The sequence below is a fragment of the Carassius gibelio genome, chromosome B16 (assembly GCF_023724105.1).
Source record: "Carassius gibelio isolate Cgi1373 ecotype wild population from Czech Republic chromosome B16, carGib1.2-hapl.c, whole genome shotgun sequence".
NCBI classification, from domain to species: Eukaryota; Metazoa; Chordata; class Actinopteri; order Cypriniformes; family Cyprinidae; genus Carassius; species Carassius gibelio.
Genome location: NC_068411.1, coordinates 14,255,086 through 14,828,054, shown reverse-complemented (window position 1 = coordinate 14,828,054; position 572,969 = coordinate 14,255,086). Strand labels below are relative to the sequence as shown.

At 37.2% G+C, this 572,969-nt stretch overlaps 29 protein-coding genes and 2 long non-coding RNA genes across 60 annotated transcripts; 16 read left to right on the top strand and 15 right to left on the bottom strand.

Annotated features, from left to right (window-relative positions):
- Nucleotides 1–9,437: 9,437 nt before the first annotated feature.
- Nucleotides 9,438–12,413, top strand: josd2 (Josephin domain containing 2). Its single transcript, XM_052578401.1, has 5 exons — nucleotides 9,438–9,661; nucleotides 9,794–9,922; nucleotides 10,050–10,175; nucleotides 10,269–10,463; nucleotides 11,562–12,413. The coding sequence occupies exons 2-5, from the start codon at nucleotides 9,801–9,803 to the stop codon at nucleotides 11,671–11,673; spliced, it is 555 nt and encodes a 184-aa protein (XP_052434361.1). The 5' UTR covers nucleotides 9,438–9,661; nucleotides 9,794–9,800; the 3' UTR covers nucleotides 11,674–12,413.
- A 783-nt stretch (nucleotides 12,414–13,196) lies between these two features.
- ttyh1 (tweety family member 1) lies at nucleotides 13,197–36,708 on the bottom strand. 6 transcript variants are annotated; one of them, XM_052578378.1, is made up of 15 exons: nucleotides 36,002–36,708; nucleotides 32,707–32,876; nucleotides 28,039–28,268; nucleotides 26,295–26,406; nucleotides 25,465–25,805; nucleotides 24,021–24,116; nucleotides 23,710–23,782; nucleotides 22,188–22,263; nucleotides 21,198–21,253; nucleotides 20,069–20,161; nucleotides 19,875–19,967; nucleotides 19,164–19,303; nucleotides 17,343–17,510; nucleotides 15,449–15,527; nucleotides 13,197–14,170 (listed from the first exon to the last, which is right to left on the bottom strand). In XM_052578378.1, the coding sequence occupies exons 2-15, from the start codon at nucleotides 32,839–32,841 to the stop codon at nucleotides 14,147–14,149; spliced, it is 1,716 nt and encodes a 571-aa protein (XP_052434338.1). In that variant the 5' UTR covers nucleotides 32,842–32,876; nucleotides 36,002–36,708; the 3' UTR covers nucleotides 13,197–14,146. The 6 variants fall into 6 exon arrangements, with proteins under 6 accessions (XP_052434338.1, XP_052434336.1, XP_052434342.1 ...); XM_052578376.1 differs by having other exon boundaries at nucleotides 13,197–14,165; XM_052578382.1 differs by having other exon boundaries at nucleotides 17,450–17,510.
- Nucleotides 36,709–37,476: 768 nt separating this feature from the next.
- On the bottom strand, nucleotides 37,477–42,808 carry leng9 (leukocyte receptor cluster (LRC) member 9). 4 transcript variants are annotated; one of them, XM_052578387.1, is made up of 7 exons: nucleotides 42,598–42,808; nucleotides 42,110–42,196; nucleotides 40,577–40,667; nucleotides 40,249–40,379; nucleotides 40,009–40,166; nucleotides 39,762–39,930; nucleotides 37,477–39,246 (listed from the first exon to the last, which is right to left on the bottom strand). In XM_052578387.1, the coding sequence occupies exons 2-7, from the start codon at nucleotides 42,174–42,176 to the stop codon at nucleotides 38,276–38,278; spliced, it is 1,587 nt and encodes a 528-aa protein (XP_052434347.1). In that variant the 5' UTR covers nucleotides 42,177–42,196; nucleotides 42,598–42,808; the 3' UTR covers nucleotides 37,477–38,275. The 4 variants fall into 4 exon arrangements, with proteins under 4 accessions (XP_052434347.1, XP_052434346.1, XP_052434345.1 ...); XM_052578386.1 differs by having other exon boundaries at nucleotides 40,009–40,173; nucleotides 40,250–40,379; nucleotides 42,598–42,678; XM_052578385.1 differs by lacking the exon at nucleotides 42,598–42,808 and adding an exon at nucleotides 42,342–42,569 and having other exon boundaries at nucleotides 40,009–40,173; nucleotides 40,250–40,379.
- Nucleotides 42,809–43,105: 297 nt separating this feature from the next.
- On the top strand, nucleotides 43,106–50,622 carry flcn (folliculin). 2 transcript variants are annotated; one of them, XM_052578384.1, is made up of 12 exons: nucleotides 43,116–43,631; nucleotides 44,426–44,635; nucleotides 44,745–44,891; nucleotides 44,970–45,191; nucleotides 45,306–45,472; nucleotides 46,068–46,159; nucleotides 46,618–46,781; nucleotides 46,867–46,980; nucleotides 47,716–47,839; nucleotides 48,376–48,501; nucleotides 48,641–48,743; nucleotides 49,552–50,622. In XM_052578384.1, exons 2-12 carry the CDS (start codon nucleotides 44,426–44,428, stop codon nucleotides 49,757–49,759), a joined length of 1,677 nt encoding a protein of 558 aa, XP_052434344.1. In that variant the 5' UTR covers nucleotides 43,116–43,631; the 3' UTR covers nucleotides 49,760–50,622. The 2 variants fall into 2 exon arrangements, with proteins under 2 accessions (XP_052434343.1, XP_052434344.1); XM_052578383.1 differs by having other exon boundaries at nucleotides 43,106–43,631; nucleotides 44,745–45,191.
- A 657-nt stretch (nucleotides 50,623–51,279) lies between these two features.
- zgc:174888 (uncharacterized protein LOC558116 homolog) lies at nucleotides 51,280–54,937 on the top strand. 2 transcript variants are annotated; one of them, XM_052578397.1, is made up of 5 exons: nucleotides 51,306–52,023; nucleotides 52,200–52,312; nucleotides 52,529–52,597; nucleotides 53,430–53,561; nucleotides 53,891–54,937. In XM_052578397.1, exons 1-5 carry the CDS (start codon nucleotides 52,011–52,013, stop codon nucleotides 54,248–54,250), a joined length of 687 nt encoding a protein of 228 aa, XP_052434357.1. In that variant the 5' UTR covers nucleotides 51,306–52,010; the 3' UTR covers nucleotides 54,251–54,937. The 2 variants fall into 2 exon arrangements, with proteins under 2 accessions (XP_052434358.1, XP_052434357.1); XM_052578398.1 differs by lacking the exon at nucleotides 52,529–52,597 and having other exon boundaries at nucleotides 51,280–52,023.
- Nucleotides 54,938–55,805: 868 nt separating this feature from the next.
- Nucleotides 55,806–60,606, top strand: grwd1 (glutamate-rich WD repeat containing 1). The gene is made up of 7 exons (XM_052578396.1): nucleotides 55,806–56,048; nucleotides 56,942–57,059; nucleotides 57,174–57,333; nucleotides 57,456–57,666; nucleotides 59,099–59,241; nucleotides 59,322–59,513; nucleotides 60,046–60,606. The coding sequence occupies exons 1-7, from the start codon at nucleotides 55,835–55,837 to the stop codon at nucleotides 60,352–60,354; spliced, it is 1,347 nt and encodes a 448-aa protein (XP_052434356.1). The 5' UTR covers nucleotides 55,806–55,834; the 3' UTR covers nucleotides 60,355–60,606.
- A 2,595-nt stretch (nucleotides 60,607–63,201) lies between these two features.
- Nucleotides 63,202–66,699, bottom strand: cdc42ep5 (CDC42 effector protein (Rho GTPase binding) 5). Of its 4 annotated transcripts, none has more exons than XM_052578392.1 (3): nucleotides 66,535–66,699; nucleotides 66,320–66,384; nucleotides 63,202–65,240 (listed from the first exon to the last, which is right to left on the bottom strand). In XM_052578392.1, the coding sequence occupies exon 3, from the start codon at nucleotides 65,216–65,218 to the stop codon at nucleotides 64,331–64,333; it is 888 nt and encodes a 295-aa protein (XP_052434352.1). In that variant the 5' UTR covers nucleotides 65,219–65,240; nucleotides 66,320–66,384; nucleotides 66,535–66,699; the 3' UTR covers nucleotides 63,202–64,330. The 4 variants fall into 4 exon arrangements, with proteins under 4 accessions (XP_052434352.1, XP_052434351.1, XP_052434355.1 ...); XM_052578391.1 differs by having other exon boundaries at nucleotides 63,202–65,227; XM_052578395.1 differs by having other exon boundaries at nucleotides 66,353–66,384.
- A 2,057-nt stretch (nucleotides 66,700–68,756) lies between these two features.
- On the top strand, nucleotides 68,757–71,345 carry atg12 (ATG12 autophagy related 12 homolog (S. cerevisiae)). Its single transcript, XM_052578402.1, has 4 exons — nucleotides 68,757–68,927; nucleotides 69,786–69,922; nucleotides 70,710–70,772; nucleotides 71,125–71,345. The coding sequence occupies exons 1-4, from the start codon at nucleotides 68,825–68,827 to the stop codon at nucleotides 71,182–71,184; spliced, it is 363 nt and encodes a 120-aa protein (XP_052434362.1). The 5' UTR covers nucleotides 68,757–68,824; the 3' UTR covers nucleotides 71,185–71,345.
- A 2,096-nt stretch (nucleotides 71,346–73,441) lies between these two features.
- On the top strand, nucleotides 73,442–78,973 carry si:ch211-149k23.9 (germ cell-specific gene 1-like protein). The gene is made up of 6 exons (XM_052578390.1): nucleotides 73,442–74,334; nucleotides 75,301–75,489; nucleotides 76,463–76,510; nucleotides 76,674–76,826; nucleotides 76,926–77,037; nucleotides 77,187–78,973. The coding sequence occupies exons 1-6, from the start codon at nucleotides 74,139–74,141 to the stop codon at nucleotides 77,557–77,559; spliced, it is 1,071 nt and encodes a 356-aa protein (XP_052434350.1). The 5' UTR covers nucleotides 73,442–74,138; the 3' UTR covers nucleotides 77,560–78,973.
- A 746-nt stretch (nucleotides 78,974–79,719) lies between these two features.
- rcvrn2 (recoverin 2) lies at nucleotides 79,720–83,754 on the bottom strand. The gene is made up of 3 exons (XM_052578400.1): nucleotides 83,085–83,754; nucleotides 80,662–80,773; nucleotides 79,720–80,396 (listed from the first exon to the last, which is right to left on the bottom strand). Exons 1-3 carry the CDS (start codon nucleotides 83,463–83,465, stop codon nucleotides 80,311–80,313), a joined length of 579 nt encoding a protein of 192 aa, XP_052434360.1. The 5' UTR covers nucleotides 83,466–83,754; the 3' UTR covers nucleotides 79,720–80,310.
- Nucleotides 83,755–100,517: 16,763 nt separating this feature from the next.
- Nucleotides 100,518–113,738, top strand: LOC127974285 (uncharacterized). Its single transcript, XM_052577470.1, has 4 exons — nucleotides 100,518–100,860; nucleotides 105,192–106,862; nucleotides 112,700–112,704; nucleotides 112,780–113,738. Exons 2-4 carry the CDS (start codon nucleotides 105,205–105,207, stop codon nucleotides 113,193–113,195), a joined length of 2,079 nt encoding a protein of 692 aa, XP_052433430.1. The 5' UTR covers nucleotides 100,518–100,860; nucleotides 105,192–105,204; the 3' UTR covers nucleotides 113,196–113,738.
- Nucleotides 113,739–114,244: 506 nt separating this feature from the next.
- Nucleotides 114,245–121,420, top strand: LOC127974447 (uncharacterized). Its single transcript, XR_008157297.1, has 8 exons — nucleotides 114,245–114,684; nucleotides 117,153–117,342; nucleotides 117,498–117,588; nucleotides 117,676–117,752; nucleotides 118,226–118,352; nucleotides 119,528–119,641; nucleotides 120,991–121,035; nucleotides 121,256–121,420. It is a non-coding gene; the product is annotated as an uncharacterized LOC127974447 (long non-coding RNA).
- A 7,212-nt stretch (nucleotides 121,421–128,632) lies between these two features.
- Nucleotides 128,633–132,389, top strand: fdps (farnesyl diphosphate synthase (farnesyl pyrophosphate synthetase, dimethylallyltranstransferase, geranyltranstransferase)). Its single transcript, XM_052578789.1, has 10 exons — nucleotides 128,633–128,780; nucleotides 129,166–129,318; nucleotides 129,483–129,623; nucleotides 129,975–130,055; nucleotides 130,647–130,769; nucleotides 130,963–131,051; nucleotides 131,170–131,242; nucleotides 131,327–131,404; nucleotides 131,505–131,639; nucleotides 131,734–132,389. The coding sequence occupies exons 1-10, from the start codon at nucleotides 128,778–128,780 to the stop codon at nucleotides 131,932–131,934; spliced, it is 1,077 nt and encodes a 358-aa protein (XP_052434749.1). The 5' UTR covers nucleotides 128,633–128,777; the 3' UTR covers nucleotides 131,935–132,389.
- A 379-nt stretch (nucleotides 132,390–132,768) lies between these two features.
- Nucleotides 132,769–148,505, top strand: rusc1 (RUN and SH3 domain containing 1). 3 transcript variants are annotated; one of them, XM_052579427.1, is made up of 12 exons: nucleotides 132,769–132,906; nucleotides 134,376–137,540; nucleotides 141,026–142,015; nucleotides 142,720–142,839; nucleotides 142,939–143,015; nucleotides 143,202–143,219; nucleotides 143,460–143,634; nucleotides 143,942–144,047; nucleotides 144,159–144,205; nucleotides 144,720–145,473; nucleotides 145,576–145,740; nucleotides 146,019–148,505. In XM_052579427.1, exons 2-12 carry the CDS (start codon nucleotides 134,468–134,470, stop codon nucleotides 146,182–146,184), a joined length of 5,691 nt encoding a protein of 1,896 aa, XP_052435387.1. In that variant the 5' UTR covers nucleotides 132,769–132,906; nucleotides 134,376–134,467; the 3' UTR covers nucleotides 146,185–148,505. The 3 variants fall into 3 exon arrangements, with proteins under 3 accessions (XP_052435387.1, XP_052435389.1, XP_052435388.1); XM_052579429.1 differs by lacking the exon at nucleotides 141,026–142,015; XM_052579428.1 differs by lacking the exon at nucleotides 143,202–143,219.
- Nucleotides 148,506–148,658: 153 nt separating this feature from the next.
- On the bottom strand, nucleotides 148,659–153,516 carry trim109 (tripartite motif containing 109). The gene is made up of 6 exons (XM_052579430.1): nucleotides 152,711–153,516; nucleotides 151,274–151,369; nucleotides 150,941–151,174; nucleotides 150,523–150,614; nucleotides 150,317–150,432; nucleotides 148,659–150,101 (listed from the first exon to the last, which is right to left on the bottom strand). Exons 1-6 carry the CDS (start codon nucleotides 153,155–153,157, stop codon nucleotides 149,596–149,598), a joined length of 1,491 nt encoding a protein of 496 aa, XP_052435390.1. The 5' UTR covers nucleotides 153,158–153,516; the 3' UTR covers nucleotides 148,659–149,595.
- Nucleotides 153,517–156,515: 2,999 nt separating this feature from the next.
- LOC127975517 (histone-lysine N-methyltransferase ASH1L) lies at nucleotides 156,516–181,607 on the bottom strand. 5 transcript variants are annotated; one of them, XM_052579656.1, is made up of 16 exons: nucleotides 181,111–181,597; nucleotides 176,355–177,034; nucleotides 172,160–175,673; nucleotides 166,517–167,207; nucleotides 166,299–166,393; nucleotides 165,039–165,112; nucleotides 164,554–164,599; nucleotides 163,623–163,725; nucleotides 163,371–163,473; nucleotides 163,196–163,263; nucleotides 162,890–163,056; nucleotides 160,922–161,050; nucleotides 160,769–160,823; nucleotides 159,337–159,451; nucleotides 158,757–159,006; nucleotides 156,516–157,518 (listed from the first exon to the last, which is right to left on the bottom strand). In XM_052579656.1, the coding sequence occupies exons 2-15, from the start codon at nucleotides 176,859–176,861 to the stop codon at nucleotides 158,899–158,901; spliced, it is 5,775 nt and encodes a 1,924-aa protein (XP_052435616.1). In that variant the 5' UTR covers nucleotides 176,862–177,034; nucleotides 181,111–181,597; the 3' UTR covers nucleotides 156,516–157,518; nucleotides 158,757–158,898. The 5 variants fall into 5 exon arrangements, with proteins under 5 accessions (XP_052435616.1, XP_052435617.1, XP_052435618.1 ...); XM_052579657.1 differs by lacking the exons at nucleotides 156,516–157,518; nucleotides 158,757–159,006; nucleotides 159,337–159,451 and having other exon boundaries at nucleotides 162,895–163,056; nucleotides 181,111–181,604; XM_052579658.1 differs by lacking the exons at nucleotides 156,516–157,518; nucleotides 158,757–159,006; nucleotides 159,337–159,451; ... (2 more) ...; nucleotides 162,890–163,056; nucleotides 163,196–163,263 and having other exon boundaries at nucleotides 163,623–163,693; nucleotides 181,111–181,607.
- A 4,770-nt stretch (nucleotides 181,608–186,377) lies between these two features.
- On the top strand, nucleotides 186,378–191,610 carry dap3 (death associated protein 3). Its single transcript, XM_052579662.1, has 13 exons — nucleotides 186,378–186,553; nucleotides 186,857–186,898; nucleotides 187,012–187,119; nucleotides 188,117–188,218; nucleotides 188,359–188,467; nucleotides 188,555–188,647; nucleotides 188,733–188,863; nucleotides 189,006–189,086; nucleotides 189,427–189,600; nucleotides 189,741–189,800; nucleotides 190,663–190,752; nucleotides 190,911–191,028; nucleotides 191,419–191,610. The coding sequence occupies exons 2-13, from the start codon at nucleotides 186,860–186,862 to the stop codon at nucleotides 191,502–191,504; spliced, it is 1,191 nt and encodes a 396-aa protein (XP_052435622.1). The 5' UTR covers nucleotides 186,378–186,553; nucleotides 186,857–186,859; the 3' UTR covers nucleotides 191,505–191,610.
- Nucleotides 191,611–191,734: 124 nt separating this feature from the next.
- On the top strand, nucleotides 191,735–196,016 carry gba (glucosidase, beta, acid). Its single transcript, XM_052579661.1, has 10 exons — nucleotides 191,735–192,044; nucleotides 192,142–192,330; nucleotides 193,198–193,344; nucleotides 193,427–193,560; nucleotides 193,651–193,823; nucleotides 194,129–194,366; nucleotides 194,447–194,671; nucleotides 195,007–195,170; nucleotides 195,366–195,482; nucleotides 195,566–196,016. Exons 1-10 carry the CDS (start codon nucleotides 191,990–191,992, stop codon nucleotides 195,669–195,671), a joined length of 1,548 nt encoding a protein of 515 aa, XP_052435621.1. The 5' UTR covers nucleotides 191,735–191,989; the 3' UTR covers nucleotides 195,672–196,016.
- Nucleotides 196,017–196,112: 96 nt separating this feature from the next.
- rnf115a (ring finger protein 115a) lies at nucleotides 196,113–209,485 on the bottom strand. The gene is made up of 9 exons (XM_052579663.1): nucleotides 209,343–209,485; nucleotides 208,266–208,324; nucleotides 205,762–205,816; nucleotides 205,386–205,654; nucleotides 202,758–202,826; nucleotides 199,310–199,382; nucleotides 199,129–199,222; nucleotides 198,761–198,876; nucleotides 196,113–196,994 (listed from the first exon to the last, which is right to left on the bottom strand). The coding sequence occupies exons 1-9, from the start codon at nucleotides 209,418–209,420 to the stop codon at nucleotides 196,878–196,880; spliced, it is 930 nt and encodes a 309-aa protein (XP_052435623.1). The 5' UTR covers nucleotides 209,421–209,485; the 3' UTR covers nucleotides 196,113–196,877.
- Nucleotides 209,486–209,852: 367 nt separating this feature from the next.
- Nucleotides 209,853–215,336, top strand: polr3c (polymerase (RNA) III (DNA directed) polypeptide C). Its single transcript, XM_052579449.1, has 15 exons — nucleotides 209,853–209,993; nucleotides 210,850–210,996; nucleotides 211,129–211,393; nucleotides 212,437–212,640; nucleotides 212,849–212,931; nucleotides 213,025–213,126; nucleotides 213,331–213,423; nucleotides 213,614–213,694; nucleotides 213,805–213,856; nucleotides 214,117–214,177; nucleotides 214,261–214,411; nucleotides 214,512–214,613; nucleotides 214,700–214,749; nucleotides 214,830–214,979; nucleotides 215,061–215,336. The coding sequence occupies exons 2-15, from the start codon at nucleotides 210,850–210,852 to the stop codon at nucleotides 215,140–215,142; spliced, it is 1,623 nt and encodes a 540-aa protein (XP_052435409.1). The 5' UTR covers nucleotides 209,853–209,993; the 3' UTR covers nucleotides 215,143–215,336.
- Nucleotides 215,337–215,486: 150 nt separating this feature from the next.
- itga10 (integrin, alpha 10) lies at nucleotides 215,487–249,655 on the bottom strand. The gene is made up of 31 exons (XM_052579447.1): nucleotides 249,282–249,655; nucleotides 248,476–248,689; nucleotides 238,477–238,588; nucleotides 238,126–238,235; nucleotides 237,939–238,027; nucleotides 235,474–235,588; nucleotides 235,264–235,391; nucleotides 233,707–233,855; nucleotides 230,355–230,505; nucleotides 226,245–226,410; nucleotides 225,028–225,101; nucleotides 224,737–224,881; nucleotides 224,471–224,619; nucleotides 223,347–223,490; nucleotides 222,948–223,151; nucleotides 221,651–221,781; nucleotides 221,327–221,493; nucleotides 221,092–221,234; nucleotides 220,787–220,897; nucleotides 220,601–220,686; nucleotides 220,219–220,360; nucleotides 219,510–219,602; nucleotides 219,325–219,401; nucleotides 219,094–219,183; nucleotides 218,924–219,008; nucleotides 218,718–218,831; nucleotides 218,515–218,622; nucleotides 217,608–217,721; nucleotides 217,397–217,492; nucleotides 216,206–216,319; nucleotides 215,487–216,074 (listed from the first exon to the last, which is right to left on the bottom strand). Exons 2-31 carry the CDS (start codon nucleotides 248,525–248,527, stop codon nucleotides 216,018–216,020), a joined length of 3,516 nt encoding a protein of 1,171 aa, XP_052435407.1. The 5' UTR covers nucleotides 248,528–248,689; nucleotides 249,282–249,655; the 3' UTR covers nucleotides 215,487–216,017.
- Nucleotides 249,656–256,633: 6,978 nt separating this feature from the next.
- crabp2a (cellular retinoic acid binding protein 2, a) lies at nucleotides 256,634–262,411 on the bottom strand. Its single transcript, XM_052577525.1, has 4 exons — nucleotides 262,038–262,411; nucleotides 258,816–258,994; nucleotides 258,392–258,508; nucleotides 256,634–258,287 (listed from the first exon to the last, which is right to left on the bottom strand). The coding sequence occupies exons 1-4, from the start codon at nucleotides 262,117–262,119 to the stop codon at nucleotides 258,237–258,239; spliced, it is 429 nt and encodes a 142-aa protein (XP_052433485.1). The 5' UTR covers nucleotides 262,120–262,411; the 3' UTR covers nucleotides 256,634–258,236.
- Nucleotides 262,412–271,309: 8,898 nt separating this feature from the next.
- Nucleotides 271,310–272,437, bottom strand: LOC127975409 (uncharacterized). Its single transcript, XM_052579454.1, has 2 exons — nucleotides 272,226–272,437; nucleotides 271,310–272,006 (listed from the first exon to the last, which is right to left on the bottom strand). The coding sequence occupies exons 1-2, from the start codon at nucleotides 272,229–272,231 to the stop codon at nucleotides 271,422–271,424; spliced, it is 591 nt and encodes a 196-aa protein (XP_052435414.1). The 5' UTR covers nucleotides 272,232–272,437; the 3' UTR covers nucleotides 271,310–271,421.
- A 4,357-nt stretch (nucleotides 272,438–276,794) lies between these two features.
- LOC127975410 (uncharacterized) lies at nucleotides 276,795–277,757 on the bottom strand. The gene is made up of 2 exons (XR_008157513.1): nucleotides 277,658–277,757; nucleotides 276,795–277,474 (listed from the first exon to the last, which is right to left on the bottom strand). It is a non-coding gene; the product is annotated as an uncharacterized LOC127975410 (long non-coding RNA).
- Nucleotides 277,758–284,762: 7,005 nt separating this feature from the next.
- dscc1 (DNA replication and sister chromatid cohesion 1) lies at nucleotides 284,763–290,950 on the bottom strand. The gene is made up of 9 exons (XM_052577522.1): nucleotides 290,674–290,950; nucleotides 290,350–290,518; nucleotides 290,113–290,247; nucleotides 289,828–289,918; nucleotides 288,264–288,402; nucleotides 288,119–288,171; nucleotides 285,890–286,047; nucleotides 285,155–285,303; nucleotides 284,763–285,016 (listed from the first exon to the last, which is right to left on the bottom strand). Exons 1-9 carry the CDS (start codon nucleotides 290,841–290,843, stop codon nucleotides 284,905–284,907), a joined length of 1,176 nt encoding a protein of 391 aa, XP_052433482.1. The 5' UTR covers nucleotides 290,844–290,950; the 3' UTR covers nucleotides 284,763–284,904.
- Nucleotides 290,951–291,803: 853 nt separating this feature from the next.
- On the top strand, nucleotides 291,804–326,927 carry deptor (DEP domain containing MTOR-interacting protein). 2 transcript variants are annotated; one of them, XM_052578853.1, is made up of 10 exons: nucleotides 291,804–292,148; nucleotides 292,480–292,579; nucleotides 297,813–297,991; nucleotides 298,724–298,847; nucleotides 306,329–306,507; nucleotides 314,320–314,502; nucleotides 316,821–316,958; nucleotides 320,815–320,885; nucleotides 321,300–321,404; nucleotides 324,658–326,927. In XM_052578853.1, the coding sequence occupies exons 2-10, from the start codon at nucleotides 292,494–292,496 to the stop codon at nucleotides 324,784–324,786; spliced, it is 1,194 nt and encodes a 397-aa protein (XP_052434813.1). In that variant the 5' UTR covers nucleotides 291,804–292,148; nucleotides 292,480–292,493; the 3' UTR covers nucleotides 324,787–326,927. The 2 variants fall into 2 exon arrangements, with proteins under 2 accessions (XP_052434813.1, XP_052434814.1); XM_052578854.1 differs by lacking the exon at nucleotides 291,804–292,148 and having other exon boundaries at nucleotides 292,397–292,579.
- Nucleotides 326,928–330,855: 3,928 nt separating this feature from the next.
- col14a1a (collagen, type XIV, alpha 1a) lies at nucleotides 330,856–439,866 on the top strand. Of its 9 annotated transcripts, none has more exons than XM_052577442.1 (49): nucleotides 330,856–331,389; nucleotides 332,763–332,884; nucleotides 337,497–337,613; nucleotides 343,336–343,479; nucleotides 343,756–343,842; nucleotides 364,940–365,095; nucleotides 365,201–365,320; nucleotides 366,492–366,656; nucleotides 366,937–367,098; nucleotides 367,186–367,343; nucleotides 368,032–368,161; nucleotides 369,333–369,475; nucleotides 369,713–369,842; nucleotides 371,278–371,417; nucleotides 372,333–372,459; nucleotides 373,360–373,499; nucleotides 375,796–375,928; nucleotides 376,338–376,385; nucleotides 376,497–376,633; nucleotides 379,939–380,074; nucleotides 381,886–382,008; nucleotides 383,046–383,195; nucleotides 387,099–387,215; nucleotides 389,719–389,865; nucleotides 392,407–392,481; nucleotides 394,107–394,246; nucleotides 395,458–395,581; nucleotides 402,366–402,509; nucleotides 402,650–402,814; nucleotides 403,882–403,920; nucleotides 405,159–405,297; nucleotides 406,471–406,613; nucleotides 407,320–407,429; nucleotides 413,218–413,376; nucleotides 414,105–414,182; nucleotides 415,863–415,949; nucleotides 418,411–418,464; nucleotides 418,910–418,954; nucleotides 419,070–419,165; nucleotides 419,250–419,303; nucleotides 423,428–423,481; nucleotides 426,953–427,006; nucleotides 427,088–427,159; nucleotides 428,986–429,021; nucleotides 430,418–430,484; nucleotides 430,590–430,778; nucleotides 433,174–433,251; nucleotides 433,790–433,945; nucleotides 437,951–439,866. In XM_052577442.1, the coding sequence occupies exons 2-49, from the start codon at nucleotides 332,797–332,799 to the stop codon at nucleotides 438,220–438,222; spliced, it is 5,628 nt and encodes a 1,875-aa protein (XP_052433402.1). In that variant the 5' UTR covers nucleotides 330,856–331,389; nucleotides 332,763–332,796; the 3' UTR covers nucleotides 438,223–439,866. The 9 variants fall into 9 exon arrangements, with proteins under 9 accessions (XP_052433402.1, XP_052433400.1, XP_052433401.1 ...); XM_052577440.1 differs by having other exon boundaries at nucleotides 418,910–418,972; XM_052577441.1 differs by having other exon boundaries at nucleotides 343,753–343,842.
- Nucleotides 439,867–440,425: 559 nt separating this feature from the next.
- Nucleotides 440,426–454,261, bottom strand: mrpl13 (mitochondrial ribosomal protein L13). The gene is made up of 7 exons (XM_052577452.1): nucleotides 454,083–454,261; nucleotides 453,367–453,490; nucleotides 451,448–451,541; nucleotides 451,128–451,188; nucleotides 448,982–449,068; nucleotides 448,429–448,550; nucleotides 440,426–440,593 (listed from the first exon to the last, which is right to left on the bottom strand). Exons 1-7 carry the CDS (start codon nucleotides 454,107–454,109, stop codon nucleotides 440,569–440,571), a joined length of 540 nt encoding a protein of 179 aa, XP_052433412.1. The 5' UTR covers nucleotides 454,110–454,261; the 3' UTR covers nucleotides 440,426–440,568.
- A 93-nt stretch (nucleotides 454,262–454,354) lies between these two features.
- mtbp (MDM2 binding protein) lies at nucleotides 454,355–474,518 on the top strand. 2 transcript variants are annotated; one of them, XM_052577449.1, is made up of 22 exons: nucleotides 454,355–454,575; nucleotides 454,669–454,749; nucleotides 454,838–454,911; nucleotides 455,625–455,767; nucleotides 455,888–455,946; nucleotides 456,114–456,255; nucleotides 456,377–456,491; nucleotides 457,568–457,690; nucleotides 463,031–463,125; nucleotides 464,034–464,100; nucleotides 464,297–464,414; nucleotides 464,598–464,768; nucleotides 466,327–466,440; nucleotides 466,979–467,149; nucleotides 467,996–468,059; nucleotides 468,257–468,415; nucleotides 469,160–469,255; nucleotides 469,356–469,607; nucleotides 471,078–471,285; nucleotides 472,054–472,167; nucleotides 472,883–472,948; nucleotides 473,096–474,518. In XM_052577449.1, the coding sequence occupies exons 1-22, from the start codon at nucleotides 454,512–454,514 to the stop codon at nucleotides 473,132–473,134; spliced, it is 2,535 nt and encodes an 844-aa protein (XP_052433409.1). In that variant the 5' UTR covers nucleotides 454,355–454,511; the 3' UTR covers nucleotides 473,135–474,518. The 2 variants fall into 2 exon arrangements, with proteins under 2 accessions (XP_052433409.1, XP_052433408.1); XM_052577448.1 differs by having other exon boundaries at nucleotides 454,383–454,575; nucleotides 467,972–468,059.
- A 1,291-nt stretch (nucleotides 474,519–475,809) lies between these two features.
- On the bottom strand, nucleotides 475,810–514,112 carry sntb1 (syntrophin, basic 1). Its single transcript, XM_052577450.1, has 7 exons — nucleotides 513,376–514,112; nucleotides 492,329–492,545; nucleotides 488,933–489,140; nucleotides 483,495–483,631; nucleotides 482,181–482,377; nucleotides 477,173–477,363; nucleotides 475,810–476,396 (listed from the first exon to the last, which is right to left on the bottom strand). Exons 1-7 carry the CDS (start codon nucleotides 513,878–513,880, stop codon nucleotides 476,304–476,306), a joined length of 1,548 nt encoding a protein of 515 aa, XP_052433410.1. The 5' UTR covers nucleotides 513,881–514,112; the 3' UTR covers nucleotides 475,810–476,303.
- A 28,245-nt stretch (nucleotides 514,113–542,357) lies between these two features.
- Nucleotides 542,358–552,508, bottom strand: has2 (hyaluronan synthase 2). The gene is made up of 4 exons (XM_052577682.1): nucleotides 552,015–552,508; nucleotides 547,150–547,776; nucleotides 545,414–545,515; nucleotides 542,358–544,519 (listed from the first exon to the last, which is right to left on the bottom strand). Exons 2-4 carry the CDS (start codon nucleotides 547,774–547,776, stop codon nucleotides 543,590–543,592), a joined length of 1,659 nt encoding a protein of 552 aa, XP_052433642.1. The 5' UTR covers nucleotides 552,015–552,508; the 3' UTR covers nucleotides 542,358–543,589.
- Between the last annotated feature and the right edge of the window lie 20,461 nt (nucleotides 552,509–572,969).

Here is a 572,969-nt window from a genome sequence, read left to right as displayed (position 1 = left end):
CTTTTGTTGAATCATTTAGTGTCCCTCTGCAGTGTTCTTTTATACAAAGTAATAGGGTGATTTTGTTCATCCTAAATCATTTGTAGCCTGTTACGATGAGCCAGCTTCTATATTTAAAATAACTTGAGTTGTGAATCACATGGTCATAAATTCACAGCAACCATTTCCTGTGAAATTAAAATCTGTGATAGGCCTCCCCCGAGTATTATCTTAGCATAGGTTATTTTGTTGCTGTTTTTTGTAAAGACCTATATGCCAGTAAAATCTGTTACGTCAACCAAAAGAGTTTTGAGACCTTCTGAAGACCCCTGTTTATTATAGTAATTATTATTATTATTGTTGTTGTTGTTGTTGTTTTTGATGTTGTTGCTGTTGCTGCTACTGTTGTTGCTTCAATTTCCATTTTATGACTTTTTTGTTTACATTTACATTGGCAAAACATTTGCGGTGTTGCTGTTTAGAAAACATAAAAATAGTGCAAAGCAACATAATTTTTTTTTTTACTGAAAGCTTACAACTAATCGATAACGTAAACGATCAATATCAAGAATGTATGACTTTTTATATTTTATTTTATACAATTACTATTTTCTTTACGATGTATTTTATAAAAATAATAATTTAATTATTGTTATCATCATAATCCGTCTTTTAGGTCGACATTACAGCTGATTTAATTGAGGCAAGCCCGCTGAGTCAATGAAAATACATTGTTTTCTGACATTGACTGAAATCAATCTGATAATAGAAGTGTTTCCTGTACCGCTTAACGACCGATTGAGGGCACTCCAACCCTTCGTTTTGTACTAATTTTTGCAGCGTATATTTGTGACCCTGGAGCACAAAACCAGTCTCAAGTCGCTGGGATATATTTTTAGCAATAGCCCTTGAAAAAAAAAGACCCGAGTCAAAAGTATCGATTTTTCTTTAATGCCAAAAATCATTGTGGATATTAAGTAAAGACCAAATTCCATGAAGATATTTTGTAAATTTCCTGCCGTAAATATATAAAAACTTAAGTTTTGATTAGTAATATTCATTGCTAAGAACTTCATCTGGACAACTTTAAAGGTGATTTTCTCAGTATTTAGATTTTTTTGCATCCTCAGATTCCAGATTTTCAGATAGATGTATCTCAGACAAATATTGTTCTATCCTAGCAAACCATACATCAATGAAAATCTTATTTATTCAACTTTCAGATGATGTATAAGTCTCAATTTCGAGAAATTGACACTTCTGACTAGTTTCTCCGTTTTGAGGACCAGGGTCACATTTAAGTTTAGTTAAGTGTTGTAGTAAAAAAGATTGCAGTTTGTGTTCAGAATATCGCATGTTCAGCATTTGAAAGTAAACTGGTTCACATGTACGACAAAAAAAAAAGAAGTAAGGCAAATGTATAATAAAATACGTGTTTTAACAACAACAATAATAATGATAATAAAACACTTTAATATATTACAGTTATACAAAATATCATTACTGTACGCCAAGAATCAAATTTTGGTCTCTATAGAACTTTCTAAAATTATAACATTTCGATGAATATCCGAATTTCCTGGTCCCTGCTGAAAGGCTACTGAATGAATCCACTTTTACAGAGGTAGAACTAAACCCAACAATGTTTTTCCTCATCTCTAAGGTCTCCCATATATGAAATGGATTCTTGGCTAAAAATATTTTACTGCTAAGATTGTTAAATTAACAGATATTGTTATACACCACAAAACCAATAAAGGACTAAAATATAGCCTGTCCGTATGGGAGTTAAGGCATATAAACTAATGCAGATCAATCACACAAGCTCTGAGAGCTTTGAAACTTGACATGTTTGTAGTCAGGAAGTTGATTTAACTACTAGAAAAGACTGGATGTGAATATCTTGATGTATGGAATAAATAGAGACATGTAAACACATATCTAAAATAAGCGGACATGCACAAATTCAATATCTATGCAGAATGTTTTCATTTACTTTGTGCTTGCTTTGCCTGGCATTATCATAGAAACACATATGATGGCTTGTTGGAAAGGTGGGGTTGTGCTGAATCCAGCAATACCAAATATGTAAATATATGATAAAAGAGAAGTGTTCTGTCACTCAATGTATGATGTGTCCAAAATGAATGAAAATGGAACACTGACATAATTGAGTCCAAACCCATTCATTATCAGTGGTGAGAAGAATGTTGAGAAATTCAAATATAAGAGACATCAAAAAATATTTAATATGGCACCTTGTACTATATGGAAACAAAGATTGAAATCGAAAGATAACACCTTACCACAGCACAAACAGGAGACCAGGAGTTTTAACTTAATGAACTTTTTAATAAAACTATAACTTAACTTCACACAATACAACTTAAATTACTGTCTTAAATAAAACAAATGGCAATCTAACTAAAGAAACAAACACTCTTCGGGGAAATGAGCCCTGTCTTCTCAGGCTGTTTAGTTTATTTTCTAGCAGCAACCATTTGGAACATCAACTGCTTTTGGTAACCATTGGAGAAGGGTCTGGCTGCAGACTTGCACTCTCAGACACTGCTTCTGCTAGCGACGTCACTTGCAGTCTTTATTTTTTATTTTGTTCTATTTATTGATAACTTTTTGTTTGAATTTCCCAACATTTTATAACAGTTGCCATGTGGCGAAGACTAGAAAAAATAAACTAAATTACAATGTCAATTGCAATCGCTACTTGCACTCTCCGCTACCTGTGACATCACTTGCAATCAACACAAATCGTGCATGTTGCCACTGGAGACAACACGCTGTGGTTGTGATTAAACGATTAAAACTAATTTAGTACTATAACGTACAGGGTCCTGCAAGAAAAAGACAAGCACAGACCTTGGCCACAGAACATCAGAATATGAATGCAATGAACAAAGTCTTTCGTTACGCGTTTTCCTCCTGTAGAAAAAAACTAACACTTAATATGGCATAATGTATTCAGACACATTAAGTTCAATTAAAAGATCAAATTCGATATATAGTTATTATTCAATGTACTGCAAGTCAAGCAGATGGCTATGAACACAATGTGCAAACTTTGTCCTCCCATACAACATAACGCTTAATGTGGCCTAATAACAGACCAAGATGATAAAGACAATTTAGTAGGCCTAGGCTAGCCTATATGTCTTGTTGTTGACTAAGTATATACAGACAAGCAAATATGAACGGGCATTATGCATTAAGTGATTTTAAAGGATCAACTCCGTTAATCACCACCACAGCGTCTTGTCTCCATTGGCAACATGCACGATTTGTATTGATTGCAAGTGATGTCACAGGTAGCGGAGAGTTCAAGTAGCAATTGCAAGTGACATTGTAATTTAGTTTCTTTTTTCTTGTCTTCACAACCTGGCTTTATAAAATGTTGGGGAAATTCAAATGAAAAGTAATAAAAAATATAAAAAAAATAAAATAAAGACTGCAAGTGATGTCACTAGCGGAAGTGCAAATGTCTGAGTGTGCAAGTCTGAGAGTGCAAGTACAAGCCTGCAGCCAGACCCTCTTGAAACATTTTGGGGTCAACCCCCCATGATGTTACAACTGCAGCACACCACTCATCCACATTGTCATCAGTGACAAAGTGGGTCATATTTGGACAGTCAGGGCAAGAGCAAAACCCTGTGCAGGTCAAGCCCACAGAAAGACACTGGCATTTGGTGGCATCAGTGCAGTTTCCATCTTTACAGTAGAGGTGGGTGAGGTCTCTAACTCCTTTAGGTGCTGGTGCCTTCTGGAACATCACAGATTAAATGCAGCCACCTTCTCTGAGCCTCCATCCTCTACCAACTGGGATCCAGAGAAGAGGTTTGGCCAGGTGGCTGTGATGCCACACTGCTGTTTGGTACACGGCTCTCAGCACGTTGCTGGAAGCCATCTTCTGTTGGGGGTAGATTTGCTGCTGACACCTCAGCTCATCCAGGTTGGTGCTAGGATGCCCATCTTGGTGCCTCTTCTTTGTCTTTCAAGATCTTTGATTGAGTGTTGGTGGTCATATCTATCAAAAACTATAACGACACAGCTGTTACCTTCCTTTCCCATTAAAGTTGCGATCTTTTTCCAGACACACTCACCCAGGTCATTGTACGTTTGAAAGGCTGAATCATTGAGCATTTGAAGAAGATCCATGCCATCAATGATATATGCTGATGGTTCTTTTACACTTGGCAGCTGCTGTTGTCTTCTTTATGCTTCCATCATCAAAAAACAAAGAGGGTGGGACAAAATCATGTTTAATCTGAGATACGAGATTTTTATGACTTGGGAGCGGGGAGATACGAGGTTATGCACTCATTGATAAGAATGATACAGACACAGACGTCGCTGCTGCCAGCAGTGTTCATCAAAGTCTGCGGTCGTGTCGAGCCTTTTGACAAGAGATAAGGCTTTAAGGGGTAACTAAACCCCTGGTCAGAGCCTGACTCCACCCACTGGCAATATTTGAAAAATGCTGAAAAGTGGGCAGAGCACAGCGGAGATAGAGGGGACAAACCAAGGGCAGGGCTGAGCCGGTGGGGCGTGAACCTGAGACCCTCAGTGACAGATTAATTGACAGCTGCTGTTAGAGTCGCTAAAATGGAGAGTGACTCTAGTGACGCAAGTATAGTTTTGCAACAGAGTGTTCATTTGAAGTAGAGGACTTTTCTCCCCCACCTTCACCTGAAGTGGAGGATGTCGAGGTGTCTGAGGACAAAGGGCCAGGGCCTGAGCCATATCAATTCAAGCCACTGGCTCAAACTGCGGTCTTAACTCCCGGATTCTGATAGGCATCCGATGATGCTAGCTAAGCAGCCGTGCAAGAGAGAATGGGGCCAGTCTCCGAGTAAGGCACTGCGTCGCTTTTCAGCGTGAGCTGTGTGGAGCATTACAGCTGTGTGGAGCATTACCGAAGCATTACAGCTATAGATTTTTAACAAAACAAGCATACTCAAATGTATCTAACCTAACGATTTTCATTCGTTATTGTAAGAAATGAAAAAGAGTTATGCAAAGATAGGCTTACATGGCGCCAGTAGACAGACCTTTTTTCTCCCATAAATAAAACCTGTTATCCTACTTGGGGCATTTTACATGCACAGTGCCAACTTTGAGTCAGTAAAATAATAATAAAAACAATAATTTAATGATGGTATCCAAAAAATTTAATTCAATACAAGTAGAATTAGAAATTAGATACATTTTAAAACTTCAATGCACATGTATAATAAGCCTAGAAATAATAACCCTAGTACTATCGATCATAACATACTTCTACAGAGACTGGAAAACTGGGTTGGGCTTTCTGGGATGGTACTCAAATGGTTCAGGTCATACTTAGAAGGGAGAGGCTATTATGTGAGTCTAGGAGAGCATAAGTCTAAGTGGACGTCCATGACATGTGGAGTGCCACAAGGGTCAATTCTTGCACCGCTCTTGTTTAGCCTGTATATGCTTCCACTAAGTAAAATAATGAGAAAGAACCAAATTGCCTATCACAGCTATGCTGATGGTACCCAGATTTACCTAGCCTTATCTCCAAATTACTACAGCCCAATAGGAGGATCTTTGATGACATCTTTGTACGTATACGCGAGTGGTTGTGTGGCAACAAAACAAACAGTATGGCGGGCTGTAAAGACACAACGAGCACTTTCAAGTGAGTTAAGGCCTGTTCACACCAAGCACGATAACTATAAAGATAACGATATTAGCGTCCATATCAGCGAACGATATTTTCTGTGTATTTTAAGCGGACGCGGCACGTCTGCTGCTTTAAATTCTCGAGCTCATTACAGCAGGATTGATTCTGATTGGTTGGCAATGTTTTATCGTTCATCAGGGGGAAAAAATCGTTCTGAAAGTGATTCCAACTATATCATTTCTCTGTGCCTTTATCATTATAGTTATGGTGTGGACTCTGCTATTCTTTAATATTGAGAACGATTTTTAGAACTATATCTTTATCGTTATCTTTATAGTTATCGTGCTTGGTGTGAACGGGCCTTTAGCGAGCAAAATCCTCAATATATAAGCACTTTAACATCTGAAGACCGGAGGAGGTTTGGAGAGAAGCTCAAAATTTGTATTGGTGACAAAATCGAAGCTATTCAAAGCCCATATGAGATCTGGGATGACAAAAAACGTTGGTCCGACTCGCCCGTGTCTTGGCCACCAATCTGCTGGGGAGACATTTATTCTTATTTAATAGAAACCCCTGGACCCTTCACTCATGAAAGATTAAAGGCTTTCAAAAGTCTGAAGGCCTATGATTATTTTGTTTCTCAAAGTTGGGCCAATCTTTTCTGCCAAACAGAAAGCAGTGATCGTGCTAAAAGCAGAGGTTAGACCTGGCCAAGCAGAGTCACAGCATGATTCGCATCTCCCGTGGGTGATCGCCAAAGAGAACGGCGAAATAATCACTGCTCACTGCGACTGCAAAGCCGGGTAAGTCTTCATTGATCAGTGTTCTTATTTACTTATTTATTTACTGAAAATGTAGTGACTGTTGTACCAATTCAATTGTTTTCAGTGTGAGACTTTCAATGGCGTCTGTACTAATGGTGAAAAATTGTATATCACAGCTTACACATTTATCCTTCTTTCAAATCCAGTCTTGGAGAAACATGCAGTCGTGTAGCAGCTTTAATGTTTAAAGTAGAAGCAGCTGTCAGGATAGGACTTACAAATGCTGCATGTACTAGTGAGGCTTGCAGCAAAGCACAGCTACAGAATGATGTGAGGAACATAGTCTGGGTGCTGTGGATTGCGGTTTGGGACACCTGAATCAGAAAGCGAAAACATTAAGACTCGGTTGATTTGACTCAGTTTTATTTATTTTTATTCAATCTTCTATAAATACATAGTCACTAAGACTTACCATGAACAAAATGTGCCTCACAAACTCGATCAGAAGCTGCAGGCTTTCTTCGGAACGTCCAGGTTCAATCGCCTAATTGCACGCAACCATTTCTTTAATTTTTCGCTATCCTCTTCGGAGGGAATTCGAAAAAACTTTTTATCTGGCCCCCAACTAACCGTACAATCGACCACACAGCAAGAGTGAACCATCCTCTTCTCTAAATCCTTCTCCAAACGTGCAAAACAATCAAATTACAGGTATCTAGCGGTGTTTCCTGCCACACGATTCCCATGATGCAACGCGACAAACATAAACAATAACGTCATAAAAGATCCGCCTATTGACTCCCTCTGCCAATGCATTGATACAATTAATAGCTGGATGTGCCAGAGCTTTCTTCAGCTAAACAAGGAAAAAATTGAAAGTCATTGCATTTGGAAACAAACATGAAGTGTTCAAGGTGAATGCATACCTTGACTCTAGGGGTCAAACAACTAAAAATCAAGTCAGGAATCTTGGTGTGATTCTGGAGACCGGTCTGAGTTTCAGTAGTCATGTCAAAGCAGTAGCTAAATCAGCATACTATCATCTCAAAAACATTGCAAGAATTAGAGGTTTTGTTTCCAGCCAAGACATGGAGAAACTTGTTCATGCCTTTATCACCAGCAGGGTGGACTATTGTAATGGGCTCCTCACCGGCCTTCCCAAAAAGACCATTAGACAGCTGCAGCTCATCCAGAACCAGAAGATCTGAGCATATCACACCAGTCCTCAGGTCCTTACACTGGCTTCCAGTTACATTTAGGATTGATTTTAAAGTACTTTTACTCGTATATAAGTCACTAAATGACCTAGGACCGAAAAATATTGCAGATATGCTCACTGAATATAAACCTAACAGAGCACTCAGATCTCTAGGATCGAGTCAGTTAGAAATACCAAGGGTTCACACAAAACAAGGGGAGTCCACCTTTAGTTACTATGCTGCCCGCAGTTGGAATCAGCTTCCAGAAGAGATCAGATGTGCTAAAACACTAGTCCCTTTTAAATCTAGACTCAAAACTCATCTGTTTAGCTGTGCATTTATTGAATGAGCACTGTGCAATGTCCGAACTGATTGCACTATATTTTCACTTTTTTTATGTAAAATCATTTTCTAACTGTTTTTAAATTCATTTTAGTTAAGTAGTTTTTTTCATAATTTTAAAAGTTTTAAAATTGCTTGTCTTTATTTTTATTATTTTTCTTCATGATTATTTTACTTTATTTTATGTAAAGCACTTTGAAGTACCATTGTGTATGAAATGTGCTATATAAATAAATTTGCCTTGCCTAGTAATAAGTAGACATTTAAAATACATCAATAACTGATATCATAGTTTAAAATAGATAAAATCAGAGTTAAGGCTTGCTTTATGTGTTGCTCGACGAGGATTTCTCAATCGTTGCGACTTTAAATCCTGAGGACATAAAATGCCGTGGAACCTCTTGCCGCGGAGTGAAGAAGAGGTGGCGTTACAAGGATTCTCGGACAGTTGAAGTGTCCAATGGAGTTAAGAGATTTGCTCTCAATCTATTTTCAACACTTTAGATTGTTTACCACGTGGGGTTTGACCAATAGCATTGAATTGTGAAAAAATATGAAATAGACAAAATTTGGACATGCGAGGATTCTGCCCGTCAGTGACAGTGATATTTTAATAAAGGTGTTCCATTCCAGTGTTAACCTGATTCAATTGGATCTGTGGTTCATATGAATTGTATAGTATACTGTGCCTTATGAAATGTATCATTATTAAATGTATCATAAATATAGATCAGCACTTACCTAATGTAAGTTACTTTGCAGTAACGATGAATTTGTCAACATTCTTCTCACCACTGATAATGTGATTTGGACTTGAGGCTATTTTGTCCAGCGTTCTTTCATTTTGGACACCTCATACATTGACTGACAGAACACTTCTCTTTTATTATATATTTACATATTTGGTATTGCTGGATTCAGCACAACCCCACCTTTCCAACAAGCCATCATATGTGTTTCTATGATAATGCCAGGCAAAGCAAGCACAAAGTAAATGAAAACATTCTGCATAGATATTAAATTTGTGCATGTCCGCTTATTTTAGATATGTGTTTACATGTCTCTATTTACTCCATACATTAAGATATTCACATCCAGTCTTTTCTAGTAGTTAAATCAACTTCCTGACTACAAAAATGTCAAGTTTCAAAGCTCTCAGAGCTTGTGTGATTGATCTGCATTGGTTTATATGCCTTAACTCCCATACGGACAGGCTATATTTTAGTCCTTTATTGGTTTTGTGGTGTATGACAATATCTGTTAATTTAACAATCTTAGCAGTAAAATATTTTTAGCCAAGAATCCATTTCATATATGGGAGACCTTAGAGATGAAGAAAAACATTGTTGGGTTTAGTTCTACCTCCGGTAGGGGTATCTCGAAAACTAAAGCACTTTTTGACCATTTGTCACTAGCCTACTACTGAATGAATCCACTTTTACACCAGTTTGTTTTGGTCATTAGCGCCCCCTGTGGAGCTCACTTGTGTACTGCTAGGGGACAGCAAGAGGCGTCTCCTCAACGAAACAACAACACAACTTCCGGCCGATCCTCACAGACGAGAAACACACCAGCGTTCTCTTCTCACAGATCCGTGTAGGTTTAGTTATAAACAGTGTGAGGAAACACTAAAGATTCGTGTCCCGGTACGTCTAAGCAGCGTTTGTTTCTGACTTTGGAGAGATCAGCGCGACGCGTATTCTGTCTTCCAGAAGGTAGGATCATGATTTCGATAATGTATCAGTCATGGGCTGTGAACTCACGTGAACGCGGTTACATGAACAAGTTACTTGGGCGTAACGTTACTTAAATGTTAATCGACGGGCTGAATGTACTTGTGATGGCAGGGTGAGTATGAGCGAGGGCGAGGTGTTTCATGAGAAACAGAGATTGGAGCTGTGCGCCATCCATGCCTTGAACAACGTGCTTCAAGAGAGAGTCTTCACCAAAGAGACGGCGGATGACATCTGCAAGAGGTACGTCACTCACACATACTCACTTACACTCATAGATGTGTGTATGTATACACAGGTCATCATTTGATTCCCCTTTTTATTGTTGTATATTCTCAAATTCGAAGTTGTCTGATGTGTTTCTTTGCAGACTGGCCCCACAGTGTGTGATGAATCCACACCGCTCAGTGTTGGGCACGGGGAACTATGATGTCAATGTCATCATGGCAGCGTTGCAGAGTAGGGGGCTCGCTGCAGTTTGGTGGGACAAACGCCGGTGAGTGTGAGAGCAGCTCAGAGTCACTTTATAAATCATGTGATGATCATAACCGGTGAGTTCATTTTCCTCCATATCTCTCGTACGCTGTAGGTCCATACAGAATTTGTGCCTGGACAAAATTCAGGGATTCATCTTGAATGTCCCATCAAGGGTGTCACTGGGATTTGTGTCTCTCCCGCTGAGACGCAGACACTGGCTGGCGGTACGGGACGTCAACGGACAGTTTTATAACCTAGACTCCAAATTAAAAGGGCCTGCCTGTATTGGCGGAGAAACAGAACTCAGGTAAAGCCTACTATTAATTACTTCTTAAACAGTACAAACTAATTATTGCAAGAAAACATTAGTGCATATAAATTTACACTTCCCAGGTGTATACACAATGAAATGACCCACATATATCCAGATGTCATTGATAATCAGCACAATGTTACCCAGACACAATTATAATGACGCAGAACAGGTAATTAAATCAGAACAAGAGCAGGACTATAATGGCAGATGGTTGGTAATATCACAGGAAACAACAGACATACAGTACTGTCAAGATGGATCAGCTGATCTTCTGGGCCACTTTTGCATTTGCATATATTGTGGTGTTATCATATAAGACAGACAACACACTTCTCCCAAATCAGTACCGACTGAAAGAAATGATACACTGAGAATCTTTTTAACCTTCAGTAAAACTCACTAAAAGTAGTAAGCTTCAAATTGACCTTGTATTGTTGTTATTCTTAACTAAAACTGAACTGAAATAGCTCAAATAAAATACAAAAATTAGATTAAAAAAAACCCTAAACTGAATGAAAATTATATTTAAAAAAAGCATATGAAGGACTAAAGCACATCAAATGACTTAAAATTCAAAAGAGAACTGAAAATCTAAAAATAAAAGCAAAGTCAAAACATTAATGAAAACTTTATCACTATTTAATAATTCCAAAATAAGATTATTCTAACAGTGTTTATTCAGTGAAAGATTCATCAGATTGATTAAATGATTACTTATGAGTTTCATTAGAATTCATAAAAAGTGTTTTTTTTCCGCTGTATGATTCTGAGTCACTAAAAGAAAGAGCCAGCTCATAAGAATCATTTATTCATGAATCAGACTATACTAGTTTTACAAAAAAAAATAATGTCCACTTAAAAAGTGATTTGTTCATAATTACTAATAAAACCATGTTTTAACATAACCTTACTTTTTTTCTAGACACTGATGAATACAGATTAAACTTGCGTTACTAACGTAAGCTAAACTGATTTTAGAGGAATGAGGAATCCAATAACGCCACACACTTGTGTTGCCATTATTAGTGAATGAAACCCAATGAATCATGGTCTTTGTTTTTATCGATTCTTCATCCTTCCTCCTCCCAGGTCATTTCTCACGGAGCAGCTTTCTCAGGATGTTGCAGAAATGCTCCTTGTCGTCCAAAAGGAAGTAGACGACGAAGGGACGTGGCTGAAAGCAGACGACACCAGGAAGTGATGAAACCGAACATTCTCTCTCTCCTTCTCTCTCTCAGTGTGGAGTGATGGCGGAGAAAGAGAGAAACACTGGAGCGCCGAGGAGCTTTATGGAGAGCAGCACTACAGGAAGATGCTCGCATTCATCCACACGAGAATGATCTAGTGTTGCCTCGTATGAAGGAGCCGTTTATCTGAAGTCACACTGGCTGTGCTTGTGGGAGACACTACTATAGCTGTGCCAGCCACGTCACTCTCCTCTTTTCTGTCTTTCTCTCCTCTCAGGAACTACCATCTCTCACTTTATCTCTATCTATGCACTCCACTGCTGAAGTAGATCAAAGATTTGATGTGTCTTTGTTACAACTATGCACAGAAATGGTACTTTAGAGTTCAAGTATGTATGGCTCGTTGCCTTTTAGACGTCAGTGTACATCTTACTATGCATAAACAAAGGAGATCAGAGATTGTAGCTCTATCTCATGCTCACGTCCTTTACTCTTTCAAGCTGTCTTGCAAACTGCCTCATTTACATCGACTCGGTGAAAACCACCAAATTGAGGGAAACTGAATAAATTTGAGTTATTTATATGAATTTCTACTTGGACTGTTTTGCTCACGCGGTGCTCGTGGAAGAGCTGTTTGAAATTGTCTTTATGACTACAAATGGTGTTGTGTTTTTGTCTGATTACTAATGTTTGTTGAGTTAATGTGCTGATGTCAGAGCTGGATTTTAATATCTCATAAAGGATATTGAATCAAGTCAGTGTATCAGTCAATTGAATTTTGCGAAAAGGATCATTTTAAATGCAGAGCAGGGTCTGACGACTTTGGGCGAGTATGCCACAAAAAGTGTGCAAAGTTAATTAAATAAAAATAAATGTGGGATTTAATAATAAAAAAAGTGCCCCAGTGGACTCTACACTGCTCTATAGTTGTCAGATATCTATTGTGGTTGAATTTGTGCCAAAAAAAAATATATATATATTTTTAAATTTATATATATATATATATATATATATATATATATATATATATATATATATATATATATATATATATATAGTATATAGTAATAATATTAAATATTTAGCTTTATTTTTTGTTTTTAATCTTTTAGTTTTAATAACGTAAGTACTTACAATGTTTTTCTTTATTTCAGTTACCATTATATAAAGTTACCACCGTTTTTTTTTTTTTTTTTGTCAGATCTATATCAATTAATAATAGCTTATGCATAAATCTTGACTGAATTTTAGGTAATAGCTGTAATTGTAAAATATTTATTTATATGAATTGATTCAGTTCTGGGCATAGATGTAATAACATGCTGTGCTTCATATAGTTAGACAGGTCAAATAGTTTAAATAATATTTAATGTATATTTTAAATAATAGCATTTAATATAACAACTAATAAAAAACATTTTATAGTCCAACATTTTTCTCACCTACTGCAGGTAATAACCAGGTATAGGTTTATTTAGCAGGATGCTTGTAGTGTTTTGCATCAGCAGCTGAAAAGACATAAAAACATTTTCAGACGTTCCACTTTTGTTACTGTATTTTTATTTCATTTATATTAGACTCTGTAGTGAAAAAGGATGCCATTCAAAAGGAGCATTAAAACATTGAAACTTATTTTTTAAGGGTTAACACCAGGTTGATAGCCAAGAGAAGGGACCGATGCAATTTCAAATGTATATATATCTATATACGTATATACTGAACTTGTCTTTGACACACACACACACAGACACAGATGGTGTTTGCAAGATGTCCTGATGATTATTGCTGCTTACATTGTGGCCATTGCATTGCAAATGGCAAAACGCAGTTGTATTGCTCAGAGCCAGCAGAGGAAACAGACACTAGCCCTCAAAAACGTTTCACAATTTTTTTTTTCTTTGATCATCAAAATGCATTAACAATCAAACGTTTATACAGTGAATATATATATTCATATATTTATATTATATAAATAAATAATCATATAGTATCAGAGGGTACACAAGGTAATACAGAACTGCCACTTATAAAATAGGGTCCTGTCAAATATAAAAAAAAGAAAGAAAAGTGAAGAAAAAACTGCATAATCATACAAAGAAATTGTGCTATGTATCTGACTACATGTAACAATATAAAAACTCAAAATAAAGTGGTTATACATTTAAAAATAGACCACTACTGTAACGTCAATACCATCTTGTTTCCACCAGCTATGTACAGCATGACACTAGAGGGAGCGGACCACTAAATGAAGCACGCAGCTTTTTCTGTCTGTTACACCCAAATGACTCAATGGTACTGACGTTACACACAGATATTTAACATCTAGAGTTTTAAATTAGTCTCTCGTCTCATAAAGTGTCCATCCATATGAAAACTAAACCTTGACTATTTCTTTCTTTTCTACTATACAGAAAAATAATTAGTGTGAGTACAGGTTTCTTGAATGGGACGGGTTGGAGTGTGATTGACCGCCGCCGTAGCCAGTTAGCATGCTGGGAGAGTACTGTACTTCAGAAAACCGCACGGAAGAGGAGTCCGAAGAGGAGCCGGATCCACGAGTGAAGGAGAGAACAAAGGAAAGAAAAAAGTATAGATTCATTTAAAAATAAATCACCAGTGCATACTCATATACATTTTAAAATCGTATATGTATCCTACCATTGTTTTCTCACAATATGTATTTATACTCTTTACTAAGCCCCGCCCCCTTAGTTACTGTCACTCACCGAGCCAAGCTTTTCAGAATGTCCCATTGGACAATCTGGACATTTTTTTATTTTTTTTTTGTAAAATGTGTTAGTGATTAAAATTAAATGGATATTGTTTCTATATAAAAATTTGACAATGCAAATTTCTTTTTGTAAATAATTTTTTAGAAAATATGAAAATATACTGTGTCCTAACATATACTACTGTTGGAAAGTTTAGGGTCAATACATGTTTTTTTTTGTTTTTTTTTGTTCTTTTAAAACAATACTTTTATAGGAAGGATGCATTAAATTGACTGAAAATGACAGTAGACATATGATAAATTATTATGTTATTAAATATTTCTATTTAAAAAGTTCTCTTAAACTTTTATTAATCAAAGAATCATGAAAAAATGTTAAGTAGCACATCTGTTTTTAACATTTCTTGAGAACCAAATCAGCATATTAGAATGATCTGTGAAGAATACTTGTGAAGTAATGATGCTGAAAATTTTTGAATCACAAGAATAAATTATATAATTGTAATAATATTTCTACATATTACTGTATAACTTTATTTTTGTATCAAATAAATGCAGCCTTGGTAAGAGAATAAGAGAAAAAAAATATTACGGAGCCCCGCACATGACATGCAAGAAAAAATAAATAAATTGTGTTCACGATTTACTAATTCGTTCCCTCAATTTACTAAAACATGCACAAGATTACTATAGCGTTCGCTCGATTCACTATTGCGTTCGCTCGATTTGCTAAATCGTGCACACAATTTATAAATCGAGTGAACGTTTGTGTGCACGTTTTAGTAAATTGAGTGAACGAATTAGTAAATCGTGCACACAATTTAGCCTTATATTTTGTCCTGCGTGTCTTGTGTGGGGCTCCGTAGATTATATCACAAAATAGCGAAAGTTTGTCTGATAACATGGTGGATTGCAATTGGCCAGTAACATTTTAAGGCGGGGCTTAGTGCATGGTCATTTAGTCTGACCCGTGTGTCAGTCTGTGTGAATCTTAACACAATGAATCATGAGAATGCCACAGATCGCAGAGATGTGACAAAGACAAGGGAACTCACAGAGGGGGGTGGGGACTGCCTGTCACTCAAAGGCAGGTTCTCATAACCAGGGTTGCCATTGGAGGAAACGTTTGGAGTCCTGCATAGAGAAAGAGAGAGGCGCAGAGAGGAACCAGGAGAAAGGAGAGAATGACATGCCACACCAAAGGGCCACAGGGAAGGATGAGAGCCAGGAAGAGAAAAGGTGGAAGAGAGTTAGAGAGATGTGACATTTTCACTTTCTGAATCTTAAGATCTTTTTTTCGAAAAAGACACAAAAAGATATTTAAATTGAGGAATGAATTCAGGGAATTTGTAATGTAGCTAAATTTAGAATATAGAATTTGTATTTCTTGTAAGACGTTCATTTTAGAGAACATGGAAATGTGAATGAAGTGAGAAGAAGTGTTGATGTCAGATCTAATTTGATGAAAACAGCAAATATGATCTTTCAAAACGGAATAATTGAAAGAGAAAGAAACGGGGGATGTTAAAAAGCAGGGAGAAAGAAACAGCAAGGTAGACTGCAATAGATCTGAAAGAGGGATGTAGTTTGGACAGCATGATTTTTTGACAGTGGACAGAAATATCGGACGGGGCGGGACTTTACCTATATTGTGCATCGTCTCTGATTGGAGGATCTATGTCTGTCTTGCAATGACGGACAGACCGATAGACAGACACACAGACAGACAGAGCTCTTGGCTAGACTGTGCTTGACATGTAGACCTGTCTGTGTGTCTGTCTGTGTGTGCATGTGTTTGTGTCTGTCTGTCTGTCTGTACGCTCCATCTAACTCCTGCCTGTCTAGCTGTCTGTGTGTGACTGGAGCTTTATGTGTTTGCCTGCGTATGCATGACACTTCTTTCTGCATTTTTATGTATATGAGCCCATAAATGTGTTTTATAGTGCAAAGGTCATTCATAGTGCAACCTTGATGCACAGCTGCTCAAGAATCTTATGAATTTCATCAATATATTGATTAAAAAATTTTAATGTACAAAACTGACAAATAACATACATATTTTTTATTGTTTATTTAATGTTTAATAATTTACACTACCATTCAAAAAAGTGTTTGAAAGAAGTATCAACAATGAATGCTGCATTTATTTGACCGAACATACAGTAAAAACATAAATATCCTGAATCATTACTATTTTTCTATTTAAAAATATATATTAAAACGTTAATTAAAACGTTATTACAAGGCAGAATATTCAGCATCATTACTCCAGTCTTCAGTGTCACATGATCCTCCAGAAATCATTCTAATATGCTGATATGCTGCTCATATTATTATCAATGTTGAACAGTCGTGCTGCTTCATATTTTTGTAGAAACCATGATGCATTTTTTCCCCCAGGCCTCTTTAATGAATAGTACAAAATAAATAAAAGCATTTATGTGACATAGAAATCTTTTGTAACATTATAAATGTCTTTGCTTTTACTTTTGATCACTTTAAATTCTTACTACACCATACTGTAATAAATAATAAATTGATAAATAATTATTAAGAGCTTAAATGTATTTTATTTTTTAAATCAACTGAGAAGCATTTGGAAAATTTAATTGAAAAATAATAAAATGTTTTTTTTCTTACTGTATTATTTTATTGTAAAATGTATCTAGTAATTAAATTAAATAAACAGTTACGAATGTGTATTTATTTGTCAGTTTAAAAAAAACAAAACATTTCAGTTTTCAGTTAATAAACTGATATATTATTCCTTCATTTTATTTTTAAGTGGCACACCTAGTACTTCAGACAATTAATAAATAATTCAAAAGGAAACAAATGGATGTGTGCTGTTCATCTCTGTGTGGGTGATCTACACAAGCTCATGGTGGTGTATGGGTACCGTCATTCTGTCTGTCTGTCTGTCTGTGTGTCTGTGTATGTGTTACTCACGGTAACGGAGGCGCGCTAGAAAAGGGAGGAGTCCAGCCGGCCCCCTGGTAACTATAGAAGGGGGGCAAGGCCCCTCGCTGGGAGCCCGTGGCCGTCTGTCTACGTGCCTGATGAGAAGTGAAGGGGTCCTCGCTTTCGCTGTCGGAGTCCTCGTATTCCTCTGAATCGCTATGCCATCCCATGAGAATTACGCAACAAAGAAAGTGAAAAACAGGTCATGAAATAAGTACCGTATACGTTTTATATGCCAAATGTTATGTGCAAAACAAAGGCTTTAAAGACATTTATTGAAAAACCTCTCTTAACTATATGTAGATATTGTCATGAAATCAAATAATCCCAGTCTAGAAGTAATCCTTTAATCTGTCTCGCTCCTCTTTGCCATTTCAGTAATCTATGCATCTGCCATCTAAATGGAGTTTGTGCTCTGAACACTTGTGCTGCAATCAAACACTGCAGCCACCTCCGATACTTAAAACAATTGGATTTGCCAGCATCGGGCACTCGGAGGGAGTGTACAAAGTCAGGCTGAAACGATAGTACATGACTGAGCTTTCTGAACTAATGGTTATAGTGACATTATTACCATATCCAGATAAAAGGAGTGAAGTGCTTTTAAGCACTAATGCCATTAAGTTGAGATCATATTTCTCTCATCTGTGCATTGCTGATGAGTGCAGTTGTCAGTATTTATTCTGTTACCACAGGCCCATTTATGATAAACTATAGTGGAGCTGAGTTGACCCAGACTGAGCAGCCCACCTCCTTTAACGTCTGGATGCTTTTTTTGTTGAGGATGGAATTAGGTAACTTCTTTTGCATTAAAAATCTGAAATATTTAGATTCCCAGTGAGCATCTTATTATTCATTTTAGAGATGCATCCTAGATAGTAATTTGACATATATTTAGCAGACATTCCCTTGTCTTTGGTATTTCCCTGTGTATAAAAAAATAAGCATTTAAAGCCATACGCACATTCTGCATTCAGAAATACAGTGCAGCGCAAAAGTCTGAGACCACTTTACAAATGTGTTCTTCAAAAACAAACAAACAATAAAAAAATTTGGATATTACAAAAAAATAATATTTGACAAAGAAATATATGACAAACAAATGTAATAATCGTAAATAGTTTGTCAGGGAACTGCAGGGGGTTCATAAGCTGATAAAGGTAATTATTATTTAAATCCTAAAAATGCTCAGTTAAAATAAACCAATAAAGAATTTAAACATAAACAAAATAAAAACACTTAGTAAAAAAACTATAACAATTATTATTTTTCAAATAATAAAAATGTTAAGTTAAAATAAATAATAAAAAAAATAAACAAAACACTAAAATCTATAATAAAATAAAACAAATTAATTATATATTTATAATAAAACTATAATATATTCTAAATTTATTACAAAAAAATATATATTTTATTTACCTGCATGTCATGTGAACAATAACTGACATCAGAGAACCATGGACATGCAAATGTGTGTACAGAATTAAAAATCTGCATTAAAAAAAAAGTTGAAAATACCAAATACTGAAAAAGAATGTTTACAGAATTGTCAACGACATAAATATAATTTGTTTATACATTTTATATTTCTCTCTATATTTTTTTTTTATAATTAATAAATACATAATTACCATGGTATATAAATGTTATATTATGATATAACAATATTTCAGTCAAAAGCAACACTACTTTTTATGCCCCTCATTCGTCTTAACAAATCAGAATAACTAACCACATGAATATTATGCCATGAAAACAACAGCAGATGGGATGTTGGACGGGGTGGAGGGGTGAAGTTCACCTCACCTGTGGAAACTCCTCCAGGCTCCAGGGAGGGAGCATAGAATAGCTGTGAACGCCAAAGCCGAGAGAAACGAGTACAGCGAAAGATAGAGCAACCCCTCCATCCCATCATAGCACAGGCCTTTCAGAGAGTCCACATAATCCTGAGAGAGTGAGGTGAAAACAGTAGTAGATTTGCTCATCAAGCTCAACTGCAGAGGTGTCTACCAAAGCGTTTTCCCCCGCTGCTAGCGTTGTTCTCAATGTGAGTGCTGTGGTTTTTAAAACGCCAGTAGCGTGCCGAGCGCTGAGCGTTCATGTGTTTTTAATTTTTCGCTCCGAGAGTTGAAGAAGGTTCAACTTTGGATAAAACGCTGCGCTCATCACTGTCACTTTCTAGTCAGCTAACCAATCAGGGTGCAGGAGGGGCGGGGGAACTCCACTATGATCAACTGTAATTTTGTCAAAGCAAGGATCAGAGTAAGTACTCTACATTGTGTCAACATTAAGTCAGAAACAAATTATCAACCAAATCAGATACTAGTAACAGTTTAGCGGATATTCCGTATCACAGCAACCAAAGCGTCTCAACTGAAAAAAAAGGCTGCATTACAAAAAGTTCTCTTAAGCGCTAGCAACTGGGTGTTTTCAGCTAGCTAAAAACGCTTTGGAGGACACAGGGCCTCACTATCACTCGCAGTCAGGATGAGCTGGAAGACAGCTGGCTATGGTTACCTTGTTCAGCCCTCGACAGTTGAGAAGTGCGACCAGCTGGTGGAAGTTGCCCTCAGTGGTGTTGAGGATCTGCTGCACCTCCCTGAGTGACTTCTAAAAGGGAAAATAACACAGAAGCTTAGCGGCATGTTGCATCCACGTTACTGTACGACTATTATTGATCTTTGCTGGCAGTGGAAGCGGTGTTAACATACCTCTGCCTTTGGAAAGCGTGGGAGGGCGTCTCTCTCCAGACTGGACAGGTGAGAGTGGATGCTGGAAAGCGCTCTCTGGGACTGGGTCAGTATCTTATGCCAGTTCAACAAACAGAATTGTGCTGATTTAACTGAATTTCACAGGCTAAAAACTGTAACTGCATGTTTAATTCCCCACAAGGCCTGTTTCACACCAAGGGTATTATAGTTCACTAAAACCATAACAAACCATTACTAACAGTACTTCCATTACTTGATTACTTGAAATACAATAAATGTTAAGTATACTACTGAATGTGGATAACCAAATGTTAATATATAACTCAATACTCAAAACTGGCAAGGCAAAATTACCCATTTTCATTTAGTTTCGCTTTATATACTAAAATAGCTAATGAATGGGAAAATAATAAAAAAGACATTATATTACATAGACTCAAACGGAATTTTTTTTACAAAAACAGTACAAAAATTACTAAAACTTATTATATTAAAAATAACAATTATTATAATATATATACAAATGTAATAATATATAAAAATCTAATTTAAAATATTAACCACAGTATATAAATCATACTAAAATATTGTTTCACACAATATGCATTATTTAAGCACTGAACTTTTTTTTTTTTTTTTTTTTTTTAGAAAAAATAGAATAAATTTGAGATTGCTTTTATGAAGCAACATGATAACTCTCAAAGGCTTCATAAAAGTATTATTTGTGGGTAAAATATTAAAGGAAATGTTCACTACGCTTTCTTTTTTCTATAAAGCAGCAGTTATATAATGCATCAGAAATGCGGTTAGTGCGAAACTGGCCTTTCTTATTTCACTGTCCTTATAATTTCCTTTTACGACATCAAATTCCATTCTTCATTCAACAGCTCCACAAAAACACTGTTAGTCTAGGTCTTGATTACAAAATCTTGATTATAATGTCATAATCCTCTTTATTCTGTTCATCCCCACAGTGACACAAATGGCATTGCTTTTTAATCTTAATCTGTATTTTGTGACATCATTATAAATTCTTATATCTGGGGAATTCTGCTTTGTGACATCATCATTAACATTCTATTTTCATCAGACATCACAGTCTGCAGCACTATGTAACGAGATTGCACACCTGTTGAAAAGGGCTGCTCATTTTCCTGCTGCAGGTTAGGTAATAATCCAGGATTTCTATTTACAGAGAAGAGAGAGAGAGAGAGTGAGAAAAATAAGATTGAGGACGTGGGTAAGACTGCGTATGCGTCAGAGATGAAGGCAGATGGACAATTTGTTCTAAAATTTAGTGAGCTGTATCACCGCCTACTGCCTACATGGACTTTTTTTTCTAGGTAAATCATGGTTTGTGTATAAAAGTGTTTTTGTATTTATTTATTTATTCCCTGTGTGTTGCGCTTGCAAAAATGCGCTCTGTGCGAATATTCTACTGTCACTGAACCTAATAAGGTATTTAAATGTAACCATTAAACCAGTAAACCTTATATGAGTTTTAGAATTCATTTAAACGACTATGGCGTTTTTTGTAAATCCGTGTAAATGGGAATTGTTGCGAAACTTTAAAAAAAAAGCAAAGAAGAAACCTTCCTGTTTTCATTACATTGTTGTCACGTAAACGTACCCTAAGTGACTGATTTGGAACACTACATATGAGAAACGCAAATTAAGTTTTACACGGGAGACACAATTTCGCAATTTGTGACTTTAGCATCGTTACTAAGCTAACATTGCTATACTATAAATAAGAACATGCATATGCACAAAAAATATCGGGTAAATTAACCCATTTTAATTATATGGAACTACGTTATTGGTTGTTTTTAAATGTATTTTATATTAAATATATAATATATTATTAATTAAATAAATGTAATTTATTTCACCTCATCCACCATCTTTGATTTATTGTTTAATGGAACTTGATGCAATGCCTTCCCCACAAAGAATGCTGTGATGCTGAATTATAATTCATCTCAAGTTAAGTATTTTAGGTACCGCACTTAATTAACCTGCCTTTTTGTACAGCCTTCACATTGGGAGTGTAACTGATGCCCTACAATGCTGCCTACACAGGCAACTCAATAGGTTTTGAAAAAGAGCTTTACTGCACCTGTACTTGTCCTAGAGTTGAAGTGAGTGGAGTTAAGTACAAAAGTGTTTGGGTCAAAGCAAAAATCACTCAGGGCCTGAGAAAGAGAGAGAAAGAGAGAGAGAGAGAAAGCAAGAAAGGGAATTGAGCAAAAGAAAATACAGAAGAGAGATGTTAGTAGTGTGACACAGTGACCAAGTGACATACTTCCCCCAGTCTCTGTCCCACGGCTCTGACTGCTATTGATCTACAGTATTCACTGACACACATGCAAACTGCCCCCATAATCTAATTTTTTTCTCATCTCATCACTCAACCAGTTTTCCACCTTTCCTCTTGTCCACTCTGCACTGTCTGTCTCTTTAACACACACTTGCTTTCCTTTATGGAATGTCGGCATTTAATCAAAGTAAATAGGACTCAATGTTACCAAGAGCTTCACAGGAGGACTAAAGAGGGTCAGGAGAAAGAGAGGGAGAGTGACTAAAGAGGACAGAAAATGTATGTGTGTGCGTATGTATTATAAAGAGGGAGCACTAGGCAATTGTTACTGCTGGCTGGATTTGGACAATGAAACACTTGTTCTGAAGGCCAGCAACTGCCATCGCTTCCTGTCACTTTCTTTCTTTCTTTGGTATTAAGATTTTGGGTTAGGTTTATATTGGTGACGCGTTCATTTATCCTTCATAAACACATTCATAAGTATGGACTTCATTTTTATGCACAACATCAAAAACAAAGTAATATTTAGAAAAATCATTACAAATAAAATAACTAATTTCTATATTAATAAATTTTGAAATGTAATTTATTAATTTATTTCTGCCATTAATCCAGCCTTCAGAAATAATTGTAATTCTTTATAAATCAATAATATGTTTATTTGGTACAAAAGAAACATTTCTTATAACCAAGGCTTAATATTTTTGCGTAAATAGAAATATAAATGTCTTTCCTGTCACTTTTGATTATTTTAATGCATCTCTACTGAATAAAATAAATTAATTCATTTTACAAAATCCTATTTGCATTTGTAATTTTACAAGTAAGTCCATTACTGCTGTATTCCTCTCTGAAACACTCAGCATCACTCTCTCACTATCTTCTTTTCTTTTCCTGTTGCTTTTAAGACCTCTTATGCTCATCTGCAGCATCCCCCATCATTTTTTTTACGAAGAAACACACACACACTCAGATGCACACATTGAATCTTTAATCTCTGCCCTATTTTCCTGCCTTTCTTGGGACTGTGCCATGACTGCTGAGTTCCCAGAGTGGCAAACCTTTTTCTCTATTCCTCCCTCTTTCATAAGCACACAATAAGTGACTGAATCTTGGTAGCAGTGACCTTTTAAAACTTAAAAAGTCACATTCACAGAGGTTTGGCTGGATTTTCCAGTGAATACAAATGTCTTTGCAAAGCGAGCGCTGACACACTCTCACACACACTCATTCACACACAGATGGCGGTATTCACTGCTGGATGTCCGCTTGCAGAGAGCTGTTGTTTTTATGTCGGGATAGACGTTGTCTGAATACTCACCACCACTGTGGCTGTCTCCAGGCCTAGAGAACCCCAACTCAGAAACAGAGCCAACCAGGCCAGCACTGTCATCCTGCAAAGGAGTTCAAACACACACACACACACACATTTTTACCATCTGCCTCTCTGTGCCAGAGTGCGTGTCAGTTAGCAAAGATAAAACCTATTTTCTGCAAGCATCTTGGGGATTTCAGATACATAATAAACACACTACTGTGAACGCTTATGTTTGATTTACATTTTGCAAGAATGCTGTGTGCATGTCAAAACTACTAAACACTTAAATCAGGTCAGCAGTGATTGTTACTCACAGAATAAGTAGCCAGCGGGCCTGTTTGGCTAAACCCAGAAGAATAAAGAAACACACCAACAGATCCAGTAAAAGCAGCAGCACGTACGACAGCCACCTAAACAACAAACACAGACATCTCAACACGGTGAAAGTCCAAAATACATTAGATTATACAGATAGATTGAGAAAATGTGCTACTGCAAAAATCCAATTTATTTTGCATTATTTTCTTATTTTTCCCTTACATTCATAATTTATTCCTCTTTTCATTTGCATAATGCAAGGAATGTGCTGCCACATTTTTACAATCTCAGGGGAAAAAAGTGCAAAAACTGTACTTTGTCACTGGGGCAGTACCCTCAAAGAGACACGTTTGTACCTTTACAAAGAGGGTCAAAAGAAGTCAATTTGAGGGAACTGCCCCAGTGTCAAGCTGTAGTACCCCTCAAGTTAAATGTTTTGCACATTTATTTTTCTGAGAGTGGATAATACATACTGAAGAGAGTTTTCACAAATATTAGGCAGAACAACTGTTTTCGACATTGATAATAAGAGGAAATGTTGCTTGTGCCAGTCTGGCTCCTGAAAATTCAGCTTTGCCATCATAGGAATAAATTACACTTTAAAATAAAGGGATAGCTCACCCAAAAATGAACATTTTGTCAGTTATTACTCACCCTCATGTGGCTCCTAACATGTAAGACCTTCATTCATCTTTGGAACACAAATCAAGATATTTTTGATCAAATCCAAGAGCTTTCTGACTTTGCATTTACAATAATGCAACTGACACGTTCAAGGCCCAGAAACGTAGTGAGGAAGGACATCGTTAAAACAGTCCATGTGACATCAGTGGTTCAACTGTATTCTGAAGTTACTAGCATACTTTTTGTACGCAAAGAAAACCTGGATGCCCTGCATCTTGTTTGCAAGCAGAAGAATGCACACTCATACACTGTAGTAGTGACATGAATGCGTGTTGAAGATTGACACGGAAGAGAAGAAATTGTTTATTAATAAAGACTTTGTTTTTGTCTTCTTTGTACACAAAAAGTATTCAAAACATTTTGGTAGCTTCATAAGATTACGGTTGAATCACTGACGTCACATGGACTATTTTAACAATGTCCTTACTACCTTTCTGGGCCTTGCTGTCTAGTGAGGGTCAGAAAGATCTTGGATTTCATCAAAAATACCTTAATTTGTGTTCTGAAAATGGCCAAAAAGGTCATACGGGTTTTGAACAGCATGAGGTTGAGTGATTAATAGCAGAATTTATGACCATCTAAATATATATTTAAACATAAAAACTAAGATTTGAAAATCTTGAATAAAAAAATCATATAAAGGCATTGGATATCATGATGTGATATATTAATCAGTTGAATATCAGCATTTATAAGCAGTGAACTCACAAACTTTTTCTTTTTCTATTAGCACTGATGCCTTTGATGTCTCCTCACCTGTAGTCTTCATTCACCATGAGTGTGTTTGCTGCCCAGCCAGGAGAGAAGGGTGCAGGAATGCTGTTGCTAGATGGACTAAGAGTGGGGGCTACAGAAGGAGGTGCTGGGGTAAGCGCTCCCACTATGCTTTCACTTCCATTTGCCCTGTAAAACCCATCTGCAATGGGGATCAGACCTCTTCCCAGTGTCAGGTTGGAGAGGAGAGAAACGACTCGCTCTGACAGACGCCTGCAGGAGCGTGTGGGCACGAGTGCCGGCTTGTGCCCACTGAACACTTCCTCCATAGAGGTCAAGGGCCCTGAGACAGACTGCTGAAGCCCAACTACAGTGTCCGAAACCTGGGTATGCAAGAGGAGAATAGCTTTTGCTTTGAATCTTGGCATTAACCTAATGCATTTGTATCCAGATCTGACATATGAACAGACTAGCTTGGAATACAAAAGAAAAGAGTAGTGGAAAAGATAAGTGGAAGATAAAGGACAATGGAATTGAGTTGAAAAAGTTGGAATGGAGGGAGAGGGTCTTATAAGAGTACAGTAGAAGTAAAGTAGGTCATTAATCAGATTGACATGCATTCATTGATTGACCGACCATATGAGCAACCAGCTAAATCAATATCCAGAGAGGGTTGTATCTCACTCGTTCACACACAAACACGTTAAAAACACTCTCACTCTGAATTCCCCCGATCGCTTACTTGCAATCACAGTGTAATAAAACCATTTAGTGCGTTTTCTGAACGTCCTGCATTTCTTATGATCCCCTGGTGCTTAAGGAGATTGATGGAATAAGCTTTTGTGTATGTATGTGCGTGTGTGTGTTCTCACCAGAAGATCGATGGAAGCCAGTGTGTAATTGGCAGTGAGCAAGGATGAGGTCAACTGATACATCCCATCGTTCGCCTCACTGTTGCCGTAGAAACCGATGCCTATGGCAACACTGCAAAAAGCAGAAATATGAGAGAAGACAAAGAAAGAGAAAGTGAGAGGGAAGAAAGAGAACATGAACATGTAATCAAAAAAGGGAGAGAGGAAAACAAAATGAGACATATTTAAGATAGATTATGTACATTTACACTTACGTATTAAAGTTTGGGGTCTGTAATTTTTTATGTTATTGAAAGAAGTCTCTTATGTTCAACAAGGTTGCATTTATTTGATCAAAAAAAAAATATATATATTCCCAAAGCTAAATTTTTCAGCAATCAATTCTTCAGTCTTCAGTGTCACATGATCATTCAGGAATTGTTCTAATATGCTGATTTGGTGCTCAAGAAACATTTCTTATTATTAAAAATGGTGGAAAAAATTGCGCTGCTCAATATTTTGTCTGAAACTTCTTTGTTAGATAGAAATTTCAAAACAGAAGCATTTACTCAAAATATAAATCTTTTCAACAATATTTAAATATCTTTACAGTCACATATGATCAATGTAATGCATCCTTGCTGAATAAAAGTATAAATATTTTAAAAAGAAAATCGGATACCAAAATTTTAAATTGTAGTATTCATATTAAATGGTTTCAATGCAAACACACTAAAGAGCATTGGAATCCAAATCAACATCACTGAAAATCCACTCATTTACATATCTATTTCACATTCAAATATTCAGATTAATGCCTGGGCCAGATGCTTGTCCAATCCTTTCCAACCATATACCAGATCTCAGCCTTTCGCTAACTGTTTGACCCAGATTAAGCCAAAGAAGTGTATTTTGAAATTATAACCGCAATGTAAGCAGTAAAGGTGTGTATATATGCTGTCATCTGTAAAACAGTGTCTAGCTTTTAAATCCTTCAGAAAAGAGGTCAACATGGATGAGAAGGGGGTGATGTCATGGGGGCGGAACACGTGCTGCATTAGAATGTTTGCATCATGCACAGAGCAAACCAAACCAGTTCTCACAGAAACAATGCTAAATTGCACAATTTATGTGTGACTTCAAGAACATTAATACATCATTCTGATGGTTCAGATCAATGAGGCATGAAAATGAGGCATTGGGTTTTATATTCATAGCCCTGAATATATTAAATGGGTTGGTTTTCTGCCAGTTTATGTGCACTGAGCGAACATAATTGAAGGAAACCATCCTTTGCGAATGTGCAAATGAAACAGTTTTCTTTAGAACAAAGCATGATATCTTTATAATGCAAGTCTAGAGGTGGGGGGGGGGTACTGTTGAACTTTTACAGATATTGGCAGTAAGTATAAGGTTGCTGCTAATAAGAGAAGCCCTGAACAGTTTTCTTATTCTCTGTGAAAGCACAATACGGTGCGAGTTAAATACAGTTGGGAACATTTTCTGCTCTGTAATTCACATGTGTATAAATTGAATTGAATCGAGCACAAATATTGTCTATTGTGACTGCACCTTTACTTGAAAAATATAAAATATAATATTTGCATCATATGAAAATCGTGCCAGAAGGGCAAACCATAAAAGCATCACAAATCTTAAAGATGTGTTTTGCAGTACTGCTTCTATTATCTTTTGAATTAAAATTTTCTGTTCAACAGAGAGTAGTCACTGGCATCTTAAAACGACTGTCATTAACAGGCATTACCAACACAATGTGACTGCTGCAACCGATACCCATGTGACACAGCAGATGCCCCGCCCCTTTCTGCCGCTGTATCCATGGCCACCGCTGGCATCATCGTCTTCCTCCTCGTCCTCTGCATCCCGGCCGCCCTCACCACGACGGCAGCAGCAGTAGTGGATGAGGAAGGAGAGAACTACAAGTAACGAGAGGACCAGTGCAATGGCAGAGAAGCTGGAGAGGACCAGAAGAGTCTGTGGAAAGAGAGGATGGAAAATGAGAAAGAAGAAAAGACAACCAATCATTATTACAGTATTAGCTGGTCTACCACAATATCAGATTTTAGATGCTGTCATTGGTTTAAAAAACAAAAAGCAAAGGATATGAAATCAAGAACTGAATCTGATCATCATTAAACTCAAAATTTTAAACTTCAATTTTAGGGTTCACTTTCAATGATTATTGTTCAAAGTTGTAAATAACACAAAGATTATTGGAGTATGTTTTACAAGAAAACACTATTTCAGTCTGTCTGTTTCAGAATTTCAATTCAATGTGTTAACAGCAACCCAAAAGAAATGTAATATATGACAATACAATATATGATATTGAAACACATTTTACCTATAAGGGGATATTTAGTTTTTTCATTCATTCAGTCTCTGGGTAGATGGAGATAAAACACATTCCCATAGTAAAATGTGTATATATGTATGGTAATAATAATAATAATAATAATAATACACACACACACATACACACAAATTATATTTGTTCGTATATGGTTTTGTATTTTTTTATAATACATACTAAATAATATCAAAATGTACTGTTGTGTTATCACATGTATAAACATGCATTGTATGGGTTAGTTATATATGTTACTATATGAAAATATTCTAATTTCTAATAGATTTTATATGTCTGACAGTATATTTTATATATGGAAATGTAATACATGTGCATATAACACAGTTTCATACGGGAATGTCTGAGTGCAAATAAGAAAATCCTGCATTTTCATTATAAAACTGAGCACAGAATACACATACTGCACAGCTGCATAGCTTTCAAGCACATGCATGTATTGTATAGAAAGCAGTGTGACATAAAATGGAGGATGTCTCTTTAATCTTGTTGGCTAATACAGCATGGATGCTCAACTCAAAGAGAGAGAAAAGGAGGTGTAATTAAAGCTTTCCGCTGGATTCAAACGCATATAGTGTATTCATGTTTCATATACTATTCATCTTTAGTCTGTTCCCAATCCATCTTCCTCAGTTTCTCTCTCTATCACTCTTTTTTTCCCCCGTGGTTTCCCTCTCTACTTTCTCTTCCGCTCACTCATCCCTCACTGTTCTCCCCCTTTCTTTCTTTTTATCCACGCCACTGGATCTCTATTAATAATCTGTGACCTACTTAAATACATTCACTGCTTTTCCCTCCGATTCTCTCTCTTGTTTTTCATCTCTCGCTCCCTCTCCTCTTCGATGATTTTCCCTCTCTTCCCAATACCCACTAAATATCCACAAGTATTTCGCTCACTCATTTCTCTTCACTTCCATCTTTCTTGCTCTCTCACACTCTGTTATTTCCCAGCACACCTTTCTCTTATCATCTGTGTCTTATCCTGTAACCTATTCAGGCATCCAGCATAATCTGGCTTGGCCTCTTCCAATTTTTTTTCATTTGTGGTGAAGCTATCTTTTTCTAAGAGTAACATCATAACGGCTGTTTAATTTCTGCTTTACTAATATTATGAAATGGAATTTAACCAAATTGAAAAAGGTTAAGTACACAGTCTTTTTCCTTTTTTTTTTTTGCTTAAAATGCTTCACGACCACAGTTTAAGATATTTTAGATTTAGTCCGAGAGCTCTCTGTCCCTCCATTGAAGCTGTGTGTATGGTATACTGTCCATGTCCAGAAAGGTAAGAAAAACATCATCAAAGTAATCCATGTGACATCAGAGGGTCAGTTAGAATTTGTTGAAGCATCGAAAATACATTTTGGTCCAAAAAGAACAAAAACTATGACTTTATTCAGCATTGTCTTCTCTTCCGTGTCTGTTGTGAGACCGTTCAAAACACTGCGGTTTAGTGATATCCGGTTCGCGAACGAATCATTCGATGTAACCGGATCTTCTCGAACCAGTTCAACAAATCGAACTGAATCGTTATAAATGGTTCGCATCTCTAATACGCATTAATCAACAAATGACTTAAGCTTTTAACTTTTTTAATGTGGCTGACACTCCCTCTGAGTTCAAACAAACCAATATCCCGGAGTAATTCATTTACTCAAACAGTACACTGACTGAACTGCTGTGAAAAGAGAACTGAAGATGAACACCGAGCCGAGCCAGATAATGAACAAAAGATTGACTCGTTCACGAGTCAAGAACTGGTTGCATCGGTTTTCGGATCACCAGTAGTGATGAGAAGTTCGGTTCTTTTCCGCAAACCGGTTCTTTTGGACAGTTCGATTCAATAAACTGGTAGAAGAAAATGGTTCACCGGTTCTTTTGCACTCGACATAATGGCGTCATTGGCGATGATTGCCCTTGATTTAATCCTTCGGTTTTCCTGCGCTTATAACATTAGCACAGAATGAGTTCAGAATAAATCACCAAAAGAATCAGTTTGGTTCAGACCCTCTGTGTGTCGGTCTGCTTCACGCTGAATCATGCAACACATGCGCAGTATCATCAGCTCCTCGGAATCGGATGCGTCTGACAGAAATGGTGAAAAAGTTAACAGATTAAGTCATTTGTGGATTAATGCTTATTGGAGACGAGAACCGTTTCAAACGATTCAGTTCGATTTGGTGAACTGGTTCAAAAAGATCCGGTGAAATCGAATGATTCATTCGCGAACCGGATATCACTAAACTGCAGTGTTTTAAACTCTCTCTCACAACAGACACGGAAGAGAAGACAATGATGAATAAAGTTGTAGTTTTTGCTATTTTTTGACCAAACTTTATTTTCAATGCTTTAACAAATTCTAACTGACCCTCTGATGGACCCTCACATGGACTACTTTGATGATGTTTTTATTACCTTTCTGGACATGGACAGTATACCGTGCACACTGTTTCAATGGCGGGACAGAACTAAATCTAAAAATATCTTAAACTGTCTTCCGAAGAGGTCTTACGGGTTTGGAACAACATGAGGATGAGTTATTATTAATAACATAATTTTCATTTTTGGAGAAGTATCCCTTTAACAGACTTTTAAAAATCTTCCTATGGGCACAAGAACAGGGAAGATACTTCTTGAACCAAGGCCAATGAAGAAGCACTCTACATTGTTTGTCCCTCATTTGTCAAACAAACAATATAGCAAACATATGCATTATAATAGTTGATGTTGCACTGTCAGGCTAGTTTTAGACATAGGCTAGATGTTTTGATAGCACCACATATGGATACTTTGCACCTTTTTTTATGGAAAATCAATCATTGTCTCTGCTTGCATCAAGGGGCATGTTATTCCTATTTCTATTTGAACTTTTTACACTGAATTAAAATATATTTATATATGCTAGCGAATATGTGTCTAAAACGTTCTTATTAGTTATGTTCATATGTCACGTTAGAACTAGCAATGATGGCTTGGACTGTTTCTGAGAAGGAGATAGCTTTTATATAGAAGTTCAATGAACAAGAAGTTATATTTTAGTATTTTTAATACTAATATTTAGTATTTTAGACACTATATTGCCAGTTACATTGTCTGTTTTTTCTCTGTGATGAAAATAATTGCAAACAAAGTCACAGAGCAACACATAGAACTTGTGTTTCATTCCTGAATGCAGAATAATTCAGTGTTTTAAACAAATCCATTGAATGAACAATTCAATGACTCATTCATAAAGAAAATTGCTTGGTTTGTTCCTTATTTAATCGGTGTATGGTTAAATTGGTTGAATAAATAAATCAGTGATTCACTCATGAATCATTTGTCACCACCTAACTGGCATTATAATGTTACTATACATAACCTGTCACTGAAATGTCTCCTCCTTAGACTGAGAGCCTTTCTGGAACGTGCAATCACAAACAAGCATTTAATGCTTTCTGAAATGCATCACAGTTCCTGTCCTAATGTGCTGGACATTTATACTCATATCTTTTATCAATATCTCACTGATGTGGAAACATACACTCATGTATATAAATGTGTCTCTATCATAATGGAGTTATCATATTTACATCGGTCCATCATGCTTTTAGTCTCTGATATTGCAAGTCTATGGTTCTTTAGTCACTAAACATCAGAGAATGTGAGATACAAACTCATTTTAAGCCAGTACATCTTTAAACTGCAGACAGAAAAGTGCCTTTAATGGTTTTGACTATAACGCTTCAGTTTAGTCTGTCTAAGAGTGAGTGAAAGCTGTGAGTGAGAGTATATTGTGCAAGACGAGGTAAAAAAAAATACTCCTGACAGCACGAAAAAAGACATTTCTGACTGTTCATACATTATATTGCATATATGTGATATAATTTAGACAAGATGAGAGGGTGCACCGAAAAGAGAGAAAAAAGAGAGCGAGACAGAAATAAATGTGTTGCTCCAAATGATGAGCACACCCACCACAAGCTGTCAGGTGTGAAAATTGTTTCTGAGAGTGAGAAACAAGGAGAGAGCAGGGGAGAAGTGAGCGGGAATGAGAGAGAGGCTTACCTGCTGATACTCCCAGCTGTCTGGAGTGAAAACGCTGTCTCGGGTCTGCAGGGTCAAGTCCAGGCGAGGAATGGCATGGCATAACCGGACCCATATCGATGGGCTGTAGTTAGGGACAGGTGCTATGGCTGCCATGCCTGCCTTAAACCACCTCTGACTTTCTCAAGTGTCTGAAAAGGATTGAGAAATCTAATTATACGGAGAACACACTAAGATTGGACTGAGTCGGCTATATAATATCCTATACATCACTTATATAGATATTTTTTCATTGTTATTGTTAAAACTGTAGAGATAACATTTAAAGTTTTTACTTGTATCCTAAGACTACGGAGTATATCCACTTCAAAAATTATACAAATCCATTATAAAATATATATTATTATTAAAAAAACCTGCAATAACATAAATAAAGACTGAAATAAACCACTACAATATTTTTGTCTGAAACAGATTTAAATGCATTATATTACATAATTTGAAAATACATTTTTTGATATTTGTGTTGTGTGCATATTGTTTATTCTGTAGAATATGTATGTTATTTGTATAAATGTAGCATGTGGGCTACACTTTTTCACTTATTACCTTTATATAAGGTTGAATGACTATACAATTATTTGATTCTCTTTGATTTTTATCACACATCAACATATATGAAATCTTTTGATGTGAAAAAAGGAGGGAAAAAATGTCACCCCCAAAGACTCTAAACAAAGGAGAGCAAGAAAGAGCAGAATATAGAAACAAAGAAAAGTAGGTTAAGTAGAAACATACACACACACACACACACACACACACACAAACATTCATTACCAGGACTGAGGTCCACTGGGAACACAACATGGATTAAGTGATTAGATCATCAGTGTTAAGAGAAGAGGTTTCGAAGATAGCCAGACACTGAGCAACCATTAGATGTCATGAAAAATCAATACATAAAAAAGCAAAAAACAAAAACATTATGGGGTTTTGAGGGACTATATGCACTCTAAAATTATACAAAGGGTGGCATTCACCAACTAATATCATTATTTCTTCATGAGACATACTTCACAAAAAATGATTACCTCATCTGGGCATACACATTGTGAAATCATCATGTCCTCATGATGGGACTCATTATGACATCATCATGAGCTCATGATCCTATATCATGTATATCACTAATAACTCATCACTGACCCAGTGTTCCTTAATTACTTCATGGGATCTATGTGGGACCATTTCATTAACTTTATAACCTGATTTTGATTTATAATCAACTGCAGTATACATACTAACACTATTAAACTTCTGTAAACTTATATACTGCACATTCCAATGTTACTATGACCTGATTAGGATTTATGGATTTCAACATCGCTATGAAATAAAGATAGGCCTATTGAAATATATTAATTATTATTATATTTTTTTAAATTATTATTAATTTAACTAAGAACTACTCTTTGTATAATTTCTGCACAGCTATATGCATAAAACAGAAGAAAAGAAAAGAAAAGCTTTTGTTCCAAATAAGGTCTACCCAAATCACACTTCTTGCACTGTTTGGACAAACAGGTAACCCTGGCCTGCCTCAAAATTCCATCATTGCCAGAAGATGGTTGATCATTTGATTAACAGTGTGAGCACTAGCTCAAGTTTCAGTCCTAAGCTCTGGATACGTCATCTGTCATCCACTTCATCCTCCCAAAACAGTTAACACATCACATCGCTAAATTAACAAGAAACTGCAGGCTCCATCACAAATAACCCTTACACTAGTGTCTGATGGGTTTTGTTCATAATGATGTCTGAAGGCTATTCGAGAACATTACCAGCATGCAGTGGGTCAAGACAATAAGCTGGTGAATTGTGGTATAATTGGTGCGGAATTATTATGTTTCCTCTTTTCGAAAGCAAATAGGAATAAAAGCCAAGTTAATGTAAAATGGTGTTTTGCAGACCGTGACTCAGACTGGAACATACAGCACCTCTGAACATGATGCATTCTGTCAGCTTGTTATAAGGATGGCTCGCATTGCATAACGGAAAGGCAATAATGCGAGTTCGGAAATGGAGCAAGGAAGAAAAATGTTGTGCAGAACAATAGAACAATTCTTTCTTTTCGGCTCTGGACTGAATAATGCTTAGCATCATCTATCCAAAACCTTAACTTCACTATCCACAAGATAAATCAAATAGGCAAAAAAAAAAAAAAAATGCTTCCAGGATAACTAATGATGTCATCAAGAGGGGTTGTCATCCAAAATAAGCCATTTTTAAGCTCACTGAAAACTCATTAGATTTTATGGAATTGCCACTTTATTATACTACGAGGAAACGCTCATCTGTGGCTTAGCTCATTTCATGAGCAATAAACTATAACAAATGAAATGTTCACAAAGTGACATGAGTATGATAATGATATATTATTATGTGTATCCTGTAAATGATTGCAATGAATAGATACAAAATCTTAAATTATAATAGCTAATAGCCTCCATGAATATTCAAAGCTTGAAATAAATGCCCCTGGAAAGTAATAAAACTGAAATCACTGTCCAATAAAAGACCTGACAGAATGATACAGTTAGTCATACAGCATTAACAAATAAAAGGAATATTATAAATTATAATACTCTGTTGAAGTACACTGACTGCTCTCAAACAACTAAACCTGCTCGTGTTTTCTGACAAAATGTTTAGATATACACCAAAATGTCAATATTAAAATCACACTATTGACAGAGCCAGCCATATATACATGTGTGCTTGAGTGAAGGCAGTTTCTGCTGCTGCTTTTGTTCAGAACAGACAGATGGTCCAAATGAGGGTCCAGACAAGTTCATGAAGGTCACTGGGGGCCATTTCTTTGTATTAGGATTTAGTTGTGTGTAGTGTCAGTGACTAAAAGAGCTCATTATGAAGGTATCTACAAATATACAAATATATCCACATAGCAGGACTGATGCTAATCTTATAGATATCGATGAAACCTTAAGAATGACAAGAAGCAAAATAGGACAGAATTGACAGCTGACTGCACATGTGTGAGTTGACCCGGCGAGAGACCAATCGGTCTCTTTCTCTCTGGCTGACTTAACGTTACATACTTGTTTATGTCAATGATATCGAGTCATATTCACAGCGCTTTGTCTTTTGGACACACACTGTGAGAATCTTTTGTTTGAATGTTCTCGCGTCATAAATTAACTGTCATACGTTTAGCACGCAGACCAATTAACACGGTAAATGAACCTCACAATAGGCTATAAAATTTTATATGGCACATTTTAAAACGGTTGCCCACCTTAATTTGCAGCAGCCTAATGTGGGTGCTTCCACGTCAGTCACGCTCGTGTGAATTTGTTTGCGATTAGATTGGTTTACTGAGACCGCTGACCGTTGAAACGGTTTGCATCCTGAGTGGAGAGATCGGTTGTATAGGGCTTCAGGAGAAAACTACAGTATTTTCAGGTCCAGTCTGCGCCCGGTCGCTGATGGATGATGGGAAACAGGTCTTCGGAGAGAGGCGAGACCCCTGAGGGAGGTTTTATGAAGAGAGGAACGACTCTCGACGCCTATCCGTCAGTTTCGCTCTTGATTTGAAATCCGCGGAGAACTTGCATCATCGTCCACAGTCGCGCGGAAGGACGCCCACAAACATTGAAATAAAAGTAATAATAAAATAAAAACTTACGAAATTAATTGTTCTCAGTAAGAATTCGTGTACAAAAACAATCCACAACTACGTCGTCGATGCCGTTCCCACGCAAAATAAATGTTCAGTCTGCAAAAATAGCAAATCCATAACATCCATGGGCAAATGAAATCCTTACAGTGCAGCGTGTTTGTTTAAAATACTAACAACTATGGATGATAAAAAAAAAAGCTATTCATATTGTGGGTATATTTATTTTAATTGTACCATATTCAAACACATTTGAGTCTATTTTAAGTAAGTGAATGGAAGATTTAAATTGGTGTGGTCCTGAGGGTCCCAATGATCAGGACTGAACTTGGCTCTCCCTCTCCCTCCCTCTCTCTCTCTCTCTCTCTCCCTCTCTCTCTCTCTGTGGGTGATTGTGTGCAAGAGGCAAAAAGGGATGGAGGGATGGAGGGATACATGTACTGTATTTAGACAGAGTGCATGACAACACATAATGACAGAGATTGAAAGAAAGGTGATTAATCGTGAGAAAACCACATACAAGAGGATCTTTTGTCAGATTAAAGAATAAAAAAAAGACATTAACGACATGCCACAAGGTTTTCCAAATGCAATCCAAGCAGTTTGGCTTAAATTCTCAGGGAATTCCCATAAATGCGTATTGTGATTATTTAATGCACTCTTTAACCACAAATGAAGTAGGCGACGGGTGGTGAGAGGAAGGGCTGAAGGGATGCTAGGCTCGCTGTGGCCCGGGAGATTTAACCGAGATATGGGGATTAATAAAAGAAATACAATGAAAACAACAGAATGAGTGAGTGATGGAGAGATGGGAATTTGTGTGCCAAGGGAGTATGTGGTAGGGGCATATGAATGCATGAGAGAGGGAGGGAGTTGGTTTTTCTGTGTCACTGAAAGAGAAAGCGAGTGAGGATGGGGGATGGGGAAGCACAGGAGAGAGGGATGGAGAGAAAGAGACTGCATAAGCATTCATATATGTGTAGTGTGCATGAGGAAAGAGAAAATGATGTTATGTATGCAAGACTTCCTTGCTCACATCTCAAACAGAGCTGCTTCTTTAAGCGCAAGAAAAAAAATATTCATAAAACATATCATTTAGTTTGATTGAATTGATTTAATAAAAGACATTCCAGAGGCTAGATGTACAGCTGTTCAGAGTTGTTTGTTTGATCTTGAATAATTGAGAGTGTGTGCTATAAAAACATAGCTGAAATACATGGTGAATTACTTATTTATATCCAGTCCACTTTCAATAAAAAATTACACACTCCCCCTCACATCCAGTTCGATAAGTGATCCAAAAATACTGCCTTGCACTGAGTCACTTAGCAACATCTTACAATAAATGTCTGAACAGAAAGTGAAGAAATGACCAGATCCTGAATCCTGTGCTTCTTTACCTAAGAGAGGGGTAAGCAGATGCACACACAAACCTCAACTAAGAGAAGGTTTAATTATATTGGTACAAAAATGTACTAATTAAATTTAAATTAACCTATATAGGAAAACAAAATAAAACTTAAATAATAAAATTATGTAAAATTCAAATGTCGAATCTGCTCAGTTCTTTGGCCATTCAATTTAATATCGCTTACACACTGAAATATGACTACTGTACATATACATAAAGAATGTCCAATGTTGCAAATGCTTGTTTATCCAAAATTAGAGTTTTTGAAGAGAGAATATAAAGATATAAAAACCGAATAGTGTTTCTCATTGCAACAGAGATGATGTAGAAACTATTGTAAACATTTTTAAAATTGGAATTGGATTGGAAAAGAAGGATTTTAGGAGTAAATGATTACATCTTTTTATTACAATATATAAATTATTTATAGTAGTAAGTAACTATCAACCCTTAGTTCAGATGATACATAAACCAGATAACTTTTACACATTGGGCAGCTGCACAACACACACGACCTGATAGAAACCGTTCTCTGTGTTTGAATGACCGTTCACACAAAGATAGAGTTTGTTTACTTCTAGCTTCCCGAAGTTGATATCTTTGGCTAGTTTAACAGTCCCTATCCCTTCAAATATCTTCTCTCTCATGGCTTCCTTCGATTTGGCCAGGGTGAGGTGGTATGTTGGGCATCGGGAATGGCGATGTAGCCAGCCCTTCTCCTTGAAGGCTTCTTGAAGCGGGGAATTCAGGCACTGGACATCGAAGAGGGGTTGTGGGGCCACATGGAGAACAGTCCCATTGAAGTGCTTTAGTTTTGGGGTGAAAGAGACAGAAATAGGAGGTTTGTGGGAGTTTCCGATTATGGTACGCAGGAGCTCAGCAGCAGCGCTGACTTCCTCTGGGCCCTTCAGGACAAGTAAGGAAAGAGTGACGTGCAAAGTTGCAGGGTCCACCCACAGCGGCTCTGACTGAGGAAGCTGGGAGAGAACCTTTTTCTGAATGCGCTGAAAGGCCTGGAGAGCAGCGGGAGAGTCCACGCGGAAGCAGATGAAGTGGGTGGCTTTGCGTGGAGGAGGACGGTTGGAGCGAGGCTCTTTTGGTAAGGATGATACTGGCTCTGCTTCTGTACCCCTCTCTCCGTCCCAGCTGTCCTTCCATTCTTCCACTATTTCAGTCTGTTCCTCTTTCGGAGCGACGGATAACTCAGCCAACTGCTTCAAATCTTCGGTAGCCGACATGTTTTGGTCTTCTTGTGCAGGTTCTTTTTGCAGAAGTAAAGTATCATCTTCAGCATTTTCTGTAAATGAGTGATCTACAGCATCTCCCAGTTCTCGTTTGCTTGTTTTAATTGTAGCGGCACCATCGTCCTGTTCTTGAGAAAATTCAGTCGCTCGCTCTTGGTCATCTGCTGTGTTGGAGGTCTCTTCGTGTTGTTCAGTGTCAGCTAAATTGTCTGAGAATTTAATGATTCCAATTTATTACAATGAATACTATAAAATTGTTATATAAAATAATGATTTTTATTATTGAATAAATACTATAATGTTGATATATCAAATTAAATATACAATTTGTCAACTCATAAACATCTTTTCTATCATGAGTATGTTTTAACTAAATCCAAATTCATGTTTTGGGACATAAAGTCTTAAAATAATATTAAAGAAAAGGCTTTATTTAAATAATGAAATTCTTGAAAAGAAAACCCTATTAAGTACTTCAAAATCATCTTTTATTATTTTACTATTTTATTTTTATTAGTCATATGGTGAGAGCAGAAAAAAATCTGCACTGTTCAACCAACAAAAACAGAAATTATTAAACATAGAATTACTAATAACGTGGTTTAAAGTAGATGTTTAAATATTTGTGCTTTTCTTTATTTTGAACTATCTTTTATGGCATTGACGCAATAACCAATTTCAAATAAACAACCTGTTTCCCAGTCAAAATAATACGATTACTCACCTTGTTGCTGGTTCGCACCACCAAAAGGGGGCAAAATAGTCTGCCCTGTTGAACCGAACACCCTGTCAGTGCGACTGTCCCTATCCCACAACCGCTGACCTTTATAGCTGAAGTACTGGATCCTATGACGAGGGATAGACAGCTCCTCAGAGAAGTCACAGTCACATACCTAATGAGGAACAATGTTAAGGCTTATGACCATACAAGATATATGGTAACGAACCATATCAGTGCTGATATAACAGACCTGAGTGTCCCAAGAGAAGTCAGAGAATGGGCGTTCCAGCACCCCAAGGAAACGGTCCAGGTGACCGACTATAAAATCAGCTGGGTCCACTGAGGAGTCCCACATAATTCTGGAGATGACATCGTCAGCTGTACGCATGCGTGGCTTTTTCTTACACCCTGAGACCGAAAGGCATCCATTTGTAAACTGAAGTATGAATTTGGAAAGTAATTCTGCACTTCATTATTTCTATGAACACACCTTCCTTCTCATTCCTTATATGCTGCTTTTCTGCATTTATTGGTTTTCTGTTTTTTCGGGTCTTGCTCTGCTTTTCTGTGATGGCTGAATCATCTTCCTCTGAGTGTGTGGTTTGAGGGACGTCAAGTACACTGTGAAGTCAGGAAAGAGCAATGCATTATTTATCCACTAAGCTTCAATGAATATTCCCAAGATCTAACAAATTTCACATCTTATACGGCAACTACAAGACACTGTGCCAACTGCTGTTGAAATAAAATATCCAGAGAAGTCTAGCATGAGGTTACTTCGCTAGTTGAGTCTCTACCATCCAGAGTGATTGACAGACCTGTGAGACAGTCGACATCTGTCTCCAAAATGACATTTGCCCAAGAGGAAGTGCTGACAAATGTTTTGGCTAGTTTCTTGTTTCATCTCATCTGGTACGAAGGGAAAGGGAGGAAGAAGTAAAATAAATACATTCATTCATGAACTGACTGATAACACAAGACAAAGTTAATCTATAACTACGTGGACAATAAAAGTGAAGCTCTCCCAGAATAGTTAAGGTAGACGTGATGTAGTGTAGTGTGAATGTGTAAATGGTGGTATTCAAAACAGGTACGTTTATAAATGACAAAATAAAAGTCTGAGTTTTTGTTTCAGTGCTGCATGACCACACATTTACGCACCTGTTGTGGCATAATAAACAAACCTGTACTAACATTCATTCGGGATAGATAGGATTTAAATGAAAATAAATTAATACTTTTATAAAGCAAGAACACATTTGAACTTTAACACACTTTTATAGTGTTACAAAGGATTCCTAAACTGGATAAATGCTGATCTTTTGAACCTTTATTCATCAAAGAATCCTGAAAAAATGAATCACGGTTGCCACAAATATATTAAACAGCACTAAAATGAAAATAAGAAATTTTTCTTGAGCAGAAAATCGGCATATTAGAATGATTTCTGAAGGACCATGTGACATTGAAGACTAGAGTAATGATGCTGAAAATTAGTCTTTGCCATCAAAGGAATAAATTACATTTTAAACAGAAAACATTTTAAAAATTAAAACAGAAAACAGCTATTTTAAATTGTAATCACATTTCATAATTATATGTTTTGCAGTATACTTTTGATCAAATAAATTGCAACATTAGTGAGCATAAGATATTTCCTTCAAACATTAGAAATATCATACCAACCCCAAACTTTGAAATGGAAGTGTTGGCCTACATGTAATCTGCACAAAGGGATCCCTTCCTTGGAAGGTAGGTACATACTTTATCCTAAATCTCCCCATGTAATAACAAATGACAATTTGGGGGCTTCAACACAGCACAAAGGTCTCTTTAGAAAGCTTTTGGACCAGGAGGTTTTCACTGAAAATAGCACAATAATGGTTTGTAAGTGCCCTTACTAGGACTAGTGGTGTGGAAGCAGACCTCTCTTTGTGAATTTTATATTCTCTACCCTGCACTTACAGTAAGCCTACAGCAATTTTGTGCAAACCGAACCTATACTTGGCTAGAAATTATGGATAATTATATGAAAAGGCTTTTCACTGCCACCGTCAGGTCATTTGCATTATAGCCTCCACCTCTACAGTATTTGTTAAAGGCGGCGACCAAATAGTTTTATCAAATCAGATTGAGAACTTTGTACATTTCAGCTCATTTTAAGTAATGTATTGGAAACTAGTTAAAATGACTAAATGACGTAAAAGACAAACGATTTACTAGCACTGTAACTCATAAGCTGTGAAGAAAAACCTTTAGAATTAAAATACTGCTTTTTGTATTTAACATACTTCATTTATGGATGAAAATGTAGCACATTTAAGAGCAAATAAATGTCATACATGTCTTACCTATGTGGATTTGTCTGTCAGAATCCTCTTTCAGGTTTTCCTCAGTTCTCATTTCCTCGGATGCCATATTTGACAGCTACAACAGAGCTTCATTGAAACAGACAAGTAACATTTAATGTAATTCAGAAGGCAACCTAAGCATAATCATTCTGTACTGTAGTCGGTAAGACAAAAATGAAATACTATGTAATAACCATTTTGGTATAATAGGGGAGAGCATGAACCAGCCTACCTCAAGTCACAATGAATCAGAAAACTAGCTGCTTCGAAGTTGACCGGTTAGTGTTAATGTTAACATATACAAGATTACATCATCTGGCTCAAATGACTCATAGTTAGCCTACTAACTGCGCGAATGATTGATAAACAAATACATTATACACACACACGTCAAGTCATCATAGTAACCTTCTGAAAATACAGTTTATATTGGATGTAACATTTACTGTAAATTTTATAATATAGGTGTTTATTATTGTCAAACATACTTGCTGTGCTGGTTGGGCAATGTTCTCAAAGGCCACTTCCTGTTTCAAGTCTTGGAGTTCTACTGGGTATTGTAGTTTTCAGCACAAGATTTATAAAAATCTGACTCGTTTCCGCGAATCGGTTCTTTTAAACAGTGTGGTTCAATATCTTCACATGGTCCTTTATGTCCAAGCCATAGACTGTATGCGGTCTAAGCATATTACACGCTCCATTTTCCGGTGAAGACGTTTAGGCGTATACTGCTGTGTATTTCAGTTATATGTTTGATTAATAATACATTTTATTGTACTTTAATTTGTACCAGTTCAGTCTATTGAAGACATGATTCCGCTCATACAACATTAAGTCATATTTGCTTTTACAATAAACTAAAAATAATTTCAATATTTCGCCGTAAAAATTAAATATATATATATATATATATATTTTTTTTTTTTTTTTTTATTTGATAAAATTTTTTGCACATCTTGGAGAGAGCGGTTCATTTGAATCATCAAAAAGATTCAATTCTACAAAAGATTCATTCATGGGACAAGGGGCGCTGTAAAGCATTCGGCTGATTACGGAAGAGATAAAAACAATTAAATCACTCGAAAAAGCAAACATATACGTGGTGGTGATGCCACCATGTAACTACAACAGAAAAACATATCAATTGATTATTTGGATTGTACCGTTGGCTATTCGGTGTGAGAGACAAGAGCAGCTGTGTGAGTCACGCACACGTTGTTGTGATCTAAGCGCGTGACTTCCCCATCACATGACACATAAGAAAGACTGAAAAGGATGGACTTAACAACGCAAACAAAATAAAAATAATTATTAATTTCGGATTTCAGCGACGATTCAGTAAACCACATCGGTTAGGATAGTGTACCATTTATGCTGACTAGAAATCAATTACGTCGTTAGGAATATTGACAACCATACAGAACCTGTAGACAGCTGATATTGTCAACACTCCATTGCAATGTCTCGTTCTTGTTAGTTTACTGGTACCAGTCGGCGCTATAGCTATACCCAGCTTATAAAGGTAAGGATATTGTGTTTTCCTATATCTAATTTCCTTTTGTATTTATATTTTAGGCAAGAAAGCACTTGGAAACAGAGTAACAATTTATATCACCATACTTCCCTGGTTAATTAATCGCAGTTCATTATTTATACATTGTGTCTACATTTTGTATTACTTTAAACGTTATGTTGAAATGTGCAGGTGTTTTATGTAATTAAAATGCGCATATTTGTGTACATTTCTAGAAGAGAAATCTGAACATAAGATAAAGCCAGTTTCAAAATGTTTTTCATTTTGTTGATTCACTAGAGTTTAAAGTTTTTAATGAGTGGATTTCGGATATGTTACAGAATACTGTCAACATTAAGGGAAAAACTAACTGTATTATTAGGAATACAATTTTAGATAAATCAGTCAAATTAAAAAAAAAAGGTTTGGTTTATGTAACTGCTTCTGAAGTAGTTATTCTGTGCATAAGAAAAAACTCACTTGCAGAAGATGGTGTATAAATGTATTGTAATTTAAATGTACATATATAATTAAAGTGTAATAAAAATGTGTAATACATAATAAACACTTACTGTGTATTTTGGAAGTTTTCTTTCCTCCAGTCTGAAAAAAAAAGACTAGTTAACAGTGTATACGAGTATTAATTACTGCCAGAGTCAACTCTGATCTCCCTTAAGTTTGTTTAACAATGAGTGCCTGTTCTCATTTATAAACTGTTTCTTAAACTCACTCTTATTCTTTTGAAATGTAAAAAATGTGTGATAATATCGCATATCCTCATATGACCTTTTAATTCCCTCCAGATGAACGCTTTAGTTGCCCTTTGCCACTTCTGTGAACTCCATGGCCCGCGGACACTATTCTGTACAGAGGCCGTCCACCCTCCGTCCCCGTCTCCTCCGCAGCCTGGTCCAGCCATTCCTGGGGACAGGGACCGAGAGGCGGACAGAGAGGGCGAAGGGCTCACCATGAGAGCCAACAGCTCGGCCACACAGAGAGCTGACATGTGTGAAGTAAGTGAAAAAGCTAATCTTGTCATATGCCAAACTTAGTTTTAAATCCAAAATCAGAAAAAGTTATTTTCTATAATGTCTTGTCTAATACCTGGCATTTTCTCTCCAGGGCTGTCGCTCCCTACCTGCATCTCACCCAGGCTTTGTGAGTGTGGACAGTGAGACGGGAATCCGCTATCTGAGCCACCAGCACCCACGCCAGCAACAGCTCTTCAGTGTCGTACGACAAGCATGTGTGCGCAGCCTGAGCTGCGAGGTATGTTCGCATCAATTAATTAACCTAAACTTAATAATATGCATCTGTGTGATATTTGTATATTATCTGCTCTTGCAGGTTTGTCCTGGACGAGAGGGTCCTATCTTTTTTGGAGATGAACAGCATGGATTTGTTTTCTCTCATACGTTTTTCATCAAAGACAGCCTGGCACGGGGCTTCCAGCGCTGGTACAGCATTGTGGTGGTAGCCATGGACAGGATCTACCTCATCAACTCCTGGCCATTCCTGCTGCGCCACCTGCGGCTAACCATTCAGAGTCTACAGAACACTGCACTCAAGGTACTGCTGGACTGCAGCACCACTTTAGGACCGAGATTGGCAGAGTACCTCTCAAGGTGATGAGTACCTTGTAGTGTTGAAAATACAACGTTTGCCCTGTTTGTTGCCTTGCAGGTGTTTGACAGTGAGCAGTGTGTGTGTCCTCAGAGGGCTGTGCGTATGAACAGCGCCTTCTCTCCGGCAGTGTTCCCTCACCAGCGCAGCGGCAATGCAGCCCGCTCTCTCACATCCCTAACCCAACACCCCAACCTGTGGGCTAGTCTGCACTCCTCATTCAGCTGGTATGTTTAACACAGTTAAAATAAAAAGGCATTCTGGTCATTTAAGACTTTATATCTCACAGTGTGACTTTATTTCTAATAACTGCAAATTATCTCACAGTTGTGACCTTATTTGTCATAATTGTGACTTTATTTCTCATCATTGTGACTTGTGATTTTATCATTTATACTGTGACTTTATTTCACAATTGCAAAACTTTATATCCCACAATGAAGGCTTATATCTCACAGTGGTGGTGACTTTATTTTCTCATAACTGCATCTCTGTTTCTCATTAAAATAACTTTATAACTCATCTTATGACTTTGTAACTAATATTCTCGCAATTGTGACTTTACATCTCTCAACTGCAGCTTTATTTATTAAACTGTGACTATTTCTTAGAATTGAGATTTAGATCTTACAATTACAAACTGTGTGTCTAACAATTGCAAAACATTATTTCAAAGTTGTGACTCGTTGGAGCAAAAGTAATAGTGAGACTTTTCTTGGCAAACACTAGCGCAAACACGCATACAGTGTAGGCCTGTCTGCGTTTTTAAAATCATTACATTTCCTATTACTTTATTACTTCCTAAATACTTCTTTATTTTAGGTTGCTAAAAGCTTGTGGCAGTCGGCTGACAGAAAAGCTGTTAGAAGGGGCGCCCACAGAAGACACACTCGTTCTCATAGAAAGGCAAACTGGTAAAATGAATGTATTGAGTAAAATACTTACTGTATAAAAACATCAAACATTTAAATTTCATTGTGTAAAAAATTGTGATGTTATTTTCTGCACACAGCCAGATATTGCAGAAAATATATATTCTATTTTTTTCTGCAACAAGATAAAACTGATTTTTGTGTGTGTGTGTGTGTGTGTGTGTGTCATGAGATACTATTGATTCCGCAGCAATATTTTAATTAGTGTGTCTGCTAACAAATTGATTTTTCAAATGTTAAACTGGGTATCTGAACCACATTTTCCTTTCCCAACGATCTGCTTTTGACACTGACATACAAACAACTCTCCAGTGATTTTTCAACTTTGTTCATCTTGTATAATCAGAATTGTAAAAAATGATTAGCAATAATTGGAGGTTATACTGTAGATTTCAGCATTAAAAATGTTCACAGCAACATTATGAATAATTCTCTCACAGAGCAAGAGGAAGAGATGAGTGGCTGGGAAGGTGCTGAAGGGGGCGGGTCTAACCCACAGCCCAGCCAATCAGAGAGTGTGCAGGCTAAAGATTTTCAATTTGATGACGTAAGACAAGAGGACCTTCTTGGGCCAAAGTTCAAATCACTGAGACATTTAAGACAGGTAAATAACTGTTAACTCTGTTAAAAACATCAGATTTTGTCTAAAAATATATAAAATGCACAATGCTATATCTGATTAATGACAGGTCCTGGGTGCAAGTGATTTCCGACAGCTGGCATGGCACGTTCTCATGGGAAATCAAGTCATGTGGAGAGGTGCAGACCCTGGTCTCATCCAGTCAGCTTTCAATGTGCTGAAGGTCAGCTAAACATCTGTGCTAATTGCCTATAATATTTGCTTCATACTTATCAAGTGATGCAGGTCTGCACCATAAAAGAACATCTATATTAGATGTTAAAAACTGAAAACTCGAAAGTTTAGACAAGCTTGACTGAATTTGTTTCTCCTGATCTTCAGAAGAATATTATTAAGCCTGTATTTAAATGCTTGGGCAAAAAATTGTTTTATGGACAAATGTACCTTTTGTTTACGTTTAAACAATATGAATCTAAAGTATTCATAAAAGAGTTGTGTATTTTTATTTATATACTTTAATTAAAAGTTTGAAAATATATTTCAAAAATCTTTTCGTATTAAAAAGTATTTTTGTAAACGTTAAACAAAATTCTATACACATGTACTTTTTGTTATAATATAATACATTTTTTAATGGATAAGCTGGACCAGGATCAATACTGAGTGCAGAGCTGCATTTTAGAAGAATTTAGGAAAAAAAGTTGGTTATTTAAATAAAAATTAAATAAATGTATGCATTTAGCAGACGCTTTTATCCAAAGCGACTTACAGTGCATTCAGGATATAAATTTTTGCCTATCAAAAAAAAAATTATTTTAATTTATTTTCGATGATGCTATTATTCCAAAATGGTAAAAATAGTAGTAATAAAGAATTAGTATATGTGTTTAATGTTATGGCTGGCATTGTTTGTTTTAAGTAGATGCTGTTCTGACCATCATTTCTGTCTGTTTCACAGGCTTTGCTTCCAGTTGGATGTGTCCGAGCGATTCCATACAGTCCTCACTATGAGGAAGCGTATCGATGCAACTTCCTTGGCCTTAGCCCAGATGTACCAATCCCAGCCCATGTTAGCTCTTCAGGTATCTTTTATTTCACTGCAAATCCTCTTTTGTCTATTTTAGCTTCACAGAGCTAGTTAATTTTCAGACCTTTCAGAAAACATATGTCTACACCACTTATTAAAAAGGAGTTTATAAGATCCAAGCCCTGAGGGATTTGAACCAATTAACCTATTGTATCCTGATCCCATCCTCACGGCGCTGCTGTAGCTGAGATTGCTTCGGTTCAAACATATACAAACATTAACACTCAATCAGTCATGTTTAAAAATGACAGCAATGCTCTCATAATCATTATTCAGCAATTCAAGTGAACACATTGTTTTTATAACATGATGAAACAAACACACATAGATTTAAGAGTGTTTTTGGGGTGTCCTTTGACAGAATGTGACTTACAACTGCTTTCACAACATCTGTGCGACTGTTTTCTTTCTAAACAATGAAACTGTTTCATAAGTCAGTGTCTGGTTCATCTCAAAGTTCAACATTCATCGTGTACATACATAGTCTAACTCCTCTCCCTATTTTTCTCTCTTTCTCAATCTGTCTTCAAGAGTTTTCCGTGCTGGTGGATGTACTTAATGTTGAGCGTGGTTGTGTAAATCCCGTTTCGGATGATGACATTCTCTCACTATATCAGTTCAACATTAGCAGTGCAAACACACAAGCAACAGATAAAGGTAACGCATGGAAACAATCTTCTGTAGTATAGACTTTAAAGATTTATACTACTTTCAAACACACCCACTTGAATTTTTACATCCGTACATAGTGGATTCCTCTTTAATGTGCCTTTCTCATGGTTTGTCTTTCTCTCAGGTCCAACTCTGTTGAATAAGATGGAAGTGGCTCTTTCTAATGAGAATTTGTCTGTGGAGGTGGTCTCGCTCTGCTTACTCTGTCTGAAAGAAGAGTGGATGAAGTAAATTTGCATTTTGTCTTTAGACTAGAAAATCTTAATTAGAACTCTTTTGAAACATTGTGAATGTCTTTACTGTAAAGTTTCATTAATTTAACGCAAGTATTAATGTATATATATATATATATATATATATATATATATATATATATATATATATATATATATATATAGAATGGTAATTAAATGACAACTATGCTTAATAACTATGAATAATATTGTTTCTATAGAGCACTTTCCACAAATGGGAGCAAAATAGGACCTAAAACTTCTAATCAGATGTAAAAACCTTCAGGTTAAACAAAATTATAACTCTTTTATTTTCTATTTTTATTTCTTGAACATGAGGTTGTCCATTTTCCCAACACTGTAACAAATTTGGGACACTTGGAACACTGATAAATATTAAATTTTTAATATTAAAATATTATTAATTAGTTAAATAGTTAAAAAAAATTGTTTAAACAGTTCGTACTACAACGAATAGAATATAAATGTAAACGATTGTGTGAAAATTATGTAATTTTATTAGCTTTTAACATACCAGAGGACACACAGTCCAAAATCTAGTAGACTCCAAAATATACTGAATTTCTGGAATGTGCCATTATATTTATTTCAGACAGTTTATAAGTCATGTAGCAGACATAAAGTGAAATATTTTGCCTGTTTCCTGTAATTCTTCTTTTTCCTCTTTCTTATTCACTTACTCGTTTCTCCCCAGTTCCCTCTTAGACCTGTTTTCCTCTTGTCTGTCTATTGTTTCTGTGCTTCCTCTCACCACGTGGTCTTCTTGTTTTTTGTGTTACAGCAAAGTAAAAGTGTTGTTTAAGTTCTCCAAGGTGGACGGCAGAGGTAAAGAGGACACTCAAAAGGTTTTAGCTCTGCTGGGGGCCACGGGGCCTGGGGAAGAGGACAATGTGCGTCTTCTTAAGTTTTGGATGACAGGACTCAGCAAGCTCTACAAGAGCCATCTAATGACAGCAGTCAGAGTTGGAGAGAGAACTCTGAGCCAGTGAGAGAGAGCGAGAGAGAAAGAGAGAGAGAGAAAGGGGACAATGGACTCATTGCTAGAGTTAGATGAAAGGGTTAGTGTGTGTGTCTGTGTGTCAATTACGGGAAAAGGGGGTCAGGCCGGAGAATGTGTTTTTCTGCATGGTACGAGAGAAAGTAAAAGCTATCATTGTGATTGAAGCCTCAAAAACCTTTACTTACACATGTGCATTTAAATGGAATGCTGTTTTACCGTCATGCATAGACATGTCCATTTTCTATCTTTTTCACTATGTGTCTAATAGAGCACATGGTCCACTGACTTTATGGGAACTAGGCAGAGTATCAGTTGACATGATACTGTTTGAGGCTTGCCTGTTTCAATTCATCGTCAATTTTTTTTCCCATCTGACTTGTATGAGAGAGAATATGTATTTTATGAGCAATTATATTTATCCTTATTTGATAACATAAATAAATGGCTTTTACTTTAATCTTACACATGCTAAATAAAGACTATGTGCTGCTTGTTAAACAAAGTGTCTCTTTTAATTATTTTTTATTAAGTACTATCATTTAATACAGCAATGTGGTTATACTGGCTGCTGACCTCTATAAGAATCATATGGTGGGGAAGAAATTGTTTTTGAGTGCTATGCCTGTAGCTTCTGTAGTTTCTGTATACGTAGAAATCCCCTTTAAAACCCATTATAGTTTTTACAGCTTGTGTACTACAAGACTTAGTTATGCAATAAACACTGTGCAAACATGCAAGTCCACCCTAAGCAGCTCTATAAGGAAGTTCTTGTGTTTCAAGGTGGTATGGGTTCTACTGAAAGGATCAGGTTATACTAGGGTAATTCCTCCTAAATAAATGTAGCTATCATGAGACCTCTTTTTGTTTTCTTGACTATTTCATGCATATCAACTCTTTTCTGCATTCAAAATGTGTAACATGTTAGGATAAAAAAAATGTTAGCCTGAATGCACTGTAAGTCACTTTGGATAAAAGCATCTGATAAATGCATAAATTTAATTTAATCTAATTTAGTAACAAGTCGCCAGTGCATGTTAAATAAATAAAAAAAATGTGAAATGTGGTGAGTGGGTGTGAACGTGTGCAGAAAAATCAAAATTACCCAGTGGACTGCAAGATATTAATGTCTGTCTACACAGGTTGATTGATGGCAATTGCCAGAATAGCTTTTACCTGTACTTTTACCCATTTATTTATTCCTGATGGCAAATAAAGCTTTATGTTGAAATAAAAGTTTTATATTTGTATGAAGGTTTGATTGCTTATCACACTTTACCATTTTTTTAATTCATCATAATGCTACTCCAAATCTGTGTACTACACTTTTTCAATGCAATTAAAAAAACAGACACACAATGATGCAGTCTCTCATGTGACTATATAAACCAACTACCACAAACAAACTGCTTTGTCTATCTAAATGACAGCATTGTTGAATCATCTTCAGTTTATAGGCATCACATGCTTGACAATGACTAATCTGGAATAGTGTGAATTACAACATGATGAAATATAACTTCCTTTCATTACAGTCATGAAAGCTCACATGCTTAGTCATCATTCAGATGATAAACTGTGGGTTTGAGGGAGCAACGGACATGGAGACTTGAGTGGGGAGGAGGGAAATTAAAAACAGATTGCCAGAGTGTATGACTAAAACTAAGCCCGGGAAAGGCATTGAGTACTGATGAAGAGAGAAGAAGAGGGGGAGTGCATGCTGTCTAGTGAGCTAAAGGGGTGGGGAGCTTTAAAGAGAGCGGGGAGAGAGATTGAACCACCAGGACTTTCACTTTCAGTGAGCAAACTGCCTCCACGCTGTTTGTTCCTTCAAAAGTGCCCTACAACAGATCAAGTGTCCTGCTCACTTGCACACCAGCTGGAAATTAAAGCTCCAAAACAAACTGACTGAAAAGGAAGGAGGAAAATCAAAGCAGAAGAAAAGAGAGAGAGAGAGAGAGAAAAAAACAGGAAACTAAAATCTCACAGGAAAGAGAGGAATATCTTCTTGTCCGTCAGGATTTTTCCATCAGAAGAATTTCCAAGTGCTTGACTGGGATTGAGTCAGATGGTCAGAATGGAGAGCGGCTGTGGGATCCAAGAGAAAGAGCAGCAGTGAGAGAAAGAGGAGGAAAGCCACTGAGACCGAGATTCTTCCCTAACCTTTCTGCAGCAATCTGTCGTGCAAAACTACTTGGTTAAGAAGAACATGGGGAATATGGCCCACATTGGCCGGTAGAAGCATGTCACCAACAGGTAACGTGATACGCGTGCAGCACTGACGAAGATCCATCAGTTGCTGCGCGTATTAAATGGTTGTGTCAGAAAGTGCGTTGGTGTTTGCGACATTAAGAGAAGAAAACGAGTTGGTGTTTAGAAAATGTTAAGACTTTTAATGCTCTGAGCCCACACTGTTTACCTTTGCCTTTCAGTGCTGTTACTTCTATCAATATTGACTGTTCAAGGAAGTGGGTGTGATGATTTTATGAAGACGACGATCAGAAATCTTCAAGACTCTATACACATTGAAGAAACGTCCGGATTCGTGAGTTTCGATGTTTAAGAACTCTTTTTACTATAGTAAAAAGTAAAAAACTGTCTATAGACAGTTCGCGATTTGTCCCGTGTGGTTTTTGTACTGACCTTATTATTGTTGATTTGTGGTTTTGGTGACGTCTGAGAAACCCGTGCAATCTTAAATCAATAGTTCGTCTTTATTAAAGGCTTTAAAAACTGACCTTGTAATATATATCTATTGCAGCCACAAGTGTTTCCAAAGAACTACGTCGTGTCTCACTATTTCAACGACAGCGCGCTGTGCAATGAGCCGGTAAGACTGACAGTTCAAAGGGTCAGGGGTGTGATGCTCTTTTTATGATTCAATTCAAGTTATTCAAAAATACAGCATACGTGCAGCGCGGTCACAAACGGTTAATATAATAAACTTAATGAACGTGTTTGGGGTTTTTAGAGTAAATAGGATTTTGATGTTTTATGGGGCCTACTATCAGAAAAGTCCAGATGGTGTAATATTGCGTGGTTGTAAATGAATGAATGGATGAGTCAGTAAATAAATTACTTTTTTTTTAAAGTAATGTTAACATAAGTAGCATGAAATGATCTTTTCTTAAAAAACTAAAAAACCTGCAAGTTATATTGTTTTAAATTGTTTGTAATATTGTCTGCAGAATAAAGGTAAGCCTATAACCAAACATACAAATTTTGGATGCCTTGATTATTTTTATGTTTTAATGAATCACCTTTAACTGTAACTCTAATGTTTGAAAATAGTGATTTAATTAATTATGTAATTATGTATTCTATGGTTGGAACTGATGGTTACACCAAATTACATTTTTAACCATTTTGAGTCACAATATGTTGAATATGCTATAAACATTTATTCCCAGATGAAAGCAATAAGTAGATTACATTACTAAGAGCTTGTTATTATAACTGAACATGTAATAAACCTAGATTTTCTTCTGCTTTATCATCTCAGCCATACTTATTTGTTATTGAACCAAATATAAAAGGTGTAGCTGCTAATTTTGCTCCTAGTAGCTAAACTTAGAACTACACCTCTCTCTCTCTCTCTCTCTCTTTCTCTCTCTCTCTCTCTCTCTCTCTGTGTGTGTGTGTGTGTGTGTGTGTGTGTTTAGTGCTGTGTGTTCAGTGCTGCTGTGTTCCTGTCAAATTCCTGGATTCAGCTCCTCCAGCATCTCAGTAGAGTTCATCTCAAATACAGATTCATCAGCGAGCTGGTTCTCACACTGGACAACATAGCAAAAGAGGTATATTGTCATATACTCTCAGATAAAAAGGTACAAAAGCTGTCACTGAGGTGGGAGCCTGTCAAAAGTTACACTCAAATGTACATATCAGTACCTAAATGGTACATATTTGTTCCTTAAAAAAAAAAAAAACTATCCCAGTGACAGCTTTTGTATCTTTTTTCTAAAAGTGTATTTACACACTATAGTGTATATATGTTCATACCATACTTCTTGCCACTGTTCTATTTATCCAGATGTTGTATCAACACGTCTTTCTTTCTTGATTGTAGGTCTGACTGATTGTAGATCTCTTGTGGTTAGTGTTTTTCTATCTTTTTCGTAAACAGAAAATTCCAGATCGTCCAGATATCTCTGCTTTCCCATCTGTTCAGTCATCGCCTGAAGGTCTTCTCTCCTTCACCTCATCCCTCTTCACACGATGGCTCATTCTGGATTGTGCTTTTAAAGAGCATCACTGCGTCTTCCCTACCCCAAGTGAAGAGGATCAAGAAATTTCACGATCAGACGAGGAAGAGAATGTGGAGAACCATGGACATGTGGATGAGCAGCAGCCTGTGATAGAAGGAGAGACTGGTAAAAGGCAGTTCCACCAGGGTCCGACTAACAGCTATAGTGAGTCACTTTTCCCAGGTTTCTCTTACTGGACTTTTTCTTTTCTATGGATAACAATAAGTCTGATTTGGTAAAAGGTGAGAAATCTGTTTTAAATATGTCACAAAACTTGGCCAAAAGGAAGCTTCACTTTGAATAGGCAGCTGCTGTTTTTTTTTTTGTTGTTGTTGAGATTTCAGAGGAGTTGCTCTCTGAATACGGTTCATGATTTCTAGATGCATGTTGGAGAAAAGGGATGTTTTGGAAACAGACACATGGCCAATATGACGTTCTCTTTCATGTACGTGTACAATGTTTTTTTTTCTGCATCATGTCTTTGCACTGATTGTTTCTATCACTTATCCAGTTTTCTGTCATATACAGTGAATTATGTGTCCTCCATGATAATTCAGGTTAAACCTGTCGACTGAATGTTTTAACATTGATTGTAGTGAAAAAGTAAAGAATACATGAAGCCAAAAGTCTCCGCTTATCCCTCTGTGTTCAAGAGGAAAAAAAACTACACTCATCTTCTACAGTAAATCCAAACCATATAATACTGTAGCATAGCAACCAGCTTAAGCAAGCTACTTTCTGAAAAGACATTTGCAAAAGGGTTACATAAGTCATGTTTACAAGTATTGTTGTCTTGCCTTACAGAAGGTTACTACAAGCAATGTTTTACTCAAATGAATTTAACAATCTGTCTGTTTTTGGTATAAGTGTTGTCTGTTTTTAAGTGTAGATTTTTATATATAAATAAAATCTTGAAAAAAAAGTCAGAGTTTGCATGAATCGACTGTACTCTTTTGTTTGTCAGAGTGTGTTTATGAGGACTCTTTCTTGTATCAGCTGGATGGAGAGACTTGCAGATGATGGCACAAACAACAGGCCACCACAGAGACCTTTTGTTCACACAATGTTGCTGCTCAACCACAATTTAGCCTACAACTGGTGGCTGGCACATCTCAAAAACACACATAAAACACAATCACACAGTCAACATGCAATAAATTACATTTTAGCTATATATTGTTGATGGATAATGTTCATAATGATGCAGGATTTGACCCTGATAAATGTCAGAAATGGGTTTGTTTGGATTAGCACAAATGAGGCAAACCAGAGGCAGACTAGCACAGGCCCACCCTGTGTGGAAAAATCAGCTTAAATCAGCCTTAACTGGTTTGCTGGTCCATCCTTTACAGTAAGCTCCTGCTAGGCAATGTTGTATTAACCAACAGCGAGCAAATGAGCTTCTGTTACAATATTTATTAATTTTTATTCAAGTTTGTTCATAACGCCAACTGTTCATTGTTAGTTTGTTAGCTCAGGTATATTAAATACTTACATATACAGCTTTGATTTTAATATTAGTAAATGCAGCAACTTAACATGAACTAAGATTAATATATGCCTTAGACATATTGTTAGTTCATGTTAACTAATGTAGTTAACTATGGATCCATTGTAAAGTGTCAAGACTGGTAATTATATCTCAGTCAAATCTCATGTACAGATTTTTACAGTCTGGTCAATAAAAAAGACAAAAGGTGAGAAGGATTTCTGTAAAAGATTTCTTTGGGACAACAGTTCCCGCGTGCTTTCCAACTCTGCACAGGGTTCAGGATGCGCTTTAAACCACGTGACCTGAAGCGGAAGTCCTCCGCTCTCTCAAAATGTCCGCGGCCGGTGAAGACACGTTGCCTCGGGAGGACGATGAGTTTGAGGACATGGAGGCGAGTGGAAGCGACGAGGATGATATGGAGGGAGAAGGACAGAACGGGGACGGAGAGGGGAAGGTCTATGTCCCCGGTCTGCAGCCGCTTCAGCCGGGAGAAGAGCTGGAGATGGACCGCTCCGCTTACCGCATGTATCACGAGTGCCAGACCGGTCAGTGCTCAACATCACTGAACAGAAACATGCACGAGCGAGAAATGGTTGTATGTGCAATGCTACAATGTAATCATAGTGTTTGAATTACTATATCTATGAGCAGGCAACATATAAAAATGTACCATTATCTTAAATTCAAATGTTAGGATAGGTTACAGTATTGAGAAATGGTAAATTTTTTAAGTGTTAGGAAAATAATGACACAAAATGTAAGCTAAATATTTGCATTGCAATAATAATATTAGTAAATTACTATAATACGAAATTATTAGTAGTATTATTATTACATGTGCCATTTTTAAGGGAAGTTTACCAGTTCTCTTTACAGTAATTTAGACATTTTATGTTATTTTAATGATGATTCTCATTGCTGTAATGCAGTAGTTGCTTTGGATAAAAGAGTCTACTAAATGTAAAATACAATTAAAATTTAGCAAAGTAAAATAACAGTACTGATTAACAGTGAACATAAAAGGCAGTAAAACAAACTGTATTGTCAAAAATTAATGAGCATGAATTGTTTTGCTCAATGAAAATTGATGCATACTAAAACAAATAAAATAAAATGTCCAAAATTAAGATTAAGGAGTTCTTCACCCAACATATTATTTTTGTACTTTTTCTTTCCTTTTTTTTTTTAATTCAGTTTTTATTTATTTTTTTAAATTGGTGAAATATGGTCAGGATGTTTTTTTTGTTGTTTTTTTTTAAGGTTTATTTTTGGTATTTTATTATGACAGGACAGATCAGAAGTGGGAGAGAGATGGGGGTGGGTATCGGTGGGAATCATAACAGGACAAACTTGTCAATAACCAGATGTTATTTTTTTTCTGATACCTGCTGTCTTCTGAAATTAATTTCTAATAAGCAGACTTGTCTTTCCGCTGCAGGTGCCCCATGTCTGAGTTTTGATGTGGTGCGTGATGATGAAGGAGAAGGGCGCGAGCAGTTTCCTCTCTCTATGATTCTGTGTGCTGGTACACAGGCAGACACTGCCTTAAGCAACAGGTACACTGACATGACTGCTTACAGAGCTTGCTACTTTTATTGTTGTGCAACAATTATCTAATACTTTGGTTATGTTTGGCTTCCAAAGATGATGACATTTTCATCTATTTCCAGGCTTATTGTGATGCGCATGCACAGTCTTCATGAAACTGACAAAGATAAAGATGAAAATGAAAGCAGTGACGAAGAAAGTGATGACGATGAGGACGAGGAGAAGAAACCACAGTTGGAGCTGGCCATGATGCCACATTATGGTGGGATCAACCGAGTCAGAGTAAGTCTAGTTACTCTCATTAATGTTTTTATAACTCTGGAGAATTAAAGTCTTTTTCCAGTCCAACCAGTTGAATTTTCTCACCCATCATCTAAAGTTATGATCTTCTTTTACTTTAATAGGTGACCCAGCGAGGCGAACAGACATTTGCTGCGCTCTGGTCAGAGAAAGGTCAGGTGGAGATTTTTGACCTCCGACCTCAGCTTGAGGCGGTGCACAGTTCGGCAGCGATGTCGGCCTTCATCAAGCAGCAGAAGGAAGCCACGCCTCTTTTCAGTTTTTCTGGTCACATGTCAGAAGGATTTGCCATCGATTGGTCGCCCAAAGTACCAGGTGTGTAATTTGGATTGTAATATTATATCAAACTTATTTTTCAAAACGAATGTAAAATATTTGTGGAAGTTGTTAATCATTTGCCACAACAAGAGACAGTAAAAAGTAGTTTTGTTAGAAACCAATAAATATGTTTATGATTATGACATTAAAATATGATAACAAATACCAGTGTGCAGTATCAAGCAACATTCATGCTAGAAGCAGATGACACAGAAAGCCTTGCACATTTAAAAGTCCCGTTCTTCGTGATCCCATGTTTCAAACTTCAGTTAGTGTGTATTGTTGTTGTTGTTAGAGTATAAATAATATCTGTAAAATTCTAAAGCTCAAAGTTAAATGCCAAGCGAGATATTTGATTTAACAGAATTCGCCTACAAAAAACAGTTTTTTTTTTTTTACTAACCTCCGCCCACATGAATACACAAACGGGGGCGTGGTCTTGTTGTGCTCCAACAGAGAAGAGGAAGAGTTGGTTTGAAGAGTGCGTTTGTCGCCATGTCGTCGAAACGGTGTTATTTTCATCTCTGAGTCCAGTCATCTTTGTTTGAGCGTCCCAGGGACGCTGTACTTAGATATCAATGGTTACAATTTATGTTGAACTCTGTTGCCGAAAATTATAATCCACATGTAAAACTATGTGCAGCCAATTTTGCTGAGGACAGCTTCCTCATTCTCAATCAGTTTAATGTCGGATTCGCACAAAGTTTATTCTTGAAAGATGGAGCAGTTCCCTCTTTGTCTGGAGAAGGCGTTGTTTATTGAACACAACCGGTAAGTGTATTTTATTAATTAAGTTGGTGCGTTTAACAGTTTCTGTAACTTATTACACAAAGGGCAATGCTGTTTAGCTTTGTTAACTAGATGTTAGGGCTGTGCAAAAAAATCGTACACGATTTTCATGCGCATCTCGTCAGTAAAAACGCTCCTGTGATTATAAGTACATCTCCAGCACATGCTCCTGCCCACTTGCTTCTCAAAACTACACCAAAACTAGTCCAATCGCGTTTCCAGGAGGGCAGCCTGCTCTCAGCTGCTGTCGAATCACTACACAAGAACCGCTGGCCCAATCAGAACTCCTTACGTATTTCTGAAGGAGGGACTTCATAGAACAAGGAAGTCATCAGACTGTTTTTATGACAGTGAAAACAGCGGCATACAGATAGGTGAATTGTGTGAAAAATACTGTGTTTTTTTACACTCGAAACATGAACACGTTATATTGCACACTGTAAACACGATCAAAGCTTCCAAAAAGTGCAAAAAACGGGACAACAAATGTTACAAATGGCCACATCAATTCTTACATATAAAAAAGACAAGGTGGATGTAACAAGTGAAAACATGGTCTTACGTCCTCCTTACAAACAGATGTCTAGATTAATGGGACTACTGGCTAAGACTCAAGTCATGTCATGTTTCCTTGCCTCAGGACGCCTGGTAAGCGGCGACTGCAAGAAGAACATTCATGTCTGGGAGCCACAGGAGGGCGGGACTTGGAAAGTTGACCAACGGCCTTTCAGCTCACACAGCAAGTCTGTTGAGGACCTGCAGTGGTCACCTACTGAAGCCACAGTATGAGAATGATTATATTCAAATATTGTATAATGAAAGTGGATGTAATGGTTAAATCAGTGCTTCTCCCTCACCTCCAGGTTTTTGCGTCCTGTTCAGTGGATCAGTCCATTCGCATTTGGGACATAAGGGCACCACCTAATTCCATGCTCTCTGCCAATGAGGCTCATTCTTCAGACATCAATGTTATCAGCTGGAACCGGACTGAACCTTTTATTTTGTCTGGAGGAGACGACGGCCTCCTCAAAGTCTGGGATTTAAGGCAGTTCCAGGTGAGCATGAGCAAGAAGAAACTAATATTAATGTTTATTTTTCAGCTAAAGCGTTGCCAATTAAATCATTAAAAGAAACAAGTCTATCTGGAATCTCCTGAAGAGACAGAAGCATTTCATGCCTGTTTGTTAGCTGTATCGTTGTAGGGTGTACCGTTCTAGGGTGTTTCCAAAAATTTACTTGGAAACCACTACAGTGAAATTGTGCTTTAAAATGAGGATGTAGTTTTATTATTTAATTTTAGAATGAATGTACACTGCCATTCAAAAAATTTAGTTTTCTTATTATCAATGTGCTGCTTACTATTTTTGTGTAAACTATATATTTTTTGTGATTAGTTGAAAAGAAAGTTAAAAAGAGCAGCATTTTTGAAACTGATCTTTTATAACATTCTAAATGTTTTTACTGTCACTTTTTTTTGATGATAAATTTGTTGTTGCCGTCTGAATAAAAGTATAAATAAAACTCTTAAAATATTTTATTTATTTTTTGTATATTTAGTTAGGTCACATTCGTGTTTCTTTCTTTCAGTCTGGTCGTCCAGTGGCCAGTTTTAAGCAGCACAGTGCTCCTGTGACGTCAGTGGAGTGGAACCCTGTTGACTCCAGTGTGTTTGCCGCTTCTGGAGCTGATGATGTTGTCAGCCAATGGGATCTATCCGTGGAGTCATGTGACATTGGAGAACAGGCAGAGGGCTTAAAACAACTACCACCTCAGCTACTGTTCCTTCACCAGGGCCAGAAAGAAGTGAAGGAGCTCCACTGGCACCCACAGATTCCTGGAGTTCTCATTTCCACCGCACTGTCTGGATTCAACATCTTCAGAACTATTTCTGTTTAACCGTGTGTGTGTGTGTGTGTGTGTGTGTGTGTGTGTGTGTGAGTGAGAAGAGGGACAGAGAGAGAGTGGACAGCTTCAGGCAGAAAGAATATACATGTGTATCATTTGAAATGAACATAGATGGATGAATGGTACATCTAGGTTTGCATTTCTTTCATTTTTCTACACCTTCTGGAACCAATTTTTCAACTTCTTGAGGCAGAAATACTTATTACTCATTAAGTACTCATTAAAACTCCGTTCTGAATCATCTACCAGTTTGTTGTTTGTGTATTAACTTTATTCATTAGTTAAAGGTAACACCAGTATATTTACCGAATATTTACTTTTCCTTGGGTTTCCATTCAGTAAAAAAAAAAAAAAGACTTCTTTTCTCATAATTGACAAAACAGAGAAAGATATTTTAGTCTTTCAGTCTAAAGCTGCTAAAGGCAGACTGTGGGTTTTAATTATTCAGGCTGACTGCTGGTTTTATGGTTCTAACCATAGTAGCCTTCACACATATTATAATAAACTGGATATTTTTTTGTTGTTTCTTCATGATAAATAAATGCCAACTAAACAGTTCCTTGTGCATTTTGTCTTTTTTTCAGTTAACAACTTTAAAGTGTACTAAAGGAAATGTGCTAATCCTAGATAATATGCAAAAGATGGATAAAAATCATGTTATATTCAAAAACAAAAGTTATACACCCAGTGAGTGCTCTGCATTTTCTTTCAAGACTGAGATGAGTTGACCGACCCTTGCTAGAAAGAGGAAATGGTTTTAATATTGAAGGATACCCTCCAGTGTAAGTATGAAGAAAGGACTTGTTTACATTTTTGTAGACATTTTTGTAAAGGCTTAACTCCACTTCCAGCAATTGTTACCTTTTAAACTTTGAACTCTGGACTTGTGCTCATGTACAGTATTGTTCAAAATAATAGCAGTACAATGTGACTAACCAGAATAATCAAGGTTTTTAGTATATTTTTTATTGCTACGTGGCAAACAAGTTACCAGTAGGTTCAGTAGATTCTCAGAAAACAAATGAGACCCAGCATTCATGATATGCACGCTCTTAAGGCTGTGCAATTGGGCAATTAGTTGAAAGGGGTGTGTTCAAAAAAATAGCAGTGTCTACCTTTGACTGTACAAACTCAAAACTATTTTGTACAAACATTTTTTTTTCTGGGATTTAGCAATCCTGTGAATCACTAAACTAATATTTAGTTGTATGACCACAGTTTTTTTTGGCATGGAGTCAACCAACTTGTGGCACCTCTCAGCTGTTATTCCACTCCATGATTCTTTAACAACATTCCACAATTCATTCACATTTCTTGGTTTTGCTTCAGAAACAGCATTTTTGATATCACCCCACAAGTTCTCAATTGGATTAAGGTCTGGAGATTGGGCTGGCCACTCCATAACATTAATTTTGTTGGTTTGGAACCAAGACTTTGCCCGTTTACTAGTGTGTTTTGGGTCATTGTCTTGTTGAAACAACCATTTCAAGGGCATGTCCTCTTCAGCATAGGGCAACATGACCTCTTCAAGTATTTTAACATATGCAAACTGATCCATGATCCCTGGTATGCGATAAATAGGCCCAACACCATAGTAGGAGAAACATGCCCATATCATGATGCTTGCACCTCCATGCTTCACTGTCTTCACTTTGTACTGTGGCTTGAATTCAGAGTTTGGGGGTCGTCTCACAAACTGCCTGTGGCCCTTGGACCCAAAAAGAACAATTTTACTCTCATCAGTCCACAAAATGTTCCTCCATTTCTCTTTAGGCCAGTTGATGTGTTCTTTGGCAAATTGTAACCTCTTCTGCACATGCCTTTTTTTTAACAGAGGGACTTTGCGGGGGATTCTTGAAAATAGATTAGCTTCACACAGACGTCTTCTAACTGTCACAGTACTTACAGGTAACTCCAGACTGTCTTTGATCATCCTGGAGGTGATCATTGGCTGAGCCTTTGCCATTCTGGTTATTCTTCTATCCATTTTGATGGTTGTCTTCCATTTTCTTCCACGTCTCTCTGGTTTTGCTCTCCATTTTAAGGCATTGGAGATCATTTTAGCTGAACAGCCTATCATTTTTTGCACCTCTTTATAGGTTTTCCCCTCTCTAATCAACTTTTTAATCAAAGTACGCTGTTCTTCTGAACAATGTCTTGAACGACCCATTTTCCTCAGCTTTCAAATGCATGTTCAACAAGTGTTGGCTTCATCCTTAAATAGGGGCCACCTGATTCACACCTGTTTCTTCACAAAATTGATGACCTCAGTGATTGAATGCCACACTGCTATTTTTTTGAACACACCCCTTTCAACTAATTCAACTAATTGCCCAATTGCACAGCCTTAAGAGCGTTCATATCATGAATGCTGGGTCTTGTTTGTTTTCTGAGAATCTACTGAACCTACTGGTAACTTGTTTGCCAAGTAGCAATAAAAAAATATACGAAAAACCTTGATTATTCTGGTTAGTCACATTGTACTGCTATTATTTTGAACAATACTGTATGTTGCATTTGTAGATAGCCAACACCATATACAGCAATTCCATAATGTATAAAATTTATAATTATTTTGAGGTCTTGAACTAAACTATCTTATTTCTCTTTATTTATCATTCCATCCACAGATCTGTCAATCCATCCAACCTTCCTGGAGCTATCTTAAGGCTAGATGATCCCACGCTGATGAAATTAAAATAAAATAGGAGGGAGTTAAAGATAGTATTCATTTATTTACTTGCCTTTAAAATAAAAAGAATATATCAATAAAAATAGCATGCTTACAGAAATGCATCTGCCTCCCTTCAACACATTCAAAGAATGCAAAATGCCACAAAAAGTTGAATAAAATTTTAATTACACACTTTGGTCTAGCCCAACATTTTTTCAATTGGCAGAGTGGTTTGGAGTGTAAAATAATCACCGATTGTCTGTTATATATTCTTCAGCATTCAAATCAAACAACTGTGAAAGCATAACAAAAGCAACTGCTTTTAAAAATGAAACTCAACCTATTAAAGCTTTCCATGCTTATTTTTATGGATCTAGTCGAGAACTAGTCAAATAATCAACCAGAATGTTTTCATTCACAGTTTAAAAGCTATATGCATTTTGCAGCTGTTTAGCTTTAAGACTATTTTGTAGGGTGTAACTATTACGTGCATTTCATTTTTTCACTTCTTAAACGAGTACATCTCCATAAACGATACACAATGTGATTGCTTATTGCATTTTAAGATATGAATGTATATGTAATGATGAAAACTCCCAGGAGAAAATTCCAGCATTTGTGAATGCATCCAGCAACCTTGCATCTTCCCACAAAAAGAAAAGCTTCATCGTAGGCTTTTCAGTGAAACTAAGCAAGACAAAGTTGAAAAACATTGTTGTGTAAGGCACTATAGATAACCATAATATAAACAATAATTTATAACTTTGTATGTTGTGTTTGGCTTTAAAAGGTCAGCTGTCATTCAAAGCATCACCTTTTTGTTCCATTCTGGTTGAACTGCAGGTTTTCACTCTCCATTGAGATTACAGCTGTGTCTAGTTACCTGAAGAAGCTAAAGTGCCCTATAACGGAGTTATGAACTGGAAAAACTGAACATTTACTGCTCAATTTTATATAGCTGAGACCATGGGAAATGTATGAATAGGTTTGTTCATAGGCTATTCTTTGTAAGACATCACACTGTCCATGGGAGACTTTCAAAATTTGTAGTAAATCCAATAAAAACAAAACCGCATTGTCTTAATTTCATGAAATAGTTCCAAAATTAGCAAACACCATTGTAAACCTGGGAAGGAAAGTTCCAGATTGTCCAGTTTTTACCTCGAGAAGATATTTTCATGAACTCTCTCTCTCTATGGATTTTTTTTTTTTTTAAAGAATAATTCTGTTCGTATGTCATGATCCAAATGTCAATGACTTATTTTTGGTCCTCAAATCGCTCACTATGTCCTTTTATAGGCCAATCTCATCATCAAATTCATCCTCAAAAGTGTATCCTTGTTGTCCGTTGGCACCTTCCTCCTCTGAATCTGTTTCTGAAAGATGCTGGTCTTCTCTCCTCCGGTCCAGCGGTGAGACTCCCTCATACTCTGAGCTCACTGAGGAAGAGAGGCTTGGAGAGTTGTCCTCTTTCTGATTAACCACCTCTGCTTGTCTTGGATCTTGGGTCTCTTGCATCCCCTTATTCGGTCTCAAGCCCATTTCTACTTCTACTTCCACATCTAGACCCTCGATTACTTCCTGTCGACCGATGATCTCATCTCGTTTGTCGCTGAATCGCACTTTGGGCCTGAGCCCTTTTGATTTCACACCGTTCACCTCATTCAGCTGCTCATCTCGATGGCTCCCCTCTGTGGTCATACTTTCCATCCTCATCCTCTCGTTCAACTCATTGGCAGCATTCCTTGGTGACATCATCACATCCCTCGAGCTCCTGCTGGGACTAAACACGTCTTCATTGTCTTTGTGAGAACCCATGGTCAGTCCGTCCATCACTCCCAGGACATCTCCTAAAATCGAAGGCCCTAAATCCAAGTCGAGGTCAAAGGAAGAAACTGAATCGGAGTGCCGGAGCTCATTTGGACCAGTATCTTCTGCATATTCAATTTCATTGTTGTGGTTCATCTGATTGTCTGTGGTATCTACAGTGGCTCCCATGGCTGGTTGCTGCACCGACGTGGGATTAGGACTAGAGGGGCCATGGCTGGACAGAAAGGAGGTGTCACCAAAAGCGTCTCCACCTCGACCAATGTGCATGGTGTGACGGAAATCACCCAGTGGAGCGGAGATCATGGTGGGGTCCAGCCGCGGGGTTCGAGAAGATGATTTGTGGAGAGGCATGGTAGCAAACTGAGGAATGAAACTGCAAAGTCAGATGAAGGAAAAGGTGGAATAAACATTTAAAGTGCAATAAAATGGTTTATAATTAACCATTATATATATATATATATATATATATATATATATATATATATATATATATATATATATATATATATATATATATATATACATACACACACATTTTTTTTCTTTTTCTTTAGTCCTTGTATGTATACATTTGTTTTTGAATGTGATTTTAGTGGCATTCCTAAATCTCCTATATTCTAAATTAAAATAATATAAATATTCACATTTTAATATATTTAATGTTTATTTTATGCTATTCACATTTTAAAATATCTTCCCTTATCCAAGTTTTTATTCAGTGGGACTCAGATTTTTAAGGGAGATGTAAGACACGTGGTTATAATAACAGGTAAATTTCCATATTTTATTGACAGTCAGATATGAAATCATTACGTCGCAAAAAAAAAAAAAAGCGGTATGATTGCGTAAAAGCTGTGAAAAAGAGGAGCTGACAGACGCCGAAGCCAAGCTCGGACTTGTATGTGCAGCGCGTGCTTAAGTGCATTCTTCACTCGAGCTTTCTCGCGAGGCGAGGTCGAGACACTCTCACAGTCTCAGAGAAACATAATGAACGTGCCCACGGTTTCATCTTTTTAACACGTAATTTGATTTTAAATCTACTATTTAGATTTATGAAAAGACAGGAATTTGACTGTTTTCTGAAGCTCTGAAGGGATAGTTTATTATACTAAAATTATATTTAATTGCTTCGACAAAACATTTTATAAGTAGTTTTATAATTAGCGGGTTTTGTTGTTAAAAATCCATTTTGGGATCATTTGAGAATCATTTTTATAGGAAGAAATGCGTTAAATCGCCATTTGTGTGACCTGAACTATTCATAAACAACTGCAACAGCTGGAAAGCGAATCAGTTCTTGACGCCTTTAACAGGTCTATTGACTTCGTGCATAAAATCACATATTCTGAAGCTAGTTCATCTGATGAATACTATAAAACAACTTGTATGCACATTTAATACACATTATAATAACGAAACAGTTTAATTGGAGCCAAGTAAGTTAACTCTTACCAGTGGTCTTATAATTTTAAGCAGAATACCTGCCTTGTCTGAATGCTTCCTCCTGTCCAATGAAGCTGTATAAAGCAAAAATCAATGTGTTATTAAATATTCCAGCTTAATGCAATGAAGGTCTCCTAAAGTGCAAAGTCTCCAAAAGTGCAAAAGTTACGCGCCCAACTGAGTTATAGAATCGGCTTCTTTTAAAACGACGGAATGAAACTTACTTTGATCACCGCCTGCTTATCAGTGAGGTGGCGACAATTTGTTCTTCTTATAACCAAATGTTTCTTTAAATATCTTTCGCTTTCCCTCTTTTACTGACTTTACTGGCGTCTCTCTTCTCTCCGATATTTCTTTTTTTTCCCTTTAGGGATGGGCGAGGAAGTGACGTGAGTTTTCAATGGGAGCTGGCTACAGCTGTGTTACTGAATCAAAGGACTGACTGACGCAGCCTGTGTATTTTCCCTCTCAGAATAAAATTATTTCACACGGATTTTTGTCTTATTGATGTGTGGATATGGTCCAACCTCACTCAAGTGTAGAATTAGGAGTAATTTAGGAGTAGAAGGGTTGAAGATGAACAAAGCATATAGGGTTTTATATAGGACTATTTGTAGATTGTGTTTAGTTTATTGCCATGGATGAAACACAATGAAACACGTTTTGGAATCCCGTCTGTCAACATTTCAAGCAGAGCTTATCGAATCAACCTGTTCGAAAGCTCTGTTTGTATTTTGTTTTTGTATCTCCATGTAAATGGCTTTCACTATCAGTATTAGAAGTGCAAAGGCCAGGATGATAAAGCTAAAGACCTTTTTTAAGTTCAAAGTTGACCCTGTAAAGCAAAACTTGAAAAAAAGAATAGTAAGGGGAAAAAAGGAAGAAAGAAAAAAAACCTCTTATATCACTGATTAATCTTATTGTCTTATAATTTTATATATATAAGGATATATATATATATATATCGACCTTAAAAATTAATGTGTCAAACACGAAGCAGTCTTTATAGAGTTAAAATTAATTATAGACTAAAGGCTACAATTGACAGTCTTTCTCCTTTGGTGGCCAAGATTTCCTGCCTGGGAAGAGAATTCAAGGATGCTGCAGCTGAGCCATGAATCACATCACATCACTTCCTCTTTCTTAGCACAGCTTATGTCACACTAAAATACACTATCTCTGGGGTTACTAATACAATGATGAATGCCTGGAAGTATTGCCGGTGTGCGAGATCACACATACTGCCCAGCATTACTGAGTGGTTTACTGGATTAGAGAATCCTTTTACATGAATGAACACAAAATCAATCTTTTACTTTTACAATGCTAAAATAATAAAATAAACATGGATTTGTTTTTGATCTCCTGGAAATTCCCTAGAATACCCGTACACTTAATGCTGTCACATCTTCCTGGTTAAATAAATATTACATAAAAAATAGAACAAATATAATGCTATTTTGAATGCTGAATGCTTAATAAAACTGATGCAGTCATCACGTTTTCAGACCATTTCAAGTTTTATTTTGACGTGACAAACTAGTGGTATCTAAGCGGGTAAATTGTTTATTTACTTTATAATTAATCAATAATGCCATTATTTTCTTCATTCAAGCCTAGAGCTTGCACGAAAACAAGAGGCGAGGCGGGATTTATCGCACGAACCAATCACATTCAACCAGAACCTCCTCTCACGCGACTCTCCCACAGAACAGTCATGGCGTGCTAAGGGTCTCTGCTGAAAGTCTATGGGCTGAAGGGAGGCAAGCCTCCACTGTAACTTTACCTGCGGGTGTCGCTGTTTGACAGTGTTACTCATAAAAACGGAGTGACTTTTATACCTTTAATGCCATATTTAGTAATATTTGCGATTTATGTTAGTAATATCGACATTACTAATTTTGTCATCCAATTTCCAAAAACATTGCCTCCCTTGCCCCCTCGGAGGGAACGCCCATGAAGTAAACAGTGTAGGCTACTTACATTTGAGGTGGAATAAAAGCAATACAGTAGATCTCATTAACACCAGAAAACATAAATATATGTTTAACACGTCAGACCATCATACCACAAGCTTTCGAAGTTTGTTCTTTCTATCTTAAGTAACCATTTTGATGAAAATGTTGCCACCCAGTGGTGTATGCTTAAAATCTTTAGGTCCTTAATTTAATTCAATAAAGTGAGTTAAAATTATATATATATATATATATATATATATATATATATATATATATATATATATATATAATTTTTCTTCTTTTCATGGTATGTTAACAAAAAAGAACTGGAATCGGTTTTAATTTATTGACTAAGTTATTTCCATTTGAAAAAAATCAAGATAATTAAATTTTTACTAAAACTAATATAGGCTAGACATAAAATGTAAACAAAACTATAAATTAATATAAAACATGGTTACCTGTTAAAAAAAACGCAACAGCGACTTTTAATTTGAAAAGCGTTAGCACGTCTCTTCCGTCTAGTCTAGTGTTGCTGTCTGTTGTGTGTCGGAGGATGTCTGATAACGCAGAGTCTCCTACAGAAACTCAAAAAGATGATCCTTCGATTCAGCATGCTGCCACTGAACAAACTGGAGCGTCGGATGAGAAGAAAAAGAGTATGGTTTTGGTGTTATATTCACGACCAGAGAAACGGTTATACATTAATTTCTAAACGCTGCTGCTGTGTTTATTTGGCGTAGTTTATTAGCGAGCTACTTCCGTGATTTCGCGAAGATTGACTGCTGTGTCAGCCAATGAAGTTGCCGTTTGTTTACAGGCAGCCAATGTCTGGCCAAGCAGGCACGTGCTTTTTTAGCTACTTTGACAGGGATAGCAGGAGTTGTCGTTTTTTATGGTTTTAAAGAAAGTTAATGCTAAACGTTAATTCACTTTATGGCCTAAACCTTTCTTATAGTGGGACCTTTATTTTAAGTGATATTTTATCAGATATTCAACAATAGGTAATAAGACATTACCGAGTAATATTTCACATTTAATTGCGTTGGTATGAACCCCTTCGTGGAACTCAGGGCGACATTGAACCATATTAATTAATGTAACGTTAGTGCTTTTATTGCAAAGCCTTTATCATTTCTGTTGATGTACAGAGTCATATTCCTGTACATTTTTAGCAGACCCTTGTGAAAAGTTTACTTAATTGTTCTGAATGTGGATTTGTAGTGTACTTTTAAACATACAGATACTATGATATTAATAAAAATAAATGATTCAAACCTTTTTGAGTTTCTTTTCTTCTGCTGAACACAAAAGAAGATATTTTAGATAATGTGGGTGTCCGAACAGTAGCCAGTGACTTGTATAGTATGGAAGAAAGAAACTCATACAGGTTTGGAACAAGAATGAGTAAATAACAACATAATTTTTACATTTGGATGAACTATCCCTTTAATAAATATGTCCCACACATTGTATAGTTATGTTGTATATGATGATATTCTCATTTTATATTTCAGTTGATGTGCTGTTGAAAGCAGTAGGTGATGCACCTATCATGAAGACCAAAAAATGGTCCGTGGAAAGAGGGAGGACAGTACAGTCACTTGCTCAGTTTATCTCACGCTTTCTCAAACTGGAGGCTAGTGAACAACTGGTATGTGATTCAACCCCACCACACACACACACACACACACACACACACATATATACTGTATAGGGTTAAAAGATTTGAAATCCGTTTTGGTGTCTGCATCAAAAAAAAGTGATTTTATGTACATGGAAAAAATATTAAATGCAAGTAAAGTTTATATTTGTGTAAAATAACTTTAGTCATTCATTGCAACACATATTGATTTAAAAATGAAACAACATACTTAATCTGACCTGTACTTATTAAAATATATAAAGAAAAGTTAATCATTCTACATTTCATTATATAATTTGAATTGCTGACAAATGAGTGGTAAGATGTAGTGGTTTGAAGGATAGTGGCAAAGATAGCTAAAGATTTAAAACTACAATTAGATTTTAAGAGATGCCCTTTCATTAAAAGGGAGTTTTTTTCATGTCATCCAATGATTCTTGATCTGAATATGCCTAACAAGATTCTAATGAAGATTCCTATGAATTATGGTAAAAATGGTATGTATGTAATAGTAATATATGATCAAATTTAACAGGACACATTCTAATAATGTATGGGGGGGGGGATCACCTTTTTGTCTTTTGACCCATACATTTTAAATAATTGTTTCATAAAATATAATATTTTCATTTTTCAATAATTATAACATAAATGTAATATATTCATAAATATATATAATGTATGTCATGTTTTCATAAATATGAGGATGAATCCAATCAATGTCAAATCACTCATGAAATCAAACAGAAATGTATTTTCTTATTATTTTCTTCCTATCTTTCTGCTCCTCCACCAGTTCATATATGTCAATCAGTCATTTGCTCCATCACCAGACCAAGAAGTGGGTGTGCTTTTCGAGGTATGATTTTTTTTTTTTTGTCGCACATCTGGCTTAGAAAGAAAATAGTATGTAGACTGAAATTATTTTAGATTGCAATTTTCACAATAGTGCAGCCACTGCTGACAAATGCTGAACAGCAAGTATTCTTCTTAAAATGTTTAAAGACCTGCATATTTTCGGACTATTTAAGTAAAATCAAAGCTCCACAATAATAATAATAATAATAATAATACAATATGTCTGCACAAGTTTTAACTTATAATTGAATAGGTATGCCATAATAATGCAATTTTAGTTTCCTTAATTTCTATGAAGAGAAATGTTTTGCTGATAGACTTGGTAAACCTTGTTGTTTTGCTCTGTTTTACAGTGTTTTGGGAGTGATGGGAAACTAGTTCTCCATTACTGCAAGTCACAGGCCTGGGGATGATTGTGCGGCTTCTTTTTCTCCGTTTCTCCCTTTCATTTATACACCTGCACACATACAGCATCAAAAACGTCACTCGCACATCATGACTGTTTTTAAAACGTACTGATTTTCCATGTGTTATTTTTTGTAAATAATAAAATGTAAATAACATAGTAAAACAATGCAATGTCTCATGGGACTTTTTAAGTTGGAAATCATAAGAACGCTAAATACTTTTAGCAACAAATTCTGATGCATGTTTTTCATGTTTAAGCTCATGTTGAAGTGATTTAAAAGGACAAGGGAAATATGTGATTCTCAGTAGTGATTACTTTTTACAGGAGGGGTGGGTAATGTCCCAGGACAGAACAGGTCACATGTAAGGGGTGGTAGAGATGTACAGGGGTGTGAAGAATTGGTGGGACAGAGGGATGTTTAAAAAGGCACGGAGGAGCAATGTTAAAAAAGACAGGCTTGAAAAATGGAGACGGCGCTAACAGATGGACTGAAGACGGATTATGGATGCTCTTGGTAGAGTGTGACACCAATTTCCAAGGAAAGGCAGGAAAAGGAGGAGATTTGGGCAGGATTGTACCAAAAAAAGGGGAAAAGCAGAAATAATCGCAAAAGGATAAGGAGGGAAACTGCATGCTGAACCAAAGAGACGAGGACCTTCTGTGTTTAACAGCTGCACAGAAGGTGGAATAAAATACAAATTAATGGATCGAAATAGGGAGTTATTATTACGATGGACATGATGTAAGAAGATTAATGTGCACAGGTAAAAATCTGCTTTTATAATGCAGAATAATTGTTGATTTTCTTGGAAAACCACTCAATTTAATTCTGAATTCTGCGTGATGTAATGCATAAAAGGTATTGCTTTGAGATCATGATGCAGTTTAAAGGAAAACCATTTGGTTGTACTCTTAAATAAATATTTGATCAAACATTTGCGACACTAACAAACACATTCAGATGATTTTAAATTTAGGCTCTGCATTCCTGTAATAAACTGTAAAAAGTGGAAATGTTCAGTTGGTGCCTTAAAAAGGTATTTCCAGTTGATCTAACCCTTGAAATTGAATCTGGTTAATGTAACCCACAGTAATGTATTTTAAAATCAAATGTTTATAAACTCCATATATTATGTAAAAAATAAATCTATAGGTATCCTTAAAAGAGTAAAAAAAGAAACATGCACACCTACAAAGCCTGAACAGATTAAAACCGATTATTAGAGGATTACAAGTAAAGTTAGACTTAATGCAAGAGCTTAACTAATAATTTCATCGCGTAACTTCAAATGTAATCCTTTCGAATTCCCTCTTTTTCCCTTTTCTCATTTTTAATCCCATTCAGAGCTGCACTGAAAATAAATAATAGTTTCACATCATTTATTGAGCATTACGTAAACATGTTTTATCTCTGGATTATACAGTTTTGCTCATAAATTTACATACCCCTTGCAGAATATGCAAGATATTAATAATTTTAATAAAATAAGGGATCATAAAAATTGCATGTATATTTTTGTATTTTAGTACTATCCCAAATAAGCAATTTAACATAAGAAATGTTTGTCCTGGGTTGAGAAAAATTCTATTCTTTGGTTTTTCTGCATAACTGAACTCATTCCAACAGCGACTGTGTGATTTTTTAGATGTAAACCTTTTTGGATATATAAATGTGGTAATCTTTTTTTAATTGGATGATTGGGGCTGAACATATTTTGTTTTCAGGGAAACATACAAATCTTAAGTAGTTTTTAAAGGGCAATACCAAATATGCACTGAAATACTGAATATAGTGCTAAAAATAAGATCTTTAAACAAAACAAGAAACAATTGCATCTCCCCAGCTCTTGATGCATTGTATTTCCCTCTAGAGCATCTGTGATTGTTTTCACCTTTTGTAGTTGTAAGGTTTTGTTCATGATTTTGAGATCCATCTTTTTACAATGGGAACAGTTAAAAATATATAGATTGTAAAAAGATGGATCTCAAAATTGTACAGTCATTGTTGGAAATGGTTATAATATGCAGAAGATGCTAGAATAATATGCAAAAAATGTGCAGGGCCTGAAGGATTTTTCTGATGTTCTGCAGGCAGTTGAACTGCTTCAGACAAACAAGGGACTCATTAACAACTTTCTCATGACATAACAAACAATCATTGATGATCCAGGTAACAGCACGCATTATTAAGATATAATAATCCCTCTTTTTTTCTTTTGTTAAAATTCTTAAAATCTTGAATATTCAGCAAGGGCATGTGTACTTGTGAGTGGAGCTGAATATGATTGATATTAGAAGAAGCAATGGTAATAATCATAAGGCTCCTTTAATCAGATTGAAATTAAAGGAAGTTTGGGCAATTTATTAACCTCTGATTTGCCTATAGTTTGCAAAGCTACATAACAAATCACAAATAGGGCCTATAAAGTAGGCTACTCAGATCATATCTATAATAAAGCAGTTTAATGTGATTAAGTAATGATTTCTGTTACAGCATAAGTGACTTCAATTAAAAATATATAAAACAAAAAAAATCTAAAAAACATAAAAATTAAATAATAATTCATGTAATGATATACAAGTGCCAGAAAGCATTAACACAAAAAGTCCAGTGCTGGGCTGTACCTGTAATATGTCTTTTTAAAACTCTCCAAGGACATTTTGATTTTCTTTGTGTGTTTGGATAAAAGACATCTGTCCAGAACCGAGTGTAACATATAAGCCTGTGACATATGTTGTTCTTTCCTCTCTTACTAAGGTTCTTCCCTGATCTGACCCTCTCCTTTAATAAATCCACATCTTCATTTATCCCACCATCTGTCTGTCACAGGGCTCTCCTACTAATTTCTGCTTTATATAATCTTCTCAAATTCATTCTCATCCCAAAAGAATTCTTGTTCTTGTTGACTGATCCTTGTTTGCCCTTTATAAACCAACTCTGCCTTCACTTTGGGTAGCATGCTGGAGCACATGTCCAGGCGTTCTCGCTCCCTGCTCTCTCTTTTCCTAACCTCCCTTGCCCTCGCGTTATCTGTGCTGGCTTTCTGTACATCTTACTGGTGTGAAGGGACGCACAAGGTGGTCAAACCTCTCTGCTTGTCACCTGTCAAGATGAAGAACTGTGGCCAGAACAACAGTGAACCTTACGCTACAGGTGTGATAAATCACATTCATGCTGATATTCAGACCAACATCACAATTTAAGTATGGCATTAAAGGGATAGTTCACCCAATAATTACAATTCTGAAAAGGTACTCACCCTTGTTGCCATCCATGATGTAGATGCGTTTGGTTCTTTATTAGAACAGATTTGGAGAAATTAAGCATTGGATTACTTGCTCCCCAATGGATCCTCTGATGTGAATGGGTGCCGTCAGAATGAGAGTCCAAACAGCTGATAAAAACATCACAAGTAATCCACACAACTCAGCAAAAAGCTGTGATTGTAATAAACACATGTATCTTTCTTTTTTAAATATTACTCCAGTGATAAAAACATGAGAGAAATGTGCACAAGATCAAGCACTGATTATAAGTAAAAGTCCTAGAAAAAAACAGTTTAAAGTTAAAACGTCTTGTTTCTTACATGCATATTTTTACTTCATCATACATTAATTGATGGACTGGGTTTGTGTGGATTACTTGTGGATTATTGTAATGTTTTCATCAGCTGTTTGGGCTCTCATTCTGACGGCACCCATTCACTGCACAGAATCTATTGGTGAGCAAGTGATGTAGGGGCTAAATTTCTCCAAATCTGTTCCAATGAAGAAACAAACTCACCTACATCTTGGATGGCCTAAGGCTGAGTGTGTTTTGAACAAATCTTAATTTTTTGGTTTAGTATCTTATATTTTATAATGCTTTCTAAAGGAAAGGACAGTTAACAACTGCACATCTCTAAACAGCAATGGTGTTGTTTAATGTCCAATCCATGTTTTGACCATATTGGATCGTTTATAAAGATGGTTGCCATCTACTGGTGTAATAAAGGAGCCTGCGAAAAGATTCAAAGAAAAATCCCCACTACTAATGCTACCAATGATGCAAACACTGACTGTAACATCCACTCATTCAGGTTACTGTCAGGGGTCATTGGTTGCCCTCTTTTCTCCTCAGAAAGCCCCACCCCAGATCCACGGAACCCACTACCAACATTATCACCAAAGCGAAGGGAGGAACTAGCCAAGATTCGACAAAGACAATTGGCCAATGCAGTGCACTACATTTGGGAGACCGGAGAAGACAAGTATACCTTCAGATATTTCCACACAGGATTTTGGGAGTCCTGTGAAAAACATGCTGATGGTAGGAAAACCGCTCATCAAAAGACAACAAAGTTATAGTTCACCCAAAAATGAAAAGTGTCATCCTGAGGTATCTACTCACCTCATGTTGTTTCTGACCTATCATGTTCTTTTTATCCATGGACCAAGGAGATGTTAGGCTGGATTTTCATGCTGTTCTTTCTCATTTCTCATATCTGCTAAATGCATACATTTCATATAATGAAACTGAAAGTTGTCCAGTTTCCTGCAAAGTTTAACTTTAACCTTCAAACTCACCTGCCCGTATCTTTCTAGTAACCCCGAAGACTTTGATTAGTCTTTTCCCTTCACAAATTTATCAGTTATTTATTTAGCAGTCTTCAGAGGAGTTGGTATATAGAGCACAATAGTATGAATCACATTTATGGTGCTTTTGTCATTTTAACTGACACTCCCTACTCACTGTTCACTGTTAATTCATGGAAAAGAGCGGCATAAACGTTCTGTCAAATTTCTCCTTTTGTATTTCATGGAAGAAAGAAAGTCAGAAGAGTTTGAACCATGATGGTAAATAGCATATTTCATATGTGAGAAAACTGTTCCTGTCATTTTCATTAAATTACAGTCTTTACAACCATTTCGGCTCCAATTTTAGAAAATGTATGTAATTAAAAATAAATAAATAAAAAGCATTACTTGTAACACAGATGGGGCACCACACATGGCACACAGGAAAAATAAAATGGTAGTCTAAATCGTGTGCACAATGAACTATTTCGTTCTAATTAGTAAATATGTAAATTGTGCACACAATTATTATTATTATTTATTTTTTTGCATGTCAAAAAGCATTGTACATATTCATATCTTAAGTAATTGTAAAAATAAAGAGGTAATTAAAAAAAATCATCAAAATTACACATCTATTTAAGATGAATTATATACCATTGATTTATCAAAAACATGAGTGTGTCAGACTTTGTATTTCATTGGTATTCTCTGCTACATTACAGGAGAACGGTGCCGCCGGTTCTTGGATCTTACTCCTGGAGAGACTCATGGTAAGATTGCAGTGTGTTTGTGTGAGTGTGTGTGCATGAAATGATCTCTGCAGAATGATATAACCAATATATGTAGGTGTAACTGTGCCTGCAAGGCTTTCTGTAACCTATCTGTACAGTATGTGTTCATATAAGTGCATGTGCTTCTCTCTGCCTGCTGCAGGTGTTCTGTGGCTGTCAATGATTGCTGAGTTCATGTACATCAGTTTGTTGGGCATGGGCTTTCTGCTCTTGTGGGTGGAAGTGTTGTGTGCTCGTAAAGAAATGCATGCACTCAAAATCAACGCTTTCGCAGCCATATGTACAGTGCTCTCAGGTAATACAGTGGTCCTTGGTTCCCTCTTGTGGTCAATTTTAGTATTGTATTATTGTTAATGTATATTATTTTGATTTCCCCCTACTTTTTTTCTTTCAGGACTGTTAGGGATGGTGGCTCATATGATGTACACCACTGTATTTCAGCTAACTGTGATCGTGGGTCCCAAAGACTGGAGACCTCAGACATGGGACTATGGCTGGTCATTTGCGTGAGTCCACCTGCAAAATATTTTCACCCAGTTTATGTATAGTGAAGTTTGGCTTGATTGTGACTTGATTGCAGTGAACAACTTAATAGATGTTTACAAATTTTCCTCTTTCTTTTGCATGGTCCTCTAACTCACTTCTCGACTCCAAGGCTTGCATGGGTGTCTTTCAGCTGCTGCATGGGGGCTGCAGTTATGACCCTTAATTCTTACACAAAAACAGTCATTGAGCTACGTCACCGCCAGAGGCTTCGATTAGAGGAGGCCCGTGCTACAAGCCACGCTCCGTCCTACAATGAGGTGGTCCCAGGTGGAGGGCTGTACTCCGTCAGTGGACTACTGCAGTGCCCAAATGGGGTGATAGACTCTATGTGGGCATCCAATGGGAGCATGGGACTGGTGCAAGAGAGGGATGTGCCCACCCTGGTACTGGTTGGAGGATGTGGACAAGATTCGTGTGAGGACTGTGAGAGAGAGATGGATGAGATGAAGGAGGCCATGAATGGAATAGATTCTCCTTGTTAATTGTGGATGGTGTGAGTTGAGGAGCTAGTTCACTCAAATGTGTTATTATTTAGTCCCCATCATGTCATTTCAAACCTATATGGCCTTCTTTTGTCTGTGGAACACAGAAGAAAATAACTTGAAAAATGGTAGCAATCAAACAGATTTAAAAAAAAATTTTCGATATACCACTGATGCCCAGTTGATGGAGTTTTTTTTTTAAAGGGTGATGAACTGCCTTTTTATTATTTTGTACTGTTCTCTGAGGTCCCCTTATAATGCAATCAAGATTTTCACATTAACAAACATCGTAATTTAGAAGTGATAGGCTATTTTCTGTCCTGTTTTAACCCTGCTCATCAGAAAGCTCTGTTTGAATCGCTCTGGCGGATTGTAGACTCTATGATTGGCAAACAGTTGTGTATGTCTGACAGCCTGCGTCCTTCACAGATATACACTGCAGTGATTTTGGTTTAAAATGCATAAATGCTCTATCACACGATCTGTTAAACAGACAAAACAATAGTGACCACATAATGAAAACACACACTTGTGTGTTGTGACATTACTGTCGGATCCAGCACAGCCGGTGTTGTGCCGAATTCTGCACCCCTGCCAGATTATGCACCCCCTTGTTGAAGTCGCTACCTGATTGCCTAATCCTAACCCCTCCCCTAATCCTAACCCCTCCCTCACAGCTACTCCTAAACCAACAAATCCAATGTGGTGCATAATCTGGCCGGCACTACACCGGTGTTGTGCCCAATTTTGACCCCCTGCCAAATTATTACCCCCTTAGTATTGGTAGGTTTAGCGATTTGAACGAGGGGGGTAATAATTTGGCAGGGGGTCCAAATTGGGCACAACAGCGGCACAGAATCGTCTTTTAGTCTCAATATTTCCAAAAATCCCCAGTCGAATTGTGCCTTGTTTCTAAACAAATCTGCGGTAAAATGAAGTGAACAAAGGACCAAGTTCTTCCTGACATGTTCTAGAACTGCTTTACGAAGTAAATTAATCCAATATTTCCTAACACTGCGATCAGAAGAAAGGAAATGCAGATACAGTTTTTTTTTTTAACTTGCACATCATATAGTTTTCTTCAAAGTATCTTTATCATTTGATTTCTGCGTAGATCTATGTGTTGACCTCTCTCATAACATGCAGGAATCGATGGGCGGGGCTAAACGGTCTTCTTCTGCAAGAGGTGGAGTTTAGTCACACTATTACATCATAGAGTGGCACATCCCACAAACTGTCATTTTTGGCAGACTGGCTTCAATATAAGCTGATTTTAGACTAACTATAAAGTTCTGAGTTCTGAAAGTTGGATGTTTTTTATAGTACAATGACTGTAATTGTCTTTAATACACTATTGTTTCTTTTATTTGGTTTTAGAATTGACACCCAAGCCATGACAAATAATACAAAATAAATAAATACATAACAAATAAATAAAATGATGTAAATGTTAATGTAAAAATTCTAAAGCATTGCTTGAAATATCTACTAAGTGTTGAATTGTTGCAGCCATCAAATGGTGGATTATTTGAGTTATGTTTTTTTCACACTTCTGAGAGCAGAACTATATGATAATGTAAGTATTTTGCACGTTTTTAACATACACCATTTAACCACTGTATACTTCCTTATTCGCAGTGCCCCTTGTATTTGCATCAGTTGTCTTAAATTGAAGTTAATTATGACAAATATTTAATATGGCAAAACAGAGAAAAAGATGATGTATTAAAGAAATCCAAAATGAGAAATGGAGAGGGGGAGGCTGCACTAGGAAGTTGGAGATTTTAAAGTCTTTTTTGCAATGTTGGAAAGGTGATTATGTCAGTAATCCTAACTTGGACTAAGACAGTGAGGGAATTGACAGTTAGTACAGTGTCATTAAGAGCTTTTTCTCCAACAAAATACTGCAAACCTTCTCATATACAGACTCACATTTACCTGTTTGCCAAAGTATATATCTGGTCAAACTTTGCCATGCATTGACAACACACAAAGATAATTCAGGATTACAAGTGAATATTGTAATGGCATTTTAAACCTCTGCTAGCAGACTAGTTTTTGTTCATGCCCATTCCAGCAGATCACTTGAACTCTTCACCTCACCTAATCATTTACACACAAATTCACACATACAGACACAGAACAGAGAGAATCTTATAGTAGCTCTTACAGTTTCAGGTTTATTCCACTGCAGTTGACATCAAAAAACATATTTGCATACTGTAAATGGCAAAGGTTGATGTATTAACATGCTTGACGATAAGTCTGGACGAAATTATGTTTTGTTATTTTTCCACACAGTCTAGTGGCTTTATTGGCTTCATTGATATATCTGTATTTTAGTTCATTTTATAAGAAAAACATGAATGAGCCTGTTCTCACTTTAATTCATAAAGAAAAATAATATTTGCTTTCAGTATCATCATTTCATCTGCCAGAAACTCTTCTTCAGTCTTCATACAGAATTTCACACATTTCAACATTTGTTCCCAGACGTGACAGTTTCCTATTACTTCAGTCTAGCATCATTCTGTCTATCAGGACTCACTCAAAACATATTGAGGTTAATGGGCTTTGAAATATTTACAGAATGACTCATGCTGCACTAATACAAGAAACAGGACAGACATGCCCAGATTAAAAGTTAAAAACAAACAACATGGGGAAAAAAGAAATCGGGGTGGGGGGGAAACACTTGACCATAGGAAATTATATGACAGGAAAAATACAGTAATTGTTCTGGTTTTATTATTATTTGTGGGGCTCGTATTGAATAAGGTGGATCGCACCTTCATTGTCAAGAATGCCTTGAATAAACTCCCCCTCGGCCAATCGCTCTGAAAAGAACAAGAAAAAGAAGAAAACACTGTCACTAGACAAACTTCAGTCATTTAACAGCAGCATTTTGACATTACTTTACTAAGGCACCATTTTACTGTGTAATAAATGTAGGAAATGGAAACAAATGTTCAAATAGTACTCTTGAATCTTTTATCATGTGTCCATGGATGACAGATATTAGAAAATATATGAATTATATGTACAGTAAAGGGTTATATGGAAACTTTGTCAAAACGCATTAACATAAAAACACAACATTACCATTATCTTTTTTATCGAAGAACGACCACAGTTTGTCGGCTCTCTTCTCGGGAGTGTTCTCGTCTGCTGGAAGATTTTCCTGCTCTTCTTTAGGGATCAGTTTAAAGATCGCCTGAGGATCGACAAGATGGAAGAAAAGGAGGTGAGGAGGGAAGAAAGAAATAACAGACTAATTCTAACAAAAATGTTCAATAATTTCTAAAACATTGCTCTCTATCTTGAAAGCATTTCATAATGATAAATTAAATTTAATTAATGATGTTGTAATATAATAAAATATTCTACTTAAATGTAATATATCATATATTATAATATAGTTTTATAATATTAAATTAAATTATTAAATTATTTTCCTGTATTATGGGGACCAAATGTCCCTGCAAGAATAGTAATACCAGCCATTTTTAAAGTTTTTGGTCCCCAAGAGAAAAACAGCTTATAAATCAGTGATCTTTTTTGAAAATCTAAAATAGCAGAACGTTTTATGTGAGGGGTAGGGTTAGAGTAATATAAAAAACCATTATGTCTACGGAATGTCCCCATAAAACATGAAAACCAGTGTGTGTCTGTGTGATTATTTTATGCTAATAATAAAGTCTAGCCACCATTTCCAATTCCTACAGCATTTCCCCCAAAAAACACCAAAATTAAACATCTCAATACAGGCAAACTAATTCCTGTATTTACCCAAACATGATTAATTTCAGACAAAATGTAGTTGACAGTGGAAATCCCTGTGACAGACACATCCATTAGTTTACTGAAGTGTCAAGTGAATGACCATCTGCTCTTCTGATGATGCTTGTCTGGAGGTCATCATCATAGATTAGGACCACTAATGCCAAGGGTCATCTACATAGGCTTTAATTTTTCCTGACCACTGCTGACCTGGATCCAAGGAGATGTTTATCTCAGACACATAAGAATAATACAGATTAGAGGCAGTGCCTCAGCACAGCTCAGTCTTTAATGCTCTTTTGCATTCAGTCACTGGCACGATGACAGTGACATTTATACTTATAAACCACCAAACTAGTGATCACAAAGCCTGAGTATGAGGTCAAATGCTCATCTGACTTCATGGTGTGTGTTAGGATAAGATCTGATACATCAATAAATGCTTATTGTAAACAATGCACTGAAAACACAACTGTATTCCTTGATTCTATACTGTTTTGCTCCTAATGTATGAATTTTTTCCTGTTTAATAAAAAAATAAATGCAAACATAGAAGAAACTTTTTTTCTTGTGTTTGTCTTGCTGGATATATACTGTGTAATTTAAGCCGCATGTTCCCACTGTTTACTGTGACTTCTGCTACCGACTTATCCAGCATCTTTCTAAAAAAAGCGTCTTACATCGTAATCGTCCCACACACCTGTCTCTGTGCTAATGGCTGTCTGCATTTGAAAAAGCCTCTGTCTACGTTTATTGTTCAAGCTAATCCATTTATCGGATGAATTATTCTGGGATTCGACCGACTGCATTAGCCATGCTCCGAGGCAACGGCCTGTTAAGTCAAAGCTCATAAGACATTTGGCTTCTTTCTTTTTACTGAAGCCTTGTGTTTGTTCAGTGTTGCTGACTGAACTAATATATTATTGCTCTTTGTTGATTTTGATTGCTTCTATTGTCCTCATTTGAAAGTGACTTTGGATAAAAGTGTCTGCTAAATGACTAAATGTAAATGTAAATGTACTTGGGAGTAAATTGGCCCACTTTTTAGTTTATAAAGTATACTTTTATGAATACTTTTAACATTTCCCAGACCCTTTGTTTTCTTTCACACACCTAGTCCTACATTTAACAGTAGACTCATAATAAACTAAAACACTAATGTAAACTAATATGCTTTTAATCACTGTAGTTAACTTTAAGTGAACTAGTGTACAACAACAAAGAACATAAAACAACAAAGTACATAAAAAGTAGACTGAAAGTAAACTTACCTAATGTATTTTAAGTTTAAAAAGAAATATACTAATTATATGTAGCACAATTGATTTTTGTTTTCTTTTTTTTAATAGTTTTGTTTTAAAAACATTTCATTTGTAACAGCTTTAAACAAGACAACACGACAACACTTGGATGCATTTAGGACAGAGTCAACTAATTAAGGCAGTTTTTAACCAGAGATGATGAACTGTGATTTCAGGACACTGAACATCTGATCGGGGCAAGCTGTCACATTTTAGTCTGAGAATTTTATCACGTGTCTTAAATTAAAGTTTTATTTATTTATTTTTGTTATTTGTCATTTGTTTTACTTACATTTCATTGTTATTGGCTGTTCAATCAATGACAGGTTATAGTGTAACTGCATATCCTTCATATAGGGGCATGTGGCCCTTTTTTAGTCTTTTTTTTTTCTGCAGAAACTGTCAAATGAATAATTATGAAAATGTTCACCAACATTTACCTACCTGACAGATTTCAGCCACTTCTGACTTGGTGATGTAGCCGTTCTTGTCGACATCGAAAAGTGAAAAGGCCCACTCCAGCTTTCGCTCCGTCTTTCCCGTTGATGTCATGTGTAGAGCAATAATGTATTCCTTGAAATCCAGCGTCCCATCATCATTCGTGTCAAAGGAGCGGAAGACGTGGTGGGCGTATGCTGCGGCATCACTGTCTGGGAAAAAGCGCTCGTAGATCTTTTTAAACTCATCTGGTGTGATACGGCCAGACGGACACTGCTTCTGGAAGTTCTCGTACCACTGTGACAGTTCGTTCTCTGAGAATTTGGTGCTGAGTTTGAGATCCTCCAGGATCTCCTTGGACATGGCGCTGCTTTTGGCATTCCCCATTTTTGGCTGCTGATGGAGAGCACAGGCAGGGGTTCAGGAAGCGTTGTTTGTCCTTTCTGACCAGAGATACACTAAATTATGTAGCTGCTCTTGCTGAGATGTTCGTAGGGAATCTCTCTTTTCTTGGGTGCTGTAATTAATGTCACATTAAACCTTGGTGCTCCTTGTGAAAAATTATGGATTGGATGGATTGATAGATGTCACACCCAAGTGTTAACAGAGGAAGAACAGCGTCTGTTGTAATGAAGCTCTCAAATGTACAGGAAGAATGAGTGCTGATCGATGACGTTGGCTGTTGATTGGTGGGTTAGTGAGTGAGGGTGGGTGGGGCAGGTGAATTTAGGATGTTACCTCTGAATGCAGGTTTAATGTTAAAGAGGGATTTGACATGGCTGAGCCTCTGAGCCCCAAAACAACAGCTTGGGACTGTCCCCTTCCATAAATGATTACAGTAATAATGATTACTAGGCAAATGCCCAGTTGTCACTATATCTTAAGCTTGTTGATCATATGTTATGTTTAATGAACTGAAACATTTAGTTTGGGTGACGTATCAAGAATTTTTTGAGTTTTGCTAGCTTAAATATGTTATAATTACAACATTACTGTATCTAGCTAAGTAACGTTTATTTAATATTTTTGGTTTTGTTGAAATGCAAAATGGACTTGAGATGATCAAGAAAGCACTGCACAATTCAGTATGGTTTTGCACTGCAAACCATTGTTTTTTCCAGCAAAAAGTGTGTTTATGAATTTATATATTGCATGAAGTTACATAGTAGTAAAGTAGAGACCTATTTTTCCTCATCTTGACATGTTTCATACTAAGGTGTATAAATAGGAACATCAGTTATGTTGTATGAATGGCTTTATTTATTTTATCTTCTGTTGAATTCATCTCACGAACTGTCACCACTTTCACTGAGTAGTGTGAATTAAGTGACAGCAGCTTTTGTTGATGTCTGTATCAAGTTCATTGAGGTTCATTCAAGACACCACTGTTTTTTGTTTGATTTTATTTTAATTGCATGTGGTAGTCAGGGGATGGTAAGCCTGGACCTGGCATCTGCCGTACCCTCTTTTCCAGGAAGCTTCCCTCTTTTAATCTTATTCTTGTTACCTCTACAACTTTTCATGCCACCTGTCATTTATTAGGTCTATTGCCCTCTCTCTGGTGCATGTTTTCTTATATATTGTATTATATATTTTTCAGTACAGCATTAAACTTAAGCAACATGACTTTATCCACTTCACTGATTTTGGACGTTGCCCATAATGGGTTGGCATAATGCCCAGGTTTTAAGTCTCAGTTTGTTGCTTACACATAAACTGTTGTGGGTACTCTAATAAATTCATTAGGTGACTAATGGCAGTTACGAGTAGCAACTGTGCTTAGGTTCATTTGTAAATATCATTGGATTATAGTTATTCCACATTGTACTTATGTCAGGACTCCTTCTCTATCTCCATGAAAACCATGTACAAATTAACATTACCTGCCACATTGCTTTTTCCACTGTTACAGTGCATTTACACTGGCATTCAAGTGTAGAGCAGAGCGTGCATTTTCAACTCTTTTTCCTACCAGATTGTGGGATTGTCAGTGGACCGGCACAGATAGAGACCAAGAGCATTGAAAAAAAACATCAAATCTCAAATGTAAAAAACAGTGGCTGCAGGCTATGACATTTGTTCTTTTGGATTTAGTGAGTAAGTCTTATTATTTCACATAGCTTTGCAGTGCATATATTATGAATATAGCAGCTGGGTGCTTTTATTTAGGTATTCAGTAATGCTATAACACTACAGTGCCTCCACTTTGAGGAGTTGATAGAAAGTCTGTTTAATCTTTGTTGCTTACACTTTATTTTGATAGTCTACTTTAATCACTGTTTGCAACATCATAACTCTCATTAATTTGCAGCTACATGTCAACTAATTCTCATAAGAGTAGAGTTAGGTTAGGATAAGTAATATTAGTAATATAAGTTAATATGTACTTTTTTTTAAAAAAAGTCGATAGTTAATTATAGTCAGTGCAGTTGATGTCTGATGGGGGACGTCAAAATAAAGTGTTAGCAGATATTAAGCAGATAGTCTGTTATAATGCTAGTTCACATGGAGCTGCAAAGTTATACAGGCCTATCATAAAAAAAAGTTGTACTTTTTTCAGTACACTTATGCAGTTATACATACACACAATGATAGTTGGATAGATGCAAGCTTTGTTTCTGAATGGCCAAATTAAAGGTATTGTGTAAACTTTTGTCTAAAAAAAAAACGTCACCACCAGCACCGCACAATGATTTGTTGCCATCTGCCATTTCTCAATTGATGAGAAATAACATTATGTTGTTCAGTAAAGTTGCTAGCACCTTTTAAAATATCTTTTAATGTGTATTTGTATTTATCAATTAGGCCTACTCTGTGCTGTCAGTACATTCAAGAGTGCCAAAATATTTAGCCTATCCTTTGAATTTATGTTAATAAAATTAACACAAGTTAGAAAATTAACCACACAACAGTCAACATTCAAGTTTAATATATGGGACTCTACTAGTTTTTAACATTTACATTATTAAAACTATAGTGCTGACAGAACTCATCATCTATTTAGTAGAAAAATAAAAATAGACAACCTTTTTACATTTTGTTTGGACTTTTCCCTTTTCCTATCAATTTCTTCTTATCAGGTCACGCATTTAGATCCTAAGCTACATTTGAAACTTTCCAAAACATTCACTAGATACAGGTCTGCCCTGGATTTATTTAACTCCCTTGGAAACACCAGACATACTTCACCCTTCCCTCTTTTAGCACAGGGATTTTCTCTGTGCTATTCATGGAATTCCAAGAGCACATCTAATGGATTACCTGTCAGAGCTAATTACAATGTGTCCACATTGAGAGCAAATTGTGACATGTGGTGTACAAGGATTGCTGGGACTAGCGTAGAGATTTAGCCTAGTTGTTGTGGTGGTGGTGGTGGTTTTATGTCAGTGGAGTAAATCTGGAAAAATTGCAAGTGACAACTTGATACACAATTTGTCAAGACTACTTTATTCCTTTTTATAAAGATGGATAACATCAAACATGTTGATTTGTGACATTTGACACAACAATCATGTCACAGGATTTGGAAGGAAACACCCTCTTATGCAAGTGTTTACTGACGCCATGATGTTTTCAAATGCATGTTGGATATCTTATGCCATTCAGGGTTGAACAGATCAGCTTGTGCTTTCAATGAGTAGATTTTTGGGAATTCCTAAACAAGAACACTGATAAAGAAATTAAACTTTAGTAATGATTCAACAAAATTAACAATTTCTCACTTGGAGAAATAAGACATGTAGACAGGATAGCGACAGAAATGTCAAAAGGGCAGGGGAGACTAAAGATGACATTTCTTTTAAAAGAAAAACCAAACTTTCTGCCTTTCAAAGGAAAGGGGTCATATGATGCAATTTTAGTTTCTCTTAGGAGTGTGACAAGCTCTTTGTGCATAAAAGAAGATCTGTAAAGTTGCAAAGACTTAAGTCTCAAATCCAAAGAGATATTCTGTGTAAAAAAGAGTTAAGACCACAGCCACAGTGTTGAAGCAGCCATGTCAGGGAGCTGTGTGTATCAAGGCGAAAGCAAAAGCACTTTGGCCTTCTGAAAGTAGATGCATTTAGGATTGTTTAAGATTACTTACAAGTTACAACAGAACAGCAATGCATTTTATGGACGAGCGTTTCGTGAACCTAGGAGAGGAGGTAATTCTGACTTTGCTACGACAATCTGGTGCTTCTGAATCAGCTACTGTGTAAGTATGTTTTGTTATAAGTTTAAGTATTAGCTATTGATTGTTCAAATGCTAGTTTTGCACATTGTGTGTGTGTGAGAGAGAGAAAGGCGGTCACACAGTGGAATCAGCTGTTTTAACCATGGCTTGTGTGCTGCAAACACATACAAGCTTCATCACTGTCTGTTACATGACTCTGTTCCCCTTTTGGGCTTGAACTGATGGTAAAGCTAAGGACATTATTAAAGGTGCATATAAAAGGCATAGGCATAAAAGGCACAGGACCAAGAAATGTACATCCAATATAAACACTGGGTCTGAGCATTTTAAATAGCTTTCTTACATGCCTGTCAACTGTATCTGCATACCTCTGCGCACCATTCTGTAGGTTTCCTACATGATGATCCAAACCCAATGTACAAATACATTTTACATGTATAGTACAGTGTGCTTTTTCAAATTATTTCACTGTAACACTGGTTAAACTTACATTGAATGCTAAAACATCACCAACTGATTTTTTTATTATTATTAATGGTTCTGTGTAAAAACGGTAATATCTGTCTCCATCTGCTGGTCACATTTATTACTCTTCGTAAGTGACTTGGTAAAACATTTTGCCTGTCATGTAAATAACATTTACTTTAAAAAAAATCACGAAATTATTGTTTTACTAATGCTATTAATTATATACTGAATGTAATAACCACATAATGATTAAATATGTTAAATCTGTCATTCTTTTTTTTTTTTGTGCTCATGCATAATCTTGCACAGTGCTTTTTTTATATTCTGACTTTTTCTAGCCCTCATTGTACACATTAAAACTGTGAACAACTAAACATTTATTTCTTCAGTTAGTTCAGTAATAGCAATCATATTCAGAATTACTGGTTGAGTTGCATAAAGCAAGCACTCCTTCAATATTCTCCCTCAAAGTATTTATGAGGCCAGATACTATGGAAGCAGATTAGTATCAAATATAATTCATGCAAAAAACATGATTCACACATGCGTAGACAATTTCACATGCATGAAACCTAATTCACGTACACACAAAAAAAATTAACGTGCTTGAAAAAAATATATATTCACAAAAAGCAATTCACAAGCACAAAATAAAATTATATATTTATAAAATACATTTCACAAATGCAAAAAACAATTTGTAGATATACAACTGTGCACAAAAACCTTTGAATGTTTAAAATGTACGAGTGTCTGAATGTACGAATCGTCATTTACTACGAATCCACTCGGATTTGAGTGTGTGTGTTTTTGAGACTTTCCTGGCAGAGCTCTCTTCCCACATGGGTCTGTGGTACTCTTTAGCCAATCAGATGCGAGCTTACCATTCAACCAATCATATCATAAGCCACTGAGTGCATTCAAGGAGCACGATTCTGCGCACCTTTTGTGCAATATGGATTAATTAGAACGGAAATTAAGCCTTTACTTCAGTAATCCAGCATGGCGAATGAAGAACGGGAAGCACGGGTAAGGGTTTAGTTTATTTCATAAAAGTCTGAGTTTACACATTTTATCGTTTACACATTCAATCAAGACAGTTTTTCTAGTTAGAAAACTAGTTAGAAAAATAAATACAGTTGTAACAGGACAGTTACAGTAATTATAAATTATGATGTCTGTTAGTCAGTGTGCACTTTCTTACAGTAATACATTTTAAAACATGTAGCCTAGCCATTGTTAACCACTACATTGAAGCAATGTAGTTCGATCAAGATAAACAACATCAGATATTTAGAAACATTGTTTAATTTGTAAATATATTGTCTGTACATTGAAATGCATCTTTCTCTTCTTATAATTTAGGAATATCTAAAGCAGTATATTCTTCAGCACCAGGGGGTTCGCGAGAGGAAAAATGTAATGGTGGTCTGTTTTTTTTAAATGGGATTTTTCCATACAATAAAAAAAAACATGAACAGTAAACATTTCCTTTGTAATCGCTTTTATCTTAAATAAAAAAACTATAATTTATTAGTTTTTGATGGAAACGTAGAAGACAGATGCTGTCTTCAACGCACTGTTCTTCTTTTATGTACTGCAGGCTAATATGCGTGCCAACTCGTTTCATTCATTCCATAATATATATTATAAATATGCTTAACTGGCTGAAATCAGAGAAGCTGCCAAGTCATACATCTTATGATAAAGTTGTTAGTCAGGAGGAGAGGGGTCAATAGAGAGTGAGGATTTGGAGGCAACAGAGACGAAGAGAATAGAGAAAGAAAATGAGCAAATAAAAAATCTTGAAGAAATCTCTCTCTCGCTGCAGGCTGAGCGACTTTTGTGCTGCACTCGAAAAGTTCCAGATGCATCCTCTTTCATTTTATTTTATGTTTGAGCCTATTCTCTTTGCAACTTAATTATGTTGTGGATCGTGTGTAGGTTATTTATTGTCGCACTTGAAAAGTTTCAGATTGATCCTCGTTTTTATTTATTTTATATATTTCGGAGCTTATTCTCTTTAATGATGTGGATCGTTTGTAACTTCATTGCAATTTAATTCAATGTACTGCCATTCTAATTTCCAGCATCTGTCTTCTACGTTTCCATCGAAAACTAATAAATTATAGTTTTTTTTATTTAAAATAAAAGCGATTACAAAGGAAATCTTTACTGTTCATGTTTTTTTTTTATTGTATGGAAAAATCCCATTTAAAAAAAAACAGACTGCCATTACATTTTTCCTCTCACTTTGGGAATCCCTGAACTAAACGATCATGAAGTCGCTGAAGAATATACTGCTTTAGATATTGCTAAATTATAAGAAGAGAAAGATGCATTTCAATGTACAGACAATATATTTACAAATTAAACAACGTTTCTAAATATCTGATGTTGTTTATCTTGATCGAACTACATTGCTTCAACGTAGTGGTTAACAGTGACTAGGCTACATGTTTTAAAATGTATTACTGTAAGAAAGTGCACACTAACAGACATCATAATTTATAATTACTGTAACTGTCCTGTTACAACTGTATTTATTTTTCTAACTTGATTGAATTTGTAAACGATAAAATGTGTAAACTCAGACTTTTATGAAATAAACTAAACCCTTACCCGTGCTTCCCGTTCTTCATTCGCCATGCTGGATTACTGAAGTAAAGGCTTAATTTCCGTTCTAATTAATCCATATTGCACAAAAGGTGCGCAGAATCTTGCTCCTTGAATGCACTCAGTGGCTTATGATATGATTGGTTGAATGGTAAGCTCGCATCTGATTGGCTAAAAAGTACCACAGACCCATGTGGGAAGAGAGCTCTGCCAGGAAAGTCTCAAAAACACACACACTCAAATCCGAGTGGATTCGTAGTAAATGACGATTCGTACATTCAGACACTCGTACATTTTAAACATTCAAAGGTTTTTGTGCACAGTTGTATATCTACAAATTGTTTTTTGCATTTGTGAAATGTATTTTATAAATATATAATTTTATTTTGCGGTTGTGAATTGCTTTTTGTGAATATATTATTTTTTTCACGCACGTTAATTTTTTTTGTGTGTACGTGAATTAGGTTTCATGCATGTGAAATTGTCTACGCATGTGTGAATCATGTTTTTTTGCGTGAATTATATTTGATGCTAATCTGCTTCCATAAGATACACCTTGACACCTTGAGGAGCTGATTCTCTGCAATATTTCCTGCTGCCTTCACCACATCTTCCATAGCATTTGTAACAGGCTGCCAGGAGATGACACGTTGAGTTTGTCTCTCCAGTACAGTGACTCTTCCACTAAGAACACTCAGTAGATTTACAGCTCTTCTGACCACTTCTTAAAATGCAGCGGTGTCCTCTAGATGCTGCTTCACCTCTTCAATATCCCTCTGAATTTTATTCAGAACCTTATCAGTCTCTTTAATCTCAGTCTGTATGCTAAACATCCTGGATCGGTAATTAGACACTCTCATGCTGTTCTCTTTCACCATCAAATATTGTACTTACTCCATTATAGACAATAACTGGACCTTAAGGAAAGCAAGAAATCACATTATTGTAATATGGTTGTATTTCGTTTAAATTCACAACTCAAAAACAAATTCAAAGAAATGAAGCAAAACAAAAATTTATGTAACTGGTCAAGGTAAGACAATTGGTGAAGGATTAATTAGCAATATTATACAAGAGTGACTTTTATCAACACATAAGGGTAATATTCTGTCACAAATAAAAAAATATTCTGTAGGGAAGTCGTGGCCTAATGGTTAGAGGGTTGGACAGGGTTGTGGGTTCTAGTCTCGGGCCGGACGGAATTGTGGGTGGGGGGAGTGCATGTACAGTTCTCTCTCCACCTTCAATACCACTGTAGGGGAATTTACAGTTAAAACCCAAGGACCAGATATGTCGCAATGAAGACCAGGACTCAGAGATGAGTTCAATTAATAATAATAATTTTACTTGAAGAAAATAGTTTGCAATTTCATCAGCAGAAGTCAGCTTCAACACTCTCGAAGGAGTTCGCAGGCCGCCCCCAGTACAATACAAAATCAAGCACAGTTATACCCTGACAGAGGATACTAATTGCGTCAATACATGAGTCAACAAAATTCTGATTGGTTCCAAAACCTAGATAAAACTCTCCAAAGACGTAGATCTGATACGCTGGACACTGGCAGTTGATCGTTTGTCCTGGGACTGTCTGAGCTTCTCCCTGTACAGACAGATACTAACACACATACACAGAGAACTTATCTAAAATTCAAGGCTTTCTAGCACTGGCAAGTGTCTTATCATTACGGTTGGATACACACACATAATATGTGGACATTAATCTTGAGGAAAAGAAATACAGCACACATAAGGTTACACATTTCACTCTTGCTATAACTTGATTAATAGTCAAACAAGAAATCATGTATAATATAATATAATATCAGTATGAAGCAGACATGGGGACTTGGTCCCATCTCTGGTATGAAGGATATGGCAACTCGGCATCCACTCCTTCAGTCCCCCGTTTTAGATCAATGTGGGGTCTAATACCCCACATCTGGTCTAATAAATGAGGTCAGGTGTAGTTGTGATGCATGCTAAGAATGCAGACTGTTGGTCAACTTAAACATGTGCATACTTAAAATCTCTGGTACTGGCTGACATTTCTAGTAATAAACACATTATTTTGTACAAAATACTTCCCATATACATTCTTATTTCCCATATACATTAATCTACTTACTTAATCCCACAATATCGGCACTTGCACTAGTCTTTCTTCACATAATGTCTTTTCCAGTGAATCATTCTGTGTGTCCCTCTACCTGGAAAAGTGTCCTCACTTTCATCAACATCTCTTTGTAAATACCTCTCTTCCTACTACAGCTACTTCACACTTACCCTCTAAAACCAAACATTTATCCAACAGCCTTAAGACTAAATTTGCATATTCATTAACCAGATTTAACAAATCATTAAAGAAAAACGCATACACTATAACCAATTCAAAAAAAAATTTAACCCTTAAGAAGGATATTTGTCTTATTTGTTTTCTTTTAACATGTCTTATACAACTATGATGAATTTTAGTTAATTTGGTCATATAGTAAAATAAACTCATTACAATAAACGTATATATATTATTCTCTGGAAGCCGGGCTAAATGAATAACCACTGTTATTGCATTCCTGACATATGTCAGACCCTCAGTCACCTCACAGATACCAAATACAGACATTGCTTATAACCTAAATCCCAGTAAAGATACCCTTATTTTATGAAAATCTATCATTTTCCCGATCAATGGTACAATTATAGAGATTGAATATCCATTTTACCCTTTCATTCCAAACTTGGTGTTAAAACCACAAAAATAAACAAACCAAAAATAAGTAAGATCAATATTGAGCCATCTTTAAAAATAAAAATAATCATAATCATTATTTCCTCGAAAACCTAGAGCAGTTCCTAGTTTATTACTTAATAGCCCTTTTATTAAGCTTTACTTTCACCACACATCCATTTGCAGTCATCATAGTTCACATGCTGTTTAAACATACATGAACCATTAACCTTGTCATTGTTAACACATTTGGTTAAAATTACATTTTAAGTATCGAAGTGTCTAACTTTTAAAATACAACTAACCTATCCACTTATTGTCATGCATGTATTTATTTTATACCATGACATTACTGTTAACCATACTCATTGCCTTATTATTACCTTTTTTTTTAAAATGCAAATCTTGTCAATTATCATACCATATTACTGTACTCAGACTATATTAGCGACACATTCAGAAGCAAATCCTCAATACTTAGTATAAAGTCAATTTAGTTCTCACTGTTTTGTCAGTGATAAATGCTTACAGGTCAGCTACTTGATCAATGTCTTAAAAACCCTCGTTCATGTTTGTCATTTGGCAGTGATATTAATTTACTCAAAATTATTATAAACTGAAAAAGAGCAGACAGATTTCCCAATATTATTACTAAATGAACAATACTATTACTTAGTTCTAAACAGCCAAATATTTATTAAAGAGACATCCTCAGTTTCTGTAAATCTGTATTGAAACAGTATACATTATCAAAAAGACCTGTCAGTGTTCACAATATTAATTTGACTTGACAAGTGTTCATAAGCAGCTCCATAGAGCCTATTACAATTGTGTTGTTTAAACAAAATTTATTATTATAATTTTTTTTTTTGCTGTGCTATTTCAATTAATTCAAACCTCTTGTTATGGATTTGCTCCATTAAGGGGCCATCCACACGTTTTTGTTCAACTTATCTCTGTTCTACATAAACCACTACATAAAGCTTTTGCACTATATTACACAAGCAGGATTCACTCCTTTGTTTTCCCACCAGGCTTCTTTATGTGAGGGTGCTCTCTGGATAATTTGGTTAGTGACTTGGCCAATCTGTCACTGTTTTTCTGCCGTCAAGTCTAAAATATTTACCTTCACCATTCAAACAACAAAGTGTTAACTTGTTAAAATTTAGACCCTCATTTAAATTTAGGCATGGATTTTAAACCCATTTTGGACGGCAAACTTAAATTTCACAAATCCAATCATATAAACACTCTTTAACATATTAATCCAGAGAGTGATTTAAATCAGTATTATAAAAGACCAAATAAGTCATTATTACCAGTAGCAGAAAGAGCTGGATAACCAATCCTCTTAAAGCTTGTCCCATGTTCGGCATTGTCTTTTCATTAGTTTCACTCAGAATTATCGACTTCTGTAAAGTAATTTCACTCAACACATCTGTAATGATAAAACACTCTTTCCAGAGGTTAGTAACTCAATTGAAACAAAACAGGAACAGAATTGTCCCCCAAAAATTTATAGTAGCCATCCTTGTGCATGCACATACTTAACACATTAATATTTTAACAGCTCATATTTAAGGTTTGCTTTTGCAATTAAATCAGAAGGATTTAAACTTAAACATTGTCTGTGCATTTTACCTAGTTTGAACCTAGTCTCTTATCTAATCTCAAAGTTTGCCTGTTCATTAATGATTTTTATTTAGAGTAAAATCAGCTTGGTTGTTTTGGTCTTCAAATCATTGCTCTGTCTTGGTTACTCTGACTTAGCAGGCCAATAAAAGAAGAAGAGCACCATCCCTGCCTCCACTCAAGCACTCTCTCTCTCTCTCTTACTGTGCAAAATATTATTTATTTATTTATTTATTTTGACAATTTTTGCCAAACTTTAACTTAGACTATAATATCAAATTCATTACAACATATAACCCTAAATCATTCAAATAGGTTAAAAATGTCAAAGTTTCTATATCTCAAATCTCAGTTTAAACTGTTTAAAATACATAATGCTAGGAAAATTTCTTTAAAATTATTTTTACCTTACATGCTTAATTCCCTTAACCTTTGTTATCTAAACCATCTCTTGATTAAGCAGAAGCAGTCTTCATTTTTAGCCACCACCATATCTTGTAATCATCTTATGCCATGCCTAATGACCTGCATGAGTAAAGACTATGATATTGACATATTAGTTCAATATAATTTTAGCCTCATAAGAAATTTTGTCTCAAAATAATGACTGTCATCACATGGTCTCAGATGGTTCTTGACAGCCCATTGCCATTAACTCTTTATAAATAAGCCTCTTTTCCTCAGGGTTTGATCCACTGGCATAGTTGCATCAAGTTGTGGACGCTTGTCACAACAATCAGTCAAGGAATGCGGTTGCTGGTGATCAGGTCTGGAGGAGCTCACATTTTGAGGCAGATTGCTGTACTTCATACAGTTCCCCTCTTAATGATGCTCTAGGCCTATCAAGCATCTGCTCAACTCCACTACCATCTCACATATAACACCTCCCTTCAGGGCAGGTGCCCAGTGGCGGTGACCCCCTGCCTTAGGTTGTCCCCTATTGGCCAGAAGAGGATCTTACCCGTCATTGAGAAATCACCTCATGCACACTGGTAACCACTTTTTCCCGTTGCAACATCCTCGACAGTCTTCTTCCAGAATCCAGTATTTCCTGCAGCTTAGGAAAGGTGCACTCAAGAACCATGAGAGCCATTGACAGCACCTACTAGTGTTAAAACATTGAAAAAGGTTAATCAAACTAATATTTAATCGCTAAACTCAATTGGATACCTCCAAACTATCATGCTGAGATTACTCAGTGAATTTATTTTTCACACCCGTCCATTCATTGTAATTTTCTGTTGCTTCTGTAGCTGGAGCCATCAGGCCCTGTATGATGGTGAAGACTAAAAATAAGACAGATAAGTTACTGGTCATAGAACAAATAGCAATACAACTGTTTAACTATTCAAAATTATTTACATCTATAGCTCAGGGTCTGTATTATGATTTTAAAGACCTCATGTCTCTTCAACAATTGCTCCTAAATTGTTATTCATTATTTTAATAATCTCTTATTTCTTACATGCATTGGGCAGTTGAACATTTAACTACCAATTGCCCTCTTAATGCATTAAATCTGAACTCTTTTTATCATGTCCTTTAGCATCTCAGTGCCTATGATTTGACTGAAACACTGTGCTGTACTATAAATATCTTATCACTTAAACACAGGCTCAGATAATGGCATTTTAGCTTACTTTGAATGAGAGAGAGAGAACTCTGAGGGATTCAGGACTCGTAACAATGCATTTTCATTCATTTTTAACAATTTCATCGTACTATCATTTTACTCTAGCCCAGTTTAAAACTTGTCAGAAATTATATGCATTTTAAAAATAAACATCTTTATATTTGTATTTTTACTTTATTTTCGCAACTCAAATGTTTCTCAAAGTTCTTTGCAGTCATTGTCATTACTTTTACATCAACTGTATTTATTCATTCACTTAATTCTGGCCATGGCTTCTGAATTTCAACATTGGTTTTAAATCTGTCAGAGGTTATCTGACCCAGGTATATTACTTTGGGTCTTGCTAGCATGCTTTCTTCAAAGTTACTTTGAAACCCCCGTTTATGTTACTTGTTTACAACTTTATCATCTCATAAACAAAAAATAATTTTCTTTTCTCTTCTTTTTTCTTTTTTTTATGATGCTGCGTGACTACAATTTTGCAATCCAACAATAAAATTACTCTTTTGGCCAAACATTAGTAAATATAGGAATTACATTTTTTTTTTTTCTCAGAACATGTCTCTGGTACTTTTAAAGCTTAAGCCAGAGTCATGGTGGGGGCCAGCATGAGATAAAACAACGGCTTCATTGTAGTCAAAGTAATTTTATCTTTTTTAAAGCAAAACATAAGCTTCTAAGTTTTTCCAAAATGCCACTGCCAATTTGTGTGCCTTCAGTTGTTTTTTTCACTAACCCAGAATTCTGTTCAGTATTCCTTGTCAGGACTTTCAACAATTATATAAGAACTGGAACAGATCTTATGATATCATTCTTTGTCATCTGAACCTTCTATGCACAGAGAATCAGATTAAATCATCACTCAGTTACTTCGGGGATTATTTTTAACAAATCGGCACATACATTTATAAATGTTTATTTCTCTGGTTCTGTCTTTGTTTAAAGCCAATAAATTTTTTAGTTTTAACTTTCCAATCAGAATCAAAGCTCAGACTGACCATTCTTTCAATGAATTCAGAGAATATTTTTAAAGTCAGAGCTTCAGAGCCAAACTGTTTACAGCATTTGCTCTCTTCTGTTTCATTATTTCTATCAGGGCTTACCAGGTTACCTAATTTGTCAGTCATATTTCTATCATAAACCAAAAACATATTGAGGCGGCGATCTTACCAACAGCACTTGACTTCTGCGTGATGAAACTGCAAAGTATATTCCAGAATTTCCATATACTGGTCCAATCCAATCAGGGTCATGAAAACTACATTTTAGCTCTTTTGGGGTTGTTCCTGAGGCATCCCAGATCAATCAATACTTTCCCTTTGCATATATCCCTATATTTTTTATAGGTGCACATATGAATTATCACTATTTATTTTTAAACACTAATTTTGGATACTCTGTTCCCTAACCACTGACCTGGCCTATTTCTAAGCTCGGGGCGCCCCCGTCTGTAATGGTGGGTGATCGAGAGTTGGAAGAGCGAGATACGACTAGAACCCCCGTCTAGCGTCTTACATTCTTCTCGGGATTTCCCATACCCCTACTTTGGCTTCCCTGGCCGTAAATGCACTGCCCTTTATGGCCTCTCGTGCTTTTCGGCTTTCTGTGCTTGACCCAGCACTGCCTATTTACGGCTCTATGTGTCCCTTGTCCCTCGGTGCTTGACCCAGCACTGCCCTTTACGGGTTCACATGCCTGTTAAGAATGCGTTTTTGTCCCCCCCTGGACTGTGCACACCTAGAAAATTTTTACGTCTCTCTCTAAGACCTATAGGTGTGCACCTGTTCCCTCTGTAACTGTACACATCTCTAAATATCTTATATCAAGACCTACCGATGTGTACTTGTACCCCTTATACTCACAAGGTTACTTATTTACAGGTATATTGTGACACCAATTTACCTTACTCCACCCTGGAGCTGGTGTCTACCCCCTCACGTCTGAGTGAGTCTATCGTTCCTCCTTCTCTCGACCCCCTCCACTTACAGACAGTCCCTAACCAATAATATTAAATCTAAAATCTTTCCTACCTTGGTTTGATGATTGATCAGGGATGTCACCAAAGAACTATTGCCCGCATCCTCCACCATTAACTGTAGGGGAATTTACAGTTAAAACCCAAGGACCAGATATGTCGCAATGAAGACCAGGACTCAGAGATGAGTTCAATTAATAATAATAATTTTACTTGAAGAAAGTAGTTTGCAATTTCATCAGCAGAAGTCAGCTTCAACACTCTCGAAGGAGTTCGCAGGCCGCCCCCAGTACAATACAAAATCAAGCACAGTTATACCCTGACAGAGGATACTAATTGCGTCAATACATGAGTCAACAAAATTCTGATTGGTTCCAAAACCTAGATAAAACTCTCCAAAGACGTAGATCTGATACGCTGGACACTGGCAGTTGATTGTTTGTCCTGGGACTGTCTGAGCTTCTCCCTGTACAGACAGATACTAACACACATACACAGAGAACTTATCTAAAATTCAAGGCTTTCTAGCACTGGCAAGTGTCTTATCATTACGGTTGGATACACACACATAATATGTGGACATTAATCTTGAGGAAAAGAAATACAGCACACATAAGGTTACACATTTCACTCTTGCTATAACTTGATTAATAGTCAAACAAGAAATCATGTAATAATATAATATAATATCAGTATGAAGCAGACATGGGGACTTGGTATGAAGGATATGGCAACTCGGCATCCACTCCTTCACCACGACTTAGGTGCCCTTGAGCAAGGCATCGAACCCCCAACTGCTCCCCGGGCGCCGCAGCATAAATGGCTGCCCACTGCTCCGGGTGTGTGTTCACAGTGTGTGTGTGTGTGTGTTCACTGCTCTGTGTGTGTGCATTTCGGATGGGTTAAATGCAGAGCACAAATTCTGAGTATGGGTCACCATACTTGGCTGAATGTCACTTCACTTCACTTCACAAATTGTGCCTTTGTTTTGTGATTCTTTGTTAGATCCATCTTGAGCATCGTGTTTCTGTTTCCTTTTCCCCCCTGCCTGATTGTTCTCAACTGTTTTTTGTTAGCCCCGTTATTATTTATGTATTTAATACTCTGTGTTACTCTTGTTCCTGGTCCAGTCTTGTCCGTCCATAGTGGTAGAGTTGTGCATATGTGCTTGGTTCTGGTTTCATGGCTGTTCATAGTGTCTTGTCTTTAAGGGCGTAGCCATAATTTCAGAAGTGAGGGGGACAGAAATGTTATGTGTGTGTATTACACACACACACACGCACGCACACACACACACACACACACACACACACACACACACACACACATTTCAGTTTGTGAACAGTAAAATGTATTATGTTTTTAAAGAGATTATAGAAATTAATACTTTCATTTAGCAAGGATGCTTTAAATTGCATGCTTGTCCTGTTTACTTGCTATTATTATACAACATTTGGATGTATACCCTCTCACAGAGACTCTCAGCCTAACATATTCAGTACAGTATGATTCATGATACAAAAAATAGCCAGGAAATTTAGAAATGTCTTATCCTACAATGACAATTTTTCCAAAAGAAGTCAAATCATCAAGTCATACATGCCACCACCTACACAGTAATGTAAGACTGGAACAGCTTCTATTATTGGAGTGAAAAGACAGACCCCTTCCCCTCTAAAGTCATCTTCCTTAGGACACTGACATTTTGATGTAGTAGATCTATATTTAATGTGCAGATGAATCTCCAAGGTGTAACCTTTTATTTTTGATGTCCAGGCATTCATAATATTAACTAGTGCTTTAACCGAAATCCATGTTTTTGCATTCCTGTTTTCTGAAACTGAGGGATAATGATGCTGTGTCTTGGCATACTGCCCACCCAAAATATCCAACCATGTATATTGCATATTCCTTCTGGCTTTCAATTATACCTTTTTTAATACCTCCTGTAAATGTCCAGTAGCTTATAAGTAAGAGATTACCTAAAAATGCTAATCCTCCCCTTGTCTAAAAGTTTTTCAGGTTTATAATAACAGCTCTTTAGTACTTTAGTAAATCATTATTTACGTAAAACTGGTCAAATTATTAGGGTGCTAATTAACCAAAAACAAAACAAACATTTAAGATACGCTATGACATGACAATGACATTTTCACTATAGCAAACGTACCTAAAAGTGACAGGTTTTATCTCGCGGTTTCTTTATTGTCAAACAAAGACTATGCTTCGTCCTTGAAGAGGATGGAGTGAGTGCATACTGATGTGCGATGGAGGCTTAGCTGCTTTTATAGATAACCAGCATGTAGAAATCCCCTATAGTTTTAACGGGCAAATGGATTACCTTGGCGTTTTACTGTAAACCACGTGTTTTGCTATTACTGCTATTCATAAATATAACAGCAGTCCCGTTATAAAAAGCGAAAATAAAACCGCGCGGCTGCAAAGATTGTGGAAAACTAGGGGATTTTTCCTTGTGCGCCTATAAAAAGCATCTGCAGCTTCATCCATTCCATCAGACCAACAACGGACCTGAAATAAAGCATCTGGCGTTTCTACAAGGTAAGGCAACTGCTATGGTTATTTTTCCGTTTTATAATGAATAATAATAAAACTCAATTTATAATGAAAGCAGTTAAGGTAAAGTGCAGCTTTAAACAGAAGTGATTTAAGAATAATAAGAATTCGATTCAAAACTATTTTTTAAATGCACATTAAATGCACATTTTCTCTTTTTGGAAAGTTTAAAACCTCATACTTAAACAGGTCATATGACGTTGCTAAAAAAAACATTATTTTGTGTATTTGATGTAATGCAATCAGGGCTGGACTGATGCATGTTTTTTTTTTTGCCAATTAAACTCTTTGTGGGAGTTATGTTTTGAGTCCAAACTAACCCAGATAGTCATAAATATATGCCTTTTACGTTGCACAAGGCTTAATTTCTAGGGAAAAAATTAAAAAAATGTACAATTTAAATAATTAAACAATTTAACTACGACATTATAATATAAAACTAATAATAAAATGTTCCGAAAAACATCCCTGTTATTGCACAAAGCTCCATTTTTGGATTTACCATTTTATGTGTAGAGCCTACAATAATTTAACCTTTAATGTATCCAATAATATAAATCCATTAAACGACAACACTATTTGATCTAAACGTATTAAACCAACTGTAAAATGTTCAGAATATTATTCCCTATGATTCACAAGGCTTGGTTTTTATATAAGGTACCGAATCCATGTTTTTCTTTACTAACTCTTTAAAGGTATACTCCACCCCAAAATGAAAATTTTATCATTAATCATTTACCCCCATGTCATCCCAAACCTGTAAAAGCTTAGTTCGTCTTCAGAACACAATTTAAGATATTTTGGATGAAAACCTGGAGGCTTGAGACTGTCCCATAGACTGCCATGTAAATAACAGTGTCAAGGTCCATAAAAGGTATAAAAGTCATTGTCAGAATACTCCATCTGCCATCAGACATGCAATCTGGGTTATGAAGCAACAGGAACACTTTTTGCATGTGAAGAAAACAAAAATAACGACTTTATTCAATAATTCCTTTGTCAACGGTCTCCTCTGTGTCAAAAATTTCAGTTTTTTGTGGAGTATCCCTTTAAAAGCATTGTGCGAATTTTTGTTTAATGGCGATTCAGTGTCAACTGGTTGAATGCAACAACAAAATACAATGTCAAACTTACTTTAGCCTATAAATAAAACATAACTTTTATTAACAAAATAAATTAAAATATACCATGCTATAGGGCAGGCTATGTTTAATATAAAATAAATAACTTTCATAAAGTTTAAATAGGTTTACAAAACTATAAATAAGTAAACATGTATAATATATAAACAAATAAATAAAAAAATGTTTATTAAGTCAAGTCAAGTCACCTTTATTTATATAGCACTTTAAACAAAAAGAATTGCGTCATCGCAACTGAACAACATTAATTAGGAAAACAGTGTGTCAATAATGCAAAATGACAGTTAAAGGCAGTTCAACATTTAATTCAGTGATGTCATCATCTCAGTTCAGTTTAAATAGTATCTGTGCAATCATTTGCAATCAAGGAACCAAAACTCCATCGGTTACAGAATCGAGAAAAAACCTTGGGAGAAACCAGGCTCAGTTGTGGGGCCAGTTTTCCTCTGACCAGACGAAACCAGTAGTTCAATTCCAGGCTGCTGCAAAGTCAGATTGTGCAGAAGAATCATCTGTTTCCTTTGGTCTCGGTTTCCAAGCAATAAGAAATACCTCTAGTCTTGTTTTCCTCCAGCTGTGCTCCATTTTCCAGGCTGCTCTCTTTAGGGTTTGATTGTGCTTATGCTGTCTGACTGTTTTCCTTAACCTTCCTTAAGCGTAAAGGAGCGATTGTATTTAAAATGCTAGAAAAAAGAGAGTCTGTAGTTTCTGTTACATCATCAAGTTGTTCTGAGGTTTTGGATATGCTAAGGAATTCGGATACATCAGGAAGATTACTTACAAATGATTTCAACAATGAGTAGGTCCTAAGATGTGTTGTCTAACCCCTATAGACAGGGGCGGACTTTACCATTAGGCAAAGGTCGGCAATTACCTTGGGCCCCGAGCTACCTAGGGGCCCCCAAAATGCCCCATTAACTTGCTTAAAGATTTTTATTTTTTTTTACTTCGTGCAAAATATATATTTCTAAAACTCCATTTGCGAAAAATGGCATCAAATCATTAGTGTCGCAGACAGGAGGGCCCCCCCCCCACCTCACTACATTGGACTATTCCATTATTTCACTTACTGCGCATCTGCGAAAGTGACAAGGCTGTAATGCGCCAAAAAACTGACGAAGAAGAAGTGATTGACAGTGATAGACATTGTGTACAGAGAGAGAGTGTTGACAGTAAAAATGAAGCGAAGCTACCCAAGCGGTGCTGAAAAAAGGAAGAAACAGGAGGAAAGCAAAAAGTTTTTAGGAAAATTGATGAGTAATGAGTACTAGCAGTCACTAGCCGCATTTCCACTGTCGGCCCAGTGCGAGCCAGGGCTTAAAAGAGGCCGTTTGTTTGCATGCTTTGTTATATATTCAAATTCAAAATCATCGATGTTTTAACTATAGAATTGATTTAATTTATCAGGACTCAAAATTAATCACACATAAATACACTTATTTCTATTTCATTTATTTATTTTTAACGCTTATGACAATAGCCTGCTTATTCAGTCGAGTCTGTCTCTGTTTGTTAGCCACAGTATAGCCGTCACATTTAGAATGAATGATAATATCTCTATTTTTATAAAAGCTCCCGAACAAAAAACATTATTAGGCTATATTCTTTTATGATAGGCAACGTGAGATAAACTCGAGACGAGGCTTGTGAAAGATAATATAAGTTACTTAATACACGATTGTGATAGAGAATAAGAAGCTGACGTCTGATTTCTCCAAGCGGTCATATTTAACATGTTTACTGTGTAACGTTAATGTTTAGCGTGCATAGTCTTTTACATCGCTTATAAATATTTCTGCCTTGTTATAATCCACATCGGATCAAGCAAACACTTGCTGCGAACTAAGAGTGAGTTTTGAGCTCAACTTATTTTAAAACGTCGTTAATGCTGCTGTTAAAGCTGTTATCTTTCTGAAATTATCCGCGCTGACGCTCTCTAGACACGGAGAAACTCCGCCTTTGTTCATGACCCCTCCTCTAGCCCCAGCTGGCCCGCTTTGGCTCAAGGTTTTCGTCGGGCCAAAAAACCCTGGCCGTTGGCCCCGAGGAAGCCCCTGCGAGGCACGATCAAGCCCCGGAAGTGACAGTGGAAACGCAACTGGCCCTGCCACTGGCACGCACTAGCATGCCCGGTCCTAGCTCGGTAGTGGAAACACGGCAGATGTTTATACATCATTGCTGTGTGAAGACTGCTGAAGAGAAGTAACAAGTAGGGCTTTTTTTTAAAAAATAAGGATTGACAAAAGGAGGGAAACAAGAGATGTAGAGGGCCCCATGTCTGTGTTTGCCTTGGGCCCCAAAATGTCTAAATCCGCCCCTGCCTATAGAGTCCAGTTTTTCTGGATAATGTTATATGAAGCACCATTACACTTCAAAAAAGTTCTACTTGAAGCCTGCCCTTTGAGAAATCCTGAAAACATTGTTATATTAGTAATGAACAAACAGGCGCTTTTGCATTTCATTTCAAAACTATATCCTCCTGTATCACTCTTCTTGTCATTCAGCTCGACTCTCAAATAAATTAAATAAAAGCCTTTTTAAATTTATAAACAATGAATATAAAGACTTCTCCATAAAGCACATTGATTTGCATCCACCTTTAAAACTCTTTCTACTCATGCTTTTGAATCATAAACATCAAAATCTGTTACATTAAGTAGGCTAGTATTATGTTTTCCCCAAGGCATTGTACAGTATCTATTGTTGCTCTTACACACATAAAATAAAATGTTCAAAATTCACCACCATTACTGATATACATCCACTGACAAAAAGCTTTCACATTGATGCAGACAATAGAATTGTGTCAATGCAATAAATGTAAAGAATAATTATTCAAGCTAAGAGGTAAATTATTTATTGTTTCACATTCTCTTTGGTTTGTTAGTGTTAGTGTCAGACCTCGATCACTTATAATCACAGAAAAATATTGTTACTAAATGTTTGTGTTTTTCTCAAGCAAAGCAAGTTTTCAAAGACCACTGAAAACATATTCTTATATTTGTGACATAGAAAAAGTAGGCCAATTTTGAAAGTACACATTATTTGGCAACATTCTTAAGCAAACTGATCAAAGTGGACATTTCTGAAGATTTTATATTTCAAGTTTAACAAAATAGAAAAAGTTATATTTCTATAATTTTTTCTTAATTTTGTCTTGATTTTGAGCAGGAACAGGAAAATCATGGCGTCTGCAATCTCAAAATCTACTCAGAGCCTTACCACTGCTGAGGACATGAGGAACCAAACCAAAATTATGATGCAGCCTTATGCCAACTGGGAAGAGTATCTGACTCCAGCCCCTCTATCCATAGCCATCCTGGGAGAGTTGGTATTCATCTCATCCGCAACAGATTTCTCTATCAATAAAAATCCTCCAAAAGATGGCTATAAATTCATCAAATACCCTGATTCCTTTCGTGCTTGCCTCATGCAAGTGTGTAACTCTGGCTGGTGGGCATTTAATGAAGCTCATACGAGCATGGATCAGATTCGCCTCCATACTTCTCAAGTTCCAGATTACATGAAAACTGCTGTGAAGATTCTGTTCCAAGGCAATGATGAAGTTGTCAAAGCTCATCTTCCTGATCAGCTGGACAATATCAGAATCATTGCAGATGAATGTCTGAAGTTGTCTGATGCAACTGAAAAGCGTTTCACTGATGTCATCAATATCATTCAAGAGCTGCTGGAAGCATGTGTGAATGCAAAGCACTTCTATGGGGAAGAGATGGAAACAATCAAGAAGAAGCTGGAAGAAAGTAAACTGAGGGAGCAGTCAGCTCAAGAAACCAAGAAACGGACTGAGAAGGCAGTAAGTGCCATGGAAAAGCAACTGGAAGAGGCTCATGAGAGCTACAAGAAAGCTCTGGATTCTCTCCCTGGTGGATGGAACATGATTGGCATGGATTTGGTTGGTGGGATAACACAGAGCGTTACAGGCCTGATTAATGGACTGGCATATGCTATTATTCACCCAGTGAGAAACGCGTGTTCTGCAACAGTGAAGATAGTTGATACTTGGAGCCACATTAGAGATCAGGAAAGTGAAAGAGATGTGGTTGCTGAAATAAATGCATATAGTAAGTCTGCTGAAATTTTAAAATGTGTCCAGAATATCCAGCAGCTGATGAATGTGGAAAGTGAGGATGATGACATTGACTGGAAAAAATTATACGATCAGAAGAACAAATGTACAGAAAGTGATTTTATAAATAGACAGTTCAAAAGACTCACTGATGATTTGAAGAAAATACCTGACTGCCCAGCAAAGAAACAAGCTCATAAGTTGTGCAAAAAGGGCATGGAAATATGCAGCCAGCTGGAAAAATATGCACCAGATGGCAAATGTGACAAAGACAAAAGCGCTAAAATAATACAAGATGTCTTGGAGCTGATTGAGTCAACTCAAATTTTTGACTGCAAAAGCAAAGACATCACAAATTCTCCAGCCATTGCTCCAACACCTCCAATGATGCATAGAGAAGGAAACAAGTCTGAGAACATGAGTGCTTCTCAGAAGGCCACAGAGAATGCAAGATTCTCCATAGAGCAGAACCGAGCTCAGCTGAACAAGACAAGAGAGATGTATGAAAAGTATGTGGATAACTTTGAAAAGAATCAGAAGGAACTAACTGAAATCCTAGTCACTATGAGAAATTGTGAAGTGAAAGAGATCGACTTCAATACTACCATACAAATGCTGGTCAAAGGAATGGATGCCATGGGGAAAGTGAAGGAACAATGGGAGAAGATGGTTCACTTCTTTCAGATGGTTTCCAACATTGTGAAAACCAGCCTGAGCAAAACTCTCACAAACTTTGTCTCAACATCAGAGAAAACGTCTCCGGTTACTATCGTAACCTCGGTTCCCTGAGAGGCGGGAACGAGACATTACGTCAGCTAAGACGTATATGGGAACTCTTCCCTTCTCCACTTTCACTGAAATCTTATTGGCTAACGCCAGCTGGGGACAGCTGGCCAATTGACGCGAAGCATGCAAATACTGGCGGGTAAGCGTGCAGTATAAAATGCATGGGCGCGAAAATTACGTCAGAATCACGACTGAACGCTAGCACAGCTGATCAAACAGCGACCACGGCGGCTAACGTAATGTCTCGTTCCCGCCTCTCAGGGAACCGAGGTTACGATAGTAACCGGAGACGTTCCCTCTCGAGGCGGTAACTCAACATTACGTCAGCTAAGACGTATATGGGAACTGTATAAAATCCCGCCGTGAGAGCAGTGAAGATAAGCCCTGAACGGAGTCAATCACCCTCACACAAGCAGTACAGTTCTAGCCAATGGCCGTGTCGCTAAGAGTGCTTGCATCTGATAGGCGGAACTAGGCCAATGAGACATCTGCTCCGACCCTAACAAAATATGCATAACTTCAAGCAATATATCGAAATCTGCACTAACCAGGGCAGACACAAAGCAATAAGCACTCAAGCATGAGAGTTAAACAGAGTCGACGGCGTTTGTGGTGACTGCTGCATAAACCATTTAAACCATAACACAGAGTTAGCAGCCATGGTAACTACTGTATAGCTGGTTATAACAGCTTTAATGAATAAAACTTAACTCACCGAAAAACATGTGACGCTACAGAGGGTACATCCAGCTTGTAAAACCTGGCGATTGTGTTCTGGGAAGACCAGCCAGCAGCAAAACATAAATACTGGACAGACATACCTCTAGACCAGGCCCATCAGGAAGCATTTATAATGTCCTCGCAGAATGAGCTCTGATGTTGAGGGGGTAATCCTTCCCCTGGCATTTGATAGCGTCCACGATCCAGTGAGAAAGTCTCTGTTTAGAAACAGCACGTCCCTTATTACATCCACCAAGCACACGAACAGCTGGTCCGACTGACGAAAGGCTGCCGAGCAATTCATATACATCCGTAAAACCCTAACAGGGTCCCGGCGCTCTGAGTATCAGCGTCGCGCGAGGCTGACGGCTCAACAGATAAGGCGGGCAGGGAAACAAAACGGTGTATAGAGTGACTTCGAAACGAAACCCGGTCTCGGCCGGAGAGTGACATTACAGTCGCCAGGCCCGAAACCAATGCAATATCGTTCACCAAACACTCACGAAATTCTCCAAGGCACTTCGCTGAGGCGAGAGCAAGAGGCAAGGCAGTCTTCAGGGAAGCTCCTTAACGGCAATCGAAGCTAATGGCTCGAACGGTAATAAGAGATAGAGCCCTCAAAACTAGAGCGAAATCCCACGGCGGCACGGAGGGCGGCCATGAAGTACACAATCTACTTGCTCCCCTGAGAAAACTGAATACCAGAGCGTGCTTACCGATCGTTTACCCGTAACCGGGGAACGAAAGCGGCAATAGCGGTCACATACACCTTCAGCGTGGATGGTTTCAAACTCCCGCTATCCAACTGTGCTGTAGAAAGCGCAAATCATCCGACACGGAACAGGTCCCCGGGTCAATATAAATGTTCTCGCACCATTTTGTGAAAACTCACCACTTCTGCGCGTAGCAGCGAATGTTTGATGATGCTCGCGTCTCAGTAAGTGTGTTTAGCACTCGTCAGTGCAGAGTGTCCCGCTCAATAGGGTCCCCGCAGCGGCCACACATGAAGGTTCCACAGCTCGGGGCTGGGGTGCTATATTGTGCCATTCGCCTGAGACAGCAGGTCCTGCTTGAGGGGGATTCGCCATGGGGGAGCCCTCAGTAACTCTCTCAGGTCCGCGAACCAGGGCTGATTCGGCCAGTTCGGGGCCACGAGTATAACTGATGCTTTCTCCTCCCTGATTTTGCACAACACAGGCGGAATCTTCACAGGAGGGAATGTGTAAGCCTGGCTTCCGGCCAGCGCGAGGTCAGAGCATCTCCCAGCAGGTGGGAGTGAGATAGCAAACGTGTTCTCGCTCGTGGCAAACAATCCACTTCCTCCCTCCCAAATCATTAGATCTGATCTTGGGTGAAGCCAACATCTCCTTAAGGAATCCCGTTCCTCAAAAGCATGCTCACTCCACGGTTCAAAGTACCGGGGATGTGCGACGCTCCTATGGAGATTAAGTGTCGGTCCGCCCACAACAGGAAACTCGCTGCCTGTTTGAATAGAGCTCTGGAGCGCACGCCGCCCTGGCGATTTATGTACGAGACCACAGACGTGTTGTCGGTTTGAATCAGTACATGTTTCCGCTCCAATTTCGACCGAAAGGCTTGCAGGGATATTAGGACACCGCTTCCATTATTCCAAACGGTTTTGTGTCACCTTCTCTGTGACTCCGACCACAGGCCCAGACGCACTGCTCCCCGGCCTAGATCGCGTTCGCAGAGAAAAGAACTCCTGGGCTGAACATATCCGGGCTGTTCCACGGTCTCAGAGTGCTGACGCAACTGTGAATGACCGTAAGTGCTTGTGGACCGAAGACCACGCCCTCGGCGGAACTCGAGTTACAGCCAAAACTGTAGCGGCCGCAATGTAGCAGACCCAGATGGCACACTGAAGAAGCCGCCGCCATCAGTCCCAGAAGCCTCTGAAATTCCCTCAGTGCAAACGACCTGCCCAGTCAGAAACAGCGCAGAGTCGATGAAATGCTCTAGAGAGAGATGGGCTCGCATCGCCATCGAGTCCAAACATATTCCCAGATATGTTACAGTCCGACTCGTAAAAACACGCTCTTCTGCATATTCACACGCAGTCCCAGCGTATCCAAACGGCGAAGCATTGTTTCCACGTGACTGATAGCACATCTCTTGAGTGGGCTAAAATCAGCCAATCGTCCAGATAATTCAACATGCGCATTCCGCTCGATCTGAGGGGAAATTTCGCTCTATCACTCTCTCTCGAGCAGACTGAGAACTTCCTGTCGCAGAGCAGGACGGTTTTGGGGCAAAGTCAGTGACGGGACCACGCCATTGAAGCGGGGAGGTCTGCGTTTGAATTGGAGAGAATATCCGTCCTGAATTATTCCCAGTATCCACGGTGAAACGCCCGGGATAGCCCTCTTACCGTCCATGAGATGACACGGCGGACGCGCTACGTCTACAGCCACTGATGGCTTATTTTAATTAGGGCTCCGCCCCCGCGAGGCTGGAAGCACTGGCGGGAGGGCGGGCGCGTCGCGAAATGGTGTGACACTCTTGCGCCATCATGAGGCCATTATAATCATGGACTGTGGCTCTGCGCTGTTTGAGACAGGGCGAGTGACACAACGTTGGGTGCAAGAATTTGTATATATGCTTCTTTAGTACAATTTTTACTAACAAAAACATCATTTAAACACATATAGCAATCGTCACCCATAGTGATGTGGGGGACATGATGCATGTGTCTTTGTGGTGTTGGCACTCTCGCTCCTTCGCGAGGCCATTATAATAATAGGTTGTGGCTCTGCACTGTTCTGAGACAGGGCGAGTGACACAGAGATGAGTGTAAGAGGAAGTAAAGCTCTTTAGTTGATTGTAACATGCTTTTATTGTGGAACTCACACAAACAGCATTCAAACAGACATAGCAATCGTCGCCCGAAGAAACATGGGGGACATGATGCATCTGAACATTGAGGGTGACACCGTGTTCATGTGGTGTTGGCACTCTCGCGAGGCCAGTATAATCATGGGTTGTGGCTCTGCACTGTTCTGAGACAGGGCGAGTGACACAGTGATGAGTGTAAGAGGGCAGTAAAGTTCTTTCGCTGATTGCATACCTGTTTTTATTGTGGAACTCACACAAACAGCATTCAAACAGACATAGCAATCGTCGCCCGAAGAAACATGGGGGACATGATGCATTTGAACATTGAGGGTGACACCGTGTTTATGTGGTGTTGGCACTCTCGAGAGGCCAGTAATCATGGGTTGTGGCTCTGCACTGTTCTGAGACAGGGCGAGTGACACAGAGATGAGTGTAAGAGGAAGTAAAGCTCTTTAGTTGATTGTAACATGCTTTTATTGTGGAACTCACACAAACAGCATTCAAACAGACATAGCAATCGTCGCCCGAAGAAACATGGGGGACATGATGCATTTGAACATTGAGGGTGACACCGTGTTTATGTGGTGTTGGCACTCTCGCGAGGCCAGTATAATCATGGGTTGTGGCTCTGCACTGATCTGAGACAGGGCGAGTGACACAGAGATGAGTGTAAGAGGCAGTAAAGCTCTTTCGCTGATTGTATACCTGCTTTTATTGTGGAACTCACACAAACAGCATTCAAACAGACATAGCAATCGTCGCCCGAAGGAAATGGGGGACATGATGCATATGAACATGGCGCTTGGGGGCGGGTCCTCCCGCTCACTCACTCTTTCACCGTCAGGGAGACGGCTCGTATGGCGCGCTGGCTCTCTCGCGGCGCGGGGTCCTCAACTGACCCTGACGTTACCTTCCAGGCTCTTACCACTGCTGGTTTCGGCAGAAACGAGCGTCCGGTTCAGAGCGGGGTGCCACTGCGGGTTATTTTAGCTGGTTTCAGAGCCTGGCCCGGTGCATAAGAATCTCGCAGAAGAAGACTGAGGTGAGCGACGGGGTATCACATGGCTCATACTTTGGCGCGCTTTCTGCGTCTCTGAGAATAGCTCCATGACGTCACCAAAGAGGCCGGAGGGAGCAACTGGAACGTTTAGGAGCGGCCTACGGTCCGCGTCTTTCAGGACAGCTAGGGAAGCCATAGGTGCCTGTAAAGATGACCATGAGCTCCGTGAAACAGCTGAGCAGAGCGCTTAATAGCAATCAGCGCGATATCAGTTGCCGCGTGCAGATCCTGATGACGTCAGCGCTACTGTGCCGCCGTTTGCCTGAAACACCTTGAGTATTGCCCTGGCAAAGAGCAGAAGCTGCACTCGCTCTTTCTAGACAGTGGTCCGGACCAAAAGCAGAGGGAGACGAGCACAGGTGTGTGGTAACAGTCTCCTAGACGGGGGGGGGGAGGGTTTCCGTCCCGTCCACGTGCGTGATATGGCCTTCGTAGCAGAGTGGGTGCGCGCCGATTGGGGTGCAGCCCACGATTTCACCACGAGCTCTTGCATGCCTAAATGCCATCTGGCAGCTCGACTGGAGGAGCCACGAGTCTAGTTACCTATCACAGGCTCGTCATGTGCGTTGCAAGCGAGACTCAGCTCCGTGACGACCTTTCCGAAGACCCTGACGAGCTTCTCCTGGAGGTCTCAGGGCCCTCTTGGTCGGGGCGGTCCCACTGAGAGGCCCAAACCTTTTTCGACGTCGAAGCGACATGGAGTCGTTTTCCTCGCCAGCTCCGAAGAGGACGAAGTTCGCGGAAGCTATAGTCCACCACGCCGACGTCAAACTCGTCTTCGGGCGGGGGAGGGCCCACCAGCGGCTCGCTGGCGGCAGTGGGCCTCATTCCCGCCGTCCTCCGAGCCACTCTGGCTCTGAGGGCGCGCACTGGCAGCTCGGTACAGTGGGCGCAAGTGTTGTCCGTGTGAGAATCCCAAGCAGGTCACACAGAACTGGGGAAGGTCCGAATCTAGCATTAGCAGCCATCGGATGCGGAGAGGAAAAACAGGGTGAGTAGTCCTCTATTGCAACTTCCACGATGACTTAGATAAGACTTCTAGCGTGAAGAAAGAGATTCTGACGTAATTTTCGCGCCCATGCATTTTATACTGCACGCTTACCCGCCAGTATTTGCATGCTTCGCGTCAATTGGCCAGCTGTCCCCAGCTGGCGTTAGCCAATAAGATTTCAGTGAAAGTGGAGAAGGGAAGAGTTCCCATATACGTCTTAGCTGACGTAATGTTGAGTTACCGCCTCGAGAGGGAACACAAGCCCTCTCCTACGATGCAAAGCTCTTCTCAAAAGATCTGCTGTACACTCAAGCCTTCCAAGCCAGTAACATTGCTAGTCTGGTCCATATGATCTCTGCAACATACACCGATGTTTCCAACAAGTACCTGATGGACCGCGTCAGTTCACTGGGCAAACTAATGGCCATGGATACAAGTAATCCAGAATTTGCCCGTGAGCAACAAAAGCTACGGAACGGCTGTGATGAGGCACAGAAAGGCATCTTAATGCTTGTCCTGAAGAATAAAGACGAGTATGACAAGAAGAGCATCGCAAGACTAGAAAAGATCGATCGAGAGTTGCTTGCCATTCTACCTGCTGCTCCTCCTGAAAAAATGAATAGAATTGAAGAAGCTATCCAAGCTGGATTCAATGAGGAAGAAGAATCATACTACTGAGAGAATCAACCAATTATTTTACAAGCCTGCTAGGTACAAAATAATACTTCCATAGTTAATATTAAAGCTTTGCTGTCCAGTAGCATGTTATAGTCACATGACAGCTCAGTTTAGATTATAGTATTGTTAATATCCAAAAGTAGTCTTTATAACTGTATAGAATGTATTATCATTTTAATCAACAAACTAAGCAAACATAAACATAAAAACACAAACATGAAAACATAAAACAAACATAATCTGAAGAAGAATCATTTGCTTATATGGATAAGTGTTTGTAGGAGTATCTGCATTAACAGAAGACAACTGACATTGAGATTTTTAACACCCTGTCAAGTTTATGTGTGTACAGAGATATAAAGCTAAACTGTACATTGTTTCTGTGTTTACATTTTAATATCATATAATACAATCATAATTATATTATATGTTCAGCCAGAAAATTATTCTTAAATAACATACTCTGCATGAATATGCATGATCTTTATGGGAAGTGAAAGTGACAGAAAATAATTGCTTTTAATAAATCTGTTTTTTATTGGCTTTTAATTTACGTGCAAACATCGCCGACGGCCCCAGTTTATTATTGTTTCACTTTCACAGCACATTAAACATCACTGTCTTACTTCATCTGGACAAACTGTGCATCAATTGAAAGTTTAAAGACTCTAGCTTCGATATTTGACCAATATTTTGATAAAACATTGTTGCAGTGACAGATATTTAGTGATTTATGTCAGGAGTGCAAAATAATAAATCCGTATTATGCCACATTTTGAATAGAAATTCACCACTCACTCATATTCAGTCACGTCAAGAGCGGTTTATTTGTGTTCACATAGACTCACTGAACAGCGTCAATAAGGATTTTTAGACCAAAGATGCATATCTGCGGAGATATATGGATATATTTACTGATGTTTACTTCATATTTCTTCAGACAGAACCCAGGTAGCAAACAGACGTTGGGCCAACGTCAATATGGGTTGGTTACGTTGGCCCAACCTATCGGACAGAAATACACCGTTGGGCCAACGTTGATATGGTCAGCGGCAAGGGCCCCCACTTCTCTCAAATATATGAAGCATTTCATGTTTATTCTTCCCAGTAAACATGGGGAAAAGAGTGTCTAGCTCCTTTTTATGACGTTGTTTCCAAGCAATAAAATGCATCAAATGTGAAATCAGAACAATGTATTTATTAAAGATTACAAAGAAATGACAGGACATCGTATTACAAGAGACGGTTACATAAAATAAAAACAGTAAAAATCGCTCTTCATCTCGGTGAGGGACAGATGTTGCGCTAGTGCGCTTGGCCTCGCGCAGCAGAGAGCGCTCCGGCCGCGCGCGCACTAGAAGAGCTGATGCGCGAGCTCATTCAAGAGAACAGTGAGCGCGTGATTTAGAATTATCGTTATTTTCCGTTATCTTTTAACCGTTGGCCTTCTTCTAGACTTCACTGCAGCCGTTAACTCAGCCAGTCCAAGGTAATCTGCTCGATTCAATACATTGTTTTAATATATAATCAGTCTATTATCTAGTGAGGCATTGTGATGGCTTCACGTTAGCAATCTGATGTAAATGTAGCCTTATAATTTAGCCAGCCGTCAGCCTGCTAGATTCTAACATTGTAGCTTTCGTAATCTAGATGAAACAGACGCGAAATCAGCTGTATACTATAGTAACTGTAATTAACGTAAATTTTTGTTTGGCAGCATACTATGTCTGCAAACAACATTTATTCAGACAGAACACTTAAACGTCAGGCAAAGCGGAGGGCTTACAATATTCTTAGTGAGGTTTACGTCAATACTGAATCTGACGCAGCTGACGTAAACATATGCCTGGAAAAAAACGCCCCTGCTGATGATGTGTGGTCAGATGCTGCATCTGATTGGCCTGTGTCCTATGAATCAGATGAGTTAGAGACTGCGTTTAATGTTGACGATCACGTGATTGATGGATTTTGGTCAAATGCTCTGACAGACACTGACTCAAGTGATGATGAATTTGTTGAGGCTGCAGAGTGTCTTGGGGAGGAGCTCAGAGACTGGGCAATAGACAGCCAAATACCACAATGCCATCTAAATGGGCTGTTGGGCATCCTGAGAAAACATCATCCATATCTCCCAAAGGATGCCCGCACTCTTTTAGGCAATCCAACTAATTATGAGGTCCAGCAGATGGCTGGTGGCACCATGCATTATTTTGGAGTTGAGAAAGGCATTAGGCATGTGTTAAACCAGACTGACCCTCTCCCAAAGGCCATTCATTTACAAGTGAATATTGATGGACTACCTTTGTTCAAAAGCAGCAATACGCAGTTCTGGCCCATTCTAGGATTGGTAGAGGAAGACAAAACAAAGCAACCATTCGTCATCGCTTTATATCTTGGATCTAAAAAACCAGAGAATGTCAATCTGTTCCTAGAATCATTTGTGAATGAATATGGAAAGCTTAAATTAGAGGGTGTGGATGTACTTGGCAAATGTGTAGACATTAAAATTTCAAATTTTGTTTGCGATGCAAGTGCGAGGGCTTTCGTAAAAAAACATTAAAGGCCACAATGCATACCACGGCTGTGAAAAATGCACACAGGAGGGAACATGGGCAGAAAATCGCATGACTTTTCCTGAAGTCGATTCACCTTTACGGACAGATATGTCTTTTATTAATAAAGACGATGAGTTTCACCATAAAGGGACCAGTGTGTTGACAAGGGTTGGAATTGGTATGGTCTCCCAATTTCCATTAGATGTTATGCACCTGGTTTTTCTTGGGGTTGTGAGAAAGTTGATAGGGTTTTGGATGAGGGGACCACTTCCATCTCGTTTAGGTGCTCATCAGATAGGCCAAATTTCTGCAGTGCTTATGTCCTTTGCCATGAGACTCCCCAGAGAGTTTGCACGGAAAGGGAGATCCCTTGTTGAGGTAGATAGGTGGAAAGCAACAGAGTTCAGAACTTTTCTCCTGTACACTGGTCCAGTAGCACTGAAAGACCATCTGCCGAATGTTCTATACCACAATTTTATGCTTCTGCATGTAGCCATTCGAATATTATGCTGCCCCTCACTGTTTCTCCAGTACTGTGATTTTGCTGAAAAGTTACTGATCACCTTTGTCGAGCATTTTCAGTCTGTTTATGGTAATTACGTTGTGTATAACATACACGGGCTGATACATCTTGCCAATGATGCAAGGCAGTTTGGTGTGCTGCATAATTTCGCAGCTTTCCCATTTGAGAACTTCCTCTACACATTAAAAAAAATGATAAGGACCCCTACCCAGCCCCTTCAACAGATCATCAGGAGATGGTCAGAAAAAGCAAGTGTCAGAACTAAAATAAGGGTGTGCAAGGATGGTTTTTACCAGGAACATAAGAATGGGCCTTTTCCATACAATGTGACATCTCAGCAGTTTACACAGTATAAGAAATATGTAAATGGTGGAACTTTAATTAGTTTATCAGAGGGAGACAACTATATTCTGTTCAAGGGAGATATTTATATAGTGAAAAACATTTTAAAAGACAAGGAAGCATCGCATCTAGTCTGTCTTAAATTCCAAAACAAGTCATCTTTTTTCACCTATCCCATTGATTCATCAATTCTTGATATATCCTTTGTGAAACAACCTGGGCAGTCATTGACTATTGTCCCTACACAGACTGTTTCAAAAGTCCTTCTTTTACAGTATAAGGATGGGTTTGTGGCATATCCTTTACTGCATACTGCTTGATTTCCCCAATTCCCCCCCCCCCCCCCCTTCTGTATCTGACAAATGTACAGAACCTACCAATCATAAAGAATAGTAACAATAAGACTAGGAAATATTTTGGTTTAGATAGATTTCCACTGGGTAAGTAATAGAGCTTCAATAAATGTATATAGTTTGTAACACTACATATATATATATATATATATATATATATATATATTTTTTTTTTTTTTTATAGATGTATTCTATAGTTGTTTTTACTGAAAAGAATGAGACAGAGGTGATACCAAGTGACTGGCTGAGCATCGACAAAAAAATTTCCTTTTGGCCCCCATATAATAGTACAAAATGTAGAAAAGCGGTTGAAAAAAATGAAACTCCTGATGAAGAATGGAACGAATATATAACTGAATGGGTGGCTGAGTATGGTAAGTCTTTAAGGAATTAATTATTAATTATTACTGAGAAATATAGAGAAATAACTATTCGAAAATTAAAAGATGCTCCTTGTGAGTTATGCCAAGCAATTCTTTTCAAATGTTCAGATAATAGGCTTAGTGATGTTGTTTGTTTCTATGTTTAGATTCCTATGAAAAAGCCAGAAGAAAGCTGGTGAAGTTTTGTAAAGGCAACAGTTTGGAGTCTACAGATGAGGACAGTGTACGGAAAAGAGTGTATGTTTCCTCTGTTCTCCTTTTATAGCCTACTGCTTCTATGCACTGCGCTTTTAAAAAATTGATTACTCTTAATGTGTCCAACAGACCATCATCAAAATATGTAAATGGATTTACATCAGGAAGACCTCCAGTGCAGGCCTCAACAAGCTGGCTCCACACAGGTACAGACGAAAACATACAGTAGTCATTGCATCATTTCCCAACATAGCTGGTCACCACAGATTCCTTAAATCCAAGACTTGGGAATATGGTCCCCTTAGAATTAATTAAATTAATTTCCTGTGAATAAGCCACAGGAGAGTGTTTTATGCAAGCTAAAAAAAACATTAATACCATATTAACCGCTCTCGTGTATTAACCTGAAGAAATTTAGCAAAATAAATGTATAAACTGCAGCTAATAGTTGGGAAATTACAGTACAAGGTTATATCTGACATTTCTGTCAAAATTGAGTTGTAGTAAACTATATTTAATTCCAAGGGGACGATATGTTGAAAGGAACTTTTGAGCATTGGTCACTTTCCTGTTGTATAAGATCGCAGGACGGAAGAACTCTGGACGGAAGTAAATGTTGTGATGTTTGGCAATGTATTATACATTGTACGGATTCTATCTCTTACTGTTCCATATGCAGAGACAATGGAAAGACCAAAAAAAAAAAAACTTCTGCAGTAATGGAGCCAAAAGACTGAAATTGCCAGCCATACCACCATTTGCACCATCAGCACCTGCTATGACAGTCCCTGAACCAAGACAAGATGGTACGTAGAATTATTCCAAACCTTTTAAAATAGGTTTTTTTTTTTTTTTTTAAAGGAGTTTTTAGTAATTTCCTTTTTAGTCTCTAACATGGATTAGAAACTGTTCAAGGAACAAAATAAAATGTATGTAACCAAAAATGAGAATAAAACCAACTTCGCCTGGCTAAGTTGTACTATTTTCAAATGATAAACCTTTTAAGCCCTGCTTTTAAAAATTAGCCTTAATATCAATGATCTGAAAAAAACACATAGACAACATATCAAATGTTGAAAATGTCAAATTTTACTATTTTATGGGAATTGTAAGCACATTTTGAATTTAATGCCAGCAATACGTCTAAAAAAAAAAAAAGATAGATTCAACAAAAGGCTGTAAAAGTTATGATAGACAACTAAAGAAGAGATGCAGACTCTCTCTTTATATGTTCAATTCTAGTTATAATGATGCATCGTATGTTTGTCTGATTCAGAAAGAGAACTCCGGCTCTACCAGATGCTGGAAGAGATAAAGGGTCAAGTCAGGCAGAATACGCTCCTCCTTCAGGCCATTATGCGAAGAGAGAATGCAGCTGAAGTTGTAAATGAGGAGTTTCAGTTTCCATTAAGGAGCATGACAGGCATAAAAGATCTGGAGGATAGGCTGTCAAACAGAGACACACAACGTTCTTTAGTAAATTCTAATGATGTTCTGTTACTTCACTTAAAAGAATACTAACATACGTAGAGAGAGATCTAGATTTACTGCTGCTTAACACATGATTTTTTTTCATAGACAAGATATCTTACCAGCTTGGGTGGAACATCTGCCAAAGACATTGTCCACAGAATCATGAGGGAAATAATAACCAATGAGTTGGCCAACAATTTTAATTGGCAAGGGAGAGGACAGAAGAGCCCATTTTCTACACTCTTGCTAGCAAAAGTTGTTATAGGTGATATGTTTTAAAAAAAACATTCAAACGTTCAAAACTTAGACATAACTTTGAAATAGCAAACCAGGAAACAACCCCTTACAGTCTCACATAATGTGTCATTGAATAAAATACAATGCAAGTCAATGAAAGAATGCCAATTAATCCATTAATCATACAGAACTCTACAAAATACACCTCAGATATGATCTATCTGCTAACCCTTTCTCTGTTTAATTTTCTTTTTTAATTTCATGCTGACAGATGCAGCCAAAAAACAAGGAGCAAAAGTGGTGGAAGCCGAGGAAAAAATAAAAACCTGGCTGAAGTATAGTGGAGACCGAAATGGAGGAAGAAAAAAAAGAGCGACAGAAAAAGGTACACAAGCCCTTTTATGTCTGATCAAATATGTTAGAAATTATTATATATATATATATATATATATTAGGGGTGTAACGATACGCGTATTCGTATTGAACCGTTCGGTACGACGCTTTCGGTTCGGTACGCGGTACGCATTATGTATACCGAACGGTTCGTTGGAGTAATTAATTATATTTGAAAAAAAAAAAAAAAGAGAGAGAAATATAATGATATGCGTTCAACAAGGTAGCCCAATAACCCAAACAACGTAACAGGCAACGCCCCTGACACTCCCGAAGAAGAAAAAAACACCATCTTATATGTTTATGTTAGGCTACTCAGCAGGCGCTCGCTCACTCAGTACGCGCTGAAGGCTCGTTGCAAAATAGCCAATGCGTTTAACAGACTAGAAATGAGAAGATCCTCCAATAACCAACAGGTCTGGTGTTTGGGTGCACTTTGGATTCCCTTTAAGCTATAATGGTGATGGCAAGAGAGTGGTGGATAAAAAAACAACGGTATGTCGCATCTGCAACATGACAGGGTACACCAGCGGGAATAAAAAAAAAAAAAAATACGTCAGTACTATCTGGGAAAAGACGAAAAAAAGGAGAAACATGCACGCAGCAAACTATCCCTGCAGCATTTAGAAACTATAGCTTACAGGGAATCCAACCCAAACACCAGACCTGTTGGTTATTTTAGGATCTTATATTTCTGGTCTGTTAGACATTTTGCAACGAGCCTTCAGCGCGTGCTGAGTGAGCGAGCGCCTTAGGGGCCGTTCACATATCGTGCCTAAAAACGCATGGAAAACGCTAAGCGCGTCTTTCTCCTCCTTTCCAAAGCGCTTGGGCAGAAGCGCTCATGAGGCGTCTGTCTTTGCTAAGCAACAATGACGTGCTCTCTCCATGAGACGCGGAAATTTCAGCGAAGGATAAATGGATTTGCAGCTCTAAAAATCGCTTGCAGTAGCGCTGCTACTAAATTTATTTCAAAATTGCAATCCATATACAACTATGATCAGCTGATCCTTCATCTTGGCTGAGCTCTCAACGTTGTTACGGGAAAGGATGAAGCTGATTGGTTAGTTCTTGTCACATGACCCGCGGTGCGCTTGCGGCATTCTGAAAAGTTGAGATGTTTTTACATTTTGCTGTATCTAAAACGTATCGAACCGAACCGAACCGTGACATCAGTGTATCGTATCGAACCGAACCGTGAATTTTGTGAACCGTTACACCCCTAATATATATATATATATATATATATATATATATATATATATATATATATATATATATATATTAATATATAAGTAAATTTACATTTTGATAATTACTATATTTTTTTCTTTAACACAGAAAAGCAGAAGCCTCAAGCAGATTCCAGCAGCTGTGAAAGTGAATGTAAGTGTCTTCCAATGATTGTTTTTTCTTCCCCGTCTAACCCCACCACTAAACAGAGGTGTATTTCATCTTTACTAGGCGTACACTGCATTAAGATGTATATAAAATTTGCTACCCCAACATGATGAAATTTTTTTTTTCTGTTTTGGGTTGTGTAGTTAAAATAGAACGACAAATCTTAAATGTTCTAAAAAGTTGTTTGTATGTTGTTTTTTTACAGGAGTATGCTGCTACTTCTCCTCCGCTCCGTCTAAATCATCAGAGCCACACACAATCTCTAATTTGCTTCAAAAAACTCTGCAGAATCCGGAAGAGAGTCTGCACATTTTCTCATTAAACTGCAATAAGTTAATTTTGTTACCAATAAATTCATTTTTATAACCAATTCAGTTTGTCTGTTGTGCCGTCTCTAAATGCAATTCAACAGTGAATAGGCCATGTCACAATCTTAAAATTTGAGTGTAAGGTAGGTAAAGCCTATTTATTTATAAGTTTGCAGATTTACTATTAATGAAGTTGGCAGATGGTTAAAATAGGCTATATTTTTAAATTTGTTAGGTCTGCTGGCTGTCCAATGACATGGTTGGCCCAACGTTGGCCCAATGTTGTTTTAGTGGTTTTTAAGTTGGCAGAAGGTCTGCTGGCCGTCCAATAATATGGTTGGCCCAACGTTGGCCCAACGGACAAAATTACGTTGGGCCAACGTCAGCACCCAACGTTGGCCCAACACAACAACAGTCGTTGGGCCAACGTTGGGCCAACGTCTGTTTGCTACCTGGGAATCGTCATTTCTATTCATTTTCCACGGATTTACGCGATCAGATGATAAACAGCCTCTCCCAGCGATCTGTGTATGTGTTTGCTATGTTGTCAGCTCGTGCTGTGTGTGACTCAGACTCCGATTGGGCCTTCCCAAATGTCAATCTGAGAGTGTAATATCTGGACACCGCCCCATCGTGTCACATGCTTCCTGCACACTTCCTGGTAGTTATCTGGCCAAAACAACACTGAAACACCTCTGTACACACAAAATATCCGAACAATAAACCCGCGATTACGATAGTAAAGCTTGGTATGAGAATTTCTTGAGATCTGGGGCGTTTTTATAAAAAAAATCGAAAATGTACATCGGAAATGCTAACTTGTGCAGCGATGAAAAAGGCTACAAATAACATATTTTTACAACAGTAAACGACCAAATTCCACCCCTGATCGCTAAAGGAAGTTATTATAAACACTCGATCGGGGTTTAAAGTGAGTTTTGAGTAAAAGTGTACTAATAATTTCATAAATTGTCAGATGTAGCTTGATGCTAACGTTAGCACCAATGCTACTAATAGCAGGTGCTTTTCTTCTTCATAATGCATTTTTGTCTCAATAATTCACGTAAGGCCGTAAGAAAATGTTTTGTTGTATTTTTATAGTAAGACTTTTGATAAATAAGGGCTAAATGCAAAGAGAGACTGGAGTGAGATCGCTCCTTTGTTGCTTTGTAAAGCCTGAAAAACCACAATCAAGGCTAATAAAGGTGGAATAAAGATAAAAGAATAATGCGGATAATGTGTCGTACCTGGCGGAGGTGTGAAAGACTCGTTTGGTGAGAACAATACAACGAATCGGGGAGTTTTGCAAAGCCAACACACATACAAAATACACAGAAGAGTTTACATGTGAGATCTTACAGAGATGACAAGGGCCATAAATCAATCAGATTAGCCTTCTCTAAAAAACACACATGACATGGCCTTAGAAAATATTTCATAAAATTCGCAGTTTTACAGATTAGATTATGAAATTTCTAATGAAGTTTTGAAAGACTTGTGGCTTTAGCTACACTCTATTTCTAAACTCATATCTTGCATCAACACATTTTTAAATACATTTAAAAAATATGTTTTTAATATTTTTATTTTTGTTTTTATGTTTGAGCTTATATATCTCTATTATCATAACAGTCTGAGTGATTCTGACTCCTGAACAGTAAACTTTGAAGTGTCAGCTTTGTGAACATATGTTGAATATGTATCTAGTCAGAAAGAATCATGAGCAGAAACCTTTTTATTTTGGGTATGTCATTTCTGTCTCCATGCCAAAAAAGGAGGTGCCTAGAAAGGGGTTTTAAACTTGTTAGTTAGAAGAAAATATGTCGATTTTTTTCCCCAGTTGGCTGTGCATGATTTGTCCTTGAATGAAGATAATGTTAATGCAATTTGTCCATGAAAAGACAATAAAAACAATGCTGCTACTACTCTACTATTTGCTGTTGCTTTGTTACTGTATCTCCTACTGATTTTACTTTTCTAAGCCAACTTAGAATGTTTAAAAAACTCAGTTTTGAAAAACAAAATCCCATTTTTGTTTATAGTGTAAATACTTACTTAAAATGCCTACATACTGTGTGCATGTTGATAAACTGCTGTACACTCCCCTGCACACTGAACATGAAAAACACACAAGAACATAGTGTTCTTGTTCTTCTTCAATGTCTCTGTGTTCCTTGGTCTCTTCTTGGGTTCGGGTGGAGCATCTGGTAGCTGCTCCGTGGAGGAGGGGGTAATGTCACGCTGTCTGGTCTCTGTTTCCCTGGGTGTCCACTAGTGGTCTCACTTCCCCTTAGGCACCTCACCATAGGCCCTACAATTCCCACAAAGCCTTGTCCCTTCATCACAATAATTGCACTCCTGTTAATTGCACCAGGTGCCTTCACTTATTAGTCATTAGCCTCCCTATATTAACCAGTCTTTTCCTGTTGTCTGCATGGGGTCCTTTCTTTCCGTCACCCAGTTTTCCAAAGAAACAATGTATTGCTCTAAAGTAACTATACGAATGCAAATTTACAGTAATTGTCATGATTCTCCCCGCATGTCCTTGATTTTTCTCTAGTCTTGAGGCAGGATCATGACAGGCCCGTGTTTTGTGTGCAGGCACATGGCCTTGTCTTTGGGTCATGTGCTTGTGTTGTCTCGTTTCCTTGCCCCACCCACTTTTTATCCTTGTTCTGTCATTATTGCTTTACCTGTGTCACCTGTTATGTTCTCATTAGTCTCCCTATTTCAATCCCCTTGTGTTTGCTGTCTAGTGCGGTTCATTGTTACACTTTGAAAGAACGTTGTGAGACCTGTGGATTGGTTTTCTGTAGTGTGAGTTCCTGAGTGAAGAGTCTTTTGTTTATTGTTTGTTTCTAGTCTAAGTCTTGTAAAGTTATTTTTCTAATCCCTAGTAATTGTTTTCCCCCTCGTGGGTTTTGTTTTCCCCTTTTGTCAATTAATAAACCCTGTGTGTGGTGCATTCTGTCTGCACCTGAGTTCATCCCCGCACCCCCACGTGACAGAATGAACCGCCCAAGAAAGAACTCAGCAGACAGGCTGTCCTCCGAACTTCAGTCCCATAAGCAATGCTGGTTGTCATCCCCCACTGACAAGAGGAGGGTCACCGTTCCATTCTCGTCCCAGGGTGAGTGGATCCTGAGGAACTATGCCCGACTATGGGAGAGTTTCTCCCGGGAGGAGCCATTGCAACACTGGGGGATCAGGCTCTTCCCTCCCCGAATCCCGAGGCACCTTCCACACCAATCAGTCTCTGCAAGAAACGAGGGAGAAGGTTCTCGTGGGAGTCTGCCTCGGAATCCTCAGCACTGGAGTCCACCCTGCCTGAGACTGTCCTTCCACTACCAGTCACGGCTCTTGCTGAACTTCCCCAACCAGTCAGAGATCCGGCTATTGCATCTGCACTGCGGCCAAGGAGAAAGAGGAGGAAGAAGGGTTCTTCTTGTCCTCCGTCCCTGTCTCCCGAGTCCGTGATGCCTCTCCAACCCGCTGCTGTCACTGAGAGCGCTGTTCCTGAGCATTCTGCTTTAAGCGCGACTCCAGGGGTTGCTGCAGAGGAGGCTGTTCCGAAGACTGCAGATGGAAAGCATTGTTCCTGAGATTACCTCAGTAAAGGAGGTTTCTGAACCAGCAACAGAGAGAACTGTGTCTGAGTCTGCAGTCGTGAGCGCTGAGGAGAGAGCCGTGGCCGACTCTGCTGCTGAAGCTCGTCAAGAGATGCCTGTTGTCATTGCTGCCAAGACCCTGTCAGAATATTTGTCACGCCTAGTCAAGATCCTAGAAGTCCCTGTCAGACCTGTCTTGTCCCCAGACCCCGTTCCTAGAGCTGCAGTGAGCGCTGATCCCGAGCCCGCTGCAGTGAGCGCTGATCCCGAGCCAGCTACAGTGAGCGCTGATCCCGAACCAGCTGTAGTAAGCTCCTTTCAAGAGCCAGCTGCTGAATCAGAGATGAGTGTGGATTCGCATGGAAGCTCTGATACCGGGTCTGTTGCTGTAAGCCCCGGACCATTTCCCACTTCACAGTTGCCTGCTGTACCCCCAGTCACAGTATAACCCCGGACTGTTTCTCCCAAGATCACTTCCCACTCTACGCCACCCAGACCTGCCCGGACCCCTCGTCATTAGCCATCGTCCCGTCAACCTAAAACCTCTGCTCCACCTATCTACCCTGGACTTCCCCCCATGAACTTTGTTGTTCCGCCTCCTCCCCTTCATTGTTTTTTTTTCTGATTTGTCACCCTAACCCTGTCGTGGTGTATTCGTGTTTACCTTTATTGTTATTTATCATGTTTTGTTGGTTTGTGTCTGTATCTCAGTCAGTCATGTCAGTCATGTCCCGCATTTGATGTCCCCTTGAGGTGCGTCTTGAAATAATTGTCACAAAGTAATTGTCACAAATGTAACTGCCTGTTTATTTAATTAAATGAATGAAAGAATTGTTCTGTGGAAAAAAAATGTCTATATTAAAAATAAAATGTATACTGCCTGTCATGAAAATGAATAGTTACTTGAGATAATTATCAAATTATTCAGTCATTATTTTTCTCTTGTTATCTTATTCTCTTATGGTGGTGATGACATTTATTAGTAGTGGTTATACAGTAAAAACTGTTCTACAGTATATTGTATAATAATGATTATGAATAGATTTACTGTAATAGCATTCATATTTCTGTTAATACACTGAACAAAATTATAAATGCAACATTTTAGTTTTTGCCCAAAGATCTAATACTTTTTCTATGTGCACAAAAGGCCTATTTTTCTCAAATATTGTTCTCAAATCGGTCTAAATCTGTGTTAGTGAGCACTTCTCCTTTGCTGAGATAATCCATCCACCTCACAAGTGTGGCATATCAAGATGCTGATTAAACAGCATGACTATTGCACAGGTGTGCCTTAGGCTGGCCACAATAACATTAAATGCAGAGCACCAATTCCGAGTATGGGCTACAATACTTGGCAAATGTCACGAGTTTCACTAAAAGGCCACTCTAAAATGTGCAGTTATAATGAGTCTAATGAGTCTACTCCAACTAACTACTGTTATAAGCAAGAGCCCCATTAGACTGGTCGTGGGGGAGGTGTTGCAACAATATATAGTGATATTTTCAATGTTACCCTGAAAACAGGATACAGGTTTAAATAATTTCGAAATACTTCTGCTTAATGTTACACTGTGTAACTCTGTCTTCTGTGTGTAGACCACCAGGGCTGTATACAGAATTCTTAAAAGAATTTGCAGATTTCTTCTCAAACATATTAGTTACTGTTGATAAAGCACTAATTTGTCGGAGATTTTAATATTCACGTTGATAATACAAATGATGCATTAGGACTTGTGTTTATTGACCTAATAAACTCTTTTGGAGTCAAGCAAAATGTCTAATTTTAATCATACACTAGATTAAATTATATCGCATGGAATCGATATAGTTATCGTACGTCAAAGTGATGTTACTGACCATTTCCTTGTATCGTACATTAATGATATTAACTATATCGTTCCGCGTTATCATCTGGGCAGAACTATTGCACCAGTCACCAAAGACAGATTCGCAAATAACCTGCCTGATTTATCTCAACTGCTCTGTGTACCAATAAATACACATGAAGATGAAATGACTGGCGACATGGGGATTATTTTCTCTAATACATTAGAAGCTGTTTCCCCCATCAAATTAAAAAATGTTAGAGAAAAACTTACTGTGCCATGGTATAACAGTAATACCCACTCTCTCAAGAAAGAAACTCGTAGTCTTGAGCGCAAATGGAGAAAAACTAACTTGGAAGTTTTTAGAATTGCATTGAAAAACAGTACGTCCAGCTATAGACAGGCTCTAAAAACTGCCAGGAAAGAGCATATCCACAAACTCATAAAAAATAACCAAAACAATCCAAGGTTTTTATTTAGCACAGTGGCTAAATTAACACATAACCATAACACCACCTGATTCTAATGTTCCATCAACGTTTAATAGTAATGACTTTATAAATTTCTTCAATGATAAACTAGATAACATCAGAAATACAATAACAAATGTAGATTCTACAGCATTTAATACTTCAGTTTAATCTATCACACCCAAAGATAAACTGCAGTGCTTTACAAATATAGGACAGGAAGAGCTAAATAAACTTATCACTGTATCGAAAGCAAAAACATGTCTATTAGATCCTCTACCCACTAAAGTTCTGACAGAGCTGTTACCTGTAGCTTAAGAACTGCTTCTCAATATTACTAACATTATCTTTAGGTCACGTCCCAAAACCATTCAGTTGCTGTTATTAAGCCTCTTATTAAGAAACCAAAACTAGATCATAGTGAACTGGCAAATTACAGACCCATTTCAAATCTTCCATTTTACGGTATTTACGGTAAACCATTACAAAGCAACTTTACAGAAAATTAAGTTTCTACAATATTTAGTAGTAGCTTATAAGTGTTGACTGTCAGTTTATGTGCATATGACAGAAATGTAAGGACTCATTTACAAGAGGCTTGAAAATGCAGGAACACCACCTAGAAGTGCATTACAATAGTCCAGTCTAGAGGTCATGAATGCATGAACTAGCTTTTCTGCATCAGAAACAGGTATTATATTTCGTAGCTTGGCAGTGTTTCTAAGATGGAAGAATGCTGTTTTTTAACAGTTTTCAAAAGACAAGTTGCTGTCTAATATAACATCAATTTTTACTGCAGAGGAAGTAACAGTATATCCGTCTAGTTGCAAACTGTAATCTACGAGGTTCTGTGGTTTTTTGGTCCAAATTACATAATGTGCCTTTAACAAAGCTTTACTGGGAAAGTGAACGTTATATTAAAATACTATGTGTATAGGACGATGAAGAAAAGTGTATGCATGTGTTTTAACATACTTAACAATTTAACATACTGAGCACACACAGACAGGCTTTGTGCAAACCAGTCCTTCCTAGAAAACGTTCAAAAAGCAGTTTAGAACTGTGTTAAATCTACTACAACCATGCGAAGTAACTTATATTTTGGGGTCCAGCAGTGTTTGAAATGGCTGATCTGTCGTACTAGACTGGTGAATGTCATGCTACGAGAATTTTTCAGATCTGATAGGTTCCTTTGCGTCCACTCCACCCTATGCGTCGTGCATAGTCTCTCCTCATTGGCTGATTACTCTGGAGCCCATCCTCGTTCGATTACTGCAAGCAATGGCCGCTCGTGATGTCATATGAGCTCTTGAGTACACGCCCCAACAGATCATGCGCAAAGCATTACGGTACATGAAGTTTAAAACGAAGCCTTCTGACTGAAACAAATATACAAAAAACTACAATATGATGTATACCTTCGATATTAGGGGCCGTCTCGACTTTTCATACGGCAGGTGAAATAAAAACAGAATTGTGAGTGACAGTAGTCTGAGCAAGGACAGATTCGTGATGGTAAGTCAAAATAAACCTCTTTTTAGTTAATCTCAAATACTATGTAACGTTAAATGATGTTTGATGCTGCTGTCATAACGAAGCTAGCAAAGTTTATGCGATCATGTTTACATTGCTAGTGTGTGAATGTTATTTCCTAAAACTGGATATAATATTTCTTCCGCTGTCACATAATAGCAAACATGCTAAATCAGGCTTTTACTACAGATTAAACCAAATGCATTATCAAAGCGCGCAGATTTTTATGCATGCAGGGTGTATTTTCAGTTTAGGACAATATATTATTTCCATATTTTTTAAGTCATAAGTAATCCCTATGCCATATGTTTGCCTGTTTCTGATTTATGTCTCAGTCCCAATATATTTGTGTGCTCTGTCACTTCAGGGCGACAGCAGGTGTAGTAACGGTGTCCAGCAGAAAGGCATGATGTCAGATGCTCAGCTCTTTGACTTGGAGTTTGAGAAGTTGGTGTCTGAACTTACAGAGCAGGACTTCACTGATCCAGTTCTCTCTGATGCCCTCAACAGACTCCGAGAGGTAGAGTAAACCTCTCCCAGCCTGATTGGAGTGAGGAAATCTGAAGTTTAAAATCTAGAACAGATCTGAAACCATTCTGAAACAACACCCTATTCAATAAATTGTATTATTTGCCTGTTTGGCTTTTCTTTTTGCTTTTGAAATAAGAATAAATTTTTTTTTAGGTGCTTCGGTACAATGCTCCTGGAGGCAAGAGAAACCGAGGCTTGTCTGTGATTGGTTCGCTGCGGGAGCTGGTCTCTCCTTCTGAACTGCCCCCTGATGAAGTTCACAGAGCCCTTTTGGTTGGATGGTGCATTGAACTGGTGTGTAAAATGTATACTTTTAATATACCTTATGACAACGGTTACTGACAATGCAAGTCAGCTTGCTCGCTGGTGTACAAGATGATTTCAGACTAAATGATTTCAAATGTAGTTTATCAAAGCTTACCATTGCACAAATATCTTGGATGAATTCCATCTGCATTTAGTATACATTTACACTAACCGTAGCTAGAGATTGAAAGAGGAAATAAACCAAACTTTTCAGTCTTAATTTTTCAGACAACGAAACATACTTCCATTGAAAATGTTATGTAATCAGTATTAAAAAACCAAACCCACACACTTTAATTGTACAGCTTAATTGTACAAAACATTTGGTTTTCTCCCCAGCTTCAGGCTTTTTTCTTGGTGTCTGATGACATTATGGATGCATCCTTGACAAGAAGGGGTCTACCCTGTTGGTATAAGAAGGTAACTGATTGATTGATTTATGATTGGTTTGAGATATATGCTGATGATACTTTCAAATTGCATTACAAGCAGTGAATATTGATAAATTAGTTTATGTTATAGTAATATTTCCATTAAATTTAGTTTTATTATTTGAGGTGGAATCTTAAAAAAAACTTGCATATTCTGTGTAGTGATCACAGATGAAATAAATATAGTGATTTTCTATTATAGTGATTTTCTATTATGTAACATTTTGTCCTCTTGATATTAAACTTAATCAATATATTATTAATCATCTTCATCATAATATTAGTAGAACTCAATTCCACATTTTTATTCCAATACTTTATTTACACAAAAGAATATTTATAATTATTATAATACTTTTACTGTTAAGAACAATCATAATAATCACTTTCTAGGAATATAAGTATATTATATTCATATGTATTTATATGAATAATAATATATAAATATATGTGGATTACAATATATATTTTACGTATATAAATGTGTGTATATGCGTGTGTTCTTTTATACCAGTATATATCAGTTGTGTGGATTATTTAATATCTTTGCTAATCTACCTTATGTTTATGTATTTGTCAGGAAGGGATTGGTCTGGATGCCGTTAATGATGCTTTTCTCCTGGAGGGGGCGATCTACCGCCTTCTTCGCAGACATTGCAGAGGACAGTGCTACTATGTCCATCTTCTTGAGCTTTTTACTGAGGTAACACACCTACAATTTTCATTAGTCTGTTACAGCAATGTGATGTGTTTGAATTTATTATTGCTCACTGGCAGCTTGTTCATACAAATGTAAGAAGACTATTATGCAGTTTCTATCACGATGAACTACATATAGTTTAATTGATACTGACATACTGTATGTGGGCCGTCTAACACCCGATTTTTTTCCCAAGACCTCTTTCCAGACAGAGCTGGGTCAAGCTCTAGATCTGATGACCGCACCTCCACACAAAATTGACCTTGATCGCTTCACCATGGAGAGGTGAGAGGGTGTCTATAAGGGTCAGACTCAGACATATTAAATATCATGAAACCTGACAAAACTAAATATAATTTACCACTTCACTATCATTGACTGATTTACAGTGTATTTGCTTCAGGTACAAAGCCATTGTGAAATACAAGACAGCATTCTACTCCTTTTATCTCCCTGTGGCTGCAGCCATGTACATGGTGAGTTTTGCATACAGTACATGTCTTTTTTTATTTTACGAAATCGAAAGAACTATTTGTGTAATCATTTTTCATTGATTACAGGCTGGGATTGAAAACGAGACCGAACACAACAATGCAAAAACAATTTTACTTGAGATGGGAGAGTTCTTTCAGATACAGGTATTAGGATAATAAAGCAACACTTCTGAAGCCTGAAAGCTATCCGATCTTCTCTGGTTGTAATATCCCAAAGCATTCAGAACATGTTTGTCATTGACAGGATGACTACTTGGATTGTTATGGGGACCCCGCAGTGACTGGAAAAATTGGCACGGATATCCAGGACAACAAATGCAGCTGGCTGGTGGTGAGCGCACTGGGCATCATGACACCTGAACAGAGGGCAGAACTAGAGGTGAGACAATGTGGGACAGTTTCTAAAAGGAAATTATTCCAGAAAGCAACAGTCAGGTGTGGTCAAGTTAACAGGTTTTCCCTTTTTCTTTCAGGCATGTTACGGGCAAAGTGATGCTGAAAGTGTTGATCGGGTCAAGGCTTTGTATGATACTCTGGAAATGCCTATCCATTACCATCAACATGAGGAGGAGAGCTATCGCCGTCTTAAAAAACTCATCCAGCTTCATGCCAAGAATCTGCCTCACTCTGTGTTTCTTAATTTTGCTAAAAAAATATATAAGAGAAACAAATAAGGTGTGGTTCTGAGAAATGAAAGGACTTCACAATTAGTATTTTTAGGCACGCAGACTTGGGACAACTAAAAATGCAGTGAGGGGTTTTAGAGGTTGATATGGAAATGTTAGGTTTTATCTGCACTTTAAATATACTGTCAAGAGTTTAGTTATTTGTCATAATACAATACAAGAAATACAACAGGCTGATTCAGAGGTCTACTACAAATAGCACACATAAACAACACCTGCCAATGTTTCACTTGGGGGATATATGTGTGTGTGTGTGTGTGTGTGTGTGTATAAACCATATATTTTCATAAGATTTTTGGATTGTATTTTCAACGTCTTTGGATAAATGAGAAATTAAAAAAAGAAAAGCTGTATAGATTAAAATAAACATTTACAAAAGAGAATGTATATTCTGAGAATGAGAACCATCAAACTACTGAATAAATGCATTTATTCCTTTAAAACAGTTAACATCAATTAATTGTTTAAGCCCATGCAGAACTCAGTGGATCTTTTTCATGATCCTTCCATTAAAAAAAATATACGTTTTTAATTTGTACTGTACATTTTTACACTATACTAGAATGTGGTCTGGTCTCACAAATCCGATCGTTTATCAGTCCCCATCATTGCTGTAAATTTGGATTGTAGAAAGACGAGCAATGTGCTTTTAATGATGAAATTTGATCATTCTTTTATCATGCACTTTTCTCTGTGTAAAGATGTTTGAATGAGTGTGTGCAAGCAAAGTCGTGTGTGCTCGCCTCTGTCGGTTTGGTCCAGGCAGAGGAGAGATGCTGCTGAGGGGCGTGGTCTCGAGGATGGGATGAGAGAAGAGGGGAGGGGGAGGGCTGGATGACGGAGCGATAGACAGGAGGAAATAGAAGAACGGCGTATAATAATTACAGAGTCATGGCTTGAGCGATGGAATAGACCTCAGGATCAAGAAGAACGCGTACTTTATATACTTCTGGAAATGAGGTAATTTGTTTCTTATTGAATTGTCTGCTGGATTTTGTGCGTTTTGTTTTATTTATTTTTCTGATTAATCTGTTGTTTTGTTTATAAGGTAAGGTAAGATATATCATGAACAGATACGTTATAATTGAGAAAATTTAGTCTCCAGTATTCACAGAGTACCGTTAATGTCAATGGAGAAGATGTCATGACATCTTATTAGACGTAATTGTAATACTCTATACATATTTAATAAATTACCGACCGAAAAATAAATAATAGACAACGCCGTCTTAAATTACGTGCAGTTCAAATGATGTATTGCATTGATTTCAGTCGTGAGTTTATTTACTTCGCGCGCTAGGCCTAGATTTACATCCTCTGTATCCAAGGACATTGGGCGCGAGCAGTGCGTTGCCCACGGTGCTCATGAAGAGCAAAAACAGAGTTGGTCATTGCTACGATTTTCTGCTCTACATGCATCACGCAGAGAAAAGGCACAGATTTTGTATGGTAGGATAAAGAGATTTCCGGATATGTTAAGGGTCAGGCTATAATAATTTTGTTCTCTCTCTAAAGGGCATGATAATACTTTTTAAGAATATTCTAAATGTAATGTACAAATTCCGCAAATGAATACAAATTTGTTCTTACTTGAGGTCATTATGGTTTGGGTGAATGCAACAAAAGACTGAAAAGATGCTAAGCTTTTAATGTAATTGGGGCGAGTGGGGCGGGGCCGAGAGGCGTGGGAACGAGGAGTGAGGCCAGGTGTAGTGATTGGAGATGAGCTACACCTGCGCCCCACCGCCAGTATAGAGTCCCACGTAGGAGATGGAAGGATATAAAACTGGAGCGACGACCGTGAAGGACGAGAGAGGACCAGGCCTGGGACGTTATTTTATGTGTTTGCTTTTATTTGTGCGCGTCAGTCGCCGTGAGGGGCTGACGCGCTGTTTTGTTTATTTTGAATATTAAAATTATGTTTTGATTGTGCGCCGGTTCCCGCCTCCTTCTTCCCGATGATTACAAAGGTTTTATTGTTACAGTAATTAGTAGGCATTTTTCTTTACTTTAAAAAATAGTTATCTTAATAATATTTATATAATATGCCTAAATGAATACTGTTTTATATATAGCATTATTAAAATAAAATAAAATTATATATATAATAAATTGTATAAGTATTCTTATTGAAATTATTATTAAAATTATCATTATTATTAAAATTTTAATTTTTTAGAAAATCAATTGAATATTAGTGCTGAGCATGTGTATAATAAGTATGTGTTTCAGTGATAGAATAGTCTATACATTTTTATTCTTGGAAATAATATTATGTTCAATATAAGTCCAGAAGCAACAGAGAAGTGAAACTTTTTTGGTATTTACTGGGTGATGCTAAATTGTGAACAGTTATTTTGTCCCATAGCTCAAGAAAGGTGGTACATTTTTGTGTTTCTAAACAACATCTGTTTTTGTTGATATTTCAGATATTAACTAGAGCCAAGATGTGACCCCATATGTTTTCAAACTCCTTAGAAAAACACAAGAATAACAATCAGGACATAAAAACAATCCCACCATGCACCCCTCCTCTCGTCCCTCTGTGGCCCCACGTTCCCGCAGGTTTGTCAGTAGGCGTACGGAGGTAAAACCAAGCCAAGGGGCTAAGAGGGAGGACAAAAACACGAACACAGCATCTTCATCCCCTCGTCGTCTCACTCGGGCACCACCTGAGTCTTCCAGGTTGAAGGGCCCCAGTCAAGGTGCACGAGCACTAGTGGTTAAATCCAAACTGGTGCGGCCACAGAAGAATGGTGCTCACGCAATACCAGCAATCTCAAAACCAAAAAGTGTACACACTGTTTCAAACATAGTCCCAGCTGTGGATCCAAACTGTAATGAGCCCAGCCTACCTTGTCTGTGTTGTGATGGCCATTCACCTCAGGATAGCAACAGCCTTTTTAATCACAACCATAACAACAATAACACTGTAAACATCAGGCAACAAAAGAAGCCGCCAATACCACCACCCCCACAGAAGGAATTGCCAGTTCCAAAAAAAGACATCAAAGAAGATGATAGTAAGCCAGAAGTAAAGCAACCCCATGTCATCCCAGTGGAGGAGAGAGAGGAGGACAATGGCAATGTGGATGAAAAAGAGGGTGGTCAGCTCAAAAATGATGACTGTAGTGTAAATCTGAGCGCTAATGTTGACGAGAATGGCAACGGCAATTGTGATGGTAAAGATGGTGAAGATGATGAAGATGAAGACGACGAAGATGATGATACTCTTGTCCCTTCTTGCTGCAACTGTCCAGATTCCATGCTGAACTTCTCCCTTACATCTTTTACTTCATCTTCATCCACATCCATCAGCAGCTGCTCAGATCTGGAGTGTGACTGTCCTGATACATTTTCATTGTCATCCCAGGACCAAGAGGCCACTGAATGTTATCCATCGTCTTGTTCCCTGGACACCAACTGCCCTGCCTTTCAGTCCAGTGTCTTACCATTGGATCTCAACACTTCTGCAAGATCGCCTTGCTCTCCTGATGAAGGCTATCCCTCAGCTCCTTGCTCTCCATGCTCTGACTACATTGAGAGCAAGGGATCAGAAGAAGGAAAATGTATTAAAGTGGATCTCCTCCATTTTTTAGACTCCATAGAAGAGTTGGGAAAAGTGGATCTGTTCTACCGCATTGTTAGGCTGGCACACTGGGAACTGGATGGTGAGCTGATTGTCAGAGATAGGTTGGATCACCAGCAAAAGCTTCAGAGGGTTAACAAAGAGGTGAAATTGGCTTATCTTGTGAAACTTCAGGAGGAAGGTTTAGACTTTGGCGATGAGGATATCACTGGAGTTTTGGATGAAATGGGCAACATTGACATTCCATGGAAGTTGTATAAAAGCAACAAATCAAGTGAATCCCAGGAATTTTCTGATGCAGGGGTAGATATGACAGCCCCTTCTGATCTTGATGAAACCCCTGCCTCGGATTCATTTGCTCCATCGCCATTGGAGCCTCCTCCTCTGCCCCCAAAACCTCCAACGAGGCATGAGAGTGCCCACCCAGAATCACACTCTTACGAGAACATCAGCAGAGATGTTTTCTCTGTCTCATCCACTAATCACACTACTAAATTCTCTATAAGTGTCCCTGTTCCTACCTTGCCTGCATTGTCATCATCACCCCAAGCTTTAAAACCTCCTGCCCTTCCTCCTCCTCCATCACAGCCTGTGCCCTACTTAACCCTAAATACAGACAGACCTGCTCTCACCTCCCCCACACCACCTATTCCTCCTCCAAGAAGACGTCATAAAGCCCGTCTAGAAGCTCAGAGACTTGCTGAGCTTGAAAGAGAAAAGACTCCTCTGTCCCTTCCCCCGCCGATGTCCAGACCTCCTCCATTGCCACCTCCACCTGCGATGTCCTCGCCTCCAACTGTTCCACCTCCACCATCTCTCCCGCAGCCTCCATCTTTTCACGCCCTGGATGTGGAAATCCGAAAGTTGCTTGCGCTAGCAGGCCTCACCCAAGCTGAATTGCTTAAACTTAGTCCTGAGTTGGGTGTTTGTGTAGATATTGTCCTGGAGAATGACCAACAGCCAATTTCTGATGTCTCTCTGATTGGAGAAATCAGTGTAAACAGAATACAGAAGGAAGAAGAAGTAAATAAGGGGTTGCAATCCAGATTGAAAGAAGGATCCAGATTTGGGAAAGACAGGTCTACAGGTGCAAATGAATTACATGTTCTCAGTGAAAAGGAAACTTGTAAAGATGAACAGAAGGAAGCAAACAGGACAACATCCTTCACAGAAATGGCAAGACGTCGTAAGAGAAATGGTGGACACTGTAATCATAGCTGCAGCTGTGGTTTTGGATCCAATGTTAGCCTATCTCCCAACTCATATTACAGCACTGATCTTAGCAATACAAACATCCCAAATATCAGCTTTGGAAGCTTTGATTATACTTCAATGATTTCAGATACCCCTCCTCCTCCACCTCCACGACCATTGCCCCCTTGTCCACCAATTTCCTCCAATCCTCTAGAACTTCCTCCTCTCAAGTCTTGCACTCTGCCTGCCAATGCATCTCGCCCAGATAGGTTTGACTGGCTGATAGCCTTCACCCCAGATACTGAGTCGCCACCCCTTGAGATGCGCAAATTGTTGAACGATGGCATGTTACAAAAAGGCAAAGGTTCAGGCTCAAAAGTCACAACCTTTAAAGAATTACGCAACAGAAGCAAACAGAGCTCCCAGCCAGCTCCTGTTCAACCAGAACCTGATCCAACTGTTATCACCCCAGACCCTGATTTCCTGTACAACCTCAAATGGAGAAAAGAGAAGATTGATGGGGATGGCTGGGAATATACTTCCCAAGCACAAGCCTCATTTCTTCAGCCGCCACCCACTCCTGCCTCATTGTCTCTCTTTAGGGAAATGTGCCGCCTGAATATACAAGAAGACTGCCCAGCAGAACCCAAAGTGTCCCAGCAAATTGGCTGTTCAGTAAGTGAAGGCAGCCTTAGGACTATTTGTGATGACAGAGATAAAGCTGTTCACACCAAGAAGATGGATGATGAAGACAAAGCGGAAGTTAGGGGAATGGCAGATGGAGCTTGGACTTTGGAAACTGGAACATCAGGTAAAGTTGCATTTCATCAATATAGTTCATGCTTTGTCTTGGAGAGTTCATCCACACAATAAAACCCAGTTTAGCAAATTCAGTGGAATATTAAGGATAAAGTAAAAGAACAGTAGTCTGATGATATGGAAAGTGGTGAGCCAAGATGGGAGTCACGCAGGCAGATGGGTAGATGAATCAGCAGAGCAAGACTGGAGGGAATTTCAGAATGCAGCAGGGTTAATGCTGTGTTGTTTCTCATGATGTCACGAAGCCATTAATTATTCATCCTCCTCAGCAGGCTAATTCCTTTTTTCTCTCATCCTCTCTTCCTTCGCCCTGGCTGGCACACATTATGTATCATACTTTCCTTTGTCAACCTTCCTATTTTTTAGTCAGTAGTTTTCTATTTTAGCTGAGCTAAATTCAAACAAATTGACACTTCAAACTTGAAATGATAATACTATCACAAATAATGTCTCATACAAAAGCAATAATGCACACTCCACACTTCTCTTCCTCTCTCCTCAACCTTGCTTTGTCATTTTTCTGACATGCCTTGTTTCTCCTATTAAATTGATACTCTTGTGCTTGTTATTCTCTCATTACATTATTTTTAATTTGCCATTTCTCTTTTGCTTTGCTCCTTTCTGTACTGTTTATCTGCCAAATGGAAAAGGCTAATTTGCTTGGATCAGGTTACTTCACTTTTGACTCCATATATAAATGGTCTCTAATGTGCCTGTAAACTGAGTAGCAAATACAATTGACTGAGCCCTCATTTTTGTTTACAAGGTTAGCACATCATACAACTCTGCTAACCCGTGCTTTGGCAATATAAGCCCTATTCATCTTATTCATGGATATTAGTATTAATGAATTAAACTTTGGTGTTTAGTGTAGTGTATTGAGTAGAATGTGAACTCAGGAATAAGCACTGCTTGCCACTCTAGATTAACTCAGGGTTAGATTTTGGTTGGCCAGTCAATTGTTCATAAAGAGAAGAAAGAAACAAGTGTTCACAAAGTTGTTCATTCTGATACTGCACAGTAAAAAGAAAGGAAGTCTTGCCATCATTGTCTCGACTCTAATTTGTGTTAGACAAACACTACATTTAGCTCTTGAACTTGTGTAATTTTACTTTATTTTGCGCTAGTAAATTGCTTTTTTTTAACTTTACACCCTTCATGACTCATATTTCTGGCTGTGTCAGTCAGCTCAAGAACATGACCACATGCTTTTAAGTTTAGAAAAGGTGTTACTCAGACCTTTACACCAATCACAATACAGCAACAGGGAAACCATAAATGCTGAGTCAAAACTGACTTCATCTGAGAGAGGGAAATATCTGGCAAGTTAAGGTAAAATAGAATGTTTTTATGTGTGTAAATCATAATTCTGTAGTGATATGTACTGTGTGATGAAAATGTACACTTTTTGACTGACTGGGAATTCAGTTCACTGCAAAAAATGGCTTATCTTACTCTTATCTTACTTAGTATTTTTGTCTGGTTTCTATTCAATATATATCACAATTCTTAAATCAAGATACTTTTACTAGATAAGCCAAATGACATAAGATATTTAGTTAAGTGATTAAGTGCATTTTGCTTAAAAAAAGAAAAATTATCTGCCATTATCTGCACTGGCAGATAAGTTGTTAACTTAAACAAGTTGTAACTTGTTTTAAAGGGTTAGTTCACCCAAAAATGAAAATTATGTCATAAATGACTCTCATGTCGTTCCAAACCCGTGAGACCTCTGTTTATCTTTGGAGCACAGTTTAAGATATTTTAGATTTAGTCCGAGAGCTCTCAGTCCCTCCATTGAAGCTGTGTGTACGGTATACTGTCGATGTCCAGAAAGGTAAGAAAAACATCATCAAAGTAGTCCATGTGACAGTCAGTTAGAATTTTTTGAAGCATCGAAAATACATTTTGGTCCAAAAATAGCAAAAACTACGACTTTATTCAGCATTATCTTCTCTTCCAGGTCTGTTGTGAGCGCGTTCACTGCAGTGTATTATATCCGGTTCGCGAACGAATCATTTGATGTAACCGGATCTTCTTGAACCAGTTCACCAAATCGAACTGAATCGTTCACGTCTCCAATACGCATTAATCCACAAATGACTTAAGATGTTAACTTTTTTAATGTGGCTGACACTCCAAGTTCAAACAAACCAATATCCCGCAGTAATGCATGTACTCAAACAGTACACTGACTGAACTGCTGTGAAGAGAGAACTGAAGATGAACACCGAGCCGAGCAAGATAACAAACAAAAGATTGCTTCGTTCACATGGACTACTTTGATGATGTTTTTCTTACCCTTCTGGACATGGACAGTATACCGTACAAACAGTTTCAATGGAGGGGCTGAGAGCTCTCGGACTAAATCTAAAATATCTTAAACTGTGTTCCAAAGATAAACAGAGGTCTCACGGGTTTGGAACGACATGAGAGTGAGTCATTAATGACATAATTTAGATTTTTGGGTGAACTATCCCTATAAGCAAAATGCACTTAATTTAGTTTTTATCCCCTTGAAAACAAGACTAAATATCTTAAGTCATTTGGCTTATCTTGATTAAAGAATTGTAAGATATTTTGACTAGAAACAGACAAAACTGCTAACTACTTTTCAGACAAAAGTCAGTTAAGCCATTTTTTGCAGTGTTGGATGGTTCAATTTTATAACAAATAATCAGCATAATCAATTGAAATTCAACATGCTATCTACTGATAAGAATCAGAAGGTATTTTAGATCTGAAAAAGCTTATTTTCCAGAAAGTTAGGCCTTGTAGCTTGTATTTCATGGAAAAGTTGCCATTGCAGATGAAATGTGATCCTAGTGCAGCTCCTTGTGAGATCCTAGGCAGAGACTGCTTTCCTGCACACGGTCAAATGTTTAGAGATCAGATAAAGTGCTATTAGGCTTTGCATACCATATGCTGAAAACTTTTTTGTATGTGTGTTTGGCTGCTTTAGTAAAAAAAAAAAAAAAAAACGGCAAAGAAATGATATACATGTGTCTTATTTACTTATTTAATCTAAAATGGTTAGGCGTTCTCTTTTTTCTAAACTATTTTATAATGTTCTGACCTGTGACACACTTTGAGCAGCATAAAATGTACAGTCCATTTTACATAAAAAAATTTATTATTAATCTCTAAATTTTCGCATCTTTAGACAATGAGTTATACTGTAATATTTCCCCAAGCACTATGGCATGTTGTGCTGTGTTCTAATGTTTGTATGATTATTGTAACACAGAAAATACTCTTTACATACAGCATATTGAATGTTTGAAGGAGTTCTCTTTCATCTGTTTCATCATAAGTGCATTCTTTCGTCTTCTAAATGACACTAACATTTTTTCCATTCTCTCTTTTTCTCCCTCTTTCTTCACTGTTTGCTGTTTTACCATTCTTCCCATCCTTTCGATTCTGAAACTCCTCCATTGTTATACTCTCATAATTCATCACCCATTATAACTGTAAAAGTGTCCTCACCTCCCCTGTCCCTCTCCTTGACCTCACCTTATTACCTGCACTCTGCTCCCCTGTCCCAGTTTTACCACATTGACACTAACAGGGATCGTGCCGTGACCCATTGTGAAGGTTCTGTAAACCCGTTATGCATAGATTCCACTTTTGACTGCAGCAAAGATGACTATACTGACTCCCTGTTCTGTGCTGGCCCAGAAAACAATAAGTTATTGTTCTGTAAACAAGAAAATGATCTCAATGGTAACTTGGATTCTCTGTACCACCGCTGTAATCATGCTGACAGCTTCCTAGACTCCTTATACATCTGTGGCCATGATCTTGACAGCACAAAAAACAGCTTCTGTCCACATAACAGTGGAGTCGATTCAATCAGAAATGATGAATTACTTTACAGTGATGCCAGATACACAAGAAGCAGCCTAAAGCTGTTCACTGACCCTGAACCACCAACTGACATTAACACTCTCACTGAGGGCGACATAACGCCGTACAAAAACATTGACATGCAGATGTACATAGCTATGCGAAACCTTAAAAATCGGAGCTATGCGAACAAAAACAGTTATAAAGATGTCGATTCGCTGTTTGATTTGAACTCAGACAACATTGAAGACTCAAAACCACCAATCATCCCGTTTTTTGACCACAACAGCAATGAAAACACAGCACAGAACAAACAGCAGCTTGTATCTTTCCCTGCTTACTACCTTTATCACCCTAAAAACTGCCCCTTGCATAAAGGTGCCCCCCCACGTCTTTCCCCTGTAGGAGCAATCTCGCCTCCTCACAGGTCCGGGCCTCCAGTTCCAGGCACAGATGTTGCCCGTCTCTGTTCACCCCTGTTCCCCCGCAGTCACACCCTTCCTGCTCTTGCCGCCCCCCTTTACTACCCTTACCTGTACACACCCCCTGTTCAAGCCCCTCTGCGGGAGCCATCGGTCCCCATACTTCACTCTCAGCTGAGTCCACCACCGCTCACTTTGAGTAAGAGATCAGTGCATTCTCATTTCTCTCACTTTCCTTCACATCTTTCCACTTTCTTCGATTGTAAAACACCATGTCTGTTTGTCGCTGTGTCTCCATTCATATCCTGTGGATACTGTAGCGCTGTCTGTGTCTGTGACTGTGAAATATGTGGTTGTCTGTTGCATGATGGCATCAGAACCTTACAAATGATAATATGTGGCTTATTTTATTTTTATTTTTTTCTGGACAATTGTTTGTTAATTTTTTGTTTGCTTGAAATATTTTTATTTGTAAATTATGTTAATTATTTAATTATTTTATATTAAATTTGCTCTCATTAAACATTTTTGAAAATTTCTTTGTGTTTACGAATGTACAATATTTAATTACATTAAAAAAAAAATTAGTTAATTATTTTATATGCTTTATTTTATTTTATTTTTTATTTTTGTTGATTTTAAAGGCATTGGTGATTATTTTTTTATGCTGCTCAGCATGTTTTGCTTTCGCATGTGACAAGCCCAAATATGTCAAATCAAGTCCAAATATGACTGAAATGAATAAATATTTCATAATTTATTCATTGTTTGTATCAGATCTATACACGTTCCTCACGAGCTGCTGTCATGTACTGCACTGGATTGGCTCAAGATCAACTGTAATACATTTTCTTCTGTTAATCGAGTTTATAACCGCACCCTGCTGTCTTTGCCTCCTAATAGCTGTTCGCAGCTTCTCATTTGACGGCTCTGAGCAGAAGAATGCGGCCTGGATAAGAGAAGATGTGAGGCCCTCACTAAGTGCTGAAGGGCTGTCTTCTGCCTGCCTGCAAGAAAAGAAAAGTAATACAGTATAGTAGATCTCGGAAACCTTAGGTCTCTATTTGTCTTTATTTTGCATTTGTATATAATTATTGACATTTGATACGTTTTGTCTCCCAGTTCTTGTCAATTCTGTCAGTGTGGCAGTGGAAGCCATTTTGGCTCAGTTCAGTTCGTCCAGGACTGTTGTACAGAAGGTCAGTTTTGCACAAACGTTTGTTCTCAAACTTGGCATCTGAAACTCCACGTTAGCTTAATATAAACATTCCCACAAAAAAAGGAAAATTGAACATTAAGAGAATAGTAAACCGTACCTGTTTTTTCCCCTCTCTCCATGCCACTTCCATGCACTTGGCTTATCTCTTCCTTTTTTCTTTCTCCAGTTTTACTCAGTAGATGAGGTACTTCAAAGTTCATAAACATGAGCTTTGCAAATAACTTATTTTCACACTAACCTCATGCACCTTTCACCTCTTTCTCCTATTTTCATAATCCCTCTCTCTAACTCTATTATTTATTTTAAACACTTCATATATCGTTTTTTCTCCATTGCTTTGCACATTTTTTTATTTGTTCTCTCTGTCTCTCACCCCCTCTTGTCTGCCTATCTTCCATTGCACTTTTTTGACCTCTGTTGACAGACTCTTTCTGGAGACAGCAGTGTAAATCCCTGTCTGGGTCGTCTGGTACTGCAGTGCCTTTGCCCAGCCCTGCGTAACCTGCTCTCTGATGGACTCAAGCCCCACCAGAGTGACCTCATTGCAGGCAGGAGGCCAAATTCACCCTGGGGATTGGTTCAGGCCTCCACCAAACCAGGTATAAGATATCTTTATTTTTCTCTCTCCGTCTTTCATTCTCACACTTGTTTCATTCTTTTATTTTCTGGCACCATGAATCCCTGCAGCATTGACTCATTGAGTCTTTAAATACTCCTTGGTTTTCTCCCTAAGTATTCTTTTTTTTTTTTGTTGCTCATATTCATTGTCTTATGTTTTCTGTAGCTTTAGCAGGATTTCAATACTTTGTTCACCATTGTACACATTCCATGGTTTCTGTTGCATTTCCTTGCATTTCATAATCAATGGTTTGCATGTAAAAATCATAATTTATTGTGGTTCTTTAGGCCCGAGCTCACAGGCTTTGCACAACCTTCAGACAAAAGTAGCAGGGCTTCCCCAGCTAAAGCAGAGCAGACACAAGTTCAACGCATTCCTGTTTGGCCTTCTCAAGTAAGCCACAACTTTCTTTGGCCAATCTAAAAAGTGATTTTATTGACAAGATATTGATTGTTTTATTCTCCATTGATTTATTCTTTTTATCTGTCTGTGTCTGTCATGAAGTGTCAAGCTCCTGGATTACTGGCTTTCACATCTGCAGTCCTGCAGTGGTAAGTGTTCATATTTACTGTTGTTCTCCAGTTATCCTGGCTGGATGATCCATCTCAAGCTGGTTTTTGGGATAATGGCAGCTAGTGGACCATCTTGGACTGCCAACAACCAATTACTGACTTATATAACCAGCTTTAGGTGATCAAGAAAGATTCAACCAGCTTTAAACCGCTAATGACAAGGTTAGATCAGCTACTTTGTTTCAAAACATAATTATCAGCCCATGCTGGATTTTACAACATACAGAACAATATCAAACAAAGCTTTCCTAAGACTGCTGTCAATCTTGTTAAACAAACTGAGTGTACAAACAAACATTTTTTATATTTTATATATAATACATATAAAAGGCAAACACAACTTTTACTCACTAAAATGTAATTATATACATTTATTTGATTACCCATAATTAATATAATTTATTAAGCGTCATAATAGTAGATCTGTTTTAACCCCAGTGATGCTTTTATAATTAAAATATATATGAATATACATATTTCCTCACTCCCACAGATGTGTTGGAGACATATTACCGCCCCACTTCCTTCATGCGTCTCTCACTCACTTCCTGCAAGCCTCTTTTTGAGGAGCTTCTCCTCCTTCTGCAGCCTCTCTCTCTTCTGACCTTTAACCTCGACCTGCTGTTTCAGCATCACCACCTTGACCCCTCCTCCCCAACTCTTACCCCAGCCAGTCACACATCTGAGATATATAGCCCACCAAATGAAGACTTCAGCTTCCACTTGTCACCCAAGGGGCTTTTCCGAGGAAGTAGCCATCATCTTGGAAGCGTGTTAGAGAACGACCATGGCAGTTTGGGTTTAGATCTCCAATCAGGTCTCACCAGTCACTTTCTTGATCTGTCAGCCTATCGGAATCCAATTTCGCTGTCGTCAGGTGACACCAAGGAGGAAGCCAGTCTGCCGTTATCATGGTTTAAAACGAGTGAGATCTCCATACCTCTGAATGCCGGAAGCCTTTCCCAGCAGGCAGGCCAGGCTCTTCAGCAAGGCTGGGGTGCAGTAGTGCGTTTTGGGGAGCGTTTAGGGCAGAACTTTGGTTTGGCCACAAGCACAGAGGATGATAAAAGTCCAAACTCACCAGGAGACTTCAAACCTGGCTTCTCGCTGAATCCAAAAACTCCAGAAGAAAACAGGCAGCAACCAAGAGACGATCTTTCCTTGAAAGATAGTGGAGCTGCTGTTCCCTGGGGTCTGGGACGGCTCTTTGGAGCTTCTAAGAGCCCAAACAACCCACCAGCAAGCAGGTTTGATGTTGTTTTTTTTAAATTTCAGTTTAGTGTATTATTTAGTATGTTTTGTAAGGTTTATTTATGTGATGTATCTATTTATCTTCTTTCATACTATAGGCGCCCATCTCAGTGGCTCTCCCCAGGCGCATCCGTCCTTTCTCGCATAGTGAATCTTGGCCAGGGTTCTCCGCCTGAGGAGAGAGAGCCCCAGAGAAGCAAAGATAAGGAGGAAAATGAGAAGGAAGAGATAAATGAAAACAGAGATCAGCCAAAGCCCCTGAGGTAAAGTCTTACACTTAACACTTAAGCATTTTATAAGTTCAGACCTGTTATGGTAAAAAATAAAGTGCTTTTGAAGGGCTTGTGATTATTTAGATCAATGACACAGTCTTCATTTTTGTCTATTAGTTTATTCAGAAATACAAAAATAAATAAATAAAAATGAAAATCATAGATTCATCTATGACAGTTAAATATGTTGACCCATAAAGCAATCTCTGAAAAGTCTCTGAAGCTTTTGCTATCAGCAATATGCTGAGTCTTGTGTTCTGGTTCATCAGGATGGTCCGAACTCTGTGTGACCACACAGGCGCTGGAGCAGAGCTGAGCTTCAGGAAGGGGGAAGAGCTTGTCCTGTTGGGAGGCGTGGCCCATGACTGGATTCGATGCCGTCAAGGTCACAGGGAAGGCCTTGTTCCCATTGGTTATGCTTCACTTATCATGTGACTTATCTTTAATATTGCCTGTATGTTTGTGTGAAAGAATATCAGGGGATAATGTATAAGGAAAAAGACCATATATACAGTAGATGTAGTTATTAGTAGCCGTGTTACATGTTTATCTGTTCATCTCTGACTCTCGTTGCCTGGTTTGTGACGTCTGGAATATTTTCTGTGATATATAGGAAACTGTATAAATCTTAAATATATATTTAGATTTGACAAAGATATATAGACAGATAAACAATAGAAATGGGTAATGAATAACAATCAAGTTAAAAATAGTGTATTTATTATTAGGTGTTGCCATAACAATCAGCTCACACAGAATCTTACTTAAAAAGCTCAGTGCAAAGTTATGTATATTCATAAAACAGCATTTCATTATAGTTTTAAGTCTAATAAACTACCAATTTGCATATGCAACCTATTTTCATCTGAAACTGTGTGTAAAACCCCTTAAATTTCTTACCATATCATCAGCCCATGGCAAGCACCTCTTCATTATTGCGAAATATTGGTTATTTTTGGGCTGCGTTAACAGATAAGTGACAGATTTACTCCAGTTAACTCTTAAAGTTATTATACAATTAATGTTTTATTTTTATTGAACTGTTTATTATAAGAAATTACTGGCTAATCAGTGTAAAAACTGCTTGACAATTTAAAGAAATATTTTTTCCTCATAATATTAATACTTTGTTGTCCTAATTTGCACACCAACAATTATTACCAACAACATTTTCGCATCCTGCGCTGCGTTGTTTAAATAGCAAATGCATTTGCGTCCATTTGTGCGCCCATGGGCGTGCTGGTCTAACTGAAAGTAGCCTGTGGCAATAGACCAACTCAAACCTGGTCTAAAGCAAGGCAATATTTTTTCTTTGTTATTTAACCCCTTGGTATTGCCTGAAGATGCCCTTATATACACCCTTTTATTATCCCACTTACCAAGAAAAAACATATTCTGTTTGAAAACCGACATTATTATTCTCTTATCATTTTTATTTTAACTCTCAATAATAACAGTCAGTATTTGAGTGGTAGTGTGTAGATGATTATTTTCTATTTCATACAGTGTGATGGCTACTGTGGTAAGATCTGTATCACCATGAGCTTGATAGTGACTATGCATTTTCTGTCCTGTACGGTTTATGAGGCTTGTTGCTGGAGAAACCATATAAGATTGATAGCATTCATGATTTTCTTTTCAGTGGATATTCTGCATCTGTATAATCCTTTGAATCAGTTTACATACTAAACCTGCATGAGTGTGTATGAATGTGTGTAGCAAATGTCAGGTATTCATCAATACAACTTATTTGTGTGCACAAATACTTTCACTGAGACTACAAATGCTAAAGGAATAGGCCAGGATTTTAGTGGCTGTAGTGGAAAAGGTTACTTTAAATAGTGCTTGGTTATTGTTGTTCTATAAATGGCCCTCTGTTTCCCACATGTATGAATTTTTGACTTGGCACTGCTAATCATAAATATACTAGACAATTGAGAGAATAACCCGTTAGTGTGCCAGTCCGCAAGGAGCATCACACCACATAATGATATGCCTTCTGGATTATTCCAACCAATAGCAAAAAAAACAGTGGGCTACAGTAGCAGTAACCAATTCACATTGCTGTAAATATAAGTAAAATTAATGTATGGGATTTATGCATGTATGAGTTTGTCAAAGGACAGTTGATACAGTTTTTAAGATATAGTTTAGGAGACAACAAAGTCTGAGATTTAGCTCCTTGAGAAGTTCGCATTATAATTGGCTTGAGCTTTAATGTCCCTGTTTTGAAAACAAAGAAAATATAATAAAACCATATGGTTTGAGAAGTAAGCAAGCAGCAGGGGTTCGGTAAAAGAAAAAATAAATCATATTTAGTGTAATAGTTACCTCACAGGGCAAACTGCAATGATGCATTTTTTAAAATAATTATTATAATTATTTATTTTTATTTTTAGTTCTTGTAATAGTCATTTTCATTATAACTGTGCATTTATAATTGTGACATTTGAATTTCATTAATATGTTTTGCAGAAAGAAACAGCTATGTTGCATTATAAATATAGAGTGCTTATTGTTTGTGGTTAATATACCATACTATTGATCTGCTTTTAATCTGTTCCTCTTGTCTATCTCTCTTTCAATCTCCTGTGTGTGGTAATGAGTTGCGTAGCTCTGTGTGGTAATGCCCATCACTGGTAGCACACTTAAAGCATATTATATACTGTACCAACTCTTGAGTTCTGTAATTCCCTGTGAATCAGCTCTATGCATGTTGGTGTTTGTAAATATACCCAATAAAATATTAAAAGAAACATTGGCAGAGAGTGTCATGCTGAGGGCGTATGGTGTTGTGGTGGTCACAAATGTAGTGTTTATGTCAGCTGCAATACCACAGGTCACAATAAGATGTCACGAAATGAACAAAAGCTCTTGAAAGGACAAATATAAGACAACTCCTGCACAGATACGGCTGTTGTGATGGGTATAATGTGACGTCAACTTCAGAACAAGCAATTTAGAGTATAAAAAAAGTCTAGATCAAGCCTCAAGACCACATTGCAGTACAGACAATATATTTGCACTTAACTGCATTCACTTCTAATACACACTTTGGGATACAATATCAAACCCATATTATGCGAGTTCATAGAGACAGATCTAATTACCATTATTAATATATTTTGATCCCAAACCATGATTTCTAGAGTCAGTCCCTGTGTTCTCACTGAAAATGTATAACACTGCCCTCTTATGGCACATAAAGAAACCATAATTATGACATAAGCAGTCATTGTGACATCATCACAGCCATGAAATAATTATGACAAAACATTCAAAATTATAAAATAAGCAGTCATTATGACAGCAGAACAGTCATTATGACAATAGTTTTGGCATAAACAGTCATAATTATGGGATTAAAATTCATAAGTGAAATGATAAGTTGAAATTGAGATAAAGTTAATTATTACATAAAAATGACTTTTTACTCATATTATGGCTTAGCATGTCATAATTTTGACAAAATTATAAGCATAATTTGGACTTTATATCTTATAGGTTATAATTATGACTTGGTAATTTGTGAAGTTATGTTGTACAAAATTTTGAAGGTATGTTATAGTTATTATAGCTATATATTTATAGTTATATATATTATACACCAAAGAATATTTCTTTTTTCTAATGTAGCAGAAATGGCTTTAAAAGGACAAAAATAAATTTAGTGGTTTTAATGCCTGTCACAAATATTATAAGATTAAATCAAGTAATCCACCCGCTAAAAAACTGAGCAAGTAAATACAGCAGCCTATAACTACTCTCTCAAGCTTGATTACATCTCCTCAAAAACCATAAATGGACCATTCCTTATAGCCATCTTACTAAAGTGTCCCAGACGGATCAGTTCCAGGTCACTGTGAGCGGATCAGCATTCTTCCCTCCCAGATAAGCTCCTGGAGAGAGGCTGAGGGAGTAAGGGATGGATGAAGGGTATGTGGAGGTGTGCAGTAGAGTCATGCCATCAGTGTTATAGAAGCACACCTGACACCGGTCACAGTCCAGGTACAGCCCTATCCTGCGTGGCTTCACCGTCAGATCGATCTCTGTCACTGTCTCATACTCTTTGATGCAGTAGCCTTGGTCATGCTTAAGGTGAAGCCCAATGTCCTTGTTTAAGTTGCTTATAGAGCCACCATCGAAGCCCACGCTCCAGTCTATCTTTGCTCCCACATCCACTTCCCAATAGTGCTGTCCTGACTGGAAGGTCTTGTGGGTCCTGGCCAGAGGCCTGTAGTCTTTGTGACGCAAGAAAATCCCCTTTTTGGATGTGCGGACGACACTGCGTCCATCAGAGGAGACCCTCAGGTATGGGTCATGACAGTCATGTATGACATTACGATCAGGGACTAAGAAAGACAAAGCGTGAAAGATAAATGCAATGTAGTTTTACTTTATTTACAATCAAACAATGCAGCCTTGGTGACCATATGATACTTAAAATATAAAAGCACTATTATTCCAAGTAAATTAGCAAAATGTTAATTTCCATAATAGACATTTATATATTTTTTACATTCATTCTAATACATGGTCCACATATATAGATATCTGATGTCCTCACCTGGTTTAATAAAGCTCAGCATCTCCTTCCACACAATAAACTGCAGGTGCGTCTCGTGAAGGCCAAGGAACAGAGAATTAGGTGTCAAATTCACACTTTTCAATGCTGACTTGAACCTACGATGCAGGAGATGAATATAACTGATGGGATATTTACTGTACAGTGCCGGTTATGTTTATCTGAAGCAGTGCAGTGTATTGTCCTACTTGGTTGTTTGAGAGACAATGTCATTATTTTCACAGCAGCTTTCGTTGTCTTTCATCTCTTCGACAAAGTCCAGCCCTTTCTCAGTCCACCACTACAGGAGAAGTAGAACAAGACAAAGAAAATGGTTAGCATTTTGAGAACCGCAGCTATGAATAACCCAGTGTTACATATATGCAACAATTATGTAACTCCCAAAAATCACAATCTTAAGTTTTCTTTTCACTCTCAATATTCAATGTTCATATACAGTACTAGTAGTTAATATATTCAGAGTACAGAGGTGTCCCTTTAAGGGCACTTTCAGTGGCAAGTCGCTGTCCCTCTAAAGGTACTTTTTTCACATTTTTGTTTCTTACTTTTGTTGAGGTTATTGCATTAATTGGACAATCTGTGCTGAATGCATTTGTTTGTTTGAACCTGCAGAAAGCCGTCAGGCTGATCAGTCTCAAAGACCGAGCGTAGAATCCCTTCCTTCTCTCTTCCATCATTCAGCTTCTCTTCTATTTCTGCTCGGTTTCTTTTCATCTTCTCGATCATATCCTTCTCCTCTTTCTCCAGCGTTTTCTTCACTTCCTCCTCCTTTTTCTTCAGGAACTGGTGCATCTCCTCAAACTGAGCAGAGATCTGAGCAGAGAGCTGCCGAGACCTTTCCTGAGCAACAAAATAGATGACAGATAGTAATGAACCCTGCGGCTCTATGGAGTCTTTAGATGGCTTGTTTTCCTCTTTTGTGTGAAGTGTATTTTTCACCTCTGTTTTAGAGATCTCATTCGTCTGTTTCTTCATAAGAGCCTGCAGCTCTTCATTCTCCTTCGACAGGAAGCTCAGAGGCTCTAACAATAAATTCTGCAACAACACACAGGACAGACTTGTGTGTTTTTGACATGAATATTTCAGACATTACCTTAAGGCGGCGGTGCTCAGTCCTGCTCCTAGTGATCTGCTGCATCCTGCGGAGGAGCAGGAAAGAGCACTTCTGACTTGAAGTAAATATACAATTATGCATTTCTATGTGTTTAATTATTCATCTACAATATAATACATCAACATACATAGTGATTAAATGGATTGTCATCAATTACCCAGCCTCGAGTTTCTCTAATGACTTTCTTTCTTCTGCTGAAGACAAATAGACATTTTGAAGTGTGTTGGCAACCAAACAGTTTTTAGGCCCATTGGATATTTTCATATGAAGGTCAAAGTTGACCATCAACTGTTTGGTTACCAACATTCTTCAAAACACCTTATTTTCTGTTCAGCAGAGGAAAGAAACTCATACAGGTTTGGCACAACCAGAGGATGAGCACATTTACACAAATGCTCTAGAAGCAGCTTAAAATTAACCTTTTACTTTCCATTTACATTCTTTCAACAACTAGGGTTTTGGATTCTGAAAAGTTAAAGCAGTATAACTGAAGCATTATCCTCCATTTTGCCACAGTAATGTACATTTAAAAAATATGACTGATATCCAACAATACAATACAATATAATAAAATAGACAACGGGCAAGATCTTATATGAAGATCCATTGCATTATTAAAGCTTCATTTTTAAAATCTCTGAAACATAAGTAATGTATTAAACATGTTTGAAAATGTTACCAAGTTCAGTTTAGAATATGACAAGTTCTTCTAATTTAGTAATACATTTAGTTTAATTTAGTTTAAGCTGAAAAACTGATCTTAAAATCTTAAAAACTTAAAATCATACATTAATTGACCGAGGAACTTCAGACTTTCAAGTCTGAATATAAACTCAGAAACAGGCATCATGAAAACAAATGAAAATGAAAACAAAATGTGTTTAAAATCAGCTAAACTTCAATCAAACACTATATGATTTTCTGTTAAATTATTCATCTCAAATCTGTAAAGTGGCTCTGACTTCCTTAACTATTATCGACTTGTCCAGACCGCAAATTGGAATTAACCTAAAATCTGCTAAAGTTGCATATTCCAGCCAATTGTGAAAAGTCTCGAAGAAGCATGCTTCATTGTTGAACAGAAATGGCAGTAAAATGCCCCTGGTGTCTCTGAGGCCACAAACAGAACCTCTCTCACATCCAGTGTGGAATTAGAGACATCCAAAATAGAAACCAAATGAACTTCTGCTTTCGTATGGCTGACCTGGATATGACCTGAAACTTGAGCAGCGTCAAACTCAAACCATCAGTCCTTTACAGACCTTTCTGGGCTCCGCTGCCTCCTCCACAGGTTTGAACGCGTGTCCCTGATGTCTCTCACCGTCCCTACAGATCAGACACACCAGTTTCTGATCCGTCTCACAAAACAGCTTGAGTCTCTCCTGATGCTCCGAACACACCAGCTTCTCTGGATCCTCAAACACTCTCGCTCCTGCTCCACAAGCCGCTACGGTCCCGTCCCTGAGGGCCTGCTGCTCGCTCAAGTGTTCCCTCACGGCAGACACCATATTCCGCAGCACTCGGTTGGACCGGAGGTCCCACATGGTATAGGGTCGCCTGCATTCCGGACACAGTTTCAGACGGCAGCTTTGGGAATGATTGCTGATACACTGTCGGCAGAACGTGTGGTCACACAGCAGGCTCACTGGATCTGTGAAGTCCCCCAAACACACCGAGCACTGGATCTGTTTCGACAGCCGAGAATCCATCACAACTAGGTTACTTGTTTGAAATACGTCGGCTGACAAAATGCTGCTTGTGTCCCCTAAATGTCCCAAACACTCACTGGCAGGGGGGTTTAGATATGAGCTGTTGTCCCAGCAGCTGCGGAGACAAATGACAACACATGTCTAGCACATGTGCAGGGGGAGATCTTCCTCTGCCCTTACTTGACTAACACTTGTTTGTCCTAGTGTGCTATATAAAGGAAGTCATATGACTCCCTGCACAGATGAACTTCCCTCTAAAAAATCACATCACTGCCCTCAAACACATTTAAATTACAGTCTAACTGATTTCTACCAGCTGTATTTGTTCATTTAGAATAAAACAAATGGTAGCTCATGTTACCGAAGTCAGATTTGACCTTCTGACTGAGATGGAGGGAATCAACAGGTGGTTGGATGATCACATGTGCATATAATATAAGCCGGCTGTTTTCAACACTATAATTAGTTACTGTGTCTTAGTTACTGTAATGGTCAACATGTAAAGTCCCTTTATTACTTTTATCCATTTACTGAAAGAGTTTATATTTTGGTATAATTAGGCCAAATTTATTTGATCTAAAATACAGTAAAAACTCTAATACTGTGAAATTTTATTACAAAAAAACAAACACTTTTCTACTGTAATGTGTTTTAAAATAAACTTATTATCATCGGCCATTACTCCAGTCTTCAGTGTCATATTCTAATAAACTGATTTGCTGCTCAAGAAACATTTATTACTATTATCAATGTTGAAAGCAGTTTTTTTTCAGGATTCTGTGATGATTACGGTTACGGATACCACATGTTTGAACAGTAGTGGATATTGAGATTAATATATAAAGTATAATCAGAGTTAAGGGTCAGAAGTTATCCAGATCTCAGTGCAAAAATGCAGCAAAATAAAGAAATAAATAAAATCACAATGTAGGAAATCTTGTGCTATTTGCATTACTGTTCTGGTCCAATTGCCACTTCTAGCTCTAAAAAGCTTGACCGTCATCAAATTGATCTCAGCTCTACCAGCTGGCAGTCCAGCTGATCCTTCATCTAAATGCTTACATCAGCTATCAGCTAAAGACCATAAATCATCAGTCTGCTTCATCTGGAAACCATGTAAAATATAAATTATATATTTCTGCTACAGCAGAGGTCCAGTTGCTGTATATCCAGGCCTTTCACTGCTGCACATGATAAAAATATATACAATATTAAGTATATAAAATAACTGTAGCAACTTTATCAGAAACAATGCTGAATGTTTACTACATATAGCTGAACAATTTACGACATATATATATATATATATATATATATATATATATATATACACAGACACCTTTTCATTCAAAGAGTTTTCTTTATTTTCATGACAATGATAATTGTAGATTCACACTGAAGGCATCAAAACCATGAATTAATACATGTGGAATAATATATGGAATTATATAAATAACAAAAAAAGTGTGAAACAACTGAAAATATGTCATATTCTAGGTTCTTCAAAGTAGCCACCTTTTGCTTTGATTACTGCTTTGCACACTCTCGGCCTTCTCTTGATGAGCTTCAAGAGGAAGTCACCTGAAATGGTCTTCCAACAGTCTTGAAGGAGTTCCCCGAGAGATGCTTAGCACTTGTTGGCCCTTTTGCCTTCTGTCTGCGGTCCAGCTCACCCCTAAACCATCTGGATTGGGTTCAGGTCCGGTGACTGTGGAGGCCAGGTCATCTGGCGCAGCTCCCCATCACTCTCCTTCTTGGTCAAATAGCCCTTGATGCCTTCAGCGTGACTCTACAATTTTCATAGTCATGAAAATAAAGAGAACTCTTTGAATGAGAAGGTGTGTTCAAACTTTTAGTCTGTACTATATATATATATATATCCTCCGTACAACAGTATGCTATGCAGCAACTGTTTCACCAAGGTGAATATGAAGAATATTTTTTAGCACAGATGCTCTTCACTGATCTCCTGAGTCCACTGGATGGCGCTATTATGCAAGTGTAATTCACCCCCACTCCCACGGAAAATACCAGAATCCATAAACAGCCATTACTCCCGTCTCCCGAGTCTCGTGAACCTTCATGAACATTGAAAACAGTTTTTGTTGGCTAATCATTTGTGGCACTACCATGTTTTTGTTTTGAGTTTTAATTATATACTAAAAAAATAAAACAATTTACAGTTTTTTAAAATAAGAACCATTATTATTAAGTATAATTGAGGATCATAACGGTATATTAAAATTATTTAATACGATCATGTGTGATTCTGAAGTCTATAGCTGCTGAAAATTCAGCATTGCCGTCTCAGGGTAGATTACATTATAACGATGATGAAAATATTATATATGGCAAATAATTCCACACGTTGTGATATTTACCTGGATTTTTCTTCTGTCGTCAGATGTGATCTTCCTTCTCAAGTATCTTCACTGAGCCTGCAGCTGGCTTCTTGATAGACGAAGCTTATAACTTTGAAAGAAAATCTATAAGCCATTTTGTGTTTAGGAAAACAAGAAATACAAAAGTGCTACCCAGGATGCCACTGAACAAATGTCATATCATAACAAATCCAACATTTTTACAGTTCTTTTCATTCAATAAAGTTATTTTAACGTTTGATTTGGAGTCGAAATGTTCAGTGAACATACTGTTGCACATTCAGATCTGCATCTATATTAGTATCTTAGTGTTTGTAGGCTATTATTACCATTAGAGAGTGCCATATTCCCTTCTAATAACAATCCTGACACAGCCATCAGATGAAATAATAACTAATAAAGCTATAGGCAGGTAGTCAATCTATACATTTCAGAATTTAGGACCCAATTATTTCCCTTGCAGTCTTGTTTGCAAAGACCCTGTGGAGAATATGCATGACAGTCACACCAGAATCTATTCTTATCACCTTGTTATATAACAAGAGTGTGAAATCAGCTCCACCATGTAAAAACAGACCTGAAAAGAAACTTATCTACAATTTTCCATCTACACAGGACTATACGTTAAATAATTTCACATCCAGCTTTTGACTTGAATACAGTTTGAGTATAATGTGTTAAGGCCGCGAGGAGATATATTTAATGATTCATATGATGCAATAACCTAATGTAGGTCCACTGACACACATTTTAATTGCTTATTGACAAAGCTAAAGTAATGAACATTTGGCTTATGAAGCACTAATAATTTTACGGACAAATTAAAAGATAAAAATAGATCTGCAGCTCTTCCTGTGGGTTTATTTGTGTCTATTCAAATTATTAGCACTATTGTCTATAAAGAATAAAACCGTATAAATCTAGAAAGCACAATGGTTCAAGTATCGACTCACTTTTATGAGTAATTACTAATGTAGCTGGGTTAATTCATTTATTCTGCTTTTTAATAAGCTTCCAACGATTCATTTCTTAGTTCAGCATAGACATAATCATTTGTTGCATATGTATACACAGCTATTATACATTATTAAGCAACATAAAGTATGCCATGCATAAAGAAGAATATGAAAATCTGATGTTTTACAGACATTAAATGTCCTGTTTCAAATTACACATGCATCGAGACACCAATAAAAATATTATTAAAGAACCAATGGAAAACAGGGTAATTCCCACAACAATTTAGGACTGTAAACCCAGTTTCTTGAACCATTCGAAAACATAATTTAGCTAAATATACATTATTTATAATATACTGTACAAGGTATAAAATATTTCTGAGTCTCAAAGCTATAAAGATTACTGCTTCAAATCAATGTATTACAAAACATCACTAGCACAAGACAGCTCTGGACAAAGTGGTCGTCAATTCCCTTTAAAATAAAAATTACTGGTCTAAAATGACTATAAACACACATTTGCTCACATTAAGGCTGTGTTATTGAACCTTTCATGCATTATTGCTTACTTTATAGGTATAACCTTCAACACAAAACACTAAAAGTCTGTAGACCACAAATCTGTTCACATCACACAAAACTGTTCAGTCAGCGAAGCCTCTTAAGAGCAGTGAAGTCCATTTTCTTGCAGGTATGCTGATGTAGTGTGTTGAATGATTTAAACCAGTCTGTGGACGTTCATTCCTTCAAGATGAAACAGAACCACGTCCTGTTCGCATGGCATCCCATTCAACATGTTTATGTTCAATGTTACATCTCGAAATGAAAGAAATGCATGTTGTTCGGGTGTATGAAATCATCTGGAGTCTCAGATGTTGATTTGTGTTATGTCTCCCGTTCCTTCGCTTGACTTTCTTTTCCCTGAGAGAGAGAAAGGCTGAGCTGCTTTCAACTAATCATGTTGTGAAGCATCAACCGTGTCCATGCTCACAAATGGCATTTCCAGGAGTGCTGTCTTAACCTACAGAGGACAAAGAAGAGGAGAAATAGTAAGTGAGAGCACCTTACCAGCACATAATAATGCAGAACACTTGAAGTGCAGAGAAATAATGGTCTTTGATCCACACAAAGGCTTCAGAGCTTTTACAGTTTGTGCTTTACACTCAGAAACTACTGGCTTGTGTTACATTTTCCAAAGCAAATGCTTTGGTTAGCCTTGAATGAACAAAGGAAATATACTATTGCTGCTAACAGAGTTAGTGAGGTTCATGATTAAAATAGGCAAGAAAGAAAGAAAGAAAGAAAGAGAGAAAGAAAGAAAGAAAAGTAAATGGCAAAGGCAATAATAATAATAATATTAATAATAATTTAAAAAATACTTTGAAAACATTGACTTGTAAATATGTCTTGCTTTAAGAATGTTTAGATGTTTTTACTGGAATATAAGTCTAATTAAGTCTTTAAAAATATTGATTAATGATTTAAATATAATGTAATCTAATTGAAACATATGCTGATAATTAAATACTGGTCAATATGATAATCCAATGATTATTTCCATGTTATGGTCGAAAACTGCTAACATGAAGATTCAGTACTATTTAAATCTAAATAAATGAAAAATAACGCTTTTATATAATTCTTAATTAATTTAAAATAAAATATCAAACATTAATTCATGGCTAATAACTAATAACTGATAAATGGCTAACATTAAAGTTCTATAATATTTAAATTCAAATTAATTAAAAGATAATGCTTCATTTTTATACTTAGTGAACAGAAAATAAAATGTAAAAAAATAATAATAATGGACAAATGGCTATCGTTACAATTCTATACTATTTGAATCTAAATAAAATATGTTTTGTTTTTATAATTTCTAAGTAAAATAAAATATTAAGAATTAAAATCAATTGTTTTAAATGCTACAAACTAATTCAGGTATAACATATGTTAACATGTTATAATACACAAAATGTACAATATAAAAAAAGTATATTCATTTTGATATTTTCCAACAATTAAATCAAATGTAATCTAAATGTAAAAATACAGAAAATAAGCATTTACAATTAAATATTACATTACATTACATTTATCAGACATGACTGTTACTTCAACTCTAATATCAAGTAATCAACAATAAGGTACCAACATACTGTGCATCCCTAGCAGTGATAATTATAACTGAATTAATATTTCTGAATGTATTCACTTGTTCAAGTCACAGCTGTGTATAAATGGCAAACCTTTTACCTGTGCAGTGCATCTGTGAGTGCAACATACAGCAGGTCTTTGGTATCGGAGAGCATTATCTTTCTTTTGGAAGGCCCATCATGCCTCTGGGTTTGGTCACAGCAACACCCTGATAGAGGTCGCTGACGCGGTTTTCTGTCACTCACAGGAAACTGCCGGTCTGAGTTAAGGCCTCCTGATGAGCACTGTGGTACACTTCCCTCAGCTGCCTCACGTCACGACCCACCGACGACTCACAACCGTAGTATTTCTGATAAGATTGAAAACATAATGAGAGCAGAAAATATTAACACAGTGCATTTCTAAACATTTTGCTGAGGCAGATATTATGAAAGGTAGTGAGACATGGGACATTAGCACTGAACCCCAGGCTGCTCCAGAGAGATGCCTCTGTAATAAATTCAGGGTGCTGTTCTATGGTAACATTAAAGGGAAATACTCTGGATGTGCAGCAATATAAAATCTATTCTGTTTCTTTCATGACTATTGTTTGATGGTCAGTCTGAGGTGTGACCCAGACAGCTCAAAACTTGTGACAGGTGCAGAACAACATCAAACAGTTTGAGTCCATGAAACTGACCTCGGCGCAGTGGAACACCTTCAGCATGTCTGAATGAAAGCTGTCCAGACTCTCATAGTAGCCTGAGAGGAGCTGCTTCTGCAGCGTACTGAGATCCACAGGAGCCGAGGCTGATCTGGAAGAGAAAACACAGACAAAATAATTTTAAGAATACTATTCCCATCAACTGGTCAAAATGCACAACACCACTGTATGCTGCTTAAAAGATGTGTGCGCTCTGATGTAAAAAAGCGCATAAGTAGTACATTGGGAAACACTTGAAAGATGCGCTGAATGAAAGTACATTCACTCTCTGACAGCAGATGGCACTAAACTGCAGAAAATGGAGCCTTTACTCTGGAAACCCCATAAATAAAGCAGCTGCTACTTTTTAATATGTATTTAAATAGCCATTCAAGTTTGTGGATTTGCAATGGTGTTCATCAGAGCCAAATACTAAAATATTTAGACTTAAAAGGTTATTTATTTTCAAACGTTTTTACATTTAAATCTGGACTACAACATTCTCTAGATATATTGTTTGAAAGTGTTTTGATTCTTTATTGTTTGTTCACACTTTACATTAGGGCTTCATTAGTTTAGTTAATTCATTAGTTAACAAACTGCCAATGAAAAATTCTTCTGAACATTCATTAATCTTAGTGTCTGAACATTCATTAATCTTCATTAAAACATGTTAAGTTCTAACTTTGCAACTGTGTTATTTAATGAGCTAACATGAACTAAGACTTGCATTTTTTTCAACAAAGATTTATAACTTCTGCAGCAAATGTAGCTATTGCTCATTGTGAATGTTTATGGTTAATTAATGAGATCTTATTGTAAAGTGATACCTTTTGTCCTTTATAGTTCTTTTGCACTTTAATCTGTGTAAATTTTTAACTTTATATATTCTTCTGTATGGCTTTATTGTTTTTAAATGTTCAGTTATTTTTGTTATAAGAAAAATGTTACTAAACCAGTTATACTGTATTATGAACACTTTTTAAAACTAAATTTCAATACCGTGATAATACCGTATACTGTAATGAAAGTATTAGCAATTAATCGCAACATGAAAATTGGATACAGACATATCCCTTCTTTGCTTATTTATTTTTAATAACAAAAACCTAAAGTCCTGATTGACCCCAATCAGAGGCAGGCACTGAATAAAAACTTTATGCTATTAACATTAATTTATCAATTTAAATAACAGAAAATACAGACAACAGACATCTTTAATTATAATCATCACCACATCATCACTTTAAGAACATTGTGCATTCTACTGTAGCTGTCAGTGACAAGAGCTTTTAACTTGCAGGTTCCCTCAATCTTTAATCATCTGGAGACTGTGAAAAGAACAGCAGGAGAGCCACTGAGCAAACAACACAGAGTGAGTGGAAAAGCACACACACACACACACACACACACACACATCCGCACAAACCTCTTTCTGGAGCACAGGTTCAGCAGGGGAGCGGCGAGGGTTTGTCCAGATGACCCTGAAAAACACAAATGACAGAAAGAGTGATCAGCTGTGCAGATCTTCACACTGAGCCTCTTGTGACAAGTCTCTTATTAATCAAATCAACAGATGTACCCTTGTGACTGACAATGACGTCATAGATCCCCTGGAGTGTTTGCGTGAGGTTTCTGCTCTGTACACTTCTCCCCTCCTCGTCTCCCTCTCTGTTTTCAGACTGTGGGCTCGAGTGAGTCAGGCACTGGTCTGCAATGTGCAGAACACACATCCTCTTACACACACCGAATATAGTCTTATTACAAGCACATCATACATGCCACATTTGAAAAACACGCAGCTGTCAATTCAAAGACTATTCAATGCACATTCAGTAAAGATCTGTAATCTGAAGTCCCTCTTAGCCTGTCATCTTTAAGTGCAATAATCGGAATGCACTTAAAAACACTTTTTCCATGAACTCAACAGGACACGGTGGCTTGCGCTAGCCGTTAACCACATGTCCTCTTCTGCCCTTTTGACTAATGCTGAGTGGAAATAGAAGTGAGGTGGTTTTGGGAGCTGCTCCAGAGCTACAGCCCGCTGAGCGTGAAGGAGGGAGAGGAGAGGAGGAGGAATAGCTGATGCCATGTTCTTCACGAAAAACCAGCCTCAGGTCACAAAAAGTGCTATAAACAGACTGTCCCACTTAATGAAAATGTACCTTGGTAGCACTAGTATAGGACATACGGGTAGGTTAAAGTAAGCCTTGCAGACAAAAAAACACACTTCATCCAAAAACATAGAATGTATAAAATTAAATCATGCTACATTCAGATTTAGAAAAAAAATTAGGCTATAATTAGTTGTTTTGTACTGTTGCAATGGGAATACGTTACGGCTATACAGCAATTTTCCAAAGATGTTGGCAAGCATCTAGGGCCACAGGCATATGGACATGATGTCAAGTTTGATCTATTTGGAAATTCAGAAACTTGGCCCATATTAAGGAAAAATATGGATAGATACTTATTTTCTCTTCTAAATACTTTAAGAAGATCTCTGAAGTCTGATCTTAACCGTTTTTGAGGGACATTTTGAGGGACACAAATTGACTTGATGTAAAGCATGTTTCACACAGAACCTGTTACAGAAAGATGAAGGGAACCCTTGTGAAAAAGAAATACACTTCTTTATTTGAAGAGTACTTATTACAGAAGTAATATACTTTAAAGGAATATACTTTATAATAAGTGCAATCTGAATTCAATGTTCTAACACTTAATTGCATGTTAATTTCACTTTTATTGAAAATGTATGGAAACACTTTATTTTAAGCTGTCTTTGTTACAAATGTTACATGTACTTACTATTATAATAACAATAAATTATGCATAATTACATACAAGTAACCCTAACTAAACCCTAATCCTAACCATATCGTAAGTACATGTAGTAAAATAATATTACTAGTACTTAAATGTATAATTACACTGTAACAAGAACACCTTAAAATAAAGTGTAACCAAATGTATTATAGTTCTAATGTATTTAATCTGTTAAATTTAACTTAAATAAGACTTAAGTACGTTTATATGTAATTTCACAATTCTACTGTTTTCTTTAAATGATTATCACATATGATAAACTAAAAGAACTTTAATGTTATTTTGATTCTTGTTGAAATTCAGTACATTTTAAGAATATATAATTGTAATATCATATACACTTCAGTTAAAATTATGGTCAAGTACTTGAAATGTGGCTTAAGTCAGTCAACACATCAACATAAGTGTACTTCTTTAAAGCACAACAAAAGATGACTAAAACAATGAGTTAATGTACTGTAAAGTAAAATTTTTAAGTGCACACTCAGTACAATTAAACACACTCCTTTTTCACAAGGGAACTATGTTGGACAACAAACCCTGCAGTTTGTGACTAAAAATAACAGCAAAGCACTGTCACTGCAGATGTCACAGCAGTCTGCACAATTAATACAAGTTAAAGCAAACTGAAAATGTTTTTTCAGGTAATCTATCCCTTAAGAGTCAAGAACAATGCGACAACGCACAAACACACATTTTACAGCTATACACACTGCTGGACCTGACTTAGTGCTGGTGTCTTCGAGATCCCCTTTCTGGCTGTTCCCTCCATCGTCTTTGTTTTCTTCCTCTCGCTCTGTCACCTCCTCCCTCAGGAGCAATGACTGTCTGTCTCTCATCTTCTCATAGTTTCTAACCAGAAAAATGCCATGTTCCAGGACGAAGCTCCTATCAGGGGAATGAGAGCAAATCAAAGAAGTACAAACTTAAGAGATATTAGCCAATGAAAATTAAAAGAAGAGCATGAAATGATCCAAAAACGTAAATGGGTAGAAATGCTATTGTCGGTGTTTATGCGTGTTCTTGCCTCTCCTCACAAGACAAGGGCATCATCAGGAGAGGGGAGGGGATATTTTCAGCATCATTGCCTTTCTCCTGGAAATAAAGTCATTCAAAGTGACCAAATTGACCATGTACTTTAAATGATGCAGGGATGTTGTAACAGAATTAGAAGTGAAGCTGTATGTAGATTTGCCTCTTACTTGCTGTTTGGGAGGGTCAGGTTGATTGGGAAGATTATTTTCATTGTCTGTTTCACTAATTTCTTTTCCGATCTCTTCTGTATTAGGTCTAGGGCTGACATTCCTAAGTTAGGAAAAAAAAGGTTATGGGACAGGATGATATCAGTGGTTCGGACTGAACATTTGAAACCAAATGGACCTGAGAGAATTCATCTCCACTTAAAATTCAGCAATAGATGGTGAATGTGATTGTGTATGTGTGTGTTGATTTACCTATTAGGGCTGTCAGAAACGCAGTCATGAGGCACACTGAGCTTCTGATGTTTACGGGAACTGTCTTCGGTCTGAGTGCGAGACATTACATCAACAGATCCATCTCAAAGAGACAGAGCAAGAGACAAAGAAGAATATGTTTACACAATATTAACTGCTTTACACACTTACTTCAGAAAACAAGCCATTTTAAATGCAATCGTACACAGTAGTCAGTGCCAGTAATCAAATTCGATTGGCCGATCAAGAGTTTTACAGCTTATATTGCTTAATTGTGTTTGCAGTGTTCCAGACGTATGGAAGCCTATTTGTGACACATGAGAAAAAACATGCTTTGGAAAATCACGATGACATAAAATGGAATAATTATGAGAATTTTTATTATCAACTTTATGGGATATTACGCCAAAATTATGAGACTTCTGTTAACTTTTATGTCATAATAATGATTTCTTATCTCATAATTTCACCTTTGTATCTCATAATTATGGTTATGATTGCACTATATTTTCAATGTTTTATTTTATTTTATTTTTATGTAAAATCATTTTCTAACTGTTTTTAAATGTCTTAATCATTTTAAAAGTTTTAAAATTGCTTGTTTTATTTTTGTTATTTTTCTTCATGATTATTTTACTTTCTTTTATGTAAAGCACTTTGAATTACCATTGTGTACGAAATGTGCTATATAAATAAACTTGCCTTGCCTTGCCTTGCCTTCAGAATGTGATTTTGCCTTTTTATGCCAATCACAATTTACTATAGCATGTTTTTTTTTCTTATGAGGCACAAATGGGCATCCATACGGACTAAATGTGTGACTGAAATTGATTATTTAATCCATAGAGTTGATTAGGCCTTACATACAGAAACAAACACATGCAAATAAACACAAAAAATCTTACATGAACGAGAAGGTAAGTCTACTTACTGGATGGGGCAATCTTTCGTGGGGTCTTTCGTGACTTTTTAGGATGCTTTATTGGAACAGAGATTGTCATAATTATTGTATGACAGTCATAGAATGGAAATATTTAAAGGGGTAATTCACAAAAAAATTCACATTTTACTAATCCTAATGTCATTCAAACCCTTTTAAAACCAATGACTCTTGACCCAATGATCATTGGTTCTCACGTCGTTACCAATTGTGACAGATGATTTTTGAATGTGCAGGATAGTGAATGGAATTCAATAACTACAAGGATTTCGGCAAATTATTTAGACTTAGAAAAAGATATCGCACATCATAACTTAGGTAAATTTTGTCTAATTATGGTGTATTTAAGGAAAAGGGAAGTTTGACAGAATTCCACCTGTTCTATTAAATACATGAAGGGTTGGAATGACATGAAGGCCAAAAAAAACAGGACAGACCACTCATGCTTTATGCTTCTTAAAGTAATCTAAAAATACCTTTTGCTTTGCACAGAGTCGATATATGTCATAGGGCAACTGAAAGTCAATCCGTTTCAGCCTCAGATACTTCCCTGTCACACACACATGGGTTATGAATGCATTGAAATTCAGTCACTCACTACACACTTTATTGCTCCCTTTGTTTCCAAGAGGTGTAAATATAAAGTTCACATTAAATTACAACATACATATCTGCACACTTGAACTTAGCAAAAAAAAAAGAAAAAAAGATTGCAAATTCAAAAGTTGGGAGTTTGTAAAATTTTTCATGTTTTTGAAAGATGTCTCTAATGCTCACCAAGGCTGTATTAATTTGATCAAAAATACAGTAAACATAATAAGACATGGAAATATTATTACAACATAAAATAAGCAGCGGCTATTTGTGAGTGTAAACAGCATACTTTCTTAGCGATAGATGCTATTTACACTTAAGTGCAAATAGCTATAGGTTCTATTAACACTATGCTTAAATAACAGCTAAATAATTTTCTGCTATTTATACTACTTACTGCAAATAGTGGCAATAATCTGCACCTCAGTATAAAAATGTACCCAATAATAAGGCATTTAGTGTAAAATAACATTATAATTCTAATCGTTAAATGGATACCACTCACTGGGACAGTAAAGTCCTCCCTACACATAACCTAACCCTACCCCATATTTTATTTTCTACTGATTTCATTCATTAAACAAGTGTCAATAGACACTTCGTATAAAATAAATGTTTTTAATTTTTTTAAATATTTTAAAATGTAATTAAAGTCGTATTTTCAGCAGCCATTACTCTAGTTTCACATAAGCCTTCAGAAATCATTCTGTTGTATTGATTTGATACAAAACTAACATTTCTTTTTATTACCAGTGTTGAAAACCGATTAATTGATAAGATTAATCGTACTATGAAGGCTTAGCTCATTAATAATTAGGCAAGCTGATTGTAAAGTTATCTAGAAATGTCAGCTCTGTTAATATTAATATTAACTGATAATTATTCATTGATTATTTACTTATTATACATTAGCAAAGTCATTGCCATGCCATGACATCATAACGAGTTTGCCAGCGACCCTTCCCACTTCAAATGCCAACTTGAGTCACACTAGATTCCTTTTAATCAATATAAATCAAGTTTGGACTTAATTCCAGCTCATTATTGACTAACAAAAATGATTTGTTCCCCTTGCAGTTCAACTTTTATAGTGACCTCCAAATAACCCCAGTAACCACACACACACACATAGACAAACTCACCTACGTGTATAGGTGCAGGAAGTAGTCCATGCTCATGTTCTTCAGGATCATAGTCAAGGCAGTCTGTGTGTACCGGAGAGAACAGACTCGTGGGGCTGTGCAGAATAAACAAACAGACAGAGATCTGTCAAGCTCTTTTTCAAGAGCTCTCTAAATAAAGGCTGCATTTAAACAAATATTCTTAATGCTTGTTTATTAATATATAAGAGCTCACTTACTTCTCGCTTTTATACACATCAGAGTAAAGCCCCGCCCACTCATATTTCTTTTCAGCTTCCACATCAGACCTCTTCTCTGACTGGCTGATTACAGACACTGATGGATCCTGGGAAGGTGAGGATGTGTTGATGTGCAACTGTGACGGCTCTTGGCTCGGACCTGTGTCTTCGTCTTCATCTACCTGCGCTTCACTGCTTCTCGTTTCATTTCGTTCTTTCTTTCTTTTCTTTTTCTCGTGTTGAGCCATGGACTCAATCGCATTGAGTACTGTGTAGTCATCTCTTTCACCTTTTTTACGTTTCCCAGGAGACTCTCCGGCTTCATGACGTAAAGGTGTAGCAGGGAAAGGTGGAGAAAAGCACGGTGCAGGGTTCTTTCTTGGTCTACCTCGTCCTCTTCTCTTCACCTCACTTCCTGTGACCTCTTGACCTTTGGGAGTCTTCTTCTTCAGAGGCTTTCTGACATGTTTCAGTTTACTTTTGGCTACCGTCATATTTTTAGAATTATTTAAATGAGAGAGGCTGACTTTGGAGGTGTTACATGAGGGAAAAGGCCTGGTACCATTGGTCTGAAAGTGTGTTTTGCTGATGTTGGGTCTTTTCTCTCTTCCTCCTCTCTCTTGACGTTCATTAAGAGAGTTACTGGCAGAGAAGTGCTCAGAGAAGAGTGTGCCGCCAGGCTGGAAGCTCTCTGAAACAGCAAGGTAAAGATGTGTCCAATCAGCTGGGGGAAAAGGATGAGCTGCACCCACTGACGGCGACTTTAATTTGCATACAATGTCTGTGTTGTTTTAGAACTAGTTTCACCAAAGGAATTATGCAAATCAGGTAATACCCAAATGACCAAAAAAGCTGTTCTGAACTTAACTTCCATGATGCAATTCCCTAGGACTTTGACTTGGTTTTGAATGCACTACAATCTGGCAAATTTTACAGGGACTGTACAGCATCACTGATTCGGCACTTTAAAACCAGCAGAATTTTGCACGCAACATTTAATGAGAGCCATTTAATAGAAAGAAGTTCCTGTGTAGGAAAAATAAAAGTAATATGTGCCTGGTCAAACTGAATTATAGATGGTAAGTGACTAAAGTTTCATGCACACTATAAAGATAACTATGATAACTTTATTTGCATCCACAACAACCAAAGTTAACACTCAATTTCTTTTATTCCTTAAGCATCATTCACTTTCAATGCTTGCACTCTTTACTGTTGGGTGCATTCTGACTGGCTGTCAATGTTTTTATCATTCATCATCTATCAAAGTGATTCTAGCAATATTATGCTTCTGTCTCATTAACATTATAGCTAAATGGACTTTCCTATTCTCATAGAATTAGACTGTTAAAACTATCGGGGATGTGAGACAAATACTAATATTTTAAACTTATAAACTATCAACTCTCTGGCTAACTGTCATACAAGCATTTATGAGTTCACAGTATTTGTCAACACATTGTGAAGTCATCACTTCTCACATGAGTTTCACATAACAGTTGGCTGGAAGCACTGTTTTATAATTACAAAAATAATAATAATATTAGTATACTTCACACACACACACACACACACACACACACACACACACACACACACACACACCTATCGTTTCGATTCAGAAGATATTGATTCAACAACTGGGGTCTGTCATTAATAGCGGACCACAAGGAACTAAACAGACAGGGTTTTTAAACACCAGGAGAGTAATCAGGGTATGGTAACAGATGGGGATTGATCAATTAACAAAACGAGGAACGGAACATGACCAAAATAGGGACACAAAAAAGGAACAGAAAGTCTATGATCATGACAGGTTTATGCAGTTTACTTTTGTGTTTGTTTTGCATGTTTTTTTAGTTTTTTATTTCAGGGTTCCATCTACTTGGACTCACAGACATCATATATACAATGAATATCATTTTAAAGTAATCAGACATTAAATACAAAACAGAAATACAACTAGTCCCACTTTATATTAAGTGGCCTTAACTACTATGGGGTGGAGAGACCAGTCTCCCGAGGAGAGGCGCGTTGGGCTTTTAAACAGCAGCGGTGATGAGGCTCCATTTCCTTCAGGTGTGCCCCATCACACGCCGCCAGCCCTGACTCGTCCAGCGCCCCTCCTCTCACACACCCACTCCAGTCGGGAGCCTGTTAAAGGGCGGCAATTTAGGATGGGGTGCCGATGACAATCAGGGAGGAGGCAGCTGACTCATCACAGTAGGTATAAGGGTGGATCAAGGTGTAAGGGTTGGGTCAACAGTGTAACTATAAATGTAATTATAGAAATTAATTTAAGATGTAATTACATGCAGTTTTTTTTATATAAGCACAATGTAAAAGATAAGTGCATTGTATCAAATTCTTAATTTAAATGTAAGTACATAGTAGTTAGGACCAATTTCAATAACATGAATATCTTTAAATTGTGTTACTGCCCTGGGTTATGGTGCATATAGGGCACAGCCACAGTTTGGGAGCCACTGATTTAGTGCATCCACCCCCCCCAGTGTTCAATCAAGTTCTGATTTTGTCCGGTCTGCCCACATCCCCACTGCACAATGATATTTCCATTGTGATACTAAGCAAGAAAGTTTGAACAACCTTGGACACTGTCTTAACACAGCCTTCACAGGAACTGTAATTACAATTATACCACAATGATTGCAATTACTGTTGGTACAAATTACAATTACAGTGATGGGATTAAAGGAAGGTCAGTTTCTTTCCTGTTTTTGAGCAAAACTCATCATCATGAAGCATCGTTCTAACTAAACCAATACTAAAACATGGAGAGCCAGGGAGACAGCACGTTCATGAAACAGTTGATGTTTTTTGAGAAGCAACTACTGTAATCCTGACCGTGGGAATTATACTGCAAGTATTCACTCCTTTACTCCAAATTCCACTCTCTTCCACCAGTACTGCTAGTTTAGACACAACACTAAATCAATTTCACAGAGCTCCACTGGAGTGCATTCCACAGCGAGACATACCCTGAGTCCCCAGCACAGAGATGGGCTGTGTGCTTGAGCAGACTTTACTAGAGTGATAAAATCTCACATTTGACCGTATATAAGGACAGGCAGTGAGAATAAAGGCTGTGTAATACAATTAACATCACATTCCTGCTATTCCTCTAAAAACTCTCTAAGAGAGACAGCAAGGAAAAAAGAAAGAAAATCAAAAAAGATAAGGGAGAGAGAAAAGAAAGAAAATGGCCTATGTAGCTGTATCCTCAAGCATCTACAAAGAGCTATTTCTGGTCTCCGGATGACAGCCAAACCAAGACTAAATGGAAGTGTGAGGACACATTAACGTCTGATATATCAGATACACTCAGTTTTAATAACATCTTTAGGCAGAGTAAATACACAAGAGTAGCATTTTTAGAGCACATCTGGCTCTGATTACAAAACGTGTTATTGCCATATATTCGCTTTCGCTTACATAAACATTCCTTCCTTTCTTTGTCAATCATTTTTCACATTTCACTTGTAGATTTCCATGCTCAGATTTCATCCTTTCCACTAGCATCACCACATTTCCTTACCGCTGCCGAACGCCTGCTTTTTCTCATTCACCCTTTCCAAATCAAACAGAAGGTTTTGGCCACAGGCTGACAGAAGGTCTATGACAGTCTTAAATGGAAATAGTTTGGCAGGAACATGACAGAATAAGCATATAATTCATAATGTCTAAATGTATAGCAGAAATCTTGGTGGTTCCCGTTTACAGAAATACTCAAATGTCAACTACTAAGATAAAAGCATGCATTTTCTTATAAATAAGCACTTTCATATCTCACTGAAATGTAAAAGCAATTTTGATACCCTATCTGAATCCATGCCAACTGAAAATACAGAGTCAGCATGACAGAAAAAGAACTAGTGTGAACTATTCCTCAGTTATATGGACGTGGAAATCCCTGTAGTACTTGTTTAGGCATTTATATCCACAAAGTTGACTTTGTTGATTTTGTGTGCTAGACAAGTGAGTGAAATTAAACAAAAGCAAAGTGGTTCTAATGAGGCATTTCATTCCCTAAACCTAAAATCTAAGATTATGTTTATGGAAATGTTAACACTATTCTTTTACTTCCTTGCAAGATCTGGTATTTCCTTAAGGGACTCAGTAAAAACAAATCTTTTATTTGTTGAGAATTAACAGACTAGAGTGTCATGGACTTCTGAAACAAGAAGGAAAACCCCTCTGGGTTTGGGTTTTTAGTACTATGGAAATTCATGATCCCAATTCATATTTCCTTTAGGAACTATCATCAAGCAACCAGTGACATAATACTTGTAATCATTTCAAGTTAACTTCAGTTCGGATGTGACCGAAAGTGGAGATGTCCAAGTAAATGAGCTTTTAACTTTGTAATTAGCTCGTCGATTTGAATTAGTTTTAATCATTGAGTCCAGACTGCATGTGAACATGATAGACGTGCACTATTGAATAAACAGGGCAATTAGCCAATCATGATAATGATAATGGTACGCAGGAATCATCCAATTGACAAGGTTATCAGTCAATCACAATGACATGAAGCCATTGGATTTTGCCTGTATTTTGCACATTTACAACACCTCAATGATGTGAACAAGGACTGTTGCACTCTGAAGGCTGTTGGAAAATGTTGCTTTAGATAAATGAATGCTACTTTTATTTTTTTTGTGTCTGCCTCTTCCTCTGAGAAGGAGCCCCTGATGGGCAGGTATATTTAATAAACAGTAAAAGCTGCATGCACAAAGACTAGCAGACACCACACACAACGCAACCAAATGTCCCTGTCTTCCTGCTGAGAGAAGTTCTTCACATGCTGGTGTTTATTTCTTACCATATGGTTTCAGCACTGCTAATTAACCAAATATGCATTTCTTTTGATTCTAAAAGTGTATGTTTGCAGAGAAAAATACTTGGTTTCATGACAAAGAGCCAAAATACAAATATCTGTTGTATAAACAAATATTAAATTCTATTCAACTTGGCAATAAATCACATTTTCCACAGGTGCTACTGTGAGCCAAAGTTACATGACAGTATGAGATAAAATTCACAGAGACATTAAATACATACCGTACATAGCTTTTGCAGTTCCCTTACACATCACTCAATCTAAAACTAGCTAAGAGTGCATAAGACAGAACCAGAACATAATGATAGCAACATCAATGCCAGAATACCACATAATGTGTACAGCTAATGCGTAACAACATTTACACATAAGAGAGACCGTATACCTCTCAGTGGACTTCTAAACAGATTCCCTGCCAAGGAAAATCTGTGTAGCCAATTACACGCAGAGCAAAATCAAGCTCCATTTTGGTACCCAACTAGTAAAACAGTGGGAGATAAATAAGACCATAGACTCTCAATCCTGTAATAAAACAAACTTATTTCACTGTTTATTAACAAATTAAGTCTGTAATTTGTACAAGCATTCCAAACATTTTCTCACCTAGTTAATAGGAACAAAAGGATACTGAATGTTCCAACTGAACCTTTTAATGCCAAACACTGAACAATACTTTTAGAATGTCCCCTTAAAAAATGATATCTTCTGTAGAATGTCACCTGAGCAGTGGCATTTGTTTGTTAAATGAAAAAAAAAAAAAAAAAAATCTCATGCCATCTCACCTGATGTCCTTATGCCTCCAGCTGAGCAATCGGTCATCAATGAGCTTTCAGGTCTCATTAAGTTCCTTGAAGCAGACTGAACTTCACCAATCCTCCTTTGAGCTGTCATTCGACTGTACGCGCTACTAGCAAGATTGGGGTTCCTCAGGAAAGAATGATGGTGGATGGCTCTGTCTCCTAGGGGAGGTGATGATAGGTCTTCATCACCTTCATCATCATCCTCCTGGTACCCCGACCCAGCTCTTTTGTTTAAAACCCTGTTCCCCGGCTCTACCTGAGTGCTCTCTCTCCACCTCCATGGCTGCTGATGCTCTGCCCACCTAAGTTTTGATACCGGTCTCAGATGTGCAGGTCCTATATATGAAAGTGGTGAAGTTTTGTGTTTGTCTGCTTGTTTTGAGGGTGTTGAGGAAGAGCAGGGAGGATTTGAGGGCGTGCCCCTTCTGAAATGGTCTTTTCTGAGATTACTTTGTCCTAGTAAACTCTCTTTTCCTTCTCTTTCTCTAAGCCTATCATCCTCAAACCTTTTATCTCTAGCCTGCTCTCTGCTGTCTTCTCTTTGCCAGCTATTTCTACTGAACCAGTCACTAGGGGAATGAGATGTTACATTAGCATATGCCCCCTGTGGCTTCCCGCCAAAAAGTAGAGAGTCACGTCTCAGAAACTTGTGCTTCTTTTTATGGAACTTTGATGGACTTAAAATGGGATTTTTAGAGTAGGGGTGCACATAAGAGGGTAGAAAGGGAGACGAAGGGTATATAGTTGCAGATGGAGGGTATCCCCTATAAAGTCCAAAACCAAGTGAAGTGGTAGAGAGTGGCATTTTGTATGGTGGATGGTAACAGCCGCCTCCTGACATTGGGAAGCCAAGTTTGTGCACTACCGGGCAATGTGTGACAATATGTTCACCTGGTTGAGAGGGACACCCATTGTTCCTCTTAAAATCTGCCATTCCGACATAATGCAGAGAGTCACGAGAAAATTCTGACTGAGGGGAGTAGTAACCACTGAAGTTGATTTGAAACATGGTGGGATGATGAAGGTTTTGTGGTAGACACTGAAGAACGTGAGGATGAGCTTTCCCTTTCCCACTCTTCTTGCCAGATTTTGCTTCTTCGCCACACCCTCGTGATGAAATATGATGCACAATACGAATCTCACTAAGTCTGACCACTAACTCCTCAATCTCAGCCTGGAAGGCAGGGTCTTGCCTTTTAGCCCTGAGTTGAAGATACTTCTTCTTACATTTGTGTGTATGTCCTCTAACCTTATCATGGCTGAAGCAATTGTGACCTTTTCTATGGCACTTGTATTTGAGTCTTTCTTGCTCCATCAATACTGATCGCCCAAGGTGTGTAGTCCTGCGGTCTTGAATCCTTACAGAGCCTAATTGAGATTTGGCAGAAGGGCGTGGTGCAGATTGCGAGGAGGAAGGAGGTTTTGATTTCTCTTTGTGCACTGCTTTTACCTTTTGGGAACTGGTTACCTTAGGAGCAGAAAGTTGATCATATTCACGGTTGCCAAGATGAAACTTTCTTCGGAAAGAACTAAGAGTGGGTGAAGGGGACTCAAGATGCTTAAATGAATAGGGAGAGCTACACAAAGGAGACTGGCCATCGAATGTATGACTATGTTCACCAGAGGTGGACCAAGAGTTCAACTTATTAGAAGACTCTGTCAAGACTTGCTGAGACTTTTGACCCAAAACTTGTTCAGAGTCTTGACCAGAAGTTTCTGTTTGAGCTTTAGGTTTACGACCTCTCCTTTTTCCTATGTAGATAGTTCCACGTTTGCTGATATTTATTTGTGGACCAAGTTTTCCCCCAAAAGAGGTAACAAGTGAGGATAAAGAGTGTGCTCCATCTGAAACTGAACAATCGGCATCACCTTCATTGTCTTTCTGAGAAAAATCTGATCTGTTACTTTGTTTTTGCCCTGAAAGGAACTGTGTGAGTACCTTATCCTTCTTCTTCACTCTCATCCTATTAATATTTGTGATTACTGTCTTCATTATCAACCTGTTTCGTTTGCGGCTGATCTGAGCATCTCTAGCTTTAGACAAGGAGGGTCTGAGTTTTCCTTCAGAAACCCTCTTCCCTGATGCTGAGTCTAGTGATTTAGATCTCTTTTTCTTGACAGAGGTGGAACATTTGGGTTGAACTAGTGTTTTGGGAGCTGGCTTTGGGAGTTTCAGGCCATTCTCTGGATCAGGGATATTTGCATGTTCAAGTATAGGAAACTTAGTAGGGGACATTTGAGACTTACTTTCCTGAAGAGTCTCTTCCAACCTGGCCATTTTTGGACGACCCCTTTTCTTAGGACGGGGCTCAAAGGAAAAGGTTTCTGATATAGGTGATGAATTGGGCATTTGCATAGAATTAGAAGGTTGCCCAACTTGTCTTGATTTACCCTGCTGTGTTGACAATGCCTTTGATGAATTAATGGAAGGAATTTTTTTAAGGTTTAATTTTTGTGGAATCTTTTTACAGGCAGTGGAACTAACATTAGCAGCCTTCAACAATTCCATCTCCTTGCCCAGATTATCCATTTTAGTCATTTGAACAGCTTTTTGTTTCTTCTGTGACATGATGTTTTGTTTGGGATGTGAAGGTGGCACATCACTTGGAACGGAACTGTTAAACTGAGAATCTGCACACCCAGGGGGTTGAGAGGAACACTGCACATCTTCGTCCTGGTTTGCACTATGCCTTGATCTCTTCTTATTCTTGTCAATGATATGTCCCACCCTGCTGACATCTTTTGGCTGGACAGCAACAGCTTGAGTTGGTTCCACAGTCATTTTTCTGGTGTCATCTATAACTTCACTTTCAGTATACTTCTTATTTCTTCCTCTGCTGTCCAGTAACTCTGGCATACAATTTCTGTTCTCTGGAGTTGCTGATTCGGCAGGTTTATCTGAAGCAGTAAGGAGCAATGGTGTCTTGATAGAGGGACTTTGCTGATGCAATAAACCATTTTCCTTACTCCTACTGTTAGTTATGGTGTTACTAGTGTTTTTGGAACATGCAGAATCACCATCTTCTTTCTCTTTAGCATTTAAAACCTTGTAAACATTACTTTCCCTGATTCTAGTTTTTTTTGCAGGGCAGGGAGCTTGCTTTACAAAATTTTCACTACATGATAATGGAAGTGATGTTCTTTCACTGTCATTTTCAATATTGGTAGAGGACTGCAGAGATGTCTGAGCATTCATATCATTTGAACCATGTGAACTGAGGGAGGAGGTCATTGCTTCTCCAGTTGTGAGATCTTCACCCTTTTCTTTTTGAGCATTTAAAACTTGGGTGCTGTCATGTGGACTGGAGTTCTGTTGTAATAAGGAAGGTGGAGAAGGGGCAGCTGGAGGTGAATACGTCTGCTTCTGCAAGGTAGAGGAGGTAGTCCTATCTGAAAGTGGTACTTTGCTATCTGTCTGTGGTTGAACTGCATACGGAGGTCCATCTGATGTTAATAATGACTTTGAGTCAGTCTTCTTCAAGTGCTTTGATGGAGCCTGTTGGAAGAGAGGACATGTGCCGACCAGAATTCATCAGGAAATGTTTGAAGGTATTCAGTCATTCAGGTCACTCAAGGATATCCGGTAAAATTAAATCAAAGGCAGCTAGGAGCAGCTATAAATTTGAGGAAATCTGACAGGCTTCATTAGTTGATGGCCCTGAAAAGCTTAAACTTAATTTCAAACATTTTAAAATAACATATCACTAAGAGTCATGGTAAATAAGGTTTTTATTTTATTTTATTTTTATTCTTTTTTGTGTAACCACTATTTTATTTTAGAAGAATCTCATGGCACATGACGTTTGAGCAAAAATAAATCAAATGGGAGGAATAAATATAGCTTTAGTCTTTCCAGTAACTGTTTGCTGGTCATAAGAATTGACAAAAATTAATAACAGAGTGCAGATGAAGGACTTCCATCTGCATATTTTTCAGTGTACAAAAAGATAAGTGAGAATTAAAGTAACAAAGAGAACATATGATCTGACTGAAGAGAAAAAAAAACTGAGAAAGCAAGCAAAATGAAGGGATGTAAAAATAGATATAACAAATGGTAAACCACTGGTGGCTAAAAATGGCAAGATGCAGACAGAAATAGTATCAATCATTTGCCACTATATTTTTTTTTACTAGAAATAAAGAAACAAAAAATGAAAGCATACTTAGAAAGTCTTACCTTTTTAGAGGCTCTAATGACTGGTGTAGAGTCATCTTTTCTGGATGTTTTGGAAAGTGGGACACTCAGCCTTGTGGATGCTTTTGGAGAGATGCAATCGTTCCGATCTTTTTTCTGAATCTCAGAATGTGATTGCTTGGCTACTCTGATCTCAGAACTGGAGACTTCACCTCCACATGAACTATGGCCATCTCCATGTGCAAGCCTCTGAGAGATTCTGATTGTGGGCCTGCATATGAAGTTCTCAAGGCTCTTTGGGGGCTTCTTTGTCCGTTTTGCTCCAACCCCTATTTTCATTCTCAAATTTCCATCTGTCTGGTCAGACTTTGTATCTGTTAACTCCCTCGGACTAGGCTGCTGCTGCAGCTTAACTTCACTGGTAATACTCTTTGAGGAAGCTTCTGGTTCAGCCCCTTTGGTTTTTCTCATCCTCTTCCTGTCTTCTGTCCTCTCATTTTGTTCTTCTTTCTCCAGTCTAGGTGTTGTCTTTTGACTTGTATTATCCATTTGAACTTTTAGAGTAGCACACGTGAATGGGACAAGCACTTTGACAGTCAAAGTTTTGTCAAAAATTAATGTTCTGCTTATGAGAAAAGGTAATTTATTTAATCTTATTTAATATTCTTCTATCATCTCACTTGACTTGAGAAAGTAATAAGGTATTGGTACCATGGAAGGGGCTGTAAAAAGTAAAAACAGGAAAGAGAAAACATTAGTCACAGTTTACTCACAGTGTATGTGTATCACTTAATATGACACAACATTAGACAATTTCATAGGAAGAAACTCATTGGTGAAAAGAACCACATGGTGAAAAGATATGCAGACAGTACAACAGACAGACAGTACAACAGAAAATGCCACATTTCAACATTCACCCAGATCAAGTCACATATGTTGCTTAAAAAGCCTGCAAACTTTACACTCAACTGTCCAGTTACCTGAGCTATTGCTGTGACTGACTAGTTCAAATACTTAGTGCTCAATTTAGAGGCATGGATTATCAAAGCATGTGCAGCTGGCTCTGAACATGCAGATTCAGATGCTAATGGAATCTGTTATTGAACAGCTGGCATGGAATACTTTTAGAAAGTAGAGGTCCTGTAGTGTGACATGTTATACTGTCTTTAAAACTAAATTCATTTGCCCCGATGCAAGATTACTTAAATAAAAAAGAACAAAATAAAAATTTATGAACAGAGGAATTATTCTGAATTAAACTGTTCAACATGTGAAGATGCTTTCAGCTATGTTTGATTGCAACCAAATAAAAAATGCATCATATAAAATAAATATTAGCAAATTTAGAATTAAACTAAACAATCTGAGACTAAATGGCACCAAATGTATTTAATTATCATTACTGTCAGAGATCTTACGATGTTACCAGCTTTATAGTCTACAGCTTTTGGGTCTGGGCACACTAGGGGCCTTCATCAAAATTCTAAGAATGCCGGAGGATGACTTAAAACTATTTAAAATAAGAAAAAAAAACAAGAATTAAAATCAGATAAAACAACTAAAATATTATAAAATGTTTTTCTTATTTTAAAACTAACCTAATTTAATTTCTTTGAAGAATCAAGGTTGCCACAGTCTTGAAAAATCCTGGGTACATGACGCATCTAGACCTGGAAATGACATATAAATTAATAAAATCTTAAAACTCTAGGGGCATTTTTATGATGAATATATATTTTTTTAATTATTCCAAGCTTGTAAATATTTTATCAGGTGAAGTTGTGATTAGGTTAACCTTTTATCTGTACCCAGTAAAATACGAACTGGAAAAGTCATACAAATGCATTGGTTAAAAAGAGTAGAAACCCTGAAGAATATCCAGGGCTACTAAAACTTTTAAATCCTGCCATTCAATTTACAGAAACAAGGAGTCTCTGGCGTTCCAATATTGTTGTGGACAATTAGAGGCCTTGGAGTCATAAAGGTTGAGAACCACTGATGAATGGTAAATCATTAGATTACATGAACATAATACATGAAAATGGTAACAATCTTAAAGGTAACAATCTTAAAGGAAATGGCTGACTGTTCGTTGTTAAATAAAAATTAGGTTTTATGCATCAAGGCTACAATTTTGACAATATTTTTCAACTGGAACCCGAAGAGGAAACTTTTTTTTTTTAAATGTAGAAATGAGGAATGTCTTGTTACTGCTTTTAACCCAGTCGAAATGCATTAATCTCTCAGCTCCCTGAAGATATGCACATTTTCAGCTTGATTGTGGTTTCTCCATTTATTGCCCTGTCGGAACAGTTCAGAATATTTCCAAATTTGGTGTAATGTAAGAGCAGCATGGTCTCATGCCGCATGCGTCATCGCGAGATAAAAACTTCATCTTTAAAAAAAATCCAGATAGCTTTATCTAATAAAGTTGAGTTCTTTAATATACAGAATCAATTACAATGTAAACTCTAAAGGAAACTTTACAGTAACTGTAAAGAGAAGTAGGTTAGCCAGGTAGTGTTTACCTTCAAGTCGACTCTTAATCTACAATACAAATCTTTTTAACCTAGATGAAGAGCATGATACATCTTAATCTCCTAAAGACCACTTCCCTCGGGACATACCCACATAAAAATCCCCAACAACTGCGAAAAGCTGGCTGAAACTCTGTTCTGAGTTGCCTGAAAGGCAGGTGCTTTCCCACACAGAGTGAGGTCATTCTATGGAAGATTTCGCGTGATGACCTCAGTGCGTTAACTTGCACAGGGGACCTATAAAATCCAGCGGCTGACCTGCAGGCAACACACTAATAAAGCCCAGCATCGGTAGCCCGAGCCATCTGAGGGTTGTTGACTGGGCTCTGTCAAAGTACTTCCAATATCAAACTTTATCACTTGTACAATCTCGCCTAACCATAAGGTAAAGTTTCCCCCCCTGATCTCCCGTCTTGAATCATTTCGTGAAGTGCTTTAGCGACCCGTTTCTAGCTAGTAAAAGTAACACCCACTGCAGGCTGTTTCAGTCTTTGCAAATTCTCATAAAGAAGACAAAATCCAGCCGCGTTACACTTGCTGAGCGCAATCTTCTCAGCTCCTCCTTTAGGATTTGGTGCTAAGAAAACAATCCCTATGGAACGCTTGAGAAGAAAAATGGCCCGAGGAGAGGAGAGAGAGCAAAGTACAATGATGTGTGTGTGTGTGTGTGAAGAGGGAGCTCTGTGGCTATTAGTAGCACAGTTCAGACGCAAAGTGAGAAGGACGTTTGAGGGTCTTTCTCTCCCTGGGATATAAGCCTACTTTTCTGCATTTACCATAATTATTCATTTTCTTGTGCTGCTGCAATGTTCCCTCTATCTGCAGGTTTTTTATCCCCTCCTTCTCTGCCTTTTCCCTGTCCTTACATTTAATTTACTTTTGTTCATAATTTTTCTTTTCGGTATTTAAGCTCTTTTACAATATATCTCTAAAGCATTTTCAAAGCAGACCACACCAAGCGGTTAAATAACTCACTGTTTCCCTGTAAATCAAAGCTATATGCTCTTCCTTAAAAATCTGTTTTGGGGTTGCTGATACAAATCTTAGCAAAAGTGAAAATTGACTAAACGGAGATCACTGCTTCCACCACCTAGAAATAATTAGCATTTTCCTTTCCCCAAATTTTCTTCACAGTGTCGGTTTTATTGATCTTTACCCAGTGTATTCTCAATTCAACGCTTCAGCGTCAAGTGCGATGAGTCTCCAGGAAGTTATTAAGTTTCACTATGTTTCACTTTGTGTATGTTATCTCATTACAAACGGTTATCTTATACTGTTTGTCCCAATGGGGTCTTCAAGTTCAAGTCTGCTTTATTGTCAAGTCTTCTGTCCTCTTCGAGACAACAATATGCAGGTTAACACCAGCTTTTGTCAGTTATAAGCAGACCTGTTAAGCTCTTCCTCTGTCAAGCAGATTCAGGCAAATATTGTTAATCGGTGCAATGTGAAAGTATCATACAGAAGTCTGAAGTGCAAACAAGATGACATCACTGAGCACTGCCCTTCATCCATCAAAGCTTTTCTCCTTGACAAGATTTAAGGCTTCTCTGGGCAAACTAAGAGAACTGACTGTGATTTGCCAGCAAATCCATCGGACAAATGTGAAAATACAAAAGAGATAAAGGTGTTTCAATTCTACAGGCTCCTCTGTGACCTAGATATAGGCGGGTGCTCCAAAAATAGCAGAAAACGAGAGCGTTATATGAAAATATGACAGAGATATGGGCGAATCATTAGGAGTCCATGACCATGTTTTAGTTGGCTCGAGCAGACAAGCACAGCATGTCAATGTAGAGTGAATACGACTTGACTGATGGGACATAACAAGTAGGATGTAATAAGTTACTGTTCCCCTCGATATAAAATAGAATTTGAAGAAACAGTTAATCCAGTGAAAAGTCAATACAATCCTGTCATCTACAGCGCGATGGCAGAATCGATATAAAGTTGTCGGGAAAGTGGCAAAAATAGAACAGGGAGACTGCGAGCGAGGTTTCCAACCTATTATAGTTTCCAATTTTGATATGTATACTTGTATTATTATCTGAATAGCTCACATACCGCACGCGCGTATGTTTACGATATAAAAAGTCTCGCTGCGTATTCCTGCGCGAGGGCCTAACCCGTTTCAAATTACATTTTTTTATTAAGCAATGGGAGTACAACACTCCGAAAATGAGCTGTAAAACTCCTCGGAGATCTGAGGAAACAACAGCAAGCATTTCCACACTGTTTCACGAAATGAAAAAATGACTTACCCGAGCTGCAACGAGAGAACGTATCTCAAGAAAATGAGCAGCTAATTTACAAGTGTGCGCAACGAGCTGAAACGATAAATGGAGGGATGTTGCGTGTCCACTGCGCGAAGCGAAGGACCCATGAAGATGAACATTGTGCAACAGCACACGATACTCAAGTCCCCCCTTCTTCTTCTCTTCGCCCCCCTGTTTCTATCCGTCTCTTGCGCAGTTGTTTTACATCAAAAGCATGGTCGTACATTGTGTACCCAATAGCCACAACCCAAGTTTACCGATGAGGGGAGACGGAGGAGAGCAATGACCATGCTGTGTATGTTCGGTTACTGAGTTGATGCCTGCAACTTGAGCTAAATTTACCCACCAATAACGCAAGAAAAGAGAAATGTAAACAGACTCGCGCATTTATCACCCTAGCGGATGCTGTTTTATCAACACTATCAAAGAGAGGATCAAAGCAGTGATAATCATTGTAATCTAGCATGAGTGTGTTAGAAAATGATATTGAATAATCTAACCCGAGATGGCCGACTTTGAAGTGATGAGCAATGATGTAATTGAATTGTGGGCCAGCCTGCGTCGTCTGGTTTAAAGATGACACGTTATTAGTCTATTTATCGAGGTGTTAATATTTTGTCATTTATCAATAATTGTCATTTTATTTAATATTTAATATAATCATCACTATCTGGAAATCATGTGCCTAGACGTTTGGTTCTTATATTACTGATGCGATCTATCGACAACACCTATTTTTTGTTTTCTTTAGGCTAGTTGCATTACGTTGTATTACAGCATGGAACATAACTGCGCTTTTACTACGAGTGACCTATAGGTGGTGGTGCAATCATTACAGTTCATATCTATATACTGACAAGCTGTAAAAAAAAAAAAAAAAAACTTAAATATATGCAATAGTTGTGTAATGCACATGTTAGATTAAGAGGTAGGAATTAAACTCATAATACACAACACTGATCTAGCAAATCTGAAATAGATTTTCAATCAAGCGCATACAATAACTGTAGGTTCAGTTTAAACTATACGTATCAACAAATTCTTCATTATAAGCTAAGTTTGGGTGAGTCTCAGCTGAAACCCAAAGAAGAAAGCTTTTCATGTTTCTGAGGAAAGACTTCGTGATGATTTACAGGGGGTGCTATATTTAGATTACAGCCATGCTGTGAATTATATTTATCATTTCTCTCTTTGGGAGTCTGCAATACTCGGGTAATGCCATGTTAGCATTCCCATTCATCTCAGTCATATATTTGATTGAGTTCCAAAATACAAAACAAAGTTCTCTTGACATTTAACAAATAAACACAAATAAGGTAACTACATAAAAATAAAATTAAATGGAATCACATGTATTAAAAATTAAAGATTTGTCTTTTTTAATAGTTTATATAGTCAAAATACATGGGAAAACAGGAAATGAACTGGAAGTGAGAGGAAATGATGTTTTTTGACTTACACTTGCTCTGATAAATATTCAGTGGTGTCAAAAGTACTGGCATTCATTACTCAAGTAGAAGTATAGATACTAGGGTTTAAAAAGACTTTTGTAGAAGTTGAAGTATCAACTCAAGCTTTTTACTCAAGTAAAAGTGTAAAAGTACTGGTTTAAAAAACTACTTAAAGTATAAAAGTAAAAGTAATGTAAGGGGAAAAAAATGCCATTAAGAACAAAAGCTTAGGCCGCACCACAGGGGCCTATTGTGCACTACCCCTCCTCAAAAAACATTTTTCTAAAGACCATAGGCCATAATGACTATAATGTTATATTAAAATGTTCATGTTGAAAAATTTGGGATGCACTAGGCTTCCTGTTTCAGCCGCATATATGAAAATACAAAAATGGTGTGCACATCCCAAACATCCAATTAGGACGCAGGTGCAAGACAACTAAATGATATAGACAAATAAAGAAGTGAAGTCTGAACACTGAAAACTACTGCTCCAGAGGAATTTAATCAAGCAACGTTTCGACCTTCAGGTCTTCATCAGCCGCATATATGCCCATTTAAAATGAACGCACTTTAGTACAATGCAAATACATTAAAGGACTAGAGATATGATGACTAGTTGCCAATAAGTATTGTTATGGTGCAAAAAGTCAAACTTCAGAGGCTTGTCATCAATAACTTTTAATGGAATGTAAATGTACATCCAAGATTAGCTGCAGGAATCTGCGAGGGCAATGGACAAGAACATTGGTGCAGGCTTAATAACAATTACACTTGTATGGTTGTCTATTTACAGTAAACATTATAGTGCTGTCAAAATGAATGATTAATCCAAGTGATTAATCAAAAACTAAAATAGAAAAAGAAATCATAATCCTGATACTTTCTTGATTGATAGCTTCTTGTATTTGGTCCATACGTCTGCTATGTCCAGTGTTCGGGGGGTAACGAGTTACAAAGTTGGTATAGCCTTCTTATCACAACATTGTCAATCGCATCGTCAATCGAAAACGCTAATTTATTAAAACGTCTCGCCACCGAACTACCTACAGTAGTTTAATTTGTGGAGGACGAAGAAAAAGCACTAATTTGGTAAATGAGCCAGTGAGAAATAATAACTTTTAAGTAGGGTCCAGTGCCTTTTCAATACTTTTAAAATGGTACCGGCTCCTAAACGGTGCCTGAACCGATACTTTAAAAAAAAGAACCACAAAAAAAACTATGGATAACTTTAAAGATCATTACAAATATTTAAAATAAATCCATAGCTTTCAGCTTGGATGCTCTCATTTCCCAAGTTGTGCTTCCCTTAATCTAAGGCTAATAAATGTATTTCACAATCTGGGTCATTATTTAATACAAAACCACACATAATGTTTCTACTGTATCTCTGTCACTCACTCTGATATTTAGTTAAGATGAGTGCTGTCTGTCACTGTCTTTAATCAGTTCTGTGAATTACTGTATGGTCATTCTTTATAAAGTAGCAACAATGTCGTTTTTAAAATACAGTACTGTGCAAAAGTCTTATGGACAAATTAGTATTTTCTCCCCAAAAAGGGTTTTAAGCCAGTTATTTATATCTTTTGCTGTAGTGTGTCAGTAGGAAATATCAGTTTGCCATTAATTTTAATAATAATCTAGTGCGATTTTGAATGCACAAGCAGTCTGACAACGGCAAAATGAATGTTTGGAAATGTAAACTGATATTTTATACTGACACACTACAGCAAAATATATAAATAACTGTCCGAACACCATTCTTTTAAGTGAAAATACTAACGTGTCTAAGACTTTTGCACAGTAGTGTATGTATAAAGTACGTATGATTAAATTAAGTATATTTAAATAAGTGTAATTAAAGTATGTGTTCGTTCATATGTGTTAAGGGCTAGATTTTCGCTGGAGGAAACGGCTGTGGTGTGATGAGCGAAAACTTTACAGATGAGAAACCGACTGCTACTTCGTGACCTTTTGTAAACTGTATTTATGACAAAGAACTGCACAGATATGGATATTCTAACAATCTATCGATTAACACACACCTTGTGTCCTCTGTTTGTTTAAGTGCGCATGCGCTGCTCCGTTCGCGGTCTGCGCCTCTGCGGATTGAAGAGCGCGCTGAAAGACGGGAGGAGACGGTCTGACGCTGGTTTCATGTGAAATTTAAGCGGACTGACTCTGAGGCGATCGGATACCGTTTCCATACCCAACCCTACTTTTAAGAAATATATTTTTTGATAAACGAACCCAAAACTGTCTGTCCTGGCTGGACTGTGATGTGATTTGTGTCACGTGCAGGTGCGATGGATCGCGTACAGACCAATAGGGTGTCGGAATGGTATATGTTTATACTTCTCATCCAACCACAATCAAATTCACTCCATCCGGATGGCGCGATTTATCTGGATAGGTTTTTTATTGTTTTTGTTTTTTTTGAATGATGACAAGCCGGAATGAAAACAAGCCGAAATGAAACAGCAGTAACGAAGCTATTATTTAAAATGTAAGGAGTAGAAAGTACAGATACTTGCCTGAAAATGTAAGGAGTAGAAGTAAAAAGTCGGCTGAAAAATAATCACTCAAGTAAAGTATAGATACCCCAAATTTCTACTTAAGTACAGTAACGAAGTATTTGTACTTCGTTACTTGACACCTCTGTAAATATTACATTTCTATATTCTATAAATATGACATTATTAGATTTCATTCTAGTAAAGTAAAAGTCAAGATAGGTGGATTTCTTTAGTTGAGGTTTATTGTTTTTTTTTAACAAAATATTAACTCTTGAAGATACCATTTTGTTGAAGTTGTTTACCTGCTGTATTTGGAGACTTCCATCTTTACTGACTTTACTCCTAAAGTCACTTTGCGGTTCTCCAAGCAACACACAATGTCTCCTTTTTGAATAAATCAGGTTTTCTGGATGAATCAGTTGAATTAATGAACCATTGACTCAGTCATAATGCACAAAAAGACAGTCAATTGACGCCATCTACTGGTAACTATAAACCTACCTAACTAAAGGCTTACTAAACTGCAACAATAAAGCACAAATGGACAAAAACACAACTTAATTGTAAATTATGCAGAATGAAAATATAAAAACAAGTGATATTTACCTATTTTTTTCTTTAGCCTATTTTATACACTGTTGTCAGTCAACTAAGCCTATAGTGCAAAATTTATTGTGGAAAATCTTTATACTTTTTATCCTTAAATTGTTTGTTTGTTTAATTTGTAAACTGCTATATGTTTGTATTTTTGACACCAACAGGAGCATCTTTCCAAAATCCGTTGTATACTAAGACAACAAAGGCTTTCTATTTCCTTTTTGAACAACTTAAAAGGGCAAAGCTGGAAATTGTTTATTTATATATTTGTTGATGTATTATTGTAGTTTATAATATGTAAAACGTTTTATGTAACTTAATTTAATTTAAAATGGGTCTAACTTGGGTTACAACGATAAAGAAAAAAATATTGAAGCTTACAAAGGCACAAAGGTTTTGTCACACTATATCACAAAAAGAAAATAATAACATATTTGTTTATTATCAACACCGCTGTGTAAAAGATGCAAAATATGTATTTCGTCAGAATACACTAACGGTGGTCAGTGGAGAAAAATGAAGCATAACGGTATCGTTATCAAACAGCAGAGGCTAACAGGTCGTGGTGATTACAGATATCACGTATACTGTATTAATTTAACATTTTACTGTCTATGAATTTAACTGACGAGATTAATTTCTGACGCTTACCAGCCAAACCTTGACCTCTTGGTTATACGTCTCCGTCATTTACGTGATGACGTAACTTCCGACGTCTTTTGAAACAATGATGGCGACCTCCATTGGCCGTGCCCCGTGACAGTACGACCGTTCACATCAGCCAGCAGTCCGTGGTTATCGAGTTACATTTAACTCTCGATTGACAAGTTGGTTTCTTCTCATCTGTCGACTTACTTTCTAGAGGTGAGTTATCATCGTTTTTTGTGCATCACATTGTAGCCGCATCATGCCTCATGCACTTAACGTTACATGCTTTTAGACATCAAATCTCTCGCAAGGTGACTGATATCATGATCCCAGACACTCTCGCTGAGATAAACATTATACAAAAATTAATTTCCTTTAATTTAGGAAATATATCACTCTACATAGATAGACACTTGCATAACCAGCTATTTGTTGTTTTAATATGGGCACGGGGTCAGCCTGACTACATTAAGAGAACCTCTTTGGCCAAATGTACAAATTGCTTTGCTTTTGTTTCAGAATATGAATCTGCACAAACTGTCCTCGCGACTGTGCCCTACAGTAAGTGGCATTCACCTGTCATTTATGGTCTTATATTTATTATTCACAACATATATTTTAGTTAAGAACATTTAATAGGATACATTCACTCATAATCATTATGTCATGCTCAGGTAACACAGAGGTTCAGGCATCTCCACATCCAAAGCAGTGGCCAGCAGCTGGAAGCAGTTTCTGAACCAAATCTGCTGTCAGTCTTCAGAACTTCAGAGCAGGATCCTGTATGTCAAAAACATTAGTGTCTTTATCAGTAGCTTTCACACATACTTATGCATGAAGCTGACCTTAAAGGGATAAATCACCACTGGCAAGATTTTTTGTATTTTTTATTTGATTACGAGAACATCAGTGGTACATGACTAGAGTGAGAAAAATATGGGGTCTGTGGGGTTCCCTTTGTCCAATAAACTTGGGTGTTACATAATACATTTCTAATAGAATTTTGGTAACACCCTTCTTTGGAAGTTTGATCTGTAGATTTAACAAAAGCCCTTGAGATGTCTAAAGTCCACAGGTTGATGCAAAAAGAAGCGACTGGGCAGACTTTCGCTGAAATAAATATATAAATGAATTAATTAAACCATTGGCATAATAATAATAGTTTATTAAAACTATGTATATTTTTTAAGGAGTTTTTTTTTCTGTTTTAATTGTTAATGTTTTTAATTGTAATTTTTACATTTAATTGTAATTTTGTCTGTTTAAACTATAAACCTCTGTTTTGCAGCACATTGTTTGCCAAAACATATATTTTTTAAATTGTTTGAATTACATTTGATTACATAAAAAAAATATAATAAAAAATGTTCAAAGGTTTATATGCATTTACATTTGATAACCACTGTTTTTGATAATACATTTGTAATAAATCATAAAACAGACAATATAAAAATGATTTCACAGGGCCCTATTATTGTTAACATTGTAGTATTATGAATTCAATTGAGTAGACACCTTTTTGATCATTAAAATTGTATTAAACCATTAAAAACAGAATCCAGAAAATTAAAACTATATTTGGGGATAAATAAAAAGGAAATAGAAAATAAAGCAGATTTTTCTGTAAATGTTAGATCGGAGCATCTTATCTTTTTGCTTTGCTTGGTCATTTATGTATTACTTAAATATTTACCTGTTTAACTGCACCTTGAAACTCCATGTAAAATATGTTCTGGAAATCTTCTACATTCAATCCTTCTTTGCCCTTTCCTTTCTCAGTCGTTTCATTCAGAAAGACATACTGGGCAGTACTACACGCTCCCTGCGGCTCACATCCAAAAACTCTTCCCTCATGGACTTCCTCCACGCTTCCAGTTGCAGGTTTGGAAACCGTGCTGCAGTATGTGTGTGTGTGGAGAACATTAGCATTGATTAAATACAATCCAAATAGAAATGCCATTGCCATGATTTGTGGTTGAAGTTGCCTGGACGACTAATGCATGTTTGTGCTCTTGTTTCAGATTAAAACATTTAATGAAGGCTGCGTGATGGTGAGGCCGCCGGCGCTGGAGCTTATCTCATATCTTAAAAAGGCTGATTACAGCAAGCCTCCGCTGCGTTATATTCTCTGTATCCTCAAACACAAAATTCCAATCCAGTGAGATGTTTTACTTTGTGCATGTTTTTCCACAATGATTCCTTGACCGTGTGCTTTAGATGGAGATATAGGCACTGGAAAGACCATGTCTTTGAGTCATGCCCTGCACTACTGCTACACTCAGGGCTGGCTAATCGTGCACATACCCGATGGTGAGCTGCACTGACACTCATTCTATCAAAAAGTAAGGTTATATGAAGTTTGGAGTCTGATGATGCTATGATGTTTTCCCTGTAGCTCATCTGTGGGTCAAGAACTGTAAAGAGCTGCTACCATCGTCTTCCCGCCCCTCACGCTTCGACCAGCCAATCCAGGCATCCCAATGGCTGAAGAACTTCAAAATCACCAATGAACGCTTTTTATCCAAGGTATATCTTGATGTGTTTATTCTTATTCTTGTGTATGTGAGGAGATGTTATTCAATGTTTTTAATACTTATCACTTATTTATTATTTTGCTCAATTTGATCATTTATTAAGCTGCTCTGATATTAATCTGATCAACTGACAGATAAAGACAACACAACAGTATGTGTGGACAAAGAGAGAAAGAACTGAAAAGGGGCAGCCTTTAGGGGAGCTCGTCGATCAAGTGAGTTTTATTCATCATCTTTATCATAGTAAACATTACACTACTCCCTCAACGTGGCTACATGAGATCCCACAGTGTGACATGATCATCATGTTCGTACAGTCTAAAAAGCAAAAGTTGTAAAGGATTAATAAAATTTGCACAGTGTGTGCCCAGCTTAATTTTAGTTTTATTGATCACATTCTTCACACTTTTATTCTAGTTTTCAGTGTATATATATATATATATATATATATATATATATATATATATATATATATATATATATATAAATTCTATTTTTTTTTTTTCTTTAATAAATGTTGATTGTATTTTTAATCATTTAACCTCAACTGAACAGGGTGTGAATCGCATGAAGAGCAGCAGTGATGTGGTGGGCGCAGTGCTGCGAGAGCTTAGGCTGCAGGCAGGGGGCGCCACCGAGGGCGAGGGGGCCTTTAAACTGGCTGTGGCTGTGGATGGAGTCAATGCGCTGTGGGGCAAAACATCTCTTAAAAAGGAGGACAGAACTATGGTATGTTGGTGTAAATTAGCCATAATAAATGAATATGAATGCAAATTATTTAAATAAAATTATCACATAATTCTAGTGTTCTGATCAAATAATTTATGTTTATTTGTTTGACATCCTGCTTTCATTTCCTCTTTATGTAGTGTGAGCCAGAGGAACTGACTTTGATTCATAATCTGAGGAAGATGATGAAAAACAATTGGGTAAAAAAAACTCTTACTTGAAGGAATAGTTCACCCAAATAAGAGAATTTGCTAGAAATGTATTCACCCTCAGGCCACCCAAGATGTAGATCATTTTTTTCATATAGATTTGGATATATTTAGCATTACATCACTTGCTCCCCAATGGTTCCTCTGCAGTGAATGGGTGCCGCCAGAATAAGAGCTCATCTGATAAAATAATCCAGTAATCGACACAACTCCAGTACATTCATTTACATGTTATGAAGTAAAAAGCTGCATTTTTAATAAACAAATAAATTAAGACATTTTTACCTTAACTGTTCCTTCCAGCTAAAATGTGAGTCCATCTATCCATAATACTGCTTTCTCTAGTGAAAAAGTCATCTCGTCTGATGCAGGAGAAAAATATGCAGAAGGACAGTTTACTATTGAATGAAAGCCGAATTTACAAAAGCAAAGTACCATTAAACAATAAAAGAAGATAACAGGAGTAAGCATAAAACTGGAGGAAGCATCAATATGGATTTAGGACAGGTATTTTAGCCATAAGTGAGACATTATGAGGGATTTGTTTCTTACAAATATGCAGCTTTTCACTGCACAAGATATTCATCGATGGACTGGAGTCGTGTGAATTAATGCAGAGTTTTTCTCTGCTGTTTGGACTCATTCTGGCGGCACCCATTCACTGCAGAGGATCAACTAGTGAGCAAGTGATGTAATACTAAATTTCTTCAAATCTGCAATGAAGAAACAAACTTGTCTACATCTTGGATGCCCAGAGGCTGAGTATATTTTTTGGGGGGGTAAACTCTTCTTTAATATTATAATACAGATTTAAATCCCAGTGAGTTGTTCACTCTCTCTTACTCTGTCATAGAGTGGAGGTGCTGTTCTCACAGCTTTGTCTCAGACCGGCTCTCTGTTCAAGCCACGGTCTGCCTTCCTTCCCAGTGAGCTCTTTGGAGAGGTCAGCAGCCCCCACACACAAAACAATCCCATTATGTCTGCTTTCATTAAACTACAGAGTAAATGCCTTAAATTGACAAAGATGTGTTAAAAAGGCTCATTATATTTGCACTCTTTTTCTTTCTTCCTCTCATTTTGCTTATGCCTTCTGTCTTTCAGGAGGGGTTTGATCATATGGAACCGTTTGTGCCAGTTTCTGTGTCCAACTACAATGAGAAGGAGTTTGAGAGCTGTTATCTGTATTATTTAGACCGCAACTGGCTGCAGCATCCACACAGTAAGTTTGTGCATTTATTTGCCTGGAGTCTGAGCAGTGCTGTGTGCAAAGAGAATTATGAGGCCATATAAAATGTAGGAAGTTCCTGTTTACAAGTTTGCCATTCATAATTATTTAATGTCCATTCAAGTGATTTTGGATCAAATGGATGCCAGGGGCAAAGAAGTTGCTAGGGTGTCTATGGAAATGTTTAGAGAACAAGTGAAAAAAAAATTAATTCATAATAAATGGGTAAATAACTGAGTTAATACAGTAATATAGATGTACAGTACTACAAAGAGTAGAAAAGATGCAGCAGAAAAAATGCAGAATACAGTTTGTTCTTGACAGCAGAATAACCTTTCAGGCGTATGCTACTTGATACATTTTTATTTTATTTTTTACCAACAGGTCTATCTGAAGAAGGAAAGAAAGAGCTTATCTTCCTCAGCAACAAAAACCCATCCACCCTGGAACGATTGTGTGCCTTCTTGTAATGCACATTTGCTCTCTCTCGCTTGTGTATATCATGTGATTTCAATAAATGTATAAGCATGCAGCTTTTTCATAATAAAAATTAATTTAGACAAAAAAAGTGAAAAATGTGTTTTCTTTTTTTAAGGTATTAGATTTTTGATCTTATTTGATAAAACCGTTTAACTTAAAAAAAAAAAAAAAAAACTAAACAGAATAAAACATTTCGTTGGATGTCACGTGGTGAGGTGGTCACGTGATCGCAGTCTCACGCCACGCGGAACTAGGTTGCACGGTGCGTTCAGAAACTATACAGAAGATTAAAATGGTTCTTTAAAACAACATTTAGAGGACAGTATTGATTATAATATTTCCGTTTTCAAGGATCGGATATACGTTCTCATATACATACGGGTTTGTCTGCTAGGAATAAGCTGTGAGAGCACGTTTAATATTTGACAGAGCATTGTTTACACGCAACAAAATTCCCCATCATCTGATCGACAGAATGAGAGAGACGCTTCTGTTCGTTCTGCTGACTGGACTGATCACTATAGCGAGAGGTGTGTAATCAGATAAATAATATAGGACGTATGTTTATCATGTTTTTTTTATTTGTATTTGTGTGCTTGTTTGTGTCACTTCGCTTCACATGTCCAGCTGACGACTGTCAAGCTCTGAATTTCGGTCATGGTTCGGTTGTGTGCGCGTGCAATGCGACATACTGCGACTCGGTGGGCCGGACTGGGTTGCCAGATCCCGCTCAGTTCTTGTCATATGTCAGCAGTAAATCTGGCAGCAGACTCGTGAAGACTCAAGGCCAGTTCCAGAAGAACAGCACCGCTGCAGGTGAGACTGCTAGAATAATATCAACGTCTAAAACTCTTAAAGGGTTAGTTTGCCACCCCAAAATGAAAATTAAGCTTTGCAACACATTAATAAATTGCATTTAAAAAAAAAAAAGAATAAAAAAAACATTTTTTTTTAAATTGTAATAATATTTCACAATATTACGGTTTTAACTTTTTTGATGCAGCCTTAGCGAGCATGAGACATTAAAAAAGCTTAATAATTTCAAACTTGTGACCACTAATGCACAGTATGTGTAAATATTATTAAGGCATCCTTTCAAAATGTTATATTTTGTCATTAGTCCTTTTAGAGAAAGTGGTATATATATATATATATATATATATATATATATATATACACATTCACACACACATACATACATAAATGTCTCCAGTCAAAACCCTGAATATGGAAGCATAAGAATAGCAATATTAATTTTGAAATGTAATATGCAAAATGGCAATTCAATATATAAAATGGAATTTTTTTTCCATATTTATATTTTCCCATACATTTGTGCAAAGATAAGTGCAAAAGGGAAATTAAGTTTAATTAAAAACGTACAATTAAATTATATAATTAACATATTATGGAATCTTATGGGTAGCAGTATTCATATTGAAAAGTAATATGCAAAATGGCAATGCAATATGTAAAATGGCAATGTATTTCTGTATTTCTATTTCTACATACATATGTGCAATGATTAGTGCAACAACAAAAAAAAGGAATTATCTTACATTTGCCATTATATAAATTTAAATACAGAAATACATTGCTGTTTTACATCTTACATTTAAAAATGAATATTGCTACCTACATGCTTCCATTCCTGAACACCTCTTTTTGTCTTCTCAATCTCAGCTCTCCGAATCACTCTGAATCCCAGTCAGAAGTATCAGCGCATTAAAGGATTTGGGGGAGCCATGACAGATGCAGCAGCTATGAATATTCTGTCCCTGTCCTCTGGAGCTCAGGACCAGCTGCTCAGACAGTACTTCTCCACAGATGGTGAGCGGGACATTTGGAAAAGAAAAAGAAAATAGTTTCAGCAGTCGTAGTTCTGAATGGTGCACATCCCTGCCTGTCACAGGTATAGAGTACCGTTTCGTGAGAGTGCCGATGGCCAGTTGTGATTTCTCAACTCGCCTCTACACGTATGCTGACACTCCAGAAGACTACGATCTCCAGAACTTCACCCTGGCTGAAGAGGATATTCACATGAAGGTATCATACACAAACAAAAACACAGCAAAAAATAGTTGCTCCAGCTGTGTTTGGAGCTGGTTTCAGATTCAGGTGTTGTGTCTCTCCCAGATTCCCCTGCTGCAGCGGGCTCAAGCTCTCTCTGCTCAGCCTCTCAATCTGTTCGCCAGTGCTTGGAGCGCCCCCGCCTGGCTGAAGACCAATGGGGCGCTGATTGGCAAAGGCTCTCTCAAAGGCAAGCCAGGAGGCAAAGAGCACAAGACCTGGGCCCAGTACTACATTAAGTGCGTAAAGGAACCTAAAACTGTATTTAGATACCAGTATCTTATCTATAACTAACTACAAAAAAAAATAAAAAATTCCCCGGGCGCCGCAGCATAAATGGCTGCCCACTGCTCCGGGTGTGTGCTCACAGTGTGTGTGTGTGTGTTCACTGCTCTGTGTGTGTGCATTTCGGATGGGTTAAATGCAGAGCACAAATTCTGAGTATGGGTCACCATACTTGGCTGAATGTCACTTCACTATTCAAAAGAAATACATTTCCAGCCCTTTTAACCTTTTACTAAGGCCTTTCACCTGTCCTTTTCAGATTTCTAGAGGAATATGGGAAACATAATCTTTCTTTCTGGGGGTTGACATCAGGAAACGAGCCCACTGCAGGCGAAATGACAAATTACAGTTTTCAGGCTTTGGGTTTTACTGCGGAGACGCAGCGTGACTGGATCGCCCTGGATCTGGGTCCAGGGCTCCATTCCTCATCCTTTCCCCAGACCCGCCTTATGATCCTTGATGACAACCGACTTCTGCTTCCACACTGGGCTAAAGTGGTAAGTGTGGAGCATGGACAAAAAGAGGGATGGGGGGGTGATTCAAAAACCCCATTCATCTCTGTCTCTCCACGTTAAAGGTTCTGAGTGATGTACAAGCGGCACGTTATGTCCACGGGATTGGTTTTCACTGGTATCTGAACAACATTGCACCACCTGACATCACCCTGACTACCACGCACCACCTCTACCCAGAGTACTTCCTGTTTTCAACCGAGGCGTGTGCGGGGTGGAACCCGCTGGATCGTGGGGTGCGTCTGGGCAGCTGGGACAGAGCAGAAGATTATGCACATGACATCATACAGGTACACGGTGTATTTAAAAAAAATAAATAATAATAAGATTGACTTTATACAGTGGTGGACAAAATTGTTAGAACACTTGGTATATTTGAGCAGATTCTGTTGATTTTGAATCAGTTGAATTATCATTATTCAATAAAGGCTTACATGTGGAGTTTATTCATATTTAATGTTAATAATAATATGTTAATATTTAATTATACATATACTCATATATATATATATATATATATACACTATATTTTTGTGCACTGCAGCTAATATACAAAGTGGTTGCCATACAATGTATAGAAAATGTAATTATTTAAAAATTATTAAATTATTCCTTTTTTATTTAGGACCTGAATAACTTTGTGACTGGCTGGACAGACTGGAACCTGGCCCTAAATCAGGATGGAGGGCCAAATTGGGTTAAAAACTTTGTGGACAGCCCTATTATTGTGGACTCAAGTAAAGACGTCTTCTACAAGCAGCCCACCTTCTACAGCATGGCCCACTTCAGGTAAAACTCCCTCAAGACACCCTTAACAGTGACAAGATTCAGCTCTTGGATTAAAATGGTTTCTAAAGATTAAATGTAGTGTTCGCTAGCATACATGTTTATTGCGGTTTACTGATTTTTTTTTTCATCATACTAGGGTTATGTAAAACGACACATTATTTTATACATCATTGAGAAACCTTTTGTACCTGACAGCAAGTTCCTGTGGGAGGGGTCACAAAGAGTGGGCATGTCCTTCAGCCAGCACACCAGCCTGGAAGTTTCTTCCTATATCAGACCTGATGCCTCGGCCGTGCTAATCATTCTCAACAGGTAAAAGAATGTGATTGTTTACGCTCAGCTGGTGTCGTTGCATCACGTCATGTGTATGTATGTAACATGTTATGAAATTGCAGGTCTGAAGAGGAGGTGCAGTTTGAAGTTTGGGATCAAACGCTGGGCTTTCTGCCAGGAAGTGCTCCACCTCACTCCATCCTCACACTGCTGTGGAGCAGACGCTGAACAGCTGTACCAAAACACCATGTCAATAAGCCACATATGCACCTTAATGAGTAACTCAGACCATTTCAAATGACTGCAGCAACCATGATTACAAAGAAATCATTTCTCTAGATTCAGCGGTGCATTATAATCGATTCATCTCACTTGCTAAGCTGTTTACGTCCATGGCAATCAAAAGACGATTTATGGGACAGAAAAACAATTATTTTTACAGAAAAATAATGTGACTGAGTCATGTTTTAACAAGTAATGCTAGCATTCCTGGAAAAACTTGATGTATAAAATTCCTTGCACTGAACACACTAAGAATTAAATAGACACAATAAACGCAACTTCTCACAGCCATCTCGTCTGAGAATGCATATTTATGTCAACAGAAATCAAGTGGGAAGATCTGAATGCATTTGTTGTTCATCTGTATCACAAGATCAACATGTTGCCTTGTTTTTGTTCAGTTTTATTATTAATACATCATGGTCATACACATCATATAATATATATTTATATACTTTAATATTTAGCAATTCATCGTCATTCTCACCAGGTGTTTTTTTTTTTGTCTTCCTTAAATGAGTTTTCCAACTAAAATTATTTACATTAGAAGAAACTGTCGTAGAAATGAGAGTGAAAAGAACTAAATCAAATGACATTGATGGGTTTGTGATATATACACACCAGAGTTGGAATCAAAAAGGGAGAGAGAGAAAACTTCATGATCTCCTGGACAAAAGAGATGCGACAACCACAACAGGCCTGGGGAAGTAAAGCAATGTTCACAAACCGCAAAAACAAGGCACCCCAACCCAATGAGAATTCACATTGAACTAAAAGAGGCAGGGAGTACAGTTCATCTCTGGGAAACCAAACACTGTACCATCTAAATGTGGGTTGGGGAGCTGTGCTGCTACAGCAACAACATGTGCCCGACCCTAGCCTCATCCTGCACTGTTTGTTTGTTCACTTGGGGAAGGGAAAACTAGGTGAAATTCTGAGTGGAGAACTTTGGAGGAGATCAAAGACGTCTGAAAGACACAGAAACTGAGAAGGACGGTGTTAGAGAACAGAAGTAAACAAACCATAGTAAAAACACAACAGCATGGTGGGATGAACACAAAGAATAGACGGAAAAAAAAAGGCAGAGAGACAAATAAGCTTGGGTTAAGACGGAGAGCTCGGATGAGATGGGCGGACGTGTGTGCATGTGTTTCAGAAGGACCATCTCTCCGGTGTGCGAGGATCAGTGTTTAGGGAGGAAGGCTCCGAGGACCGAGTGCCACTGTCTTCCCCATTGAGGCTCTTCCTGCACACAGGACATGTGTCGTGCTTCAGGGAGGAAGAAGAGAGACAGGTATGTCAGTGACCATTCGTGACCTTAGAGTCAAGGTAGAGTTCAAACTGACACTGAACTTCATAAGTGACTAAAATCAGAATGATAGCACAAAAACGCAAACCTTCCAGTTCTGAACAAGAGAGTAACTTTTCACCCCTGACACAGTCTGCTGTGTTGCTATCAGTCAATTCATAAAGAATACATATGATGAATTTTTGGCTAAAACTTTTTGTAAGTTTGCATATTTTCTCCGTTTACTGCTTATAACATACTTTGCATCTGGAACACACTCGCACCATCAGTCAACTTAATACAAAAGTAAATATTTTCCAGATAAATGTTTAATTTATCTTGGTTTCAGAAGAATAATATATAAGCCAATTACTGAATTTAACAATGCAGTCTTTAATATCAAACACTACAATTCAAAAGTTTGAGGCAAGTACTTAAAAAAATAAATGCTTTTATTCTCTCTTTACTATTTCAAGTAAATTCTGTTTTTTTTTGTTTTTACATTGATCTAAAAATCCAGAAAAAAAATAACTTTCCACAAAAATATTAAGCAGCACATCTATTTTCAATGCTGATAATAAGAAAGGTTACAAGAGCAGCAACCCTGCTTACTAGAATGATTTCTGAAGGAACGTGACACTGAAGACTAATGCATGCATAAAATTCAGCTTCGCAATCACAAGAAAATATTTTTGTAATTGTATTAAAATTTTAAACAATTTAATTTAAATTAAATTTATGCATTTAGCAGAGACTTTTATCCAAAGCGACTTACAGTGCATTCAGGTTAACATTTTTTACCTAACAAGTTTTTAAATTTTCAAATGTCATAACATGACTGTTTTAGTATATTTTTGATCCAAAAAATAAAGCATTGGTCAGAATTCTTTAAGACAAAACAAAAAAAAAATTAAAACCTTTTACCAACCCCAAACTTTTGAACCGTAGTCAACACTGAATAAATTTGTAAAATACACAGCTGCCTATAAGGAAGAAGATCAAGTGAATCATCCTTTTTGGCATTTGGCTTTTTTTCTTGGTCATATTTTGTTAATTCAATCTGTGCAAATCACGTGGATATTGCCGAGTCAATAAAATGTGTGTTTGGAGAAAAAGAAAAAAAAGATATTCCAGATGATTTTACACAAATGTGACATTGGACCACAAAACCAGTGTAATTTTTTTTTAATTGATATTTATTACATCTGCTGAAAACTGAATAAATAAGCTTTTCAATGATGTATGGTTTATTAGGAACGGACAATATTTGGCACATATACAACTATTTAAAAATCTGGAATCTAAGGGTGCAAAAAAATCAAAATACTGAGAAAATCGCCTTTAAAGTTGTCCAAATGAATTTCTTAGCAATGAATATAACAAATCATTAGTTTTTATATATTTACAGTAGAAAATTGTTAAAATATTTTCATGGAACATGATCTTTACTTAATATCCTAAAGATTTTTGTCATAAAAGAAAAATTGATCATTTTGACCCATACAATGTTTTTTGGCTATTGCTAAAATATACCCCAGCGACACTGGTTTTGTGGTCCAGGGTCACATATAATTTAGAGCTAGAACTCCAACCCCTAAATTACATTTATCAGATGTTTAAACAAATAAAATAAAATGATTTGAGAATATATTTCCATTACCGTTCATCATTTTTTCTTACTTCAATAGATTCTTATATCTAAAAGTCTTTCCCTATTCTCTCCCTTTAGTCTGGTTCCTTCTCTCACCAGTTCAAGCCAGGGCACGATGCAGTCACTGTGGAAGATGTGGTTACAGGGCAGCAGCCTGACCGGCTCACCCACCGTGTAGTCTTCCTTACATACAGGGCACTCCATATTGCAGTCTAGGAAAAGTGAGGAGAGAGAGAGAGACAGCGTGCAGAGGGTGAGAATAATGAGATTTCAGTAGAAGAGCGATGCCTTAAATAAGAATTATAATTCATCACCACACAAGACTTGTACTGATAGGTCAATGACCCCCACTGAGTCTGAAAGCCTTAAATCATAACTGAAATGGCCCACTGTGCCTTTGACAGAGCAGAAGAAAAAAAACAACAAGAGCTTCAAAGAAAAGGGAAGAGAGAGGAGAGACTAACCAATGTGTTCCTGAGTGATGATAACAGTGGGGAGGGAGGAAATTTTCTCTTTCTCAGCAGGAGGAGGACCCGTGTTCTCAAACTGACCCAATAACTGTGTGATAGAAAGACTCAAATGATCAGCTTGTTTGCACCGAGTCACAGATCAGGTAATGTGCACACACAACTCCTGCTCAGTTACCTGTGTGATGACTGCATCCAGACCCCCCTGTCCCCAGGCATAGTCCCCAGGGTTTGAGTGCAGCATGCCCGTCCTAACAAACACACCAAGATGACCAGTATGTCTGTTATTTATGTTTTAATACCATATCAGTAACAATGGATGTCATTTGAATACACCATTTACAATAATATACCCTTTTCTTAAAGGGCTCATGAATCTTGTGAATCATGATTTTTTTGACATTTAAGAGGTCACTGTATTATAAAAACATCCTGCAAGTTTCAGAACTGAAAACTATGTTGTTAGTCTAAAAACAGCTTATATTAAAGACAGTCTGTCAAGGCGACAGCTTTTATAATGTTCTACTCTTTGATGTAATAATTTGGATAAGAGCCGCCTCTGCAGAAGATTGACATCACTGTCTGTTTAGCCCCGCCCACTGATTTACACAAGCAGGGTTTACGAGAGAGGTGAACATGCAGGTCTATGCAGAAACCAAACGATAAAGATGGCTCTGAAGACGTTGTGCAGTGCCAATTTGTGGAAAAAACTATTTTCATTTCTTTCCTTCTGATTCCAATGTTAGGAAAGAGTTAATTTACTTTTTTTTAATGATGTTCCAGACTGTGCCAGTAAGACTGTGCCAGTCTTTTGTTCACTTCATTTTTACCACGGGTTCATTTACAAACAAGGCACAATTCAACGTGGGATTTAAAAAAACAAAAAAAAAGATTGAAACTAAAAGATGTGCTGGATCTGACAGCAACACACAAGTGTGAGTAACTGTTTTCATTATGTGGTCACTATTGCTTTGTCTGTTAAATAGATTATTTGTTATGTACTTTATGCGTTTTTAACCTAAATCACAGCAGTGTACATCTGTGATGGACGTTAAATTCAATTGAAGTCACTGAATTCAACACTCAACAATAACAAAAAAAATAGGTGGACATCAGTGAACAGAGTCAGTTCACGATTCCTTTAAGAAGCAATCACTATACAAAGAACATACAAATAACAACAGTGGTATTGATAAGAATCAAAGAATCAAAGTATCATAGAATCTTTTAAATCAATGATAAAACTACAAACATTTTTCCAGGAGAGACTTTTAAAAAAATGTCTTAACATATTTTCGCAGTAAAAACATGGTCTAGAATCATTTAAAATGGGACATTCTATTATAATATGTTCTTTTTTTTCTCTTTGTACTACATCTCCCACAATTCCTAGTAAACTACATTTCCATATATGGTGCACTAAATTACCCATATTCCCCTGGTTAAGGTCTATAAATAGACCTTACTTCCTTTCTTTGTCCCTATTGCATTGGTGAGGTGTGGCTGTTTGAATGGACACCCAACCATGTCCTTTGAGTCCTTCCCTTAGGATGCGTATGTTTGCCAACTGTATAGTTTGAATTAGTTTACGAATTTAGTTGGATTGTTTAGATATTTAATACCTATAAGGATTGAGTACAGTATTTATGTTTATTGATGAGTTGATTGTATGAGTTTGATTTTCTCTTTTGTATTGTTTGTAGGGACTTAAAACCATACTGCTGTTTTTATCATACAGCAAAGGACTGGTGTTTTTTCCAGTGTTTTAATCAGACACGCCACCAAGTTTCAAAAAATGTAACGAATTTTGGATATTTTAATAACTCATATCCAACAACACTAAGAAAAAGTGTCACAAACTGGTCCACATATAGTGCTGTCAAACGATTAATTGCATCCAAAATAAGTTGACTATTTGTTTGTTTACATTATACATGCATGTGTACTGTGTATATTTATTATGTGTATATACACTGACCAAAATTATAAACGCAACACTTTTGTTTTTGCCCCCATTTTTCATTAGCTGAACTCAAAGATCTAAGACTTTTTCTATAGCCCTATTCGGACGGGACTAGTTTTACAGGAGTTCGTTAGAGAAATCGGTGTTTCACAGACGTACTTGGTGATTTTAATCCAGTCCGAATCTGCCACGTCTGTGTTTTTCCCACACAACCTCTTTAATAGTTCCAGAGCAAATTACCTACTGTTTTTCAGATCCTCTGAGAAAACTAATCCCGTCCGAATGCGAATGTCTGTGATTACCGGTGATCTTTTTTTCACAATGCGTTTCCTTGTGTGTTTTGTCCAACGTGAATTACCACAGATGCTATTACCGCACGCATGGTTAATATATTTGACTCCCGGCAAAGAAATAACCATAATAAAAAATAACAATAATAAAATTAAGAGCTAGATAATGTAAACTGTTAAGACTGGCTATTGTAATATCAGCGTCAGGTAAGACTACTCACGTTCATTTCTGCACTAAATTACATGTTTTTATTACATATGTACCTTTTATTAAAATTAAACATGGGTTTACTACAAATAAATAAATAAAAATTAAATAGTTAAACTAAAGTAACCACAAATTAATCCATCCACCTCACTGGTGTGGGATATCAAGATACGGATTAGACAACATGATTATTACCCAGGTGTGCCTTGGGCTGGCTACATTAAAATTAAACTCTAAAATGTGCCAAATGCTTACATTTGCTGGCATCTGGCACTTTGTATGTTATGTACATTGAAAACAGATTTTTATTTTATTTTTATTGCTGGCATTTTGAATGCACAGAGATACCGTGACGAGATCCTGAGGCCCATTGATGTGCCATTCATCCATGACCATCACCTCATGTTGCAGCATGATAATGCACAGCCCCATGTTGCAAGGATATCTACACAATTCTTAGAAGCTGAAAGCATCCCAGTTCTTGCATGGCCAGCATACTCAACGGACATGTCGTATACGACAGCATGTTCCATTTCCTGCCAATATCCAGCAACTTTGCACAGCCATTGAAGAGAAGTGGAACAACATTCCACAGGCCACAATCAACTCTATGCGAAGGAAATGTGTTGCACTGCATGAGTCAAATGGTGGTCACACCTTGTTTTTGGACCCACAAATACAGTAAAACTGCAGATTTTAGAGTGGCCTTTTAGTGTGGACAGCCTAAAGCCACGCTTACCAAGGAACTAGGGACTTTGGGCTGGCATTCAGTGTGTTTCCACCGTAGGAACCAAGATCCAAATAAAGTTCACATATATTATGTAAACAAACATTTATTTTGGATGTGATTAATCGTTTGACAGCACTAATATATATATATATATATATATTAAAAACCGATGTTAAGAAGTAACGTAGTAGAATGTTTTTGTATGCCATAATTCATTGAAGCTTAACAAGTATCAACTGGGCTACCTCATATATTTGAATGAAAAGACCACTACAAGTGTCATCTAGAAGACATCTGTCATTGTCAATGACAAAAAAGAAAAAAGAAAAAAGAAAAAAAAAAAGAATCAAACATAAAATAAATACATCTATCTATCTATATATACTGACTTCCCAAATTACAGTTGCAAAATATGGAGTAAAATGTTTTCTTTACCATGACAGTGGAGGAGAGCCTGGTACTCCTGAATTGGCAAAAAGACCTGCGAGAAACTGCTGTACTATTCTAGAAGGAGAGAAGAGACATCATTGAGGAACTGATATTAGCATAGGGGGAAATTCTGCTAACTTCCTTCACTTTTTTTTTTATTGCCTTTTCATGAGCTGTTTTACTCATCTGATCCACATGCAGTACATATAAATATTGCCTTCAAAATCTTCAAGCCTACAGATTTTGTTCTCAGCATTTTTTGTGGAACAAAGCTGTTTTACATATACTAGTTGAGAAGAACAGTCTCATTCATGTTACTAAGCTGGGACATAAACCTTTCTGTATAAGAAGTTTACTACCTATTGTAATACTATGGCAAACCTAAAGTTATGTGTAATTTATTACCATTTTTATCCTTTATTTGCTAGTCATTATACCTATATTCAGTTTGTTAACTTTACTGCATTGTTTTTGAAGAAATCTAGATGCCCTGCCATTCAGAAATATAAAGTATAAAATGTCCTTTTCACACCAACTTTGGGAAAAAAAAATACATACTAATTTGTATTAATATCATTAAAGGGACACTAAGTAGGAATTACTCCCATCTAGTGGTGAATTTGTATTTTGCATTCAAACTAATTTTGCTCTCCAGCGCCTCGCTTTTTCAAAAGCGCGTTGCATCTACGGTAGGCGATATGTACCAAAAAGCTTTGACAGGAAGTCTTCTAATAGCACTTCATCGAGTTTTCCTTCAGGTGAACAGGTGTGTTATTTCAAACAAACTGCAACATGACAACTAACAAACGAATGTTACAGTATGAATTACTGACTGTGGAAAATATGAAATATTGTAATTAGTAGTTATGTCTAATTTATTCGTTATATTTTCTGAATTATATGCATTGTTAGATATAAAAAAAAATTATAATATAGATTGTAACACTGACTTACCTGTCGAGAAGAAAACTGGCCACTTCAGCATCTCTTTTGAAATCTTTATCAAGCATTAGCTCTCATTAGCCTCTCACTGCTCTGCACCTGCGTTTCTGGCTCTGACCGAAAACGCGCTGTAGAAACGCGTTGGCTTAGTACTTTTTGTCCCTCTCTGCTATTATAGTTTTGCAAGATGGCGGAACTACATGGAAGCCTCCGTCGACCTACCCGTCCCATGTATATAAAGATAATAAATTCTTCATTTACAAGGATTAGTTTAAACATTGGCATAGGTATTTGTACACCATTGAGGGCATATTTATGAATAAAAATATTGATTTTAGATAATAAAATACCTAAAAAGTTACTTATTGTCCCTTTAATATTATTTAACAAGGATATCTATTATTTATAGGGTATTATTTTACTTAGTGTTTTTTCCTAAGGGCCATGATTTAGTTTATATTTAATCATTACATAACTGGACCTAGTATTATAACATCCTTGCATTAAAACAAAGTCATATAATTTGTAAATGACACAGCCATATATATATACCAGGCAGAGTTCGACTGATGAAAACCTGAACTTTCCTTGCAAACAAATTGATTCTATATTCCTTAAAATGCATCACAACAGCTTGATTAATCTGCAGACTGTCACTTTATTGAGACTGTTTGCTCTTTATTAAGCATGCCAAATATTTGTGCAGGTCTCACATTTAGTGTAGGGATGCATTGACACCTCTTTTTCCAGTACTCGCCCGATACCAATACTTTTATTTTTAGTACTTACCAATGCAGAGTACCGATATGGATTTTTATTTGCATTTGTACATTTTATAAATATTGGGTCCAGAAACCAAAAGATTATGTATAATGTTAGCTGATTAAATTAATTTATGAAATAGATAGTCAAACTACAATTTATTCAGATATCTTTAACCGTTCTCACATTATCAAAGTTTATTCTCTATATTTTAGAAGATGGTAATAAAATATGACAAGAACACAGAGTCAAACTGTGTCAAATTCAGCATAATGTTAGATAACTTTGATAGAAAGGTATGTAATGGATTACAATCAACCAAATCTTTTCAGACAGCTCCACATCTATCAATACTTAGTCGGGCAACCCTTAGCCTTAATGACTGCCTGTAGTCTCCTGGGCATGCTGTCATCCAGCTTCATGCAAACCTGAAATTCACTTTTTTCCTCAGACTTGGTCTGAATAATTTTTGGACCAAAATTTGTTACTTTCTTTGTTAATTTTTTTGCTCTATGGTTCATCATCTGTAATTAAATAGCATGCAGCAACATTAACATTAATACTGAATGTTTACCATTATATTAATTGCATAGATATCCAATGTAGACAACCTTAATCTCTCATAACTTCATTCTGCTGTCTGTTGTTCTGTTGTCAGTGTATCTTTGTCTGAAGATGGCACTTATCACATGATGGGTATCAGGGTATTTTAGTGAATACGAGTACAGGAGCTCAGTATCGGGCCCAATACAGATACCAGTATCGGTGCATCCCTAATTTGGTGTGGTCTTCAGCAAAGATTCAGTTAAAATTCAAAAAAGAAACCACGACAGAAAAAAGGACAACCTCAGAAAAAAAAAGAATGAAAACAAATCCACTGATTTGGGATACAGAGCATGACCGAATGAAAATCGGAGATATTTAACTTACCCTTCAACAGCGGGCGAGCGATCCGGTCGACTGCTTCCTCTGGACCGGTATCTCCTCTGCGTGTGCAGGCGTGGAGGACGACCAGGACCCCAGTGCTCTCCTCCAACTAGAGGGCCGCCCAGGGACCCACCAAGCCCACCTGGGACAGAACCGCCGAACGGCCCTGTTCCGAGACTCCCAGACCCAGTTCCCCCTCCCAGGACCCGCTCAGAGTCAGGACTGTCTAGATCCAGACTGAACGGCCTCTCCACGAACAACAGCTGCCATAGCTACAGTCAAATAGTGCAAGATGAGTAGTGCAATCAACCTCACTCAAACTTGTTGAAAAACTCATCTCAGACAGGAAAGATGTTGTGGAAGGAAGGGGTCAACATACCTCAGCAAACTGTGAAGCTGTGTCATCAAGGCTATTTGAACTACTGTCCAGAAGACTAAGGATAAAACAATAACATTCATGTCAGATCTGGCTACATACTGCTGTTTTAATGGAACTTGGCAACATACACGGCAGTACAGCTGACTGTCACAGAGAGGGAGTCATCTATCTGAACCAGCGCTTCTCATCCAGAACAGCACAATTCTGATCTCTCACTAAAGGCTAAGACAGCTGACTTCACAGAAGCATTTTAGTGAGAAGGCGCCTCCTATGAAAACTGGTTACGTCTGTTTTCATGTGAGCTTTAGTTATAAACAAGCTAATATTTAATGCATGCAATGTTTATTGTTCGTTAAGAATGGTGACATGCGTTCAAAGAATGTAAAAATTGTGACCTATGCGAATTCATTTATTTAGTTTTTTTAATGTATACCATATTCAACAGCTGAACTACACAAGCAGAATGGTGGGATACAATGAATAACACTTTTCTACTACTGCATTCAACCAGTGGACACTTTGCCATCCCACATTGCCAAAGCAGCTAAGAAGTCATTAGATTTGAAAAGCTGAGAGAGCTGGGAGTTGAGCAACTTTTTTCTAGTGTAAGTAGGTCAATGACAAATAAAGAGTGTTAAAAAAGTTTTTTAAAATCTAGTTTTTAATTTGTGAAAAGCTGTTAAAGTGAATTAATTAATGGTTTTGAAAAACATTTATACAATTTTCAAGAAAAGTTTAAATGTAATGACTCTAAAATGTCTTATTTTGTAACCATCAAGAGAAAGTTAATACGTTTTCTTTACACCTTGAAAAAAAATAAATCATAACTTGACAAAGGCTACTTGTTTGGCGAAATGTTGGTAACAAATAACCAGTGCTTAAGAGAGTGTGCAGTGATATTTTTCTTGATTTATGGCGCTTTCCCACTGTGAGGTACAACACGGTACGGTTCACTTTTGAGGGTTTTCACTGGGTACAGTACCTGGTACCTTTTTTAGTACCACCTCGGTTGAGGTTCCAAGTGAAACGTACTAGGGCTGCAAGATGTGTCGTTTAAGCATTGATATCACAATGTATGAATCCACGATAGTCACATCGCAGGATGTGCAATGTAGGCTGTCGTAGTTGTGCCATTCATTAACTGTACGTGCCAGCTGCTCCCCGGCCCTTGACGAATGTGATTCGCGGAAAGCGCGCGCGAGAGAGAGGGAGAGAGAGAGCGCGCACAAGAGAGCGCGTGCGTGAGAGAGAGAAAGACAGAGGGAGAGAGAGAAAGACAGAGGGAGAGAGAGAGAGAGAGAGAGAGAAAGCCCCGGCCGCATGCTCACAGTCTTCAAACAACACGAACTCTCTCCCTAGCACATATTAATCATTTGACACGATGGTGTCGATGTTTAAATCGTTTAAAATGAGAATGTAAGTGTGCTCACCCCATTTTTGTTTTTAAGGAAAATATTTGATTAGATTTCATATCGCAAAAAAATTAAATATCGCAATGTCATTTTTTCCCAATATCGTGCAGCCCTAAATCGTCCTGTTACCAAAACGTGACATGTAAACTCTGATGATCACTGATAGGCCGGAGAGAATCTTCACTACCTGCGTCACTGCACTTGTGACATAAACACAATAGAACTATTAGATTTAAATCTGCATGGCCAGCAAAGGATCAAACACAACTGTTTTGAACGAGTGCATCATTTCGTTGTCTGTTGAGAAAGTATAGATGTTCCTCTCATAGATACCAGAGGAGCGGATGCGGCGAGAGCTTGATGGGGCGACGCGTAATGAAAACGTTTTTCACAAGTCACGGCAGTAGAGGCGGCTCAACTATGACGACATGTGAATAATCCCACCCAATCTAAAGTGGTACTAAACTGCAGTGGAAACGCAAACCGAGCCGAGCCGTACTGAGCCATGTCGAGCCTAGTCGTACCACACAGTGGAAAAGTGCCATTTTACTACTTTAATGTATTCACAGCATTCAAAAGTTCTTCAATCAACAGTCGAGGGGTTCTTCAAGTACTTTCACGGTATGCACTGAATATAATGATTTCAGATGCTACTAAAGACCTAATCTTACAAATAAAAGAGAAGACATCTACAATGTGCAGTACGGTGGAAATCTAAGACCAGGATTGGGAACCACTGGATCAAAACCCGTTCCCCAATAAATTCCAATATGATCCAAACTAAACGGAGCGGGAATTAAACAATAAAATTGAATCCTTCATGTTCCTCTGGCAGAATGGTGGCATAAACTATGAATGATCTTTAACTCTTCATAATTTATCAATATTAAAATTGACATTACAGCTATGTGTTCACATCTTTTATTTCTCATGCCCATTTGGTGGTGCTTACGAATCCAGGTGACACAATCGAATTCTTTACATACTCCTAAAGGTACTGAAAGAGCCGCCTTGGTAATCTAGTGCAGTGCAGGAGCTTCAACATGCCACTGGAGGCAATGAATGATGAAGTGCAGCCACTGAAAAGCTCACCTGGAATCTTCTGTAACCTCCTCGATGAAACCCGAGTCACATCTGGGACAGATATACTCCTGAATACAAGCAGAATTACAATTAGAATAACATTTAGGAAAATCACATTGGTGACATCAATGTAAAAAAAAAGCTGTGGTTTTGTGAGGACTGACACATTTGCATAGCACTAAAATACAGTCATTTGAATTTAAAACAAATAGTCCTGTAAAAGGAGAGAGACTCTCCCAGTAATGTGTGTCAGGACAATTGCTGACTGATTCAATTGGCTGCTTCCCTATTTTTCTTCTCTGATTCGAACAGGTCAAGAAAGGTCATCGCGTGGGTCTCCAACAAAAGTGGGACAATGGCTGCTTATCTTGACATGCAGCACAACTCGGGACACTATTAAGCCTTTTTCACACTAAACATGAACCAGTTCTGATTCATCTTCTGTGTACAGACGTTTACTGAGTTAAATGGGTAGTAAACACACAACTCATCCTCACCCGGAGAGTTCATGATGGATTGACTTACTGACACACTGACCAACAAGTGCTTGAATTAAACAGTCATCGACAGATTTGCGATCCACGTCAAATGTCATGTTACAAATAATTAAAACAGAAACAGAAATATCTGGTATTACGGTTTCGCTTTTGAAGAGAGTTCAGGATAGATCCCATTTAAAGACGTTTTTGAAAATCTCTAAACTCTTAAGGGCTTGAACTGAGCGTCTGTTAAATTCAAACGTCCTAAAATGTGAAAAAGTTCATATTTGTAACTGTTACAGTAATATAGTACGAAAACATACCAAAAACACTAGAGTGTAGCATTTATGCTAAAGAGTAAATACGTCAGTTTTCTCCGTTTTTACGTGAACGAGTAACGTTAGCAGTCTTACGTTTAAAAATACCGGTCACTGGAAAAATACGTTTGTTTTTAGTGTGTATACACAAACAACAAAGCACGAGAGGCCTTTCTACACTGCTACCATGCTAACTTTAGCACAACAGCGAAACCTTGCGAGAGCGACAGCGGCAGTGAACAAACCCATTAAGGTGAACCGGCTGTGAGTTACAAGCGACACTGACTCACCGGCAGTTTGGGACTCACTTCACCCTTACAACAGTGACAGAAGAAGCGATGCGGAGTGACCGCCGCAGCCTCCGCCATGTTTTCCGTGAGACTGTCTGTGTCCCAACAGCAGCAGCGCTGGCCGTCGGTCCGCCCACTGCGGAGGGAGGCGCTCTGACGTGATCTCGGAGGTCCGATTCAATTTAGCGAGTCGATTCACTCGGACGGTTCGTTTAATGTACCGGTAGAAGCAATACATTGATTCCAGTTTATCTGTTACACATCCTTACAGCGGCAGTGAAATGTGCTTTTACAAGCTTGTAAAAAATAAAATTAAAATAAAGGGAGTGATTAAATTACAATAACAGTGCATTATTAAATTAAATAATCCAAAATACACTGATGTACAATATTATGCTTGTTTCATTAATCAAACTGTTTTACTTTAAAAACATAGTTTATACAGTCAAGTGAATCAGATTCAGCTCTTCCGAGTCATTAAAAGAATCAGTTCATTGCAGCGATTCGTTCGCTGATCAGGCATCATACTGGAACTTCACATGACCACGGAAATTCGTCAGCGCTGATCACTACACACCGCCTGAACAACACATGCGAGATTAAAACGATACATTTAAACTCTAAACACGTACAGCTAGATCGTTTTTAGAGGTAGGTTAACTTTTTGTCCATGTGCATGATTGTGTTTTTATCTGCAATGTTAGGGTAAATTAGATGTTTGATTTGTAGAAAGGCCAGACAGCAGCTAATGCTGCTTTCATGTGTTAGATTGTATAATGAGGCACTTAGAACCTAAATATGAATTATTTTTACTCTACGTTTTAAACAGGATGCTCTTTTGGTGCTTTTAAAATGCTGCTTCTAGGTACTGGTTAAAACACTATGTAATGTGACAGCTTGTTAAGTGTTATTGTTCTGGTCAGAATATCAGAATAGAAAACTTTAAACAATTTGCTTCTCTTCCTTTGAACCTTCGTAAATGATGCAATAAAATTAAGTGGCCGTGTAACAGCTTTTGGACTCACAGACATCGATCGTATTTATAAAAAATATATTTTATTGACATTAATTACATTTATTCACGTTTTATTAAATATTATTATTTTGACCAATTTATTGTAAAATAATAAAATACATGCCAGTAGTTTGAGAGTAAAGGGATGCATCCAATGCTTCATGGGAGTTTTTGTTTCTTTATTCACAGCAATTCCAAATCTTTCTTCAGGATTATGGGTAGTGTAGTTATTCACTGGGAACTCAACAATTAAAAATAAGTTAAATATTAATAATAATAATAATAAATTGAAACTAAAATGACTGTGGGCTGCTACAGCCCCCACATAACTGCTTCAGAGCTTATGGCATGTCTTGAAAGCTATATGTGTTACCACTAAAAATATGATTCCACGCCATAGTCATAACCAGCAAAATTCGGGTTCAGAGTTTATAAAATCATGTTATTTCATGAGGTGTTTTAAGTGCTTGGTTGTTCCTCTCTTTCCTGCAGATGACAGCGCAGGAGGTGCGTTTGTGCGGGCTGCTGCTGCAGGAGCACTTCGGAGATGTGGTGGAGAAAGTGGGCACTCATCTGATCCGCAGTGGAGTTCTGACCCTGCGAGCACTTGCCCATGAGACCAAACTTCCTCTTGACCTGGTAATGTCATGTACATCAGCTTTCTCTGTTATTACATCCTTCCCTTTCTCTTCTCTTTCCATTCTTTCTGTCTTCCTTTCGCCGAGCCAGTAAATCCATCGTATTCTCTTTAACATACTCTTCTCCTGCTAGGTCAAGAAGTCTCTGTGTGTGCTGATGCAGCATGGGATGTGTGCGTTCGGTGCTGGGCGTCGAGGGCCAGCGGGACCTGTGGAATATCAAATCATCTGTGAGCGCATCCTACACATGCTCCGTTATCCACGCTACATCTACACCGCCAAGAGTCTTTATGGAGACACAGGCGAGCTCATTGTTGAGGAGATACTGCAGAGAGGACAGATGACTATGAGCAGCACTGTCAAGACTGTAGCAGACCGGCTGACCCACAATATGCCAGGTGAGAAACTAGAAGAATACAAGAAGACCGAAGGGCTAATTCATATCAACGAAACAGGATTTCAAAATACAGGGGTTTATTTTTTGTAAAAACTTTGGCTTGCAGTATATATGATGGATTGCTCCAAACAAACTTTAAAGTAAGCTCAGCTCCTTTAAACCAAACTTAACTGAGACCATCTTGGTATGGGTATGCTTTGCTTATAAGACATATTTTGCAAGCTGTTTTATCATTCAAAGGGAATGTTGGGATACAGAGGAAGTGAGCTGCATGTATTTTTGTTTCATAGACTAGCCAGAAGCTTATTAAAAAATGACTTTAATTTTTTTAAAGACAAATGTCTTAATGCTACCTTGGAAGTTTTTGTAAAAGTTAAATAATATACATAGATGCTATTCTGTGCGTTTTTGTTATGTATGTATTAATATTTTTGTATATACCATAATCATCCTCTAGTTTTTAACTTTTATTTTGATTGGAAAATATATGTTATTTTTTATTGATATTTATCCTGCATCCTAGCATTTGCCATTTTTTAAATATCTCTTTATGTTTTATTAAAAAATATATATTTATTTATTTGTGAAAAATACTTTAATAGGATTACAGATTCAAGAATTTGTCATCTAACGTTTAAATATACTTACTTGACTCAGTTATATTTTAATTCATTTTAAAATTATTAAAAATTTCTACAATTTTCATTACACTATCTATCTATCTATCTATCTATCTATCTATCTATTTATCTATCTATCAGCCACCCTGCTCTCTAAGATATGGGTAACGGCTGTCAAAAAAAATCGGTGGACCACTAATAATTATCATTCTCAATATTATATTATATTAATATTCAAATTAGCTGGGTTTCACAAAAAATAGCACACGAAAGGCAAACTGAGTTTTTTTTTTTTAAAGAGGACCAGACAACTGTGGTACAAAAAGAAAGAAAGCTAAAACTATGTCTGAAATAGGTTCCATCCACTTTCTTATGTCTGGACTTTTATTTGAAATGTACCTACTGAAACTCTTTTTTGCACCAGAGGGCCAGAGTATGGACTACAGTGAGGTTGTCTCTGCGTTCTCCCGGTTGGTGGAGACTCATTTCCTGCAGCGTTGTCCTCCTTTGGCCTCAGCAGAATCCTCAAGCTCAGGAGAAGTCAACACTCCCCTTCCAGCTGTAACAAAGCACACTGAACCTGAAGACCACCCCGAATGCTACAAACTACCCTATATCAATCTCACCGGTCAGTTACTTCAGTCAAAACACTCCTCGTCAAGTACTATTAAACTCTTAGTGGTCAGCTTTTATGGTATATGTGACCCTGGACCACAAAACCAGTTTTAAGTCACTTGGGTATATTTGTAGCAATAGCCAAAAATACATTGTATGGGTTCTTAATGTTCACCATATGACTACAGTAAAACTGAGGTGGTTGAATTGTATTTATTCAGGTCAAGGAAAACGAAGACGCTCAAGTGAGGACGGTGAAGCTGAGCAGCGTGCGGCAAAGAAAGCCAAGACAGACAATAGTGAGGTATTACCATTCAGATGATGACATTACCCATCCACAAGTTCATTAGCTGAGTGTTTCATGCACTTCACATCTGTTGTCTCCCTCTCTCTCCAGCGTGGCGATGAAGGGATCTATTGGCAGGTGAATTTTCAACGCTTTCACCTGCACTTCAGGGATCAGGCCATCATTAATGCTGTTTCCTGTAAACTTGATCAGGTGACAGTAAAGACCACTCTGTATATCAAATAATCTAAAATGTGCTGTGAGATATAATTAGGCTGTGGACTGAATATTCTTTCTCGGCTGTATCTGAGACCGAATGTTCTGGATTCTCACATTTAGACTTTCTCCTCCAGGGAAATAATATGTGGGTAGAATGTAGGTCTGTATCGGCTAAATTTCTCTGTTTCTCCCATGTAGACTAGCGGTGAGATTGTTCGAACCATGTTGCGGATGAGTGAAGTTACCACGTCGGCTCACGCTGCTTTCACACAAGCCCTTTCAGCCAATGAGGTAATGGACAGACACGCTTATTTTTGCTTGATAAGGCCCTTAATGAAAAACATTTAAAGAAACCGGTCTAATTAATTCATTGGAGTTTAAAATGAAAATGGCTGTGTGAACAGCCGGTCCTACAGATCAGCTTAGAAAACCAATCCAGACTGGGGTGAAGTGTGATCATAGCCTTATTGTTTTCCATCAGATCTTCCGAGCTCTTCCATCCAGTTACAACATCGCCAGACCAATTTTAGACCAGTACCTCACTCTCCTGGTGGATGATCCGGTAAAGCAATGCATACACAGATAAACGCTGATATAGTTGCTGGTTATGCAAGAAATAAATGACTTTAAAATGATTGAAATGACTTAAAAATGTATATTGTGTTCTACTAGATGGAATTTGTGGGGAAGACAGGTGACAGTGGAGGAGGAATGTATGTCGTCAGTATCCCTTTTTTTACAACACCTGGAAGAAAAAGGAAGCTTTCCATGTCTGACTGCAAACCGTTTTTAAAACAGGAGTTGCTTAAATTCAGCTTGCCATTCAGGAATAAATATACAAATATATTAAAATAGAAATATTACTTATATTATTTTTTATTAAATGTAGCACTGGTGAGCATAAGAACACTGAAATTTTCCCATCCACAGCTCAGCTATTTTTAATCTAATAATAAATTGGTTGACCCTTGACCCTGTGGTCAGATTTACATCGTGCACTGGCTAACCTGGCAAGAGCTACACTAGAGTCTGTGGTCCAAGAGAGGTTAGTAGAGTCGTAGTGCTTTAGCCTCCTGAAATCTTTTGGTTTTGTTCTTAGTTTCATGATGTGGCTGTGTTTTATGTCAGGTTCGGTTCCCGCTCCGCTCGAATCTTTCGTCTGCTACTGCGGAAGCGGCACCTGGAACAGAAGCAGGTGGAGGATTTTGCCATGGTCCCTGCCAAAGAGGCCAAAGACATGCTGTACACACTCCTGTCTGAGAACCTGGTCCAGCTGCAGGTAACACTCTCACAGGTTCTGTTCATAGAAATAGATTAGACTTAGTTTAAGTTAACTGTAACAACCCTGGTTCATAGCACTCTTTGTACTGTATCTGCAGGAAATCCCCAAAACGCCAGACTACGCCCCTTCTCGCACCTTTTACCTGTACACAGTTAACCAGCTGCCCACCGCCAGACTACTTCTGCAACGCTGCTACAAGGTACACAGCTCACATGAACATCCCTGGAATGCGTGTTTAATGCTTATTAAAAAGTCTTGACATATTTGTGTGTGGACCCCATACAGACCGTTGGCAACCTGATCGAGAGGCGATTGTATGAGACCAAAGAGAACAAGTAAGTCCCTTTTTTTTGTCAATGAAAACATTTAATCTAAGCATTAGTCCTCATTCGTGTCTGTTAATTGGTTTTGACAGGCGACTTTTGGAAAAGTCCCAGCGAATTGAGGCCATCCTGGCATCCTTGCAGGCCACTGGAGCAGAGGCGGAGCAGCTGACGGAGGTGGAGGAGATGATCACAGCTCCAGAACGACAGCAGCTCGAGTCTTTGAGACACCACATTAACAAGTACTGCACTCTGTCCACATGAATCAGTCACATGACTCACGTTCAGCCAATCATTAATCTCATCTCTTCTCTTGGTGGCAGATTGGATTCCAGTGAAAACCAGGTGGATGAGACCATATTTCTTCTGGAATCTTACATTAACTCTACACAGGCTCCTCGCTGACAGTTTTTATACAACTTTAGACTAGTTCAGGAAATTGTTGATGTTTGTTTGAAAAGAAATAGGTGGCTAAAGAAGAGATGTTTATTTCTTTTCCAACAAGGAGTGGCTGATTTATATTTAATAGTGTGAGTATTTTGTGTAGCCGTGAACAATTTTATTTTCCACAGGAAATAAATAAAGATGTTATCCTTTTATTTAATGGTTTACACTTTTTATTATTTAATAGTTTGTCTGAATGTCAAAAAAGCAAATGCAATTTACAAACCTATGCATTGGAAAAAAAAAACTTGAAACAGATATTGTTATTAAAGACTGCTTGATATTATACCATATGTTTTCAACTTAAATACGAATTTCATTATTTTCTTTTTCACAAATAGTGCATTTGCTTGGTTTCCTGCTCGTTCTTTCAATGCAATGCTATTGTAAAGGATCCGTCTCTATGAAGCCAGAGAGTTTCCCATATTAACTTCCTTTCTCATCCTTTTGTGACACAATTGGATTCTTTGTGCTTTTTGATGCCACAACAGAATAACATAATTAAATAACATACTCGACTGACCTGCAAGAATTGATACACTCGTTGTTCGGAAAGTTTTATGCATTGTGCATCCCTTTTTATGTTCAAATATTAAATATTTTGGCACATTTTAGCACTCTCAGCTCCATGTGAAATATTTTATCAGGTTTAAATCCATTCTGCAGATTTTTTCCCCCCAAAATCAGCAAAGAAAATAAAGAATAAGTCTGTAGATTCCACCTGGACCTGATAATGGATTGTTTGTGCAGAAGTGTCATGTCTCAAAGGGGAAGTAATGGCTACAAAAGGCATTTTTCTTAGTTGTAAAATAAACTCTGTTCAGTCTGCTCCGCAGTCAGTTGTCATCATTCTCATCCTCATCCTTCCTCTGTTTCCTTGTGAAAAACCCCAACTGTGAAGAAACATCAACACATGGCTTAAGACTGCTGAGTGCTAGTAGTTTTAGTACATATAAAGTGTTTTGGGCAGAAATGAGCTTCAGATGTAGCCGCTGTACACCTGCTTATGTGTTGTGCTCAGTACCTTCCAAAGGATGAATACCAAGAGTGCAAGAAGCAGCAGTCCTCCAATGATGCTGCCAATCAGAATCCAGAGAGAGATTGGAATGGAACGCCCCTTCAGCACTTCCAAAACCGTCTATATATACAGAGACCGAAAGAGCATTTATAGTACAAAACTCTGGATTTGTTTGTTGTTTTGAAGTCATTTCAAGTTTGATTTTGATGTAACAAAGCAGCATAGTTGTAGAATAGTTCTAGTTGTAGACTTGCTTTTTAATTAGTACAGTACCAATTAACACCATTATTCATTCATTAAATGAATATATAATTGGATGAATGGATAGATTAAGAATTTATTAAGTCACTAAGCAAGTAAAGTAAATTTACGATTGTAAATTCAAGTTTTTCGCTCAAATTGTCATGCTAACGATGTAATTTGAGCTGAAAAAAGTTAAACGGAAACTTTTCATCAAATTAAACCATTTCTAAGTCACTAATTAAGTAAACAAATGTGAGATTTTGTGAACTGAAATGTTCACTCAAAATGTCATGTATACAATATAATTTATAATGACCAAAAAAAGCAAATCAGAAACATTTCAAAATTGGGCTCGCAATTTTGGACCCCACTGTGTAACAGTTTGAAAGCCTGCAACCTTTAGCTAAAAAGTGTAACTGCTAATGCTAATTCTGATGCTATGTGCAGGAAAGAAGACCAGAGGCCGATTTTTTAATGGATGTCAACGGCGGAAAGGCTTTTTTGAGGAAACAGCTCATCATGTAATGCCTGTCAGCTAATCTTCAAACATGTTTTACATGTTTTTGAAATTCAGTGACGTCAAGGCTATAATGTGATTGGTTATCAAAGCACATGTGATCCAAGTTGACCTTTATGCTTTCTCCAACAGTCAAGTTGCATTCATGCCATCTTGTAATTACCATAATTCAGGAGTTCACTTTCTCATAGAATAGTAACTTGTGAACTAGGACCATTCAAAGAGCTACATCTTGTACTACCTGACCACCTCAGATTCACTTTGTGGTATGTTTAGACATTGCTAGTGCAGAAGGACGAATACAGTCTCAAGACCTTGAATGGCTGGTTCAGGTGTGTTTAATTAGGGTTGGATCTAAATTGTGCCAGACAGTGGCCCTCCAGGAACAGGTTTGGACATCCCTGGTTTAGGAGTTTGTGTCCTGTCAGTTTTCTCACCTCCCTCAAGAGGGCAGCATTTCCCATTGTAATCAGATTGGACTCCCGAGCAGACAGCTGGTAAGAGCCCACTATTGTCACCGCTTTAAACTTGGCCTGACAGAAGCACACAATTAGTCAGAGATTAAAGACTGAAACCCACACACACACACACATCCCAGTAAATACATGTTGCCATTTGCCTGTGTGGAATAAAAGAGAGAGATGTCACCTGTCTGAAGAAGTTGTCATGTATCCTCCTGGTGATGCGGATCAAGGCTGTCTGTCCTTTCAGTAGCTGTTGGATGTGACACACAACCTCCACACACCACGAGGAAGAGCAGTTCTAAATATGAAAACAACATGATATAATAGTACAAGATCATTTACAGCAGTAGATTAAATTAATGATCTACTGGTTATTTTTTTTATATCTATAGAATCATTTCATGCAGCCACTGATGGTGGTTTCGGTCCCTGATGATTTGGGTAAGGGTTTTCAAACTAGTGTTTACAAAGAGGTGCTAGGGAGTCTGTGGAAATGTTTGGAGTAAAGCTCCAATTAAATAATTAATACAATTTATATTAAAATAAATAAATAATCAAATAAAAAATAAAATTAAAATAAGTGGAAACGTCTTAATAAATGTCAAATAATTTAAATCAGATTCAAATAAATAAGTAAATAATTTAGTAAATAAATGAATACAAATAAAATGTATATACAATCGAAAATATATATTTATAATATTTATTTTTCATAAATTGGGTCTTTATACAAAACAACTATATACAGTAGACGCAGTTTAAATTTTAGTATCAGTATCCCTCTCTAGTTTGGGCTTCTTCTAATGCTTTCATTCTCATAGATATGCAGCCAAAACTCTCTGAATCATTCCAGATTGTTTTCATTTTATTTTCTCCTCCACCCAAATACAGGAATTTTGCCCTACTTTTCAACAAGACAAAAAGAGGCTGACAGCTCTAGAATTTGATGGCGATTTGACGGCAAAGAATAATGTCTATGCAGAGACAGCGTGTTGTTTTTTGCAAGCGTGTTCCAAATAAAATCAAATTAAATCAACAAATCAAACGGATTCACTTCAGTCTTTCAGTGAACATAACATCTGTATTCTCACCAGTAGTTCAGCTTTCTTCATGTCTTCTGGGTGAAGTGGACGCACATCTCTCTGGCTGGACTTTAACTTGGATAGATCACCCAGTATAGTGCAGTTCACACCTGAAGACTACAAATAAACAGAAAAAACACCAACAACTACATGAAAAGGAAGATGCATGTGAATTACAGTAAGACTGTTTAAACGATACACATGGTACTTACATTATAAGAGAAAGCATCAACCACAGTCGCAAAAACTCTGTCTCCTGAAGCCACAGCGGGCAAATTGACAATCAGCTCCAGATTACTGACAGCATAACAGCCTAGATTCTGCACCTGATATCAAAAAACATACTTACATGTACTCACAAGCTTTCTGATTTTTTCAAACATAAACCTATGTACCTATCAGGTTTACTTTGACCCACCCTGAAATGCGTGTAGAACTCGGGTCCTGTCCCCTCAGACACGGTTCTGGTTGGGTGGACCTCATAGCGGTTTAGGTTGGAGTCACTGTAGTGAATTAAGCCGAAATAAGACAACCACATATGCATGCTGTACACTGAACATCCATGCATTTCTGATGTTGGGAACTAACCTTGTGATGAAGAGATCTGGTTCATACTGTACAATACTCTGTAACTGGACAATGTTGTCCGAACGTGTGCCTTCCCTCTCCACACTGTCACTGTGGCAACACACACATACACATTCAAAATACATCTTAACATAACACGTGTTTATTTACATTTAGTTGCGTTAGATTCAAATGACTTTAAATGCATCTTGCTGTGTGTGTGTGTGTGTGTGTGTGTGTTTGTGTGTGTACCTTGAAGCATTAAGCTTCATCTGGACCTTGCTGATGAGAGACGTACAACTGAACTCAAATTCCAACATGAAGTTCACCTGAGAAAAATGAGGCAGTTGGGAGAATCACTGGTCAATGAACCAAAACGACTCTGTGACTGTTTGAATGAATCATGATGACAAACCTTCATCCTTTCAGAGGCTTACCTTGGACTGAGAGCGGAACACTGGGTAACTGACATTACATGAGTGACTGTTTGAGCTTATAGCCGTACATTCAATCTTAAACTGGGCATCTTCCTATAGAGACAGAAAGAGGGAAAAATGAGGCAGAAAGAGAAATGAAGAAGCGTGAAGTGTGATTCATGAAACAGTGGAATATACTGTGCTTTTGTATAAATTATGTGCATAAATAAAAATTCTTTTTTGTTTAAATACACTACCATTCTAAAGTCGGGGGATGGCAAGTGTTTTTTTCGTTTTCTTTTTTAAGAAGTTTAATGCTCACAAAGGCTGCATTTATTTACTTAAAAATACAGGAAAAACTATTCCTTTAATTATTCCTTTAATGTCAAAGCTGAATATTCAGGAGTCATTACCCCAGTCTTCAGTGTGTCACATGAACCTTCAGAAATTACTCTAATATGCTTATTTGGTGCTCAAGAAACATATTTTGTTATTATTATTATTATCAATGTTTTAGAAGATTCAGAAAAACAGCATTTTCTGACCTCAAAATATGAAATGGTAGTATATATTCTTTCTACAATAATTGTGACATTTATTAGTAAAGTATCTACTATATTACTCATTTGGCCTAAAACAATCACACTGCCATATTTAACACATGCTGGTGTGTTTGTACTAATATGCATTTATGTTTTTGTTTTATTTTAAAGAGAGATTGTGCTGGTACCCGTATACTCAGACTGCTGAAGTGCAGGTTTTTAGAGTAATGAAGAGTGAGGCTAGTGTTATAGGCGTTTTCTAGCTGGTTTTGTAGCTGCACTTCTACTGCAAGTCGTCGCCGTGGGCTGCGTATAACATACGGTTGCTCCCTGCAAGAACAGATAAGAGCAACATTGACATTACATTACAGGAACACATGCTTTTTCAATCACGGTTTCAGGTTTAGTAGCCACTGAACTGGTTAAATCTTTACAACTTAATATTTCTATTTGAACTATTAACATAGCACTAGAAGCAACTAGTTGTGCCAATGGTCAACATGTTTGGACTAGTTGTAAGATGTGCTTGTGCTATACATGCAAACAGCAGGAGGACAATTTCTCTCTTACCTTGTTCCAGAAATGTCCATATGGGCTTGTAAAACCAGATCCGTTACACACACATCATCCTCCCCACAGTCTTTGAAGAATGGGATCTAAAGGCAATAAAAGAGATCAAACTTAGCGTTAGCCAGCAAAACCCATTCATTTATATTTCTATTTTTCAAAGGATTAGGTCAACTGAATAGCACTCACAGACTTCTTGAATGTTGTCGGCCAGCCCTCATCTAGTACCGGGCCGCTCTCTGTGTCATTGATTTTGAAGCGCAAAGTGAAACTGATTGGTCGGATGTAATCAGCTGTATCCTAGATATATAAAGGAAGACCGAAACAAAGAGAATAGCACTTTTACTTGAAAAAAATCAGTGAGTACTCATGTAATAAGAAGGATAATGTACAGGCCGTTGGCCATTAGGGCAAAACAACCTCTTTTTGCGATATCGACCGGGTAAATGTACATTATCCTTTACTTCATTGATTTTTAAGCATTTTAGACTTACAAAGACATGAAATGGTAGCGTTTTGCACATGGTCTGCCCTACACGAACAGTGACGCCCATTAGGGTCTGCCGCTGGGAGTTGTAGTCGAACAGAGCACGAGCCAAGATCTTTCTGTCATCCAGCATGGCCCCCATCTGCATATCTATACAAATAAACAGATGTGGTGGTGGTAGTTTAGGAAGTGTATGTAACACAGAAATGGAAGAAAAGCTTTTTGGTCACATGACACTTTACCAAAATTAGTGCCATAAGAGCCAGGAGAGCGAGACAGGGCCAGAAAGCAAACTGTGGCGTTAAGGCACGCGGAGTCTCGTCCAGCCCGGTGGCAGTTCTTCTGTATCACGTTTATGGAGTGTGGCTGGAAGGACAGGCTGACGTTGATCTGCACTATACTGCGTGACCTGTAGAGTACAGAGAGAGGTCAGAAGTCAAGCCAAGTTGCTCGAAACAGGACTTTACTACTGTTTGAGACACAATTTAAAGTGACAAATTGGTGGCTATGATGGCAGTGTTTAGATGATGCATAAAAACACAAGACTGTAATGAGGCATAGAGTACTTCAGTAGGACGGCAGTGCCCTGTGCTCCCACAGCAAGATCCAGTAACTCATCCCCATCCAGATCCAGCAGAGCACTCAGGCTACGGCCAAAATACTGCAGCCCTGCAGAGAGAGAGGAGCCTGGGATACGCTACAAAGAGAAAAAGAGAGCTTTATTAGTATGTGAAGTAGAAATTACAGGTATAATGGGGTCTGAGAGAAGTGGTGCATACTAAAGTATAGTCTCAAAACTATTAACGTATTTACTTCTCGATACTTACTGATATAAAAATTTGAATTAAGTCTTTAAATGCAAAATATTTAAAGTGGTGTGCCTAAAGTATACTTGCAGAAGTTGTATTTTAGCACAATCAAATATACTTCAGTATATCTTTAGTTGGACTTCAGAACTACTATTAAATAATTAAAGTGGATTAAAGTAAAAATTAGTTGTTCCAATTTAGCAGATTTTAAGTATGGTGGTTTAGTATACTAAAAATACAATTGCAGGGTATTTTTGTTAAGTATAGACATATGTAAATGTATTTGTAGTATACTTAAGATGAAATTCATGTATTTCAAATATATTTTATAATATTTATTTTTCACTCGGGCATTAATCACCAGTTTAAAAGTGGTCACTAGTTGTCAGTTGGGGTCAGTAAGTTTTTTTTTTTTAAGAAATTAATTATTTTATTTTTAGTTTTTTAAAAAAGAAAGTTTTGTTTTCAAATAAATGCTGTACATTTGAACCTCTGATAAATATATCACAGTTTCCATAAAAATTAAGCTGAACAACTGTTTTGTTTTTACATGATAATAATAATAAATGTTTCTTGAGCACAAAATCTGCATATTATAATGATTTCGAAAGGATTGTGTGACACTGAAGACTGAAGTGCTGCTTAAAAATCAGCTTTGCCATCAGGAATAATGACATCTTAAAACTATATATTTAAAAAGAAATCAATATTACTGTGTTTTACCATATTTTTGATCAAATAAATGCAACCTTGTTGAGCATAAAAATGTAAAACAAACCAAAAAGAAAACTAACTGACCACACATTTTTGAACAGTAGTGTATATTCTCAAAACTGAATACAATTAAATGAATTATGAATATAATACATTTTGTAAAGCTCAACAGAAAATCTATTAAAATTACTACTATACATATTTCTTCATTTTCATCATAACATATTTTAATACATTTACATAAAATATATATATATATATTTATTTAGCTTTTTTTTGTTGTTGTTGTGATGTCTACAGATTGGCAGTTCTCATCGGTCTCACACTTTTTTGTATTTACTTGTTTATACTGAGGTATGATGTAGAATTCATCTCCGTGGTAGATGTAAAGAGCTCCCTGGTGGTCATCCTCCAGCGGAGCTCCCACAAGCAGGTCAGCGTATCCGTCATGGTTAAGGTCAGGGGCCACAGCCATAGCATAACCAAAGCGTGCATCCTGTGCTTTCTTCTGAGACTGTAGTGTACCATTAGGAGCAAAACCATCCTGGTAGAGAGACAGACAGATAAAGAGTCAGAAACAGAGACATTTCAGATAAAATGTTCATGCAATTAGACATGCATTTTCTGAAATGGCATATATTTAAGTGTAGAAGAATGTGTTGTTTAGCGTGATATAATGGATCTCTCTCTGCCTCTCACATATACATCACACAAACAGTACTGCCACTGTGGTTCTCACCCCATCCAGACAGTAGACATAGACTTTGCCTGTTTCTTTGTTTCCTGCTCCCAGGAACATGGGAGCAGCTACGAGCAGGATGTCTGTTATTCCGTCCTGATCCACATCCACCACGCACACCTCACTGCCAAAATAAGAGCCAATCTGCAGAAAGAGGAAAAAGATGTTGAGCAGTCTGAAGGTTCCCACGCTTTTAAACCAATGTGTTTCCATTAGGGAAATAAACCTATAAATTTCATATTATGGCTGATAAATGACCAATGCTGAAAAATATAAACTAATCCATTCAAAGTCGGTCAGTCAGTAAGTGTATACATGCACATAGATGTCCATACAAATATATATATATATATATATATGTATATATATATATATATATATATATATTTATACCTACACACACACACACACACACACACACACACACACGCACACAGTATGGATCAATACTGATAAATATGAATACTGTATGATTAAGAACAAATAAACTGCCAGTGTTGAGAATTAAAGAAAAATACATTTTTTGAGACTGGTTCTATAATGAATCATTCAGACTGATATGTGAATGCATTTAAATGATTCAATGAATAGAACCGACTCAGAACAACAAATATTTTACAAAACGAAGCATGCAAGCAGGTTTTGCTCTATAAAAGCTCTAAACAAAAGCAATATCTAGCTGAATTAATATTTTAGGGCAGGTCATGACTAGAAAAATTTACATTTATTATAGAAATGCTTAAGATTTTATTCATTTCTGTGAATTTTCCAGGCCTATAAAAACTATTTAAAAATCCGCTGGGTTTTTCACGACTGTGGGAACCGCGAACCTCTGGATTTTGTTCTAAGTATCACTTTGATTTTAGGAGGGGTCTTGAGAAAATGAAACCCAGTTTGCTGTTGTTTAATAAGAAAATAAACTCATTAATTGTAGGATAGCAGGAATGTGGTGTGAAACAACGACTGAGAGAGGGAAAGCAGTAACAAATCATTGAGAAAAGAAGCATAATGCAAACCTCAAAGAATTGGACTTCACACAAGGGTTTGATGGAGATCTCATTTGTGTGTGTGAGAGTGGAGGGTGTCAGTACAAATAAATATAAGAGTGAAGGAGAAAGCTCCACCTGTTCTCCGTTTAGGGCTTGTGTGATTATGACATCTGCTTCAGGGGTGAGGTCAAACAGGATGACCTTTCCTTTGTGTTTGAATCTAGGGGCACCAGCAACATACAACCTCTTCCAGTCACCTACAGTCACCGATGACACTGTGTAACCTGCAGAAGTTCACACGTCCACATCTAACCATTAGTAAATAGCCGTAAATGTTTTGTTAACATACAAACTTGAAGAATAATTTATTTGGTGGTTGGTTTCAAAAAGTAAAATGATACCTAAGTAGGCAGCGTGATTCTTCAGCTCCAGTGGGAACTCTTTCTCGAAGGCCTCTCTTGAGGGCTTGAGCTGCCCTTCTTTGCTCTCTTTCAGGACGCCTCCCTCCCAGTCATATGCACCCACCATGCCAAACAAGATGCCATCCTACAGTATGGTCCAAAATATTATAGCTCATTACAGCATGATTGCATGTTTTAGGCCATCTTTTGTACATACATTATATCTCAGTTTATAATTACAAATATTTAAATAGGCACAATATTAGCACATAGTAGTACAGTGAAACTCACATCCAAAATGTGTGTCGAAAAACCAATCTGAGACATCTCCATGAGAAAGGCACTTTCATTGTATCCCAGGGTCCCTGCAAAATGAATACACATACAAGTACTGCAATCAAATTACAATGTAAATGTCATTTATATGAAAAAAAAATAATAATTCCCCTACCCCTTCAAATGTTAGGGGTCAATATTTTAAAATTAATACTTTTGTTCAGCAGGGACACAAAAAAAAACAAGATATTTATATTTATATTTTTTAAAATAAATGCTGATCTTTTGAACTTTTTATGTATCAGTTTTCAACTGTGATAATAAGAAATGTTTCTTGAACGAGAAAACAGCCTATTAGAATGCTTTCTGTAGGAATATGTGTCCCTGAGCACACGAATAATGGCTGTTGAAAATACAGCGGTTTCAACACAGGAATTAATTACATTTTAAAATACATTCAATTACAACCCAGTTATCTTTAATTGCAATAATATTTCACATTATTCCTGCATTTTTCATCAAATAAATTAAGCCTAGGTGAGTATAAGAGACTTCTTTCTAAATCATTTTACCATCCCCACACTACCACATGTAATTGTGTAGAAATCTGCTGAGCTGGCACATTAAAGTTCAAGAAAAAGTATACTCATGAAAAGTGGTATAAAACAGGATCAGTTATCATTATCAATGGCAGCACAAAATATTTGACCGCATAATATGTGAATTCCAGTTAGTGCACGGCATTGGCTAATCGTATTTCTTTCTGTGCTTCTAACTTATATATCCTGTGAATGCACAGCTGTGCCCATTTTTAGGTCATCCATCTCCTTCCTTCTATCCTTCCTGCCTGGCTTTCCTCAAAATCAAGATGGCACAAGCATCACACCCTGTTCTTACAGGATTTTTTATTGTTTTTTTTTTGCATGATGTCCATGCATTTCTGAGTAAAATGTTGCTTGTCTTGAAACATTCTAATTTGTAAAATAAAGGTTTCATTGGCACTTTATGTCTAAAAAGTATCATTCATATTAAATATCAATTTAATAAATGTTGCTTGGTCTGACATGTTGTGTATCTGCATACCTTTTCAAGTTTGGTTCAAGTGTCCAAATAAGTTGAAAAAACATCATCAATATCCTCAATAAAAGGCAAATCTGATTTTCTATTCTTTTTAGGTCAAAGAAGCACTTTTAAAAAAAAATGTCATTAAGGATGAATGTTCTTCCTCTTACCCTCTAGACTAAAAATGCGATCCCCCAATGCATCTACAATGTCATTTAGAGCAGCCTCATCCGTCACATTGAAGAAGTATTTCTCATCGGGGTCACTGGCAATGTACTTAATTTCATTGATGAAGGTCTCTGGATCTTGCTGTCTGCGGATGTAGTGACCTAATACCTGTGAAAGAGAGAGCAAAATGGTTCAAATATACACTGATTGGAAATTTATCGGAAATGCTGATTACTCAGGCTTTTGTTCACTAGTCTTGTTTGGGACAAGTCAGATAGTAGAAGAAGAACAATAACAACATAGATTTTCTCAGCAAGAGAGCCAACACCTCCTCCATTCCATTACAGTGAAAGCAGATGATCTGATAGATCAATTAATGATGGGATACAGGACTCAGAGGAAACTCATCCTAGAAACACCTACGCAGAGGAAACAGAGAGAAATTCACTCATGGTCACTGGCAACACACCACTAATGTCAAGATCATGAGTTCACTCTCCACTGACATGCACCTGTGTCCCTAAAATTTCACAGACTTCAGCTGGTTGGATATGATGAATGAATAAACTACTTCCAATCAACATGAGAAATATGTGTCCAAATTTTTGTCCAGTCAAAATTATTTGTCTTCATGTTTTAAATGTATAAAGATCTGGATCCACAATCCCTTAGTGCCTTCTACAGACTGCACGACTTTAGCTTTCCTATAAGATCATTCATTGCAAATCACACTGTGCGACCTGGATCTAGTAAACGTGGGTGTAACATGCAGGAAGACTGTATGCTGATGGCAACTATCAAGTCGTACACTACGATGCACATTTCAGTTGAAGGATAAAACGTCATTACCATATGCTAGTTGTAAACAAAGAGAGCATGATGAATAACACTGGCATTTGTATGCATTTTTTATGTCTGCTGAAAAAAAGTGGAAGGGCTAAAGAGGAAGAGATAAGAGCTTGAAGTAAGCAGTTATATGTTTTAGCGCCCTGTCGTGTTGATTTCATATCGCATTTTAATTGGTTGGTCAGTAAACGTGGGTTACAGCAGCAAACACACTGTGCAATGATCATGCTGAATTTTTTGAGACTATCAGAAAATTATCATAGGTTTTATGACACAGGACCAGCGTTAGAAGCCACGATCACAGAAATCACTCTCAATGGTATCACGATGCCAGTTTTTCATCTGAAACAGCTGAAAATCATGCATTGTCTCGGGCTTCAAAGCAATGGGAATGGAAAGTTGTCCAGGAGATCTACTGAAAATAGTCAACTGAAACGGAAACAGTAAACTGACTGCCACAGACCTTAGTAAATCATCTTGTATGATTAATTTAAGCATTCTCCTCCCACAAATGTTGTGCCTTAAAGGTAAACTCCTACAAATGCATATGCACACCTTTTCCCACACCTTTTCAATGCTATTTATTATTGCTGTTTTGACTTTGTATCTTTTCTGACAGGAGTTTTTTAACTGCCTAAAGCGGCTTTGCACTGGCGCAAGTTATTAGTAAATCGGGCCTCAGATCTTACAGTCAAATGTGACAAAATAACTTTATCTCTTGCCATTTACTGTTTTAAAAGCCCTCAAAATAATCTGCCACATTTACTGTTCATGTGTCAGAGCCCACAGCCTCATGGAAAATGCTATGTTCAAGTCCCAACTTTTGGTCCTTTCCTGAATCCTGATCCTGCTTCTGATCTATCATGTCCTGTTCTCCTTTAGTGTAAGATGTGTTCATGCTATCATGAGATGATGGCATGGCACCCTGGACAGAGAACTGAGGATTTCTTACTAGGTCTCATCTAAGACTGGACAGATTCCTACTCTCAAAAACAATCGGAGAGCTACTGGATACTTTTCAAGCATTTTCCCAACTAGTACCAAGGTAGTCACACACAGGAGGGTATTTGAATTCATAAGCAATAATTAAGCAATCAAATCTACAATATTCAGTCTATTTTAGTTCATATCTGCTGTAATTTACAGTGGTAACTGTTGCTCCCTCTGGTATCTTGTTGTGAACTCCAACCCACTTCCCCACCCACCGTGTTCACATTCCCAACATCTCTATCCTGTAATGTCTAAAACATATCCTGGCTGCACCACACGACCAATACAAAAATTCATCTAAAGTTGTTTCTCTTCTCTCCCGCGAGTGTTTTACTTTTCCATCCGTTCCCTAGTTCTGTGCAGGAGGAAGAGGACGAGAAAGGAGAGAGGGAGAACATAAAACACATCAAAACATGAAAGCTATGCTTTGGCTGGCAGGGCATTAAAACCAGCTGTCATAATTTTATTCCACAGTTTCCCAGAGGAGACGCAGAGAGACATATTACCCAGATGACTCGGCAAATCCGGACACCATTCTGGCACAGTTTGTCTAATAGAACAAAACATGGGCTCATCAGGAGCAGGTTTACACACAGTCCTCCGTTCCAATAAGTGGAGTACAGCAGAAACGTCAAATCACCAAGAACAGCAGTGAGAGGCAGTTAAAACTGAAAAGTAAATGACTTTCATATGGTTTCTGGTTCTTTTTAATTCTTTCGAGTCTTTCTTGTGGTTAAGCCGCACTGTATAACCAATGGGCTTATATTAAATTTTGTTAGAGATTGCACTGGGGAAAATTTAAAGTTGAACCACTCTTTTTGATTATGCTTTGTCAATCTCTGCTGCTTATGGGAAAAACTAAACCAGCACTAACACTTTACCTGCACCACCAAACAGTCAATGTTAAGAGGCTTACTAAATTCTGCTATATTCTTAATAAAATAATGTTACATTATGGTCCTAAAACTAATCCTTTTTTGTTAACTGAAATAAATCTAATATTAAAATGAACATGAAAACTTAGAAAATTCTGTTTTCACTGAAATAAAATAAGTTGAAGTACTAAAACCACTAAAATTGAAATAAATTAAAGCTTAATAAAATGATTAAAAACAATAAATTGACAAGAGCACACACTTTTTAAAAAAACAAACAAACACAAAACAAACAATAGTATATGAATAATAATAAAATAAAAGAACATAATTCATTTTTATTTGCAGTGCTGTGGTGTCTGTAGTTTCTCAGCGTCTGTTGTTTTTAATAACAAATGTCATGGTTTGTTTTATAAACTATAGCCACATCCAGTCATGGTAATGAGGGATCAAGGATGGTTTTACCTGTGGTTACCACAGTCTTATTATAAATACCAGAATTAAAATATGAAAGAGCTCTCTCTGAATCCTCCATGAATTAGAACGAGCTATCAGCTTTCCTTCTTGTTTGCATTCAGACATTATAAGATATGACCGTAATCATGAATATCCTTGATGAAAGGAAACTATATCTGATGAGAAGTTCATACTCAGTTCCCCTGTCAGAATATTTTAAAGGTGAAGTGTGTAACTTCTGCGCCACTAGCGGCTCCAAACAGAAATGCTAAAATAAAGACTTTTATTTGTACACTATAAAAAAAGTTGTAAATACAAAAGAGACGATTGAAGTAGGTTTTACAAGAAATACTATTTCAGTCTTTCTATTAAAAAAATGTTTCTTGCTGTTTCTTCGTAATTATTTGGGAAATTTGCTAGCAATTTCAGAGTGAAAACAGAAAACTGAGCGGACAAATCTTTTTTAAAGATAAAAGCAATTAGACAGTCTAATTGGAAAGCCATTTTATCTACACTGACACCCCAGCCTCACTTGGTCTTTTTCCTGTGCTTGTTGTGGTTTTGGGTGGCAGTGAAGAAGTGCTGCCCGCCCCTTGACCCACCCAGAGGGGCTGGGTGTCAATGTCGAGAGGTTTGAGGGTGTGGTTCATTCCTCTGATGGCAAGGAACCCTGTTTAAGTCTATTTCTGAACAGCAATAATGTGGTTATGATTGTTTAAAGAATGAGGGAAGACAGTTTTATCATTCAAACGCAGACAGAGAGCGAGAGAACCGGGTGGAGCTGAGCAGAAACACTGAAAATAGAGCAGTGCCAATTATGGTCAGTTTAAGTGGAGATCTGATATTTAGGCATACAGTCTACTGCTCGCTGGTTTTCTTAGGAGGGGTTGTAGGATTTTCCAAGGGTCAGGTTTAATTATGGTAGGAATGTGTATTTGTACTTACGGCGATGGCGTATCTGGTGATGTTACGTTTCTCACATTCAGCCAAGGAATCAGGAAGGTCTTCACCATCATGGGACTCTCCATCTGTCACGACTATCATCACTTTAGTGGCCCCTTCCCTCGCTCCTCTGTCTGGACTAAAGGCCTCAGTGCTAGACATGAGTGAGAAAAAGGAAATAATGAAGTGTTTCACAGTTAAAGGCACAAGTGATCAAAAAAGTATAATTAATAATGTTACTAAAAGATTTTCAATAAACACACGTCCTTTAACTTTCTATTTAGCAAATGATTCTAAAAAAAAGTAATTTCAAGACCTACATCAATCTGAAAACTGTCCATAATCGTATTAAAATCCACATAAACACAAACGAATGCAGAAAACGTATATGTTTGAAGCAGCGATACATGCAGCAGGTTTCTGTGCTGATTGTGTGAGGGTTATATGCATTTTGCAAGATGTAAGTTTCATAGCCACAACCAGTGTTAGTCAACTTAGTGATTTTCAGGCGGTTGTCCAGACTCTAGCTAAATATAACTATGTGGCTGCCCGCAAGAGAGCAGAGTTTAAAAACAGCCAGCAGCCTTATGCCTAATCACATCCAGTGTAAGCAGGATAAGAGAGGTGTATAACCGTATATGTACTGAAGTAAGGAAGCAAACATGGGGGAAACACAAAAAAGAGTATCTTTGAATATAATATGTGCTTGAGATTGAATCCACACAGAGGGACGAAAGGAGAACTGACGAAAGAGCATGGAACTGTTTTGGTGTGGTATGTGAAAAATAGAGGGCAGGTTTTAATGCTGGAGAAGAATGTTTATTCAATGAACACATTTACACACAGGATGTTGTGAGGGAGAAGATCTTGAACAAATCTTGAAAAAATTTGTGAATATAAGAAAGAGACAGAATTTGTTATGCAGATGTTTCCGTGGGATTTTAGTGATTATGAAGACTTCTTAGAAGGGATTTAGGAAGAAAGCAACCAAGAACCCCTGTGAAAACAAAGCGTGCTTAATTGAATGCACACACACACACACTATATATATATATGTGTGTGTGTAAAATAAAAATATATATACTTTAAGTACTTGATTGAAATTTTAACTAGTTAATATATTGTACTAATTTGCAAATTCATCATTACAAATATGTAATTACAAATATTTTTAAATACATGACATACATGGCTTCAACAGAAATTACATTAAATTATATTTTAATTTACCATAAATGCTTGTCCATACTTTTGACAGTACAGTCAAATTAATTATGAAATTAAATATTAAGGTGTAATTAAGTAGGTCAAAAATTACTTTTAAATTCAGCTAACTGCATTTAATATCAATTTAAACAATAATTTATTAGAATTGGTAAATAACATGTTATTAAGAGTCAGAAAACATTACATTCAAGTCACACTTCAGAATATACAGTATGTTTAAAGTATCCTTCTCATAAGAGCATCTTTCTAAACTGTATTTCTAGTAAAAGCATGCTGCTACTTTTGAGTGTACTACTTTTGAAAGCAAGCAAAAAAGCAAGAATGCAAGAAAGAAAGAAAGAAAGAAAGAGTGATTTGAGCAAATAAGTCTGATAATTGCTGGGGCTGGTGTTATTTAAAGGCTGTTGTGCTTTTATTGAGTGCTACATCTGGACTTATGTGGTTTTTAACTCACACGCTCTTTCATTTTACTGTGAGTTTGAATTAATTACTATATTAGAAGTCCCTCACGTTCATGTATGTGTGTGTGAATGTACTGTATGAACAGCTGCATGCGTGAAGGCTGCGTCTGCTGGATGGTGACCACACCTGCAGCTCTGCTGAGCCAGCTCTCCTTCTCTCTCTCCATCAGCAAACCTAAATGTTATGACAGCCTTCCTCACCTCAGAGAACTACTGCTATCACTTCATCTACCCTGAGAGAGTGTAACTGTCCAATATGTGCCTTACAGTGAGTGGGAAGTCTTAAATGAGTCTTTAATTGTGTAGAAACACAAAGATACACACCACAAACACATAAACAAACTCTCACACAGTAAGAGAGCTGAAGAACCTGGTATAAACAAAACAATTCCATTTATTCTGTGCAAGACAACATTAAGGATTGTGTGTTTGGCACTTAACAGAGATTTTAGACTGAATTCCTGAACATCCATGTTTCAGTGTTAAATACTCATTGTATGTCATTAAATTGTAAGCTGTGTATTTTATTCACTAAAACAATTAGTTCTGGTTTTAAACTACATTGGCTGTGATCTACGTTTTTGATTCACTAAAAATAATGGGTTCATAAAAGTCATTCAATCTGGAATCAAACTACACTTACTCTATGTTTCTGATGTAGGGAAAAGCTCATAAGAGTCATTTTTTTTATTTATTAAAAAGATATGCTCACAAGAGCCATTCATTCAGAAATCAGACTACATAGTTTGTATTCTATGTTTCTGATTTACTAAAAAAGAATCAGCTCATAAGAACCAATCAAGGAAATCAGACTATACTGGTTAGACTATTCTTCTATGTTGTCAGTTCACAAAAAAGAACCAACTCCCAAGAGTTTTTTTGTTCAGGAATCAATGTACACTGGTCACCCTATTTGTTTTTTATTTGCTAAAATGCAGTGACTCATAAAAATTATTTGTTCAGAAATCAGACTAAAAATTTTATTGGGTTGGTTTTAATATTTTTACCCAAGGTGCTAGATAACTAATTCTAGTTATTTTTTTCTACCCAACTGCTGGTTTAAGCCTATCTCCGATGAAACAACCCACATCCAGTGAAATTTTCCTTGATATGGCCCTTTGAAATGCAAAGCTTGACTAGACTGGATTGTTCAAATCTCATTTTCAGACAGTAGTAAGTTCCTTCCCAGCAGTCACTGAAAATCTGAGACGAGTTTCATTCTGTGAGCCTTTGCTTTTGTGGTCGGCAAGTGCCAGATATGATTAGTGTTCTACATGTGTGTGTATATGTGTGTGTTGGAGGGATTCGGTATTGGGATACCAGTAAGAAGAATGACGGAAGCAGACATTACAGGAACGGAGAGAGTGTGAATGGGACGCAGAGTGCAATGAATAGGAATCTCTTTAAACAAATCTTTGCTCATGTATGAGAGTCTCAGGGGAAGGAATGGAATTACAGTTCTGAGGAGGCACCTTCAAAAACAATAACATCAAAACAAAGAAGCTATTGACCAGATAGATTCAACTATGCTACACACTTTACATTATCTCTGGATGTGGTGAGGGATCATGGAAAGGTCAGAATGGACATAACGCGATACCTTTCATAAAAGAGTAAGAAAGAGGGCCGTGCTACATTTGTTTTGAATGAGAAGTGGGTCACCATACCAGGCCATTTGGATGGCGTATGCTGTGCGGGTCTCCCGTCCCTCTTGACGACTGATGTTTTTGGCGGCTTCAACCACATCCTGTGTTGTCTGATAGTCCCTGAGAGACCACTCATGGACTGAGATCTCGCCGTACTGCAGGACACCTACCTACAAATAGTCACAAACAGTATTTCAAGGTCATATATATATATATATACTGTTAAACGTGTGCTTTCTTTCTCAGCTGTTTGCTTTTAAATTACTGTGTTTATGAAGATACTTGCAAAGACTGGAATTTTGACACAAAGACCTCTTAATGTTTGTTTATTTTACTGCTCAAGACCTATAAAAAGGCTAAATAAGTCTCTTTAATTCTCCCGCCCTCTATGAGCACAGTAATTTGCTTGTAAAACACTGAAGCAGTCATTTCTGCAGAATGGATAACTCTAGAATGAGATGTAGATGAGATTGGCATCTCCACTATGTACTTGGCCCCACCAACATGAAGGCCCAAATCTGTCGGAGCAAGAAATGCTTCACAAACCAGAGGAATTTCCTTTTACCTCTTGTTGCCCCCAGCCTGCCTACCGCCTTAAATAACTCGCATATAAAAAAACACATTCCAGGAACGTAGATACACACATATCCATCTCTCTCTTAATCCATCCATCTATCCACGCATCCATCAGTCCATCTTCTCTTTATCATTTTCTGGTTTCTCTAGCATACATTCATACATTTCTAATTCTGTCCCCTTTGTCTCTTTCCTCTAGAAACCACAAATTCTGTCTGTTCACATTAATATAGTCATTTATTTTCTCCAGCCTGCCAGCACTGTTTCTGTTTGGGCTCATTTCTCTCTGCGGACTGGCTTGTGGTTCAGTTCCTCACAAATGCTCATACTGGCCCAGTGCATCAAAGATCAGTGTTGGAGCTGCCAGAGACTGGATTTCAAGTAAAAAGGCAGTTCTACATATCTATCAAAACCTCAGCCAGGTCTCCGCTACCTAAAAGCACACAGCTGGAGAGTAAAGACTTTGCTCACACTTTTTGCTTAATGTTTATGCATAACATTCTGACCAATGAATTTTCATGATTTTTCCATAACTTTTCCAATTGATTATTATGACTGGATAGGAAATAAAAGAGGTTTTTAAAGCCATTTTTGCACTTAACCAATATTTCATAACTGTAAATAAACAAAAAAATAGTTCATAATGACAGTATTTTCCATAACCTTTTCAGATTTCAGGCACAGAATGCACTGACTATATATATATATATATATATATATATATATATATATATATATATATATATATATATATATATATATATATATATATATATATAATTATTATTTTTTCCAGGAACAATGGGAACCCTTCTTATGGCTACAAATTATTGTAATATTTTTTTGAGGACTGAATATATCCAACTGTCAGGCTAAGATGAGTTACTTATTCAAAACTAATATTTAGTAAAGTTCAGGTCTAAGCCAAAGAGCCAAATCTGGAAAAACATATTAGGTGTTTTTTTATATATATATCCACAAAAATTATTAAATAAAACATACCTGCATTTGTTCAGGGCTTATGTGGAACTTGCTGAGAATGTTGCTAAGAAAGTTCTGCACTTCGAACCAAGGGTAGATACTATTAGAACCATCTAAAACAATCACTATATCCATGTATGTGGTGCATCCTGTGAAAAACAAACAGTTCAGTTAAATGCAATTGTTTCATTCAATCCAACAGGTCAGATGGACAGAGGATGTTCATCTCACTCTGCGCAGTGGGTGCAATGATCTCCTTGGGCTCCATGTCATTGGTAACAGAGGCACAGATTCCTGTGCTGAACAGAGATGTACCACATTCCTGGGACCATAGTGGAGCGCAGGCCTAAAGATTACACAGAGAAAGTCTGTATTACAGTTGAAATTCAGCATCAGGGACCTCTATCAAAAACATTTAAAAAATCATATCAACCCCAAACGTTTGAACGGAAGTGCAACTGAGTTCTCATAACTTTGTCTCAAACGATTCTCTTTAATGAATAAAGAAAACAATTTTGGAATAATTTGATTAAAGAAAATTCATATTGAAATCATATTAGTCTGAACAGAGTTCAAGTATTGTTGAGATCTCTTCTGCAACTTGGAAGTAGAATTATTCGGGTCTCTTTCTCCGTAGAGAGAGAAAGAAGGAGATTTTGAAGATATGTGATTTTCTTTTCTTATGGGAAAGGATCACTAAAATGAGATCGAAAAAGAAGACTGAGAAGAGAAAAAAAAAATGAGAAGGAGCGATATGGAGAGCTGTTGATATGGTCATAAATGCTTTAACAGAGTTGGCGGCTGCTCCTGCAATAAAGCAATTTAAATGTACTTGGAGGGAATTGGGGGGAGAAGGGCAAAAAAAAACACATAAAAATAGTAGGTCTTCAAAGCGTGCCATTTATTTGCCTGAAAAACCATTGTGAGGATTGGTGAGACAAAGAATGGAGAGAAAGGAAACATACCAAGAGTTGAAAGACGGAGAATGAGACAAAAAAAAGACGGGTTTTGAAGGAGTGGTTAGACTGAAGGGGGGTAAATGTTCTCCGACTCCCCACCCTGTTATTATGAAGGCCTGTAACAGAGGGATGGGAGGATGGAGAAAGGGAAAGGAAAAAGGACAGAATGAGTGTAAGACAGAACTGAAATGGTGATGAGGGTGAGAGGTGCTATGGCTTTTCCACGGCCTGTCATTACAAAGGGCTTGAGTCACATTCCTATCCGGTTATAGCACTGACCAAAGGAACAAACATAGACCCACACATCCCTAAACAGGTACATTCAATTAAACGCTTTGGTTAGTGATACTTGAATCTGCAATGTGGGGCTCATTACATCCATGCTGTGAGCGCTAGTTTTAGTTGGCATACGCCATGGTGAACTATGTGTGACTCCATCTCAGAAGCTGTACTCACTTGCTCTCTGTTTAACCCTACACAAACACACACACGAAAACATATTTTTGATTGAACACACATAGCCCGACTCCATCCGCTGAAACATTCGCTCGCTCTCATAAAACGTCTGACTACTGGTGAAAGCCACCCAGCTATTCCACCAAAGCCGCAGCGGAGCGGCTTCCTAAACTGGACTGATCTGGTTCACTGCGTTCTGCCCGAAACAAAAAGCTTTGTGTTATGTGGAAGAGAGAGTGTGTGTGCGGGGAACAAGAAATACAGAGGCTGAAACCATGAATATTAAGAGGAAGACTGACTGTTCTGGTTGAGTTTTGGGTCAGGTGAGGTTTTGGCTTGTTTTTGTCTTTGTCTCCCACTCCATCTACCAATCCATACTTCCATATGTCTTAAAGAAATAGTTCACTCAAAAAGGAATGTTTTACTTCCTTATGACTAATAATGTTAATATACCAACTTATTGAAGTACTGAAATCTGTTTTGTACCTTTGTAATACACTGGTACCCAGCAAAAGCAGCTGGTGATGAGAAAGTCACGTGATGAAACAAAGCCCATCAAAAACTGCTTTTTAGGGAAGTCGGTGCCTAATAGTTAGAGAGTCAGACTCCCTATCGAAGGGTTGTGAGTTCGAGTCTCGGGCCGGCAGGAATTGTGGGTGGGGGGAGTGCATGTACAGTTCTCTCTCCACCTTCAATACGACAACTTAGGTGCCCTTGAGCAAGGCATCGAACCCCCAACTGCTCCCCGGGCGCCGCAGCATAAATGGCTGCCCACTGCTCCGGGTGTGTGCTCACAGTGTGTGTGTGAGTGCTCGGTGTGTGTGCCCTACGGATGGGTTAAATGCAGAGCACAAATTCTGAGTATGGGTCACCATACTTGGCTGAATGTCACGTCACTAAGTCACTAAATAAGATACATAGAAGCACAGTGCACAGTGTCATTCACACAAGCACTAAACACCATCTACACACCCAACACACCCATCTAGTCAAACACTGACTGTATAATGTGTCATTCCAATTGCAGCCACTTTTTAGCACATGAACATAGATGGTGGTCATGACAGATGGCGGTTAGGTGAGACAGAGGGGATTTCATAACCATTCATTCTGCACACCATACCACAAATAGGTACACACTCATGCCTACTCACATATATATATATCACATATAACACAAAAATTGCTGAATAATCTAAATACTTCTGTGATGTCAGTGCTGAAACATGAGATGTTTTTGGACTCTAAATACAGTCTAGAGAATTTCAAATATAATCTCACCAGGAAGCCATCTGAAGCAGCAGGGGTTAGCGTCATCCCCAAATGAGAGTTTTTAAGATTTCGAGACACGTTCTGAAATGCATTTTCACCTGTACAGGGCATAACACAAAAACGTTGTAAACTACTACTCCATGCACAACACAGTCATTGAATGTAAATGTTCATAGCCAGAGAGTTGATCCAATACCTAGGTTGACTTTTGAACAATTGGAATTTGTCTCATCTCCCACAATGCACTTGTAAATATCCCCCTTCCTGTTATTTTGTGGTCCATCCCATGGAGCACCAACCAGGATTCTGTTCATAAAACAATGAGTCACTCAGAATATCAAAAAATCTTTACAAATGAGACTTTCCGAACACTGTAAAACATTTATTTATATTTGTAATTCTAAGTTTTGTTATAGTTTGTGATCACCTGATGATCTCTTAATATACTAAAACCTTGTCAGGGTCAATGTGTAATTATCCAAATGGTATTTATCCTCAAGAACTTCTAAATGTGAGCAAAACCCCCAAAATATTGAAAAGTACTCACGATTTCTCTCCATTGTTCTCATGCTGTAACACAGAGAAGCCGAACAGAGCATCTTCAGGCCCACTGAAGATCCGTGGCCTCTTCACATCAATATTAAAACACTCACACAGCCCTAAAAAAAGAGAAACATAAAGTAGAACAATGCATACGATAGTTACCATAAATAAACCTGTGCTGCTTAATGTATTTGTAGGATGTTTTTTAAAGAATGTTTAAGCAATAGAAAGTTCAAATGAACAGCATTTATTTAAAGGGATAATTCACCCAAAAATGAATAGTGACAGACAGGCAGACAGACAGACAGGAAAAGGCCAGAGAAATTTGTGAAAGAGAGAAGGGAAGAGAGGAAAAGAGGAAAAGAGAAGGGCGTCAGTTGAAATAACTACTGAACATAGTAGTTCCTTGTTATGACATACAGACCTGGCTTTTATATGACTGAGAGAGAGAGAGAGAGAGAGAGAGAGAGAGAGAGAGAGAGAGAGAGAGAGAGAGAGAGGCTGAAGCAGTAGTTTACCAGTGGATTTGTAGCTCATGGCAAATGTAACTCGAAACAACCTTACTTGCCAAAACAGACTTGTGGAAAAAAGATGACCAGTCAATCACACTCCCAGCATAATACCAGCCCTGAAACCCATCTGACGAGATTTCTCTGTTTTGTGTGATACGGTTTTGACCCACACTGAGGTCTCATTCACTGTGGGTGAAGTTGTACTCTGAGTGGATTTCTTAGGATTTTTTACTCAGAAAGCAGAGGGGGAGGCTTTCACAAAGGGGGCAGGCAGAAAACCAAACCCCACAGACCTCAAACAGGGTGCCTGTATTTCTTTCTTTCAGTCTCTCATCGTCTCTCTCTTTCCAATGGAATGAGAACATGGAGGGGGATCCATATGGATCAAAGAACAAATGGCACATGGTCTGTAATTCATGCTTCCCCCCTGAAATGTTCACAAAACCTAACTTGTCTTCCCAAAATTCTCCTGTTCCCCTATTTCTCCTTTTCCATGTTTTCACTCTTTTCCTCCAAAAAAGAGTGACAAAGTGACATGCAATGCTTTCAAACTATAAATTGGTTCGGTTTGTGTATTCCCAGGGAATCAAATGATAAATTGTCATTTATCATTTTAAAGACAAAATACATAACATATAAAATGTAATTATATTTACATTTACACTTAGCAGACGTCATTTAGCAGACACTTTTATCCAGAGTGACTTACAAATGAGGAAATTAGAAGCAATCAAACTAACAAAAGAGCAATATTATGTAAGTGCTGGGAAAAGTCCCAGTTATTCTAAAGCAGTACACATAGCAAGTTTTTTTATAATAAATAAAAAAGAAAACAATCTATAACAAATAATAAAACAAGTAGAATAGAAAAACAATAGACAATGCTAGTGTTAGAGGGTCTTTTTTTATTATAATAAATAAATTAGCAGTGCTAGTGTTAGAAGGTCAAGCTTTTTTGTGTGTGTTTATATATATATATATATATATATATATATATATATAAGTAAACAAGTTAGAATATAAATTGAATAGAGTGTGCTAGTGTTAGAAGGTCAAGAACTACATCCTCTAGGGGTCGCTATGGGGAACAGCTCGTCGTGACCCGTGTCTGAAGCATGCATTGAAAAAACAATGGGGACAGCATCTGACGTCACTTCCAGCACGACTATAAATCAGCGCCAGGAGAAAATGTCATTCTCTTCTTCGCCTTCACTGACTGTTCTGTTTGAATCGTACATCTGAAAGAACCGGTAAGAGCGATCTTTCTCTGTATATCCTGGCAACTACTAGCAATCGTTTAGACAATGTGTGCATCCGTGTCGGCGTTATTTGACACCTGATGACACACGCAATCTTTGCGTCATTTGTTTGGGTGAAGAGCACTGCGCGATGTCTTTGAGGAGGCCATCTGCGTGCATTGTGAGTGTTTTTTCAATGAAAAAACTCCATTCTCATTCGTATCTCTTTCTGAGAAAAAGAAAAGGAAAAAAGGCAGCCATTTTCTTCCCGTGGGTCAGGACCCACCGCTGCTGAGGCACGGAGGAGAATGAGCTCGTGATAATACAGGTGGATCTGTCTGAATGGTTTAAGAGGGACTTTCCCCCGACTCGTAATGGCGGCGGACTAGAGAGAGTCTCGGGAGGATGATGTTATATCTTTAACACTTTTTGATACTGAGGTTAGTGCTCTGCTGGGTTTTTACCCAGGAAAAGCAGGAGATATTTGAGGACGGTGAAGAAGCTGAGGCTGAGCCTTTTCAATTCTCCTGCCCTGCGTATGAAGAGCTGTTGGAGGTTATGGATCCTGCCACGGAAAAGTTGGAAACTGTGCTAACAAGGTGATGCTCTGGGGCCAAAAAAACAGAACAAAAAAAACCTCAATGAGCGTTATCATTCTGACCATAGCCCTCCAGCTCAGGTGAGCCTTCCATTTCTGCCTGATCTCCATACAGAGATTGAAAAGAAAATGAAAGAGACCATTTTCTTCCCGCATCCATCGGTTACGGCATAAGAGCGGTACTGACATCGAATCGATGCACGAATATCGCTATGAGAGGATGCCCCCTGTAGAAAGAGCCTCTCTTAATCTCCCTCCTTGCCATCTAAGCCCCTTCAAGAATTACATCTGGCTTAAATGGCAAGACATACACAGCAGCAGGTCAGGCTGTTGCTTTATTAAACATGATGGTGGTTGTAACACATTAAAAACTTCATATTCACGGGAAGAAGGAGGCGGGAACCGGCGGAGAATCAAACAGAAACTTTAATTACAAAATAAACACAAAACAGCGTGGCAGCCCCTCACACCCGACTGCCGCACACAAACAAAATCAAAACACACACTAAAACCCAGACCTGGTCCTCTCTCGTCCTTCAATGTCGTCGCTCCTCTTTTATATCCTATCCTATCCAATCACTCCACCGGCCTCGCTCCTGTTCCCATGGCTCTCGGCCCCGCCCCACTCGTCACAGTGGAGCTTCAAGCATATCAGACTGATCTGCTAAGAGACCTGGATAGAGGCAAGGGCCTTTCTCCTGATCAGGTAGCCAAGCTGCGCCGCACCAGAGATCTCTCTTCATGCTACCACGCATGCTGCCTCCACCATGGGCAGGACTACGGCGGCCATGGTGGTAGCGGAAAAGACATCTGTGTATGAACCTGGCAGACATCGGGAAGAAAGAAAAGGTTTTCTTCTTGATGCTCAGGTTTCGCCTTCTGAGCTTTTCGATATTTCCGCTGAGACTGTGACCGAGAGGTTCTGGGAGACGAAGACGCTCTGCTGCTTTCAGTTCCTTCGTTCCACGAATGTCCCATTCATCTTGGGCGCCACTCCACCTATGTATCCTCGGATACCTATCTAAACAGGGTGTTGCTACTAGAAAAAAGCTACTTATCGAAAGCTAGCGGTAGCCCCTGTGTGACAGGCAAGACTTAGCATAAAATGCTAGGTTCTTAACCTTTAAAGGAATCTTTCCTGATTCCGAGCCTTCAACTCTACCCCGGGCCAAGGCCCTAACAATTAAGTTGGGTATGTAGCATAGGCCTGTGGCCGTAAGAGGTACTGTTGGTACTTAGTGTTCGCCATGATTCTGGCCTGCACTCCCCTCAGCATGGCAGCGTGGGAATACTGTTCCCCGTAGCGACCCCTAGAGGACGCAGTTCAAAGTTCCCTTTAATGTCTCAGGTTATGAATGTAACCATGTTTCCCTGAGTAGGAAACGAGACAATGCATCCTCTAGCTCCCTGGCATGCTTCAGACACAGGCTTCAGACGAAGAAGTGAATGACGTGTTCTCCTGGCGCTGATTTATAGTCACGCCGGTAGTGACGTCAGAGGCTGTCGCCGGCCATCAAGTTGGTGTTTTTTCAATGTATGCTTCATACAAGGGTCACGACGAGGTGTTCCCCATAGCGACCCCTAGAGGACGCAGTGTCTCGTTCCCTACTCAGGGAACCATGGTTCATTCCTAACCTGAGACGTTTTTCATAATACATAAAAAGAAAAGAAGCAGTTAGAATAGAATTAGAATAGAGATTGCTAGCGTTAGAGGGTCAAGTGTAGTTGGAAGCAGTGTTGAATGTAACTAGTTACTAAGTGATTAGTTATATTACTATAATTAATTACTTTTACCTTGAAAAAGTAAAGTAAGAGATCTTATTTTTCTGTAATTTATTTACAGTTACATCTTATGTAACTGAACTTAATACTGTGTATAGACTAGAACTTTTACAGTATATACAATATAATTGTGGATTTCGCATCAAAATTTTAAATCTAACCTTAAAATGCATGATTTTTATCAACCTTTCTCACTTTAAATACTTTGGTGGTTTAATAAGAATATTGGTAACACACAGTGTTCAATTCTCATGATTAAGTTATTAGCATGAATATTGTTGTTGTATTGGCTGTTTATTATTACTTAAAGCACACATTAATGTCTTATTCTGTAAGGTCTTATTCTAAATCCTTAACCTTATCTAATTCTTAAACATAACAACTACTTTACTCAGTATTAACAAGCAGTAATTAGGAGTATATTGCGGCAAAAGTTATATTTAATAGTTAGTTATTAATAGTAATCTAAAATGTGACCAGAATATTTTATGTAGTTATCTATTATTTATTTTAAAGAATTAAAAGAACTATTTCATGTCTATCCTTGTATCAATAACTTGTTGTGGTTGATATAGGATGTAGAAAGTAATCAGTAATGAATAATTAATTTTGGAGAGAGCAATTTGTACGGAAATCTAATTACCCTGTTGAAGATGTAATTTGGAACTAGTAATTAATTACATTTTTAGAGTAACTTACCCAACAAGTTGGCTAAAGACTCAACTGTTCGATGTTATAAGTTTGTGAAAGTGTTTTTGTGCTTCTTTGTGATGGCACTATAATGCACCATTCACTTGCTGATTGCAAGCTTCTGGGTGGCACATAAGTCTCTGAAGTAGTGAACTGAGGTAAAGGGGTGTAGAACCAGTGGTTGTTTTCTAGGCACACATCAATGCTTGAAACATAATTAAAATACTAAATACTAAAGTCATGAGAAATTACCAAAAAATCTAGATGTAAACTGAATTTTTCCCCTTAATATTTATTTTCCCCCTATTTTGTCCCTCATTGTTTTTATTGAACATCATACTGAATCAAAATCTTCAGTGTTCTGGAATCAGGAAATTAATTAAAGGGGGGGGGGGGGGGTGAAATGTTCGTTTTCACTCAATATCCTGTTAATCTTGAGTACCTATAGAGTAGTACTGCATCCTTCATAACTCAAAAAAGTCTTTAGTTTTATTATATTCATAAGAGAAAGATAGTCTGTACCGATTTAAACACGAGTGGCTGGAGGCGTGACGTGTGGGCGGAGCTAAAGAATCACGAGCACCAGTAGGCTTTTGTGTTGAGAGCGTTTGGAAGCTGTGACATTACCGTAAGGAAAAAAAACACCAAAACAAACCATGGCTAACAGTCAGATTCAGCCGTTTATTTATGATCCAGAATCAGATCCAGAGGCTGAAATTTAACAAGAGCAGCATCAGCAATGGCGTCTCTATGTGGTATGTACTGAAACTGTATATATTTGCTTAGCGGTTTTGGAAAATTACTAAGTTCCACTTTATGTCGTCTTTTTTTTTTTTTTTTTTTTAAGCTGTACATGTGGAAAGTGCAGTTTGATGACAACATCGCATGTTGTTTACCTGATGTGCTCACGCGCCGATAGCTAAGTTAACAACACAGAGATATTTGAAGCAGTTTTACTCACCGCCTGCGGTTCCAACACACGATCGTGACTCTTTTTCGTTGGGACTGCATTATCCTTAAGAAATAAACGATGTGCAAATCCGGCGTCAAACTGGGTCTTGTTTGTAAAACAAGCATCTTCGAAATGCAGGGAACAAACAAAAACACTTGCACAACTCCGTTGATGCTCTGTAAAAATAAACTCCATCCACTGGTCCCTTAATGCTGTTTTTTTATTTGGTAATCTGTGCAGGGTTGTCTTCCCTGGCAACCAAAAACTCTCTCGCTCTGATCAGTGAAGTCTGTTGTGCTCTCAGTGCTCTGCTATACGGGAGCGCGCGCTCTTCCGGCAGAAGTGCCTCAGGACCCGTATAAGGAAATTCCGCTCCATCTAACGTCACACAGACCCATACTCGAAAAAAACTTTCTGAAACTTGTGACAAACCGGAAGAGGTATTTTTGGAACAAAAATACTCCTTCAAACTAACAACTTAATTTTTGAAACTTTGTCCATGTTTAGCATGGGAATCCAACTCTTTAACAGTGTAAAAAACTCAGTATGCATGAAATAGCATTTGACCCCCCCTTTAAGATTAATTGTTTTCAACACTCCTTTGTTTTTTTAAAATAAATATAATGAGAACAAGCAGCATTGTCTTAATTACAGAAAAAAAACCTGAATAGGAAATATATTGTGTTGCATATTGTGTTGGACAATTGGGGTCCTTCAAGTCATATAGGTTAAGAACCACTGCATTAGTGAAACATGCCCATACACCCGCGGTTAATCTGCAGGACACTTGTGTGAACTTGAGATGGACTGACTTCATATATACATTTAAAACGACACTAAGATGATAACTAAGAAAAGTGAAGTGAGTTTGGAGAAGAATTATAATATCAGATCCATTGACATTGACATTCACTGACATGTTTAAACGTGACTTATTTGTCCAAAAGTGCCATTTATCATTTCCAAACTAGCTTAATCTAAAGCCACCCTCCAAATACTCCCCTCTTCTCAGTTACACTTGTTTTGCTCTTATTCTTCAATGTTTGTTTCTATGTGTGAATGAGATGTAAAGTATCTTTAGCCCTCTGTTTCAGCTCTGTGGGTTTTCTTGGTCCATGCCTCTAAGGCTCTGTCATGACAACTGTAAACATTTATATATCTTGGTGGTGAACAGTCTGGAAAAGCAGTCCAGATTTTCTCACTCCTTACACATAAAAACACATATATACACTTATTACACACACATAAATGCATTCCTACACCACTCTGAGACATAGACATTATTACCCTCCACTGGATGGAAGTCACTTTGAATGAATCTTATTAGAAATGCAAATGTACAGTTCAGTCATGCCAGCATGACTACTATGTGAACACATATGGGACACATTACTGAGAGAGAACATGTTACTAAGAAACATACTCAAACGGGAAACTATTTTATCCATGTTAAAAACAGTGCAATTTAGTTATTCCAACCCTCTTTTCCACAAGCTCTCTCATTTCTGTCAACTATTTTTGGGTCATTGAAATATAAGTCTACAATATAGAAAAGCGGTGTTAAACAGTTTCTTAGAAATGTATGAATAGTTCTATATGAACTTGCCACCAATTCACCGATGCGTAAAACAGACACATTTACCCATCAGGGCCCGCATTCTTAAAGATTCTAAGGATCCTCTCAGAGAGCTCCTAATTTAGCTTAAAACATTTCTAATTAGGAGTCGTAACTTAAAAGGGATTCAGGACCAATCTGGGAGCAACTCAGGAGACAGGGCTGACCTTGATGCTAGCTTTGACACATTCTTTTGAAGAATTTGATTGGTTGTTGTCTATGAAGGAAATAAAAGAGCACTTTTAAGAGTAGGGTCTATTATAAGCCTTCACTTTTAAATTACAGGCCTAATTTTTCCTGTTTTTACCATACTCTCTCTCGCTCTCTCACTCTCTGTCTCTCGCTCTCTCTCTCTCTCTCTCTCTCTCACTCACACACACACACACACACACACACATGAGGTATGTATATATATTATACATGTCATTCTTAACATATTTGATAGGAAATGACCATGACAGGAAATGAAACATTTTTGTATTTTTCCAGTTGCCAAATATGTTGCTGTGGTTAATGTACTAATTCACTTCTATTTCTGGTGCTATGGCATTTCTGCAGAGTGTCAGAGATGTTAGTCTGTCTCTAATGAGACCAGTCACAAACACAATACCTGCACCATCTAATGTGTAGTGTCTTATTATTTCTTCTCCCTCTTCATGTTTCATCCATTTTCCCCTCCATACTGTCAAAATCCTCATCCGTACTCCTAACAATTTTGGACCTTAAAGGGTTAGTTCATCCAAAAATGAAAATTATGTCATTAATAACTTACCCTCTTGTCGTTCCAAACCCGCGAGACCTCCATTCATCTTCGGAACACAGTTTAAGATATTTTAGATTTAGTCCGAGAGCTTTCTGTTCCTCCATTGAAGCTGTGTGTACGGTATACTGTCCATGTCCAGAAAGATAATAAAAACATCATCAAAGTAGTCCATGTGACATCAGAGGGTCAGTTAGAATTTGTTGAAGCATCAAAAATACATTTTGGTCAACAAATAACAAAAACTGTTGTGAGTGCGTTCAAAACACTGCAGTGGCGCTGTTGACGTATGACACTGCCGTCGTGTTATCTTTGTTATTGGGCGCACCAGAAAACACGTCAGCATTGTTTTACGTCAGCAGCGTCGTGAGCACTCACAACAGTCCCGTAAGAGAAGACAATGCTGAATAAAGTCGTAATTTTTTTATTTTTGGACCACAATGTATTTTCGATGCTTCAACAAACTGACCCTCTGATGTCACATGGACTACTTTGATGATGTTTTTCTTACCTTTCTGGACATGGACAGTATACTGTACACACAGCTTCAATGGAGGGACTGAGAGCTCTCAGACTAAATCTAAAATATCTTAAACTGTGTTCTGAAGATGAACAGAGGTCTTACGGGTTTGGAATGACATGAGGGTAAGTCATTAATGACATAATTTTCATTTTTGGATGAACTGATAAGTGGTGTAAAGCAAATTCCAAGGATTCTCCCATTAATTTCTTTCTTTAAATCAGACTTCTTTTTTTAACCGATTTAATGTTCTGGATCTGTTGAAAACCATTTCAGTGGATTGCTCCTGTCTAGCACTTTTCTCTACTGCTTTATGTTGTTTTTATTTTTCATGTTATGTCTCAATCCACTCTCCTGTAAGTGGCGGGGGCGGATGGTTTTAGAGTGAGAAATGTAGGGAGCAATGGAGGGGGCAAGGGGGTGGAATTCCCAGAGTCCACACCTGTGTTCTCCATCTAAAGCACAGAAGAACATAGCTAAACACGAGAGAGCTTGCTCATCACAGAGCATCTGCTGAATCCATCAGCAGCCACAGCGTATATGCTCAAAAACAGACACCAACACCTACAGTATGCAGTCTAGGTGGCACAGCGCATATAAACATAGGCAGTATGGTGTGTAAAGAATGCTAGTTGCATTAATCTTGACTACAGTCTGGAAATACTTCAGCTGCAACTGCTGTGGTCCATTAAAGCAGTATTTCTAGCGTTTACACTAATTTGTCCAGATATGTGATGTTGTACACCTAATAGTACCATGATAAGTAGGTTACTTTATCTAAAATCTTAGTTTCTTCCAGTGTTGAATTTAAACAAAAGTCTCCCTCACAATCTCCACGTCTTGATGAAGTCAGACAATAGGATATACTGAAACTCTATAATGTAAGTAATTACAGTAAAAAGACTACTGCAAGGAAAGTGATGTAGTTATGATTAGATAAAGAAGATTTTCATGCTTTACACTATAATTAAATACAATCAAGTCTATTCTTAAACTTATCTGAGCCACATCAGTAATTATTGCATGGTAGCCTATAACATAAATCTATGGTAGAAAAAGACTTCAGTTGAACAACTGAATAATGTCTTTGGGGTCACAGTCAACAACTTGTGTTACAAGATTGTAGTTGGAGGGGTCTTATGGATGACAGCTTTAAATTGTTTGATATATATATATATATATATATATATATATATATATATATATATATATATATATATATATATATATATATATATATATATATATATATATATTATGTGTAACTAAGTCAAATAATCTAATGACATCGCAAAACAAAGTATTGCAATTAAACACATAAACTAGTTAAACTCACCTTTGAGAAGAACAGTGATCTTCAACAGCAGCAGGAACTTCTGAATCTCCATTGGTCAGTTAGGTGAATGAGTTTCTTTTTCTCCTTTTGTATTTGTAATTCTCAGCAGTGGTTGTCAATAAAGCGCGCGCGCACGCGTGATCCCTCGGGTGGAGATGTATAACTCACGCGCTCATGGTGCTGGACTGCAGCGCACGCGTCGCTCTCACATTCCCTGCGCATGAAAGACATTACTGTATAGCCTTTTTGTCTGGACTGGAAGCAACTTTTTATGCGTTTTTGTTATAGTAAAAGTACAAAAAAAAAATAGTTTGACCATGTTTCCAATTAGTAACACTACACTCGCGCGTACGCACGCAAGTCACTATGTTTGTTTAATTAACAACAACAACAACGACGACGACGTTCAGTCGAGTTGCTAATAATTACAAATGATAAATAACGACATAATAGAATGACATTTGACCCAAAATTTATAATTTGCTTATTCACTCACCCTTATATTATCCAAATCCATCTTTTTCTTTCGTGTTAAAGAAATGGAGACGCTAGGCAAAATATTAGGAACTGACAATACTTTTTCATATAGCCTAAAGAAAGTGAATGGTGACTTAAACTGTCTTCAGTCCATTCACATCTCCTTTTGTGTCTCATTAAAGAAAATAATACTTGGTTTGGCAAAACATGAGGGTGAGGAAGAAATTAAAGAATTGTAATCATCTTTAAATGTTGGGGTAAACAAGCAGTTTAACGGTAGCTATTAAGCACAACTTGACAAACCAGCAAATTAAAAAAGGTTAACTCACCGTATTGTTTCCCACGTAAACAACGTTCATTAAAAATCCAGTTTTGCGCGGCTCCAACACCTGCTGTCGTCAAAAGAGCGCGCGCGTAAGTTTAGTCCAGACGAGCGGTGCCAAAATAAATAGGCTACATTCGCAAAAAAGAAAAAAGAAAAAAAAAGATAAAAAAAACTCTCCAAATTATTTTTCCGGGATTATATGTCAATGCTTTTAAAGAAGAAACATGTATCCCTTGCATATGAAATATGGAACATATCTTTAATTTGCACAACTGTCCTGAGGTGAAATTTATTTCATTGCATTCATAGCAGCTTTCTTTCGACCGCAACGTGTTTCCAAGTCTCCATAATATATACAAGCAAATGAAAGAGCGCCTTGATTCTGCAGCAAGACCTTCGTCTCCCTCAGTCAACTGGACACTCTCTCTGAGCCTGGCCCACAAATCTCTCTCTCTCTCTCTCTCTCTCTCCGTGTGTGTGTGTGTGTGTGTGTGTGTAAAACACTAGTTTACTCTCATCTCACGCGAAGTTAGTGCATTAGATGCGGTTTTGTTGGAAAGATTTGAGGGGAAAAGAAAACAGTATTACAATTTCCAACCGGACTGATTCTAATAACAAATATATTATGGATTTGGCAACTCCATGCAGATTCTGGTAGCGATAATGGATACCTATTAGTTTGTTTTCCCTATAAATAAACCTTTTATTTTATGACAGAATCGTGTTGTCTTTGTTTTTGACTTTTATCCAATGCATTAATTTATCATAAGTTGTTATAAAGACCTCAGTCTTAGAGATTAACTTGAAATGCAGACTGACCTTCTCTTTAAATAAAAGCAAGATTTGGTTGATTTTTTTTTTCTCGCCACAGTCATGCCACAGATATTATCAGCTTTGTTTTGTTAAGACTTTGTCAAAACACTGTAGGGGCCTTAGTTCATGTCTGGGTTCACCACAACCCAGAAAACTCATTTAGTTTTGCTGGAGTACAGCTTCGAAAAACACGACATAAAGCCTTTATCTTATTTCTGTTTCCCTTATTAAATAGTTATGAATTGATTTGCCTGTTTATTGTTCTCAATCCCCGAAATTCATTCATACTGTCATCTATATACACACACACAAACACACACACACACACACACACACATACACATATATATATATATATATATATATATATATGTATGTATATACATATCGGTGTGTGTGTGTGTGTGTGTGTGTGTTTATTCACCCTTATATTGTTTCAAACCAGTATGACGTAACTTTTTTTTTGCAGAACAAAATATATTTTGATATTTTGTTTGTGACTAAACAGTTACCGTTCCCACTGGCAAAATAAATAAATAAAACAAAAGAAATATACTGCAGAAGTCAATGCAACCAAAACTATGTGTTTTCCACCATTAATCATGAGATTAATATTACATTATGAGAGTGAGCTAAATTATGATCTTTAAATAATATTTTTTTACTTTTTGCCATTCATGACAAGAGAAAAGCCATGAAAACACCAAACAACAAAATCTGACCTTGATTTTTCTCAGTTTTCTTCAAAAATCATGTGGCATATTTTAATTCGGAGCATGCTTTTCATTGATAATGTTGTTGTCACCTTGGTAAACAAAGTATACTGAGTGCAGTCACTGAATAACTACTCTGATTAAATATTTCCAAACAATATACATTTTTGCTTTTGGTTGTTGACTGTATGTAGAGGCCTATGAGGTGAATTTCAGTCATGCACCTGTAATATTAATCCAGCAGAGGACGACAGAGTAAATCATTTTCAAACACGTAATTTCTTCTGACACTTCAGCAAGGCTCCTCAAGGTGGCGCAATTTCCCTATTCGTTTCCCATCCGAGCACATCGGCGCTATGTTGCAGGCGATGCCTTTCTTCTGAGCGCATTTCTCGATTATCAGCTTTGTTTTTCGTTGCCCTTTTACACTGAGCATTACCTAGGATTTTAAGGTTCACAGTAATTATAAGTATCTGTAACCGCAGAAAATTTTGTAAATTTTCTGTGGGGGTTGTGCACCTCTTGTAACGTTAAGAAATTTCATACAGGTAACAGTTATGGGGGAGTGAAAACGAATTAAAAATTCTCTCTGTTATTAACGTCTCTCTCTCTCTCTCTCTCTCACACACACACACACACACACACACACACACACACTGTCAGAATGATTATGCAAACAGTTTGTGCTAAATGTGACAATATGTTCTTTAAAGGAAAAAAATAATTGCAGTAAAAGGTCATATTTGTAATACTGTCATATTTTTGGCAAAGGAATCTGGTCTTAAACACAAATTATATTACCGCAGACACAAATACCCACAAACACTAGTCATGTACATGCAAAAGCTAAAATTCAAATCAAATGTTATTAACTGGAATAGCAGGATTTTCTTTCTGACTCACACTGAGAAAAAGAAAAAAATTAAGCAGGGTGTTCACATCATCTCCAAGTACACACTCTTTTCCCATTAAAGAGTGAGCATTGAGGACAAAAAATACTGTAACAAAGGGACAGATGTTGGGAAACTGTGTGTTTTGACCGTTTCTTGTCTTCTGCCTCAGTTCTCTGAACTAATCAAATCTCAGCAGTCACCTGACCCCAGCAGCTTCCTGCTGTTAACAATATGGCTTCCCACAGATATTGTACAATACAGCATTGCATGAAACCTGTAAATTGGGACTCCATTCAGTAGCTACAGTATGTGAGTGATAATGGGTGGATGTGCATGAGAGGTAAAAAGAGAGAGAAACACAGAGAGAGAAGCATTGTTTACATAGCAGCAGTCTCTCCTGTATTTGAGTGCTTAATGTGGTTAAGTTTACATTAAGTTTGGTTATGAATGTGATAACTGCATTCTAAGGAATTCACAAACATGAACTGTTTGAACACAACTTGGTGTGTATTGTTTTCATGTTTTGCTAACTAACTGTAATCTCAAAGGGACAGTTCACCCAAAACCCCTCCATAGACAGCACTAAAAGTATTTTCATAGCTACATAAAATTACAGTTGAACCACTGATGTCACATGGACTATTTTAACCATGTCCTTACTACCTGTCTGGACCTTGAATGTGGTAGTTCCCTCCTTCTATGCAGGGTCAGAAAGCTCTCAGATTTCATCAAAAACATCTTAATTTGTTTTCCAAAGATCAGCAAAGCTTTTACATGTTATGTAATATGTAATATCATAGGGATGAGTAATTAATGAGTAAATAATGACAGAATTGTCATTTTTGGTTGAACTATCCCTTTTAAAGTTTGAGATCCAGTCTTTTTTTTTTTCACTGAAGCTGCTGCCATCAGTTTTTGTAGTTTACATGCGATCCAAATGGTATAAACACAGCTGTCAGTTGTCCAGCAATACTGACGCCGCCATCTTTTATGCTCAGTCTTACTGTTTATAGATAGACTACCACATGAGCACAAAAAGAGGACTGACTTCAAATACCCGTTCATACAGTGACAGCTCCTATCGAAATGGCAACTGTGTGTAAACTGTTGTGAGAGCAGGACAGTTTCTAAGAGACAGCTGTTTCTAAACACAGCTGTCAATCCCAAACTCCGACTGTGTAAACATAGCCTAAATGTTGCTTTATTATTACGTCTACACTCCCCCCCCCTTCATGCATTGAGTTCCATGTAATTATATCTTACGCTATAAAAGCAACAGTGAGTCACTGGGGTCAACGCTGTGATCCTTGGGTAGTCTAATGTCTGCTGATGTCATCTACCATTTCGGGCATCTGTAATTTTCCCTAACGTTATTCTCGCTGCAAATACTGCAAGGGATATGATTCTAATTTCAGGAGGGACATGCTCTCATCAAAACGTGTCCAAAAAGGACACTCTGCCAAACTGATGCACATGTCCTCAGACTCTCTTTATTAGAGAGTTATTATTTGGCGAGACTGAGACCTAAAGGATTATTCCAGGTTTTGAGGCATTATGTTGATTAGTCCTACCACAAAAAATAAGGTTGACTCATCCCTTATTTTCTTTAGAAATGCAAAAAGAAGGTAACAGTGCAGTGAAAGTGAGTGAGGAATGCTGTCGATTGAACTAAACTTGTCCTGAACCCATAATATTCGTCTAAACCTGACAGTTGACCTAGAAGCCTGGCCAGGAGATGCGACTGTTTCCGTGTGATTCTCTCCACACCTCGGTGCGGGACTCACTCTTTCCGCACGTCTGGAATCTTGGAATCCTCACCACCAGCTCACTTTGAGTCAGCACCGCTGTGAGAAATGTTTAAACTGTTTGTCTTTTTCTGCTGGAAGAAGATGCCCGAGTGCGTGTGCGGAGTTGTGTGTGAATCGCATCTTTGGAAGTTTGCAAGCAAAACGTGTAGATTGATGGGTGTGAGAAACTAATTTGTCGATCTTAGCCTTGTTTACTTTAGTGCGTGTGCGTAAGTATCTCACAGACTGCCCTCGAGGTGCATGGATCAGGGCCAGCTGTAATTCATCAGTCAGCTGGAAGGTGACAATGGTTTGTTTGACCCACAATGCTTTGCAATAAGCACACAGGTCCTTTAGGAGTGTGCTGTCTGTGGGATGTTTCTCATGGCTAACTGTTTGACACACACACACACACACACACACACACACACACATGCTTGTACATGTCATGTTTGGAAAACTCTGTGCCTACACAGTTTCTGCACACACCCTTCGCTTCAGTTCTTCTTTCTGTGTTTTTTGGTTTACACACACACACACACGGTCCAATAAATCTTTCTGTCTATCACAGCAATCTGTGCAGTCTCTGCTGCAGGGCACAAAATATTTATCATTACCCAACTGACTGTCCGTATATTTACATGCGTAAATCTGATCCCAAATCACACCGTGCTGTCAGATTTAACATGGATCTGATATATCTGTTATCTTTCAATAATGAAGATTAAGATCTGCCTTTGTATGACAGTCGGCTCATCCCATGAGATATTTGTCTATGCCACACACAAAATTATTTCACAGCTACAAATCTTTCATCAAACATGTGAGATAAGAAATTAGAGTCAGTTTTAAAGGGTTGTTACTAAGTGTCGGTGAGGGAACTATAGTGGGTCTTAGGAATTTGTTTGTGGAATGGAAATAACATTTGGGATCTTTTTTTTTTTTTAAAGAAATTAATTGATTGATAAAAATATTGAAAGAATCCTGAAGTAAAAATGCATCATGGTTTCCACATAAAATATTGAGCAGAAATCTATCTTCAGCATAATAATAAGAAGTGTTTCTTGAGCTCCACATCAGCATAATAAAATGATTTCTAAAGGATCATGTGACAGTAAAAAAAAAAAAAAATTCAGCTTTTAAATGTATTACATTAGAAAACTGTTTAAATTGTATGTATGTATATATCTGTATGTGGTCAAAATGGTTGAAATGATATTAAAATTGTATTTAAATTTTTTTTTGCTTTAATTATATAATATAATTTCTAAATTTCAAAAATAATATATATATATATATATATATATATATATATATATATATATATATATATATATATATATATATATATATATATATATATATATATACTATAACTATACTATAACAGGTTGAAATTATACCACAATAAATAAATTATATAAATAATTTTCACAAAAAACATATTTGGTTTATATTTAATTTACTTTTTGTAGATAAAACCATCATTTTAAATGTGATCATTCATATTATTATGACATTTTCATAGTGTAGGACTGAAAGTCTGGCTATAGATGATTTTGGAAATTACTTTACTACTGAATTGTGAATGTCATTTTCATGTTTGTAATTGCAACAGTGGCTTTGTGTGTGCGTGTCCGTGTGCGTGTGTATGTGTGTGTGTGTGTGTGTGTGTGAGTGTATCTGCTTGTCAAATTGCCTGTTAGTCAAATCCAAAGCAAACAGAATACAGTAGATGTTGGGAATAGATTGCAATTCCAGATTTACCTGCCTTGCACATCGCTGGGCAAAATCAGTATGTGTGTGTGAGTCGTTAGACTATCTGCTAGTGTTCCTTTGAAGTTAATGGCCAAATATGCAAGAGTTTCTGCCACATTAAGGCCCATTATTAGCTGTGGGCACTGGGATGTGTGTGTGTATGTGTCTGTGTGTGTGTGTGTGTGTGTGTGTGTGTGTGTGTGTGTGTGTGTGTGTATGTGCGCAAGTGTGTGTATTCATGCGGTTTTATGGTCTGTGCTTACACTGGCCAAAGTGTTTGATGGTACATGTGAAGGTTCAAAAGAATGTGCATGTTTGGTTTCATATGTGTGCAAATGTGCGGGTGGTTTTCGAAAGGAGAGAGACAGCTGCCTTTTACTGCCCCAGGGGGTGATTAAGGAGGAAGGAGAGGCAGTTATTTGGGGTCTTTTATAGGGGCAGGAGGTAGAGAGGGGTTGGTTTTATTAGGGTCACACAGTAACCAAGTACAGCTGCAGGCATCACCCCTAAACCTCTCCACAATCCACCTTCACCTCCACTCTACCTTTGTTTTCCTTTTAAGTGTGAATACACTTGATTATGTCTATTAATATGTATATATACTCTCTTAAATGTCCTGGATGTGATGGCTTACTGTGTGAGAGATATATGTACAGTACATGAATATGTATATGTGTGCACTGTATGTTGGTCCTTATTTCATGTTGACCCTGAGTTTCCATTCCCTGCTCCTTGTTAAGCACATCTGCTGTCAATCATCTTCACCTTGTAATCCCACTGGCATTTCCTGCCTGGATTGGACAGTTGACTTGTTTGCCTGGATCTATTTAATTTAACAGCTTTATCCCATTGGCTAGTTAAGCGTCTAATAAATGACCCACGATCAACACTGTTCTGCACATAACGCTCTCGGCATAGCAAACAGAAATGTTAATGTTTTAAATGGAAGAGCAAGTTACTGGGGAAATTTCTTTGACGACTTATGGGGGTTTTCCATCCATTTTTATGTTACAATACATTTACATTCCATTCATTTTAAAAGTGTAGGGTTTTTTAAAACTGTGAGCTGAAAGACAGGAACCAGAGACACACAGAGGGTGATAGTGATGAGAAAGAAAGACTGAGATGGAAAAATCAGGGAGAGACGGAGGGGTGGAGAGGGACAGACAAGTTATTCTAGTTACAGCCAGCTGGCAGAAATACTCAAATAAGACGTCAACCTACCAGTGTGAGAAAAGAGAGTGAGAAGGAGCGTGGGTCAAGCCAGTTTCTTTAATTTCTTCTTATTTTGAAATAAAAACCAGCTGACATTCGTTCCATTGACATCACAGAACTGCCAGTAAGCTTCTCTGTGGATAAATGCCTCTGAATGACAGGAAAACACACACTCTGTCTTGGCAGTAACCTTTATTGTCCATGAAAAGAAATAAGTAATGACTGCTGAAATTGTTTGTATAAAAAACATAATGAAAAGAAACTTCAGATTCAGGTTTTATTAAAATATATACAGAAAATTAAAGATGAATAGAGATGGCTGGGACTGGAGCTTCATGGGGTTCTAATTACTACTGAACCTTTGCTTAGCTCCGCCCCCTTGGAACTGTTGCTACATCAGACAATACAGAGCCTCACATTGGAATGAATTGGAGATTTTGATCTCACAATCAACTGAATACAGTAAAACTGACTGTAATATATAAATATACATTTGAATTTAAAGGTACAATGTACTGTAATATTGACTAGCTAGTGGTTGAAATGGGTACTGCAGTCCAAATTCAAAATATTGTTTTTCCTGCCTCACGTGTTGTCAGATTGAGGACACGCTACAGGAACGAGCGCAATTGACAATATCCACGTTTTAACATACCTCTGGTCTTACAGTTATTTAAATTAATGTAGAGGCTTTTTAGGTGGGGTAGAATGTGTGATCTGATAGGATTGGTCAGTTACAATTTATAGCGGTGCTTAGCAAAGGGTCAACTGAGAAGATTAAAAAAAGGACGGAGTAAACTACAAACATAACATTTTCTGGCAGCATATTGTACATAGGCTTACATTCTTAATAGTAGGGATAGCTCACCCAAAAAATTAATTCTGTCATTAATTACTCACCCTAATGCGATTGAATAATGTCATGTGATGAATAAAGTTGTTGTTTTTTATTTCTTTGCGTAAAAAACTATTCTCACAGCTTCATAACATTACAGTTGAAGCACTGATGTCACATGGACTATTTTAATGATGTCCTTACTATCTTTCTGGACCTTAAATGTGGTTACTGTTGCTGTCTATGCAGGGTCAGAAAGCTCTTGGATTTCATCAAAAATATGAAATTTGAATGAGAGTCTTACAGGTTTGGATCGATATGAGGGTAAATAATGACAGAATTTTCATTTTTAAGGGAACTACCCCTTTAAGTTACGGTCGCATAAGTGGAATTTTACAGGCAGAAAATGTAAATTGTCTATTTTCATTAGAGTAGTGATGTATGAAGCACAGCTTACACAGAAATCATTTCACCTGTTCTGAAATCTGTACGTGGAAATCTGTCACCCTTACATTAAATCCCCATTAATGGCGATAACTATCGATATTACTATATTTCACCTATCAAAATTTACAATAGCAAATGTGACCACACCATTACTTATATTTTTTAGTGGTGATTATGAACTGTCTCACCAATGTCTGGTTTCCAAGATTCAGATTTCCAGGTCTTCATCTATGTGAAGACCAACCCTTAAAAGTGCTTTTGAGTCCAAAATGATGTATTTGTTAAATGACAAATCAGGACCCAATTTTGACAAAACGCTGGAACCTCACATGAATTATTTGCATGGCTCTCTGATGAATTATTCAAATACACTGTCAACAAAAAAATTAAAAAAATAGATGAGGGAGAAAGGAAATAGATGATATAAAATCACAGTCATTGTGGTTAACAAGGAAAGAGAGCAATCTGGATGGATTTTCTTCCTGTTTCCTCATACTTTCACTCTCTGACATAAACTCTTGTGCACACCACATCGTCTGCACTCATGGTCTGCCAAAGAAAGCAGGAAAAAGACAATTAGAAGAAAAAATATGATCAAAGACTAGTGTGTAAGAATTATAAGGATAACTCATAATAGCAGGAATAAATCTTACCAGAATCAGTTCGCCGTCATTGGTTATCTCCCTGGTCCATGAGGTTTTTGGACCCTCACCCTTCTGCAAAGTCTGTTCGCAACTTATCTTGCTGTCTGTTTCCCAGCGAGGAAAGCTCTTAAGAGAAACAGAGACAGACAAATATGTGAAGGCAGTGTTTTTCTTTGGAGATGGAAGGAGTGAGAAACAGATCAGTGCCCATGAGAATGTGAAATCCAGAGATGGAGGTTGAAGGAATGGGTGTGTGTGCAGTTTGATAGCTCCACTGAGATGGAGGGTGTGATTGAGTCCACATCAGAGATCAGAATCAGATAAACACACATTCCATATGTTCTTCTTGCTCTATTGAATGTTATGGAAACTGAAAACTTGTCACAGACAGACAAATGTAAACAAAAGTGTTTTTCTGTAGGTGTGTTTGTACCGTGCAGGGACGTCCATCCACTGTGGCCTCATTAAACTCCTGTCCAACTGTGAAGGTAACATGGGTGGTCCTTACAGAGGTGGAGGTCTTGATTGACAGGGTTTCTCCATCCTGCGTAATCTCCACGGATGGCTTTGATGCGGCTGTGACCGCAATCTTACGCATCATCACGTTCACACCTGACAAAGCACACACACGTGCACATCAGAACACTCTCCTGAAGAACAGTGAGTACTCTGGCATTAATAGAAGTTATGGAGAATTGTTCATTTATAGAGTTTATAAGAGGACAAAAAGACTAGATCAGGGGAATAAAGGTGGTTTTTATTAAGACTGGCTCTGCTCCACACATCTGTGCTCTCTGCTGACACTGTCTGATGACATCACTGGATATAATAGAAGAGAAAGCCAATGGAGAAGCTGGAGAAAAATAAAAAGCGTCCAGAAAAATAAAAAGCAACACACACTAGACATGGACTAATATTCTGAAATCACAACAAATATGGTAAGTATTATAATAGTATACTAATTCAATTGCTAATCGCTATCATTCATAACATATTTGAATTACTGTTTTTGGCAGACTACAATACATATATAATATTAATAATTAGTATTATTCTAATGATACTATATAATTATGAATATTTCTAGTATTATAATATTAACCTTTATAATATTTATAATTGTAATAGTTATTTACATTTAAAAATGTATAGTAATTAATACTATTACATGTAAATATAAGTATATATAATTAGATTACACTTTATTTTAAGGTGACCTTATTACAGTGTAATTATACATTTAAATACTGGGTAATATTAATTAACTGCGATGGCAGTTGTGAAGGCAGTTATATGGTTAGGGTTAGGATTAGGGTTAATTGCATGTAATTATGCTTAATTAATTGTTTTTATAATAGCAAGTACATGTCTATCAAAGACACCTTGAAATAAAGTGTTACCAAATTATTGTTATTTTTACTTTAAGTACCGTTTTTATCTTGTTTTGCTGCATATATCTCAATTGAGAATGAGTAAAAAAAAAAAAAAAAAAGAAGATTCATGCAATCAATAAAATTTATTGTGCAAAAGTGTATTGAGGTGTACTGATTTTAGGGGTTTGTTAAAGACCTACTAAATGGTGATTTATCAATAAGTACACTATTTAATAAAGAATAACCAATTTTTATAGGAATAATAAAAATGGCAAACCAATTATCGATAACACACTATTTTATTCAATACATAATTTTTGTTCTACATACACATTCAAAAAAAAATCTAACTGTACATACATTCAAACAAACTGATTAAATACTGCATGTCAAATGGAGTCATGCTGTGTGTGTAGGTGGGTGAACAAACTGAAGGGGGAAGTTATTCACCCTGCCACAGGGGATGCTGTAATCTATTAAACCTTCCTGACAGGAAATGAATAGAGCGCAGTTTGGAAGTAGGGAAGGGCAGAGGCAACAACAACAAAAAAAAGCATGGCACAGTCGAGGGAGGGTGAGATTACTGACAAGAGAAGAAAAAGGAGCAAGAACGGCAGCAGAGACATTGAAAATGGGCACTCAAGTGTGGAAAAAGACAGCTAGGTATAAAGGCCAGTCTCTGTGTGTGTGTGTGTGTGTGTGTGTGTGTGTGTGTGTGTGTGTGTATGTGTGTGTGTGAAAGAGAGAGAGCCTCTGTGCATCGAGTAGAATTTCACACTACTCACCTCACACACATTCCCACCTGTCACCAAGTGTAAATATATACACATGAAGGCAGACAAGAGGGGGCCAAAATTTAGACACACGTTTAGGCAGAGATGTGTAAACAAATTAACAATTACTTCAATGACTTTTAGTTTAATTATTTGCACACATAAACCTACACACTATTTTACAAAAAAATTATTTTAAAAGGCATATCTACAGTCTGAGAGTGTAATCCTGGCAGAACCTTGTTAAAAACATTATAAAGCTAATAAAGTTAAACAGACTCATGTCAGATCAAGCACTGCTTCAAACCCCAAGAAAAGATGTCAGACGGTCAGGGTCAGTGTCACAGGTTAAAGGTCAAAGGAAGTATTTCAGAATTGAGGGATAGAGATGAGGACACAAGATGGAGGAGGGTGGATGATAGGGTGTGGTGACAGGTCGGGCCAATCCGTGCACTGAAATATTTGTGTGGCGAAAATAATTTTAATGCCCATTGCTGAAAGTGTGTGAATTACACACTTTAAGAGTTTGTACATATGAATGTGAGTGTGTCTCTGTGCAAAACATTAAAGCAAGGCAAAGTTCATTCCTCAATCAACCTATCTGTCAATCATGCACAGCCCTCACATATAGCCACGCCCCCTTCATTTTTACGACCACATTTGTCTTCAGAGGGATTCGCATGGATGCAGACCTCATCTCCTGCAATTTGGGGTATTCATACATACATCATATCCCCATGTCAGAAACAGCAGGGCTTTTTCTCTCCATTGTGCTACTTCTTTGCCCTCTTTAACCTGTCTAGTTCATTTCATCATTCTTTTGAATGGTGAAATGAAGGACCCGCTCTTCCTTCTCAGGGAATCTGCTTCTTTTGTTCGACACAGACTGTTGAAGAGGGGTGTTTGGGTGGCAGCAGGGCCCTCGTTAAACCGGACATCAGTCGTAATTATGTATTCTTTTTTTTTTTACCCACAGGAACTCCGTGATTGAACAGTGGCAAATATTTAAAGATGAATTTCCGAATTGACATCTTGTGAATTGACTTTGCCAAACACACAAATAGAATTTACGAACACAAAAACACATAAAGCGCGAGGCGTTTTTATATCCAAACAAAAATTATCGTGGACGAATATGGATCTTTGCTCCAGTCAGGATAACTGCTCAAGGAAATTAAGCGAAATATCAACCCTGCCCAGTCTAAAAGCTATGTCAATTGTTTTTTTTTTTTTTTACTTATGGGTTTATTGTACCAATATCTAATAAATAGTTTTGCATCTAGGCTAAATATGTTAACGCAAGAAAACTGTAACTATCTGGATATAGTTGATAGAAAAATAAATATATAGTAGTAAAATAAGAACAGGTCTGTTTATATGGAAGGAATATTAAAACGGTTTTGCACACACAAGAGAAGTGGTGAATTTGCAATCCATGCTCGCGCATTGAGGATTGATAGTCAATTGTGCGCACTCTCTGCGGGCGCGTGCATCGGGATTAACACTTACCCAGTGCTTTGAGAAGCTCTTCGAAGTTCTCGGAGCTTTTCATCTTCCAAGTACCAGCAAAATCGGGGATTTTGCGATCCATCGTGCGTTCTGGTCGTTCCGTTGAGTGTGTCCCACTATTATTTTCTCTGGTGCGCGGCTGAGTTACAGTCCTGGAACCTGACACTCTTTAAAAGTACCTGCAACTTTGATTCTGAAGCAGCGCTCCCCCTGATAATGCCAAACTGACTTTCCTCTTTCCTTCACCCTTCTAACGCTCTCTCTCTGCCTTGACAAGATAAACTTAAGATGACAAGTGGGTTTCTTTACGTCTCAGACTTTCATTTAGCTCTTCCAAACGTTATGAATAGACTGAACCGAGAAATTTGGGCCAGTTATCATCTTAATCCGTGAGCGCACACACCCCTTCTGCGACAAACTCCTCCCGCTATTTGCCCTGTCAAATCAAGGAGCCAATGATACTTTGAGATGACTGTCTTGCCCCGCCCACACCAAGCCCGCTTAAAACATGTGCGCGTTTGAAAACGCCCATAAAACTCAATTATAAGTATGGATTCATTTATTTGCACGTTGATTCCCCGGAAGATTTCATGGAAGACGACGTTGTTTCTTAAAGTACAATGACAATATAATATGCTATATACAATAAATAGAACGGGGATTAAAATATGATATACAGGATACAAAAATCTATAATATACATTTTTTTTTTATTATAATTTCTCTGGTGATGTGTTATTGGCATGATTTTTACACGCAATATTAAAAACATTAAAACAGAATAGAATAGAATAGAATAGACATTCAACAAGATGGGATGTATTTTGCAGATGTTTCACTCTCTGTGACAGATACACAAGCTGTGTGCCAGTAACTATTGGACACACAAATGTAAATATGATCGTAAAACATTCAGGACAATCTGTCAGGCTAATAGCTAAAACAGAGCTCTGTCAAGTTCAGTCTCTTCTCTCCTGTATAAATCACAGCACACTCAAGACTCGTGTAACTGGATCTGTCTCCGCTGTGGTTATCCTCTTCCACGTTTGGGATCGAGGGAGACACGGAGGGTCTTCTGCGGTGGAGCAGATTCCGGAGATCCCGACGGGAGCGAAAGAACGCGCGTGAAGAGAATGACGCAGGCACAAAAGGTGACCTAGCAGAGGCCAGGAGGTTGCCGGAGCGCCCCGAGGGTCTTTAGTCTCCCCCTCACCCCTGCTGTTGAAGCGGAAGAAAAGAGCCGGGCATAAGGGGGGTAGGGTCTTGGTAAAAAGGTGGAGAGGCGAAGTTTGGGTCTCTAATGAAGACGCGGGCCATGGAGACTGGATGATGAATGTGAGTCGTACAAAGAAGTCGTTAACCATTTACTTTTGATGGATGGTCTTCCGCGCCACAGCGAACTGAAGATTTCAATACACGTGTTACCCGGGTGACAGCCTGGAACGCTCGCGCTGAGCAGTTACTCCGGTGTTGCCATGTCCCCTTATTATAAACACACACACACACACACACACACACACAAACACACATTATATTTTACTTTTTATTTTTATTTTAGAAAATTGGTTTGCAAAATGAACAAACGGCCCTTATAAGTTAGCTACGGTATAAGTTTTGTGTATAGACGGTAGTCATCATAACACCCTATTTAATTACTAATTTAATTATTTAATTGAATTGGCAGGAATGAAAACGAGGCAGTGAAAAATAGAAGTAGCCTACAGTGCATTCAACAGATTGTAGGCTACCAAAGATTGTGCATCCACTGTTTAGTTGGTGAAACTTCTTTCTGGAAAAAAAAAAAACTTTCAGTGGACAAAAACTCATAAAACATTTAGTTGTGAGTTTTGGAAATGACGTGTTCTATAGGACCTTTATAAGTCTCGTTTTCATACGTGCTAAATTCAATATGGGGTCTAACCTTATTAAGATCTATTAATTAGGCTATATTTGAAAATAAAATATTACCACATTTAGTATAGATAGCCAGCTATTCCAGCCACACTGGCATTATCAGTCACCATGAAATGATTTATCAATAACAAATACATTATATATATAACATATAGGCCTACATTTATATGATTAACCATTTTAGTGTCCATTTGTATATGTAATATACTTTATAGGCCTATATTTGTAAAATAATATATATAGGTCTAATAATTAGGCTAGTGAAAAATAACTTTATAATTTGTCAATTTTTTTTGCCTAGATTATGCCATTTGTATTTTATGCCGTCTATTTTTTTATGTTTCCTTTGCTGATTGATGAAATTAAGCAATTTACTTTTCCATTATTCATAACCATACCAAACTGTTTGTTTTTCTTGCGAGATCTGGCAACACCGAATCACTCACCCATGCTTCATAATACTCACAGCCTGCTGACACACTTCAGTTTTACGATTATTAGTTTCAAACATCTTACACAAAGTTGTTCCATATTGTAGGACTTTCTTTTCCCGTTTATAGAGGGGCAATGTATCCCCGTGGGGTCGCGGGCGCTCACTGCATGTCGACAAAGCGCGACGCTTGTATTACAAGCACTTGACAGAGATAGCGCGAGGCGATGCGTCACACATCACACACCTTGCCGATTGTGTTCACACAATAGCTTCGTGTCCACACATGTTCCTCTAAATACAACAACAACAGACGATAGTCATTACACTCTCATATCAATGGCACTATTTGTCTTCTTATCGCCGTCCTAATCTCTCCCTCACGGCGTCTTCTGCCTTTGTAGGTATTTGTTGACTTTTTTTTTAACCTGTTAGCTGCAGGCCTGTAAGCATGAGAGAAGAGCTATCAACGGTATATCTAAATACCCCACTTACTGGGTTGTGCCCACCATCAAGAAATTATGTTCAAAGCTAAAAAGCATTCTTGCATATGAAAACACATGTTTGACCTGAGGAGAAAAACCAGCAGTGTGGACACAGGTGAAATTAGCAAAGCAATTCAATGGATGTTTTGTGGTAAACATTTAAAATATCTTCCCTGTTCTGGGTGGCCAGTGACACCGAACACCCTCTCGCTCCTCTTTTCTGTTCTCATCCCCCTTTCCCCCCCTCTTCACTACCCGTTTTCATTCCCACCCACTTATCTTTTGTTCTTTTATGCTTAGGTCATTTTTTATGACTTTGTTCAGGCCTGGTGAAAGGAGGAAAGAATACGTGAGAGAAAGAGATCAAAGCCCAACGGGGAATGACAAAGATGGAGAAAAGGATGAGAGACAAAGAAGACACAGAGTAAGAGAGAGAGTTGAGGGGAGTAAGGAGATGTGCTTGGCAACGAGGGCATAAATATTTCAGTGCACTTTGAAAAAGGAATCATTTTACATTTCTCTCACTTTCCACACCCTCTCTTTCTGCTTCTCACCCTTCTTGCCAAAAACTCAGCAGGGTAAGTGATACTCCACTCCGGGGACTCACAAAACTTACACATCCCAAACACATGCCACCAGCACACTTGTGTAAATGCTTATGTCTGGTACACCACAGACAATCGCACCTTCTCTCATCCACGACGCCACACACTCATATGTTGGTTGCGTTATGTTAGGAAGACACAATGAATTTTATATGATGTTCCCAAATCCTTCTCAAAAATGGACCCCTAAACCTCACACAATCCTTTCAACTGTATTAGTTTGAGAACTAAACACTTCAGAAGTCATAATAATAAATTAATAAATAAATTATATTATGCTTTTTAATATTTAATATTTTTAATATAAAGCCATTTCATCCAACCATCATGCCAAAAAATTATATCATACCCTCATGACTGTGTGTCATATGATTGTGTCAACAAGCCCTATAATATTTCAGATAGTTTGACCTTTTTATGACAAAACAATGCTATAGTTCACACGGCATACCATTCCACAAAAACCTATTCTTGTGTAATTTATTAATTAGTAATTAAGAGTATCTTGAAAAATGTATCTTCGCCACACTTTTATTCATCATCAACTAAAAATGTGATTTTTTTTTTCTTTTCCATCTTGCTCACACAAACAAGCATGCATCTGATGAAGGGCTGATTTATAAAACAGCTAAATTAATTTGGGTGAAGAAGTAAATCTAGATCATGCTTGACTGTTTGACTCATTACCTCTATATATCCATCATTACCAACTGAAACGTAACATGAACCACATGATCTCTTTAATCAAGCTGTTCCTCTTTCTCTCTCCTTCTATATACATCATGTTCCTCCTTTTTCTCCCCATGTGTTGTTCATTCTGTCTCAGTCCACCCTTTGCTCATTATCAAACCGTTCCACTTTCCTTCTCCCCCTTTCCTCCTCTTTTATTCTCCCTCTCTTACACACACATATCCGCTCTCTCTCTCTAATCATTAATTCACTCTTTATCCTCCTTTAGTCAAATCAGTCTCGGACTGGTGAGGCAGCAGCCCAACATTTGTCTACCCATTATTGGCTGACTTCTTATCTCTAAAACCATTTCCTACTGTCTTCTGTCCTCCATCCTGTTTCCATCTGAATAAAACACTGAACGGAAACACACACATTGATTATCTTGTAAATGTAGTTCATTTTTCTCATGGTCACACTTCTGGCAAACCACAGCCACTCCAGCACTAAACTTGACCTGACCTTTGACTTGGTGTCCTATGACACCAATCAGGCTGTTTTCTTTCTTCCCTTTGTACTGAACAGAGGCATTTCTGAATCTAATATAGCAGACTGAATGTTCTCAAGTTTTGTTTGTTGACCGTGATCCAAAATGCTGCATAAATGAACTCTTTTACCTCGACAAACCTCAGTCATCTGGGGCTGCAGTTGAGTGTGTGCATCAAAACTGGCACTCTAAATGAAAAGGCTCATTCCAAAACCACCAGGCATGCCAAAGCAGTTGTTTCTTGTTTATTTTCCCCTGATGGGTTTAGTCTGGAGGTTGAAAGTCAGATTGCACGACCAAGAACAATGCCTAAATATTGACCAGTGATGTTCTAAAACCCACAGTAAATGTATATGGTAAAGTCTAGGTAAAATATAAAGTCATTAATCAAACATTTTTGGTCACTATTGCCAAAAAAAAAAAAAAAAAAAATACAGGCAGCTGACCGAAGTTATTTTAAAAAGATAGAAGAACAGAGTGTAGCTAAGGTAATGGAGTAAAACTGAATTATAATGTATGGTAGATCTCTTCCTCTCTCTCTCTCTCTTTCTCTAAGTGGGGGATTTCAGAGACTGTAATTTTGTATTATTGAGTCCTCGTGCCTTGATTTAGATCCAAAATGCTGTATAAATGAACTCTTCCAACCACAGTTTTTTTAGTAGCTTAGTCATCCAAAGCACTGTAAAGGTTGACTGGGGTTATGAACAAACAAGTCTTAGGAGTCAGTTCTTTTATAGTTTCCTTAAAAGGAAAGGATTACAATTCTTTCCAGTTCTGCATCAACCTGACGATACCTTCTCGTGAATTTACTCACAGAATGGCTTCTGAATCAACAATGAATCATAAGTCCCTTTCTGAACTGAAAGTATACCACCATGTCAATTCATCATTGCTGTGCCACAAAGGAAGCAAAAATAAGTTATCTTTTTCTGCATCCGTTCACAGTGAGTTATCCTCACTCATCTTAAGCCTTTTGATAACAATGAAAGTGATAAGTAGGCAAATGCAATATGACAATAAAATTATAACTTGAGGAGAGGAGAAAAAGAAAGACATGTGGGAAGAAAAGCAAAAGGCTTTTCCCAGCCTCTCACCTTAGTTTGTGCGCACACCTCTTATTTTCTTGCCTTTTTTTGTCCATAAAGTTCAATTTGAGTGCAGGCACGGTTTCTAACACTCCACCCTTTTCTACCCTACCACCAACCCTCAAAACACCCCCTGCCTTTCACTCTTCACTCATTCTTTCAGTTCATTCTTTCCTCCTTTCTCCTCAAAACCAATTGTTACATTTACTGGCTCTGCCTGGTGTGTGCATGCATTGATTTGCCTAATGTCATATTTGTGTCATGACCTATTGACTGAAGTAAGTCCCAGCTTGCCAGAGCTTAGGGCTTGATTAATAGTTGTCCAGTGACATTTTAAAATGAAAGAGCATGAAAGTTTCTTGGAGACTGGAGCGTGTTAAGGATATCATGCTTCCAGCTCATGTATCCCAGCATATAAATGTAGCAAAATTGTGCATAGTTTCAGTGATTCTTCTATTCGTTTTTAAAAAGAATTATTCAGAACTGTGTAGAACACTAACACATTTAGTTACATTTAGCATGCCTAAGCCATAGGAAGAGTATGAAAAATGTGAAAAATAACAGAAATTCAGAGGGCAGAGTGATTGAGAGAAAGAAAAAGGGTGGAAATGTGGTGGAATTCTTGTAAAGAAAGGCCAGATTCCTGTAACACATTACAATAACTGCACATGGAGAGCCCAGGGAACAAGTGATTTAATGGGTGGAGAGGTGAAGGAGAGGTTAAAGGTGCTGTAATTTTTTGATTTCCCAGAAAAAGTGTTAACACTGTGGCTTTGTGGCGCTATGAAAGCATTGCTCAGTTTGTTTGTCTAGCCTAACCACCCTAGCCTAAGGAAGTCTATAATACCTGGTCCTCAGCTCCTGTGTGTTTATGCGATAGTAAAATGTCCACAGTTCAGAATCATGTCGAAGACCTAGTAGAAGCGGTTGGTCATATGAATTGTTTGCTTGCAAATACTGTGCATTTGTTCACACTATGCATATGATGAATTGTGTTTTGCATATAACAGGGAATTATCATATTTTGAATGCAAGCAATTATTTTTGCAAGTAGGTTGCTTATGCTAGAAATTACACATAACACTTTAAAATACAAAAGTGAGGAAAAAGAAGGAAAGAATTCTGAATTGATTCAATTGAGATTAAAATTCACAATAGGACATTTTGTAGATAGAAGCCTCACTCTGATGCCCATAAGTCTTAATAATCAGCTTAAGGAAATGTTGTTGAGAGTAAAAGGGACTGCCAAAATTATCTGCCTCGTGCTGTGCGATATAAATTTAAGCACTAGTGTCATCTCGTGGACAAAGTGATGTAACAAAATCCGTCCATATTGAGGGAGTTCACAAAAAAACCTGCCATTGGCTACTAGCTTGGAATATCGTATAACATACTATAACATGGTAATATATAGTCTAGTACTCAACAATGTATTTGTCCCGGGGAAGAAAAAAATTACTTCATTAACATGAGTCTTAAAGTTTTGTTCAGGTTTAAAGGAAACAGGCTTATTCTCGTCAGACAATTGAGTAAAATGCGGAGAACAAGAGACCCCTGGAGGCAAACATGTGCATTAAAATAACACTGCGGTTTTACGAACGTTCACATTGCACCTGCAGCCTGGAATTTATGGAAATCTGTTAGAATTCCAGTGTGCTGCAAAAAGTCTACAATCATCAAATGTCAAACAGGGGGAGACCCTGTATGGTTGTAACATGGGGAAAGTTGTCACAACACCATTTCCACCTATAAGGGATAATCTCATTTCATTATTTACGCCCTTCCACCCAATCTTATATGGATGTTTGTCAAGGCTGTAAATATGTATATGGATATTTTATAAAGAAAAAAAAATATTTTGAATTTTATTTCTTGTCCAAAACTATATTTCACTTAATACTTAAACAGTTGCAGATAAAATAATTTACCTTATTACAATAAATTGTTGATTCTCAGGCAAAATGTGATGCATTTTTAAACTGCTAATTTGCTAAACTGCTAATGCAGCTAATTAAACATTGGATGACAGGTGTGGGGAAAGTTGTGACACATTTTAGCATTTCCTAACAGAGATGTTTCATGTTGTCAATATGGAACTTTTTTTTTTTTTTTTGCAGCTCAAAGCCAAAGGAAGTGTGTGTAGAATGTGCCATATGCAGTTTCTGGATCCACCAAGTCACCACCATTGTGACTGACTGAGAAAATTCATACATATAGTCACAATCTCAAACACAATTTTACCCCGTTTTTTGTTAGATCTACATATTCTTTACTTGGTAGATTGGAGTTGAGTGTTCAGTTAGCATAAATATGGTTAAGGAGGTTTGTTCTTGTAGTAGGATACACACACACACACACACGTTTGTTTTTGTGAAAAGTGGGTTCATCCCATAGGCGTAATGGTTTTTATACTGTACAAACTGTATATTAAGGCCTACACCAACCCTACACCTAACCCTAACCCTTACAGGAAACTTTGTACATTTTACTTTCTCAAAAAAACTCATGAACTCAAAACTCAAAAACTCATTTGAAAAATGAGGACATGGGTAATGTCCTCATAAGTCACCCTCTCCTTGTAATACCTGTGTCATACCCATGTCATTATACAGAGTTGTGTCCTGATATGTCACAAAAACAAGAACACACACACATACACTTGCATCAAACAGAAAGTGGATTGGAGATGTGGCCATTCGTAGAAAGTGCGAGATTGTTTTGTATTGTTCTTTTAGATGCTTTCAATAAACCTGATTTTGAAGCAAACTTTATGAGGTGGCTGTTGTTTTTACTTCTTTTGTCTGACTTTTACAATTTACCCCTTTATGTGTTACAACGGTAGTGGGGTAGATTGTAACAGAGGCACTCCATGTATTTGACATCAACGTATAAGGGCTTTTAATGTGTGCCTTTTGTAGAAAACAAATATGGATACTTGTATAATTTTGAGCACTCCAGCTTAAAAATTCAGCGAGTTACAGATGTTGAAATAAAAAGTTTTACCATACCCGGCCTCCCCTAGTAGCCTTGTCTAAATATGTTACAATGGAGTTTGTATAGGCCTACTGTTTGTTTTTTCTTTCTTTCTTATTAAGACTAAACTTACCCTTACAAATTACACCAACTAGTGTTACAACTGCAAAAAGATATGTTACAGTAGTCCTTAATCTCATAATAATGTCATCTTATGAAAGATCATGACCCAATAAAATTACTAATGTTCTGTGTCACCCAATACCACAACATAGCCTCACTTCTGCATTTTAAAATGGACGTCTTGGTTATGGTTTCAACCTAAACTTCCTAAAACCGAACCATCTGTTTCACAGAAACATTGGAAAACAAATTAGAGCCATGGAGCAAATCTACACCAAACACAGAGAGCATTTTTTTTAGAGGGAATTTGCTCATTAATTAAACATGGCCCAAATGAAATAAGGTAGATGCATTTATTGTTATGTCATAAAATAATTCAGTTGTTGCGGTAACATCTTTCCAATATGCCCATTTATTTGTATGCACAGATATTAGCACACCTTATATGTTTAAAATGGTTTTATTGTAACAAATGTTAAAAACAAAAAATTCCGAACACAACAAACAAGTACATGCTTTTTAAGAAGTAGCATTACAAATATAGCTTTGACTCTTACAAAATGTAAACCATCACTACCGCAGTCAACAGGAAAGCAAACACATTTATCACAGTAGTTTTAGTCCCCGAGCTCCCCTTAGAGCCGCAGTCCAGCTGGTTATTGCTTGGTGCTGTGTTTTCAGGGTTTCCTTCGAAATGAACGGGTTGACAGGCATCTCCTATCTGCTCACAGGCGAGGATGATGTGTTTGGTCTCATTGCGGATGTTTTTGATCCCACACAAGCCTTCATTGACATCGATCCGCACCGTTACGAAGGAGAATTTCTCTTTACTGATACACAGGTTACGGGACAGGGTCTTACCCCCGGCTTTAGTACACACATTTTCCACTCGCTGTTTCTCGCTGGCACGGAAGAACGACTGCGTCGGTCTGCTACACGTATGAATTTTCCTCAGGAAAGTTTCCCAAGCGTTATTGTCCCACGTTTTAGGGACGTCCTCGGGAATATGGCGCTTGAGGAAAACATTATGAGCGTTGTTGTACTTCGCTGGCATACAAGGCTTAGAGTTCTGATCCACTGAGAGACTTTGAGGCAAAACAAAAGCCACAAGTAGCAAAAAAGCAATCATTTTGAAGACCTGTTGTGAAGAAAGAGAAAAGGCAGAAATTCCTCAAAAATATCCTGCTTTGGAGACGCAGTTCCAAAGGTCAGGTCCTCTCAAAGTCATTTAAAAATAGCATGCTATATGGGCTTAACCACAGCTCTGCTGGCGTCTGTGGCATGCGTGTGGTTCTCTTTCTGAAATCATGCCACTCTAGATATGTTAATATGAAAGATGACATTGGGTGACACTTACCGACATGCTGAGCTGCAGACCTACGTGCTGGTGTCTATGTTTGTGAAGTTCTTCTTTTGAACAGTAGGCTATATTTTCGCTTCCTTTAGCTAAACGAAGTCGTGGTTTTTTTTCTTTCTGTCTGGTGTGTATTTCTCTCTTTGAGTTTCAATCTTCAATTCTATGAACAAAATGCTGAGACTTGTTATGACACGTCAACCTTTTTAGCTCCCTCAGTTTTGCTGGTGAGCCAATATTACAACCAGAGGATTATGACTCATATGCTTCTTTTGGAAGACATTTAGAGCAATTAGCTTATCCAAATATCTTTACTGATATCTTAAGAAAACCTTGAATCTACTGGGCTATTTGATAGAAAGTTTGATTTTACAATTACTGTATATTTATAATAAAATGTCATTTTATTTAATCGTAACATAAGTTCACATTTAAAGTGGTCATGAACTGTCTTCGTTTTTTATTTCTCTGAGGTCCACTTATTACGTTATTAAGTTTTTGCATAAAAAACATAGCTACTGTAATTTAGAAACCTTCTGTCCTATTTTTAACCCCCCTTTATCAAAATGGTGTTTGAATAGGTGTGGCAGATTGTACTGAAACACCCACAGTGAAAAGTTGTGTATGTTTGAGAGCGTGCATTTCAATAAATTAGAATGTTGTGAAAAAGTTCATTTATGTTAGTAATTCAACTCAAATTGTGAAACTTGTGTATTAAATCGATCCAGTGCACAGACTGAGGTAGTTTAAGTCTTTGGTTTTCTCCCATTTAACAAAAACCCACTAATTCAGTCTCAACAAATTTTAATTCTTCATAAGATCAATAATAATGATAATAATAATAAAACATTTAGTGAATTGTTGGCCTTCTGGAAAGTATGTTCATTTACTGTACATGTACTCAATACTTGGTAGGGGCTCCTTTTGCATTATTTACTGCCTCAAATCAGCGTGGCATGGAGGTGATCAGTTTGAGGTTTCTTTGACAGGGGCCTTCAACTCCTCTGCATTTTTTTGGTCTCTTGTTTCTCATTTTCCTCTTGACAATACCCCATAGATTCTCTGAGAGATTGCTGGCCAGTCAAGCACACCAACACCATGGTCATTTACCAAATTTTGGTGCTTTTGGTAGTGTGGGTAGGAAAAATCCAAATACTGCTGGAAAATTAAATCAGCATCTTCAAAAAGCTGGTTAGCAGAAGGAAGCATGAAGTGCTCCAAAAACTTATCGGTAAACGGGTGCAGTGACATAATGGACCAACACCAGCAGATGACACTGCACCCTAAATCATCATAGACTGTAGAAACTTAACACTGGACTTCAAGCAACTTGGGCTATGAGCTTCTCCACCCTTCCTCCAGACTCTAGGACCTTGGTTTCCAAATGAAATACAATACTTTCTCTCATCTGAAAAGAAGACTTTGGACTACTGGGCAACAGTCCAGTTCTTCTTCTCCTTAGCCCAGGTAAGACGTCTCTGACATTGTCTGTGGTTCAGCAAATTCCTTGGCACTTCCGTGTGTGGTGGCTCTTGATGCCTTGACCCCAGCCTCAGTCCATTCCTTGTGAAGTTCACTCAAATTCTTGAATCAATTTTGTTTGATGATCCTCATAAGGCTGCTGTTCTCTCAGTTGGTTGAGCATCTTTTTTTCCACACTTTTTCCTTCCACTCAACTTTCTGTTAACATGCTTCACTCAAAAAAATTACTCTTTGAACGAACATAAAAAAATCATGGAAAGGATTTCCACATGATTAATTTGCTTTATTTCAGCATTATGCAATTCTGTTACTCCAATTTAATGTACTTACGTTGGGTCAACTTAATTTATTAAGGTTGATTCAACTTATTTACTATGGTTGGGCAAAGCTTAATTTATTAGTGTCAGCCCAACTAATTTGCAATGTTTTGGACAATGTTTTTAATAATTAAGTTCATTTTACAAAATAAGTTTAAGTAAACTTAACAAACCTTAATAGAGTCAACAAACAACAAATGAGTTAATTGTACCTGAAAATGTTAAATAACAATGACATAAAATTTGAATAATGCCATTTTAGAAATGCTACCCCCTTGCATTAGGATCATGAGCAGTTGATTAATATTATTCTTCATTCAAGACCTTTATATAATTACAGCTTATCAATCATATCACAAACATATTTGAAACTCAAAGCAACATTTCAAACTGCTTGTTTCTTTGTTTGTTTTGTTCTAAAACTTATTAGAACAACTTAATTACTATAAATTGTATTACTCATCTACCTATCTAATGGTGCTACACTTCTCCAAGAGGGTGACAGAATAACAATTACCCATAATACACTGCAGAAATCCTCAGCCAATGAGATGCAACTCTGTGTTGGTTTCATTAATCTGTTACTTTTATGCAATAATGTTATGTTGGCTGAACAAATTATTTTTAAGTAAAGCTGACAGTACACACTTTTTTGTTGAACGAACTAGATGAAATCAAGTTCACATTGTTAAATAAATTTTTTTAAGTAATCATAACATAAACGGATTAAGTAAAATTGGCAAAGGTGAAAGTACATTTTTTTGAGTGTTGGATACAGCACTCTGTGAACAGCCAGCTTCTTTGGCAATGAATGTTTGTGGCTTACCCTCCTTGTGAAGGGTGTCAATGATTGTCTTCTGGACAACTGTCAGATCAGCAGTCTTTCGCATGATTGTATTGCCTAGTGAACCAAACTGAGAGACCATTTTGAAGGCTCAGGAAGCCTTTGCAGGTATTTTGAGTTGATTAACTGATTGACATGTCACTATATTGTAATTTGCTGAAATTTTTAGTTGTGGGTTTTTGTTAAATGTGAGCCAAAATCATCACAATAAAAAGAACCATAGACTTAAAATACCTCAGTCTGTGTGCATTGAATTTATTTAACCCTCAGATGGTTTCTGGGGTCTTTTCTGACCCCAAATGACTTTTGCTCAAATTAAAAAAAATGTTCCCTTTGTCCAAATGGTATGAAACCTTCTACGGCTCTCAACACTTTCTAGATCTTCAAAAAATTAAAAAATACACACACACACTTGTTTGTTTTTGTGAAAAGTGGGGACATCCCATAGGTGTAATGGTTTTTATATTGTAGAAACTGTATATTCTATCACCATTCACCAACTCTAAACCTAACCCTCACAGGAAACTTTGTGCATTTTTACTTTCTCAAAAAAACTCATTCTGTGTGATTTATAAGTGTTTTGAAAAATGGGGACATGGCTTATATCCTCATAAGTCACCCTCTCCTTGTAATACCTGTGTCATACCCATGTCATTATACAGAGTTCTGTCCTGATATGTCACAAAAACATACCCACTCACTCACACACACACACACACACACACACACACACACACACACACACACACACACTTGCATGCAAAATGCAGAACCACCAAAGAGGGAGTGAGAGAGAGATGACAGGATGAGACAAAACTATTTAGCACGCACACACACACACACACACACACACATGCACACACACACACACACACAAACCTGCTCCAACCACGTCAGAAGTCATGCGGTTTACCATGCTTACTGCCTGCAATGCATTGTAATGTAACATTATTGAAAAACAGGAAGAAAAAAAATGCTAAACTTTGACAAAAAATATTTTAATTTTTGTTATAATTGTGATTTAATAATATTTAGATATGAATCCAACTGAATCCAACTTGTGAAAAGATAGCTTTCAGGTGGTCAAATAGCAAATAGCATATAGTGGAGCTCTATAGCCATCTAGTGGTGAAAGTGATTTTTTATTTATTTTAAAACAGCATTTTCCAAAAAATGGGTATAAATGTTACATTAAATCATTTAAAATGATCCATGTTATCCCCATGAATGAAAGTTAGAAACAATGCATGCAGATCTTTGGGCAGGGCTAAACAGACAGCGATATCAGAGTAGACATTGATCTTCTTTTGCGGAGGCGGTGTTATCCACACTACTAATAGATCATAGAGTAGAACATTCCAAAAGCTGTAGTTTTGGCAGAGTGCCTTAAATATAAGCTGTTTTAAGACTAACAACAAAGTTTAGAGTTCTGAAACTTACTGGATGTTTTTATGTTACAATGACCTCTTATTATGTCAAAAGATCAATGGAATTTTGGTTTCTCAGTTCATGACCCCTTTAAATCCATAACTGCGTATTTTCTAACTTATTTCATTGTAAAATCTAAGTATTGCAAATAAATCCTAAATCTTTGTGGAGTATCAGTTTAGATGTGTAAGATGTGCTCGCTTCTCTCTCCTGACACTAGTGTAGTGTTGCTGCTAATTGGTGGCACTTTATACTGCATGTCCTGTGAAACTTACAAGGTGCGATCAGGATTTAGAAATACAAAAATAAAAGTAAAGTATAAGTATATAAATACCAGACAAATAATATGACTTAACAGCTCAAAGTCATCAAAACCATAAAGTTGGGTTTCTTATTAGAATATATCCATTTATGAAGGTGAAGTTGTAACAAATAATCAAAGAAACATTTTATTGTGTTCTGAATAAGAAAGCTTGCTGCTGAAACATGATAACAAGAAAGTTGTTTAATATATATGATATTTATTCATATTTTCAACATCAGCAATTTCATCAACCCACAGAATAAAAAAAATAAAAAAATAAAAAACAAGAATATATAAAACTTCTGCAGGTCATTTGTCTACTGTTACATTACAGCCAGGGAAACACTTCCTCATAAAACAAATTGCGATTCAGTTTACTGCAGTCTGGTTTGTTGTTATTTGGTTTATTTTTTTTTGTATTTGCCTCAAAATGATCAGGGAGACATTTGTTGTCAAATTTATCACAGGCAAGAATGACATGCTGTTTTTGAAGGTTGACATTTTTGATTATTTTCTTCTTACTGTCAAGCTTAACAGTGATGAAGGAAAAAGGCTTCTTGCTGATGCAAAGGTTGTCCTTAAACATCTTTCCTCCTGATGAACACACAGCTTCCACATTGTCTTTCTCACTGAAGGGAAAGAATGACTGAATCGTTCTGTTCCAGGTGTTGATTCTGTTAATAAACTTCTTCCAGTTTTCTTTTTTCAGATCGGTTGGTGTGTCATTGCGTACATGCCGTTTAAGGAAAGTGTTGTAACTAAACTTGTTTTCTGCTTTAGTGCAGGGTTGAGGTGGGTGCAGCATGTCTGGTTCACTCACACAGGCGTGGAGTGTGAGAGTCAAGATGACCAAGAATGACAGCAAGGTCTGACGATGCTTGTATAAATGCAAAAAAAAGCTCAATCAATTAAACAATCAGTCAATAAATAGTTATGCATTGTAGAAATTACAAATGTCCACTAACTTCCAAGCCACCTTTGATCATTTAACTTATAAAAATTATCTTATGACACACAGCCTACAGATCCATTCAATGCATAATAAGAAACAGCACATTACCATATTGTGAGAGGTGTACAGTCCCAGCAGATGCAGACAGAGCTTCACTTCTGCTAGATTATATGATCGCTTATATAGCTGGTGGTCTTGCATGAGACAGAGCAGATCAACAGGAAGTGGGACACCACCTTTCCTTTTTATTAAGCATCTGTCTTTCATTAACTCTCTCAGTTTAATTCATTTGATATGTAATATAGCCATATGCACATTACACATACAGTAACCTGACACCTCATGTGATTCAAGATTGCTTTAAAAATAAACCATTAGCCTTTTGCATTGCATTGAGCAAGCATTAAGATGCACTGAACTTTCAGATCTCACTATCAATATTTTGACATTAGTGAAAGTTCTTCATTCATTCTGATACGTATTGAAAGCTACAACATGATTACAATAGTATTTGACATAGGGGATTACATATTTCATATCTGATGTAGTACACATGTATAACAGCTAATGTATTTAGGTTTTTGACTTTGCTGATTTACAACTGTCTGTGGTTTGGGTAGTTAAATGGTAATAAGGGCATCAGGAAGTGGGCAATTATTATTCAACTGTGAAGCATCTTGTTTATTATACACTCTTAATTAATTTAAAATGTCATCTTGATATTTATTTTTGACAAATATAAAATGTGTACAGACTTTTATACAAAATAAATGGAAGTGATCAATGAGTTTTATAAATCATGGAAAGTTATGACCGACCAATTTTATAATACAAATTATTGAACAAGTACCTAGTAACATGACTGTGGCCCATGGAAATATGTGACAAGACACTTTTTTTTTTTTTTTTTTTTTCTTTTTAGAACCACAACCAGGTGTCAAAACGTAAAGGTGCATACTGCATGAGGTGTTTCTCCACTGAGTCAAAGTAATACTAAGCTCAGTCAGGATAACCACAATGTGAGATGAACAATTGGTGTCATCAGTCAAAATGTGGTTAGAAACTTGCAGCCCCACCGTTTCTTTTTTTTCAACTAAATTATAATTCTTTCCTCCGAGTTCATATTTATATTATATTTATTATGCATTATTTCTTATTTTGCTCAGTTTTATCCCTGGTGTTCAAAGTTCTGTAAAAATCTAAGTCACAAACTGAAAATTTTCTGTGCTTGTCTAATCTACAACTCAGTCTGCAACTGCATCAGTTCAAGCTCTGCTGCATGAATTTAAATAACGGGTGATAAAGCTTAGAAAAGAAACATCTTTATGCTTTGTTGTGCTATAAGGGTTTATATTTCAAACTGGTTAAATATTAGTTTTAACATGTTTTACCACTTCTTTTTAAAACAAAAGCCACAATGCTTCATTTTAAAGTGTGAAAAGAAGCTTAGCCACATCCTTCTGGACAAACGGCAAACATGATTTTCCCACAGCACACCTACCTATATAAACCCGAACCTGAGTCAAAGCACTGACAAACATCTGACCGGACACAAGGACGTTTCAAATTATGGTAATATGTTTTTCATAATTGTCTTATATGTATGTTGTTTTTATGGTATGATTATTATTGCTGGTAAATATTGGTAGAACGAGTCTCTCCATTGTTGTTGAATTGTCATTTAGTAGTCATTAAAATAACTTTGAACTTTTTAATGATAACAGAATCTGTCAAATCTGCATTAAACATTATTATTTTTTTTGCATTTACACAAACATCCTCAGAAAATGCTGTCATTTGTGATCATCTTGACTGTGGTGCTCCACTCTAGTCTGAGTGAACTGGACATGTGGTACCCATCTAAGCCCTGCACTGAAGCAGAGAACCAGAATGCGTATGACACTTTTCTGAAGCGCCACCTACGTAAGGACGCACCAAATGATCCGCGCAAACTAAGAGAATGGCAGAAGTTCATTACCAAAATCAACACCTGGAACAGGCCGATTCAGTCATTCTTTCCCTTCAGAGAAGCAAGAAAGGTGTTAGCTGTGTGTTCGTCAGGAGGAAAAATGTATGAAGGTAACCTCTGCATCAGCAAGAACCGTTTCACCTTCTTCACTGCTGAGATCACAGATAAGAAGCAAGTCAAGAGAGTCAAGGTTCAGGAACAACATGTTATTATTGGCTGTGGTAAAATTCAAAATAAATGTCTACCTATTCATTTTGAGGCAAATGTAAATGATGATTTACCAGAAAATAACAAACCCGACTGCAGCAGAGAAATGGCAAATTCAACCTTTACTACTTTTGAGGAGCTGTTTCACATCTAGACGCATGACCTGCAGAATTCAGGTCTCTGGTGTGACTTTGTAGCATTGTTCTTTTATTTCTTTGTAACCAATGTTGAAACTACAGTAATGCAAGGATGTCTGCTGACATATAGAATGCATTCTGTATGTATACACACAAACACCTATATTGCTTTCTATGCTGTTGCTTCTTTATTTCTTTCATTTAAATAAAAATTGAAATGCATAATAAACACGTGTCCTTCATGTTTTCTCACATATTATACTATATTTTATATTTTATTTAACCTCATTTAAATTCTTATATGGGTTACTGTCTGTTTTAAAATTGAACCACAAGAAAAAAAAAGTACAATAAGAAAAGTGATACAATGTAACATGCATTTTAAAATGGTATTAATTTGCTTTGCAAAAACATTTTTGATTACTTTTCTGACCCCGTATGTGTCATATTTCTTATACATATTCTGTAGTTTTTAGTGGAAAATTGCATAATTGCATAAACATAATTTAATCATACATCAAAAAAATTATATTTTATTTTTATAACATAAAGGGAACGTTCCCTGTAGGTTATTTTTAGTTGTCATAAACATGTAGACCACTGATGAGCCAGTTCCCCAGCCAGTGATGAGCGGGTGCCTGCGGTCACCCGCGGTTACGAGTCATCCAAAAATATTTTTTATGATAATCGGGTCGCGGTTGGTCGGGTCGTTTGAAATAAAGAGGTCAATTAAACCTTTGTAATTTATATAGTACTATACAATTTTGAAATACATAGGCCTAAACTTTATTGGCTGAATAACTGGCGCGATTATAGAGTGACCACCTGTCCGTGAAGAGGGCAATGAGGTGGGTGCTATGGCACATGTGTTCTGGACCCTGGCGGATGGTATGGGATATAATGATGTGGCCCTTAAAGACATTTTCAGCACCGGTCTGGATGACCCGGTACCTCGTATAGAAATGGATCAGTTAGAACCATTTGGTTTTTTGGGAATTCGTGTTCTACTTGCAGCATTGGCTTCCGTGGGATGCCCCAGCCACTCCTGTGTCTCCCGGTGGGATGGCCGATTCTGAACCAGGTTCTGCAAACAGGAGGACCACCAGCCCAGCACCACTGCACAGTATGGTCGCCAGCCCAGCGCCACAGCACAAGGTGGTCGCCAGCCCAGCGCCACAGCACAAGTTGACCGCCAGCCCAATGCCATGGTGCAAGATGGCCGCCAGCCCAGCGCCACTGCACAGTATGGTCGCCAGCCCAGCGCCACTGCCCAAGATGGCCGCCGGCCCAGCGCCACTGCCAAAGATGGCCGCCGGCCCAACATGACAGCCACGGATGACCCTCCAGAGTTGAGTCAGGTTCCCGTTGACCCTCCAGAGTGAACCTCCAGAGTCAGGACACCATTGACACTCCAGAGTCAGGTCAGGTCACGGTTGACACTCCAGAGTCAGGGCAAGTCACCGTTGACACTCCAGAGTCAGGGCAAGTCACCGTTGACACTCCAGAGTCAAATCAAGTCACCGGGGATCTTCATGGGCAAAGTCAAGTCACCAGTGTTTTTCATGAGCAGAGTCAAGTCACCATTGATCTTCCTGAATCCAGTCTAAACACCACGGAACTACCAGAGTCTCACCACGTCTCTGCGAAACTACCAGAATCTCTCCACGTCTCTGCTGAACTACCAGAGCCTCTCCTCGTCTTGGCTAAACTACCAGAGCCTTGTCACATCTCAGCCGAACTCTCTGAGCACTCGACTGATCCTGTTGTGGCCACGGAGGCCACCCTTAACTTGTTCATGTTCTCTGTTTCAGACTTGCCTAACCAGACTTGCTCTCCTGTGTCATCTATCCCACTGCGGTGGTCTTCTGCGCCGCCTTGGTGGGCTTCTGTCTCGACCGCACGGATGTGGTGGTCTTCTGCGCCGCCCTGGTGGGCTTCTGTCTCGACCGCACGGATGTGGTTGTCTTCTCCGCCGCCCGGGTGGGCTTCTGTTTCGACCGCACGGATGTGGTTGTCTTCTCCGCCGCCCGGGTGGGCTTCTGTCTCGACCGCACGGATGTGGTGGTCTTCTGTGCCGCCCTGGGGGTCTTCTGTCTCGACCGCATGGATGTGGTGGTCTTCTGCGCCGCCCGGGTGGGCTTCTGTCTCGACCGAAATTTTGCAGAATTTAATGTCTGAAATAAGCTTTTAATAAAGTCTAGACATCGAAGTAGTCAAATTGCATTATAATAATAATATCATTCTAACTTTATAGCTGAAATTAAAGGGATACTCCACCGTGTTTTCATATTAAACTATGTTTTTTCCTTACCTAAGACGAGTTGATACATACCTCTCTCGTCTCAGTGCGTGCACTCAATCGCTTTGGCGCGTGGTGACACTTTGAAAGCACTTAGGTTAGCCCATTCATTCAATATGGGCCAAGCAGATAAGCTACCAAACACCTCCACATTTTCCCTATTTAAATACAGTTACTCGCGTAGTGTAACTCGACCTAGGACGGTAACACAAGACAAAACGCTTTTCTAAGCGTGTAAAGTGGATAACTATATCGTGTGGCGGAATACCATGGCAAGTGCTTGTAAGCACTTCGTCTTGTTGCAGTAATATCTTCACTAGAGGGAGCGGGGGCCGGTGAGAGGATTTTTCACGAGTGATATATTACTGCGCCAAGACGAAGTGCTTACAAGCACTTGCCATGGTATTCCGCCACACGATATAGTTATCCATTTTACACGCTTAGAAAAGCGCGACGTTTTGTTTTGTGTTACCGTCCTAGGTCGAGTTACACTACGTGAGTAACTGTATTTAAATAGGGAAAACGTGGAGGTGTTTGGTAGCTTATCTGCTTGGCCCATATTGAATGAATGGGCTAACCTAAGTGCTTTCAAAGTGTCACCGCGCGCCAAAGCGATTGAGTGCACACACTGAGACGAGAGAGGTCTTAGGTAAGGGAAAAACATAGTTTAATATGAAAACACGGTGGAGTATCCCTTTAAGCCAAGGTTAAGCGTAGTCTGAAAAGCATAGGCTATCATAAAAACTGTGTTTCTATCTTTCTTTACTGTGCGCATCTGATCTGCATGCTCTTCTCCAGCACGCGCTTTTCTCGTGTCTTCCACATGAAGCTGCGCACGCGCATATTTAAAAAAAATGTAAGAACACGTTAACCTAACCTATAGGTTTTTTGTTTTTTTTGACTGACCAAAATAGAGAAGCACATAATCGTTATTTCAGTGTTAAGAAATTAATTAAATGTTATCGTAGTTAAATTCACATTTATAAAACCCAACATTTTGTATAAGTCATTGTTATTTTGTGCTTAAGAAACGTAAAATCTGGGTTATTATATGGTACATGGTCGTTAAACGGCTAATAAAGAACGGATAATTCAAAATCATTTAATGCACCTTATAATGGTTTAATGTGTTCTGATTATATTTAATAATTAAACAAAAGTTTAAAACAAGGTTGAGTATTGATCAGTGAGCTAACAAAAAAAGGTCCCCAGGACGTCCCCTGAATGACCTCAGCGAACTTCCCCCAGACGTCCGCGTGTAGGGTCTCCTTGGCCTTGACGTCGAGCGGACGTTCACAGGACGTGCAGCGGACTTTCGGGACGTTTAGGGGTCTTTAGTTTGAAGTCCTCTCTGAATGTCATTTTATTTTACTTTTAAGCGAATCAAAGACAAGTTGTGTTGTTTCTCGTTTCATGTGTCACAGTAATGATCGATCTGCAGGTTGTTTAATGCTGTAACACATCCTGAAGTTGGCCTTTTCAGTATAAAAGTAAATCTAGTAAAAGTAAAGGTTTAAAGGTATAGTTCACCCAAAAATGAAAATTCTGTCATTAATTACTCTCATGTTGTTCCAAACCCATAAGACCTCCATTCATCTTTTGAACAAAATTAAGATAATTTTGATGAATTCCGAGAGCTCCCAAGGACATCAGGAGTTCAACCGTAATATAAACAATTTACGAGAATACTTTTTTGTGTGAAAAAAAGAAACCCAAAAAAGAAAAACTTTATTCAACAATTATTCTCACCCTAGAACCATTTTGGAGAGTATTCACTGAACGCAAACAGCATATATTGTTCTGTCAACTGTGTCACACAGATTTATTTTCTATGTCGTCTGCGCTTTGATAAAAAAAAAAAAAGAAAAAAAAAACTATTCACATGCCGCAAGTGACAGAGAACAGCATACACTGTTTGCATTCAGTGGATATTCTCCAAAATGGTGCTAGGGTGACGCGAAGGTCTTATGGGTGTGGAACGACATGAGGGTGAGTATAATGATAAAATTTTCATTTTTGGGTGAACTAACCTTTTAATGTAAGGAGTTCCTGTCGGGATGAAAGTAACACAGATTGTGGTTTTATTTTGGTTGGATGTTTATTGTATTTATATTGTCTTATACTACGGAGCTGCTCATTTTCTGACCAGTCACAGCTGTTCCATCACTTGAATTGCTCTTTCATAACGGGTAACAGCACAACCAAATTTCAACTCAGCTTGTTTCAGTGACAAGTGACCGTTTGATAGATCAATAAAAAAAAATTCACAGAGGAATCCTATTAGAATGTTTATAGTGATGTGGTGGAAATTCTAAAATAAAAAGCTATTTTAAAGATGTTTTGTTCTTGTTGAGAAGAGAACAGCATAACAGCAGATTATACATGCCTACAGTATATCAGAAAAATAGCATAGCTGATTGAAACCTTTTAGTTTCCTTTCAACTACAAAGTTCATCAAGTTTTATTCTCATTTTCACACTTAGTTCATCTAATTTGCACTGCCCTAAAGTTCTTTTACGTCTCAACTCACTTTGTTCTAAAACATTGTTTTTCACATTTCTTCTAAATTTTCTTCCTTTGTACTTCAATTAAACTTTACAGTTATACAGTAATGGAGATTTTAATAAAAATTACATTTTCCACATTAAGCAATAGTATAACAATATTGAATGTTTTTTTTATATTTCCAATCGAACAACATACAAGGCAGCAACCAATGGCTTTACAGTGATTCGTTTTAAAGTTAAGTTGCAATGGGTCTTCTTGAATTGTAGACCTTTACACCATTTTGCACAGATGAACGTGCATGTTTGGTCAGGAGAGCTCCAGTGGTCTGCTTCTCTCCACAGAGATCTCTGTTCAGGAAACAACAATCAGTTGGGGGTCATGCCTATATATATTTATTTATTCACTTTTTCTCAAAACTGAATAAATGGTCTATGTCAGCAAAACATAAAAGCAGATTCAAATAGTTCCATTGTCAATACACTTACTGTATGTAGGGTTCAATGTCATCTTGTGTCCATTTTTCTCTCAGGCTGAAGAGGCTGTTGAATCGCTCCAGTGTATCCTCAGGCAGATCTTCTATCCGCAGCAGTGAGATGGTCTCTGGTTTAGAGCTTCGGTCTAACAGAGCTAAACCCTGAATATAACATGAATATAATATTGCATTCTAGGAGTGTGAAACAGTGCCAAAAATATCAATGTTTTCAAAGATTTTGTTGAATTAAATTATATTTTGCTGAGTATGTTTTTTGTGCAGGTACATTGGCTGGTTAAAGCCTGTCAGCTGACCCCTGAAGCTCTTAATATTCTATGCGGTGATTAGTTCACAGCAGTGATGGAAAGGAGCAATATTTACCAACTTACATTTATTACCAGGGCCATTTTGATCTATATAAGGACAGTTTTATCTATATAAGGCCAAGGTAACACAGAAGCTGCATCAGAAGTGGCATTAATACATTTAGAAAGTTTTAAATATGAAATTACTTTTTTCTTTAAATACGAAACTAAAAAGTACAGTAGGTGGCGGCAAGTTACTGTCTCAATGAGTTAGTTGAGAGAGGGAGTCATTCATTCAAACAGCTCCTTCAAATGGCTGATCCATTCAGGAATGAAGCATGTGACTGTCTTTACTGAATGGGTTAATTAATTAAAAGCCATTAGGGCAAAATTGCCAGTGCACATCTTGAATATGATGAACTGGGTTACTAAACTAAACTCACCCGTAGCTGATCAAGTCTAGCGCTCATTCCCTCAGGAACGCTCTGCTGCCAAACCTCCTGGAACTCTGACAGATTGAACTTTACAGCATTTTGCAAGAGTAGCTGAGCTGTGGCTCTACATACTTTGTCCTCATCCAGTGCATACATCACCTGGTCATCTAAAAGGAATGGATACATACAAACATGTGAAAGAAAAAAAATGTCTCTATTATGTATGGTAACCCTTGTTCCGTGAAGGAGGGAACAGAGGCGTCACATCAGATGACCGACGAATTGGGATCCCTTTCAGTCGGTCACTCTCAACGTCACATCGGATGATTGCATTAGGGCTGTCAAAAATTTTAATTTTGTACTTATATATTATACAAATAATGAACTTTCTGCATTATGTAATTTTCATCATCAATAGGGCTCGCGGACAGCCGTGCACAATCAATCTTTGAGACCGCGCGGACTGTGCGCGTACAACAGCTTTTTGAAAGCTGTGCGGACGCTGCTTGGCGCAAGATGAAACGGAACGCAGAATGTGAAATATGCCCGGGCTGGGCCTTAAAGCAGCCTCCTTAACGCGCACCTAAAAAAATTTGACATCCCTAGATTGCATCCAGTCGCGGCTGATCACAGCGTGAGTATAAGCAGACGGCAGGTGCAATGCATATTCAGGTTTTCACTAAAGAGCAGAGCCTGTGACCAGAGGCTGCTAAGAGGTGGTAGGAGCTGTGGTGATGAGACGCAGAGATGTATAGTAACAAAGTAGAACTACTTCACTACTGTACTTAAGTACTAAAAGGCGGTATCTGTACTTTACTAGTATTATTTTTTTCTCCTACTTCCACCTTTACTTCAGTACATATTATCGCTGAGTTTAATACTTTTACTCCGATATTTTTTTTTATGTGCTGCATCATTACTCGTTACAATTATAAAAATGTTACGAATCATTCCATTACAAACCCAGATTACCACTGCCAGAACTGAGATGGCAGGTTTGATGAAGCTGGCACATCATTGAGCGAATCAAGCGAGACTGCGCGTGCTGACTGAACTGCTGTGAAGAGAAAGATGAACACCGAGCCGAGCCAGATAATGACTCGTTCACGAGTCAAGAAGCGGTTGCATCGGTTTTCGGATCACCAGTAGTTCTTTCTGACAGTTCGATTCAATAAACCAGTTCAAGAAAACAGTTCACCGATTCTTTTGCGCTCGACGTAATGGCGTCATTGGCGCCGACTGCAAGCCTTCGGTTTACTGTTGAGAGATTACTTCTGGCAGCTGATGGAGGACATGGTGCCAGCACTGGAGACTCTTAAATGTGAAAAGTTACCGTCATGTCTGCAGATACTGAAGTATCCATATCCAACACGTACCCCATCACATTCAGTCTGATCAACACACATCTCAAGACAGCAGATGGAGACAGCAGCAGAGTGGCGGAAGTCAAATCTAAAGTGCCCACTTCATCGGGTGAACAGCTGAAGGTAAGCTATGGTCATTATTTAATTAAACTCTTAATTGACATCTCATTTGAGCTATATATACAGACACAGCACAAATGGCACCAACGGAACTACAAGCGTACCCGCAGTGGGGCAGCGAGGAAGAAAACGGGGACCCGGCCCGGGTGTCACATTGGCGGTAATGCATCCATCTCCATTCCACACATGACCGTAAGGCCAGTCCGGGGAGTGAAAGAAGTAGGGTGCCGCCAGAGGGAACCCTAGAGCTTTTTCGCATTTGGCTCCCAAACTCTGGAATAGCCTTCCTGATAATGTTTTGCATTCAGAGACACTCGCTTGGTTTAAATCTAAATTAAAAAGGAAATGGAGTCTGGTTCGCAACTCTCACAATAGGAGAATGACTCGTCTATGAAAGCCACCTCAGCGTGCTTAATGCCCAGACACGAGGTAGCGATCGTGACCATCACCCGGTGCCAAATAACGACCACATCCAGAAACGCATCTTTAAAAAGACATTCCACCTGTGAATGCGGTTTTAGAAATGCTCTTTTAATGTGTAAAAGCGCATGGGGGAGACGGCTGCCCACAACACACACATGGGGTAGTGCAGCCTGCTGTGTGCGACCCACTTTGGGTGAGTGACGTCAAGAGTGACCAACTGAAAGGGACCCCAATTCATCGGTCATCCAATGTGACATTGAGTGTGAATGACTGAAAGGCAACAGGGTCCATTATCAATCAAATTTATAAAAAAAGTAAAAAAAAACCTAACCTTCATTACTGTAGCGTCTTCCGTAACAGTTCAGACAGTGTTCTATCATGGCTCTGATTGAGGAAGAAGTAAAATGTAGAGCGTTGATCAATGAACTGCTGTTTTTTTTAAATCAATAATTCTCTAATATTTCATCATAACTCACACTGGCTCAAGGGATCCTAGTTCTTCTAAACAAACACTGAGAGGAACTTTGCTGAAAGACCAAGATTCGGAGTCCACCAGCTGGGTCACGTGACCCAGGAGCTTCATCTCATAATCAAAATCCAGGATCCTCCAAAAACCTACAAACACAGGTCTGAGTTTAACAACTCACTTCACCTATAGCGAAATAAAATAACCTCATAATAGAGGAAGAAATACATTTAGAGAATTGGTCATTAACTTGACCTTCCAATATATTCTAATGAATAAACTGAAACATTTGCTTATATAGATTTATTAAATAAAACAGAAAATTATGAAACCATTCGCTACTAATTCTTCAGTAAAAAAATGTCTGATTTCAACAGAAGTACGTCTGAAATAATTTAAGTAATATTATATTTTTATTAATAGAAAATTGTACATCAGATTATAAAAATAATAGTAATAATATTCATTGATAAACGGCAACCTTTAATATAATTCAATATTAATTCTAGAAATAAAATATTTTAAAATATTAAAACTTTGGGTCTCATTCATGAAACACGAGCAGAACGAATTTTTGTGTAAATCGCGTGTAAAGTGGTTTTGGCGTAAATTTTCGGATTCATTAAAACGTTTATATTTTCCAAATGTTAGTTGGTACGAAAGAAATCTACACCTGCTCCCAGCCACGCGTAAATGGTGCGTTTAACGTCTGAACGTTTTGCTCATTAATACGGCTGCATTTTAATTCACCTTAATCAGGTACATATTTACACAGCATTTTGAAAAAAAATATTATATATATTATATTATATATGTAATTAATATATATAAATATTATATATATTAATTACATAAGGTTTTTCTTTTAACTTTTATTATGAGAGCCAGTAATAGGATCTGTAATATGCTTCCAAACTTCCTTTTTTAGGACCTCATACGCCACTAGTACGCTTGAAAATTAAATGGTGTTTTGAATGAACTTCTGATAATAAAACTTCAATTTCTGCAGCTGAGAAATGTTTCTTTTTCAGTCGCTTTTGAGAAGACATGTTGAAATCCTTCGTTTGGTGTCATAATATAATGCTCACATATAGTTGTCAGTCGGATTTAATGGGCGTGATTTATGGTAATTGAGAGTGAGCGTACCCGCGCGTCCCATTTACGACTGATTGGAATTCATTAACACACACACACACATTTCACTATCACATCTGACGTTTACGAAGTTTTTGTGAATCAGGAGAAGAGTTTTCGGGAAGTTCTCTTTACGCGCAAATCACTCAGATATTTACTCGTATATTTACGAATGTTTCATGAATGAGACCCATTAAAATAATGACTAGGTTATATAATAATAATAATAATTTTAATTAAAACAAAACATCCAGCAACAACAGTTCTCTAGGACCCAATTCTAAAGATCAAATTTAAATGAATTTCTGAATTGACAAATTCCCCAAAAAATGTCACATCCAACACATATTTTCAGAAATATCGAGAATAATACATTGTTTTAGGGGTGACTCTTCCAAATATTTTATTTATACGTTAAAAAAAAAACAACATTAGCTCACCGTCAATTTCACAAGCATGGACATTTTGAAGATGCACCTCGATTTCTTCTCTGCTTGCTTGTATTCTTTCAAGAAGGTCACCCATAGTGTACTAACAAATGAAAAATAAAAACATTTGATGTGACTTTTGGATGAATAAGCTCAATTACTTTTTTCAAAGCTTTGAAAGTACAAGCACTGTTAACATTTTAGTAATTAAATAAACATTCACCCAACACAACTAAATCGCACATATTTGTGTGCAGGCTAATAACCACTAACTCTTTCTTAACAGCAGTGCTATACCTTCGGTCCTGGCGCCTCCTCCTGCATGCCCACCGCTGGACCATCATATGGATTCTCCATCAGAAGTTTCTTCAGCTTCTTTAACCTTGGCCTCTGCCTTCTCAGCTCCCAGTAACAATTTGAAAGACCCCAAATCTGGAAAATAAAAATATGATTTGACAAATGCACACAATCAGCATTAAACTATTCATCATTTCAGGATCAAATCCCATCTTCAGGAATGACTTCTCCTGTGACCTGTGCGTGCATGAGTAGAGGAGACGCCGAGGTGTCAGGAAGCTGATCTGGAGTTTTACATCCCGGTAAAAACAGCAGCAGATTCGACGTGTCTGCAATTTTCAAGTCATAGGTCTTGTCTTCACTGCACAGAACTGCATGCTCGTCTTTATCACCTCTGATTATTAGACTAATGAGAAACACAGACATTACGATGAATGATTCCAAAAGACCATGCACTACAACGTTTTATTTTAAAAAATGCAGTTCGTTTCGGGATAAATTAATACTGAAATGGTAAGTTGCTCTTTCAGCTTAAAATAAAGTTATAATAGCTAACGTTACCTCTTGCCTGCTTCGATGAGTTTGCAAAGCGTATCATCCAGCTCCATGAGACAATAATCGCCAGACGACACATTGTCTCCGAAAGAAAGACAGTAAGTGACGGGCTGCAGGTCTTCTTCCTTTACTTTAGCGATTTGTAGTGTGGCTTGAGCCTCTTCTAATGTCCTCATGCTGTCAAAAGTAGTTTTATCCAAGTCGACTCAACATAAAGGCGTGTGCTGTTGTCAGCGCTCAACTTTCCCGCGGTATTTTTGCCGGAAGATAAGGTTGATTGACAGTAGTAAGAGCCAATGAAAGTTACACTGTTATAATAGTGTGTAAACGTTACTTGTCCACTAGATGGCGCTTCATGACACGATTTCATTTACTGGCCTGTTCTTTTCTGTTATTGTATTGATGCCCACAAAAATGTGCGGTGCTCTTCACAAGTCACATGTATCATGTCCTCAAGAGGCGTTTCTGTTTTCTTAAAACATAATGTCCCATATTTTATCTCAAGAATGTTGTCCTTGGTAAACGTACACTTACTTTAGAAAAGCTTTAATTGTGCACTTTTTTGTTGTTGTTGTGGTGAACATGACCACAGGTGTGGACTGTTTTGTAATTTTTAGTAATAAAAGAAAAGAAAAAGAAAACAATTAAAGAAACAAATACGTCAGCAATTAAATAAATAAAACCACACACAAATTATCACACAATAAACACGCAGCATATTAAAATGGTTTATGCTTATCTCACTCACTTTTCATAAAAGAAATGCAACAATCTATATTCTTATCTCTACATAAATAATTGTAGATTTTTAGATTTTAGAATTGAAAAAAGTATACTAATACACAATTAAATATATTTTTTATTTGTTTTACATATAAAAACAATCTAATCTAATCTAATCTAAAAAAAAATGTATTTCTATTTCTATTTATTAATATATGCATATATTTTAATGTCTTTCACATAACACAACGTACAAAGTGTATAAACCCATGTTTTGAAGAAACATCAGCATATTTTGTTGCATTTTAATCTTAGATGAAAACAGGTTTGCTGGGTGTTTAAAGTGAATATTTGGGAGTACAGTCATGGGCTCCAGGCTCCGCCCCTCGTGGTGAACTCCCCCTATGAGGATGGTCAAGTTGACTCGCCCTGCAACATGGACAGTAAGTAACGTGCTTTCAGAGGAGAATGGTAAACAATTCACAATTGCATGAAGAAAACAAAGTCTGTCTTAACGAACAATCTGCTGTTTGAAGCTTCGGTGTGATTTATTGTAAGGCTTTGCGGTTCATGCATTTAAACACATGCCTGGATGTAGGCTACTGAGGGCACTTGATGGCACACAAAGACTCAAGTTATTTCGAGTGGTTTTGATCTGTGATCAACTAAACAGTGATGCTCTGTAAGTGACATCGCTGCTATTCCTCTGCAAGCATCATTTCGGATCAGTCTGACGATTCTGCATCGATACAAATAAGGTAAACAATGTTTTCTCCTTGTGTGTTTATTTCGATGTTCTTACATCATGGAGACTGATTTGAATCTTTTGAATAACATTTTGCATACCCATTTAACATGCCATTGTGTTGTTTTCACTCATTTCATTCAACTGGGCAGTTCTTCTACCTTAAGTTAAATATTAATGCTGTCATAACAGTCATCACGCCTATCCCGATCTGCGATATGAGAGGAGGGCGTGTTCAATACACCCAATACAAACTCAAGCACGCTGTGCGTGTCAGTTCATTTCACCAACAGAGCGTTTTTCTCCTCCGAGCGCTGATTTAACACGTTTGATTTGATATTCAGCTCGGCTGTCAGAGATGGACGGGATCGGGAACACCATGCAGAAGAAGGCTGCCGAGCTGGAGCGCATGGCCGAAGTCCTCGTTACAGGAGAACAGTTACGGTAGGTGTGGCTTCTTGACACCCCAATTTCACCGACGCGACGCGTCAAAACCAGAAGGCTCTTATTTAAATGAATGGAACTGCAAGCGCGTTGTCGCGTCGCCATCAAATGTGCCACTGTGGCTATTTGAACAATGAATCCAGAATAGAGTGCCATGTGTACATTTTACTTCTTTATTACTCATTTGGGATTTTAATATAGGTTTAGTACTTAAAGACGGACGTTTGGCACAGCTATTTGTGACCTTGGACCACAAAACCAGTCATCAGAGTAATTTAAATAAATATATAAGCTTTTCATTGATGTATGGTTTGTTAGGATAGGACAAAATATGGCTGAGATACAATTATTTGAAAATCTGGAATCTGAGGTTGCAAAAAATAAAAATTAATAAAAATACTGAGAAAATCGCTTTTAAAATAGTCAAAATTAACCTCTTAGCAAAGCATATTACCAAGCAAAATTGTGTTTTGATATATATTCGGTAGGAAATTTACAAAATATCTTCATGGAACGTGATCTTTACTTTATATCCTAATGATTTTTGGCATAAAAGAAAAATCTATAATTTTGACCCATACAATGTATTGTTGGCTATTGCTACAAAAATACCCGTACCACCTATGACTGGTTTTGTGCCCCAGGGTCACATTTATTTGTCATTGCACAATTTTAAAATTTTATTATTATTATTATTATTATTTTGTATATTTTATTTATTTTGTAAATGCATGATACAGAGTGTGAATTATTCATATATGAAAAAATTGATCAAGGATTCTGACATTCATTTTGTAAAATTCAAATGTGCGCGGATAAATAATTTATAACAAACACTGTACTTCTTCCCAGTGGCATGTGGTGGCCTTCTTCAGTCATTTAGATGGTTTAATCAAAAAAGAAAATTTAAAAAGATATTTTGAAGAATGTTGGTAGCCAAACTGTTGCTATTAGCCATTGACTTCTAGTATGGAAAAAATCTTGAAGTCAGTAGCTACCAACAACTGTCTGATTACCTGCATTCATCTTCTACTTTTTTCCTTAAAAAAAAAAGAAAAATAAGAATTGCATTTATATATATATATATATATATATATATATATACATATATATACCACATGCATAATTATTAGAGAAATTGATATTCTAATCAGATTTTTTTCCAAGCATATTTCACCAGTTTCAAACCACAATCTTATTAACTAATATTTATTCTGTATTTAATAATTTATACAGTAAGTGATATATAATTGTCCATGAAGACTGGAAGTGGAAAACTCCATATATTCAGGTGTGCAGAATTATTAGGCATATTTTCTTTTACAGTTAAAACGAGCCAAAAAAAGATACAATATTATTAAATCCCCATGAGAAATATGCAAAACTAATGAAATACAGAAATTGCAAAGACGTGACCATTGGACAGCAAAATGCTTACTGGGTCAGCGAGATCGAAAAAACAAGTGGAGAAGAACAGACAGGTTAATTGCAAAAATAAATTGCATTTAGGAGCTCATTTTTAGTCAATCCTGCAGAACAGATTTTTCAGGATAGGAGATGGAATGAAAATGTTCACTTAAAACTCACTGCCAGATTCTGGAAGATCAATTCTTCAAACAGTGGTACAAGAGGATGTGGTGCTGGAACTTCAAGAGTCACTTACTTAAGGCATTTTTGCAGGTAACAGGTGTCTTTTCTTCTCAACCTGTTTTTTCTGACCCTGCTGTGCCAGTGAGCATTTTGTAGTCCCAATAGTCATGTCTTGACTTTGAATATACTTTCTGTATTGCTCTAGTTTAGAATATTTCTCATGGGGATTTAATAATTTTTGAAATCTCAGTCTGAGTTAAACCTCTTTTTTTGGCTCATTTTATCAGTAAAAGAAAATTATAATGTGCCTAATAATTCTGCACACCTGAATAGAAGGAGTCTCTCACTCCCAGCCTTAATGGACAATGATTAAATACCAAATCAATAGTAGTTATTAATATCGATGTGGTTTGGAATTGGTGAAATGTGCTTGGCGCAAAAAAATTTGAATCAACGTGCTTAATAATTAAGCATGCTATGTATATTTTGTGTTCAACAGAAGAAAGAAATTCATACAGATCTGGAACTACATGAGTAAGTAAACGATGGCTTTGTGGGTCAACTATTCCTTTAAGAAGAATACAGAGCAAAAGTACTGGCCATCCAGCCTTCTGTGAAATAGGACAAACTGTTTGGAAAATATATGGATGGGGATGGATAGTGAATATGTTTTTCTTTGTTAAAGTATTGGTTGTGAGAATGAACTCTATAAATCTGCTGGGGAGAGTCATATATACCATTGAAAAAATGTATTTTTGTTTGCAGTTGATCACAATCATGGTGACTTTTTATGCATTATGTGACTGATTGGTGAAAATGCTTGTGCCTCTGTCCTTTTCCAGAGAGCTTCTCTGTTCGCAGGGAACTGTGACAGTGATAGTGAATGAAGCAGAAAGGTGTCATTGAAGCAGAAAGTCAATACATCTGATTAATGATTGCTGAATCCCAGTACAAGACAAGATGCAGTATTTCACAGTAACGCTTATTATTTGAGCCTTATTTATGAGGTGTTTTATTGTGTCTTGTACAGGATTTCAGCTTTAGTTTCAGGTGCGTATAATAATAATAATACCGTTATAATAATAATAATAATAATAATAATAATAATGTTAAGGGATCTCTAACAGACCTCCTGGAGGTAAAGATTTAAAAAAGATTTAATTTCCTAGTTGTGTGGGAATATCAGTATCACAGGACTGGTTCTGTTGTCGTTTTATCTCTCGATTGCTGGTATCGCTTCCATCTTGCTATGTAAAGCTGACTCAGGTTTGTATAATCAGTAATCAGGCAGTGACAGCAGCTGTTCCCAGCTCAGGTGTGCTGGATTCAGCCATCAGGTTAGCTCTGCTCTGGTTTGTTGTTCGTAATCAAAACAGAACTGAGTTCAGTTTTCAAACAGGTTTAAATGAGAATACATTTAGAGGGTTTTTAACTGGAGAGGCAGTGACGTAATCATCAGAAGCATTACAAAAAAAGAAATCTATTGTACAATAAGATAGAATAGTGTAAAAACACTTAATGATTGTCCAACAGCATAAAAAGTTTATCACTCCCTTAGTTATTATTGTAGTTTTATATTTTTAAGGTAGTTTTATTTTTATTTTATTTTAGTTTTCATTGGTTTTCACTGTATTGCTGTTTGGTTTAGTTTAATTAGGTTTTAGTATTTTAGGGCTACCAAGATACTAATTTAAAATGGCTAATTACACATTTATTCTTAATTAATAAAAAAAATGTTTAATGGTATAATAAAAAAAAAATCATTTTTATGGCATTTTCACTATTATTGCAGGTGAGGTGTAAAGGCAGCTTCGCATTAAGATCGATAAATAGGAAGATAGCATCAGTATCCACGCCAACACACAATATTTTTCGGTTTACTATGAGCGCATGCTGCAGTTGTGTCACCTGCCACTTTAAATACACCAGCTCTTTAAAGCATGATAGATTCTGACTGGCTGTTGAATATTTTTATAACCATATTGTTCCTTTGAGTCATCATGGTTAGTCATAGTGTGGACCAATGCTATTCTTTTTCATTTAGAACAATTCTGAAAACTATATATTTATTCTTATAGTTATCGGCCTTGGTGTGAACTAGCCTTAAATTGATACATTTTTATAGTATATCATGTGTCAAAATTTTTATTTGGGACTGTTTTTGTTTTATTTTATCATGAAAATTGATTTTAGTTTAAATTCTAAGTTATGTTAGTCTTTATTTTTATTTCTAATTTTTATTTTCATTCATGATAATAATGCTGTATCCCAATCAAATTACATGGATATGACTTCATATAAAACATGAAAGGATAATTAATTTGAACCAGTTAGTCCATTATTTCCACATGACTGCAAACCACATAAACATTAATTTGCTTCCTCATTTTAGTCGTCCCCCACATGCCACTGGAATACACCAGGCGTAGCTGACATTTCGCTCAGGCAATTATATGGTAATGTTGTACCACATGTCTCCCATTGCTCTATTGTTTGGTGTCAAAAAGTGCCAAAGTGCACTTTAATGGTATGAACTAGTGGCTGCACACTGCTACAGTCATGTGAGTCTTCAGTCGCTCGTCAGCCCCGTGCTGTTGTGTCAACTGCTGCATGACTGCTTGCAACTGATACTATAATCCAGAATATGTAGCTATCAGTGTTAGGACAAGATATGATGGACACAGTTATGGGGTGCATAAGCTTTGCCTGCACACTCTGAGCACTTTTTATGGTTTACTGTAGTTTCTGTTCTTGTGGTTTCGAACTAATTGTTTCTACAACTCTTAAAGAGACAGTTCACCACAAATGAACGATCTCTCATTGTCTGCTTATCCTCATGTTGTTCCAAAGCTGTATGACTTTCTTTCTTGTTCAGAACAAAAAAAAAAGAAGATAATTTGAACTTTTTTTTTATCTGTGTAATGAAAAGCCAGCACGTCTGAATACATTTCAAAGCCCTTTGACATTCATTGTATGGACAAAAACTGTTCTTCTGTATGTGATTCACAGAAGAAAGTAAGTCTTGAGGTTGTAAAAAATACATATCTTTTTTTGATCGAAATGAACAAATAAAAACTCTTGCAGGTTTTAAGTGGAGGTGTGCTGTTCTATGAAGAGAAGAAATGAAAGTGGCCAAGGTTTGGCCGGGTTGTCATAAATTCCTTAATCTAAGTCAGAGGATTAAGCGAAAGGTGCAGTAAAACTATTGCATAAGTTTAGATGACATAATAAAGATAAATACAATTAGGCAAATCCAATCCAGTTATGATAATAACCAATAATAAAGACGCATGTTGGATCTTGAATTTGGACAAACTCAAGGTTAGTCTAAACACATTACACATTTGAGGTGAGGTGAACCGAAATATGAATATCCATTTTATATTTGGCTCATTCTATATCAGTTGTAGGTTTTCCTATCCTGAACTTTTCTACTTTTTAAGACGAATCAGAAAGTTATTTTAGGACAGATGGATTGACCCAGGAAAGATAAAGCTCTGTAAATGTAGGTATGGAGGTCAGCTTTAAAAACGGTGTCAGGAAGTTTCAGGTTTTCTGTTGCTGGGTATTTAATGCTGGTTGCTGATTTTACACCAAAATGTGTGAAGACGGTGGTTGATCTGATTTATTTTCTGTTTTCCAGGCTACGGCTCCATGAGGCTAAGGTGATTAAAGACAGGAGGCATCATCTCCGCACCTATCCAAATTGCTTTGTGGCCAAGGAGATCGTTGATTGGCTAATTGAGCACAAAGAAGCGTCTGACAGAGATACGTCCATCAAGATCATGCAGAAACTTCTTGACCAGAGCATCATTCATCATGGTGGGTTTGTCCACCACATACTGTATTTGTATTCCTAGATTTATTCCACTATATTAAAGGGAATGTTCACCGGAAAAGGAACATTATATCGTTATTTACTCATGTTATTACATACCTGTATAAAGATTATCCTGGCTGCTGTTTTCTATGCAATCAAAGTGAATGAGGACTGAGGCTGTTAAGCTCCAAAAAATGAAAAATAAAGTCTGTAGAAGTATCATAATAGTGGTCCATTAGAACTGTGCACTGCATTATAAGTGTTCTGAAGCTGTTCAATAGCTAAGTTGATGAACAGACTGAAATTTAAGTCATTCTACACATCATTTGGCGACAATGTACCAGTTTTGTCCATTTTTGATCTTTCGCAAAGGGGGAATGTCAATGAATAACAGCTTAAATTTCCATCAGTATTAGAGTTTCAAAGTAATATTGACTGCTTTTAGGATATTTTTAGGGTAGTTGTTGTTCTCATTTCTGAGCCTATACAGGCCAGGTCCCCATTCACTTATATGGAAAATATAACATTATATGGAAAAGAGCAGCAAGGATAAATGACACAAACGGAATTTTCATTTTTGAGTTCATTTTATGTGCAAAAGTATGACATCTCTGTTACAGTGTCGATGAAGCCAGTTTGATCTTTCAATCATTGCTTGTAGCAGTGTGTGTTGTTAACTTTTCAGCTGCACTGAACTTACGCCGAACCTGTTTTGAATCTGTTTGTCCTCACAGTTTGTGATGAGCACAAGGAGTTCAAAGATATGAAGCTGTTCTACCGTTTCAGGAAGGACGACGGAACCTTTCCACTGGACAGCGAAGCCAAAGTCTTTATGAGAGGCCAGCGGATATATGAGAAGTAAGCGCTTTCTTGCGTGATTGCCATTCTGAGAGGTTATTGAATTATTAATAGTTTACTATTTGTTCTGATGTCCATTTGTTAAACGTTATCATTATCATGTTTTTCCTCTGCTTCTTATTCATTACTGAAGACCAGGCAAGGAAGTTTCATTTCTACTCTTCCTCTCTAGGATGTGACTGGTGTTGTTGTTCATGTGTGACACAAGTCTGTACAGATTGATTTTGAGCATTTGGAGTCTGTCCGGTAAATGAACAGTGTCCATAGAAACACAGGTTTCAAGCAGATCAAGCATGCTGTGTTCCAGCTGGTCACATTTAGAAGTAGCTGCTTAACCTGCAAGTTGTTGCTTTTGCTGATGTAGCTCAGCGCAAAACCACACTCTCTATGTTTACTGTAAAGAGAGAAAATACTTCCTTTTGGTTTATTGTTTACTGAACTTTTTTTTTTTTTAGTTGATTTAATATTAATTTTATTTGATTAGTTTTTTTTTTATATTGTAAAAAGAATTTGCATGTTATGTACACTCAAAATAATTGACACAAAACACAAAACAGTTTTCATTCAAAAATTGCTTAAAATTTTTATAAATAGTAAAAAAAGGCAAATAACACATTGAATTAAACATGACATTTTAAGGTGAAACAAATTAAATAGTATTTAATTGCAACACATACTTCAATAATCTTTGTTATATTTACAACATCATTTTTTTTTTACAATGTACTGTTATCCACTGAACATGACTCAACAGTTAAACAGTTATTTGTTTAACTGTTTATTAAATTAAATTAATTTATAGTAATTTACTCATTAATAACAGAATTATGTAAGCAATAAGTAATTCCTCAAAGATAAGGAGGAACTTCATTTAAATTTTTTTGTAAATATAGAAGCTGCATTTCATAGTTTTTTATTTTTTTTTGGGGTCGGATCTTAAAAAAACTGGTTGAGGGTCTCAGCCCTATAGAACATTATTTTGTTTCTGCATTGTCATGATTGGATTTTGAAATGTTACCTAGATTTTATTAAAACTGATCATGGGAGTCCTGAAATTTTAAAAAAGTCATTATGTTTTAAAATTAATTTTTTTTAGGCACGTAAAATAACTTCTGTTTAACCACTATTGAAGGTTATTTTGAAAGATGATTATAATATCATTTCATTTCAGGTCTTAATTTCACTTTACAATGGATCAAACAAAAGGCAAGTGTTTTTTTTTTGGTTGCATCATGTAGTGAAATATTAAAGTAGTGAACTGTTGAAGCAAGGTTAATCTGAGCAATGAATGGTTTAACCATCTTGCAACAGCAGCTTGTGTTTGCTCTGCGATTATGACCAGGATGAGGTCGAGTTAGCAGCATGTGGTCTCTCTGTCCTGCTGCACTGTAAGACGTTCCTCTGCAGGCCGTCCTGCTCTTGCATAACAGGAAGATGAAGTCCAGCGGGAGACATCTGCCACACAAACCACCAGTGTGCTTTTATATAATCACCATAGACACATTTGTGCTTGCGGTCAGTATTTGGAGACTTTGCTCTTAGGGAAGCTTGTTTGGTTCGCTTCTCATTATTGCTGAAGAGCTTAGTCTGTTGATGGAGCATAAATATAAAATGTTTTTCAGAGTATATGGAGTACTCTGACTAATTACGGGTCAGGAAACACATAGGAAAATGGCCAGGAATGTTTTGCGATCTGTTTCTAAGCAACCGTGATTGGCCTTTGTCAACTACCTAAGTATTTTTTATGCCTTCCTGGTGTTTTAAAAGGATTGTTTGCCAGTGTTCTCAGTATATCTGTTCTGTTGGCTTGGGTTACTAAAGCCAAATGTAAAAAGAGGCATATGGTCCTTTAAATAGCTTCAAGAACTTCCTGATGCGATGTTTATTCAGATTGTTCCCTTTTGTCCTAATGGAGGTCTTATCTTATTATAGATGTTGAAAATATCTATAAGCATCTGGATCCCTTTACTCCTAGATGTCCACCTAGAATTCCACTACTATAGAAATGCATGCTGGAAGAATAAAAAACAAAGATTGTCTGTATTTACTCTTTTTATAGGGTTAATAGTGCTAGAGGGAACTCCTGTATAGCACATCCACTGATAGACTATAAGGATTTTTTTTCACTTCCACTTCCACTTAACCAGCAGTTCAGATTTTAACTTGCTGTGTCAATCTTTTACCTGACTCTAACCTTCAAAATGATACATTTACATATCTTTCAACAACTTAGTATCATGAAAAAAATGCATATTATTTATTTTAATTTTTATTATATATTATAAAATAATTTATCATATTATGTTTATATATTTTATAAAACATTTTCAGGTAAATGTAATATATGATAAATGTAATAATATGATTATTCAGTGTGTTATGACATTTTTCAATATTTTACAGTAATAAAAATCTCAGCAACATCTGGATAAATATTTTTCCCTATTTGTCGATCACTCCTGAGTCATATCGTTGACTGACGAATTGGGAACTTGCTTAGAGACCAATCTACTTAGAGTGTAAACTAAATGAGCCAATGCACTTTGGCATGCGATGATTGCATCCAGTTGCCGCCGATGACAGCGTGAGCATAAATAGGCAGCAGGTGCAACGCATACCAGCTTTTCACTTCAGAGCCGATAAACAACATTGTTCTGCTCCGGCAAAATCAATGGTCGTTCCAGTGTCGAGTGGGTTGTACACTTCAGGCTGCACTACCCCCTGTTGTGCTGCAAGCGGCTATCTCCCCTGTGTGTCTCAGCACCTCAAAGAGCATTTTACTGAAAGAGCGTATTTTCCTTAAAGGTGACACATCATGAAAATCTGACTTTTCCAGGTTCTAAGTGCTATAATCAGGTCCACTGTGCATCTACCAACCAAGGAAACATGAAAATGATTAACCCAGTCACTTTGCTTTGGTAAGCCTTTTTCAGCAAGTGCACGTCTGATTTCACTCCTCTAGTGACATTGCAAAGGTATCTCATTATAACATTACCACCCCTTAATCTGTATGTTTCCACCCAAGACACAAGCGACAATGGTGTACCAGTTCTAATGCCATGGCGAAAGTTTGAGCACAACATGCTAACTGTTCTGCCTTTGGCTGCACTGACATGCACAGAACACCATTTAGAGTCCCAGCCTCAGAGGAGACAAGAGAGCAGTGGATTTATTAATTTACTGTATATTGCTGCTGCCACACAGATCTAAAATATACATGCAATTTATTTCCCAGTTGTTTGTCTTAACAGACATAACTAACTGTTCTTTGAATTTTTTTTTTTTTTTTTTTTTTTTTTACATAAACTTGTGTGTGAGTGAGAACTTAGTTTAGTACCCACATGCTGTGCCAGCCGTGGATGTGTGCACTCAGAAAAACGTAGGGAGTGCTTCCAAAAGCTCCTTCGTGAAGGATGGGGCGTATGTAACCCTTGTTCCCGGAAGGAGGGAACAAAGACATCACGTTCCTTCGCCATGGGTGCTGTGCCACCGCTGGGTGATCAGATCACTAGCTCGGCTCCTCAGCAAAAACATGGTATTCTTTGCACCTACTGCCTATTTATGGTCGCACTGTCATCAGTGGCAGCTGGATGCAATCATCGCATGCCAATGTGCATTGGCTCGATTCGTTTACACTCAAAGTAGATTGGTCTCTGGAAGTGAGATCCCAATCTGTTGGTAACCAAAGTGACATCTCCATTCCCTGCTGCAGGGGACACGGGTAACATACGTAACCAAGAAGTTGCTTATTTACAGTAGTATTCTATTCAAACGTTTGGGCTCAACAAGACATTGTTTTAAAAACGGTAAAGTATTAATGTTTTAAAATTATTAACGAATTTGGTCCCAATTCCAAACACATTTTGGCCTTCAGCGCTTACCAGTGGTTTCACCAATAAATATTTACCCTTTATTCTCCCCTTCACTTAATGACAAGGCATTTAATATTTGGCAGAGAGCAGGGATTTCAGTTGTGAATGATATTTACATTGATAATGTTTTTCCCCATGCTTTTCTCAATTGAAACCCAAATTTGTGATCAATTATATTTGCAGCTCCAAATTTTTGTTAACTCATTTGTTAACTCATTCCCTGATTTACTGAATCTTCTGGCAAAATCTATGCTTGATCAGATTATTGAAGTATAAAAGGATAAAATGGGTGTGTCGTCTACACTATACAGGCTGATTTCCTCCATTCCAACTTCATCTCTCTCTTTTATTAAACAATGATGGGAGTCGGATCTCTGCCTCACATTTGATGACAAGACTTGGAACCAGATCCTGTCCCGTGTTCATACCTGCTCTATTTGTGCACGTCATAGTCTTATCCAATTAAAAGGTATTCATCGAATTTACTGGAAAAAATTGTGGTTGGCAAAAATCAAGCCTGGTATTGATCCTCTCTGTGATCGTTGCCATCAATTCCCTGCGGATTAAATACATATGTTTTGGTTATGTCCATCCATAACTTATTTTTGGCTATCAATCTTTAATTGTTTTTCTTTAGTGACAAAGAAACAGACCGAGCCTTGCCCTTTGATTGCACTTTTTGGACTTCCTTCAAAAGCCATTGGATTCCTGGAAATACTGCACAGACTTTTGGCTTCTTAACATTATTAGCTAGACGGTGCATTCTCCTTCTTTCGATGACTGGATGAGAGATGTCATGAGCTTCATTCATTTGGAGATAATTAGGATTACGTTAAAAGGGCAACACTGGTATATTTTCTGAGATCTGGGATCCCTTCGTTATTTTTCTTTCTGAATATGTCCGTACTTCTTCTTATAGTGTGTCAACCTAAGCATTAAGATTTTTATGTTTTGACAATATTTTGTCATGATTCTCCTGTATCTGTATCCGGTTATTATTGTAAAAGTTAAAAAAAAGTAAAAACAAAAAGTTCAAAAAAAAGTTCAAAACAAATAAAATAATAATATATATATATAACATTTATTCATGTGATGGAAAATTTTCTATTATCACTGCTGAAAACAGTTGGGAGTGGATTTTTATGAATAGTTTATGAAATGGAACTTCTTTCAATTTGTATCAATTTAAGGCATTCTTGCTGAATAAAAGCATTAATTTCTTTAAAGGGGGGGTGAAATGCTATTTCATGCATACTGAGTTTTTTACACTGTTAAAGAGTTGGATTCCCATGCTAAACATGGACAAAGTTTCAAAAATTAAGTTGTACGTTTGAAGGAGTATTTCTGTTCCAAAAATACTCCTTCCGGTTTGTCACAAGTTTCGGAAAGTTTTTTTCGAGTATGGCTCTGTGTGACGTTAGATGGAGCGGAATTTCCTTATATGGGTCCTGAGGGCACGTTTGCCGGAAGATCGCGCGCTCCCGTATAGCAGAGCAGAGAGAGGCTGTGCACAGACAATCACTGATCAGAGCGAGAGCGTCGCGAAATGTCACAAAAGGAGTGTGTTTTTGGTTGCCAGGGCAAGACAACCCTGCACAGATTACCAAAGAAAAAACAGCATTAAGGGACCAGTGGATGAAGTTTATTTTTACAGAGCATCAACGGAGTTGTGCAAGTGTTTGTGTTTGTTCCCTGCATTTCGAAGATGCTTGTTTTACAAACAAAGCCCAGTTTGACGACGGATTTGCGTATCGTTTATTTCATAAGGATGATGCAATCCCAACGAAAAAGGGTCACGATTGTGTGTTGGAACCACAGGCGGTGAGTAAAACTGCTTAAAATATCTCTGCCTCCTTGTTAGTGCGTCCGCCTCCCATCGGAGACCCGGGTTCGAGCCCCGCTCGGAGCGAGTCGTTGCTGCTGCTGCTCTCGTTCAGTTTCAGCCTTCACAGCTGTCACAGCTTCCAAACGCTCTCAAAGCAACTGGCGCTCGTGATTCTTTAGCTCCGCCCACAATTCACGCCTTCAGGCGCTCGTGTTTTTCCGGGAAAAATCGGTACAGACTATCTTTCTCTTATGAATATAATAAAACTAAATACTTTTTGGAGTTATGACAGATGCAGTACTACTCTATAGGTACTCAAGATTAACATGATATTGAGTGAAAACGAGCATTTCACCCCCCCTTTAAAAAAAAAAAAACTCTGATCCCACTTTTTATTAAGTGTGAAGGTACAATGCACTTACTGTGTACATGTTTTATACATTGTACTTAAATAAAAAAAATACCTGCATGTAATTACACCTGTGATTAATTTCTGTAATTACATTTATAATTATACTGTTAACCCATCACTTACTCCTAAACCCACCCTTAAACCTACCCATACCACCTAACATGTTCCTAACCTTACCTGTATCCCACCTCAATAGCAGCAAAAGTGTTTTGCAATACAATATGAACACAATAAATACAATGTATTTATTTTATACTGCAAGTACTTAGTAGTTAAGGCCACTTAATATAAAGTGTGACCAAATATCTTACAGAACCCAAACTTTTGAATGATAGTGTTGTACTATTGTACTATTTACTATTGTATTCAACAGAATTTGCAAAAGCAACAGTTCATAACATTATATTGCCTAATGAGGCAAATGAGAGTTCCATCAGCTGGCCAAAAACTCTCTTACCCTGGGACTGGGTCATCAGGCCACCCTTATTTTTGAGCTCTGACATAGTTTCTCAAGACTGCGGCACTGAGCAATATTTAGAGAGAGCAGCGTTGCATATTTAGTGTACTATGCAACCAGATCTGTGGGTTTCAGTGTTAGTGGAGCATTCAGGATATGGTTAAAATGATGAACTGCTAACAGAATAGCTAGATATAAAAGAATGATGACAAAAAACGACAAGGGGCTTGAAACTAGGTCAATGTCATATGTCTTTTCTCGCAAAAGTCAGTCATTAATATATGGTTGCTCAACTGCAAGCAGTTTGAAATCGCAGTTTACCTTGAAAGCCACAAGAATAGACTCTATGTACATAGCAAACATTTAATACGAAAGCTCATATTGCTGTCACAGCATGTTGACCGACAGGGAGTCATTTGTGCCCTTGTTTGGCCCATTGGGATGTTTGCTCAAGCTGTTTCAGCTGCATCACACTCTTTCTTGAAGATATTGACCCACGGCCTGCAAGTCTAATATCTACTATGCAAATGATTCTATTAAAAATGATCAGTTGTGAAATAGTGGAAGATCCAGCGAAAGTTTTATTTTCCTCAGTTTTCTCTAAAGACTTGTATCTCTCAAGGCAATCTTTATTTAGCTATGGTCGTGTGCTGACAGCTAAACAGCATGCCTTTGTGAAAGCGTTTGGTTTTGACCCGTCAGCACCTGCCTTTGAATGGCGGAGAATGTTGCATTTCTTGAAAGTTCTGTTGCACTTCTTTTGTTGTTGAAATTCAGCAGCATTAAAACTTTGACCTTGTTTTGATGAAATGTGAAAACCAGTTCAGGAATCATGCTGTTGTGGTGAATGATCTCTTAATGCTATACGCAATGAGTTTGACATGTTAATAAGGACGCTGTCTCTCTCTCTCGCAGGTTGATGAACACTGAAAACCCCCTGCTGCAGACCCGTGAAGAGGAGGGAGTGGCGTATGAGCGGACTCTGGTAGCCTCAGAGTTTATAGACTGGCTCCTGCAGGAGGGTGAAATGCCCACCAGAGAGGAGACGGAGCAGTTGGGACGCAGACTGCTGGAGCATGGCATCATTCAGCATGGTGAGCAAAGCACATCCATAAAACTGATTCCAGCAGGATACACCTTGTTCTTTGAAAAAGGCACCCCCCCCCCCCCCCGCCACATACACAAAATTTGAGTCATTTGGTCTGAATCCCTGCAGACCCTCATGATTGTGTTTCAAGTTCAGTGTTTGGAATAACGTCATTTAAAAGAACGGCGTTAGGTAACAATGTTATTTTGGTAACGCTTTAAAATAATGGTCCGTTGTTAATAAGTAACTACGCAGGAAGTAATAGGTAGTACTACATTAACACTTAAGTTAATACTATTAACTAATATAGAAGCAAGATTAACTAAGCAGTAAGTAATAGCTCATTTAGGACATAGGTAGTTCCTTATTAGTTATTTGATAATTACTAAAGAAAAATATCGTCATTGAGAACTACTTTGGAACTATGGCCAACTAATGAAGAATAACCAATTAATTACTAATCACAACAGCTACGTCTATAAAGTGAACAATTAGCTTCTTTATGGAAACGTATATATATATATATATATATATATATATATATATATATATATATATATATATATACACATACATACATACATACAGACATATATATATATATATATATATATATATATATATATATATATAGCCTATCCATATGATATATTTTATGAGCTCCATTAAGTTCAATGTCTCCAACTCTAATAACTTTAACGTTAGTGATATCATGCTGGGGAGGGCTTCTCTTTAGGAAGTGACAATAAATAATGATGTTCTCTTGTCAAAACATCTTTGCATCCTTCATGAAAATATTGACTGCATTTATAGTGTTAAGCACAAAACAACATCTTCCAGATTACAATGTCTGGTAGAATATCACTAGTTCCTCACAGAAACTCCTGACTAATTACTCAAGCGTTACCTTGTCAGTCCGCAGGAACTACTAGTGATCTGGCCCATTATTTTAAAGTGAAAAACATGTTAACTCCTGACTAATTACTCAAGTGTTACCTTGTCAGTCCGCATGAACTAACGTTACTAGTGATCTGGACCATTTATTTTAAAGTGAAAGATTTTTTATTTTAAAGACAACATTTCTTAAAACTACATAATGTTACTGTTATAAATAAACAAATAACAAACAAACAAACGTAACGTTAATCATTTATTTTTTGCGAAAATATCAAAAGTGGTACCAAAAGTAGTTCAAATGATAATGAGTTCCAGTCGCAGTCCTCTATATGGAGGTAATAGTTTTTATAGGGTACAGAGCAGAATTTAATATTTTAATCCATGAAATTATGTATCTGTCTTCTCTCCGTGAAGGCGCACTGGCGCAGTATTCAAATGTCATAAACTGAAACACAACATGTCGCAATCTGTGACGAATTGGATGAGGACCAATGAGCGTTCGATATCAGTGCCGTAAATCATGTCGTAACGTGGCGCACTGGCGCTATTTTCAAATTCATAACGAGCGCGAGCTCAGCTTTGACTGTGACGGACGCTGTTGCTGAGAATGAATATGAAGAACCATTGATAAAGGGCTGAATTTGGATATGTTCCTTGCAAACATCTGGATTCTAAAGATATGCAGTACAGCAAACAAATAAAATGGATGTGATTTGTAATTGTATGCTGTGCTTTTGTGTGTATCTATGGTTTGCAGCATGCACAGAAATGTTAGTTCCTATTAAATAGACGAGTAAACTGCTTTCAATAAATTGAATAAAAACATGTATTTGTACGTTTTACTGCTATAAATACGTATAAATTGTACGTTTCTATGTGCATGAAAACGTATGTAAATATACGTGTGATAGAACCACATTTAACGTAAAAATACACACGTATTCTCATGAGATCACATTGAACACTCGAGTCATGGATTTCACAAGTAATTTACAATAAAATTATCTGACACATACTGTACAGCCATATATTTCTGTGAGGAACTAGTGATATTCTACCAGACACATTGTAATCTGGAAGATGTTGTTTTGTGCTTAACACTATAAATGCAGCCAATGTTTTCATGAAGGATGCAAATATGTTTTGACAAGAGAACATCATTATTTATTGTCACTTCCTGAAGAGAAGCCCTCCCCAGCATGATATCACTAACGTTAAAGTTATTAGAGTTGGAGACATTGAACTTAGTGGAGCTCATTAAATATATCATATGGATAGGCTATATATATATATATATATATATATATATACACGTTTCCATAAAGAAGCTAATTGTTCACTTTATAGACGTAGCTGTTGTGATTAGTAATTAATTGGTTATTCTTCATTAGTTGGCCATAGTTCCAAAGTAGTTCTCAATGACGATATTTTTCTTTAGTAATTATCAAATAACTAATAAGGAACTACCTATGTCCTAAATGAGCTATTACTTACTGCTTAGTTAATCTAGCTTCTATATTAGTTAATAGTATTAAGTTAAGTGTTAATGTAGTACTACCTATTACTTCCTGCGTAGCTACTTATTAACAACGGACCATTATTTTAAAGCGTTACCGTTATTTTTTCAGTAACGGGGTAATCTAACTAATTACTTTTCCCGTCGTTAGAAATCCATTAACATTACTGAACGTTAAATGCGGTTCATTACTATGCATTGATTTAATAAACTATGTAATCCGAACGCACCCGTGTCTCACACAGCGAGTGAGGAGGTGGGTTAAAAACGAGGTAAGCGATTATGATTGGCTAGGGCAGAGTACTGTGTTTCATGGTAGCCAATCAGAGCCAATGTTTTTACACACATGCTGGCACGCACACACACGCAACAGCTAAACAGAGATTCAAAGCAGCAGCAGAAATGGCGAGTCAGGAGCAATCTGATGAAAAATTGACATTTTCAAGGAGGAGATAAAAGCACTACTTCAAATTCATTGTGGTCAAAGGCAAGAACGTACATGTAATGTGTGACACACGCATCCAAAGCTAGTGACCAAAAACACTTTTCTTACAAAAATAATAACTTACTTGAAGTGCAGGATAAAACTCTTGCTGTCTGTTGACGTGCAATAAATATCAAAAGTTATGTACGAACACCTGTCTGTTCTACTCATTTCAACTGACTTGTGAAAACTGCTAAAAAAAAAAAAAAATTTGACATATAGCAACTTTTCTTTTTTACAGTAACGCAAATAGTTACTTTCCTTGGTAACGAGTTACTTTTATTATAGAGTAATTCAGTTACTTTTTGGAACAAGTAGTGAGTAACTATAACTAATTACTTTTTTAAAGTAACGTTCCCAACATGTATGTATGTATGTAAGTATGTGTGTGTGTGTGTATATATATGCATGGAGTATATATATGCATGGAGTCATGATTCAACAAGAGGAAAGACTCTTTGATGGTCAGCAACAGATGGACATACCTCTGACCAGGCAACAGTTAAACACAGTGTGACACACTAGAACACATCTACACAAAAGGATTTACATGCATAATACACAGCTGTATACACACACCCAATACAGACCTGCGCACACACACACACACACACACAAATAGTGGCTACAACACAACAGAGCTATACCCTTCAGTTTAGTCACACACAATCAAGAGTCACAAGCACAGCAGCACAATCAGAGGCCTGTTGAGTCTGATACAATGACTTTATTTGACAGCACCTTTTCCTGTCTGATTTCTGCTGACTTTCAGAAATCTGCCAAAGGCATCACAGGCCACCTCCTCTGACCTCTCTCATAGCACATCATTTTTTTGGTTTTACATTAAATTAAATTGAGACAAATTTTCAACACAATGAAGTTAAGCCTTAAACAACAACAACAAAAAACATTTAACATACTATACCTTAAATCTAAATAGTTAGGCATACTAGATGTTCTTTTCCCCAACCAATTAAATGCTTTTAATTTTATGCATATAATGTATAATATAACCCCCATCCCTTTATTTATTTATTTATGATTTTTTTGCCAGCTGATACATATTTTTAGATGTGCAACAAGAAATAAATGCACTCTTTTTAATTGTATTTATTTAATACATAACATCAATTATTATAATTTTTTTTATGTATTAAATATTGATATTTTTTAAATAAGTCACTGTTTACTCATTTATATAATTAGTTGAAGCGAGAAAAGCACAGACAAAAACCTGCCAAATAAATTATCAGTCCTTATTCCTAAGCTCCTCAACAACATGCTTATTTCTCAGCTTAAATAAACTCACACTTGCCTAGATTTAGCAGTTCTCTTTTCTTGTTTCATTACTACCTCATAACTGAATCAGTGTCTCTCTATATATTATATTCATAGACATGCAGATCTTGCCAAAAACCACACCATTACTGAACAAATATTTGTGCCCTGACTTGAATTTAGCTGACACACATTTTAAACCAACAAATCAGTAAAAAAAAAAAACTTGGAGATGAACACTTTTTTTTTTTTTTGCCCAGGGGGGTAGGGCAAAGGATACGGTAGAGATGAAAGGAGGAAAGAAAAGTAGACTTTTAGCCTTTTGCTATTTTGTGACTTCTGGCCCCTCTCAGGCTCTTGCTGTCGGCAGAGAGAGGCCCCCTGACATGAAATTGCGTAACTGTAAGTGTTGAGCTTGATTGTGAGTTACATTGAACTGTCGAGAAGCATGTGTAAATCTTTTTTATCAGTGTTTCACAGCCAGTGAATGTTGCACTGCACAGCTGTACGATGAATAAACATGAAAAATTACACAAATTAACTCATTCCCCCTCTGTTAGTTTGGAGACGAAAACCAGAAATCATGTTCTCTGCTTTTTTCTGGTTTTGCTTGTGGGTTGAATTCGGATGTACAGTATGTGCTCAGCTGTATGTGTGGGAGTTTTGTTCAGGAGGACACAGTGAGTGGAGAGTTTAGTTTAGTGAAAATACCATTAATGCTAACGTTTCTAATGTTAATTTAATTTTACAACAGTGCTTGTTCTGCTTCAGATTAACCCAATGTTGAAAGTTTTATCATTTTCTCATCCATATGTCATAAGTATCAAAGGTATATTTGTGGCAATAGCCAGCAATACATTGTATGGGTTAAAATTATAGATTTTTCTTTAATGCCAAAAATCGTTAGGATATTAAGTAAAGATCATGTTCCATGAAGAGATTTTGTAAATTTCCTGCCGTAAATGTATCAGAACTTAATTTTTGATTAGTAATGTGCATTACTAAAGGCTGGTTTATACTTCTGCGTCTGACATATGACATAGCCTCTATGCCATAGGATGTGCAGCTTGTCGGAGAAGCATCAGCCATGACGGCAGCAAATAAATATCAAAGAACAGATCATTTCTTTAAAACTACAAAGAAGAGACGACAACAGAACAGCCATAGATGGCATTCTTTCAGTCTCCACAAGGACTTGTACCATGGCAGAACAACTGTTATTCGTGGACAACAAAGTGATATAATGCTACATTTGATAATAAATGATAAGGCACTCGTTCTTTGCTTAGTTTGATTTTGTAACATTAAAATATATTATAAGTGCAAAACACACACAAAACTCAAATACATACGGAGGGAGGGGTACTTTTTTTGGAGAGGTGCATGTCAGGCTACGCCATAGCCAGCATGCACTACGCACAACCTGCGGATTCCAGATTTTCAAATAGCCTAGTTGTATTTCAGCCAAATATCTTAACAAATCTTATTTATTCAGGAAAAAATGACCCTTATGACTGGTTTTGTGGTCCAGGTTCACATATTATATTTGATGAAGTGCATTGAAATGGTTTTCCATGAGTTCGAATCCACCTTTTGCCGAACACCCCCACCCCTTTTTTTCAAATCTCATATCACGTAGGAAAGTAAATAATCAAAATGTTAAAAATAAAGTATCGGGTAGGGTTAGGGTAAGCGTAGGGAGGGATTTATTGTCCCAATAGAGTGGCATCCATTTAAAAATTTGAATTAAAATTATAATTTACATTCAATACTTAAGGTATTGTTAATGTTTTATAATGTAAAATACTGACATGCAGTAAATTGCCACCATTTGCAATAAGTATTATAAATAGCATTAAATCTTGTTATTTTAACAGTGTAAATAGAACCTATAGCTATTTGCTCTTAGTGTAAATAGCATCTATTGCTATTTGCATTTAGTCTCAATAGTCTCTATGGTATTTACACTTAGTGCAAATAGCCGCTGCCTTAAATTAAAAAAATTATATAAAAATTTGTTAAAAAATTGTATTAAAAATTTTAATAATATTTCACAAAATTACTTTTCTTATTTTTTATTGTATCTTGAATCAAATCAGTGCAGCTTTGAGCCTAGACTTCATTAAAAATCTTTGAAAAACTGAACCTAAACTCTTGAACAGTAATGTATGTCGTTTTTTATTTTGCCTTTTGATATTTGTCAGTTTATATGTAATGTCATTTTTAGTTTACTTTACTTTTATATATATTTACAATAACAATTGCAAACTGGCCATGTTACATGAGAAAGCCGAAAAATGGACCAGGCTTTTTGCATACAGGCAAAACACTTGTTCTGCTAGACTAGCTGTGTAGTGATAGTTAGACAATGAGTTAGTGTTTAGTTCTTTTAGCTCCGCTCTCTCCCACACACATTTATCTGCATTCCTCTGCACCACAAATCAAATGCATCCACTATGGTTCACTGCCCACATCATATATGATTGATTTAGCTTGTTTTAAAGGAATAATTGACCCCAAAATGAGAATTTTGTCATCATTTACTCACCCTCATGTCGTTCCAAACCTGTATGGTAAGATTCTTTCTTATGCTGAACACAAGATAAAATATTTAGGAGAATTTTGAAGAACCAAACATTTGTTAGTCCCCATTGACTTCCATAGTAGGGAAAGAAATACTATGGAAGTCAATGGGAGATAAACAGCTGTGGGATTACAAGCATTCTTCAAAATATTTTCTTGTATGTTTATCAAAGGAACGAAACTCCTACAGGTTTCCCTTACGAAAGGAAAATATATTTACCAATATATTTCTTAAAATATATTGTGATATATTGTAATATATTATTTTCCCTTTTTATTTTCTAATATTTTATATATTTGAATACATTAAATAATATATTGATGATACATATATTATATAATATATTTCAAAATATACAAATGATTGCCGCTTTCAATATATTGCAATATATTGGAAAAAATAAATATATATAAGAATATATGCCTAATATATTACATGATATTTTCCAATATACTACAATATATTTTTGTTTCATAAGGGTTGGAACAACATGAGGGTGAGCTATTCCTTTAAATCCTTTTTCCAGTTTTTTTTTTAAATCTCAATATTTAATAAGTATTGATAGCATAGTTACTCAATATTTTATATTGGTTAAAGATAGAAAGTAATAATGAATTTTTCCTGCCACATGTCTGAGATACTGACATGGCGGAATAATAACACATGGTAACAACAATGGAAAGTTAAAGCTGTCATGTAAAATGAAATACTGTGTTTGAAACAAGATGACTCATAGGATATTATGCAAAGAATGTCGTTTAGGATTGCTCTGTTACTCCTACATAGGAATATGGGATTCTAAGATGGCATGTGCACCTCTTACACAAACACTCAATCTCGCATACTGCACTTAAGACTTAGTTAAACTTGGTTTTTCTTCAATTAAATAAAAAAGCCTTGAAGATGAAATCCAAAATATTAATATTGTGTTGAGTTTTGTATTGTTTTTGTCTTTCACTTCTAGATTTTAGACCATTGTGGCTTGACTGGTCACGTCTTTAATCACAGTAAACTGACATATGACCTCCTCTCTTTGTGCATTTCTCATTTTTCCCCTTAGTTTCTAATAAGCACCATTTTGTGGATGGCGGACTGCTTTACCAGTTCAGGATGAATTTCCGGCGGCGACGGCGGCTGATGGAGCTTTTGAACGAGCGTTGTCGCAGCATACCGGAGAACCACGACAGCCCTTTCTGTCTACGCAAACAGGGCTCTGAGGGGGGAAACACCAGCTTCCTTTCAGGTTAGTCCACGATCATAAAGGAAATCTGCAGAATGCATGCACAACTGCGTTCATTACACCGATGAAATGTGATATTGATTTTTAGATTTAGCAGACACAGTTGTGGGCATTAACTGTGGCAGGTAGACAGTGAACTTCTGGATGTGGTCTCATGCATTTTAATTTGCTGCTGATGCAGTGCACGGGTAGATAATAAAGATAGGACAACCAAAATCAATTTCAGCTCAATAAGGAAGTTGCTGAAAGGATAAATCTTATTTAGTTTGAGGTGTCATATTTGTGTACAAAATAAGGCTAAAATGAGATTTACTTTTGTCAGCTGATTTAAATAATCAATACTTAATAATAAATATTAATTATATTTGCATATTTTTTTTATTTCAAATATTTAACTGATTTATCTATTGTATCTATTGTATAGATTGTATTGATTATTCATAGACATTACATTACTGTGACAGGCAGTTACAGCAATGAATATACATTACTAAATGCTTTACTGGCTAGCATTTTGATTAATAGTTTGGATGTATAGATGTTCTCACATCCTGTGTATGCTTGTTGGAGCTTTCAGGTGAGAGTTCACAGAGTTCGTGTACTGAAAGTGCTAAATGCGTTCAAATAGGGAAGGTTGTATTTTCTGATTGCCACAGATTTTTCTAGAGCACTTTGGGAGAGTTAGTGCACTGGATCTGACGTATCTTTGTGATAAGTGTTGTATGTTAAAGGTAAACATGTAAGGACAAGCAAGCTTAACATGCCCCTTATGCCAAATTGTCTTAACTGGTTATATTACATTTGAGCTATTTCATCAGTATATTACTCAGCATTAGTCAGTATTATTTATGTAACCTCAGTTTTTCAAACTGCTAATGTTCTCTTAACTTTTGTTAAGATTTACAAAAGTTTGATTCATGCTTGCATTATACTAGACAAAGCTATTATGTAGCCCTTAATCATGTTGAATAATGATAACAGTAAATGTAAACTCAGATTCAGTTTCAGATTGAGTGTTTTTTCACATTGTTGGCCTGTAACAATTCAGTATCATGCTGTCATGAGTCAGTAGAGGAAGTTAGCTCAGTGTGTCTTGGGACTGGGCCTCTCTGGTTCCTCTTCTCAGAGCTGAATAAAATATGAACTGTAATTTTTCATGCGCCTGTGTCTTGCTGTGTGTACTATATGTATGGTCTGCCTTTGTTTAAACATAGGCAAGTATGTAAATTCAAGTTTTATAAATCAGGTTAGCACACTACACTTTTTCTTTTTTGTTGCATGTTTCGAAGGCGATATGTTGATATAATAATAATTAATTTTCTGACAACAGTGATGATATTACTCAAAATAAATAAAATAATGAAAAACCAATGATAAATAAAAATTATGATGGAATTATTTATTTTATAATTTATATTTATTTATTTTAGTTATATACTGAAATAAAACTGTTTAATTATGTGATAACATTTTAAATAAAGCATTTTCAGTTGACCAGATATTAGCCATTTGTTTAATTAATATTTGAAAGGAATTACATTTCTAAGAATAAATAAACAAAGAATAAATAAAGTGTTTGAAAATCTGATGATTTATATATATATATAATATTATATTATATTATATATATATATATATATAGACATTTAAATATATTCATATATTATTATTTGTATTAACATTGACTTTTTCATTTTGTTTAGTAACATTCCAAGTTAATCAAATACAATTTCTTTAATTATAAAAATGTGAAGAGTGGTAGGGTTAGCAATTATCTTGCTCTATACACTAACAAAGCTACAAAATCAAAATACCTTTTCAGAAAGTATTTTTTTTTACTTTTTAGGTATAAATATGTACACTTTAGGTACTTAAATGCACCTTTAAAACACCAATATGGACCATTCAGGTACAAAGATATATCATTTGAATAGGTACCATCTCAGTGGCATCTTTTAAACCTTTTTTTTCCGAGTGTGTATATAGCTAGAAGTCTAATGTATGTCTATTTTGATAGCTAGCTAAACATGTATGTGTGTTCGTGCATGATGCGGTTTGCATGTGCAATACTTTTATGCTAAAAGGAGAACACTAACAGATGTTAGGCCTCTGAACTGTTATTTCAGTTAGTAAATGCACACAAAACTGATGTTGACATACCACAACGCTATCACCACTGCACAAGCACTATTGGAATGATGTTTTGAGCTGGCAGAAGTGTTGTGTGTGTATTTTAACTGATTTCTATTCTCTCTCTCACTTCCTCTTGAATAGACTTTATCTAACCTTATTTCTGTCTTTCTCAATCTCCTTCCCCATAGTGAGCCCCACTAAAGAGATAAAGGTGGTGTCAGCAGTACGCCGGAGCAGTATGAGCAGTAGCTGTGGCAGCAGCGGTTATTATAGCAGCAGCCCCACACTCAGCAGCAGCCCCCCAGTGCTGTGCAACCCAAAGTCTGGTAAGAAAAGCCCCCTTCTGTGCTCAAACATCCCACATACTTCAACTAATTTGGTCATTTCAGCATTAAAAATGACACACGTCATCTTTAAGTAAGCAAATCGGGTCAGTTTTGACCTCTTGTTGTCTTAACATTCCTTAACCTTTACGTTTACATTAGCAAACCAGTTAGCGTTAGCTTTAGCACTTTTTTTTAAACCGTCTCTGCTCTCTTTTCATGGTTAGATAAAATAGCCTGACTTTATATAGCACCAAAACACTGTGCATTTCTCAAGCCGCAGACGACTTACTGAGATTCTGTAAACCATGTGCTGCTCTTTGTGGGTTTTTAGGTTTTCGAATTGCTAAGGATGAATTGCTATAATTTCTCTAAATTTGTTTGTGGTGTGTTACTGCTCCTTTAACAGAACATGCTGTGTAGAGCGTGTCGTGTATCTGCAGCAGATACAGTAGACGTCTACTATGTTTCTAAAGAGCTCTGGGGGTGGGTCAGAAGGTTGTGTGTTTGTGTGCTTTCGGGCCATAAAGCCACATCAGTCAGTTCTCCCTCTGTCCCGTTTGGCCTTCTTCCACTGTAATTGTGCTTGTTGACAGTAATTCTAAGAGGCGTCGTCCGTGTAGTTCCCATGAACTTTCTCACCCCTCTGACAGAGATTCTCCTAGTTAACTTGTACCAGCAGAATGAGTTAACAAGATTATATTTAATGTAGTAGTTCACATGGTAGATAAACAGTTCAGAATGGCATTGGTGTTATAACAGTGTGGCCCATTTACCATTGCTCTGTGAAATTTTATGGGTGAAATCCAGTCATTTCAATAGAAATCTCCGGGAGTTTCATGTGAGGGCCAAAAGGTTCCCTTACACAGATTTAGCTTGTTAGTCATGCACATTTGACACTTTGACCAATAGAAAGCTGGTTTGTTTTAAAAAGTGACTACTGACTACACTACTGCTATTCAACAATGGACCTTTTTTCCTGCAAAATATTACAAGAATTTCTCTAACATGGCCATGCCTTAACTGTAAATTTACACATTAAAGCATCACATTTACATACACATTTACTTAATTTTTTTTAAATGTTTGTACCTCAGGGGATACGCTGCCCTTTTAGGAGTATGAATCAAGATATAAATACATATAGATTCTTTGATTTTGTGTCTTGTGTTTTAGAAAATCTAATCTTTCTGTAATCTTGACTAAACGCATATCGTTGGAAATGTTAGACGGTCAAGGTTTCATATTTGGTAACTGTTTTGTAATAGAAGTGATATTTCGACAGAAACTGATTGATTTGTGACAGAAAACTGCATCAAATTAATTTTATAGCGTTTGGGTGTATGTAACCTAGGTGGTTATTTTTGGCATCGTGCCCAAACAAAATCTCACAAGAACCAAATTATTTTATGATATCAACTTCAAATTTGGATCATTACTTGATTAGACATATGGCTTTGATTTTGTAGCTATGTTAGAATGCAACATATTTTATAAAGTACTTAATTAATATAAAATAAAATAAATGTTTTTAATGTAAATTTAAAATTCTATAACTTTTTGTACTTTCTTTTTTCTGCTATGTGTCTTCTTTATAAAGAAACCAACCATAGGTCCGTGTTCCAAAGTGTTCAGGAATTACAACCATGTTGTTACAAGCATTGATAAAACTGTTTTCAGTTAATTTATACCCCCAAAGAGTTGATTTCTTGGGGGATACAAACATTAAAAGAAAAAATAAGAGTCAAGTTAAAAAAAAATAAAAAAATCATGAAATTCTATTATTGGAGTCCCAATAAGAGGACTAATTTTACGGTTTTGCCATTTTCAGGGTTAATAGCAGCATTAGTTTGCTATCAATGGCTGAAGCCTAAAAGCGTAATCATTTACTCTGGTCCATTGAATTGTTAGTTGTGGCCACATTACCACCTCTTTTGTGCATTATTTTCTAATAATTCAAGAGCCTGTGGTCAGTTACTTCTTACATCATGTTTCCCTCCACTAAAGCTTTAAAATGTACTTTCAAAGTGGTATGGGGGTTCAATGATGGTATGACAATGCCATTTGACACGAAACATGAGCGTGTCGATTGTATGGCTTCAGTAGGCTTCTATTTATTATATTTGTAAGGGAAAATTTCTCCTTTTGTGCTCGTCAAGATAAAAAGTCTTACAACTTAAGAACGAGTAAATGATGACAGACTTTCCCGTTTTGGATGAGCAATCCCTTTTTCTCTCATTATATTCATCTTCTCTCAGGGCGAGTGAATGCGTTAATCTTGATTACTTGATGATGCTTTCTATCACCACCCAGTGTCTAATAACAAATAAGTCTAAGAAAAAATAACCAGAACAGATAATAACAAGCATTTTCTCTTTACCCTTATTTTACTATACTGTATCTCGATCTGTTTTATCGAGGTGTAGCTCCCTTCTGAGTGAGTGTTTGTGTGTGGAGTAGTAAACTCTCTGACCCATAAAAACTCTCAGGCTGAGATCTTCGAACAGTAGTAGTACATGAGTAGTGTGTGTGTATGAGAGAGTATGGCAAGAACACATCGTCCCCTTCAGGAAAGGCAAGGAGCACAGCCAGCAGGCAGAGAGAGAGAGACAGAAGAACGTTTTATACATGCACAAACCCAGCGTTCTCCTCCTCCACCAACAAATTAGAGCATTGGCCTCTGTGGCGATTCAAGGCGGGCCTGAAGCATGCCTGCAATGAAGCATTCCACACCTACCACATGACTCAGCTTTCACTTTACCACAGCACAGCTCCCGCTCCGGTATAGTGAGGCCCACCGTTAAAACCAGACCTGCTTTTTGTCCAACAACAACGCGGTCCAAAACGCAATCTGTCATCAGAGCATTAACTTTATAACATGTTGTACATTTTGAATTTGAGGAAATTCAAAGATGTTGTGCTTTTCCAGATGTTGTGCTTAATTCTTGTGTGTTTTACATGAAACACCGGTGTGTAAGGAGACGAGAATGTTCTGGGTTTGGCAGGGCTGTTGCATGCCTCTGATTGGTCAATTTGCCCATCCAATCCTGGGATTACTCAGCTCTCCTCCCAAAATTGGATGAGAACAAAATGAAAAAAATGAATAAAGAGAGAAACAGTGAGGTCTGATTCATCTGCTTGGTATCTCTCATAGTTCATAGTTAAGAAAAGACATGGACTTGTGTTCCCTATATGCACACATACAGATTATATTATGAAGCAATGAAGCATAGTTCACTCTAAACCAAACACTTTATATCACCTTAATATCATTTTAGTTTGCATGCAAGTTTGGAATGATAATTTTTTTTTTTTTAGAACTATTTGTTATAGACACTACCTTATTTGTTATTTGCAATGTATTTCTTATTACTATAAATTGGGATCTGATCAGGCAATCAGGATCCAGTCAATAGCAGTGCAGTTGGATCTTGGATTGTGACTAAGGGTTTGGCTCACTCATTACATTACTGATGAAGACATCAGGCTGATTTGAACCTCTTGTGCTAAATTAGACCATCATTATCAACCTCATTATTTCATTAAACACAAACCTTCAGTGCTCCATTACAGCTTAATTGCTCTCCCCCCCCCCCTCTCTCCCTCTCTCTGTTTGTCTCTGAAGCAGCACATGTTGTGTTTCAGGATGTCTTTGTGTTGACTTTTGAAATGAGGGATTATGGACAGCAGTATACTGTACATAATGTGAGGAATAAAGTAATAAACCAGTAGTGAATCAAACTCAGTGTTGTTACAGTGAACAGATAAACATGATTCTTTTATACCATGAGTTAAATAGTCACATGATTTACTGTCTAGAGTTCGTGACTGAGGGACATTGTGTGTACATTATTTACAGTGCTGAAGAGACAAGTGAGCCCAGAGGAACTTCAGACTCCTGGTGGACCTTACATAAAGAAGACATTCACGGTAAGTCACTAACACACGCACACACACACACACACACACACACACACGCGCACACACTCTTGCCAAACGTGCTCAGACTCCAAGCTCAAATTGTATAATTTATTATGTAAACTCAAAGAACAATTTAGGAGACTCTGAAATTTGATACTCTTGTCATCAGCTGCCTTGCACCTTACTGTGTTTTGTCACTAATAATGACATTTAAAATCCCAAGTTTTAAAATGACCAAATATATATACACAATATACAAGATGGCACGGTGTAAAGATAAAAATCAGCTAAAATAAATCAATATATTTGACATTATGCAAGTACGTGTAATGCATTACGTTCATTAGAAGTAAAGTAAAGTAAAATGAAATGGATTTCTCCGTGTATGACCTAAATAAGTTGGATGTATGTATGTGTTTGCAGATTGTGGGAGATGCAGTGGGCTGGGGATTCGTGGTGAGAGGAAGTAAACCCTGCCACATCCAGGCAGTAGACCCCGGCGGACCCGCTGCAGCAGCGGGAATGAAGGTACAGTAGTCATACTGCAAAATGACATTTGTTATAGTGAAAAAACATGTCTCGTTCTACAGGGGATGCACTAATATTGAAATTTTGACCAAATCAATGAGCCAATAATTATTTTCAATTTCTGGTCAATAACCAATAAATAGACACAACCCACTGTAATAGCTCTTAAAGGGATAGTTCATGCAAAAATGAAAATGTATTCACCTTTAGGTCTTTCAAGATGTGTGTGTGTGTGTGTGTGTGTGTTTGTGTATATATATATATATATATATATATATATATATATATATATATATATATATATGCATTTAGCAGACGCTTTTATCCAAAGCAACTTACAGTGTATTCAGGCTAACAATTTTTACCTATCATGTGTTCCTGGGGAATCAAACCCCCAATCTTGCGCTTGCTTCCTTGCTAACGCAATTCTCTACCACTTGAGCTACAGGAACACTAGATGTAGGTGACTTTCTTCAGTAAAACAGAAAATGATGGTTTGTTTGGTCAACCCACAGTCCTTGTTGATTCCATATATGCAAGTCAATGGGTGCCGTCACTTTGAGAGTCGTGGAAATAGGTTTAGGTATAACACAAAATGAACGCCTGTAGCTTCTGGCAGTATGTTGAGGTACATATGACAATATATACGATGCTTGAGGCTGTGGATTACAGATACAGATGGCAAATTTTGTGAAAAAGTAAAAAAAGTAAAAAAAAAAAATGTGATTTTCACACAGATTTTGCAACAAGGTCATGCAAATACGTCATGTTGGCCACCAGAAAGCTGCTTGGTTTTGAAGTTGACTTCTGTATGAGCTTTGTTTCCTAGACTGCTGCACTATTGACAGTAAACCATAGACTGTTTTCCACCCAAATTTGACTAATGTGACCACACCTTCAGAGGGCAAGTGTTCTTGACAAAAATAATGCTTGTGAATTATTAAGCTGTTCTATATTACATTGCTACCCTTTTAAGGTAATGCTAGATTATGATCTAAGCGATACAGAGATGAAGATGATAGAGATTACGAAATACTGAAACTGAACTACACTAACCCACCCACAGTCATTTAGGGTTGACCTTAAGCACAGTACACTGAGCGGAGCAATCATAATTTACTTTGGTTACCGACCTGAGTGCATTCTCCTCAAGAGCACTCAAAATATAGTCTGTATTCCAGATGTTTCTTTAAGCACATCCAGTCTAAAACACCTAATAACTGTATGTGTGTGTGTGTGTGTCTAATTTACTGTAATGACAGATGGAATAATACATGCCTTTCGTCCTTTTTAAACAGTAACCCTAATTTACAGCAATAATGAACCATAACAGTTATGCAACATAAAAAAAAACACTACTCCCTCAGCGTCACTTCTGAATGCTCATTACGTAAGGTCATGTTTGCATACTGAGCGAACACACTTAGTCTGTTTTTGAGGTAAAGGCATTGTGCTATTTAAAGACAACCTTTTGAGCAGAGGCTGTAATGCTGCACCTGCCCTGCTTCCAGCGACATCTTTTTGTTGTAATGAAAAAATGGAGAGAAAAAAACAGTAGTTGGTGACAGATAAATCATAAAAGCTGTGAAAATGATTTCTAAAATACATGTCAGTAAAATCACCAACAACCTCCAGAAAGCTGGGGTGATGCTCTGAAAATTGATTGTCCTCAGGCGACTTTCACACAGAATTGAACAGCAACAGCTAAACAGCAAGATGCAAACCTCTGGCCAGCACCAAAAATAGAAAGGCCAGATTAGACAAAAGTGAGCCGGTAGATTTTTGGAACAGAGTTTTATGGACAGATGAGACAAAGAATAAAGAAAAAGTTTGGAGAAAAAGGGAAGTGCAAATGATCCTAAGCATACAGCCTCAGCGGTAAAGCATGGTGCATGGCTGTCTCTGGAACAGTTCCTCTCAAAGTTAATGATGACTTAATGTATGATGACAGTGGCAGAATGAATTTGCAAGGGTTCAAAACCATCAGGGCATAGAAATGGAAAGTCTTAGATTGCCCAAATCAATCTCCAGATTTAAATCTGATTGAACATGAATTTGACTAGCTAAAAAGGAGACTAAAGGCAGAAACTCCCCAGAACAAGCAACAGTTGGAAATGGCTGCATTAAAGGCTGGGGAAAAGCATATATATATATATATGTATGTACTATACACATACACACACACACACACACACACACATACACAAACACAAGAGGACAGGAGAGATTGTAATTGAGGAATGTCATTACTCATCATTATATTTTCGTATTAATCAATTATATTATATTATATTATATTATATTATATTATATTATATTATATTATATTATATTATATTATATTATATTGCATTACATTATATTATACATTGCGAGATTTTAATTTATTGATTTAATTAAACCTTTTAAAACATTATTTTGTCAGGTTTTGCTCGCAGCGTTATAGTGATTACCTTTAAATTAAATTGTAGTAACTTAATGAAATCCTCTTGCTAAGTTCTCAGCATGCTTTGCACAGAACTGGATAAGTTTTTTTTTTTCCTGATTTTAAAAAAGGGAAAGAACTGTTAGTTTTTATTCCTGTTATGTCTCACATTTTAAATAGTTTCTCTTATATTCTGTGAAGTTTTTGTGGTTACCATTGTGCTGAACAATAAGAATACAGCTTTTGGTTAGGTTGCATAAAGGTATAGTCTCTATATTGACTATAAAAATGGTGTTTATGCAATAAATGATTAAGTTTCTGTTCGTTGAACGTAGTTCTATTAAAAAGTGTCATAACTAAGAAAGATTGATGTAAACTGAGACAAACATTTGTACCTCTTAGTTGCCACCTAGTGTACAAATGCTGCCAAAACAGATGTTTTGAACACGTGCTGATAATTAAGCAAAATGACATGCTTTCACGTGTTGTTTATTTATCATTTGATGCTGATAAAGTAATTGTCTGACTCATTTCTGATGGCAGTGCCATTATGGGTCTACCAGGAAGGACATAAAGGCCATTACATTATTAATTTGCAAACCTCTGAGGATTAATATAACCAATTTTTAAAAAGCACTCCTTTACTGTTCTCCTGAAAGGTGTAATTATGCCATGTCCGTTTATTGTGTCACATACGTGGTTTATATGCTCTATAATCATTATGTTGTGTTTCAGCACTTTTATGTCTTTATCAAAGTACAAAAAGGGTGTACCAAGTGTAACCGAATATAAAACGGACGTTGTTTTGCCTCATTTTCATCTCTGCAGGTTTGTCAGTTTGTGGTGGCGGTCAATGGAATGAATGTGCTGAATCTGGACTACAGGACTGTCAGCAGCCTCATCCTCACTGGCCCCAGAACAGTGGTCATGGAGGTTATGGAGGAAGCAGATTACTGAAGACAGCCGCGCTTTAGTGTTTCTGTTCTTCTCTCTTTCTCTTTTTCTCTTAGGACTTTCTTCAGCGAGTCAACGTTCTGTTTAAAGGAAGTGAGCTCTTGATTCCGTTCCTCATTTTGATTCAAACCATTAGCATGACACTAATCCATGCTTTGGAATCCGTGCCTCCCATTGGCTCCTCATTGACTGTTACCGGTCCATGTCAGCTAAGGCTGTACCTGGACAGATTATATATATATATATATATATATATATATATATATATATATATATATATATATATATATATAAAGCAGCTGCCAAATATAATTTTTAGCAGAACTGTAGCATTTAAAACACTCTTGGTAGGTTTGCAAAACCGATGCCAAACTAATATATGTGTGCCATTCAGGTGAGAGCATAATTCATGGCTCCTTTTCGACTGTTTCATCATTTATAGGTTAGGCTGTGAGATTTGTAGAATATGGGTATACATTATATCATGCATTTCATGACCTTAGTGTGATTAGTTTAAAATAGCTATTTTATAATTCCTGTCATGCTTGCTGGAAGTTAGTATAATAATCCATATTGATATATACATCCGAATGCAGGGGACAACCAACAACAGCACTTACAGACTTCAGGTGAAACTTGAGAGTGAATGTTTCAAACGCTACGCACATCTGAAAGACGCTGTTGTACTGTAACTCATGTCTTGTTTTAGAAATGTCTTGTGAAAGTAGTTTAAAGTATCTGTATTTTGTCAAAATGCCATCAAAAAGGCAAGTAGTTACCTGTCAAATGCTAATATTATATGACGACATTGAAAATATCACTTTATAAGAGTTACGGCAGAAACATACTTCACACAAGTTTGTAAACGCAGGTGATTGAATAGTAGCATGCATTATTATTATTCTGGATGTGTTTTCATTCAGGAATGTTGTTAGCTAGCTTAGCAATTATCCTCTTTGACAGAGGTTGATATGAAAGAGGAAAGTGGTCATAAAAAAATGCTGATTATAAATTGCAGTCACGGTCAGAGACATTTCGGAACAGAGTTGTGTGTGTCTACACGAGTCTGCTTTCACATACTTGCGTAGAGTATTCTTCACTTTCTTAACTTTAAAACTTACTGCCATGAAAAATTTAGCATAGTCATGTAGTGTGTTTATAGAGTAAAAAGTCAATAAGACAAGTCTATGGATTCACTCAACAAATTATGTAACTAATATATTTGTAATTCTATCTAAGGACTTGTTAGACAAATTGGAAATATACAGTAGTGCTGTAAATGAAAACTCCTATATGCATGTGTATTGTACAAAGCAGGCATCTGTGTAAGAATGAAGACATGTCATGACACAACATGATATATTGTGCTAATCGTCCACACATTCTTCTCTGTGGATGAGTTTTTTTTCTCTTTGTAATTGTTGCAGGTTGCTTATTGTGCAATTGTACTCATTTGTATCGATGAGAATGACAAATAACAGTCACATGATGATATTTTTGTTCTTAATTGAAGTAAGCTTGAATCTTCTGCCTTAATGACCTGTATTGTGCTGCTAATTCTCACGGCTGGTCACGTAACATCTTTTGGGGGTGATCATGACAATCAGCATCAGGGTAGTCTGCTAAATACTGGGCCAGATATGTGCCACATCCTCTTCACTGCCGGGAAGTCTAAGCTAATCTTATAATCGTATAGTTCTTCTGTCTTCTGTTCTGAAATAGAATGAAAAGGAAAGTTTCATTAAAACTCAAGTTCAGTGCAGCTGAGTTCAGTACACATGTGTCTGTTGAAAGGGATAATTGACTCCAAAATAAATATGATGTCCTCATTTACTCACCCTCAAACTGTTCCAAACCTGTATGGGTTCTTCTGTTGCACACAGACTAAGACATTTTGAAGAATGCTGGGAACAAGACAGCTGATAGAAGCCAGTGACTATGTAATTCAATGGCTGTTCATGTTATTTGTACAGGTTTTGAACAAATTAAGGGTGAGTAAATGAGAACAGAATTGAGATTTTTGGGCAAACTATCCCAAGGAGTAAGCTCATGGTACCATAGTATTTCTTTGTGCAGCTCTAATTAAATGATTAATATGTGTTTTGATTAATGTTTTATTAAACTTCTTAATTCCATTTAAAAAAGGTCTTCTGTGTCTTAAAACCACATCATTGGCAACCTCTCTCTCTCTCTCTCTCTCTCTCTTAAATTTTATAACAAATTAAATTTTCATTAATATAGCTACGATTAGCAATCTGTGACATTTTCAAGCAAACATTTGGACTCCACAGGTTAGTGATAAAATTTAAATTACTCTGTATATTCCTCATTTAAATAAAAATTTTGATTCCAGATTTTCAATGTGGCCTCTGACTGTATTAATGTATCAAATTATATTCATAACCAGTCCATAGAGACGATAAAAACTGAGACGTATCTTCCCACATGAACTTTGTGTTCAGCGATGACGTAATGCTGTTGACGTCCTGATTTATTTAGGTTTACTAGTGCCACCTGTTGGTTGACGAGACTTTGCATATTTTATTGATTTCCAAACTCCAAACTTTTAGGTAAATATACATTTTTACTGGTTACGGGTAGATTTTCGTTTCTTTTTCTTCCTTTATTGTCCTTTTTTTTTGCGTGGCTCACAGTGGTTTTAGCCTCAAGGATATTTTTTTTCTGAGTAACAGTAAATCCATAAATGATTTTCTAAATCTTTGTCATATCGCTAGAGGGCAGTGTTACTCTTTGTCTGATACAACATTCACTTCACTTTAATTCTTTTATTTTAAAACTGAAAGTGAAAATATTGACCGTCAGCAGCCGAAATAATGTCTAGATGACATTTCGTTAACACCGCGTTATAAATGTTACACGTTTTTCATTTCCTGCCTACATGCTTCCTACTGAGGCAGTGTCGTTCCAATTTATATTATAGTGCTCTTCTGTTTTAGTATATTACCTGTTGTCTTAATGAAACATAATATAACCACATTAATTAGTCCTCCCTTTCCCTCCAAGCACAGCTTAAATGTGCTCTGGCTGTAGGAGTAGAGTTGTGAGTGTTGATAGCAGTTGGTCTTTTAAGGAAAAGAGGATCTTGGGTAATTCCCTTCACACTATATGGAGATAAGAGCAGACAAACAGACATTTAACCTCTATCTTAAGGCAGCCATCCCCAACTGAGGCTGTTACCTGGGTTTAATAAGTAATACTGAGCTCGTTTTTTCATGGTCAAGGATCACAATTTCTTCACCCACTTTAATCGAATCTGACAAGATAAGAGCTGAAAGATTTACAAGATGTGATTAGAACAGATCAAATAAACCGTAATTATTGCAACTTAATTTAATGGGTGACTAGAAAGTGTGTGACAGATCGAAAGTGCAACAAGTGCATCATTAAGCTGCAGAAATTTAGCTGAAGTGAATCGGGTAGTTCAGAACGGCCGCAGTTGTCTATGTAAGTGACCATGCAGAGGCTTATGTCCTAAAGCTATGCTCTGCTGCTGATTCCCAGAAGTGGAAGGGCAAGGGAGTCTAGATGCTTTTTTAGTTCAATAGGCCACACAGTTCAGTGACAACTGATGGATGAACATTATCAGATGCCAGCTGCTCCTTCCTAGATAATCCCTCAGTCCCACTCCAAAGCTCTGCCCAACATGTTTCCTATATACAGTATATATATATATATATATATATATATATATATATATATATATATATATATATATATATATATATATATTACAAAAAAGGATAAAAGATAAAAAAGATTTACAAAAAAAATCCATATATACCTTTTTGCAGTTAACACACTGACTTTTTATCCGTTCTAGCTTTCCCGGGGAATTTAATCCATGACCTTGGCGTCGCTCTACTGTTTAAGCTACAAGAAAGCATGTGTAGGTCTATATATATATATTTATATGTAAACATTTCTACATTTTTTACATGCATACATTTCCATTATACCGACACATTTATAGGCCACATACCCCTGGCACTTTTATGAGCATAGAACCTTGCACAGCACATTCATGCAAGATGTCACTGTTCAACAAAGCAGTTATGTGCACTGATTACCTTCAAAGACGGCCTGTGGAAAATATTAACCTTTTGTGTTAATGATGAATCTTTCGTGAAACCCCCTCACGGGCGAATCACACTAAGATGAGAGGACTGGCCAAATCTTAAAAATAAGTCTAACAATTGCATGGCTCATCAGCCCCTCCATCCTATTCAAAAGAGTTGGGAAATCTGCCAGATTTATATAAATATGCAAACTCGAGCCGTTCCATGTCCTACCCACTTTGCTATGGGATGCCATATTCAATCAACACTGAGACAGGCATACTCACTTTATGGAGATCCATGTGCACTGGAATAGTCAGTGCCACGGCCGTGACCCCCATGCGAAGCCTCTAATAATGTTTGCGTTTTTTATTCCTAAAGACCTTTGATCATTGATAGGTGTGTCCATTTTGTCCATTCTCAAGGTATCTCTACAATGCAATCCATCCGAACACCATGTGTGTGTTTTTGTGAAAACATTTGTGCCTTTTTGTGCAAGCGTGCATCTGCTTGTCTGCGTTGTGAAGTGCTCTTTCCTGTATCCCCGGGGTCTTGCAGACTCCTCCACACCATCATCTTTTGCCGTATCCCATGGTTAATTAGAAGTCGCTGAGTAATATAAGGTTCCTTTAGAGCCTGCTGAATGAACCCGCTGATTAGCCCACAATGCATCATTACGCTCGGCCTTGTCATTTGGGAATAAGCCATTCAGAGTTAAAGAGTTTACAGCCACTGCATCTCGGCATCCAGGTGTCACCATTCCAGTCCCGCGCTGACTGTACATTGAAGTTGATAAATGCTGTATACGCTGCAAGCTGAGCAGCTTTCAATGAGCCATTTATTCTGTGAAGAAGTTTTTGAAAGTCTATAAGATTCTTTTTCGAAATTGAAGGATGAGTTTGTGATAAAGTGCTGTACCCTTTCCTGCACTTCAATGCTCGGCAGTAAGCGAGAGCACAAGACTTGTCCTCAGGAGAGATTCAGAGAAGTTTAAAACACTTCATGCACTTTTCAACCATATTTACATATTGTAATTGGCTGTAAATCGTTTTTTGGCAGTCATATTTGTTAGCACTGAAATCAAAAATGTGAACATAAACATTTGCATACTCTTATAACCTTCAAAAGCATGGTGAATGATCATATGGTGGGGTGTTATGAAGCCATGATGATTTCTGTAATATATTTACTCATCAGATGAGTCATGCAAATGAAGCGGTTCATTCAGACTGCAAATCTGCGGTCTCGTGGGAAGTGACGCCAGTGTGATGGCCCATGGCTATCAAATAATGAATAACAACAGTCAAATATTCTATAACCAAGCAGAATATGGATAACAAGAATGTGGTTACACACAGGTTTTTATAACTCTGGCAAACATTGGCCAAGGGAACACCTGTTTAGTCCTCCTTGTGGATAAGTGTGAATTTGGTAGATTTCTACAAGTGTTGGGTCATGCAGAGAACTTCCAAAATTACACTGCACTCTGGATTCTGTCCAATCAGCAACCTGCACACAGTAAGGAACATATCACGCACAATCTCGCATATCTTTCACATCTCTTCTTTTCAACACGTCTTGTGTACATTCAGATAGCTTTGTTCCCTGCTCAGCTTGAACTGATATAAGAAAGTGCAGGTGTTACTGGAAAGATAAAAAGTTCTACTCAGTTTGCTAGGAGAGAACAGGACACAAAGAAATACAATATGATGATCAATCTAAAACATAAGTACTTCCAAAGAGAATGGAAGTGTATATTGTTTTGAGATATTGAGGCTTTTTACATTGAAACTGCTAGGTTAGCTGAACCCAATTTGCAATTATGGAGTATTGGAGGGTTCTGACTCTTCAAATTAAGATGTGAAAACCCTAACAAAAAGTTTTACAAGTATATGTATTATTTTACACTTAAAACAGGCTACATATATAACTATGCTAGTCTATTTTTTGAAATTAGACGAATTCACGTTTAACGGTGACAGATAATAGGCTACTGACAATAATTATTTTCAAATTTCAAAAGTTACTGAATAATTGCGCACACTGACTGATTCAATTAATTTCAGTTAGCAAAATATAATTAGCCAGTGCCATAACAGTCAATTTAATCATCCATCACCCTGGTGTAGGCGTTATGATTGTTCATTACAGTTGCATTCCCTTGAAATGTAATGAAAACGGCTTTTCTTCCCCGCGCTGAGCAGCCTACATGTAGGCAGGATCAAGTATTTGAGAAGGGCTCTTGATTGTCGTGAGATCATTCGTCGTCTGTCCAGTGGCTGCAATTGGTCGCATGAACGTTTTTTTCCCGCGGACTCGAGACTGAAGGATGAAATGAGGTGCAGAGCTGAAGAGCTGAGGGAATGGGCGAATAAAGACAGACGAAGCACGCACACCGAGAGCGCCGTGAGCCATCTGAGATCTGACTGACGCTGCGAGAAGATACGAGTGAAGTCTGACCATCACGAGACGCGGGAATTCGGATCACATTTAGGTCAAGCGGATTTCTCTCAAGCGAATGGTGTGAAAGGTAAGACTGCTGTCGGATTTCATCTGGTACCATCTCTACTCATTATCTGATGTGCGTTTGTTAAAACAATAGCCTACAGTGAGAATTACTTAAGATGCAGAATAGAAAATATACGCAACATATTTTTCACTGTTTTGCCACTTTTCTTTATGTTGTTATGCAATTCCTTGAATATATTTCAGATAACTGAATGTATACTTTTTGAAAACATTTTTAGTTAAAGTCATCTCTTACACAATCAACTTAAAAGTCTGGTTAATTACATATATAGCAATAGCACAAATTTATATAGCCTATATTTTTTACCTGTAAAATATTTCCCCAACTGACGTAAATAGAAACTTTCAAATGTTCTTAAAACAGTTTTATGATATAGTTTGTATAATTAAGTAGGTTTTCTGTTATTATTATTATTATTGCTAGTTTAATATTTTCTCTAACTGAGAGAGAGAGAGAGAGAGAGAGAGAGAGAGACTCATTGGGATGTCCCAGACACCTCCATTGCTCAAAGAATTGACTTGATGTACCCTACATCTATTTTTAAATTTAGCGCTCTTCATCTTTACTCTGCTGTTGAGAATAGAAATGAAGCCAAGGTGAGCGCTTGATGTTTATTTCAGGATTCATCATTCAGTAGCAGGTGAACACACACACACACACAGAGAGAGAGAAAGAGAGAGAGGGACAAAGACAAGCAAGTGAAATTAACCATGCATTGTGGGCTTGTTAAAAAGGCTTCTCTTGTAGTCCAAATATTTGTCTGAAATGAATTGCTCGGAGCCTTGATAGCATGCTTTTTATCCAAATTTACATAATAAAAAGCATCCTTTGAGATAAATTAATAGTGAAATTCTGATGGGCAACCATGTGCCATCCAAACAAGCTCTAATTTAAACGATATTCCATTTAAAAAGGCACATCATGACCAAGAACAACAAAATATATAGAGAGGGAGAAGGAAAGAGAGAGAGAAGAAGTCATGTGTCACAACAACTAAGGAATACTGACTTACTGAACTACATACCACAGTCTGCAGCTAACCAGCATAATCTCTTGACCCTAATTTAGACCAGTGTTTAAGTTAAGTGGGGGTGCCCTCTTGAGCAAGCCCGGGCGGCTTCCTCTCTAAACACACGTCAGCCTTCTTATCTGACATGAATGACAGGAGCCGTAGTGGCCTGCTTGTTCTCAGGAACAACAATGGTCCTCAGGAAGCACTTCTCGCTGGCTGTCCATCAAAACTCAACAAAGTCTTTACTGTTCTTGACCCACTGAGACTTTCCCTCCTCCCTCTCTGTGTTTCTGAAATCCCCCTGAGGCGACACAGCTTCACTGAATTCCTCCGCTCACTCTCTGCTTCTCTGCCTCCGTAGGTGCAGGGCAAGCATCACTCACACGGCTATAAGGATGCGGGTGTCGGGATCGAGGATTAAGCTGTGGTGTCCGCTTATCTCGCTGGCACTGATTCAGTTTCTCGCCCCTGTTTCGGCTCAAGGTAATTGCTGTCTTCATGGTTCTGAATTGGTATTTGCTCTGGTTTATTGGCTTTTGTGTGGCTGCATAAAGTATGAAATGTTCTCCTAATCATTTAATGCATAATTTAGTCACAATTGCTGGGTTACATTTGAATTTGACCCTTCACGCACCTTCAAATCTCCTAAGGGGACTCATATTAGTATAACTTCTCTCAGTAAGAAAGTAAAAGAGCTTAAGTGAGTCTTGAGGATTTTAGATGGGATAGAGATGTGGAAGAGCATTTAGTCTAACATCACAGGGGACCACAATGATAATATCCCTCAAGGCAGCTTAAAGGCTTAATTGGTTGCTTTGCTTGGAAGGAGTTTCACATTGCTCTCAGGCCCCGGAGTGAAAGGTGGAGCCTGGATCATCATCCGGAGTGGGAGGTTCTGTTCGGAAGATAAAGTTTGGATTACTCTTTGAATTTTACTTCTTCCCAGACCAGCACTTGTGTGATGGGCATGAGTAGTCTTTAAATTTATGCCGCCTAGACAGGTTCTTTTCATCCCTCAAATCACTGAAAGCTTTTGGTGTCATTTTAAACTGCTCGTTGGTGCAGCGGAATGGGAATAAACAAACCAAAGTCTTTTAGTTAAAGGAATATTCTGGGTTTAATACAAGTTAAGATGAATCGACAGCACTTGCGGCATAATGTTGATTACCATGAAAAAATGTTTGCCTTGTTGCTGCTTTTAAAAAAGCAAAAATCTGGGTTGTAACAAGGCACTTACAATAGAAGTGAATGGGGCCAATACATAAACCTTAAAATACATGGTAACACTTTAGTATGGGGATCAATTCTTACTATTAACTATTTCCTTATTAGCATGTCTATTATTAGCATATTTGTAAAGAATACATTTTGGTGTTTGAATCACATAACTAGCTTCATATGTATGGCTTTTCAGATATAGTAAGCTTGCTCTGTAGCTCACCCGGTATAGCGTTGGAATTGCAAAATGTACAGTGCTTAAAAAAAGTCTGAATAAAGACTTAAAGACTTGTAGAAGCAAGCAAAAATTACATGGTTGCTTCAGCAAATTTGTTTTATCTTTTGTTGGATATCAGTTGGGTTAGAAGTGATAGAGCATTAATTAACCTGTTAGTGCCACCCCCAAGATATTCAATTTCTGAAATTCTGTGATACATAAAATTACCACTTTTACGTTAATCTGTTCTGGAGAAAACTGATTGTGGCTTTTAGTGCACATTTAGGACATTTCAATTTGAAAATGTGCAAAGCATTCAAAAAATTATAAGCCTTAAAGTTCTACTTTTATATCCTCCAAACATTTGCCCCAAATTCCCTATTTGCATTTTTTAAAGACAAAGGATGAGTTGAAATTACTATTTGTTGTAATTAACACTATGCCGTAAATGCTATCAATTGAGCATAACTTACTGAAGCTTTCAAACCTGCCATATTCCTATAAAAAATATGCAAAACCCACATTGCACTGTGTTTGTGGGTACTTGATGTGTTGGAGCAAAAATGATTGCAAATGCTGACAATGCCCTGCTGAGAATGAATGGGTAGAAGCAGGGAGTGATACAAAGCGGTATGATGAGACATTATGAAAGCGTTTTGGAATGGGCTGTATTGTGTGCATGATGAAGTTGTGGAAAAGTGAAACAAAAGAACTGAAGGTCAACCTTAAACAGTCTGTCTGAAAGCTTGTTAAATCCCTCAAGCAGTCACACGCACAAAATAACTCACATTCGCCGTTTTAACGTAATTGCTGTTTGGATTTACGCAGGCAGTACATTTCATTACAAAACCTTTAACTAAGCAATTTGTCTGTGTTTTTAACATTGGAGAGATGAGAAATGTAGCCAAGTCTCACGGATTTTCCTGCTTCTCAGATCTGTGTAAATTGACATCACATCCAACAGACTGAGACGATTGTAAAGTGCAGAATGTTTCTGACTGCTCCCGCTAAGTAGGCATTAATATTTTAATTCCTTCAACAGTGATTTTTGAGTTTGTAGAAAAAAAGTGCGGAGCCCTCTGACAGGTGAGTAATTGGAAGCACGATGATAAAAGGACGCAGTGGATTTTGGAGTAAGAACTCTGTGAGTGTCTCCAAAAGGATGAAAGATAACCACATCAAAGGCCTGCGGATTTGTGGCTGCGCGTTTCTAACATACAGACAGATACGGGACCTCCTGCTCGCATTTCTCTCGTTTCAAGTTACAAGTCAGCACTTGTCACCCTTAAACCACCATGGCCGTTGTTCCTTACCTCCCCCTCAATCTCCACAGGAGTCTATTTGGCACAAAACCTTTAATCACCAAGAGCCAGGAGACGTGGATACTGTACCTGGGTGTGCTAAGACAGTTTTTCCAAGAAATATTCTATGAAACTGTCACGGTACCGCTTCCAGAAATCTGTTGTTTTTTTCACGCCGATGAATATATTATGTTCTTCTTCGTTATTCGTGGCTCGTGAGCAGAGTTTTAGCATTTCAACATTGTTGGAATTACTTTCTGAGTTCAGACATTTTTCATTTCCGTCATGTTGTGCGGTACCGAGCTGGCACAACAACCTGCTTTTCCCCTCTAAATTCGTACTACCAGGGTGGTTACTTTACACGCAGATGATCTGTTGTGAGAAAATGTTCCAAATTCTCTGGATGGCTGGATCTATATCAGTGCTCATTTCATCCCACTCACATGACTAAGAACTTTCACTGACACTTTCTATGAATAGAGTACAGTTTGGTGTTCCGTAACTTTTTCAAAATTATAGAGGCACATATACAGTCTCATTTTTTTTTTTTTGTGAACTATAAGATATTACAATTAAATTACATTTATGCATTTAGCAGACGCTTTTATCCAAAGCGACTTACATTGCATTCAAGCTAACAATTTTCTCCTAACGTGTTCCCTGGGATATAATAATATAGAATAATAGATATAATAATAATTAAGTTAGGTATGTTGTTTTATTATAGACAAATTAACTTTGACTCTATACTTTATTCTCTTTACCCAGAGAGTAATATTTAAACTGAATATTTATTTAATTAATTTTTATTTACTTATGTGATCACAAAAAAATAATTTCCAAATTATATTACTCCAGTTTTAACTGTCACATGATTCTTCAGAAATCATTCTAATATGTTGATTTTATCCTCAGGAAATATTTTGCATTATTAGCAATTATTTTAATAGCACAAAAAGTTGTGCTATTTAAAAAGAATGTGTAAATTACATTTTGATGCATTTTCTCCCAAAAAATAATTTGATGTAAAGTTTAAAAGTTTATAAGAACAGCATTTATTTATTTTAATGCTTCATTGCTGGAAAAAAAGTAGACCTGTTGATTTCTTAAAAAAATTTACAAACCCCAGCCTTTTGAATGGTAATGCACATTTATAAATGCAATCATTAATATTAGTGTTTGGTCATTTTAGCTGCTGTGAAAAAAAGAAAGAGTGTGATCATGTCTATGGCATAAAGTAAAGATAAGTAAATAATATAATTTATTCACACAGAAAATATATGTTTCTCCATAACCACTATCAAACATTTGGTCCCAAACTAGCTAGCCCCTAGTGAGAAACAGCTGCATTTATGCTAATCTTTCAGCCCTTTCACTTACTACCTTGTTACCAGTTGGGTAGTTTCCACTTTTGAAGCACAGAAATGTGTTTCTATATACATTGATTGATGGAAATAAGTCATAGCTCCCCATAGACCCATACTGGACAGAGTGTGGTGTGAGTTTCTATGAGAAAGGAGATGTTCACCCCACAGGAAACCCAGCAGTGTTACGTTCCTCAGGTTGGTGCACCTAGATCAGTTTTATGTTTTATCTCTGTCTCCTAAATGCCCCGTTTCCAATAGTATTGACCTCTGGGTTTTATTTTTTACTTATTTTCCTTTTCTGTGTGTGCCAACATGGTTTCTTCATATACCTTTCTTTCTCTGAGCAGAACTGTGGCATGTGAACAACATTAGCACAGAGAAACATTGATTAATCAATGTTTCATTACCTTACATGTGATGTATGGTTGTGGTGATTTCTCATAGGTCTAACACTCAACAACTGATTATGGGTTAGAAGGGTGTATTTACTTTAGTAGAAAAATGGTAAGGATTGGATGATGAAAGACGACCTCTAATCAGTTGTTTATGGCTGTAGACACTCCTAAACTGAAGTAATATGCTTTTTTTGAACTTTTTAAGACTTGTCTTCCTCTTCAGCCTCATTGGTATTTAGGATGCTTTAGAAAATAGCAGAAAGCTACTCTTCTGACCTTTAAAAGTCACATTCTCTTCTCAATTACCGTCTTTTCATTTTTAATGAGACCATAACTCTCAGTTCATGATTTTGTGTGCATTATGTCGGATGGACAATTAAATAATAATATTAAATCACCTTACATTTCCTTAAATGAAATACCTTGCAAATCAGTATAACATTAAATCGGACACAGAGTGAGAATATGACTTAAAACATACCTTTCTTTCGATTTGTATCCAAGTGCAATTTAAATGCTCATCTGAAAAATATTTTAAAGCTTTATTTTGATAGAAATTGCACATTTTCAGTTGATAATCCCATTCTATCCTTGCAGTTCCAGGTCCGAGAAGACTTCGATTTAAAGTCCTGAGTGAAGGCAGGCTACTTGTCTCATGGAAGGAACCAAAAGGAGAATATGAAGGCTACAGATTTACATATAATAGTGAACCAGGTAAGAAGCAAAGACAGTAAACCAGCGTTTTTATTTAGCTTGGATCTCTTGTGGTCAATCAGTATTAAAGCTGCTGAAGGTAACTTTTGTAAAAATATATTTTTTACATATTTGTTAAACCTGTCATTATGTCGTGACAGTAGAATATGACACAGATAATCTGTGAAATCTGGCCGCTCCCAGTGGTCCTATTGCCATTTGCAGAAATTCATCCGCTCCCGGTAAAAAATAACCAATCAGAGCTGCAGTCCGTAAATTTGTTTGTGTTCAAAATTTAGAAAAATGTATATAATAAGTGAGTACACCATGAATCCATTTTCCTAACCGTGTTTTTAGCTTGTCCTGAATCACTAGGGTGCACCTATAATAAGTGTTTATATTCAGACTATTTTAGATTGCTTCGGGGGTACCGCAGCGGAGTAAACCAGTATCTTTGTGATTCTTCATAGACATAAACAGAGAGAAGTAGTTCCAGCTACGATGTTGTTCCGCAAGACGCAAGCAGTTCTGTTTATTAACCGCTAGAGCGTCAAAAGTTCCCTACCGCAGCTTTAATAAATCTAGTGCTACTATATTGTATCCATATAGGTTGCTTTCTGTTAAATCTGTTATTATCTAAAACAGTCTCTGTTTTAGTCCTTTTCAGGTTTAGTTTTGTCTTTAAATGCATTCAGACTTTCTTCACTTCCCTCTGTGAGTTTCGACAGATGTATTTGTTAACCTTGCCAGATCTGAAGGACTCTTTGTTTCTTTACATATTTGACAATAGTCCTTGTCTGGGGCTTTGATACGGCTCCTGATAAGACAAAACAGCCAAGGTCACTGTCTGGTTTTATGTAAACCAGGTGCACCAGCCATCGGTTCTGTAAAATCACCCCTTTGTTAAACACTTCTCGGGCAACAATAAACCATGTCTAAACTCATTGTTTCTTAGAGCACATTCCCCAACTCTGTGTATTTTAGGTCTGGGTCCATAGAATAGATATCCATCAGCCGGTTCAGACGTTCCCAACAGATGGGAAAAGCACTTGTTTCAATTACAGCAGCTCATTTGCTGTGTTCCTATGTGCAAAGTGGCATTGATGGGCATGATAATTCTCTCTATCGGCCAGAATTGAGGTATTAAAGTGATGGAGCAGGGTTGGATGAGGACAGGGGATAGTTAGCATCAGAGCGGGTCAATGCGACTCTTTTGTGATTGAGGTGAGGAATGTCTGGCTGCAGTACCTGGTCAGAATCAAGGAGGTCAGATGGAGGTCAGATGTCTGATCCAGCTGCTTGTATTTATGGTGTCTGATGTCAGCTTCGTAAATGTCCAATCTCACAAACAATATTGGCGTCCTAAGAAAGGGCTGCAAACCGAAAATGGCAAAGCTCCTAAAATGAAACATCTGACAACAAATGACTGTTTTAGTTGGAAAATTCCAGCACAATGATGCTGACAAAGTTTATGCACTGATTTGCAGCATAAATGCATTAGTCAAATTTAAATATTTTATTTTATATGGTAATGTCTGATGTTCGATGAGGGTGACAGCATAGAGTCACCTTTTAGTGACAGATCAGAAAGAATATTTATATGATGCAACATTGTTAGCTTCCATCCAAAACAGCTATACATAACTAATATGTGCGGGTTTCAGGCTAATTAGGTTTCAATATTGTCTTACTGTATCTTCAAACCTATTAATATTAGGATAGCAGGTAAAGAGAAACGAATCAAATTTAACAAAACGTTTGATTAATTAAAGAAAGATCTCTAAATAAGTTAGGCTTAATGAAAGGCCATATACTGTATAGATGTACTAGAATGAAGGAATGGAGGATGGAGTTTCTCTAAATGATAAATATGTAAATGGGATAGAGTTGTACATGCATGTGTAAATGTTTATAATGATCATAGTCTGTATTTGATCCATTGTTTTACTATGTTAGCAATTGTTGTGTTATTGATCGTAAAGATTATATTGTGTCATTAATTACTGCGCCCATAAACCTGCTGCAGTCTTTTAAAGGTTTGATCAATATTAATTAACATATCGTCTTCTCTAAAACAAAATCCCTCGTGGACAACGACTGAATATAAGTTATATGAACTTGAGTGGGTGATTTAGCTGTTAATTTGTTCCAACTTGATGCTGTAATTCTAGTAAACAATTGTATTTGCTTCATATAAATATCACTTTGTGGTCTTATATTGTGGTCAGCACAATAAGAGTAAAGTTATGGCCTTAAGTGATTTGCTTACTGAGTGAGTTTGTTTCAAAGAGCTAACTAATGAGGCCGTTTTGTGAAAATGTTTGATTGACTCATCAAAAGAGCCATTCGTAAGGGTAATTCTTCATCAATCGGACATCTCAGCTTGTTCTGTTCTTGTGAAGGAAAGACTGATGTGCACCCTAGCGAGCTGATTTCACACAAAACCACATTCAGACTCAAACAAAGTGCCCTTAGCCACAAGAAAACGAGAGAGAGAGAGATGTGAGAATGTGTTTAATCACTCTTGAAAAGGTATATTCTGGCGGTACTTTCCTTGCTTTAAAAGTTACATGTTTCCCCCTTGAGCACAAAAAAATAAAAATAAACACGAGTTTTTCCATTTTAAGTATACGTATGTTCAGTAATAGATGTGGTCAAATATGAGAATATTTTGCATTGGGATTAAGCGCATATTTTTTTTCGCATCTATTTTTAGATGTAACTATAGACTAGTTTTCCCTCAAATGCCCTTTGCTCCACTCTTTTTAAAAATCAAAGAGGGAAGGAAGATATTTGCATGCGACAAAGCAATTCTGTCCTTTGGTCTCGTTTAAACAAATGAGAATTGGAGCGCTTTGATGTTGTCGTGAGAACCGGTGACAGTTTGCTGTCTGCAGCAATCTTCTTTTACTTTTCTATGAAGCGTGATGTGCAAAGTCATCAGCAAACTGTGGTTCTCCAGTTCTGACTCCCTCTGCTCTGAGACTAACCCCAATCTTGCTCCCACTACTGCTGAATATGCAACTTCCACTCCCCTTCAATTGATCTCTCGGCAAGCCACAAGGATTTTAATCAGGATCATTGGTCAGGGATCTGAATTGCAGGGGCAGACTTCTTCATCACACTGAAGGACTGTGATATGAGTATGCCGCTGTTCAGGCATGACTGATTCAGATGCATTACATTTTGGCTGCACTTTTTAGTTTTTGGGTCTATTTTATTTTATTTTTAAAGGATAGATCTTACAGTCGTGTTCGTTTTGTGTGGGTTTTGAAGCATCAACTTTGAGGTTTTCACTCAATCGCAGCATATGGGCTCACAGAGATTGATTATTTTCCTAAAATTCTCTGGTTTTGTTCATTTGACCAAAGTAAATCATGTACATCTGAGTCAGCATGAAGGCAAGCAAATGATGAGAGAATTTTCATGTTTGAGTGGAATATCCCTTTAAGTTAGTGAAAGTTTGGCATTCCTTCTCAGTTCACAAGATTACCAAAAGCAAACATTTATTTTAAGTCATAATCTTAGACGTTGTCACCAGACAGGGATGTCATGAAGCAAGAGAGATGAGTTCGCAGCCAAGACCTTTTTAGGACAGACAATTTGTCACTGTCAGTACCGCAAACAAACTTCATGAAGTTGTCTGCTGTGCAATGGCCATAAAGCATCCATCCACAGATTGTATTTGGGTGATAACTTGGCATCACAACTTGTCAGGCCAGTGCTATTCCTCCTCTTGCTCAGAGCAAAGCTGCTTCGGACAGATTGTTTATAGGCTATTTTGGATATTATGTGTTTGCTTTTGCATTAGAGAACTTGGATCAGTTTGGAAGTACTTTTAGATGTTGCTATCTATCTATCTATCTATCTATCTATCTATCTATCTATCTATCTATCTATCTATCTATCTATCTATCTATCTATCTATCTATCTATCTATCTATCTATCTATCTATCTATCTATCTATCTATCTATCTATCTATCTATCTATCTATCTATCTATCTGTCTGTCTGTCTGTCTGTCTGTCTGTCTGACTGTCTGTCTGTTTGTCTGTCTCTCTGTGAGTGTGTGTGTGTGTGTGTGTCTGTCTGTGTTTGTGTGTGTGTGTAGGGTTGAACTTTTTTTAATATTTGTACTATTTAAAATAACTGTTTTCTAATGTAATCTATTTTAAAATGTATTTCTGTGATTTCAAAGCTGAATTTTTAACATCATTACTCCAGTCATATGATTATTCAGAAATTATTCTAACATTCTGATTTGTTGCTCTAAAAAAATATTATTATTATGTTGAAAACAGCTTTTTTTAGGTTTATTTAATGAATAGAAAGTTCAGAAGAACAGCATTTATCTGAAATTGAAATCTTGTGTAACATTATAAATAGGGCTGGGCAATATGACGATATCAATAGGAATGGACGAAATTAAAAGTGTATCGATTCATATTGTGCTCTATCGTTTATTTCATGGTGTCGCAAAATACATTGTTTACGGCAATACGTTTTCATTATTTGAATGACGGCAATCTTACATGTATTACACGGGGATGCAGGCAGACGCGTGAATAACAGCATGCGCGCATTTTAAAAACTTAATGTTTGCATGCATTTTTAAGCAGTGCAGCTTAAAACAACTGATTTTAGGCCGTTGAAACACTTGTTGAAACACAAACAACAGGGCTGTGTGAGAAGAGTGTGTAAGCCGTGAATGAGCTGCTAATAGAGTTTGTGAGCATTTTTGCCACTTTATTGGCTTTGAACGATTGCATAAACACTTATATGCTTCCAAATGCCAGTATCCTCATAAACACAGTCATTAAGGTCTTAAGGGAATGTAAACAGTTGCGAGAGAAAGCGCATATGTAACAGTATATTGGACCTTGTCTTATGTCTTGTCTTGATATAACTTACACAGTGAAGACGAATTCATTTAAATGTATGTAAATTTGTCATGTATTTCTTATTTATTGTAGTTTTTATTGTTTTTAGTCCTATTGCTTGTAATTAGTTTCTTGTTCTTATTTCATCACTGACTGTTTATGTATCTCCAGTGAGCTTGAGATTTTTTTTCTTTTTTTTTTTATTATTATTTTCTTACAGAATTTTGAATCGGATAGTGTAAAATGTAACAAAGCTTTTTATTTCAGATGTATGCTGATCTTCGGCTCTTTCTATTCATCAAAGGGCCCTGAAAAAATGTACTCAACTGTCTTAGATATTGATAATAATAATAATTGTTTCTTGATCAGCAAATCAGCATGTTAGAATGATTTCTGAAGGACTGAAATTAATAAAAAAATATGTAGCTTTAAACACAGGAAGAAATTACATTTTATAAAATCTTTTCAAATAGAAACCAGTTATTTGAAATAGTATTTTCACAATATTAGTGCTTTTGCTGTATTTTGTATCATAAAAAAAACAGGCTTGGTGAACAGAAGAGTATTCTTAAAAAAATAAATAAAATAAAATAAAAATCTTACTGTTTAAAATCTTTTGACTGTATATACAGTTATAGGAATTCATGAAGTGATTCATTTATTCATTATTTTCCATGTTTTTATTCAGCAATAGCATTTTAACTAAGAGCATTATTCCCTTCTGTCATTGCATCTAAAGAAATGCTTGGCAGTCAGACAATAAAGAACAGGCTTTGATAGGTTTCTGAGTAGAAACAGACATTCGAGACAGTGCATACTAACCATCATCTCTGTGATTTCTCTGATTTGTGTCTGATGACAGGTGGGGAAACAACCGAGTTGCAAATTGCAAGGGGAGAGAATAAAGCAATAATAAAGGATTTTAATCCCAGGAAGGAGTATTCAGTCAAGGTTATAGCTGTGAGTGGAAACCTGCGCAGCCGAGCACTTCAGGGAAAATATACTGGTATGAAATACCTTGTTTCTTTGAAGCAATCCCGCTGAAACGGATTGCAAGTGAAAATAATGTTTTTGATTTGTAGTCTCCAGTGAGCTTCAAGAAAACAATGAAAAATATTAGTGACTTGAAAATAACAGCATCGGTTTTACATATTAACAATGTGTATACAAATATACAGGGCTTACATGTTTAAGTTATTTATATACTGACATAAAAAATACTAGAAGATTTTAACTGACTGAGTATTTTGGACTTGTTTAATTCCTCATGTCTCTTCAGCAGAAGACCAGAGCAGTGATAGAGACACCACTCAACCTCAAAGACAGAAAGAACCGGGACCTGTGGATGAGGGCAATGAGATCTCAGGAGGTAAAGCCAAAGTTTAACCTCCCCAGATGTTTTTATTGATCAGACTTTTCTCTTTTACAGCTTAGGAGCCTTAAAGGGATAGTTCACCCATAAGTAAAAATTATCCCTTGATTTACTCATCCTCAAGCCGTCCCAGGTGTATATGACTTTTTAAAAGTGTAATCGGAGTTATATCAAAAATATGTCCTGGGTCTTCCAGGCTTAATAATGGCAATGAATGGGGGGAGAGATTTTGAAGCCAAAAAAGTGCATCCATCTATTATAAATTACTCCAGACGGCTCCGGGCAGTTAATAAAGTTAATAAAATAAGACAAATATTCATATTTAAAACTTCGTCAAACGCTGAAAAGCCACTCTCTTGTGAACATGTGCATGACAGTTAGCAGAAGCTAGAGATTAAGGTCTATAAAGTTTTAAATATGGATATTTTTCATCACTTTGCTTCAGAAGGCCTTTGTTAACCCCCCAGAGCTGTGTGGAGTACTTTTACTAAGGATAGGTGCACTTTTTTGGGCTTCAAAATCCGAGCGGCAACCTCCCGCTCTCTCTCGTGAAGCCCATACGGAAGTGACTAAAACTGTAATTCATCGACTGGCCACTGGAGGCTGGCTGCAAAAGGGAGTCAGTCCCGTAGGCTCCTCATGTTACAATGGCCAACTTTACAGCAGAAAAAAACATTTATAGCCTGGTTCAAAAAATGATTTTGGTCAATATATCTAATTTTGCCCTTCATGACAACTGTGAGGGGGTTGAATTTTTTTATAACTCATCCGTTTAAATTATATTAGGACTTAAACTTCTGCATAAGTAAGGGCGTGGCCAATTGAGTGACAGGTGGATTGCCGCTGCTGACACTGGGGCGTGGCTTAAGCCACCAGCTCCAACCTTTTTGCCCATTTTCGATCTCGCTTTGCACACTTTGAGCTTCAAAAACGCTCTTCAGTAGTCCACGGGTGACATCACGGACACTACGTTCATGTTTTTATACAGTCTATGTCAAAATCTCAACCCAGTTTCACTGCCATAATAAAGCTTGGAAGAGCCAGGACATTTTTTTATATTATTACAACTGTATTCATCTGAGGAAGAAAGTCATATACACCTAGGATGGCATGGGTGAGTAAATCATGGGGAAATTATTAATAATTAGAAATTTTGGGTGAACTATCCCTTTAATGGAGTTCTCAGGATTCTTCTTTAAAGTATCAACATGTAAATATCTTTAGGAGAGATGAACATGAGCCAGTTATTTTTAAGATTCACCCTAAACCTAAACCTAACTGTGAGTGTGACACAAGCAGATTAAATGAGATCGCACTTAATTGCTAACAAGTATACTGGCTGTGAATTGGTATTGTGTGTATTGGTAAAAGTTCTGAAATTGATAGCTCAGATCAGTTTCCTCCTGTCCTTGCGAGAATTTGTTGGGACATGTTTAAGTTCATATTAAAATCTCAAATTTTTGGAAAACTTTGGTATCTTGGGATATTTGAAACCACATTGCGAACATGACGTTGAAGCACTCGAGAAAACATGAGACTCCTTTCTCCTGAGAAAACTTGCAAAACTTGCAATACGTTGCAGTCTCCATTCACTCATTTCAGAGACAACAGAGATATTAAAGACATATCTCTTGTGGTTCTTCTTTTCTATTGGCTCTTCTCTTGTGGGTCTTCCTTTTCAAAGTCACTTTTCCTTTTATCTTTCACTTTATAACATTATAAGCTATATGAATTTCTCTATACGTTCTTCTGAGACTTATTATTGCTGTTTTTCCAGTGTGAGCTGCCCTCCTGTCAAGATATTTCAGCCGCGCCGCTGTCAATGATGTATAAGAATTGAAGCTGGCTGAAGATGCAGGGGGCATCTCTCTGTAGATCCCATCATCGCCGGTTTTTATGTCCCTGGCATGCTAAGGAAGTCAAAGTCAAAGATGATGTTCCTGTCTGAAAGTTTCTGCTGATGTCTCTCAGGGCCAGACCTTAGTATCTCAGCCCAGGCCAATATATCAGCAATTTGTTACAATTCTGAGGGCATTAGTGTACACAAAGGAATAAATGCTGGAGGTTTGATCATAAAACTATGTTACAAAGTATAGATGAAACCAAGGAGGTTGAATGCGAGGGAAAGGTTTCTGAACTCATGATTGACTGTGCAAGAGACGTGTCTCCAGCCCTTCTCAGCTGGCTTTTTGCTTGCCTCAAAAGAGAGATTCGGCTTTGTTTGGCCGTGAACATTGATGTTTAGTGGGTGTAAAAACAGCCAAGGCTGCTTTGGAGGCTGAAATGTGCTCTTGAGTGAAGCATTTAACTCGGGTCCCTCTGTAGGATGGCTTTAGTGCTACGTGGTCTCGCATCTGTTGTTCGGAGTCTTTAATTTAGGACACCTCTGTGTGCCTGCCAAGTGGCAGAGGTTTGAAATTGGTACGGCTCACACAGACCTTAGCTGTCCTGTTTTCCTCTTCAGACTGTTCTCAGAGTTGGCAGGATTTGGCACACGGACTCCAAGTGGGTGGTGGAGCTCTGATTCTGTTCATTTCTGTTAAGAATGACTGCACGCTTTTATTATGACTGAGAACTAATTTGATTCTCTGCTTAAGATCTCATTAGCGCAGAATAACAATGAGATAATATTTGAAAACTTGATGATGGGAATTGCCACAAGAGGGTTATCGCTGGCACAAGGCATATTCGGATAGATAGATGATGTCCTGTGTGTGCTGGTGGGCTATCCCAAAATCAGACTCTTCTTTGATGCTCCATCCCTGGGAATGTGTCTAAGCAGGCAGAGTTGAAAGTAGATGGTTAGGCCATCTGAGGATCCGTGCCATCAGCGTGGGTTGTGAAACGGCACTTTGAGCTCAACAAAAAGGTCAGATTTTTATATCTCTTCCCAGTCCTCTCATTCACAAATGAGCATTTCCAGAAGCAAATTGAAAGGTGGCATAAACACAAAGCTGTTGCTTTTTATCTTCTCACCAAACAGGTCTTTATGGGATGTCTGTAATTGTGATTCATTCTCAACATCTGTGGGTATATACGAGGCGGGGAAAAAAAATTGTAGCTGGCTGTGCAAATTACAATTTTGCAGTCAAAAGAACAAACAAACACTTAAATGGCAAGCAGCAATTCTGATATATAGCTACTGCACATTTCCTGACTTTTCAGAAAATCAGTTGCTGCTAATTTATATTCATGAGCATTGAATCTTTTATTTTTTTTGTTTTTGGTCAGAACAACCTTACTTTTTTTTCCTTTTAAGAATAATGAACACAGCAGGGATTCATTAATCAGATTTAATAAAGAGTAATTAATTTCCACAAAAATAATAAGCACTAATCATTAATAGCAATAAATGTTTCTTGAGCACCAAATCAGCAGATTAGAATATTTTTTAAGGAGCATGCAACACTGAAGACTCAAGTAATGGCTGCTGAAATTCTGCTTCCCACCACATGAATAAATACAATATGTACTGTATTTTAAATATACTGAAATAGAAAACATATATTAAATTGTAATAATATTTCATAATATTATTATTTTTTTTTACTGTGTTTTTATTTAAATGAATGCAGCCTTGATAAACATAAGGAACATAAGATTTATTTTTGGCCTTTATTTCGGTAGGACAGTTGTTGAGAGAACAGGAAGTGAAGTGGGAGAGAAGGAGGTGGGTCAGGAAAGGATCCTGAGTCAGAGCGCTGCCAACGAGGGCATCAGTTCCAACAAACATATGAGATAGTTTACAAAAAACATTAAACCTTTTTCTGACCTCAAACTTATGGCATCAAGTGTCTTTGTGAATCAAATCTTTAGAATCTATTCACCAGAAAGATTTGTTCACATCTGTTTCTTCAGGTTTCATTGTTACACAAGTCAGTGGCAACAATTGAGCATCTTTTTTTGCCTTTATTTCGATAGTACAGATGGAGAGAAGAAGGGAAGTGAAGTGGGAGAGAGAGACTCAAACCTGGGTCGCCTGCAGCACAGCAGTGTGTCGGAGTGCTGCCCACGAGGCCGTCGACTCCAGCACAAATTAGCATCTCATGTGTGTTATGAGTCATTTGTTGACAACTGAAACAAGCTGACTCTTTCGAGTCATTGTTTTCTCCACAAATGACCAACAATCTGTTATTTTCACCTGCATACTTTAAATTTTGTGCATGATTTTACCAAGCTAGTTGAAATGAGTTTCACTAACGTCATCATGTCCTTTAAATTGTGTATGGTCATCAGTCATTTTTATCACTCAGTGTCTCAACCACACATAAAGTCAGTCAGTCTTTGAATGCAAAAATATGGTGTTAGTAAAAAGAAAGAAAGCGAGAAGGATTTGATCATTTTAAAGATTCAGTCAAAAACATTGATCAAAAATGATGATAACGATGAAACGATATTAAGAATACAACTTCCACTGTCTGGGCATGATAGTTTTTGTCTGGGCACGTTGGAAAAGGCAGTGGGGGTCAACGGTCAGGTCTGTTTCACACAATCCCCTTTCTCCCACCCTCCCTGATAATAGTGTGGGAAGAAAGGTCTGATAATGGTCTTTTCTGACCTTTTTTTTTTTTGCCAGAGGGCAGGGCACTGGAGTAAGGTGAGAGGGCTGTTATTTAGGAATTCAGTACCTGAAGCACCTGTAATCTACAGAGAGATGATATCACTCCCTGAGAGAACCCAAGGTGACTGCATGGGGGACGCTTTGCTTCACCTCAAATGACCCTTTTTCTAATCGAAATCGGCCTTAGTTGATGGTATTTTAATGTGAGACTTTTTCGCACAGGGAGGCGCTTTTAATAAGCGATCATTGGTGTAGAACATTATTCTTGGAGGTGCTGTATAAGGTGCAGAGATGGCTGTCCTTTAAAGCGCTCCGCTGCCCTGCATTAGGGTGTGCGGCGCACCGGGAATGCTAATAATGTCTTTTTTGGCTCCGGTCTCTGGTGGCAGGTTGCTGAGGTAGGCAGTGATAAGGACAACGCTCTGGATCTTCCTCACAAGGAGGAAGGAGCTCCAGGACTTTCTCTGAAGGAGACTTTCGGAGTGTGACGTCTTATCAGGCCCCGCGGCCCGCCGGTGGAGGGAGCCGATAGGCAGAGCATTTGGCTACGATGAACAACATGTCAAATTGCAGATAGGCCACTTTTCCGGTGTGTCAGCTGAACTACGTCTTAAATTTGAATGCTGTACACATCTGCCTGGAATACTTCTATATGACTAGAATGCATTAAAATTACATGCCATTCCAATTCATTTAATATTTAGGCTAATCACTGATTTGTGCATTCTTCGGTAAGGCTGTCAAACACGCACAGCTTGATTTACACAAGTAAGATGTTTCTGGATCTAATATCTGTTGTTGTTCCTGGAACAACATTGCTATGATTAGCCTCTTTATCCGTACTACTTTAACCCAGGCAGTGATTGGTTCTTAATCAGGCAATCTGAAAAAGGAATATTGATCAAGGACATGGTCAGACATGATCACAGTGATTCTACAGTATAGTAAAGAAGAGGCTGTGTTTAAACACATATTAGTTAAGATACTATTTTTATAAGACATTGTATTTAAAGGGGGGGGGGGGGGGTGAAATGCTATTTCATGCATACTGAGTTTTTTACGCTGTTAAAGAGTTGGATTCCCATGCTAAACATGGACAAAGTTTCGTTTGAAGGAGTATTTTTGTTCCAAAAATACCTCTTCCGGTTTGTCACAAGTTTCGGAAAGTTTTTTTCGAGTATGGCTCTGTATGACGTGTTAGATGGAGCGGAATTTCCTTATATGGGTCCTAAGGCACTTCTGCCGGAAGAGCGCGCGCTCACGTAGAGCAGAGTGCTGAGAGCACAGACATTCATTCACTGATCAGAGCGAGAGCGAATTGTCACAAAAGAAGTGTGTTTTTGGTTGCCAGGGCAAGACAACCCTGCACAGATTACCGAAAGAGAAACAGCATTAAGGGACCAGTGGATGGAGTTTATTTTTACAGAGCATCAACGGAGTTGTGCAAGTGTTTTTGTTTGTTCCCTGCATTTCGAAGATGCTTGTTTTACAAACAAGGCCCAGTTTGACGCCGGATTTGCACATCGTTTATTTCTTAAAGATGATGCAATCCCAACGAAAAAGGGTCACGATCGCAAATATTGCGTAAGCACATCAAGTAAACAACATGCGATGTTGTCATCAAACTGCACTTTCCACATGTACAGCTTAAAAAAAAAAAAAAAAAGACGACATAAAGTGGAACTTAGTCATTTTCCAAAACCGCTAAGCAAATATATACAGTTTCAGTACATACCACATAGAGACGCCTTTGCTGATGCTGCTCTTGTTAAATTTCAGCCTCTGGATCTGTGTCACAGCTTCCAAACGCTTTCAACGCAAAAGCCTACTCGCGCTCGTGATTCTTTAGCTCCGCCCACACGCCACGCCTCCAGCCGGTCGTGTTTTTCCGGGAAAAATCGGTACAGACTATCTTTCTCTTATGAATATAATAAAACTAAAGACTTTTTGGAGTTATGAAGGATGCAGTACTACTCTATAGGTACTCAAGATTAACAGGATATTGAGTGAAAACGAGCATTTCACCCCCCCCCCCCCTTTAACAAATAATTTAATTATGTTTAAATAATTGTATTTAATAATAATAATTATTATTATTATCATTATTAGTATTGGTAATGATGAAATTTCACTTATAGAATTTTTTGAGTCGGTTTTAATTCCTCTTAACAATTAGATTAAGAAGATTAATATGATTATTTTTGAGATAAAATATTAGAAAAACATTAATTACAATAATTTGGATCATATAGTAAACTCTTTTGAAGTAATTAAGACAAAAAAAAAGATCTTTTATTCATTCATTTTTATAATGTGCCACTGACAAAACAGGCAGAATATGTATGTTTTACTAAGATTTCATGTGAAGAACGAATTAGTATCTACACTGGATTAATCCTCAAGTTAATTCTGTAAAGCTATATGTCTTAAATTCACTAAAAAATAAGATTCATTTGTTCAGGAGTCATTTAAACAACCCTAGTCATGCGGTATGGTTTGGATTCATTTAAAATAACTTGCTCAAAAGAGTTGTTCATTTAAGAATTTTGATTCACTAAAATCAGATTCAATTTGTTGAATCTGACTGCACTAGTCAAGCTGAATGGATTTGATTCACTAAAAAGATCATACTCAAAAGAGTCATTCGTTAGAGTGTTTGACTAGACTGATGTATTAATTTCCGGTATCTGTATGGTTTTGATTCACTAAAAGAACAGATTCAAATAAGTCGTTTGTTTGGGAATCTTATTGAACCGGTCACACAGTTTTTTTAAGAATCTGTACAATTTAGATTTTGATCCTCAAAAACAACCAACACCAAAGAGTCATTCATTTAAGAATCTGCATGCTATTGATTCACTACTATACAGATTCACAGGATTCATTTGCTTGTGAACCTGACTTCCGTGGTTGCTCTGTATGTTTTTGTTTCACTAAAAATAAATCACAAAGGGTCATTTGTTGATAAATCAAACTAGACTGATGTATATATATTCAAGCTGTACATTCAGTAGCTGTGTTGCATTGCCACTAAATAGTAATAATGCAGAAAACATGTTTGCATCAACAATTTTATCATTATTATTAAAAAAAAATTCTAGAAAAATAATGTCCCTCAAACACAATCACCGAGTACACTAGGACAATTTCTCTGTTTAAAATGCCAGTCTTATCACTCGTTCAGTGCTGCAGCCGTGCCCTCTTAATCTTCTGCTGATTAACTGAGTATATGTGGAATCTGTTTTGTGATTAACTTGTAGTAGCACTGGTGTAATCATGTCAGCCATATTGCAAGAGAGACCGCTGATCTTTGCAGTGCCAGATGTGAAACTGAAGGCCATTACATTAGCACCACACAGCTGTCCGCCTGTCCTTTCGCCAATAAGCAAACAAACTCTAGATGGGCCAGCTGTTTATTAATGTCTGATTGAATTTTTCATTACAACTTCATTACTAGATCAGGAAGTCCACAAAAGACCTGTTTTAGGCATTACGCAGAATCAGCATGAGTGAGGGATCAACTGCTGTTGACTTCATTTCAAAAGTGCTGTTTCGGTTATGGCTGTCTGGGGACTGGGGGTTTGGATTAAACTGAAGCTGTTAAGAGGTTTCTTTCCCCTCCAATCTGACATTAAGGACAAGTCAACGTCCAATCCCACAGCAATTTTTGGTTTCTATGACCCCTGTTTGTTTATTACTCTCCGTTACGGAAAGCTTTTGAGTTACTGTAGATGTTCCAGCAGGAAGTAAATGTAAATTACATCCTCCATACATGAGACTATTGCAGAGGGACGCCCTGGTTCATGCCTGATTTAATATCCCTTCCTGTAATTAAGAGAGAGAGGGCAGCTCAGGGCCAGTGAGGCACTGATGTAATCATCAAGAGTTGGTATGATGCATGGAGAGCCACATATTTAATATCTCTCTCTCTCTCTCTCTCTCTCTCTCTCTCTCTCTCTCTCTGTGTCTGTGTGTGTGTGCAAATCTGCATTTGCTACATGGGGTCTCAGTGGGACGAAGAGTTACCATTTATATTGGACGTTTCACATTGTCACATTGTCACAATGTTTCTCTTCAAACACTAAGTGAGAAGATGTAGAGCAGATCCGACAGCTGGTAATATTGTCAGTGGTACATGATTGTGTCATTCTGATGATGAGGTTACTGATGTGAAAATGTATTGCTTAGGACAGATCTTTTTTTGTAGTATGTACCAATTGGAAGTGCATGTAAAAATATATACATTATATAATCAGTGTTTTGACTTATTTTCCTGTAAAAAAAAAAAGATAAAATACTTTATTTTTCATAAGATATTCAGAATTATTTTTACATAATATTTCTTGAAACACGTTATTTTTTTCTTACCCCATTAGCTGGGATCTATCTATCTATCTATCTATCTATCTATCTATCTATCTATCTATCTATCTATCTATCTATCTATCTATCTATCTATCTATCTATCTATCTATCTATCTATCTATCTATCTGTCTGTCTGTCTGTCTGTCTGTCTGTCTGTCTGTCTGTCTGTCTGTCTGTCTGTCTGTCTGACTGTGTCTGTCTGACTGTCTGTCTGTCTATCTATCTGTCTGTCTGTCTGACTGTGTCTGTCTGACTGTCTGTCTGTCTGACTGTCTATCTGTCTATCTATCTGTCTGTCTGTCTGTCTGTCTGTTTGTCTGTCTCTCTGTCTGTCTGACTGTCTATCTGTCTATCTATCTGTCTGTCTGTCTGTCTGTCTGTCTGACTGTCAATCTGTCTGTCTGTCTGTCTGTCTGTCTGACTGTGTCTGTCTGACTGTCTGTCTGTCTATCTATCTGTCTGTCTGTCTGTCTGTCTGACTGTCTGTCTGTCTGACTGTCTATCTGTCTATCTATCTGTCTGTCTGTCTGTCTGTCTGACTGTCTGTCTGTCTGTCTGACTGTCTGTCTGTCTGACTGTCTGTCTGTCTATCTATCTGTCTGTCTGTCTGTCTTTCTGTCTGACTGTCTGTCTGTCTGACTGTCTATCTGTCTATCTATCTGTCTGTCTGTCTGTCTGACTGTCTGACTGTCTATCTGTCTATCTATCTGTCTGTCTGTCTGTCTGTCTGTCTGACTGTCTGACTGTCTATCTGTCTATCTATCTGTCTGTCTGTCTGACTGTGTCTGTCTGACTGTCTGTCTGTCTTTCTGTCTTATTGAAAATCCTGACTGTCTTTGTCTCTTTGTTCCCTGACCAACTCTGTCCAATTTTGTTTCCTTTCGCATTTTTTTTTTCATTTTGCTCAAGTCAACATCCCCATTCACCTCTTACCTTGCATGTGATCTGCAGGATGTCTGATGCACGCTAATGAAAGTCTCAGCTCAGGTGTTTGATATTTACAACACACTGCTCTAGTGAGGTAATAAAACCTCCGCTCCAGTGCCGCCCACCGGGGGGAATCAGTAATAATCCAGCGGGGCATAACTCTGAATATATGTGTGGAGCTTGTCCTCTGCACAAGCACCATTAAGCATCTGGGAGTATGATGTGTTGGTCCCTCTCCATGAATTCATACGCCTGGGAGGAGAGCTTGGCAGCGATTCAAGGTCATTAAGATTTTAAATCTTGGATGAAATTGTCTTTAGGGAACAATCCAACACGATAATAAAAATAAATTTGTGTTGAAACATTGCAAAATTATTGTTTTTGGTTTCCAGTAAAAATATGTAAATGTCCTTAAAATATATATTTTTGTGAGAACCAAACATTTTTTGTTTCTTTTAAATGTTTATGTATAAATAAAAAAATAAATAAATCAAAATGTAATAAAGTTGAAACCATTGCTATTTTTCAATCTATTATTATATTATATTTTCTCTGTAGTTGTTATTAAAATTATTTTTGATAAATGAAATAAAGCTGAAATAATTTAGAATTTAATAAGAAATTAGAAATGTTGCCTTGGTAGCTAACTAAAATTAAAAGTTGAGGTAGAAAAAAAAAGAAAACAAACTGAAATGAAGGTAACTATTAAATGAATAAAATAAAATGACTCAAATGAAAATATAAAAATGAAAATATAAAAAGTAATTGAAAACATTAATAAACAATATAATATAAATAATACTAAAATAACACTAATTTTTTAAACAAAAGGTTCTAATATTTTATACATTTATTTGTATGTAAATAAGGTTTTTGTTATTTTTATTGAAGAACAACACAAAAAGAATTCCATTTAGATTAAGAAATTGAGCTTTTGCAACATACAGATTGAAGCTGACTTGTTTCTTTTCAAAGAGCACAAATTCTCATTATATTTTAATAGATATAGTGCCCAAAATGGGGGCAACCCTTGAAACGGCTGTTTAAAGCTGTGTTGGGCGGCTAATGGATGACTCAATAAAGAGTTCTCCTCTGACGCCCATATAAAGTGCCAGCGCTTGAGGCCTCAGGGAAGGCACAATGCGAGGGCAAACTGATATTTTCATAACATCTGCAAACCATTGGGAGGAAGCACACTCTGGCTCTAAAATGTATCGCCACATTAATCTCCAGTGTTATCATTTATTTAGGCCCTGCCCTCCTTCAGGATTTAGTAGTGCCTCTGGTCATTTTTCCCAAGGACTGTTTTTTTTATGATGCACAGAGTTTTGGTGTGGTGTGGGTTGGTTTGACTGGCAATTGCTGAAATACAGAGTTGGTTAATAGTGGCTCTAGTGGGATAGCGATCCTCTGTCCTGCCGTTCACCCCGCACATGAGAAGAAGGTCAGAGATCAGACTGCACTGAAGCTTCTGAACATGAAAAGTAGTTCACTCATTACAGCAGAGGACACTGAGGTGGGCTTCTCTCGCTCATTGTTTCTCATCCACATTCTCTCCCTCTCTGGCAAAAATTCCCCATGCTCACATTTCAAAGTCTTGCACTAAATGCTAAAGTGTGACATCTCTCAAATCTGTTGCTGCTTTTAGACTGCACCCTGTCTGGCCTATAGCTTAATGAAAATGAGTGCTAATTAACCCCTGTGAGAATCGCCCATAATGGCTGTTAGGGATGTGCCAGTAAAATTTATATATTGTATGACTGCAGCATGATGATGTAATGGGGTACAAGTAATGGATAATGTACAGTCAGATGGTCATTATCACAAAACGACCCCCAACAGGGTGATCAAGACCTCAGCATGAAGTAGCAGGGTTTATGCAGCTCTTAAAAAAGTCTTAAAAAGTATTAATTCACACAATTCTGAGGTTATGAAGGTTTGACATTAGAGCAGACAGTCTTAAATTCATGAAGTCATAACGTTAAACATTGCATACATACAATTTACCATATGAAGTTTGTTTTCTGAGAATTGGAACAAAATTAAATTAATAGTTACACTTTAGTATAGGGACTAATTCTCAGTATTACTTATTAGCGGACATATTTCTAGCATATTTGCTATATTTTAAAACAAGAAAAAATATCTGTCAATGGGGTAATAAAACTTGTTCCCCCTTTGAATTAAGTCGATTTTTGTTAGGCCACAGGCAGATAACTTTTCCTGTTGTAACCACAAATGGCAACTCGATCAATTTCTCATAAAATAAGGCTTTTTAACTGTTTTGTTTTGCTTCCCAAATAAATATATCCTGAGTTTAGACATTTCCACTGAAAAATAAGACACAAATATAGAGGAAACAATCACTTTTGCAGAGTGGACGGAAGGTAGAGTAATAGTTATTTCAGTTTATAAATTCTGTCAAATGAACTGAAATCTATTGGAGAACTGTTGAATTTAGTATTTTCAAACTCTGAAGCATTGCCAATACAAGACATTTACATTTAGAGACATACTGACATATTGTGTTCCATTAAATTTATTCCTTAATTTTTATTTACACACACACACACACAAACACAAAATTAAGTTCTTAAAAAGTCCCAACTTTCCTTTCATAAACATACCTTCATGAGTAGACAAGCTACTGTAGGTGTAGGACCTAGGTACTACAACCCCCCCCCTCACCCCCCCCCCCCCCCCCCCGTCTTGCATTTCAGCCTCTGTAAAAATCTGTGATTAACTCAGCTGTATGCACTCTTGTAAATCTCACACTCTTAACATTGCCGCAGTAAGTTATCTGAGGTGATTTCCCTCTATATTCTCCCCTTTCCAGTAGTCAAAAAACTTCAAAGATTGTTAAATTAAGTATTACTTATTCCTCACACTGACGGACCCAGTAGCTAACAAAGAGTGGCAATATTCAGAGCACTGCCTCACACACATGTAACGCACACACTTCATCTTTCATCCAAAGTTCGCAAATGCTTTTCATTCTAGTAAAATATAATAAAATGCAACCAAATACAGGACCATTACTGATAAACACTTATTGAAGTTAAAAACTTATAAAAAAGTATAAAAACTTACGAAGTTGTCAGTAGAGCAAGATTCAAACTTACAACATCTCACACTTGGAGGGATAAAAGTCAGTGGAGTCCAAACAAGAATTGACTTTCATTGTGTGAACAGACGAAAACAAGAAAAAATCAAAATAAACTGAAAGGAAACGAAAGGAAAAGAAACAAAAACAACTACACAAAAAAAACAACACATAAAGCAAGACAAAACACTGAACAATACGGAAATAAAATACTAAACCATCACTTAACTAACAACAAAAAACTGACGAGTCAGAATTAAGTATCTATTTCAGAAAGTTGTATAATAAAGCAATTTAGACCCCAGATTCCAAAACTTACGGGCCCAAAAAAAAAAAAAAAAAACTATCAGAGATGGTCTTTTTCAAAAGGTGCACCATTGTACCTGTTTACCTCTAAAGGGGGCTTGTTGGTACCTTACAGGTATATATTAGTTTACATGTTAGTACCTAAATGATACATATTATTACCACCCCAGTAACAGCTTTTCTAGCTTTTCTAGCTTTTTTTTTTTTTTTTGTGAGAGTGAACACATCTCTTATAGGCTCTTTGCAGTTTGCCTGCTCAAAGTTAAATCAGAGAAAGTGTACTACTTTGCTATGTTACTTGAAATATGTACAGTTTAGAGTCACTGGATGTTTTATAATGTGCGTAAATGGTCAGATTGATGTAAATTATTGAAAAATCTGAACACGATACGGTCTGAAGTATCGATTATCCGTCTGTATGGGCATGATACGCAAGAGAGGCTCATTGTCTGAAATAAACTTCTAGAAGTTATAAAAGTTCTGTTGACCATCGATCTCAGCATGTGATGCAACTATCTTTGTCTAGCTTTGACAAGCTGAGACAGGCTCTCTTCGTAGCCCCGATTATCCAAACTCTGTAGGTTTCTGTTTTATATTTATTTGTAGCTATATCATCACTTCTCCTCGTGTGAGAGCCTGTTAGCAGATGCTGTATATAGTGTGTTGCTGAAGGGCAGTTTGGAAATTAGCGGTGACATGTTCAAAGTGTCTAGAGGCCTTTCAGTCTGTGCCTCTTCCCACGCAAACCCCAGACGGACTGTAAAACAATCCCTCCAGCCCAGACAGAGCCCAAAGCCTGCGCTTCAGTAAAAATGCTGCTTGAGAATAATAGAAGCATCCAAAAAATTTAATAAATATCAGACAGAATTACAACACAGTCAATTTCATTCCCAGATCAATGGAGGCCCCATAATAAATCATCTTCATGTCTGGAAGAAATGGTCATTTAAAAAAAAGAAAAAAAGAAAAGAGCTTGTAAAGAAGCCGTGGACTGCAAACCATATTAATGATTGAAATTCGTACTTTAAAGGACTGAATTCTTTGAACTTGTATGGAAGATATTAGATTGGACAGCCTTATTTGGCCATTCTGAGAAGGAGGCTTAGAGGCATCTGATGATTTTTACATGACAGTGAACTCAACCCTAAGATTGGTCAGTAATCATGAATTCTGATTGGTCAGAATCTGAGCATGCATTCTTAGACGTGATGCACTTAAATGAACCAGTTAAATGATATGTAAAACAAAGCATGTAGGCTGTTTAGTGTGCAGACCGAGTGTGCTTGGTCTGGAGCTTCCTGACCTCTTTAGCGCTGAATAAGAATGAGAAACTAACAGGAGTGCTATGAGAATGAGAATAGTAATCATCACTGTTTTCAGCCGGTCTGCCTGAAGGAATCTAGATGTGGGCTGCATCAACACTCCCACTCGTCAACATCACAAATGCTCTTCTCCACTCTCATAACTCATCTCCACGCTGTAGGTTTGTGTCTGCTAGGGGTGAAGCACTAGGGGGCCCCGGGTCTGCATTGATCCACTTTTAGCCCACTCAACCAAAGTTAGTTGGCTGGAATTAACATATGCACCTTTGCTGACTTGCATTATAAGCACATTTCTGAGAGAGGATATGGTTTATATGGTTAACCAGTCGCTTGATCGACTGGTTCAGTAGACACTGATCTAAAATGGGACGCAACCCTCCATCCTTCTTTGGAACTATGAAGTACCGGCTCTAGAACCTAGACTCTCTGTCGTGAGGAGAGACCACCTCGATGGCCTCTTACCTCAGGAGAGTGTGCACTTCCTGTTCCATAACCAGAGCTTGCTTGGGACCCACCAGCATGGGAGTAACCCTGTTGAACTGAGATGGAGGAGAACCAAACTGGATTCTGTAGCCTCTTTCTACAGTGTGCAGGACCCATTGAGACACATTTGGCAGTAGTTTCCATGCTGCTAAGTGGTCTACTAAAGGAATCAGTCTCTTGAGACTGACCTCTGGTGTAATCAGAACAGCTAGTAACAGTGGACTGGCAGGAGACAACCGAACTAACCGTTCTAGAGACCTCCACAGAGGTGGCAAGCCTCTCAGCACCGCTACGTTCCCGGGCGGTAACTGAGAGTGGTGCTCGCGGGAGACCGCTCTGCCCTGTAATGCCGGCAGGGTTGGCATGATGAGCTCCTGAGGGCACTGAGGCCAGACGGGCACTGTGTAATGCCATGAACCCCGCTTCACCTCAGAGGGGACTGCCCTCATAAGCCCTGGGCCATTGGTGTCAGGGCTTCTTAGCCAAGGACCTCTTAGCCTTAAGGATGGTTCACAGTTCCGGCTTAGGCCTGGAGGCCTCCCAGCCAGAGTGCTGCTTAGACCCACGGTTCTGTTTCTGTGTATCCCTGTACGAGGGGCTGGTACTCAGCTGAGAATGCCGCTTCCCGGCAGCCTCCGGAACTAGAGAGCAGCGAGGGAGGAACCCCTGGAATGCCGCCGCCTGATTGTGAGCTTCCTAGAACCTGTCGACGCCGGAATTAACAGCGCCACCGAACAGTACCGAGGACACAAGTGAGGCATCCATGAGGCAGACCCTATCTTTCTACCTCATATCAGAAAGGGCCAGCGACAAATGTCTCTCTGCATCCACCAACGCTGCCATAGACTGCCGAATGGCATGGGCGGTCTCTTTTTTAGCAGAGAGAGACAAATCAGTGGTCCTCTTGAGCTCTGTAATATCCTCAGATTTTATTTTCATGCTCATCTAGTTCCTTCAGCAACACCGCCATGGTGTGCAGACACGCACCAGTCTGACCCGCTGCTGAGTACCCCTTGCCCACCAGTGCTGAGGTAGTACGCAGCGGCTTGGAGGGCAATGCTGGAGCCTTCAAAGAAGATGCAGAGCTGGGAGACAGATACCTGCGAGCGTCTGTTCAACCCATGGCATAGTTTTATAGCCACGCTCACTCATCCCTGTCACATTGCCGTAGTCATCAGAAGTGGGAATGAAGAGGCGGGACGAAAAGGGCTTTGATCACGATTTACACACTCGGTGTGCAAATCAGGGAAAAAAGGCTATTCTGCGGTTCAGCCTTTTTCTCGGAGGGCCAATCGATGCTCAACTTGGCCACAGCATGAGTTACCACCTCCAAAAGCTCCTCATACTGGGGTGACTGAGAGGGCAAATCCACATCGACGCCTACCACATCAACTTCCCCGGAGGAAGACAGGTAAAGCGTTGAGCCTGCTTTTTGACAGAAATATAATAAAAGCACTGTGATAATGTTGTGATTTTTTTATCCTTCCTTGCTTAAAGTATACATTTTATAGAAACAATTTTTTTAATTTAATTTAATTTAATTTATTTTTTGAACAGCACTGTATATCAAAAACTGTAGTAAATGTACTTGCTAATAACAAGTACTATGGTGCAGACATATTACGCATCCCAAAAACGTATCTGACTTGTTTCAGACTGCCTTGTATGTATGTAATAAAGACAATTAATATTCATGAGCTCAGCCTCATCCATGTAGTGACACCTCGCCCACCTTCTGTCTCCTCAATCTAAATCTTGTTCCACTCCACACTCTCAGAAATAAAGGTCAAAAAGCTGTCACTGGGGTGGTACCTTTTCAAAAGGTACATATTTGTACCTTAAGGGTCCATTTTGGTACCTTAGAGGTACATATTAGTTCTCAACAAATGTACATCTTGGAACCCAGTAGGTACAAAAGTGTTCCTTTTGAAAAGGTACCACCCCAGTGACAGCTTCTGTACCTTTATTTCTGAGAGTGCACTCACAGCCCTCTGTGTTTAAACTCTGGTTCACCTTTTTATATTTCTTGCCACTTCACGTCCCATTAAGAGACGAGATGACATGCTTAATTGTCTTAAATGCCTGTTTCAGGTTCTCCTGCCAAGTCTGGGAAGATGGTGGAATGGGTCAGAAAGGGTCTGCTTTCTGGACTTCCCCAAAAGGCCCAGAAGAGCCCAGACTGTGGCATGCTATCTGTCCTTTCGGTTTATTTAGATGGAGTGGACTGATTAACTTGTGTGCTCTTTAGAACAAAGGCACCCATTCTTCGGCCTGTGCATTGTTTGGCACTTGGCTATGTTGCTCCCAGAATCCTCTGCGGATGTCACAACCCATAGCATACTTGGCATGGCCTGCAGTAGAGAGAGAGCTGAAGCATGAGAGAGGAATAATGCCGCCGTAATAAAACGCTCTACAGAGGCTAGATAGATCAGCCGCTCTCCTCACTCTTTTTCAATAACCCCTGTCTGCATTCTTTAGGATATAAAAAAGTGGGAATAGAGGGGGAAATCTGTTGGTTAGAGCTATTAACCTTAATGGGCGTTGAATGGTATTTAAACATGCCCCTGAGAGACCCAGATGAGTTCTTCTAGTTTTATGTTTTATCGTACTGCCCACTGCAGTTATTAAAGGCCTTCTCTCTTATTGTTTCTGTCTCTTTGTTTTTCTTTCTCCTCTGTTTCCTGTTGATATGCCACTGTAGCTCAGATATCTCAGATACTTAGAAACTGTTATGGTTTATGTGTATGTGTATGTGCATGTGTATTATTATTTTTATATTACATTTTGTATAAAGTATTTTGCTTTACATGTGCTGTTGTGTATAATTACATTATATTATACTATATTATAGTTTTATAAAGTATTTTACAATAAATCCTGCATTATGTTTCTTTTAGTAAATGTAGCGAAGTTTTGGTAAAGTAGTGTAGTTTTGAGTGCATGAGTTTTGCATATTTCAAGTGTTGCATATTTATTCATTTAAATTTGACAAACAATATCATGGTTTAAAAAAATTTACATAAAAAATTAATGAATCAATAAAAAAATAAAACTAGAATAGTTATTTTAAAATACACAATAATACAGTTTTTGTGTGTGTCTTTATCAAATAAATGTGAGCATTAGAAACATTAAATATCTTAATGATCCTAAACATTTGCATTTTTGAATATTATATTATATTATATTATAAAAAAAATAAAAGGTTGCCATTTAGAGTTCTAGGGGAAAATAAAATGTAATGGGCTTTCTAGTGAGCGTTGGAGACTTAAAAAAATATATAATTTATAAATATTTAATTTAATTTAATTTAATTTAATTTAATTTAATTTAATTTAATTTAATTTAATTTAATTTAATTTAATTTAAAAAGTTTGCCTTTTAGAGTTTTAGGGGAAAATAAAATCTGATGGGCTTTTTGAGACGAAGAACTTCTTGAATTTCCCATCCGATTTGGATGTGCTGTATTTCATAATAGCTACCCATAGGTAGCACATGCATAATTATTTAGGTGATATTGTCAGCATATTAAGAACCACTCCAGATATCAAGCAGACTTATATAACCCTAGGCTTACTATATCTTTGTCCCTTCAACATCCCTGTATTCCTTAATGACTTCACCTCAAAGAGAGTTAAAAGGTAACCAAAAAGGCATGCTTGCTAAAAACTCATCATTATTCAGTGCCTCAAAAGAGCAAGAATTCTCCTTCCCCCCACATTAGTAGTCTAGACACCCCAGCGGCAAGGGAATGAAGATAGCTGACAAATTTCTGACATGAGGGATCTGACAGGAGCAGCAAGAGTGTCCATTCAGTAGTTAATCTTAATATTCATTTAATAAGAACAATAAACGTGACCTGCCACGGGACCAGCTCAAATACTCTCACCTCTAGTGAATATTTCACATGTCTGGAGATGCTGCGGTACATGCACGCGACATTGAAGCAAAAATAGGCACAATTAACGGAGCTCTGCATGTATAGTGCATATATCATATCGCCACTGCTTTGATTTTGTATTCATGAAGGATGCGAAGACTTGATTGCATTGTCTGTCGTGTTAATCTCATTCGCTTGTCTCTTCTTCTCTTCCTCCAGCATATGTTTGATTGAGAGCTCCCAGAGGACGTCCCGCAACCAAAAGAGAGCTTGTGCAGCCCAACAGCTGCAATCTGCAGCAGCTGCATTGCAGCAAGTGCTTCCACAGCATCCTATAGCAAACGCATGACCTTTTAGGGTTTTCCAAGTTGGCAACGAAGAGTCTGTTGCTTAGTAGATAAGTCCCGGGGCTCTTAGGGCTTAATGAATCAATGTTGCTGGATCGCTGATGGGTTTGATGAATCCTCACCCCTGAATCTCAGGATACAATCAGCCTCATGCTCTCAGATAGAGGAGCTCACATTGATTAGTGATACCGGGGCTCTCACTGGCTCACTGATAACAGCACAAGGTACCTGTGTCTTGACTCTTTGTGTAATGGCGTGGATCGAACGACGCTGCTATTCACAGACATAAATAGGTAGAGAGGAATTAAGAAGCACAGGAGTTAATTAAACAAATCTGGCAGCGATTGATTGGCGGGTTTATTGAGTGTTTTCTCAGCGACAAATCATTTCCTGGTGGTAAACCTAAACTGATTCGACAGACATGCCCAATAGTTGTGCCTGCCAAGATGTGCTTTTCCTGTAACTGTCTATATTGGGATGGTTCACCTGAAAAAAAAGCCTTAGTTTACTTACCCCCATGTTAGTTCAAAGTAGTATGTTTTTTCATTCATGAAACATAAAAGGTGATGAGTATAATGAAGGCCAGACCCCTCAAACATCCCATAATTCACACTCTGGCATGATGTAAGAAATATAAGGATTGGTCTCATTGATATGCTCATGAAAACTCAGTATAATATCAGTATAATGTTTTTTATCCAGTTCATAAAACTGTGCTTTTTTGTTGTTGTTTTTTAACAAATCAGATTTGGTCCTGAAGTTCAACTGTCTGAATCCAGTCCCAATACTTAGCAACTCCCTGGAATGATAGCTTATTTGTGAATAATACATTTAGTTCTGTGCCTCACACAAAAACAACATATGACTCACATGGAATAGAAATTCTGTGGACTACTTTCTGGTCCTTATTCACTTCCAATACACTGAAAACATTTTTCACCTTCTTTGTTCCATGGAATAACGACAGTCAGGTTTGGAATGACATGAGTGTGAGTAAATAATAATGCAATTAAAATTTTTTTGGATGAACTATTCCTTTAAAATGTAATTCACTCTCTTTTAAGCTTATGGAAATATGTCATTAGCAACAGATTAAGGACCTGAGTTCTCTACTCCTCACTGCCATCTTTGCTTCAGTGGATTTCTCTGTATCCATGTCCAGGACTAGTTGAGTTTGGATAATGTCCCTGTTCTGTATTTCAGCCTCTGTAGATGGTGCCATCATGCTATACGCTTTTGACGGCCAGTTCTTCTGTGAAAATCAATGATTGAGGGAGGAACAGAACAGACTCCTGTGATACACTGCTGAGCTCTGTGGTCCTGCGCTCCTCAGATTTACTGCCTGTTCTGACACTTCATCACTTTACCCCCTCTGTGTGTGGATATGTAGTTATTGCACAGTGGGATTTCCGGGAGTTACCATCACCCTTGCAGAGACATAAACACACACATGATTTGTTGGAGTTCAAGATGCCATCGCTTGTCTCTAACCAGTGTGGATCCCAAAGCTGCTCTGTTAAAATTATGAGTAAAATCATTTCGCTTTTGTTGTGTTCATAAATCAAGCATGTTCTTCCCTGCCCTCTGATGATACTTTGTGCAATGACAAATTGGCTCAATAAAACTGTACCTGCATCTCAGGCTGCTGTGTAATTTGTGATGTTCTGTTGGGTTTGTTTGTTTTGTTTGTTCAGAGGACTATGCTTTTGGATCTATAGATATGTGGGACTGTATACGTGCAACAAGGTTCATTCTTTCTCTTTCTGTCTCTTTCTCTCTGTTCATCTCTCATAATCCAGCGGATCAGTTTGTCTGCACAACATCTGCCATTGCGGATATTGTCATCCTGGTCGATGGATCTTGGAGTATCGGGCGAATCAATTTCCATTTGGTTCGTGTGTTTCTTGAAAACCTGGTCAATGCCTTCGATGTGGGAATAGACAAAACCCGGATTGGTGGGTTCGGTTAATGTATTTGGTTAATGTATTTGCTTTTAGTTTAGATCTGATCTGTAAAGTGTTATTGTGTTCCCTGAATGTGTTTGTGTGTGCGTGTTTTAGGACTGGCCCAGTACAGTGGCGATCCACGGATTGAGTGGCACTTGAATGGCTTCAGTACAAAAGATGCAGTAATAGATGCTGTCAAAAACCTACCGTACAAGGGAGGCAACACTCTCACAGGTAATGTGCTGTGCCTTTTCCATTGTTCTAGATGCGCGCATATACTGTGGCTCGGAAAAGTGTTAATTACTAGTCTCATCAGTGCACCAAAGTACACATCCAAAGCACAACAAATTGTTAATGTAGGCATGACAATTACTAACTTAAACCAGTGTTTCATTTTTGTGTGTATATTTTTTTCAGTGTAGAAACTGCATTTTATACGCTAACTACCCAGTCCAACATTATCAGGCACTATAGGTGATATTTAGCATTGTACTGTGGTAGAGCAAATTCATTTATCACAACTTTATGTCTCACAGTGATTTTATTTCACATAATTGTGACTTACTATACTATAATTGCAATTTTATATCTTACAGTCGTGACTTAGTTTCTTGTAATTTTAACTTTATATCTCAGAATTGGGATTTAGGTTCTTGTAATTGAAAGTATATCTCACAATTGTGATAGTTGCTTGTAATTGTGAGTTTATCTCACAATTGTGACAGTTTCTTGTGATTGTAACTTTATATCTCACAATTGTGACTTGGTGTATTGTAATTGCAATTTTATATTTTACAATTGTGACTTAGGTTCTTGTAATTGAACGTGTATCTCACAACTGTGACAGTCTTGCTACTGTGATTTTATATCTCACAATTGACTTAATTTCTTGTAATTGTGATTTTATTTCTCAAAATTTTGTGGCTTTGCTGCAATTTCACCTTTTTTATTTGTGACTTTATTTCCTATGCTAAAATTAAAAAAACATTTTTATACTATAATTTACTTCTCCTTTTGTAATTGCAACTTAATGTTTACTAAATCCAACTTCATATTTCAGAATTGCATCCTTATATCTCATAATTATGACCTTCTTGTTTATTTCATTTCTCACAATTGCGGCTTTATTTCTTGTAATTGTGACGTTATAGCTCAAAGTGGTGACTATTAGTCATAATTTCATTTTTTTTATACTTTTGTAGCTCACAATTGTGATTTTCTTCTTGTATTTGTGATTTTATTTGTTGGACTGTAATTGCGACTTCACTTTTTGTAACGGCAACATTTTATCTCACAATTGCAAATTCATACCTCAAAATTTCAACTCTATATCTCACAGTTGTGACTTTTTCTCTAGTAACTTTATTTTATGGAACTCTTTCATTTACCATTTTGGTCTGGCTAGGTCTTGCTCTTACCTACATCCTGGAGAACAGCTTCAAACCCGAGTCTGGGGCTCGTAGCGATGTTCCCAAAATTGGAATTCTGATAACCGACGGCAAATCCCAGGATGATGTTATCCCACCTGCTCAGACCCTGAGAAGTGCTGGAGTGGAGTTGTTTGCCATTGGTATTTGAAAAATCCTCATGCATTTATTTTTTGTGTGTTCATCGAATTTAATGGACCCAGTATGTAAACAAAATGTCCATCCAGTGTTAAATAAACATCCCCAGGGCTGATGTAGACATGTTGCAGAGCTTTTCAGAAGTAATTTATTAATTTTATCATTAATACGTATTTACTAAATCTGCCAAAAGACTGTAGACTGTCAACGCTGACGTCTTATCAACACAAGCTATTTATTTGAGGTATTCCAGAAAGCTGTGTGAATATGTTTGGTTGTATGTAGGTGTGAAGAATGCTGATGAGAACGAGCTGAAGGCCATCGCCTCTGAACCAGAGGAAACACACGTTTATAATGTGGCAGACTTCAGTATCATGAGCACTATTGTAGCAGGTTTGACCAAAAAGGTGTGCGACGGAGTGGAACAACAAGACAAAGATATTAAACGTGAGTGTTTTAATAGGTTGCTATTTAAACGTAGATACAGTATCTGACGTCTGATCAAAAGCCTCACGGTTCCCTCATGATTGACAGGAGATTCTCCCACTGAAGAGACGCCATCTCCACCCCAGGACTTGGTCACTTCTGAGGTGACCGCTCACAGTTTCCGTGTCTCTTGGACTCATGCGTCTGGCAGTGTGGAAAAATATCGGGTTGTTTACCAACCAATTGGAGCAGATGTTCTGGACGAGGTGACCAATGCTCTATTGCAGCTTTCAAATATGCTAATACACTGTTAGCAATGCCACAAAATATCTTCCACCTTGAAGGGATAGTTTACCAAAAAAACACATTTCTGTTATCACATCCTTACCTTTATGTCGTTCCAAACCTGTATACAATTCTTTCTTCTGTAGAACACAAAAGACCCATATAATAAACGTGTTTCAGAACATTTAACCCCATCGACTTTTATTGTATGGTCAAAAAACAACCTTCTGTTGTGTTCCCCAGATCAAATAAATGAGTACAAATTTGGAACAACATGAGGTTCAAGAAAATTATGTATTTAAAAGATAGAATACCGTTTGTAATCTATCGTCAACTGATGTTCTCCAGATGTTCAACATTCATTGTCAGTGTTTTTGAAGTCGTTTTTGCGCTTTCCGTCTTAAAAATAAACCCCAATTCGTTTGATATTTTGTCATCAAGCGGAATGACAGTATTGCGTTTTTTAACTGTGGCTTAAATGTCAAAATACTTTTCAGTGGCTCTTTCATCTTTTGTTCTATTTCCATTTTTGTGATGGGTGTCAGCACAATCCTATAAATATTATGTGCTGCACTTTGCCACATTATTAGTTTTCTGGTCCTATTTTTCATAACCATTCTGCAAACTGCTGTGCTAGGCATCACAAACCACTGTTGTCTTGCTGTACAGATTGTGGTGGGCGGCACGGAGAATTCAGTCGTCCTGCAGAATTTGAACTCTCTGACTGAATACGAGATTGCTGTGTTTGCTGTGTACCGCAGCGCAGCGAGTGACGCTCTGAGAGGCAACGAGATCACACGTGAGTCATATTCTAAACTTGCCACAACCAACCTTGACTACAAAACATTTCAAACACCATTTCACTGAAGAACACTCATTACCCACAAACCACATGCCTATTTATTTTTCCCAAATGCCCTTTTGACTAATTCTATCATCACCTTCTAATACAGCTTGTTTATTTCATAACCACTACTTCTGAGCAGACGTGTGTCAGTCAACTCAAGAACACAGAACTGAATTCTGAAATGCTTAGTGTTCGATTTAGATGTTTAAAGTCTTTGGTTTGTGGTAGAAGATTGTTGTAAAGACTGTTCATGTGTGCTCGTTCCAGAATGAAAACATTTTCTGCTTCCCTTCACACTCCATCAAAGTCACACTCTTCCCAGAATCCAACTCAGAACACACTTCTGATCTTTGCTAATCTTTTACACGCACATCCAAAACTGGAAAATACTCAAGACACACAAACAAATAGTTTAATCAGTGTTTTTTCCCCCAGTAAAGCAAGATTTAAATGAGAAGCGAAGTTGTGTCAGATATTATAAGGTGTTTTCTGAAATTAAATTAGCTTTAAAATAGACTAAATAGAATGTAATGAATAAAAAAAAAAAATAATGTAATGAATTATTTTTCAATTTTTAGTATTATTATCCTTAAATAAAATTATAAAATATTCTTAAAAAAGATATAAAAATGTAACTTGAAGTGTAATTCAAAATGCATTATATATATATATATATATATATATATATATATATATATATATATAAAATGAATTTTGAATTATACATATATATATATATATATATATATATATATATATATATATATATATATATATATATATATATATATATATATATATATATATTTATATATATATATATATATATATATATATATATACTGTTATTTTAGTTCTAATATATAATACTACTTCTCAAATAACAGTGAAGTTAAAATGAACTAAACATTAAATTAAGAATAAATTAAATCAACTGAGCTATAAGTCAAGGCCATTTGGCACTGACTTTTTCAGTTTTTTTTACTGTAAAATAAGACAAAAATAGGGATTTATAAAATGACTACAATGTACGCATTCACACACATGCAAACACACACAAAAGACAGACCGTCTGTCTGTGTTAAATATGGATGTCTGATTTGTATGTATGTGTGTATCTCAGTTGCTCTTCCCACAGTGAGTGATCTCGAGGTGTACGATGTGACAGACAACAGCATGAGAGCCCGCTGGAGGGATGCAGAAGGGGCTTCGGGGTACATGATCCTTTACGCTCCACTGAGCAGAGAGACTACAGATGAAAGAGAGGTGAGGCTGCAAATTGTCTTTGTGAGTGTGCCTGCCTGTGTTCGAGTAAACGTAAAGCCCGCGCCGGCATGATGACACTTCTCCCAAAATAGTAGCTTTGCTGTTTTACTCTTTTCACGGGAGCCGTAGAAGAAGAATAACATTCATCACGTTTGAGTTCCCTTGGTTGCACTTTGATCTGTGTTTCAGCAGCCTTTATGCTGCTCTAAAGGTGTTGCTGTTGTTTTTGGGATACAGCTAACGGTGGACGAGTCGGTGACTGATGTGGGACTGACTGGAATGATTCCTGACACAGAGTACACCGTTACGGTCTATGCCTTGTTCAGAGAGGAGACCAGTGATCCCGTTACTATTCAGGAGACCACCAGTGAGTGTCCAAGCCAGTCTGTTTTAAATTTAAACATGCAATCAGTTTTCTTTCTTTGGTAACACTTTAGTATAGGGTCCAATTCACACTAATAACTACTTGCTTATTAGCATTTCTATTATTAATATATTGGCTGTTTATTAGTGCTTATGAAGTACATATAATGCATAACATCCATAATCCTACCCAATACCCTGAACTTAACAACTACCTTATAAACTATTAATAAGCAGCAAATAAGGAGTTAATTGCAAAAGTCATAGTTAATGGTTAGTTAATACTGAGAATTGGACCCCAAAATAAAGTTTGACCCTTTCTTTTTATGTTTTATGGTTCTATTTTGAATTCTGCAACACAGAATAATTAATAAACTATTAATTATTAATTAGTAATTTATAAACACTAAAATGTGTTTAAAGGTGCTCCAAGTAATAGGGCTGGGTGGTATAGAAAATATTTCAGTATTTTCAGTCTTTTAATAATAATCAGTATGTGTGTATTTGTTTTGAAATGGCTTTTAATTGTGTTTTTTTTATTAGATTAAACATGATTTTATCAAAACAGCCATAGTAGCCGATTATATTAAAACTGTTGAATTTAAAGAGAAAACTTCTGTGAAGACAATCTGATTAAAGTTAATCAATTACACTGCAGTTAAAAAGTAACTGAACACAACACAAAATGAACACAAACAAAAAATACATTTAAACGTCGAAGTACAATAAAAACAGTAAAATTTTAAAATATTATTACAATTTAAAATAACTTTAAAGTATTTAAAAAGATAAAAAAATAATAAAAAAGTAAAAGTATAATTATATTAAATAATAGTATAATATAATAATAATTATATATAATATATTATATATATATATATATATATATATATATATATTTATATTTATTTATTTATTTATTTTATATGATGGCAAAGTCATTACTCCAGTCTTGAGAAATCATTTTACTATGTCGATCTGATTAAACAGTTTTTTTAATTATTATAATTTGATAAATTGAAAGTTCAAAAGAACAACATTTATTAGCATTTATTATCACTTTTGATCAGTTTAATACATCATTACTGAATAAAAGTATAATTAAAGAATGAAATCCTACAAAATCCTACTGTATATACTTATAGTATAGTATAAAGTATATATATATATATATATATATATATATATATATATGAAAAAACAACAGTGAATTGAACTTGCAGTTTGAACTGATTCATTAAAATGAACAAGTTTAACTCAAAGATGTTACCTGTACATCTCCTTCTCTTGAGTTGCAAGACAAGGGCAGAACGTGTTTTTAGGAAAATTAACGATCTGTTAAAAAGCGCATCAAAATCATTGTGACTTTAATGTTGTAACAATGTCACTTAAATTCAGTGTGTGTCAGTGATTGATCATTAGTCCCTGTCTTCCTGTAGTGTCCCTGAGACCTCCACGTAACCTGCGGGTCACTGAAGTTGACCACAGCTCTGTGCGGCTCAACTGGGACGCAGTGTCCAGGAAGGTTAAGGGCTACCGTGTCGTGTATACGAAGACAGATAGTGTTCAGACCAGTCAGGTGATCACTACACCACAACCTACAGCACAGGACAAGCACTCAAACATGCTCTCATTCGCTCTCATTCACTCTCACACTCAGCTAATCAGATCAAAATCTCACAATATTATAATATTGCGATATGAAGTCCACAATATGGTATTTTTTGCGATATTACCTTTTTTTTGGTATGTTTGAAAGTTAAATTCTCCTATCTAATAGAGTCTAAATTACATTCACACTGGTGTTTTAGGAAGCCAAATCTATTAGATTATAATAACAGCAATTACAGTAATAGACATATATTGTAAAACAAGTGCACTGTAAAATAAATTAAAATTTCATAAATATAGTATTTTTGCTTTACACTAAAATAAAGTACTTTTTTCTAATTTCTACACTTGAAAGAGATATTTTGAATTTGGACTGCATTTAAGCCGCTTGTTGTCAGCAATTCATACTGCATTTTTAAGCTTTTATTTGGACGGAAACGGCAGTAGAGCTTTTATTTTGAAGGAACATGTTTACAAAAACGCATCTCACGACAAATCTAGTGAAATGCTGTAATCATCTGTCTCAAAAAGAAAGCTTAACTGGTGGCTTTTGCATTCCCAAACATGCTTTAATTGTGAACGGAGACTTTCTGAGGCACAGAAAACAATGTGTGCACTTTACTTTGAAACTCACAGAGCAAACTTGATGAAGGGATTAAGCCATATTGTGCTTTTGGTTTAGTTCGTTTGACAGACTCTGAGCCAAAGCATAATGGCCCAAAACACAATTTAAAGACCTTTTATTTTAAAATAAGAAGTTTAAATATGTTTTAAAACTACACTTTTTGTGTAGTGCTATCATTTTATTTCATCATGTGACCATCGAGACAGTTTTGCTCCCTGCATTATATTTGCTGTGTCATTATTCTTTGTTTCTGTGCAGGTGGATATGGTTCCAGTCACCAATGTGTACCTGAAGAACCTGTCACCCTTAACAGAGTACACCGTGGAAGTTTTTGCTCTTTACGATGCTGGCCAATCAGAGGCACTGAGTGGTAGATTCAATACAAGTAAGACAGTTTGATCCCTGCCAATGTTTAAATGGGTGAATTCAGTAATTCAGTTTTTTTAAGGATGCCAGTATATGCTGGGCGGTAGGTGTGGATTTATGCAAATTATTTTTCCAAGCCCAAAAGAGACAGGGCCCATTGGTATCCATTATCATGAGCTCGGAAAAAACAAATCTCATGTACTTGCAGCAGTGCTGATTTAACATGTACATGTATGTGCATATTTTGTCCTATTTTCCTCCTCCAGAAGAACTGACAATATTCGCCGCACACAGAGTCTGCAATTTACTCCAGCTGGAAAGCGGAAATGGATGCTTTCTCTGTTCTTGACAAAGCATGACTTTCTAGGCAGCCTGTTACCTTCAGTAATCATTGATTGGCTGCTGGAATCTGTAATAGATCTGAGCCTTCATTTCCTGAGTTTCATTTGTTCGTGGGTGTCCTGACATTGTCGCTGCAGTAATCAGGTTACATGGAGAAATTTCTAGGGAATGCGTTTGAATTTAAAAGTGATTGTTATGGTAAATGCCGGTCGCTCTGTGGAAATGAGAAATTCAGGAATACATTCACCGAATGAAAATTAAAAGATTAGTTCACCAAAAAATGAAAATCATGTCATCATTTACTTGACTTCATGTCATGTCAAAGTCTTTCAAAGACTTTCATCTGTTCAACACAAAAGGAGAACACCAATTCTCAAGTGTATCTATCTTGTTGCAAGGATGTTGTTTACATATTTTACTGGAACACAAAACAAAAGCAAGTTATTCATATTATTTGCAGTTAACTACTATTTTAGTTTGTAAGTAAACAATTCTGAACATAATTGTCAATTTAAAAAAGCAAATAAGTTTATTAAATCATATTTTGCTTGACCGTGTTTGATTTGATCTCATTCAGAGCTTGTGCCAGCCCCATTCAGACTGATGACATCAGAGGTGACCTCAGAGAGTTTCCGGGTCAGCTGGTCACATCCGGCCAGAGATGTGGTGCTCTATAAGATGGCCTGGTCACCCACTGAAGGAGGACAAGAGATGGAGGTCAGTCAATTACAATAAAATGATTAGTGATGTTAGAGCTACAGTAGAAGGTACTGGGTTTTGCTTTTTAATAAATTGTTTTTATATATAATATAATATAATATAATATAATATAATATAATATAATAAAAACATTAATAACAAGCAGGGGTGTACGTTTTTCGGTCTGATTCTCAAAAGCACCTGGAGATTTGGTTTAGTCGTCACACTGCACATAGTGTGACCAATTAGGTATAACTATATAAAAAGAATAATAGTGATAATAATATTATTGAACTTTATTTATTTAGTTTTTTGTAGAATAAAATAATAAACAAAAAATAGAGTGTGATAAAAAATAAAATAAAAGGGATTGTTAAATAAAAATACTATTATTTTAAAGTAAACCTTTAAAAAAATGCTAATATATATATTTTTTTTTATATGAATTTTCATAATTTTCAAAGGTAAATTCAGCTAACTTTTATTTTGTCGGAGAGTATGCAGTAGTCTAGCACTGCTGATTGAAAAGCGTCAGTGAAGAGCAGAAATCTTATGCAGTTTTACAGTTCGTCGATCTAAAATGGTAATTGTGCATTAAAAGCTGTCAACCATGTCAGTATGCAAATTAGCATTTGGACTTCTTTGCACAGTACTTTTTTTATTTTGGTCGTGCATGCGCACCTGTACGCTTATGTGCACCTCTGATAATAAGTCTGTTTCATGCTTATAAGACCTCTTAAAAATTTTATACGTATATAAATCATTTGGTCACTGGCAAAATATTACTATGATATAATGAAATATATTTTATTTGGCTTACAGAAGCATTTTTTCTGTTAGTGGAGACAAATTTTTTTTGGCAGTAGGTTGGTGGAGTTATGCCATCTTCCAGCAGGGGCACGTGCTAACCAGCCAAACCCTGAACCCTTTGCATTGTGACTTACTTGTGGTTTTAAACATCCTTTTCTAGATGTTAGTTCCAACAAACTATATATGTTGGAAAAGAGAAAATGAAATATGAATTTTATGAGGTCCTTGAAAATGATTAATGAGTCAATCAATACTTTCTCCTAACTCGGAGCCTGGGGCCAACTGTGATTCACTATTAGAAATGACCAGTCACTGGCACTCACAAACACCAAAACAACCAACAGCATACTGAACACGTCCTGGCACCGCTATCGCTGCCACGCGTGACCACAGACACAAGCATGTGTGACTGTGTGTGACGGAGAAAGTTTTTATTACTGGCCAGGAGTCAGTGCAGCTGTTTTTTATAGATAGCAACGCAGGTCGATATGTTTACCAAGAGCCACCAGAGCAGAAATTAATAAAATGCTGTGAGGCAGACTGGAATTTGTCCGAAGGTTCATGTCCCAGAGCAGAGGAATCAGCCCAGAAACACAGGGGTTTGCCGGGACGGCCCAGAGCCGACTGAGATCCAAAGCTCTCCTGATAGTAGGCTTGCTCTTTAAGGCATGTTCTTGTTGTTGGCATGGCTTAGATTATCTCCTGAGCAGCCACCAACATTTATACCAGACAAAACACAATGTTTTGTCTGTATACTACTGCAGCTACTATGACTTTTTTCTGGAAAATGGACAGAAAATTCTGTTGACTTATGTTCTGCAGAATGACGCACACAAATCTGAGTAAAAATCCAATCATCTGTCAGTGATCTAATGCATGGAGTTTAGCTCCAACCCTGATCAAACTCACCTACCTATGATTGTCTAGTGTTCCTGAAGATTGATTAGCATGCACAGATGTGTTTGATTAGGGTTAGAGCTCAACTCTAAAGGAAAGTGGATCTCGCGAGCCAGATTTGAGGATCTCTGATCTAATGGTACATCCATAATAAGACTGTAGTTTACGACATACAGAATCATGAGAAAATAATTTGTCAGTCTACATCTTAGCATCCTCTCGATGATGACTGTGGTCGGCCTCTTCATCAGAGCCGTCACTCTTGGATCTTGGCTGAAATAGATGTGGTCTTGCTGCAGAATTGGACTGTCCATTTTCTTCATCATCACCCTCCGACACTTTACAGTATAATAAATCTTTATAATTGACTGTGAAGTATCTTCTTTGCTGTCAAATGTCTGTAACATAATCTACAGGATATTTGGTGTTCTCCCATGCATTTCAAAATATTTGATTTGAATGAACTCTCAAACCGCTAGTTGATGATTACCAGACAGGAGGTTTAACCAGGCTAAATCAGCCGTACATACTCTCAGCACTGTTGAGATGCTGTTATTGTTCTGGTTTGTACTGTAACTGGGTGCTTTTGTGTTTGTGTGTTGTGTAGATCATGCTGAATGGTGCTGAGGACTCATATGTGATTCAAGACCTGAGTCCTTTTACAGAGTATAAGGTGTCACTCTCAGCCATCTATAAAGACGAAATGGAGAGCAGCCCTGCGCTTGTGCTTGAGAAAACATGTAAGACATGAAATACTGTTTTTTAAATCACCAACCAGATAATTAACATTATTTCAAACGGATTAATAGACTTTTTGTTTTATTTTGCTTTGCTTTGTTTTTTGCTTTTCTTGTTTGTTTTTATCATTTGTTATTGTTTTGTCTTTTGTTATTATTATTTTACTTTGATTTGTTTTTTGTTTTGCATTTTTATTTTTTGCTTCGCTGTTTTTGTGCTTTGCTTTGGTTTTGTTTTGCGTTGTCTTCTTTTTTTTGCTATGCTTTGTCTTTTTGTCATTTGTTATCTTTTTGTTTTTTGTTGTTCTTTATTGTTTTTTTCCTTTGCTTTTTGATTTACTTCATTTTGCTATGATTTGCTTTGTTGTTTTTGTACTATGATTTTTTTGTTTTGTTTGGTTTTTTATTTCAGTGGACTGGACCACAGAAGCTCCCACCACTTTTCCCTCAACTACAGCATGTAAGACAAATATAACTTTATCCTACTGTTATTTGAACATTGGATGGGTGGATAGATGGATACATCAAAACCCCAGAATGTAATGTGTCCAAGTTGATCTGTATCATCTAGTTGTTCGTTTGGGAGTGAGTAACCTGTGGGTGGATGAGGAGACACCTTTCAGTTTGCAAGTGAACTGGGAGGTGCTGGACTCAGACGTGGAGCAGTACAAAGTGACATATGTCAATGCAGACCACACAGAAGAGACAGTAAGTAAACATAACTGCAGCACACAAACATCCATAACAAATGTTAATATAACAACACAAGTGTGAGCTCGCTTTTGGTCATCATCATCTTCCTGTCTTCTTGAACAGTTTAGCTGCACTCTTCTCTCCGAATCTGGGCAACATATACTTGTCTTATTTGTTTCCCAGCGAGGCTGTTATTTCAAAAATCTACCTATATTGCTCTTGTGCTATAAAAATATAACAGAAAAATGTATTACCTCTGAGCTATAATATTGCAGGCTTATCATATTCCTTCAGGTACGTGGAGTTGGATGATGCAGCTCTGCTGCTTGTGTTATCTATTGCAAGGACATGTCTTGTTCAAAGTGACCTTTTTAAATGCATGCACTGAAAGTCCCTTTGTCACATTCCTGTGGTGCATAATCATATGGCAAGGAATTGCAGGAGTGAATTAATACATGGCTGTTCTTCTGATGTGGGAATCTGCTGTTTTGTGGCATTTGGCTGACTTGCTGCAACCTTGGTCTGGCACGGTTAAGTTCTTTCGTGGCGTAGAGTTTCATTCAAACTCTGGTGACTTGTTGCCCCTAACTGTACAGAATATTGACCTCTCCTGGGTTGTAATTCTCCTGAAGATTCATTGGGGGTCAAGGTATAAAGGAGATGGATAAAGGAGATGGGACTGGGAAAAGGAAATTCCATTATCTTTTCAAGTGCCATTTAGGTCACCGAGCAGGATGTGAGAAGCAGAGAGAGAACATCTGAGAGGGATAGGAAGGGAGTGCACACCTCATTTGAGGGAAAGTTCCAGCAAAGCTTAAAAAGAGAGACAATCTCTTGCATTCAGGTTTCAGCACCACGGATTGGTGGATAGCTCCGCTAATGAGAGTCATTCTGCAGGACGCTGCAAAGCAAAAACAAGAGGGTCTAAAACAGAAGGTGGTCAAACAGTACCTTCTTGACCATGGACTACCACATCCTGAATGATAATAAAAATATTACGAACCACAAACTTTGAACAGTAGTGTGTTAAGTATAGTGATTCAGTTTAATGTGTAAGACTGTATTAATAAGGGGAAAAGGTGCACTGAGTACACTATAAAAAGATGTTTTGCAGTCTTCTGTGGTAACTAATGATTTGATTCCAGAGTTATACATTTATTTAATGCCTATGCTGGGCAAAAAGTATAGAAATAATTACTTTTAATATGAAGACATCCACTAATTTAATATTCAAAATTATATTTAAAATGCGAAAGGATGATATTGTCAATTCAGAACCTTTAATTCTTTCAATAACCTCTTAATCGTTGCATGGGTAACATTCACAAAACGATTTGTCTTATTTGTAGTCTGTTCATTGATAGTACTCTCACACAGAGGAAGCCACTCCACATAATGCAACCCAACGTTTCATTATCAACAAGCAATGGACTGCCATGATTGTGTGTGTGTGTGTGATTAATGGTGTGTCTGTGGTGAATGACTGCAGTGATTGGATGCTGGCTACAGAGCTGAGTGCTGGCTTTCTTGATTTTCATCCAGCTCCCTAAAGTTCAGTACACAGATTTCCAGTCTTTTGGCTTATACTCAGAATAGCTTTTATGAGAGCTGATCAAACTTTCAAATAGTTGAAATTGTTTTGCTATATTGGCATTTTCTTTATCCCAATCCCTCCTTACATTACCAGTTATCGCTCTCCTCCTCTTAACTACCATGTAAGTGCACCCCATGAAAAATTTAATCCTGTATAATAATGCTTTAGTGGAAAAAGTTATTACAACCTTTCATGTATCACTACTGTACGTCAAGTGTTTAATATTACAACAAGGTGCAGCAGAGCTGCCTGAACCGCTCAGAAGAAAAGATGTTGTGGTGTATGAGTCTGAAAAATAGATTTAAAGCCATTTCCTAACTTTTTACAATCCATCATTCCACTGTATGTATAATAATGCTGCAGGAAATGCTTGAATATGCTTCAGAAAGTTAACCATTTGAAAAGGGCTGTACAAATATAGTCTATATGGCAGGTCAGCAAAGACGAATCATCTGCTCTCCAAAAAAAGAACTGAAGTTTGCGAACTGATTCTTACATGAAGAACTTCTAGACAAATGAGTCAAAGGACAGATTTATGCATTTCAGAATGAGAAACTCATACTCACAAGCACAGTGGTGGGAGTGTTGTGGTTCGAGGGTTTTTGCAGTTTTGGAGTTGCAAATAATGTCATAAAACAAACCATGAGTTCTACATTATACTGAAAAGTGCTTGATGGATAATTATAAGAAACACAAACAAGAAATTATTCCTGCCAAAGGGGACAAATGTTCTTATTTCGGATATAGACATTTATACTACAGTTCAAAAGATGATTTTAATGCTTTTGAAAGAAATTTCTTATGCTTACCAAGGTTGCAGTTATTTGATTAAAAATACAGTAAAACAGTAATATTGTGAAATGTTATTGCAATTGTATTATACTGTTTTATTTTAATTATTTTCAAATGTAATTTATTTATCTTTAGCATTATTACTCCAGTCTTCAGTATCACATGATCCTTCAGAAATAAATTTAACATGCTGATTTGGTGCTCAAGAAACATTTCCTTATTATAAATGTTAAAACAATTGCTAATATTAACTTTTCTTCATTATCAATTTTGAAAATGATTTATAATATTTGCTAACGTTTATTTGACTGCTATATATATATATATATATATATATATATATATATATATATATATATATATTTTTTTTTTTTTTTTTTGGTGGAAACAAACTATTTTTCTTTGATGAATAGAAAAATGCAGCATTTATTTAAAAATATAAATCTTTTGTAAACCTATCAGTTCAGTGCATCCATGCTGAACAAAATACAATATAAATGTCTTTAAAAAAAGGTTTTGAACATTATTGCATGTTGGACAAACATTTTATTTAAAAAAAATTGTTGAATTATACCACTTGCTCTCTCCTCTCCAAATAAAGTTCCAGTATCCGTATGGCCACATATATTGGAAGAAAAGACAAAGCTTACTTAGATGTACTTACTTTATCACAGCTCTGTATGTACACACATGTGTTTTTATACTGTATGATGATGGCTCATCCCATTAACTTCTATTGTTATTAAATTAATCTAAATAAAATGATACTAATACTAATCATTCACCATTTCTGCATTATGTTTATAAACTGTTTACTTCTGGTTTCCTCATACAGTAGTGATCCTCAAGGACATTTGGTCCTCACAGGGAAAGCAAAACGCACCCACAGGCACACCATGCTTTGTCTGGTATTGAATATTCTGCTCTTCTCCAGGTGTTAGTCTCGGGAAACAGAAGAAGCGTGATCCTGCAACCTCTCCTCTCAGACACAAGGTACAAGATCACAGTGACCCCTATCTATGCAGATGGAGAGTCCACAGCTCTGTCTAAGGTCTCTACCGGCAAAACACGTGAGTATGAATGAACAAATGCTGCTGGTGCTACAATAAATCAAATACATTATGTGTACTTCTTTCAAAACAGTTATGCAGTTATGCTAATCACATACTATGGCATAATTATATAGTTATGGATTCGAGTTGTGTCCTAGCTCCCTTCATTTTAGAAATCATAAAATTTACACTTCATTAACACACAACTCTGCTCAGCTAATCTGAAACATTAAAAACGTCAACAACTCACACTTACTAAATGTTTAGCATGTTCTTATGCAGCATTAGAAATATTAAGTGTGTAGTTATGCAGAACGACCTGGGTTCAATTCCCAGGTTGGAATAAATGAATTTGTAATCCTGTTTTAATAAATCAAGTAAAAATGCAGCACAGTGCCATTCATTGTTTTAACAGGAGCGTGATCTCATTTAGTTCCATGTTAATTAATTTTGACCTTAAAGCAGTGATGAATTTGAGGCAGATTCTCTTCTAATCTGACTAATCACATGTTAAAAAACATACCTGCTTTTTATATATTTAAAGCTCAGTTAATCAGAATGTAACCAACGTCTTTTGACCCTTAATTCTAAATCTAAATCTATTATTGTTCAGCTCTTACTAATTTCCCGTTTGTCTTGGTGATATGAATGGCATGGCTGATTGTTTTATATACCAGATATAGTCTGAATGAGGTGAAAATAGATCCTCTTACATCACAGCGCTGAGATGCAGTTTATCATTACTGCATTTTGGAGCTGAATGGTCAGTCAATGAAACACTTTCTTCCAGTAGGTTAAATAATATTGATTTTACCTATAAATAAACATAATAAATCTTATGCACTCCAGCCCTGCTACTCTGATGGGATTGATTATCTACAACTTTCTCTCAGTGATCACCTTCAAATTACAGCCCGGTGTCTGATTAGAGATGCTACGGTCTCCTCACACTGATCTTGAGATCAGATGGCTGCTAGTTGTCTAGGAAAACCTTTGCCCTTGTTTCTGATTGAGGTTGAGGTTGAATTAATTATGAGTGGGGTGATAGTCTCTGCGGAGGAGTGGTTATTATGTGAAAACTGAGACTTTTGTTAGATAATGTTGGGAATTCAGGGTAGAACTACAGCCTGTAGAGAGAGAGAGAGTGAGAGAAAACAACAACTTACATTTCTTTATCAATGTATTGATTGATTTATTTACAATATGAAAGTTTGGGGTTAGTTTGAGAAATTTGTGACCATAAAAAAGTGACTGTAAAGACTTTTACATTGTTACAAAACATACATTTCAAATAATTATTATTTTGGACATCAGAGAATTCTGAAAAAAAGTATCAGTACGACACAAAAATATTTAGCAGCACAACTTTTTTAACACCAAAGCATGACATTAGAACGAATGGCAGGAATAAAATTCAATGAAAATTCAGCTTTGCCATCAAAGGAAGAAAATACTAATTATTAATTAATGATTTAAATTAGAAAAATATATTATAATAATTAACATTATTTTAAATTGTAAGAATATTTCACAATATTATTGTTTTTACTGTATCTTTTATTAAATAAATGCAACCTTATTGAGCACAGGAGACTTTAAAAAATATTAAGAAACTTTACTGACTGAACTTTACTTTTTTTGTTTGATGATAATTCATTTATTATTTATTAGTAATCCATTTGTTTATTTATTTATTTTTTATACCTGAACATTTATATGCTATAGCATGTTGTACAATTCAAAGTTTTTATAAAGTTCAAGTGGCCATAAACTGATATTACTTGACCACATTGCGAATACTAATCATAATCCCTCTTCTGATTGGTTAGTGCCACTCTCTGGACCCAGTAACCTCAGAGTCTCTGATGAATGGTATAATCACCTCCGCATCAGCTGGGACGGCCCTCAGTTCCCCACTTTAGGTTACAGAGTCATCTATCAGCCCATTTCTGGTATGTACACACACACACACACACACACACACACACACACACACATGTATCTTAACCCTCCCCAGTCTGTCTGCTCATGTCTGCTATGGACGTCTGTACGATCCAATGTAAAGATGCTGCATAATTTAGCATTATATTCCAGACGTACACAAAGTATGCAAATAACTTTAGCAAAAAAGTCTTGAGACTCTGGAGACGACTATAGACGGGTAGGATGAATTATTAGCAGCTTGTTGGAAAGGGCATTAACTGGAGATGCTGTCTCCACGTCTGCTGCTCTGATTATGACTGTTCTTCCATCTGCAGTCTGAGATTCGACTGTAAACAGAAGCTCTAATGTGGCTGCAGCACACCAGAGGGAAAAATAGCACGCTCCTCTGTTTTCCACAGGAGTCCGGCTCAATAAATTCCTTTATTCCATTATATGATCTTAAACTCCCATCTGCGGTGGAGAGAAATGGCTTCTCCACCTACATTTAATGTCCTTCCAAACTGCTCCCAACAGCTGCTAATAATTCATCCCACCACCGGTCATTTCTACTGTCCAGAGCTCATTTTCTCTGTGTCTGTGTGTGTTGTTGGGTGGGGGTGTTCACTTGTTCGCATTTCGTTTCATCTAGTTTTCCCAGGCTTTGTGATGGTTATAGTCTAATGCTATGATTATAAGTGTCTGTGAAATCCACCCATTCTTTTCCTGCGTCTTTTTTTAGTTTAGACTCTGATGTTGATGTAGAGAGGCATCACAGACCTTTAGTTTGTGAGCACCACAAAACAGTACTTTGATCTTTGGGCTTTGTTTCTATGCTGTATGAATGTTGGGGAAAAAAATCCTTTAAGGGACATAAAATCTAAAATAATTAAAAGATTTTAATGTACTAAATACAGTAGGCAAACTTAGACACTCACAGTCCAAACTCCCATTTCAACCGGATTGTTGAAGTGTAAAAAAACAACAACAGCCCTTTAAATAGTTACCTTTTATCTTTTCTGTAAGGTTGCCCTGATTGTTTTCCGCTCTTGTCTCGCTCTGTACGCAGTGTCAGGTCCGGCTCTAGAGACGTTTGTAGGGGATGATGTGAACACCCTGCTGTTCCTCAATCTGTTGAGTGACACGGAGTACAGCGTTCAGGTCATCGCCTCGTACACCACCGGCTCCAGCCAACCCCTCACCGGCAAGGGCAAAACACGTGAGTCTCCGCACAAATACACATCTAAACACAATCACCCAGTACACGCATCTAACTTTGTCACACGCCGCGTGAGATCTGTACTTTACTCCCATCAGCCCACCATCACTTTACTGCACTATCTCATCAGATTCATAGATGTAATTTGCCTCCTGTGTGATCATCCTTGCTAATAGCGTCTTTGATAATATGCGGCAGCGATCGTATCGCAGTGTAAGCGGACTGGCGAGAACTCTCCCTTTTGTCTGTTAATGAAACCTGAAGGTGCTCTTTGATAGGCAGCCAGGCTACACATATATCAGCATTCAGACAGACAGTCCTTTGCATATAAATTTGATATCGCCAGGTACATCGCAAAGTAATACCTGTTTTAGCGATTCTCATCAAAAAGCAAGCAGATTATGTTTTCTCAGGGAGTGCTGTGGCCATCCATCAGAGTGCTGTGGTGTCACCACGCTCTTGTTTCAGACTAGTCAGATAAACAGGCATGATGCTTACAACACCTGCAACTGACAAAACATGTCTTATATCATAGAATGTAATATAAAATATCTTGTCATCTTCCTGTTTCTTGCACAATCAGCTGAGGTGCAAGTTAAAGTAAGAGTGTTTATATCAGTTATGTTATTAGTGAAAGTAAAAAGTGTTTAGGGGAAGTAAATAAAAGTCAAATCTTTTTATTCTATTATTTAATATGTTATACAATTGTATTTTATTTTATTCGTTTTACTATTTTCATTTTAAAAAGTAATTTTGTGCACAGCCTTAAAAAAAAAAATATATATTCAATTTTAATTTTGCTCAATATTCTGGCTATATTAGGCTTTAGAGCATCAACACAGCATAAATATTGGTATCGAATATTCTGAACATGTAAACAACAAATTATGAACTAAAAAAGATGTTACTTTTAAGAACCCCCCCCCCCCCCCCCCCCGCCCCGTCTTGTTTTGGCATAATCAATTTAAAACATTAGAATTTAGAAAAAAATATAATATATTATATAAAGCATTTTACTCACAAAAAAAAAAAAAGGCATAACTGTAAAATGTGTGTAAGTGTGAAAAATATATTTAGGAGTATGTGTGCAAATAAAATGTAAAATCTGAGTCCTAAAAAGTCTTAAAACGCTAAAAAAAAGTAATAAAACACCTAAAATAGAATAAAAAAAGTTTTAGTTATAGATTATCAGGGAACCAAAAAAATAGGGGTCACAATACAATCTGATGTGATCATTTAATCAAAGAAATGTAAAATAAAAATTTTCAGACTAGGAGTAAAAAATCTTCATGGGGAAAAAGTAAGTGTGAAGCCCTGAAGGACTAAATGTTTAGTAAAGTTTATCTTTTTTTTTCTTTCTTAGTAATGTAATTGTAGGTATTTAGTTTCAACAGTAGTCCATTACAGTGCAAATGAACCCAAATAATATTTAAATATAGTTATTATCAATTACTATAACTATACAAGTATTTCACACGTGCACACTGTTTCCTAGAAATTATATTAATAATGACTAATAATAATGAATAATGACTAGCTTTATTATTATAAAATGATACCACATATAGTTCTTTTTAGAAGCTGCATTCAGAATCCATTTGGCTCACAAATCTAAAGGGGCACATGCCGTCTCAGTTTAAATGAGCATGATGTCTCTGCATGTCACAGATGCTATGACACCCTGATAGTGCCATTAAGCACAGACAAAATGTGCTAAAGGACATCCACTCAATCTCAGCTTCCAGCACAGGCGATTATTCCCTTCACACTCCATGGCTCTCTGAGGAAGCTCCCATATTGTTTCACCCTACCAGATGACATCTGCATACCGCCTGCTCTATGGGATCCATCCATTTTTCATACGTTTCTGTTTGACCTTTGAATAATTGAATGCACAATAATGGATTTCCACCTCCTTGTGTTAGTACTATCAGCCGGTGGCCCTTTTTGCATGCATATAGTTCATTAAAATAGTTTATTTAAGGAGGAAAGCTTGTCGCATGCATTATTCAGAACCTTAAACGAATCACCACCACTGTGCGCCATATGTTTTTGGGCACAGTCTCCGTTTTAATCGAAAACCTCCACATCTCGGACGCAACTGACACGATGTTCCAATGCATAGCGTGAATTTCAATGGACAGCTTGATTGCATAAGGAGTTGCTTTTTAGGATCTGGATCTCATATCAAGACTTAAAGGAGGACAGTGTCCCACCACATGGAAGTTTTTTAGTGCAACTTTTGGCGTAGAGAAAACGTGGGAGTCCGTTTGTTGCGACACGGCCACAATTGTGTTTGTGTTCCAAATACTATGACCTCCAAAGAAGAGTATTGTTTTGTGCGACTAATGTGGACCATGTGCTGTGGCTTGGGTTTGTGTTTTGCCGACCCGAAACGTGATAATTCCAAAATAAGCCCATTCTTTGGCTTTTAAATCAGTTTTCTTTCGCACAGCACATTTCGTGTGGTTTGCACAAACAGAAGAAGGAAAATAAAGAAAGAAACGGTTAAGGCCATTTGTGGCTTATAAGTGGAGAGCGTATTTGTTAAGAATACCGTTTGAACTTCTCGCTTTCCTCGCAGTTGTGTTTTTCTAGCCAGTCGTTTTGCCTGACTTGCAGTATTTAAAGAGTATCGCACAGAAATCTGAGGAGATCAGAAATAGGGTGTGGGTTTCCAGAGAAGTGAAGCCTACAGATTTTACCCCATAACCTGCAGCACAAAGGAGCCGCTGGCTGCCCTGTGGCTCATTAGCCATTACTGTAATACATACTGTATGCTGCTTTTCATTTCAGAACATTAGACTGCATTAGAGAAGCAACGCTCAAGGCTTTCCTCTCACTACACTGTACCAATGTGTACATTTCAAAGCTTTCATTTAGGTTTAGTACACCGCTGTTCGAAAGTTTGGGGCCTGTTATATTTGAATGTTTTTGAAAGTAGTGTTAACAAAGCTTGATAATAATAATAATAAATGTTTTTATTGTATTTATTTATTTATTGTTATCAATGTTGAAAACAGTTGTGGGGTAATTATTATTATTATTATTATTATTATTATTATTATTATTATTATTATTATTATTATTGTTTTTTAGGAAACTGTGATTCTTTTTTCAGGATATTGTTTGAACGAATAGCTCAAAATAACAGCTTTTTTCAATATATAAATCTTTTGTAACATTGTAAATATCTTTATAGTTACTTTTTGGTCAGTTCAATGCATCTTTTCTTTAAAATAATTACATAACTTAATTTGTAAGTTTTAAATGTCTTTACTGTCACTTTTAATACACCATTGCTGAAAAAAAGTATGAATTTCTTTAAAATAGTTATAAATAAATAAACCAACTTTTGACTGGTAGTGTATGTGAGCATTTGAGAACAAATGTTTTGTGTGACTAATGTTGACCATGTGTTGTGGCTTGGGCTTGTGGTTTGCAAACTAAATATTTATTTATTTATTTGCTTAACTTGACATTTTGAAGAGAGATTTATATTTTATTTTGTTTATTTTAATTTGAAAAAAAAAATAAAAATTAAATAAGAAGCTAACCTGCATAAGACATTACAAATTACATCTTAAATTAAATGCTTTCCTCTTGATTATAGCTTAAAAGGATAGATTACCAAATATCAAATTTCCGTCATCATTTTCTCACCTTCATGTTGTTCCAAACCTGCATGACTTTTTTTATTTATTTATTTTTTTTTTTTTGCTGAACAAAAAAGAAGATATTTTGAGAAATTGTTTTAGTCAACATAATGAAAGTCGATAAGGTACAAAACAACATTGGACCCTATTAACTTTCAGTGTATGAATAATAATAAAAAAAAAAACCACAAAATATCTTAGTTTTGCTTTTCCACTAAATTCATCTTATTTCTTTTTTCTCTTGCAGTGTTCCTGGGGGTGACGAATCTCAGCACGTACAAGGTGCTCAGTAGCAGCCTGTGTGCCCAGTGGCAGCCTCACCGTCACGCCAGCGTCTACAGAGTCGTCATCGAGTCTCTGCTCAGTGAGTGATACACACACCACACACACTCAGAACTCAAACACAGAACAGAACAGAGCCATAAGGTGGAATCCTGGTTTGCAATATTGACATACATTTCAATTTTGTTAAATTTCAGTTTCAGAGGTAATGGGATATTATGGCTCGTTTCAGCACAGACCTCTGAGCCTCTGGGACATTCAACAAAACTCTTTTTTTTGTATGCATATTGCTCTGCTGGCGTGTGACATGGGTTCGATTCAAATTTATAACAGCAGAGTCAAAAGCCCTTTTCCCGTTATTGCTTTTCTTATTCCTGCATGATACCTCACCGGCCCAGCTTATCTCACAATCCTGGAAATCTTCTGTTCCACTTCCAGCGTGTGACTGCGCAGATGCCTACCAGTTTGGTAATGCTATTAAAACCAGATCCTGCCTGAAGCCCGTGTGTGTGTGTGTGTGTGTGTGTGTGTGTGCGTGTACTGAAACTTCAGTAACTTTTCAGTATATTTTGACAGTGAAACCCTGCAAATTTAATTCTCAAATGTTATCTGGGTTGATAATAGCTTTCAGATCCAAATCTAAAAACAATAATAACAATTATGATGTTCAAATTCCTGCTTTTCTGGCCTTGCTGATATTTAATATTTTTGTTTTAAACATTTTTATTAATAATTTATTATCTATTTATTTATTTATTATTAACTACCAACAACTACCTTAAATACTTTTATCCAGCAAGGATGCATGAAATTGACCTAAATGACAGTAAATACATTCAAATGTTTCAAATAGTCATTTGAACTGTCTGTTCATCAAAGAATACTTGCAAAACAAAAAAATACATTTAAGATAAGAATATTAAGGTGCTGCACAAATGCTTTCATTTGCTTTTAAACTAAAAACTAGTTTTCCTGTATTTTTGATGACATAAATACAGCCTTGGTAAGTATTCTGTAAGAGTCTTCTTTATAGGACATAAAAAATTCTAACAGAGAAATTCTGTAAAACTTTTTAAACTAAAAGTGAATGTAATAATATAATATAATATAATTTTTTTCCAAATTAGAAAGATTTTGGTAAAAACGGTAGAGAAGAAAGTTGTAATTTAAGAATAACAGAGACACCTTATTACCTTGTAGTCATGGTAAACTACTGCGGAAGTGTGTGAGAAGACTAAATGTGAATATATACAGTACATATTTTGCAGTACTTAGATCCCCGCTGCTCTTCTTCTGGCCCTCTTCTAGTCAAATAATGTCCAAACTTTGGTAAGCAGTAGAAACAGCAGATTAATCTCATGCCATCTTACTCGCTGGGAGAATTTGGCTGTGGAATTTCAGCATGTCATATGAATCTTCAGCACCGAGTGCATGCTCATGGTGAAGCGAAGCGTTCCTGCGTGCAAATGCTAGGAAAGGGAGGGACTGTCCTGCTTGTGCCAGAGATGTGACTGGACTGAGAAGTGCAGTCTGTTGAAACAAACGCTTAAAGGAGGATAGATGTTTACTGAGCCGAGCCGGAGCGCTTGCCAGCTACTTTTCCATAGAGCGCGAACGTAATAGGCAAATGTCACATCCCATTGTTTGATCAGCTCCGCAATCAAAGCATGTCTGAGCAAGGGAATAAAGTTGATCTTATTATCACATCCCAAGTAATGCAGTCCACATTATCATTGGAAAATGCAATGAAAATGCCTCCTTTTTTTGCATAATGCACTCTAGAGACGTTTTCTTTCATGATCGTGGTTGAAAAGAAGGTGCTTTGGGAAATATCTCATTAAAGAAAAGCGTTCCACTGTTTTTTTCTTATTTAATAATGATATAATACTGCTTCTGAACAACCCAGCCATTTCTATTCCCCATGGACGCAGCTGTTTAATGGCAGACAAATTAAGATGTATGAACCAAGTCGAGCTGGATATTAATGTCTGCCATCACAAACAAAACCGAGATCGATGGATAGATATGTAGAAAAAAAAACAGAAAGAAAAAAGAGAACACCTTCACATTTAGAAAGAAAATGTAGGGTTTTTTTCTCATTCTACTCATGGTTCATCCATTTCCCTGCAGTCTTCAGCCTACAGTAGCTCCGGTTAAAGACCTCTCCATTGAACTCTATGGACTGAATGCAAGGTTACCCTTCCTGAGCCCAAGCATTGGTCATTTTCTCAGCTTTGGAAAATAATTACGGCTATAAAGGTGATAAATAGCAGTTGTGCTACCTTATACCCAAGGATTTGAGTTTCACGTTTCCTAAAAGATGATTTACTCATAGTTCCTTTCATTTAAACAATCAGTTTGTGAGCAACAACACATGCCTGGTAAAAATAACAACACTTCGGCATGCTGCTGTGGTGCCACTTCTGTCATTTCCAACTTCAGGCTTTGTTTATAGCCTGAGGACTTGAATGGCGCTGTCTGATTAATTAGCACAATTGTTTGCTTGAGAAAGCTGTTGTGATTGCTTTTTATTTTCCTTTGATTGCTGCTTGAATGCCAATCCCGCTGTTTTAACTTTCTCACAGACGGACAGAAACAGGAAGTGAGGGTCGATGGCGGTGAATCCAGAGAGTGCTTCTTCAATCTTACCCCCAACACCCAGTACAAGATCAGCGTCTACACTCTCTTAATGGACACAGAGGGTTCTGTTGTCACCACCATGGCAACAACCGGTAAATACACTCTGTATACACTCTGTACATTTTATGCCATTATAAGACCATAGACTTCAATCAGGGTGCACACAATAATTAATTGTGAATGAAGATGAGATTGTGAAGGTCTGGTTTTACTGTTGTCCATCCTTCATAACCTCATTTTTAGTTGTGGTGGATTAAATATGGCATCTGTCCCAAATAAGATTTATTGGGGTGTTAAATTAGGTCAGACACTACACCTCCCTGGGGTCTTTTAGGCACCAATAAAACACCTGAAGGTGACTTACTTTGTTTTTGCATTTGAATGACAAAACAATCTTTGGATAGCAGATATGATTATTCTTTTATTTGCCATCAGTGTTATCTACAATGTGTGGAAGCCCTTTGATGTAATGGAAAAAAAAAAAGTTAAGCTTTTTTATCACAGAATTTACAGTATATATATATATATTTTAGACCTATTCATGTCTCACAATTTCGAGATTGCATCTCACATATCTATTTTTATTTCTCATAATTATGAGCTTACATCTTGCAGTTAGGATCTGTAACAGCTGTTACAATCCAGCATTTACTTTTTTTATGTTTTCTTCTTCTGTAGCAGAAATTGACTTCCATGAGACTGTCCATGAGCATTCATACACAGAAAAAATAAGATTTTAACAGCTGAAAATCTAATTGTCTGGGAAAAATACTGGGAAAAATAATTCATAATTAATGATTTGGTATTGTTTACCTAAACAAAAAAAATGCTATTCCCATTTATAAGTCTTGTTTTACGTGCTAATCTAAATGTAACTTTTAATGAATTATTTAAAATGTATATTAAGTATAAAATATTATATAAAATAAATTATAAATATAAGTAAACATGCTTACATTTATATTGTATATTGTGTATTCAGGTTAATTGGGACATTTCTTCCCAGTCAACGTAATGGCATACATTTTCCCAATTTACCTGAATTCACCCAATATATAAGTATACTATGTCAAAGAAGCAGCACATGATCTGAAGGATCATGTGACACTGAAGATATAATGATATATATATAAAATATATTAAAATAAAAGTGTTTTTTTATAATTGTAATAACATTTTCAAATAATTTTTTTGTTACTCTTTTTAGTTTTTGCTACATTTATCTTCATACTTTTTGTTCATATATACTATATATGACAGATTTTTTGACATATTTAGATATTTTTATGAAAAAACTAACTAAGAGCATATTTATGGTGATTATACACTGTAAAAGTTTAAGTGTACAGGTGCTGGTCATATAATTAGAATATCATCAAAAAGTTGAATTCAAAATGTTTTTTTTTTATTATATTAACTAAAATATTATATTAATTTATTACACACAGACTGATAGATTTCAAATGTTTATTTCTTTAAAATTTGATGATTATAACTGACAACTAAGGAAAATCCCAAATTCAGTATCTCAGAAAATTAGAATATTGTGAAAAGGTTCAATATTGAAGACACCTGGTGCCACACTCTAATCAGCTAATTAACTCAAAACACCTGCAAAGCCTTTAAATGGTCTCTCAGTCTGGTTCTGTAGGCTACACAATCATGGGGAAGACTGCTGACTTGACAGTTGTCCAAAAGACGACCATTGAAACCTTGCACAAGGAGGGAAAGACACAAAATGTCATTGCAAAAGAGGCTGGCTGTTCACAGAGCGCTGTGTCTAAGTACATTAATAGAGAGGCGAAGGGAAGGAAAAGATGTGGTATAAAAAAAGTAAACAAGCAATAGGGATACCGCATCCTGGATAGGATTGGGAAACAAAATCCCTTCAAAAATATGGGGGAGATTCACAAAGAGTGGACTGCAACTGGAGTAAGTGCTTCAAGAACCACTAAACACAGACGTATGCAAGACATGGGTTTCAGCTGTCGCAGTCCTTGTGTCAAGCCACTCTTGAACAACAGACAGCGTCTCGCTCCAAAGTTATGTTCTCTGATGAAAGTTAATTTTGCATATCAGGGTCCCAGAGTCTGGAGGAAGAGAGGGGAAGCACACAATCCACGTTGCTTGAGTATCGAGTTCTGTACATGTTCATACTTTTCATGTTCATACTTTTAATTAATTTTCTGAGATACTGTATTAGGGATTTTCCTTAGTTGTCAGTTATAATCATCAAAATTAAAAGAAATAAACATTTGAAATATATCAGTCTGTGGGAAATTAAGGAAAATAAGTTTTACTTTTTGAATGGAATGAGTGAAATAAATCAACTTTTTGATGATATTCTAATTATATGATCAGCACCTGTATATAACTCACATGTTAGCGTGTCAATTAGGCTGTAGTAACACTTCAGTGATACAGGTCATGTCCAGCCAATGAAGTGTAGACAACATCTTCCCTTGATACACTCAGTCATTGCCTGAGAAACAGATCCACCATAAGTAGAGCAGTGTGTCCTATTTCTTTTACAATTGGGTTTCCTTTGAGATCCCCAATCCGATTGTGTGTGTAATAAAGTGAAGACAGCCAGGCCCTGCTCTGGTTTATGTATTGTTTTGTTGTTTCTGCAGCTCCAGCACCCACCCAGCCACCGACCGCACCACCCACCACCATCCCTCCTCCCACCATCCCCCCAGCCAAAGAAGGTGGGACACCAGTGTGGGAAAAACTGGCCTGTCTGCCATTGTTTTTCCCTGTTTGTTGGCCATATCCCTATGTGTTGTGTGACCTTTCACTAACGTACATCTCTGCTGACAGCTAACCTTTTCTTATTCTCGGAGCCACTCTGCACTCAATAAATATGTCTGAGTCTCCCCAACACATCTGATAAAAGCACACAGAACTTATTTTGCTTCCTTATATAGATCTTTTTTAGATCCCTCATTTCAAACTTTATATTGGTTTCATTGTCTGGCCAAAAGCGTATAGTGTTTAATGCATCATAAAGTAACACCGGAATAATTTCTTGCCCTGGAACTAAATGCTTCTTTAGATTTATTTGTTTGTTTTATACTGTATGGCTTTATCTCTGGGGTTTGGGTAGTCACCTGAATGCATGGATCTGCATGTCACACATTGCTCTGAATAGTTCACATGGTAAGAAGAGAAACATTTGCTACAATCAGTATCTCAAGAAATCAAAATGCGAGTTTAATTTAGTTCTTGGATGAAAATGTGATATGCCTCACAAACTTGCTGTTTTAATGGTAATATGTAAAAAAAAATGGTGGGTTTTAATTAATACCAATGAGTCTAATGAGTCTGTTTACTTAAAAGATTCAGTCAGATTTGATCATTGATTCATTCGCCGTTAAAAGCAAATTTAATTTTCAGCAGCCATTTTGGAAACCGTGATGCATTTTTGATCCTTTGAGTAATAGAAAATTTCAGTTGTTTAAATTTTTGAAGTCTTTTGTAACATTGAAAATGTCACTTTTTATCAATTTAATGTGCCCTGCTGAAAAAAAAAAGATTTTGTCTTTAAAAGAATAGTAGTTGACATTCTATGGCTATTAGGGAGCATTTTTCTATGAATCATTGAATCACTCAACCAATTTGTTACAATTCACAGAGTTGTTCATGACCGAAACAACCCATTTATCTCCTTGTTCTGAATGAGATTGAACGAGATATCCCATTTTCTACACTAATTAGACTTTACGAACACAACACTTGATTCTTTTAGTGTATTCGCAAACAATGTTTCTTGTTCAGTGTCATTCAGACTCAAAACAGCGCCTCATCCAACCCATGAAATGCTCCAGACACTTAACAGGACAGCCGATTGAGTTTATGCCTTTATTTTAAGGTGACAATGCGACCGTACAATTACACAAAGAGGTAATACTAATTAACTACATAGTAAGTATGTGTCATTTAGCACTTATTGATATAATCTAATTTATTAAGATTGATTCAGTCACTTAATCATTTTGACTTGAATAAAACCAGTTAGATGTTAGTACATAAAGCACATTTTCAGCTTACTGACAGTGTACAGTGTATGTGTTTAGTCTTAAATCCTGCAAAGCATCAGTCTGGCAGAGTATTGCAGAGGTATCTGGGAATTAATTAAGCCTCCTTGTTTTATCCAGCTAGCTGTGATGGAGATCCTGTCAGTGAGAAAGGAAGTGTTTGGAATCATTTGACATCTGTTGTACTGCAGCGCTTGCACAGTAATGAGAATTTCTTATTTTAGCTGGTGATTTTTCACCTGCTTCCACTCTCTCTCTCTCTCTCTTTTGCTCTGTTTTCGAACTTTCTCTCTCAGTTTGCAAGGCAGCCAAGGCAGACCTTGCCTTCCTTGTAGATGGCTCCTGGAGTATCGGAGATGACAACTTTCAGAAGATTATCCGATTCCTGTACAGCACAACTGGTGCACTTGACGTGATTGGCCCCGAGGGAACACAGGTATGCTGCACTTGAACTATTGTCAAATTCTGTCTGCTTTATATTGTTCTTATTTGTTTACATTGTATAACATTTCTACATTTTTTTTAATTAAAAAAACAGACTATCATGCTAAGCTAAAAGCAAAATTGAAAGTGTCATTTTGTCAACACAAAGCAAACTGACTGTTTTTTTTTTGAAAAAATCTAAATTTGCTTACAATTTACCCATCCAAATGTAAAAGAGTTTCTTTCTTCATCAGAAAAAATTAGGTTTGCATCACTTGCTTACTAATGGATGTCCTGCAGTGAATGGGTGCCGTCAAAATGGGAGTTCAAACACCTGATAAAAACATCACAATAATTCACTAGTTATCCACACTACTATACGTACACTACAAGTACACACTTAGCATAAAAAAAAAAAAAACTTGCAGATTGAAAAGATCTGTTTTTGAAAAAAATAAATAAAAGACATGTAATGTCTGGTTTGCTTCAAAAAGTTGTTGTTTTTCCTTCTCTCAAAAGATCATTTTTTGGACTGAGGCATCATGGCAATAGCTATTCTGGGCTAGAGACCACACTACCAAACATTTAACCCAGTAGCCTGAGAGAACATTTGATAATAATAGCCTTTGTCTAGACGTGTCTGTCCAGGATTCAGAAGATCTTCATCACAACCCATCAGCAGCTTTAGGGATCACAGCGGTGGACCTACTACAAGATATGTGAAAACTGGGGAATAAGCACTTTCAAGGGCAGGAGCTAAAGTAAACAGAGGAACATGGCACGGATAAAACATCTTCTTTTACACACAGATGTTTGCATTCTGTCGTCTGCTGTAGGCCATGTAGATAAGTTTGATTTGGCTCAGACTGGTTCAACATCAGCAAACTCTCATGCATAATAACATGTCTTTTGTCTCTCTCTTTTTTAGAGTGTGGCCTAGTGGTTAAAGATCTGAGCTGGTAATCACAAGGTTTTAGGTTTAAGCAATCCACTATGTGACACAGAAAAACACTTACTGTATGGGTCAAAAATGAACCAGGTCTTGAAACAAAAATACTCCTGATATTATTTAAATCTGGTGGGAAAAATATATTATGCCTCTAGAAACGCTACAGAAATGCCAATTTCTGAATTTAAAATCAATTCTAGGGGGAAATACTTTTCTGACATTGATGTACTGTTGTTTTCGAACATGGCTCCTAACTTACTTTCTACGACTGACAGGTGGCCATTGTTCAGTTCAGTGATGACGCCAGAACCGAGTTCAAGCTCAGCTCCTACAGCGATAAGGAGGTTCTGCTGGACGCCGTGCAGCGCATCACCTACAAGGGAGGAAACACCAAGACAGGCATGTATCTCAATCCTCAGACCGAATTAAACACAATGACAGCTGCTCTTGGGATGGAAAACAATCTCCTCAAAGATCTCTGTGCACACAAAAAAAAATCTATCTATCTGTCTGTCTGTTCATCCTCTGATTTTATTATTCATTCATTCTATTGTTTACTCATTCTGCCACTCATTATCTTTCGCTCATTCTATTGGTCATTCTATCACTTATTCTGTCATTGGCTCATTCTGTCATAATAGTAAACAGTATTGATTTATTTTTTATATTTTTTTGAAAATTGTCCTTTAAACAGTCAAAGCCAAGGAGACAAATATTACAGTTCTTCTCTAATAGCCATAATGGTTTCCTGGTGAACAGTAAGCTAATCCAGAAGATAGATCTGGACCACATTATATCTAGATCACATTATACAAACCAAGTTCTGCTCTACCATTTTGGAAATTCATGCTGGTCTTGTAATAGGTGTCCAGATTTATTCATAATACTTTTGATAGAAATTCTTTATTAATGTTCTGTTTAAGAAGACTTAGACCAAGAACTTCACAGTGTAAGTTTGAAAAGCAGCACAGCTCCATCTCAGTGAGAAGCAGAGCAGCATGGTGTGTCCCTGCGCTTGTGTTCATGCTGTCTTGCTGTGAGTCTTTGTTTTAAAATGAAACACCTTTCATTCCACACAGCGAAGGAACAGCAGCCCCCACCCTGCTGTGTCCTCACACACAAAAACGTCCCCGTACAAGGCATATTCTCCATGGCAATGAGCCCCCCGTCAGTTGCTGTGCTTCATTGGTGAGAGCAGATACATGTCTGTGGACATGTGTGATCCAGGCATTAAGAGCCCAGTGCATTTATCCATCCCAGCTTTACCGGGCTGCTCATTTGAAACATGAGCATGACTTATTTTTAGAGGGTATTAGGGCTAATCCCTTGCCTGCATTTTCATACATTCATATGCAGAGGATGAGGTTAGGATCAAAGTGATTGGCCTCATTCAATGTGTTTAAACTCAGAAAAGAAGAAGAAGAAGTCAGTTCTGAGTATTAACAGGGTCTGTATGGTTCTCTGAAATTACTTTGGAAGATATTTAAATGGGATGATGTTGTTTTGATGTTCATAGTTTGCAGATTTTCTTTTTTTCAGTTTTACCTGATGGTATGGTAAAAAGATTTTGGCCTATGGCATGACACTAACCCACATATTTTCTCTATAGTTTATTAAAGGAATAATTAATAATGTAATTATTTACTCTTATGTGATTCCATATGTGTATGTGTGGAACACAAAATTACATTTTTGAAAGATCATTTTACATTAGTTTTTATGTTAATGTTATTTATTAATAGTAAGCAATTATACAATTATACATTTATAATTGTTTATATTTTTTATTTAAATATGAATTGTCTTTGTATCTAAAAGAGATATAGGGCCCTATTTTAACGATCTGAAACGCAAGTGTCAAAGCGCGAAGCGCAAGTAAGTTTGTGGGCGGGTCTCGGCGCTGTTGCTATTTTCCCGGCGGGATAAATGGTCCTTGCGCCCGGCGCAAATCTAAAGTGGGTTGGTCTGAAGTAGCTTCATTATTCATAGGTGTGGTTTGGGCGTAACGTGAAATAAACCAATCAGAGCGTCATCCAACATTCCCTTTAAAAGCAGGTGCGCAAGTTCCATTATGGATTGCTATTATTATGGCGTATTTACCAGGCGCACGCCAGGAGCGGTTCACAGCCGAGGAGACTGATGTTCTTGTAAGAGCAGTGAAAGACAGAGAAGTTGTGTTGTATGGGGATGGGAGAATAATTAGCCTGAATAATTTGTAAGCTAGATTTATGCCTATTTTGTTCACATCTTCGTGGCACACCACAATGATTTCCGTCATCTCATGTGTTAATATTTTTTTAGTATAACAATTTATGATTTGCAAAAATAACTGTTGCATCTGTGTAGATTACATGAGGAAAGTGTATGCACGTTGTGCACGCTATACATTATGGTCAAGCATGCGCCCTTAAAATAGCATAATGAACAACGCGCAACCCGCCACTGACTTTAGACTAGGTTTTTTCTGGTCAGTGGCGCAATTGTTTAATGGAACAGCAAAATAGCACCAGGGATTGTTTGCGCCAGAACACGCCTCCTTTTTTGCGCTGAACTGCCCAGGGAGCGCAAGTTCATTTACTAGTTTAGCGACGTGCTTCTGTGGAGGGAAAAGCGCGCTTTGCGCGGGTGCAAGATAGGAATGACACATGCGTTGGTGTACAAAGTCAATTGCGCTGGGTGCAAGATAGGGCCCATAAGAGCTATTTATGAACAATATCACACGAGTAGCAGTGCAATATGGCTGTATATCAGCAGGGCTGTGATTTGCTGATGTATCACATAGCTATGAGAGTGATATTGCGTTAATACAATAGTTCGATGGCATGATTGTGTAAATACTTTAGAAAAAACAATGGAGTTTCTTTAAAATCTCTCTTTTGTGTGAAACTACTTTCGTCCGCCATGGATTAAAATCTCAGTTTGACAGTTTAACAGCTGAGCCCAAATCTCTGTTACTAATTCGAAAACGTCACTTCAGAACTAGTAACGAAGGAAAGTTGAGTTGCTTCATTAAATAATTATTTTATTACTGTATTATGAGATATTAAGATGGACTGAGAAAGTGTGATTAGCTGCATCTGATACAGCATTCATTCTTCTCATATTCACAATAAAACATTCGTTTGAATGTCCGCTGATGAAAGCGATATCTTTGTCATACTGTCATCTGTTAAGGGTTATTTCGGATGACAGCTCTGCTTATTGCATTTGTTGGTTATAGTGCTTAATTTCTAAATTGCGAGGTCCCAGAACAAAGTGAGGTGACGGATCTGGCATTTGATTAGAGGAGGGAGAGGTAACGGAGCATTCGCTCAATGGAGGACCAGCTTATATGATTAACAGCGTGCATCTTCTTACGGTCATGAAAAGAAAAATAGAAAAATAATAAAATTTTAAAAACAGCAATTTCCAGGCCTGGAAAAGTTTGGGAAAAATAATGGATTTTCTTCAAATCTCTGTATAATAGAATTATGTTTAATCAGCTTTCGAATGTATAATGAGGAAAATTCCTGCAAACATTTATTCAATAGAGCATGTATGAGTAAATAAATCCACACAAACTATCAGATTAAAACAGGCATTTGAAAACAGCATGAGTGATTCAGCTGTTTCGCGTCTTCTCTCTCTAACTCTCAAAGCGGCTTCACAACAGCATATCTTGTCTGCACTACTGCACGCTGCGATACAAGACTTTCGCTCAGGTTTCGGGACAGTTGACAGAATTCGAGTTATTGTTGCATCGCCACTAAACAGTATCATTTGCACATCTTTTTAAGTTCAAACCATTCAATACTCGCTGCTCCAGAGGGGGTTTTCTGTGCACTCACAATCACGTCCAAAGTGTGTGCATATAAAGCACCTTGTGAGTACCAAATTGAGTTATTTTTCGCGGACAAATTCGGATCTGGCTTGTTTCTGGTACAAATTAAGCCCTGGCTGGCTGTCTTACAAGGTATGTAAAATAGATCTTTAGACATTACTCTCAGCCAAAGGTATTTGCTCTGGAACAAATAATATATAAGTATATTACTATAGAGACATCAGAGCCAGTGGCATATTCAGGAATATTTGGCCAAAGTGAGGGTTTTTCAAATATATGTTATCTTTACAGGGCTCTAGACTGCGACATTTTTTTGAGAATGTGCGAGTTCAAATTTGACGTGGTGGCATTTGTGCGAGTGCATGGTCTGCGCTGCTCCAAAGCATCTGTTACATACAGCGCGCTTTGCAGAGCCACGGCACATTCTAGCAGGAGTCAGAATTCACTGATCACATGAAGAGAGGTGCTCTGAACATGTTGGTATTCTTGTCGAAAAAACATGCGAGGTCTGCCACTGACAGCCAGTTTAGTTTTACTTCTCTTTTTGTTTTCGTTTTGAAAAGCTTGTTATCTTTGCTGATTACCTCACGTTACGCTATGGAGGCTTTCTTTAATATTTGTATTTATTTGATTCCTCAGTGTTTGCTTAATATAGCTTGTGGAGTATGCCATGCCTCATCTGATTAGTTTTTGTTAATAAATGTTATGTTAGCTAGTTTGTCGTTGTAGCCTAGTTTTTTATTGTTGTTGTGCTTTTTAATTAAGTATAACAATGAATTAATCTTTTGTTTTAGTCTTAAAAAGTGGAAGGTGTATAGATATAACTTATATACGCATATAGACAATTCTCTTTTCTTGTAAAATATGACACTAAGATCACATATTTGATTTGCGAAAGCGCACAAAGCTCGGCTAATAACACAGCACAAGATACATTTCTGTTCACAAGATTCAAATCACAAATAATAATGTTGAAAAAGAACGGGTTGAAAGCTGAACACTTGAGTTACCATATAACTATAAACTGTGATACAAGTTCATCAACATGCATTGATTAATCTCATGTTGTGGCAAAAAATACAAAATAAAATAAATAAAGTTAGTCGAAAAAGAGTGAGCAGTGGGAAGAATGAGTCTAGAGCCCTGCTTTATTAATTAACAAAGTGCATATTTAAAGTCCAAACCACTGCATTCTTGCCTAAAAAAATACATTCCATGACACAAAAGCAGTATTATTTATAAAATTACAGTGGATTTGGGAGTCCTCCATGAAAATCGCGGTCAGAAGTCCTGCAAGCAGAGTGATACCAACGGTGAAATGGTTGGCGTTCTGTTATCACTAGAATATCGCACTGCTGGAGAAGGCTCTCAGACAATCATATCTGAGAACCAGAAATAACTGTATCTGTCTGTCTGTTTATACACACCACACACACACACACAGCATCTATTCATTTATTTGTCAAGTTGTATACGTTTTCGTTCCTCAGAAGAAAATCATATGTGAGGGTTCTAGTTGATTTGTACACGCTAGTCTCCTCTCGAACAAGTCGGTTCAGAATGAAAAGTATCAGCCGACGCTCACAAACACAAATGAACAGTCAGTGCCCACTTTGACTGATGCTGCAGTCATGATGTCTTGTTCGTCTGTCAGTCAAACAGCAGTGCTTTCGCCCCCGTCAACTCCAGGCCACAGTTAGCAACAACTCCAATCTGCAGTCGAAATTCTTTTGTTCTCACCTGTTATTTTAAAACAAAATAACTCCCACTTCACACGGTGCTGCCGTCTGCTTCTTTCGTTTGTCATTTGTCTCCTTCTGACAGGAGCTGAAGAAAAGCCAGACAGAGAAACAGGCAGCTTCAGGAGTCAGTCAGGCATGGTCACCGGGTCCCCTTGTTCAGTTCGTCAAAATATATCGCCAAAGTGCAGCATCTCAGACACCCGTCCATATTTTATTCAGAGTGCAGGTTTGTAAGGGGATTTTGTCTAATACTCGCTGATCCAGGGGAACCTGAGACGTTTCTGCGAGATTAGAGATGCAAATTAGAAATGAGCAGCCCGGCTGATGTCTCGCAGCTGCAGTGCCAAGTTAGTAATAATGGTAAAATATTGAAATGGGGCAGTGCAGCTTGTTAGATCCCATAGTTCAGGTCTGCTGGGAGTGACGGCTGGGACGCGTCACGGGAAAATTCATTTGATCAGAGGTCTGACTTTGCTTTGCTCTGTGCTAAATACTTGGCACTTTGTGAGCTTAAAAATAGTAGGTGAGACTGGCGTTGGCTCGCATAATTTCCGTAACCCAAAGCACACACAAAATAAAATTAATTTGTTAATTAATGACAAAATGGAATGGAAAATAATAATATTAATGAAATATTTACATTTAACTGTATTAAGACATACATTTAAAAGTATATAACATATAATTAATAAAAATATTTACTTAGCAAAAAATGTATCATAAAATATTATTTCTTTATAATTTTACATATTATACATTATTATGATGATTATTATTACCTTTATTTTATTCATTAAAAATATTTTTAAGCCATTTTAAGCAATTAAATACTTAAAACGTTCCCTCTCACACTGTTTTCATAAATTTTGTTTGTCAGTTTGTATAGGTTGTATAATTTTTTGCAGGCTCCAAAATGTATGTACACAATAAACAATTGTTTTTATACAGAAAAAAAGATATAGTATATATAGAGATATATAAAATATAAGAATTAAAAGGAAAAAATTGAAGGAAATTTTACTTTTGAATTAGCATATTAAATCTGTGTGGCTCAACAGGGCTAACATTCAGATGTTATTTCTCCTAATACAAATTTTTACCAGAAATGTACTCTTTGTCTGCCAACTCTTCTAGCCAACCAACTCCTTTCCCCTAATCACGAGCAAACACTTAATTGAGAAGACGTACCACAAAGCCAAACTTTAACAAGCTCATAGTGTCCTGGCAGAATCATACGATCAGTCATGGCATTTTCTGTTTTGCTTAATTTTTTTTTCTTTTTTTTTTGACTGTAAAAACACAATGAATCAGAAACCACCCGTGATATAGCAGCGTCATTTTCACACCATTTCCAGGAAATCGTTTATGAATTCGCACCTTTCAATTATGATTTCTTGTCAAGTTCTTTCTTTTTGTTCTTTCACCTCATTGGTCGTCCTTCCAGCTCTCTGCAGGTACTGGCATAACGTTTCTACAAAATATGTGTCTCTGGCAAATGCAAATCACTCTGTCAGGATGCAAGTTCCTGTTAAATCCATCACTTTTTGGCATCCCAGAGTCCGTGAAGTGGTGTAAATCCTGCTCCTGGCATGAGACAGTCTGTTTATGACTCTTGATTCAGGTCGCGCCATTAAGCATGTGAAGGAGGCCATCTTTGCCGAGGACGCGGGCGTAAGGAGAGGCATTCCTAAAGTGCTGGTGGTGCTCACGGATGGGCGATCTCAAGATGATGTCAACAAGATCTCGAAGGAGATGCAGATGGAGGGTGAGCGACTCTAATCTAAAAATGAGCATAATAAACAGCAGCTGTAGAAAAACAGCGACTGTCTAGTGGTTTGGTTGTTTCGGTTAAAAATAGAATTTTAAAGGCTGTAATAAAAGTAATGCTTTCTTGTTTCACCGTAGGCTACATTATCTTTGCCATTGGCTTCGCTGATGCTGACTACGGGGAGCTGGTGAACATTGCCAGCAAACCAAGCGAGAGACATGTGTTCTTTGTGGACGATCTGGATGCCTTCAAGAAAATTGAAGAACAGCTCATAACTTTTGTTTGTGAGGCTGCGACTGCCAGTACGTCCCTTTGAGAATCCACAGAAACTTCCTCTTGCAGTTTGCTGTGACATGTGGTAGAGAACTTGCTAGTTTTAATATGCTTAGACATGCTACACAATAAGTATTTTAAGGACGCCGATTTTCATTGATTTTTTTGAATGAAGTGACATTCTTGTGCTAGAGGATAAAGTCCCTGATTTCACAGAACACTGTTTGTATTTGAGAATAGCTAGGATGGGATTTTGACCAATCAGAAACCAGAACCAGAACTGTCTTATACAAGTAATGTTATACTTTCAAGACATTTTATTGTGTTTGAAACACTCATTTCCAATAAATCAGTGTTTCATATCATGTTTGCTATCACCATATACTAACGATGACAAGTCAAGTCAGTTTGAGACCAATCAAATTTATAAACTGTTGAATCAAAGTATCTCTGGATTGTTGCTGGCCAGACTACATTAAATCAATGCATTCAACTCTCCCAGTTTTGAGAGCAAAATCCACAATCAATATTTAGAGTCCAAGCACATATTTTTTCTCTGTTGATAATGTTACACTTGAATGTATGTCACAGTATGCAAGAAAAGATTTCATTGCAACTTTAAGATTAATTATACTGTCAAAAAGTACAGAAGTTGATGGATTAGCAATAACAAATGTGTTTTAAAATGATGAAATAAGGTTGCTCTATTTCAGTATGTTAATACGTCACAATGCTGTTGATAGCATTAATTATTAAATGACTACACAAACTTCTGGAATACTCTAATTTGGTCAAACAAATTTATTTTTTGAATAATGCCCACTAAACAACACGATTGGCCAGTGTCTTAGGTAAGCAACCACTTGCAATATTCTTAAGGGATACAGGGTAATTACTTTTGGATTACTTTAAGTTCTTCGCTCTTCCGTTCTCTGAAATCATCCCTTGTGAGTTTACGTCAAGTCTAAAATAACAGTTGTAAATTTGAAAATGGTCTCTGAACAGAAAAAAATATTTGAATGCATCATTATGTAACCTATAATTTCCAAAAATCACTTTGTTCTTGGGGAATTGATAGGTTCTTCTTCTTTTACAGCTTGCCCCTCGATGTTAATGAGCGGGAACACTTTAGCTGGTAAGACAACAATAAATGATCCTGGTTCACACTAACCTCTCCATCATTGTGCTGGGTAGGAGGAGAGGATCTAAGGATTTATTTGAAGAATTAGATCTATTCATCCACTGTCAGTATTTAACAACCCCTTTACTTAATTAGGACCAGAGGGTCATGTTATTCACACCATAATCTAGATCTGGAAGAAAGAAAAAAATGCTTTTCACATGGCCTGTCTTTCATTAGATGGACAAACATACTGTTGCTTGAATTGTTGCTGTTTCAATCAAGTTTTTGCCATAGATACTGTTTACACTAGGGAAATGATAAGCTTTTTTTATATAAATATTTTTTTTATTATTTTGTATGATATAAACTATATTAATAAGTAATATATTTGTAATATTTATGTTCTAGTGTATAATATTGAAATCTGCCATAGGAAAGTATTTTAACACTTTAAGACATCGCAGTACAGGCCGCTGAATAAATCACTCTTTCTCATTTCACATTTACATTTTTTATTTTTTTATTTATTAATGACCTAAAATCTGATAAATTACTCACTAAATGTTTGAGGCCTGTAAGATTTTTATTGATGTTTTATTATTATTACGATTTTTATTTATTTTAAGAATTCTATTTATTTATTTTATTTAGAAAAAAAAAATGAATTAAATTGTTCAAAAGTAATAAGAACATTTAATACTGTTAAAATTATTGTTCTCAGATCAGTTTCTAAATATTTCATGGTTTGCAAAAAAAAAATATTCCGCTTCTGTTTTCCAGCTATTTTGACTTTTGATAATAATGTTTCATGAGCACCAAATCACCATATTAGAATGATTTCTGGAGGATCATGTGACACTTGAGTAATTACAGGAAGAAATGATGTTTTAAAACATATCAAAATAGAAAACTTATCTATATAATATTTTACAATATTACTGTTGTTTTTACACTGTATTTCTGATCAAACGAATGCAGCCTTGCTGAGCATAACAGACTTTGTTCAAAAACACTTTAGTATAGTCACAAATTCTTACTATTACCTAGTTGCTTATTAGCATGCCTATTAATAACATATAGGCTGTTTATTAATACTTATAAAGTTCACGTTCTGCAAGACCACATTCTACATCCCTAATACCTAAACTTAACAATTACCTTACTAATTATAAATGAGCAGCAAATTAGCAGTTTAACGGTACTGTTTTGTTAGATCAGCATACTTCAGGTTTATCCGTTGTCCTTTGCAGGCTTCCGTATGATGGAGATGTTTGGTTTGGTGGAGAAGCACTACAGCAGCGTGCAAGGTGTCTCAATGGAGCCTGGGACTTTCAACAGCTACCCCTGCTATCGGTTGCACAAGGACGCGCTCGTCTCTCAGCCTACCAGGTGTGTGTGTGTGTGTGTGTGAGTGTTTGTTAACTGTTTATATGTATGAAAGCGTAACAGCACGCTCAACTGAAACTCTCTGAAATGAGAAAAATCTGTGTTAGCTGTAATATGTCACCTGTCCAATCAAAACCATAATACAGATCTGGTTTAATGGATTCTAAATGAAGTGGTTTTAGTGAGCAGGAACAGATTAGCCCCACACTTAAATGCAAAATAAAGAGCGATCGGTCTTCTGTGCCTGATCCCAGAGCACTGACCCTCCTCCTCCTCCTCCTGTCTAGCATGTGATAATATTTAGATTAGGCTTCACTTTCCTGCGCTCGGGGGAATGTTGTTATTACAGTGGAGGGTTTCAGCGCAAGGGTCTCCTCTCCTGTAAATCTCGCAAACCGCAGCCTCGCTTTAACTCGCACTCAGGCAGCTGGGAATTACTACAACACTGTTATTATGATAATCTCATCTGTGATTATGAGAAAGGCCAAAGACTCACGAGGTAATGGCAGCACTCTGGATACAGTTCACATTTGTTCTTCAGAGGAGAGCGCTTGTGTAGCAGAAGATCTGTTTTACTGGTTGTGCAATTTCTTTTGGTTTATTACACTTATGTGCCGTTGTTGTGCTATATTTCACACTGATTTGTCTGATTCATTTGTCCCATGTGGGTTGCATTGGAATGGCTAAGGGGGATAAGAAATATCAATATATTTGACGTTTTTTGCTCTTGTTGAAAAGTTATGAGAGTGTTTATCCATATTTTTTATTTTCTTAACTCTCTAAAAATTTAATGATTAAAAAACTGAAATGAGTCACAATATGAATGTCAACTATTCACATGAGTCTGATGCCAAATTAATCTAAATAATCTAAATTTGATCCTATAAATGTCATGCTAAAAAAAATCTGTCTTATTCATTTGTTGTCACATTTGATTATTTCTGTTTTAGGTGAACTATTTTTCTAAAATGGGGGAAGAGTCTTAATTTGTGGCCATAATATCTTTCTCTTCCATGGTATTCTCTTTCCTTTCACATATCATGTGTGGGGCTATTCAAAACCTCAGAAAAAAAAAAAAAAAAAAAAAAAAAAACTTTAAAAAGTGACAGATCATTTCAGTTTATTATTTCAAACATGATATGAAGGAGTTTGCAAATGTATGATTGATGTTGACAGGTATCTACATCCCGAAGGCCTTCCCTCTGACTACACTATATCAATGCTGTTCCGCATACTGCCTGAAACTCCTCAGGAACCTTTTGCATTGTGGGAAATCCTTGACAAAAACAATGAGCCACTTGTGGGCATTATCCTGGATAGTGAGTATTACTGTTTTTGCTTTATGCCCCCATGCAGGCCTAACATAAAATATTTCATTAATTTTCATTAATCTTAATAAAAAAAATAAATAATAATAATAATAATAATAATAATGGTTTAATAATAAAACTTTCTACAATAATATATATTATTCCTTTTGATTAATTATATGTTCATCAAACAGTGGTTCTCAACTGGTGGGTTGTAACACTGCTAACCAACCAATATAATCATGAACAATTATACTAGCAAAAAACATGGGATGATCTGCTTTTATAAGGTTGTAGAAAACACATTGCAATTTATTTGTTGCAGGTGTAAAAAGTTTAGTGTCTAATAAACTTAATAAAAAAATAATATGCAGATGCCAGTGTATTCTTAAAAACCATGTACAAAAAATACACAAGATAAAAGAAAATGCAATCATTAATGCATGGAAATAAAAATGGAATAAACAGGGTTGGTGCTGATCAAAATGCATTTTCTGCAGTGAAACTTTGGCTGGGGAGAGCATGAAACCACTGAAATCAAAACCAAAATGGACAGTTTTCCTAATCCAGAAAGGCTTGCACATATGGAGTGTATGTTTGATTGCCTACATTTGATGTCCAATGTGAAATCTTAGTCCTGAAACAAAACCAGTCGAGAACCACTGACTTAAAAGATCTAAAACCCTTGAGTCTAATGTTTTCTGTCTCTCTTCAGACGGAGGGAAAACATTAACCTTTTTCAATTACGACTACAAGGGAGAATTCCAAACGGTGACTTTCGAAGGAAGTGAAATTAAGAAGATTTTCTATGGCAGTTTCCATAAGGTCAGTCTGTCTTCCATTTATGATCCAGCTTTGACTATGATTACAGAAACTATACAGTCATTTGTGTTTCAGTCTCATGGCTGAGGTTTTCTCTTTCTTGTCAGGAAAGTCATAATTTAAGCTGGACTTTGGAAACGCTTGAATTATAGCTACCAAAGTTTGTTCATTCATACTATAACCATTCATGTACCAAATGACCAAATACAGCTGAATACACAAATTTTAATTTGTAAAGTTACCTCATTTTCTTTATAGTTTTGCCTTGACTGTCAGAACCAAATATCACTGATGTTTTTAGTATATTTTGGCTTTCTGTTTTGCCTCATTCTCACCTGATTATGTACAAGTTTGGGCACAAGAGAATTTCATGTCACATGAAATTGAAGTTTTTCCAAATTACAGTAGATTCATAATGTTTAAGCAGCTATTTGGTTAGTTACTGTAAAACATATATAGTTCAGTCAATTATATTTAATTGTGCATTATAGCTGACACCTAGATGAACAATTACAGATGTTTTTATGACTGTAAGTCATTCTCCTTAAATGCTACTGACGTTAGAAAAGTGTATACCAATATCGCATGTAACTTTAGAGACGGTCCCTAAATTTGAGAGTCTCGAACGTCCAACGACAAGCCAACTTTATGTCCTTTTCTTCTTTCTCTCTAAGTGCCAGAGGGATACATCTTTTTTGTAACATGGCTTATCATTTATTACAGTGACGCGCACTTGTGCGTCGGTGCGAATTGTCAATGCACGCGAGGTGTCTATGCGCAATTGCGCATGACTCAAACGCTAGCAGACACAGCAGCAGTTGTCGGGAAATAAGATTTTTTTTTTGTCTTGAATTATTCATTTATTTGTTCATTATTCATTCATTCATTCATTTATATCACTTGTTTAAGTTATTTAATTGTAAAAAAAGAAAAGAAAAAAAAGCAGCCGCTTAGTCCGCTTATGCCTCGGGCCGGCCCTGATCACCATGCTAAAATCTTCGGACTTCTGATGCTTTCTGACCTTCAGATTTCATCTTTGCATTTTAAATTCTATACATTTAGTTCAATCTGCCAATTATCGTTTGATCTCACACATCTTTTGTGGGAAAAAAAACAGTAGGCATTTAAATACACTTTTATATTAATTTAATTTCAGCTAAATTAATTAAAGTTTAAACTAAAAGACAAAAACATAATGTATTCACACATTATATTATTTCACCCAGGGCATGCACTACAGAGTCCTGACAGTATGAAAATGGCTTATGATAGCCCTGTCCTGTTCGTTTTCTGTCTTCTTTCTTCACATCTGTGCTGGTGAAGAGCTCTCTATCACTCTTCCGCCCTCCAGTAGTTTTGAGAGGCTGTCTGATGTATTCCAAGGCTCTGTGTGTTGCTTGTCTGGTTATAATTCCCTTTTTCTGCCAAGTGTGTTCTACCTTTGAGTGCATGACAAGCCGTCCGCAGCCTTTGATGCAGTGGCGTGTGTGTTTATGAGCGAGTATTCTCCTGACATCACTTATGATGTGTTTGTAGGGTAATCCCTCTTGGCAGAGCTCGTCAAGATTAGAGTCTGTGAGTAATACAGATTACTTCAGAACCGTCTCCGCTCCGGATCCTGAATTAATAAATATATCTCTGCCTGTCTCATCTAAATGGGGGGGGGGAAATAAGCAGGATTTGGACACTTTCATTGAAGAATTTCTCCTTTTGTATCGCTCATTCAATAGTTTTGATAATACAAAAGCATTCTAGAAAAGTTATTTTAGGTACAATGTAAGAAGTTTAAATGTGCATATAGTGAATTTTCCCTCTATGTTTTAGAAATGAATCATGTTAATTTTTGGTAATTAATTTTATTAATTACATTATTACTTATTTACATCTTTTTGTTTAAAAATGTTACTGGTAATTTTACATTTTAATGTAAAAATACATTTCTCTGTCTTAAAATGAACCCAAAATAAGTTGGAAATTAAAACTTAAGATACTTAATTACTAGAGGCATAGGTAATAATCAAAAGGTGAGCGTATTATTAAGCTATTTAATACATGTTTTTGTAATTATTATTTATTATACATATTGCTAAATGTTAATTTATTAAACAAAATAATAAATCTTAATTTCCAGCTTACCTTGGGTTAATTTTAAGCAAGATAAATTTTGAGATAAATAAAAACATATCAAACATTTAACTCAAACCGCTGGGTTCTTCCACACTACACCCCACTTGGGTTGTTTTTAAGTGTACTGTTACAGTGCTTAATTTTTATTTAATTATTTATTTTGATTAATAAGTGTGTTTTTAGATGATACTGACTCTTAGAATCTCAGAAATCTCTTTCTAAGTTGGGAAATAAAACTAGATAAAATTATTAAACAAATAACAAATGATTCGTTATGATGTATATAATGTCAAAATAAACATTAACCATCACTTTTATGGGAGAAAACTGAATTAAATCCCAAACTTTCAGTATTGTGTTAATCAGAAAATCTCCATTATTTTAGGATGTCCCAGATACAGTGTTTGACAGAGCGATAAATGCAAACTAACACACACACTACATTAATTTATCTCTATTTGTATTTAAGTCAGCGTTCAGTGCCCAAACCAATATAATCTGTTTTATAAAGCTCCGCAACAGCATTGAGTTGGCATGGTTTCATTTTGTAGTTGCTAATGAGATCCGTATTCGGGGCTTGTGGCTAAAGCTGAGAGTTTGTCTGGCCACAGCTCAATCTGATTTCCATAACGTAAACACTTTTTGCACGGCAGTCGCTGTCCTCAATACCACTGACCCCAAGTAACGCACAGTTGGCTTCAGTTGTTATGACAGCTTTTAAATAAAGCCCCCAACTTGGAAGAGCTCAGAGGGTCTAGGACTCTCGTCGGCCCTCTATTAAAAAAAATAAAATAAAAAACAGCTCATTCCTCTGGACCATGACTTATTCCACACTTTCTAAAACCAGTGCTCAACGGTTGCAATTTTGTAAGGTCGTGAGAGGAAGTCATGTGGATGCTGCATCTTATCTTATGGAAGTTATTTGGAAGTGTTCTGTACTTTTATGCTCTTGTGTGCATTTTGAATCAAGGTTAGAACTGTGTAGAATACATTTGGAGGAAGTGCTGACACGCGCACTTTAAAACTGAGTGAAACATGGCTACTCTGACAACACTTGTTCATAAACAGCATACGTCATGAAGAAATATAATGTTATATGTGATCAATTATGTGTAATCACATTCATAATGTTCTTTTGTCACATACTAGCTTTGGAGATGTTTCTACATCTACAACAAGAACTGATTCATTCGTTCATTCATTCATTCAGTGTGAATTTTTGTTTTGTTTTCCTTTGTTTTTTGCTTTGTTTGTTTGTTTTGTTTCCTTTTGTTTCGTTGTTTTTGTTTTGTTTGCTTTGTTTTTTGCTTTGTTTGTTTGTTTTGTTTCCTTTTGTTTCGTAGTTTTTTGTTTTGTTTGCTTGTTTTTTTTTTTTTTTGGTCCGATTTTGAATTGTTATTTAAATGTGATCTTGACAAACAATTAAACAGATTTCGCTTTGTCACAATTCAAGTAGACTGGACTGTACTTGTAGAACTTGAAAAAGCTGCCCAGGGCCGTTATGAGTATGACCGTCAAATGAACTGAAGGGGCTTTGTCTCTAATGCTTGCCTGGGTCTGTCCCTTAGGCCATAAAAAGAGAGACGCTACTGATCTGCTTATAATACAACGTTGAGGAGAGACAAAAAAAAACGTTTTCTTAAGCTGTTTTTCTTTGTCTTGTGTTGTTTAATTATATTATATGATATTATTATATTATTAAATCTAATTGTTGTTAAAAGTATTATTAAACAATGCACACAAAAACACATACCCCAACACATAATACTAGCTCGTACTACCATACAAGCCAAAAATACAGATTAACAATCATTGTATGTCTAAATTGGCGACAGCGTGCTGTGTGAAATGGGCCAGTTTATCATGTTGGAAAGAGAATTATCCTGAAACTGATCAGGAGGCAGATGTGACCATCAGCGGCCACTCCTGCTTAGAAGATAATCGTTCCACACCAGCAGACCAGTTCAGACACACTCATAAACACTGTCAGGTTCAACACATGCAGCACATGGACATGTCACTGCTGCAGCTGCGCAATCTAATTGGCTTTCGCCGCAGAAACACCTGCCGCTCAGAAGATGGAAGGTGATATTCAGTATGAAAATCCATATTTGCCAAAACACAAGTCTAGCACCTCACAGACTTTTTCCCGCCTTGATAGAGAAGTTTAATTTCTGAGAATTAATCAGCCTCCCTTCATAATGCTTTATAATTGACATTAATGTGAGATTTCAGAATAATGAGCTTGGTCTGAGTCTGCTATCAGCCCGCCTGTCTGACAGCACACTCACACGTACAATTGCATTCAGTGAACTGGAGAAAATTGAGTTTTAGACCCCAAATCCATTAACAGGCGACGTGTGCTGTCTCATGCTGAAATATACTCTTGACATACAAATATGAACTTTTGCTAACACTGTGTTCTGTTTGAGTTTTGCGGTTGTTATGGACAATTACAGTTCTCTCATCTGACTGACAATAAATCAGGAGAGACACTGAATGTAGACACGGCAAGGTTGATTTGGTTTTATATTGGTGTGCGTTTGTGAACTTGAATGTTTCTGTAAGACTCACTTGAAATCTCAGATTGAAATTGAAAACTAAGAATTTGATATTTAACCCCGTCAAGTCTGACATTTTGAAATAATTCTTAGAAAACACAATAAAGTTCAGTTTGTTAATATTAGTGAACTAGTTAACATAAACAAACATAAAAAAAAACACTTCTACAGCATTTATTAATCTGAGTTAAAGTTGATTCCATCATTCAGTAATACATTATTCAGATCAAAAGGTAATTAATGTCATGGCTAACATGAAATAACAGTCAACAGTTGTATTTTTATTAACAAACTTTAACAAAGATTAATGCTGTAACAAATGTATTTCTCATTTTTAGTTAAAGCATTAAATATAGTTAACAAATGGAACCTTGTAAAGCGTTACTGATTTTTTTAAAATTAAACTATTGTACTATAATACTTTTAGACAAAACAGCATTTTTCTTCAGCATTGTTCTTAATTGTATTATTATATATTATATTTGATACATTAAGTTTTTTTTTTATATAACTTGAAATCAACATACATCAAATACCTAAAAAATTATAAAAATAAAAAAGTGTCTCAAATGTATGAAGTATTATCCAGTCATTATATACATAAGAATTTTCAAATATCATCGATAATATTAAAGTTATTCTTGCAATTAATTTATCAAAGATTTTCCAGCGAAGAGGAAGACATTTTTTAAAAATGTTATTAGAAGTCCAGTGTTATGTAAATGCCAGTTTAGCTGTTATTCTGTTTCTCTCACTTAAATGCCATAATTTATTCGAAAATTTCTGTAATTGTTTAATCAAACAATAATATTACATGAAATTAAAAAGTGTGGCAGTGTTTTTTTTTTACCACTTTTTGAAAATCATTGCAAAGATAGCTTGTGGAGCTCATTTACAACACAGAAAAGCTTAACCAATCCTTAATTCCTTATAATATCACTCACAATGTATTTTTGCACATGATTCATTGGATGGTCGAATGGTTGGGCAGTTTATTATCAGATCTAACATCACAATACAATATATCCGTTGCAGCATATCTTGTTGCTTTAATAATTACAATCTATCATTAAATGTAAGGGTTCCCTTTCTGTCTCACCCAGCTTCATGTGGCCATCAGCAAAACTGCTGCTAAAATTGTGATTGACTGCAAAACGGTGGGAGAGAAATCCATCAACGCCGCAGGGAACATCACCATTGATGGAGTGGAGGTTCTGGGACGCATGGTCCGCTCACGTGGAAGGAGAGATAACTCAGCGCCGGTAAGACCACAGCCATTCAGCCTCAATCCTAAAAGATGAGTCTTACCCAGGCCTGAAAGAATCATTTGAGCCCATAACAGGACCAGCTTTTGTCTCATACAGACAACAAAGAACTCAGTTTACAAGTGGAGGAGTGTTTCTGTGGAGTCTTTGTTTGGTGTCTGATAATTATTAAAGATGGTCTGAAACTCTGAGGCCTTTGAAAGCACAATCGTCGTCTCAGATTCACCCTTATAATGATTTTGAGGAATTCAAAGCGTGGGCACTCAGTTTAAATACAGACTTTATGCCTTTTGGTTTTTCCATCAGAATGTGTGGATCATTATGTCTAATTGTGTAGGAGTGCATCTGATTTTATTCTCCTCAGAGGCTGCCGGCACCACTGATGAGACTAATTGTCTTTGTAATTATGCTGGTGGGGGGGGGGGTTGTAATGTGAGTTTGTACCGTGCAAAAGTTGAAAAACTATTAGAATCCGTCATTCAGCCCAAACAAATAATCAGACGCATCTCAAGCACGACTGTTAGTAAATGCATAAAGTTTCTGCTTATTTAGATTTTGTTCATCCTCAACAGTGATCCCCTGCAATTTGTTTAGACTTCATAAAATGTTTGTGTTGATAAGATTTATAATGCATGACAGTTGCATTTGTTGTTAAATGAGTGAATGCTATTCAACAGCCTTGTATATTTGCTTGGTTTGTGTGTGTTTTATGATCCTGTCCACAGTTTCAGCTCCAGATGTTTGACATAGTCTGCAGCACATCATGGGCCAGTCGGGACAAGTGCTGTGAGCTCCCAGGCTTGGTAAGACCCAACCAGTCTGTATTTTATCAAATATATCCATTTGCGCCTTAGTTATCTTTCCACCACTTTTGGTCATGGCTAATATAAAATAGCCTACAGGAGAAATGTATCTAATAAAGATCCAACAAACAGATGTGGTCCTGCTTCTGATATACATCTGCTGGCATACTATAAATTTGGTTTATTAAAATAAAGAGTTACGTAAGGTTGGATTTTAACCTAGGCCAGCAGCACTGATCCACTGATTTATCCTCTTTGCCTCCAAATCTCTAGACTAATAGAGCACTGTAAAAAAAATAAAAATAAAATAGCAGCTTTGCTTGCCAGAAATTCATTGTAAATGATAATGAGACAATGTTTTCATTATTACAGGATGCCTTTATATTTTACAACTTATAAGCTTAACCATAAATTTGATTAAGACATAATGTTAAAGTACCAATCTATTTGAACTACCAAAAAATGGCTAAAATGATAGTTCACCCAAAAATGAAAATGCTGTCATTAATTACTGACCCTCATTTCGTTCCAAACCCATAACACCTTCATTCATCTTTGGAACACAAATGAAGATATTTTTGATGAAATCCGAGAGCTCTCTGACCCTCCACAGACAGCAACGCAACTGTTCAAGGCCCAGAAAGGTAGTAAGGACATTGTTAAAATAGTCCATGTGACATCAGTGGTTCAACTGTAATTTTCTGATGCTACAAAAATACCTTTTGTGTGCAAAGGAAAGAAAAATAAAGACTTTATTTGACAGTTTTTCTCTTCCATGTCAGAATTCAATGCTCGTTCACAACAGTAACAAGATGCATGTGTTTGATTAAAAACATGGTGCAGCGCATGTGAGCTCTACATCAGAACTTTACTGTTGTGAAGAAGCGTTGAAGACGCTTTATAAGTGGTTGAACAACTGATGTCACATGGAGTATTTTAACAAAAATATCTTAATTTGTGTTCCGAAGATTAATAAAGGTCTTACAGGTTTGGAACGACATGAGGGGGAGTAATGTCGGAACTTTTGGCTGTCCCAGCAAATTACTGTGTAATGGAAAAAAATAATGTCAAAATTGCAACTCAACTGTATATATATATATATATATATATATATATATATATAAAAAGAAATACTTAATAATGTAAATAATATTGGAAAGCTAAATCAAAAAAAAAAAAAAGACTAGTCTAAAACAAAAAGCTGACAAAAGGACCATAAGCAGTCTTGTAATTGGCTATCATTATTTATAAAAAGTTCTCTGCTGTGATAGATAATTTTATGATTTTATAGTTGTATGTACTGCCAGTATACAGTACATCTGATGCCTTAGCGATATGACTCTTTTGTTCTCTTCCTCTATCATTTTGGATACTTATTTAATGTTGAAAACCAGCCATTCTGGCAATCGTCCCTAACTATAAAGATCCATGACCACTCTACAAGTAATTCAATTATGTAGTCTTGTAGCAGACAAATAGACTTGGTCCTCCATGGATAGGAAGAACAATATCTCCAGGTCGCTTGCTGTGTTTGTGCACTTGCGAATTAATGACTTGAGGCAATTGCACAGACATCCTTGGTTGAACTGGACAAACAAAGTTCTGTTAGATTCCTAGAGAGGAAATAGTACCGTGTTTGAAATGGTGTCCGACATGTTGTTTTGTTTGTGCTTTCTTCAGAGAGTCGAAGAAGACTGTCCTGCCATGCCCCATGCCTGCACCTGTGCTCAGGACAGCAAAGGACCACCTGGACCCTCAGGACCACCGGTAAAACCACTGGTTTCACCTCTCACTAACAACCAACCTTAGAATGTGATCTGTATTAAACTAGATGATAGAGGGGGTAGACAGGGGAGATTTGTAAAACAGGACTGCATCAAAAAATGTAACCAATTAGAAATGAGCTACGTGACAGTGAGCAGTGAGGTAACAATTGTTAGTTTTAGCACAAAAATACGATTTAAAGAAAAAATTATATTTTTCAGTACACTGATAATATTTCACAATTTTACGAGACATAGCACAAAAAAAACAAACTTACAGATGTCAATACCAGTCTTATGTACTTAAGCATAAAATCTAGCTCCTCAATTTTAACACAGCAGCTTGGTGACAGAGCTACTCCAATTCGCTTTCATACCAGCATAAAAACTACTGTAGCTAATACACTTTAGCTGACAAACTTGCTATTATACTTTAGCATTAGTACTAGCTGACATACTTTAACTGACAAACACGTTCTCATACTTTACCATTAGCGCCAGCTGGCATGTTTTAGCTGACAAACTTACTATCATGCCTTAGCAATAAAGTCAATTTACATACTTTAACTGACCAAATTACTTTCCTGCTTTACCTGACTTGCTATCATGCTTTAGCATTAAAGCCAGCTAATATTTTTAGCTGACAAATGTGCTATCATTTCTTAGCAATAAAGTCAATTTACATACTTTAATTGACCAAATTACTTACATGCTTTACCTGATTGATATTATGCTTTAGCATTAAAGCCAGCTAATATTTTTAGCTGACAAACTTTCTATCATGGCTTAGCAATAAAGTCAATTTACATACTTTGACTGACCAAATTACTTTCATGCTTTACCTGACTTGCTATCATGCTTTAGCATTAAAGCCAGCTAATATTTTTAGCTGACAAACTTTTTCTCATACTTTAGCATTAGCCCTAACTGACACTGATACTTTAGCTCACAATTTTACTATACCTTAGCATTAAAAATACTTACTTTAGCTTATAAACTCACTTGCGTACTCTGGCATGAAAGCGCTTGCTGACATACTTTAGCATACATATACACTCTAGCATAAAAGCTAGCGTGTTACGACTCTGTGTAAGACATAGATCTGTTTGAAAAACATCTTTATAGATTGCGGCGCAACAAAGACTGTAGGGATTTGTGACTTTCATATGATTAGTCTCCAGGAACATTCCAGGTTCAGGTGTCTTTCGTAAAGGATTCTTGAGGAGCCGGCAGCTTTTCAGTTTTTAGTCTGAAGCCCTAACCATATTGTTCTTAAAAAAAAAAACAAAAAAAACACACGTGTTAAGAAGGAGCACAAAGATATTAAAGATATAAAATGAATCGGGACACTGCTTAAGAGATTGAGAAAAAGACCTAGCATTAGATTTCTCAATTCAGCCCATGCTGCAGGTTAAACTCAATATGGCGGGAACAAATAAATGAGCTCATTTGGAAGGCAGCATCATATGCACCCTGAGGGAAAATGTATTCTGAGGCCTCGAAAAGGCCATGGTGTATAAACAGCAGTTCTTTCGAGAAAGTCATTACGAGGAGATCGATTTATCAAAACCGATTAGTCCACTCCTGTCCTGTCTGCGTTATAGATTTCTTCATCCATTCAAACCCATTTCCATGACCAAGAGGTGGTTGCAAGGAAGACGATTGCATTTCAGTTTTGTTTATATTATTCCTGCATTTTGAAATTAATATTACTGTCATGTGTTCTGAAGTCTCTCCTATGATTACACCGGCTGCTCAAATGAATGGAAAATGTCCTGTTAAGTCATCTTGTGCATCTTTCAAATGAATATTTATGCTTGCGTATACTCAGCTTCCACCGTCACCAGCAGGTTTTATTAAGTGTGTTTTGAGCAAGCTCATGAATCAAATTTGCCCCATAGCCTTCAGTGATAAAAACTACCTTATTGCAGACATGGCCATTGGTGATTCAATTAAAGTAAACACAGGAAAAGGAAGATGTACAAACAGGGTTAAATTACTAGCGGTCGCCTGCAGCAGTGGGGGCAAGAGTTTATGAGGGTCATAAGCGGGTGGGATATGGTTTGAACCAGGTCACGGATACTCTCTATCAAACTGTAGGCAGATTCAATCAGATTTTTTTTAACTTGCCAATTTTGCAGTATTTGAAGTCATCCTGAGGCCTCCTTCAACATTTGCCGAAGGCCCCTAGTTGGCCCCGCCCCCCGGGTTGATAACCACTATAGAGTATTGTGCTATTAATTTAGCATCATACTAATTTCAAACTCTTGGTCACTTATGAGGGCAGTTAGCACACTGCTTATGTTGGAAACAAGGCAGCTCATGATGCTTTGGAACAGAACGACCGACAGTGTTTAAAATGGCTTTATTGACACATGCCCCAGCTCTGGTCATTAAGAAAATGTGTTTGCTTATTCTGAGTTTTTCAATTTGTGTTTATCTAATTGTGTGTGTCTAACTCTCAGGGCGGTCCTGGTATCAGAGGTTCAAGAGGAGATCGGGGGGAGCCAGGCTTGACGGTAAAGTACACATATGCTTTATGCATCCCATATGCAGGGCCACCCAGAGTTGTCATTATTTCCCAAAAGAATAGACACCGGACAAGAGCTCAAAATGTAGAACTACACACAATGCATGTGCCTCTGTGTTGTTTTTGGAGCACACAAGTGAGTAAATCTCACCCTCGCTCTGGATTTTCAGAGAGCTCGCTTTGTTTATTTGTGTCTCTCTGTCCAACTGTAGTTTCCTCTAGAGTAAAGTCCCTCCAGATGTGTGTGTGTCCATTCATAGAATACATCATGCTTCTGTCCAAATAAACCCATGCTGTGGCAGACATAATTTCATTTCATGCTCCAAAATTTTATGTAAACTTGGTCCAAATGACCACCACTAAGAAGTTTGTCAGAAGCTAGACTGTGACGAGTGTCTTTTGCTTCCTTGATTATTGCATTCCTGATGGAGAAGGAGACTGCAGGGCATTCACACTTTGTTTCAGCAGCCCGGCTGGTGGTAGGCCTGAAACGTTATGTAATTATATTGAGGAAATTAAACCCGGCAATGAAACCATGATGATTTTATAATAAGACTACATTTATTAAGATAATGTCCGAACTTTATGTTTAAGGGGCCTCAAGGGCCACCTGGTGAGATCGGACCTCCAGGACCGCAGGGGCCACCGGGTCCTCAGGGGCCGAATGGAATGTCCATTCAGGGTCCACCGGTAAGCTGAAGACTGGATTTTTATGCAAAATTTGTTTCATTCTTTTTATTAATGTTGCCTTTTTTTTTATTCCTCTCTCTTCAGGGGGCTCCGGGTGAAAAAGGAGAGAAGGGTGAAATAGGTGTGCCGGGTCCTCAGGTAAGGGAAAATATATCGCCTGCCTATCTCATACGCACTTCACGACAGCTTCATAACACCCACACGGTCTCTCATTAGCTAACCTTGTCTCTTCTGTCAGAGAGTTACAATTATCACAGTCCCATGAGTGTCTGTGTGTGTATAGCTTGTGAATGATAAGTCGTTCATGTGTGTCTGTATGTGCTGCTTACCCTCAATTTAAGGAAATTGTTTAATATAAATCGATAAATACAAACAGATTGGGTCTTGCAGTTGGCAGCCTAATAGAATCAACTAGTGCCTTTATGAATTTCTACACCTTCCTAAACTTAGTTTGAAAACTCACTTGTTAGCGGGTAAGGAGAGGTTTAAAAATTGAGATACACTTCTGTGAAAAATCTAAATCTTTTTTATGAGGTTTATTAGAAATGACTTGCAGTTCTCCTGTTTTTGGCTGTAACCTATAAAAAAAAAGCTACTTTATACATTTTGATAGGTTAACCTTCTGGGTTACACTGGTGCAGTCTGTCTTGTTTGTTTGGTCTTCTCAAAAATGAATTATGAATGACAAAATCATTGTTTGTACAAATAAAATAGTACAACTATTAAATAAAGCTTCAGAGAGAGGGATTTTGCTCCCTTTGCAAACTGTATTGTAATTGAGGTATGAATATGAAGGTTTAATAGCAAAATTGTGATGAAATAAAACATTTGAGAGGAGGCAGTGCTTGTATGTCACTGTGATTTGTTGATCTGACAATGTGCAGATTCAGAGAAATGTTGGAGTATTGGTTGCTTGTCCCAAATGTAAGGTATTGTGGCGTTCCATGTGGCTTTAACTGGGAAACGTTTGTGAAAACATCACCTGGGACATGACAAGTTTGTGGTCAGTAAATATAGTAAGGGATTCAGTGATCCGGATAGGGTTGGGAAGATCATTCCACCAGCATTGAACAGTGAAAGAACATGTTCCAGAAACTGACATTGTGAATTTCTGTGATGGTACCACAAGGTGCTGTTGACTTCCCGACCTCTTGTTTCTAGAGGGGATGTAGACATTTAAGACTGTGTGGAGCCCGTGGCTGTTCACTAGTATCTGTGTCTTGAACTTGATGTAAACCATAACTGGTAGCTAGTAATGAGAGATTAAGAGAAATGTGAAATGGGATCTCTTGGGCTCATTAAAGCATTGAAATAATCACTCGTAGAAGTGACAAGGGCCTGGACAAGAAGTTAGGAAAGACCTGATCTTCCGCATATTGCGCAACACATACCTATACCTGCATGATCATGCTCTCTTTGAAGGACAGCTGGTGATGAAAGATTACCCCAAGATGTCTGAAAAAATTTGATTAATTTCATAATTGTTTGTGAACCTAGCTGGATGGTGTAATTGTGTTGTACAGCTGGAGTGCCAGGGAAAATGAGAAGGTCTGTCTTTGCTAGGTGGAGCTGGATGGTGATATTCTTTCATCCATGCCAAGATCACCTGCCGAGATATCTTTGGATCATCTCATTGAAATAAAAAAATACAAATAAATAAATAAATAAAACTGTGTGTCATCAGCATAGCAATGGTAGGAAAATCCATGTGCCTATACGGTAGTCCACAGTGCTGTAATGTATATGGAGAAGAGAAGGGGTCCAAGAACTGATCCTTGAGGAACAACCCTGAGGGAATCCCCCTCCAGGCAACCCTGAAAGACCCATAAGGTATAGGATTCAAACCAGTGAAGAGTAGAGTTTCTTTGTTACCCAGTGATGAGAGGGTGGATAGTAGGGATCTGATGATTGACAGTGTCAAAACGCCAGTTAGATCCAGAAAAATGAGAACTTTCACAATCTGCAAGGATTCAGTGACTGACATTAATGCAGTCTCATCCAAATGGCCACTTTTTAACCTGATTGGTTCCTGGTTGAAAACAAGATGTTTACCTGGTTGAAAACAACTTTATGTGTTTTTACAATGAATGGGAGGTGTTTAGTGCCGTGCTTTTAGTGCTTTTAAGCAGTGGGGTTATCTGAACCTGCTTAAATGTGGTGAAAAAAATTATTATGATAAAGAAATTATCATAAATGTGCAGAGTTTTCATCAAATGAGTTTGAGCTGTGTTCCTGTGATGTTAAGCTGTTTAAAATCAAATTAGGCTAGAAGAGAGTGGAATGCTGAAGTTGAATTGGACTTTCTTTTCATCAAATAATCTTTAAAAAGAAATAATGGTTTCCACAAAAATATTAAACAGCACAAAGGTTTTCAACACTGCTAATAAAAAATAAAATGATTGAGTACCATTTCGGTACAATATAATGATTTTTGAATTGAGCACAATATTATTATTTTTGCTCTATGACTTATCAAACATCTTAAGAGAATTCTTTCAGAAACATTGAAAAATCTTACCGACCTCAAACATTTGAAATGTAGTGTACATTGGGAAACCAAACCCAGCTTCTCTTCCTACTCATTTCAGTCCACCACACACCTCTACATAATAATAAAACATTTTGACATGAAAATTATCATATTAAGATCCTATTTAAGGGAGAATCCAATGTGCCTTAACTCAAAAGACAATTCTAAGCAGGCAGGATGGAATTCATAGTTTTGCCTCAAGCAGATGTCTTAGACTTTTATGCTTCTAAAGCTTCTTTCACAAGCTTGTTAAAATTCTCCCTTTTCTGTGACAACCAACTGCTGGTTTTTAGATTTCTGCTGAAAGTGTCACCAAAAGGCTTCTAAAACATTCACAGTGACAGTTCCATTTGTTGAGGAATAGCTGTTTGATGTGAAGCCAATGACAGCCACTCAGGAAAAATCCCCTAGAGTTCTTCAGGGTGACGAAAAGAACATCCTGGCCTTTCCAGTGGTCAAAGTACAAACACACACACACACACACACACCCATACGTTCCTCAGTCTTCCAGTATAAACGTCTAGGCTTGAGATGGATATCTTCCTTTAAGCAGAGGGGCCATCCACACACTCGCTTCCATTAGCAGCCGGTATTGAGTTCTTTCAGAGTTATGTTGGAAGTAAGGAGGAAGTGGTCTTTGCCGTACTGCAGTAGAGACGCCCATAGTTCTCACTCAGGGCTAATCTATCCTGTCAGCCTGTGAATTATATTCATTGGCTGCTGGTTGCCAGTCCTCCATATCATGTGCCGCATCTCTTCCCTAGTCTGTCTCTGCCGCTGGCGCTGAGAGCCCCATATATAATACTGTTATGGGTGCCCTCACACACAGTTTCAGAATTACGAGTCCACTTGTGATGAAACAAAGCCCATTTTAGTGTGTGTGTGTGTGTGTGTGTGTGTGTGGTGCTGGTATATGGGGTGATGTTGAGTTGAACTTCTTGATTAGTAGTTTTGTAACTGAAAGGATGAAATATCATTTCATTATTAAGACGGTTTCATCTAAATTAACGTTTTTCACCTGGAGATGAGCATGCATTTTCAGTTGATGCACTGTAGGAGCTGAGCAGCAGGATTTTGCAGGGGATTATGGTATTGTCAAAAGAGCAATACAAGTGGTGGCAGCCGTAAAGAAATGCTCAACTTCATGCAAATGAGAAGTGGAAAATGCCAATCGCTGAGATGGAAGAAGCGATGTCTGTAGTAGACATTTCTACTCTAGAAATTCTAGTGTTTCTTGTGAATTTAGTGCTTTAAAGAATAGTTTACCCAATAACATAGTTCATCTTACCCTTCCAAATCTATAAGACTTTGTTCTGTGGGAAACAAAAAAGATATTTTAATAATGTTTCTTTCAAATGTTTTTGCCCTCAAAATGAAAGTCAGTGGGTTCCATACAATGTAAGTCGATGAACTGGAATTGATTTTCATTGTGGGTACAAAAACACTTCAAGGACTAAGCTACAGTTTATGTTCTTTTTATGTATGATATCATAGCAAAGCAGCTCTTCAAATCACAATGACTCAGACCACACAAACTGTCCTCACTTTCGATTACCTCCTCAGCCTTGAGATTGAGCACTTTTATAATGTCAATATCGTAGCCTGTAGATGTGTGTATGCCAATGGCCACGTGAAACTATAGGGCTGAACATTTATTACTCGGCAAAGGCCACACATTTTGTAAACAGCTATGTCTGTCATTGATTATGTTGTCTTGTTTATTTACTTCCAGGGTGTACCAGGTGCCAGTGGAGGACCAGGCCGAGATGGACCTCCAGGACAGAGAGTAAGCGTTTTTCATAAATTCAATTCACACTTTATTGTTAGTTCTTTATGATGATATCGGATAGGCTGAGCAAGCTGTACAATTACAAATGACTTTATGTTTTCAGGGTTGTGTATCAGTTTTAGTAATTGTTTTATAGATGGTGCACAAATACAACCATCGTCGACACTAAAATTAAAACTAAACACTAACACTAAAAATACAATGAGCATTTAATTCATAACATAAAAAAATATATAGTTATGTACATAACTGATAAGAAAAATCTAAGAAAAAGACCAGAGAATCTGAGAAATTGTCAATTTATGTTTTTTATTTTATTTTATTTTTTGGAAGAGGCTTTAACCGTTAGATTTTGTCTGTTTTGTTTGTTTTTTTCATTAAAATTGTTATATTTTTCAGTGTAATTTTCCATTCTATTTATTATTATAGTCATATATTTTTTAAATCATTCAGTCAATGATGATAATTATTTGTGATTTTATTTGACTTTTTAATTTTATTTTATTAAAATAATTGTAATATTTAATTTTAAACAGTCATACAGATACAATCAGCCACATCTAAATGTTTATCGCATCTGTTAAAAGTGCATATGGAAACCCCTGTGCACTTTTCCATTCTTTGCACTCCATCCTGCATGACCAGTTCTTGCCATGGGTGGTGGGATGATCCCCTGCAGAATTTGCAATAACACACCTTGCATTTTAGTGGTACAACACACTTCCACTGGAGAGAAAATTACTTACAACGGAATTTACATACAGGTCAGGGGGCATAAATGGTTAATTTGCGTTTTGCATTAATGCATTCATTTTAGACCACTTTTTTAAACAATTAATTCATAATTGATGCTTTAATGCATGAGTTAACTTTGATGACCTAACTGATATTATTAAGTAAACGCACTTTCAGTCATGCCATGTAAGAACAATTCCACATGGGCAAGCTCATCAAATGAAGCTTATGTGTTCTTCTGTGCCTGAACACATCTGATTACGATGAAGGAGGCCCAGACTCACAGATTCAATTTACAGGACTGCTAGTCAATAACACCACTACCTGAACTAATCAGATCCGTCCCTCTAGACTGTCATAATAAGCGCGCAATGTGTTTATTTTCGTTATTGATTTTGTTCCTCGTCTCCAAACCAAATTAAGCAACTTGTGAACAAAGCCTTACTAGACATTTTGGAATCATGCACATGTGATTCACAGATCCTTAAAATGATTTTAGTATCAGCTCACATGTAACACATGGAATATAATTGCCTCCTAGTCTAGGTGTTTTGTGCTGCATGTGTTGTCACAGATAGAAAGATGTTCAATATTGTTATTCATACAAGTGTGGAATCGCATATATGTATGTAGCCTATACAGATTAATATTGAAAAAAGGAACACTAGACCCATTCTGTGAACTGTAATGAAAAATATGCATGAGGTGGTTATTCGATTACCATTCCCAAAGGCGCGTGGTGTAATTAAATGTTCATGTCTTGGTGAGAAAGTGCAAGTTTGCCATCTCTGTTTAGCAATGAGCAGCCTGAGTGGAAATGTTTGACTAAATCTGTCATTTTGCATCCGAGAAGAAAAACAAGGAGCACAAATGGAGGTGTTTCAGACTGTTTACTGAGCTGATTTAAAGCAGGTTGAGGGATAAATCAGCTGTGGTTTCATACACAGTAACTCACTATGACAGTTTAACAAAGAAAGCAGATGCTTGGCTTTGAACTTATGATAATCTCTTAACAGAACATTTGTAAAAGAATATTATTACAGTTCCAAGGTTAACTAACCAGTTGTCATGCCTGTAAGCAGCGCACGATGAAGGGCTGAAGAAATTATTCAGTATTTCTGGGATTTTCACTTGCTAACAGATTTCATTGAGACACTGGAATAAAACTGTACAAAGCATGGTACAAAGAGGTGAAATTTCTAGATTGACACCAAACTGGGACAGGCAATATATTAAATATACACAATATATTCTAATTAAGCAGTAATGTGAACATCACAAATATTTTAATAAGGTCTGAAATAAATGCAGGAAGAAAAGAGTTGTTAAGTTTAATTTCTGAATCTAGTTCAGTTGTATTGTTGAAATGATTAAATAATTGATTGTGTTCACTTGGTGAAAAACTGGTGAATACTTCTTGATTATTTTAAGATGATGGTTTCCACCACCATTTTGAATATTGAGGATAATACATCAAATCAGCATATTAGAATGATTTCTAAAGGTTCATATGAAGCTAAATACTAGAGGTCTGAAATTCAGCTTTGCCATCACAGAAATAAATGCCATTTTATTTATATTCATTTAATTTAAAGTAGTTCTAGTTCTGGATTGTCATCATTGCAGAGAATAAATGGTGTGTTTGGCCTCATTGAATATGATGAGCACAAAGCAAAGAGGTGTTAATAGCATGCTTCCACCATGACTCCTTCTCGAGGGAGGTTCTTATCCACCTCAACACACACAAAGCTTCTGTGAGAGAAAAACTTCTGTGACCTCAGGCACTCATATGGGATTGCATATGTTGCGTGCACTCAAACTATTCTGAGGCTTTGTGCTCTTGAAGTGTGGTACTCCAAAAGTATGTTACACTTGAGGCGATTTAAATGTTACATTGTTTTCCCTTCCCTCCATTGGCCTGTTTCCCAAAAGAGCCAGATATTTAGGCCAATGAGGCATGCTCAGTGGAAGAACACTTAAACTCACTTGGATCACTGGCTGAAAGGAAGCAGCCAGAACCGTATTATATAATTTGTGCAGACAGATCTGACATTAAGTTGTTGTTGTTGAGTCTCTATCCCCTACTGAGGTCCTTCAGGTGCATCCCAGTATTCTACAATAAAACAGTAGTGAAATGGATGTTCCAGTTAAAACACATTTCCACCTGTTCTGTTCCTTTGCTGTTAGGGTTTGTGTATTCAGTCTTTTATACTGGAACTGCGACTGTTGAATTGTTCATGCCGCCAGTGTACAGAGGTCAGCCAGAGTTGAGCACATGCTGTTCATTTAGTGAGTCACCAATAGATTCAGCGAGGTTCATCATCAGGCTGATTCAAACAGGTAAATTGTGAGTTTGTCTTCTTTGAGTCATTTGTTTGTGAATCAGACTAGACTCCTCTCGCTTTGTTTTTGTTTTTGCGTGCAGCCCGCGACAACATTATTTTGCAGTTTTTATCTCATCACATTTATTTCGGAATACAATCTCACATTCACAACTTGGGTACTGATTTATTTTGCTAAAGAAAAGCTGTGCAGGAAGCACTGACACTTCACAATGTGTTATCTTCATTTCTGCTTACTGTTTCTTAGATTCCCTTAGGAGAATTTGGGACTCTGGCGTTTTACGCTTTCATACAAATGTGCTAAAAGAAGATGCTATGCTGTATTTATATTGATATATCATAGTTTTTATTTTATTTTAAACAACGCATCATCAACATTCTTTCGTTTCAGGGCCTACTGGGTAAGGATGGACCCCAGGGAAGACCGGGCCCTCCAGGACCAATGGTATATAACTAGATAAAATCACTCTTTGAGTCTTCCTGAGACTTGGTCATGAACCATTTTCCTCTTAATATGTCATTTTAGGGAAGCCCCGGAGCTCCTGGGGCTCCAGGACCGAGTGGATCTCCAGGGCAAATGGGTGATCAGGGGACAGCTGTGAGTATTGCATTACAGTCACGTTGAATAAACTACAAACAAAACAGTGTAGACTACAGTCGTGGCATCAGCTGATAATTAAGTCTGGGTCCCTGTAGTTCTATAAATGAGGTTTTGTGGAGTTCTTGTTTAGTTGAAGGAACACTGACTCCTGGCAGACTGTCCTACTGCTGACTCATTCTCTTTAGTGTCAGACTCCAGCATTATTCTCAGTGAAGTACCAGACCACCAAAGCTGAAAAGAGAGACCAGAATTACGAAATATTTTGAGGTCATAAACCAAATTGGTCCTTTGATTCCCCACTAAACTGATTTTGAATGTACCTGATTAAAAAACAGCATGGTTTGGTGGCGATGTGCTGATGTTCTCATTAGGCTTCTCTTGGCAAGGCTCAACAATAAGGATGACCCGCTGGTCCAGGGCAAACACAAGAGAGTTTTATGCCAATTTACAGCTTTTACCACTGCCGCGGTGCCAGCAGAGCAATCCTTATTGTTAAATTTGTCTTAGTTATTCATATTTGCCAGAAAGACATTATCCAACCAGGTTTTACTGGTAAACAGAATTATTATAATGGCCCTCCAACTAGACCAGAGGTGTCCAGTTCTGCTCCTGAAGGTCCAGTGTCCCTCCAACCTGCTTCAGCACACTTGACTTGAAGGTTTCAACAAACTGAAGGTTTGAGATCAGCTCTGCAGGATAGTAGCCCTTCAGGAGCAAGGCTAGATATCCTCAAGCTAGAGTAACACCAAACCTTTACTAACTAGCCTGATCTATTCAGCAGGATGAATTCTGCTTTGAAAGTCCATGTGTGTTGAAGCTAGAAATACACCTACAATATTTACCATGAAGAGTCCCTTTATTCATGCCTAGAAATCAGTTATGAATGCTGGAGCAGACAGCTCCACATGACTAGAGTTTTGCCTTTGAAGCACTTTGTTCTAGGACTCACTGTAGCTCAGTTTCAGCCTGCAAAGATCTATCTTATACAGTCCGACTGGTCAGAGAGAGACCCACAAACTGAGAAATCTCAGGTATTGTTTGCACAGAGCCTCTGACTGAAATGTTTGCTTCCCATTTGTATATTAGAAGCACGAGGGATTCTGAATTAACGTCAGTCTCTACGAGTTTCCTGCTGAGTGACACCTATATAAATTGGAGCTCTATTTGTTCTCATAGATTTGTAAAGTAGAACCACATGCTCCAGCACAGTCGTTGAGGAACATCTGCAGAGCTCGATTGCAGTGTAACCTCTCAACACTGATTCGAAACCTGTACGTCTTTCTTTTTATAAGCCCTGGAAGAGAGATTGTCAGTAAGATGACAAGTTTATGATCAATTGTGGCCCAGTTTATAGAAGAGCAGGGCTTTGTTAATTCTACTACAATATAGATATAGAGCCATAACCTCGTGCTCCGATGTGTGAAATTACATGCAGTACTTTGAATAAACTATGATCATATTCTCACACAGTCTGGCACAACAACCGCATATCCTCACGATGAGTCCCAGTGAGCCTCCAATGAGTCTGTCTCAGGGTTACATCTCATTTTTACCCAGATGTTATGATATCAGAATTGTTTAGCAGCCACGGCGCTCTGGCCACAAATTCCAGTCTGTTTTCCAACACATTAGGTCAGTGACGCATCCATTTTATGTTTTTGGCTCATGTGCTTCATCCGTTCATCGATTTGGTCCGCTCTCACATTCAAATCCCCCTCTCCAACCAGTCATTAATGTCTTTGTGTTTCTTTTTGGTCTCTTTCTTCTCCGATCGGTGAATTCTGAAATGTTTGTCTTTACTTTCTTTTTCTCTTTTTTTGCAGGGGCCTCCCGGCGCCAAAGGCGAACGAGGAGAGCGAGTGAGTTTCCAATCTGCATCTAAAGTGTCATGGCGTTTAGATTAGGGTGGGGGCATGTGACACTCGGGTGGTGCACATAATGGTGGTTTATCAGCGGCAGGATTAAGAGGCTTGCTGACAGGCCTCTTGATAAAAATCACAGCAGCAGCGCTGAATTATAGCGCCTTTGCTTTTTCGCACTAAATGCGTCTAAATGCTCGGGTGTTTTAATTCAGTCGCTGCGGGAGCATTGGAAGTAGCACAGGTACAGCTAAAGCTGTCTATCAAGCCTCACAGTCAGACTTGGTCCCATGCTTCCACATAACAATATATTTGTGTTTTTATTCTTTGGTTCTGATTTCCACACTGCTTGGTACTGGCCACCACACAAAGGGTGTGTGGAGAGTGTTGAATTGGGTGAATTAAACACCCATGTTGCACAGGGTCTTAGCCTCCATTTAAAGCAGCTAAAGTGGCAGCTTGTGGTCTTAATACATGTTGTATGCTTGCTTTTAAGGTGTTAACATTGGTGTTAGTGGATTGGAAAATTAATTAACACACAGCATGGACAGTGTTGTCAAAATAGTTCATTTATTCATTTACTTATTCATTAACTAACTGTTATTTCATGTAGTATGGCAAGTAACAAACTAATTGCTCTGTTTAAAATACTAATCTTTAATATCAAGTTAAACATGCACTAATATGAAATCCAAAGGTTGAGAGTACTCTAGTTCTTCCTCAGAAGCTTTCATTCTTGCGGCATTTTATTTTGTCGTTTTTGGCAGACTGATGCAAAACTGACTCTCACAATTTAGCAGAAGAAATCAGGCAAAATCAGAATGGAACTGTCGCTTTTCTCCAGCTCGCTGCATTTTGTGTGAGATCTGCATTAGGCGGACTGTGAATGGTCTGTGATCATGCTGAGAGTGATAGCGACCACATTTTGTCCTCCTGTCCATCTGTCATTATTATTATTATTATTATTATTATTATTATTATTAACATGTTCAGTGGAATGGGCTAATCCACTTTGACCTATAAAATTAACACATTCATTTGGTGTGAGAAATACTCTAAATCCAGTATATCTGTGTCAGAATTCACCACCCTAAAGCTCATCCTCAGGAAACTGTCCAGACTTTGAGAGCAAACAGAATATGTTGTCTCTTTATTGATTGTCTCCGCTTGCGTCTCTTTTTATGAGCCCAGCATAGAGGAAACAGAATACATCATTCGGTATAAGTTCAAGTTCTCATTCTCAAGACTCATTTTACAGTAGTTTCTTTTTTGTAGCTCTCCTAATTCATAACTTTCGCACAGTGCCTAAGATTGTAAATTATTATTTTTAATTTTAAATGACAAAACTGTGATACTGTACATCCCCATCTGAATCCCATGTTGTTTGTTCTTCAAGGGTACTATGCAGTCTCAGGCCGCTGTCCGTGCCATAGCGCGACAAGTTTGTGAACAGCTAATTCAGAGTGAGTATATATTGATGCTCTTTTACCAAATTCATGACTCACAGGAAGTCGTCTAACCGCGGCTGACCCGCTAAGTGAATTTCTTTTTTCCTCCCTCCCCCTCAGGTCACTTGTCTCGCTACAGCTCTGTTCTGAACCAGATTCCCAGTCAGTCTGTTTCGGTACGAACAGTACCAGGTCCCCCGGGTGAGCCTGGTCGACTGGGACCTCCGGGCCCACAGGGAGAACAGGGACCTCCTGGCAGACCAGGATTCCCTGGAGCCAGTGGGCAAAATGGCCGTCCAGGAGAGAGAGGTAAACATTTTTACATGTGATAATAACCTACTCTGCCACTAGATACTGTACACTGCTGGATACAACAATATGAACGTGTGTTTTGAATTTGTAGTCATTAAATTGTTGGGGGAAGGTTAAAACAGAAGTTTCAAGATTAAATTGTAGAAAAGTAGTAGCTGAGTTTGTGCAATAATAGCAGATAATAGCAAAATTAGTATGTCAGTAGGGTATTAGATGCATAAACCGTGCACAATGGGTTCTGGGCTTGTCTAGTATACATAGTATGAAGAATGATTAGTTGTTGGATAGAAATGTTGCCCGCAGCTTAAGGTTACACTGAGATCTTGTAGCTATAATAATACCGAACATTAGTAAGACCTCACTGATCCCATCCATGATAAATGTTGTTACCATCTTGGCTGACAGCCCTGGCTAACCTCAATACCACCCGTCATCATAAACAATATGTAAACTACTAACTCTTTTTTGGGGGGATAATGTTAGTAAGCCAAGAACAACTACTTCAAAGATGCCACAAAAATGCCAATATCTTTATTGTGTAACAGTTGAATTGAGGTTGACAGCCTCTTAAGCAACCACAAGTCTCACACTCCACTGAAACTGCACTGAAAAAGTGAAACAACAGGTTTGTTTAAAAGTGTTGATGTGCAGAACACTTTAGTGAGGGTTTTATTATTATTATTATTATTAGAACATTACAGCAAATATGATGCATATTTTAAAAAGATAAAATAAATTAAACATTATGGGCCAGATTTACTAACAGCCTGCATCAATGCAAACTGTCTTTTGGCATTAAAATATTACTGTCAGGATTTACTAAAGACGCACAGTGAAGAATTAGCACTGAAAAGGATTGGATAGTTAGTTTTGCACCTGACCTTATTGAATAATATGCGTTTGTAGGAATTTCCCTTTCAGATGCAAAATTTATGGGAGAAGAGTGAAATGTATCTTGCAACGTGATTTACTAACATCTGCGCTTGTCAAAATGCTGGTATTTGCGCCATCTTTTGACGCACAAAAACAAAAATAAAAATAAAAAAAACAATTCTTAAAGGAGGTGGTAATTTATGTCGCTCTTGGTAGATCGCGCTGGTCATTATGGGAAGGATTTGGCTGTGTCTGTGCTCATTTATTTGTGCATTGTCAGTAAATCACATGCAGACTTTGCCCCTCTCATTGGCACTTTTTTGCCCTGTTTAGTAAATCTGGACCTAGATAGCAACGCATTTTTTATTTTTATCTTAAGTGAAAATTATACTTTCAAAATGCGCCCATTTAGCTCTTTTTTAATTTTGAAATAAAGTCGAAAAACTTCTAAAAATTGTTTTACTGAACTGCATTAAGCATTTTTGCTTATGTCTAAAGAAAATATATTCATTGAGTACGGTATGGTCTTTATAAAAAAAGCCTGATACTTAGATAATATTTTTTGATAAATATTAAATCAAGCTTTAAACCAAACAATGAATATAATTTGAGAAAAACTAGTTGATCCAAAGCATATTTTTTTTAGGTAAATAGAAACAAATAAAAAATCAGGAACTTTCTCTCCCCTGAATACGACTGTACACAAGTTGCATTAGATCTGCATGACCTTCCTGCCAAGAGCAACTCTCAGCCAGAGTCTTTATCATGAACGAGTGTCCACACTGCTTAGTCTCCTGTGCTTATTTAGAAGAGCTCTGACACACTGCCTGAGGTTTCAGCATGAGACATTTCACCATCATTACTGCTTCTCTCAGGGATCTGTGCACTCAAACATTCAGATATCAAGCAGGAACATGCAGAGCCTGGTTATGATGCAGTCAGAGCAAAACAGAGCCACTAATGAGGGATAACATAGGGGGGATATTTGTCTGTTTATGTTAACATGGGGCCTATAATGAGGAATCTTATTCAGAAGTTCTCTTTTAGATTGTCAGTGTTGTTCAGAAGTGATGAGGATCAGACTGCCTGTGGGGCAAAAAGAGACCCTTAGAGACAACAGTTTGGACAAATGAACCATGTTTAAAGGAAATCTTATTATTGCCATTCATTTCAATGTGCTTTTTGGTGTAGTTACAGCATCTGACAGAGGTTAATTGGATCAATGGAACGTTAACCACTTACTGTTTCAATACCGATGCTGACTTCTTAAAGAAAGAAAGATACTATAGATAGATTCTGATAGATTTGTGTGAGAAAACAATTGCAATTTAAATTGTCATTCTCTTAAATAAGTTATTTCTTTCTGCTGTAGCTCCCACTGACTGATTAACCACATAAGACCTGTCAGAATTAGTTATTCCCTAATGGTTTTATAAAGTTGTGGAATAAGTTAAATCTCATGGAAAGAGAATACAAGGATCCAGTATGTTCTAACAGATCCCTGTCCCTCTTTGTACAGGTCTCCCAGGAGAAAGGGGAGAGAAGGGCAGTCCAGGGATTGGGACACAAGGCCCTCGTGGTCCTCCAGGGCCCCCAGGTGAAAGACTGTTAAAATCTTACATTTAAGTAAAAATCAATGACTTCTTTGTGCTCAAGCCAGTAGTTAAAAAATAATTTCAAATCAGATTGTCTTCTTATTGCATAGACTAGAGGAGTTTCCATTATTAAATGTCCTCTGTCAAAGAAAACTTCAAACTTTTAATAACCTCTGCACACATCTTGATCTGTTTTCGGTTCCTTTGATTTCTGTCTAGAATATCAAGCAGATATTGAAACAATATTTGGGTCAGGGAGAAATGTTTTCATATTGATTTTTGCAGTACGGCTGGTTGGTAGACTTTGAAAAATGTCAGCGTCCACTCGCTGTTAATTTTTGCTTTGATCAATACTCTTTCACAAATGAGATTCACTGAAGCAACATAGCTGTAACAGCCAGTGACATCTGAGAAGGATGTGGACTGGAAAAGACTAAAACTTGTATTTTGCGAGGAAGGAATCCAGACACACTTTGGGTGTGGAGTTCAGCAGGTTTTTTTTTAGACAGATATTAATGGCCAATGTCTTATCCCACTCAGGGCCTCCTGGAGAAGGTCGGACAGGAAGTCAGGGCCCTCCAGGGAGACCTGGAATTCAAGGCTCCTCAGGACGTCCAGGTATCCCTGGTAGCCCTGGTCCTGCTGGACCCCCCGGCTACTGCGACCAGAACTCCTGCGTCGGATACAACGTTGGAGGTAATCCTCTCCTTCTCATCCTCTCTCTCCCAAACTCTCTCTATCTGTCAAGGATTCTCAGTTTCATTCAAACTTTATTCTGTCAGGAACATCCAGTGGGTCTTATTCATTAATTTTCACATATATTTTGATTCACATATTTCTTTGTATGTTGATGAATGCAGATTATTCTAAATGACGTAATTAGAATAATATACGCCCACAAGTATTGACAAACCCGAATAAAAAACACCTCCAGCCAAATCCACCATCCTTCCTGAATTTGAATTGAAGTAGCAAACAGACTGTACTGGCCTTTGAATTAGAAAGTAATAAACAAAATTTATTGAAATTCATCCAACTGTATTTTTTTACTTGGAAAGCAAAACTTGTCGGGGCTAGGTTGGTGGGTAGGTAGGTAGATGGATGGATGTATACCATAGATGGATGGGTGAATGGATGGATTCTATAGACAGACAGATAGATGGATGGATGGGTAGATGGATGGATGGATACTATAGACAGGTGGATGGATGGACACTACAGACAGGTGGATGGGTGGATGGATACTACAGACTTGTGGATGGATGGATGGATGGATGGATGGATGGACTCTACAGACAGATGGGTGGATGGATGGATGGACTCTATAGACTGATGGGTGGATGGATGGACACTACAGACTGGTGGATGGATGGGTAGATGGATGGATGGACTCTATAGACAGATGGGTGGATGGATGGACTCTGTAGAAAGATGGGTGGATGTATGGACACTACAGACTGGTGGATGGATGGGTAGATGGATGGGTGGATGGATGGATGGACTCTGTAGACAGATGGGTGAATGGATGGATTCTATAGACAGACAGATGGATGGATGGGTAAATGGACTCTGTAGACAGATGGGTGAATGGATGGACACTACAGACAGGTGGATGGGTGGATGAATACTACAGACTGGTGGATGGATGGATGGATGGATGGATGGATGGACTCTACAGACAGATGGGTGGATGGATGGATGGACTCTATAGACTGATGGGTGGATGGATGGACACTACAGACTGGTGGATGGATGGGTAGATGGATGGATGGACTCTATAGACAGATGGGTGGATGGATGGACTCTGTAGAAAGATGGGTGGATGTATGGACACTACAGACTGGTGGATGGATGGGTAGATGGATGGGTGGATGGATGGATGGACTCTGTAGACAGATGGGTGGATGTATGGACACTACAGACTGGTGGATGGATGGATGGATGGATGGATACTATAGACTGATGGGTGTATGGATGGACTTTATAGACAGATGGGTGGATGGATGGATTCTAGACAGATGGGTGAGTGGATGGATGGATGATGGATGGACTCTATAGACAGATGGGTGGATGGATGGACTCTATAAAAAGTTAGGTGAGTAGATGGATGGACAGTATAGACAGATGGGTGGATGAATGGATTCTATAAAATAGACAGATTATTGGATGGCTATGATATACAATATGCTATGGTATGATACAATATGATATGACAGTAAAAAAGAGGGATGGATGTAACAGACACAGACAGACAGACAGACAGACAGACAGATAGATAGATAGATAGACAAACAAATGAAAAAATTCAAGTTCTAGGCAAAAATAGATGCATATGCCCAGTTAGTGAATGAAATCTGCATGTAGTTGTCAAGGTAACCATGGATACTGAACATCTGAAAGTCAATTATAAAGTTAGTCTGGTACCAGCGTCCCTGACGAGTCCTCATTGAGCTGTGGGTTTAAGTCTGCTTCAGGCTTCAATGATAATAATCACCATACAGAAAACGGATGAGAGAACATACAACATGCACACAATCTCCCATACTGTTATTCTCCATGGCCTTTCGAAGTGCTTCGCACATTCTCGCTTGAGATTTCATTTCCATAACTGTTAATGAATGGCAAACCCATTGCTTTAAACAAGCTTGTGGTCTGACTCAGAGATTTTCATCCAATTAAACTAGCCCTTCCCAAACCATTATTCTACTTATAAATTTCTCATGGAGTCGAAATGCTATCAAAGTATAGGAGTGAGCTGTGTGCTTACAAGATTTCAGAATTACAGCTTTTAATATGAGAATCGCTGGACAGAAATGGACAGCACTCGTTTAAATAATTGATTTATCAGATCATAGCGAAGCTTTCTACCCAACGCCTCGCATATTATTGCAGTTTTGTACTGTGAAAAAAATAACGCTAATGTTCTCTGGGGTTTCTGCCATGTAAGGCCGTTAAATGACAGTGTAATATTCCATTCAATAGATGAAATACTGCATCAACACTTTTAAGATCTATAAAGGTTATAGCTTCAAGCTTTTCAGTCAGCATAAAATCTTGCAACCCAGCTTAATAGTATTGCAAATTGCTCTGTAACTTATTCAGCCCTCATTCTCTGGGATAATACTTCATTTCTAATGAGAGAATGTAAGTTTTATGTGTATTGACCAGATTTTAATGCCTTATTGAGAATCCTTGACTCTCCTTTTGAAGTGCCACTATGTAAAGATTACAGTCTTGCAGACAAGGTGTTGCTGAGAGCATCCTGTTGGTTATTTCGAGCTCACACTTACCGCAGTGTCTCTCTCCTCTCACTTTCTCACACCTGCATGTGAAGGTCCAGCGCAGTATGAGAATGACTACTGAGAGCCAGTAGAGAGCCACCTGCTCTTCTCATCTCTCCCCTCCATTTCTTCATCCCACCTCCTTCCATGGACCAAAACCAAAGACTGTGTCTGGGGAGGGTCTTTTCCACACATTCCCAAACTCCATAATCCATGTACTTGGTTCCTCAACTCTCAAAATGTCACCACTATTGAAGCCCCATGCCTTTTTAACCCTTCTGCGCATACCTCAGTTTTAGACAAACTAAAGTGTTTTCAACCTTTTCTGGCATTAATGTTGAGAAATTTTAAACCCACACTCTTAAAGGGGTCATCGAATGCTACATGCACTTTTACAGTGTGTGTACACAACCACCATATAATGAAGAAAAAATCCACCCAATGTTTTTTTTTAATCTTCTAAAATATTTGCCCCTCTCTCAAATTGAGGCGATCTCAGATGACATCACACAGACAGGCCCCTCCCATGATAGTTTGATTCACAGTAGCGTTTCAGCACAGACTGGACTGGACCAAAGTAAGCAGTCTCTCTGAGGCTAAGGTGTGAGGGACGGGGTCAGCAGAGCTCATTAACATTTAAAGGAAAATGCTACAAATTGGCTTGTTTATAAAGGGTAAAAAATAGGGTAAAAAAGTGTTGTTTTACAGTGCTATTGAGAAATTTTAACCAAACTAGGTTACAGACTTTTCATTACGACACTTAAGAATCATATCAACTTGTGGAAAATGGGCATCTGATGACCCCTTTAAAAATATAGGATCCAAAGGCAGGATTTCACAGCCACAGAAAATCCATTTTACGTTTCTTTTGGTGAACCATTCTTAAAAGAACCTTTTTTTTATTGTGTAAAAAGCATTTTCTTAATTAAAAAAAACTTGTTTCCACTATAAAGAACCTTTTTTTTTTTTTTTTTTTGAAATGGTTCCATGGATGTTAAAGGTTCTTCATGGAACCATTGTAACCATCGAATAACTTTTATTTGTAAATCAATCTATAATACCCGGAGAAAGCCATCTGTTACCATTCCTGTTCGTCTTAATGTCAGCTGCTTGGCTGGTGGCTACAATGCACCTTAAGAGATCTCCAAAATGAATCTGTCACCATAGTAAATGTTTGAATGAAATATTAACATTCACTTTCTTTTAGCTAGATGGTGTAGTTTTAATGCTAAACCTCTTTCCCTTTGTCTAAACTAAGCTAATCTCCTAAACTAAGGTAGAAGTCTCTTCTACCTTTCTGACTTAATTTTCTGCCTTTATCTCTTTGCTTTTTCCTTTTCTCGCTAACTCAACGCCTGCTCACTTGGTGGTGGTGACAGAAAAAGATGGCAACCGATCTAATTCCCCCATGTTCCCATAGTACAACAGTTACCCTCCGACCCCTACCAAAACTATGGCCCCGCCACCAACTACAACAACGATGAGGAGGAAGAGGACCCTTACGGTGGCTACCATGCCTACCCTCCTCAGTACTATCAACCCAGCTATCCTGACCCCCGTGCCGCCAGGTTCGGCCCCGCCCACCCTGGTGACACGGTGGGGATGAGGTCACCTGGCACTGGTCGCTTCTCCCGCAGCACGGCCGAAGAAGGCAGCGTCAATGAGTCAGAAGTGCAAGTGAAGGCCGAATAGCTCGGGTGGCCAGCCCCAGCAAACAGACCATTCACATGCAAACACTTTTCATCAGAATATCCTGCAGGATAGGACTGAGGGAAATCCGAAAAGTGCCTGCTATATGCATCCTTATTGGGGTGGATTTGTGGAGAAGATTAGAAAATGTTAAGTGACTTTTCTGTCTTTTGTGAGGCTGCATGTAGTCAATGAGATGAAAAGCAAGATCAAAGAAGGAACACTGCAAAAAAAAAAAAAAGAAAAAAAGAAAAAAAAAAAAATTCCCAAGCAGTATTTTTTGTCTGGTTGTCCAGTAGAAATATCACAACTTAAAATAAATAAATAAATAAAATTACACACACACACGCGCATACACACACGTGTATATGAATTGTTAGGATATGGCAATATTTGACAGAGATACAACTATTTTAATATCTGGAATCTGAGGGTGCAAAATCGTCTTTAAAGCTGTCTAAATGAAGTTCTTAGCAATGCATATTTCTAATCAAAAATTTGTTTGATATATTTATGGTAGGAAATTTCTCTGAAATACCTTCATGGAACATGATCTTTACATAATATCCTAAGGATTTTTGGCATAAAATAAAAAAAAAATCGATCACTTTGACCCATACAATGTATTGTTGGCTATGGCTACAAATATACTTGTGCTACTTATGACTGGTTTTGTGCTCACAGGGTCACATTTACATCAAATTTTCCCAAGATATATAATAATGATAATAATAATAATAAATATTGCATTCATTTAGTCGATCACATTTTATTAGCCTCACTTAATTTGATCTAGATTTATGCTGAAAAATCTGCTAATTATAAGAAAAATAAACGTAATACGAATAAATCCCAATATTTTGTTCCACAAATAATATAAGAAAGATATTATTACTGGAAAACCCCAAAAAAATGCTGATTAACAAAATGATTTTCACAGCGCAGTTGAATTGTGTGTTCCATATCTTTTGTAAATGATAATGGGGCTGTGTGTACAGTTTATGTATTTTTTTAAGTGCAAATTGGTGATCTACTATGTTACAAATTTCACAGATGTTTACAGCGTTTTGCAGTTATCTGGAACTGGCTATTAAGTTATTTTGTTTAGAGAAAAAAATAAAATACCTCCGTTGATGCTTTTGATGTTCTTATCACTAGCAGTTATTTATGAGAAGCTGAATTCTTAAACACTCACACTTAAAAATGCATTAATGAACCGAACATAATGGCAACATTTTTCACTGGTACAGTACTTCACAGTAACACCCTCTGTAACCCCACACATTTGTCGGGATCGTAACCGTATTATCACACATTTATGTGAACGTCCTCTACATATGGTCTGTGAGATGTAAGATGAAGTGTCATGCAGGGGATGCAGTGAAAGCTCTCAAAGTGTTTTTGTATAAAAGAAGAGCTCAGCATGGCATCCTTCCGTGTCTCTGTGCTCCTGTTTCCAATGGGTCTGCTCACTGTGAAAGAGACCTGGAGAGTTAGAGTTAGGCCTGTGGTCTACCGTCCTTTCAGAACGAAAGCGGGTGCCAGTGGAAAGACTCATCACAAGACCTTTGAATCTACAAAGTAATTTATTTTTACTTTATAATTTGTTTTTGTAACCAATAAAACTGTACTGCAACAATGACTCGAGATGATGTCTCGTCTGGCCCTTGTGGTTTTTTTGTTTTGTGTGCTGACTGCTCACCCAAAATGGATAAAAAATTTTTTATTTCACATTAAAAACAACAGATTTTCATTTTAATAACCAGGTTTGGTTAATGAGCTCAACTAATGGAACATGCTCTGAAGTTCCTTCTTCATTAAATCACATTTTACAAGCCCACTAAATTTTACCTTTACTTAAAAAAACGAAACGTGACGGTGCCAACATCGCAAAAGGCAGCAGTGACTAACAAGGGCGTTTCGTTTCCATCCTAACACAATGAGTTAAGCAGATTTCAGGCCAAAGTAGCATCAGAAAGGGCTTACAGAGCCATATGAAGTTAATTAAGACTGAAGCAGCAGTTGAATTAGAGCTGGATCAGGCTTCAGAGAGGCTGCTAAAGCCATCTGCAGGACAAGCAAAGGCCAATGAATCAGAGCTCTAATACTACACAGTCACGACCAAACGCAGTCCCACTGATTCTCTGCCTTGGCTGAGGTTAAGATAAATATACATTATCCAGAAATGATCTCTATTAGGTATATGTTCATGCTTAAATGACAAATTTATTTTTATAATTTTGAGAGAATTTATTTTACATTAACAAAAAAAAAAATAGACAAACATTTCCAAGTCTCAAACTCCTGGACAAACTTAAATGGAAGATCTGGGAAACTGCTTTGTGACGGTCATTTCATCCTGTAGTCTTCTGGCCTGTGAACATACAATAGACAGAAAAGTGAAGTCAGTATTCAAGCACATTATTGTGCCTTCTTAAGATTGAAATGGTTGCTAATGACCAATGAAACAGAATTGAAACCTTCCAGACTTATTTGAACAAACTGTAGTAAACAAATACATGATCACAGTTAATTGAGGGTTGCCAATTTTGTAAAGCTGATAGTTGCACAGGTCCACCCCTAACTTTGAATCTGGAAAAAAAAAAAAATAATAAAATGAAATAAAATAAAAATTACTGAATGATCTGTTTCCATCGGTATTACATTTTTAATTAAAAAGTTTTTTGGCTTAGATTACTATACCCTTAATGTATGCATAAAAGATCAAAATACTGTGCTTATTTCATGTAATAGCAATTTAAGAATGTCGGCAGAGAGACAATGCATAATTTGACGTGACATCCCATAGTGCTTCATCTCATTTCTATGACAATTAGTTAAAACTTCAGTGTTATAGATAGAAACTGTAAAAAATGACATTGCTGTTGCAAAGTTTGGGGTCAGTTTTTCTTTTAGAAATTACTATATTCACCAAGGACATGTTAAATTGAAGTTTTAAGCAGTACAACTGTTTTGAACACTGAAAATAAGAAGAAATGTTTTTCTTCAGCACCAAATCAATATATTAGAATGATTTCTGAAGGATCATGTGACACTGAAGAATGGAGTAATGACTTTAATGTAATTAATTACGTTTTAAAATGTATTAACATAACGTAAGAATATGTTATTTTAATTTTAAATTCAGTTATTTTAATTTTGGTCATGACAACTCTCGGAAATAACCTATGCTATATATATATAAAACCCCCTATAGCATACACAAATTCATTGGGTCTACAGCAGATCTATACAGGTGGAGCTGGGGAAGGTGGAGGGTTGCTGAAACTTGCTGCAACTGCTACAGCAAGTAGTAGCCAAATATTTGAATGGTGAGCAGCGAGCTCATTGGCTACTAATTAAAAAAAAAAAAAAAGAACAGTCAGCTGCACCATGTGATAATGTCATTATATCAAATTAAATTAGACCTATCAGACTGCACCATCTAGAGTTTCATGCCAGAGCTGTGGATTCACAATTATTCACAATATCTCAAATTTCGCTGTATTTGTGATCAAATAAATGCAGCTTAGGTGAGTAAAAGAAACTTCCAAAAACATTGAAAAAATCTTACTGACCCCAAACCGCTGAACAGTAGTGCATCCATGATGTCACATGTAGGTATGCCATCTGCTACTGAGGAAATTTCATCTCAAGGTTAAAAATTCAATACCCCGTCACTGTCCAGCCAGAGACAGACCCAAATATGGACAGAGGGGTCAGGGGCCCAGGGGCCCACAGAGTAATGACACTGACCCACATTAAGGGTCTCACTCAGAGACACATCCATCACCATGACAACAGTGTCACCTTGTCACCATCGTAAGCACTGCCTCAGGATGATGGCATCTGATCACTGCTGATATTACCATGTCCAACACTGAAGGGCATTTCGCAGTTTGAATCATAATGGAGAAAAAAAAGGAATATGTCTGTGATTTAAGGCTATATATAACTTAAGATATTTTATAAATAGGTTCCGTCTGGTACTTGCACACTCTTAACTACTAGCCTGCCAGCCTTCAGGTTTAACATGATGTTAAAAGTTTGTGTTAACACGATTATTTGCCACTTTCATGTCCTACATTCACTTACACAAGTGATTATTAGACATTTTTACTGATAACTGTATTTAAAAATTAAACACTACATTAAAAATTCATTGCAAACTTTAAAAAATTAGTTAAGATGAGTAAATAAAAGTGCCTTTTCAAGACACCATCAGTTCAGAGTTACATGAATCACATGAAATCCAACAGATTTAATTAAAATGTAACCTACCAAAATAAGGCAAGACTGATCTAACATCTCAGAATCATTGAACATTTCCATCATTTAGAGACAGACCTGAGAGAACTGCTTTTCTGGGTTTTTAAATAATACATGGTAAACACTGTCTGAGAAACATAAAGATCTGAGGAATCTCAGACTCACGTTTGTGCTGTCGAGGCACTGGCATACATACAAAACGGCATATTTGTGCTGTACTGTGGTATAACAACTGGCAATTCAGCAAATCCGGAGATTGGGATTCAAACAAGGACCTGATTGAGTTAATAAATACATTCTAAATGTCAGCTACTGGTATTTCAGATGACTTCAGGCATTCTTTGTCTGAATGTGATGTATTTCCACAGATGCCAGATACGAACCAATCAGGTTTTTTTGACGATTATGGTAGAAGACGTGTTACATACATACATACAAGTTCACATCCTTGAACAGATCAGCTGAGATGTTCAATAATCAATTAGAAACTAAGTTTCATGCTGAACTTATTGTATCATTTAACATTGAAAGTCCTTGTAATTAATGTTAACTAGCCATTACCATGCCACCTACTAATTCAGCAGTTAAATCATCTCCAAGAGTGCAATAATAATGGGAGCTTTCATTATTTTCAGACGACATCTCACTGTTGACTGAACTCTAAAAAAGCCAATTGCATGCTGGGAGCCAAGTTTCTCATTAGAGCAACTCTATTACAAGAGAATGAAACCAAGCGGATTTACATTTCCAGAAGGAAATACTTGTACTTACAAGGCTGCAAAAGAATCGAGCCAATGTTTCAGGTAATATCAGGTTAGACTTGAATTCTGTGTGTATGTAGAGCCACCGTTACACACACTAAATCAACACTGCTTTAAATAGTTAAATTATGCCATGTCTTATCGAGTAGAAGGTTCAACTTTTAAAAGACCTCAAGGCCAAAATATACTTGGTTATTTATATGTAAAAAAAAAAAACTTTATATAGCTGTTGTTCTCGGTGTAAATGGGCCTTTACAAGCACGTTAAATAATAACTGCAGCATGACGCTTAAATCAAACGGCCGAGTCATCGTCAGCTGTGCATTTAATTCTGAAATGTAAATGACATGATAAAATTTTTAAAGATTTGCATATTGCTGTATAATCATAAAAGATAGTGTATGCAGAGAGAGAGAGAGCGAGAGCGAGACGCTTGAGGGGTGAAATAAGGTTAAACTCTCAGACCTCTTGGCACAGAAGGGAAAAGCTGTAGTTCAGCCACATTAAATAAAGCAATGCCTCTCAAAATCTCTGAGCCTAGGGACACATCAAACTACCAGGCAGTTAATGCCTTACAAATGCTGAAGCAAGTCAAATTTACAATCTTTTTAATTTCATATTTACTACAGCTGTGGTCAGACTGCTGAGGAAAAAATTGTTTTGACTCGCCAGCTTACCAGCCAATCGAATGTTACCAAACAAACATCACGTTGCTTTACTCCAATTTAATTACAGGAGATCTGCCCGTCTCATTATCACATTGTCGCCTCCTTCCCGCCGATATGTTTTAATTACACGCTCCATGTGGCGCCTCAGGAGGAATCGGCTTGTGTGAAATAATACAACGGGGACTACAAACAAAACCAGCCATAGAGGTAGAAAGGTAAAATAGGTAGAAATAGACACCGTTGGTTGCCTCAGTGTTCGTTTGAGAGGAATGTGAACTGTGGGCATCACACGGCGAACCCAAACTAACAACCACACACATACTTTTGATCTAGAACCCTGGAATGGATCAACTAGAAAACACAAAAACACAACACTTGACCCTAATCTGAAGCACAATTTAGAACTTAACTTCCAGTTAGAGAAAACCAGTCTGTCACATGACACTATGAATTATCATGAGAGGTTTACAGGACTTTTATAGTGTAAAAAAATAATTGCACATAGACTCTAACACTGACAATAAAGCCTTGGCTTTGGTAAATGTATAACCTGAGGATTTGTGAATGACTTCCACAATCATGCAAGTAATTGCATTAATTTGCATATACGTAATAAGGGTTGGGAACATCACAACCAAATTTACTGTGAGAGTGAAATTGAATTTATAGCACAACGGTGATTATCAATGATAAAATCCGATAAAGCAACCAGTGTGGTCTGATTTTTGAATAATTTATTCTTATGAGTTGCGTTAATTCAGTGAATCGAAAGCACCCAAATCATCTACTGTATTTAGAATCCCGAACAACTGATTCTTGTGAGTCAATCATTTTAAGTGAATCAAAAGCATCAAAGGTCAGCTGATTCTTACGAGCTGGTTCTTTTTAGTGAATGAACCACAACACAACTCATCTAATTGTGAGAATGTGTAATATGTATGTGTATTATATAAATATATATGCTACTTTATATTACTAATGTTTAGTATACACTCACTGGCCACTTTATTAGGTACACCTCGCTATTACCGGGTTGGACCCACTTTTGCCTTTAGAACTGCCTTAATTCTTCATGGCATTGATTCAACAAGGTGTTGGAAACATTCCTCAGAGATTTTGGTCCATATTAACATGATAGCATAACGCAGATTTGTCGGCTGCACATCCATGATGAGAATCTCCCGTTCCAGCACATCTCAAAACGGCTCTATTTGATTGAGATCTGGTGACTGTGGAGGCCACTTTAGTAAAGTGAACTCATTGTCATGTTCAAGAAACCAGTCAGAGATGATTTGAGCTTTGTGACATGGTGCATTATCAGAATATGGGCACACTGTAGTCATAAAGAGATGGACATGATCAGGAACAATACTAAGGTAGGCTGTGGCGTTTAAACATTGCTCAATTGATGAATTAATGTTATTTACACCAAATTCTGACCCTACCATCTGAATATTGCAGCAGAAATCGAGACTCATCAGACCAGACAATGTTTTGACTATCTTCTATTGTCCAATTTTGGGGAGTCTGTGCAAATTGTAGCCTCTGTTTCCTGTTGTTAGCTGACAGCAGTGGCACCCGGTGTGGTCTTCTGCTGCTGTAGCCCATCTGCTTCAGGGTTCAAGGTGTTGTGCGTTCAGAGATGGTATTCTGTATACCTTGGTTGTAACAAGTGGTTATTTGAGTTACTGTTGCCTTTCTAATATCTCTAACCTGTCTGCCCATTCTCCTCCTGAAATCAACAAGGCATTTTTGCACAACTGCTGCTCACTGGATATTCTCTCTTTTTTGGACCATTCTCTGTAAATCCTAGAGATGGTTGTGCATGAAAATCCCAGTAGATCAGCAGTTTTTGAAATACTAAGACCAGCCCGTTTGGCACCAACAACCATTCCACGTTCAAAGTCACTTAAATGCCCTTTCTTCTCCATTCTGAAGCTCGGTTTAAACTTCAAGTCTTCTTCACCAAATCTAGTTGAGTTGCTGTCATGTGATTGGCTGATTAGCAATTTGTGTAACCAAGCAACTAAAAAGGTGTACCTATTAAAGTGGCCGATGAGTGTATATAGGCCTATTGCATTATGCCAAATTTGAAAAGACTCTGAATAGCTGTTAAATATGTTTAAACACCGTTTCAACAAACTGATTTAGCTTATTATTAAAAAGGTCAATGGATTTCTTTATTTTTCTTCAAATATTTATTCCTGAAAAGTACTAGAGTTAATGAACCAAATGTCTGTATCTAACAAGAAGGGAATATATAGTAGGGGTGCTCCGATCACGATCGGCCGATCATTTTGCGCATCTCATCAGTAAAGCCGGTTCTCTAATCAGCGGTTAATTCGGCCGATCGTGATCGGAGCACCCCTAATATATAGTTGAACATTCTGCCGTCACTTATCCTTTGCCAAGTGAAAATAACAAGCCACTTTGAAGAGTAATAGCCCTCTGCTTTTCCTTAGGGAGTAAAACTACTTATCAGTTTTCTGTGTACATTTTTTGGCACAACAAACTGCCTTTAAAAATGCTGGAACACTGCTTACCTTTAAATCCAACTGAGGAAGCGTCTCACTTGCCTTTCAATCTTCAGTGATTTAACACTAAAGTAATATCAAATCTACAGAATATGAGAGCGGCTAAATCTCCTTGAGCTGAAGCGAGACAGCTGAAAGCCCCGGGCCGCACCACAACTTCTGACTCGTGAATCTTTTTATACCTCCCGCAGTAGTACTGCAGCTCCCAAATCTCAATATCTTCTACAGCACCTATAAAGGCATTTCATTTCATACCTTGAGATTCATCTGACTGCACTTGTATGATATCGATTATAATGAATTCATCAGTCACCTGTGCCATGCACAGAAAGGTTCATTTAAAGGTCACAGGAAGAGCAATGCCCTTGTCAATAATATGTTATAATTTGGAAAACAAATACAAACCATGTATTAAAAATGTTGGGATGCTGAGAAATTTTGGGGAAAAAAGTGCTTCTATGCCACAACTTTTGTCTATTCAGTCCAGAAGTAATATAAGTCAGGGGGAGATTATTTGTGCCAATGAAATACTCAGGATGGGAAATTTTTTGACTGTAGTTGCGGGACAAGCTGCACATATGTAAAGGGTTTATGAGGCGTTTAACAGCAGTGGTAACAATCTCAAGTGATATGAAATGTCTTGGATGATCTCATGTGTGCCACGAAACAAGGCAGAAAAATCATCTCAGGAGGCAAGTATGTCATACACAGCACTTGACCTCCAAAACAAGTCTTTCTGACATGAGCACGTGTAACACAGAGGGTACTTAATATATATATATATATATATATATATATATATATATATATATATATATATATATATATATATATATATATATATATATATACTATTGTTTAAGATCTTGGGTTCAGTAAATTCTTCTGTTTTTGAAAAAAAAAATTCTCTCTTATGCTCAAGCCTGCATTTATTTGATCATACAGTATATGCAGTAAAAACTGTTAAATATTGTTAAATATCACAGTTCACAATAACTCTTTTCTATTGAAATAAAATGTAAATGTAAAATGTAATTTACTTCTGTAATGGCAAAGCAGCCAACAATACAGTTTTCAGTGTCTCACGATCCTTCAAAAATCATGCTAATACGCTGCATTTATTTGAACTAGAAACCTTTTCAGTAAAATATAAATATCTAATGCCACTGTACTGATGAATAAAATGAATCCTTACTGAATAAAAGTATACTTTTCTTGTTTTCAACACATAAAAATGCCTCTTGTACATCCCTTTGTATCTTAATATTTAAGACTACAGTTTACGTTCATGCACATTATTTTGCGTTCCATATTTAATTCATCAATATACATCTTTTATATTTTATTCTTATATTTTTATCGTTTACTTTTATTTCATTCTTTCATAGCTATATTTTTGTATATTTTCATCGGTGTTGTTTTCTTTAAAAATTGCACTGTCCATGGAGATGACCTGAGTCACTGCTGGTTATATATGCTCTATATAATTGTGTATGTGACGAATAAAAATCTTGAATCTTGAATGAAAGATCCCCAAAATAATACTGGTGTCAATAAAGGGGTACTTGAACCCTGTTTATTGGGCTGTGGTGGTCCAAAACACACCAAAAAGCTGGAAAACACCACTCTAAAGAAATAAACTGCCAGTCCACTTTATAATCAGAAAAGTAGCTAGAAAAAATGAGTGTGCAAAGTTTCCCCATTGTGACCTCACAGGCAGTGTGTGATTGGCTGGCCTCGGAGCCGGTGACTCGGCTCTCATAAATCTGATTGGATGTCTGCAGTGTGGGGACCAGCAAACCAGCCATGCAGAAAAAAGTGCAGCTTCAAAGATGGATATTAAATATGAGTTCTTTATGAGCACGCTGCCAGCCCCCCTTTCCCTCACAGACCGTCCGCACAGGACAACAGCTCGGCTATGCTCAAAATCTGATCAAAGGGGCTGAGAAAGACCTCAAAAAGGGACAAACAAACTCACGGGGTCCAGAGCATGGGGAAAGCGTCACACTCCTCCTGTGTGTACTCGCTGAGCTTGCGAGGAATCTCTCTGGGCTGAGGAAGCTCTTCTGTCAGGTTCTTCAGAATGTCCTCAGGAAGAGCCTGACATGGAACACAATGATTTGTATTATTGTATTATTGCAGACACACTTCTGTGTCAAAACGTTACTGCAGAACTGTGATCAGAGACTGGATCCTGTCTAAATTTCCACCCGGGTTCTGTAACTCACAGAACAATCTGATTTCCAGAAATAATAATATAACCAAAAACTAACTTTGTGTTCAAACATTTATTTATCAAATGGATTCAGGTGGGATGAATTATGACGTGATTGTGCAGTAGGGTATTACCATTATGTAATTTGACTATTTCTGCAGCTGATGTATTGTATTATATAGCTGCTTAATCGGATACATCCCATCCTCTGCTGAAACATTCATCAAACACACGGACACATTTCTCCTTTCCAAACATGTCAAGCTTTGGACAGCGCATCAACGAGCATAAATCAGAGCGTCAACCGAGAGCTTACGTCATCTGGGAAGAGGTGAAGCCGTTGCATCATGGTCCTTCTGGTGAGGTTTTTGGGAAGCATCCCGTACACAGCCAGTTTAATGATCTGTGGAGTAAAAAAAAACAGGCCAGAGATTTGGCCACAAATTTAGTCAATGTCCCTCTAAAGGAAACTTGGCGGTTTCTGCTCGTTCTCAAAATAAATAAATAACACCTAAACAAATAATTATAGTAATTATACATGTTATTATAGCAATGCACACGCACACACACACATATAAATATATATATATAGGATATATTTGTAGCAATAGACAACAATACATTGTATGGGTATCATTAGGATATTAAGTAAAGATCATGTTCCATGAAGATATTTAGAAAATTTCCTAAATATACCAAAACGTAATTTTTGATTAGTAATACTTTAAAGACAAAAGTACTTTTAAAGACGACTTTAAAGGCGATTTTCTCAATATGTTATTTTCAAATAGTTGTTTCTCAACCAAATATTGTCCTATCCTAACCTTTAATATGCTTTTTACTGATCAAAAACACAGTAAAAATTAATAATATGAAATACAATAAACGATTATTAATTTTTTTACAGTTATTGAAATTAATTTATTAAAGGTCAACATGAATAATTAATAATGTTTTTCTTTTTTTTTTCTTTTTTAGTGGAATAAAAAGGGTGGATAATGTGTCTGTTGTGTATTTCTGCACAACCAAAAAGTAAAAGTGGTCAAATTTCAAATTCAAATATATACTAAGCGAACTAGTAACAATTTAAATTATAAATCTCAGTCCCTTTGCTTACACCACAACACCTGAATTCACAAGTGTCGAATTTTTGACCCGTCATCCAACCATCCACAAACCACCAACCCAACCCCATCATTCTTTCATCGGAACATTAATCAGGGATTGTTTCTCTCTCCTCTGACTGGTAGATGTTTGATGGATGAAAGCTGTCTGAGGGGGTGATCGCTCTTCAGCACTCCGTCACCTCCCTCTGATCATTATCCACAATTATCCCGGATCCATTCCCCCCTCGACTGGAATAACTCAGCCCAAGTCAAGCATTCATCTTGTTAATGACAGAGAATGAGCAGAACGCTGGAGGGGATGGAGAACGGCGCGGGATGAATCTGAGCTGGCTTTTTCTGAGCTACTATACTTCTTCAGTTGCATCCCACAAAAGAAAACGCATTCAGGGTCAGCAGCTTGCGTGCCTTGACTATGGATGGGCTCTGACTGTCACTGTGGAACGTAACGGTCAAGGTTACTTTAAGGAGATGAACAACAGTAGAGAGAGTAAGGATATGCACTCTGCATCACACTATAAATGAAGTGGAACAAAGAAAGAAACACTAGAATTTATCATTTTAAACCCCGGGTAAACTGAGTAATGGAGTATCATCTCTCTCACACACACACACAAATGATTCTTCCTCTAATATATTCCATATCTATAGCACTTCCGCTTCATCGAGTGCCATCCTAACCCAACACAAGAATATAACGAGAAGACTTAAAGCGGTTTCTATTATCTGAGCTGCCTGGTATTTGTAATTCTCCAAAAAGCCAAGGGTGTGATTCACAGCACAGGCTGCGAGAGAGACGGAGAGGGGGGTTTTCAATCCGGGCGCATCCGCGACAGGTGACACTTGTAGGGGGGTATATTGGAAGCAGACATGCTTGGAAAGACTGCTGTTTTAATAATGTCAGGGTGTTTGAGCCTTGAAAGAGCACTTTAAAATCTTTCTGACGCTGAGAGAGAAAACAGTTTCTTGGTTCGGTGAAGGACAGACTGGAAAAGCACTGAATGAATGATGGAGAACTGGGCAATATGGGGTCTGCGCTGCATTTATTATTCAAATGTGTGGCATGCTGATTGTGAGGGAATATTCTGCTCTGCAACTGCCACTATCTGAAATAATTAAAAAAACACTAGGGCATCATTTACATAAATTAATAAATGAAGTCAGTTTTCACCTCCCTCCAAGGTGCAAGGCAATTTGACTCAAATTATGAACAGGTTTGAACCGGTGGCAGGGTTGTGAGTGACGTGGAGACGCGGTTATTGTAGAAATCACTGCAAAATTGAATTTGTCACAGAGAAATGTCTGGTTCAAAAGCCCAATTTAGAGAAGGATACTCACAGCTGTTGGGTCTTTTTTGTGCATTTGGGCTGCGGTGAGCTGTTTGAATGATCCAGGGTAGCTGTGGGATGAAAAAGCTGGTCTTTAGTTTTTCAAATCAGACCTATAAGTCACATTCTGGAAAGCGGCATATTGTTTCTATTACATGCACCATGCATATTGTAAATCATGTGGTTCAGATCTCAGATTTCCTTTTTGTTTTTTTGCTCTTTGTCAGCACATAGAAAACACAGCCGAGAGCAGGGCATAAATGAAAGATTATAAAAAGCATGTTCTCTGTTCTCAGTTGAGAGAGAATGTGGAAGGAGAGAGCTGTTTACCCAGTGTGAGACGAATACACTTTCTGTTCCCATTTATTTCCGGAGAAGGCGATGTGTCTGGTGTTCATGACCACCACATGGTCTCCAATATCACCTGGGAACAAGACATGTATATACATTCATGATAAAGATGCACATTCTGCTTGAACTCCTAACATTACTCCCTGCTGAGGGAGATTATACACATACATACACACACACACACATATATATATATATATATATATATATATATATATATATATATATATATATATATATAGTAAAATAAATAATTACTATTTGCCAAAAAAAAAAAAAACTAATAATAAAAACAAATCTACTCCTCTTAATATATTTATTTTTAATTCTGCATTTTATGATCATTTTCTTCAACAATTACTTGGCAGAAGTAATAATAATAATAATAATAATGTAAACATGTAATCTAATGATATACATAAATAAATTAATATATATTTTATTGCAAAATGTATTATGCATTATACTTATGTATAATGCATACAAACAATACTCATACAGTATACATTGATATGCAACATTCAATATAAAAATGATCACATAAAATATATATTATTCATTTTGTAATTAATAATAATAAATAAAGTGTACAGACAATTATTAAACATCCGCTGTTCTTAATTTATTTCTTTATTCTGTATTTTGTCTTGAACAATTGCTAGGGAAAAAACTTGAGATATTCCACTGTTGTAATTAATACTACTACTACTAATTTTAATAATAATTTTTACTATTATTATTGTTAACTAAAATTATTGTATAATTAATTATATAATATATAAATATTCAATTATTATTATAAAAAATTTGTAGTTAATTAATCGTGTGTGTGTGTGTGTGTGTGTGTGTGTGTGTTTACAACAACATTGAAGTGGATCAAAACCTTTCATCAAAGTTGTCATAAAACCAAAATGTGTTCTTGTCTCAGGACAACTTTGATAAACTTTTTTGATCCACTTCAAATGTTGATGACTGTGTGTGTCATCATTTCTCTCTGAATGTGAACATCTATGTTGTTGAAGATTAAATGAATCTAATATAACACTATATGTATGATTAAACATTTACACACAGGTTTAACTGAACAACTAAAAAAAAATTCTAGCCAAAAATATCTATTCCTTCAAACCTAGTAAATGAAAACACGGCCATTGCTTTTTCTGATTTTGCTGCCTGGCAGAATAACTGCACAGCCCTGAATTTTCATCTCTTGGCCTGTTATGCTCATTCATCTCTCAGAGAGTGAGAGTTTCATTAAAAACTCCCAGCATGTCTCAGGAAGGAGGCCGCATCAGCAGGGTCTGTGAGTGAGCTGCAGGCACATACAGCGTGCGGCTCCACACTAATGGATCAATCCCAGAACCTGTCGGAGTCAGAAGTCATGACATCTCTCTGGAATTAGCTGCCACACTAACAGCTTTTCACATTCAGATCAAGGGAAGAACTGTAACGCCTGTCAGGAATTTATACAAATAAATCCTGATTACAGCTTTGGAGAATGATTTTGCAGCATGTTTACTCTTGCAATTTTTAAACGTTCTTATTAAAGATTAAGAATTTCATGTTAGGTGTTACATAAATTACCATTAGAGATGGTCTGTGCTTTTTTTAAAGACAGAAGTCCTTAAAATAAACACAAAATACAATGTGCAATATCCCATTTACAGTATACAGAAACAGCATAGCACACATAATGGGACAACGTCAACTAAAATAAAGGCTATTTGTTTACATATACAAATATTTGACTTCTTGCTTTGGTTACATAGAGCAGCACAGCCAATATTTTAAACAGTGGTCGTTTACTTCCATCTTGTGGCCATTCGCCTACTTTACATTGCCAGTCAATTCATAACAATGACTCGATGATGAGGTGGGAGATGAATAGAAAGACTCACTCAGTGGATGGTAAATGGGTTTATGCTTTCCTTGAAGACGAACTGAACACATAGAGGCGATCTTTCCAGGAGGCTGCATCCTAGCGTCTATTAGTAACCAGGATCTTGCAAAGGTCGCCCATTGCTTATGGGGAAAAAGAGAAAGCAGTTTATAAAATGCAAGCTGATTTTTTTCGACGACCGAACACAATCGATTCGCAATAACTACCTTAATAGTTGAAGTAAAACGTAATGAAGATTTGAATCAGATGACAGATCAGTCAACATGCAAGAAAACAAGATGCAATGAAAGTGAATGGTGACTGGGACATCCATAATATCCCGCTTAACATTTCCATTTGTATTCCACAGAATAAATTATAACATACAGATTTGTGTGTATATGTATATATATATATATATTTTTTTTTATTTTTTATTTTTTATTTTTTTTTTCGGGTGAAGTAACGTTCTCTACTTTATCTGTCACCGGTCAACTAATGCATTAGTACACATTTAGCACACTCGTCTACATTCACAAATTTTCAAGGCTTCCCTACAATAGATCTAATTTATAATGCTAATTAAACAGATCCATGATGCACGTAAGTTATTATACACATTATACGTTTGTTAGCGCACAAAGATCACGTTTTCCATAAAAGAAGCATCGGCTGACAGCGTAGTATATTTTGGCATTTGATGAGTAAGACAGTAAGCCATAATAAACAACTTACCTGGGCTGATCTTGAAAAACTAGACATTTTAAATAAGCATTTGATACACTTGACCTCAATGTGGCTGTAGTGGTACAGCAGCAATTTACTTCCCCCTACCAACAGAAAATGTACGTGGTTCCATATTTCATTAGTTATAATTTTAATGTTCTCATATTATTTTACTTGGATAATGTAATTTGAATAACAATAGGTATACGATTTTAATTTGTGTTTAGTTCACCCCCAACGCGTATTTTTATTTATAAGCGTGTTTTAATCCGTTCCTACAGACTTTATTTTTGGTAGCTCGCGCGTCATCGTCACGTAATCTTCGAACGTCCGTGTTGGTTGTAAACGCGCGCAAATTTGTTTTGTACTGCGTGGAGTCCGTGTGGTGCTGTAACAAGTTAACAACATTAGTTTACATGAACACGGCAACATACAGTTATGGACAGATACGTGCTAGTTGTTATAATAAATCTAGAGCCAAAGAAAGAGGGCTCTTTTAACGGTAAGAGGACGCCTCATATCAGTAATTGTCAAAAGTTCTGCTTTGGTTATCTGTTGTTGTTTTGACATTTAACGTAATGTTAACTTATTGCAGGCGTTGATGAAACCAAAAAAGTGTTTGATAATCTCAAGAACATTTCTAATTCTAATTTAACGCGTATTCCTCCATTTCCAGGTAGGTTTATGTATTCTAACCTCATTTGACTCTCATTTCCCCTACGTTTTGATGTGAAGTTTGACTTAGTGTGTTTCAATTAATTTAGCCTGCTCTCTGAGTGGAAGTCCTGGCCCACAGAGATGGTACTTTGCCATTCAAGCCAGTTATGGTACAACACAGGTAAATTACATGGATATTTGCTTTTTGTTTAGTGCACTCTCACCTTAGATTGGTTACAAATGACAAACAGGGTATAAAGTAATTATGTAAATTTGTTCAAGGGTGTTTAAAATTTTTTCTGCAAAATCAAACTGACAGTCACCACTTATAAGCTACTACTAAATATTGTACAATGTAATTTTCTGTAAAGTTGCTTTGTAACGATTTGTATTGTAAAAAGCGCTATACAAATAAACTTGAATTGCATTAAAAAGCCTTAAAATATCAAATTCTTAAAATAGTTATGTGAACATAAAATATTTAACAAATAAATAATATGAATGTACAAAATTAGATAAATAAAATTTATACTTGAGTATAAATAATTAAAATATGTAAAGCGTAAAAATGTATTCTAATTTTTAAAAAAGGAATAAATAAAATAATCTGATTAAAAGATGCATATTTGCATTATAACAGTTCAGTACTATAGTGAGTAGAAAAAATATTTTAAACTAATATAACCTAATATTTTCTGAATAGTATTATTATAGTATTGTACTAGTGCATATATATTATAACAATTTAAATTATTATAAATTGGGTCTTTATACATGGGATCACTTGCATGAGGATGCTCATATGTAGTTGTCTGTGACATATGAAAGATTGGAAAAACTCTGGTATAGTGCTTCTGATCATCCACACACACACACTTTACTGTGTATGTCCAGTGGTGCAGCTCAGAGTGGGAGGAACTGTGTTCCCAGCGCAGTGACAGTGAGGAATCAGAGCCATCTGCTTTAGACACCTGCATCGCTGCCCTTCAGGAGCAAGAGGAACAGAGCGTGCTCACAGAGAACCCGTCCCACGCAGAGTGAGAGATTGTGATTGATACTGTCGCCCCATAATCTCTTACTGAAGAACCTTATTTATCATTTACTTCCATTAACTCTGTGTGTTTTTTTTTTTTTCATGATGATTGATATCATGATAGACTCTTTGAAGAGGCTGCCGAAGGTCTTCATCAGTTAGCAGATAAACTTCCTCCTCCAGGTACTATTTTATAATATTAAATGGTTTTGGGCATTCTAAAGTTATCATGGTAATATTTTCTTTATTTTGTTTTACACATTTGAGAATATTACTAGCAGCAAACAATGTTATCATAGTGTTGCTATGCCTTTTTATTGTATTGATGTGATGTTTGTTCTTGATTGCAGGGAAGTCTTTGCTTGATGTGATTGTTCTGTGTGTGGATGAGGAGGCGGGGTTGAAGGATATGTTGCCTGTGGTTGGCTCTTTGAAGCACTTGAGGGCATGGCATTCGGCACAGATAATCATGGTCACTGAACACAATGCAGGGTAAAATCTAATATTCCAGTAATAATAATATCGCCGTTCTTGTGATAATAGACCTGTCCTTTCTATTTATGAGTTCTGCTGTGCCTGATGGCCCTGTGTCTCTTGTTTCTGCACTATAAAGGTGGCAGAAAGCAGCCATGTACCTAGATGGCCGCTTATGTTCTCCATCAGTAATTGACAGCTCTGTGGATGGGAGAGAAATCTGGAGAGGTGGACTTCACATTAGAGAGAAAAAGGTACATTATACTGATCTAAAGCCCTTTTGTTTAAATGTTTAATAAACCAAATGTATGAGGTTAAAAAGTGAAGTGTGATATTGCAGAATTGCAGAAATACTAGGAAAAAGAGGCTCTTGCTGTTTGCCATTGGTTGGACAAGCAAATAGTCCCTCCTCAAACTCACAGATCAATGAACTATTAAATAAACTATTATAATTTTATTTAATTTTTTAAATAAAACTAAATATTAACATTAGATGAAAGGCTCAATTACAACTAACTGAAATGATAGAAAATAAAGATAAAAAAAGTATGGAAAATATATGAAATATACTCAAAAAAGTCTAGGAAGAAAAAATAAATAAATATATATATATATATATATATATATATATAATATATATATATATATATATATATATATATATATATATATATATACACACGCACAGAATATATATATATACACACACACATAATATATATAAAACTGTAGACTTTCTTCTGTCCAGCAGAGGGCGAACACTTGCAAGAAATGAGGTATGAGCGAGCAGTAACTCCTACTGATTTGCGAAACTGTACATACAAAGATGGAAAGACTTAGTAAGCATGCAGATTTAAAGAAAATAATTTGATTCAGGGAAATTCTGAGCAGGGAAATTTTATATCTTATCGGGAAGAGAGCTCTTATACAGCGAAATGTGTGCTTTGGTTAAGCAAAGATAGCAGGACCAGTAAAGTTTCTGGGTTAAAAGTGAATTAAATGCATTACTACACCTAATGAGCCTGATGCTGATACAAAGATCATTGATGATAAAGGGTTTGAGTTTGATTTACTCAGTTTGGTTCATGCTGCTCAGAGAGCAGGTCAGTGTTTCTCTGAGAACTGCAATCTCCATTCTCATGTTTTTTGGAAGTTTTGTTTGAATCAGAAATGAAGAATGTATCTATCTATGCTTGAGCATAAATTAGTTTCTGTCACTCTTGTGTTGTAGAAACAGGACAAGTATTGTAGTGAAGTATAGACCCCTCTGAATGACACTTGCAAATCTCTCTTCAGCTCATTCTGAATGGCTTTCTTGTGTTATTTTCAGTTTGCCTCTGAGCTGAAGTTTGAGGGTTTCTGTTTGAGAGCTCAGAGGAGAAATCACTGGAGTGATACACTGTATCCTCACACAGACCCACAATGCCACACTGATCATAAACTACAGCATGAGGTGAGCAGATTCAACGGATTCTTACAATTACAATTTTTTTTACTAAAACTGAAAAGGTTTGTATTTGTTTGAGACTAAAACAACTCAATTTCTGCTCCAGAAATCTTTTCATAATAATCCCAATTTTTTTGTTTTAGTTTTGTTTTAATTATACTAGTGCTGTGGTTTTGTTCAAGTTGTGAAAGTTTATTCTAGAATTTATTCTAACAATGTCAAACAAATGAAACCTATGCTTTGTGAGCTACATTAGTGATTCTTCAGGTGGCACAATTTGAAATGATGCCACCCATGAGAGTTTCTTACTTGGAGAAATAGGAATGAGATCTCATATGAAGCTTTTAATATTAATATCAAACCGTCCTGCTGAAAATTGTTTCAGACGATGACTAAAATTTTCCAGTGCATTTGTGGCCCTATGAAAGAGGCGTTCTACATTTTTATATCGGCTGTATCTTGCTCTCTCTCCTTCTCTCTCTGCATCTCTTACACTCTCGTTCTGTCATAAAAGTGAGAGTGTGGAATGTAATCGTAATGAGTTTTCCGCTCTAGATTAATCACAGTGGCGGTAGTGGAGTATTGAGCCCCTCCAACGGAGCTGATTACACCCCACAGTCTGTTTACACTGGGCTCGTGCCGTACAGTCACTGCCTCTATACTGATTAGTACCATTAACTCTCTTTCTTTTATGCCCGCGGTGCTTATGAACTTTATTATTGTTATGGGCACCGCAATCAATGTGAAAATGCTATTCTCCTCTGTATCAGAGTGAGTAAGACATTACCTTCCATCTGCCTCCACGACCGTACGTCTCTGATGAGAGATGACAGCACTTACATGCAAACATTCATTCAGAGCTCTTTCAGTAATTCATTTCAAAAGCTAACACTGTAATGTGAAGGCATTTTAATGCTACATCATGGTAACCTTGGAATTAAATAAATGGCGACTAGAGTTGCTTTTTAAAGTGTCTGATTGTCATTGCATTGCATACAGAATATAAAAATTTTAGTGATGTCAAATGGTTAAACAGGATTAATTACATCCAAAATAAAAGTTTTGGTTCGCATAATATATGTGTGTGTTCTATGTATGTTTATTATGTTTATATAATTGGGTTGTCAGTTTAACGCGACAAAGGGTTACCCCACCCCAAAATGAATAATGTTTCATTAATCACTTACCCCCATGTCGTTCCAAACTCGTAAAAGCTTTTTTGACTTTGGAAGACTATTTAAGATATTTTGGATGAAAACCGTGAGATTTGTTACTGTCCCATAGACTGCCAAGAAAATTACACTGTCAAGGTCCAGAAAAGTATGAAAGACATTGTCAGAATAGTCCATCTGCCATCAGCTGTTCAACCGTAACCTTTTATGCAAGATGGCAGCATGTCCACACACAGCGGCTTCTCTCTCTCCCATCAGAATGGTGTTTTTTGTCCTGTGAGTACATCGTGTCTACCTGTCGTAGACCTGTCTACCAGTTGTGAGCTTCTGCCCAATGTTGGCAGTACCACATTTTTAGAGTTAAACTCCATGTATGCGGAAGAGCTGTGGGATCTAGGTCTGCTCCGGAGGCCTACACCATCCTCAACCCTCACTACAGCATCTCAAACTCAGCGGCGTGAGAGGAAGCAGATGAGGGTAAGCGCGGAGGTATCTGTGCTAGGCTAACGGCTAACCCACACAAACCAGCTATCCCCACCATCGTACTGGCTAACGTTTGCTCTTTGGACAATAAACTGGATTACATCCGACTACTACGCTCAACTCAGAGGACTGAAAGAGACTGTTGTGTTTTTGTGTGCATAGAAACATTGCTCAGCAACTGTGTTCCAGGCAGCGCTATTCAGCTCGATCAGCCGACATGCTATCGATTGTACACAGTTCTCATCAAGGGAGGTAAATCTTGCGGCGAAGGGCTTTGTGTTTACATCAATGATGCGTGGTGCCGTGATGCTCTTGCGGTCTGCAAACACTGCTCCTGGCGGAGTTTATCTACTCTCTACGCTCTATCTACCGAGGGAATACACAGCCATACTGCTCGTTGCTGTATACATCCCTCCCAGTTCCAGCAACAGAACGAGGCACTAAATGAACTGTACCAGCACATCAGTGAGCAGCAGACAGCCCACCCTGATGCTTTTTTCATCTTCGATGGAGATTTCAACCACGCAGACTTATAGACTGTGTTCCCAAAAATACACAGGGGTAACAACACTCTGGACGCCTTCCCCCTCCCTAACCTTGGTGCCTCAGACCACATCTCCGTCATGCTATTGCCTGCATACAGACAGCTCGTTAAATTCGTCAAACCAGTTCACAAACAAATACAAATGTGGCTCGAAGGGTCATCAGAGGCTCTTCGAAGACTGTTTTGACACCACTGACTGAAATATGTTTAAGCAGGCTGCCACATACAGTAAAACCACAGACCTCCAAGAGTACTCCGAGACTGTCACTGCCTTCATCACCAAGTGTATTGATGATGTAACCGTTACAAAGACCATCACTGTCCCGGCCAACCAGAAGCCGTGGATGACAGGGGAGGTCTACAGACTCCTGAAGACACGGAACGCTGCCTTCAGAGCTTGATGAGGTGGGCCTAAGGACCACTAGGACCAACTTATCCCGTGGCATCAGAGAAGCTAAAAGACATTGCTCAAGGAAGATAGCCCATCAATTCAGCGACAGCAGAGACACTCGAAGCCTGTAGCAGGGTATACAGACCATTACGAACTACAAGCCCCCACCACGGACCTGTGACAGCACCATCTCCCTGCTGAACGAGCTGAAAACCTTCTTCGCTCACTTTGAAGAACAAAACAGCAGCACAGCACAGAGTCCACCTCGTCACGGCGACCAGGTGATGATGCACGCAAAGCTCTGGGTCCTGACAACAGTCCTGGGTGTGTACTGAGAGTCTTGCACTGATGTCTTCACAGACATTTTCATCATCTCACTAAGTCAGGCTGTTGTCCCCACATGCATCAAAGCTACCACCATTATTCCAGTCCCGAAGAAGCCATCTTCACCCTGTTTCAATGACTAGTCATGCATCATATCAAGTTTGACCCCCCACCCCTCCCCCCGGACCCCTTCCAGTTTGCATAACTGTCCCCAACCACTTGTCCGATGACGCCATCGCCACTGCCGTCCATTCAGCAAAAGCATAAGTTTGAACAATATTTTTGTCATTTGATAATTATTTTGTGAAATGCTTTGCTTAAAGTGCATTAAAAAAAAATATTAATATTAATAATATTAATTAATATTTTGCCATGTAATGCAAAGGCATGCACACAATAAGTGTTTACAAATGTACTTTTGGGGGCCTTTGTGTTAGAATATATCTATTTTTGATGTAAATTTAATAAAAAATGGTTTGTTTTACGTTTTGCTGCTCTAATGGCAATGTTTGGATAATCTAGAGAATTGTATATGTAATCTATTTGCTGCTGATATATTTAAAATTTCTCAACTTTGTTGACAAGTCAGAAGTGAAACTAATATTAGAACTAATAATTTAGAATCTGAAGTCTGATTCAAAGCTTTTGTAAAATAGCTGGTTGAGTTTGCTGTTCATCAGTGCAGAGTTTAGTTACTTGTTTGCAGGATTTGAATTTTTCGGTGCGGGGTTGCACATAATTCTGCTGATTACCGCAGTTTCTGTGCTTGTAATGCTGGAAATTCCTGCAAATATTTCAACGTGAAAGATTCTCGCGACAGATGATGGAATATATCATTTGCACGTGCTTTTAAGTCTTACAATTTTAAACATTCAAGTGATAAATTCAGTACTTGGATGCTCTCTGACTTTGAGACCCTTTCTGTGAGTCGACTCGCACCCAAAGGCGTGTGCGCCTTTGCACGTAAATGGCCAAATACATAAAAAAAAATGTCAGTGTCATGTAAACAGTCGATTTTTACTAAACATTGTCAGTATACTATTAAGAGAAACAAAACTTATGTGTAACAGTTTGATCCGTGCATTTGACCTCTTAAAGAGACCGCAACGTAAATAAACTTGCTGCTCTGCTCTGTCATTGATGGTAATTGATACACTGAAGACTAACCAGTATTATAAAGTTAAATAGATAATTCTGTTTCTGTGGTTTTTCTTTATCTGAATAATACTGTTAAACCTACCTGAAAAATCTAAAACACAGTTGACTTGAAGTTAACAACTGTTACTTGCCTTATTGTAGTTTAAATAAATTCAGAGTTTGAAAGTTTTTAAGTATCTTCCTCACAATATAAATATGAATCAACAACATTATAAATCGTAAAACACAAACAAACTGGGCGACGAAACATATAGGTTGGATGATTTTAGTTTAAAAAAGTCTTAAAAATACCCTAACTCCTCCCCTCAAATTTACCCTTCCCCCCATAAGACCCTAAAGGGGGAATTCCCCCTCATTTTCCAAAACAAAATTCAGGCCCTGTGTTTGGGGGATGTATTTAGGGTTTCTTCATTTCTCCAACATGTAAATAATGTGAAGCAGCCCTGCCCACTGCAGATTTATCTACCGTGGTATAGACGGTATAGCAAAATCACTGGTCGACACCCTGATCTGATAAACATTGATAAAATTACATGATTTAATTTGATATACCCTTTTATCTTAATTGTTAACATGATGTTATCATCTTCCTTTCCATCCTGTAAGGGATTTGCAACACAATTTTTAAAGCCTTAAAATATAGATTTGAACTAATTTCACCATGTTGCATCGTACTCATCTTTTCTGTGGGTCCAGAACTACTGAATAATGGAGCAGATCTCTTTAGATTGACTTCCTCTTTCTCTGCTCGCCTTCTCTTGTATAGAAGCTGAAAGAGCTGATAAAGAGTTAGAAATGTTGCCAGCTCCCTCTTAGCCTCTCATTTTCCAGGCCAAAAGCTCTGGTTTAGTCCTGTCTGAGCACAAAGCTGATTTTGTTTCAACACTCAGGGGCACAAGCACCCAGCGGCCCCAAAACCGCTTTAACCGTTACTCTGCTAATGGCAAATAAACCATAAAAGGGCTGTTTTTGTTTCTTTTCATTAGCCAGCAGCTGCCACAGCCAGTAACACTTTAATCTGTTGGTCACACAAGCCTTTGCTTGGTTAAAACTGCTTGGTCATCAGTGTTTTCTTTGGTCCTCTTCCTCCCTTTCTTCTTTTCCCTTGTTTTGAATAATGCATTACTGACTTGACAGAACGTACAGTCACTAGCACAAGATGCCTGTGTGTTTGTTTTTTACAGTGACAATTTTCAAAGACACAAATGGTTAATTTATCTCTGAACATAAATATTCTATGACTTGGAAAACATGCTTGGTTTTGTGTGTTTTAGGTGTTTCAGTGTTACCAGCCTGTGTTGGAACTGATTCAGCTGGTCAGAGTCAAAGATCTCCCGATTCTTCTCCATTCCAGCGCAGAGTTTGAACTGTATCCTTTCCAAAAGAAAAAAAGGCTCCATTAATGGCAATTAGGGAATTTTATTCGTAAGCACAAACAATAAATGCACATAATGCATGAAGATGTATTATTTGAATATCTCTTTCAGATATGTAATCATTTACCTTTGCAAAGGTTTAAATTAAATACTGTAAAAATGCTAGAAAAGCACAAACTGACCAATCAGAATGAATATAATTTGTTTCTCTCAAAAATGCTATGACAATGGACCTAAATTTGTCTTCTTTTTGTATAAATAACCAATCATTTTTTATTTATTTATTTACAGGTAGTGCCTGTAGATTGTACTGCATGATTTATTTTCCTTTTTTTGCCATATATGGAAGAATTTGGTTGATATTCTGAAAGCTTTAAAAATGAATGACGCATATTAATCTGTTTTACGTTTACGCATTCGTCAGATACTTTTATCTGAAGCAGCTTCAAAAGTTTGGCTTTAGTAATATATTCTAAGGTTGCAATTTATCAAAGGTGACAGTAAAGATATTAATAATGTTGCAAAAGATTAGTATTTCAAATAAATGCTGCTCTTTTGAACTTTATATTCATGAAAGTATACCTATAAAGGATAGTAAGAAAAGTTACTTACTATCTTATCTATAAACTAAAAGTTTTTATGGTATTTTTAATTAATACAGACCTCTTTCAAAAACATTTTAAGAAACCGATCAACTCCAAATTTTTGAATGGTAATTGATATGAATGTTTAAAAAACAGTCAAACATTTACTAACTGTACCAGGCTTCTCTCAATGTCACGGGGTGAACTCTGCACTGAGAGCTAATGATTGTTGAGATGGCATGTCCTTCATGACTGTTATTGTAAACCGCAAACTGTCATCTCTATGCATTGCTTCACACCTTGACATTCATCTACAGCGGTTTAACTTCTAAATCTGTCAAAGCCAAGCTACTCTTGGACCAACTGTGCACATTGCGTGGAGAGGTAAGGCCAGCTCCAACATGATCATCACCAATTATTGTCTTCTGGCCAGATATATACCCTCTCCCCCTAAGATTCAGCCAAAGCTGTCAAAGTCTTCTGAGACGGATAGTCAGAAATTGATAACTTGCATCCAGCTACTTATTTCCCAGAGCTGGAACACTGGGACGACAAAGACAAAAAGTGTTTCCTGTTGCAGGTGGGAGCTTTGTTTTCTCTTCCCTGTGTGATCAGCTCGGAGGCTTTCCCAGCGGCCTCCCAGCTCAGCTCCTGCAAATGGAGAGACTTCATGTCCAAACGCCCCAAGGACATACCTGGTATGAGCAGCGTTTTTGTTCTGAAGGCTGTTAATATGTATAATTGCACCATGCTCATTCTCATGTGCCGCCCAGCACTCACATCACGCGTTGTAAAATTATACACTGACATTGATGCGCTGAAGTTGCCTACTTTTATTTCTGTGTGTTTGCTAGCATGCTATTAACTCTTCATCCCTGCAGTGCCTGATGTGGAGGTAAAAGGTGAAAGAGGCCGCTACCTCTTCTTAGTGCAGGGGGCGGAGTCAGGAGGCTGCACAGCGCGAATGATACACACAGCCAATCAGATCAATGGATCTGCTGCCCTGGCGACGCTTAATTCCATCATCAGGGAAAAAGTTCCACCTTCCTCAGGTATGATCACCAATCATTTAAATCGGCATGAATATGCACAGATGCAACAGTATGCCTAGAGCTGGATGTTTGAGCATAGTTATAAATCCGTGTGTACTGTTGGATTGAGAGGACTAATACAGTTCTTCTAAAGTAAGTTGGACCCTGTGGCATTCCTGTGGAGTCAGATTAAACCCATATAACAGTCTCATCTATCACAACAGTAGCTGAGGCCACCTGGATGTTGCCAAGATGGCTAGCACAGACCTGAGTTTCATAAATGTGGGACATCACTTCTTCTAATTTATATGAATTTACAAACACTGAATTGGATACAATAGCACAGTCCCAGACTGTCACGTATCTTTTTGTTCCTTTCAGCAGTTTGGTATTTAAAGCTTCAGACTTCATCGGGTTAAATGCTTAAAACCCTTTTCTTGTCGACAGAGCAACTGAGGACATTTGGTCTTGGACAAACTTTCAATTAAACAAGCACTGGAACAGAAGGACATAGGACATGCCTTTTCCCACTTTCCCTTTTTGCAGTATAATCAAATTTGAACGGAACACTTTTGGCCATTTCATATAATATATAATTTCTCGACTTGCCATGCCTTCTCATTGATTAGCATCTATTTGTTACACTTGTAATCAGGTGGTTTGTGGTTCACTACTCTTCTTTGAATAGCAAGAGTGGCTGTATCGAAGCCCACCGCTGGAGAGCTTTGTTACATTAAATTACTGCTCTTGAGATCAGAGAATGATTGGGTTTGCTCCGAGCCTCCCGTGGAGCTTAGAAGGTTGTGCCAGATCCATAACTCAACCCTGATAACTTAAGACACAAATAAGAAAGTGGTTGTTTATGTTGGTGCGCAATACGGCAACAATGGTTCGGCATCGGTACTAACAATAGACCCAAAAAACATGTTCATCTCATACAAGAGCTTTTCAGAGAGACTGCATTGTGATGAACACTCCAGGATACCCCTCAGGTGTATACTCTCTCTGAATGGATTCTGAAGAGATGCTTGGTACCTGGGAGTTTTCTATAAGCAGTTTGCCACAAGCCAGTCAAATTAAATTGCCATCAGGGCTTTAAAAAAAAACAATTATTTTGTATTTCATTTTTATATAGTATTAAGCATCTTAAAATGCTAATGCACATATTTTTACAGTTTAACAAACTATTTACAAATTCTTTCCAAAATTAGCTAATATGTGATTATAGCCTGTCTGGATGGCTTTTACGTTTTTAAAATGTCTCCCCGGGCTCCACAATGGCTGCTCCGGGTGTGTGTGTTCACAGTGTGTGCGTGCACTTGAATGGGTTAAATGCAGAGCACAAATTCCGAGTATAGGTCACCATACTTGGCCACACGTCACTTCACTAAATAGTGTGCATGTAAGAGCATTAATGTAACCAAATCAAAGCTTGTAAGGAGGAACAGTACTGCAGTCTTGAAATGTAAGATTGGATATTCTGGGCAGGCTTCTCTCCTGATACTGTGATTAACACCTCTTGACACACTCTTCTGCGTTCTTATTCTCTCATTCTCTTCCCTTCTTTCTTTCTCCACAGGGAGCAGCACTGCCGACTGGCTACGGTCCCTGCCGTGTCTCCGTGGAGAGCAGTTCCTGCAAAGGGAGAGAAAGCTGGCCAAGGTGCAGACTCTGGTCCTCAAGGAATGCTGCCGTAAGTGTTTCCCAGGCAACGGAAAATCTTTCAGCAGGACCTCTAAGTATTCACACGCTGTGCTTCGGTCACCTCAGAGCAGCACATTTCTAATCCTATTCCTGTGGTCACACATTCTCAGTCTCACGTGAGCTCTTTCTGAAAATTAAGATCTCTTTTGTGTGGTAAACAACAGAGCTTTTGTCAGGCCTTCAAAACCTACTGTGTTAACAAGTGTTTATGATGCATGATAGCCTATATGATTGATAGATTAATTGTGGCATGTCAGAGCACTGTTATTAGTCCTGTAGCTAACAAATTCAGGTTAGATCATAGGCTGTATCAGACATGTGACCATTTTGTATACAGAGTACAGACATTGGACATCAAATTAGTAGAGAAAATGTGTGATTATGCACAATTTTTAGTTTCATTAATGTGTCTTACAAGAAACTGAAAGTCAACATGAAGCAGACCGATACAATATGTAACAGATTGGTGTGAAAGGTTAGTGTGATTTAATGAGAGACATTTAATGATGCATCTCATGTGTGGCTAGGGCGACGAGAGGAGGCCCAGAAGTCTGCTGCCATTCCCGTGAATGAACTGAAGGCTCTGCTGAATCTGGCCAGAGAGCAGTACCTTCAGATGCACGACTCCACTCTGTCTAGAGCGTCTGAACGCATGTGCCTGGAGAAGGAGAACCGGACTTCCTCTTCTAACACTAGTGGTGAGGAGTACTTCCAGAGCAGTTTGCTTTAGCGATACATCATTTGTAAAAAAAAAAAAAAAATTTGTTATTTATTACACTGATACATTAATAATATTATACATCAGATTGATTGCTACTTATGTTTATTATAATAAAATCTAGTTTAGACCAGTGCTTCTAGACTGGTTTTGCTTCATTAACCACATTTATGTGTCAAATAAAGAGCCAACACGGTACACAATTTGTTAATTGTACAAAAGTTAACAAAAATGCATTTGATTTCAAAAGTTATTAAATTACCATTGGCTTAGGTCCCTGTGAAATTGGTTTAAAACTGTTTTATTTTTCTAGATTCAGTTTTTTTTTTAGACTCTGTTTTAATGGTTATGTTATTCATTCAAAATCATTTCTATTTTATTGAAATGAAAACTTACAATATTAAACCAACCGCAATTTATTAAAACTTTAACTGCAGTTCTAGTGATTAGGTTCTTGTCTTCATGTATATTGGGGCAGCAGAGACTGAAACACTGTGAGTGTCACGCACACTTCAGTATGTGTGTAGTAAACAAAAACATGCAGATTTCACAGCCAGTCGGTCACCTGAATTCACTTTGTTGACACTGTTGTTTCATTTGACAAACACTAGTCTAAATTAAGAATTAGTATTATATGGTATTTCCAAATACCAAATATGTGGTAAAATATCACAGAGGTTGATTTGAAACACGTTTGTGCCTGTGTGTGAATAACAATATGTAATCCTTAGTGTTCTTATTAAGATTCACTTTTATTTACTCAACCTGTTGCTCTTTCTAAACCATTACTTTTCTTTCAAAGATGTGAAACGTTGTGCTCACACAGAATGGCCAGAGAGGACTGTCCTGCAAAACTATGAGAACATACAGAGAGCCCGACAAAGATCCAGGTAAACCATCTGGGACCATTTCACCTTATCTGAAAACTCATAACCATGTCTGGAGCCTTCAGTTGTTGTCTTTGTTGAGGGCTTAATGAATCTCAAAAACAGTGCATTAGATGGGAAAATAGCTTGTGCATTTGTTCAATGGTTGGAATAGTACATTTGTGGTTTGTTGCATGAATAAATTTCAGTGTCATCCACAGGTGCAGGCTGTTCAGCAGTGGTTCCTCTGAGAGTCTGATGGGGCCTAAAGATAGCCAGAGGGGAAGTTCTACACTGCTGGATGCCAGAGAGCTGCTCAAACACTTCACCCCAGACGGACTGCCTAGTGGGGAACTACAGCCGCTGCCAGTGCTTAGAGGGTTGGTCTTACACACAGAGTCTGACATGATGCCTCTTAATGACTTTTTCCCTAGCTTATTAAAACCGCAATTCAAGTCCCTCTAGACTAGGAGGGAGCATATGTGTACATGGTAGAAAGTTTTAAAACATCATTCAAGTTTTACAATTATTATTTTTTTATTTCTGCTTGCACTGGTCTCAGCCCCAGGTTCTTTATTTATTCACCCTCACACTGTTTGAAAACATATACAACCTATATTCTTCTTTGGAACACATTAAGTAACACTCTTTTCCATGTAATAAAACAATGTGGCAGTTCAGGATTTAAAACGGGGGCAAAAGGCACATAAAGTGATGCATTGGACACTATCATATATGTGACCAGTCATAAAGGGTCAGTTTTGTGGTCCAGGGTCACATATAGCTTTGTGTAAGGACCCAACTATAAAAGTTTAAAATGTAGTTAAAGTGAAAAAAAATTAATTCATGTTTGTAAAATTTTGTTAAAAATAGTTAAATCATCTTCTTCGGTTTATGTTTCATGCCTTTTGAACAACATCAGATGATTAATTCATTCATTTTTGGTGGCCCTATTGTGAATAATAAAATAGAGGTTATGTACTAGTTGTGTACCAGAGATAAAGATAATAATAAATAGAAAAAAAAATAGATTGTGAAGATTTTCTACCATCTCTAGAAATACTCGCATTTAATAATTCCTGAACTGAATGTCTCTAAATGTGGTTGTGTTTTTGTTTGTGTAGTGATCATGCATTTCAGTTGTCTCCCGACCTCACACCCAGGAAGGTGACCAAGCTTCCTTTCTCAAAAGCCGCCCGATCCCACTACCATGGAATAGAGTAAGTGTGTGTGTGTGTGTCTATATAAAAACTCATCCATTTTACAATCTGTTCTTCCTAATTCCTCCATCTTCTCAAGCATTCTCTGCGTGTGCTTCAGGTTCTGTCTGGATGAGCGAATGGCCCTTGAGCGAGATCGTAGCTTTGTGAAGCTGCAGTCTCGTCTAATAAGATATGAGACCCAGAGCACATGCTGTAAGGAGCCCTGCCCTGTGCCATTCGCCCTGAGTCCTGCACCCTCCCCAGCCGTGCTGTCTGAACCGGGCAGTGTGCCCGACGGTGAAGCTCTGCACAGCGAGCCGGCCCGCCTCAAACGTCGCTCCCGCGAAACAGACCTCCAACCACACAAGAGGTGACAGACAACACAGCATGCATACTAATGATGAAGGGTCATCTCATGGCTTTTTCTTACCTATAGATGGCCACAGGTCTTCTTGGGATATTGTTATTGTTTTTTTTTTTTTTGCATCAGGTAGCAGGTCATTTGGCATTAAATTAGATTAGGTCTGCAAAACTATTAATTACATTCAAAATTAAAGTTTATGTTTACATACTATATGTGTGGGCTCTGTGTATATATATTATGTATAAATAAATACATATACATATATTAAGGAAAAATTTATCAGATTTATATCTGAAATATTTATTTTTATATATATATTTATATACACACAAAAAAAATATACAATACAAGTCTGAATATATATATATATATATATATATATACATGCAAATATTTTTTTTATGTATACATATAGTATGTAAACAAAATTTTATTTTGAATGCGATTTAATATTGATTCATGGTTCTGCAGCTCTAAATTAGATAAAAAAATTTTCAGGTCCTTTAACATCACACAATCCTTAAGAAATCATACTATTATTCCAATTCAGTGCGTAATATTTAATAATTTTTGGGGCTCACATATTAATAATCGGTTGTAATGATATTCTTGCCAGCCAGTATTTAAATAAGTCGACTTATTACACACCAGTTCTCAGAAGAGGGACGTCCAGTTAGACAGTCAAACTAATGTTTCTCCAGTTAGGTTAATTTTCTGAAGCTGTCAGTTCTCCCTTATGGCTCAGTTTAGTTCTGCCTGCTCATCATGCCCCTCCGTTCCTCCACTTTACATGCATTTGAATGCACCATACGTCACTCGCACCCAAATTGAATATAGATCTGTGCTTGATGGCTTTTGTGAAAGGGTGAAATGAGCAATGAATGAAAATTCCTGAGGAGCACTGCAATGAAAGTCAAAAGCCTTACTATTTCTATCATTTTTAGCTAAAATCACGTAGACTGTCTCTAAATGCGCTTCACATATGGCAGTGATCAAATGACTACTGTTTGGCCTTCTTTGCCACCACAGAAGCCCAGCGTGCATTAGATGATGTGTTGTCAAGACATGAGCTTATTGGCTTATTGACTTTTTTTTTTAATGCTGACCTACTGCAGAACTCCAGGGGCCACATTAATTTAAAGTCCTATCATCATCATCTCATACTCTGAAATTACCACAGCGGTGTCACATCATCGGGAACTAAAATCACAAGCCTGGAAATATATGTTCAAGGATAAAAAAAAAAATCCTGGAAACTGAGCAGTTCTTTTTAAATGGGCTTAGAAAGAGAGCGCTGGAGCTGACATCTCCTGAAGAAAAAAAGTGTGTGCTCCAGCGCTTAAGTGAGGCCATCACATCAAGCCATTTTGATTAGAGTTTCGATGTGAGTTACAAAGTGAGATTGTGGGATTGATGATCTCAGAGAAGCAATATCTTACACCATCCACCTCATCCCTTTTTAAACCCCTTTGGCAGGTTCTGTAAATCGGAGAGCTCTGGATCTCTGGGTGTAGGTGGCACTCACCCAGCAGTGGGGGCTCTGCGGCAGCAAGCAGTCCGTTCCCGCTCCAGCTCCAGCTCCAGCTCAGGTCTGGCCAGGCGTTCTGCTTCGGTTGCAGACCCCTCGCCCAGTCAAAAACCCAGCCAGTCCCAGACCGAGTCCCGCTCCGAGAAACACAACAGGGTGAGTGCTAATGACCAGGCTCTGGAGAATTGATCAAATCAGCGAGTGATGCACAGTGTATATTGGTATCATTTAGTTTGTCATGTGATTGTTTTTTTTTCTTTTATTGTTATTGTCCGATATTGCATATAAATAGGTAAATGTATCTTTTTTTAAAGATATTTCTGTGTTGCTTTTTTATTCATAGAGTACAGTATGGAGAGTTGAAAGGGTGGCGGAATGGAAAACTTATGTTTTAGAAAAGATTGATTTTAGTGTTTTATTTATTTAGTTTTTGACAGAATGAAAAAATTGTAAATAATAATTAAAATTAAATAAGTTTAAAACATTCATTTATTGGTATCAGCCTGTAATGTAATATTGAAGACATAACAAAGCAAAGCAAAACCTAAATATATTTAGATAATGTTCATTACCTCGCTTTAACATGCCAACTTGACAAATTAATATATAGGTACAAAATATTGATTCTAAGATAGTCATAAAAAATAGTAGCGCTTTGTAGAAAAAAGGTTGCTAGGAAATAATCAAATATGCAGTTTAAGGTTCATTATTTCAAAATATCTGGCCACTGGATGCTGCATTTGGTATTCCAGAGAGACATAGAATAAGGCAGAACAACTCTCAGCCCATTCAAAACCACGAACCCTTTACTTTATTCGGTGCATTCACTACCAGTCATCAGCAAATGTCAGGTCTTTATGTGAGGTCTGTGAGTGCAGTAGTTACGTGTTTGTGCATCATTCTCATCCGTTGTTTCTGCTTCAGATGCTGAAGGAGGTGGTTGCTAAGACGCTCAATAAACACGGGATCAGCAGCGAGCACAAGTGCTTTGAAGCCTGTAGTCAAAGACTGTTTGACATATCAAAGTTTTATCTGAAGGTGGGTACGAATCATTCTGCCTCTTTCCCTCGCACCCTGCTGTCCTGCCTTTAGGACATCTTTGAAGCGCTCAAAATATGCCGCCTAAACGCTGCCGATTGATGTTATCTAGATCATTTATCCATGACAGGGGAGCAGAAACTTAGTTCAACAAACTTGTTTCAATTGGCTTTGTTCCTAAAGCATTCAAACACGTTTATAGGAACTTAGAATTTTTCACTGAAGTTGATTTTCATGTGCACTAAAATCATTCATAATTTACTCAGTAAAAACAGACTGTCTCTGCTACGGTACCTTTAAGAACTCAATATATAAGTGACCTCTGTTATATTAGGATGACTTACAATAACAACAATATTAACACAATAAAAGACCTGAAATATTTCAGTTGGTGTGCAATGAATCTAAAATATTTGAAAGTTTAATTTTTATCATTACATTATGGAAAATAATGAACTTTTATCACAATATGCTAATTTTTTGAGAAGGACCTGTATTAATATGATTGTCTTTACGGTCTCTTTTAATAAATCGAATGCATCCTTGCTGAATACAAGTATTTATTTATTTGAAAAGAAATTGTACTGACCCCAAACCTTTGAATGGTCATATAAGTATGCATAAATGTAATAAAGCATCAGGAAAGTCTAGCTTGCACAAATGCCCTTCTCTGAGCCGTTATGTCTCAGCAACCTGTTTGTTTGTTTTACTACAGGATCTGAAAACCTCACGTGGCCTTCATGAGGAAATGAAGAAAGCCGCCAGTAACAACGCCAAACAGGTAGAGCACGCACTTTAATTTACTGTGTTCTGAAGGACCCGAGTTGATGGAAATGACAAATTACAGCTATGTTGGTTTGAGTTGTTTTTATAAGGGTGCCTCAGAATTGAAGCAGTGTTTTTATACACACACTGTTCTCATCCACAGGTGATTGATTGGGTTGTGGAGAAATCATCTAAAAGATGACTTGATTTGCAGCTGGAAACCGAAGGTAAACGTGCAGTAGGACGCTGCGATTAGAGCTAACATCATGATGCTACACAGTGAATGGATGGAGCTTCTGTAGAACTTCTCACAGCATTAATTATACAACTGTTCCTGGCATGTACATATTTCTATATTGTATATATTTTTATGTGTTTGTGATAATCATTTTAATGCATCAAAAATGTTGTTTCATTTGGTTTTGTAAGGTTTTAACGCATGAACTGAGTGTCTGACTGACAAACAGCCAAACATGGCCCCACGTTTTCTGAGAAGCGCTGTTTTGCATCATGAAAATCAGTCAGAGGGCGTTTCTCCCCAGATCATATTTCAGTAATCAGTTCGCTCAAATCACAACTCAAGCGTGAAACAAGGAACACATGAGAGTCTCAACTTTTTTTTTTTCTTTTCCAAAACCTCATCATTCCTTCTGTGATTGCCTCATCTTTTCTTTTTCATTGGTCACACACTATCAGCACTAAACTGCCGCTGCAAGTAATTTGCCCTAAAATTACCTACGGTCAGATTGGGTAAAGAGTAACTGCTCCCTGGTACTCCCTGCCCAGAGAAGGTCGAGGGTGACTCATTTGGCAAACTAGTCGCCGGACACATTCCAGTCCCACACAGGGCCATTGTTCTCGCTCCTGGGTGCCCAGAGGGGTGATGGGAAAGCAGGGAGGGAGGGGGCTGCACATTACATTGGCAACCCTGAAAGCCCTCGGAGGCAACATGCAATCTGAACTCACTGCTTATCACCAGAGCTGCTCTAGTTCACATGCTGAAACTCAGTGTTAGGATGTTGAATAAAACCGATGTTTTTAATAAGTTTTTAGTTTATTGATACATTGTGATACTTCATTTTTCCCAAGCTGAATCAGTATTTTGATCTGCATGGGTAAACTCTATTAAACTTTTTTTGTGTGTGTTTAAGCATCTCACTTTGTTCTCTATGCTGACGTCTTGATATAAAAGGGTTCATAGCATGAAGAATCTAATTTTCCGTGTACTTTTTACAAGAGTTCATTGTACTATGAAAATCTGCTGTCGTTTTCAGAACTTGACACTTCCTCCCCAGTGACCATTTACTGAAACTTACGCTGAAAATGAGGAAGTGTGAATAACATTATTCCTAAACAGTAGAATTAAGTGAAATGCGGAAGAATTGGTTCAACCTAATGCCACACCTAGATGTGTGTAGCACCTGCTGCTTTACATATCCTTTGTGATTTCTTTGTTTGAAAAAAATAATAATTATGTTTGCTCAAAAATAAGCCATAAATTTAGTCACCCTCATGTTGTTCCAAACCTATGTTACATTTTCTTTGTTCAGCTGAATATGAGGACATTAAAGACATTTTGAACAATGTTTTTGTCGTTATGGAAGTCAAAAAATCTGATGCCACATCTGATGTAGTGTGATGTAATCAGTGTTTTAAAATCTTATAGGAGTTAGTAAAAACCTAAATTACAATCAGTTCATCATACAATTTAATAGTTGCATCAAAAGACTCACCCTGACTCCACCTCACCCTGGTGCTATTTTGGAGAGTATGGTGAATTGAATTGTTGTAAAAAGTCCAAAACAAATTTTATTTTGCGCACAAAAAGTATTCTTGTTGCTTTGTAAAATTATGGTTGAACACCTGATGTCACATGGATTATTTCACCAACCTCCTAGCTATTTTTCTGGACCTTAATCATGTAAGGATCCTTGCTGTCTATGTAGGGTCAGAGAGCTCTCAGATTCCATCAAAAATATCTTAACGTGTTTCAAGACAAACGGAGGTCTTCTGGTTTTGGTACAACATGAGGGTGTGTAATTGATGACGGAATTATCGGTGAACTATCCCTTTAATGTTCTTTTTGAAGCTTGAAAGTGTAGGTGATTTCTACAGTTTGGACAGAATCATTCTTCCAAGCATCTCGTATTCTTATTGATTTTGGAACAACAATGTTGAGGAGGAGAAAACTATGAGTGAACTATCACTTTCATTTCGAAATCTGATTCTCAGCCCTGTGACTCCTGGATCCGTCATGTGCGCTGGAATGTGGCATGGACGGTTTCGCAGATGAGACAAAGGCTGCGCTACAGGGGCCCTGCTGTCCCCAAATCCATAACCCCTACAATGGAGCAGTGCACTGGGAACGCTCAGTGCCTGAAAATGGACACTAATTGCTGGTTAACTTGAAAACTCTCAAGTGTTCTAATTTATAATCTGACATCCAAAGTTCTTCAATGGCCTTTGTGTGTTTGCACAGTGAAGCTAAATATGACCACAGGCCACTGAGAGCAAATCTGAGCCTCCACAATAGTTGTTGTGCTGGCGTGCATGCAAGCACATCATGCAAGAATAAAGAACACCCTTCTGATGAATAGTAAAAACAACTACACAAATGTGACCGCATTACTAAAGACTTCTTTTGGATGTCAGAAGCTAGTACAGCAGGACTTCAGATTTATGAGCGAGAAGTTCTGAAGGGGAGGGCTGACCCGGTCTCGATTTTCCTCTCTTGTCACAAAGGCCTTGCGAAAGCAGCCAGTTTGTTGACATGCCTTTTTGATAACCGGCACTCTAGAACATTCTTGTTGATTCTGTTTAACTATCAGTGTCGCACATCTCCAGAGTGAAAGCACCAGAAATGAGAAACAAGATGACTGTTTTCAGGCCGTTTAACTTTTATGTGCATTAACAAGGTTTAAACTAGCCTTTCTTTAATCCACATTAGCTGCCAGACAGATGTAATTACTCCGACAGCTGTCATACAGATGGCCGCCTTCCCTCCTGTTATATAGAAGTTAATGGCATTGTAAGTGCTGAATACTCTGCTGTATTGGATTCTAAATTAATACTTTGAGTATTTGTTTTAGTTCCAATCACAAGTTAGTGTTCATTATATAGTTAGATATTTTTTGTTGTTGTTGTAGAAAATCAATGTGAAATTGTGTTTCACCATAATTAATATCTCTCTGAAAAATACATTGTTTATCATTAATGAAATGTGATTAAAATCATTCAGAGGTCCGGTTTGCTTCAGCGCCAGTTCTGCATTATCACTCTCGTTCAGTCTTGTGAGCTCCACTGCGTGCCGGTTTTCCCTTCTCCGTGTTGGAATAAATCACGTCACTGTTTCAGTCTATAACAGTTCAATCTCAGGCTACCAATCCTAATCTTGCAATCTTAGCAGACAGGAAGGAGTGGAGGATAAAAACAATGGGCTTGGGACAGGAGTGCAAGTCCAGTTGCTGTGAATAGAAAAAAATAAAAAGTATTAAGGGAAGTCCCTGATGTGATAAACATATGTTGAGAAACACAATCATGATCAGACAGGTCTTTCAGAGATCAGCCGTCTATCAGTACAGACATGCATCATTTCCTTTTCTGAAGAATTTCACCTAAGAATGTGTGATGCAGCTAAAAATATATTGTATTGACAATATGTGTTAAATATCTCTGTATTTATGTTTGCAGTGCAATGGAATAAAAAAACACACATCCTTTCAAAGCATAATTTTTATCAAACAGCTATTTTAATCAGTAATACACAGTATTCATTAATTTATATTCATATGCATGTATATACAGCTGTTGTTTTTACAGTTTGTTTTAAAAAAGAACTGCAATATTGTGAAATAATTACAATTTTAAATATTGTCTATTTGAATTGATTTTAAAATGCTAATTAATTAATGCGATGGTAAAGCTGAATTTTCAGCAGCCATTCCCAAAGTCTTCAGTGATAGATGATCCTTCAGAAATGAAAATATGCTGATTTGGTACTCGAAAAAAAAAAAAAAAAAATTATAATGTATGTATAAGGGGTGTAAAGGTAAATGTAAGGGACTCATTATTGTGTCTCATTATGTTTAATGTTCTTAAAAGGAATACATTATACATTTTGCAGTAAATATATTTGCACTCCTTTCTGATGCGCTCCATCATGCATTAAGTTTAACCGTGACTCGATTTATTATATAAATAGCAATATAAATAGCACACTATTTGCGAATATTTAACTCACAATTTCACCCTCGTTCCCGCCAAAATCCAAATAGAGGATCCGTACTCCATCATCAGCAGACATCTTCAGCTTTTCAAATGGGTAACTGAAGAGAGGCTGTGCCACAGAGCTGTCCTGTCCATCTGCTATGACAGAGAAACCTCGCTCATAGTGAATGACCAAGCGGCAGTCCTGACCCTGATACATACAACCTGAAGAAACAAAAACACAAAGAATATTCTGATTAAATACAGCCATCACGATTACCATAACAAAATTATGTTGAGTTGTCATCCCAGAGGGGGTTAAAAAACAGACATGTGAAGCAAATGTTAAAGTAAATTTTCATTATTATTATTATTAGATCCTTAAAATGTTCCTATAGAAATACAACTACTTTTCTGAGTGGATGAAATTGTTCCAATTTACCAAATTATTCAAGTAGATGCTTTCACATTTCTGATATTAAAGGCTCAGGTACAATTTCATAAAATATCACGTACAACAATCCAAATAAAAATAAATGAATACAGTAAGAGCTCAAGTACTAATGGAACTGCCTTTCTGGTTGATCAATCCAAGCAAATTCCATTAAGGTGCGAATAAAATGAAAAAGGATTCCATTTGTGAGATAAATGTCCTTTGATTCGCCTGATAATTGGTACATTATTCATCACCAGTAATCTCTGCTCAATACCTCCCTGGTTTCATCAAATACATTACAGGACTCCATGTATCCAGTATCATCCCTCCAATACATTCAATTGCAGCTCATCAGGCACCACAGGATGTGTGGAAACCTACTGTTACCGTGTCTATTGTGAGTGTGCCAGTGATCCACTTCTGCTGTTCCCTCCATTTTCCCCAATAAAGCTCCCTGAATCTCTCTTTGACCGGGTAATTGCGAGGCTACTGTGTTCTTTTCACATTGTGTTTCTTTGAGAAACCTCTCGGCTCTGGCTACAGTGCAGTCCATTAGGCTGATTAGATCATCACAGCAATGAAAAAGAATCTTCTTCAGCAATTTACCCATTAAATTGGAATTGCACTGACATTAAACACCTATTAATTACACATTTTGGGTAAGGGGCTCCAAAAAAGTGGATTTAGGACTACTCTTCCCATGTTGCTTTTAACAATACTGTAACCTTATCCCCATCAAAACAGCTTGATCTTCAGGACTGAGGGACTCTTTCCCACCAGATGGGCTTTTAGTCAGTCACAAACATCCTTTCTTTCACCATCAACAGCTTAGCATAGGAATTTTTGGGCCTCTCGACTACAATAACTGTAATAATTCAGTAACTCAGCAGTTTAAGGTCCCTAATATGTCTATGCAAGCTTATCTTTACCAAATTAATAATAACAACACATTTACTTTACATAATCTTTTAGTAAACATGAAAGTACAACTAAATAGGACAAGGACACCAAATAATATAATCCTTCCACTACAGATACTATACTATAAATGGAGCCAGAAAACCTAAATCAAAGATGAAATGTGGAAAGAGCCACAGAGTGGTTCTATACAATTCATAAGATTCATAACAACATGGTAAATGTTTTTAAAATGTAGCATCTTACTACAAGATTTGAAATGGTCCCATGCTCAAAATGGCTGACATAGGAAAATTGGGTATTGTATGAATTGATACACTGTACCGAATCTAATGATACTGTTCAGAAATTCTAAACAAAAAAAGTACATTTCGACCAGTAGGAAGTACTTTTCTGAAATGTTTGGTATAGTACGTACCAAGTTTGGTCATGTACTTAAGCATTGCGAAGACTTCCTCATTTTGATTTTTGTATGAATTTTGTCACATTTGTTAAAGTACTTTACAAGAATGGTTTGATCCATCAGAAATCTCTTGATAATTTTACCAGCATTATCTGAATATGATCTGAGCCAATTTTGGTGAAAATCGGACAAACAGTCTGGGACGAGTTTGAAAAAGTAGCTTTTTTGCAAAATTGCCAAAAATCTTGATTCGTACAAATTTTATTTTAGTTTGCGTTTTGACTTGGTATGAACCAAGGAATCAGTGGAAAAATAATTTTGCTTCTAGAACATATGGTTCAAAAGTTATTAGAAATACAAATGCATACTGAGCTATTGGTGCCATTAGAGAACTTGAGATAGAGGCTCCAGATTTGCTATGGTTAATATTGAGACTGTCCTCTATGTGCCAAATTTCATAACTTTCCCCCCAAAGTGGTTCTATAGGCTGCGATAGACTCCCAGAGTGGAAGAAGAAGAAAAAGAAGACTAAGACTAATGGATACAATAGTTATCCAAGCACTTTCATTGCTTGGCCCCTACTAAACTGTATTACATTTGGCCTTAGGTTATTATTGTCATTCCAGACTGAAACAGGATTTTAAAGTCTTGTGGTCAGCAAAAATATGACAATAACCTACGAAAAGAGAACTAAGAATGATTCTTTGGAGACACACATTCTCTGAACAGATTATAAGATTAGACTAAACACAGGTAATAGAGCATCAGCTGCCAAATGGGCCTTTCCCATAAAATTCCAAATATGGAGCAGTTCCAAGATCCTGACGCAAACAGGATCTTTTTAAGCGAACAAATATGTCAAATCCAGTCTAACGTGTTATTCGTCTGGTTTGTTTGGAGACGATCTGCATCCGTTGCTCTTTCCTACAAACTCAAAGTAATAATCTTCTCCCAAATGTATTAATTAGAGAGTGACGTGTTGTAACAAGGCCAGTCTATTTTTATTGCACAAAGTTTTCTCACAGCACTGTTAACATGCTTAACTCATGACAGTAGAATCAACATTAATCACTGCTCAGTTTAATCTCAGCCTACTTGCCATTCCAGCTTTGTAGGTTAAATAGAAATGATCTCAAAGCCTGATCTCAGAACAGTGAAAATAACTGACAGAAAGGGAAAACTGCTAAATATCCAAATAAGGCACGGTGCTCTCCAGGGGCTCACTTGCAGTTCAGTAACAGCAGATACATTTCCTATCAGTCCAGGCCCAGGGACTGCCTAAGAGCTTCAATTCCCAGAATGCTTTGCTCGGTGCCCCTTGCCTGCTGCATTGAGACCACACAGGAACTCTGCCATGGCATTCCATTCTAAAAATACACTCTATACTTAAACGACTTCAACATGAATAACGCACATCCCAAACTCCGAAATATTGTAGTGCAGCACAGAATGTTTTTGAATTCACTGTACAGTTGGAGCCATGGATCACAGCCTCAGATGACCGAGACGCATTTATCTTTGCATGGAAGCTTGCTAGTACCCACAAATCTACATTTTAAATAAGTATGTGTTTAACATTTAAGAAGCTACAGCCGTAAAACTAATGTAAACGCAGCAATGCGCAAGAAAATAAATGAGATCCTGGGCCGACATGGATCAACACCTGTTGCAAAGTTCCAGACTACTGCTAAGATGACAAACTGTTGCCACAGAGAAAAATATTCTTTAAAATAAATAAACCAAATAAATAAATAACAAATAAACCTGGTTCGGGATATGAAGGTATCAAATTTTCCTGTTGCGATTAATTGATAATGCTTTTATCACAGTATACGGTATTATCACAATATTTAAATTTAGTTTTTAAAAAGTCATAATACAGTATAACAGGTTTAATAATAACATGTGAACATTGTGATGAACAACACAGCAAATCCACAAATCTTAATGGCTATTTTAGCTGCTTTGTTTATGGGGTTTCCAGGGTAACGGCTGCATTTTCTGCAGTTTAGCGCCATCTGCTGTCAGAGAGTGAATGTGCTTTTATTCAGCGCATCTCTCACGTGTTCCCCAATGTGCTTCTCAGGCGTGCTTTACATCAGAGCCACACGCATCTTTCAAGCAGCATACAGCGGTGGACTGTGACCAGTTGATAGGAAAAGTATTCTTAAAATGCTTTCCAAATTCAGAATAATTTTTAATATATAATTATTAATGTTATTCAGAAGTGCCCACGATAACAATTTTGTGCATATTCATTACCGTGATATATCGCATTACTGAATATCGGTACATGTCTAATCCTGGCACAATATTTCAGACTTGAGGAGTCCAGAAAGATGCATTTCATTAAAAAATTATTTATTTATTTTTTCAGTTTTAATTTTTCTAGACCTTTTTAATGGTTCGATTCAATTGTAGTAAGCATCTAATTAGGCCTAACTGAAATCATACAATTTTTTAAAATGTAACAATTTATTAAAATTGTTTACAATAATCGTTGTGAAATGCTGTATGCGTGTATTTAATTGTAGAAATTCTGTTAGTTTTATTTTTTATTTATTTATGATGTAATACCAATGTATTATCAATAACATTGGTAATCAAATGAAGGCATAACTCATCTTATGTAAGCAATGTAATCTAATTAAAATGAGCAATTACTTAAAGTGCTGCACAATGGGTTTACTGTTAAAAATTAAAACATGGAAGGAAAATTGTATGATTATTCTTAAAAATTGTATTATTACTTTGAGAAGTACATTCTACTGCACAATAGTAATTTGTTTGGCAAAATTCCATGTTAAATTTTACTTTTTTTTTTATTATTATTATTATTATTATACTTTGAGTTTCTCTCTCTCTGTGTGTGTGTGTGTGTGTGTATTTAGTTTGTGTGTTCTTGTCATCATATAGTATATACACTTTAGTATGTGTAGTAGATGAAACAGAGACATTCATTTACTCAGAGACACACAGTCTTTTGTGCTTTAATATTCACAGACACTAGTCCATAGTCAATTTCATGAACTATTACTGATTCATTCATCCAAGATTTGCCAAATTCCATGACATTACACATTATACAGTTAATAAATTTTCTTATGACTGGAATCCACATCTTGGAAATCATAAGTACCAGAAATAATTCTGCGGTTCCTCCTCTTTTAGAACCTCTGTTCTTTAGCATCAGTGTGAAAACCCCATTTTGGAAACTTGGAAGGGGGTTGGTGTGAACAGGCCATAAGACCCGTGAAAGGAGCAAAACGTAGGATCCATACTCACTGGTAGTGACTTCTTTGATCATCTCAGCAGCTGCGTGGCAGCCAGTGACTATCTGTCTGGTCCAGAGGGACAAGTCCTTGCAGGTCTCTGCTCTGAAAAGATGGGCTTCGATACCCAATCTGGTTCCCGTCCGTGTAGCAAAGCACAGCTCGCCACCAAGCTGTGGTGAACCCTTATCTGGACCAGAATGCACCAGCCTACGATTAAAAACTCAAGATAAGTGCACCATAGAAATCACTAACAAAAAACTAAAAAAAATGTTTTTTGGATATTTACCATAGTGCTTCTATATGAAAATGCCTTAAATTACCATGGTATTACTATGTTCCCATCACAGTACTTTTTTATTATTTGCATTTCATAATATTTGAGTATTTCAAGGTACTTCAAAAATATGATAAATGGTATTACTATGGTACATTTACAGTACAAAAACACAATAGTACCCAATAGAATTTAAGTACCACGGTAGTTTTTGTAAGTGCAACAAAACAACTTCAATTGACTGAATTTTTTATTTAACATCATGTTTCTTAACATCCATTTGCTGAAATCAGTCTCTCTAAGTTCAGGTTTGATATTAAATAGAATGCAGCAGTCAGGTTTCGACTGCAAATTCCCATTCATTTTCTCCATGAGGGAACTGATTTGAGCTGGTTGGTTTTGTTCATGGCTTATAACTTTTTAATGAAGAGTTAACCCCTACGGGAAAAATGAATGGGAAAATACTTCAGCAACCAAGTCCGCTGAAGACCTATATACGGGCTTTGGATTGGTCCAATGAGTTTTCACCGTTGGCGGGGCTGGCCGGCTTGACAGAACTTGAGATTTCACAGAGGAAGTCAAGCCAAAATAAGTTAAAAAAAGTTTGGAGAAAAAGCATAGCAAGACTCTGCCATTTTGGACAATCTCAGGGTCAACAAAACATTAGCACATGCCAGCTGAGCCTGTGATAACTGCCCTATCGGCCCTAGAGTGAGATCTGGGCTGCAGTCCAGTTAAGCGTGGACTTTAAATCTATCCGTTGCAGTAATAGCTGCCACCTCATACAGCTTCAACAGGCCTTTATTAGCCATAATGCTTTTGTACTGTTTCCTTCCAGCTGGCCTGCAGTTGTGTATTTTAGTTCCCAATTGGTCAGCACTGCCAACTGGCATGCAAAAAGTGTGTGTGTGTGTTTACATGTGTGTGTACAGAGGCACGTGTTTAACAGAAGGGAGAGGAGGTGTGTGTACCTTGATTGGTTTTTCAAAGGTGTGTTTGTATGAACGAGTAAAATGAGAGCAGTAATGCTGTGTGTGTGTGTGTGTGTACCGTGTGGCGAGCAGAGGGTAGGTGTGTGTCGGGCTGAGCCAGTGTTCTCTCATGCGTGGCATACTGTCAAACAGCAGCAGGTCCTTCTCCGTCAACATCACCAGCACCGGCTTCCAGCACTGTCTCTCGCTTTCCGTCTGAAACACACACACACCATGTATAACTTGTGAATAGCCTTTCAGGTGCCATATAATTACATTTTGTCCTAATTTTCCTGGTCTATTCATATGAAAGCCAGTGTAAAACGTCAAGTGCTGACATTAAGTCTTTTGTTCATCTGAGAGACTTGTTAATTAACACTGTCAAAGCGGTAAACCTCTCAAGGGTGTCTCTTTTAAGGCCACTTCCTGTGATAAACCACGGCAACTCCAAATACTTTCAGAACAAAGTAAAGCTTCAAAACCATTCAGCCTCTTCAACTTTTACTGATGTATCAGCAAAATGAGCACTTAAGTCCAGAGGTGTGTGTGTGTGTGATCTGATCTGATATGCATATTTTATACTAATGGAATGTATGAGAAACCATATGTAACGTTCAGATGGTCTAAAAAATGTTACATCATGTTTATAGCATATCAAGAAAACTCCAACTGCTTAGTCAGCAACCATGACACCCTGTTTACTGTCTTGATGCAAGTTCCTGTTTCTCACATATAAAACTTGCTGGAAGGTAGGCCTAAGTGCACATATTTGTTGTTTGGTATTTAAGACCTGTACAAGGTTTCCTTTATTTATCCCATTTGGGGAAGAATATGGGTATATGCACAAGGGTTATTTCCCTACCAGTCTCCATACGTGGTGTTTTTTTTATCATGCATAAATCCATCAGCATATTGTTTACATATGCAGTGCGTCTTTGTTGTTCTGTATTGGGAACATTCCTAAAACAAGATAAAGTTACCGGAGAAGTAAAACTATATGCTATCTTGAAAGCTAGTTTATTATTTGTTATAAGTTATTCTAACCTCACTGGAAAATATAACTTTAAACCAAATGTACAGTGGCCGAGAAAGATCAACATGCTGAGAAAAATACTCACAACACAACCAAAAACACAAACTCACTGAAAATACTCAAAACACAAATACGAACAACCTGCAAATACGCACAGAAAACATCGGAAATGTTTAAGAGAACTGCAACAAGAGGTGAACCTGGCTGGGATATACTTTTTAATGTCTACTCTGAAAGGTGAGATTTTTGTTTATTTTAACATCCCGATCATAATATAATTCCTTTCGTTTTTTTTGTTTTTTTTTTGTTTTGCTTTGCATCTGACTTTCCCTTTCGGATGACTTTACAAACCCCTTTCTGCCACTCCCCTCTAACCACCATTCTGTTGTGAAACAGATCAATTCCAGATGGATAAAATCAAATCCCACTCAACATTTTTTTTTCGTCTCACTGAATTTAGTTTCACTCTGAAATATATGGAAGTCTGTTTCCATGCAGAATAAAATTAAGAAAAGAAAGAAGAATTAAGAAGGTAATCCAACATTTTCTCTCACAATTCAGATTTTTTCCTCACAATTCGGAGATTATATCTCAATTATTTCTTTCTTAGAATTGCAATATAAACTCAGGAAACAATATAAACAACTTCATAGTTTACATCTTGCAATTGTGAGTTAACAAGTGGTAATTCTGTTTTGTTTTTTGTTTTCACCACAGAATAAAAAAAAAATCATTGTGGCTTTTTATCTCACACATCAAAACTTTTTCTCACAGTAGCAAGTTTATATACACTCACCTAAAGGATTAGTAGTAACACCTGTTCAATTACTCATTAATGCAATTATCTAATCAACCAATCACATGGCAGTTGCTTCAATGCATTTAGGGTGTGGTCCTGGTCAACACAATCTCCTGAACTCCAAACTGAATGTCAGAATGGGAAAGAAAGGTGATTTAAGCAATTTTGAGCTTGGCATGGTTGTGGGTCCCTTTCACAATCTGCTCAGTTACTGGGATTTTCACGCACAACCATTTCTAGGGTTTACAAAGAATGGTGTGAAAAGGGAACAACATCCAGTATGTGGCAGTCCTGTGGGCGAAAATGCCTTGTTGATGCTAGAGGTCAGAGCAGAATGGGCCGACTGATTCAAGCTGATAGAAGAGCAACTTTGACTGAAATAACCACTCGTTACAACCGAGGTATGCTGCAAAGCATTTGTGAAGCCACAACACGCACAACCTTGAGGCGGACGGGCTACAACAGCAGAAGACCCCACCGGGTACCACTCATCTCCACTACAAATAGGAAAAAGAGGCTACAGTTTGCATGAGCTCACCAAAATTGGACCGTTAAAGACTTGTAAAATGTTGCCCGGTCTGACGAGTCTCGATTTCTGTTGAGACATTCAGATGGTAGAGTCAGAATTTGGCGTAAACAGAATGAGAACATGGATCCATCATGCCTTGTTACCACTGTGCAGGCAGGTGGTGGTGGTGTAATGGTGTGGGGGATGTTTTCTTGGCACACTTTAGGCCCCTTAGTGCCACTTGGGCATCGTTTAAATGCCACGGCCAACCTGAGCATTGTTTCTGACCATGTCCATCCCTTTATGACCACCATTTACCCATCCTCTGATGGCTACTTCCAGCAGGATAATGCACCATGTCACAAAGCTTAAATAATTTCAAATTGGTATTTTATGTTGTACCCGTTTCACAAAAACCTTATTCCAACTCATTGTGACCCGGAAGAGAAGACGTTGCTGAAAAAAAGTCATTTTTGATATTTGTTATTATGCTTCAACAAATTCTAACTGACCCTATGATGTCACATGGACTACTTTGATGATGTTTTTCTTACCTTTCTGGACATGGGCAGTATACCGTACACACAGCTTCAATGGAGGGACTCAGAGCTCTCGGACTAAATCTAAAATATCTTAAACTGTGTTCAGAAGATGAACGGAGGTCTCACGGGTTTGGAACGGCATGAGGGTAAGTTATTAATGACATAATTTTCATTTTTGGGTGAACTAACCCTTGAACAATGTTATACACTGACTTAATGAGCTCAAAAGTAAACACGCTCTACAACTGAGTAATAGTTCACAAAGTTTTCCCAATAAGACCTCAAGTTGAGCCCAAGTGTGATTTACTGCTGAAGCCCTGCTCTGTGACAGATGTCTCCTCAGGGCTTTGATATTCTGACAGACCACTCAAATCCTCACAAATCACAGGGCTGCTCTTCAGAGGGTCAGTTTGCCTTAAGGCTAAAGAGAGACCCCAGCGGGGCTGAGTGCATCAGAAGCAGATGCGTAACCACAAACTGGCCCTTGTTATAAGCTCCGGCCTTTGCACAAAGAAATCTGCTCGCTGTCTGGGCATTGGGAGCGCTGGAGGTTTTTTGCTCTCATATAATTATTCATCAAGGGGCCGGCAGGTTGGTAATAGGAGACGGTACGAGAGAGCTCTCATTAAAGGGCAGGCTGAGACGGGGCTGCCCACAGCCCTGCCATCACCACAGTTCTCTATTAGCCAGCCCTGCCAGGCCTCAGCTAATTGGACGGCGATGAAAAGGAAATTTAATAGGGAGGAAAAACCTGCGGTCACACTGAGAAGAGTCATCCTCCATCAATCGCTCCGGCACTGCACACCACGAATTCTGAGAATGGCTAAAAAAAAAAGCACTTCAGAACTGTCTGTACAATTTTCAGGATGTTAGCCATGTTTCCAACCAGAGCGTACAGTATAACCAGACCCTGTTAAAATGCTTGTGTGTGATCTTTACAGTTTGTTCAAAAATGCTGTTGCAAACATTAGCATTTATCCAAGAGGACTATCACACAAGTGGGAAATGGGAGGGGTGCAGAGCTCAGAGAACAGTTGTATCGAATGAAGTCAGTTAAATACAAAACATTCAAATTAGCTCCACAATCTCAAATGATCAACTGTCAACTTAATCATGTATATGAATATGACTAGATATTAGATAGTTATGGAGGAACTACGGATGTAGGTTTAATATATTTCCTGTAAAGTGATGACTCTACATTGCAGTAGCGGAACATCTTTCATTCTGCTATGCAATAGGCAATTTGAAATGTGTAATATGTATTAAATTAAAGAGTGACTGTTAATGAATGCAGGTGTTGATGTATTTCGAATTAAAATGTCATATCGGGCAGGACATATCAAAAATAGTTTTCCTTTTTTTATATATTAAATAGCAGTTCACTTACATAACAGTCCCAACAAAGCAGTACTTGACAGTTTGTGACAGGGCTGTTTAAAAGCTGTCTGACTGCTTGAGATGTTTCACATGATACTGACGGCAAACCAAGTTTCATTTATCCCAATGGAAAGCATGTGTCTCATATCGCTTCCTATTCCCTATATAGTCCACTATTCAAAACATAAGAAATAGCAAATGCGAAGAAGTAACCATTTCAGATGCAACTGTAGCATCTTTTTACAATGTCAGCTGCAGGACACATCAGATACTAGACAGCATTTGATTGCACAAAAAATCTGATATGCATATGCATGTTTGCTAAATGTGAATTTTCGTGAACTTATTTGTATTATATATTTTGAAGAACCAAACAGTTGTTCATCTCTATTGACTTCCACAGCAGGGAAAGAAATACTATGGAAGTCAATAAGGACCATCAACCGTATGATTAGCATTCTTCAAAATATCTTCTTTATTGTTTAACATAAAGACTCATACAGGTTTGCAACGGCATGAGAGTGAGTAAATGATGACAACATTTTCATTTTTGGTGAACTATTCCTTTAAGTCCGTTTTATATTAAAAGCCACAAAACTTCCATTTTGATTTCATAGGGAAATATAATTTTGTTGTTTTCATTATTCAACTAAATGTTCTCATTAGCTGTTACAATAATCTTGTGTTTTTGAATGGACTTACAGTGGAAAGTAAGAAACAAATATTACCAGTCATACTTGTGGGTGGTTTAATAAAAAGATGCTCTAAAGAGCACTTCAACAAACTCAATATCAACCACAGTGTTTTCTCATTTATGCTATTTTTTATATCTACGTTTTAAGTGGCTGTATAAAGTCTTTGCATATCCAGAATTATCATAAAACTGGAAACATATCACAGTGGAACACTTAGATCAAACCAAAGACCTTGAGTTGATGCTGAGTTTTATGCAAGACATCCCTGTGGGTTTAGACAGTGTATTTTTACCAGATTTACTAACTTTTGCCCTACAGCTAAATGACACGTAAAAAACACAAGTTCTGATGATGATGTACGTTCATGCCATGTACATTTAATTCGAGCTGAACTGATTTGTACTGGACAGCTGGAACAGATGGGCTGGTGACATCACTAAGGCATAGTTCATAAATATTAATTCAGTTTTGCAAAAATAATTTAACATTGTGTCTTCCATTCTGATAAATGTGAATACGGTCTCAGGGTTTTCATGAAATTGTATGCAACAAGTTTCCACCTTTTCCGCTAGCCATCCGAGGTGTCGGATCTCTCGGCTCCCGGCGACGCCGTGGCGGCCCGCGTGTTCCCGGAGTTCACAGATGACTTTACTGGTGAGGTTTGTGATGGCAGTTTGCATTAAAGTGAACCAGGTCTGGGCAGAAGATGTGTCTTTATGTCTCATGACTATTGTGTGCTTGGCATCAGAGGAGTGCAGCTCAATCTGCCTGAAACACAAGGAGCACAAGCTACAGGTTATTAAAACTTTAATTATATTGCCCTTTTTATAACATTTTAACAGGTTTTTAATTAAATAGATCTATATACATATATAGATAAGATTACTATATATAGGAAGATATATATAGCTGAGTGTGAAAAGGCAACAGATGGAGAAATAATTAATTATTTTCATAAAAAATAAATACAGTAGAGTTGAATGAGTACAAACTAGAATACATGTGATTAAATTTACCACATTTCATTAAAAACAAAACATCTGCGTCACTTTAAATAAACACAGACAGTGCTGGGAAGAGCTCTGGAGTCAACATTAACCACCGGGATATCAGATCCACCCGGTTCAAACAGAACCATACATCAGTTCAGCTCCCGAGTTTACAGTGATAAATGCTCCACTCATACATCATCTAGAGGAAGAGTCTTAACCTTACACTCCACAATATCATTTTCAGGTGCGCCGTGTTGGTAAAAATAGACCTACTTTCATCAAGACAGAGAGTTTGGAGGGGCTTAGGGGGTGGGCACAGATGGAGCTGATTTGTTTGGAGTAGACTGGAGGAAAAAGCTTTCTGGATGAAGCCCAATGAGTTCTGCCTTTTAAGACTATAATTGGGAGAATTTCACAACTAATGGAGATGCCTGTGTCCAATTTAGGAAGTGAATGTTTCAGTCTCTTTCATAGCCAAAATAAATCTCTCTAAGGCAGTATGTGAACGTCAGAAAATTAACATAAAATGTCCAACTCGGAGAACTTACAGCATCTTTACCTACAGTTTACTTTACTAACATTGCCAGGGGGATATCCGCGAAAATAAAAAGTATGTTATGACTACCCGACCTATTCTTATTAACTAGAAAAGAATAGAATAGATGGAAAAGAATAGGATAGATAGAAGCAAATGCTCTTTTATTTACAACCAACCTCTTAATTAGGGTCAAACAGGACAAAAAGAAGATGAACTAAATTTAGATGGTCTCCAAACACACAGTGTCAAACCAAACAAGAACAGGAGTGACACAGGACAGATGGAGAGGTCACTGACTCATCTGTTGTGGAGGAACATCCCCATACCCCCAACCATCAGCTACTCTCACTTCCCCCAAAAACAACTCCAGTTAAAGTTCCACTCTGGGCCATCAGAACACAGTGGAGGGAGGCACGATCTATTTTTATACCACATATTGTTTAGGAATTTGACATGAATCCTCTCACAGTGTGGCACTTGAGGTAAGCCGTGAAATGTCTGCAGTGTTGATAGAGCTGTGCATGAACACCACAGTGATGGATGGGCTGGAAGACACGGGACACAATGGTTTAAATTGAAAACAGAGCTGGAGGGTGAGAGCTGACGACCTGGCAGCCAGTCTGCGGAGGGCTCCTGACTGACAGAACATGGCAGGAGTGGAGCAGTCTTTCGTCTGTCTATCTGCCTGTCAGTTTATCTCGCCATACGGCTATAAACCCATGCCAGATATTTAAGCAATGTCTTATGAGCGAGAGTGCAGTTGTACTGAATACTAACACAGCTGTGATTCCTCCCATGGCAATGAGCATTGCAAAAAGTGATATTGCCTGATATCTTCATAAAATTATTATAGACATCAGCAGTCTTGGAATCAGAGAAGAGTGTGGTTGTATAAGGTTCAATACAGCAACACATAGCAAAATAGGTGCTCAAGTTGAAGCTGGCCATGTTTTTGATCCTAATCTAAAACAAAAGATAAAGATAAAAATGGATGCAGAATGTTGTTAGGATTCAGTGTGTTTAACATTCCAGCAGCACACAGACACAAAGCCTTACTGTATTTTAAAAGGGATGTGACATGTTCCGCCTGTCATTACCATTCGTTCAGCGTTGGTTCATCATCTTTTAACACACTTCCTGTATAGTGTTATGGTTAATCTCACAAACCACAACCTTCGTCTGTCTGACGACAAAAGTACAATATACTGCAAAAAATAGCACAAAAACAGACTGCGTGGTTGGTGGGAACTTTTACCTCTCAAGCAAAAACACTTTCAACAATACAGGACACACATGATGTGTATGTATATATATATTTGCATCCTCCGTGTATGAAAGATAAATTCCTTCTTAAGGTGTTTGCACTAGTTGCACAATTTTACATCTCAAGACGCATATTATGTAATTTTGAAAATGGTGAACATGGTTTATGGTTTTGAAACACATGTATTGTTTATAATGGTATTTTGTTGATATAAACTGAAAAAAACATTGTACATGTTTACTATATTGCATTGATATACAACAAACCAGATAATGCTATTTGTATTTATATGGTATATACAGTTCAAAATTTTAGGGTTGGTATCATTTCAAATGTTTTCTTACCCTCACAAAGGCTGGTCTGGGACCTCTACAGCGGTGCAATAAATGCAATCATTAAATGCTGCAGTTTATCTTATGGACACTGGTAACCAGAAAACATATGGTGACCTTGCTGGCCTCTTAATAAATATTGTATTCATAATTTATTTCACTATTCTTTATGGTGTGTGAGCTGTCTTTTCCCCTTGTATTCCACAGTCATTCAGAACAGCCATGTCACAGATTTAATGTTCTGCATCATATCTTGTTTTCTATTTGGAGTGATTTTTGGCCATGTTTTTTGGTAAAGTGTCCAGCTCAAGCATTCTGGCGACATACGAGATCTTTGAAGTCATTGTTGACATGGACTTTGATGTTGTCCTCCATCACTTTTGAAGATATGAAGGTTCGTCCACTGACAAGCAGAGCACACTAGTACTCTTTAGACATCAAATAACGGAGTGAGCGACCAGCATAAAGCATTTGTTGTGTGGAGTGCATTACCAGGGTTGTCACATTCACCCGCTGAATAATGAGACCCCTTACAGCTCATACTGAGACGGCATTACAAAGAGATTGTCTAAAACACTTCCAATCACCTTCTCCACCATTTTGACAAATACTACACAAGAAAAATCCATAAGATTAGTACAAAGTACACACACGTTAAAGTTTTTTCAATAAATACTGAATTTATTTAGATGAAAATGCTTTCATTTTTTTATTAAATAATCTTTAATACTTTAAACATTAACATATTGGATTTTAACCTCTCTTAAAGTAATGCTGCAAGTTTTGCAAACTTATGGTGGTCAATATATTGAATGCATAAGAAGCAGTACCTGTTTTCTGGGTCAGGGACGGTCATACTGCGGGTGATGTAGCACATTTTGAGGGGGATGTATCTGCGGTCGCCCTGTAAGGACAGTGAGGGGGGGCTGGGGATATCGAAGTGAGGACTGCCGAGACGAGGGGACTCAGGAGGCGGTGTCTCCCAGCCGATCTCAGACACCGGTGACCCTTTTTTCACATATGGCGTCGCTTCACGCATGTACTTCACTGGAATGAAAAAAGAAAGGGGTTAGTGTAGGGTCGCAAGATTGTCGCCAGTATCTGTGAACTGTTCCCACGTTCTCTTCAGCTCATGTTCTTTGATGAAAAAAACAAAAAAACAAAAAAACAAACACTATCAGTAGATGCACATACTCAAAGACCACAAAACAAAGCACTGCAAATAAATTTTCCATCACGCGTGTGCGCTGGGCCTTAACCAGTCAAAATTGAAAGCAGGAAACCCCTACGCAAACCACTTCACTCCCACAGCTGTCCTGAGCGAGGAAATCAATTCACCGCACATTTGCATACTATCCTATTGCATTGCTAGGCGATTAGTGCTGGTTTTATGACAGGCCAATGAACTCGAGGCTAAAGCATCTGAACGTGCTGATATGGGATTACAACCGCCATGCTTCTCAGGTGAACGTCACGCTGAGGGCCAATTATTCCCATTCCATATGACAGCTTAATCTTTACAGGAAGTGAGCAGAGAGCTATTTCACAGCACTAGAGGCATTTCACAATTACCCATAAGAAGACACATTAAAATGGGCTGTTTGGCTATTTGGCATCAGTTTGGTTAAAACAATAATTTTGAATGCCTGGGGGTAACATACCAGTTGCATATTACATAAATGCTTCTCCACAAACACGTTTGCACATAATATGCTGCAGCATGCTAAGTAAACAATTCCTAACTGAAGGATCAAGTAATAAAAGATCAACAGAATGATTCATCATTCAAAATTCAACCAGGAAAAGTACTCTTTTCAAAAGTAAGGTACACAAATTGCATGCTTTTAGGTTGGGAGACCAATTATAGTCTGTGTGTTAGACATTCTGATATCTATCTACTATAAAATTAACCTAGCATATAGCATGCAACAAGTTACATGAGGTGACCTTCTTAACTGTACATGTACATAATCATTAAAAATCATACATGAGCTGTCTTAACCAAAATGACAAAAAAAAGAAAGAAAATACAAAGTATGTGTATATTATAAAAACTTTTTTTTTGGGGGGGGGGATGTATATACTTTTAATCATTGTATATACAGTGTAGATCAAAATTGGAGAACAAGCTACAATTTCAAAATTTCAAGGTCAATGCTTAGTCCTATTTCAAGTTATCCTAACAGGAGCAGAAGGGCAGATTTTTAAGCATATTTTATACATTAATTGTATTTTGAAGCAGAGTATAAAGAAACCTAAATTACATATTTGAAAAAAGAACAAATCAAAAGTAATCTGGCACCTTGTGCTTATTTCCTTAATTATATGACAAACCCTATTTCATTGGCAGCATTCCTCCAATTTTCACTGAGATTGTAAGATGGCGGCAGGGCCGTGCACAGACCTTTTGAGGGGCATGTGCTGAAACTGAAAAAGGGCACCCCCCCCCCCTTTTTATATCAAGATTATTTAGTAAGCCTGCATAAAAGGAAGAAATGGTCACATCTTCATGACAAATTCAATAACACAAAATAATAGTCTCAAAAGCTTTAGATTTATTCACGATTAATAACAACCATAATAATAATATTAGATAATTAGATAATATAGATAAACAGGGTTTTAAGGGCTTCTTTAAACCTAATACAACAGCAACCTTCTGTGAGCCACGTATCTGGCAAAAATGTTATACTGTGGTGGACCAGGGATGTTGGTCTCTTGAAGGTCTCTTATTCACTAAACTTTCCCTAAAATAAGCCAGCAATGAAAAAATAAATAAAAATAGTGTGAAAAGTACAGTTGCAGTGAAAAGTATTTCTGAAGGATCACGTGACACTGAAGAGTACTGATGTAATGATGCTGAAAATTCAGCTTTGATCACAAAAATAAATTACATTTTAAAATATTCAAATAGAAAACAGTTATTTAAAATTGTAAAAATATTACACAATATTACTGATTTTGCTGTATTTTGGATCAAATAAATGAAGCCTTGGAATGAATCATGAATTACATTCTGTATGATAAAATATAAAGATTTCAGTGATCTTCTGTAATTTTTTTTTTTTTTAGTTACTACTACATTACTGTAGTAAAACCATGTTTTACAACATTTTATAAAGAGAGTATACAGAGAGTATACCATAACATGATTAGGCTAAATGTTAATAAATTAAGTGTATCAGCAATCATAAATCAAAGAAGAAATTTCTTAGAAATATGTTATCTAGGTGAAGAGGATCACTTGCGCTTTGTGTAAGTTCCAGTACGAAACAGCGGGGGCGCACCTGTTATGATTTTCCGATGGTAAAAACAAATTATATGTTGTTGTATTACTTATCAATATATCGTTTTTGACCAGCGAATGTGTGCAAATGTGATTTTTTTTTTCTGTCCGTCATTAAAATGGCGACGGCGCCTGCCGCTGCAGGCATCACATTACATTTTCATCTAGGTTACAAACTAGTTTTTTTAGCTATATAGACGGAGCGCTCAGTTTTTCCTGTGGTAAAATGCATTTGGCCAAATTAGCATTTTATAAAAGATGAAATGCAACTGTATGCACAGGCTGTGTTGGCTATGTATTGGCTATGACTAGATGGCAAATGCTAGCCCTCTTTCTCAGGCGACATCCCACATGTCTCAGTCAGTGAGTCAGTCAGACATCAAATAAATAAAACATTAGCCTTTATAGACAGTGTTTAGTAGTACTTATTCAAACAACAAGATATTTATTTACCCTTCGCAAAACTTTGTTCAGCTCAGCTGTTGTCTACTGTGCGGCTGCTGTGAAACTTCAGTTGATTCAATGAATATAGAGGGGGCGGAGTTATCAGCTTACTTACAGCTTGAGGATCCAATAAGATTTACACAAGCTCGTTTTAAGAACTTTCATTTGGTAAAACAGACAGACAGACGTAAAGGGTGACCAATAGCATTGATTAAAAAAAAAAAAAAAAAAAAAAAACACCACCAAAAAAAGGGCACTTCGGAGTGTAAGGGCAAAAAGGGCATGTGCTCTGCACAGGTTGAGCCCTACCTGTGCACGTGCCTGGATGGCGGGCCACTCTTTATGACTGAAACCCTGCGACAGAAGCCATCGCAAGAGAAGAGAAGGCATTCCAAATCTGTGATAGCTTGAATATTGCAGGTTTACAATTACATTAATTCATTCAAGTCCCCCGAAAAGGCTGGTCATCAACATAAGACAAATGCATGAGGGGACAGGATAATGCAGAGAATCTCAGTGGGGAATTGGTTCAACACTGCAGGTGGAATTTCTTGCCAGGTCAGCGATGAGCGGTCTCAGCGTGTTTAAGAGAAGTCGGTGAGAGCAAGTGGAATTTATTTGGGTCTGATGGGAAACATTTCGGTTTAGCATAAAAATGAGGAAAGACTGAATACAAAGTGCAGGAAGAAGGTGGTGTCATGGTTCGGGTGATGTTTTCTGAAGCAGGAGTTGGGCCTTGGAGTTGATAAGAAGTTTGTGCTATTGCTCAGGTAACTAAAAGACAGTGAGGAGGAGACAATGACATGCATTTTCTGTCCACCAGTCCACCATAAAGTATGTGTTATCATCCTGACCTACTGTTTACACGTTAACGTATGGGAAACACGACTTACAAAGCTGCTGGGTCACTAAACTTAAATGTCTAAACGATCATCCCTGTCTTTACACCTTCACACTGATAAGACTGACAAAGACCAAGGACAAAATAAAGAAAGATAACAACATAATCCATATACTCAAATTCTAAAGAGATTCAGAATTCCACAGCCAAAGTCTCACATGTCACAGTGTACTTCAGGGTCAAGGATTCTTCAGTCAGCTCTTGCATAAAACATTACAACTCAGAACTTTGGAGTCCACCACACAGCAGGAGGAACTCTATTCAGAGGCGTAAGAGCTCCTGTGGTCCTTTATCCTCAAGGACAAGCTAAGAGACTGGCTACAAACACAAACCTATGAAAGGATTTCCTATGTTCTACAAAGGCAACGGGTAACTTTGTGGTAAAACAGTTAGTTATAAGCCCTCTTTGTTTCAAATTTACTTCTTTGTTTCAAACTGAACCATCTTACTTCAACATCAGTCAACAACTTGTTTCATTACAACAATAACTTTCTAAAAAAGTATTTTAAAAAAGTTTCCTAATGCTGCTGACTTTCATTTGGTAAAAGGTTAGTCCCAAGCAAAATGTAAAATTGTTCTGAAAATTAGCAATGAGAAATGGTGTGTTTATGGTTGACTGCTTTCATATACGCTATTAAATCCATGTTTTATTGGGGAACAGTCCATGAGAGATCCATTTTTCTTGAACATTCACACTTGGGAGTGGACATTAATTGCTCTCATTATGATGTGCACTCAAGGGAGAATGTTAAGTGCAACAGTTGAGAGCACCAATCACAATGAGAGTTTAAGTAGGACCTTCAGTTGCATGACCGCAATAAGCACCACAGAAATTTCAAAAATCTGTCCATAAATTAAATGTGGCATTTATGCACTTCACTGACTCGCATTAAAAACCTGCTTAATGTAGTGACACAATGGAAAGGAAGCATATATCAGTATTCATTAGGGCTTGGTGATAAGTTTTATGCAACATTTTTTAGTCACAATATTTAACTACATTTATCATACCCACTTCCTTTTAAAAAAGTTTGTGTTTTGTAAGGTTTCTTTGTTTTTGAAATAAGTATTTTGATCACCAAAGATGCATTTATCGGAGTTAAAACAGCAACATTGTGAAACATTATTCTAATTTAAAATAACTGTTTTGAAAATATAAAATTGAACATTAGAATTTATCCTCATGATAAAAAAGCTGAATTTTTAGCAGCCATTAATACAATCTTCAATGTCACATGATCCTTCAGAAATGATTATGTTAGTTCAGAGCTCAAAAATATATAAAATATAAATATATAAAATATTAATAATAATAAAGTTTGTTATTGCTTTTGAACGGTAGTGTATTTCAATATGTAATAGGAAGTTTCACCCCAGCCACTGTAAACCCATTGAACCTATATAAACTACTAAACCATTTAACTTTAAAATTATATTTCATAGCAATATGCATCAGCATACCAATCGACAGGAATATTAACTACATATATTAAAAAAAAAAAAAAACATAAAAAAATATGCAGGAACTTCCTCAATGATGTGAATACTTAAAAAAAAAAAAATCTGATTCACTGCAACTACAGAGATATTGAACTGAATCAACAGTGAAGTGATATCAGATGAATAATAACTATTTACTATTGTCTTTTATAGCTGCTTTACATAAGAACTTATTATTATTTATTTTTTTATCACTGAATTGCCATTTTCTTTTTAATCAATGAAAAGCTGCTTAAAAACAATCTGTATCATATAAAGTGCTATATACAGGTGCTGGTCATATAATTAGAATATCATCAAAAAGTTGATTTACTTCACTAATTCTATTCACAAACTGAAACTTGTATATAATATTCATTCATTACACACAGACTGATATATTTCAAATGTTTATTTTTTTTTATTTTGATGATTATAACTGACAACTAAGGGAAATCCCAAATTAAGTATCTCAGAAAATTTGAATATAACTTAAGACTAAAACAAAGAAAGGATTTGTAGAAATCTTGGCCAACTGAAAAGTATGAACATGAAAAGTATGAGCATGTACAGTGGATCCTGTTGCCTGAATTACTGCAGCAATGCAGCGTGGCATGGAGTCAATCAGTCTGTGGCACTGCTCAGGTGTTATAAGAGCCCATCAGTTGCTCTGATAGTGGCCTTCAGCTCTTCTGCATTTTTATAGGGTTAAGGTCAGGCGAGTTTGCTGGCCGATTAAGAACAGGGATACCATGGTCCTTGAACTAGGTACTGGTAGCTTTGGCACTGTGTGCAGGTGCCAAGTCCTGCTGGAAAATGAAATCTGCATCTCCATAAAGTTGGTCATCAGCAGGAAGCATGAAGTGCTCTAAAACTTCCTGGTATACGGCTGCGTTGACCTTTGACTTCAGAAAACACAGTGGACCAACACCAGCACATGACATGGCACCCCAAACCATCACTGACTGTGGAAACTTTATACTTGACCTCAAGCAACATGGATTGTGTGCCTCTCCTCTCTTCCTCCAGACTCTGGGACCCTGATTTCCAAAGGAAATGCAAAATTGACTTTCAATTTCAGAGAACATTCTCTGAAATTCAGAGAACAATCTCAAATTCAGAGAACATAACTTTGGGACTCTCAGCAGGAATTCAGTCCTTTTTGGAGCGAGATGCTTCTGACGCTGTCTGTTGTTCAAGAGTGACTTGACACAAGGAATGTGACAGCTGAAACCCATGTCTTGCATACGTCTGTGTGTAGTGGTTCTTGAAGCACTTACTCCAGTTGCAGTCCACTCTTTGTGAATCTTCCCCACATTTTTCAATGGGTTTTGTTTCACAATCCTCTCCAGGGTGTGGTTATCCCTATTTTTCTACCACATCTTTTCCTTCCCTTCACCTCTCTATTAATGTGCTTAGACACAGACCTCTGTGAACAGCCAGCCTCTTTTGCAATGACCTTTTGTGTCTTTCCTTGCTTGTGCAAGGTGTCAATGGTCATCTGTTGGACAACTGTCAAGTCAGCAGTCTTCCCCATGATTGTGTAGCCTATAGAACTAGACCGAGAGACCATTTAAAGGGCTTTGCAGGTGTTTTGAGTTAATTAGCTGATTCGAGTGTGCCACCAGGTGTTTTCAATATTGAACCTTTTCACAATATTCTAATTTTCTGAGATACTGAATTTGGGATTTTCGTTAGTTGTAAGTTATAATCATCAAAATTAAAAGAAATAAACATCTGAAATCTATCAGTCTATGTGTAATGAATTAATATAATATACAAGTTTCACTTTTTGAATGGAATTAGAGAAATAAATCAACTTTTTGATAATATTCTAATTATATGACCAGCACCTGTTAATAAAGACAGACCTGATATGTGTTACTTAATTTTATATTGCTAGCAAAATAATTTCAACCCGCATGATATTTTTTCTTTTTTGTATCTTGCCTCTGTATAAAGGGGCGGTCACACTGCACTTTTCGTTCCGTTGACTTCCATTCATACGCATGCGAATGCGCCAGACCAGAAACGCAAGCACTTGCGAAAGTTTCCAAAGTTCAAGTTTGGGGAACTCTGACCTGCGAATTTGCATCAAGTGAAGACGTGGGACCAGTAGAAGATCGATACGTCTCTGTACAGAAATAAAAAGTTAAGGAAGCGCTTATTTTAGATTATAAAAATAATATATAAAAAGAAGCTGCATGGTTCGCAGTGTCAGTGGAAACAGGAACAGATGGTACATTTGAATGCATTTTATAATTTATTGCTTAGTGTGTATATATTTATATACAGAGAGATACCGTGAGTACAATATAATAAGACGCTTTCGACGCCGTCGCAAAAGACACAGTACAAGCACATTGGAATCCATGTTGTGATAACTGAGGGAAAACATTGGTGCTTGATGTTATCTACAGCTACCGCCCATATTCGCAGCCAGGTCCGGAAAACATTTTGCACGTTGAAAGTCTAGTGTGACTGCCCCTTAATGCATATTAAAAGTCATAAGTGCAGTGCTGAAAAAAAAAAGTTGCGCTGTTTTGTTTACAGCAGAAACCAAGGAAACGCTTTAAGCGCCACCTGCTGGCAGAGAGTGAATCTGTGTCACATTCAGCTCATCTGCTGTTTCATGCAGATATTTTATGTGTAGTTTGTCTTGCATAAAATAGGTAAAATCATTCTGTTTTTGCTTCAAAATGTAAAAATATAATTTATATTAAAAACTGTGTGTATGCAGCATCTTTGTTTGTTTATAAATGCAGTGGTTGCCTCTAATTTTAAATTGAAAGAGGACAGACAAAGCATTATTTTGTTTATATGAAGAGATTTATTTTATTTGTGTTATTTATTTATTTATTTTTTCAATTTAGTTTTATTATTTACATTTCAATTAAATTAAAATGTTGTTATTTACCAGATGCTTTTATCCAAAGCGACTTACAAATGGAGACAATAGAAGCAATCAAAACAAACAAAAGAACAATAATATGCAAGTGTTATAATAGCTATTTTCAATATACATGTTGCCCCTTGGTAATATTATTAGAAAATACGGGATTAGTTTCCACTGTTATGCTGATGATACTCAACTATATATCTCAACCTGACCAGATGAAACTTCTAAATTATGTAAGCTAACAGAGTGTGTTAAAAATGTAAAGGATTGGATGACCAATAATTTTCTCCTATTAAATTCGGATAAGACAGAGATATTACTTATTGGACTAAAAAACAGTACACAGAATCTAGTAGACTACAGTTTGCAACTAGATGGATGTACTGTTACTTCCTCTACAGTCAAAAATCTGGCTGTTATATTAGACAGTTATCTTATGTCTTTTGAAAACCATATTTCCCATTTTACAAAAACAGGATTCTTCCATTTTAGAAACATTGCCAAGCTACGAAACACGTTACTTGTTTCTGATGCAGAAAAGCTGGACTATTGTAATGCACTTCTAGGTGGTTGTCCTGCATCTTCAATAAACAAGCTACAAGTAGTCCAAAATGCAGCAGCTAGAGTCCTTACCAGGTCAAGGAAATATTATCATTTTTATTATTTTACAGTCTCTGCACTGGCTACCTATTAAGTTTCGTATCAGTTACAAATTATCATTACTTACCTATAAGGCCCTAAATGGTTTAGCTCCTGCGTACCTAACTAGCCTTATAACACATTACAATCCATCACGCTCCCCAAAGTCACCAAACGATGGACTTTTGGTAGTTCCTAGGATAGCAAAGTCCAACTAAAGGAGGTAGAGATGGGTTTTACATCCCGTGATGACTAGGATAAAAAAAAAAAGATCAAATCTGGATCCAGAACACCTGAGAAGAGATGATGCCAACCCCTCAGCGGACCTCAAATGATGCTAACCCTCAAACAACATGCAGAACTAACAAATATTGCTACAAGTGTGATAACATAATATAATAATTGCTGTTAATAGCGTTCATCGTCTGGTTGACTACATCTTGTATTCATTTTTCTTAAAATTCCTTTCATATGCACATAAACTGACAGTCACCACTGATAAGCTACTACTAAATATTGTAGAAACTTAATGTTTTGTAGTTGCTTTGCAATGATTTGTATTATAAAAAGCGCTATACAAATAAACTTGAATTGAATAGTATATTATTATATTTCAATTTCACAAAGAAATGTGCAGCATTTTGTCCAAGCAATAATAAAAGGACACATTTAATTTCTAATTTATCTTAAATCTCATTTTGTTTAAAAATAAAATAAAATCGTGAATTGTATCATGAGATCAAAATCATGAAATCAAAATCATGATTCAAAACGAATCGTACGAGTTGATTGAACCGTTACATCCCTAGCTACTATATATATGTGTGTGTGTGTGTGTGTGTGTGTGTGTGTGTGTTTAATGTTCATGAATTAAAAGAAATTAAATGAATGTTTTATGCCTTAAAAATGTAAATAAACAACACAGAATTTCTGAGGGGAAAAAATCATCAGGGCAATTGTAAGAATAAATTAAACTTGTTTTATGCTTTTCAAATAATTAGACATGTTAAAACAGAATTTGATAAAAAAATAAACATAAGGCTAGAAAAAAATAAAACATTTCATAGGACCCTAAACATGTCATTTTTGTTAAACTTTTAATTAATTGATGTAAATTGTTTTTAATTAAATGGACATGCTTTTTAATTCAAACAATTTCATTTATCCATTAAAAAGGAGTACAGAAAGGTTAAAATGGAAAAAATGTGCCATTGACTTTAATTGAGAATATCAATTCCTTTGTCTAAACTTTTGTTAAAGGGAATGTTAAGGACTGGCCGAGTCACGTTCCAGGCTGGATCAAGGAAATGATATTGCTTTGAATGTTTTGAACTTACACTTCCCTTAACCATTAACTAACTGGGCAATAAGTACTAAGGTAAAATTATCTGGGGCCGTATAAAGCTGCTCAGAGTAAAACATTTTGTCTTAAGTGTGTCAAAATTCTAAGAATGTAGTTATTATTTGTAGACTCTTATTTCTAATAAGAGTGTGATTCATAAAGGTAAGATAAAGTGTTGAGACAGAAATTAAAGTAGTAATTTAATTTTTACCATTTGACCAGTTTTGCCAACTGACTTCAATTAAAAGTAACTAAAACTGGTCACTTAATGTCGCTAGATGACCTCATAAATGTCAGTTTACTGATCTATATTTATGTAGATCAGTGAACTCGCCTTTAGGACGTCATAGGAGTGTCTCGGAATGTAGATAAGCTTTTTCCAAGAAATTGGTTTTGTTGCTAGGCTTTAGAAAAAATCTCTAAAGGGCTGAGGAAGTCACTAAACATAGTGACAAAGTTGACAACATTGGCACATTGACTAAAACATAAGTTATTAAAGGGGTCATATAACGTTGCTAAAAAGAACATTAGTTTGTGTATTTGGTGTAATGCAATGTGTTTATGCAGTTTAAGGTTCAATAAACATTATTTTCCACATAATGTGCATTAATGTTGCTCCTTTATGCCCTCTCTTCTGAAATACGTAGATTTTTACAAAGCTCATTATTCTGAAAAGTGAGGTGTATGCTGATTGGTCAGCGACAAGCAACAAGCGCTACTCTACCCTACTCAAAACTCATGATTGAATCAAAGCAAATTCTTTAAATAAGAAAAGTAGGTGTGAAACGATTCATCAAGCAACTCGAGTAATTATCGAGGCAAATTCCTCTGCCTCGAAGCCTCTTTTAATTTATTTTAAATCTCAGGTCAGGTTCTTTCGAAATTATTTTTTTTAATGTGACACAACGCGTTTCCGTCTCCCACAAAGTGGAAGGAGACACAAGCGCTGAGTCCGAAATCGCCTACTGCAAGGAGTCAGTAGTGTTTTGATTTGAGGGCACGGGCAAACGTAAAGTGAACGTTGTAGCGTGTGTCCATTGCAAGATAGAGCTGGCATACCAAAACTAGGGCCCTATAATTTCCGCGATGCAGAAAACGCGGAGGGAATCGCGGAATCCAGTCATAAAAATGAAATTTACAGTTTAATACGGAATGGCACGGAGTTTGCCAAATTTTTTAATTATTATTCATTGCACTTACATCAAATCATGATATGGACTAATATCTGTAAATATTAAGCCAGAACAGTCTATCTAAATATGAATCCTGTATGTTCTGCGTGTCTGTGTTAATGAATGGAGCAGAAGCGCGTCTTCCTTTATCACACACACTGAAGCGTGCGTGACGCTCGCGGTAATTTCAGAGTCTGCTGTCTCACTAAATAAGACGTGAACACATGAACAACATCTCCAGATCTGCACTGAGAGTCTCTTCATGAGTATTTGACCATTTGATTTGAGTAAAACTAGCGTCACATCACATACACAGAACTGTAAATGTACGTCAACCCGTCAAAACTGCTAAAAAAAATCATTTATTTTAAGGTTAAACACACAACATTTCTTCCATGTTTTATTTTTAATAGTAAATGCCATTTGTTCACCAAAAAGTTAAGTTAATTTTCAATAATTAAAAGATAAATTAAATTATTTTTTATGTGTTTAATGTGCATCTAAGAAAATGCTTTATTTTAAACCACAACTGAATGGCACTTAAATGCACTTAATTCATCTGTCAACTTTATTGTCATTGTTCACAGTACAAGTACAGACAGAGAAACAATGGTTAATAATTAAATGTTTATTTTTGATGTATGCATTGCATTCTATGCATTTAAAAAATATAAATATTTTTTTTTCTAAAAAAGGAAACTTAGTTGTTCATTTTAAGAGACCCAATAAGAGACTTATTTTGTCTTGCATAATTAATTTTGCGCTTTAATTAAGCAAAATACATTTTATCCTATTACTCGATTAATCGATGGAATTTTTGGTAGAATACTCGATTACTAAAATATTCGATAGCTACAGCCCTACCAAAGTTGGAACTGCCCCACTTCATAGAAACAGACACCGGCATTTTAGGCTACTATCACAAGAAACACTCCTTGTAATCCGCAAAATGCGCTGCACACATCTGAATATTTGGGTTTAACTGTACTGGAACAGTGTTGTAAATATAACTTAACCACTGATTTCTAGTTGTGAAAGCGAAAGTAGTAAGTGCATAAATGTAAATAAAACAACTAACTAAGTGACAAGTTGTTATTTTTTTTTTTTTTTAAGTGTAACTAAACCCCTGGTCAGAGCCTGACTCCTGACACCCACTGGCAATATTTGAAAAATGCTGGGCAGAGTGGGCAGAGCAGAGCGGAGATAGAGGGGACGAACCAAAGGCGGGGCTGAGCGAGTGGGAACCTGAGACCCGCAGTGACGGATTTATTGACAGCTGCTGTCAGAGTCACTAAAATGGAGAGTGACTGTAGTGACGCAAGTAGCTTTGCAACAGAGCGTTCATTTGAAGTAGAGGACTTTTCTTCCCCACCTTCACCTGAAGTGGAGGATGTCGAGGTGTCTGTGGACACACAGGGCCAGGGCCTGGGCCATATCAATTCAAGCTGCTGGCTCAAACTGCGGTCTTAACTCCTACATCACGATCGGCATCAGACGATGCTAGCGAAGCAGCTGCCCAAGAGAGAATAGGGCCAGTCTCTGAGTAAGGCACTGCATCGCTTTTCAGCGTGAGCTTTGTGGAGAAGCCCATTTCCACCTCCATTGCGTTGGAGGAGCAATCCCGCGTAAAATGCAGTTTGCACACTCTAGCTCTAGATGGGAACTCGCGATCTTCCAGGCCAAGTGCATGCAACCACTGGCGCCTAATTTTCAAGTCTTCTGGAAACTATGCATTCCAGCAGTGATGTTGCAACGAGCAACACTACACCTACGTACCATCCTGACCACTGTACTGAATACAGATAAATCTACGCTAACTTGAAGCTATACAATACTATGCTACTAACTAACTATGCTTCTAACAATACTAACGTTACACTAACAACTATGCTAATTAACTACATAGGGTACTCAAAATAATCTAAATGAAAGTGATGTGACATACAGCCAAGTATGGTGACCCATACTCAGAATTCTTGCTCTGCATTTAACCCATCCGAAGTGCACACACACACACACACACAGACAGCAGTGAACACACACACAGAGCAGTGGGCAGCCATTTATGCTGCGGCGCCCGGGGAGCAGTTGGGGATTCAATGCCTTGCTCAAGGGCACCGAAGTCATGATATTGCCAGCCCGAGACTCGAAACCACAATCCTAAGGTTAAGAGTCAAACTCTCTAACCACTAGGCCACGACTACATAAATGCTATGCTAAATAGATGCTAAAATACTAGTGGTTTTCAACCTATGGGTCGTGGTGGTATTGCAGGTGGGCCACCAATTACTATTAAAAGAAATAATAATTTTGTTAATATATGTAAAAATGTCTAAGTCATAACATAAATAATTTAATATATATAATTAAATAACAAAAAAATATTAAACTGTAACTATGCTTTCACTATTCAAGCTCACTGACTGGTTTAAGAATAAACCACCAATTCATATTTTTGCTGCATATGCTACAAAACAACAAATTCAAACATGAATAAATGGCTGTCAACATGTTCCCTCCTGACTGCTTGCTCCGCTTACTGTCTACCCACTGCCGACTGGATCTGGTTTTCCCGTTTTGCTGAGCGGTGCCAGCCCGAGTTATTTTCGGTTATTTGTCAGTTCATTCTAGGGCAGTGCGATTAATAGAAATCGTCATATGCGCGATTTCTAAATTTATAGCACGATTTTCCGTGGCCCTGACCTCCCGCAGTATGCTATCCGATCCAATCAGAATGCAACAGAACAGAACAGACTGGGCATATGCCTAACTCCAAGTTCACACACTGTCTGTGATTCGCCTTTTTTTCTGAGCCCATATTAACGGATCAGAGCATTCACACTGCACGCGGTAAAAAGCTAGAAATAAAAACGTGCGAAAATAATTAATATCTAGCACATGCGCATAGAGAGAGTTGTGAGTGCACAAGGTGCAGTTTAAGTGAGAGGAGACATGCGAGAGCAGCGTGTATCTGAGCAAGCACGTCTGGTTTTGTGACACTGCAAAGGAAATCTGCGTGCGAACAGAGAGATTTGCATTTGTGCATTATTTTAATGTGTTTTCGCGTTACATTAATGCACTCTAGCTGCTGCTTCTGCACCACCAGGGCCGTGCACAGACCTTTTGAGGGGCATGTGCTGAAACTGAAAAAGGGCACCCCCTCCCTTTTTTTATATCAATTATATATATTCTCTTTTTTAGCTATTCTGTTTGGTTTCATAAGCTAATTTGTATTATTTGGTTAACATTTTTATGAATGACATTGAGAAGAAGGGAAGGTGAGCAATGAGTCAAGTATTTTTGACTAACTTTTTTGAAATATAATTTAAGTAATTATGTCCAACACTACGGTACAACTCAATTCCAGATTATAAGAAACTATAGCCATACCGTTACTATAACATATCCAACATGTTTCCGCCTACCTGGCAAAAATTTGATACTGTGGTGGACCAGGGATGTTGGTTTCTTGAAGGTCTCCTATTCACTACACTTTCCCTAAAATAAGCCAGCAATGAAAAAATAAATAAAAATAGTGTGAAAAGTACAGTTGCAGTGAAAACATTTCTGAAGGATCACGTGACACTGAAGAGTACTGAACTGGAGTAATGATGCTGAAAATTCAGCTTTGATCACAAAAATAAATTACATTTTAAAATATATTCAAATAGAAAACAGTTATTTAAAATTGTAAAAATATTACACTATATTACTGTTTTTGCTGTATTTTGGATCAAATAAACGAAGCCTTGGAATGAATCATGAATTACATTCTGCATGATAAAATATAAAGATTTCACAGTGATCTTCTGTAATTTTTTTTTAGTTACTACTACATTACTGTAGTAAAACCATGTTTTACTACTTTTTATACGGAGAGTATACCATAACATGACTATCCTAAATGTTAAAAAAATTAAGTGTATCAGCAATCATAAATCAAAGAAGAAATTTCTTAGAAATATAGTTATCTAGGTGACGAGGATCACTCGCTGCTTTGTGTAAATTCCAGTACGAAACTTGTTATGATTTTCCGATGGTAAAAACAAATTATATGTTGTTGTTATCAATATATCGTTTTTGACCAGCGAATGCGTGTAAATGTTATTTATTTTTTTTGTCCGTCATTAAAACGGCGACGGCGCCTGCCGCTGCCGGGATCACATTACATTTTCATCTACAGGTTACAAACTAGTTTTTTTAGCTATATAGACGGAGCGCTCAGTTTTTCCTGTGGTAAAATGCATTTGGCCAAAATCGCATTTTAAAAAAGATGAAATGCTACTATATGCCCAGGCTATTTAAGTGTTGGCTATGTATTGGCTATGACTAGATGGCAAATGCTAGCCCTCTCTCTCAGGCGACGTCCCACCGCGTCCCACATGTCTCAGCCAGTCAGACAGACATCCAATAAATAAAATATGAGCTTTTATAGACATAGTGTTTAGTAGTACTTATTCAAAAAACAAGATATTTATTTACCCTTCGCAAAACTGTTCAGCTCAGCTGTTGTCTACTCTTCGGCTGCTGTGAAACTTCAGTTGATTCAATGAATATAGAGGGGGAGGAGTTATCAGCTTACTGACAGCTTGAGAATCGAATTAGATTTACACAAGCTCGTTTTAAGAACTTTCATTTGCTAAATATTTGTAAAACATACATACAGACGTAAATGGTGACCAATAGCATTGAAAAAAAAAAAAAAAAAAAAAAAAAAGGGCACTTCGGAGTGTAAGGGCAAAAAGGGCATGTGCTCTGCACAGGTTGAGCCCTACCTGTGCACGTGCCTGTGCACCACTTACACATACTACGCACTGCAAACGGAGTACATGTGAACCTGTATAATGTATAACAAATCTATTTCAACACCTGAGGAACCGCTACAATTAATGAGCCATATGTCTAGAAATTGTGTTACAACTTTACTATAGTGATGATTTTGACTTAAATAGAAAAATTTCGCAAACTTGATCATTTTTTTTTTCTTATTGCACAGCCTTAGTTCATTCAATAAATACAGTTAACAGTCTAGCTTCTGAGTGGTAAGTTAATAACCCAACAATAGCGGGGTCAAATCTTTTTTTTTTTTTTTTGCAGTGGGCCGCGCAAACTTATGTGTTTGGTTGTGTGAGCCACGAGTTGAAAAAGGTTGGGAACCACTGCTCTATACTGATTGTTTTCAATACTCGCAATTCCAACTCCTGACTCACTACAGTGATTTTGACGCAACAAGATGGTTTTATACTGCCATGGGTGTGGTAGCTTTCAGGCCATTCAACCTGAAGAAGGCAGCACTCAGGCGTTTTTTACACCATATATTGTAGAATTAAAACACTTTATACTCAAATGTCAAAAAAGTTACTTGAATCAATGAACAGCACTAATAAAGCCCCAATCTTACAGATCATTAACTAAAAAAAGAGACTTGTTATAGCACTTATATATCATTGCTCTTTTTGTTGTTTTTGATTGCTTCCACTGTCTTCATCTGTAAGTCGCTTTGGATAAAAGGGTCTGCTAAATGAATAAATGTAAATGTAAAAAAAGTTGGTTTAGGGTTTAGTTACCCTTTAATTAAGGGTAAACATGTCAAATTTCAAAGGCCGTACGTCACTTTTGGCCACTACTATATGGCAGTTCATTGACCTCCAAAACCATATTGCAAAAACAAGACACTGTTATGAAGATTGTGGGCTTCCCTGGAGTTGTTCTTTGAGTTGCTCCAACTGTAAACGAGTAGACATACCAATAGAAAAGGAAGCATTGATAATAATTTGTGATCATTTTGCACAATGCAAAGCATCAAAAAAAAAAAAAAAAAAAAAAAGGTTTATATATATAAATATAAATATATATATCATTTAAATATTAAAATATTTCAGTGCTTAAATTATTTTATTGTAGTAACATTAAATGATTGGTGTTGTGCTGCTGTGACTTCACATGAGCAGGCTCACTATTGGCTGAGTCAGAGGTCAGCCATTTTGTGTTCATCGTAGTCCTTCGAAGTTCACAACACTTAAGTGTCACCTCAGTCAACACTTATGAATCAGTCTTAGACTTGACTGAAAGTTGCTTTTAGCTTCTTGATAAAAGTCTTCTACTCTTAGAAAAGTCCTACTTTTTACTAAGAATTTTTTGACACTCAAAGAAGTTTCTAAAAAGTTTTAAACATATGGGTCCTGATCTTGAATGTAGTGCAAATGTGTTTGTCCCTGCTCCCTGTATCTAGTGCATGTTTTAAAAACGAGGTCATGTGACTTGTGAAAGTGGTCTTTACCACACGTTCCCCTCCCTCTTTAACAGACAAGCTCTCATTCCAATCCCCGTCTCATTCTCTCTCACTTCATCATTTATTTACAATACTGGATACATGGGCGAATGAGAAAGAACAGAAAGCATAAGGTGCCACAGTCCAGGAAAGATTTATTCATGCCTTTGGCTCATGCATCTATCTTAGGTAAGATAACTAAAACTGTTTGCAGAGTCACGCTGTCATGCTTCGCACTAGTAACATTGAGAATGTGCTTTGACTTCCAGAGCATTTCATTATCCCCATTTCTTTGTCTAGGCTTCTACGACGACTCTTCACTTACCACGGTAATTGGGTGTTTTTAGAGAGCAAGTGATTCTAGTTTAAAGCATATCTATGAATGCAGGCACTCAAATCCATTTTTTTCTTCAAAACAACCCTGGTCTACAGTACTATTAATTTCATTTGCAATTATTTTCAGTACAATAGTGTGTTGTTGCACACTCAGCGCCTGAACACACATTTAATTTATCTTCATAAAACATCAGGCGTACACACAAGCAGCTTTTTGTGTGCTGTGTTTATCTGGTCAGCCTCATTACAAACTGCCTGGGTTTTTAAGAATGGGATTCATTGTTAAAAGAGGGAGAATAAAGCCCTTTTTGGACTTCGATTGGTAAATTGCTCATTTGAGGCATGAAGTGGTGCTGCAAAAAAATACAAAAGAGTCCAATGCTTAAATTGAGAATTTAACTTTTTTGGCGCACACATAGACAGGTAGCTATCATCAACCTGTCAAACTGCTTGAGACTGCTCTTATTTTTCTTCATTATCATCCAGAGACCTTGACTTCAATGTGACTGGCTCTGTAATTTTGCCAAAGACATTGACTTGTCCCCCAGGACAAATGTGTTTCTCAAGGATATAGGACAAAGAGTATGGAAAGGCATCAGGGAGTCAGTTTAAAGAAGATGGTGTTGATTGATAGAGTGGTGACAGGGTAAAATACAAGCTGGGTGTAGTACATCTGTGGGAGTAAAAGGATGTGCAGATATTTCTGGCAAGAAATGTCAAAGTGAATTATTCAAAGAAGCCAAATCCCAAGGACAGGAGAAAGGAATCAAGGGCCTTGATTTGACATGCAAAACCCACTTGCTTGAGCACAATAGTGAGTCTGATGGACAACAGTAGTTTGATATATTAGATGCCGTGTTCACTGAAATTGATTGAAACTATAATCTCTAATGTTAACACTAGTTGGATTTTTTTTTCTTTTAAATCAGAATTTCTGTTTGAAGATTTGCAATAATGAGTCTAACTAGTGAAATGTTTCATCAATTTTTCAAAGTGTGCTGATGATAACATGAGTGCTCAATAGGAATCAGATACATGCTTGTATGAATCCTTTTAAAAAAGGACTAAAACAAAAATAAGGCAAAAGTATCAAGCTTGTTTCTGATTTTTCAAAATAAGTCAGTTATGTAAAGGATTTAAAGCAATAGTTCACCCAAAAATTAGAATTCAATCATAATTTACTTTTCTGTTTTTTTTTCTGTATTGAAAGTGAATGGTGACTAGGTTGTCAAGCTCCAAAACTGAATCATAAAAAGTACTCCATATTACTAGAGCGCTACATTTCATGTCTTTGAAGTCATGTGATAGATTGGTGTTGAAAAGGCCAAATTCTGATCTTCGGCGTAGCTCTCAAATCTCATTTATGCAATTTGATTATGCATACACTTAAATCCGAAACAAACCAGGATTGTTTATGAGACACATTGACATCAAACCTGGCCAGCAACTTGATGACAAACTCATCGTTAACTATCGCTCCATGGGTAAAGTTAACACACAGCAATTTATCTTTTGGTAAATTGGAGGCAATTTTTTTAGGAATTTGTAGAATATCATCCATACACCATCAATTTTCATATGATCTGAGGGTTGTGTTTAGTGGTGGACCATCATTTTTAGTTTCTTTTCTAAAAACTATAAAATGTCATACAAACTGGTATGAAATTGCCAATTTGAAAAAAAGTTAAATTTTTCTTCCATGAGACTGGGTTGGAAAAAGCAGTGTCCAAACGGGCAAAGCAGTGTGTTAAACTTCTTTTGTGTTCCATGGAGGAAAGAAAGTATGGAACGAAGTGAGGGGAGAACAGAATTTCCAATATTCTTTTCTCCTAATGGATCCCACCATCAGCCCATCAGCGACCGAAGAATATGACAAAAACTACAGCACATCTGTCTTCACTTAGTCACAAAGACGTCAGGTGGGGAGCTGTGAGGCCACTGAACAGACCAAATATAGATATGAAATCTTGGTATTTAGTCGTTTGAATCAACCCGAAAGCAACAAACGTAAGTGTTCAGTTTCCAAAGTAATCTAATAGTCAAAACCGTCAAACTTTTACAGTGTTTCAACAGGTCAGATGCAGAAATCAAAACACTGACGCACACATCCACAGCTGAGCTCCAGTGCCCTGTTTCATTTACAGGAGACTATTCTGACCCTCAGGTCAGTGCACAGGAAAACCCTTAAAGTCCCTATAAAGTAAATTCTGAGAATACGGGGTTAAAGTCTTTCAGCAGAGAAGAGCTAATGCAACAGAGCAGTAGGACTGATAGTGAAAGAGCTTTTGCATTTATTGTGTCTGGGATTTTAAGATGTACAAAACACGGAAATATGGATTACAACAGGATGCATTCTTACAATAGTATCATTGACTGAATAAAGACAATACATTTGCCTGATTTGTTGCACTTTACTAAAAACCCCCACATTCTGATCTCTAAACACTGTTAAATGCTCAGAATCTCAATACAGTGTGATATGACCTTAGCTCTTAATTTGCATAAATTGAATAAGTTTGCATACTTTGCACATACTTTTAAATGGCAAACTATTTGTATTTTTCTAGCTGCTGTTTCAGTGCAATTGCAAGGCGCTGTGTGCCGAACCACATTTCCTAAAATCTTCAGCTGAAAACCTTCAACATGACTAAGCGGAATGAAGACATCCTGGAGAGTGGCAAAGTTATGAACGTCCCTCTGAAATCTGAGCTACGCTTTTATGATGCAGTGAAAGGCAATCTCATAGCTTTATCACTCTCAGGGGTGCTTTCATCCCTAATGCACGACACCGGAGGGCACAGCAAACACGTCCATCACTCTGGCAATGACCTTATTCAGTGTAAGTGTAAGTGAAGGACGTGTCTGCAGCACCTTCATGAACACAACTTAAACCAGCCTGGATGGATGGTCTAACCTGGTTTCCAAGATGGTATTTAGCTGGGTAACTTGCTGGTTTAGAGAGGAAGTGTGCACAGCATACCAGCTTAGACTTATCTACCTTGTGAATGCTGTTTATGCTTCAGTTCTTCTTACCCACAGGTTCAGTCACACCTGACTCAAAACTCAACAGCCCCACTGACAGTTCCCGAGCCTTTCTCCCGTCCTTACCTTCCAGCATAACCTCTCTGCCCGCTTTCTTCAGCACCTGCACCGCCTCGTCGTGCGTGGCGTCCCGCAGATCGATCGCGTTCACGGACAGTATCGCGTCCCCCACGTAGAGCGCTTGAGTCTGGTCCGCAGCCAGACCTTTGAAGATTTTACTAATCAGAATAGGCATCTTGTTCTCCTTCCCGCCTTTGATGCTTATCCCTAATCCACCGAGCTCCTGCTTGATCACTTTGACACATCTCTTGCGGTTCGCAATCGCTTCGGGAACTTGTGAATCCGTGTATGGAGTCCTGACAGTTTTGGGACTGTTGGTGGGGTCCGGCTGGTCACTGTAGGAGCCGTTGGTGGTGATGCCGTTCAGGTTTACGCTGGCGTCGGTCGCGGGCTCCTCGCAGCTGAGCGTCAGCGACGCGTCGCTTAAACTCGCCAGGACCGCGTGCCATCGCTCTCGTACTAGCACCTCCAAACATGTACTTTTCTGCACTCTGTTACCACAAACCGCCATCTTTGAAGCATTCTTAAAATGCCATGGGATTTCATACACACGCACAGGACTTTACCCCCGGACAGGGAAAAAGTTGTGATTCAGGTTGGATAGTTTCAGTCCCTCTACAGGCTCCACATGCATATCCTCTTTGGGTGGAGCAAATGTGTGAGATGTCCTGTCCTGTGTGTGGCCATGCTGAACTCTCTCTCTCTCTCTCTCTCTCTCTCTCTCTCTCTCTCGCTGTCAGGAAATGTTCGGCTTGAAGTCTGTGTGATTGATTTGTTAAGTACACCACTGATCTCAGGTTGGCATCATTGTGTTGAACTGTGTTTAGCACTAACTTACCTCTACAATAAAGACGGCCACTCAAATCATTCAATCGCCGGCTCTTTCTAACATTTGAAGTCTAAATCAGCAGTTTGGGAATCATAAAGGCTGTTAGAAATGTTCTGGTAATACTTCTGGCTAACGTGAACGCGATTTCTGTTCACCAGGGTTTATTCGAGTCACGTCAAAACGCGCAGCCACTTGTAATCATACGTTTGTGGTCATTGAAAAAATGTCAAACGCCAGCTATAATAAAATGAAGTTGTGTTTAAAAAGAGCATGTTCTTTTAAGAGCGCAAAACCTATAATTAGCATCTTGTGTGTGTAAGTATGGAACATAGATTTCCGCTGCTGTAATTCACACGAATTGCGGTGCAGTTTTTGAATTGAACTGAAAGTTGCTTTGTACATTGACTCACTGTCGTCGTGGAATGTGCGTAATGGAGAAAAAGTTATTTGTGATGATTATCTCCAAGCAAGGTGACAGAAACGGATGTGTTATATGTAAACAAAACACTGTAAATGAACAGTCCGCCAGACCGCACGACTGCAAGTGACGCTAAAAGTTGAGTTTTCAGTGCCATCTAGTGGTTTTTCTTGGTTACTGCACTAACATGAGACCAGTACAGAATGGCATACACACACACCAATATGTACAGCATTTTTTGTCTAAAGTACAACCCTATATATTTATGTTTAAATATATTTCATAATAGGGTATAGCAAAAATAAATAAATAAATAAATAAATAAATAAATAAATAAATAAATAAAAAATAAATAAATAAATATATATATATATATATATATATATATATATATATATATATATGTATATATAGATAGATACATACATACACACACAAATATATTTTGACCAAAATATTTTCTTTTTCTTATATTTTTGAAAAGCAATATATTTCAACCCGAGAAAATAGTCACACATCAAATTTAAAGAACTATTATTATTATTATTATTATTATTATGCCGAGACTATTGCATTTAGCCTAAATGTAGGCTACTGTAAGACTGGAAATTTATTTTCTTGCCCCTGAAATACAGTTCTTGTAGAGTTTTACAAGGGGCTGTGCCATACAAAAAGTCTTGCTACTGTGAAATGTAGAAACAAAATACGATTTTATTTTTAGACAGGTAACAGTTCAGACAAAAATATAACATCAAAACATGACAAAACTATGCAGTTGTTGGAAAACACGCTCGTTTTTAAGTTTGTTGTTTGTTTTGATTAAGCAGTTTGTTTCTGTACTCGACTAATTTTCAAAGCAAGAAAAATAAGCTGTAGACTAAATTAGTTCCTCAAAATAAACATTTTCTAAATAGCAAGTTAGATTTACAAACTTGATAGTGATCCTTTTTATGTTGCATTTCAACTGACTTTGACACAAACACTATGATCAAATACAATACAACAATAAACTGTGATCAGAAGTGATTTCATTAAGCTAAATCTAAAGAAAACAAGAAGAACAGTAGAGCTGAACAATGTTTATGCCCTAAACAATGTTTCATGTCACTCTGGGGTTGATTATGACTAAATTAAGGATTAAGACGGGCATGAAATTTACAAGTTAACCCCACTACAACTTTCAGGAATCTGTGCTCGTAATTTACAAGGCCTGCTGTACCCAGGGGAAAGTTTTTTTTACCTCTTTTTCCTTTCTAAATTGCGCATGTGCTTTTTTGTCGGTCCCTCACGATAGTGAAACAGCAGGGAGCCACATGCAGCTCATTAGAGTCGAAATAAAAGTGCTCTCCAGTGAATGGTGAGAAGAGAATGACTTTCTCACTACCGTCAAGATTCTTTCTGTGTGCAGTTTAAGTATAAAATGATCTTGAAATCACTAGTGCCATACAAATAATTCAGTGACTAATGCTTTTATTTCTGTCAGTATATCTGCATACTTTTAGTTTAATATTTTTAACAGGATGCATTATACACACACACACACACATATATATTTAAAAAATAATAATGAATTACAATACATTTGTATTATATCAGCATCTTCTGAAGATGTTTTGGAATGACACGAGGGTGAATAATTAATGGCTTTTTATTATTATTTTATTAATATTAACATTTTAAAAATAAAATATTTGTGCTAACATGTTGAGAACATAGAGACCAGGTAACTTTGTAAGCACTTTGTATGACTTACTTAAATAAAATGTGAATACACGATTAAACATATTTGAAGAGTTCAGATGCAAAAGCCTCTAAGTGCAATCTGAAATGTTCTTCTAAAATGAGCATTTATCCCAGGCTCCTATATTTATGTTCAGTTATTTCACTTTAACGGCAATGAAAATAACTTGTTCAATGCCATTTAAGTAAAGCCTACTCATAAAAGCCGGAGAAAAATGCAGATTTTAGAAGAAAATTTCAGATAGCACTTAGAGGCGTTTGAACTCTTCATTTATATTAAAGACAAAATACTATCCATTTAAAGTCTATGTAACACTTTTAAGTCTATATAACTGTTCACCGCTTTCCTGACTTTTGCTTTCATTTCTGTGCCTGGTTGTTGGTGTACATTGTTGGTACTGCTACTGCAATGCATCATGGGAACAGCGTAAGTCATAAATAAGCAAAATACGTTCCTGCTGTTTAAACCAACACACAGTTTGCTTTTAACACTTGTTAAATATTTAAAGGTGAACTTCAATGTCAAATGTTTTCTTTGTTTTCAAATACTGCTCAAATGTATTCTGAGGCAGCCACAATATGTAGTAAATGAAAACAGCAGGTCTATATTTGGGAAATGTGGTGGTCTTATCTGCTATATTAGTGATATACAGCGCAACAGGTGCCAGAAGTGTGCTCATTAAAATAACACATCTAAGACGCCTGCGTTTTTCTGCTAAAGCCAATTATGGATTTTAATTTTATGGCTTTTCCTCCTCCCTCTGCCCAACATATTATACGATTCTGAAAACAGAACTTATATTGCCAAGGATTCCGCCAAAGATACAAATTTCTCCTTGATCATAACAAGCGTCAAAATATGGAAATGTGGATCAACACAATTAGAAGAACACCTTATATAAGGTAATTAGAGAAATAACCTGCTAAGAAACTCTCGGGGGAAATTATTTGTATTCATGAATAAAACATCAGGACAAGGTTTTTCACAGTTCAATCAGGTAATGACCAAACAAGTTCAGCCACAGGGCTATAAACTGAGAGTATTAAAGATAAAAGGGGCAAAATATGTAATTCAGGACCATCTTTAGTACAATAGGCCTACAGCCTCGGAATAAAAGAACATATATGTTTATGTTATTTAAACACCTTTAACATGATATCTAACATTACTGCTCAGTTTTCTGATATGTACTCTGATCAGCAATATAAACCTCCAAAGTTGTTAGAAATGATGGTTCATAATTTAAAAAGAACAGAACCTGGAGTGAAAAAAATCTACCGTACATTGAACATGGCCTGCTGGCACTGCTATGACAACACAAAAGTCTTCCAGCTGTCGCAGGGTAAGATTTCCAGAGTTTTCAATTGCTTATTTTACAAATGCTGTGAAAGAGTTATTTAAACACACAACCATGACGCCATATCCTTTGTGACTGACAGCAAGACAGAAGAACTCTGCAGTTTCGATGCAAAATTCCACTAGCTGTGTTTTCCCATTTCAATGCCATTATTTTGTTATTTTTAACTGATGGACTGTTAATATGCCAGAGGCATTGTGGAATAATATTAGCTGGTGTATAACAAGGCGTGTTGAATAATATGCCCATATGCTGACCCTTAAAACATATTGAAAGGTCATTTAACTGCAATATTCCTCTTCCCAGCCTTTTTCCATCCAAGTTAATTAAACATCTTACTGTACTGTACTGCTGCGTTCCATCACAATGTGTCTTTGTAAATGTCGGTATGTACTTTATTTATTTATTTTTCAATCATACTATCAAATGTCTCTGGTCTGCTATGTGTGTTTCACATAGTGATTTAGGCTTGGAGAATTGAATCAGTGATGCAGGAATACAAATAAAATGCATTGTAGTTGTAAGAAATAAAAAACAAACATAGACATATATATAAAATCAACATGCTATATTTTGTCAGGGTTTTGCATTGTCACTTTGTTTTATGTTTGTTTCTTGTATCTAGTGCCAGCACATGGCCTTGTTAGTTATTTTCTCGGCCATGTGCTGCTTTAGCCCCTCCTCGTTTCCTCTTTACCACACCCTCTTGTTACCCTAGTTGGTCTAATTGTGCTCACCTGTCCCTCGTGTATTTTCCTCCCTATTTATAGTGCACCTTACCCTTTTGTGTTGGCTGGTCCAATTTCATTCTCACCCTGTGTGTCTCCCTGTGTGTCTCCCTGTGTGTCTCCCTGTGTGTCTCCCTGTGTGTCTCCCTGTGTGTCTCCCTGTGTGTCTCCCTGTGTGTCTCCCTGTGTGTCTCCCTGTGTGTCTCCCTGTGTGTCTCCCTGTGTGTCTCCCTGTGTGTCTCCCTGTGTGTCTCCCTGTGTGTCTCCCTGTGTGTCTCCCTGTGTGTCTCCCTGTGTGTCTCCCTGTGTGTCTCCCTCCCTATGTGTCTCCCTGTCTGGTTGGTCTTGTGCCCTTGTTTTGTCTAGCCCTTGTGATTCTTCTATGTTCTTGTCTTGCTCCTTGTTTTAGTTATTTGTTTGTTCTTGCCCTTTGCTTTCATTTGTAATATTTAGTTTTCTAGTCTTGATTCTTGGTTTTGTTTGATCATTCTCTTAAGTTGGTTAAATTGGTAATTTCTTATTTTGTTACTTTACTTTTTATTAGTTCACTGGTTCATATCCTTTTGTCTTTGATTTAACTTGTTTTTGTGGAGCTTTGTCCTGTCTAGTCTTGTGTTCTGGTTCCTGACCTGTCTCCATGTGTCCTGCTCTGGTTCTACCAGCCTGGCATCTGGTCTTTCTCCAGAGTCAGTTGTCAACAAGTTTCTGAGCTCTGCTCTATGGTGCCTTGTGTCGTGTACCCTTCTCGATCAGCCTGGTCTTGCTGCCCCCTTTGTTGTCCAAGTATTCTGCCAGTTGTTTCCTGAAGCCTTCCCAGTGGCCTTCCCTAGCTGTTCTGTTTATTTTGTACCTGTTGTGGTATCTCTTGTGCACTTCACTACATCTTGTATCAGTCTGTCTTGTCAATAAAACGTTATCTCACTGTGATTGGGTCCTCCTTCCCAGATCCCTGACAATATTTATTGACAAAATCTGCATTTTGATCTCCGTTTATTTTTACTCCTTCCACTGTCTTTTACAGGACCACTTGAGCCATAAACAGTTCCAGTTTTACTAAAAACAGGTCAGTGGGATCATATTCTGTGGATACCTTTGCCACCTCTCCATGGGCTGTGATTGTGAAATAAATGGATTTAACTGAGCTGAAAACTTACTGTATTATGATATGAGATCTGTAAGTTGTTCTGTCTGACTGTCTGGAGCTTTTCTCCCGTTAGCATGTGCAGGATGTTATTGTAAAGCCCATGTGGAACCATTTGATGGCTCCTGGTTTAATTCTCCCTGTGTGGACAGCAGTAATACTCCCAAACCTCTATGATACATGTCCTGGAAGGGCAATGACTGTCAAAGCTGTATGTGTGTACTTAATAAGTAAATATGTTTAGTATGTGTTATGTGATTAATGTGCTTATGCAGTTTGTATGTATCAGGAGGAGTGGATGTGTGGTAGATGTTTAGAGATAATAATCCAATCGTCAATGTTTACTACTGTTAGCAAGCAGAATAAACCCAGAATTTCGCAAGCATGGTGTGTGTCATTATTGGAACAGATTTCAATTGACAGCAAATCAAATAATAAAAAATCGCATCTGGCTACTCCAGAGTTTGAAGCCAAAATCAGGGCTGAAGTGAAAAGATTCCCAAAATGTTCCTTTGTTCTATGGCTCTGTGAACTCTAACAAACGATGTTTGCATTGCGTAACTTCCATTTAAGGCACAATATTGCAAGTTACTGTTAATGTTTTGCCCCACAAATAAAAATGGTTCCATATATAATGAACAGTTTCATGTCTCAAAGTTTTCTGATTGAATCGGGTTAATGAACGATTCATTCACTCACAATGCACAAAAGACAGTATTGTCACCACCTACTGAAGTAGTGTGGTTGATGAATGCATGACATAATAAAATAACAATAATTATTTTCGATTTTTTTTTGCTCCACAAATTAAAATAATTCCACAATAAAGTTAACCGTCACATGTTTTCGAGTATCCCATAGCAGTAGCATTTCATTTAATTTAATTTGTTTTTATGAATTGGTTTAATGAATGATTCAATGACTTATAATACACAAAAGGCAGTAGTCACTTGTCGCTGAAGTGTGGATTTGTAAACTAGACTTTAGACACAATAATGTGGGTTGCTGTCAATTTTTTCTCTGCCACAGAAAGTATTTCCACAGAAGAAATATCCAGCTTGTGTCTTTGAGCATCGCTCAGTAGTGTCATTTTATTCCAAACTAATCATTGTTTTTGAACAAATCGGCTGAATGAGTGATTCAGTAACCCATAATACACAAAAAACTGAATATACTTGTCACCACCTAATGATGAATTTAATATTGGGTAAACTATATTTTACACACAATATTGTGAGTTACTTTCACAAACAAAAACACTTTAACCATCATGTGTCTCCAAGCATTGTGCAAGAGTGTCATTCATTAGTGCCAAATGAATCATTGTCTTTGTATAAATGGGTTGAATAGATGATTCATTTCAATGATTCATGAAAATACTTTTCACTTTGTGGAACCCCTTTCAACCAATCAAATTTGAAGACCAGAACTACATACATTTTGCTCTATGACATTTGCTTAGTGATTTCAAATCATGATAATTGTAGTTTAAAGTGCAGTTTGTCCCACTCTCACTCTCATTGTCACTCTTCCTGTCGTCACAGATTCAATGCCACCCCTCTCCGTTAATCTCCCTGTTCAAAACTGCAGTTTTTCTGCTGTTCCAGAAAAAAAGAGATAATGAATCCCTTCGGACCAAATGAACCCTCATTCTTGTCTGTTCTCGTTAGAAACAAAATTAAAAAAAAAACAAAAAAAAGTGTCATAATAATATTATTTGTTTGCACATGTTATCTGGTATGGCATCTTTGTTTTTCCGTTTGAACAGCACAGAGTTTAACCGTCCCACCTTCACCACACAGCTGTGCATGTTTGCATTTGTTCCATTCTTTTTGAAATGCAAGTATACTGTAGCTGTACATGTCGTTGGGGTCTGTAATTGTTTCAGGTGAACAAAAAAGCTAATATAACCTCTCCACTTCCACATCCCTCCACTAGAGGGAGAGGCACACACATTTTGAGCTTTAGTTTTTTGAGGAAAAAGAGTGTGAAATATGAGTCTCAGTATATCTTTCTGGAAACTGTCTGGGATATATTCCCATACAGAGAACCCCTTCGATATACTAAGAACAAACAATAGGGTAATTATTGCTAATGATTTGAGTGAGTGTTTATGTGTGTGTGTTTGTGTGTGTGTGTGTGTGTGTGTGTGTGTGTGTGTGTGTGTGTGTGCGTGTGTGTGTGTGTGTGTGTGTGTGTGTGTGTATTAGAGAGCCTGCACTGGAGCCAGCTCTGGCAACTGATATTGGCATGGCACCATTCACATGAATGGCATCCTTCCACTTTACAACATTGTGGGAGCCTTTTCTTCAAGACGTTTTTATTTCAGTTGAATATTCCCTTCATAATCGACCGTCAGTAGGTCACTGAGTTCAGTAGCTCCCACAATACATTCTCAGTGCATTCTGTATGCAGTGTTCAGATGCCAAATGAGGATTTAATTTATCAGTTTAAATTAAACTTTATTCATTTACTTTAGTGTCAATTCTCCCTGCATCGAACAGATTGGCTCTCGCTGACGGCAAAGCTTTGACTTGGTGCCTAATGACAGGAGAGGTTACCTCAGGGCTCTGTGGAGTGTGTAGCATGATTGTACGAGTGCATTTAAGTGTGCATGGAGTGAGATCACACAGCGTGAGTAGTTGGCACAGTGCTAGAAATAAGCCCTGCACATCTGTAAGACACCACTCTATGGAGATTTTCAGCTGCAAGGAAAACAACCAGACACATACATACACACAACTGCTTTGCTATGACATCACCACCTCTGCAAGGGCTGGAGGTCACACCTGCGGGTGAACCGTGTAGGGAGAGGCTTTCAGTGGAAAGGATTTTTTTATTTTTTTAAGTCAGTGCTCTTGGTTTTCACTGTGGTATAAAACAGGTAAATGATGCAAACAAGGCAGTTTGTGTAATAACATTGTAAATCTGCAGTGATCCAAAAGTTAATAAAACAAGCAAGCAAACAGCATAACATGAGGTGATCTGATATGGCTGAAATATATTTATTTATTTGGTTTAACGTCTGTAGCTCTGTTCTTGCACAACTATTTTATATTTGTTTCACATGTGTCTGCACCAAATAAAAGTTATTTTGGACTTGTTCGAACCTAAACTGTATAAATAAACAAATAAATAAATAAAAAGAATGTTAAAGGGTTAGTTCACCCAAAAATGAAAGTTCTGTCTTTAATTGCTCACCCAAACCTGTAAGACATTTGTTCTTCTTTAGAACACAAATGGAGATATTTTAATTGAAATCCGAGAGCTTTCTGACCCTACACAGACAGCAACACAACTGATATTAAAATAGTCCATATGACATCAGTGGTTCAACCGTGATTTTATTGGGCTACAAGAATACTTTTTGGGTGTAAACAAAACAAAAATAATGATTTTGTTTAACAGTTGTTCTCTTGTGCATCATACTCCACCATTATCGAGAGTGCCATGACGTATTTCTCTCAGATTTCATCAAAAATATCTTCATTTGTGTTCCGAGGATGAATAAAAGTCTTACAGGTTTGGAACGACATGAGGGTGATTAATGACAGAATTTTTATTTTTAGTGCAAGTGCTGCAACCCACCCCATGCTGAACAACCATGTTTTTGTCCAGTGTTTGTTTCTCTCCTAAATTCAAGTCAGTTAAAAAAATGTTTGGACATTTATTTTGTTAAAAAAATTTACTTGGTTGAAATAAATTCATTAAACATTTTTTTTAAGTATTATTTATTTTTCATTTTAAGCATTCAATATAAATTGCATTGTATTCCAAACAGGCAAATCTAGCGAGCTGAAACAATTATTGAACAAATAAATAAAACTTAAGCTTTTTTTTTTTTTTTGCCCTGAAAGTCTGTTTTGACTTCTTCTAACTGTCACCCTGATGATGACGATCATGTATGAAAGTGATTTCATCCAACATCTGTCTCATCTACTGTTGTAAACTGTTGAAAGGTTGTGTTGCAACACCATGTGCTGTTGGTGATTTTCTTAGCACTGCTGTTTTTATCTGATCATTTTTTATGTCAGTTTAATGGACTAACTGAAGGTAATTACTCAAACATTTCATTTGATGCACAACGTTTGAAATCACACATCTGTTTATGTATTTCTTAAGTGTCCTCTTTTTCACCAGCTTTATGCTTAAGATTATACATGCTCCATTGTAGTGGCAAATGGCTTTGTAAGGGTTGTATACAAAAGCTCTGCCCGTGTTTATCCCTGGATGTCAATGTTAGATGAATAACTTCCTGTGTGTGACTGCAGTTAAACCACCCAGATAGAGTCCGTGCAATTTCACCAAAGGCCCGTCTTTCCAGACTGTGAGAGAGATTGTGCGAGGCTTGAATTGGATGTATACAGTGACCCACTAACTTGCCAGTTCTGATGGAACACAATGGAAAGTGTGTCAGAGGAGTTTCGCAGTCTGGCTCCCAGAGCTGCTGTGATATTGAGACTGAAATAAGGTGTCCAAGTGGAGCGGTTTGGATTAAACCACTCTCTAATGTTTCTCTTTCTCTGTCTCTCACACCCTCTTTCCTCTCTCTCTCTTACTTTTTCTCATGTTTCATTTCATTTATCATGCTAAAGTGATTCAACATGGATAGTGCTGGATTTGAACACTTTTTATATGACTTTATTTAATGGTCCTATCTCCATATATATATATATATATATATATATATATATATATATATATATATATATATATATATATATATATATATATATATATATATATATATATATATATATTTTTTTTTTTTTTTTTTTTTTGTGTGTGTGTGTGTGATTGCAGTCTGTTGGCAGTGTAGGCTGTAAGTGTATATGTGATCAAAATAAAAAAAGAAGAAGAATATGACCTGGTAGCACTGATTCAGCACAATAGCAAACAATTTGTTATCCCCTCAATTTATATCAGTACATCTTCCCCTCAGAGACGTCATTCAACTTTCAATGCAATTTATTTGTATAGTGTTTTTTTACAAACACATAGCATTGTTCCCGAGTAGCTTTGCAACAACTCACTTAGACAACGACAGACCTGACAATGACAATTTGTAGCACAACCGATGAAAATCTTTGATTATGAAGTTGCATTAGGTAAAAAATTGAGCGTAATTTGCTTTAGACTAAAAATTCTGTCATCGCATGCTTACAGCTTCAGATGCAAATTTGGTTGGTTCCTCTGAAACAACAAAGACTGATTTCAGAAGACCTTTTTTCATGAAATACTATACAAAAGACCACTGTTCTGATTACCATCGATATCCGCTGTAACTTCAGGTGGGTCTTAATAAAGTCACTTTTCATTGTGCTACATCTCTATGGTTCCAAAATCCAGTTACAGTCTGATATCACACCATCTAGTGTTTCGTTTCTTTCTTGAGACACAAAAGCTTTGGAGATGATTTATACAGCTATATATTTGATTCTTTTTTTCAGTTCAGAGAAGTAAGTGGTTTGGGAATAAACCAGTGTTCATGATTTATGTTAGACTCAGCTCACCTGTGAGTGATTTGCTACAACGTCACGAGAGGCCACAGATTTAGCCTTGCGTTTGCGACTAACCTAAGGTAATCTCTGTCCTCACACGATTATGACTTTTCCAGTCAGCTAGCAGTTAGCTGCAGTACAGTCCCAGCTAACAAAACACATTGTATGGATGTTTTGCTAACATTCCCAGTAAGTCTTTAAATGTTTAAAAATGTTAGACTAAAACACTTACAAAGAAATCTTCCATGAACAATGTTTACATATTTTTTTTGTGCTAACATTTTGAGAACATTATTTAAGACCAGAATTAATGCTTGGTCAACTTTATTTTAAGGTACAATTCTCGCTAACAAACCATTAACTTACTGCCTCAATGAACTGCTTGTTAATAGTTAGTAAGTTAGTTTTTTACATATTGTTAGGATTAGGGGGGTAAAATATGATCATGCAGAATATGTGTTTTATAAAATTTAATAAAGAGCCAATATTTTAAAAATAGCCATGCTTTTAAACAACTAGTTAATAGTGGAAATTGGTCCCTATACTGGAATGTTACCCAACATTATATTAATGTTACTGGAAGAACATTTGTTCATAGCTTTGAAAGAGCCTTGCCAGAACATCGGACAAAGTGTTGGGGTAATTTTTTACAAGTAGTTGTGTAGCATAATAAAAAAACTACAACACAAAATGTCATTGCATCAATAATTAATGTACAATCTCTGGCTCATTCAAACGTCATTTTGTTTAGTTAAAAACAATCACTTGTATATGCAGAACTGTAGGTCTGATTTTAGTGAATTGATTTGTTTAGACAGTTAAAAAAACACACACACAAAGTCAAATTATACTGTTTATTGCAAAGTTTTTGAAGTTTGATGGTGTCACCCTTTGATGATGACACCATCTATTTTGAAATATTGTTTTTGTTCCAGAGAAATGCTGCTCTGTTTGTAATAAATTGTAATATGTATATTTAAAAATATATTGGCTTCTTATAGCTTCTCTTTTAATTGCAGCACAATGCCCACTCTTTTCCTTCAAAGATTAGAAGAAAACACCCAACTTTCCTTATAAATATAACTTATAACTTTCTATAACATGAAATATGAAGACAAACAGTGATAAATGTACAAAGTACATCAGGTTTGTGGTGGTCTTTACAATTGTAAGGGTTTCACCACAGGCCAGATAAAGGGCTTGCAGTGATAATATTGATGTTATTGCATCACGGTTCTTGGCGCTCAGAGTTTCACTGGCCTTTCGATCATTTCTTTCTGTCTCCCTCAAATTTGTGTCTTATGGCCCTCGTTAAACGGCACCACATGTGCGCATGTGTCCCTGTCTGAATCCAATAGTAGGGCGTTTCTGATTTCATGTGTATCACTCCATCTCATAGTCTTTGTTGTTCACTCTGCCCTCTCTCATCTCTAATTCAGAACAGGCACCTGGCTTCCCCGGGGCAGATCAATACTCTCCTCACAATGTTTCCCATGATGCAACACCATTAATTAAAGCATCTAATCAAATAATTGTGCTCAAAAGCTTCTTATGAACTCATGTAATTTGTCACACATGTTGAGATATTGCTGCTCCTGGCTCCTCTGTAGGTGACATCACCATCCTTTCCTTCTGTGGATTTGAAACACAGTCACTAGGCAGAAGCTTTGATCTAATTAAGGGATATTAGAGATGATAATAGTAGAATCCCAATAGAACAACCAGGATTTAGTGTCCTGCACAATGTTTTTTGAAAAATAAATGTTTTATAGCATAATATTTATTTTTCATAAAACATGCATGACACTAAATCCCGGTTGTTCTGTTCTGTGATAAATTATTTTTTTCCTAGGAAGCTTTTGAGCACAATCGTAATTATATATATATATAGGTGCATCTCCATAAGTTAGAATGTAGTGGAAAAGTTCATTTATTTCTGTAATTCAACTCAAATTGTGAAACTCTATTGAATAAATTCAGTTCACACAGACTGAAGTAGTTTAAGGGCCCTATCATACACCTATCGCAATGCGACGCAAGGCGCAGCGCAAGTGTGTTATAGTTTCAGTCCGGCGCCGTTCGCATTTTCCCATCCAGCACTACGTCGTTTAACTAGCAAATGCATTTGTACCCATTTGTGCACCCATGGGCATGCAGGTCTAAAAAAGAGGTGTGTTCAGGCACATTGCTGGCGCATTACTATTTTAAGTACCTGAAAATAGACTGCACCATTGACCAACACAAACCTGGTCTAAAGTCTGGCGCAATGTTTTTTCTTGCTGCTTATTAAACACAGGGATGCACAGCAGCACACAGACATGCCAAATATAAAAAAATAAAGGATTCCAATGCATAATAATTTTTTTGTAGGCAAATTAAATATATATATAAATGCCTACGCGACGTAATGGATAGTCATCGCATGTATCAGAATTAGGCTATCTATTTGCTCGCACACGAGCAGCTCCGTTTCATCTTGGACAATGTGTTATGTCTTTGCACTTGCCAAATTCCGCCTTGTAAACAAAAGGCTCTTAAAGGGAATGGAAGTTGAAACTCTGATTGGTTTCTTGCATGTTACGCCCAAAAAACACCCATTACTCATTAAGTGAAAACGGATAACCCATTTAGACCATGTTTTTGGATTTGGACATGCCCACTTTACACTTTGCGTTTAGATCATTAAAATAGGGCCCTAAGTCTTTGATTCGTTTAATTGTGTTTATTTTGGTTCACATTTATCAAAAACCCACCAATTCACTATCTCAACCAATTAGAATATGGTGACATGCCAATCAGCGAATCAACTCAAAACCGCTGCAAAAGTTTCCCGAGCATTCAAAATGGTCTCTCAGTTTGGTTCTCTGGGCTACACAATCACATCTGATCTGACAGTTGTCCACAAGACAATCATTGACACCCTTCAAAAGGAGGGTTAGCCACAAACATTCATTGTCAAAGAAGCTGGCTGTTCACAGAGTGCTGTATCCAAGCATGTTAACAGAAAGTTGAGTGGAAGAAAAACTGTGGAAGAAAAAGATGCACTACCAACTGAGAGAACCACAGCTTTATGAGGATTGTCAAGCAAAATTGATACAAGAATTTGAGTGAACTTCACAAGGAATGGACTGAGGCTGGGGTCAAGGCATAAAGAGCCACCACACACAAAAGTGCCAAGGAATTTGCTGAACCACAGACAATGCCAGAGGTGTCTTACCTGGGCTAAAGAGAATAAGAACTGGACTGTTGCCCTGTGGTCCAAAGTCTCTTTTCAGATGAGAGCAATTTTTGTATTTCATTTGGCAACCAAGGTCCTAGAGTCTGGAGGAAGGGTGGAGAAACTCATAGCCCAAGTTGCTTGAAGTCTAGTGTTAAGTTTCCACAGTCTGTGATGATTTATGTTGCAATGTCATCTGCCGGTGTTGGTCCATTTTGTTTTTTTGAAAACCAAAGTCACTGCATCCATTTACCAAGAACTTTTGGAGCGCTTCATACTTCCTTCTGCTGACCAGCTTTTTGAAGATGCTGATTTAATTTTCCCGCAGGGTTTGGCACTTGCCCAAACTGCCAAAAGCACCAAAAGTTGGTTAAATGATCATGGTGTTGGTGTGTCTGACTGGCAAGCAAACTCAACAGACCTGAACCCCACAGAGAATCTATGGGGTATTGTCCAGAGGAAAATGAGAAACAAGAGACCAAAAAATGCAGATGAGTTGAAGGCCACTGTCAAAGAAACCTGGGCTTCCATACCAGCTCAGCAATGCCACAAACTGATCACCTCCATGTCATGCCAAATTGAGGCAGTAAATAAAGCAAATGGAGCCTCTACCGAGCATTGAGTACATGTACAGTAAATGAACGTACTTTCCAGAAGGCCAACAATTTACTAAAAATGCTTTTTTTATTGGTCTTATGAAGTATTCTAATTTGTCGAATTGGTGGGTTTTTGTTAAATTTGAGCCAAAATCATCACAATTAAAAGAACCAAAGACTTAAACTACTTCAGTCGGTGTGCATTGAATTGATTTAATATACGAGTTTCACAATTTGAGTTGAATTACTGAAATAAATGAACTTTTCCACAACATTCTTATTTATTAAGATGCACCTATATATATGAACCACAGACAATGCCTGTATATATATATATATATATATATATATATATATATATATATATATATATATATATATGGGCCGGGACTCGATTAAAAAAATTAATCTAATTAATTAGAGGCTTTGTAATTAATTAATCTAAATTAATCGCATTTTAATCGCATATAAATATTTGACCTGAGAACAGTGAGAAGTATTTTTTTTTTTCACATGGATTTATAGTATACCATTGAATAATGACTGAATACATAAGCTTAAGCAACAAAATATTGTTTATTTTTGTTCAACCAAGTCTAGCAGACCAGTGCAATTTTTGCCATTAAGTGTAGCAATAGCATATTTAGAAACAATTTAGAAATAGTACATTTCAGAAATTCAGAAAGCTTATAGGTGCTGGAACCTTCTGTAAAGTGTTTTTATTTAAAGTAAAACACAATACTGTCAATTACATTCAGAACATTGGAAACACTGACTATTAGAAAACATCTCTCTGTTGCTTCAGAGGCCATAACATACTAAGTCCAACTCTCAATAACCTTGGCCAAAACAATAAAGAGTTCAACATAAACTGTTGCACCAACAAAATAATACATAGTTCAACATAAAGTGTAAAGTCCACGCTAGCTGCTATATGTTTTGTTTTGAGGTGATACTTGAGGCTCAATGTGCTGCGGTGATATCATAGACAGTAAAAGAAATGGACACAGCGACCCCATTGGAACTCAATTGAGACAAATGAAGCCCAGTTTTAGCGTTTTTTAGCACTTTCGTTTCTGACGCGCAGACTCAAACGAAGCTTGACGACGTCAGCAACCTGTCTGCCAGATGTAAATCTTCTAGTAGCTGTGTGTGCAAACTGCCATCGTTAATCTTGCAGAGACGGCGAGCTTGAGCGGGGAGTTCTTTGTCGTGAGTGAGCAGGAGTAAGTATTCTGATTAATTATTTTGTATAGTATTTTAAAATGTAACGCCATTACGCCATATTAAGTTAATTGCCTGCGAGCTTCTCCTCCTGTCTGTACGGTAATGCGACAGAGAGCCGAGTGGTTATGACGCCATCGTTAGCTTATTTTTTACAAAAACTGTTTATACGGGGCCATAATGTAACATAGAAGGTAATGGAGCCCTTTATACATTGTCGTATATCTTTAGAAATACATAATGGACAAACAGAGTCTTTAAACGCCTCAGATGTAAAGTTATTCGCTGTCAAAGTGACGCCAAAATGAATGGGAGTCAATGGGAATTCTAACGCAAGTGAAGTTCTGCTAAAAGATGGCAGCCCCCACCCGACTTCAACTTCCGGTCGAGTTCCTTGCCCCTTGGGTGATATGCGAAGTGCGAACACTAGTTGGTGCTTCAGTATAATCGGTCCCGCCGAAACTCATCCAGTGAGAAACGTTCCGCGGTGCAAAAATAAGTTATTAAAAATGCGGGATTTTTTTTTTCTGTAATTAATTAATCTTAGTCCCGGCCCTAATATATATATATATATATATATATATATATATATATATATATATATATATATATATACAGTATATGGAAATATTAAATTATTAAAGCAATTCAATATGTTTTGCCTTTAAAAATATATTTTAAAACATGAATTTAATAAACCTGAAATTATTAAGATACATACATTCACATATACTGAAAATGTAAGCATAGGAGCCATAGGTAACATTAAATATTTTGTGATATTGTTCTATATATTAAGAGTGGTTTTGCCTATTTTTAAATGTGATATGTATTTATAACAATTTGAAGAAAAATTACAAAGAAAGGTAAACTTTTACACAACAAGTTATGGATTCATGTGTCAAATCCTTTGTGGAAATGCACAAGAGCAAGAGCAGAATGCAAGAGCAGAAAATGTCTCAAATCACCATTACATTAAGGAAAAAATATGTTTTTCATTTTTTATTTGATGGCCACACCACTAGATATTTAGAGTAATTCAATGAAAATGGTATAAACACCAACTTGACTTTATTTCTTTATAGTGAACCCTCTTATACATATTTAACCCTATATTTTTTACTTCAGGCAGATAAACCAGAAAACTTCATTAAGTTGTACAAAACATCCTTTTGTGTGTTTGTTCGTTGGTTTTTGCCTTACAGGTTGTGACCTCTGTCAAAGGACACGTCCAGGATGCATCTTCTCTCCGGCCTCTGCCATCAATACATCTACTGTACACCAACATATGATGACCAGAGGCGGATGGAAAGGTGTCAGTTTATGTACAAACTCTCTGGCAGCTGCAGTTCCCTCATTCCTTCTGTCCCGCAAACAGAGAGGCAGTGTGTGACCCCTACTTTAACGGATTTGTCTGTACACTCCCTGTTACCTCATGCTCAACCAGCCCAAGCTATAGCAGGAAATGAGACCGCGCCAGTTTGAAGTGGTTCCGTATGTCACAAAAAGCCCATCATTTTAACATCATACAATTTTTTATTGATTTAGCATTCTTGAATTTGTTGAGTCCATCTGGATTATATGATATAATATGGCAAGCAACAAGCATAAAGGACAGAAAAGCATGCACAGTCAGAAAATTATATTGTTGAATTAAGTGATTTAGAGTCTTTAAATCACTCTAAACAAACATCATCTAAACTACTTGGAAACCTGGTTATTCAGTTAATCGGAACATAAATCTGAGGGAGTTATCAGAGAACTTTTATTTATTTTTTTATTTTTATTTTTTTGAGGTTGCAAGTCTCTGGTTGCACTTTAAGAACCGCTTTAGCAAACATGTGAGCATACATGCTTGTATATGTGTAAACAGCTAAAATAATGAGATCCCTGTTCCTTCATCTGATGCTGCCCTCCTCTACCCTTTGCTAATGACATATCTGAAAAAAAAATACCTCATGTTCAGATGATTATGGAATAACTTCAAAGGAAAACTTTGATGAACATTTGGATATTAAAAACTCTGAAACTGACACTTAAAAGAGGCAAAATAAATATAAAGGCCTCAAAGAAAATATGAACAGACTGGAAATCAAAATGAAATTAAAACTGACGTTCTTGGCGTCAGTGCGAATTATTTATTGGTGCACATTATTTCATAGAAAACAACTTGGTTTTGTAATGTTCGATCAAAGATTAATATCTTGTTTTTTCTCTGAAAAGACTTCACAGTAACTTCACATTACACAATTCAACAGATTCCGGCTCTGCATGTTTTGTCACTGAATATTCTCTTTCAGTTGGTAATGGGGCATTTTGTACATTCACGACACCAAAATGGGTTGGGAAATGTACATTTATTTAAAAATGTGGTATTTCAAATATATTGTGGCTGATTTAATTTACGTGTTCCCTAAAATCACAACATTTAATCTAATTATGTGTAAAACAATTCTTCTTAGAACTGCCAATTAATCAAATCTAAATGACTGCCAATCGTTACTCATGCCAATACACATTCAGTGATCAAAGACTCAAAGTTAAAATGCAATTTCAGGAAATACAGTTCATTTTATCCGCAATCACATAAAGAATACAAGCAATGCTGTCCCACCTTAGAATGTGTGTTTATTTAGCTCTATGTAATATAAATCGTTTCTGGTCTTGGTAATCAGTCTTGTAACATATTGTGCTTTATGTCCAGCATGAACAAATGTTAAGGAAAGGAAAAACTACGAGAGAGTCATCAGTTACTGCGTTTTCTCTCCCTTGCCTTCGCAGACAATGTATCTCCAGTCTATTTCACAGCAATGTTCTGCCATCTGTGTTTAATTTTCCATTTGCCAAAAATGCAATTAGTCTGCATTTGACTGGTATTATTGTCTATGCGTGGAGAGAGAATACTTCAAGGATGTATTCAATTTACAATGTAATAGAAACATGATTAATTACAATGAATGAATCATTTCTCAAAAGTCAGACTGTTGTCTGATCAGACGTTCAGAGAGACGTCAAATAGTTTGAACAAGACAGAGTTATTTTATTATTCTAGCGTGTCTTTTGTGTTTTAATGCAGGGATTAAACCAGCAAAAACTTAAAATCTCTTTTTACAAATAATTTGTCAGTTTACACATTTTATTCTTGCAACACTGCTATTATGTTAACTCACCTGGAAAGAATAAGTTCCCCTTCAGGAACTCGAGCTGCGTCGAACGCTATGGGAACGCCTTCAGCGTGTTCGCTCTCTGAATCACGTGTGTAATCAGTCCAACAGATGAGCGAGACATAACCTGAAAACACAAAATGCAATGTGAAATTTAAAACACAGATAAAACAAATATGGATAAGAAAGATAAATAAAAGACTTTTATAAATTAAAATATTTTGTGTTTATGATATTTTTAATAACATAACAAATAACATGTGAATAACATTCTGATATTTCATTAATCTAGTGTATTCTACGTAAAAACACTGTTTTGTGTGTCATGGTTATGCAATGACATCAACACGCAATGACATCAGAACCTCATTTAGCCACTTTTAGCAAACACATCGATCTGCCTTTAGCAACTTCCCCTGAAAATTAGTTGGCAACACTCTGAGTGAGGTAGCGACCAGGAAGCTTAAAAGCATGTGCGGTGGATACAGTAGCAGCTTTCTGTCATTCAGCAAGCACTCTGTGTGTGTGTCAGCCTATGTCCGTTTGTATGTCTTATTTAATGTTGTCTGTCCCTCACTTTAATCATGACAAAGTTGAGCAAGAACACATAACACTTGGAGGAGAGCAGACATAGTTTCAGGCTGATACACACAATCTATGCTCGAGGGAGCTGATTGCCCACATTCCCAGCATCTGTTGCCAGGTAAGCTTTGCTCCTGGAAGGCTCTCTTTGAGAAGTAACCTTCACCAGCATTTCTTGTGGTGCTGGCCCTGTTTCTGCCAAGGCGGAGCGGCAGCTGCACTTGTGGGGTTTGCAGATGGATCTGGTGGGTGAGTCCCTCTACTTCATCATTACAAAAATAGGATGGTTGTGTCCTATTTTAGATCTGCATCAGTTGAACAGCTCAGTCATGCAACTGAAGTTCAGGGTGCTCACTATCAAGCAAGCCATGTCTCAGATCAGGTCCTAAAATATGCACATTCCATATCGCCATCCTTCCCTATCACAGGAAGTTTCAGAGGTTTGCAGTCGGAGTGAAGCTTACCAATATTGGGTTCTTGCCTTTGGCATTGCACTCTCCGATTCTCCACAGAGAGATTTGCAGGCCCTCTCAGTGGCCCCTTCTTACCTAGACTTTGCCCCCGGTCTGGCCAAAGTGTGTTTCTCTACCCTTGAGTGGGTTATGTTCCTAAAGTTCCCTCCTCTACAACACGGCCTGTCGTACTCCAGGCCTTCTGTTCTCCTCCCTTTCATGAACCTGACCAACAGAAACTTAGATGACATTCGTCAGATTCAATGTAATGGCCTACATATGAGCCACTGCGGGCTCTTCTGTTCTCTCGTCCCAGCTGTGCTCTTCCACACTAGGCAGGGATTTGTAAGTTTGACAGCGATTACACACGTGAACCAGAGTGCTGTCATGCTGAAAACGTTCCCATAGCGTTTTGACGCAGCGTCTTGTTCCCTTGGGGAACCATGATTACATGTGTAACCTGGAGACAGGTTTTTTTCTTCTTTTTTTGTGGGAAACATAATCCATATGTTCTTAAATGACAATATTCTCTCAAACATTTTAAATGATGACTAATTACATATATTTAAGAATACAGGTACAGCAATAAAAAATAAGTCACTGACATTGTAGACAAATTTGACAAGTTAATTTGTTGTTAGTTGTTATTATTTTTCTCCCGCCAACAGAAACTGTTTCCAAAGTCTGGATCCCCAAATACAAAGACAGGATGCTTTTAGGCCAATCAAGTTACAGGACCGGAACTAATTTTTGTATAAAACATAGCAATCGCCAACTTTCCAGTAGCTTTCACTATTTTCCATTTGTGTTTATTTCTGTTGGACAATATGGCACAAGGTCACACAACTGTAATATTGTGCTCTATGATTTTCTTCAGTATTGTGCAATGCAATTTTAGTATACTCAACATGCAATGGGTTAGTTCTTCTCTTTTTTATTGCAGTTAATCAACATGTAAATTATCCCTGCTCATTGCTACATCTTGAAACTGTGCCTTCTTCCTTAAATCCCTTTGGCTCATGACACAAAACCTCAATGTGATGCTAAAAAGTTTGGGAGTGCCTCTTAAATCATGTGTTTTGAATTTCAAAAGCTGCTCAAAAACGTGTGAAAGAGACTGTGGTGTATGCTCTGTCGTATGCAAGTGTGTGAACAGATGTTGCAAAAGCGACTAGATAATTTCTGTAATATGAAGCACAATACCGCATGGATTTGACAGCCAGACCCAGCCAACACCCAGTCCCAAAGGAGCTAATGGAACAGAACTCCTATCTACTGAGCACAGCAGGGTTGGTCATGTACTGTTCCAGTTGCAGGAAGTCCCCTGGTTTATGTAGCATCTTGTACATAAAGAAGAGTCAAGTAGCATCATAACTACTATACTTATGAAATATATTTGCATCCTGTTGCATCTACAGTGCTCATTCACAAAATGATACTCTTCAGCCTTTTGCATGTTCCTTTTTAGATAAAGCAATGTATCTGCACAACATGTTGCTATTTTATTTTTGCTCTGCTAATAAAAATAGTTCAAAACCCATTTCATGTCTCCAAGCAAAACACATCAATAAAATCAGTTGAGTGAATGATTCAATGACTTACTCATTAATTTCTTTGTTTATTCTTATGTGAATCTGTGTTTTCAAACAAATTGATTCAGGGATTCAATGATTCAATAATTCAACTGACTCTTTCATAAAGACTTATCGCCAATCTTACAATCTTAAAAACAAAGGCTCTTTTTGGGAATTGATGAATCCAAGAAAAATTCACATTCCACAAAAGGTTCTCAATTGTGAGAATTTCTAGATTTTGTAAATGTTCCACTACAAAAAAAAAAAGAAAAAAAAAAGAAAAAACAATGATTATTTTTAGAACTGTTCACTAAACGTTCCTTGGGGAAACAGAATTGATTCTTCTATGGCAGGGGTGCCCAAACTCGGTCCTGGAGGCCTGTGTCCTGCAGAGTTTAGATCCAACCCCAATTAGACACACCTGAACCAGCTAATCAAGCTCTTGCTAGGCATACTAGAAACCTACAGGCAGGTTTGTTGATGCTAGTTGAATGCTGCTTGACCAATCACTTTTCGAGATTCCACAATTCCTTCCTCCAAATCCATAAAGAAAATGCAAAAAGGTTCAGCATCTGTGTGGACCTAAACATGGCACATCTAGGCCATTCATCTTCTTCTTGAAGACACAAACTAAATGAGAACATTTGTCTCACCACAATGTCAAAACTGTATCTGTGTATCTGTAACTGTGTATTAAAGGGCTGTGCGATTGTTTGCAAAGACACAAATTTTAATATCAACTGATGTTATTTTTAGTGCAAAAATACTGAGCTGGGAATTTAGCTTCTTTACTCTATTTATTCACAACCTTTGACGTGAGTTGGCTTGCAGACCTCGAGCTCTCCTAATGGATCTCATTCACATGTATTCGTCATCTGATGTTTAAAAAGCCAGCGCATTTTAATCATCAGGCTCAGGAGAGACCCAACAGCAATCTGTGCTGTAAAGAGACCATTTGTTTTATTCATTTATGAGAATTCAAGCTGGCATGATTTCTTCACAAACGCACTCTGTTTTTGGTTTCTCTCTCCTTTTCTACTCTGTTGTTGGCTCTGAACCTTGGACTGTATTTGTTGCATCTGGGATTAAGCTGACTTCAGATAAAACTGGTTAAATAGAACATGGACAGTGATATACTCATGCTTTACACAACAAATCTGGCTTTTATATTCTAGTGGACATTAAGTTTCCAACAATGGCTCATTGACTTCACCGAAAGTGAACATTTATTCAAAATGTAGCACTGTTTTTACTCTAAATGAGCAAAATATTGCTCCAAATGATCCCCGTGGCATTATGACATACTCAGCTCATTTCAACATATAATTTACAAATTCAGCTCGACCTGGGTTGCCCCTGGTGGAATATCTTTATTGTTCCTCTTGGACTGAGATTCCAGGAAATGCTCACTCGCTACATCCGTGTGTGTTCTGTGTTAGCGGAATGGCGGTAAATCTCTTTTCGAGAGTAGTTTTTAGAGTAGAAGCAGAACTCATCTCTGTTCATTCACACTGGGATGTTGAGTATAATGGATGAGGCTGTCAGATCCTGCTGCTAGAGGTTAATAAACGCAAAATGAAAGATTTGATTCAAAGTCTCTGCAGTTTGCACTTCACAAGCTGTTCTGGCAAGAGACTCATCCTGCGCAAATTATCCTTTTATTACTTTTTACTTTTTTGCTGTCTTCTTGTAGAGAAATTCCCCCTCAGACAAACCTTGGTCCAAGTAGTACACTTGTCTGTCTCTAACATCTGGTTAATAGAGTCTGTTGTTCAGTTTGTTAGGTACTGTTTTGTAACAGTGTGTATTAGGGCACCTCCCTTCTTCTGTTATGATACGTGAAACATTTTATTGGATGCAGAAATAAAGAAGAATTCGCCTGCCAAGAGGGACAGAAACAATAGAGCACTGGACATATTTAATCTACAAAAACAAAACAAAAGAAACATGCAAACTCATCTGTACAGGATGATTTGTGCTGCTGGGATTTGAACCATGAGTGCTGAATTACAATATGAAAATAAATAATGCTTGAAAAATAATAAACTACTCAATTAGTAATTAGATTTTGTTATTATTTATTATTATTTTTATTATTTCTATAAAGGTTATGGTGAAGCTTTTTAAAAAGATTTTTAAAGGTTTTCAAAATATAAATGTGATGCGTATAATAAATGTAAATTTTACAATTACAAAACTCTTTTGCCATTTTTTATTTATTTTTTCATTAAGGCTATTCAAATAATATTTCAAGTTATTTTAGAGTGAATGTTATTATTTATTAAGAGGGAATGGTGTCATAGCACCTAAGGTAAAATTTTATATAATTTTGTAAACACTAAAACAAAAATCATGTTAATATGCATATTATATCTATGCTATTTATACAGTGAGCGGGTATCGGGAAATGAGTAAAAACCATGGAATAAGATAAAAAAGTTTAGAATCTCTCAATAAACGCCTAATTTGCTGCTTATTAATAGTGAGTAAGATAGGTGTTATTATTAGGTATTGGTTCGAGTTCTAATTATGCAGAATAACACATTAATATGTTCTTAATAAGTACTAAGAACCTTAAAAAGACTGAACTCATGGTGATTCCAGCTAACCCATTGATTCATCACAACTTCTCTATACAGCTGGGCCCGTCAACCATAACTCCTTCGAGGACAGCCAGAAACCTAGGTGTTGTGATGGATCATCAATTAAGCTTCACTGACCACATTGCTACAACGACCCGGTCCTGCAGGTTTGCCTTATACAACATTAGGAAGATTAGACCCTTCCTGTCAGAGCAAGCAACCCAACTTCTTGTCCAAGCTCTTGTTCTCTCCAGACTGGACTATTGTAATGCTCTCCTGGCGGGCCTTCCTACATGTACTGTCAAGCCTCTGCAAATGATCCAGAATGCAGCAGCGAGGGTTGTCTTCAATGAGCCAAAAAAAGCTCATGTTACTCCTCTCCTCATCAGGTTACACTGGCTACCAGTAGCCGCTCGCATCAAATTCAAGGTACTGATGCTTGCCTACAAGACGACCACTGGCACGGCACCAACTTACCTAAACTCACTGGTTAAATCCTATGTGCCCTCCAGAAGTTTGCGCTCTGCAAGTGAACAACGCCTTGTGGTGCCATCCCAAAGAAATTCAAAATCACTCTCACGGACCTTTTCCTGGACTGTGCCCAGCTGGTGGAATGACCTCCCAATCCCAATTCGTACAGCTGAGTCTTTACTAATTTTCAAGAAACGTCTGAAGACTCATCTTTTTCACCTGCACTTAACCTACTAACACCAGTACTTTTCATTTTCTTGTCTTTGTTCATTTAATAAAAAAAAATAAAAAAAAAAAAAAAAAAAAAAAAAAAAAAAAAAAAATCCTAGCTATGCGTTCTATACTAGACTAACTGAGACTTGTCATGGCACTTGTATACTGTTGTTGTTCTCCTGTTGACCTGACTGCTTCTATTGTTCTCATTTGTAAGTCGCTTTGGATAAAAGCGTCTGCTAAATGATTAAATGTAAATGTAAAATGATTAAATGATTAAATGTACTAATAATCAGCCAATGTGCTGGTAATATCCATGCTAATAAAATACAAAAAATTGGTCCTTAAAATAAAGTGTTACCAAACAAATTGTGCCTTTGGTTGTCAGAATCTGAATGCAAATCATTTTGATAGTATACAGTCATTAAAGATCTAATTTCAAGCTAAATGCAGACATTTAGATGGAGAGACTATGGATGAAAAGTGCGATGATTACTTTACTTTTAAAGCATAAATGTTATTTAAACAACAGATCTATATAATATTCACTTACGCAATTCTTAGGGGACATATTGTATTAGCCCTACAGTTAAAGCATACTATTTAAACCTATAAAATTTTACATAACTTTTTTTTTTTTTTTTTTTTTTTACGAATGCAAGTTTATATCTCCCAGTTTGGACTTTAAAACTCAATTTAAGTCCCAGTGAACCTTTGACCTTTGAATTCCCCCTCATGTAGTCTTCCCGTATGATACTTCCTGTCATGTGGGTCAGGTCACTCCAAGCAGAGCAGAGCTCCACACTGGGCCTGTCGCTCAAAACCCATGACTTCATCCTGACATTGCAAGTTTGATTGTTCTCAGTCCAAAACACCGATAGCTGAAATACCCAACAGAACTGGGTGATGTGAGAAATTCTCCAATAAAGGTAATACTGGAAGACTGCTGTCTCAGTGGAATATCCTTTAGGCATTTGCATGTTGCAAAGGGACCATTTGTCTTCATCACTGTGTATATTATCCGCCCAAACTTTCAGTTTAGAATGATTTATAACCATTGAATGGGCAGCCTGGGGTTTAAAGACTCCACACGATGGGTTTTTGTTTGTCCTAAATGAAAGAGATGATGTGTCTCTGGTTGTATGGACTGGTCACCTCAGTCAACTCTTGGTCACTCCCCACACATTCCAACCCTCTAAATTTAACCCCATTTAAATTTAACTCAATAATTTTACCAATTACTTTTCTAATAGGTACAGAGGAAAGCTCTTGCCCTTATCAAAAACATTTGCTTGATATTTTGCGTGACTGAATTATATTAATTCAAGTAGAGACGTAAAACTCAATGTGAGACATAGAGCGGACCAGAGAAGGAAAGGGTGCTTGTCTCTACAAGTTTTCAGAGCTAGAGGTTCCCTATTCCCTTGAAAGTAACTCCAATATCCTTTAAATTCATGAGACATAAGTAGAGAGTTTAAAAAAAATAACCCTTGAAGGACCTTAATTTCATTAAAGATAATTTCATGGCTATAAGCACATAGGTTACATGATGTTTGTCAAAAGGACTGACTGCAATTTGAGCAAACTGGTGAACATTTGTGACCCCCTAAATGTGTTTGCACTGTATTTTCCTTTCTTACTTCCATGCTAAGATTATTTTTGATGAAAAGAACATGGAAAATGAGCCAGTGGACTTTGTTCTTGTTTGTTCTGTGCTCCATTTCAAACAGCAATGTTCATCCTGTATGCAGCGTTCCAGTATTCCCAGATGGAATATTGATGGATACTAAAGGAATACTTTAGCCAAATATTATTGAATCCGTCCATTAAACCTTCCCAGTAAGCCATTCAGGCCACACTTTAACTGACTATTCTGATTATGCTCCTATTAGCTCCATCATCTTTCATTTTCAGATCAAATGTGTTTACACGGTACATTTGATGAGCCTGTAATGGCATATGTCCATGCCATCTGAGTGTTTATTTCAGATGTCAGTTCTGTTAAGCAAACTGGAAAGCTGTATGTAAAATAACTAGTTAGACAGATGTAGATAAATAGATGCAACTATATAAGATTAATTTAAAGATTTTTAATTGCCCAGTTTTGTACACAGTATAAAAAGACAATGCCTGTGTTTTATCTGCAGACACAAGCAGTGTTTAACAAGTCTTCAGTGTGATTTGTGCCATTCGGTGTGACCATCTCCACCTGGCAGTTACATCAAGTGTATTGTTACCTCTGTGTAGACATCTTCACAGAGCCCCGGGAGTGCTTGAGAACACGACATGAGCTAAACCCATTTCCATTTCAGGGAATAGTCTTTTAGTGGAACTTATTCAGTATGCACCAGCATTGGTACAGTAGTGCCACATGGCATGCATCCTGTCAGCCACATGCAACCTTCATAAAAGTACACATGGTCACAGACAGCATTACAATAAACTTCCATGAATTCTGCAACGCCCAGTAAGGTCTTGACCGCGATAAATTTGCCCTATTCTATACATGACTGGAGCTTTCAGATGGAAGCCTCTCCACCTGTGGCCAAGTGGAGGAGCACAGCCCAAAGCTGAAGCTGCCAAGACTACACAAAGTCTGGGATGAGGAATTTTTTGGACAGCCAAGGAAGATGGCTCCTGAGTTCATGCCGTCATCAGCCCATGCAGGTTTTCCAAAAGTGCCATGGGCACAATTTAAAGTTGTCAGCAGTGTTTGAGATGGATATCGCTTGCCAAGTCTACGGCTACGAACAGAATAATGAACTCTTTTTACAGAACTGTGAGTTTCATCTCTAGTCTGACCCATGAAATCATCTTTGATTTATAGACCTACATGACAGCTTGCACTGAGGGATTATACTGCAGCGCTGCAGACATCTTTAAGTGCTTAGTCTAGACTCGGGCTACGTGGTTGCTCCATCCTGCTTACAATGTATATATCATAAACAAAAAGCATTGCCATGGCAATCTTCCTTCCTGATACCGCGTGAAAATAATTGTTCTATTCATCCCTCATCAGTCGCTGATTAAATAAAACCAAGGCCAAGTAAGGTTTGAGGTCTCAGGAATTCCCCTACTCACTATACTTACAGAAGCCACAATTACAGAGAGAGAAACAAAAAACAGATTCATCAGGTCCTGTATTTATTTTTCAAGGACATGATGCTTACAAAGGAAACAGATACGAATACGAATGGATATGAATTATAAAGTATTTTATTTGATTTGGCACAAACACAAAAGTGCTTTATGACAATACTGCCTTAGTAAAAGCCCTCATCAATTAAAATCCATAGTTGATATGCGCTTCACATCATAACGTTCTTAAAAATTTGGTAAACATTTTGTAAATAAAATCAGGGGTTCTCCAGGAAATTAAGGCATGGGCGTCACTGGAAAAGCTTTCTTGCAAATGTTCTGGACATTGATGGATGACATAAGATTATGTGAAATAATAACAATCTCAAGAGGCATCTGTGCCTCATTTATATGCAAATGCTCTTGTGTCACTTTCTGGACGATTTAAATACAAATGTGATATTGGCACATGCTGAAATTGCATAGATTGTGTAGGACTGTCAATTATTTCGACAGGACAATTCAAAAATTCAACCGAACCAGCATACGATAATTTCAAATTACAAATATTTTGCGGAGAAACACATAAGAAAGCTATAACCCATTATGTTGTATAAATAGACTGGTCTTCCTTCCACATAATACTTATCATAATAACACAGGTTCATCGCCTTCTTGTCAATGAATAACTTATCTCTAGATTTGCCTTTTATTGCTGTCATCACAGAGACAAATCCAGCTTCTGAATTTCACATTTTGGTCAGATAGGCAAGTCTTAAAGAGTTACACTTCCTACTATTTATTGAAAATAGAGAATCTTTGGTGGCAAAGCAAAAAATAAAAGTCTATATAAAAGGCATTAAAATACATTATGCAAATGCAAAGTACAGCACAATCAAAAAAAAAAAACTCAGAAGTTCTGTTTTGGATTTCAGTTTAAAAATGTATACATAAAATATTTTTTAATATATAAAAACAAGTTAAAATTAAAAATCATAAGTTAAGAAAAAAGAGTCTCGTCAGACTCTATCCCAAATACTCACACAATGCAAACCACTGAGGTATTTCGTTCCTTAAAGTTCTATATCAAGAATTATGCATAATGAGAGTGATACGTGAAAAGTGCAAAGAAGTTGTCATTTGGTGGTGGAATACTAAAACATCAAGAGTGTCAAAGCTCACACATTGCAAAGTTTTTCCTCTATCACTTCAAAGGAATATCCTTAGTAACAGACACAGCAGCAATGATGTCTCCTCACTTCCTGTCACCTGTGGACAGCCGCTTTAAGATTTAAGCAGTCTGAGATTGTTTTTAATGTAAACGTAGAAAGGACGAAGGGCACTGGGAAATACTATACGTCAAGAACCATATCATACTGTTGTCCTTTCTTCCTCTTGCCACACTTCATAATGAGGACAGCGTACAAAGTCAAGAACACGACCCAGTAGCTGGCATACACTATTGCGCCGATTATCAAAATCACTTTTTCGGACTCTGGAAAAGGCTTTCGTGTCTCTTGGATTATTGTATAAATAATGCCAACAAAAAGAATGGTGAACCAAACTGATATCGGAATAAGTCCGATAAAGTTCACTACCACGGTCTTCCTTCCAGACGTTCCCCAACCGGATTTGTTTATGGTGGCTATTGCGAACATCTTTGCTGGTAGCAGACTCGACATGTATAACACTGAGTAGAAGGACATGAAGACCATGACGATGTTTCCGCGGAGGCAACTTGCGAACGAAGACTTGATGAGCGCCACCACCTGGACGATCAGCAGGAACAGAAGAATATTCCAGATCCTGCCCTGGTAGAAGAGCTGGATCGCAGTGGCGATGAGAAAGAAGGGGAAGAAGCCGGTGATGACGGCTTCGTAGGTCATCCACAAGTGGTGCTTGTGAAACCACATGGAGTTGTAAAGCCACTCTCTGAAATACGATTTACTCCAGCGGGTCTGCTGGTTGAGCCAGCGTAGGTAGGTAATGGGTGTCTCAGTCAAGCACTTGGAGCGGGCGGTGTATTTTGTGGCATATCCCAGGCTCAGGACTCGGTTGGTCAGGTGGCGGTCATCGCCAAAACTGCAGTGGCTTCCCATGAATGTCTGATTGTACCAGTCCTCCAGGAACTCATGAAGCAGGGAGTTCCTGTACATCCCCAAGGGCCCGCTGATACATTGAACACACCCAAAATATGACTGGCAAGCTCTTTCGATGTTGAACGCCATCCAATATCTCACACTGCTGAGGAAGGAGACCCACGATTCATATTTGTTCAGAATCTAGAGGGACAGAATAACAAACAGGATTAGAAATCAAAGGGAATCCACAGTTCAACATACAGAATGACATATGTGTGTCTTGGTCACCTGCCACATATGGAAATAACACCGAATGTAGATTGAAAGACTAAAGATCCGTGAGAAACTAGTAATGATCTAAAGGTTCTTTGTACAGGATGCACGGTAAAATGCATTTCTGCTGACATATAAAGTATATTTAAGTACTTAAGTAACTTTATCAATTCACCCTGCCTCCTCCACCCCAAAAAACAACAACTGTCCTGACTATAAATCTGAAGGCTGGAGTGGGGGGAAACCCTGATTTCATATGTTACACTGATTTTTTTTTTCAGTTTATGTCGCTATACTGAAGTCTTATTCTGTATGTAACCCACAAACAGTATGCTTTCTTTAATTCTGACCTTCGGTTTCACAGACTTAAGCCTAGTCCCAGACTAGAATGCATGTCTGGGTTGTTTTAACTGAAAAAAACGTCCACTGACAGATCTTAAAATATGTCTTAATCTAAACCCTATCTTTAAAACCAGGCCTAATACAGATTTATAATAGCAAATCCATTAATTATCAAAAGGAAGAATTTTCTGAATTTTCCCACATGAATATTATGCAATGGCTCGTCACTGCATTAGCTAAAATATCAAACCAAGTGGTATCTACAAATAAATAACTTCTCAGAATGAACAGCCATTTGGTTTTGATTGATTGATTGTTTGATTGATTGATTGATTGATTGATTGAGCCATACTAAATACCAACACTAAAACTCAATTTTGGATGTTTTTAAAATTAAGAAAAAAAATGCCTATTTATGCTAATGTAATGTGAATATTGATTCTGTACATTGATACATTAAAACAGCAAGAGAACACATACCTGCACATCTCCACCTACTCCTCCAACCATGGGATCTTCTTCCAAAACCTTCACCATCTCCACTGAGGAGGCCGGGTCTAACATGGTGTCTGAATCACATACCTGCATCCAGCACAATATAGATACATCAATAAAGGATACACATGGTTTACCCTTAAAAATAAAAATGCATACAGTAGTGCATTTTACATATGCTTGAACAAAATTTTCTCCTGAAAATTAAGTTAAATCAGAGTTTGCACCACATGCACTGATGCATCACACTGTTAAGCAAGATACAAGATGCCTAATATCATCATTAATATGATGTGTTCCTTCACAGAGATCTTTGGTGAATATATATATATATATATATATATATATATATATATATATATATATATTTCACAATCACATATATAGAAACCAGCTTGTCTTTGGTTAAGTGGTCACGATGAATCAAAAGTGCTGCTAAATATGTTGGGACAAGAATATCAATCTCTCCCAGAGGTCATTTTAATCATTAAGTTCTGGCTTACATGTTATAGGGCCAACCATTTAAGCGTATCAAACACAAGCACACACTGTTCAAATTTTAGTAGAGATTTGGTTTTAAGTGTTCTAACATTAAAAAATTTAAGCAAGCATCGACCAGAAGTTATCTAGCTTTTTCCAGGGAAAGTCATGTATGCCACTTTGCTTTTACAACTAAACCCCGTAGTGAGACTAACCAGAGGCCAAGTAGCAAGATCAGTGATAAGTTAAACACAATTAGGCCTCTACACTCAGAGCAAAGGTCAGGGATCTCATTGGAACCAGGTGGCATGTGGATAAAATAACATCATGTGTTCAGTATACAAAGGAGCTTTCACAAAATTACCCATAAATGACAGCTTCGGGTTTACCTTTCTCAGAGACTGTTCACACAGAACACGTACTTAATTTTCAACTTGACGCAAATGTTCAGAAATGTGATGTTTATGCATCAAACGGCCAAATATGTAGTGTATGTTTACATAGAAAAACAACTAACTGAAACGCAAAAACATTCTGTGAGAACTGACGTTCAGATGTTCTTCTAAGTGTTGAGTTTGGTGAGCTTTGGCGAGCTAATCTTTCTTACATCAAAAGTGATTGCACAATTGTTTGGATTACATAAGAGGACATTTGATCAATAGTTTGTTGATAAATCTTCAGAAAGACATTTTGCTGCAAATGGTTTGAACAAAAGTAAATATTCTCACGTAGTGTTCTACCAAAGTCTATTTTGTGATGTGAAAACCCATGTATACAGCTGTTCTCAACTCTAAAATTATCCAAAATAATTAGCCTCCTTTGGTTGGAGCTTGTAAAAATTAAGGAGTTGGAATTATGTTTAGAATAAGTCCTAGGGGTTTAATGCATTTATGTGACTTATTTATGAACATGTATTTAAATGACACGTTCCCTTGAGTTAAATAACCACTTAATGTCATGAGCTAGTAGTATGTGCTTCGAGATGGCATGGAAAATACCAGCCATCTGTTCTGGAAATGCCAGAAATATCCCAGAGATATGCAAACGAATTCCCACAGAAGTCCCTCAATGAACAGCATCAGTGTTAACCAGGAATGTACTTTCCTCACTCTCAGTTCACTACATGCTTCAGCCTAGCATCCACTTATGGAGTCACAAAAGCTTCTTTGTACAAATTGCCTGTGTTGCCCTCGTTTACTTGGCTAGGCAAGGCTTGAGCCGCCTGAGAGAGATAGACTCACCTGTACGTAGTCAACACTTCTTCCCAGGGCTTTGAAGGCGGTGTACATGACCTCCCTCTTCCCGCCCCACTTCTGCATGATGCACACACACTTATTGTTGAGAACCAGACGAGAAATGTGCTGCAAGCTCTCAGCATACGATTCTTCGGTTTCCTCCGCTCCTTTCTGATGGTAGTTGCTTTTCCAAATGTATGTGGCTGCCTTGTCCCGGCCCATGATGTCCCGAAAGATCTCCATCATGTAGCAGTCATCATCATTGTTCCCATCGATAACCATAATCACTTTTATCCCAGGGTAGGTGAGTCTTTTCACCGATAATAAACACTTTTTCAGGTAGTTGGGGTCTTCCTGATAGGCTGCGATGCAAAGGGCCAGTGACTTGTTGAGTTTGATCGGTGTTTCCAGGGAACGTTTCATGTTCCTGTGTTCCAGTAGAGCAAACAAGCTCTGGATGATGAGGTGAACGACTAGAATTGCCCCATAAAGACCAAAGGACAAGTAGTTGCCTGCAGTCGTTATGAGCTTATACCCCATGATATAAGCAGTAGAGATTCCCACAAGCAGCGAAATGCCGAACAGTGTCGTCCCAACAATCCTCAAGTAGGTGATCACTTTATCACATCTCATCTGAAACAACAATAGGACATTGGGTGAATATTATGATTTGCAAGTACTGGACCAAATATGTTCTTCTGAAGAATGTCCAGTGTTGTTTTGGACCCAACTGACTTTTATTGTACAGACAAAGACTTGAACTCGTCACACAGGTTTGGAATGGCACAAGGGTCGTTAAATGAACACAGTATTTAATTTTTTGCCAGAGCCATCCCTTTAAGAACAACTTATTAGACAGCACTCATAAATGAAATTAAAGCGGATGTGTGGACAGCTTTGTGGTAATCATGACAGACTTTTGCTCCTATGGAAGCATAAAATACATGCATCTGTTCTCACCGCATAAGTGACAGTATATTTCAGACGGCATCATTTTTCTTCCTCTTTTCCTAACCCTAACCCGTCTTTAAGACCATTTGTTCCAAGTTTCCTTGCTAATGCAGTTCCCCATCTGCTTGGCAGACGTGACTATGCAGCACCACCCACTGACATCATCTGTTTATATCTCCGTGGGAACGCATGAACAGTGAAATTTAGATTTCAGAGGGCTCTACTTAAGACCCTTTGTCTTGTTACTGCTCAACATGGCCATTGCATTAATGATGGCGTCTTGTTTTATCGACTCAAATCTCGTTTCTTTTTTGACATCGTCCCTCTTGGTTTCGATTATAAAGCGGTTCTGGCCTGGGAGGGAGGTTGATATGATGGACTACAGCACAGTGTGAGTCGAACTGGCACGTGTCATAGCCTTTAACGTCATCCTGCATGTTTACAAGGCCCTCTGGACCCTCCAAACCCCACCTTATACGCATAGACACGTGCAAGCCTGTTGGATTAAGGGGAGCATGTGGTGTTAATGTCTCAAACGCCTGTACTGCTCTCAGGGTATCCCCAAACCTGCTTTCATGTCTTGTTTAAACTCTAGATGAACCCAGACGGCTCATTTGAAAGTGCTAGGACTGCTGACAAGACAAAATGTAGCCCACGCCTAAGAGGACACTGACACTTATCATGGCCGTACAGGATATCTGAAGCATCGTCTTTGTCGATGACCTAATTTCTCATCTTTATACAAATTGGTAAAGGCTTTGCATCTCTAAGGATGAATGTAGAGGGTTTACATGTGCAGATTGACTCATCTTGTTGTGAATGCGGGTGTGCACCCCATTAGAGAATCCCGTCGATGTAATGGTCCTGTGTGAAACATTTGCCATCAGTAGATTTTGTCTGACTGAATGAAATATGGTAATTTGGCTCGTTCACACCAATTACGATAACTATCAAGTATAATAAGAAAGACCAAACCACATCAACAATGATAATGACACAGAGTAACGATATTGTTGGAATCAGTGATAATCACAACAGTCAAACAGAATTCACCTAAATTTAGAGAGCATTTAATATGACAAAACTTTAGCATGCATTCATAATAAACAATGGAATCATCCCTTGTTGTGAATGCTAATATAGTTATCTTTATCTTTGTTGTTATCTTTCCTGAACAAGTTAAATATATAATGTTTGCCTATATGTCATGTATATTATCTCATGTATATTATCTGGCTGTGATCCAGCAGAGCAGGGAGGAGATACAAAGTGTCAAGGAGCACTGATAGTTGAATCATCCTCATTGAGGAAAACTATAGCTTCAGCTTTGAAGGTAGATGAAATATTACAGCGCAGGAAAAGTACATTCGCACTAGCCAAGAGAGACTCAGACGTGTCATGTTCCCTGAACGCCATCAGAAAATGAGTTTGCTTCTTTGAAATTTTATATGTATAGAAATATTATTCATTTAAAGAGGATTTATACGCTATGCTTGAACGTAGGGGGAGGTAGATTGTGTAGCTTAATAGAGGATTTGTTCATCTTTATCCTCAGATTTGGAGGAGCTTTCCTTTAGACAAAGCTTCATTTAAAACACAATAACTTGTGAAGGGCCATCAACGAGGCAGGAAATCCATGGCTCAGAGCTTAACACTCCTTTTGGGGAAATTGGATAGGGTAGTAGAGGATTGTTTTTATTTAGCAACAGTGGATCCTGTTAAGAGTTGTCTTCCAAAATTAGCAAAACAAGTACTTAGGTGATATGTTGATCCTTTGTAATTTATCCCATTTAAATTTAGATATTCAAATATTAAATAATAAAAACGAATAAAAAAACTTACATTTCTCAAAAAAGAAAGATAGCTTTAAAAGACTGATGCAAACTTGAGGGTAGAATAAACTCGAGTTGTTTCACTGAAATTGTGTTGGTGGGAATTTTGGCACAGACACAAAACTAGAGACACTGCCTCGTTGCACGTCCTGCTCATCTGAGATACTCCAGTGTTCTCTCAGGCATTGAAGGAAGCTTCTGCTTCTCCGAAGTGGGTGGTTCTGAGATGATGGGGAACTTGGGGATCTGCCACGGCCGCCTCCCAGAGGAACTATCCAACCACTAGCGCTGAGACACATCCATCACTCTGCCATGGCCCTGTGGTGTGGCCTTGTTAGACACTGTGGCCGCCATGTTCGCTGCTGTTCAGGCTCCTGCCCCCTGGCTTAGTGCTAAATTCTGCCTCTAAACCTGTTTCTACCTTTCAACCTCCCAGGACTCTCATACCTTACTAGGTCTCACGTTCAATCCCAAAATAAAACAATGTTTTTCTAATGGTTAAGACTGTCAGAAGAAATAATGTGGCATTTCCACAAGTTGTTATCAAGTGCCCTGAGGGCTAACTGCAATTAGGTTATTGTATGAACTCAAACAGCCACTAGAAGTCCCATGGACTTGACAAAACTTCTGCTGCCTGTAGTAGACTGTGGTGAACAGCTGGGTCTTATCTTAGGCACATGGATAAGGTTGTAGCATTTTGACCTCCAACCGCAGCCTAATTTTCAATGAAACAATCACACACCCTGCACATTTACAACAGTAAAGTCTGGCATCCAATTATATCAAAGTAGCATTTCATAGGTAAAAAGTTATCAGTGCGGGCCATAACTTTGAAATGGGAATTAGAAGCTGCAGTGCTAAGATACTGCAAAGCTTTTCCCATTATATGATCATATGATAACTTCGAAGATTAGATGACTGTCAAAAATAAATTATGAAAATGCAAATGTTTGGGGAAACATCTGAGAAACTATTGTTTTAAGGAGGAATTGATGTATGTTTAAGCAGAACACAACCCATTGTTGGCATTGGGAGGTCTGACCCCTCTAATTAAGGCTTGAACCCCCCAAAGAAAGTCAAAACAAAAGCATGTATTCTTGTAACTTCAAGTATATGTACGTTTCAGTAGCCTTTTCAAACAACTGCATAATTAGATTACAAGTCAGATCACAATACAAAAGCTGATGAACAAAAGTCCTGTTGGCTTGAAGAGGTTACCATGGCAATAGTAGACTGCTTGAAAGTTTAGGATTAGTTTTGGATGGTGTTTCGACACTTATACATAGCCTATCAGTTTAAACTCTCTATAACTTCTTTAAGCATTTTAGAAATAAGGACAAAAAATGAAAGGTAGTTAAAATTGCTTCCCGAGAATGTGGTTAAATTAAACCGACAAGTGTATAAAAGGTTTCTGCTTAGTTTATATTATCCATTTGTTTCACACATTACCATGAAAACTCCTGGGGGAGCCTACTGAAAAGCGTCATTGGCAGATTGCGTCACCCTCAGTTTTACGGCTTCTGCTGGATCGCGCGCGCAATATCTTTTCTGCTCTGCTATTGGTCAGAGGGTCCATATGCTGTTTAATTAGCCAATAGCCCTGGTAGAATCGCAAGTACTGAATTAATGTTTTAAATATATCAAGCTGACATTGTTTAGTAGCCTCACTGTTATTGAGAGAAATAACATTTGTAAAAAATTACAAATACGAAACCTGTCAGAAAGAGCAGCTGATGTGCACAGGTTTAAAAATGATTCAAGAGAAGCAAATGCGAAGCAACTAGATGAATAATATTCCAGAACAAAATACCCGCTGTTATTTATCAGCTGTACTGCTGAGTGGTGTTACTCGGAAATATGATATTAAACCGGCAGCTACAACCTGTAGGACTTTGACATAAATGGCACGTGTAGGTATTGCAATCACTTATGGCTGAACTCCATTCATTCAAATGTATCTCCCATTATAATTGTTTAAACTAACTCTATACCAACATGAAATTAATGTAAAGAAACTATTCATCTAATAGAACAACGTTTATCATTTGAACGAGTTATCCCATTAAATGAATCATGATCATACAGTACCTTGGAGCAGCTGTGTGGAGATGTCCCGTTAGTTTAACAGGGATGCTGTCCGAAGAGGCTCTGCGCGCTCCAGACACTGGACAAAACTTCCCATGCAAGTTTTTTGGATCAAATACAGAAGACACCGGCATGGAGCATCTAAAAACAAAGATGTGCAGTATCCACGTTTTCCACGTTTTCCAGAAAACGAATGAAAATAAAAGTTTCTCGATTCCTCCAATACGTTAGAGTGTAGTTTGCATCAGTCTGCTGTGATGAGGTCTGTTGGAGCATCTTGGCAGTTCATTCTGACGTTGTCAGCTGTTAAAATAATAAAAGTTATCCAACAGTAGTCAATGTTGGTGACTATAAATGTAACTCATTCAAGTTTTTCCAAGCGTACAGGTTGAAGCAGTGAACTGTCCTGCCCTGTCCTTTTCTGCGTCTAATTTCTTCCAGACGCGTTAACTTTATACTTCTTGTAAGCCATGCATTTGTAAGACTCTTTTAACCGGGCAGGGGTTTGGACTTGTTTTAAAAGGGGGTTGGTTGGGGACGAGGAGGAGTGAACATCTAAGAGAAAAAAAGTGCTGCCCATTCAAACTTCCGAAATGGGGGTGGGTATGAGTTAATCAAGCAATTTGCCAAACAGTCTTCAGCTAAAAAAAAAAAACAACAAAAAAAAAAAAAACGACAAGCTGTATAATAATAATAATAAACAAATAAATAAAAAATAAATTTAAATTATTAAGACGATTAATTATGAAATGATAATTACTAGGAATATCTATGAAAAAATAAATGAATAAATGTATTCCTACTAAATGCATACAACCAAAAAATGTGTTTTGGAACATTCTGAGTATTATTTACCTAAATGCATTAAAAATCAGTCGCTTTTTTGTCAGTTTTTAGTAGAATACAGTTTTTTTTTTTTTTTTTGGTCTTTGATTCTCAGTTGCGCTTGTGATTGTGAGGGAACGAGGCGCAACACACATATTTACCACAAGAGTGCGCCACGCAATTCTAAATCTGTTCACATTAACAGCAGCGAAAGTTGATTTGCAATACTGATCCCTGATGCAGATTACAATGTGGGCCAAAAGCAATGTAACAATTTATTTGATATATGCATATGCTTTTCTTTTCTTTTTTTTTCTTTTCTTTTCTTTCTTTCTTTCTTTCTTTCTTTCTTTCTTTCTTTCTTTCTTTCTTTCTTTCCATGGAAACACACAAATAGATTAATATTGAGCAAGCTTTCACTCAACACGAGAACATAATCAATAAAAAAAATGAACAAATAAATAAACCATCAAATAACTTATAGCGAAGTAACCTACGCATTTGTTCATTATTTGTTTATGTCCGCTTTGCTTCTTTCCTCTAATTCCCTACTAGGTTCAAAAGAGATTTTTTGTCGGCCCAGCAGGGACAGCACGCAGACAGGCATTGGTGAGGTCCATTCATGTGCAAAGGTTAAAAGGTGTTAATTTGGGCCACTGTTTATTTGAACAAGGATTCATGGTAATGGTCCAAATAAGCAACCGGACTGAGGAAGAGGATGGCATCCTCTGCTATGTGTCTCTGTAGGATAAAGCATGGCAAACAGGAGGACGCTGGACTCCTCCAGCAGATTGCAGAGGTGCTGAAGGATGGAGGATAATGAGTCTCAGCTTCACAGTTGGGGTTCTTTGACCCTTAACTGACTTTGATGAAGAGCAACCACATGTTTCGCTGACTCATTTAAAAAAGCGTAGACTTCTAGTGTACAGTACAGCATTGTGTTCCATACGTATGGATCTTATCCTGTCAGGCACCCCAAACATCACCTGGGGGCTTGTGCCTCTTATAGAAATCCGAGATAACGCTCTTTTTAGTTTTAGTTGAGCAGACGTTCATGGTTTTTCTTGATTTCACTTGGAACGATGGCTTCTTTGGAGTACATGTGCAACTCATTTAGCATTTTGTTTAGATCATAGATGCTGATATTGTTATTGTTCTCTGTGTGTTTAGATCTTGGACATGAAGAGAAGGGTTTAGATGGTTCCACTGGTAGTTTAAAATGCGTGTTTGGACCACATCTACTTTAGTTGGTTTCTTTCCAAAATCAGCTTCTACATCAGCCCAGAAATCATCGAAACAACTTTTTTGTCTCTCAGTCAAAATTTTCGACATCTAGGGTGGCAGACAGGAAAGAAAGTTAAGTGTGCATGAACAAAGCCCCAGTCATTAAGATTGATTGCTGCTTATCTGCTGCTCATGTATTACGTCTCCCCTCAGGACCCCTTTAGACTGGCCTTAATTTGTATTTAAGATAGTCCTGCTCTTTTACCGAAACCACAAGTGTTAAATAAATATGCCATTTAACAGTGGGTAGATTTTAATGTTTTCCTTTGGAGGCTGATCCTCGCCCCCTTTGAGATGATTGCTCAGTTCCTCACTACTGAAAGCAATTCTTTGCTGAAATAAAAAATAATTGAAATAAACTGTGAATAAATGCAAAAAAAAAATCTATCTATCTATCTAAAATCACCGGTGACCAAAAGAAAGTCTGTCTGTCTGTCTATCTATCTATCGTTCTAATAACTAGCCATTACCTTTTTTTTTTCTTTTTTTCTTTTTTTTTACAAATAAGGCTTTGTCCAGCCAACAACAATATTGAAGTTTAATTTTTGTTGTTAAAAGTTACAGTTATTTACATTTATTTAGACGTTCAGGCCATTTTTCATCATCACCCTCAATCCAATTCCCATTCATTTTCATTATACAGCAGATGAATAGATGTCATTAAGGCCTATTCAGGGCTTTGTTAAGCCAACATTCAGAGTTTATTGCTAAAAATTACAGTTATTTACATTTCCATTCAAATACATTATAGATGAATAGATGTCATTAAGGGCTATTCACAACATTCCCCAGAAGAAAATTTGTTTTGTGAAGGAAAAATGATCCTCATTTATTTCATTTGTATTCAAATTATTCTACGAAATGTAACCTCTTCAAATACATTTTTGAATTCCCTACACTCTAAAAAATAAGGGTGTCTATCTATCTATCTATCTATCTATCTATCTATCTATCTATCTATCTATCTATCTATCTATCTATCTATCTATCTATCTATCTGTCTATCTATCTATCTATCTATCTATCTATCTATCTATCTATCTATCTATCTATCTATCTATCTATCAACCTTAAACACCTCTTTTTTTAAACTTCAAAATATTGTAATTTGGTATTTTTCGTGCTGCTTCTGCACAATTTAAGGTAACTAAATGGGATAAAAAAATCATTCAAGAAAAATTAAAACAAGAAAAATCCTGAACGTTTCCTTAATTATTATTCAGGATTTCATAATAAGCAGTTCTCAGTGCACTTCTGATTGACACACAAGCCTTGCCAAGATGACGATCAGAGATTTTAATGTGGATTGAAATAACTCGGTCACGGCCAGTGATCTTCCAGTTTGTAAGTGAAGATCGTGTCTTCTGCTTCCTTGTGCAAGCGCTCTGTTTTGACAGTGAAAACTGTGTGAGTAATGAGTAGAAGTGCCTTTTGAACTTTAAAGCAAAGCACCTTACTCACATTTTCCAGAAGTGCATCCGGTGGCTCGGCTATCATCTGTGGACAATAACTGGTCCTTTCACTGAGAGGTGATTATCATCAGACGATCAGACGTGGGAGAGCTGTGCTAAGAATGAGGGCATTGAGCTCAGAGTGTGCCTCTACAACATGTGTTTCCTCAGTGTGTCACTGTGTGTGTGTGGGATGTTTGTGTGTGTGTGCGTGTTGAGAAACAGAGATAAAATCAGGTCCACAATACTCCACCCTGTCTGTTTTGCGGTCTCCATGGTGAGTGATGTTAGCATGGCACAGAACAGAATTAAGACAAACTGATTTCATTATAAAAATGCAATTTGAATATTTTCTTTTCATTATGCTTCAGAGACGATTTAGGGTCACCCTTAAAGAAATAGTCTGGCTTCAATACAACTTGAGCCAATCATCAGCATTTGTGGTGTAGTGATAGATTAGTATATTATCATATTTTCTCACAAATCGTTTGAGACTTAAACTATATACTTGACTATATAATTAAAGTTTATTTGGAGTACTACTTGTTCACAATGAACAGTGTCCAAATATTTAAGGGGTCATATGATGCTTTTTTAAAAGATCATTATATATATATATATATATATATATATATATATATATATATATATATATATATATATATATATATATATATACTGTACGTTATTGTAGGTCCTCTATGCCCCACCTATCTCAAACGCATTGTGTTTTCTACAAAGTCCCTCCTTCCGACAAGCGCAGTCTGCTCTGATTGGTCAACTGACCATTGTGATTGGCCAAACACCACAAGCACTCATGCCCCCTTCCATAATTGCGAGCTTCATCTTTCAAAATAAATGTAAAGACAGTTTTAGGAGGGCGTGGCAGAGTCTTAACTTTGATAAAGAATATCTCTTTGGATTTGAGACTTTAGTCTTTGCAACTTTAAAAATCTTCCAAGAGCTTGTAACACTCCAAAGAGCAAGGAAAGTCTGAAATCGCATCTTATGACCCCTTTAAGCCTAAAATATGTTTTAATTTCACTATTGATGAGGACTGTACAGTCTTTGAATAATATCATTCTTTTATTTCAAAAAACGGTATTTAAAGTGTACCGAAAGTATACTTGGAATAGTTATGATTTAGTACAATCAAATGTACTTCAGTATATCTTTAGTTAGACTTCTTCACAATTAAAGTGCATTAAGTACAAAGTTAGTTGTTCCATTTTAGCAGACTTTAAATAGACCAGTCTAGTTAACCAGAAATTCAACTGCAGTGTGTTTTTTTTATTTAGCACATACATATGTAAATGTATTTGTAGCATGCCTAACATGAAATAAATGTATTTCAAATACATTTTACTGTTTGTTTTCTACTAGGTTTGTTGTGGTAAGTAAAGGTACAGTTTTACTAAAAAGATAGTAGATGATTTTTTTCATTCTAAAATCATGTGACCATGCATAAGCCTTGTGATTATACTATTAAAACGGCGAGTATAGTATTATTTACAGATGGCTCCATTCTAAAAGCCTCATTGTAAATCACATTATTGCTTTTTTAAAGAAAGGAAAAGTCCAAATTTATATTCAAGGCAATCAACATTATCTTTTTAAACCCATTCGATTATTAAACCCAGAATATTCCTTTAATCATAGTTTTCCTCACTGAAGCATTAGGAAATATGAGCCTATTTGATATTTTGTTTTACTGTTTACGCACTGAACCAAGAGTTTTCCTGTCACTGGAAATAAAAGTGATCTACTTGTTTATTATTTTTGGCTTTTACGTCCCATACTTTTTTCTTCTTCTGTTGCCGTACATTGTCATTACATGAAGAGGGTCATTAGGCTAAATAATTCAGACTTTTTATTGACTGTGACATGACATATTTTGCTTTGACGGGCAAAATACCAAATTACACACCAAAACCACATGGACTGGATTGGACCAGGGAGCTCTAGATATTAGAAGTTTCACAGCGCTGACTGAAGGTGGATGGGTTTCTTTTTGTTCATTATGGAGTTAATGGAGCTTAGGGGGTCACACAGTTAACCACAGCTGCTTGGGCCGACAGGAAATGCGAGTGCTTCTGTTTATAGTCTTGCTTCCACACTGAAGCACTTCTCTAGGCTTCAAAGCAGCTTTACTGCATGAGTATCCTGCCTGTAGGCTAAATACTCACGGCTCTGGCCTTCGCCAGCATAATTAGATGATTTCTCATAGAGCACTGTACATTTTCACAAAGATTATAGCAAACACCATTGATGCTATAGCGTGATGACTCCTGTAAACGGTAGTGATGAAGCATACCATCCAATTACAAAGCCAGTCTCTTGTGCTCTTGCACCAATAGGCTGAGAAAGATGGATTGGATATGATTAGGTATCCCCTTTTATGAAGAAAAAATAATGCATACAAGCCAAAAGTGCTTTATTCAATACAGATTGTTTCACAGCAGCTTCACAAAAGTATCAAATTCACATTCTGGTTCACAGCTCTAACAAGTCAATAGTGTCATTGTACAGTTCAAGTCAGTTCAGCATTGATTCAGTTCAACTGTGTAAAATTAATTTGTAATACTGTATAAGTGCATATGTGTATATGCATGTATAGTATGTCCACATGCTATGAAAAACTCCTGTGCTTCACTGCACTCAACAACAAGCAAAAGACACACAAGAGTAGTGTTTGACATTTTTCATATATGTGTGCAGTTTGGCGTGTATGTGGCTAATTTTTTTTTATGTTTGTGTGTAGAGTTACTATGCAAAAAAAAAAAAAAAAAAAAAAAAAAAAAAAAATATATATATATATATATATATTAGAAAAGTTAAAACAGTGTTTGCTTTTGCAAGATGTGTGTGACGTTTTGCATGTTGTGTGTGTGTGTGTGTGTAGTGTTTTGAGAAATGGAGCCATAGTAGCATTTTGAAAAACAACATATAATTGCATGCATTTTATTCCGTTTGATTTTAATCAAATATATTGATTTATATACAGTAGTAATCACATATTTTACCAATATAAAATATGAAAATATATAAATATAAAATATTATGGAAAACATATTTCAGGCATGACATTATTGGATAGGCAACTTCTAGATATTTTCTATGGTGGTCCAGTTGTGCACAACAGCATGATATGTCACAGTACAATGAAATCTGTAGCTTGTTTCTATTATGTTGTGCTAATTTCATAGTGTTGTGTCTTGTGTTCATTGTGTTACAGCTTATTTCCACTGCGTTGTTGCTTGTTTTCTTGTGTTTATTGATTAGTGTTTTGTTTTATGTTTGGCTTTGCTTTGTTTTGTGTTAGTTCTGACTAGTTCTGTTAGTTTAGTTTTGCTCAGTTAAGTTTTGATTTGTATTGTTTCGTGTTGCTTTTTTGTTTAATTATGGTATGTTTTGTTTTGGGGGTTTCTTACGTTTGTTTTATTCTTATTAGCTATGCTTAGCTTAGCTACTCTCAGGGTCAGGGAGGGCACTCTTCAGGGCTGTAAAAAACGTTTCAAATAGCAGGCGATGTGGCTCAATTTGCTGAAGATGATACATAAGCATCCCCATTTGCTAGCCTGATGAGTGTAAAGTTTATTATTGTCGACCCTTGGCCAGACCCAAAGAAGGACTCCACAGAGATCAAAGAGTTGGGAAACACACCTGAGTCACAAAGTGAAAGTCTGTAAGTCAAGCACATCTCTCACTTAATTGTCGAGTCTTTGGCATTGACGTGAAATTGACTTCAGCTCTGAGAGCACTGTTTTCCTCCCAGTTCTGCTCATGACACATCCTTGATGTGACAAAACAGCTCCGCCTTAAACAGAGCATTAGAAGGACTCTGAGGATTTACACTTTAAGCAACACCCAGGCCTGTTCTTATCACCTCACCAATGATCTGCGGCCCTCTTGGGGTCCCCTCTGTAAGTCACACTGACCTATCACCCCTATGAGCTCATGTTGTGTGATAATAGTCATGTTGAGCTGGAAAAGAGAGTGACCACTGTGAAAGTGTAGCCTTTTTATGAGCTTTGACTCTTCCGGCTCCCCCAGCCTCGTGAACCCAGAATGCAGTGTCACAGCAATGGCGTAAATTCACCACCCACTTCCGTCCTCTCCAGAGGGGACGGACAACAGCACGTCAGATTAATAGCATTAAGGGTTGTTACTCATTATGTGAAACTCACTTTCTTATAAAACCACAACCTACAAGCAAAAACATGAAGGCTTGTTTTGAATCACTCTCCTATTTCAAGTGACTTTCTAATTGAGTTTACAAGACTGAATCAGTTGTTATGCCACAAAAGCCCTGGATCTGTAGTTTGATTCTATGATGTCGCAATATCACCAAGAACACACACGTCTGCTCTTTAACTCACGCACGTTCTCACAGAGCCATCCTGCTCTGGTTCTGTTCAAAGGCGCTCCAATTTCCAACATCTAGAAACAAAATAAACCAATTTGCTACAGAAAAATAAACAGTTTTCTAGCTAGTATTTATTTCTGTTGGTAGAAAATTATTTCACAGTTTACATTGGGAAGGACAAGTTTTAACTGTGTAATCGTAATTTTGCAACAGCTGAGCATTTGTGATGTTGGCTACTTTTTAGTCGCAATTCTTTTTGAATCACTTGCTGCTTCTGGGTAATAGAGAGAAGAAAGAAGAAATAACATGTTTGCTGTTTATCTATTACTTTATTTGTCAGTTTATACAAAAAAAAAGAAGCTTTTTAAAGTATTCTTTGTTGCATGTATTGCATTTAAATAATGAAATATACATTATATTATATTATATTATATTATATTATATTATATTATATTATATTATATTATATTATATTATATTATATTATATTATATTATATTATCCATTTTCCAAACTGCTAGTCCTCTGTAGGGTCTAAATGATTTTTATTAATTAAAAAAATATATATATATATATTATTCACTTTATAAACACAGGAAATGGTGAAATTTATTTGATTCTATTCTGTTATATTATACATTATCCAAATGGCTTGTCCTCGGTAGGGTCTAATTATTTGTTAATTTATTTCTTATTAACTTAAAAGCTCATTTGCATCAAGAGGTAAACAGCAAAATGGTTATGGTGAAGTTGAAACAGAGCAGAAGTGCTGAGTTTTACAGATCCCGTGTAAATGAAATCTGTGTGAACTTAAAGTTCTTATCTGGTCATGGGTCTAAGTTAACAAACATTTGTTAATTATGAACTTATATAGAATAGAAAGTTGTTGATTCTGGGGGTCTGAATACAGCCATCACATCCAGAGCTGTGCCACTGTGCAGCTGGAAGCGTTTACCTGCTGATATATGGACTAGTCTTTAGAGCCGATTCAGACTTTGAAAGAAAGCCTTTTCTGGTTAGTATTTCTAACAAACTCTTCCAGATTACGCTCAACACCCTTGTGTACTGAAAGACTTTCATGTCGCTTGTTTGGCCTAAATTGAGGTTTTTGAGGGAAGAGAGTAGTCTGTATACTGTAAAAACATTTTGAACGGGTTGAGGGAAGAAGAGCTTTCAGAAGTAATAATGCCTTTCCAGGAAAGATTGCAAAATGCTTCTACTTTGTATATATTTAGAGAAAAAAACTACACATCCATAGAAACTCTTAGATGTGACTCCAAGAATAATGCCTTGTGTGTGGTAATATTTTGCGTGTGTGGACAAAAGGATGCGCAGAGTTGACGTGGATGGTCATTAATGGGGGTAAATGCTGAGATATGTTCATAGTCTGATGGGGGTCTGTGTGTGACATTCCCCAAGCCAGTGGAAATGAAGAACATATTTCTGAAACCAGAGTGGTCCTTATACAGACTGGGAACATCTGGTTGAATCACTTATCATGCTGCAGCACCAAGAATGGAGTCATTGTTCCTAGGCTATTATGATCCATACCGCCAAACATATCCTGCAGCACAGCTCTAATCTTTAGATAGGGTTGCGTTGGTAAAATTTTAAGCCTTCTGATGAAAAGCCTTAATGGTTCTGCTGAAAATGCTCATGTCCCATGTGGTCTGTCCTTGGTTGCGCCATATGGATTTACCCAAGAATACACTGTATGGAAATCCTCTGATGGTCTTTCTATTGAAAACTCTTTCACAACATCAATCAATCCATTCTCCAAACTGCTTGAGTCACTGGGGTGCTGGAGACCATTTAAATGCTTAGTTCACCCAAAAATGAAAAATTAGGCTAATCAGCTAATACACGTAAAACAAAACCTAATTTTCATTTTTGTGTGAACTAACCTTTGAGTGCCATAGGCTGTTTAACAACAATTTAATAATAATAGGTATAATTATTATTATAATAATAATTTATTAAGCATTTACTTACTTGTTCAAGGTCTGAACAAATCTGATTAAATTGCAACCCAGAATCGTGGCAAATATACACCTCTGGGTACGTTTTTGCGACACCAGTTTTACGTATCTTAATTAAAGTTTTGCAGCAATTTTAAAAAGAAATGTCCCACACGTGAACCCTTTTTTTTTTTTTTTTTTTAACTTTATATAGGGAACTGTCGCACGTGAACCCTTTTTTTTGTTTTTTCTTTTAACTTTATATAGGGAACTGTCGCTAAAAGTAAATGCTGTATACATATGAAGCTGGAAATGTGCGATGCTAAAGTTCAAAAGCATCAGTTTTCAAATCTTCCAGCATATTAATATTGTTTTGAAGTCATAACATTATATTATTAAAGTAATTGTGTGACGCTTTATTAATCAAACCTGTAAATTTGTGTGAAATGGAATAAAAGGAGTTTTACCAAATTCTCTTTAAGACTTAAGGGTATTCTGATGTGATTGCATGGAAATGTTCTGTTAGATGGTCTGTCTGTTACAAATTTAATGATAACAACAAGAACAGAAAATAATATATATATAGTCTATGACAATATAGTCATGTGAAAAAGTACATCCGAAAGTACATCAAGGACATCCTACTGAATTCCATGGTTTTCTGTATCAGGACATAATAAAACATTATCTTGTCCTTGAGGGTCTTAAAATTTAGAAAATGAAACTTCAGATGAACAACAACACTTGACATATTGCACAGTGTCATTGTTTATCTAACAATATTATAGCGGGCAACTCAAGACCTTTAATGCAGACTCTACAGGTCTCAGTTGAAGACCTAAAGAGCATATCAGGACAAACACCTCATATCAAAAGCCAAACATTATGGTGGAAGCCTGATGATTGTTCTTGGTTTTCTTGTTTTGTAGCCACAGGATCATGGCACCTCACAGTCATTGAATCGACCATGAACTCTTCTGCATATCGTAGAGTCAAAAGTGAGGACATCCATCCGACAGCTAAAGCATATCCAATACTGACTCATACAACAGGACAATGATCCCAACGACAGCAGCAAATCTAGAACAGAACAGTTGAAAGGAAACAAATGAAGGTGTTTCAGCAGCCCAGTCAAAGTCCAGAGCTCATCCTGACTGAAATGCTGTGGCAAAAGCTGTGCATAAACAAATCCCCACAAACCTCAATAACTGGAGCAACATCGTAAAGAACAGTGGGACGTTATTCCTCCAGAATGATGTGAGAGAGTGATAAAGTCTTACAGAAAACTATTACTTACTTATTGATGCTAAAAGTGGATCTACAGGGAATTGAATCATAGGGTGTCCTTACTTTGTCACACTTGGCTTTATTTTTGTTAAATAAATAATGACACAGGGTTATATATCACGTGATGTTGTTCTTCTGAGGTTTTATTTTCCAAATTGTAATATATATAATTTTAATATTAAAAGCTTGTATACTGGTGTAAGGAGGATATACACCTATGTTTGTGTGATAATATCTACCTACCTACCTACTTACGTACCTACCTATTCATTCATTCATTCATTCATTCTTTTCTTTTCTTTTGGTCACCGGTGATTTTAGATAGATAGATAGATAGATAGATAGATAGATAGATAGATAGATAGATAGATAGATAGATAGATAGATAGATAGATAGAAAGACAGACCGATTATGTATTCACAGAAAAAGACACCAGTAGCATGAAACCATCAGTCCACTGGTAAAACAAATGCTACAAGAAAAAAAGAATGAGCTCTGAAAACTCAGCTCAAACTAATTAACAATGTTTAAAACTTTCCGCCAATTGACGCAAACTATTCTCCCAGCAATTTTGACTATATGTTTCTTACACACACTTAATGCTGACTTCGTGTTTGCTGAAGTCATTCCTGCCATTATCCATTGTAATGCGTCATTCGAGCCCTCCTCCTCTTGTTAAAGTCAGACATCAAACAGACGTGCTCTGTCTGAGACATGCTGCTGATGTCATTTAGCCCCGGTGGTCCCTGTGTTCACGAGGGGCCGATCTCCAGAGGTTTCCCTTTCAGCTGCCGGTGATACCTGTCTGCTGACGCCACTGAACCCAAGCATGACCTCACGCCACATTCTAATTAGAGTCCTGGGAACTCCCCAGAACAATCCCCCCCTCACTGCAGCAAATAATCACCGGCTCTTGAAGCAACAGATTCGACGTAAGACGATGAGGTAATCTGTGCTGCATCCTGGATTTGTTTGGTACATCTGGTTTAGTAACTAAACAGCAGTCGGAACTTAATTAGTTAATTAATTAATTAAAAATGCAATAAACCGTGAATTACAATCTAATTTTTTGTGTCATTTTATATTTAGCAGCATTACTCTAGTCAGTTTCATGCTGTTATTGTTCAGAAATCATTATAAATTGCTGATGTTGTGCTCAACAAACATTTCTTATTATTATCAGTGTTGAAAACAGCTGAGCTTTATATTTTTGTGGATTTTGTTTTTACAGGAATTTTTGATGAATAAAAAAGAACCCTAAACTTTTGAATGGTAGTCTATGGAGAGTTATTCTGTAAATTAATGAACCCCTGTGTTGGACGTTAGTGTAGATCAGAACTGCTCAACATGTGACCCGTGGCTCTTGAACCGTCATTTTATGAACTTTATGATGTTCGCTGAATCGCTGTACAGTTTGAAAGGGGAGGAAAATGCAAACGGATGTAAGGGATGAGGTAAAAAAATATCCCAAAAGCTCACTTACTAGTGATTTATGTGCCTCAACAAAAACCCTAAAAGTAGATAATCATAGATACTAAAGATGCCACTGGAGCAGAATTAACACTAGTACTGCATATATGTCTTGTTTTTGAAGGTCTTTCTGATGTGTGCAATGTTGAACCCTTGTAGTGTTTGGTGTATTTCTTTGTGGCCCCTGAGCTTCCAAATCCAAGAGATCCTGGTATAGGTTGTGCTATTTTAGATCTGTTATGGATCGTCTTTCATGGCCCAGTTCCCCAGTATTTAGCCAGAGCAAACAGAGAGAGTATCCCACAGAAGATGACGTTGAGGGTGGGAACTGTTTTAGCTTGGACAGCAGCGCTTGACTTTGCCCACAAACGTGAGTTGCGTTGTTAATGTGTTCCATTATACCACCATCATTACTTTTTTATGGTCCCATGAGATCACCAACAGCTGTATTTCTCTAAGGAATTTGTCGTGGCACACAATGTGTCATCTGTTGAAGCATGCTTAAACATTTGTTAAACTGAACCTTTATTTTATTCCCACTGGCAATGTTCATTCAGATTATGTTTTATAGAACACTCAAAGGCCAGATATTGGACAGCTAAGCTGCTTGCATGGATTTTCTTTTTTCTTTCAGCCATTACCCATTTTTTAGAGGAGCTTCAGAAAACAATTGAAAGCAAAAGTTCTTGGCCTGGAACTAGTTTTAATCTAAAAATATATGGATTTAAAATACTTTTTGTGTCTAACAAATAAAGCCTTCTTCAAACTGGTAACTAAAGCCCTAATCAATGATCCAATCAACAATTAAATATATTTTGTTGGAACACAGCCTCACAGCCTATGTAAAAAGAAGCACACTTTAGCATAATTTTAAACTTAATTTAATTATATAGTTTAGAAGAATATGCTAAATTAATATAATGTTTTCAGGGACTTAACAGCATGTTATTTGCAGTTAAATGAAAATAACACACTACAGTTAAAATTATTATCAAGTACTGTACTGTTAAATGTGCTTTAGTATGTTAGTCAATACTTTAAAGGGGTATTCCTTTAAACCACAACAAAACATAAATTAAAAATTTACTTTAAAAACATAATTTGCCATTACTATAAAGTATACTTTTTAAATATGAATAAGGAAATTTGGCCTGAATCATGGTCAGTGTGTATTGGAGAAAAACATTTATTTCATACATTATATTAAAATTTACTGTCATGAAATTCACTCGATCGAATGTTTGGTTTGATGAGAAAACATTTATAACACCTGGCTTACTCAACATACTGATGTTTGAAGGCATATTATGTTATTTTTCCCAAGTACTGGATCAACATCCCTATCTGATACCCCTGAAACTTATCTGTGAAATCTGATTTATTGATAGCAATTTTGTCATGAATGTTTCCGGAACATATCCTTGCTTAAATTATACAGCGTTTTGACTCACCTACCAACTGTTAAATGGAATATCTGTGAAACACAGTATGATTCAGGTAAAGCATTGTTTCTTTTGGCTGTTTTACAAAGCATTTTAAAAGAGAGAGCAGAAAAAAACCCCGCCTACATTGTGAAATGTGTGTTCACATGAAATAAGCTTCAATTCTCATCCCACAAAGACTGACTGTTCACAATTCACTGAGCGTTTCTAAAACAAACCTTCACTGGTGACATGATTACATAATCGTTAGCACCGTAATGAGGTCAGGGAATGCATTGCTTTTTATTGTGTGGTAGACGTAAATGTGTGACATGGATTGTGTCACTGCAGTCTCTTTGACATGTGGCGAAATGTTTATTATAGTAAAGAATGAGTGTTTAAAGAAATTCCTCAGAATTCTTTTAGAGTGTGAGCTGCTGTTAAATGCAGTTTGAACCAATATTTAGTGCTTTAACATGCTGAAATTTCTGTAAAAAAAAGAAAAATTGATTCTAAAAAAAGATGAGCAGGAGACTTGGGTTAGGCCTGGAAGCCCTTCAGTTAAAGGAACAACAATGTTGGGCAAAAGTTTGTTGCTTCATAATTAACTCTTAATATTATAAACATGTTGGGTTCAGTAGGAGTTGGTGTGTGATCTTTGTCAGCATTTGCAATTAAATGACATTTGTACTGACTTCAGTCAAAATAAACTCAATAAAAACATGACTTCTGACATTTAATGACATTTTGGTCTAATTAAAGCCCTTGGCCTGCTTTTGAGTTCTAGTTTTCGGAAGGAAAAACAGATGAATCCATGATAAACACGTTACACATCAAGTTGCCAAATTGTCATACAAATAAAGGATTAACAAATATATAGGTAAAATAATGCATGTTTGATTAAAATCCGATATTTGTATTATTTCAGAATTGGAATAAAATATCCATCAACATTCCTCTTGTCTCATTTGCCAGGGTTTCTTGGATTTATTTTTAACTAGTTTCAGTTCGTTCTTGGATTCCCTTCTCCAAAAAATACATGCAGTGTTATTGCAAAATGCGGCCAAATTAATTATCTTAAGAGACGGTATAGTTGAACTAACAATTTCAACCATATGCAAAGCTTAAGACGGTGGAGTTTGTTAAAAATATGACTTCTTTCAATTGATATAAGAAAAAAAGGGTAAGTAAAAACTTGCCACCAATTCACTAAAACTTAGATACAATAGATACAAATAGCCATGAGACTGTTTGAATATCCTGACCTTGTTAGAGCTACAAAGCATTTAGGATGTTTGCATTTCCATCCATCCATCAGTCAGGTGTTCAGTGTGCTATTGCTGCAAAGGCTAAGCATGCCCAAGACCTCCATGAGAGGGGCTAGACTGTATATTTGACCTGGTTACCTCATGGTGAGCCATGACTGATGTGAAACCCCAGTCCCAGATGTCATCTTCCTCACAGAGGCAACTTGAGGGGCAAGATTTATTTTTAAAGTAAGACTTTAATCACTTCGAATTACTTCCTCCCAAGGTGTTGTCCAGTCGCATCTAACCTGAGGAAAGATCTCTGTGTTAAGGTAAACACAAACAGCCATTAATAACCACTTAAGAAACCCTAACCTAAAAATATCATGTTTGGCCTTCTGCTTCACTTTTCCACCCCAGATGACTTGACCATCTGGAAACAGCAGTCACACTGAGTGCAAAGTAAGCTTTATTAGATTGTGACTTATAAAGACAAGCAATGTTATAATCAGGTTTAAGTAATGAAAATATTATCAGATTATATAGTGGTATTTCAATCTCACTCGTGTTGGAATCTCAGAGAGAGGCTCATGTGTCCTCTCCAGTGCATGTGGTAGTTCAAGAAAAAAGATGTAGCAGTAGCCTCATTTCCCCTTAGAAATGTGTGATTAACCATTGGCTATTGCTAAACTAATGATCCCAGTATCCTCCCTGTTTGAGTTGGATTTTCCTGTGTTTTATGTTTTCCTTGGACACTCCATTATGCAGAAAATCTCTTCCTCGGTGTGAAAGCTACACCATCAAATCCTGCCATTATTCAAAACAGCCCTTTAGGTCTAAAAAAGGTCAGAGTTTTACACCATGGGTTAGTAGTGACTATGTTTCAGTCTCTTCATTAGGATTCAACTATGACAGCACTATGATGTGAAAGGCATACATCCTGCATCCATTGGGACTGTAACAGCTCCATTTATCTCCATCCTTCATGATTCATGCTCTCAGGTTCTTTACAGTGCCTGCAATTTTAATGTGCAGAGCACAGCAATATGGTTCATGATTTACAGTGCATACAAGCTGCTCTATTTCATGTTTTGTGTATTTTGCCACGTGCTGAGGGAGATTTAGGGCTTTGTTATCATAGACTTTGACTCAATGCCAAAGTTACACCTCATTTCACATATCACCCATATAATATAAAACAGACTATTGCTACATTTAATGCGAATTACTCAAAGTCAGCCTAACCAAAAGTCAAATGGTTATTGTACTATGTACATGTAGATTTATAAATGTCAAACGTCTTGAACGCAAATTGTGAAGTGACATTCAGCCAAGTATGGTGACCCATACTCAGAATTTGTGCTCTGCATTTAACCCATCCGAAATGCGCACACACACAGAGCAGTGAGCACACACACACACACTGTGAGCACACACCCGGAGCAGTGGGCAGCCATTTATGCTGCGGCGCCCGGGGAGCAGTTGGGGGTTCAATGCCTTGCTCAAGGGCACCTAAGTCGTGGTATTGAAGGTGGAGAGAGAACTGTACATGCACTCCCCCCACCCACAATTCCGTCCGGCCCGAGACTAGAACCCACAACCCTTCGATTGGGAGCCCAACCCTCTAACCATTTGGTTGAAACATACACAATGACTTCCCCAGTTGTGGCCAAATTGAATGAACATTTGGTTGAAACATACACAATTAATAATAATAGCAATTTGTAAATCCATTCCATATTGTGTATGTTCCTGCAAAGTTTATTAGTTGTTTCAGTATACACATTCCAGCTCCATTTTTAACCTAGACTCATAGGAAATAGATGCATTGACCAACATTATTGCAAAACTACAGTGCACTGCATACACTGCAGATCAGTATCATTAATACCAACAAGTTTTGTTCCATTCCACACAAATTAAGCTTACAGGGGCAGATTTTTTTCATAATAACAACACATTTTGTCATGCAATTCTCTCACAAAACTATTTTATGACCTCAAAACATTTTACAAGATTTGCAAAAATTACATTTTGACATTTGCATCACATAACAAGCTCCATTTCTATGACTTTTTCGACATAGTAAACTTGCTCTGTAGCCCACCTGGTACAATACTTCACTTGCGATGTGGAATGTTTGAGTGAAATATACAAGTCCTTAGTATTCCACCACCTCCAAAATCTAAATGTAACTACTTTTTGTTCTCAGAATTTTTAACAGGAAATGTTCTCAATATACACTCATGTACAGTGGACCCTGAGGCTCCCCAATATACTTGACATCTATATTTCACCTCCCAGGGTCTGACATGGGAGTAAGTCTGCACTTTCCAAAAGTAAACAGAGCAGAAATATGGGTAGCAATATACTCCAAGACTGACTGCAGATCCTAGGGAGCACATGTTGTTCAGACCTTTCCTTTCCTGTACACTACAGAATAAAACAGGATCTCATGACTGCAGAATGCATGTGTTGTGCCTGTTTATTAGTGGTAATATGAGACAGTTATGGATTTGAAGTCAGGATGACACTTTCTCTGAGCTCCAATAAGTTTGAGAAAAAATCTACTTGAGTGCCCACTGCGAACTTAAGGGATCTAAAGGATCACAGTCAGGTACCTTTTTGACATCAAAATTACACCGAAGTTTGTGGAGATCACATTCACTATGGGTATAAGTTTCACAATGCCCTTTGTGAACATTTGAAACATTAAAATTCAAATAGCTCTTCAGCACATATTTGAAAAAACACATTGAGTCAATGTGAGCTACAGTAACTGTTTCCCGTTTCATACGCATGAACTGAGACCGAAACAATCCGTAACAAATTTCAGACCATTTTTTTCTTTTGGGGGCAGGCTCTTTGAAATAAACCCATCTGGGTGATTTTAGGATCAAGCAGTCACCCTTAATAACATTTAGCCCCTACTTTAAATATATGGCCCATTTAGGCATTTGAGAATGGGTGATGTTTAATGTGAAAAGAAAGACCACACACTAGTTAACGACGTCGCTGCATGTAAATAGCCACATTGATGACTTAACTGACCGGTCAGAGCTGTAAACGTTTGGACATCTTCAGTGCAATCAACTGAGGGTTTTCCTTGTAATTGTTGTTCTAAGGTGTAAAAATGTCTCCTTCTGTAAAGCTAATTTCCACAGCTGTTGTATGGTGTTCTGTTTTTAATAGCCTGGGTGCCAAACCTGCACCAGAGTCCATGCTATGACTCCTGCTGTCATTAAATGATTAAAATAAATGCCTGGGACATCGTTCTAAATGAGATCATTTTGTATTTTCCTTAACAGAGGGAAATAAGATCACACTAGCTGCATGAATCTTAAAATGTTGGATAATAGATGCCAACACTGAACAGTCTCGTATATTTGCTATGTTCCAACTCCTGTGGACTCCTACATAAGCAACATTTTAAAGTATCATTTGTACACTACGGATGTTTAGGCTGTTCCAAACGGTAGACAGTGCAATGCTGACTCACTGTATAGCATGTTTGCTTCTGTGGAGTAGACCATTCCATAGTGCATTATGACAGGCTCAGTAAAAAAGCAAATTGAGAGTTATGGTAAATAAGCTTTGATTTAATTCAATATCGAAACTTATATAGACTATTTCTGACTTATGATTGAGCGTTCTATATTTTTAATGATTCAACATTGTCTCAAAATAATGTGCCTTTACCAACATTTTTTAAACTCCCCAAAACTATACAAAACATAACCAACTTGATTTGTAACTTGGCTTTTCTAACACAGTAAATTTGCGCAGTAGCTCACCTGGTACTGCATTACACAAGTCACAACACACAACACTCGAAACAGCTCAAAGTAAGCTGAAATGTCTTAGTTGCTTGAACAGATTTTTGCTTTTGTAAACACTATGGGTTAGATTTAGGGAAGGGTTTAGGGATCAAGTTCATCTGTTTGAGATAAAACTGACAGCACTTTTAGTGACACTAGCTGGATAAGTGTTGCAAAACTTGTTATAAGCAGAAATTTCACCACAGGCTATAACAGTGAGTCAGGTTTGTGATTAGCTTAATAACATGCTAACATCAAATTACTGAAAGCATCTTCAAATTTGATCTCTTATACATCATCTGACTCTGGTTAGAGTTGACTGTGCTAATGTGGGTAAACTAAGTGGCAACACACACTTGAGCTTTTGCTTTTAAGAAGGAAAATGGTGATAACAACAAGAGGATCAGGTGACCTTATGAAGTCATATGGTTTTAGAGATTTGAATTTGAGAAAAATATAAAGATGGAACATATACTGTCCTCTGCAGGTCAGGTGTAGTATCACAAATCCATTCTAGTTTGCTTGGGCTGAATGCATCGGTCAATGGAATACACCCAGAAAGATTAAAAAGTTCACTGGTCTGTGAGACATATCGAGAGACTGAAAAACAAAGCATGGTCCCAGTTTTAGAAGGTAGCTGTAGGCTCCAGGCAGTAAGGCGGCTCACTAAGTTTGTAACAGAGTGTTTGCTGTGTGAACCTCATGAAGTCAGGAAAATGAATAAAAACAAGAACCACACCTTTAATGCTAAATCTCAACATTATAAGGAAAACTGACTCGAACCCACCTCGGTTATACAGAGACTCCATAATGAAAATTAAAGACCATGAAACAGTTAAACAGGATTTAATAATATATAGCAGTTTAATACTTCTAACGTTACTGCCAGAAGGAATAAAACTAGCTTTTAGCCTGCCACATGCTTGCATCACAACTCTTTCACTCTTGGCCTCAGATTAGCAGTATGTCACAACTACTTATTTGAACTGAAAACATGCAGAAACATTAACCAAAGGTTGATTTTAAAAGTTGAATTTACAGTGTTCACCGTCCATCTAACCTTTGTGGGAGTCAGTTTCAAGAGCTTTGTGGGTGATCATGTTGTTTCAGCCTACAAACAAACTGTTGACTCTCACCCCCATCTTTCCAAACAAGCACGAAACCTTTATGCCTTTTGGCCTCAACTGCCTGGTGGGTGAAAAATCCTCAAACATTCTCGTGCCATTTGGCTGCAGAGGTCACATGACACGCTCACTCTTGACTGCTCACCACTTTTAAATCCCAGAGCTCAAACAGGCCGAGTTTTTGTAAATGTATTACATCATGATATGGTACACAGAGGCAAACTGCCTACTTAACTCCTTCTGGCAGGCCACTACACAGGGGAAATGCACGTGCTGCTTCCATCTCTGGCGCTTTCCATTTTATGGGCTGCCTTAAGACCTCCAGTGACAACCTAATGGTGCCATCCAAGTAAATCGCAGGTGTATCCACATGCCAGTTGGCTGGGATCCCAAAGAAACACCAGTGAGCAAATGGCAGAACCTTGTAATAAAATAGCAAACAGCAGCAGATGCAATAAGATTCGTCTAGACGGCAGTCATTTACGCTATGATTCTCAGCGTCGGAAAGCAGAATGTATAAAATAACCAGGTTTTCTGGTAATTTCTTCATATGTTCCTTCTAAAATTCCACCTCCAAACATGAGCCAAACATGTGGCACTAATAACGCAAACAGTTCTGTAGAGTATATCGGAGAGATTAAATGGATGAAGACATGGCAGGAGTTGCAGCTAATGTTCGTATGTCTCCTCCCAGGTTTTTTTTTTT

Coding starts and splice junctions, on each gene's coding strand:
- josd2 (XM_052578401.1), top strand. CDS start 9,801: ATGAGCGAGGGCGAGGTGTTTCATGAGAAACAGAGATTGGAGCTGTGC. Junction 10,176..10,268: donor GTTTGGTGGGACAAACGCCG/GTGAGTGTGAGA, acceptor CGTACGCTGTAG/GTCCATACAGAATTTGTGCC. Junction 10,464..11,561: donor GGCGGAGAAACAGAACTCAG/GTAAAGCCTACT, acceptor TCCTCCTCCCAG/GTCATTTCTCACGGAGCAGC.
- ttyh1 (XM_052578376.1), bottom strand. CDS start 32,841: ATGGCAGCCATAGCACCTGTCCCTAACTACAGCCCATCGATATGGGTC. Junction 28,269..32,706: donor ACAGCTGGGAGTATCAGCAG/GTAAGCCTCTCT, acceptor CTCTTTCCACAG/ACTCTTCTGGTCCTCTCCAG. Junction 19,968..20,068: donor CACGCTTTCCAAAGGCAGAG/GTATGTTAACAC, acceptor TTTCCCTTTTAG/AAGTCACTCAGGGAGGTGCA.
- leng9 (XM_052578386.1), bottom strand. CDS start 42,176: ATGGCATCCGAGGAAATGAGAACTGAGGAAAACCTGAAAGAGGATTCT. Junction 40,174..40,249: donor ATATAAGGAATGAGAAGGAA/GGTGTGTTCATA, acceptor GGATGCCTTTCG/GTCTCAGGGTGTAAGAAAAA. Junction 39,931..40,008: donor ACTTCTCTTGGGACACTCAG/GTCTGTTATATC, acceptor GTTCCTCATTAG/GTATGTGACTGTGACTTCTC.
- flcn (XM_052578383.1), top strand. CDS start 44,426: ATGAACGCTTTAGTTGCCCTTTGCCACTTCTGTGAACTCCATGGCCCG. Junction 47,840..48,375: donor AGCCCATGTTAGCTCTTCAG/GTATCTTTTATT, acceptor TCTGTCTTCAAG/AGTTTTCCGTGCTGGTGGAT. Junction 48,502..48,640: donor CACACAAGCAACAGATAAAG/GTAACGCATGGA, acceptor TCTTTCTCTCAG/GTCCAACTCTGTTGAATAAG.
- zgc:174888 (XM_052578397.1), top strand. Junction 52,313..52,528: donor TTGAAGAAACGTCCGGATTC/GTGAGTTTCGAT, acceptor TATCTATTGCAG/CCACAAGTGTTTCCAAAGAA. Junction 53,562..53,890: donor TGGACAACATAGCAAAAGAG/GTATATTGTCAT, acceptor TTTCGTAAACAG/AAAATTCCAGATCGTCCAGA.
- grwd1 (XM_052578396.1), top strand. CDS start 55,835: ATGTCCGCGGCCGGTGAAGACACGTTGCCTCGGGAGGACGATGAGTTT. Junction 57,334..57,455: donor GTGGGATCAACCGAGTCAGA/GTAAGTCTAGTT, acceptor TTACTTTAATAG/GTGACCCAGCGAGGCGAACA. Junction 59,514..60,045: donor GGGATTTAAGGCAGTTCCAG/GTGAGCATGAGC, acceptor TCTTTCTTTCAG/TCTGGTCGTCCAGTGGCCAG.
- cdc42ep5 (XM_052578392.1), bottom strand. CDS start 65,218: ATGCCTCTCCACAAATCATCTTCTCGAACCCCGCGGCTGGACCCCACC.
- atg12 (XM_052578402.1), top strand. CDS start 68,825: ATGTCTGATAACGCAGAGTCTCCTACAGAAACTCAAAAAGATGATCCT. Junction 68,928..69,785: donor GTCGGATGAGAAGAAAAAGA/GTATGGTTTTGG, acceptor TTTATATTTCAG/TTGATGTGCTGTTGAAAGCA. Junction 69,923..70,709: donor TGGAGGCTAGTGAACAACTG/GTATGTGATTCA, acceptor CTCCTCCACCAG/TTCATATATGTCAATCAGTC.
- si:ch211-149k23.9 (XM_052578390.1), top strand. CDS start 74,139: ATGCTGGAGCACATGTCCAGGCGTTCTCGCTCCCTGCTCTCTCTTTTC. Junction 76,511..76,673: donor TACTCCTGGAGAGACTCATG/GTAAGATTGCAG, acceptor TGCCTGCTGCAG/GTGTTCTGTGGCTGTCAATG. Junction 76,827..76,925: donor CATATGTACAGTGCTCTCAG/GTAATACAGTGG, acceptor TTTTTCTTTCAG/GACTGTTAGGGATGGTGGCT.
- rcvrn2 (XM_052578400.1), bottom strand. CDS start 83,465: ATGGGGAATGCCAAAAGCAGCGCCATGTCCAAGGAGATCCTGGAGGAT. Junction 80,774..83,084: donor AAGTGGCTGAAATCTGTCAG/GTAGGTAAATGT, acceptor GTCGATCCTCAG/GCGATCTTTAAACTGATCCC. Junction 80,397..80,661: donor CTTCGATAAAAAAGATAATG/GTAATGTTGTGT, acceptor TGTTCTTTTCAG/AGCGATTGGCCGAGGGGGAG.
- LOC127974285 (XM_052577470.1), top strand. CDS start 105,205: ATGGCGTCTGCAATCTCAAAATCTACTCAGAGCCTTACCACTGCTGAG.
- fdps (XM_052578789.1), top strand. Junction 129,319..129,482: donor CCCTCAACAGACTCCGAGAG/GTAGAGTAAACC, acceptor ATTTTTTTTTAG/GTGCTTCGGTACAATGCTCC. Junction 131,405..131,504: donor GAGAGTTCTTTCAGATACAG/GTATTAGGATAA, acceptor TGTCATTGACAG/GATGACTACTTGGATTGTTA.
- rusc1 (XM_052579427.1), top strand. CDS start 134,468: ATGCACCCCTCCTCTCGTCCCTCTGTGGCCCCACGTTCCCGCAGGTTT. Junction 143,635..143,941: donor TCAGGCCTCCACCAAACCAG/GTATAAGATATC, acceptor GTGGTTCTTTAG/GCCCGAGCTCACAGGCTTTG. Junction 144,206..144,719: donor ACATCTGCAGTCCTGCAGTG/GTAAGTGTTCAT, acceptor TCACTCCCACAG/ATGTGTTGGAGACATATTAC.
- trim109 (XM_052579430.1), bottom strand. CDS start 153,157: ATGGATTCTCGGCTGTCGAAACAGATCCAGTGCTCGGTGTGTTTGGGG. Junction 151,175..151,273: donor ATGAGATCTCTAAAACAGAG/GTGAAAAATACA, acceptor TTTGTTGCTCAG/GAAAGGTCTCGGCAGCTCTC. Junction 150,615..150,940: donor AGCCTGACGGCTTTCTGCAG/GTTCAAACAAAC, acceptor CTTCTCCTGTAG/TGGTGGACTGAGAAAGGGCT.
- LOC127975517 (XM_052579656.1), bottom strand. CDS start 176,861: ATGGATAATACAAGTCAAAAGACAACACCTAGACTGGAGAAAGAAGAA. Junction 163,264..163,370: donor CTGACCCTCCCAAACAGCAA/GTAAGAGGCAAA, acceptor CTTTATTTCCAG/GAGAAAGGCAATGATGCTGA. Junction 159,452..160,768: donor AACCTGTGCTCCAGAAAGAG/GTTTGTGCGGAT, acceptor TTTCTCTTCCAG/ATCAGCCTCGGCTCCTGTGG.
- dap3 (XM_052579662.1), top strand. CDS start 186,860: ATGAATCTGCACAAACTGTCCTCGCGACTGTGCCCTACA. Junction 187,120..188,116: donor GAACTTCAGAGCAGGATCCT/GTATGTCAAAAA, acceptor TTCCTTTCTCAG/TCGTTTCATTCAGAAAGACA. Junction 188,864..189,005: donor ATGAACGCTTTTTATCCAAG/GTATATCTTGAT, acceptor ATCAACTGACAG/ATAAAGACAACACAACAGTA.
- gba (XM_052579661.1), top strand. CDS start 191,990: ATGAGAGAGACGCTTCTGTTCGTTCTGCTGACTGGACTGATCACTATA. Junction 194,672..195,006: donor ATGCACATGACATCATACAG/GTACACGGTGTA, acceptor TTTTTTATTTAG/GACCTGAATAACTTTGTGAC. Junction 195,483..195,565: donor GTGCTAATCATTCTCAACAG/GTAAAAGAATGT, acceptor ATGAAATTGCAG/GTCTGAAGAGGAGGTGCAGT.
- rnf115a (XM_052579663.1), bottom strand. CDS start 209,420: ATGGCGGAGGCTGCGGCGGTCACTCCGCATCGCTTCTTCTGTCACTGT. Junction 208,325..209,342: donor AAGTGAGTCCCAAACTGCCG/GTGAGTCAGTGT, acceptor GCTTGTATTCAG/GAGTATATCTGTCCCAGATG. Junction 198,877..199,128: donor CATCACTCAGGAACACATTG/GTTAGTCTCTCC, acceptor CACTTTTCCTAG/ACTGCAATATGGAGTGCCCT.
- polr3c (XM_052579449.1), top strand. CDS start 210,850: ATGACAGCGCAGGAGGTGCGTTTGTGCGGGCTGCTGCTGCAGGAGCAC. Junction 213,695..213,804: donor CTCTCCTGGTGGATGATCCG/GTAAAGCAATGC, acceptor GTGTTCTACTAG/ATGGAATTTGTGGGGAAGAC. Junction 213,857..214,116: donor AGGAGGAATGTATGTCGTCA/GTATCCCTTTTT, acceptor CCCTGTGGTCAG/ATTTACATCGTGCACTGGCT.
- itga10 (XM_052579447.1), bottom strand. CDS start 248,527: ATGGAGATTCAGAAGTTCCTGCTGCTGTTGAAGATCACTGTTCTTCTC. Junction 221,494..221,650: donor GGCACTGCCGTCCTACTGAA/GTACTCTATGCC, acceptor TGTACTCTACAG/GTCACGCAGTATAGTGCAGA. Junction 220,898..221,091: donor CGCTACCATTTCATGTCTTT/GTAAGTCTAAAA, acceptor TTATATATCTAG/GATACAGCTGATTACATCCG.
- crabp2a (XM_052577525.1), bottom strand. CDS start 262,119: ATGGATCGCAAAATCCCCGATTTTGCTGGTACTTGGAAGATGAAAAGC. Junction 258,995..262,037: donor AGAGCTTCTCAAAGCACTGG/GTAAGTGTTAAT, acceptor GTGCTTTGTCAG/GTGTGAACGTGATGATGCGT. Junction 258,288..258,391: donor ATGACGGCGAACTGATTCTG/GTAAGATTTATT, acceptor TTTCTTTGGCAG/ACCATGAGTGCAGACGATGT.
- dscc1 (XM_052577522.1), bottom strand. CDS start 290,843: ATGAGGACATTAGAAGAGGCTCAAGCCACACTACAAATCGCTAAAGTA. Junction 290,248..290,349: donor CTCTACTCATGCACGCACAG/GTCACAGGAGAA, acceptor TTTATTTTCCAG/ATTTGGGGTCTTTCAAATTG. Junction 289,919..290,112: donor AGGAGGCGCCAGGACCGAAG/GTATAGCACTGC, acceptor TTCATTTGTTAG/TACACTATGGGTGACCTTCT.
- deptor (XM_052578853.1), top strand. CDS start 292,494: ATGGACGGGATCGGGAACACCATGCAGAAGAAGGCTGCCGAGCTGGAG. Junction 292,580..297,812: donor GTTACAGGAGAACAGTTACG/GTAGGTGTGGCT, acceptor TCTGTTTTCCAG/GCTACGGCTCCATGAGGCTA. Junction 306,508..314,319: donor GCATGGCATCATTCAGCATG/GTGAGCAAAGCA, acceptor TTTTCCCCTTAG/TTTCTAATAAGCACCATTTT.
- col14a1a (XM_052577439.1), top strand. CDS start 332,797: ATGCGGGTGTCGGGATCGAGGATTAAGCTGTGGTGTCCGCTTATCTCG. Junction 373,500..375,795: donor AAGGAGGACAAGAGATGGAG/GTCAGTCAATTA, acceptor TGTGTTGTGTAG/ATCATGCTGAATGGTGCTGA. Junction 427,160..428,985: donor TGGGTGATCAGGGGACAGCT/GTGAGTATTGCA, acceptor CTTTTTTTGCAG/GGGCCTCCCGGCGCCAAAGG.
- mrpl13 (XM_052577452.1), bottom strand. CDS start 454,109: ATGTCTAGTTTTTCAAGATCAGCCCAG. Junction 451,189..451,447: donor GTGTATTCGTCTCACACTGG/GTAAACAGCTCT, acceptor TTCATCCCACAG/CTACCCTGGATCATTCAAAC. Junction 448,551..448,981: donor TTCACCTCTTCCCAGATGAC/GTAAGCTCTCGG, acceptor GTTCCATGTCAG/GCTCTTCCTGAGGACATTCT.
- mtbp (XM_052577448.1), top strand. CDS start 454,512: ATGGACAGATACGTGCTAGTTGTTATAATAAATCTAGAGCCAAAGAAA. Junction 455,768..455,887: donor GAGAACCCGTCCCACGCAGA/GTGAGAGATTGT, acceptor ATATCATGATAG/ACTCTTTGAAGAGGCTGCCG. Junction 456,492..457,567: donor TTCACATTAGAGAGAAAAAG/GTACATTATACT, acceptor TGTTATTTTCAG/TTTGCCTCTGAGCTGAAGTT.
- sntb1 (XM_052577450.1), bottom strand. CDS start 513,880: ATGGCGGTTTGTGGTAACAGAGTGCAGAAAAGTACATGTTTGGAGGTG. Junction 483,632..488,932: donor TCGGATGGCTAGCGGAAAAG/GTGGAAACTTGT, acceptor TGTGTGTTTCAG/ACGGAAAGCGAGAGACAGTG. Junction 477,364..482,180: donor GATCAAAGAAGTCACTACCA/GTGAGTATGGAT, acceptor TTGTTTCTTCAG/GTTGTATGTATCAGGGTCAG.
- has2 (XM_052577682.1), bottom strand. CDS start 547,776: ATGAGATGTGATAAAGTGATCACCTACTTGAGGATTGTTGGGACGACA. Junction 545,516..547,149: donor GAAGTGTTGACTACGTACAG/GTGAGTCTATCT, acceptor TGCTGGATGCAG/GTATGTGATTCAGACACCAT. Junction 544,520..545,413: donor GAGTAGGTGGAGATGTGCAG/GTATGTGTTCTC, acceptor CTGTCCCTCTAG/ATTCTGAACAAATATGAATC.